The sequence below is a fragment of the Emydura macquarii genome, unplaced genomic scaffold (genome assembly GCF_026122565.2).
Source record: "Emydura macquarii macquarii isolate MOO-44397 ecotype Brisbane River unplaced genomic scaffold, CSIRO-AGI_Emac_v2 contig_499, whole genome shotgun sequence".
Classification (NCBI taxonomy): Eukaryota; Metazoa; Chordata; order Testudines; family Chelidae; genus Emydura; species Emydura macquarii.
This window is the reverse complement of record NW_027130636.1, coordinates 12,071,029-12,647,744: the sequence shown is the minus strand read 5'-3', so window position 1 is coordinate 12,647,744 and position 576,716 is coordinate 12,071,029. Positions and strand designations below refer to the sequence as shown.

General features: G+C 40.3%; 2 protein-coding genes and 1 long non-coding RNA gene across 6 annotated transcripts; 2 read left to right on the top strand and 1 right to left on the bottom strand.

The window, feature by feature from the left end:
• Nucleotides 1-38,712: 38,712 nt before the first annotated feature.
• Nucleotides 38,713-89,276, top strand: SLC25A36 (solute carrier family 25 member 36). Its single transcript, XM_067538954.1, has 7 exons — nucleotides 38,713-38,839; nucleotides 53,581-53,751; nucleotides 59,290-59,367; nucleotides 63,742-63,842; nucleotides 73,752-73,818; nucleotides 83,562-83,851; nucleotides 84,694-89,276. Exons 1-7 carry the CDS (start codon nucleotides 38,799-38,801, stop codon nucleotides 84,885-84,887), a joined length of 942 nt encoding a protein of 313 aa, XP_067395055.1. The 5' UTR covers nucleotides 38,713-38,798; the 3' UTR covers nucleotides 84,888-89,276.
• A 59,712-nt stretch (nucleotides 89,277-148,988) lies between these two features.
• SPSB4 (splA/ryanodine receptor domain and SOCS box containing 4) lies at nucleotides 148,989-425,706 on the top strand. Of its 4 annotated transcripts, none has more exons than XM_067538952.1 (3): nucleotides 148,989-149,090; nucleotides 311,319-312,174; nucleotides 328,144-328,544. In XM_067538952.1, exons 2-3 carry the CDS (start codon nucleotides 311,481-311,483, stop codon nucleotides 328,272-328,274), a joined length of 825 nt encoding a protein of 274 aa, XP_067395053.1. In that variant the 5' UTR covers nucleotides 148,989-149,090; nucleotides 311,319-311,480; the 3' UTR covers nucleotides 328,275-328,544. The 4 variants fall into 4 exon arrangements, with proteins under 4 accessions (XP_067395053.1, XP_067395052.1, XP_067395054.1 ...); XM_067538951.1 differs by lacking the exon at nucleotides 148,989-149,090 and adding an exon at nucleotides 252,030-252,059; XM_067538953.1 differs by lacking the exons at nucleotides 148,989-149,090; nucleotides 328,144-328,544 and adding exons at nucleotides 274,561-275,146; nucleotides 424,439-425,706.
• On the bottom strand, nucleotides 254,596-265,343 carry LOC137147000 (uncharacterized). The gene is made up of 3 exons (XR_010918125.1): nucleotides 265,246-265,343; nucleotides 257,822-257,962; nucleotides 254,596-254,754 (listed from the first exon to the last, which is right to left on the bottom strand). It is a non-coding gene; the product is annotated as an uncharacterized lncRNA (long non-coding RNA).
• Nucleotides 425,707-576,716: the final 151,010 nt, after the last annotated feature.

Below are 576,716 nucleotides of genomic sequence, written 5' to 3'. Positions count from 1 at the left end.
GCCAAGTGTGCCATAGGTCTTGCCGAGGCTAGATACCTTGGATACATCGTAGGGCGGGGTGTGGTTATGGCCTCAACTAAGCAAGCTGGAAGCAATCCAGAACTGGCCCCGACTTAACTGAAAGAAGCAGGTCCGGGCCTTCTTAGGGGTGGAGTGTTACTAGCGGCGATTTATCCCCCACTTTGCCTCCAGAGCCAGTCCTCTGACCGACCTGATAAAGGTCCGAGGCCCAGACGTGATGCTATGGACTCCCGAGGCGGAAGGAGTCTTCAGAGACTTATGGATGACCCTCTGCAGTAACCCCATACTCCTCGCCCCAGACTTTACAAAAGAATTTATATTGCAAACTGATGCCTCCAAAGTAGGCCTGGGGGCGGTCTTGTCACAGATGGTAGGGGACGAAGAGCACCCAATAATGTACCTCAGCAGAAAACTTCTCCCAAGAGATCAGAGATATGCGTTGGTAGAAAGGGAATGCCTCGCAGTCAAGTGGGCTATGGAAGCCCTCCGTTATTACCTGTTGGGATGCCACTTTACCCCCGTGACCGACTATGTGCCCCTTCAGTGGATGCAATGGAACAGGGAGAAAAATACACACGTGACCAGATGGTTCTTGTCCCTCTAGCCCTTGCGATTCACAGTACAACACAGGGCTGGAAGTCGCCATGGAAATGTGGATGGCTTGTCCCGGGTTCACCGCATGACGTCCCATGTTGCCCAACCCAGTGGGATTGAGCAGGGGGCGGGGATGTGTGACAGGGCCAGACCAGATGGCTACAGGAGAGTAGTGGAGGGTATCTATATTAGCCCCAGGATCAACAAATCCCTGTTCCCTGGGTGATCCAGCTGGGGCTACTCCAGGGCAGTTAGGCCAATTACACTGAGGCCAATCAAGGAGCTTGCCCCAGCAGTCAAAAGCCTCCCTGTCAGGCAGATGGGAATAGCTGACAGGGAGTTAAGAGGAGGAACAGACTGGAGCGGAACAGAGCTGCTACAGGGCTTAGAGCAAACACTGTTGCTACCACAACCCAAAAGGTACCTGAGGCAAGGGGGGGTGCACGGCCAGGGATCCTAGGCACACAGACCTGAGGGAGAAGCCCCCCCACCTCCCCTGTGGTTCTAGGAAGCAGACCAGGAGCAGTGGGGCCGAGGACAGGCGACCCAGGGAAGGGAGTAGCTCACGGACTGAGCAGTTTTGAGACTACTCCACACAGGGTCCCTGGGTTGGGGCCTGGGGCAGAGGGTGGGACCGGGCCCCCCCTGCTCCCACCCAGGCATATCGCCAGCCTAGCCGAAGAGGGCGCAGGACTCATGGAAGGGCAGAACATGCTGCCCTTGCCACACCTGATACAATTTACAGTGGGTTTGACTGAGTCATTGAGGCCCAGCACTGTGTTGGGGTGGGGTGGAGCTGCACTGCCCCAAAGGAAGCACCATGAGATATTCTAATGCACTTGTGTGGGTACACTGCCACACCAGGGATGCAGCATATTTGCCCCCAGTTCTGCTGATTGGTCTGTTGTGGGGGCTGGTGGCAGAGTTTTACCTGCACTCCATCCCCCTGCCTCCTGTGGGGCACCATGCATTGAAATGTGGTCAGTCTCTGCACTCCCCTAAATGCAGGCACTGTAATTTTGCCTAGCCCTCACACAATCCACACTTATCCAGACACCAACAATTATTTCTGCTTCCTACATTTCATTATAAAAAGATCCCCTTCTCTGTAACCCCTTTAACAGCAATAGTCTCAGAAACGTGAACGTGTGTGTGCATATGATACTTACCTCCTTTGTAAAGCACTTTGAGATCTATGGATGGGAGCTCTAACAGAGAGAGGTGTGTGTATACATGGGCACCAGGTTTGTACAATTTTTGGTGGTGCCTGGGTCCAAGTCCCGCCCTCCACATCTGCCTTGTAAGCTCGAGGGGAGGGAGCAACAGCCAGGCCCATGTGGGAGAGGGGTGGTGCCAGGAGAGGGGGGCAGCCACCACGCTTCTTGGGGCAGGAGAGGCTCCTGGCCAGGGCACTGGGTCCATGTGGGAGAGGGGTGGAGGGAAGGAGTGGGGCCGGGAGGGGGAGCAGCTGTCATGCTGCTTGGGAGCAGGACCAGCACCGGAGTGGCTCCTGGCCAGTCGCTGTGAGTGTATCCAGGGTCGGGAGGGGGACAGAATGGCTGGGGTGTCCCTGCCCGGCTGAGAACCACTAGAGGCTCTGCAGCTGGCCCCCAACAGTACTGAGATATTGGTGGAGCCAGGCCCACATTCCTGATTATTGGTGGAGCACAGGCACCATGAGTCCATATAACTCACCTCCTCTGTGTGTATACACAAACTACCGCTGCTAAGTAGAAAAGCTTTTCATCACCAGTTGGGCGGTATGTGCCACTACACTGGGACCTGAATTCAACAGTTTAGCTCTCCAACTTGTCTCTTAGGCTAGCTGACACTGGGAGCTCTGCAGGGAAAATACACTTCATTCTTTGAGGTCAGGTTTGTATAGGTGCCTTGGCCCTCTGTAGCAACTTCTCTGAATAACTGACAAGCGAGGTACAGGCAAGCCTCACCCAGCGCTTTCCCTACCAGCAGGAGATCACATCATGAGGGCTCTTAGTTTGGGAATGGGGTTGATAAAAGAGGGGAAAAGGAAGATATCAAAGAAGCTCTTTAAGTGGCATATAATACCATTCAGCTGCTGACTGCATGCACAATACATCATGAGATGCAGCGATGGCAGCCCTTCCTCTTGTAATGAGTCACTACAGCAAGACAAAAAGTTCATACATTCCTGTCTTGAAACTTCTGTTTGCCTGAGGCATGTCCAGTTTATGAATTGACCTTTCAGAAAATGTTCTTTTTTTCCCTAATGACTAAGATAAGCTTGGTCATTTGAGCTGATATGCTTCTATTTCCTGTGTTGTCCTTTACATTTCTGGCTTGTGCATCTGAGAAGCAGTCAAGAGACTTGGACTCAAGGTTTAATTGAACATTTACTACCACCGTTTATTCAGTACATTTTGTGTGTGGTGAATGTTGTGCTCATGGAAGAGTGCTCTGATAGTGCTACAGGCTGCTAGAGCTAGCTATGCCAAGGCATCTCATTACTGGAAAGCAGTAACCCTGCCCTTCTCACCCTGGGCCTCTACGGTGTAGAGGGAGAGACATGGCAAATTGGGTGGTGAGTACCAAAATGGGGACTAGAATGAGACCCAGCACCTGTTTCCAGCTCCTGGAAACATTAGTTCAACCTTAGGCATGAGAAAAGTATCCACAAAGTTGCATTTATCTTTCTGCAAGATATCTTTCTGAATAACAAATTTCATCCCATCCTGGCCTTTATGCAATTTATTTGATAATTAAGGGCCTTCAGACTGAAAAGAATACGTTTATATAGTACCTAATTAGTCTAACATTATGTGCTCATATTTCCCCCCACATATACCTGCTTTATAATAATCTAATTAAAATTATGTTAATAAACCTGTATGATGCGATTGTCAATAACATATTAAGCAAATTAGTGTCTGGTAATAGAAATATATCGTGCTAAAGACCCAAAATTTCAAAAGAGGGTTCCTGAATTTAGGTGCCTAAATCCAGATTTAGTGCCTAAATAAGAAACCTAACAGATACTGAGCACCCACAAATCCCATTGATGTCTGTAGGAATACTCACATGTTTAAGTTTGTGCTTAAGTATCTTGCTGAATGTATGTATCTTGCATGACACATATACTATATTGCTATTGTGACACCATTAAAATTACAAATGTTTAATTACCAGTTAATGTACTACTTAGTACTGGCAACAACTATTTTAATTTTAATTCTAAACAGACTTATTAGAAAGTAATTTAATTTTGGTATTTTTTAATCCCATGACTATAACTGTAATTTTTCTTGCCTCTAATACTATCAGCAAATTTAAAATTTAGTTCATAGCACCAGAACCACTTAACATGATTGTGCAGCTAGTAATATTTTTATTTTAGCAGTAATATACTATTTGTCAATAGTTCAGAGAAGTCTCACTATACTAAGAAGAAGAGAGCAAAAACATATAAAAGCAGTTAGCAACATATGAACTGAAGCCTCTTGAACAGCCTTATGTGGTCCGCCATTTCAGATGCAGATTTCCTTATGACTCACACAGCTGGAGTTATATAACTTTGTTACTAACATTAGAAATGATGAACTGCAGGATTATTTGTTTTTAAATCTGCCTACTTATTTCTAGTTTTACATAAACAATAATCACAGTCAGTGCAGATTCTATCCCAGATTGTGAGGAAGCATAACTCCTCTGTAACCCAAAGGGGCATTGTGTGATGCTATGGCCTGCAATAAAAACAGTCTTTAGCGCTTAGAAAATATACACATTGTTACATATAAGGTTTGGTACAAGCCCAGTGAAATCAGTAGAAACCGTCCCACTGTCCTCAATGGCTTTTGGGTGCACCTATATTGCTCATTTCCCAAGTGCTGTCACTGGGAGTTTTGCCTAAGAACCGTGTACGAAATCTTTGTTGTCTTAATATATTTCTTCCAGAAATATTTATATTTATGTTTCATAAAGTGTATTGTAGAATAATTTCTGTACATTAACACAACAAAGAGTGTAGGCAAGTAGTTAAGTTTCCTGATGGATACGTATTGTGGTGGCTGCTATCAGATACACTATGTCCTGTTTTCAAAAGTGATATAGCCTCAGGCATCTCAATATCTTTGAGCATCTATCTCCCATTGATTTAGGTGCCCATTTACTTTTGAGGGTCTGGACCATAGGTACATAGATGCTGAAAAGTCTCACTGAAAGTCAATGGGACCTAGGCCCCTAAGGGTATGTCTACACAGTTCTGTGCAACAAGTCTTCTAGGCCAGAATGACATACTCAGGCTCACTCTAGTACTTTAAATGTAGCTGTGTGGGCAGAACTTTGAATCTGTAACTCAGCCTGGAGCTGTGAAGCTCACCCACCTCAGAGCTGTCTACGCTGCTATTTTTGTAGCACTAAAGCGAGCCCCGTAAACCTGAGTCTATCAACCCAGGCCCTGGGGCTTGCTGCTGCGTAAACATACCCTAGGTGCCCTAGTCACTTTAGAAAATGTGACTTAGGCTCCTTCGTTGTCTAGGTGCTTTTGAAAATTTTACCCATGAACCTTACAATTAGAGGTAGTTGAAAAATGAAAACGTATTCATGAAAAAGTTCATAATTTCAAGTTACGCTCGTTTCACCGTTTAAAATAGACTTTTTTTTTAAAAAAAAAAAAAAACTGTGCATGAATTTTTTTCCAGTTAAAAACATGTTTTTGGAATGCTTATCAATCTTTTCCATTCACTGAAAACGCAGCTATAGACAAGATGTAATAGTGGGGAAAACAAAACTATGGAGTCTGATGGGGGAAGGAATGAAGGACCTTAAGGAGCTACCCCAACAAGGTTATGAAATTACTCAACAAATGCACCTCCTAGTTTAAATTCAGAATTAAACTATGCTTGGAGGTCAGACTACATGATCACAATGGCCCCTTCTGTCCTTGGAGTCTATGAATTTTATGAACTTTTGCTTCAGTGATAATATTTGAAATAATATGTACTAGACAGTTTTAGACCCATATAACTCTTTCTGCTTCCCTCCACCGGTATGGAATGGAGCACACACTGTACCCTGCTCAACCTCCTCCTATAGCGCTTGGGGGTGGGGGCTGGGAAACAGCTTGTCAGCTGAGAATTTTGCAGGGACTGCAGAGCGAGTCTGTAGCTCTACCAGATGCTTCAGCATGTCAGACTGATCTCTCATAATACGCAACATCTTCTCTTGCATTGCACACTCCTGCTTCTGGGCTGATTTTCTGTTTTTCACGTCTATGATCAGTTTTTCTGACAATGACATCCTCCAGGCTCTGAGTTCTGTGTCAGAAGCCACGGAGGCGTTCATTAGTTCATTGAACATGTCATCCCGATTTGTTTTTGTTTTTTCTCCTTCAAATCTGGGAAAGGCACTCTGCAGTAGTAGAAACCGGAGTGAAGGCAGAGCTGTCCACTGTAAGGCAAGCAAAGCACAAAGTTTCCACTGTGAGCTGATCCCATGGACAAAAAGCAATGTTACAAGGTAAAAAGAACTCCCCTTCATATTCACCAGGCAATGCCAGACCTGCATACCAATCTGTATGTATTGCAGGGGTCAGAGTGGCGTTCCAGCCATAGTAAGTAAGGGGCCCTTACATCCATTATAGGGAAGTCTCTGTAGCACTAAATTCCCCCAATCCACACTTAACCAAGGAGCAGGATCATTGAGCTCCTCTTTATCATCCCAAAGACCAGTTTGGGAGGAGGAGGTTCAAAGGGATTGGAGGAAGGTGTGGGTGAAGTGTTGCTGGAGAAAATGTAGGGACACTCATTCCCGGACACCTAATACCCAGGACAACATCATGGCTAGGAATTGTCTGTGTTAGGGCCCAGGACACCATCCATGGCAGAGGAATAACACACACTGACTATATTGGTTGGGTACTGCAAACTTGCGCCATATTCCCTATGTGACCATGTGTGATATCAGTCTCCTGAACGTAACACAGGTGGAAAGGGAAGATTTTCTGAGTACAGGCCTGGCCCTTATGCTGCTATGCTGTGTTCCACAATGATGCCTGCTCATTTAATAGCAGAGTGACAGGGAAAAGTGTCCTACTGTGATGGAAAAAATAAAACTGCCCTCCCCAGAAATCTTCTGCAAAGGATTGCAGAGTACCTACATGAATGTTTCCTGGAGATATCCATGGAGGATTCTCAGAGCATTCCTATGCACATAAATAGTCTGTTCTGGGGGTAACCCTCTGCTTAAGTGGACCAACACCCAGGAAGCCCATCCCCACAAAAACACAGACTCCTTTTTTCCCAGAAATAAGAAGCTGGACTGGGGCTATAACCACAGAAATATGATTTGCTATACACACTCACCAGATGTGCCTTCACCGGCATCTCAGTCTGTCACACTGTCCTGCATCCGGCTGGGCTGCTCTTTGGTAACAAACAGGTTTTGGCTCTCAGGCAGAATGGATACCCCACTCGCCTGCCCCCTATTCTCCTACTTCTCTTCGTCCACAGAGTCTTTCTCATTCATCCTGGACAGGTATCTATGCTGCGTGGGGGTACAGTGGTGGGGTCACCGCTGAGAATCACATGCAGCTCCTCATAAAAGTGGCATGTCTTTGGCGATGAGCCAGAACCACTGTTTGTCTCCCTAGTTTTCTGATATGCCTGCCTCAGCTCTTTGATTTTAACACAGCGCTGCTGCGTGTCCCTGTTGTGGCCCTTCTTCACCATACCACGTGATATCTTCTCATCAATATCCACATTTCTTTTGCTGCGGAGCTGAGCCAGAACAGACTCTATGCCCCACGGGCTCCTGAAATCCAAGAAATCAGGTCGACTCCATGCTGGAGAACATTTGGGGCGTGCAGTCACCATGAGCAGTTCAGTTACAAAGCTCTCTCCACGCTGACCAAACAGAAAATGGGAATTCAAAATTTCCCAGGACTTGAAGGGAGGGGCTGTTTCCTGTGCATGTGGCCATGGTGCAGCAGAGTGTGAATGTCCAGAGCAGTCTCAACAGATCATTATGGGATACCTCCCAGAGGCCAATGACATCAATTTACATTGTGCTCTGCCTACACTGATGTTCGTTTGACCCATACAATTCGACTTCAGCGCTACGCCACTTGCGGAGGTGATTTTATTAAGTTGAATTTTACCACGATTTAGGTCGGCGGAACTGACATGCCAGTGGAGACACATACTTTATGTGGTCGATGGAAGCCACATTCCATCGACCTACATTGTCAATGTAGACCAGGCCTAAGCCTTGGAATTGAACAGACTCTGCTTTTAGCCCAAGCACTGTTGCTAGTAGCAGAGCCACCTGCCTTTTATTAAATGATTTTTAAAGTATTTATAAAACAAGTAATTATATTTGTGCTTTTAAGGGATCCAGTTTTCAGTTCTGTTTTGGGACAAGTAAACATGAAGGCACGATAAAGTATGTCCCCCTACTGCTTCTAATGAAGTGCATCTCTCCTGCAGCAAATTAGATATTTTTAGGCCTTCACTACACTGGAAGCAGAACCATCCTCACTGCAGTTGTGCTCAAAAAGAATTGTTGGGCACATTTCAAAGAACTCAGTTACTCTCGGTCAGTGGCAAGATGGCAGCAAGGTAAGGCAGGGAAACGAAATAGGGTGAAAGGATGAAAAAGCACATCTTCATTCAGTAAGGGTTGGCAACAGCCGGAAGGATTACATGGATGTTTTATGTTTATGTTTTCTGTGCTCAGTATACGTTGTTGTAGAGTCACTTGCCTTGACAGGGGAACTGTAAGAACTTTTGATAACTGAGTGGAAAGGGCATGCAATTGTAGTGCAAGTCCTGAAGTGCCTCATTGTCAGGAGTTGAAATACTGTTGTAACTAGGTACAACAATTCATTCAGAGAATCACAACACAGGAGAGATGGTCCGAAACAGGAAGACCTAATCCAAACCCCTTAGTACTTCAGATGGAGGGAGGTGAAATTGGAATCCCTGGATCCGAACCTACTCCTACAGTTTTGGTTTTATGTCTGATCAAAAACCAGAAGAGATCTAATTTCTGGTTCCAAATTCTAATCTTCTGAGAGCTAACAATTATTTATATGGTCCCCAAAGGTGCTAGGTGCTTTGATAGACCTATTCAAAGACGGGTGCTGCCCAGAAACCTGCAATCTAATTTCAGAAGTGACACAAGATTTCCACTAATTTGGAGCCAAAGTCTCCTGAGAACAGTTCACAAGATTTCAGTCCTATCAAATCCAAGTTTGAGACTCCAGATTTGGATCTGATTATTGCTTCCTTGGATCATTTGTACTCCTACATCAAGTGTATACTGGGATATTATTTTTCATTTTATTCAGAAAATGTAAGAAAATCACTGCCACAAAGCTGTACTAAATCAAGGCACTGCTCCTATTTTACACTAGTACCAACAGATTTTGATCTCAAAGGTTCCAGCCCCCCACCCATGTTGGCAAGTCTGAAGTTTAAATGGTGTTCCCCTAAATTGCATTATTTTTAAATATTCTGTTGATACTGAAAATTTATCTAGCCCTCCAAACTAAGGCCTGTGACACTAAAATCTCTGCCTTGGTGCTGAGTAACTCATCTGGGCATTGAGAAGAATTCCCGTCTATTCTTCTGTATGTGTATTGGATTCTAAACATTTTCTTTAACTAGTTTATTTTGCAAACATATGCTAGATTAGTTATGTAATACATAAGACCTTTTTACATGTTGTTCCTAGGTCCATAAAAACAAACTCCTTTGTTTTATTATTTTAAACATTTTCTTAATACTTTCCATAAAATGTTTTTAACCACATAAAAAAATAAATCTGTCCAAGAGTTATTTACATGCAAAAATAAAAAAAAAATTTTTTAAGTTCTGAAAACAAATGGATGTTCTTGCTTTCCATGAACAAATAAACACTTAAATACAGTTCCTCTGATTTGAAGCCTGTAACCTTGTATGTAATCTCTCTGCTGAACAGTAGCCTTGACATTTTCTCTCTTTCTGCTGGTGCTGCAGAGGTTATAATCATCTGTAAGAGAAGTTTACCCAAGTTGGTTACTTAGCTATAGTGCATTACTCTGCTACTTGGGGACTGTCAGAGTTCAGGTCCTTTGCAGAGGTGGTGCATTCAAATCATGGGATTGTGGGAAGAAATGTTGTCAAGGACACTGTGTTCTCTTTTTCGAAATGATATTGCAGCATAGAAGGCAGACTACAGCTCTATTGTGGCAATGGTTGTGTGTAGTTGGGAGGATAAAGGGGAAACAAGCCCAGAAGAATGGGATGGAGGAAATTAAAAAGAAAACAAAAATACCCTTCATCTGGGTCCTGCCCAGTCTTGCCAAAGTAATATAGGACTAGATTCTATCTTTTAACTCTACCCTCCATGCACAGCTGCACCACCCCACCCAAAGAACAAATTCTCACTCAGACCCCTTTCACCCTGGGGAGAGTAAGTTATTTCACCACTTTTTTATGGAGCAGGTTATTCCTCCCACTGTGTCCACAAACTATTTTGACTGGTAAATCTAGTCCTGGCATCAGGGCTCATCACACCACCCACCACCATCTCCAGCCCCTGTATGTCCCCTTGCTCACAATGAGGAAAAAGCAGGTAAGTAGCCCCTATTCGCCTCCATATTTCTGGAGTCACACACTGAGCAAGAGGGAGAAAGGGGAGAAAGAAAGGGGCTTACTCACCACTATTCAGGATTGAATTTTATCATCCCTATAAGGCTGATCTGCATAAGAGGATACTACCTTACTACCGCTACCAGCTAATGGAGTTACTTAGCTCAGATGCAAGAAGCTCACTGGCTTTTAGCACTGAAGATCTGAAGTTCAAACCTGCTGATAAAGTCAAGTAGGAGTCGTCATAAATAGTCATTCTGGGAATGGTAGCATTTTATACCCACTTTGCACAGCTGTAAATGACTACAGGAGGTACAAGGCAATGAAGAATCAGAACTATTTTAAGACTGTATCTCCTTAAAAAATGTTTAAACCAAAAATCTTAATTAATATACATTTGACCAGTGTCTGTGAATGTTCCAATTAAAGGCTTGCATTAAGACTCGGGTACACGTGGAACCTGTGTTCAGAGTGTTCATTCTGGTTACTTGACCAATTGCCAAATTAATCATGAATGCTTAGCCTAAAACCAGACACTGTATAACAATGACTTCATTATCACTGAGGTGAGAAATGTTGTTCTATCCCATAGCACACTCTTTCACATTTCACTTCTCTAGAACGTAGAGGTGGAGAAGACTTCTTAGTTCATCTACCTTGTCTGCCTGTGATCAGCAACGTGGGTGGAGGTGGAGGGGATTGGAGAATGAGTCTCCCAACTGGCCAGCAACCAGTGATAAAACCAACCAAAAAGTTAATGCAACCATAGCTTATGTTTCAGTCTTGTAGTGTTGGTGATTTCATGACTTTTCCAGACCTCCATTGTATCCGCCAGCAAAAACAGACTGGTATTTTTAATGTAGAAAGCAGACTTGAAAATAAAACAAACCCAAAACATTACCCCCTTTTAATACATCATAAAGAATCTAAAAGGAACACAATCACAATGTTCCTTTTTCCTTTGCAGGCCACTTATACTTTGTTTTCTTGAATATTTGCAAAAAAAAAAAAAAAAAAAAAAAACAATTCTGCAGTTTCTTTTTTGGACAGACACATCCAAAGTGAGATTTAGCCTCACAACAAATACATGCTAACAAAAATACACTTGTGCACTATATGAATACATTCCTCTAGAGAGGTTTTTATCAGGTTGCCTACCATCATGGTATCTGAGCATCTACCTTGAAAAACAAACACAAATATCTCCCCCTTCCAGCCTTAAGTTGATTTTATATATATATAGTATACAAAGGATGAATATGTTATTGTGTTTTAGATGGTTATTATGTGGAAACTCAGTCTGAGATGAATTTTTGCATTTAGTTTGGATTGCAGCAAGGGATCTCTCTTATTTTGTCAAGAAATGTGTTCCAGAGTCTTGGTCTGGATTCTGTGAAAGTTCTGTCATCAGAAGATACAACTCTTCCCCTGTTTTGTCAACCACTTCTTTTTTCCAGTGGAGTGAATCTGTTGTGTGAGGTCATACTCACAGAAGGACAAGTTGCTTCTCATGTAGCAATGGTCCATACCAAGCTTTGAAAACCAGTACATTGACCTTGAACTGGAGTTTGTGCTCGATGAGGAGCCAGTGTAAGGAGCAGCAAAACAAGGTGATGTGTTTCCAGTAACCTATGAGCAGATAAGCTGCTCCATTCTGGACTTTGTAGTTTCCTCAGCGATTCACCAAGCAAAGCTGTCTGAAAATGTTTTTTAAAATAGCTTTTAAATTAAAGGTGTCATAAATTATTCACAAAGAAATTAATCAGTGATGACTTGCTGGATTCACTGCAATTGGAAATGAAATTTAAAGTACACAAAATTCTCTAAAGCAAGATTCTCATGCCTGTGAAACTTTGAACTTGGTGCAACAGAATTTAGAATATACTGTATCTGTTCTAAAACAACTACCCTAAATGTGTAGAACTGTTAGTCAAATGCAAAGCATGCCACTAATCTTCTATTAAAAGGAAAGGATAAAACTGTAGGTATAAAAATCATAACATCCCAGTCACTTCTGTGGGACTTGACCAAAACTTCACAATTAAAATATTCAATATAAAGAATAAAGCACAGCACAAGAAAAAGGGAAGCAATTGATGCCTAGATACTATGGTGATAGGGAAATACAGCTGGATAGGAACACAGTAGAAACAGGGTCTGAGAAACGAGGGATGATATTTTTCTTTCTTTCTATGTAATAATGGTGGTTTGGTTTTATTTTTATGCAGTACTAATGGCAATCTACATTTTTTTCAGGTAATTGTTTTTGTGTCTGATATTTGCACCCACAGTGAGTAGTGAGTACAAATATTAGCAGTTAGACATCTAATTACTTGACTTTTGGGTACAAATTGGTAATTATACACCTACACCATGACTCTGATTTCTCTATATATTTGTGAATGCAATCAACTGGGGAGGCAAAATTCTATCTGTAAAAGTCGAGGCTAGGTTGAGACTTGGCTCTAAATATTTAAGTTGTATGTTTGAACGTTTATTATATTTTCATGTATTTTTTCTGCAATCATTTTATTGTCATATAATGGTCAAATTCAAGCAGGCATAGTTCACAGGCATGTATCAAAACACTACCTCTACCAGTAGCAGCACAGGGAGAAGTTGGCTGCCTCTGGCCCTTCTGAAATGTCATGGAGAAGCCCTCCACAATAGCAACTGTTGAGGGGTGTTACGGTTGTGGCCTACAGATCTGGGGACATAAATGACATGCTTATGCCCATGTGCTCACTGACTTTACAATGGTGTCTTGTAGGAATATATTTCCTAAGTGGGCTGCGCATGGGGCTGGTCTCTTCCAAATGTAAGGTCTATTAGCCCCTTACTGAAACTTAGTGGGTCTTTTTGGTTGGCATCTCTTGAGTAAGTGGGACCCTGAAGCAGACACAGCCCCCAGGGCCCGTGGGGAGACGCCAACTCAGGTCAGCCTGATTGACAGGGCGGGCAGGCCAATGAGAGAGCCAGGAGGGTGGGGGGAGCCCCCCTTCCATGTGAGCTGGAGCTGTGCAGAGCAGGTGGAGCTAAGGACAGAGCAGCCAGCAGCTGGGAGGCCAGAGAGGAACACAGAAAGCTGAGCTGAGCTGACCCACAGCAGCAGAGCCAGAGGGGCACCCAGAGAGTCGAGCCGAGCGCAGCTGCACTGAAGCAGAACAAAGCAGGAGCTGGGGCTGGAGCTGACTGGAGCTGGGTGCGGAGGCCAGAGAAGGAGCCCAAGGAGCTGAGCTGAGCTGAGCTGGCCACAGCAGCAGATCCAGAGGGGCATCCCAGAGAGCTGAGCTAAGCAGAGCCAAGCACAGCTGCACTGAAGCAGAGCAGAGCAGAGCAGGAGCTGGGACTGGAGCCATCAGGAGCCGGGTGCAGTGAGCAGCTGGGAAGAGCGAGGGGGATTCTGGGAGTGTGTGGCTACTGCCACAGCAAGTGTCTGACTCTCTGCATCCCTGCAGTGTAGCCAGGGCCTGGACAGTGGGCCTGTGACGTGACACAGACTGTGAACCTCCCTTACACCCCAGAAACACTGTTTGTGGTGCCCCCGTGCCAGAGGGCAGTGTTGGGTGTTTTCCTTTAACCTTTCTCCTCTTTTCTTATTTTTTATTTTTGATTGCTGTTTGTTTAATAAATTGTATTGCTTTGCACTGTATGCAATGATTAGTGGGTCAGGGAAGCACCCAGTGCAGAGTTAGTACCCTGGAGTGGGGACACCCTAGCCCCTGCCCTAAGGGACCATAGCAAGATTGGGGGTTGAGCCCGAGAAATCCTGGGCCCAGCTTTGTCGGGGTTACAGGGACCCCACCACACAGGAGAGTGGGAGGGGAGCCCTCGAGATCAGGTGAACCTCTGGGTAAAGAGAGTGGGAGCAGGGACTCAGATTCTTTTGCTAGCCAACTCTACCGGGTGTAGCCTATAGAACTAGCTTGCTTGCTTGCATTATTATTAGAGATATTTTTTATATATATTTTGATATGATTGTGTGATTAAATAATAAAATTATATATTTTATTCAGCTGTAATGCAAAGTGCCTTCCAGGCCACATCCTGGATGTCAGCTACCATTAGCATATATATAAATTCAACCTTTGGCTTAGATAAGAGTTAATGTATGACAGGATAAGACATATATGGTCATAACCTTTACCCTAGATAAGTCAAGAGACATTAAAAAGGGGAAGGGGCTGTCACAGGTTATGCCCAAGACACTTTACAAGAACACCACAGAACCCACAATAAGCTAGAAATAACAAAGGTGAAGTAAAAGACCACTTGGAAAAGGATGTGGATACGTCAATAATACGTACAAACCTAGCAGCCAATAGAATGTATGTACCCCGAAAGTTTGGAGTGGAAAGGCCAAGTATGGGCCTGGAAGGAGGACCCAAAGATCAAATCTAGTTCATCGGGGCAATCGACTGTCAGCTACCCCTGCTTGAAGTTTTATTTAGTGTTAAGATTCATTCTTTTATTTTATATTCTTAAATTGTCATGTTGTAATGTTAGTCTTAGCTTATAGCTCTTAGCTTTGAAGCAGTGCTTATTCCACTCAACTCCAACTTGAGAAATTAGACATCTCTTTCAACCAAGTCCAGGAAGGGTGTGAGTATACTAGTTTAAAGCATATCATAGATATATATATCAAATAAGTCTTTAAATTTAAGATTGTATTAATCCATTATCCATTTGATTATTCATTTTATTTTCTCTGTATCAATCATTTGTTTATTATTTTATGTTATCTTACTAAATTTATAAAATTATACAAATATTGGTTATCACTGGATTGCATCCCGGGTCCTTATAAAACTCACCTGAAGCCTGATTAAGGATACGAACCTCATGATCCTGTAATCAGATTAATTGGCAAACCTATTACCCTATTCAATAAATTAATAATCATAAAATCAGGCTACACGGGGTAGTGTATAAGCAAGGAAAGTTCCCCACAATAGTGGGCCCATTCCCCGCTTACACAAACTAGATATACACATTGATGCTTCTATAGCATATGTACATATTCACTTGTGGCTACATTACAGGTATTTCCAGACAAAAGACAGAATTTGGCTTGATATCCTGTCTGTTTTCTACATTATATATCCATTTAACAATACTGTATCATGTGGTGGTTGGACTGTATTGCCTATAGCCCTTGAATTCTGGTGTTAAAGTAAATATCTCATTTTCTCTACCTATGTTGGGGTTACCATACAGTTAAAATATGGCTCGTTTTATGGTCCCCCAGCTGTTGGAAGGCTAAGCTCACAGTGATATTTCATTGTGGAATCTCTCTTCAGGGAATGGCTCTATTTTCTCTCTGTGTGTGTGTGTGTGTGTGAGAGAGAGAGAGAGAGAGAGAGAGAGAGAATGAATTAAATTTACATTTTTGTCATAAGCACTTCCATTTGCAGAGCTCTAGTGGAAAACATATTAAAACATATTACGATGGGACTCCATTTGTCTTCTTTCCTCACCCCAGAGTCACTAAAGGAACAAAAGCAAAGGCTTGCAGGATTGGTGGTGCCATCCAACATCACTGTTTTACAGTTTTGCATGATTGACATGTGGAGTGAAGAGTTTGGGAAATAAGAAATGTAAATCTGTAGATGAGCCAGGAACTTACAAAAATGCAGCCTGTGTCTCTGCTTTTGCCATCAGAGGCTGGAACAAGAGCAGCTGCAGCTAGCATTTGCTGCCACTCTGCACAATCAATAAATTTCCATTCTTTAGCAGCATAAAACCTGCATGTCTGCCTCCAACAACAGGAACTTGATAGTACCATGTGGATTGGACTCTTGCAGTCAAAAGGGCTGAACCGAGATGAGTGACAGTGACTGATATTGACTAGGACAACATACTTGGAGAAATTAAACATGCATATTAAAGGAAAAATAGTTTCATTTATCAAGGCTCTAGGGCATTTTTTAAAAATTATCCCAGAAAAGAGAAACATTATCAAATCCAGGATATTCTATAGGTCAGAGAATCATTCAGAACTGTAGCTCCCTTTTAAGGCTGGAAAGCTTCATTTATGAGATTAAACTGAAATTAAGTTGGAGGGATGATGCTAAGCCTGGGCTTGTATATCGCCTCTGTTTCATTCTGTGCTGTAGCATGAGAGCACTGAACATTTTATATAAGCTCAGAACCTCTTAAAAGCTGTCCAATCCACTTAAAAGCTCTTTAGGGACCAGAATTAATCATGATCAAAATGATGCCACTGCATTCAGGGGCTCCCGTAGGTCACAGGCAAAAGCAGAACTTGACCAACTTTTTTAAAGACTAAAACCTCAGAATTGTACAAAAAAATCCAGCCAGCCAGCCTCTGTCTTGCACTATAGAACCGTTTTTTTCCCCCCTGCACTAGAACTCAAAAATGGTTTTAGATATTTTAAAAAATAAATAAATCTAGTACAGTGTCCCAGCATACAGTCTAGTCTCTCCCTAAGCCATCAGTTCAGAGGTTCATAAATATGCTCCCAGGTCACCTTGGTATATAGAAGATCTTTGAGACACTAAATGCATGAGAGGAAGTTGGTGGCAATTGTACTCTGAGGCCAAAGATTTTTTTAAAGTTCCTATTCCATGGCTCCTCTGGAGGCAAAATTTTTTTTCTTCCTCTCCATAGCAGCATGCACAAAGTCTTGTCCAGCAGAACTGTTCCAGATGGCAGACCCCTTGGAGAATATGCCATCATCTGGAAATAAGGGCAAATATTTGTTGCTGTGGCACTTTCTTTCTTTCCTTTGGATAAGACTGATCAGATATGAACTAGAGTAGTTGAATCTCTGAGGCCAGAACCATATTGGGAGGGAATAAATATCGCATTTCAAGTTGTTTTGGCCCATTTTACATAAAGAGTTCCTGGATGCTCTGGGGGAACTTTGGACGGCTATATGTGAGCTGGACCCATGCACTTTATGCTTAGTTAAATCAAGTGGAAAGGTGCTGGATTCAGTGTTTGTCAATATTATTAATTCTTTGTAAAGGCCTGCTGCAAGCATCCCTCATAATTGACTCTTGTTCAAGAAACCATTTCTTTAGCGTAACTATCTCACTAATTATCATGCTGTCTCTTGCCTGCCATTTTTGGGCAACAATAGTGAGAAGATGGCAAGTTTGGCATTTATTGGAGTCCTTAGATTTCCTTGATGCCTGTCAATCAGATTTTCAGGTTGTGATGCAGTACATAGACTACACTGTGAGGGATTATTTCCTAGCGATGGGACAAAGAATAACTGTGCATGCTAGTTATTTTAGGCCAGTCAGCAGCCTTTAATACTTTTCCCGTGAAATGCTATTGACTTGACTAACATCATTGGTAAGGATGGCTAGTATAACAGTTGACTTGTCTAGTTCCTATTCTTCAGAGATATCCCAGAGAGTGGTGTTAGGAAATTGCTTTCTCAGTGGCAGAGATTGTGAGATGATTTTGTTGCAGCTCTAGGTCTCTCTTCAATTGACTCTTGAGTGCTTGAGTGTCTGATTTTTTGTGATTAAGATAGGGACTCAAGTGGCAGCAAGCTAGCTGAGGCTCAGTTCAGACAAGATGCATGTTACAAAGTCTGTATTAGGGAAAGCTCTAGAGAGAATGGCAGGCGTGGTTTCCGGTCTCTTTGATAGGCAGAGATTGTCAAAACTGCTTTATGTCAGACTCAAGATGGAATTACAGTATTGCACTTTACTTTGGGCTACTATTGAAGATCTCTTGGAGCTATACGCGCTGACTATAGATCAGGCTCCTTCAGCATTAGGGTTCCCATATATTCACTAATTCTTTATTTCCGAGTTGTACCAATTTCTACCCCATATGATTTCCCAGTGGCAGAACCTACTCCATTACAGTATCTTGAAAAAAATTACAGAAATGTCAATAGTCTAACAAGACTTGATTTTCAGAGGGGCTGAGCATATGCAGCCCACCCTGACTTCAGCTGGAGTGGTGGGAGTTCAGTATTTCTGAAGATCAAGCCCTTAGTTACTGTAAGTTCGAACTCTGCACAGGTTCCAGGCAATAGCTGTGAATTATACTGGAGAACTAAACAATAAAATCTGAATAACACATGATTAATTCTAAATGAGTCTAATTTTGCATCTTGCCTGGATATTCATAAAATGTTAGTTTATGTCCTCCCAGTGGTCTTATTAATATTCATTCTAAAAACCACTATTAAATTATGGTAGTGCTCCCTGGAAATGAAAGCTCTATAATTAAGGTTGTAAACATTATTTTCCACTGTAGACCTCTGTTTTCAGACACAGATTAACTTCCTGGATTTCTCCCATTTGACAAGCTTTCCATTTTTGGTTGCATCCCTGGGTGGCTTTTTTGGACAGTTTGAAGAAATATCGGGCAACCATTCTTATATTCTGACCACCAGTTTTAGGGGATGGGGACGGAGTTGCAGGTGACTTAAAAAGTGCCTGAACATTGAGAGGCTGATTCACTATTGTATTGTTTCAGTTTTATGCAGAGTTTCACCAATATGAAGTTGGACTGACATGATGATCAGACAGCATCCTTGAGGAGGAGTTATGCTTTAGTTTAGGTTAGGTGGGGAGAGGGATCAAAACTAAAGTTATCATTGAAAAATTCTGAGCAGTGGTTAAACTTTCTATCCAACCCTAATGAATACTATCCGTTTTAAACATCACATAGGGATAGATGGCCTCAAACCCAGGACTGTCCTGGGATTTACAAACCTGCCCCAGCTGTTGACAGGCCTGGTCAGTGCTCTGTCTACTGCTGGCTGGTGCCTGAGGGTTATTAGAATCGTTGCCAGACACCTGCTACTAGAGGCTAGTCTACTGAGCAGGCCAGAGGCTAGCTGGTGATTGCTCAATGCTCTCCCTGCCTCAGCTACTTTTCTGTGCTCCTGCTGCTTGTCCCAGTGCAGAGACGAGGGTGGCTCAGGGGCAGCAGATGAATCAGTCAGCACTTATCTAGGCCTGCCTGCTCAGCAGAGAAGCAGCCCCAGTCCTGTATATACCACTGTACTGCATGTGTGAAAGGGAAGGTGGCATATATCTTTCTGCACCAACACCTCCCAAGAACTGACAAGCAAAGCCATCATTGGTTCTTGGAGGGGGTAGGTGGCAGAGCCATCATTGGTTTAGAAGAGAAGAGAGACACAGAAAAGGGGACACAGAGAAGAAGGGAATCCAGATTTGTGGTGCAAATGTTTCTGAATTCAGAACTTGCTTTCCATAAACATCCTCCAATATTCACTTAGCATTTGCTGTTCTGTGACTATTCCTGCCAGTAAACTGGTTCACTAGACGATGTGCAGAAAGGAAACACAAAATGGAACGCTAATACAGATACACTCAAAATGAATTCATTTAAAAATCCAAACACCTCTTTTTGGACAACTTTTTTCAGTATTCATTCAGCTCTTGATCTTTATTGCTGTCTTATATTCAAACACTATGTCATGACAGTGGACACATATGGTAGCTCTGTCTAATTGTCTCACCTCTGGCTGTGCCCTTTTTGTATCCTTTGTTTCATAAGTGTTACAGAAATCAGTGATCACTCTCATCTAGTTGACAGCTTAGTATTTTGGCCCGGTTTCAGGCTCTGGTGCCTATCTATATCTTGTGGACATCTGCTTTGGCACAGACAGATATGCTGTTTCAGAAACACATGCAGGTTGTAGAACTCCCTGTGAATGTTTCTCCATCATGGATCAGATGAGAGCATTTGCCTTTAGGAATACTGGAATAAGCAAGAGCCAGCCACAACTGTCAGTCTACTGAACAGTCCTCCTTCTGCCAAGCTGCTTCCCTTTTTCATCAGACATTCTGGTTTTCAGTGGATGAATTACTTATTAAAAACTTAACTGACCCACTTCCACTGATGCCACCACAACAGTACAGTAGTACTGTAGGCCTCGTCACCTGAGCTTTTTAAAACTACGATGGAAAAACATCTGGGAAATTATGGGAATAAAGACTTGGGGAGCAGGATAGAAGCAAGTTCCCTTTCTCCTTCCACAGCAGGCAGTAGACTTGGAGTGCACCATTCTAAGTGCATCTGCACAGCAGGGATCTTTAGGTCATTAATTCTTCTTGGAGTTCCAATAGAGGTGGGTTGTCTCTCATCTTCAAGAAAGGTCATTGGCTAAATGCTGCGTACTAGTTCTATGGAAAGAGTTGATGTTGTTGAGAATGACACTGAGGAGAAAATGTATTTATGTTCCATTTCAGTGATTTAGAGTCCAAAGAACTGAAAATAACATGATACTGATGACTGTTCAAAGGTTTATGTGAAATGAAATGGTTTCAGTCCAGCTACTGATGCATGCTTCACAAAAAAAGCAGAGACCCCAAAGAGCAAATGAGGTTGAAGTCTGTACTATCCTCTCACTTCCCTGGTTCCTCTAGAGTTGGTGTGAAGCACATTGGCAGGACAATGTAAGGAAGTTTGCATTGCCAATGCTTGTGCTGAACTGGTTCGATGAATAAATGAGGGGCTTCAGATACTAGAATGATTAATCTGGCACTTTATACCAGTGCTAAATTTACCATTACATTTTAGAAAGGAAAAAAACATCACACTATCAGACTGGGGAGGGAAAAAAAACATGTTTACCCTGCTTTCAACTGATATCTCCATTATTTTGACCTCTCAGAAAGACAAAGGCAAACACCACAGTACACATTTGTGATATTCCTTATCTCCCCTATCCATGCTGGTTTATTGACAGTGAACTCTAACTGATTAAAGTCAATGTGGGAAGTTGTGTATATAGTCTAACTTTGTGAACATAAGGTCTGGTCCCAAGCCCATTTAAATCAATAGAAGTCAGGCCCCTAATGCAACCTGAAACTCAATTGCTAAAAGTTAGATGTCAGAAATTACAGTCAGAGTAAGGGATTCTTTCTTTCATCAAGATCAAACAAACATATGGGTGAATGTCATTTGATCAGCTAATGATTTTCTTGCATTGATTGCTGTGCAATCGCATAGGGTTTATATAACGGTATATGTCCCTTTGAGATGGTATACACTTTTTTTTTTTAAAAGCCACTGATTTCTAATGCAATATAAATATTCTGTTTAGTAAAAATTCTACTACATATCTTAATTTCTACATTTCTTTTCCCTTTTTTCTAGAAGTGACATATGAATGAAACTCAGATCTATGTTTCTCAAGGATTTCTCAGTTCCTGTTACTCATACCTTTCCTGAAATATCCTTTAGCCTCGATTTTTACCATTACAGTAATTTCCATAGCAACCAGTATTGATACCACAGACATAAGATTATACATTTTTCTGGTGAGAATTAAGCAGCAAGGGATACAGGAGAATTTCAGAAATAAAGATCTAGATCCCGAGACTCTGATGAGCCCCCACCCTCTGTAAATCCTCAGGACAAGCGCCCAAAAAGTACATAATCCAATATCAGTAGTCACTTCTGAAAATGTACAAATTGCTTTACAAATATAATTAATACGTAAAAACGCAGAGGGATGAGATATTTGGAAAGTATATAAGTAGGATAGTTTCTAACTATATCTCTCCAAGTTTGCCATAAGATATTCTCAGCTTTCATTGATCATGTATGCATTGTGCTAGAGTGTGATATAGAATTGTTTAATGGGATAAGTTTGAACATTCAAACTTTACTGCTATTTTTGTTACTAAATCCTATGCTGAGGAACTAGTTGAGTAGTGAAGAAAACAGAAAACTTTTGCATCCTCAGCATCGCCAAGTTCCTTTTAAAGTTCTCTTAATCTTGTGACAGTGCAAGCTCAAGGCCACAATGGTATCGCTGAGTTGTATTAACTTTTGTCCTGAAAGGGACATTAAATTTGTACCACCCATAATTATGAATTATTGTATCCAATTTTAGTATAAAATAAATGTGTGTTATAAATAGCCCTACTCTAAACTAGAGCAGATCAAAACATGGAATTTCCATTTTGTGGGAAATTGACACTTGGAAATTCAGTAAAATATTGTTTCTGGTACACAAACATCTTATTTGCAAAGCATGCTCTCTGGAATCCCCCACAACTGCTATCTGAAATTGACATGATTCTTGTCAGTTCACTGCCACCCACCACTGAATAGCAGTGGTGAAACTGAGTTCAGTCCACATGGTGGGGCTATCATAGAGCAGCAGGCTCTGGAAGCTCTGCCGTCCCTGACTCTGAGGCAGTCCACATGGCAGGGTTGCCCTTGACCATGAGCTATGGATCCCGGATGCCTGTCCTAGGATTTCCATTCTGCTAGCTCTGCAGCAGGGAGCCTGGCAGCCACAGCTAAGCCAAAAACCTGGGAACTGGTACTTCCAGGCTCCTAGCTGTGTAGCAGGGAACCTGGAAACCCCAAGGTACTGACTCCAGGACAGTCCTTCAGGCGGGCTGCTGAGCAGCCAGGCTAGTGTGCTGGCAAGTTTTGAAACCTGCCTGATAGATAGACAGCATCCGGTCATCCTCCTGTGTATGTTCTGATGGAAGATTCCTCAAAAGCAAAATGTTTTGTTTTTGACAAATCAACACTTTCCAATGGGAAAACCATTCCACTGGAGAATTTCCAACCAGCTCTACTCAAAGGAACTTGAAGCATGGATTAGATTTGTGGTGTATGTAGGTGGACATACTGGAGATGTATTTGAAAATATTCCTTTTTATCCTTTCTGTGTATAACAATAGCCTCTGAAGTCAGTGGATACTCACCCCTTTCATGTGACAAAGGGGTAATTTTTCATGGCCCATGTCAATTGACTGGGGCCAGGAACAAGGATTATGTGATTAGTAATTTGAGTGCCTCAATATTTTGGGGGCCCAACTAGAGATACCTTTTAGGAAACTATTTTTCAAAGAGTGGATAAACATAACTTTCTGAAAATTAGGCCCCTATAAGGAATCTCCAATTAGGCAACCACTAATTGTGACATGCAAAATCACAAGTCACTTTTGAAAGTCTTGGCCCAGTCTCTTAACTGTATTCACATTTGTATTTTACAATGTCTTCCTTCCTTTGGAAGGATGGATGGCTGGAACTCTCTAATCAAAATGTGATTTATATTAATTATTACTTTTCTGAAATTAAAATAAAAAATCCAATATACCAGAAGGAAAAGAGACCAGAAGTTATAAAAGAGCAATCATTCTCTTTTGCCCTACACTTCATGTAAAACTGTATCCAAGTACATTTAATAATTTCTGGCTTGTATTCTACAACAAGGAAAATATGGTACCAAACAATGAATCAAGCTCCTTTCCTATTATTTTTTGTATAACATAACTCAGTACATAATTGAGTAAACAAAATTAGTATGGTATGCACACTGCACTACATTGTTAAATTCTGGCTGTACTTTAAGAACATATGTATTCTATTTGGAGATATTTGAAGCACATGCAAGTTATACAATCACATATAAACTCTGATTTGTAATCCAATAATAGATTGCTGCTTCTGCTCACATGACAGTGAAATTAAGTTAATATCCAGATACGACTGAATTCTTATTGTTTTACAAGGATGAAGAGGGCATTCTTAGCAGGGAATTCTAAGGCTCTCTTCTATCAGAGACTGCTGTCAATAAGATTTAAGGAGAGATGACTCACCTCACAATAGGGTTTGAAAAGTAGTTTAGTCTTTCTGAAATTAAGATCCAAAAATTGTGCTGAACTTGTTTTCTCACTGCATTTTTTGTACAAATAGTTTTACTTATCTCCCAAAGTTTGCAAGCCTTACATATGGATATAAAAAATGTGTATAATAGATGACAGATCCTCCTAACTAGTTCTCTAGAGAGGAGCAAGGCCTCCTTTAGATAGTCCCTTAGTTGGTTCATTAAGAATAAGGAGGATCACCTTCAGAGCCTACAACTGAATCAGCAAGCTCCTTTCCCTTTTCTCAGACATGTTAGACACGAAGCCTTGCACCCCACACTCAGTTGTTCCTCTCCCTGGGAATCACAAGACCTGCAGTGGAAGTTGATATTATCCCACACATATCCCTCTGGGAGCAGCCTGGATGCTGGCTGCTTCCTAGGCAATCACCAGTGGCTTGAGAACACCTCTAGACTGTTTACATGGTTGGTGGGCTGTGCAAATTAGTCTCTCCTCATTAAATCCAAAGGTTGCCTATACTCCTCATTGCCAATCTCATGTAAACATACATACAAAAGAGCTCTTGATTTAAGAGGTAAAAATACCATTTTACTGTGTAAAAGCAGTAAGAGGTGTTAAAAGGCATTTCATGTCTTTAGCTGAGTACTGTTATTTCAGCTCTTACACTCCTCTGCCCTCACCCATGAGCCTCCCCTGGCAAATGCAACATTTACAGTTTGGCCTATAGACCATGGGAAGAACCATGCCAATTTCAAACTCTCCAGTAGTGCTAAACCAAAGAGATCAAAAATCATATCAGACCCCCTTTGGTTCAAAACTCATGAGAATTTCTTTAAAAATAATATTTGTATTTTTTTTAATTTGCCTTCTGGTTTCTGAAACTCTAGGATAGACTCCGTCACAGTATTAAGATGTTCTCCTTAACCATGAGAACTAGAAACTTTTTTTTTAATGAAATCTGAGATTATCATATCATCACAGTGGCTCAGCTACTCAAAGCTATTTAGATGCTTAGCTTCTATTGATTTAAATGTGAGTTAGCCACCTAAGTATCTTTGAGGATCTGAGCTAACATGATTGCTTCAGGGAGAAGTTTGTGCATCCTCTCTCCAAGAAGCTGGGCTGCCGGAGGGAATCCTTTGAAAGAGCTGGTGGACGGAAGGGAATTGAAACAAAAAACATTCTTTGGGTGAGTAAGGGCGCCGGTTTGCATGCTCTACAGGAGGTAGGCACTGCTGTGTTAGGCCTCACCTGGTATTAAAGTTTGAGAGATTTTTAAACTATGTGGTCTCCCTTCGTTCTTTAAGATATCCCTGATATTACAGAACATAAGATGAAAGCGGTACTAAGAAAATTTTTAACTAAATCAAAATATACTAAATGCTAATGGATAAACTAATGGCTTCAAGCCAATGTGGTTATGTTCACTCTACACAAATCACTTCATGTAAAAGTAATAGGACTAAATGTCAGGGTAATTCCTGTCTTCATACCTACAAAGTATATAAGTGTGTCCATTTAATAACATAAAATTTTACATGAATAGTAAACAGAGAATATTCATAGTTGAACTGAAATGGGAAAGGCGAAGTGGCCAATAATTCTGAACTGTGTAATCGAAAATATTTACAGAGAAGCAATTCTTAGCACCTATAAAGTTTGGTTAGCATTACAGTAAAGGCTGAGTATAAGACAGAAAGCATAACTTTCATACAGAGGTTTATTTTCAATAATGTGGACTCTGTTAAATGGCCTGTGAAGATTCATGGTTTCATGACCACTTTCCATTCACAACACTCAGACTATCTCTTCTCCCATTCATGATCACATAACAGTCCTGTTGCAGCTACAATTGCTGACATGGAAAAGGAACATTAGGAAAGTGCTGCTATGGTGGAAGGGTTAATGGCTGTCATCAAGTGGATCTTTTTTCTGTAGTCACAGCCCTTGTTAAAGCTCATGGCTGTGCTAGCCCTCCTTCATTTGGGAAAAAGGGAAAGAAATAATTAAGCTCCTATATGGAGTAAGATAACAAAAAACAAAAGCCACTGCCCAATACACTAGACCACATGAGAAGGTCTGAGCAGAACTAACTCAGGGGGGATGAGAGGGGTTTTTTAGGGATTGATTGAAAATGCAGAGGCTGGAGGATTGATTGGACTGCAGTTGTGTGTGTGTGTTTGCTAGAAGCAGAAAGCAATGAGACAGCCAGAGAAACAACTGATACAATGACGCTGAGAGGGAGCAAATACAGAGCTCCTTGGGGTACAAGATTGGCTGGAAAGGCAGGCCTGAAAATTGTGAGCAAAGAAAATATTTGCTGGTGTTAGTTCCTGCTGTGTTCAGTGAAACAGGACTTTATTTATGTAAATAAACAGGGTTGCACAAGAAATATATGACTCTAATATCAATTTCTCCTCTTAACAAAAGCAACCTGGCAAGGCCTCAAATAATGGGGCCCAACCTCTCGGGCCCAGGGGCAACAGTACTTAATGTATTTTTAGTTGTCTTTTACTGTAATTCAGTAGGTGGAAACAAGGAGGAAGAGCCAGGATCATGTGAAATTTCCATGTGGACCACCATTAAGTGCTTCATGGGCCACAGTTTCAGAACTTTTATGTGTCTTACACGGAGCCTAAAACCTAGTTAAGACCTAGTCATTATGGATGGGGCCAAATCATGTTCAGTGTTTGGCAAGCGTGATTTCAGACGTACTATTGATCAAAGAATATTTCGGAAGCATCTGAGAGTAGGATATGATCAGTGCTTGACTATGTAAATGTATAAGGTAACTTTAATGAACACACTTAACCTGCTGACTACTGCCAGTTGAAAAAAGAAAACAAATTGAGGAGATGAGGGAGGAGGGCAAAGTTGGGAAATAGTTGGCACCTAACCAGAATTTTTCTGAGGAATACCATTATCAGCAAAATTAGTTTGTTTATTCATGCAGAATGCAGGTCTCATAAATTGTCCTCATGACAATGTTAGTCCTATAATAAACATTTATAAATTTGCCCTACTCTGCTCTGAAAAAGGATTCTGTTATTCTTAACCTGAGACAGTTGATAACCAGCTCCTTGCCCTACCTAGATTTTAAAAGCCAGTTTAATAACTGTGGTTTAGTTCATTACCAGTCTTGTGAACGTTTCCATTACTTCGGCTACTTTCCATGCAGCTTATATTCTGTTTATATAACTTACAATCCTCCTCTCCTTTCCCCAGGCCAGTAGTTGCAAGCCTTTTTTACTTGAGGGCCACAAATATCATTTTACAACCCTGAAAGGCCACCAGTCTATCAACCCATAAAAAAAATGTATTGACATATACACTATTAAGGACTGCAAATCACTATATATTTAAAGTAAACATTTTGATGCTATTGTGCTCATTATTACATTCACTATTTTACACCTACAAATTACTCACAGTATGTCACACACTCACAGACAAAGCACTAGTATAGATGAGTGACTGTCACTACACACTGAAGCACATGGCCTGGCAGCTAAGCCATGGTGGGTGAGTTAAGTGCAGGCCAAACCGGAAGGCACTGATTTTTGGAGTCCTGCCCCTCCTCAAGCATGGTAGGCCCTCACTCCTCTACAAGCAGTTCGCCCCCCTCCTCCTCCCCACACACTGCAGCCAGACGGAAGGATTTCAGCAAGGAGCTGCCTTCTTACTGATCTCCTGTCCCCTGGCTGCAGCAGGGAAATGGCAAGCATCCTGTAGCCCCGTGTGCTCCAACTGGGTCCCTAGGCAGTTGCTCCCTTCTGCACCCACGGGGATGTGAAATCAGTGATCCCCTCCCTCTGGCTCCAGCAGGGACCCTAGTACCTATGGACCCAGGAGGAGCACTTTGCCATGCTCCGTGCAACAGCCAGGGGGAGGGGAGAACTGATCTCCTGTCCCCTTGTCTGCAGCAAGGAGCCTACACTGGTCTCGTAGCCTCGCAGCACGCGCTCCACCTGGGTCCTGAGGCAGCAGCTCCCTTCTGTAGCCAGCAGGAGGGGAGTGGCGGACCACTTAGAAAGACCCCGTGGGCCACTTTTGGCCATTGGGCCACAGATTGGGAACCTCTGCCCCAGGCAGTCAGTATGCTGGGACGTTTGAGAGAACATTCTATGTACACACACAAAAGCAAAGTCCTTTAATATAGTTCACAAATAAAAACACTAGGAACATTTTCTGAAAAGATTTAACACAGTTTTTGAGGAGCTTCCTTCCCACCCCAGCAGACACCAAAGAGAAATACCCACGGAGGCAGTGTAGAGAGGGTTCCAGGCAGGGAGTCAGGAGATTTGGTTCTGTTCCTGTCTCTGCCATTGACTTGTCTGATGACCTTTTAAAATTGGTGTGCTTCAGTTTATCCAGCTGTAAAAGAGGGATAAAAAAACATTTACCTGGTTTTAGAAAACAGTGTCAGAGAGTATTGTAGAGATCACATCACGTCTCAGAGCGTGACTTCTGGGACAAACCAAAGCCCATAGGTAGGTTAAACCAGTGGTTCCCCAAGTATTTCATTCTGTCCAACATATGAAAAAAGATCCTTTTCTACCCTCCCAAATCCCCAATACTGTTCATCAAAATGTTAAATTCTGTGCTCCACTCGGAAGAGTTCCATGAATTACGTTGGTCCTCAGATCCTGTTTTTAAAACTACATAACACACTGGGCTGAGTTATTCCAGGACCAGTTTAGATTTAATTAAGCAACATGACAAAATATCATTTTATCCATGAGTAGCACAAACTTTCATCTGGCTCATTTCTAGTCTTGATATACTGTATATCTAGTATAGTACACATAAACACGTACACACTTCATATATCAGCTAAAAATCATTACTTATAACAGTTTTGTTGTCTCCAAATCAGTAGCTAAAAATGCCAAACTCCTAGCAACAGAAAACAGCCCTGCAGAGTCACCCATGTTGATATAATTGTAGATATATAATCCCAGCACTTCACCATAAATCTGGATTTATCACCCAAAGTAGAGGCATGCCAAGCAGAGAGAAGGGATCTTATGTACAGACCAACCTCCTCCTGACTGTTATGCTTACATATCTAAAACTCTTCTTGGTTTTCCCATCGTTACAGAGTTCCCACATTCACATTACTGGACAGAAGAGGCAGGGTAAGACAATATGTTATAGATTTTGATTGAAACTGCAGTAAAATAATTTTTAAAGACAAAAAACTGTTTAGAGCAAGTGTAATATGCCTCCAAAGAGAATATTAACTCTCTACAAATGGTCACATTTACACCTAAAATCACACAGGAAGTTTGTGGTACAGCTGGAAACTGAACTCAAGTCACCTAGTCCCAGTCCATAACCACAAGATAACCCTCCCTCTAATAGTACCATTGTATTATACCTAATTGGAGAAAAACGTATTTAAACAATTTCAGTTAGTTAAATTTACAAATTACAAATGAATGTTCACTCCAGGCTTTTCAATTCTACCATTAATATAGCAGGTGGGAATGAGCTCTAGATGTTAATTTCCCCAGTAAGCAGTAGGGTATAAGCCTTCAAGCCCCTCCATGGTTCTAAATTACATGTAATTACATTTTATACATTTAAAGTATAGTACATCCGATACATTGATCTTTGATCTTTAATCTTATCCAAAGGCTGATTAGAGAATCAAGCAGCCCACTGTGATGCAGTGCATACCCTTTGGGCATGTGTGCTCAAATACTGCAAATAATTGAGAAGTGAGTGGAAAAAGTGATCCTTTTCCAAGATACTGTGATAATTTCATGTCATTGCATGACATTGCAACTACAATCTGTCTCATTCAGTTAAGAGGTGGGTGTATTAGCAATAACAACTCATGAAAACACTATTGCTAGATACCGTGGGTGGTTGCAAGAATGTGGATGGATTGCCTCCTTCTTCGGTAAAATCCACAGGAGGGAATTTAAAGAAAGGAAAACCGGGACAATGCCCTTATGGAATGTTTCTCCAATCGCTCTGTTGCAGGGAGTAAACTGTGATCCTCTGCAGAACAGGCTGAGAATACTGACCTCCCAAACTTTACAGTGACCTCCCAAGCCCTCTCGTGATTCTCAGAAGGTCAAGTTCAACTGCATGCCTTTGTGTCCCCCACAGTTCTGGCCCCCAATCCCTAGTAACATGGTTGAAACTCATGGATATTCTTTTGTAAACTCCACTTGATGTGCATCTCTCACTCCAACTTGTTAATTGTTCCCCTCTCTCCCCAAATCTTCCCTCTCTCCATATAGCATAGAGGCCTCTATGACATCTGTAGGGAACTGAATTACAGAGCCCTGGTCCACAAGGAATAGAGAGATTTACACATAGATTTTGGGATAAGATAGTCCCTATATTGTGCTGTCTATCCATGCTCAATGCTTGGTTTGTGTATGGGTTGAGGAAGCATGTCCTGAGCAGTTAATACATGGATTGAAAAATGATCTGGTGACATGCCAAGTTAAATGGCTGGATTTCTGGAAATAAAAATAATTTAAACAAGGAGGAAATTAAGTTATAGCCCATACTTTCATGAATAGTTTCTTTTCAACCATTCTTCTTCCAAATTCTCTTTAAACATTTTATTCACTCTTCTCGTTATTTTTAAAAATATCTTCTTGGACTTGAATCATGAGTCTTCATAAATCTTAATTCCACACATACATTATTGAGTCCTGAATAAACTGGTTTCAAAATGGAACATTTTATGAGATCTCATCTGCTTGTTGATTGGCGGTGGTACTAGGGAGAGGTGGAGCAGGAGGCAAGGTGCAGGCAGGGCTCATCTGAAGAGGAGGAAGAAGAGAAGGACATAAAGAATCTCTGTAAGAAGTATGTGTGGATTTTTGTTTGTTCATAATAATCTTCAATAAACAGCATTTTAATAAACTTAAAAAGAGAGAGAAACCTCATTAGAGTAATGGCCTCGTTAACAGATGGACAAAATGTTGAGTCCTAAAGATTCCATGGCAACTGGAAAAAGATAAAGGAGAAACAGTAAAATGGAGTAATTAGAGGCTTCTTTACCACAATCCTTGGTGCTAAGAGCCAATGAGGGCAGGTAATCAGCAATCATGTGAAAAGTTTTGCCATTGGCTTCAGTAGGGCCTGGATTTCACCCCACGGGCTGTGAACAGGAAAGGGAGAGAGTTCATTAACTTAGTGGAAACTGCAATCTGAGTCTGCAAACAAGAGTCTGTCAGAGACTGAGGGGATAAACCCATCAACCCCAAGAGCCTTTCAAAGATAGTGATTAGCCTTCCCATGTGTTTTATCCTGGCAGGAATTGAAGGATTAAGCCCACCATTCCCAAAGATCGATCAAAGACTGAAAAATTAATTCTGTGTCTCCCTACCCTCATACAGAGCCTCTCAAGACAGGAATTTCCCTCCCCCTACATCAAAATTTAACACTTCCCTCACCCCAAAAACCTGACAGAGATAAACCATTTTACCCCAGAATTAGCAATTTTACAGAAGCAAAAAGAAATGGATGAAAATGGTTCAGAATCAAACCTTGAGCAAACTCAAAACCGTGTAATCAGTTGAGGGAAACAAATAGACCAGAGAAATAGACCAGGGAAAGACAAATAGACCAGGGAAAGGAATAATGTTTCACTTTAGATAAGTGGGTTGTCTGAGAATGTTAAATATTTCTCTTTTTAAATAGGTTCTTTAATATAAATATTACTACAAAGGGAAACTGCTAACCTTGGGAACTGGCAAAAGATAGCAAATGATATTTTAGAAAGAACGTTTCATGCAATGGTAAGCAAGGCCATGATTACAGTAAGTCCATGCTTCACATTTGGAGGCTTATTCTCCACTGTTCTTCCATGTTGTGTGGTCTTTTCTGTTTGTGTAAAGTGGATGTAAAGCACTACCCAGCCAGCAAGTGAGGACGTTCTGTAACCACAGGGGAGATGTGTGGAGAGGAAGATAATGAAGCATCAGTGCAGAGTACCATGGGCCACAGTCTTTGGGAACCCAAACAAAATAAAAGAGTCTGTAGACAAGAACAGTATGAATTTTGTTGAATGAAGAAACATGCTATTATCTCACTCTGAACTGCCAGGGAAGAGCAAGAAGAACTAGCTAGCTGTATCTGGGGAGATGAGAAAGATGGAAGCAACTGAAAGAGTGTTTCTGCTGGACAGAAAAGCTGCTGGCTAAATTAGAGGCAGAGACAAAAGTGGCTTCTGGTCAGAGGCTGCAAGAGGAAAGTCCAGCAAAGAGAAACAGCTGCAATCCTGAGAGATTATAACCTAAAGAACATGGCAACAAAGGGACCAGTTTTCTCCCACACTTTTTTACACCAATGAAACTCCACTGGCTTCAATTACTCATCTCCTCATTTTCTCCACTGCAAGAGAAAAATAAGGCCTAAAGAATCACAGTAATACAAGCAATAAAGACCATCACCTTCTGCAATTGCTCCAGAATCCTGATATAAGACTCAGCAGGAGAATTAGCTGCCAAGTTTACTAGTAAGTGTGGGGGAGAGTGTACCTTACAAAGGCTGGCAGGTTAGTGAGTGGGTACAGTAAACCTGAATGAACTGCCTCTGTTGGGCTTTCTAGTCTCAAGTTGACTTCAAGTTTACTTGCAGGGAAGTTACTTTATTTCCCTATCTGTGAGGCCCAGTGCTGTGCGCCCGGCTCACATGCAGCCAAATGGTTGCTTGTTGAGTAGAATAATAGAATGTGTTGAGGCCGAGTTTAACAGATGAGAGATGTGTGAGCGTCACCCTCTCAGCGCGCGTCTTCAGATAAGTTTCGTTTCCTTGGATAGAGTTAAGTTTCGATTTTGTATATAGGATATAAATAGGGGGAAATTAAGCAAATATTACCGGCTTATTTAGACTAGCAAAATAAGCCAGATGAGCAGCCTATCACCAAACCAATATGCTAAATGCACCAACAGAAGCCAATTGTTGGTTCCAACCATCAAGTGCCAATCTAATTAGACCAAAATTCTAACCAACCAGTAACACCAAGCATTGGCTTGACTAAGGTCCACATCAGATAAAAGACAGAGTCCAACGGGTCAGGAGTGTGGTGTGTTCGAATGTAATCAGCACAGCAGAGGCTGATAGCCAACACATCCCCCTTCTCGACCCCTTGACTTCTGGACTTCGCCCGGAAGAGAAACAGCTTGAAGCAGAGCAGAACAGAGCAAAGCAGATTGAGACAGAATCAAAGACTGATTAAGACAGAATCAAAGATTGAGTAAGTATATTGCGATTGAGTACGGTGATTAGGTATTAGGCCTAGTAGGAGTGGCCTTCCTGACCAAAGGGCTCTTTGCCGAGCGGCATAGCCGTTCGTGAAAGTAGGGAATCTCTGATACCTTTAGACATGTAACAGAAGATTAGGTTAAGATTGCTTCAAGGGGAAAAGTCTTTCACTCAGATGAGGTGAGATTGAAACGTCCTGAGGACACGGTTAAGGGTTACCGTGAGGCTGGGACTATGTGCAGGAAGCAGCATAGCAGGCCTAAGGCACGAGAAGTATAGTTAGGGACTGTTACTGGTCGCTGTTGAACACGGCAAGTGAGGTAACAGAGGACCAGCTATTGTAGCGGTCTCACTTGGAGCCACGATTGGGGTACTGAGGTACTATCGGGGGACTCGCAACAGTTTAGGCACACATTCCTATCGCTTACATCCTGAATTTCTCAGGATTTCTTTTCCTTTCTATCTTTCCTATATCTTCATCGGAATTGTGAATTAAATAAAGACTCGGATTGTAACAGAGACATTGAGTATTGGTACTGATTGAAGGGCTGGAAATTGTTGGTCACTGTAACGCTGTCAGGACCACAGTGAACTGAGTGAGGGGAGTCGGTCACACTACACAGGACTCACCCTTCATTAGGTAGTCCTCTCTGCATGGCAACTTGGGGGCCCTTCATTGAACATCCCAATAACACCTGAGACCACTGCCCGTGACACTATCTTATATAATTCACTCTGTTACTATGGTGAGGAGGGGCCTATAAGTACATAGACAGACAGAAAGACATAGTCTGCCTTCTTCTTTCCCTTTGCCTCCACCTTCAGTTCCATCCATACACATGCCTAAAAAGACTAGACCACTGCTCTCCTTTCATACCCAAGATTTTCATTATATAGAGGGCGACAGGAAGGGGCTATTATACAGATTACTCTTACAGGGCCCAGAAGTGAAAACCTGCTTGCTAGGTACTGGTAGGAATGTGGGTGAGATGCAACCTTCATAAAAAATAAGCACAGATTAGGACACTGAGCCATTTAATGTGCTTTAGCAAGTATTAGGACCAAATAGTCACAAAACATTTTGCCTGAATATGTCTTAAAATAAACTTATAAATAGTACTAGTTGAAAAATAGTGTTCCTCCTGAAAAGTTCAACATAAAAACAATGTTGTTTCATTTAAATTTAATATGGAAAATTTTGGCATTTTGGTGAAATATCAAAAACAAAAATATTTCAACTGAAAACCAAAATAGTTCAACTCAAAATGGTGCTGCATTGCCTCACCAGAGTTGTAGTTCTGGTGCCTTATGCTCTCATTCTCCTCTGTATACTGTTCTCTCTGGCTGGACTACATCTCCCATGATGCACCACTTTCACCTTCATGATGAGGGGTGGTAGTGTATGATCGGAATCCATTGGTGTGGTGTATCATGATGAGATATGTAGTCCAGGCAGACAATCCAGCCCATCGAGAAGAATAGGAACCTAAGGCATCTGAATGACAACTGCCAGGGGGCACTGCAGCACCATTTTGAATCAAGATATTCAAGTTCTGGATGAAAACCAAAACATTTTCAGTTTTTGGGCATTTGATTTTTTGACAAAGTATCAAAGTTTTCTGTGCAACATAGAGAAAAATTTTAATGAAAAAATGCATTTAGTCAAAGATCCAATTTTTCTGTCAAAGAATTTCAATGAAAAATTTTTGACTACCCTGCTTACAATCCATTTAACAAACATCCACGCCACCAAATGTCATTTTTCATTTGTCAGATTCTAAGCCAAAAGTATCATATGCAGCTATCGGTTTCCAGGTTAGGAGTTCACCTAAGAAGAGGCAGCATCAGCAAAGAGTCATTGTCATGCCTTCCTAGTTCTTTAATCTTCTTTTGAGTTCCTTGGGATATGCGCTTAATGATCAGTGTCACATGGTCCTTTGAAAACCATTTTCTGTTCCTCCTAACTAACTGTAGATAGACAATCTTGAACTCTTGACCTTGGAATACGCATCTGGTATATGCATCCTTCATGCAGCATCAAATTAAATCACTTGTACACTTTTCAAATAATGCCAAATCAATTTAACTGTTATTAGCCTCAGCAAATGTAATTATCTTTTCTTGTTAGACACCTGATGCCAGACTCACATGATCCCCTCCTGCCTCTAGACCTGCCAAGTCTAACTCATCTGGAGAAGGAAAGCTTTCTCTATGGGTTTAATTTTAAGGCACTTTTGAAAGTCTTGCCTTTTTGTTATGAAAGATTTAGCTGTATGTTTCAATCAGAAATTTCAATCTCCGTTATTTTTCATGCTGTCCCATCTTGAGAAACTTTCTTCTATTTCTGCTATATGCTGTATACAGTAAAAATACACTATATCATGCTGTATAATTTGTAAAAAAAACATTGCCCATGCCTTAGTCATCTTTCATTTCAATACTACAAACTTCTATCTTTCTGGCCTTTCTGCATCTCAGATGCTATTGTTCCAACCATCTTCATCTCCCACCCTTCTGACCATTTCACTTTCCTCTTCGAAATACCCCCCTGGCTTACTCATGCCTTCCACATCAAACTCAAACTTCTCATCCTCATCATATACTGTACATGTATTTTAATAGGAAATGTATAACTATAAAATACAGTAAAATTATGTATATATAGTCTTGCATTTTAAACTGACGAATATGTGTAATTTGTGTGTACCATAATATTGCTTTATCAGAAGATTTTATGTTCTGTTTATGTTTTGAGATTACTTATAAGTTAATAGTATTTACTTTGGATGAACTATTGTGAAAAATATGCATTTCCTTTATATTTGATAAGAGTAATGTGTTTATTTATTATGTAGGCAGCATAAAATGTATGATGTCCTTAACTACTCATTTCCTTGCTTTTAAGTGTTCGGGTGCTGAAAATGTTGTTACGCCACAATTTTATTATCACTTAGGAATCTTAACAGGTTTTTGAAGCAAAACTTTTGGGTTTTGGAATTTCTCAAAGGTTTTTGTTTTTGTTTTTTTAACTAATTCATTTTTTTCTTGTGTGTAAGAAAATACAGAAATGGATTTTTAAATTTTCAATTAATGCAATGGAAAGTTCACCTGATTATTAAATCAACGGAGCGAGCAGCACTATTGAAGCTAATGAAGCTCCCATGGAGCCTTGCTTCTTTCTATGCACAGTTGACATGATGCACTGATTCATTAAGACCCTGATCCTGCACAGATTTAGGCACATGCTTAATGTTATGCATATTTGTCCTACTGAAGGCCAATCTTAGCAGGATCATGGCCTAAATAGTTAGGCAGGCATTCATAGCACAACTTACCTTCAATCTGAATCCTGAAAGTCTGAATGGGTATTAATACAATATTTTTGAGCTAGTGGGGAAGAAATAAATAAACATTAACTTTCAGTAAAAAAAAATCAAACCTAGGTCATTCTAAATGGCCTATTCAAAACCTAATTCATTAATTTTCTTCATGCTTTGCAGAAAAATACCCCTTTGCCTTCAGATTAAATGTAGCAATTTTCAGGCAACACATTTTCCTAACCTAAGTTATCGGTGTGCTAAAATAATTGGAAATGTACTGGTACTGTGTACTGCACATCACCAACTTCGTCTGAACCTTGCATTCTACATATACAGGGCTAGACCCTCAGCATAAATCAGTATAGTTTCACTGAAGTGTCATGGACTCATAGATTTTAAGGCCAGAAGGGACCATCATGATCAGCTAGCTAGACTAACCTCCCACACTTTTGCAATTGGCTCATAACCTCTGGCTGAGTTACTGATGTCCTCAAATCTTGATTTAAAGACTTCGAGTTGCAGAGAATCCACCGTTACTCTAGTTCAAACCAGCAAGTGACCCATGCTGCAGAGGAGGTTGAAAATCCTCCACGGTGTCTGCCAGTCTGACCTAGACCAATATTCCTTCCTGACCTCAAATATGGTGATCAGTTAGACCCTGATCTTATAGACAAGACCCACCAGCCAAATACCTGGGAAAGAATTCTCTGTAGTAACTGAGAGCCCTCCCACTCTAGTATCCCATTTCTAGCCATACAAGATATTTGCTAATTGCAGTGCCATGGTAAGCAATCTCATCATCCATAAATGTATCAAGCTAACTCTTAAAACAGGTTAGTTTTTTGCTCCTACTGCTCCCCTTGAAAGGTTGTTCCAGAACTTCACTCTTCTGATGGTTGGAAATCTTTGTCTAATTTCAAGCTTAAATGTATCCATGGCCAGTTTATGTGGATTTGTTCCTGTGCCAACATTGGCCCTCACCTTAAATAATTCCTCTCTCTCCCTGGTATTTATCCCTCTGATGCAAGTCAACAGAACAATTAGCTGAGGATCTAATCTACAGCGTAAAACCAATGTGTGGGCAGTAGTAAAGAGCAGTGCAATGGAAGGGTGAAGTCAAGTATGTGCCTTGTTGGTTCCATGGGTTTTGTAGCAGGAATTAGTTTTGCTTTTATAATTTTATTTTTCTCTCTCTCTCTCTCCATTGTAAAGTTCAGTGTGTATAATTTTAATCCATTAGCCAATGTCTCTGCAAGGGGAATGGGGCAGAGCAAAGTAGTATAGAGTTGTTCTAAGAGACCCTGTATAAAAGACAGGCTTGAAGATGAGGTAGAGAGAGGTTTCTGGAAGCTGGGGACCTCATGGAAGAAGACATGGAGGCAAGGATGGAATGACACAAAAAGTTTGACCAGTTATGTGGCTTTGCCAGAAGACAGGAAGCCAAGGAGCGGAATGATAATAGATACAATACAAAGTTATACTCTGCCTTTCACACCACAAAATGCCATTTGGCAGTGACATACTACATCACATGCCAAATGCTACTGTGCAGAGTCATGTTATTGAGCATGCCATAGGGTACTGTACAATAGCGATCTGCTGTCTTGTATGCCGTCATATGATACCACATGATGGTGATACACTATCTTAAATATCAAATGGATACCAGACAATAGTGGTAATACTATCTCACATAACCACAGGACTACACAAAAGTGACATGCCTTCTCCCATTCTGTAATAGGGAGTCAGCATTTCCCATGCTGAATGGGATATACTGTTGCATACTATAAAATACTGCACGATAGCAGCATGCCCCTATGCTGTATAGTGTCCTGTGATCTCTTGCATGCTTTACACTATCACGCAATTGCATTAGGATGAACATTAGTTATACACGATACACATCACTCCCTTCTTCACTGTCTCACTCCAGACAGCCCAGACTCCTCCCCACCACCCATAGCTCCTTCATTGAGAGTTTTCTTGTCCCTGGTCACGTGAAAGGAGCCTACTGGAGCTGAGCGGTGATGTCACATGCTCCCGTGGGCCAATTACAGTGTCTGTTTATATTGGGCCTAGTTTCATATTCATAGCGAGAGCTTCTGGGAGGCGGCAGTGGCTTTGCTGCTGCCGCTGTAGATGGTTGCAGCATCAGGAAGATTCAGCAGCAGCAGCAGCAGCAGCAGCAGCAATCGAGGCTGCTGTTCTCCCTGGAAAGGAGGAGGAGGGGGGAAAGGAGCCGGCGCTGGTGGCACGTTCGCTCTCAGCAGGAAGCAGCCCTGACTTGGTGTCTGTTATTATTCATCCCCCCACCCCCCCTCCCAAGGAGCAGACAGGCAGAGACTGAGCAGCACGGAAGCGCCCATTACCTCCTGCTTCCCGTTTGCAGGCAGGGGACGAGAAAGAATGAGAGAGAATGAGCCAGAGAGACACCCTGGTGCATCTATTTGCTGGAGGGTAGGTGCAGCCACTAAATATTATTATTCTGGTCTCATCTCTTGCCCCCCGTGCGTGTGCATGAGTAAACCCTTTGTAATGTGATCAGCCAGGAAAGAGGTTTGGGGGAAATGGGCCCTGTGGAGGAGCAAATGGGGTCGGGGAGGTGCTAGGGGTAAGCAATTTGCTAGAATTTCTCTGGGAGATCTTCTTTGTGCGAGATCTTTCGCCGTTCCTGTGTGTCAGCGAGGCCTGTAAATGCAAAGTAACACCTCTCCCAGCTCCTCCTCTCTTCACTGCAGCAACCGTGGAAATGGCTCCCAAGGGCTGCAGTCTTTTGCAGCCGGTGCTGCTGTTGTGTGGACCGGGATTGCTGGGGAAGGTAAATCCTCCTTTGCTCTTCGGAGGAGATAGCTGGTTGGGCTTCGACAGCCCTTGATCTGGAGGACAGAGGAGATTGCAGTGAGTGCGTAGTGGCAGCAGGTCACTTGCCTGGAGAGTGGATGGGAGACACTCACTGCGGTGTTGTCTGCCTACCGGATGGGATCCCCGAGGGAATGATCTGCTGGGCGGTTGGATGTGTGCGTGGGGGAGGGGTGGGCAAAGGGTTGATGAGATGCTTGGGCGAAGACGAATGAGTTGGTTGGGGTCTTGCAGTGCAGTTTTGGTTGGAGTGTGTTAACTGGCGGCTATGGGCGACGCGGAGGGCGGGTTGGGATGGGGACCGTGGACATCCTGGGGCCAGGCTGGGATAGCCTGGAGGGAGGGAATGGGGTTTCAGGGCCCGGTAGGTGGAAACTGGCAGGCGAGGATGTAAGGGCTGGCGGTGGGCTGCATGGAAGCGGGGGATGCTTGCAGTGGGGAAGGGGGCTGGCGCGGTGCGAGGTAGCTGGACTCTGGGGCAGTGTCTTGCAGTGGCGGCTAGACATGAAAAGGGGAAGCAAGCGGGTGCCTGGGCCAGGCTGGCATTGTTTGTGCAGGTACCAGAGTTAAACGCTTTCTTCCCCCCTCCCCCTTTCCTGTAGGCGGCCCAGCTCTTATTCTGCAAGCGGGCGGGTTCCCCTCTCCTCCCGCAGCCCTGCTCTGCAACACCCAGCCCCTGTCCGTGAAGGGTGGCCTGAGCCCGCTGCCTTTTCCTCTGTCATCTCCACCGCCGGGCGGCTGCCTCCGCTCGGACTCTGCTCCCTCCTCCCCACCCCCATTTCCATGCCGCTCGCTCCCGGGGCCGGGCCGAGAGGGACCCGGGCCAGCAGCGGGGGCCCACCCCCTCAGAGCTAGGATCAGCTCTCGCTCCACTCCTCTGCCTTTCGGGGAAGGGCTGGCACAGAACAACACCGCTCTCCGGCGGAGGGGGGGGATTCATAGGGTCTCCTGCCCACCTTTATCACTTTCAGGGGAGGAAACTCTCCTGCCCTTGCCTCAAAGAGGACCCGACCCACTTTTCCCTGCTGGTGGCTGCACGCCTCTGACTGCGGCGGGGGGGCTGGGAGGCTGCAAAACTGGGACCCCCCCCCCACACACACACACTCTCTGCATTACTGCGTGTGATTCACTAAACACAGACATGCCCCCTTCAGCCTGCCTCCCGGAAACTTATCTCCCACCCGGGAAACAAAGTGCGGGCCGCATCCCTGTCTCCACCTCCCCCTTGCCAGGATCCAGCCGCCTTCTCCTTTCCCTCCCCATTCTGGGGTGGCGTCTAAGGATGCTTCTGAACGGGGGGCAGGAGAGGAGGCTGAGTTAAGTCCCCTTCTGCACCGCTTCTCATCATCCCCCCCATGCCATGCCTCGCCTCGCCTCTCCTCCCAGTCCTTGAGCTGCGCGGCGCTGCTCACGGTCATGTGAAAGGTCAGGGGCCTGTAGGAGCGGGGCGAGGCGGCGATGGCAGCGTCCGTTTTGGGCCCCGCGTCGGCTCCATAAACCCAGCCCAGGATCCCTCCCCTTCCCCCCCCTCCCGGCTCCCTGGTGCTGCAGCAGCCGCGAGGAAAACGCAGCAGCGACCCGGCCCGCCGTTCTCTGGGGCCGGGGCTGGGGCTGCTTCGCTCCGCTCTCTACGCGGGACGCAGCCCTCCCTGCACCAGGCTCCGCAGCAGCGAGCAGTGAGTGAGTGACCTGGCACTAAGAGCACAAGCGCCCGCCACCACTGTGCAGAGCAGAGCACAGAATGAGGGAGAAGAGGAGGAACCAGCAACACTCCCTGGTGCATCTCTGTGCTGGGGGGTAGGTGGAGGCACTAATTTATCTAGGCCCCGCACCCCACTCCTATTGCCATGTGGCGTCAGGACCGGCAGGGGAGGGAGGTTCTGGGGGTAGGGGCGAATCTCTGTTCTTATATGGCCTCTTAGTGGAAATGGGGGGGTGGACCTGGGGGAACATAGATGGTGGTTGGGGTATTTCATAGTTTGTTTAGTGGTATGTTTCTCAGAAGGGGAGCGTGTCAGACACACTCCTCCCTCCATCACAAAGAGAGACCGGATTGGAGAAGTGCTGAAGGCAGAAGAATCGTGTACCTGGCTGGCAGCAGGGCTCCTGGGCCAGGAGGGTTTTGGAGCAGTTTACTGCATCATTGCATATCCTTGTGTAGGGAATGATCTCCTTGTGATCTTGTTCTGCTGGAGGAGGTGGCTGCCAGGGGTCTGACTTAATCTTCTCAGGATCTGTAACGGGAGCAACCTTTAGATGGTCTGTCCATTGTAGCGTTGCTGACAGGACCCTCAGATAGTTTCTGGGGTGGGGCTGGGAAGAAGGAACTGGTGTTTTTTTGGGGAGGAGGCTCATCTAGCCAGATCTTATAGAAAAGAAGGATGCCTTAATTGGTGTGTGTCTCTCTGTGTCTGTACATACAGATGTGAATGCAGGGGAGGGAACGGGAATGGATTCCCACAGGGTAGTCATTTGGGATTGGTGTTCTGGTGCAGCTGGGAGAGGTTGCCTTAGCTTCATTCAGTGAGGAATTATGAGGATGATCTCTCTCATTGCCTTGGTTCTTGATGACATGAAGTTGGGAGTATGGCCTTGGGGGAGGGCAGGACCCTGATAGGAGATTGTAGATCCAGGCTGAACCAAACAGTGGGATTAATGGGCAGAATGTGAGTCTGATCCCCAATACTTTCCTTGTAACAGTGCCTGGGCAGGTACAATTACTTCCAGTTTCTGCCCTCTAGATGTACAAGTGGAAGGAGAGGAGGAGGAGGAGTAATGCAGCAGCAGGGCCCAGGACAGCACCTCCTGTAAGTCAGCTCCTTGTAAATCCGCAGAAAAGAGAGAGAGAGAAAGAGAGTTCCTGCTGCCTCTAACATGCTGAAGCCTCATCTCAGCACCCTGACTTGACAGCTCTACAAAAGGAAGGCCAAGGGAGTGAGAGAAGCTTGCTTGAAAGTAAACCCAAGGTTCAGGTCTGTAAACTGAATCAAGGCCAGATGCAGTTTATTAATCTCTACAGCTAATGAATTTCTCTGTTGTTGATAAAGAGGTCTGATCTATAAATTTTGCTGTCTGGCTACCATGCCCTTCGGATGAGTCAAAGATTATGTTATGCAGAATGTGTTGAGACACCTTGTATTGCCTTTTCTTGGGGTGCTAGCCACAGATTTGCTTCTAATCCTGGCTCAGCAAAACCAAAAGTATATATTGATTCATTTAGTGTGAAAGTTATTCAGGGTAATTGAACAACCCCAGTGTCACTCTAGTTTACAGCCTGATGCGTGATCTTTTATTGAATGATTCCTTTTATTTTCAATTTGACTGAAGAATATGGATAAGCACTTTAAACTATTGGTTTATGTCAGGACAGTTACGATAGCTAATGCTCTACTCAAATCGTGGGGGGCGGGGCCAATATGGAAAAGTAGGAAAACAGGATTTTATTTTTAATTCCTTTTTCATCTTGTTAGGATGAATGTAATGCTTGTGAAATATTCCAGATACACAGCTCTGGAAACTGCAATCTAGGTGTTCTCTGGACAGATATACCATATTTTTCTACCAACATATGGGGACAAAACAAAAAAACTTCATCATTTGTCACGTGGAAGGACTAGCTTTAGGGGTGAAGAGGGCAGTTCAGTCTTCATTTCCATTTAATCCTTAGCCTCTGTAGTGAGCTTGCCACTGAAGAAGCCAGTTGTGGTGACTTAATGATGCAGACACATCTTAGAACTGGGTTGTGACCACATAACAGTCACCAAACAAATATCTGATTGTTACAGCACTTGGCCACTACCAGGTTTGGATTTTAAATTAAAGAACTAGAATGGAAAGGCTCCACATTCTATTTCTGATTTGTCCCCCTTTTCCCCCTCCCTCATGCACAGACCTAATACCCACATAGCTCCCTTTATAGCAGGCTTGATTGATTTTGTAACACACCGAATTTTAAAAAATTATGCAACAGTTACAACCCGTTTTGTGTTTAAAAATTAAAGCCATTTTACTTTGGCTGTTTCATTTTATGAAAAATAAGCAACTAAAAATGGCAACCATGGTGACCGTCAACTTAAAATGGAAATAATATTCAGCTATCTAAAAATAATAAGCAATTAGGGTACCTTTTCTTACAAGGGATTAAGTCCATTGAAACACTCTGTCTGTTTTGAAGCAACACAAACTTTCTGGTAAACAGTCAAAGTTTTGCTACATATTTCTGCTGGAGCAATTTGAGCACCACTATATTTCTGCTGCGGCAATAGCTTTATGGAAGTGTCACTATTTTTATATGAAAACTTTATTACTAGTCTGACAGCAAAATTGCCTGTTAGACGATTATAGCTTTTAAAGATGAGACTTTTTAAAGAATGTATTAAAATATGGTAGAAGTCACTTTTGGAGCTAGAAAATCAATAGTGCAGGGAAACATCAAATAAATATTGTCTTATTTTGATGTGTAGAAGACAGGTGACTAGGGGATTCAAAGGTGGTGTTAAAACAAGAACTTTGTATTTCATTTGTTGAGTAACAGAGAGAACTTTGCAAATCATTTTTTCTACAACTGGAACATCTAATCTTCAAAAAGAAAAACAATTTAAATCAGTAAAAACTTGCAAGAAAATACTGTTTCAAACTCCTGCTACCTTATGAATCCTTGAAATATCAGTATTGGGACTTGTTATACTGCAAAATAACAGTTACACAGTAGAACCATAATTCACAAATTGACATATTCCAAGATCAGAAGGGACCATTGGAATCATCTTATCTGACCCAAAATAGAACTTTCCCAAAATAATTCCTACAGCAAATCTTTTACAAAAACATCCAGTCTTGATTTTAAAATTGCCAGTAATGGGGAATCCACCATGACCTTTAGTAAGTTGTTCCAAAGGTTAATTACTCTCACTGTTAAAAAATTTATGCTTTATTACCAGTCTGAATCTTTCTAGCTTCAACTTCCAGCCATTGGATCATGTTCAATCTTTCTCTGTTAGACTGAAGAGTCTGTTATTAATATTTGTTTCCCTTGTAGGTACTTATAGACTGTAATCAAGTCAACCCTTAACCTTCTCTTCATTAAGCTAAATAGATTGAGCTCCTTGAGTCTATTGTTATAAAGCATGTTTTCTAATTGTTTAATCTTTCTTGTGGCTGTTCTCTGAACCCTCTAATTTGTCAATATCCTTATTGAATTGATACCGAATTCCAACAATAATCGTACCAATGCCAAATACAGAAGTAAAATAACTTCTCTACTCCTACTCGAGAGTCCCCTTTTTATGCATTTCAGGATTGCATTAGCCATTTTGGCCACAACATTGCACTGGGAACTCATGTTCAGCTGATTATCCATCCTGACCTCCAAATCTTTTTCAGAGTCCCTGTTTCCCAGGATAGAGTTCTCCATCATGTCACCTCCGTTCTTTGTTCCTAGATTATACATTTACATTTAGCCATATTAAAACACATTTTTTGCTTTCACCCAGCTTACCGTACTTAATCAGATGTTCCATTCACATTAACAAACTATTCATGTGTTTGTAATTAAGCATGTGCATAAAACTGATTACAGAGCTGGGGCTTAAAATTTCAGTAACTGGAAAAAGATTAGGGGAAAAAGTCTAGTTTATTTACTCTGTTCCTTTGACAGCACTTCATGTTTAGTCAGTTACATTGTTTCCCTTGTGTAGTCAGTTCCTTTGTTTTTGTGGGTTTTGCATACAGCAATCCCGAGAGAGAGAGACATTTTAGAAAAAAGGTAAATGATTGTAAAATGGCAAAAATGGTCAGGTGGACTTGTGTAATATTTGCCGTGACTTTTTGACTAGATATCAAATCTACTGTTTAAAATGCAGTGCTACTTTGAAAAGTGACTCTAAAATAGGCATTGTGTGGGTCAGTGTCTTTCTGGCCTTGTTTGCGCTAATGTTTGTTAAAACTTCTCATTCTAGCCCTAACACTGCAGCTCTGTCTTGACTGCAGCAGTGGAAGTGCTAATCCTGCTTGGAGCATATCTGGATGGCACGGTGGTTAAAATGCTAATGACCTGTATACATTGGGTGTAGGCCCATTTGTGTTCGCACATAAGTGGGACGTTTTAATAAAAATGGTGAAGTAGACAAGGCAAGTGACTCCTTATCAGATGTAGTAGATTTGCAAGTAAAAAGGCATCTTCTTTGGCTGCCAACTCTGCAAACTCAACCTGAGATCTGAAAATCAAACTAGGTTTTTTCCTTCTTGAAGGTCATCGCTGGTGATAAAGTAACTGCAGGACTAATGAGGCCCTCGGCTACTTCTGTGCAACTTCAGTGAGATTGTCACTGTCTTAGTTGTGCTGGTTTTGTGGTGCTACTGATAGTTTAAAAAAACAAACAAAACCAGATTCATTTTTGTTACTAAAGTAAGCAGATAGCCCTTTGAATGTACACAGGGATCAGATCTGTTGTCATGAAGGTGCCATTTTTGCATAGTCATTTTCTAGAGTAGAACCACAGTTTAGAAAAGACTGATACGTCTCCTGTGTTGAAATGTAGCAGAAACAGACTGGAAAAGTGGCAGTTACTTGTTTTGTTCTTCTTATAAGCACACAACTGTGATTACCTCTAGTTTGTTTTTTAAAATTTAGGCCTCAATCCTGTAAGTTACACTGTGCAGGCAGAGAAGCTTTCTCTTGGGCTCAGGAGTCTGCCTGTACATCATAATCTGCAAATTTACGGCCCCAATGTGTATATTAGGATGAATCGTGATAGTGATGAATAGTGATAGTCTATCTTTATTTTATTTTTAATCTTCCTACCAGTTTTTGTGTTGTGCTTTAGAGACCACCTGTCATGAGCGACTTCTTGCAGAGGCCACGGAACACCACCCCCCTCTGATATGCACACTTTTGAAGAGAGACCACCTCTTACAAGCGACTGCTTCTGCAAAATCCCATGAGTGGTCGTTCTCGGCAGGTTTTATTATACATTTAAAAATACCTGCCAGATTTAGGCCTTTAATTCTGTGAATTGCTCTGTGAGAGTGCTGGGTTCAGCCAGTGCAAAGCAGCTTTTGGATATTGGGGTATTTGTGTTAAACACTCTAATTAGAAACCATTGATTATGATTTGCATTGTGCAGGCCCACTGATGGATGGGCATTGCCCAGCGGCCTGGTGATTTAAAAGGGTCTAAGCCCACTTGCTGCTGTTTCTCTTCTTCCTCCCTCCCCGTTCACCATCCCCAATGCTGCTTGCCCCCTCCCTCCACTCCCCCTTGCTGCTCAGCCCTCCTCCATTGCTCCCTGGCTCAGGGGAAGGGGGGAATATGGAAGAGAGGATGCGGGTGAGTGGGGGGGGGGGGAGAAGGAGAGACAGAGGCCAAGTGGGGGAGAGGGCCTGAGGTGGAGCAGGAATGGAATGTGGGTGAGGTTGCGGGCTGAAGAGATGGGACAGGAATCTAGCCTCCCTGTGGGGAAGCTTCACCCGCCGCCCATGGTTGTAAATATCCGCCTTTACGGGGGGCCATTGAGTGTTCTGCCCTGGGGCCCAGAATTGCCGTTGGCGGGCCTGGCATTGTGACATGTTGTTGGTAAGGTTCTGAACTAGTATCTGATCTTACTTGGGTCACCGGCATTGGGACTGTTTACACGAGTGTTTGCAGGATTAGGTCTAGAAACAAACAAAATACTACTGTTCCATTACAGAGAAGTAATTGTACGTATCTCTTCATTTTCGTATTTTGTTTGACAGGTTATATAATAACTTCTTAGTAAATTGTAGTAGATGGCCATCTATTAATGGTGTGTCAGGATTATAAACACAAAGAAGTGGCTGTTTGCTACTAAAAATACATTGAAAGAATCTTATAAAATAAACTATGTAGGCAACAAATATTGAAGCCTAAATACACATGACTAATACGTCTTTCCTATTAAAATACACTTTGGTCTCCTTTATGCTACTGTCAGAGTTACTGAGCTGGTTGTAAATAAAGTTCCTTGCATGTCTATACAGGTCATGTTTAGCGGCATGTCTGATATTTTAGTTCTATACCCACAGATTCTGTCTATTGAATCACTGGTGGGGCATGCACAGATGGGTTTTGGTAGTACTAATAATTCGCATTACAATTCAATTTTTATTTTACTTTTTTTTTTTTTTTTTAAACAATAAATTCATTTTCAGGAGCAGGACTTCTTAGTGTTTCACTGGCAGTTCAGTAAGCCTTGTGCCTGCAGTTAATCATTGCACTGGGTCCAGTTCCTCAGTGTTTGGGAATTTTCCTTCCATCCAGACAAGTAAGCAGCTGATGCATTATTACAAAATCTCTATTAAACTTTCCCCTTCCTACACCATCCTCTAATATGGCAGATTGGGGGGGGGGAGAGGAGGGGGGGTGTGTGTGGGGAGAGAGAGAGAGAGAGAGAGAGAGCGCTAAAATAAATGTTTTCACAATTTTTTTTTCTGTTTTTACTTTTCCTTGAAGTAGTGATTTTTGTTTGGATGCAAATGTTCCCTTGCAATTGATAGATCAGAGCATTGTGCTAGTTCACCCTGATTCAGGTGTCGCTGGAGGGAAATGGGAATGCTGCAAGAATCAAGCCCAAATAGAGTTCATTTTGAACTCTACAAAATTCTCCCATGCAGAGTAAGTGGGGAAGTGGTAGAAATCAGAACATCAAATATAAAGCCCTAGTGAAAGAAATGGGTCTGATTTTTTTTTTAATGACTTTACTTGAAAGAAAGGGCTGAAGCTCCATCTCAAAGTGCCTTGTTGGATGTCACAGCCTGCAGAGCTTATGTGGTATCAAATAGCATGCTACTAACAAGGGTCACTTTCAGATGGCTTCAAATCCCCTCCAACACCAGCCAAAGAATGAGGCAACAATTTTAGCCTTAACTTTCTGTGTTTCCTTTAACTGTTTTTTAAATTTATTTGTACCTTAAGATGAGAGATGGGGATGGGAATGAATCTTTCCTGTGAATGTGTATTGAGACCTCTGTAATATGCTACCCCAAAGCTTATTTTATCAGTGCAGGTGGCACATCTATGTGCTAAGAGTGTTGGTATTTGCACAAAGAAGGTTGGTCACCATTGCTAGTTATGTGTAGCTTTCATAAGTCGTACAAATCTGTCCTTGTTATGTACTTTCATGTAACACAACCATCCTAACAAATATTGGCTGCTGTGGCTCAGGCGAGCTCTTATTGTGATACAAAAATGGAAGTTTTCAGTTAAAGGGTCTCCTATTCAACAGGGCTAAAGAGAGATGAGATGGTCTTGTGGCTAAAACACAGTCCGTGAGTCATGAAATCACTGCTCTGGTCTTAGCTATGTCACGTACTTTCTGTGTGATCTTGACAAGTCACCTAATGGCTTTATGCCTCAGCTTCCCTGTCAGTAGAAGTTAATACTTGCATCTCTCCTAAGAGTGCTGAGACAACATTTGTGTAGTTCTTTGACTGCTAAAGAATAGCATGCCTTGCATCAGCAATAATTCATATGCAGAGTTTATAAAAGTCTACGTTGCAGACTATGGTATAGGTTATGAGTTTATTATACCAAGCATTCACCATATATGCTATAAATTTAGAAGTGAGGCACTCTGAAAATTTCAATCTTACATTCATGTATCTGTGAGAGGAGAACATATTTATATCTGTCTAATTAATAAGTAAAATGCAAATAGCCTCTTTTAAAATAATTCACTTTAAATTATTCTTTTTTGTTCCTTTTCCTGTACCCACTTCGAAATTTCCAAAAACGTTCATCTATTCTGCATTTAAAATTATTTGCCTGCACAATTCCATTTTATCTAAAAAGGGCACTTTTGTAGTATATTGCTAAAAAGGCATCTCGGACTACAATACCTAAATATTGAAATTACTATATTTGTTTTTCCCCTTATTTTGAAAGTAACTGAATAGATGATTTAATGGGGGACAAGGGGTTTTCAAGGCAGGTGCTTCAAATGCCAAGTTTCATCCCATTTAATTTCAGCAAATCACTTCAAAAATTTTTGAATCAACATTGATGAGTGATAAATTTAGACTATCTAAACAAATATGTATACTAGTTCCTAATTTAAATTACTTAAACCTTTACAGATTAATGACTTGAACTTTGTAAAAGTTTAGCATAACAATAAAGAATCCTTTGTAGTTCTGAATTTTCTAAAGTCTGCGACTTTAACTTTTAGGGAAAAATTCCTTTAAAAAAAAAATCTTACTTCAAATATACTGCAAGATATCTGTGAAAGCCTTGTTACAATCATTGAACAAATTTTAGAATGGAAGTCAGGTTGTTTTACAGCTAGCCTTTGGTTGGGAGACAGAGATTAGAAAATTTGATTTCCCCCCCCACACACCTCATTTTTCCGGATTTTTAGCTAGTAACACAGTGGAAGGACAACTAATTTCTTCAGTTTGGTAATGCTGTGAAAGTTTTACATTGTGAACAAAAAGATTGTGGAGAAATAGTATGAAATAAGTGGCATCCACACATTGAAATGACTATAGCAGCCTTACAAAATCCTAGAAATTGAGAGTAATGCTTTATACTGTTTGGAGGAAAGGTTACCAAACTTTCAGATGGGTTATGGCAGTGGTCTCAAAGTGTGGTCCAGGAGAGGTGTTTGGTCATGTGATGCTAGTTCCTCCTTGTTTCCAGATGTCAAGTTGCACTAAAAGATAGGAAAATATTGAATATATTTTTAGCTAATACTACTTTTACATGTAAACAATTTCTATAGTTGCTGCAAGGATGTTATGTGATGACAAATGGGAGAGGGGTTCTCCATGTGTTTGTGGATGAGAAGGGAAGAGATTCAGAAGACAGTCTCCAAATGTGATCCACGTAAAGAAAGTCTGAGAATCCCTGGTGCACAACCCCGGGGCATGCTGTAAATGTGCGAAATAACCAGCAATAAAACAATAAAAATAAAAATAAAAGTTTGTGGTGGGAAAGATCAACATGGCGTCTGATCAGTGTGTTGGGGGCTTTTTGTTTGTTTGTTTGTTTTTTGTTTTTACTATTTGATAAGTTAAGGACCAACCAGTGTGGAATCAAATGTTGTATTGCCATAGTAGTTTTCCATTGGTGAATAGCATTCGTAAGTAGCCTTTGTGGTTGATAAGGAATGGATCTGGTACCTCTGACAGCAATCCTGTGTTTGAACCTGGGCCATTATTTAGCAAAGCAAATCAGAGACCTTGGACCTGAAAAACATTTGTTCCCTAAAAGTACAGCCCTGATATTTTTTATTCATTTGGAGCTTAATATTCTGTCCTTACTTCTCCTGCATCTGAGAAAATGCTGTTTCTTTTCCTTACAAATTTAAATCACCCAGCAAGCAAGCAAGCAATCTGTTGGATAGAAAGCATGAGTATTCCTTCCTTTGTCCTGGCAACATGAATCTGAATCCAGTGGTAGAAATACAGTGGTCATTACAGCATAGTAATTCTATCTTTTATAGTGTTCTATTGCTTTGCCCTAGCTAATGTTATATTTACACACACACACACACACACACACACACACACACACACACACACACACACGGAAAAACAATTCAGGCATTTTATTGCACAACTCTTTTTTAACATGGTAATAGCAACAGTTTCATGTATTCATGGTAACTTGTTGATTGTATATAGCTTTGCTCAAAGACAAGGTTACTTTTTAACATGTTGTAGCATTTAAAATATATTCAGTCTGTGAATGGAAAAGGTTCCAAATCACATCAAGTAGAGAGTCAATGAAAAATAATTTGCACCTCCTTTGTAAAGCGCTTTTAAATCTACTGATGAAATAACTATATAAGAACTAGTATAAACAGATCTGTTAATGTGTATACATTTGTGTAGCTGTAAATAGAATATTGACATACTTTCACTGTCAAATGAGGATATTTCTAAAATTAAAACTTCTATCATACTTCCCTAGGCTATTTTAGCTTTTTTGTCTGTAAAAGTGCTTCTGTGGTTCCCATCACTATATTATTTGAATTCCAATTTTGGAATCTATTTAGTATTTAATATACAGACACTCTTTAGGTTAGTATGTTGAGACTTTTAATCCCCCAGTGACTGTATAGTGACTCAGGTTGCTGAGAATAGAAATGATCAAGAAAGATGATTTGCTTCTATTTAAGACTTGCAATACACAAACCATAATCATAGTTGGCATAAAGTTTGTGGCCGCCTTTGCAGTAGGAAAAAATTGAGGATGCCTATAGAAGCTAAACTACTTTTGGGTGGAAACTATGTCAGGATTGCAGCATAGTGGCAGGGTGAAGAAACTCTCACTGTTTGTTCTTTGGATAAAGTGGATCTCATTCTCTGGAGCTCTGGCACCTTTCATGAGTATTACATTAATTTTTTTTAGAATCACTATCTATTACAAGAAGTTCTAACTCCCAAGTTGAAATCCTGGCCCTATTGAAGTCAATGGGGTCAGGGTTTCACCCCCAATCATTAAGTGGAACACTATCTGGTTGTTAGCAGGCAGGTGAAAAGAGCTGTTAAACAAATCAGCAACATTTTTAAATGATAAAAATTCTCCCTTTTTGAGACTTCCTTTGTCTTTCAATAGAAAATATTTGATAGCTAGAATCTTGATAGCTCTGAAACTGTTGAAATGCTGAGGAGTGGCTCCAATTCTGCCTTCAGACAGGGTTACCATGTTTCAGGTTCCCAAAAAGAGGACGCTGCTGGGAGGGGGAGCTGGAAAGGGTGCAGTTTGGGAGTGCTTGGAGGGGAATGTGTACTGGGAGGGGTTACCCAGGGCCTCACTCTCGAGGTGGGGGGCAGTGTCGCTCCCTGTCACAGTGGCAGAGCAGCAGGCACAGACCCAGGACACAGCAACAGCCATTCGGCTGCGCCTCCCTGCCTCTCCCCCTCTCCAAGGCAGGGAACCGGAATTACAGTGGGTGGGATCTGACAGCTGCGAGGGACCAATCAGATGTAGATGCAAGGGAGGGACCAATGGGAGCTCATTCTCAGCTACAAAGTCTGTTCTGCAAAAATCCCAGACATTTCCTCTTATTTGAAAAATCCTCCTGGACAGAGGGCGGAGGATCAAAGAAGAGGCGATGTCTGGGAAAACCCAGACATATGGTAACCCTAGCTTCCCAAGCAGGCACCACATCTGTTGAGTTCAGTGGGAGTGCCACAAGTGTAGCTGCAAGTAGAATTGAGACCATTATATTTACTTAACAGTAAAGTTCTGCAAAAATTAGAATTATCAGAGTGAAGTCTCGAACTCTGGATTTATCAATTGCGGGGCTGTTTATATAAACTCCTCCTCTGGGAAGTGGAATAGCATTTAATCTTTTTCCAAGGTTGAGAGACGTGTACTTTTTTGACAATGGTAGCAGTAAGAGAAATTGGTATTCTTAATGTCCTACTCATGATTCTTGAACTTCCTATTTTTACTCATTTTCCCTGAGAGATTCTTCTTGTGCAAAATGTACGTTGAGCAGATGGGTACATAGATATTAATTAAAGAAATTATTAGCACCACACACCAGAATGACTCCTTTACAAAACTGTCAAAATGCCGTTTTGTGTTGTGCTACAGGAGAGAGGAGAAGGAGTGGTGCACCGCTTCTCTCAATTTGCAGATCAAGATGATTGGCAGGACTGTACAGTGAAACTTGAAAAGACCATGTTTCTTTCCATCTCTAACCAGATAAGAAGACTTTCATTTTTTTCATATTCAACTCCATTGTGGTCTGTTCTCTGAATAGTAAATCTATATTCTTGCCTTGAAGAAATGAGCCGGTAAATTATCAGAAGATTATTGCTTTCCCTGCTACCATTGCAATTAAAGTGGAGTTTTGAAGTAATCTGGAATAACATAGCCCTTGACGTTTTTTTCACTGCTTTCTTTATTTCCCCTCCTATTATCCACATGTAGTGCTAATGTATTGTGTACATACCCACATATACACACCCAGCTTTACACATTGGGAATTTTAACAACTTAGTTTTGATCAGGAATGCACCAAAGATTAAGAAGAAAAGGTTAAATTTTGCCATAAGAAACTAAACATTTTAGACACTCACCTTACAGAGCAGATTTGAGCTGCATGTACTAAAGATTGTGTACTTTTGCAACAATCTCAGTTATTTGTTCTGGCAGTTAAAATTTTTACTCTGAGATCTGGGATTACTGAAGAGAAATTAACAGGTGTCATTAGTTCAAGGGGCATGCAGTAATAACTGCACTACTATCATCTGAGTTCAGACCACCGCCCCGTCATGATCCTGAACCATCTTCTATTTAGCTAATGTAATGATCTTTCTAGTTCCTTCATGGTTTAGAATTGCAATAATCTTATTTCTTTTTGCAGATGTGGGGGTACTGTTGGTGCAATTCTGACATGTCCGCTAGAAGTTGTGAAAACACGCCTGCAGTCTTCCTCTGTTACTCTCTACATCTCCGAAGTTCATCTCAGCACTGTCAATGGTGCCAGTGTCAATCGAGTAACTAGAGTATCTCCTGGACCTCTCCACTGTTTGAAGTGAGTTCTATATGCGTGTCCCTGTTCATCTGATCCTTTTTATTTTTCTAGAGTTACTGCTATTTTTTCCTTAGAGATAATGTCATACAATCCCTAACATTTTGCCTTCTAAAACGTAGGTGCTTTATGCATTGAGGTTTTTTAATTTAAGTTCTTTACAGTGTAGTCATGCTACAGTCACAGCTCCATAAATGGTTATTTAAATGTAATATTTGGGCCTGTTGTGAGAGGCGAAGATGGTACTGGAACTTCAACCCTAGAAGAGCTGACCCTTATACCTAAGGGATGCCAAATGATACAGAATGCTCCTAAATAGGCATTTATTTACATGGCATTATGTTTGCACAAGGATGTTTTCAGTGTTCTTGCTAGCCAGTCAGCACCCTTGTATATTCCCTGTAATTTTTTAGGTGCACTTGATAACCGAAGAGCTTCTGACCCAGGAGGAGTGCAGGACTCTTAAACAACACGACTTGGAAAATGGTTATCCCTTGTCCTTTCTCCTCTGTTTAACTCTGATCATCAAAGACTTCATGGTGGTCAGAGAGCAGCTGAAGAACCTCTACCCTACTTCTGCCAAGATCTGGAAAGCTGCTATTCAGCCTGGTCCATAATCAGGCACTTAACAACCCTCCACTCCTTCCATTTCCCGCGTCCCCCAATTAAAGCCAAGACTTAGTTTGGTGCTATAAATTAAAGTTTCTATACCAAAATTATTTTTTAGCTCCATTCAAAATATAATTTCTTGGCTGACCAGTTGGGGAAGAAGGCACATTCATGTCTTGGTGAACTCCTTTTTATTGTACTTCATTGTATAAGCACCAGAGGCTGATTTTTACACCTAAATCACAAGGATCATGAATAACCGTATAGTAATCGCCTCCTGGTTGCAAAATAGTCGCATCATCTGTGTTGTTCTTAAATGGTGACCGTGAAGGTGGAAGATTCAACTGCACAAACCTAGATTCATCCAGTATTTTAAAACTCCACTGCAAAAGCAAATGTGAATGAAATTGCTCTCTTCCCCAACAGCAGTGCCCTGACCTACTTTTGCCCTGCACTCAGAGGCTCAGGGAACCATCACCATCATCAGATGCCATCACCTTGATTGATGAGAGAAGTAAGAGCACTCAAAAAGGCTTTTGGCACTTCTGATGTTTGAAATCAATTTCTTTAGCTGTGACAAATATTACCATAGTCAAAAAATAGTCTATGCCTACCAATTACATATGTATTTTGCTAGCGATTAGCAATGCAATATTTTTTCCACATTTGTTGCTCAACATTAATTTCCTCTCTTGTTTGCTGTCAGCAATTAAGCTAATGCAGTAATTCTTACGTGCTTTACATGAGTTTGCTTCTCTCTAAAACATTTGAACTAATCCTGATCTATATGGAATAAAATACTGTTGCCAAAGTTAAAATGGATAACAGATTTTTAAAAGGTCTCTTTAAAATTCAAGTGTGATCAGCACTGGAGTAATATGACTTACATTTTATAGATAATTCAATTTAACATACCTGGTTTCTTTCTGTGCTTGACACACACAGCTAGCGAACTTGGGTCCTCACTTGTGATGTCCCATATTTAATAAACCTTGGTAAGTTGGTTCTTGAGCCTGTTTGCCGTAAGAAAGCACCAAAGTATACCGGAGCTTCTTTGTGTTGTCAAAAGTTGTAAGACATTAAAATATTTTACATTTGGTTACTTTTATTATTTAAAATTTCCTTTTAGTTGTTTTAGGGGTTGATGTCTGTCTTTGCTCTGCTAGCATGCTATGTCTGGCAGACAGTCTGATTATTATCTGACACCTGTGTAAAAATTGGTGTAACTCAGTTGCTCAATCCACTTACTTGTGACTTTTAAGTGACATCAGATGCAGGTGCATAGTTTGTGATATCAAAAAGTTCTGTGCATCCTCAATATCCATTGATTTCTGTACCTTACAGAATGGATCCATAGTGCCACAGTTACTCAAGATGTCTACTAAAATTTGAAAGTTCTATAAATATTGAAACTTTGCTTTTAGTTTTGGTGTTACTAGTAACTCATATTTATGCAGTTATTCACTCTGCTTCTGGAAACCTCATCTGGCTGGATGTTAAGGGATAGCGTCAATTTGAAATCTAATCAATTTATTAAAAAATTGGGTTCCAAGTAGTTGGAGTTACGGTAACTGCCCCTGAATACCCTTGCCATTTTTACCTTCTTATTTTCAAATTCTTAAAGTTTGTTTTTTTTCTCTCTCCCCAATTGCTATGTGAAAGGCCCACACAAACAATAGGGAAAACTGACAAACTATATTCAAGGAGACCATAAAACTGACTAGACAATATGATGTCAATTGCATAAATTAAACAAAAAATAATAATGAAATACTTCCCTCCTCTCTATTTCAAGGATTGTAATCTTAAGGATTACAAATAATAGTAGTGGGTGGTTAAAAATTTCAGACAGAAATGTGAATTGTTAAATTGATCAAATCCCTTAAATGATTGTAGATGTCGTTTTCTAAAATTTGCTTTTCATCAATATATTTTAAGATTTATCAGTGGATGAAAAGTAAGTGCATTTTGAACTAGCTTTAGTTACCATTTGTCCAATGCACCCATTTCCGTGTGTGTGTGTGTAAGTGTAAAATGCCTTTAGACTACCAGGATATAGCTCTCCAGTGATGGCTGGCCTTGTAGTGTGAAAAAAAGAGTCAGAATCATGTACAGGCTAATCTTATGTCTTCAACCCAGCCTGACTCTCTCAGATCTTCCCAGGCTGCTGCTGGTATATGAGGTGCTTCCTGTCCCTGAGGTTCAAGCTTATCTCATCAGCAACGATGGGACTTCTTGTTAAAATGTGGGGAGAGGCGGGGAGAACATGGCCTCATCTCACAGATAAAATTAAAATAATGTATTTATTTTAAATAACTGGTCTAATTCCCTCTGACTCTTATCTTTCAGCAAGTGAGGCCAGTCGTGCTTTAGGATCAGATCCTGCAATCTGTTCTTTGCTAATGAACATGGGCAGAGCCACTTCCGTGGGACTTTGCATGGCCAAAAGTATTTGCCCTTACAGATCAGTTTATAGAAATAGAAATTTGGAATAGATGCTTCAGAATTTCAGTTTGGAAATTCTTTTAACATGGCAAATGTGTTTTTAAGTATATGTTGTTGATTTGCAAAGTATGTTTGGAAAGTGGCTAGCACTCCAGTCAAATTCAGTTAAGCACTTTAGAGATTGTGAAATCACATCTTACTATGCTGGGTGTGAAGCCAAAATGTTGCACAAGAACATTCTTAGATGTTTGACATCATATCCAAGGTGATTGTGATTTATATAATGCCATTGTAAGTCCCTTTATACAACACAGATGCCTTTTTGATTTTAAAAAAAAAAAAAAATCAGACTTTTTTTTTTTTTTTTTTTTTTTTTTAATTTGAAATGGCCTAAATGTTTGGTTCTTTTATGTAGCAGAAGAGTATGATGGTGTGGACTCACACTTGCTCAAAATTTGACTGTTTTCAGATGTGGATATTCAGTATAGATTTGAAATCCCCTTAAGCACTGTACTTAGTTGAATGTGTACCTTCCAGACTAATCTGCTGAAACCTTTTCAGACGGGGGCATTTTACGCAACAGTTGAGTTTGCAGAATTGACTAATTCTCTTGTCATTAACCTGGATTTCTTTTTGAATAGGAAATGTGCCTAGACAACATTTCTCATATTGGACAGCATATCTAAACTGATAAGTGTGATGTCCTATATTGTAACATCCAGCTGGCAGTTAAAAAATACCATTTGAGACCACCTCAGGGGGGGTTTGCAGTGGTGATGAGGGTATACTTGCATCTTCCCTACTTTTTAAAGCAGCACTGAAATTAACATCAAGGTTTAGGCTTAGACACTCCCAGTATGGTCAGCAATGTGGAAGTTCATTGGTACATTACTGTGTCAAGACATCAGAACAAATCCTGTGCTGCTATACACCCTATACAGTTTGGCCTACCTTAAAAGTCACAACCCTATGGGACAAGTGTTTTAATTAAATGCCAACATTTAAGAATTTTGAGGTATCACTTTATTGCTCAAGATTTGTTGTCCTTTCTTTTGTAAGTCTCTCTCTCAAAAATCAGGTGGTGGTCTCCCTCCATCAACACTATTCCCAGATCTGTACTGATAATGGGCTCAATCCTGCAAGATGCTGAACTCCTTGTTCCTGATCACCCATGTGATTAAAGTTAAGCACATGCTTAAGGGCTTTGCTGGATTGGGGTCCGAATGCTCAGCACCTTGCAGGAATGATCCAAATGGTAGGAAACAATGGCTCCGATTTGACTTGGATTTACAGCCCAGTAACTTCATTGGGAATGCTTGGGATATAAATCAAGGAAGAATCTGGCCCCACAGCTGCTGAGCCATAACCCTTCAGTATGGTGAGAGAAGAGCTTCTGGAGGCTAAGGAAGGAAATAGGGTATGTAGCAGAGCCACATGCTTTCCAGCGCATCTGCCCTGTCCGTTTCTATTCATATTACGGTAGGGGAGCGCCAAGTCCAAAATTAGTATTTGTCATTTTCCAAACACAAAATCAAGTTACAAATATGCTGAAAACCGAACACTTCCTTGACCATCTGATGACTCTTTTGAGTGCTAATGCTATATTTTTCATGCTTTAGAAGACTTGTAATTTGCTAGAAATCCTGTTGTGCTAATACTAATTTAAATTGTTTGGGTGTGGGGGAAGCAGATGTTAGCATTTTTATATGTAATGGGGTATTTTCCTATAAGTTTCAACATATATTTTAAATTTATAGTTTAAACCTACTGTGCTGTTGTATGTCTTGAAAAGCTGAAGAAATCTGGTTGAAATAACCAGAGAGAGTATGTTGGTGCTTGCCTGTTTGCTTTTAGCTTGTTTGTTTAAGGGTGAGAAGTTGGCAGTAGTTTGCATCTGATTTTTGCCTTGGTTAAATCAGTGATATTAACTAGAGTTAATTTATCCCTAAGATCAACATCCAAAAGGTTCTGTGAATTGCCATGTCCTACTCTTCTAGAAATACATTTTTCTCGTGAACCTCCTCTGGCATAGTATTTTATTAGGTGTTGTGGATAGAGGGCCATGGGGAAAAAAAACAATAAAATTAAATGTTCGTTTGTTCCCACATTCTGAAATAGGAATCTACAGCAAAATGAATGGTCCAGCAGTAATAATAGAAAGTACACATTTGTATTCATTTACTAAAAGGACCCTTTTCTAGTTGGAAGAAAACATTTATTTGTGGCTGAGCCCTGGGATGATCTGCGTTCTTAGGTGAAAATGAGAAGTGAAACTGAAGTGTGTACAATATAGTAACAATGTTATAAAGAATTGATTTAACTTTTGCATCTCTTAGGAAAATGTGGTTCTGAGTTGGCAGGTACAGTATAAAATTGTTAACAAGAATTACTAGTTTGTATGTGTAAGATATGCAAAGTTTAAATTTAACTAAACTATAGCACTTCTAATGTATGTCTAATATTGCAAAATCCCTTTTTGTTTTCCAGGATGATCTTGCAAAAGGAAGGTCCTCGTTCTCTGTTTAGAGGGCTAGGTCCTAATTTGGTAGGCGTTGCTCCTTCCAGGTAAAATCTAACACATGACTATTCAATAAGTGAAGTAATTTTAGTCTATTGTTTAAACATGTGTATGTCAAGCTTTAAGGCATGGGGGACTTGCCTCAAATAAGCTGTTACATCTGTAGTGGAAATATTTAGTGGTAAGGCCACTTTTTTTTTCTTTGCATAACCTCTAAATTTGAGAGAAACCAGTTGGGCCACTCCTGTATAGTGCAAGCTCCAGACGTGCATCTCTTTATCCACAGCAGTATTCAATAATGCCCATCTCTGAAATTTTCTGATGTCCAGTTTTGTACAGAATGAGGTATACAGTCTTCTAACCTTGTTTGCAGGGATATACATGCCTATTATAATGAGTGTGTGACTGAATAGAAACAAAGGCACAGTTTCCAGTGATGTAAGGCAGTAAATAAATATACATTTGAAATCTTCAATTAACCTGTCCCCTTCAAGAGGACAAATTGTGGGGGGGGAAATACTCCTAATACATTGGGCATAACTCGCGCCCAGAGATCTGCTAGTGGAACACGTGTGCATCTGCTGCAATAAAAAGTCCACTTTGGAACAGGAGGAAGGGCACAGTGATGCAAGCTGTCTGCACCCTCTACACTGTCTGGTCCTAGAGCCAGCTAGAACAGCCCAGGAACCAGGTGGGACTTGCCAGTGCAGGAGCAGTGTCCGGGCCACACAGCTGAAACCTTTTGAGCCCCTATTGGAACTTAAATCTGCTCTACCCATTGAAATCTGGTGGAAGGGATGTTGACATTTGCCTTCTTCAGGGGTGAATGTTTCTGCTGGCATACCTGTCTTGGTAGTTACAGCATTGTGTAGATAGCAGCTGCTGGTAAGAATCGAACCTCATATTTTGAGCAACCTTAAACAGAAGCTGAGGTTCTTTAAAATAAAGGATGGAAAAGACACTAATAACCACACAGCCTACCGTCTACTCTGATGTGTTAACCCATATGGCTGCTTTCTGTTCAGTATTTGTACTCTATGAAGTTACCAGTTACATCTTCCTAATGCTGCCTTATTGTTCATTCCACATATTAATTCCCCTTTGCATAAAGACACTTCTACTAAACTCCACCCTATCTGATTCATCCTTAGCTTCAGCTCATCTCCTTAGTCTGTTTTTTGAGCCCGCTAACCTCCTGTAGTTCATGGAGTCCCCTTTTTGTATACTTTTCAACATTTAGGGGAAGATTTCCAAAATTTGCTCTGAAGAATTTAAGAGCACAATCCTTTTCGGTGTGCTTGAAAATCTCATCATTAAAAACCTAACCACTTCTCAGAGTTTATAGCCCTGCAGACAATTTGTTATCTTTGCTGCCCTTGTTGGTACCACTGTCAGACATATGAGATTCTATCATGTGAATAAATACTTGCGTAGATCTTTGGCATTCTAAACGTGGAATGTGGTGTGGTATCTTTCATGACCTGTCAAAGCGATCCCAAGATGAATAAGCTATTCTTTCTAATTCACGGTTTAGTATAGCTCAGAATCATAATACTGCTGTAAATGTATTCGGTCAAATTTATTCTTAATGTGACTTCATGCTATAACCGGGGAATAAATTTAGCACATTGTGCTAATTTGGCTTCAGTAGTCAGTTACTAGTTCCCAAAATCCCTTTTAAGGACTTTGTCATGCAGTCTGCTGGAACAAGAAATTGAAAGAGCAATTCATTTCATACTCTCTTGATTTTAATTTCTTTACTTTTAAAGGGCACTTTATAGTGTATATTTTGCTTAATTGCTATTAAAATGACTTTAAACATTTTGAAAACTTGCAGGGGAAAAAAATCTATTTAATGCAGAAGTCTGTGTTATTTTTTTGTTCTGATCACAAAATCAGCACCAGTGCTTGCAAAAGTTTACTAGTCCTGAAAGTACTCTTACTAGTCTTTGCACTCCTGAATCAGATACTTAATTTCTGACAAGATTATTGGGAACAGAATTCTCTTCATGTGCTTGTGTTAAAGTCACCATTTTATGCTATCTAAAAGCTGGCATTCAGAGTTTTCAGACGGTATAAACTTACAGTTTATAACTCTAAATGTATTCAAGTTACCAACTGCTAAAGTTTGTGTAAGAATTCAAATAGTAAAGACTCTAGTGTATTGTCCTGTCCCTAAATACTTACTCATGCCTCATGGGAAAGCCTTGTTAAAGAATTGATGTATGCGAACAGTTCACTTTATTTCCTTTTACTTTGTTTTGTTACTAGGTATCTGTACAAGAACATCATCTGTTCTGTTGCTTATTTTCCTTATTTCTCCATTTGATGTCATGAATGTCTTAGTGACCCTGTAATTGGCTTCAGTTGTCTGAGTGAGATCCTACTTGGCTGCAAGAGTAGATCAGCATTGCAGAAACAGACTTGATTTTCATGCAAATATCCCTCATAAGAAATGAGAAATTAAAACTTGAAAATATCACACATACAGGAGAGAGCAGTCTCGAAATAACATTTTTTGGGGGGTGAGGTTTTCACGAGTCATCAGCAACTCATTGAATGTACTTTGTTCTTATAATTTTAATTAAATGCTTAGATTTTGTTTTAATAGCTTAATTCTTTCACACTTTCAAAATTGCCCTTCATAGAAGGACCTCATTCTCTTTTTAAAAGTTTTTGCTTTACTCTGTAGGAATCTCTACTTCATAGCTATTGCACACCGTAAATAGCTGACCACCTCACAATCCTTAATAGAATTATCCTCAAAACACCACTGTGTTTTAGGGAAATACTGTCACCCAATGTTATAGATGAGGAATTGAGACACAAAAGTCTCTGCCCAACATCACTCAAGAAGTCTTTGATAGAGCAGAGAATTGAACTGAAGTCTCCAACTCCCAGGCTGGCACCATAACCACTGGGCTGTCTTTCCCTGCACAATTTTTAATGGTGTATTTTTCTTTTTTCACGTCCCACTTTTTTCACGTCCCCAACACGTCCCCACTCACATATCATGAATTCTGTTAGATAGTCATGGAGCCTATATTGTTAGTTTCAGGCTGGTGTGTGAAAGAAATGATCATAAAAATATTTCGCGTGTTCACAAAATTGATTCTAAATGCATCTCTATTGTTCATTAATTTGGTTACATGTGTTACTTTGCAGTGAGCTTTTTCAAAAAGCTATTCAGTTACTGTAGCTTGTTTTCTGTAGTGCTCTCACCAGAATTGTTGACATGGTAATATGTTTAGCTTTATAAATTAGCACATCATGTTTTTTTCCAGTCATCAACTTTGGTCAAACACTGTTTCAATTAAGCATTTGGTAAGTGGCTTTAACAGCAGTTCTTTGTTTGAATAAGCTGTAAAGAAGCTTGTTTCATAACATATACAGCAAACTCAACTGGATTCAGATCCCATTTAAAAAAATTACATAGCATAAAGCAAGCACTTTATCATTTTGCTGTGGAGAAAAACATGTTTGCATAACTAATGAGGTTGTTAATGTTTATATTTTCACTCCTGTAGATTTTATTTATTGACTTAAAAATGCACAAGCCTTATTGCTAACCTAAAATGTTAGTAAGCATGTATATTTTGTATTCTTTACAAAATAAGTTTCACAGCTGTAACAAGCAAACACTAACTCTATTAATTGATACAGACGTTAGTTTAAATACTAATGAACACCATTTGTCAGTTTTATATAATTTAGTATTTGCAAATTTACAATAATTCTTTCCTAGTCCCACCCTTCATTTCAGTTAAAAAGTTAAAACACTTATTCTGAAAGGTTGAGGCAAGACTGAACAAGGGACAACTGAAAAAATGGTATTTCATGTTTTTAATAAAACAACTTAGAAGCCAAAAATAACCTTATATCTTGCCACCCCCAGGCAAATCTTACATGTCCATTACAAAGGTTTTACTTGTTCTGTCATTTGGCAATGCCACTAAAATGAATTTACAGATAGCACTGCTTGACGTTGCATTGCGAGGTGTGTCTGAAGTTACAACTCCATCTGTAAATTAAGCAAAGCATTGCCACTCTGCATGAGCCGGTGGCTGGAGTACCCCAGGTTCACAAACTCTCCTTATGCTCTCACACACTCTCTCTCTTTTCGAGGCCAATGGGGATTGGTGCATTACAGAGGTGAGGAGATGGGACAATTGTAAACTGCCCCCATTCCATTCATTTTTTTTCTTTCTTCTCTTCCATCATTCCTAAATATTCCAACTGCTTTGCAGAATTATGGTTTGAACATCTTTTTGTATAGCAAATATATTTTAGTGAGTAGCCAACATATCTCCTTGGAGTACAGTAGTATGATGAAGCCAGTGTGTCTCTTGCATTAGCACTACTTGTAGGTACATCTGAGCATAAGAGATAATAATATAACTTGAGCCTTATTCTAATTTTAGAGCAATATACTTTGCTGCTTACTCAAATTGCAAGGAAAAGTTGAACAATATTTTTCAGCCAGACTCTACCCAGGTACACATGATTTCAGCTGGAGTGGCAGGTAAGGATCTGTAACTTTTTGCTTTCTTTATTCTAGAGACTTAATAATGATTGAGAGGTTATGATGAATGTAAAAATAAATGTGCTTAATGATTTTGAGTGTAGTAGCTAGATGTATGTGCAGGTGACTCTTCTTCCCCCCATGTTAAACATGGAAGCCAGCTTGAGCATGAATGCATGAACTTGCCCTTTATGATAATGGGCATCTGCAACTGTGTGTGTGTGTGTGTGTGTGTGTGTGTGTGAACATGCTTCTCTAGGAAAATGGGCATGCATTTAGTAATTATTTTTGCTTAGCAAACTAGTACCAATGTGGTCAATGTTACAGTAAAAATTATGGAGACAAAAATCTATTCTTTCCCCCTTCCCTTGGTTTTATTTATTACAACTTTTTTTATATACTAAATGTGTTTTGAGACTCTGAAATAGGCTGGTAGGTCTTGGTAAAGTATACATCTGTCCCTGTTCAAATGCTAAAATATTTCAAGTTTGCTTTAGTGTTAAATAACCCAGATTGTGTTCCTGGGAGAGGGATTAGAAATTAGATTGCAGCGTACATTAATATATTGGCCTAGCACTTCTGAAACCATAGGATCAGACTTGGATAGGTCCAGAATGAAATAGGATCGGTCATTTAAATGTAGTCCCTAGAGTATTTCCACTGGCACAACAGAGCTGCCACTCATTGTTACTTGGTTGGTAATCTCTATTTGGGTGTAGTAAACCAGGGGTATGAAAAGTCAGATGCATTGGCAAAATTGTGTTGGGGAAGCGCAAACATCACCTGACAGCACCATACTTGCAGCTCATTATATCCCTCATAGTTAGGTGTAGTAAAAAAAATTGTTTTAACAAATTCTGTTTGTTCTATGCATATTTTAGGGCTGAAGTTTGGCCACTTAAGCACAACAGAAATGGAATTGGCTAACTCACGCCAAATTATGTAACCAATATATGGTATTTCTTGTCTATGGTGTGGGCTTTCAGAATGTCAGATGTGCAGTTAATTGTGATAGACCAGTGGCTCAACATGGAAAACTCTGGAATGTCCTAAAGCAGATAATTGACTGTGGCACATAGAATTTGGTATCTAGATGGAAGATCAAAGTGGTATTAAATCTGTGTTTATATAATACAGTGATGTGTGTCACCGAGAAATCCAAGAGAGATAAATAGTAGTGATGTTTAATCTTCCTGTGATAGAATGAGGTGCCCCCTAAGGCCAATAGTTTCAGGGTTTTATAAATAGAAAAGGCATGGAACTAATGCCTTCATGGAGGTAATACAATATCTCTGTATCACATAACTGGGTTTTATGGGTGAGGAGGATTGAAGAGGAAAAAAGAAAACAATTAAAATTCATCCCAATCAATTAACTGCTTCAGAGACCCTGCTTATGTAAAAGCTTTTTCGATTACCTATGTTCTTTTTTTCTTCAGAGAATTTTAAAGAAATATTATTTTTCTCTTGACAAGGAGCTGAAGACATGAAAATGGATTAGCAATCTTTTTTTTAAACTGAAGACCACATTTATAATGTATGCAATCCTGCAAACAAATGTAGGTTCTGAATATCCCTTATGTCTGGAAGTCTTTGTACTTATTGCTTCCTAATGTAAAGAACCTCCTGTAAATAGATGGGGTAGGAATTTTCCTGATCCACGTGCAGATACTGATTCTGGGCTTTTCATTGACTTTTGTATCTGTTCATTGACTTTGTTTCCTACCTCAAAGGCTGATACTGAGATTTGTCTTCATGATTAGTGGATACTGGATGAACAGCCTTGAGCTTTAGTAGCCGTCTGCCTCTTTGTGGTTGCATTGGGAGACTCTCATATTGCACACTAGTTTAATCACTGAGAACACTTTCTCCCATTTCTGTGACTGGTGTTGTTTTTTTTGTTTGTTTTTTTTTTTTTTTAAATTAAATCAGGATACTCATGCAGTACTGATGAGCATTAACGTTTAGCTTTGCAGTTATGCACCTAAACCACATGGTTGGTGAAACTGAATGCCCCAGGCAGATTCACACAGAAGGTAGCTAATTTTCTTTTTTTCTTGAAATAGCCTAGTACAGTATGCTCTAAAAGCCTTGTAAAACAAAGTTCTGTGCTAAATACGAGTAATCTCTTGATTCTTAGTACTGAGCACTAGCCTTACAACTAATGTAAAGGGGCATAGTTCAAATGTAACATAGCTTCTGGAAAAATGCTAACCTTGTCATTTTGTAATTAATTCTAATAATGTCTATGAGAAATGTGCTAAAATCAGCTATTAACAATTTTGCCTGCAAGATTTGTATTCCTGAACAATGCAAAGTAACTTGTAAATTAAGCATGCAATAAATCTCAGGGACAGATTTGTAAGCCTTTCTTTAAGTACTAATTTGTTTCAAGAGGCTATCTCATATAAAACCTCATTATGATTTTGTTTTCTCTACTTAAATTGTATAATAATCAGAGAACTTACTTGTTCTACCAAATAGTAAAATTGATAAACTTAGGTATCTATTTTTGTAGCTGTCATTGGTTTCAGTAGTAAACTGAATTAAGCAATTTCACATAGTACACTTTTTCTGTTCAGATGGTGCCTTTTTTTGTATAAAAAGCTTCTAAAACGAAGCAATTAAAGACCACATGCTGCTTTTGTACCATGCAGCATGTCTTCTGAAATGATGATATATCTATTGATTTGGAGTAACTAATGAAAAAAGGACAATATGTCCTCCTCTAAGGTGCAGTCAAGACAATTGTCTTTAATTTTCCTTGAATATTACCTATAGTTGTGGCTCATGAAAATAACCTTATTCATTGCCTAACGGTATACTGTACTGTACAAAATTTTATAAGTACCTCTATCTTTTAAACAGTCAAACTTAAGCATGAGACTTAGATGATATTTGTGAAGCCCTTTGTCGGATTGGGGCCTAGAGCCTTGATTCAGCAAAGCATGTAAGCATGTGTTTAGGCTCCAGCTATCTGCACACAACTTTATTCAAAATCACTGAAGATAGAAATTGATCCTAAAAACTTAAACAAGGGATGGAAGACTTGTCCTCTGCACATGGTATTTTAGGAGCAAGAAGAAGTTAAGCTACCTTCTTCATTATCATAGAATCATAGAAGATTAGGGTTGGAAGGGACCTCAGGAGGTCATCTAGTTCAACCCTCTACTTAAAGCAGGACCAATCCCAACTAAATCATCGCAGCCAGGGCTTTAGGAGGTTTCTAAGGTGTACCTTGACAGTTTCCACCACCTCCCTAGGTAACCCACTCCAGTGCTTCACTAGCCTCCTAGTGAAAAAGTTTTTCCTAATATCCAACCTAGACCTCCCCCACTGCAACTTGAGACCATTGCTCCTAGTTCTATCTTCTACCACCACTGAGAACAGCTTAGCTCCATCCTCTCTGGAACCCCCTTTCAGATAGTTAAAGGCTGCTATCAAATCCCCCCTCACTCTTCTCTTCTGCAGGCTAAACAAGGCTAGTTCCCTCAGCCTCTCCTCATAAGTCATGCTCCAGCCCCCTAATTATTTTTGTTGCACTTCTCTAGACTCTCCAATTTGTCCACATTCTTTCTGTCATGGGGGGCCCAAAACTGGACACTGTTCTCCAAATGTGGCCTCACCAGCACTGAATAGAGGGGAATAATCACTTCCCTCGATCAGCTGGCAATGCTTCTACTAATGCAGCCCAATATGCCATTAGCCTTCTTGACAGTAAGGGCACACTGTTGACTCATATCCAGCTTCTTGTCCACTGTAACCCCTTGTTGAACCTCATCAGATTTCTTTTGACCCAATCCTCCAATTTGTCTAGGTCACTCTGTATCCTATCCCTACCACTCCAACCAGTTTAGTGTCATCTGCAAACTTGCTGAGCGTGCAATCCACCCCATCCTCCAGATCATTAATGAAGATATTGAACAAAACTAGCCCCAATACCGACCCCTGGGGCACTCCACTTGTTACCGGCTGCCAACTAGACATCAAGCCATTGATCACTACCTGTTAAGCCCAATGATCTAGCCAGTTTTCTATCCATCTTATAGATAAGATCCATCTGATAAGAATATTGTGGGAGACAGTATCAAGAGCTTTGCTAAAGTCAACTCCACTGCTTTCCCCACATCCACAGAGCCAGTCATCGCATCATAAAAGGCAATCAGGTTGGTTAGGCATGACTTGTGAATCCATGCTGACTCTTCCTGATCACCTTCTTCTTTTTCAAGTGCCTGAAAATGGATTCTTTGAGGACCTGCTCCATGATTTTTCTGGGGACCGGTCTGTAATTCCCTGGTTCCTCCTTCCCTTTTTTTGAAGATGGGCACTATATTTTCCTTTTTCCAATCATTCAGGATCTCCCCCAAATCACCACGAGTTTTCAAAAGATAATGGCCAGTGGCTGTAAGGAAATGCTCAATATAATTTGAGGCTTATGGTTCCCTCCCCTGACTCTCCCTTTACAAGATACAAGTAATTCACTGAAATCAACAGCAGTCACTCTTATTCTGTGGTGGATAAATTGTGCCACTGGTCTCTATTAGTAATGGAAGCCGTATACAACTGGAAATTGAAAAGTGTTTAGGCCTTCACTGAGATCTTCCTTGTTACTGTATACAACCTTCCAACATAGAGTTCACATCACTTTTGTTCCTAAATTATTACACTTCAGTATGATAAAAGATTTTTATAACATACAGATGTACAGCATCCTTTCTAGTCCAATATATCATGATTTTTTTTTCCAGACTTAGACTGTGACTGTATAGAAAACATTCCTTAATAGAAACAAATTAAGGATGTTTTTGTGTCTGTAAAGATGTTTGTTAGTCCCATAGTTAGTTCCTTGTTCGTTTCAAGGTTGTAACTAAAGATTTAGCACACAATATAAATTTTGCTCTCAGTTACTCTTGTGCAACCCTATCGATGTAACTGAGGGTAGATTCCTCTGTTTTTTGTCTGTTTGCATTTTTTAATTTTAAAAATGATCCACAAATTAGTTTGAACAGCATATAATTGCAAATCTTGGCACAATTAGGGAACAGAGTCAGTAAACCTTGTTTGAGTCTGAAATGCAGGAGTCAAATGCAGTTTGTAATAAATTTTTGTGTCCAGCTGGATATTAATGGACTACAGTAGGGAAACGTTTTATTTTTGTGATTTTAAACTAAGCAGTATGGACAGAGGATTGCTGAATGAACAACAAATAAATAAATGCATTTGTGGTTCACTAACCCATTGATGTCAGTGATTTCTGGCAGTATGAAATCTGGCCTTCTGTCAAAAGACATCAGACTGTGTTTTTTCTCGGCTCTGTGTGACAAGGTTAGCATTTTTTTTAAAAGTGAATTTTTGGGTTTCTGGTTTTTTTTAACCTGTGATTATAGGTAAGTATTTACAACCTATAAATTTGAACTGCTGCAAATGGCAGAAATTTCAGTACTCAATGCATTTTACAAAAATATTTTAATATCTGTGGCCTGTTCTGATTTTTTTTTTCTTTTTTCCTAAACTTTTAACCTGAAAAAAGTTAGATCCCACAGTAACTAATTCACAAATCCTTCCAATGGGATTCAATTTGTACACGTGTGTCTGATGAGGTCACTGCTTGTTGTTATGATACAGAAAAGCCTGTGTCTATTTTAGGCATTTACTGTACATTTCTCCCGTGAAAAGAGTGAGATCGTGTCATCTCATGCTCCCCATCCGCAGGTCACTTCCTGCAGAAATATGGACTAACTTAAACCTCGTGAGTACTGAACTGAGCGTCTCTTGCAGCCTCTAGTGTAAGAACCACACTTTGGGTTTGTAATATCTATTAAATAAACAAAACAAGGGGAATGCATTTTTGTTATCTGAATTCAAATGATGTGCACTGTGCAAAAACGTTTCTTCTCTTGAACTCTGGATTAGAGTTAATTTTTTCAGTGCAGTTCAGGGAAAGGTGGAAAATACCTTTCACTGATAGCTTCCATTTACATAGCCATGTTGGCTATTTAAAGGTCCCTTGATGACTATAGCCAGGACATTTGATTTTTCAAAGTATTTCATAGCTGCATTTAAAATGCTGCAGCTTATACCGTATGTTGCCATACTATATCAAAGACCTCTTCCTCTTTTTATCTCTTCTTCTTTTGGTTGGAATTGTTTAATTTTACTTTTTGGATTTTTAATCCAGCATTACATATTCACATGCATCTCTGTCAATTGCAGTTGTCTTACAGATAAAGCCAAGCTTTCAAAGATGACGCAGAATAGGAATACCTGGGATCTTACCTGTTTTTAGTCAATTGTTTGGCTACAGAGATGAACTTAAATAGTTGTTTCAATCTGAAATTCAGACCTAATTTGCAGAAAGTACTAGACCACAGACAGCAAAATTGGATTAACTTTTAAGAGTGCTATATTGATCAGCATCTCTGATTCTATCCATTTAGTGTTTTCTTACAAAAATTACATAAAACTAAAATATAATATAGGATGTTTTATCAAGAGACAACATTCACTTGCTTCTGATTTATTAATTACTCAGTTAAAACTTTGCCGCTATAACATTTAATACTGTTTACATTTTGAGAGTAAAAGCTACATGGGAGAATGGAGGACAATAGGCCTAGGGAGCCACGTACAACCTGCTTACCTACCTTACTCCTGCACAGGGAAGGGGGAGTTGTAGTTGTCTTGTTCTTAACAGTAGCTCTGCCCAGACTTCCTTTGTGACATAAGACAAGTAATCAAAGCCTGTGTTATCAAAAGTGTCCAATTACTTTGAGTGCTTCAATTTTTGGGTTCTTTACTTGAGGCCCACGGGGCCTGATTTTTCAGAGGTACTCACTATCCACAGTACCTTGGGAAAATCAGGTTGGACACCCAAAATTATTAGACACTTTTTGATTGCAAGGTTGGGCCTAAAACTCTCTGTGCCTCAATTTCCCATTCTTTAATATAGGAATAACGCTTCCTCACTGCACGGGGCTGTTGTAAGACTAAGTTAATTAATGATTTGAAGTGCTCTGATACTGTGGTGATGAGTGCTATAGGAAAGCCCATGAGTTGAACACAACCAAGAACATTTCACAGAACAGGCATTCCTGGACAGCATGGGACCTAAGATGTGTCCCTTCCCAAGCTTGCATGTATTGATCGAGGCCAACAGTGAGTGGAATTAAACTGCATCTTTTCCAAATGACTACCAAGGGGTACTGGCAAATATATGCCTTCTTCAGTACTTCTTGGGACATCACGCCTTCTTCTGCCCTTGGGGGAGATACGAATTACCCCAGCCACTGCTACTCAGATGTTGCACCTCCGTCTGATTCCACTACTCCCTCCATATGGCTCCGGGGCCAAGAGCCTTACTTAAACCCAAAAAGATGATCATCTTAGGTCAATAGGACAGGAGGAGACTTGGATAATTATTACAAATAGAATCTAGTAATAACACAGTCAGGCATATCCCTTTTATTATAGAAGCATTTAATTAAATAGGAAAATAAATAAATACCAGGGGCAAGTGAAATACCTTTTTGTCTTGCTGTCTGTTTTTAAATCAGTGTGTAGGTGGAAAGTTATAAATCTGAGTCACTGGACCAGAATCTGCTCTCACACTTGTGTAAATATCCTATTTTCAATGCAGATACTTCAGATTAACAGTGGTATAATTGAAAACAGAATTTGGCCCTGTGTTTTACTCTTCAGTTGCTCCTTATTACTGAAAGCATTTTTCAGGAAAAGAGATCTTGTTTCGTGAAAGTTCACATACTTCTGCTGCTTATTTCCCCACCTTAAATCAAAATCTTTGGCTTGAAATTGCATTCCTTCCTAGCACAACCCACTGTGGTGTTCTTAAGGAAGGATTATGATGTAAGGTAGGGATTAAGCATATTCTGTTAGTGATGATAAATAGCTTAGTTACCCTCCATCTCTTACACTAGTGTAAATCAGGAGTAACTCCAGTGAAATCCATGCAGTTGCACTGGTATAAAATTGGTTTAAGAGGCAAATAATACTTGTAATAACTCTTGTAATAAGAGTTGTTTCTAAGTGGAATTTATTTTTTCAAATATTCTACATGATACCCTTTTATGGACATTCTGTGCATCACTAAAGCTAACTGGGTCTAATTCTCCATGGCCTATCTTGTATAGTCACTTGCAGATGTGTGAACTGGGTGTAAAACACTACCATTCTGTTTTGATAGTATTTTACACTCCCTGCACTGATATAAAGGACTGTGCACACAAGGCAAGGTATTTGCTCTTGTTTAGTTAAACAGAAAAATCAAACTACCCTCACAAAAGTACTCTCATGGTCTATGTTTTAGGTGTATGCACTAGTAGCTTTCAAAATTAAAGTTACATAAAGATATTTAGTTGGGAAGGCATGAAGGAGTTTTTTAAAACACATTGATGTGTAAATGAGAGATTAAATTTTGTTTTACTAGTTTTCTATAACTTTGGCACAGCATTGCAGCTAAATCTTTGGAGGTATGTGAATGATTATAGTAGCGGTTAAGCAGCATAGGTACTTAAGGTTGTTGCACTGTAATTTGAAATCTCAATTTAGGATTTAATAATCTATTTTAAAAATTGTAAAAGACTCAAAATACATATTAAAATAGTTAAGATCCTTTGGCATTTCTGTTTGAGTATTTCAGTGATTTGTGTACAAGTTTTCGGTGTAAACATAGCTGGTGATTGAACAGAAGTAACTGGTATGCAAGCAGTTCTGCTTAAATATGTGTAGTTGTAAATAATCTTAAACAAGTTTATCAAAGCCCTGTTTTGTGTAGCTAAAGTGTGCATCAGAAATGCACTGAACAAGATACTCTTTGACACTTTCCCAGGCCCCCAGTCCATCTGCTTGCAGGAGGGCAGAAGACTGCATAGTGATATGCAAGTAATGTGTGTCACTTAGGAAGCACAAAGTATCAAAATTAATCTTTTACTGCTTGGCAAATGGTCCAGCTCTTCCCTTTCCCTGTTCCCTCCTGCTGACGTGTCACCTGATTAATGGTGAATGTATGGTACTACAAAAGTAAATTTATCCAGAACTACCTCTTGCTCTGCTCGTCTATTCTCTGTAGTTGTGCAGGGGCAAGAGAAGCACGTCCTTTTTTTTTTTTTTTTTTTAAGTGGACAGAAAACAAAAATTGGTAGCATTAGCCCTAATGCAAACCCAAATAGTTGCTGTCTAATTAGTTAGTAGCAGATGTGCAATCTTGTTTTTAACAATTTTAATGTTTGTATGCTTGTACAAGTATTCCTGGGGCCAACCAACAGTCCTTGCTTTTGAATACTAAATAAAACATTGGAATATTAATAAACTCTCCAATTAACTATTCTTTATAGTTCAATATTAAAAGATCGTTAATGTACAGTAATTTGTACCTTTTAACTGCATCAGAGTAGACATTATTCAGTTTGCATGCTTTTAAACTCAGATTGTATTTTCAGGTAGTAAATTAAATCTGCAGAGAAAGTTTAATACAATTTCAGTTCACTTTAGTTGCATTTGCAATGTGCTTTTAAAACATTTCCAAATTATTTGACTAATATCAATCTAGCTAGTCTTGCTGTTCAAAGGTGTTAAAAAGGGATTTTTATGAATAAATTGGCAGAGAAGTATGTACAATTGGGCTTTTTTTTTATTTGGAGAATCTTTTTTGTTAAGAATTAAACATATGAAATGTCAATGTAAAATTAAAAAAAAAAGTAAGACAGTTTATTGGCTCTGTGCACTTGTAAAAGTAATAAAATACCAGTAAAGACTTACAATAGAAACTTTGTTTTTAAAAATCAGTATAGTCTCAGGTTTATTCACATAGACTGTACCTTACTGTGTACATTTAACTAAGTTTGTGTTTTTCATGACATTATCAAACCTAATTTTCTTTTAAATATTTGTTTAGGTTTTACTGCAATCACAGCGACCAATCCTATTTGGCTAATAAAGACGCGATTACAGCTCGATGCAAGGTAAAGAACCACTTTAATACTAGGAACGCTTACAAATTTTATTGTCTAATAACTGTAATATAATGATGCTATAAAATTGTTTCTTTTCTCAAAACTGAGAGTGTTTATTTAAAAAAAAAAAAAAAAAATCAGGATTTCAGTTGGTAAGGCCACACATTAACCTGATTCTGAGATGCACTCTGTCCTTTTCCTAGTCGTTGAATTGGATGGTGGTATGATGTTTCCGGAGGTACTGCAGTGTTCTTGTGGCTAGCGTGCACTGTGAACGGTTTCCAAAACTAACAGTGGCTTAAACAATCTCAATCTCATGAATGAAATGTTTGCTTACCTAATCGAATCCCTGAAGCAGGATGTTTCATATTATTTTTATTTATCTCGTATTGTGAGCTTGCTTATAAAAGGAAAAAATTGGTTTCACTGATGCAAATACAGAAACAGTTCTAGAGCAGACTGGTCAATAGAAAGTGGCTGGATTCTGGTTTATATGATAACGAGTGTGTGATAATGGATGGATTATTTTATATTATTTAGTTAGGCTGGAAAACAACACACATCTCTTTCCTGCACCCTATCCACTTAGAACAGCTGGGAGAGAAGTGGCTTGATTTAATAAGACTCTCTGTCTAGCCATTCTACCTCTTACAACCCCCTCCTCTTTCCATAAATTTCACACACACTATCATGCTCCTCTCTTCAGGCTCTCATGCAATCATTCATTACCCAACAAACTGCTTTACAGGGTGCAGAGTAGCAAAGAACATCAAAGCTAGTTGGTTCCTTTTGTAGCACAGAAGGGTAAGGAGAGCATAGAAATGAGTTAATCATTAATCCTTTTCTTTCAGATGTAGTTTACAGATAAAGCATCTAAAAAACTTAGGGAACCTAGTCAATGAACTTAGACTCCTAAAGGATATAGACTCTCTCCTTCCTTCCCCAGGCCTGCAGAAGAGCTTGGTGTGGCTTGAAAGCTTGTTCCTTCCACCAACAGAAGTCAGTCCAATAAAAGATATTATCTCACATACTTTGTCTCTCCCATAGGCACTTTTGAACATTTTACCCTGTATCTGCATCTTTCTTTGAATTAGAAATGTAAGAAGCATTAATGTTATCACTGTTTGTGAGAAGGATCAGTGCAGTAACAAAAAGTACAAGAACTATAGTAAATATCAGCACAAGTCTACAAAGTCATTGCAGCAGCCAGCTTCAAATAAAAGCAACATCTGTGTTAGACCAAATCAACCTTTCCCCTCTGTTTAGAAGTCTCTTCATCTTAAAGTGGTAGGACAATTGGATTATGGTGCATGGTGCTTTGGGTCGATGTATTTTAATCCACTTCACCTTTTGTAGCCTACGCTCCAAATTTTATCTGCTTTCATAACTGGAAACTTGTTTAGTGCTGTTATTCTAGTGTCAATGCAGCATTTTATTTCCACACCTATCACTATAATGCCAGCCTCTGCTGAATGGCACCTGTCTATATTAGGGCTTGGTTGAACATTTTGTATCCTCTTCTGTGAGTGCTAAAATTATGCAAAGGCTGAGACAGTTTCTATGATTTTTATTTTGGAACTCAAAGGCACACCAGCCTCTCATACTGATTTATTTTAAACAAAAGTCTTTCTAATTATCACAACTTCTAGCTATGTTAACTGTCAGATAGATTAACGTGCTTATCAAACCGACTTCTCCAAGCTCCAGCTTCCGTAATACTTAGAATACAGAGCTCTGCTACAAAGGCAACTTGTAACAAAACTTGTCCTTTCCAGAATGTAGTTAGTGCTGTCCACTGTTGGAATTTGCTCCATGAAAGGTCTCTGCTCTACTATAGTAGAAGACCCCAAAACCCACTAGAATCTGAAAACTAAACCACAGGGATGCAACAGTCTTCATCCTATGGCAGAATACTGTGTTCCTGGAAAGATTACAGCTTGAAGATAAGTGAGTCTTACTCTGTTACATGAACATAAGATGTTGTGGATGTACCAAATATACCAGTAGCTGTCATGCTGTGTGTGATGCAGAAGTTTTCAATAGTGGGGTTTTTTTTATTATAAATCTATATTTCCAAGTCTTAGACCTCTCTGATACCTTACTACAGCTGTCCATCCCTGGGACCATGTGTCGTGAGAAGGAACTGGATTTACGTCAGAGTGCCTTTTTTGTCTTAACAGAACTATCTCATTCAAACTTTCACTACTAGCTGTTTTTAGCTGTGGAATCACTGTTGCCTGTAGTTTTACATTTGAATTTCTTTCTTCAGCAATTTTACATTAATTAGTTGAACCCCAAACTCTGTTTCTAGATCTTAATTGTAGGTGTAGAAGGAACTTTTGTTGGAAGTGAACAGTTCATGAAGAGTGTCAAATTTCTCTTTATTTTTGTTCAAAATTCCAGTTAAATAGCTTCATTTTTTTTTTTTTTTTTTTTAAGAAAGAACTATATTTCAAATAGTAGTAGTTGAATGAAAGTCGAGCATCTGATTTAAGTAACTTTTATATTACAAAAAGTTGTTGTTCAAACTGGCAAGAAACATCTGAGAAATTAACCCCGTCAAGTGAGGATTATAAATAACGTGCTTTGGCAGCACTTGACTCAACTACCATACGTGCATCCAGTTTAAAGGTAGCACTCTGCTTCATAGCTGGCACGCTCATGCTGCATGCACATAAAAGTAATATTGCAAATCCACGAACTAATCCTATCATGAGATTGTCATGCTGTCACTATACGACTGTGGCTGACATTAGGCCATGGTAGTTCCTTTTCAGAATTTTATGTTACCAGGGGGCTACAATATGTCTCATATTGGGGATTTTCTATTAAATGAAAATCAAGTGAATTACTTGATTTGTTTTGCTCAGATGTATAATTTATAGGACATCCGTATACCTCAGACTCTTGTGTTTACATGGGAGACAAGATGCTAAAGGGTGTGCAACTTAAATGTGACTTATTCTTTGACAATGCTGTATTTAATCAGGTGTCTTAAAGCTGACCAAAAGTTTTATCCTTGCCCCTTACTTTTCCAGTCATTACAATCAAGCGATTATTTCAGGCAGAGAATACAAACCTTCAAATTAGTGGATAATATAATGGGCCTGATCATGCTTCCCCTGAAGTCAATGGTAAAACTCACATTGATTCCAGTAGGAGCAGGTGTTAACCCAGTGTTCGTTGCACACTAAATGAAATTGTTCTGGTCTTCCAAGGTGATATTGCAGAGTATATACATAGAGTAAAATATACTATGCACCCGTGCATCTTACACATTGAAAGGACAATTTCTTCAAGTATTTGTCTGTGTGGATCTGCACTTCAGGTTTTTATGTGCATCGTGCATGAGGGATCAGAATCTTTGAATAACAGCATCCCTTGAGGCCATGTCTGCACCCCTTATATCCGTCTCCCCTCATCCCCCATTTAGCAGTGTAAAGGCAGAGCAGCCACAACCATCCCTTAGTTTCCTCTTACCTCTTTGGCAGCAGGATGGAATCAACAGTGTCCACCACATCACGGTAGCATTTGCTTTGCTTATCTCAGCCAGGGTTCAATTGCCTACTAAACATTCTCTCCTTTTTGTTTCTATTTCTTCCAGAGAAACCCCAAACCCTTTTATAACTTCAGCACCCAGAATGGCAGATCCAAAACCATTGGGCTATAAGCTCTGCCTATATTGTGATGGTCTAATTCCCCTTACCTCCCCGCTCCCTACAGCTTGGAGACATTTCATCCCTTTCCACCTGAGATGTACATTTTAGACTTCTGGCTTACTTACAATGGCTTCATAAATCATACATATACCATATTTACCATATTGGGCATACTAAGTCCTGCTGTCTATAACCTGCAGTACTGGATTTCTCTCTTGCTTATCATGCAAATGCAGACATTCTCGTTCTCCTCCTGCCACATCAACTTCAAGACCTTCTGTAGAACTGGACAAACAAAAGCACAGGAGAAAAAAGGTAGATCTAGAACAATTGGATCAATACCTGAATCTTCTCCCAAAACCCCCTCATCTTTGTCTCCTGATAAGGCAGTCTCATCATCCCCAATCCTGTTACCTAGTAGATGACAGAACAAGGAGCAATAGTCTCAAGCTGTGGTGGGGGAGGACTATCTTGGATATTAGGAAAAGCTTTTTCACTGGGAGGGTGGTGAAGCACTGGAATGGGTTACCTAGGGAGATGGTGGAATCTCCATCCTTAGAGGTTTTTAAGGTGTAGCTTGACAAAGCCCTGGCTGGGATGATTTAGTTGGGGTTGGTCCTGCTTTAAGCAGAGGGGTGGACTAGATGACCTCCTGAGGTCCCTTCCAACCCTAATCTTTTATGATACCTGATGACTTTCGAACCTTTCAGGAAGTACTTTTGTATAGCTAAATTTCAGGCACCAGTAATCGAAGAAAAGGCCCATGAACTATTCGATGTCTTGTACTCTACTGCTCCAAGCATGATAGCAATGTCCATAAACGAGGGCACCATAGAACCAATTAAAAGTCTGTAATAGACCTCTTGCCCATATAGCAAAGAGAGTGGAGAAAAGATATCTGTTTCCCCAAAGGGATTTCAAACAATCTTGTTCTCTTTTGGTACCAGGGACACTAGTAGTTACTGTAGTCCAAGAGAAAGCTAGCAGCTGGGCCCTGTGAAAGCAATTCTCAAGGGTAAGGATCCCCAAAAGCTCAATTCTTCTGCCTGACTACAGTAAAGGTATATAGCAAATTATCAAGAGTTATTCCTGAAGTAGAAATTTCTGATGTGGGTCAAGGTATCTCCCTTTGCAACAAACTCCTTCAAGGAAGAGTTAAAATCCATAATCGAAGAGGGACAACTAGTAGAGAAAACTGCTCTCTAAGCAGCCATAGATGCTTCAGATGAGATACTGCAGCCAGGCCCATGGCCACTGCAATAACACCGTGAAGGGTGTTGTGGCTGCAAGCCTCAGATATTCCAAGGAAGGTACAGAATCTGATCAAGGGTTTGCCTTTGCTTTGTTAGCACTTGGACTAATGAGACAGTGCATTCACTAAAAGATTCCGTGGCTGTGTTATATACTCCAGATGGAAAGGCTATATATAACAGTCTCGGACCATATAGCTACAAGTGAGCAGTAACCTATGGATTACCTTTTGAGGAAGAAACCTAGATTTTCCTACAGGAAACCACCACCTTCTACAGGTGCCAATCCACCGGCACAGTCATCTAGACAGCAGATTAGATATGAAGGTTAAGCATCGCAACCAAACCAGACTGAGCTGTCCCTGAACCCATCTAGGGATGTTCTGTTCCCTGTTTTATTAGGCTTGGACTGGAATAACCACCAACAGATCAGTACTAGAGGTTATCTCCAAAGATACTATGTCCAAATCAAGTCCTCTTTCCCTTTCTGTCCTTGTCCCTCTTCAGAGTCCCTTCTCATGAGAAGCAACTGAAAGAGGAGGTGGCTTCCCTGATTCACGTAGGAACCATTAAGGGGGTACTTATGGAAATCAGAGGAGGCGATTTCTGCTCCTGATATTTCCTTATGCGAAAGTTAAAAAAGGGACCTTCATTCTGTCCTTGACCTCAGAAGGCTAAACAAATACATATGCCACCTTAGATTCAGGATGGTAATACTAACCTCCATCTTCCCTTCCTTGCTGTCAGCTCAAGACTCTTTTTTTTTTTTTTTTTTTTTTTTTTTTTGTGGCTCTTATTCTGGGACACATTCTTCCATATTGCAAACCATGTGGCCCACAGGAAGCATCCGTGATTCACAGTAGGGCCCAGTCAGTTCCCATACAGAATTCCACCATTCATTCCCTCCATGGCTTTGAGAATCTTCATGTAGTGACTAGTAGTGATAGCCACACACGTGAGGAGATAGGGATAGATGCAAATGCCCTATCTGTACAACTGCCTGATCAAAGACAGGTTTTCTCAGGAAGTGCCCACAGTCCTATCTTTTAATAGATCCAGGATATTAGTCCTGATGATAAATTAAATAAATAATCCCTGTCAGTTGATAGAGTTCATAGGGCCTTTACTAGATTAAATCAGCAAGAACATACCTTCCTGAGGAGAGAATTCCCTTCATCATGACCATGATTTCCAGTATCATAACAGACCTGTCCAATATCATGCTTTGTCTAAAACTCATAGTTCACATGTCAGTTTGCACTTTCATGACACTGCTAGCCAAACTTCACCTGTAACCATGGCAAGGCTGACTAAGAATGGTGTTTTGTCCATCAGGACATCATGTGGGCGACAAATCTGTGTCACCCTGGTCACTGATGCTGCTGAAGCTTGAAGACTGCAGGCCCAGTTAGAGGCAGTTAACCACTTTCTGTAAGGTGATTATGAGCCCCTAGGTGATAATTAGAGGGGTACGGATGTAACTGGGAGAATATAGTAGAAGTAACTGGGAGGAAGGGGAGCTTGGACGCTGAACTGTTCTGAGGAGGGAGGCTACGTGAAAAGCTTCTGCTATAAGAAGCCTGTGTTGTGGTGTACTGTGTGTAAAAGTGGGGATGAGTAACGCAAAAAAACCCAACCTGGGTGTGATTATGACCGTCAGGTGACACACAGGCTAGACAGTCCAACACACCAGGTAGCTCAGGAAGCACCCCGTCACAGTCATATTCTGGCATCATTAAATTGGTGGGTAGACTCTCTCCCCCTCCAAAACGCAGAGGTGTACCTCTAACCGTGATCACAGATGTTTCAGGAACAAGATGGGGTGCACACTCGGACCATCTGCAAGTATAGGGAGTTTGGTCTCAAGAGCAGATGCAGTTTCACATAAATGTGTTGGAACTTGGAGCAATCAGATTTGGCCTGTAAAATTTCAGCCCTGAAAAATTCTGTCCTAGAGATTCTCAGAAGATGTGACTGCAGCACATTACTTGCAGGCACTGACTCCCTGCCCCAGGTCCAAGACTTTGGAATTGATGCCAGACTCACAGGATAATCCTAATATCCCTTCACTTACCAGGTGTTCACAACACCCTAGCCGATTTCCTTATCGGGCAATCTGTAACTAGTCAAGATTGCTCCCTCACATCAGTCCTTAATCTGATATTTTGATGTTTTTCCCCACAAAGGGAGCACAGTGCCCAAAATTCTGCCCCAGATAAGGCATAAGTTCAGGCTCTGTACAATATGCTTTTCTCTTTCTGGAAATAGAATCATCTTTATGCTTTTTCACTATTTCTTCTCATTTCCAAGGTAATAAGAAAAAGATAAGTTGTAGCGCAAGTGATACTGTTAGTTCCTTATTGGAAAAGATAACTTTGATTGACAGATCTCCTTCAAATGTCAACTCAATCTCTGATGACTCCCTGGATATAAAGTATCTCTGAATCAAGGTCACATTCCAATATTCCACAAGGAAAGCCTGATTCTCCAAATGAAAGAGGCTTTTGTTATGGAGAGCTTGTAAAATCTAGATCCTATGAAAGCTGCTGTTCCCAAGATTCTTGACTACATCCTGCCATTAAATATCTCAGATTCTATCAGTTCAATCAAGGTTCACCTTGCCAGAAGTTCAGCATGCCATCCTTCAGTTCAGTCATGTGCCGTATCCGATCACCCTGTTGGTTGGAAATTCTTAAAAGTTGAGCCACCACCCCTTCTGGGCATCTGAGACTGTCCTACAAGCCCCTAAGTGCTCTCCTCACCACTTTACTCTTAAGACAGGTTTTTCTGGTGGTCTTACACTAGGAAGAAGGGTCAAGAACTCCAAGTGCTTATGGCCAACCCTCACTACACCATATTTCACCAAGAGAAAGTGTTTTTTAAGATTTCAACATGAACTTATTCCTAGAATTGTTTCTGAAGTTCATCGAAATCATTGTTTTTCCTACCTTCTTTCTTAAGCTCCATTCCAAGGGAGAAAAAACTGCACACTCAGGGTACCACCAGGACCCTATTATATTATCTGGATAAGATGAGAACTTTTAAGGTATGTCTACGCTGCAGATGGGAGTGTGCCTCCCCACCGGGGTAGACAGACTTGCTTGCACTAGTTTCTCTTGATCCTGAACTGAACAGTATGGCTGTGTTTCTTAACCTATTTATCATTGTGGACCGCATATCCAGCTCTCTCTGTGTTATGTGGGCCGCATCTACACAATATATACTACCTGTACGGCCCTGAAGATGTCACATGGGCCACAGCTGGGTGCTGATTGGGCTGCAAGCAGCCCGCTCTATGGTGACAGATAGTTGGGTCAGGTGGCTAGACCATGCTGCAGTGTCCACACTGGTACTTTTAGTGCACTAGCTCAAGGGAAGCTAATGCAAATCTGTCTACCTAGGCTTGGAGGCTCACTCCTTCCTTTAGTGTAGAGGTATACTTATACAGAGCCCTCACCTCTTTATTACATAAAGCAAGGTAATTAAAGGACAAGCCATCTGAGCACAGAGAATATCTAACTGGATTACAGGGGGTATTTCTGTTTATCACCAAAGCGCCGGAGCGCCCCTTCCCTCAAACATCAAAGCTCACTCAGTAAAGCCCAGGCTACAACCTCTCCATGTTTCAGAAAATAGCCTATATCTGAAACAGGCAAAGCAGCCACGTGAAGTGATCCCCCTTATTTTTTGTTAAACCTGATTGACCTGTTCTTCAGATCAGAAGCAAAATTTGGGCAGGCAGTTTTACATTCATGCTTTAGCTGGTGGCAGTTAAGGCTGCTTCAGCCCACCTTGCAAAAGGGCCCTGCTTGCTAGTCACCTGAAGTGGGGATCCACACAGACCAAACCTCTGAAAGAACCACAGTTACTGTAAGGCAAAGGATTGTTCTGTGTAGGGCAGAGTCCATATACCTTACTTCAGAAAGGCAGCGGGGCAACATAAAAGCAAAATGTAATCTCAAATGTCTCTAGCAGTAGTTAAAGGGCAGTGTGTTCTGCATTCTTTTGTATCACTTACTCACTCCTACAAGAGACCTCTGGTGGCAGAATCTGTTTAACTGATGTAGCCAATGAATTGTGGATTCATGCTCATTTTGTATAACTCCAGGTTAAGTGTGTTTTCTCCACCTGAGATTGTACTTCAAGAAACATCAGCAAGGACAGTGGGAAACAAGTTAATTAAATTAATCCAGTATTAACTGACCCTGTGTGGCATATACACAGTACATTATATTTTCTAATGTAAATGATCAAATGAACTTACATTTGCAAGTTGGGGATATTGAAGACTAAAATGTTCTTTTGAGTCCTACAACTACAAAATCTGCTGGACCCGGTGTGCACAATTATTTGACCTCACTTGTGGCTTCGTGGGATCAGTTTAAATAATGAACTACTATTAAATAGTTTGTTTACTCCCTTTGAATGTTAAGCAGTTGTGCTTTAGTAAGTAACAGACTGCAGGTAACGGGATTTCAGCTGCTTAGTCTTAGCTTTTTAATGGTCGTGCATTTGTCTACCTTGATTGTGTCTGGCTCAGGTCTCTGATTTTTTGAACCTTGAAGATGTGGAGGGCTGGAGAGTTGTCTGAGACTTCTCAATCATTTAAGAGTTCATTACATCCTTTGGCCTTGATTCAGCAAAGTACTACACGTGTAGTACTGAAGTCAGTGGGACTACTTGTGTACTGAAATTGTGCGTGTTCTTAAGCACTCTTGAATTGGAGCTTCTTTGCATTGATTTGCCAGCTATTTCTAAAGGCCTCGTGTTCATAGCAAAACGTTGTGTAATTGATCATTTAAAATGACGATTGTGAACCAGTTGAACATTCCTTCTCTTTCAGGAATCGTGGAGAAAAGCGTATGAGTGCTTTTGAATGTGTCCGGAAAGTCTATCATTCAGATGGAATTAAAGGCTTTTACAGAGGAATGTCGGCATCCTACGCAGGCATATCGGAGACTGTTATTCATTTTGTTATTTACGAGAGTATTAAGCGAAAACTACTGGAATTTAAGACTGCTTCTAACATGGACGATGAGGACGAATCTGTGAAAGAAGCTTCAGACTTTGTTGGAATGATGATGGCTGCTGCCACTTCTAAAACCTGTGCCACATCTATAGCATATCCACATGGTGAGGGCAGTTCATTCATTAGGAACCTGATCCAAACCCCAGAGAGGTCAGTGGGAGCCATTTGATTGATTTCAGTTGGCTCTGGATCAGGTCCTGAAAAAGGAACACTTTGTTTTAGCTACACTTGTGTGATTTAGAAAATTAGCACGGCCAATTTATGATTCAGCAAGTCAGCCAGAGGCGACGGTATTCAGAAATCAGTGTAAAAGTATTTCTAAACAGATATTTAGTCTGACCCCTTTGGGCAATAAGATTAATTCATCCTAGGGAACAGCCACAATCCAGTCCACACAGGTTCAGGACGCTATGGCTTCGTTTGGACCCCTGTGTTGTGCTCATTATTTATGTCTGTTTCAAGTAACTAATCAACAGACTGTTTCTTTTCCTTTTTATAATATTTAGGGAGCTATGTCAGGAAGATCTCCTCCTATCTTTCAATGCTGTTCTTTTGCTCCGTGTTCCCCAGTAGTGCTGCTTGCTATTTATGTCTCAGTCTAGCAAAGCACTTAAGTATGTGCTTAATTTTAATGTGAAGCTGGTGAAATAACTCATATGCTTAAGTGGTTTTGTTGGATCTGGTTCACTCAAAGCACCATTACTTCACCTTGTTAATTTGGCATCTGGGAATAAGTCAGTTTGTTTTTAGATTATTGTGCTCTTGAAAGGACATGGCTTGACTTTTCCTTCCAGATTCCCAGCCCCTCTATTGCCATGTTGGCCTTCTTTACTACGATGTTGCGGGTTTTATACTTGCTTAGCTTGTCGACTAAATTGACTGATTTGTTTTCATTACATTTTTGCAAGGCGATGACCAAAATAACCGTGTTGCTTTCTTTACACAGAAGTTGTACGAACAAGACTACGTGAAGAGGGAACAAAATACAGATCTTTCTTCCAGACACTGTCTTTGCTTGTGCGAGAAGAAGGGTATGGATCCCTCTACCGTGGTCTAACTACGCATCTGATCAGACAGATTCCAAACACAGCTATAATGATGTCAACCTATGAAGTAGTGGTCTACTTACTCAATGGATAGCAGTATTACAAGGCTATCCCTAGGAAGGTGAAAGACCAAAAGATTGCAGTGGACCACCAAGTACCAATGTGGTGGGCAGAAGAAAAATATCTATCAGGAACATGCAGCTATGGATGAAATAGAAGATTGATTATAGGCAATCATGAGCAATTTGCTGCCTTATAGTATGGTCCCTTTGTGACCATGTGACAAACAGAAGCTGCTCCCAGGGGAATGTCTTTAAACACATCTTACTTCAAAATTACTATTTTCTCTCGATGTGTTAATTTACATGATACAAAATCATAAGCTTCAGTGATTTGAAAGGAGGGGTTAGTCAGATATTGTAAGGGGCAGCCTTTTTCCACTCTTAATGAGTGGTTCAGTACATTTTGTTTCAGTGCACAGTAACCTGTTAGGATGAGGAGGATGAAAGCATAAGAGTCGTAACTTTTTATGTCTGACTTCTATTCAATTCCATCTGAAGTTTCAAATGAAGAGACGGAGGTAGTAGTCGCAGTGTGCAACTTCCATCTTACTGTCTCAAGGAATATGACACAGGGACCTAAAATTGAACTGTTTTGTCACTACAAAAGCTGACCTTGTTTTGAGGTTGAGGTACATTCTCGGTTATTGTGTGAGAAGTTCTCATTGCTTAACTCTGCAGGATACCAGTCTCTTAGTATTGGCGTGCTTGGATTTCCAGTTCTGCTTTCATTCTTTTGTTTTCATAATCATAGATCTTTGCTCCCTTTTAGAATCTAAGGAGGACCATAAGATGTACTTAACTTTACAACAGATCATGGATTTTCCTCACCTGATCTGTAATGTGACCCACACTACTAACACAAGGAATTGCACAGTGTCTTTAAGGATTCTTAATGAGGTGTTAAATTCTAACAAATCAGTCTGCTTTATATGAGGCAAAATATATAATATTCAATCAAAACAGCTTTATACAAGCTGAAAACAAGCTTTATTATACTAAAGCTACTTTCTGCAAGGTTTAGCCTAAAATTGTGGACTAAAGTACCAACACTTCTACTGGATTAAAGAAGGAGGGTGCATACTTTGCCGTGTGTAAAGCTATAGGAAAGCACCTAGATACAGTTTTGTATAGCGACAAGTTGGGAGTTGCTGTAGATCATTTTCAGTGAAACCCCAGCTACTTGCAGAGTGATGGAGAAAATGGTAATTGAGAACTTTTTGTTTAAGCATTCCCCTTAAAAGTTGCTATATCCCTTGTTTCAACCTAAAGCTGAGTGCAGAACTGCAGATAACAGACAATTTAGAGGGCAGAGTTAGTTATATTGAATATTCAGACATTGGTTTTAATTAATGTTTTGTAAAACTAGTTCCAGAGCAATGCATTGCATTTGATGGCATATCTTAGCTTGATTGGTTACTTGTTCTGCCACAATTTATCAAGTTTTCCAGATTCAAAGTATCAGAAATAAAAGTTGCACATTCTACATAGCTTTTCACACTCACACCTCTCTTCTGCACCTTGAATACTTCCAAAATTAAGTCTGCTGCCTTTTGGATGAGATGTTCACAGTGATTTTGGGGCAATAGCTTTCTACCTATGAATGCCACTACACTGGTAAACAAAGTGGTGCAATTAACTCCTCCAGTGTGGTACTTCAGTATACATTAAACTATTTGTTGTGTGCAATGGCTTTATCTTACAAATGACTCCTTATGCACTTTGTGGCCTTTTTTGGCTTGTGATTTTTCTCCCTTTTAAGATTTTAGATATTGGTCATGTGCAGTTAGAAACAGTGTTCATTACATGCAGATTCTTTTGAAGCTAAGCATATGGTTTGATTTCTATATAGCTGTGCAGAAAAAGGCATTGTTTGCAGTAGATTGCTAGGTTCTATGTTCAGGTAGTTTTGAAGACTTTTATACATAAAAGTTTGACACATACTGAACAACCAGTTTGTCTTGTTTTATTTTCTTTTGAGCATTGCAATATCCTTCATACTATGGCAGAAATCTTTCAATATATATCTGCAACCCTTTGTGTTATTAATACTCTGTAATAATTGCCTTTCCTTTGAAGGCCCACCGGTGAAGCACAGAGATCACTGCTATGCCCGTTCAGCAGGGGCTTGGTTCATTGATGTGCTTTCCTTAGAAATCTTCTTACCTGTTTTTAAATACTAGAAGTGTTCTCTGTATAGCCTGTGTTGCACACACTTAGACTAAACTTGACAATCGTATTCATATGAGTACAAGGAGATTATTTTAAAAAAAATACGTTAGGAGATATCTCCTAATACTGTATTACTAACTGCCTACTTCCAAATATCAATGGCCAGACTCCTCAGATGCTGTTGCTGACACCGGCATTCAACTAACAGCGAAAGTTTAAGTGCAGCAATGTGAAAGCCAAAAATGGTTATAAGGTGAAAGCTATGTTACAAGAGCTAATGATGGGTAATAAGTTACATAGAAAACTGATTGCTCTTCAGGAGCTATCAAGGTAGTTCTGTTTATAGCTGAATTTTAGATGAGCAAGCACACAAAGTCCAAATTCATCCCTGGAGGTAAGGGGTAAAATTCCCATGGTTTTGATGTGAGTTGCACCTGCATAGTCCAGGAATAAATTTGACCTACTAGATCTGGTCTGTATTCACTGCACATGCACCACTTCCATTACCCTACTAAATAGTGTGTGCATGCCTCGTAGGGAGAGAATAGATCCCACCAAATCTTGCTTCCAAAGGTGAGAGAACTCACTAGAAAGTTCTATCTTTTGTCCTTAACTGTCCCAGAAAAGAAACAATCAAGCTCTTGTTCCAATTCTTCTTGGGTTTTAATTCTTCAAAGACCAAAATTTTTAATTAACAAAGAAAAAAAATTAAACCAAACTGTGTGTTCTGTTTTGTTTGTTGAAAAAGGTACCACAATGTACAAAAGATAAGTCTGAAATATTTCCCAAAGATACTGACATTATTTACATAGTTTTCTTGTATCTATTTTGAAAACATACAGAGGTAAAGAGAAGATGCTACCTTCAATAATGCCATTTATTACAAAGCTGAAAGAAGAGCGTACTTTAACATTGTAATTGTTTTGGGTCGCCATCTCTTATTTGATTCTTTAATGTAGTTTACCATTAAGTTATGCCACAGTGTTTTTCCACAGAGAAGTTAAACTTCAGTTTTCTGAAAAGAGCAACATTTGAGAATTACTTTGCATATCCATTTAATTTATATAAACATACATCCATTCTTATTTAAATAAAATATATTTGATTTGACTTATCTCAACTGCTGGTTAAGAGTAAAGAAACAGATTGTATGATAAGACTGCAGGTCTTCATGTCAGCCAGAAGGTGGCACTATTGTGTGTGCTCGCAGAAGAAGTGGATCTGTGTTCCACTTAACATGGTTTCTGGTCTTAAACAATTCTCTGTCTTTTTACAGTCCACTGAATAATAAGATTTATAAAATAACGGCTTAGCACTGTAAAGTATTGTGGCTGAAACTTGGAAAGCCATGACAGAAAATCTTCAGTGAATAGGTCCATGTTTTATAATCCCTATCAATCAATATCCAGGATTTAGAAATCCTAGTGTGAAACGTCACAAATTGAGGTGAGTTTTGGTGTATCAAATGGAAAGTTCTGCCCAACCTTAAACTGACTGCAAGATCTGCTGTTTATTTTTTCCTAGTCTTCAATTTGTTTGCATACATTGTTCTTAGTAGGATCACACTAGTGATTTATGAAGGATTTTTAATTTTTTTTATAGTTAATGACTGAAATATCAGCCTATCCATAGGCCTGTTGACATTGTACCTGTATAATTCCTAGATTATATGATAACACTCCGCACATTTACTTTTTAATTCAAAGATGTTCAAGACTGACAGTTTGTGCTTTATTGCTTTTTTTATTTAGTTTTTTGTTTTGTTTTGATTTTTTTTTTGTTTCCTGATTATCATATTTGAAACATTCCTTAGACTGTAGGATTTTTAAAAAATTACTTCCAGAGAATTCAAATTGGATACACTCTTTAAAACGTTGCTTCCTAAGCGTTTTTTATTCTAGAAACAAGCAGAACACTGAAGTGTGCTAGTTAAATGTATTCCTTTCCAATTTGTTTTTGTAATATAGTTCTTTCTGTAAAAACTGAAGTCATGTAAGTTTTCAGTTGTTCTCTAAGAGAGTCTGCATACCCTGCATATGTGAACATAGTTAATTAAGCCGTGGGAGTCATAGCTTAAACACTCACAAATTACCATTTGAGAATCCTCTAACATTCATGTGAGGTTTGCTATTATTCTTGCATATGTGTGGTTGGCTGTAAACTGTGCATTTACTCAGTATTTATATTATATAGCTAATTTTTTTTGTTTGGACTGTTTTAAACTTAAAAAAAAATAAAATATGTGCTTATATTCAAAATATGGCTGTGTGTGGTGTTGGACCAAGATTTAAAAAAAAAAAAAAAAATCCCAGTGAATTTTTACACTTGATACATAGCTGAAGAGTGGGGGCGTAAATAAGAGGCTTGCTGGGAAATCCCCATGAATCATTTCACCATGTATCAGTTTAACTATAGCTGAAAGCCACAATACATTTGAATTGTGATCTTTCTAGAATATATGAGTTCTACCTACTTACTGTTATTTTTGGATAAGATTTAGATAAGACCTGAACTCTTGTGTAACCTACATGAACATTAAGGTTCTTTTATAGCACTTTCTGAAGAGCAAGCATTTGACCTGGAATCCTTGGTCAACATTTCCTCATTCTCTACTGTTTTGCAGTATGCTTGCTGTCCATTTATGCAGTCTTCTACACCACATATGGCTGCAATTTACTGGGGCAATGTGTATCATCTATCGTATATAAAACTATCTGAGATCCTGCAGGATAATATGTACTACAGAGGAGCGTAAGAGCAACGTAAGCTGTTGTATCATTTATCTATCGAGTGGATAACTTATGCACAGAAATGCTACAATACAATCCTCTACAGTTCTACAATGTAGAACATGCCAAAAGCCGAGAACAAATAGAAATGTAAAGTGTAACTTACTTGGTACACAAAGTATTTTCTATCTGAGGGCTATGTAGTCTATAACTTGACTCCTGCATCAAATGCACAGTTACAAAACGTGATGGTGCAAATTGTCTCTTGCTTAGTCCATCACATTACCCAAGCACAACGTATGTATTGCGGGGTTGTGTCCAGCTGCTTCCCAGGTGCATGGTATAGGAAGGGTCTTCCATTATGAAGCACAGTAACTGCTCCGTACACGACTGCTGGAGTAAAAGTCAGGCAAGGAAGATTGGGGAGGTGTGGCTCCTTGCCCCTCATCCCACCCTTTGGGCTCCAGCCATCTCTGTCAGAGAGTGTTGTACTCCCTGAAAGGTTGTAGCAGTGAGTGTGCTTCCTCTTCAGAGTTTGTTCTGGGGCTTTTAACCACTGCCAATATGAAGTAATGCTTAATTGGGTTGACTGAGCCCTTTAATGCCCTCTGGGATGTATATGCCAAGAACTTGTAATAAGATTGGCGGCACATTTAAAATAAACTCTGTTCAACAGTGTATTAGTGTTTATTGATGGGTCTCTGTATTGCTCTCTGCTACAATGGATTTAATAGAAATGAGTGATAACATGCAGAAAGGAAGGGGAAGCAAGGGCTTTGTCACATGAGCTGTTCTCCCCAGTCTCCCATTTCTGTAATGGTTCCTCCTCGTCAGGCTCAAGGCTTCATTCCTCTCCCTACAACAAATGATTCGATTTCAGATCATCAAGTGGAAGGAAGGATTGTTGCAGAGAGGATGGTGTAACAAGGAATAAAGTGTAGTTATTAGCACTGCCCCAAAAGTTGATCACCATTGGCCGAGAATATGTGCCATATCTAACTATACCCATGCTCAAGCCTATTGTCAGGGAGACTAGGTACAAATACATGCAGTGCTCTATAGATTTCAAGTAAATGAAAGGAAGGGGCTCCAAAGTGTTCTGAATCCGGTCAAAACACTAACCAGTGTAACCAAGTGCTCTCTAAGTCCCCTCCTCAAAAATGACTCCGGTGCTTAGGAGCCCCAGTTGCACTGAAAGTCCATGGGCATGGCAGCTAATCAGGGCACTGGTGAAATTACTCCTGTTCATCTCTTGAGGTTGCCTTGAAGACTCAAATTTCATTTTGGATGGTTCCTACTTGCCCTCTGTCAGGAGCTGCCAGATCTCTGCGCAGTCCGAATGCTCTTGTATGCCCAGGTATTCCCTGGAGTGGACATACAAAGCATTAGCCCCAATACTGAGCTTCTTGTGCTGACGACCTTGTCCACACCTCTTGAGGTATTTTCATCACCCCTGCTTTCCCAGCACCACCATCCATTGCCTAATCAATGCCAGCTGCTTGCATGGAGACCCAGTGACCTGAGTGGTGATGGCTACTACTTGACCCGGATGAGAAAGAGGACTTTTCTGATGTCAAATGCATCTTCATGGCAGGAGAGAAGCAGAATAATCACTGCACATGTGGAGATCAGGCTTTATGAAAAGGTTAGCTAAATGGCCTGAATTGGAATACTGCCAGAAGGGAAATCTGCAGTGAAATTTCACAATCAAGAGCTATCTGGACCAGAGGTCCCATCCATTAGCATTGTCATGCCCTCTCATACCTTAATTTAAACCAGTTCTTGATGATATGGCAGATTCCTTGCACAATTGCCACAGTCTTGAAGGTAGTTCAAAAAAAGGGTGGGGTGACATCCTCCTGGAGGATGCTGCTGGCTGTGTATCCACCCCCTGCATATGAAAACCTAGTGGTCCTAGAGGCCAGAGCAAAGATCAATCAAATGCAGAACACTATGCCCTAGAACCTGCACATGTATGATTATTTTTTTATGGCAAAATGTTCAGTAGTCTGCAGCTGCAGCGCATCTGGCATGTAAATGCCTTGCAATGCTGGCTACAAGAGTGCCATGCGAACTCCTGTTCTCATTTTCAGGTGACATTGTAAATAAGCGGGCAGCATTATCACCCGTAAATCCAGACAAACTTGTTTGTCTTAGTGATTGGCTGAATGAGAAGTAGGTTTGAGTGGACTTGTAGGCGCTAAAGATTTACATTGTTTTGTTTTTGAATACAGTTATGCAACAAAAAATTCTACATTTCAAAGTTGCACTTTCATGATAAAGAGATTGCACTACTCTACTTGTATGAGGTGAATTGAAAAATATTATTTTGTTTCTTACAGTGCAAATATTTGTAATAAAAATAATAACGTGAGCACTATATATTTTGTGTTCTGTGTTTGTAATTGAAATATGTTTGAAAATGTAGAAAAACTTCCAAAAATATTTTTAAATAATTTAAATTGGTATTCTATTATTGTTTGACAGTGTGATTAACACTGCAATTAATTGCAGCTATTTTTTAATGTAGCAATTAAGTACAATTATTTTTTTAAGAATTTGATAGCCCTAATATAAAGAAATACAGCTTTGACCTAAATAAGTTTAAGCTTCTCTATTTTAATAAATTGTTTTATTTCTTTCTTATAGTTATAAATAAATCCATATGCCACTTTGGTTTCTGAATGTGGTACCCTGATTTTTTTTTAATAATTTTTTGCTAAAAGATTGATGGGAGCAAAAGCAATGAAGGCTGCATGTTTGGTTCAGACATCAGGAGGTCAATCATTTTAATAAACAGCTCTTTTGAATCTGTCAACACTTTTTCCCCCTCAGAACACACCTCTTCCTCTGATCTTTTATACACTATTGCCTGCCGGTTTAATTTGTGCTGACTCCAAGCATTATTATGCTTAAACACAGTTTCTGTCAATAGAGACCGGTTGTTTCACAAGAGGAAAGTACTAGTTCATGGATTTAAATGGGACTATTCAATATCAGAGGGGCAGAAAGTGGTTCCAAGTGAACTGATGAGATGAGAGCATTAGGGCTGCAAGTAGAGAGGAGAGATTATAAAAGACGGGTGAAATGTGGTACTCAAGGAAAAGAATTAATCAGCACTGAAGCTGTACAAAATGTGCAGATGTGACCAAGCAGTAACTCCTATCACACAGATGTGAGTTTATTTTCGTCCTGTCTTTTTAACAGTAACCTCATGGAACTTCACCGAGCATGGATGCAGGATATAGTGAAGCAGGATTAGGCAAGTCATGATCTTTATCTTGAAAAGTCAATCTATTCATTCTAATATTTGATCCTCTGTGCTAGAGCAGAGACACCCGAAAGTGAAATTAACTGAGCCGAGTAGAGGAGCAAAAGTGAAACAGACTACTGTTTTTTCTAGTAGAAAAAAATGCAACATGTAAAACAATAGAGCATAAATAGTGGGAAGTAAATTAGATTTTTATAAATTTCAAATCTAAGGTTTTATTAACAGTAGTAAGGACATTTTTAAAAAGTAGGGGGTCAAATAATCCTCTGTGATTTAGTCCCACATAGGGGAGTAAAATTTCTGAGTTTGTTTTCAAAGAGTTTTATCATAGAATCATAGAATATTAGAGTTGGAAGGGACCTCAGGAGGTCATCTAGTCCAACTCCCTGCTCAAAGCAGGACTAACCTCAGCTATATCATCCCAACCAGGGCTTTGTCAAGCCTCAGCTTAAAACCTCTAAGGATGGAGATTTCACCACCTCCCTAGGTAACCTATTCCAGTGCTTCACCACCCTCCTAGTGAAAAACTTTTTCCTAATGTCCAACCTAGACCTCCTGCCCTGCAACTTGAGACCGTTGCTCCTTGTTCTGTCATCTGCCACCACGGAGAACAGCCTAGCCCCATCCTCCCTGGAACCCCCTTTCAGGTAGTTAAAGGCCGCTATCAAATCCCCACTCACTCTTCTCTTTTGCAGACTAAACAAGCCCAGTTCCCTCAGCCTCTCCTCATAAGTCCTGTGCTCCAGCCCCCTAATCATTTTTGTTGCCCTCTGCTGCACTCTCTCCAACATCCTTTTTGTAGTGGGGGGCCCAAAACTGGACACAATATTCTAAATGCGGCCTCACCAATGCCGAATAGAGGGGAATAATCACTTCCCGTGACCTGCTGGCAATGCACCTCCTAATGCAGCACAATTTTCTCCTGATTGATCCTTCAGGGATTTTGCCATAGCATGGACTGGGCCAGCAGTTAAACCCAAAGAACCTTGGATCATCCATGGCCCACACATTTCATGGGAGATTCTCATGAGGTCCTGCAACATCTTGCCTTTTAGTGCCTCACTCAGGAAACATGGCTCCTGCAAAAACCATGCTACCTGAAGGTCCCTCTGTAGCCACTCCCCCTGGTTTCTCCCTTTGGGTTGGTAGTATAATTATCACAGGTGGTGGGGGTGGGGGACCATAATAAGTGAATGCTGTGACAGTATCATTTGGTTGGGAAATCCCACAGTGCTATTGGCAAGAATATGCTGGGGAGAGTGACCTCTTCTCCCTATCTGTGAGACTCCCACAGAAGGGCTTTTGTGGGGAAGTCATGGATTCATGATTATATGGATTTGACATTCCCTCTTTCCATGTGACTGCCTCTCCTCATGCTTCTCCACGTAAGTCCCCAAGCCATTTCCCACCCCCCCTTCCTATGTTTTTGAACCAGTTGGTTTCTCTGTAACACAGCCTTGCAAAATTCTACTCCTCCACGGGCAGTAATCTTTATTGACGTGCAAGTAAAATATAATTAGGTTTTTTATTATCATCATATGTTAAGGGCAGTCAAGTAGATTTTTTTCCTTGGCTGGTAAATTTTCATGACAATTGCACTCAGCTACTTTCATGGGTATTAAAGTTACACCAGCTGATCTGTCATTCCCTGGCATGTATCTTTCTTCCTAACTCCAGAAAAATTAGTATCAATAAAAGATTGTAGGTTCTCTCCTGGCCCCCTACACACACTCTATTAGTAACACTTCCACACCTTCTCAGTGATTACATTACTCACAAGTTACTTAAGGGACTTCCAATCAGATTGATACTGACTGTGTTTAAAGATTGGGGAATGTAGTTTAAATGACTTGTAACAAAAATGATCTGTTATTGCTCATTCATTTCCCTAAGAGAGCAACTGAAGGGAAATGCTGAAAGATGCCCAGGCAGTTATGCTTGTAATGTGGTTTAATGTTATTCACCAACTCAGCAAAGCAATGAATAAAGATTTTAAGTGCTTTTTTTTGCCATGATAAAACTCAGAATCAGTAGGAAAATATTGACTGTTTGTTATAAGAGAGAAGAATAGCTACCACAGTCCTCAGCTGTTGTAACTGAGAAGCCCATTGCTAAATCCTCACAGCTCGGCTGCAGGTGGAATAGTCATTCTCCCTTTAGCAATGGGAGCTCAGGAGCTATCAACATCACATGTGTTGAAATGCCATCGCCACAGACTCCCCCATCCACTTTCAAAACATAATTCCCCATGAGGGAACTGGGATTGGACTAGAAGCACCGCTCGAGGTCCTTCTAGTCTACGATTGTATGATTCTATTAATCCATCTTAACTGGGACTGTCCTGGGTTTTTACCAGTGTTGACAGAGATAGGTTTTTTTAACATAAGGGCAGCTATTGCAGGGTCCTCCAAGATTAATGGGGTATTTAGTTGTGGGGCTGCAGCTCTGCTGAGTCTCAGGATTCCTTCCTATAATATGCCAGTTATTGCATCAAATTCCTGAGGGGAAATTGCAGAATTAATCTGAGTTTTCACGGATGGGGAGCACACAGAAACATTGAGGGGTGGGCAGGGAGCACTGGGGTATGAAGACATTTGGAAAGACCCTAAAGGATAAAATGTTTCCATCACCCTGGAGAAAGACAAAGAAGAAACCTGGAATTCCCCAATCCTGCAATGGAAAGCGTGAGGAAGATGCCTTGTGCACCCCCCATCCTGCAATTGAGAGAATATACTGGAGATGCCGCTTGAAGACACCAGCAGGGAAACAGGCCTGCTACTCCTCCCTGAAAACAATAGATGGTGGAGGAATAGCACACAGCTAGGCCTAACCCTTGAAGAAAGCTGGAGGTAAGGGAGGCATTATTTGGGGAAGGGAGGGAGACACTCTAGAGTCTAGGTGCTTTGCTGAACCTTCAAACAGTTGAGGCCTTGAGAATTGAGATTCACTTTAAATTCACCTAAAACTTCCCAGGCTGCATATCTTGGGGAACCATCAGCTGGGTCCTCACAAGGCTTAGCTGCTTCTCAGCATTATCCAGAACATGTGTTTGAAATATTGGCAACTAGGAAGGAGGTGAGTGTCTTGCAGCCGTTGCATCCTGCTTCACTTCCTGCTGGGGCCTGCCTGCCCAAATCCAACTTGTGTTTGGAAGTGAAAGTATTGTGCAGAGTTGGTCAAAAAACCCATTTTTTTTCTCCCATGAAAAATGTCAAATTAAAACTTCATTAAAAACATTTTTGCAAGAAAATTTCAAAACAAACCCACAGTCTGTATAGTTTCCATTCAAACCAAAATTTTAATTTCGATTTAGTTTTCCAAAACAAAAGTAACCTAAAATTTCATATTTTAAGTTTCTCCCTTTTGCTTTTTTTTTTTTTTTTAAATCACTGAATGTAATAGAATGAATGATGTCCAGATCTCCCCCTCAGGCACACACACTTTTCCTCTCCTTTTCTTTTTTTCAAAACTTTTCTAACTTTTGAGAAAACTTTGCCACTCTCAAACTAACTTATTTGATAATGTGTGGTATGAATGAGCAGTCTCCTGCCATCTATTGATGAAGTGGAGGAAAAGGCCTCCTGAACAGATTTTATTTGCACAGACAAACCTACTTTCCCAAGGTAATCAACTTTGGCTGTTTCGGGTTAAAATTCACTTAAATCTTGGCTGCAGAAGTGGTGAAATGTTGTGATCCTTACTGTATGACCAGAGGGAAGTAGAGCTATACTTCATGTGTCCTAACTGAGGACATATCTGAAACCTCATTTGCTAGAGAGCCAAAGACAACGAGGAGACAGGTGTTCCAAGCTACTAGTGAGGATTTTGTGTGAGGGCCCTAGGTGCCATGTGACCTTCTACCTCCAATGTTTAAAGATAGATAGAATGAAATATATTCAATTGGGGTGTCCTTCTTTCTTCTCAGTGACCATTAGAGATAAAATCACTGATAAATTGGAGTAGGGGCTGAGCTTTAGACTCAGTGTGGAGAAAGATGGTCCAGAGAAAGCAGTAGCTGTGAAGTTTCTCACTCCCCAATCAGTGAAATCACTAAGAAGTGGGCTAGGTAGTGAATCTCAGAGCATGGCATCAAAGCTGCAGACAGCCTGGTGACAAACACAGCAGGAAAAGCACCCCCTACCAAGCGAATCCTAGTGCTGGGATTACTAACAGCTGGGTTAGGTGTTTGTGGCACTGTGGGGCTGGATTGGATTAGATGCAACAAAGCACACAACAAAGCAGCAGCGAGAAGCAGCTGTGGCTAAAGGCAGCAAAGCAGTGGCAGCCACAGCAGTGAAGGCATCAGTTCCTTCTCCCCACCCAAGGGGCTGAAGGTGAATCCACCTGAATGCACTCCCCGGATGCAGGACTTTGCTCACCTGAGACAACACACGAGTGGGGTGAAACAGAGGGAGAGGGGCATGTTAAAGGGACATTTGTCCACTGGATTTTCATATTAAGGTAGAAACAGAGGCGAAGGCCTACTGCCCAAGATACTGTGGGGTGGGTGTTTCACTTATTATTTGCATACTTTTGAGTCATTGTAGCTGTGTTGTCCCAATTCATGCTGCATTCCCTCTCCCTTTAATAAAAGGAGTTTCTTGTAGTATTACACAGACTCAGCACTAGCGAATGGGGAAGTAATGAACAGACACCCATCTCTGGAATTGCCATTTAGAACTCATTTATAGTGGACAAAGCAGGGGCCAGACGCCTCCTACTCTTCTGCTCTGAGCCACATGTTGTGGAAGATGGATAGTGAAGCCCAGACGGAACCTAAAAGCTAGGGGGGATATTTTCACTCTGGTTAAAATATGAATTGAGTATAATTTATCTGACAAATTTTGGGAATTTTACTTGAAATAAATTATTTGGGGACGCAAATTGTTTATTTTATTTGACCAGCTCTACAGATGGTCTGTTAGCACTCTGTGAATAATTTGTGCAACAAAAATTGATTCACAAACTTTCCCCACCACTCCCTGTTGTTCACCCAGATGTAATGTACATGTAGGCCACGCAATGGTCTTTAATCTCATCAGGCTGGGTGGGGAAGCTGGGATTTTCCTCATTATTCTGTTAGCCATACCAAGATGCAAAATGTTACCACCAGATAACACTGGGTTTGCAAGAAGGTGGTTTTGGATAGCCACAGCACATTTTGTGAGGAAATTGAAAGTGGTTTTGTAGGGAGGACAGGATTCAATTCCAGCTAGAACAGGAGCTGTAGAAATCTCAGCCGTTCATTAACAATGGTGATCATCATATCCAAAGAAACTAGTGGAGGCAGCAATAACCATTTCCTTTTCAAAATCCTGGGCAAGGCAGCAAAGGTATATCCTTTACACTGGACACTACTTCTCTGTTGGCTGTGTTGACGAGGCTCTTGTCTTTCTTGTACAAAATCTTCATGAAGTGGTCAGTCAGGTTGTACCCAGTTAAGCTGAAATAAAGCATAGGATGGAGGACACACCTTATAAATGGGCACTAAGTGGGTAATCCCATCATCTGAGTCCAAAACAACGCCTGCATGCAGAGACCCATAGGGATGTTATTACCTAGATATCCCCTTACCCCAGACTGCTGAAGGTTTCAGACATGATCTGGGTTATATTTGCCCAATTGGCATGGGCTGAGGGATGACATAGAGCTCACCATCTATCTTCTCAATGTCATCCAAATTGACGATGACCTCATATTGTGTTATGTACCAGAAGGTCATGATGACCCCCCTCTTCTTGGTTCTCATCTTTTACGTAATTATCCCATCTTCATACATGGGTTCCCGGTACCATTGCATAACGGAGGGAAAAACAACCTGGGGAGCATCCTGCTCAGTGAAACTGGCCGTGCACACACCTGAATTATCGTCAACCCCCAGGACTACAGGGTCTTCATTGTTCCTTTTGATTCAGCTGCATGAGAGGCTCACTTGGATGACTTGGACAATTGAGTAATTTCTCCTCCACCCTCAAATAAATATTCAGGGGTGAGAACCCATCCACCCACTCTCTCCTATTTCAGAGAAACCTGCAAGCCCATTGGTTCATAGTTAGCCTTAAAGCCAAGACATTCTTGAACCTCCGTTTTTCTTTCTCCTTCCTTTCCCATCTTGCCTCTGTAGCTAGCAAGGGAATGGGTTCTAATAATGCTAGAGACACTTAGGCTTCTGTCCACCATTTGCTCATATATATAAACTGGTTAGACTAGGAATATGCCTTTTGGCGACGTTAAGGAGATAATCACTGGTGGTACATCTGTTAGTCTGCATCCCAGACTGCCAAGGGTGACACATATTCTTAATTTACACTTGTGAGTAATCTCAGTGGTTCAATGGGACTTTTCTGTGGAATAAGGGCCCTCGTTTGTAGACTATTCATGGTACAGACTTTTACTTTGTCATCCTGTTGTCTGTAAAGTGCAGCAATCTTCTGGCCTTATAAAAATAATTGCATGGATAATAAACTGTCTCCTTTATCAAGGAGGGACTTCTCCAGTGGAAGAGAATCCTGGTCCAAGGTTTGAGATTCAAGAGTAGTGCGGTAGTTGAGAGGATGCCATTCCCTTGACTTCTGTTTTGGTTTTGGCTGAAGTCTTCTATTGCATGCTCTCTCTCAGAATAGTATGTAGAAGTGTGTGTGTGGCACAGAGGAGGACGAGGGGAAGGATGATGAGACGAAGTGCTGTGCATATGGTTGACCACATTAAATGAAATATAATTTAGGAATAATTCCTGATGAAACTGGGATTTACCAGCAGATAATGGTTAGTTTAGATATACACCCACCCATCAGATAAAGCAGATTTTAAAAGGATTATAGGTGATTGACTATAGAACCACTGTATGCAAAACTTTACAAATGGAAGCATATTTCAAAAATTAACCAATGACATTCAGTGATTTTTGTTTCCGTCAGCCCAAGGCCATTTGATGTAATTTATAATTAAACTATTCATTTCAAGAATTTCTGCTGTTGTCATGGGATTTATTTAATGATACATTTTGGAGCCAAATCTTGTCTGGATCTGTACCCCAGTTGTAAAAGCTTTATTACAAATCCCAGTGCAGGAAAGTGGTGGCTTTTTCAGACTGTGTCTACCATTGTTGGTATTTAACCAAGTGCTAGATTTTTGTTTCCTAAAGAAGAGTTGTACAGTTTTCATTTTCATTTGAGCACTGGATCTCCAACACAGGCTCTCTAGGTGAAGGTTAATGGATTTAAGAAAGGAACATTAAACTAACATAAACGGCTCCCCAATGTGAATGAAGAGTTTGTACCACACCTAGCACAATAAGGTCTTCATCCATGACTAGTGATCTTAGGCACTATGGCAAGACAAAAAAAAATTTTATAATAATAAAAGCGATCACGATCTGGCGCTGAATAAATAGGAAGGAAATACTGTTGGCTACAAAGATTATAACTGCAGCATAAAAGTTGAAATGATGTGTACCTCAAAGTTCTGGTTATTGACGAGTCATGAAAGAACACACACTGGTAAAACTAGCTGCCTTCAAACGGCTCAGTGCCTGGGGCAGTAACCAGAGCTGATATTCTACTGACAAACATGTTTATGAAAGGGCTTGTTATCTTATACTCTGTCAGGTGTTTCTATCAGCCCTTCATTCCATACAGATAGAAAACAATAACAACATATAGAATAGTTTCAGGAACCCTCAAATATCTCCTAATGGCTGCAACTTTGATTTGGTTTGTGTATAATGCTGTAAGTCAATATGCAGTCTGATATAGCTACATCTTTCTTTAACCCTTCTTCTATCACGAATGCTATCATAGGTTTGAGAGACTGAAAGGCCTTAGATGGTCATCTGGTGAGTGTTCTGTCCTTGTAGAGGATTGCCAGTAGAGGATTGTTTCCTATGGTCCATCTTGTAGTGGTTTGGTTTGGCAAGTCAGATGTTAAATATCACCATCACATTATAGAGTTTGACTGGGGAAATGGCAACAACTTTATTTTTCCTTATAGTAAAGCTTTTATAATTGTTTCTCTGTTGTATATAGTGAACTTTAACACGTCCCCATGGATGAAAAATATTATACTGCAATGGGCCAGGTGAATCCCTGGTGTAAATCCACTCTGGTAGACAATCTACAAATATATAGTAAAAAGCCAATCACTGTCCCAAAGTACTTCCAGTGTTGGTACATGACGTGGAGAAAACAAACAAATGGGGACATGGAGGAGCAGGTAACCATAATATAAGTATATTTTAATGTACAGGTTAGCTTTGTGCACAGTCAAATTTGCTTTCTACCTAGTTATTACTGATTGGCAGTGTAGGTTAAAAAATGCTGCAGCAGCCATGGGAGCAATTGGAGAGCTGCTCCATCTACATAAACAAATAATTATTTACAATCCCCAGTGACAAGGCCAAGAATGCTACTGGTCAAGCAAGTTCAGGATATTGCATATGGTTCCAGGACACAGCATGCATGTTAACAATTGCAGCCACAGAGGAGCACTAAATCAAATGGAAATCAGATGAATTCAAGTACATTATAGTCAGTAATGGTTTAATCCAAAGCCCATTGAAGTCAATGGGAGGCCTTCTATTAATGTCAATCGTTCAGGTCCTAGTTGAGACACAAATGAAAAATTTCAACTCCTTTTTTTCAAAAACATTGATCAAGTCACAGAAAATATAAATATTTATTGTGCATTAAGGATCTGATCCAAAGCCAATTGAATTCAGCAGGAATCTTACTATTAACCTACATGGGCTTTGGATTAGGTTCATGGTTCTCTTTTTAGTTGTAATAGACGGTCTACTACCAGTTGTTAGGAGACTGGAGATCCCCCTACCAGCCTGCACCCTTAGATGCTCCTGTGTTTTCAGCATGTGGCACCTTTACTTTCTTGTTTTTATATTTATCTTCTTGGTATGTGTTTCACATTTTCCAGCAGCAGGGGGAGCTGTGGTTGGGCATGTCTGGGCAGGTTGTGTATGTGACCATCATAAGGCGCATGTGTAATATGAGAGATATAAGGGTGGGGCTCAGAGCACTTCTGTTTGGAGAGTTGACAGACCCTGAACAGAAAGGATGGTTTGTCTGCCTGCAACTGGTACGCCTTGCTGGACCACCCAGCAAGTGAGTGAGATTGTTTACTTTACTTGCTGTACTGTAGCCTAGGATCCTTCATTCGGATTCTATTGTGGTTTTCAATAAATGATTAAAATCTACCTGGGCTCTCAAACTTAACCAAATTGCTCTAGTTGGAAGAGTAGCTTGTAACACAGTGGACCACAGTCAAGGCAGAACCAGGCAGGTTTCTGGTAATTAGAACTTACAAATAATAGGTTTTTCAGTTGGCTGGCAGTTAAAAAAATTAGTTTCTGTTGACTCAAAAAAAGAAATTTCAAAATTACTGGAGAATCAAACTCTTGGAAAAAAATTATTCTGGTTTGACCAAAATATTCATTTAATTTCATTCAAAAAAATTTCATTTTGCTTTTAAGTGTCATTAATAATTTAATTTTTTTAAAAAATAAAATTGAAGGAAATAACAAAACAATAATTTGTTTTTAAGTAAAAAAACATGAAATGTGTTGCAAATGCTGTATCAAAACATTTTGATTTTCTTTAGTTTTTTTAAAGGTATATTTTTGACAGAAACAATTCAGCTGAATGGTTTGGTTGACTCGGATCTGCATTTTTTGCCCCAAAAAAGTATCTGTTGAAAAATTCAACCCATTCTACTGGTAATAGACACGTACATTAATTTTCTAGCATTCTTGCTAAGCAAAGGTTCACTCAGATGCATAAGCCAGTTAAACTGCTTTGTGGTTTAATTTCCCTATGTCACATTTCAAAATGTGATAAAATTTAGTAGGAGGTAAAAAATTTCCACTTGTAGTATCAGATTTTATGTAACAGAGCAACTCAAGTGACAGTCTCAAGCAACGGAACAGTTATTTGCCCTGTCAATCTGAAGTGTTACAATACAGCTCCCTAGACCGAGAGAGGCCACCACAAGACGACTATTTTTGTAAAGTGTCATTGTGAACTTCTGACACTGGAACCTGAGCTTGCCCTTGGCCTTGGGATTTCTGGGTGTTGAAGTGGTGGAGAGCAGGAATATTGAAAACAGAGCTGTGTGAAACTGCTAATTTTAACTTTGTGAGAAAACTGATAGTTTTGCTAGTATGTGTGAATTTGATCTGGTTCACAACTTGCTATTTCTGCCAGCCAACACCACTTTTCATTGTCTAAATGACTGAAATTCTACCCTGGGCAAAAGAGTGAATTTATTCAGGCACAGGTATATTCTTTCATGGAGGAATTTCATCCCTTTTGTGTCAAAGAGAGCTTAGAAACATGGTTTCCCTACTGTTTTTCTAGTCCTAGGAATTTCTCAGTAGAAACGGTGCTATGGCCTTTTGGGAGTAGGATGTCAGCTAAAGCACTTACTGTCATATGGTTCACTAAGCAATGCACATGTTCTCCTTCTTGGAGGTGCTAGGGTAGCAGCAAGTTAATAGGACGAGATTAAGTGAGGTAAAATTGCATTAGAAGCTGCCCTAAAATGACATGTTCAGCAGAACATAACCCAAAGTAAAATAAAATAATAATTCCTCAAAGGCATAGTCTTTATCAAAGGTTTCTTAGAAGTCAGGTTCATCAAAAGGAAAGAATAAAAATGCAACCATGCTTTTGTGATATTGGAAGATGACAGAGGTTTCTACTGAAATGTAGACATATCAAACATAGAGGAAATTGTGCTAAAAGCATAAAGGTACAGATTTATGAGTGCCTTCGGACTTGGTGATCATGTGATATTATTCAAAAGGTAATGTGTAAAATCAGAGGCTCTCAAGGACTGATGTGCTAGAGTGATGTCAGGGACAACAAGGAAAATAATAAACTATAACTGTGGTGCCATATATACAACTTAATTAACTGGGGCTCAATCTGTAAACACGTAGGTCCTTAGACTACACTGACTCAAACTGAGTACTACCTTCTTCTGCAAGAAGCCCCATGATTCCATTGGGAGTACTCATGTGAAAAAGGGCATTATGTAACATGCGCAAAGTTGCAGAATTGAGCCCCAAATGTACAGTTCTGCTGGAATTTCATTTGAAAAAAGTCTGGTGACAGGATGTTGGCAAGAAAGTTAGATTAGTCTCTTGAGATTATTTTAAATTGTTCTTGTAAAAGCATGTAGTTTACATAGGCACTGTCTTCTACCTTCATAGCATTGTTTATAGTCAATTAAACATATCTTCGCAATTTTGACATAAAAGTATATAGCAGTAAGGATAGCCCCAACTGATATTGTAAGAAGCTTCTTGAACTTAAGGTTGATATTGCCATCTTTGTCTTTTATCATTGAAGTCTTAGCAGCAGCACCATCGAGGTCACTGAACAATAAATAATGGAAGTGTCATAACATTTACAGATTATGAGTCAGAGTCTTAGACAATTTTGCATGCATGAATTGAATTCTGCCTGCCCCACAGAACTGAAGGGAGGTTACGGTTCAGTTATTTTTCATACTTTTAGTTAGTTTATAAAACTTTAACTATAGGGGCTGTATCTGATCTCAGCTGACAAAATGAATATATATATATATACGCACAAATGAGAGAAAAACAAACAAAAATCCCAACATCTAGGGGTTGGATTTTACCAACTTGTTGGAAATTGTACTGTCCTGTGGAAAATTCATTAGATTGGGCTTCATATTTACCATTACTGATTGTCAATTAAACTGACTAAAACACACATAAGTGCTTGACCCACATCATTACCTTTAACAAAAAATCTATGTAGGTGTCTGGCATTAAACACAAGAGTCAGTCTTAGCAAATCAAGTGAACTATCTGCTCTACTTGCTGCTGAATTGATTTGCAGGGCTGTCAGTCTGCAACACAGAGTCACTGCTGCTCTCTTGAGATGGAGGGCATATGACTTGAGAAGAGCTCCAGACCTTTTATTTGTGAGCATGATCCAGACTGGAGATTTTTACTTGGGGTCTCAGTGAAGTTGAAATATAACAATACTGTGTCACATATTGACTCTAATGGGCTGATTCAAGCTTGAATCATTCCTTGCCAATGCATGAGGACTCCTGTGCCTAGAAACGGTTAGGTCCAGATCTAAAGCCTATGGAAAGGCTTAATTAACTTAATTTGGCCATCCCTGAGAGCTAATTTCTATGCAAGTATGTACTTAAAGTTAAGCATCTGCTTAAGTGCTTTGCTGAATAGAGGCCTTAAATATAACTGTAATGGGGCAATGTAAGTGCTTTCAAACTGATAGAAACCTTTGAAGTGTGATTGTAGGATCTAAGCCCTTGTGTGGACCCATCAGTGGAGTAACTGAGCACCTCAAGTGCCTTAATGAATGTATCTTCTCGCACCGCTCTGAGGTGGACAAGTATTACTATTATTTAGAGAGTGGGTCAGAACATTTTGATAGTGAAATTTGATGAAAGACAGAAATGAAAATTTTCACTATTATTTCCTTCTATTTTTTGACCAATTCTAATTATCCCCATTTAAGAGACGGAACTAAAACATAGTGACCTGCCCAAGTCTATCAGGATGTCTGAGACAGTCAGGACATGAGCCCAGATCACCTGAGCCACCATCTAGTGCCTTAACCACAAAGCCATCCACTTTTTTTCTCTTCCCAACTCTGAACGTCCCTTCAGTCTTCTCTCTGGGTGCTATCCCCAGTTGCAGTGAAGTTTCCCCTCTTTTATCTTCTATTAATGCCATCCACTTTCCTTTCCATTCACATAAACTCCCTGTGGTGGGTGCAAAATTCTTTTTTTCTTCACAGCTCTTGATGTCTTGGGCAGCCTTCCTGTATCTTTCCACCTGGTTCCTTATTTTTATATCTCAGCTGAAAGTGTCTCTCTCACTAGCTGCACTCTCTATCTGCTTTCACTTTTTAAATGTTAATATTGATAGTGTTATTTAATGCCAAAGAAACATATCTGGATACAGTTTGTATGAAAGATGCTACACCAAATACATTGCTTTATGTTTATCAGAGATCCATTATTTCCGGCAAAGCTTGCTTTTTGGTTGTATGTAGGAGAAATAATATTTTTTTGACACTAATACAAAACAAAGGTATACCCACCCTTAAAATAAAAGGTGGGAATTGGGTTATTTTCAAAGGCATAGATGGTATTTTGATGCTTAACTTTCATTGAAAGTCAATAGGAGTTGGGTGCCTAACTCTCATTTGTGAATATCCTTTTTGCATGACTTTCTAGAGATAAATTTAAAAATAAATCTGTATCCACTGTGCTACGGTCTGGCCCCACAAACCTTTCCTGTCCTGCAGCCTTTACACAAGAATCCTTTGGAGGCTCAGTGGGACAACTCATGTGAGTTAATGTTTGTAGGATCAGGTTCTTCAGGGTGATCTAGCTGAGTAGAAACTCTTATGTAAAGAACACAATAGTCAGGTTGTCTTTGTGTGGCTCATCAAGCTGACTGATAGCCAGGGAGAAGTAAGGAAGGGTTGGAGGAGGGCTCTAGTGGAACTTTTGCTAGTGGAGTTTAGTAGAACATTGTTTCTTTGGACACATTGTATGTTCAAATTCCATTTATAAATTGTTTATAAAAGGTTAATAAGTGTTAATAGAACTTTTAATAAATGGTTAATCCATGGTTATAAATTTCCAGTAGGTAGCTTATAACTATCCAGAACATCTTCTGGTGATTTACAATATCACATACTACATCTATTAATCTAATACATAATACATTTGTCAATCATTTATAAATGAACCTTAATACAAAGTGTGACCATTATATTTATATTTATGTTGTTTCCTTGGGTGGTGTGATCTGCAAGTATTTTCTGGAGCCAGTTTATTTGATCAGCTAAGAATTTATCAAGGGCACTCAGAATTTGGGATGAACTCTGTTCTGTTTAGTCTAGTCCAAATTTGAATGAAGGAATACCATGTAATTTTAATTCTCTCTCATTCAGCTGTGTCTAAGACTGGCATGAAATGTTTGATTATTTTTTTCTAATCTTCATTTCAGAAAGTCATTTCTCAGCAGTTCCAGCCACGGAGAAAATTTTGTAGAGTTTAGTGTATAAAGCTTTCCACAAGACCTAGGGCTAATCTGAGAGTAGAGATAGCAGGGCTGTTTAGCAGGAAGTCTAGGTAAGCACAATCAAAATGGAATTACAGTAGAACCTCGGAGTTATGAACACCTCAGGAATGGAGGATGGTTGTAACTCTGATATGTTTGTAACTCTGAAAAAAATGTTATGGTTATCTTTACAACTGAACATTGACTTAATACAGCTTTGAAACTACTGTGCAGAAGAAAAATGCTGCTTTTCCTCTATTTTTGTAGTAGTTTACATTTAAGACAGTACTGTATTGGGGTTTTTTTGTTTGTTTGTTTTTTTGAGTTTTTTTTTTGTCTTTGTTGCTGCCTGATTGTGTACTTCTGGTTCCAAATTAGATGTGTGATTGACTGGTCAGTTCGTAACTCTGATGTTCTAGGTAGTTTGTCCAATCCAGAAATATCCTTACCCAACTCTTCACTAAGTCCTGAATCTGAGCTCATTTACCCTGGTGTAAATCTGAATATTATTTATTGTTTGAATGGCAGTGGTGCCTACAGCCCAGGGCCCTACTGAGCTAGACATTCTACAAACATAGTACACAAACATGGTCTCTGTTTATAATCCCATGAAAGTCAATAGAGGCACCTGAGAATATAACCAGCCAGAGTGTGTCCAACATCAGCCCTCAAAAGTCTTGAAGTTTTTCATATTCTGTTTATATTAAAGGGCTGAGCAACTGCAGATTTTTTTTTTTTCTTTTTCAGTTGGGCTTAATTTGCCTTTGAGTTGACAGGAGATGTCTTCTGCAAATGCAAAACCAGATACGGTTGGTTTGTCCTTTGCATAGTAATAATGCTGTCTCCTTTTTTTGTTGTTGTTGTTCTTTGTAGAAATGCAATTAACTATTTGAAACAATTTGAATAATCAGCCAGCTATTGTGTCCGATAGTTAACAAATAGCACAGATGGCAAAGCTTTTATACACCCACAGCAATTAACTCAGACTGACTACCTCAGATAGTTTCTGCTATATATCTCACGAAAACTGCTGGCTGGCAGGAATGTCATGCACATTTTGTTAGCAGCCTTTTTATAATCATATAATATTATATGGACATTAATTCTCTTTATTTTATGATAAATGGTAATATAATCAAAATGCAACCTCATTTGCAATTTTTAATTGCATCCTCCTATGAGCCTTATTCTGCAACCCTTATTCAATTGAGTAAATATTACTTATACAAGCAGACTTCATACCATTGCAGGTTTGTGCTCTAACACTGTACTATAATTGTACAGCATTTTCCATATTTTTTTGCTAATGTGGTCTAATGCTGACATTAAATGGCTATCAAAGTGTCCAACAGGCTCTCTTTTGCCCTTCCAAGTTGTTTGCCATATGTCTGCTGTCTCTGTGACTCCGCTAAAATGTTAGGGGAAAAATAGGTTCTGTTCTAATATTATCACGAGTCGTCTGATCTTCAAGTCCACTAACGAATTCAGTGGGTGAAATATCTGGCAGACATGAGACCTTTTATCTGCAGGCTCTTCCACTGCTGATGTTACAGATCTGTTGCCTGTACACACTGATGTGTGTATCACCAGTGTTTGACTTATCAATTGCTATGTCATTTTCTTAGGCATTAGTTTACACAGATGATAGATGTAAAAATATGTGTGACAGTAAGTGCATTAAACTGAAATTACAATCTAACAATGAAAATATTTTGTTATAAGTCACTTTATTACAAATCCAGTTACATTATGACCTTTACTGAAACACTGGCCGTGATTATCTCCATGTTTTGGCTGAGAAAGTTCTTTTGGTCCCATTATTTGGCATAATTAATAGTATAATCTATACTGTACTGTACTTACTGTACTGACTTCAGGAGTTAATGTTGATAGAACAAGACTGTTTTGTGAAAACAACACATTTTCAGCCTGCAGGCCCTGGGAAGTTGAAGTTAACCTGCCAACTTTCATTTTCCTAGAAAAAGATTCACTCAGTTTGTCTTTATAAAAACTACTCTTGACGCCAAAGGGAAATAGATTTATAGCCTATTTCAATGGACCATTTAAAAAGCCACCTTTTATCTTTTCCCCATCATATAATTCACAAGAAAGAATTTCTGTTCATTTCAGCTTTGAGGATTTTTTGTCTGTTTAGCCAATTCAAACTTGAGCCTGTTGTTCTAAAGCTTGTACTGTTCTCCCAGACCCAATCTGCCTCATGGACTGAAATTTGCTTGTTACAGGAGAGAGTCGATTTAGAGACCTGGTTTGGGATACCTGACTCAAAAGCCTAGGCACTGGTTTAAATGAGAGAAGCCTAAAACACTGGTCTAATTTACCCCAGCTGGCAGTGTCCCTAAGGCATGATAACCCAATTGAGAATTGGGGAATACACCTGTGCTCTCCCCCCCACACCAATGAATCATCCCTAGCATGCCTCCTATGCTGTGGCAGGGAGGATGGTCGGTTTAGGAACTGGTTATGCTAGATTTATGCTGCCTGAGACCTTCCCAAGAGGGACCAGGGGAATTTTCAACTGGCCAGCTTTCAGCTGCTTTGCACTGCCTGAGAAGAGGGGAGAATCTGGCCTGTGTGGGTCATTTTTTTCTTCCCTTTTTCCTTTATTGCTAAAGCTCGGTCTACAGTACACACAATTCTTTTTCTGGTTTAGCCATTTCAGTTTGTGAGGTGATTTTTTTGGCTGACATAGGTAAATCAGTATGTGGATGTATTTATATCAGTGTAAAGGTGCCTCATACCTATCTAGGTTATTCTCCTTCCTTCAGGTATAGGTAGACTGGTACAAGATACCTTTATACTCACACAGCTGCACCCGTACTAGCAGGGTTGTCGCATTGGGACTTTAGTTAAAGTGGTACATCTTTTGTGTGTAAAGTCCTTGGAATACCTGACCACACAAGGAACTTGGGTATATTTCGATGCACTGTGTCCCCTAGAGATGTGCATGATTTCTAAAACCACTATCTGGGACAATTCAGATGCAGGACCTATAACCTGGGACATTCCAGTTAGCCATATTTCACTTCACTGCTGGTGCCAGACCCTTCCCTGCTAGCACTCCATCCTGTGATACAGTTGGCTGGGGCTTTCTTTAATAATGAGCACATTTTTTTTGTTTAATTGGAGTGTGCCCTAACGATAGGGGAATGGAGGGATACAAGGGCAGCAGGTTTTTGTACTCCATTTTCTCTGAAGGGGATGACAGGTCAGGCAATCTGCATCTCCCAGCATGATCCAAAGGAGGCTGAAACAGACAGTACAGCTTAAATCCATGTAAGTTATGTCGCTCAGTGTGTGAATAAGGCACCATTCCCCCAACTGATGTAAATTACACTGATCTAAGCGCTGGTGTGGGCAACATAGCTACTGCCACTCAAGGGGGACTGGAGTAATTAAGTCAACAGGAGAGCTCTCTCCTATCAGCTTAGCACGTCTGCACTAGCAGTGCTACAGCAGCGCAACTGCACTGGTGCAGCTGCACTGCTGTAAGCTCTGTAGCCATAGCCTCAGTCTTTTAGGGAAGTGGGGAGTGCAATGTTTCTGGCTAATATTACCTAGTGTTAGATGGACTGCTCTACCTAATACAGGGCAGAGGTAGCACAATACTTATCAGTGAAATGGAAAAACTCCCACTGACTTCAGCAGGAGTGGAACTGTACCCTGTGTCTTCTATTGCAGTGTTTCTCAACCTTTTAAGTAGCAAGTACCCTCTAACTTCTGAAATTTTTAATAAGTACCCCAACACTCAATTTTCCATGGGATTTTATATATACAGACTAATGTGAGCCATATGTTGGAAGAAGGGCTGAGTATATAAGGCTGTGATATGACAGATGTCAGATCTAGTGTGGGTAGGGTTACCATCTTTACACCAGGGGTGCACAACTCAAGTATGTACCTGGGCTAGAGGTGATGTTGGCCAAAGCTAGGAGGCTTTGAGCGGCATGCCAATGCTGGGGAATATAAAGCAACTCGCCAATTTTTTTGCCATAGATTTGAGAGGAGGAAGGGGTGAGAGAGAGACAGGGAAGGAAGATGAGAGAGAGAGAGGCAGGAAAAGAAGGTAACTGGTGAAATCTGGGGCTGTCATAGTTGTCAGTTTCACACATCAGCTAGAGAAGTGACATTGACAAGTTTTCTGGGCACTGGGCTTTGAGCCAGGGAGAGGGGCTGCCACCTGGGCAAGTTGCAGACGGCTGCCACCTGGCTGCCAGCCCTGGTGGTGGGCAACTGCCACCCAATCCGAGCTGGGGCAGAGGAGGCTTCCATGCTGGTTGGGCCCCAGGGATGTGGGCAGGCGGCTGCTGCCCTTCTTCAAGCCAGGGCATAGGAGGCTGTCCCTCGGCTCGGAGCCGGGGTGCGGGTGGCTGCCACCCAGCTGCGAGCCCAGCTCATGAGACACAGGAGGCTGCCACCGGGCTCCGATCTGGGAGCTGGGACCCAGCAGGAAGTGGTGGGCTGCTGCCTGCCTCTCCCAGAAGCCGGCGGCTGCCATCTGCCTCCCAGCTAGCACCAGACAAGAAGCAGATGGCTGCAGCCCGGCTTTCCGGGACTGTAGCGGCTGCCACCTGCCTCCCGGCTGGAAGCTGTGACTGGGCGGGAAGCGCCCGCCTTTTCCAGAAGCCGGGGGCTGCCACACGCCTCCCAGCTGGGACCGGGTGGAAAGTGGGCTGCTGCCACCTGGCTTCCCTTCACTCTATTTTTTCTCGGGTACCCCCTGCCTGTGTCTCACGTACCCCCCAGGAGTTGAGAAACTATGTTCTACTGCATGGTAGGGGACTCAGTGATCTAACAGGTTATTTCTATGTCTAACTACTACTGAACCCTACATTTGCATACCATTCATCACACAAGTATTCCCACTGATTTTCTGGGGTTGTGGCATAACCACACTATTTACTGTCTTCTGATACAATACAGCTGAAACCTACAAGCTGCTCTTGTTTTCTTGCACTGCTACAACACCATCAGCTCCTATCTACAGAAAACTGAATACTGAAGACAGGAAGAAATAGTGCCATTTTTTGAGCGTTCACATTCTTTGAAATCACATGTCCCATTTACATTATGTTTTCTCTAGCATGGAAGACTTACTGTCTTGTCAGAAGCATGGGGGGTGGGAGGGGGGCATGGAGGAGAACGGGGGGACAGGAGGAGAACAGGGGGGACAGGAGACTGCAAAACATCTACTGTCACTGAAATCTCTAAATGACATACAAAAATTATCTTGCATATTGCAGCTTTGCATAACAGTAATCATTAAGCTAATGTGACCCAATGGGAAGAATTATTCCTGGTGCATGACAGTCAAATTATAGAATTAAATGAGCCAATTTATGGACAATTTTCATTTGTATTACTTGAATTTTGTTTGCATTATTCTCTTTGGGATTTGGGGAATTCTATTAAAACTGAAGTGAATCATTTTACATTTAGCAACTTTTACACACCTTGTTACTATGAACTCTGATTTCCCTGTTCATACTTTATGAGCCTCTTTTCATATTCCGATTGCTCCATTTACCGTTGACAGTGTAAAATATAAATGACTGCACTGCTGGTTCCAATCCAAGGCTGTCTCCAGTAACAGTCTTTTCATTTTCTAACTTGCAGTGGCAGCAGAAAGTGTTTTGTGTCTAGACATTCCAGGGCACAAAAAATTACAAATATGTTTATACAAACAGGAGTCACATTTGAGGGGAAAGTTGAAATACGTTTCTGAGCCTCCAGAAAGTTATGGGATCTGCTGCTATATTTTTAGTATAAACATTTTCATTTATGTATTTATGCTATAAAGTATATGCTATAAAAATTACACTGTAATATAAAATTAATAACAAGATTTTTTAAATACCAATATATAAAAAACAAATATTTTGATAATCAAAATATAAATATAAATGGACCCAGAAATAAACATAAAATCACAATTTCATTGCAGTAAGCATGCTGATAAATGTTTACAGGGGGAAATCATTAATTCAGTTCTAACATGGTTAGTATAAATACTAAACCCCAGTAGTCTCTTCCTGCAGTTTGTAGTGTTCTTTGCAATAGAGAAGGGACACAAGACAGGGTAGAAATGAACACAAAGGAGATTATTTATTTAGGCCCACACAAAACCTGTGACTCCCTGGGTGTTTAGTTTCCTTGTGCTGCATTCTTACCACACAGGTCTAACTAAAATCCTGGTCTGGGAACATGGAATGGATTGCTATATGCAGGCTTGGCAGAAGCTGTGCAGAGGGTGGGACAGCTCTGCAGAGTTGCCACTCCCTTCTTTGTAAATGTCCTTTAGCCATAGTTCACTGCCTCTGGAGAGAGCATTGAGGGGACTTCCAATGTTTTGTTTATAGTCTTCCTATAAAAACTTTTGGGGGAGATTTTCAAAAGAACAAATAGCAGAAGGGCGCTCCTCTCCCCACAAAGGTATTTTGAAAGTCAGTGGGAGTTGGATGCTTAGTTGCCATTTGTGCCTTGGAAAATCTCCCCTTGGATTTGGCCAGCAAGCAGTAGCATGAGTGTAAAGTCCAGCGGGTCTCACACATTTTGAGGCACTTAACATAACAAGTATAAATGTAATGGCGTGGAAATGCTGATAAACTTCACAGCCCTGCTTTGCAATGCAAAATTCATTTATTCATATGAAAGAACTTGACTCAAAGACTCACCAGCCCCCACCAACAGGTTATTTAACATATTGGCGCTAATAGTATTATGCAGCCAAAAATGTGAATTTCCAAACTCTTAATGTGTGCCTCATTTTTCTTTGCTCATTTAGGTGATCAGCATAAATCACTTTGCTTCTTGAACTTTGTTGCTTAACATTTAATTATCCTTCTTGAAACCAACCTCCTTCATCATAATAGAGGCACTCAGTCTTTATGTTCCCTTTTCTTCTGTGACTACTTTGGAAAGACAGCAATATATCACAGCTGTAGTACTGGTTCCAATTTTGGGTGCCACATTTCAGGAAAGACATGGACAAATTGGAGTGCAGAGGAGAGCAACAAAAATGATAAAAAGTTTAGAAAACCTGACCTAGGAGAAAAGGTTTAAAAAAGTGGGCATGTTTAGTCTTGAGGAAAGAAGACTGAGGGGGAATCTGACAACAGTCTTCAAATATGTTAAGGGCTGTTATAAAGAGAACTGTGATCAATTTTTCTCCATGTCCACTGAAGATAGGAGAAGAAGCAAGGGAGATATAGATTAGATATTAGGAAAATCTTTCTAACCATAAGGGATGTTAACCACCAGAATACACTACCAAGAGAGGTTGTGGAATCTCCATCACTGGAGATTTTAAAGAACAAGTTGGACAAACACCTGTCAGGAATGGTCTACGTTTATTTGGGCCTGCATCAGTGGAGGGGGCTGGACTTGATGACTTCTCGAGGTTCCTTCCAGCTCTACATTTCTATGTTTCTATATTAGTCCCACTTCTGAGTTTAAAAGCAAATGTGTTGTGTCATTTGCATCAGAATTTTTTCATCACACTTTCTAAATTAGAAATCCCACGTGCATACCCCCCGAATTTGAGAATTTAGAAAACAAAACTCTAGTATTCTGTGCCATACATTGTGCAGGACATGAGAAAAAAGATTACTCAGGGATTTGGGAGACCTGGGTTCATTTCTCTCCTCTGCCACAGGCTTCCTCTGTAACCTTGGCCAAGTCACTTCACTTCTCTGTACCTCAGTTCCCATCTGTAAAATGGGGATAATAGAACTCATAGATGAGTTAGGAGGATAAAACACCAAGGTTTGGGAGGTTTCCAGACACCAATGGGGGCCATATGAGTTCTTTAGATAGTTCAAGAAAATTTGACTTTTCCAAAGCTGAATACTAATTCCAAGTACATATGTATAGATGGGGTGAAATCTTGGCCCATTCGAAGTCAATGGGAGTTTTGCCATTGATTTCAATGGGGCCAGTATTTCAGTGCGGGCATTCTTCAGTCAGATTGTAATTAAATGCATCATAATGAAAGGAATGCTGATTGCTGTATCCAAAATTATGCACATTATATTTGAGAAACTTGTACCAAAGTCAACAGCTGAATCTCCGGTACAGTGACTTGTAGCTGTCCTACTTGGAGCTGCAATTTCATCTGAGCTGACAACCAGTGTGTATTTCAATGCCTGCTTTGGAGGTTCACAAAGAAAGCCAAGGATGTTACAGAAAGTGTTATGGTTCATTAAGCAGAACTCTCCCCTCTGTTTCAGGGCTGAGTCACTTTTTTCCCCTCCAAAATTGACAAAACACAATTGCCCTAAGGACAGTTCAAGACTGTATAGTATCATTCCAGAGGGTATTTCCTTATGCCAGGGGTTTGTTGTAGTTGCCACATGGATGCAATGTAATGCTGAATGGGACTGTGATTGGCAGGCACCGCATGAGGCAATCTTTTTGTGAAGATTGTGGTCCATTCTATGAAAGAGGCTAAGAATCCCCAACCCTAATTCCTGAAGCTACTTGGATTTTCCTTCTATGTCTCCCATCCAAGAAGTGACCAGCCCCAATGTTATTTAGCTGATAAGGTCAAGATGGTATGGTTGTACAGCATCTCACGTGTAGAGGTATCTAATTCTATATTCTTGTAGCAACACTGTGTAAATGAGAGCAATAGACGGGGACAGAACGTTCAGTGGGTCTGTTGGTGGTTATTATCTAAAATTGGCAGTGATCTCTCTGATGCTTACTGTAGGGAGAAGTCACAATTATTAAACAAAACCATTACAGTAGCTTAGTTAAAGTGAGACTGCTTTTGTTTAAATATAAGTTTTTCCACAAATACAAACAATTCACACTTTGTCCTTCCTCCACTCCTCCTGAAGCTACACAAGCCTCCGCAGCATGTCTGCCTGGTCCCGCATGATTTGCAGCATCTCCCGTGTGGTACTGCGATCCTGCTCCACCATTTCTCTGTGAGTCTCCCTGTCCATGTCCATATTCTGGGACAAAGTCAGCCACCACGCTCTTTGCTCTGTCTCTGCAGCTGCTGAGGTATTCATGAACTCACAAAACATGTCATCTCTTGGTTTTTTTTCCTCTTTCTAATCTGTGATAGTCTTTCCGCAGCATTTCTTGAGGGTGGGGCCAAGGCCAAGGTGTCTACAGAACGAAAAAATAATAATAATAACAATGTAGCCACTGTTAGCATAGTGAAGAAAAATGATACAACTGCAACAATGTAGACAATAATGGCCATGCAGTGCACAGGGCAAACACAGAGCCTCATTCCATTCCTGACGTCCCAGAAGGGTCTGCTTGCTGTGCCCTTACAGACAGGATCTGAAGACAGTGTGGTTGGATGGGGGGGAGTCTCTGCAGGTATTTTAAACCCTTACAGAGAGGAACTGTGGAGACCATGGGGAGGGGAGGGAAGTCTCTGCTTAAAACAAGGATTTGCTGGACACAGCAGGGTACCAGCAGTGTTCTGCCATGATGCAGGCTCCCTTGATTGCAGCAAAGTATCCTACCATGGAGGGAGAAACAAGGCAGCCCTCCCCTGAAAACTTTTGTGAAGGATAACAGATTACATACATGAAAGTTTCCGTGAGATATCAACTGATGATAAACAAAGCATATCTCATCACATAAATAAACTGTTCCCTGGGTAACCCCCAGTACAGTCACCGAAATGTCTGAAATCTCCTTCGTGCCCCTCCCCACTCAATGTAAAAGGACAGAACTGCTAAGAAGAAAAAAAAATGCACCAGATGTGCCTTCCACAGGATCATTAGTGCTGTCCTGTGTCCTGCTGGACTGCTCTGGGGTCAGGAATATGTCCTGACTTTCAGGGAGAACGGACACCCCGCTCTCCTGCACCCTGTTCTCCTCAGCCTCCTCGTCCACAGAGTTTTCATCATTGTCCATGGAGTGTGACCTAGCTGAGGTATCAATGCTGCAGGGCGGCACCATAGTGGGATCGCCACTGAGAATTGCATGCACCTCATCATAGAAGTGGCATTTTTTGGGGGAGGAGCCAGAACGGCTGTTAGCTTCCCTGGCTTTCTGATATGACTGACGCAGTTCCTTGATCTTCACGCGACACTGCTGAGAGTCCCTCTGGTGTCCCTTCTCCAGCATGCCCTGGGATATCTTCCCATAAATGTCCAGATTCCTTTTGCTGGCTCTGAGCTGAGCCAGAACGGACTTCTTGCCCCACAGACCGATGATATCTAAGATCTCTGGTCGACTCCATGTTGGAGCGCGTTTGGACTTTGCAGTAGCCATGCGGAGAACAGTGACAAAGCTCTCTCCATGCTGGCAGCACAGGAAATGAAAATTCAAATATTCCCAGGACTTGAGGGGAGGGGACATTTCCTGGTAGTGTGACCACAGAGCAGCACAGCGCGACTGTCCAGAACGATCAAAATGGGACATTGTGGGATACCTCCCAGAGGCCAATAAATTCAATTTAAGTGAAGTTGTGTCTACACTGACACTAAATCAAATTAACAAATTTGATTTAGGCACTACGCCACTTGCAGAGGTGGTCTTATTAAGTCGATTTTCGAGGCGACTTAATTCGAATTAACAGTGGTGCCAGTGTAGATGCAGGCGAGACGTGGGAGATAATATCTGTCCTGATGACCTGCTCAATCCCTCAATATTCTGGGCACCAGCCTGCAGCATCTGCTTCTCTCAGTTTGCAGCTCCTGATTGGATGAGGAGTAGTAAAAAATCACACTCAGCAGTACTGTCATGGCTCAGTACGGCTGGCTTCTGACCTTCATACAGGCACCAGCACGTAAGAACCCTCAGTTTGGGCCAGTAAATATTCAAAGCAGGATGTAGCTTTAACTAGGCATCTATCGATGTTAATGGGAGTCTTACTGTGTCCTCTATAAACCACTTGGACAATTTTCCCCATATAGAGTTGTGATTTAAGGGGATAAGAGCATCTAAATTCATAATAAAGAGTGACAGTTCATCTTCAGTTCATTCTACTACATGACTGAGTCCCATCTGCCTGCCTGCCTCCCATCTGCAAGGCCAATATAATATCTGGATTGTCTCAATGCATATTAATTCCCTACACAGAGAGCTAGCAAAAGATACCTGGAAATGGGCCATTTCAGTCCCACAAAGTCCTTCAAATGAGACTCAAATGGTGTCTATACCTTGAATTTCACCTCAAATTGGGAATATGTAAGGGAAAAAAGTTCCCTTTATTTAATTACATTCTTATGTTTTGGTTACTCCAATCCTAAAATCAGCATCTGTAGAGCAAGTCACATATACCCAAGACGTGTTTTTCACTTGCAAACGTCTCCTAGCTAATAAAAGCTTGTTGAAAATATAATAAGCATAATAAAAATAAAGCATGCTTTTAAAAAAGATCTAGAAATCAATCACACACATCTTTATACACCTTTGAATTGGTTTTTGTTTCACAAATTACATACTTATTGCAAAATATAGTAATGTATCGATTATACTTATTTCAAAATACAAGTTAAGGTAGAGTCTTTTATATACCTAACCTATTATTTCTAAATTAGGGACAGCTTCTTATTTACAAAGGTTTCCTTGTTTGTTAACAGTGCATCCTGAAAGCATTAAATCAAATGTCTCTCTCTTCTTTTTAGTACCCTATTCTGCTATGAATTATTTAATGGAGTCTTTTCCAGTGTTGTGCAGGTGACAAAACCCCTCTTTGTTTCTCAATAAAATGTGTGTGTTTAAACCCCTCACACCATGCTAACATCAAAACACAGTACGTCATCTCAAAATTATCATCACAATGTAAATTGCACCTCTAATGAAAACTATCTATAGAGAGAGCTATCTGTAGTAAAGTAGAACTAAAGCCTTAGATTGTTAAATGCAGGGGTTCTCAAACTGTTTAATAGAATGGATCACATTTTAAGAGGTTGTCCCATGGCCACCTCCCTTCCCATTTACAATTGTTAAGACCACTTCCCTTCCCACACCACAACAGTTGCTTACATCGAAAAATATTCAGTGTATTTTCAGCTGTTGTTAATGTGAGGTAAGGGCTGGAAATAAGGAGGAGAAGAGAGCAAAGTGACCTTCAGCTCTCTATGAACCACAAATATTCTCCACATGACAGTATGGAAACCACTGGGTTAATGCTGTTATGTCAAATGTCACCCTATGGAGCTGTTACACAGTCTTTCAGGTTTGTAGTGTGCAAGCAAATGTTTAGTCTTGGGAAGACATGCTGTGTTGTTAGTTTTTGTTATAAGATTCTCTGTAGAGGCTGCGGTCATTGGAAAGTGAGCTGTGTGAGAAGTAGGATTTTGTTGTCTGCCTTAGTCTTTGATTAGAGACAATTCTTGAGGCAGAATTGCTCCTGGAAATGGAGCTTTGGTGATGAGCTGAGATTCCTGGAAGAAGGAGTTTCCCTGAATGCTGTTAGATCACCTCTGTTCCAGGACTGGTGTATGCATGTAAATAAAACAAGTCACATATATCCAAACTCTGCATTCTTCTCTTCAGGGGAGCTGACTTGGAAGGCCTCGGACATCTGCTACTGCTTTACAAAGGGGTGACACTGATGTCAGAATGGGAGATTTGTGTTGAAAGAAGGGGCAACAATATGTTAAAGGAACATTATAATTCCAGTTTTACTGAATTTATAGGGGCAAATCCCAGCCTCTATCTCCATTGGCACTGAGTACTCCCTTGCAATCCAACTAATAGAGTTCCCTTATGCAAGGGATAAGGCTGCATTGGGGGAAGAAAGGGCATGCGTAAGTGCCCATCCTCTCTCTGGAGCACAGTCCCTGCTCCAAGTGGTGGGTGAGGTAGGGTAGGTGGATCCAGAAGATGCAGTGCTATATGGATTATTAGTTGTATAATGGTAACCCCTAGAGGCTCCAACCAAGATTGGGTTCTCGTTGTGTTAGGTGGTGTACATACACATAATGAGAGACAATCCCTGTCCCAAAGAGCTTGCAATCTAAAAGCAAGACTCTTCAGCTGGGCTTTGTGTGGGGGAAGGGAATATAGGACTGGGATCTTAATAGATGAGAGGGTGTGAGAGATGAAGTATTATCCCCATTTTATAGTTAAGGAACTGAGGCACATGAAGATTTAGTGACTTGCACAGGAAGTCTGTGGCAGAACCTGAACCTAGATCTCCAGAATCCTAGTCCTGTGCTTTGAACATACAATAATTGTGTCCCTGATCCATCCCCACCCCACAACACTGCAATGTTATGGTGGAGGAGGGCTACATCAGCCACTAGAAATTTCCTTCCATACACCCCTTCTGAGAGAGCTGGTGCACAGCCTACTATTTGTTCAGGGTGCTGGTTCCCTTTGATCTATAGTGAAGTTGTTTTGGTGAGGTGGAGGAGGTGTCATTTCAAGGAAGTGCACAGTATTCACTTTATTTATTAGGCACCAATGTGTAGAGAAGCCTACAAATGCAAGGTGAAGTAGGAGATAGACTAAAAAAAATATATGCTGTCCCCACTGAAGCGAAGCAAAGTAATAAGAATAAAAGTTATTACATTGTAATGGCCCTGTGATTGAACAATGACGTGATGTAGGTGTCACTGTGGTTAATGAACTGGAATAGTCCATGCAGTGTGTGGTAGTATTATAAAAATGACTTTACAGGAGAGGTCATTGAACGAACGGCCATGAATTCTGAACTCCCCTCTCCACACTAGAGGTTGTCCCAGCAGGTCAGGATTGAAGCTTCCCTGTGGGGAACCTTGCTTTGCCGTTTCTTACACAGCACTTATTCTGGGTATAGAAGATTTCAGTCCCCATAACTGTCAATCTGTCCTGTTCATGGGAACAAAAGCCACATAAAAAACTGCACAGACATAAAAAAAAATTGCTTGGTGAATCTTTGATGGTACAGACTAAAAAGTCTCTACAGGCCAAATTCTGATATCTTTACTCACATTGGTAGCACTTTTGTCCACAAATGGTTCCATTGACTAATGGATATGGTACAATGCAAAGTTGTGAAGGATGTCAGAATCTGTCCCTCTGAGTTTGTCTGACCCTTTGAGGTTTCATTTAGACTCTTCAGATCTGCTAAGTTTCCACCAGAAGCTGGAGGGCAGATTGTGCAAGTTTGGAAGGACATTAGGAGTGTTTTTTGCCTCCTTCCCTCTCGGGGCTTTTTTACTGTTTTAAAATTGGTGATGGAAGCAACAAGCTGGAAAACTGCTTTATATAAACTTAACTGAGATGTTGCATCCATTTGGTGCTTTATCGCACAGACACAGCAGTATTTCTGTCCACTTAGAGTAGAGGCATACCCACATCACAAGAGCAGCACCCGGCTGATGCGCACTGGTGGGAGAGTTTGGGGAAGCTTGCAATGCAACTGCCAAGCCATAATTTTTGGTAGATAAACAGAAGAGTTCAGTCTGCCAACTGGCAGAGGTCTCCTTTCGCTCAAATGGTAAAAGCTTCTGGTTTTGGAATCAAAGAATCTGGTTTCTACATCCAGCTTCCTAGATATGTGTGTATTTTATATAGTAAAACTATTTGCAGTATGTGAGTTACACATTGCCAGAACAGGTTGCCTCTACTGCTCCTTCATCCATTGGAAATAATGACGCAGATTGTCTTCAAAAAGAGCAAAAGTAGGCCTTTATAAAGGTATATATAGTGCCTGCTAGAAATTGCAGCTGAAAAATAGATCCGCCAGAGTCCTCCTTCCACATTCGTCCTCTGGAAGCCAGCCATCTCCATGCCCTCTTTCCCATTAGCTCACTCTTGCAGGAGAAGGTAGGAATTTTCCCATAGACTGGAATCACAGGAGTTGCTGGACTAAAGAATGCGAGGCACTGTAAAAAGAACTGTTACTAAAATCATGCATTTGGGTGCACCCTGCTAGTAATACTGGCTTTAGCTAAAGGTAGACAACAACATTCTTAGTAACTTAGAGTAAACAGGCTTGGGTAACAGTTGTGCCAAGACAGTGACTTTAAAACTACCAATCTTTCTGTCAAAACAATGGCAGTTAATGTTTTAAACTGACAGAAACTGACACTCTTATATGTTAAGAGTGATCAACATCTGAAATGAACCCTTATAAATTATAAAACCCACCATTTCTGTGTTTGCAGCTAGTGATTTACATCTGGATCACTGTACTCATTTTGCTGTAGAAATTGATTTATCCAATCAAGCGCTTGATCTTCTGCTGAGTGCAAACTGAACTGAACTGAACTAGTGGTTGTTGAATGTTGTTGTTGTTGTTGTTATTAGAGGGAATGTCTAAATTCTGTTGTTTTTATAGCCCTGAATTATGCTCAAGTAACACTGAACAACTATTGTCTCTGGAGGACCCGCATGACAATGAGAACTGCTTCTCTCGCAGCTATCTTAGGTCTGGTCTACACTGCCGGTGGCCGTCAATGGGAAATACACAAGCTATGTAGTGTAGCTTGCGTATCTCCCGTCGACTTACTAACTTTCACTTACCGTGGTGTCTCCACTGTGCTGCGCTGATAGGAGATGCCCTCTGGTCGACACAACCGTATGCTTTTCGTGGGAGTGGATTTACGGTGTCGACTGGAGGGCACTTCCGGGATCGATTGAGCGGGTCTCCAACAGCCTGCTCAATCAATCCCATGGAGTGAAGACATACCCTTAGAGTAAAACCTTACAATAATAAAGCAAGGGGTGTGGAAGATAGTGGCGTTGGGGAAATTGGTCCCAGAGCAACAAAAATTGTCTTTCCCCAAGAGGAGTTTTGGCCCAAGACTTTGTTCTAAAATGTATAGATCACAGCGATGTAACAGATACAAGCAACAGACAGCTTATTTATAGAAGTAGAAAAGAAAAGCGGGTCAGGTAACAGTCCTTTAGGCCCAGATTATCAAAGATATTTAGGCATCTAAATGGGTTGGGCAGTAAATACCTATGAGATTCTCAGTCTCAGCCAATAGCTGTTGCACTCCAACTTCTAAGAGGCTCTTTTACCTTCTGACTACCAAAAAAATTCCAAAGCATCGCCTACTTTCCCTTTGAGTTTCTGCTTAGGCCTTCATTCTTAGCCCAGCTTTATTCCAAGGAAAACATAGCCTGATTGCACTGAGAAATAGATGAAATTGATGCCAGAGCATGCATTACACACATATATTGGGGAATGTAAGAATCTTATGCTTCCTTGTCTGAACTACCAGTGATTTATCAGTGAAGTTCGTTTTGCATAGCAATGGAGACAGACCAGCAGAGATGCTCACATGCACACTTTCAAGTATTGAAGGAAAAAAGAGGGAAATGAATAGCCATATCCTGTGTCATTTCTGTAGTGCAAAGTTAGCATCATGACTATGCAAATACAATGATGGTGCCAACAGGTTTCTCAGGAATTTATTGTTGCCAGATTCTGATCTCTGTTATGCCAGTGCAAATTGTGCACAAATCAGTATGCACTGCCAGAACAGAGATCAGAATCACACACATAAAAGAATATTCTGAATGTCCCTGCTGCGTGTTCAGTATGCCCCTTCACACACAGAGAATAGGTGAAGAAATCAACTGTTGGCCTTACATGTGTAAAATTTATGTTGCATCCATAAATTGTAAGATGGGAATGAAAGGAGGTGGGAGGGGGGGATGTGAAAGGCTCACCTACTCACTCCCTGAATTCTGATCACTTAGTGCCCAAGGAGAAGCTGACTGGGGTAATGATCTCATCAAGCTGGTGGTCTGGGTGAGATAAAAACTTGATTGGCCCCATCAGCCTAGGCCTGATAAAAGAGGAAATGGGAAGGAAGTGCAGGGGGCGGAGAGTGGGGGGAACAGGGCTAGCTGGGTCTAGTCATACAGGGTTCTCAGAGCTGGGAGACCTCTGTTCCCCTCAGGTCCCGCTGAGAGGGCCTAAAGCTTGGCAAATATTGTAAATAGGTGGGAACGTCGGGGACTGTGGCTATATTGGTGAAGGGGAATAGAAAGAAAGCTTCCCGGAGAGTACAGCCGGTGGAGTCCATGTGGTTTCTGCACAAAAGAGGGAGGGAGGGAGGAGACCAGCCCTTGTTTCAGGGTGGAATTGATTTCATAGTTGTCAGGGGCAATGGAGGCTTATTTATACTATGGTAGTGACCAAAGGCCCCTGTGGGGATTGGAGCCCCATTGTGCTGGGCTCCAATATACAGAAGGCCATGTGCCCTTACACAAGAGCTTATTCTGCCAAGATTTAGATTACCCTGTTCTTGGTTCCTCCTTGAAGGACTTAAAATGTAGCAGATGATGCTGACAGATCCTATGTCTCATAAATATGACATGCTTTTCTAAGGACCTAACTTTCATTTGCACTAGGGCTTTCACCTCTCTGATGTGTAAAGAGATCTTCAGTTGGGGGAACATATAATTCACTCCCACTTTAAAACCCCTTACTCTGCTAGAGTAATAGGGCCTTAGAGTTCATAGGAACTGTCATAAAGTAAAATTAAAGGCTAAAATTTTCAGGGCAGCCTAAGGGATTTAGGTTCCCAAATCTCATTGTTTTAATTTAATTGAATGGGATGAAAATACAAAAAGAACAAAGAAATGAAGGAAGAGGAGCAAAGGAGGGGAAAGGAGAACAACTTTTCAGTTTCTATCTACTAGGAGTTAATCAAAGATTTCTAAAAAGTCAGACCAGATCTTTTCAAATTTGCAGGAGATCCCTGTTCTTTGAACTATTACCTACTCTTTAGCTGCCAGATCAGTGAAGTTGCTGTGCCACACTTGTATCACTGGAGGCAGTCTTTTTTGTACAAAGGGAGATGGAGTAGGTGCTAGCTCCCTAGATTCTTTTGAAAATTCCAGCCTACTTGTCAGAATAGCTTCAAGGATGCAGAGTGAGGCTCCTTTGATGTGACTAAGGCAGACATTCAAATGAGATATTTAACTTTCCTGGAAATGGCTAGCTTGGTCTATCTGAGCATTACTAGCAGTACACTAAAGCTGGAGCCAGTTGGATTCATGAGAAATGTATTTTCGTAATGGTGTGTTGGGTTGTAGAAAATCAAAACATCAAAAACATCATGGCATAACATCCTCAGCCTATAGAATTGTCATCTTGGGGGGTAGACTTCCCTCTCCAGCCAGTCAAAAGTATTCGAGTTTCATAGTTACCTTTTGAAGGAAACAGGCCAATTGTCTGAACAGGCTGGAAAGTGCTAGTTATGCATTATGCCTATGATTGTTGTTTGAAAGATAGGGTTTCTGCCTTGTGCACAGGGTATATAATTATGTTGGAAGAGTGGTTATTTCCCAAGTGATTGTACATTCCCCTACCATAATCTTCCTATCACTCTGGATTCTTCTTGCTCAGCATCCTGTCAACAATCTCCTTGATGCAGGATAACCAAATGGTAGGATAACATCTGCATAGCAATTTGATGCTTTCCAAGATTTTTTTGGTCACCTTGAGCAATCTTCCTATTCATGCCTCAGTTCTTCCCTGTTCCACTTGAGTACCTTGTGCAATTACAGGTTGCAGAATTTGGTTTCACACTAGGTGCTTCTTTGCAATTCCCTGCCTTAAAAAAAAAAATCTTTAGGGATGTTTTGTACCCACACTTCAGCCTCTTATACAGTAACTTTGGCCTTTTTCTATGTGGTGTGCAAGAATTTAGACTATGCCAGCTGAGACATGGAAAAATACAGAAATCAGAGGCAGCAGCTTTTCCTTGTTCAGAGACAAGTCATGGCAACAGTTACTCCATTGTAGGAGCTTTCATTTTTATATCCATTGAATGCTGCCCAGTTGTTTGAAATCATATTTATATTTTTATGATCAAACACATTTAACACGTCACCAAAAATGCAAGAAAAAAGTCTTCTCTATAAGGTGTGAGATGAGATCTACAAAAAGAGCCAACTGTGGTCAGCAATTTAAATAGTCAAATGAACCCTAGGAGCCCCCAAGAGGGACAAGTGAGCCCAACTTAAAAGTGTAAGTTGGCTATTTTAATGATTTCACCCTTATTTTTGTTGAATTAGGTTCATTTTTGTAAACATCTTACCTACTGTATTTACAACCTATCCTGTCAATTTGGCTTTTTTGTTGCTGTTGTTTCTAGTAAATGTTTTTGATTAGCTTGCACACGCTCAGTAGAGACTTGTTAGATTTAGCCACTAAATTCCCTAAAGATTTATTACATTAAAAGAATATTATTAAGGTTACAAAGTTAAGCACTCAAAAGTTAGGAAATACCAGAGTTTAAGGTTGCCTGTGGAATGTTTATTTGCCCCCTGCCCCGTACATATGCATTATGTCATTGTTTAATTGCATGATCACATACTGTTTTTTTCCACAGGACTCCTGCCTTGTTCAGTGCACTGAAAGGACTGCTCTGGGGATGAATCAGGGTTATGTAGTGAAGGAGTTTGTTGTCTGTGGGACCCCTCCCTCATATGTAGCAAAAGTTGGAAGGTGTGTAGTAAATGAGGAAGGGGATTGCATTGAAAGCAAGAATGGTCTCATGATTAAGCCATATGATGTCCTGGAGAATTGGATTCTGTCCCTCCCTCTGCCACAGAGTTCTTGTATATATATAGGCAAGTCACTGAGAACAAACTTTTTGTGTTACTCATTTTCTGGGTGAGATCTGATTTGCAGAAGTGCTATGCACTCACAACTGCAACTGAAATCAATGAGAGCTAGAGAATGCCAAGAACTTTTGAAAAATCAGGTCCTAGGTGTCTCAAATTGGCACCCAAATCTAGCGGATACTTTTGACTTTAGTTTCTGTGTGCCTCAGTTCCTTGAATTTAAAATAGGGATAATTCCATCCACCTCACCTCACTAGGGTGTTGTGATGATAAATAATTTAATGTCTGTCAAGCACGCAGATACTGTGGTGATGAACACCATAGAAAAGCCCAGGAGGATATTAATAATTCTGTCTTCAGATCAGGGTAGGCATAAATGAGGCATTTGGGTGACACGCTGAACAATGAGGATAAACCAAATATTGAATAACTGCTCATTAATCCATCTATCCTGTCTACTTTACCTCAGGGATAAAGACTGTATGATAATATATACATAGAAGGGAGCTGAAGTAAGGTTCACAGACACCTTTAATTCTGGCGTTTCCTAACTCAGAAATGTTTGACTTTACAACCTTAATCATGTTCTTTTGACTGTATTTTTATCGTTTATCATTTGCAGCCATCCATCTGTAATGTGGATGGGCTTCAGTGCAACAAAGGTTGCAATTCAGATGATTAAAGTTTAGTGTGTTTTTATTTGGTGCTTGTAGATTAGCAACAATATTTTCCACCCTCTCCCCACACGTGCTTCCTCTCAGGTGTGTTCTTTATTTATGTTCACTTGCTAAACAAATTCCCTTCATGGTTTGACTCTCAGCAGCTGCAGCTTGTTTAAATCACAATCCAGATGCAGTATTCTAGTCTTTGGTGAATAGGTGTGGTCACCTCCCGCCCCCATGGACCTCTTCTTCTCCCTGGCAAATACCTTATTCTACCTGCCTGTTTAATCATAGATTTTAAATAGCACCTATCACCATGCTATAGATCTCATGACATTTTTCTTATGAGTAGGAGCTTGGCACAGTGTCCTTGAGCAAAAATTTCCTCTTTCTCTCTCTATTGTGTAGTTCACTGTGTGCTGGTTGAGCACTGCTGGCTACCCAGGGTGGATAAAAACCAATAACAAACACTGGATTTTTTCATTTAAATTAAATATAGGGTTTTTAAAAAAAAATATTGTTTGAAATTATGACAACCTATATGAAAGGCAGTCTACTACAGGAGTGGATGGGTGAGGTTCTGTGGCCTGCAATGTGCAGGAGGTCAGCTAGATGATCATGTTGGTCCCTTCTGGCATTAAAGCCTATGAGTCTAAATTCATAATCTATTAAAATAACTTAAATGGAATTTTGAAAAAATTAACCCATTCATGTTTGCTGCCAAGTTTTAAAGAAAGTCAAACCATTGAATTGGTGGAAGTCACTGGCTACGCACCTGAACCAGAGTTTTGTTGAAGTGCTAAATCAGCTTTTGACAGTGATTGGCTATTCTGCACGTGAAGAAAGAATATTTTCTTTATTTGGATTCAATCAACTAGTTCATTCAAAGTTAAGAAACAAATTGATAGAACCCTGCAAATCTGCGGATATTCGCTTTATATCCAGGAACCATGTTTGCAGATCACAGATCTGGTGCAGATACATAGTTTGTATCCATGCAGGGCTTTACCAATTGGGAATTGAAAAAAGCAGAAAAACTAGTTTTCCTCTTCCAATTTATGAATAAAAACTAGTTCAATTCACTACCTACAGGTAATAATTCCTTTGTTCAATAAATCAATTAATTTAAATGCAAAACTTGCTGTGATGAAGTTTTTGAAAACCTTTTTTTTCTTATGTATCCATTTAAGGTAGTTTTATTTAACTATTCATTTTTTCAAGCGCCATTTTTGTTCATTTCCAACTGAATTCAAATTTCCATCCAAATAGAGCTTGACAGAAATCACAAGTAAAGAAATATTTATCATCTAGTAAATAAGAAATGTAGCATTCATAATTTTCTAAAATAGTAAACAATGTAAAATTTAAAAATCGGAATAAATGTAAGGTAAGCTATATAATAGCTTAAATAAATTTGCCTAGATATAGTGTATCTTCCTGGTTAGCAAAAAGAAGCTCCAAATTTAGTTGCAAATCGATATGTTTTAATGGCTACCAACTAGTGAGAATCAACCTTTCTTTAGGAAAATAATGAAAAAGTACAAATGCAAAACAAGATTAAAATTGATTATTTAAAACAAGTTTCCTTCTTGCTGATTGAAATGATGATTAAAATCAGTGATTTAAATTGCTTTGATTTAAATCAATCCACCCCGTGGCTGCACAATATTTCAGTGGGACTGGATGAAGACAATTTGTGAAGCACTTTGAGAATCTTCAGGATGAACGGCACTGTGGAAAAGTAAAAATATTAAGCTGAGTGATCCAATTCCTCAGCTGTCTTTTTCTAAGCAGTCATACTGTGGCTGAAAGTGTCAGGGTTAAATTTTCATCACTGCTCTGGCTTCTTCATGCTTGTAAAAAGGTGGCAAAAAAGGAAGCCCTGTACCCAGCCGGGGGAGGATTCCTGCTGTATAGGACCTGTGGAAGACAGCCCCAGGCTATCCTTTAGAGGACCATCTGGCAAGCCCCATGGGAGCATGCTTAGGGATGGGGCTGGGCACAGGAGGGTTATGTTAGGAAGGGGGCTGCAGTATGCAGTGCAGTGCTGCATAAATTCTGCTCAGTAGTCCTAGGGAGTAAGCTAGATAGCACCCCAGGTCTGTCAGTCTAGGTTTGGGACGGCACAAAAATGGCTTCAAGCCTTCTTAGCATCCCCGTTCCTGTGCCCCACCTTGCAGCTTCTGTGCTCCATCTCTGAGGCTTTCTCTACACTGGCAGCAGCATGTAGGGTACCTGTAGTTACACGCCACAGTGAAAAGCAGGCTGTGTCCACACTGTGGTGTGTAGCTACATATGGAGTGAAGGTGCTGGCAGGGGGAAAGCAGTGGGGAAAGGCTCCAGCAGGGAGCTACCAGAGGACCAGAGCCTTTCCCCACTCCTGGAACCTTTCCCTATGGCAAGGAAAGGCTCTGGAAGTGGGGACTAGTAGGACATTATACTGCTAAAAATAGCAATGTAGATGGGGAGGCACTGCCTGCGTGTGTAGAGAGCCATTCCGGGTACATACTCTAGGGTTCTGACATGTTTTTACTCTACCCACCTAAGAGTGAGAAAAGGCAAAATTCATCTGTGAAGGGACACTTCCCAACCCCAGTCAGGAAGGGGTTAACAGACTCCCCTGGGCACAATCAGCTCAAACCAGGTGCACTGATGGTTCTGTATAAGGGAAAATCCAAGCTTAGAGATGGCACTCAGAGGGCAGCAGAGCTAGAGAGCTGAAATCCACAGCATAGTGACTGCTGAGCAGGAAAACTGCTGAGGATCCTCTGCCACCTGGCATATGGAGCTAGGGAATACAACATCACTGAACTATATAGAATTTAAATGAGTTTTTAAAAAAATATTAATTTTATGGACATTATTCAATATCTTTTATTGCATTAACAGAAAAATATAGAATGCTGATGATAGTCAAATTAATACTACTGAAGTAAAGTGACTCCTCTGGTGACTCCTAAAGAAAGATTGTGTTGCTTACTGCATAAAACAATCTGCTTCATAGTTTAAAGGTACTTTTATTAAAATTTGTTAAATTTCCTCAATTTCCTCCCATGCAAATATGCTATGTGTTAATTATTACCACACATTTACAGGGGGAAAAAACCTCACCTTATTATTTGAAATGAGTACAAACCCCAGAGGAGACAAAGAATGTGAGCTATGTAAACTGTAATAGCCATTTAAAAACAAAACACCATAAATGATCCAGTGAAATGAAACACAGTTATAGTATGGCTAATGTTGTCTTTCTTCCCCAGTTTATGGTTCCTGTATATAGGTTTATGGAACTTAGCAAGAGGACCAAGCTGGTCCAAACACTTTCTTGTTGAATGTGCCAGTCAGAATGGCTAACCGTTTCCTTGTATTTATTCATTTATTTAGTGTGGTTTGCACACACATTTTCTGAAGAGAAGCCCTTTGCTCTAGGAGTTCCTTGGCATGTTTTAAAATAACCATTATAAAAGTGCACTACTCTTCTAACCTCTCCTTCAACCAATATCCCAGCAGCCAAAATAACATTCCAGGTCTTTGTGATCCCTCACCAGGGTGCTAAAAGAACAAAGAGGCCTTGCACCAGGAAGTTGATAAACTAGAGGTATTTCAGACCAGTGAAGTTCAATGCTGAGGAGACCCCATGGAGAATAGCCTACCTGTCTCCCACCCCCAGTTTTATATTAGTGGAGCTCAAGCACCCCTCATGATAGCAACTGTGGCTCTGCATTCTTTCAGCTACGTAGGCACCACACCATTTAATGCTGTTAAGGTCAAATCCAATACCCCACATTGTACTTCATTCTTAATAGGTAGCCAGTAAAGACAGAAAAGTTTTGGTGTCATTTGCTCCCAGAATACCACCTGTAACAAATGAGCTGCTGGTTTCTGCATCATCTGCAAGTTCTAGGTAGCTTTAAGGTCCTACTCCTGTGATGATGCACACGTCACACAAATGGCAGTGAACTCCCTCAGTCAGAGGGGGCAATCTTACCTGTGCCGTCTCTTCTGGCTGTTTTTCCAGCCAATCAAATCACCTCTGTCTTCTCTGAATTGGGTCTTAATTAGCTAGCTCTCATTCATGCCCATGCTCTGCTCCAAACATAATTAATCCTCTCATGCTACCATTCTTTTCTAATGTCACTACTGTAAAATGGGCATAGTAATACTTACCGCAATAGAGAGTCATGAAAAACAATTCATGAAATGTTAGATACAATGGCTGCCATTCATTTACCAACAGCTGCTATACAGTTGCCATTGTGATGTCCTATTTTAAGTGTAAGAAACTAGTGCAATGTCTCAGATGTTAGTAAATGCTGTTTTCTTTAATGGTGACCGCAGTTAATGCTAAGTCATATTAGATCTATATCATAACACAATTGGAAGGTATTGTGATGCTACAGTATTATACATGCCAAGAATAATACATAAACTTCATTCTTACTGAGCCTACTGTGTCTGAAAGAGCCTTGTGCACCTTAGCAAACTGCACAACACCCGTTTAAGTATCTAGAGTTTCATTTCCTCAAATCTAACCATTTTTATTTGCATAAATATTTTTGTATCAATTGCTACATGAGATTAGAAAGGCATAATAGTATGAATGATCATCTAGTAGGGTAAAATCTATGGACTCATACTCTCTTCCTCAGAAAAGCAGAAAGAAGTATCTGTGTTCCCCGCACCCTTTAAATATGTGTTGTCTCTATCTTTAAAATTAGCTCTACAGTGTAACATCACTATATGATGTCTTTGCCAGCAAATGTAGTTTGACCTATTTTTAGTTACTTGATCTATTTAGTTTGTTGGAGTCCAAGCAAATACATCATACGGTCATGTTCATGTAAGAATTGAGTAGGCTTATGTCATTTCCTCAGGTTGATATATTGCTGGTATGCACCATAAACTTAGCATTGGGGGTTTACAGAATAGAATAAAGAAAGAATAAAACAAATATAACGTTTGATCTGGCTGCTTTGTGGAGTATCATTCAGATCTATGTTCTCAAAGGGTGGTCTGGGGATTACTGGAGGTCTGTGAGCACTTCCAAGTAGTCAGCAGAGCTCCTGCTTTCATAGTGGTGAACCAGCTGTCAATCTGAAGCAGGGATGCTTCTAACTGTAGCTCCATCCAGGACTCTTTCAGGATTTCCAGAGGCATGTTTTTAACCATTAAACTTGGGAGGGGAAGCCCCTCTTTGCACATCTGTAGTTGCTTCATATCTTTTTTTGTCATTGTTGTTGCAAATGCAGCCATGGTCTGATTTGTAGTGTATAGTAAAAGTAGAAGGGTAGGAAAAACACAGTATAAAATAAATGAAAGAGGGTAGTGCAGTGTGAGCTGCAAAGAACAAGGGGAGATTTAATAAAAATGAAGTCCTACACACAAGAAGAGGAAAAGGCCCCAAGACCACAGGAAAGACATAAAATAGGGAAATCAACCAAGATGGCCACCTATTGTATGAGAGAGTTAATTTTAATTTGGTCTGTGGTACTTTGCTGATACTCTCTTTCCATGTAAGCAAAGGCTGTATTTGACAAAGAGAAGGTATGAAATAAGGAGTTTGAGGCTGAGAGAGACGTCCATGAAAGAATCTTTATCTTCCACATTAAAATGCTGAAGAAACACTGATTCAGAAACTCCATTTCAAATCTCCAGTAGCCTATCAAAATTTAGTATAAATGAATATCCTGTGCTGCATGTATTTTGTCCAACACAAAACATTTTAATATTACTCCTCAGAGGTCTGGTCTTGAGAGGTGCTGAGCAGGCTTCAAATTCCATGTATTCAGCTCCAAAATCCAAACCCAGTATAGTCCTGAATTAAATAGAACCTCCAGCTCCGAGCTGGACCCTTTCATTCTTTGTTTTACACATTCGCAATCTGATATTTAGCTTACAGATTTGCATTGATCATTACATTTTATTAGTTTTGTCAGTGGCCTTGTGTCCCAGGCCTATTATGCAATCAGTCTCTTCTTGCCTCCTGGAAACTGAAGGTCAGGAGTAGAATTGTCATGACAATGCATAAAATGGTTACAGCACGAATCTACCATATCCAATCTATATCTCATAGCCATCCAGGAGACACACAGTGCATCTTCTCTCGTTAGTAGATATGCAAGAAAAAAAAATCAGCTCTTAAAGAAAAAAACTCAGTTTATAGACAATCACAGAATTGGAATCAGAGGAAGTTCATTTAAAATAATAATTAGCATGAATTTTGGAGCTTTCCATAAGCTCTGTTTTCACTTCAGTTTTGTTTACCAATTTTTAACAAGTAAAAGATCAAACAAAAGCAAAACACTAATGGAGACAAATTATGCTTTCTGTGTAGTCCTGCGTGAAAGCATTAGACAGTTGCATTCCAGCACTCATGTACTATCACATAGAAATTGGCAGAAAAACAAGCATGACGATAGTATAGGGGTTTTTTTCATCAGTAATAATAGGATGCACTTTAACAGCCTTTTTCCATTTTCTCATCTCAAAAGCACATTACAGATACTATGCTTGAGGTAGGTGAGGGATGTGTATGAAACAGTTAATCCACGACTAGACTGGAAAACAACAGCCACTTAGCACAGCAACAAAGCATAGCTATTTAGGACAGGAAGTACAGTCGCCAGGGCCATATGTACAAGGTAATTATGTAGATATAAAAATGGCCAAATCATTTCCTCTTCTGTGAAGGTGCAACATGAATCCCTGTTAGTACCACATAATCACTCACCCTGCTGTTGAGGGCGGCTGGTGTAAAATAAATGGGAGAGATTAGTGCAGTGTGCAGGCAGATGGTGAGGAAGAGAATGAAACAGCAGTCTCTCCCAAAGTCAGCCACTTCATTATGCTCCCCGTCCAATCCCCAATGGAGTCAAAGGAAGTCTTCCTACTGACTTCAGTGGGGGTTGGATCAGGCCCTAACAAAGGAGGAATGGGACTAGTCAATGGGAATAGAGCTCTTATTTATCTCTCCAGGAGGAAGAGTTCATAACTCTGTTTCTGCCGAGCTCTTAGGCCCAGCAGGATGCAGTTTCCAACATTCTTGCTCCTGCAAAGTTCCCTATTCCTCCCCTGATAAACACCCTCCCCTTAGCTTTAATCCCATCCCTGACACTGACTTCCATTATGTCCTTGGGCAAGTCACATAACCTCTCTCCACATCAGTTTTCCCATCTATAGAACGAGGTATATTTACCCTCTTTGCGGGGGGCGGGGGATGTGTGTGTTGTGAAAATTAAAGTTTTGAAAAGACTTTGAAGATAAAAACATCACAAAAGTGCTTTGCTATTATTATTGCTATTTGCAAGGGGGCAATAAATCCCGATTTAGGCACTTGAATGTTGATTTTGGCACCTAATCCTAGTTTATATGAGAATTTATGTGTCTCACAGTAACTCACTATAACCACCAAGTTTGAAAATTTGGGCCAAGATAGTTATTTTCTTGTTGTGAAATCTGCTTGCTAACTGTAAGACATATAGAAGGAGAGAGAAAACAAGAGAGATAGTTTTGGCTGACCCACGTTGTTAAGCATGCATAAATAATAGCTAATATATTTTGGGAATAACTATTTTCCCTGATGCATGACCCCAGCTTTTTCTCCTCTTCCAAATTTTCAACTGATTTTCTGCGTTGAGAAAAAACCCACCGATATGTCAAGAAACTGTATGAGTTTTAACTTGCTTACTTTTCCTCCTCATAGCTCTGTGGGAGTGAGGGTGAAATAGGCAAGGAGTTCAGCTCTGTAAATATGTGGGTTGTAGCCTGATTCTTTAATGGATAATAATTGTATTAGTTGCCAATGAATACTAGTTTAATGTGCTGGTGGTAATAGGGTTCTAGTCCCGGAATCAGACACAACAGAATTAAAACTAACAAATACACTATCATGTAGGGAACTCTAGGGTATATGGCAAAAACACTCAAATGAGAGCAAAGCAAAGCCTTAGCCACTTTTATTAACACCATTAGTAAAGACAAGAAAGCTCCAAACTACATAAAAAAATAGTAGGCATAGAGTGTTAGGGATATATTTGGTATCATTTGTTGCATGTGCTCATATACTCACACCCCTCCTTGGTGTGGTGAGAGACAAAGGATCAGCCGTGCCCCTGGCATCTCAAATGAGTCTGATAGTCCAGAATCCAGTGCACAAAGGGTCAGTGGTAGATGTTGACAATGAAGAGCTGAAGGGTCAAAGAGAGAAAGCTTTCTCACAGCTATATGGTGGCCTGGCCTATTATAGAGCCTGGGGACTATCGTGAATATTCATTCAGATGCCCAGCCTCCCATGTCCATATCTAACTTCCTCACCCTATAATACTGTGGTGCCTTTATCCTATAGGTTAACATATTAATGCTTTTTAGCTCATTACCATATACATCAACTGTTGCTAAAGCACGTTTATGGTTAAATATCTACCAATGACTTTATTTTAAAGTTTCCAAGCCTAGGAACAGTTCAGCATTCCTGTGGCTGCCTGTGTACCAACTCCCCTCTTATGCAAGCTTTTCCCAATTCCCCAAAATCTAGGGTAAATGTTGGGACATTTTATCTATGCTCCACCTAATTTAACTACTTGATTTGTGGTTGCAGTACTATGTTTTGTGATGAATGCAGCCAAATAATCAATGTAGATGTAATTTCTCTGTTCTAAAATCAATTACTATAACTTAATTGAAGTGCCAGTAATGATTTCAAGTTTTACAGTATGTCCAAGTGTTATTTATTGCAAAAGAATGAATATGAGTATTTAATAAAGTTTGTAAAATATGAACATATTTCAGGCCCTGGAGGATTCCTTTGTGAATGGAGGTTTGTAGAAAGAAATGGCCAATTAAATGTACAGATTTTGTAGAAATAATGAATCTCCAGTCAAGATATTTTTAATGGCAACTTCTCTTGGGTAGATCTTTCTCTTGTCCCCTTCACCAGTGCCTGAGAAATGAAAAATATCTTTAGTTTATTAGCTGAAATGTAGAGAGGGAGTAACAGTTATTCCAGTGATTGCTGGGTAAAAAAGAAATTAGGTCCTGTTTATTATTATTTTTTCTACTGTGAAGAGATTATAACAGGTTAAAAGGGTTGAAGTCAACACCTGGTCATGAATGGCCTTCAATAAGGGAGAAGTAAAATTAAAATGAAATACAGTATCTCATATTGCAACCTGCACCTTGGTGTCCGTGCTCTCTTCCTCATTAACCAACTTCTCTCCGTGGCACCATCATTAAATTATGCTTCTCTGCTTGTCAGTATGATGCGTACTTTCTAATTGAGCACTTATGGAAGTTGCAATAGGACAAAAATAATTAATTTAAACTTTCTTTGTTCTCCCTTGAATTCCTGGAGGGAAAAAATAATAGGAAAAGTACAGGTCTAAAAAGAGGGAGAAAATATATGGGGGCATATTCTCTGGTACTCTCTGGCTGCTTTGTACCACTGTAGAGTGGCCCATCTAGGGTGTTTTTACAAATCCTCCCCCAAAACACTAGAAAGGTTGTAACACAAAACATTAATTTATTAAAATATTTCTTAGGCCTTGATCCTGCAACAACTTACTCGTGTTTATCTTTACATGCTGTGAATAGATTTCACTGAAGCCAAAACTATGCACATGTGTAAAGTCTTTGCAGCATCAAGTTCTTAATATATGGCTCAATAACCTAACAGTCATACCATTTCAACTATTCTCCATGTACACTGAGAGCCTGCTGCAAAGCCTATTAAAGTCAGTGGGAGTCTTTGATAGACTTTGGATCAGGCCTTGAGCAAGGGGAAAATCTGTTAGGAATTTTCATTGAGAAAATATAATGGGCAAGTGCAAGAAAACCTACTTAATTTCTAGTGTTCCTCTTCCCTTGCCTGTCCCCATGCCCTTCCCATACTCACAAACTTTATAAATAACTAAAAGGCATTTAAATCACATTTTGGTCTGCAAAATTTCAATTTAAGTATGAAAGAAGTATTGTAGCCCTGGAAAAACACCTACGACCACTAAGCTCTCTCCTTCCTGTTCGAAATTTGAAAAGATCCATAGTAAATGTTTTTCAAAATGGATAAACATTTGCACTTACAGTGTAAGGCTTTACACACCAAGTTTCAGCTCCAAATGAACCCTTATAAACAAGATTTAAAATTCTAAAAATAGGGGCCTATAAAGGAAATTGTGAGATTACAAAGGCCAATGAAAACATCTGTTCAATTTGTGGAAGCATTCCAAAAAACCCAAACAAAATATTAAGCTGCATAAGGAATGGGATAGAAAATAATACTCAGAATATTATAATGTCATTATATAGGTCAATGGTACACCTATTCCTAAACTACTGTGTTCATCCTATGACAGAAAAAAATAAGAAATAGAAGAATCCCAGAGATGAGGGATGAAAATGATTTAGTCTACATCGCAAATGAAGGTGTGATTGTAACACGGATAGCCAGTGCAGGTAACAGTAGCAGTGAAGACATAGTGACACAGACTTTAGTGTGTGACTTTACCTGAGTAGATACCCAGAGTCTCTGGCAGGCTTGTACTGGGTGGCTACAGGTGATGATCTGTGCCAGCTAAATTCAAGCTGGCATGGGTATGCCTATCTGTGCTACAATCACACTTTCACTTGCTGTGTACTCATAACCCGAGCTGCATGGAGAAACTTTCACATGACAGACTAAAAGATTTAATTTGGAGAGGAAATGAACAATTAGAGATCTGATAGAGTTCTATAAAATAATAGGCACAGAGAAAATCAGGAGGGAGTCCTATTTACCCTGTCCCATAATACAAGAACAAGGGGGCATCCAAATGAAATGGAAAGGCAATACACTACAACTGATAGAGGGAAATGGTTTTACACAAAGTATCATTAATTCTTGCCACAAGATATTATGGAGTCAAAAAGCTTAGCAGGCTTTGAAAATGATTAGACTAGATCAATATCTGGGCTGACTCAAGATGGCAATTTCACTGTTCCTATATAAAACTAAAATTAAGTGCAAAACTAGATCAGAAATTTTTATGCAATCAAACCTTCTTATGTAATTTGTCTCTCCTGAGCTCAAATTCTATATGACCTAGGAGAGGAAAATGTAATGAAAATTAAGCTGGGGCCTAATGATGTCTTTTCAGATAGCATCCTACTTGTTATCGGAGGGCATAAATAAAGAGAGGAACCTCTTCATCCCACAAATTAGAGATATCACAGAGTCTCAGCTCTTCTTAGACATCATTTACATCTTGTCTCCAAAAGTAATTGCTCTGGACTGCCAAGAGTTAAGAAAGGGGCCTGCATAGTATTGTGATTCTACTTGTTTCCTAAGAAGAGGATGGTAGCCTTGCGATCCAGCCTAAGCAATGAGAAGCTTGTAGCTGCACTACTCTGGGAACAGGGCAGGAGCCAAACTCTGGCTCTGACAGCCACAATCTAGTTTCTACTTTCTTCTTGCTCTAGATGAAGAAATAATCCTTTTGCTGGCCCCGTTTATTTCCCATTCTGCACTGACCATCATGTAAAAGAGTTGGAGTCAAAGCTTTGTCCACTCCCCCACTCCTGACTGCCCATTCTCAGGCCACCTACACAGAAGGAGGATTAGCAACTACTGGTTGATTCCCCCCTTCCCTGCATACTTTTCCCTTTACACAGGCTTTGGTGATGCAAGTTGCTATACAGAGGACTTGCCTTTCTGATCTAGCTTAGAAATGCCATCAGGATTCAAAGGTACATATTTACTTTGATTTCCTAGAGACTTCTTTGCTGAGTTAAAGGCTGCCTTGTCTCTTTAAAGCTGGAAGGAGCAATCTTTGGGAAAAATGTTCCTTAATTCTAGTTCCCCCTTCCTGCAAATTTCCCCAGTACTCTTATCTTGTCACAGTAATTATGAAGGTCACACTCGCTAGCTGGTTCTCTGTTTAACATTCTTTTCTGTTTCTGAATGCTATGGAGACTGGGGGGAGTCTGGGGTAGGCTCAGATGTTTCAGACAGGGAAGAGCGGAGACACAGAAACATAGTTTTTAGCTGAAAATTCTCATTTTAATGTGTTAACAGAATGGATGGTGTCATTCACAAGGCACCCATAATTTTCACTCCTTATAATATTAATTATTCAGTTAACTAACGAAAAACAGAATGTAGCTGAGTTTGTTAATCTATGAGGAAGCACCTGGAAAATTGAGCTATTGGTACAAGAACAGCTATTTTTTATGCTTTATAGGTTAGTACATTAACTATTCCACAAAATTTGATTTCTCAAGAATGGTCAGCTCTGCAATGGAGAGCTTGTTTTCATTATTGCTCCATAATCCAAACCTTTCCCTGTAGTGTGCTTGCCTGCCTTGGGGTTTGTCAGCAGAGTATTCTGTTCTGCTCCATTGTTTTTTTCCAGTTATACCACATCTTCTTCAAACATTCCCCTTCCTCCCATACAAATTATATTCCCTTTGATCATACCAGAGGTCATTATTTCAATAGTTTATTCTTAAAGTCCCATTACTAGTACTGTTTTATGATGGCAAATAGTTGACTTAAAGTTGTATACTTTAATTTTGAGCACTCTGTTCTGCTATGATTTGACATGTACCTGAGAGCTAATATATTTCAGCCAGACTCCCTTAAACCTCTGAAGTTTAGCATTCCACCCATAGTGTATGGAAATCAAGAGTATAAAAAATGTGAGCCTGTCAAGTTAAGTTTCTGCTTATTACATTAGCATTGGGATGTCGCTTTACAGTCTGATTAGGATGGTTTTTATTTTACCAGCTAGGATAATTCATCTCTTCCTCACTAGTTGAAGCATGACTTCTAATGCCAGTTACATCTATTACCATGCCTTCTGGTATACTGGAATTCACCTGACCGTATTTACTCTTTTCATTGCAGTGTTGTTGTAGCTATATTGGTCCCAGTATCGGAGAAAAGATAGGAGAGGTAATATCTTTTATTGGGCCAAATTCTGTTGGTGGAAGGTACAAGCTTTGGAGCCTCACTCTGAGTCTAACCTCATGTACCATGTCTCTCTCACATTTACTCTTCATTTTGATATGTAAAGTCATGAGCACTGGTATTAAAAATGCCACTGATTTAAAAAAAAATTCTAAATCTGAAAAGGGGAGGGGGGAAAAAAGGAAATATACTTCTGAAATTAGAGGTTTCAGTTGTTTCCAAAGTCAAGTCAAGCATATTGTGATACATTGCCTAATTACTATCCATCCATTATTAATGTGCAATTTTCCACAACCACCTTGTGGGAAGAACAATTAAAAAGTAAAAGTGTATAAAACTAAGTTCTCAAATATTATTTTAACCCATTTTCTTACAATCCAGCAATAATAACCATATAGGCTGTAATTCCCATTCAAATAATACAGGCTGGAATCCATTTTAAAGCTTGTCCTTGCTTTCTGCACAATCATGAACCAATTTTACTTTATCAGAATAGCATTACTGCACTATCACCAGACTTGCTTTGATTTATGGCTCATTATTATATAGGGGTAACATTGAGATATTTCTCACTGCTCTTTCAAATTGGAGTAACTTTGGGCCAATGGAGTTTACACCAGGAATGTCACAAAAACATCAGCAGTAATACAAACAAATTCTATTCAGCAATGGAGGAATTAATCTGAGCTGAATCACACCCACACATGGTAAAACAAGGGGGAGGGAGCTACTGGGGAGGAAAACTCAACGAAGAATCTCATCAAGGCGTTTACTTGCACAATTTTCTCCCACCAGCCCTTCCCACACACACACATGCACACACACACACACCAGAACAGGCTGGGAATCTGCTTCCAAGCCTCATGGAGAACACAAGGCCCGGTCCTCCTTGCTGCATCTGGGACCTAAGCTCCCCTAACTCCATTCCCCAACTGTGGCTGCATCTGCTTTAAAGCACTTGGGTGGTTCCGACTGGAACTACATTACCAAGTCTGAGGAAACTCGATGGGAGTAGGTGAGGGACGAACACATGGCAACCCTCAGTTCAACTCTTCCATTGGTGCAGATTTTAATCTATGGAGTTCTCTGCGGGATCCTGAGATGGGCAGGGGCATCCCTTATGTGTTTGGATCGTCCCCTCGATGCCTGGATGTGAGGGTGCAATCTGGTTTTTTTTTAGAAGCCAATCCCGCAAAGTTCTGCTCTCAATTCCCACTGAAGTTAGGTGTTAGCACCTTGCAGGATTGGACCACAATGAGGAAAACAGCATGTTTTTTTAAAAGAAACTCTCAGCAGCTCTTATGCTATTTGTTGGGAGCAGAGAAGAGATGAAAGTGAGCTGAATAATTTTTGCTACTGGGAATTGTATCTGGGGAAAGTCTAGAGGGGCCCTGCAGCATTTTCAGATTTGTAGCTCATGCTGTTTTGTTGTTTCAAACTTTATTATATCAAAGGTGAATTTGAAACCTGTCTGGCTTATTCAAAATATAGTGTCCTTTAAGTGAATATAGCAAGGACCAGAGATAGGCTTGAGGAAAGAGGAGAGTTCCCATCATGGGAGCAAAACTGTGTTTTAGGGGATAATCTCTTAAGATACAATATAATGAAAGCCAATAAATGGAGAAGATAAAATGTTCAAACTGAGTAAGTGACTGAGGAGCCTCAGTGTTGTTTTCAAAGTGACATAGGCATTTGTGAGCCTAAATCCTATTAGTAGCCCCTCTCCTCAGATGTAGCTCAAGCCTCTCCCTGGTGCTTGCTACTTGAAGTGGCTTCTCCCCCCTCCTCTCCTGGGTTGGGTCCTGAGTTCTTTTTTGTGATGCATGGTGCCTCCAACCCAGGTTATTCCTCACGTTATCTCATCCACCATCTCACCTGTTGCTATTCCTTGGGAAAAATGAATACTGCTACCACTGCTGGCAAGGAGGATAAAATCTAGTATGTACATCAACACAAACCCCAGCAAAGAAATGACACACCCAAAAATATCAATATAACAAATGGGGACTTTACTGGAAGCAGGAAAATAGGATCTGGGGAAGGTGCCTGCTACCTCTCAGCCTACCATTGCTTCCTTAGTCCAGCCAGCCTTGCAGCTTCATCCACAGCTACACTTCTCTGTACCCATGAAGTGCCCTCTGTGTGGCAAGAAGGGTACACTGCAGAAGAGGCAGCTGACTCACCTTTCCATGTGCAAGGAGTATAACTAGCACACGGAGGTTCCCTCACCTCACAGATAAAAGGATATGACTGGGCCATGAGTAACAAGCCTCAAATCCTGCCTAGTATGTTTCATAGTGTAATAGTGGGCAGGGCATTGTTATTTCTTTCTCTTCCGCATTGCTCTACTCCCCTCCTTTCTAAATGAATGTGCAGGTGGCTGACGGCTGCCTCTCTTTTTGATAATGTATTCTTTTTCTTTACCCAGGGAATGGAAACATGAGTTATCTTCCTATCTGACATTTGCATATTCATTAAACATTTCATTAAACTATTTCAGGGTGTTTTTAATGTTCTTTCACTGACAGCTTGAGATGAACCTATCATATCTATGACTGACTACAAAGGGAGTGACCACCCCCGCCCCCCCAGAGTAAAGTGGAACAATGTCAGGGACAGAAGGATGAACTTCTAATACACAATTTAACATTGTGAGCTATCTTGCCGTTGTTTCAAAATTTCTTTCAAATATTTGCATATGCAGTGGCACCAAAATTATCTTCCCTAGCAAACAGACATAATAGGAATGTGCACATGTCCTGACATTCACATTCAGATTTGTATTCATGGCTCTGATATTAAGATTTATTATATATTTGTATTCAGAAACTGCGTGATTAGCAAATTAGCACAAAACCAAGACAAATAACAGGAGGAACATAAACCAGAGGATTAACTCTTTTTAAAAATCTGACATACAACCCTCTGCTGAAGTCTTCATATTCGGGAATATTGTCCTATTGAATAAAGTGGGTTATAACAAACAATCCCGGATTTTTAGGGCAGCTATGACAGCTAAATGGCTAATCCTTTCAAAGGGAAAGCAAAAATTCACCCTACTATGGAGCAAAAGATTAGAAATTAATTAGATTTGGGCAATTTAAAAAGATTCTCCTTTTACAGATATTGAACAGCAACACACAGCGATCATGGTCATGTCTGAAATTCTTTTCTGGAATGTCATGTGGAAGATGACAGAACTTAGGATAGCAATAGAACTTCCTTACTTCACTCAAATACCAATTGACTGACTTTTATTTTCTCAGGTAAGCTGGATATGTAATTGTAATTATTTCAACTTCTACAGACAGGATAGTGTACATTATTTTATAGCAACCCAAAGCTTGCTTTTTATTAAACAGAAAATAGCAAAAGACATGCTTCTAACAGCTCTGCCTATAATAATAGTAATAAAACAGATAAATGAATTATTAGATGCTTATATATAATATTAATGAAGACATGATTATTGGGATAAGTTGTCGTAGCTAGATTTTTTTCCTAGTGAGACTTAATGACTATGAATTGAGATGACCCTGCTGTAAGCTTTAGAACTTGTATGAACTTGTTATTTCCTACCTCAGTTAAAATATGCAAAATGTTAAGCAGTCAAAGGTCCATAAAAACCATATTTTATGGTAGACTTTACCCTAGTTCTTCACCACATTTCTAATTTTGTCTAAAAGCATTAATACTACATTGTGGGAAGTAATTTTCAGCAGTATCAGACAGCGAATAAGATTATTTTAAGAATAATTCATTAAAATACTGCAAAGTCATGCTTAACACACTTTGCCAAGAAAATGCATCTGAGGAGGTCACCCAGGTCTCCTGAAGCTGGGTTGCTCCAAAGGGTGGAGTGGTCCCCAGTGTAATTTAGAGAGCCCTGAGGACTTGTCCTATGTTACAGAAGCTTCCCTGAGCTACCCTGTGTGCCACAAAACTGTCCAGACTGTACACAATGCTGTGTTCTGCAGCCACACTCTCTCCTACCCTGGCATCCCCCAAGCCTTGATATGTTAAAGGGTCCTCAGAAGCCAGACTTACAGTTGTCTTCCATAGTGACTGTGCTGGATGAACGCTCCCATGGTGTGATTTGGAGCTTGTAGTACACCTTTTGGTGCTCTGGCCCTTTTGCCCACCCCATAGCTTTAAAGGGCTGGAGTGGAGTTGAGGAACTCACCCTATAGCTTTAAAGAGGTAATATATTTTTGAGTTCAGCATTGTATTTTATCTTTTTTGTTATTATTGTGCTATGCAGGTTCTTTTACATTATGCATTACTGTGGCATCTATGAACCTTCCAGAATTAGGAAATTAAACAAGGTTTTATTGTCATTTTTGAAAAAAATGGTTAGAGAACAATAGATCAATTTCTAAATTTACTCATTTTAGATGCAAGAAATTGCTTTTTGCTTTAGAAAGAATTTGCTCTTTCAGTTTTTCTGATTCTCTTTTGTCTCCTGCCAAGCTTAAGATAATTAGAGACCAAAAGCATGGTAATACAAAATCTCTTTTTTGCTTCTCAGATTAAAAATAAGAAAGATAATCTTGTAAATTGGGATGCGAATTCTGCTATTGATCAAACAGATTATTACATTTTTGAGATGACTGACTGCCATATCTATTCAATGGTTATTCTTATGCCAATCTAATAATTACTGTTTAATCAACTGTAAGAGGGTGATATATGTACATTTCTTTTAATAAATTCTCTGAGTCCAAGGCCAGAAGGGACCATTGCAATTACCTAGTCTGGCCTCCCGTGTAACACAGGCCAAAGAATTTACCCATAATAATTCTTAGAGCTGATCTTTTTTTTTTTTTTAATCTAATCTTGATTTAAAAATTGTCAGTGATGGAATCCACCTTGAGCCTTTGTAAGTTGTTCCAATGGTTAATTACTCTTGCTGTTAAAAATATATGCCTTGTTTCCAGTCTGACGTTGTCTAGCTTCAACTTCCAGCCATTGGATCGTGCTATATTGTTCTTTCTTCAAGATATTTTTCCAGGATTAAATTTCCAGATGTAGGTATAAGTTGTTGCTTTTTATGATTTTTTCACAGAAGTTTTGTCTTTTGTTAAGAATTAATGACATAATTAGTACAAAATGGTAAAATAATATTGAAACAATAGAGTAACAATAAGACTTTTATACTGTATTTCTGCTGCATGTTTTAATAGCCATCTTCTTTTGCAAAAAAAGCTCAGAGCATATCAAGAACTAGGTTGATTCATGTTAAGTGACTCGATAATGAGGTCCCTTGGCCTAGTTGCCCTCAACTATGGAAGGAAAAATTAAAGCGAGTTTAAGCAATGCAGCATTTTTGCATATTAAGAGGCTAGATAGTAGATGCCAGTGTTCAGAGTATAAAAATCAGTAATGATGTCTCTGACCACCATTATGACTATCGTTTTGGCACATGTAAGGCATCAGCAGAGCTCTCAGACAAAAGAGGTCTGTAAAAATGTAAACATGTGGAAGTATTTAAGGTACAAGAAGATGAAGGGCTTGACTTAGTCCTGATGCAGATTAGGGATTCATCGTGCTGAAGAGCAGGCTGGGGTACTGCCATATTAACCATTCCAGGATCTCTATTGGGTAGGGATAGCTTTGAAGTATGGTCAGGGTTCCATGGGATTCTTGCCCCGGGAAACCCCCCAGGTGATATGCTGAATCTGCTACTATCGTTGGGTTAAATGTACTTGGTTCTTTACCTGAAGCAGTAGAGGCTGATGCATTACACTTACCTCAACAATGTGAAATCGCCTTCTGCTAAACCATCCATCATAGGGGGTCTGTCACCTGTCTTCTGCTGGCTTCTGCTACAGAGAAACCCAATAATAAATCCAGCTGGGAGAGTTTTTACTCAGGACATTGTGCATAACATTATAAATCTGGGTCCAGAACTTCTAGGAGGACACATTCATACAATTGCTAGTGAACAGAACTTAAATCAGTACTTTTCAGGTTCATAGTTCAATGATGCAGATTTCATGACCAAACTATATACATTAGCTCAGTAAACTAAATGTATTAGTCCAATCCACATGTATGGAGGTGCTGGTACTGACTCCATTGTTGAGTTCTGTTTAAAGTATACCATGACAAATTAAAGGCAAAAAATATTTTAAAGTTCTAATGTCTCTCATAGAATAAATTTACTCTAATTGGGGCCACAAACCCTAGACTTTCTTAATCAGAAGTGCATGTTTATTGTATAACATCACTACAGGCAGGGTTAAGGTTGTTTGAGTATCTTAACTGTGCATTTCCATTCCTCAGCGTGTTTGGATTTCTTTGAGGTATAACCTTAACTCTGAATTTTCTAGGTATGTAATCCTTGGTTTTGGAATAATTACAACATCCCTGTAATGTTTTATTACCCTTAAGTTACTAATAAGTACTCTCAACCTTAACTCCATTTTAAGTTAGTTTTGTGTTATTAATAAACAGATAGTGCATTCTAACTTATACAGTATATTTAGAGAAGTTCCTCAGATTCATATCTTTGAGATCCTCCAGTAGAAGATGTTCTAGAAAAAGCAAAGGATTTTTATTATTATTATTAGAAATGGTTTTATTACATATATACCAGATATTTGTGGTGAATAAACTGTATATATTGTGCACATATGATCAACTCATCTCTCTACAATGTCCTCCACTCCATCTTCCCCAGAATAACATCTAACATTCCAGACTATTGAAAAGCTTCAAACAGCCATCATTAAATAATCATTAAAAAAAAATCAGTCTCTCTCTCCCTCCAAATATGGAGTTTCTCCCCCAATTGGTTGAAACTCAGGACAGGAAATATTCAGCCTTTGATCAATGAAATGCCTGAGGACTGATACCTCATGACTCATCAGAATTAGAATCAGGAATTTTATACCTTTTGAAAGCCACATATCCTCCCACTTCCTAAACATGTAAGTTTTTTTCCTCTAGACGCGTACTGTAGATTGCAAAATTTTAGAAGTGTAAAGTATGATATAATTATATATGGGAAAGGTATTTTAAATAATGTCTGTACCTTTCTAATAAAATGTATAGGGTATAACTTACCCTTTCTTTCAAAGCTAGTGTTACTGGACTAACAGTACCAAGTCAGACTGGATTTACAGATGAGGATACAAAAAATAGCAATTTTTTGTTAAAAAAAGTTAATTTTCTAAAACTGTTTCTCTCTAAAGTATATACTCTATATATTATACATAATGGCCTAGTAATGAATAAAGGTTTTATTGACTCTTGTTTGGAATGGTCTGCACAACTGACTCATGGCTTCAGCATCAATGAGAAATGCAGCCAAAGGACACATTAATAAAAATCATTTATACCACAACATCAGATGTTCCTTGGGTGTATGTGTATGTTCCTGTATGAATGGATCTATATAGACACTCCCTCCCCTTAGAAATAGCTTACAAACAATTTATATTTTGTAACATAATCTAGAATTCCCATATAGAAAGCTGATCCCTATTCAGAAGTAAGGTTATTGTATTCTGGTGAATGAAAGGGACATATCAAAAAACTGCATCACATCACATCTACTGCATCATGTCATTTCACCACATGCGACGTTCTCAGCAATATTTGGATATTTTCCCCTGCTATTGTGTATTGCAGAGATCTTGATTTAGTGTTCTCACTCCAGGTCCCATATGCAATAATGGGGACAGTATGTTGGGACAATATGTCCATACTGAAATATTTGCAACAAGATGCTTCAATCATTCCATATGTATCTGTTCTGATAGCTGTGGTCCTTTCCCATGAATAGGAATGTAAAAAAACTGAGCAAGATCTTTCTATCTGCTGAATTTTGTTTCAAAATCCAGTGCTATCCAAAGATGTTTCCAGAAAATGTTACATTTTTCAATAAAAGAGTCTGATATTACAGTTCCCGATGAAATGTCTCAAAACTCCATTTTGAAAAACTTTGCCTTAAATTGTAAATGTTTCACATCCCTCTATTTATTATTATCCCCCATTTTGCAAGCAGAGAAATTGAAGACCTAAGATGTTTAAGAAAATGTACCCAAGTTCACACCAAAAAAAGGAAGTAGCATTTTCAGAAATGGAACCTGCTTCTCACTGTTTCAATACCATAGTGATGAGGCCAATATATGAACCTGAACAGAATGGAATAAAATAAACCTTGTTCTTTAACCACTAGGCCACAGTGCCTCCTACAATATCTTGATAACCAATAAGAAAAGGAGAAACAGACAGAGTTTAATGAGGTATTGTACAAAATATATTTGGGAAAGTTTGTGGGAGTCTGGCAGACACCTTTTACATCTACCTACTGTGCCTTTAAGCCCTTATTTCTGAGCTGTATTACAGTGACTCCCAGAGGCACCATTAGGACTCCCTTATGCTAGGTGCTGTGCAAAGCCAAAGGAAAAGACATAGTGGATCCTGAGGCGTTTTCACTGCAGTCTCCTTTGGAACATCACACAACCCCTGGGTGTCACAACCAGAAGGAACAGGGCGCTAGGAGCAGGGAAAGGCGCATAAGAACATTTGCTTACACAAGCCAGCTCTGTGCAGCTAGATGCTTTGGAGCCGGCTAATTGTTGTGATGGTTTACAAAACACCCATGTTCTAACCAAACAAGGAAGCGAACTCCGGAGGGTTCTTAATGCCCCACAAGGTAGCAGGGATGGTTTGGCCAGTTCCCAGTCGTAGTGCTGGCTTTGAAGGCCAGGGGCTTTTGTGGACTCGCTTGGGGAAAGGTGTCCCATGCCTACGGGGTGAGGCGGGAAGCGCAGTGAAAGACAAGAGCCGAGAAGGAGGGGCAGGGCGATCACAGGAAGCCGGCTCTGAGGCGCTGCAGGATCCAGGCTGACAGGTCAGAGCCATTCCCAGGGAGGCTGCTCGCTGGTGGGAAGCTCTGTCAGTCCCCCAGCCTCCTGCCTGCTGCCATTCCCGGGCTGACGCTAGGACCCTGGGGGAGCGTCTGTGCCTGAGCAGCAGCAGCTCTCTCCGCTCCGGGCTGGCGACTCGAGGCGAGGTGAGCCTGGCTGCTGGGCGTGGGGCTTGGCTGACCCGGCAGCGGGCAGCAGGCAGCGCGCGCACGTGCGGCACCCCGCTCCCGGGGAGTCCCGGGCTCCTGCGCCCGGCGGGGGGTGGCGGCGCGCAGCAGCCGGGGACAGGGAGGGCGCGCTCCGGTGCCAAGCGAAGTTGGCTCGTGTGGACAGAGCCGCGCGCTGAGGTCATCGGTGGCCGGCTGCCCCGTAAGTAACCCCGGTGAGCACCAGGGCTGGGGGCTGCCCGGCTCTCACTGAAATCTGTTGCTGCATTAGAGAGCCCCTCCTCCCCCCGCCCCTCTGCTGGAAATGTGCTTCACCCCTTCCCTTGTATGTACGGACTCCCCACCACCACCCTCAGCTATGTGGAGCCGGGGCCAATTGCATCCCTGGTGTATTTCTACTGAAGTCAGCTGAGACACGCCAGGGTGGATCTAACTCTTCTCCCGGCCCCCCCAGGTGAAGAGGAGGGGACTGGGGATGAAGGAAAGGGCCAGTGATTAAAGGGGTCCTTCCTCGGGGCGCGCAGGCATGACAGCCAGTGGAAGCCCGGTGAGGTTTTGCAAGGTTGTTCCCCTGCACCTCCCCAGCTCTCACTGTTCCTGGCAGGCTGCCTTGGGGCAAAAGCTGCATCTTCTGGCGTCTTGCCTTTCCCCCTTTCCTTCCAGTATATGGGTTGGGGAAATGGGGGGAGGGGGAATAGCCCTTTCTCTCGGCAGGTTTTTAGGTAGTTCTGAGGGGGAAGGAAAGCTCAACAATATTAGTATGAAGCAAAATGAACTCTGCTTTCTAAGTGAAGGAAACCTTGCCCTTTTAATGCCTAACATTTCAATCAGAGGTCAATAATAATGTTTCCAAAGGAAATCACCATACAACGAGTACACATCTACTTGGCTTTTCCCAATGTTCCTGCTAGGATGCAGTTGTCAGTGTGATTCTTAACTTTCCAGAAAGAGGATTCCTAAAGGAACACTTTTCCATGCAGCTCACTCAGGTTCCTTACTGCAGGAACTACAGGGATTGTAAATTCCCTCTGGGAAAGGATGGATGAAGGTAATCACAAGAGATTTGAGGGGAGGAGGGGGAAATGAATTAATTTTCCTGGAACATCCTGTGCCATTATTGGAAACAGAAACTGTGGTTTCTACTCTGCTACACTATTGACATCAAGAGGCATAACTAGAAAAGGGTATGAAACAACTCTGGATCCTAGGATTGGGGTTTAATTAATGTAACTGGCCATAAAGAAATTGTGCTCTAGCTTACTCCAATATAAGTAATATTTGGATAGGTTCAAATCAATTGTACATTAAGAATTTGTGGCAGTATGTTGCATCTTAAGCTGTATGATCCAAGGGGAGTCTACTACCTATACAATATGTTATGCTAGTCATCTAGTACTAGTACATTGCCAAATATCTAGATAAAATGTATGTATTTTTGTCCTTTATTTCTAAGACACAGCTCTGATTTCTGTTCAGAGCAATATGACCTAATGGACAGAACATTGGACTGGGACTTAGGAGACCTGGGGTCTACACCAACTCTGCCACTAGTCTTCTGGGAGACCTTGGGCAAATCATTCCAGTTCTCTGAGACTCAGTTTTCCCATCTATAAAATAAGAATATTATGATGACCTCCTTTGTAAAGTGCTTTGAGATCTACTGATAAAAATGCTATACAAGAGCTTGGTATTATTATTAATAGCTTACATTTTTCTTTATACACTTTGTTAGTTAAGGAAATATTTTATTTTCTGTTTTATGAATGGAAATAAATAAGCAAGGTACCTCATGCCAAAATAGGTTTATCATGGATTGCATTGAGCACAGCTCTGGGAATAGTATGAGGCTAGGTCTACACTATAAATTACACTGGTATAACTATATCACTCAGGGGTGTGAAAAATCCATATCCCTGAGTGATGCAGTTATACTGACCTAACCCCTGGTATAGACATCATTGTGTCAACGGTGGTGCTTCTCTCATTGACGTAGCTGACGCCTCTTGTGAAGGTGGGTGGATTAATAATGCTGATGGGAGAAGCTCTCGTCTCAGTAAAATAGCATCTTCACGTAAGCGCTACAGCGGTGCTGCTACCCTGGTGCAGTGTTTTAAGTGTAGACTTAGTTGCTGCAGAGTAAGCACCTAAAACAGATATTGTAGGTCCCACACATACTATAGCTGCATGAATAATTTTTCAGCAGTGGACTATTAGATTCCTTCCTTCCCACTAGGAAAAAAATCTAGAGATTTAATATTCAGAAAACTTACCAGTCATGTTTTACGTTAAATCAAAATTTGGGGCTAAAACTTTTGACAGTGCCGATTAACTTGATTCTTAATTGTACTCTTTCAGTAGCTGATTTACCCCCTTCTGTTGTTACATTCCACAGTGTATGTAACAGTGTCTACTCTGTATGCAAAGCAGCCATGAGGGTCACTAATTCTATGTCTTGATGCTAATCAAGGCTGAAAATGGTAGGACCAAACCACTAAAGTGACATGTAAGCTGTCAGTAAGTAATCACAGAATTGCCTAAGGAAATACTGAACTAAGTTATTTAAATGATGCTAATGAGGAAGTTGTGTACCACTGTTTCATAATATCACAGGTGACCTGTTTACAGTGACAGTAGTTAAAGCCAGTGGTCAGTAATAACTGCTATATATAGTAATATGTGTCTGCTTAATATTAATCAAAGCACATGTCAAAATAGCGCGCTTTCTCTCCCTCCCTGTCTCTTTCTCTCTCCCTCCCTTGCTTCTCTATAGATCAGTAAGAAGGAATCTAAAAGTACCAAAGGTGCATGTTGTGGTTCTGATGTTTTTGTTAATTTGTTTAAACTCATTTTACAGTGCTCTTGTCCACCACCCTTCCATCTTGAAGCACTCATTAAAACAGTTAATGAAAACATCATAAAAATTGAATACAATATTTTTAAAAATCAAAATGGCATTATTGAAAAGATGTGAAGAATTTTATACACAGTGACAAATAGAGATCAGACAAAAATGTCACTGTAAAAACAAAGGGCTCATCCTCCCCTTCCCTTTGTGGATTATTCTCCATCCCCAGATTCAGGCTCGTACACCATTGTGTAGACTTCTGAGATCCATGGAGAGATCTTGGAAGATCTGCCAAAGGCAAGGAGGATCATTTGAAGTCCCCTGTCTCAGCACAGCTGCCTATGGCCTATGGATGGCATTGCTGACCCTGAATCTGCTCTCTGGAAGGATTTCAATGGTGCAAAGGAGTAAGTCCCACATCATTTAACAACATATCTTCCTTTCTGCTTCTCTGTAGGCAAGGATCCATAGATTTCATTGCAAGCGCTGGTTATCAGTAATGTCAGAAATCCTAAAGCATGATTTCTTTGTAGAAAGGACAACGAGAGTTCTGTGGCACTTTAAAGACTAACAAATTTAATATTTGCAGACATAAGCTTTCGAGAGACTTCAGCTCTCTTCTTCAGATGCAGTAATACAGACTAACACGGATACCCCTCTGGAACTATTTGTAGAAAGGGTTTCTCATCGCTTCTGTCAGTGGTAACATTAAAAAAACCAACCCCTTTTTTCCCCTCCCCCCAAAAAGGGATTGTTTCATCATTATTTATCATTCAGTATGAGCATGGATGAGAGTCATATACCTTCTTCAAAATGTAGGGAGTTTTTCTTGAATAATGCCTTACTGAAGGCTAATATATATTGTACCATTGGCACAAAGGTGTTACTGCTTTTGGGTTTCAGCTTCAAATAGGAAGTGCCACTGAAAAATCTGCAGGTCAATGATATGCATGCATCTGTATATGTGATGGACAAATTCATGTCATCAGGTCCTTGCATAATTCTGAAAAGACTTTGGCTATGTCCACACTACCACTTATGTCGCTATAGCTTATATTGCTCAAGGGTGTGAATAAGCCACCCCATCCGTGCGACATAAGTTACACCAACCGAAGCATTGGTGTGTTCAGAGCTGTGTTGGAGGGAGAGCTTCTGCACCACTGTAAGCTCTCTAATATAGCCATAGCCTTTGGAAGCCAGGGCCTTTCAGAGCATAATTTTCAAAAATGCTTTTTGCATTAGTCTGACTCTGCTCAATGGCCCTCATCCTGCACCATTAAAGAAAATGGGAGCATTGCCATGGACTTCAATGAATGTAGGATCAAGTTCAATGGGAGCAGGGTTAGGCCACATTTAAAGCGTTCTTGATGTGGGTTAACATATAATATACACATAGTGTTTAGCATATTTTGATCAAACTTTCCCAAGGATTGTTTGCTGAAAGAGGTCTTCCATATACTATGCAGTAGTTAAGCAAACCGGCAGGAATCAGGATTTACTCAAGGAGTTTAGTTATTTTACAATGTTTCCACTTGAGGTGTTTTGTTATTGTATAAGACACAACATTAATAAAAGAACAGTGCTGTCTCACCCTGTTGTTTTCTAGCTCTGTTTACAACATCAGGATCCAATTCTTCACTTTGGCTTAAATCGCTTTCAAAAGGCAAGTGAAGAGTTCTGTGTAACAAGGATAGAATGTTTCTTTCAGATCACTAGTTCTGGACCAATATTTGAGAAAATTTACTGGTTCTAAAAGCATTTGTACTGATTCATCAAGTTGTTTCAAACTTCAGCAGGTTGTGTAAAATCCAACCTTAAAAATCATGTGATTCTGATTACTGTGTTACTTCTTCTCTCACTTCAGTGCTGATGTGTACTTAGACAATACTTGTTAACTGGTAATGGTAGAAATTAATGTTTTAAACCATTGCCAGGGCCCAAGGATAACTTTCTTTGGGCCCAGTACAAACTTGTCCCACACACGTACCACAATCCCTCATCCCATACATACAATCTCATGAGCCATGAACATTTTTTTCCTCATGGTAACGGGGTTGCAGCCTGGGCTGGGCCCCCGATGTCCTCTAGGCCCTGGTAAAGTGTACCCTTTTACCCCCCATGTGTGGGCTTTGACCATTGCAATGTAGGGAATTTCAGCTATCCATTGTAATAATGCATTTGTTTCTAGCTCTGAATGTACATAAGTTATCAGCCATTAAAAGGACAGTCATACATCTGTCTCTCAGGTCTTTTTGGAACTTGTTCAGCATCAGATAAAGCAAGTCCCCGATATAAGACCGATGTAAATTTTTAGTCTTCTGTGATTAGCTTTCACATGTGATATCTTGATGCCTGTTGAAGATACTGAAGCTGGTGAGAAAAGCTTAGTAAGTAAATACCCTTTTTGTAGTTCAGATTCCAAAAGAGAAAATCTCACTGAATGGGGACAGGATTTTACCCCCCAAAATCCCCATCTTGCAGACTGGTTTTTCATAATATGTATGGGTTTATAGGGTAGCCATTATACATTGGACAGTTTGTCTGATCTATTACAGTGTGTAAACCATTGTGAGACTATGAAACTCATGACCTCTTAGTTAATTTAAGAGATTTTTTTTCAACTTTTTCTTTGGAAAAATGTATTAGTGGCAAACAACTTGTATGATTGTTTTTGGATTTAATCCTTTGGCACTGGATGGATCAGGAGCTCCTGAGTTAGTGCACTGTACATTAGTGTTAAGACTGTGCTAGGAAAAGTAGACTCCAGCTGTCATTTTAAATTAGATCCTTAATATTTGAGCACAATTTTTCTGTGGCTTCATGTAAAGTAAGCCATATATATGTGGAGTTCTAATTTTTGTGCTGGAGTTTTTATGAGGTCTCTTTCAGAGCTGCTTGTATGCATTCACCATAGAGAGTGCAATACTTTAAATGACATTAGAGCTCCTGAAACAGAACGTATAACACTGTTTTCTCTATGACATATAGTCTCTGTGTACAAGACATCTACTTAACCTGTAGCTTGAATGTTTGTTTGGTTTTTAAATGACAAAAGTAATTCTGATTCTCCTTTCACTCACACCAGTTTTATATCATTTACTTCAGTGAAATTACTCCTGATTTCCATTTCTATGAGAAGAGAATTTGGCCCAGTGGGTCTGCATTATGGACTGTTGGCCAGATTTTGCTATCATGTACACAAGGGTAAATCCAGAGTCACTACACTGACATAAGTGAATTGACTCTGGATTTACACACCTGTATGTATCTGAGAGTATAATTTGACCCTGAAAATTTCATTTAAATGTTCCTTTAAAAAATCAGGCACTTTGAAAAGCATTAAAAATAATTAAGCTGGTGAAGTTTTAATTTCCTTTTTTGACTTCTAACTTTCAAGGCTAGGTTGTTTCGTTTGGCTATTGTGCCAAGCTCCAACAAAGAATAAATGCTATAGCAGGCATTTTTCTAAAGTGCTCTAAAAACACCTGTTCCGATGTACTTTAGCAGCCGTTCAGTGTTAATTGTACGTTTTTGTTTTTTGGCATGTAGTATTATGGGAATCTTAAACCCAAAGGTGTAATTTCTTGGTAAGAATCTTTTATTTTCTGTTTATAAATTGGCCTTTTAAACCATGCTGAGAAATGGTCTGGTTATAGAACACTAGTGAAAAGGCAGCTTTATAATCTGCAAATATGTTTTAAACAGCTGGGAGTGCAAAACGAGCTCGGAACTTATTAATTATGTGCCAAATATGCCAAAGGTGTTTCCTTGTTACCCTCAAAGGAGGCTTACTTGTTGAGTCTGCAGACTTTCAATTTTGAGACAAAGGGCTGAAGCCATTTCATTGGTCTGTAGTTGTTTATTTTTATTTCAGTAGTACTCTTGAGTTTTTAAAAGGCCAGTAATCCTACTATGGGCCAACTGTGTCTTGTTGTATTTTGCTCTGTGGGAAGCATGCAGAATTTTTCTGATGATTATAGTCACTACTCACAATGATAATTGGAAGATAAAATGATGATTCTTAGATAGCAAAGGGGTTTCAAAGAAGACACAGGAGCTCAAAGCCTGCAGAAGGACAGATGGTAACGCACAATCTTGAGTAGAGTGCTTAAGATATACCCTCTATTAATCCTTTGTAGGCTGGGAAAAATATCCATCATGGAACTGCACCCCTGACTTCTGACAAGTGGAAAGAACTCAAGGATGTAGTTAATTCAGCAAAGAATGGTCTCTTGTGCATAATTGCTTCTCCTGAAGCTAACTACTCTCTCTGGAAGTAAGAAGTTGGAAAGAGGGAGATCAGCAGCAATGCTCCTTAAATCCTTAGCAAAATGGAGATTATTTAAATTTGGTATAAATTGCACTTGTAAGACAAACTCCCAGCTGATTAGAAAGTGGTGCTGAGATTGAATTAATGAGAATTTTTCTGTCAGTTTCTTAATGTGACTGTTTAATAACCTGCTTTCTTGTCAGCCCTGATCTGCCAATGTGGTACAAATTACAACTATAATTTGATAATGGGCTAATTCTTATATGATAAATACCACATGGGGAGTTCAGTTGCACCAGCATGCTGCATATTCACTTCAGAATGACACTGGTCTTGATTTGCCACTCACTTATGCACACAAGGTGAATTCAGTGAACCATGGAAGTCACTGGAGTTAACAGTAGTGTAAAACAGTAGTGTAGCCATTCCTCTCTACACATAGTCCAATCCACTTCACAGTCACTTTACCCAGAGACAGTGCTAAAAGTGCCTTGTCTCTAGGGGCTATTCAGGCAGATTGCATCATCCACAGGAGACTGCTAGCCTAGCCTGAGCTGGCATCTCTGCTTTGAGTTCTCCTCACTTTCCCTGTGTCAGAGGTGAGCATTGAGAGCATGGGGCACAGAAAGGAAACTATATTTCTGTTTAGTGGGAAGGAAAGACACGTTAACGACACTAGTACTATCACATGACAATACTTTTCAGTTAGTTGGGCCCTCGACAGAATTAATTAGGGATACATACACCAGTTGTAACTAAACTGCTGTCATAGTGAGATGTGCTTCTTATCTTTTAAATATTTATACTGCTGGGCTGAGCAAAATGAGTACTTTTCCATTCCATGTTCTAATGTGATAGGAGGAATGTCTTCATTAGGTTCTAGTAGCAGTCTATTTGTGGTGTCATTTGGTATCTCTTCCTTTTAACAATTTAGGGTTTATGAGGGTTCAGGTTTTTTTGTTTTGTTTTTGCTTTTTTTTTTTTTAGTAAAATTATAAAAATCACCAATTGCAAATTACTTTATGGCAGGGGGTAGATTTAATTCTCCACTCTTTTAAGACTGTTGAAAATTCTTTAGCTAATCTGCACTGATTCAAATATTCCACAGGTTCCAGACAAGTGAATCTTAACGGTAGTGTAAGAATAAAATATATGCCTTTTGGTATTAACTTGTAGAACAGTTTGTATAGATTTCCAATGGAACTATATTTCTGGAATATTTGTTACACAATATTCAGAAGTGTTATATATTTCAAGTAAAAACAGCCCATTTTAAAAGACACATCCTGTAGAAGTAGTGTTCAAAGCTAAATGGTACAGAAATGAACTGGCTGTGGCTCTAAAAGACCTCCCTCTTCACTCCTTGTTCTTTTCCTTGCTTTTTTTAAAAACTAAGGATTCTTTTAATTTCTCACACCTCTTTTCCACATCTTTCCTCCTGCTATTTTTTAAAGGACATCTTTTATTATTCTTGTTATGCACAATATCGGACCTTCTACTGCTTAGCATGGCATGGCCAGTGTTTATGGCTTTTGCTCTTTTATTGCATTAAAAAATGTCACACGCATGTTCATGTTTTCTTTGAGGATAATTAAATCTTTCTCCTTTGAGGGGTCTGCAGGACATGAGCCATTAGGCTATTATCTGGGAATGCAAGCAACCTGATTAACTGATCAAAAACACAGTTTGTGGAGAATGGGTTTAACACCAGGGGGCAGGGGTCCTATCCAGAGCAATTATGCAAATCATCCTTATCCAAAATGCCAGGTTAATTCAATTACAGTTTGAATTATGTTTATTCTTTTTTAATAATGTAAATTAAACATGTATCTTGAATTAACATCACTGTTGACTATTATTCCTGGATACTTTCAAAGGGGTTTTCCTCCCCTATAACTGAAACAAGTGTGAGACTTTATTTAGTTGTTCTTTTCACTGAGCATAAGGGTGGGTCTCAGCACCGTGAAACCGGGTGGATTGGAAACACTCCTCATCGAGAAATCTCACCCATTCTATTTTGTCTCTTCTTATATACAATCAAGTTCTGAAATAGTCGAGCACAAATCTTGAATGAGAAATTACATATAGGGATTAAACATCCACTCTGTTTTTCATGCTTTATATAATATGTCTTCCCATGATCTCAAGTATCTTTCTGTAAATAGTAATGAGAAGAAAATTAGTTCCATCCTCCCTGGTGACCATCAGGAAATGTTGGTTTTCAGGTGCTTTCTGTACAGCACGAAAGTGCAAAAGCCTGTTGGAGAGGAGAGTACTGGCTATTTGTGGTTATTATTGGTATCAGCTATTTTTGCATGTATAATTTGGTACCCACAAATAATTGTGCCTGCAGTGAGTTGCATAGGTAACATTCATTCTGGTGTTGGGCTTTGCAAGTAACTGTTCTTTTAGTGTGGTTCTTAATGAAATAGAGAGAGAGTTAAATTTATTATAGAAGTATTCAAAAACCTGTCATGCCTTTATGATCTTTTTGCTCCATGTCCAAGACCTGACTATTTAATTCTTACTCATAGTGAGTAATAGTTATACTGATTTCACAAGAGTAAGTGCCACTCATTGAGTCACATTCTGATACCATTATTCACCTTAAGGCCTTGAACCTCCCTGTTAATAGGCCAATTGATTTCATTGGGACTATTCACACAGATCACTCACAATGTGTAACTTTTAAGACCATGTATGTATCTCACAGGATAGTGTTTTAGTAGCATCTTAACTCCACAAATAGGCCTATTCAGTTAAATGGGATATGTGTGTAATAAGGTACTAAGCAATATGAGTAAGGCTAGGCAGTCTGGCCCATTGTGAGTAAGAGTTGCACTCACAGATGAAACATTTAAAGATAAAGACCCTGCTGGGAAATTTTCCGGGGGTCTCTGTAGTAGGGCCAGTTGTGAGGTTCAGGGGGATTACCTCCTAGTGAATTTTTAATATTATAATGAATTTATTTATTACAGCCTTAATTAACTGATCATTCAAACAAAATTCAAAGTTAACTGAAAAGCAGAATGGAAAAAATGTTAGTGAAAATAAAACCTTCACTTTTGGAAATTACGTTACATGAAATATTCATAGATCTCCTTACAGATAATAAAATTTGACTGCATTTTGGGGAATAAAAGTGGTTTCACTGCAAATTTTACAGCTTTATTTCTTCAGATTAACATTGGGCCCTTTTTATTTGATCTAATGTGATCAGATGGTATTGCACTTCCAGGGGAAAATGCAAGGGGTTTTTTTGGACAGAAAGAGCATATGTCAAAATTGATGGGGACCATCACTCTGGTGTCTTGTTGCAAGAACCCTGCCTTTAGCATTGAGATACATCTGTAATCATTTGAAGGTGTATTGGTTAGAAAAATGAAATATTGGTTTATTGGCTTTTTAAGTGTGCTATCATGACAAGCATTCACTAATTGCATTAACTGATTCCAACATATATATTTAAACTGGGCATCTTGTCCACAGTAAAAACAACAAGAGTTCTCTAGCACTTTAAGGACTAACAAACAGTAGTAGCTCTGCTTGTCATCACTAATAGTTAAAGATAATCACTTAACAGGATGAAACAAGGATGGAAAAGAAACACAAAATGGATAGATCATGTTCTGGTCCGTTTTTATGGACCTGGTTTCTTCCAGGTGGTTCCCCTCACTGATGACTTTTAGTTTAAGCGAGGCATTATAAAGTAGATATTTTAAAAAAGAACCAAACATATTTTTGTGAGAAATGCAGTAGCTCAATACACATTTCATAGACCACTCTTTGCTCTGCTTTACCCTTTCTTACTCAAACTCATTAAATTCCCAGGGCCTGGTTTTTAGCTGCAGCTCCACTGATTTCAGTGGGAGTGGTGTAAGAGCTCACCATATGAAAATCTGGCCCTGAATGTGCCTTTTGGACTCCAAGGGCAGATTTCTGCCCTGCTCTTCAGTCCCAGTGAAGTCAAATACAGTAATAATAATGTAGCATAAATAAACCTTAAAAAAGGTGTGTATGTCTTTCTTTCTGTTAATCTTGTTCCATTTCTATATCTTCATCCATCTGACTTGTTTAGTCCACCTTTCTACCATTTTCTCCTTTGCTATATACTCTCTCTTTATTTTGCTCCTGTTCTTATCTCTTTTTGAAAAGCAGCTTCTCTTTGGATTGGCAGAGGAAACACCAGTCCCTAGACTTACTTATCCTTTTTGGATGCTTCCCATCCGTATTTCAAGATTGCATTTAAAAAAAAAAAGTAAATAAAACCGCTGAAATTGTCTCAATTTGGGCTGGGAAGTGTGCCCAATTTGAGATGGAAATAGACACAAAGATCACTATTAAATAGGGGAATTAACCTTACCTGATTTCTTTTCTCTGTTATTTGGCAGCTCAATTACACGTTGTCACTGCACGAGAACACCCCCATGTCACCGGATTGAAATAGAGAGGGAAGTGTTGGCACCTACTCTCCAGCAGAGCTCCTGACCTCCTGTCACTGCTGCACAATACAGTTTGGGTTTTGAAAAAAGGGGTCTGTTTCAAATTTAAAATCTCTCCTACACTTGTCCCTTTAGCTCCAGTTTGAGATGCAGTGGATCATTTTAGCACTTCATCTGGGAGAATAAGATGAATAATCAGATTTTCATATACCTTACATATTTGTCTAGTGATCTCTTTCCTCTAGCATGAGCTGCAATAATAATCAAAAGTTCACTTCTGGATTTTCCAATGTATCCATATTTTTAGTTACTTAGGTTCATTACTCTAAAGGGAATTAAACTATTGCTAATTTGCAGGTGGCTGGCATTTTAAAATTGTGCTATTTCCGTCCTCAAGTATCAATCGTCTCACAAGTAGCTCCCATGCAGCTGATTTCCAAAAAGTCTATAGACTATACTAGGGAAGGAAATTTGGGATTCTTTCAGCAATGACTACCTGGGGACGACTCATGCAAAACTGAAGGTTTTATAGGTAACATTTTCAAAAGTGCCTAAGTGATTCCTGAAATCATTGGGATTTGGGTCTAAGTGCCAAAATTACTTTGGAAAATGGGACTAAGGCTCCTACATCACTTATGCACAATTGAAAATGTGTACTCTATATGTTAATCTGGTGACAAAGACATATAGAAACAGAGATTGTTTCGTACATTGATTTACACTTATTTTTGGAGCCTGCAGAAGGTGTCTGATGCGATGACTCAGAAATTGGAAAATCCAAATTTTCAACCATTTGTTCCTTCCCTTATTTTAAAGCTGTCTGGGGTCTGGCCAGGCTATGGCATAACTTAGAACAGTTTCCTGGCTGCTTCTAATATATGCTTATCTGCAGTGGCTCCTTAGGGCTTTTGTGACAGCCAAGAATAGCTGGAGCACAGTGCACGCTGGTTATGCTCCCTTGTTCCCTCAACAAACTTCCTGCCCTGTCCCTCGCCTGACAATCCACCTAAGCTGGGGTCTCTGAGGAATGGTGGAACAGAACCATACCCGCTGTTCTACATCACCCAGAGGAACACCCTTACACCAAGAATATTCTCTGGAGATCATGTAGCTGGTGGACCTGGCCCATGTATGCAGTGGGAACAAAAAACAGAATGTAACCCATTGATTTCAATAGGACTGTTAGGTGAGTATGCAGTATTCACCCAGAAAAAGGGTTGCAGAATTGTCCCTTCGCAGTTTTTTTGCCGCAAGATGGATATGACCCAACACAGGAAAGAGACCAATCCAATGAGGTAAATTGCTCATCTCCAAACATCACATTAATCCAGTTTCCTCTGCTTTCAGCTGAACAAAACTGAAATCTGTATAGTTTGATTTCACATATAAGATAAACTCCTGTATCCACTTACCAGGAAAAGTCAAGGTGCCTTTGTGTTTCAAGCCAGGTGGGACAAGAAATAGAACTACACTCAGATGCTACCTGGATTTCTCTTATCCATTTTCATGTGATAGTCCTTCTGGGTTTCTCATAAACTTTGTACCATATGGCCTATATATCATCATGAACATTTAAAAGGCAAAAAACAAAACAAGAAACCCTATCCCTTTCATTCGCCTCATTCTGCTGAAGTCCATTAAGTTAGAACTGTGGTCATATGAACAGGGGGTGGGGTAGCACAGTGAATATGAGCCATCTTTGTGGATCAATAGTTTAAAAACTTGGAGTGTCTTCTACATTTCTGTAAAACATGGTAATGAAGCTTGACCTTCAGCAGATATTGGGCCTGATTTTTAGAAAGACCTCAACCCTGCCTCTGCTATCAAGGGTGTAAATTGTATCTGTAATTAATTGCAGGTGCAAACAATAGCATTTTCACAGAAACCTATTTTTTTGCAGCTGCTGTTTTACATATTTAGAGGTCCTGATCTGAAGCCCATTGATGTTAATGGGAAGCTTTCTTTTGACTTTAACAGGCATTAGATTAGGTCCATAATTTACATTTGCATTTAATTCCGGTCACAAAATTACACCTATAAAAAATGGAGGGCATTTCTCAAAACCAGACTAATTATGTTTGACTGTCAAGGTTTTCAGATTGTAATTCAGTAATGTCTGTATTTTTCTTTCATCTTTTGGAGACTTTCAATGCTGTGTATTAAAACTGTCTGGAATTATATATAATTGACTTATTGTAAAAGAAGATTTCTCCAGCCTTTAAATGGATCTCAGCTATGTTGTTCTACCTATGCTGATTCATAAAGGCTATAACCAAAGAGAAACTCTTTCTTTTGGCACAGAATTAATTATGATTATGTCTTTCTGTTTTTCCTTTTATATATTTATAAATCCAGTAGGCTTTTGATTTACATTAGTGCGATTGTTGCATGAAGAACTCATCTGAGATCAAAAGGACTGAGGTAAAGATGAATAGTTCTCTTAGTTACAATGACAATGTTTCATTCAATTCGAATGAAAACATCAGTGGGAGCATAAAATATATGACGCACCCATGGATGTTCTGAGATTGTCTTTAAATTCTTTTTTTTTTTTTAATTCTCTCCCCAGCCCAAGTCATGAGGAATAACCCATTATTACTGCTGCATGTAGCAACCTCATTTTAACGAGTGCTGGCAGACACCCAAGTGTTTGCAAAAACAACAAAAAACCCCAGCAACAACAGTTCTCTCATTAAAAAGCTTTAGATATGGATTAATGCTCTGTTCAATACTTTATTCACCGGCTTTGAAATAGGAACTGCAACTGTTTGATAATTTGAAAGTTGTCTTTTATGTTCACTTCTGTAAGTACCTCTGTATTCTCAGTTAAAATACTATTAAGGAACATCTGCTATTTTAGAAACTCAGTGATTCACAAATGATCCCTATATCAACTGTCATATCAATGCAATTGGGGAACACTTTTTTTTCCTTTTCTTCAGGAATGGAAAGAATCCCCAGTTATAGAAGGATATACCACAGCACTGCCATAGATCTGTCTATACTGATGCCAGATGCAGACAGAGACAGCAGTATGTTTAACTAGTCAAGCAATTTAACTGGCTGAGGTATACAGAGAGAGTGAAATGCTGGCCCCGTGGACACCAACAAAACTCCCACTCGCTTTCATGAGGCCAGGATTTAATCCATGGACTCCAAAGGATACCTTTAATTGTATTGCCTCAAACCATTCTGAATATGACTTATCAGACCATAAAGTGAGCCCTAGTGTTCCTAGCCTAGCAGAACTGCAAATTAGGGAAAATATGTTGCAATATAAATGGCTATACTCTTAGAGCACTATAAAAAGATACTTATGAAATGCTGAGAGTAGAGGAGGGAGGGATGAAACAAGTCAGCATAACCTTGAAATTAAACCGTCCAACAATTTAAATGAAGCCATCCAGCATCAGGCACTTTTCTGTCCGTACAGGTACAGCTTGAGAATTTTCAGTCACATTGATAGACTGGCTGAACATTCTTAAGCTAAACTTTGTAGCCTCAAACCCGCAGCTGTTGTAGTTAGTGGGAATATTTTAATTGGCTTTGTGGAAGATCTGGCTTTGTAAATCTATCTATGCTGGCCCAGAGTAGCACAGTTTATAAGGAGAAGAAGGAAATAGAGCCCTGCACCATAAGCCTTTATAATACTTTAGGGGTGAGACGTGCATGTGAATGAGCACGTTACTTCTTGTGGAAGATAACTCTTCTGCTTTTAGCAGAGGAGAGGGATCTGCCCTGTGTTCCCTTTAAGTCATGGCCCAATGATTGTGATCAGTACAGAATATTTAATGGTAAGTTGCCACCATATAAAACTAGTACAAATTATTTCCTCTCCCATTCATAAGAATAATGGGCTACTCTGACTATGTCCCATCTAAAACCAAGTCTCTCAGGCCCCTTCCTCCTACACATACATTTATTTGTGTATTTTATTGCAATATTCTCAAATCATACCTTCTATCAACAACAACAACAAAAGGCAGATGAAAGGGCAGAACTTACTGGAGCAGAGACAGCTGCTCTTTGCCTCTAAGGTGCTGCTGCTACTCTACCAAGTGCTAGGAAGCCAGTAACTTCCCAATCATTGTTTATTGCTTTATCAGCTAGTGAGGAGATCGGAACTGTACTTTCCCATTTCAGGGAGAAGGAAAGGAGGGAGATCACAACCTTTGCAGCTGAGGAGTGGGGAGCTGTCCTTTTTTCCTCCATCTACTGTAGCCCATGAGCCTGTGGTTAGTAATACTTCCTTGTGTAACTCCACTAAGAGGAGGATGGACAACTAATATTCTTTCTGGAAACTGATCATGCATTTCTTTCCTTTTTTTGGTACTGGTATGTTCTTCTGTGATCTTAAAAAATATTAGATGTTTTTTTCCTATGTCTGACTAACATTTTAGGATGGTATTTTCAGATGCTTTCCAAATTGGACTAACTCTGTTCCCACAATATTAAAACTCCTGATGATTCCCATAGGAATAGAGTTAGGCCAATGCTGAATGCTTCTGAAAATCCCACCCTTAAAACCTAGGTAAGTAAAAATACATGGGCTCATCCTAGATTCCTTAGATTCTATGGGGTTTCACTATGTCATTGCCTACCTTCTCTGCCTGATCAGAAAGGCCCCTGCTCTGAGGGGACAATGCAGTGGAACCACTGCAAGTTATGGGAGTCCTCCTTGCTTTGCAGGGAAAGAAATGATTTGTCCTTAATATTGTCAGAATAAGAGCATGCTTGCTGAAAATTAGTCACAGCCATAACAAATGAGAAGCTGATGATCTGTGCATGTTTTTCACTCTGAACAAACACACTGTGCTATTTGCAAGGCTGTGCTGGGGTAGTAATTATCCTGCATATTTGAAATGTAAGTCTTAGAAAAGGAGACAAAACTGTGGCTAGCCATCATCGTGATTGGCTACTGCTGGCTGGTCCCTTTGAAGTCAATAGGAGTTCTCTCTCTTACTGTAGTGAGGAGGTTCTCGGTCCAAATGAACACCAGCACTATAGTCTTTGAAATTCCCTCAGTGCAGAGGCTCAGCACATGCCCTATGCACCACGTAAGTCTTGCTGATACCCTCTTAAAAATTGGTATTGTTCACCTAAGAGGAAATAAATAAGGGACATTATAAAAGTACATTAAAATAATGAATGGGATAGTGAAGGTAGATTGGGAGTTTCTCTTCTCCCTGTCTCAAAACAAAAGAACAAGTCAACATTCAAAGAAATGAAAAGGTGGGATATTCAAAACTGAGACAAGAAAATAATTTTGCACACAATGCTCCATTAGGCTTTAGCACTCATTGCCACAGGAAGTTGTGGATGCCAAGAACTTAACACGATGAAAGGAATGGACACCTATATGGACATCATGAATATTCAGAGTTATCACAATTAATCATGATAAAATGTTTGGAAGGAATATTAAACTTATATTTAGCACAATCAGTATGAGAGATAAAGTTGAGACCTAATAGGAGGGGCAAATTATCCCACAACTACCTACTGCAGCTTTCTCTCACCTTCTTGTGAAGCATCTGGTGGACACTATTGGACTAAATGGACTTTTGTCAGTATGGCAATTCCTGTCTTCTTATGATTCTTCCTCTTCACTTTATTGAAATATCACAACAGAGCATCTAACTGACTTAAAAACCATTGGGAATTTTTTTTTTCTTCCCTGCTCTAAATTAAGATGTCTTTTCTTTTTTACATTTGACTTGTAGCCTCAAAAGTCAGGTTGTTTTCTGGCAGTATTGATTTGCTGCCTTCAGAGCTGGCTTGAGGCACTTAGGAAACTTGTGGCCATTAAGATGCAGGGGTGACAGTTGTAAAAAAGTAAAACCAGCTGTTCAAGAAATACTGGAGGCTGAAATGATCTTTGACTGTAAAATTCATTGAGAAGGAATGTAATGGAAGAAAATGGGGATTATTTTTCTTGAAATATAAAAATGGCATGTGGTCCACTTGTACACTGTATATGGAAGTGTGTTGGAAAGCTACGTGAAAGACAGCTCAGTCTGAAATGTGCAAATCTCTTCTCTTGATTGGTTTACATTTTGAAAAATGCTGCTCTGAACTTTCAGGACCCCATTCCCTTTGTCTTGTGTGATCATTGATGCTATACAAAGTGGGTACTAACATGCTACCATTCTGATTTGGTAACCTTTTACACACGCTTTGGATAGTTGCTTATGACTCCACGAAGATGTAAATTACTATAACCTATTTAAATAAGAAAAATAAAGGTGATGGTTATTTTGTGGATCCTAAAATGGTTCAAAGCTGGGTGTGTCTTTTGAGTACTTGAGGGTTCCATTACATGAGCTGAGTCATGGCATAGTTGTGTTGGTTACCTGTTGAATTTCTTGTTATAACTTCCAAAGCCCTATCATTACAAGTTACCATTTCGTGAGTGCCTGTTCTGTGGGTGCTTGATCCAGCATCCATTGTAGTTAGTGAGGGTGTTGCCATTTATTTCAGTGGCTACAGTATCATATGTAGGGAGCTGATTCTCTGCTCACTCATATTGGCATAAAAGTAGAACATGAATTATCAGAATCAAGCCAGGACTCTGGCTAACGTCAACTCATTCAAGTCTCACGACATCTTTAGTGGTTGCTTTGTTGTAATAGATTATTAATAGATGTACTAGAAATCCTTTGCTCTCTGTCCTTGTCCAAGCTTTCCCCAGAAACTACAATAAATAGGTTTGCTCCTCCTCCTAAATTACAGACTTGAAATGATATAGTATCGGATTCTGATGTAAAGGACACCAGCATAAGTCAAGAGTAACTGTAGTGAAGTGAATGGAGTTACATTACAAGTGAGAGGAGAATCAGGCCGACAGACTCCTTCCGTAGGTGAAAGCCTTGTTCCCTCTAAGCAGCATGTTTGCAAAAGATTTATTTCTGGTAAAGGAAAGTGGTATTTTCTGCTCGGAATATGAGGCAGGATTCATTGTGTATAGCTCTATGGATTGACAATTTACAAAGGCAGTTGCTTATTTTTAACATAGCATAGTGGAACCAGACAGCAGTTGTTAAGAGAAATTCAAAGAAGGTGTTTTTGTCTTCCTCTTTGACTACAGTGGAGCATATGTATGCATGACCAATTATGCAGATTTGTTTCCTTATGCAAATCACAGAACAGTTTACATCCAAACAGTAAGTAAATGTTCCCTTTAGAATGTCTCTTTTTCTGTGTGGTCTGCTGCTTCTCCTGTGATGCCAGCTCCCTGTTTCTAATTGTGCCAGCCACTAGTACAGTGAGATTATTTATTTTGTCAAACAGATACTTTTCTCTCTCAGTTATTTAATGCCATACACTATGTTAAATATCTGGCAGGGCAATCATTTTTTTAGGTGGAGTGAGACAGGACAAGGGTGTGAACTTACACATCACATGTTTTGATTTGGTGGGTTCAGAATAAATAGTAGCGTGACCAGCACTGTGAATTACTAGAGTCCTGATGTTGAAACTTGTACATCACTTTAAATCCCATTGGGCTGAACAATATTTCCATTACTGTATCCAGCAGGTTCTGAGCACCTACCATCCATAAGCAAAGGCAATTTTTAAATAATATGTAAGCAACTTTTAACAAGGAGTTGATAGAAGCTTGAATATTGAATTTCTCAAATGGTGACTTGTTTTTGGTGGGTCCATGTTATTTGTTTCAACAGAATGAATTCATGGCATTAGATTAATGCCAAAGGTAGCAATGATCTATCTGCACTTAAGTATTAAATCTACTCTACAGCATGTTATCAGCAAAATGGAATTAACTAAATTCACAGCAGCCTTACAAGTTTTTGAGGGCATGTTAATTAAATGAAAAATGTCCATCCTGTCTTCAGTAACTGGTCTGCTTTTCTATAGTCCAGGGCAACATAAATTGATTTAAAAAAAATCAAAGAAGTCATTGTTTTATGTAGGTGGTTATAGAGATGCTTATAGAGTTCTCAGTAAGTGTTTCTGTATTAGAAGCCTGATAAGTGGGAATCGCTGCCCTTACTGTGCCCTAGGTAAAGGATAGTGTATGAATGGAGTTCATTAATATTTTAAATTGTAAACTGGATGGATTGGTGTGTAGCACTAAAGGGGATTAGGCTGTAACCACAGACATCAGCAAAATTGGCTTAGTCTGGAGAATGGAAGATGCATGTGAGGAGTTAGTTTCTGGTTCACTCAGGTTTATATTCAGACCTATCAAGTTTGATCACTGTAAAAAGCTATTTAAAATAGCCAGTGATTTCATAATACTGTAGAGCAATTCTTTAATCAGTAGAAAATAAAACGAAGTGCTTGATTAATTTAGCCTCCCTTTATAAAAGCATGAATACCTCAGTTCAGTTTCCATCTCATACTAAAAATGTCCACATCACACACACAAGTCTGTCATAATTGGAAATATAATTAGCAAGCATATAAAAGTTAATAAAACATCTAATTATAATATTATTTTATTATTATAATATTAAAATAATAGAATAGAATAGAACACTTTGCACTTGTATAGTTCTTTACATCTCAGAAGATCTATACAACCATTAATTTTCACAACACCCTCATGAAGAGGATAAGTGGAATTATTCCAGTTAATGTTTGAATGGAACTATCATTTATTTGTTGAAAGCTTGCAGTATTCTTATCTCTATAAAGAACACACAGTAGACATGGTAACATTTTGAACAGCACCCAAATAATTTAGAAGCTTAAGTCTCATTTTCAAAAGTGAGCAAGTCACATAGGACCCTAAGTCTCAGGCTATGTACACAAATTCACTGCTGTCAGATTGATTTTTCTGGTTCAATTGAGCAGCAGTGAAGACACGCTCAATTGATTCGGAAGTCGATCTAATAAAACCACCTCCCCAAAAAGCATAGTGTGGGTTGACGGGAACGCATTTCCCATAGGCACAGTGCAGTGGAGACTGCGCGCTAAAGGGAAGTTACGAAGTCAACAGAAGTTACGCAAGCTACTCTGCGTAACTCCCGTTGACTGCCACTGAATTTTGCCAGCAATGTAGACCAGGCCTCATTGACTTTCAGTGGGAGTTAGGCACCTAAATACTTTGTGGATCTGAGCCTAAGTTCTTTAGTCACTTAAAAAATGGAATCTAGGCTCTTAAGTTACTTAGGTTTTAAAAATTTTTACCTGTCGTCTCTATCTCAAGTTGCCTGAATAGACAAGCAATCGAATTGAGACACCCAAGGTACTGAATGACCACTAAGGGACTTAATCACACAATGGTGCAGTTACCAATAACATGTCTTTGGATGGAAAACTAACACTAATATGCTTCACAGAAGAAGAATAGAGGTTTTAAAGAAGAGAGGGTAAGTGCTTGATGCACCAGGGGTTCCAGGTGTCATGGGCAGCATGGAAGAAGAAGAGAGACAAGAGATGATCAACAAAAAAGCAAGGAGTGCAAGGTTCCAGACGGACACTGGGGGGATGAGAGTTGAGGCGCTTACCCAAAACAGAGCTGTGTTGAGAACGAGGAGCTGCACGATGTTAACGTTTGTGGCAATAAATACTGTTCATATAGACATATAAAAACTTGCAGACCTGAACTGCTGTTAGATTGTCTCTAATTAGAAAGACTCCTCAAGCACAACCCAGGTCTGAACACCCCTTCACTTTGTTGGCGTTACTAAATGGGGTAGTGCATTTCACAATCCAGCACTTAATCCCAATCTAAATTGTACTGCTGACTTTTATAGGGAAAATGTCCAAAAGCTGCTAAGTGACTTTCACTGGAACTTTGGCTCCTAGGTCGTTTAGGCACTGAATCTACAAATGCCTGACCCTCAGCCATTAAAGGGTTTGATTATTCCCCTAGAAATCTGGTTTTGAAATTTGCATCTTGGGCTCATCGTTAGTCTTTATACAGTAGCATGCTATTTCCATACTGAAAACCCTTAAAAGGAAGCATGTCAAAGGAAAAAGAGAAACCATTTAGGATTTTAGATTTGCATAAGCTTCTGAACCACCCACAGAGGAAGTTAAGTTCTGAGACCTCAAGAAGACTTAACAGGATATTTGCTGCTACAGCTCTCCCTGCGTAAAAACTGATTCTGCCCTTGGATGTATCTACAATAGGTCTAGCTTTATAAATAGCTATACAACAATTCGTGACTAGAAAAATTAGATGGACGTGTTTAAGTGCTTATTTGTAGAAACATTCTGATGGTTTGTACTTTAAAACTGTACTATGGCTATGACTTAGCTGCAGTTATATCCGTTATAACTTTGAATTAGGGAAACTTCATGACCAAATCTAGTTTTCCTTGTTGAAATTGTCTCATCTAGTGCACTGCTGTAAATCTGCTGCAGTTTCACACCTGACATATTGAACTGAATCTCATATTATGTTAGAATAGGTTCTGTAGATATACTGGGCAGGGTAAACTGGAAGAATTAATTGCTTATGAATATATGTTGCTCCTGAGTCTGTGACAGTTTTGTGGTACATACAGTTTACACACAAACAAAATAAATTAAAAAACTAAATAAGCTGATTTATCAACTCTTAAAATACTTAGGCCCAGATTGTGCCTTACCTTTTTATAGTATTTATTGGCCCCCATTAGCATGGCATCTGAGCACCTCACAATACCCCTGTGAGGCAGAGGCGTGCTATTATTCCTACTTATAGATAGAGTACTGAGGGCATGTCTACACTGCTGATGGCATTGTCAGCAGTGCAGGGTCGATTCCACGGGATTGATTGAGCAGCAGTGAAGACCTGCTCAATCAATCCTGGAGGTGCCCTCCGATCAACGCTGTTAATCCATCCCCGCAAGAAGAGTAACGCTGCGTCAACTGGAGGGAATTTCCCGTTGGCACAGCGCAATGGGGACATTGCGGTAAGTAGAAGTTAGTAAGTCGACGAGAGATATGCAAGCTACTCTACGTAGCTTGAGTATCTCCAGTTGACTGCTGCCGAAATCCGCCAGTGGTGTAGACCAGACCTGAGACCCAGAGAGGCTAACTGAGTTGCTGAAGGTCACATTGGAAGTCTGTGGCATGGAATTGAATCCCGACTGCCAATTCCCATGTAAACACCCTAAGCACTGGACCATTCTTCCTATCTTTTCTTGTGCTGATGTATGAAGGAGGAAGAGAGAAGCATAGAGCCTTTCCTGTGCCAGGATTCCCCAGGCAAGTGCTGCTGCTGGCACAAATATCTCCAGAGAAGTGGGGGAGAGTGGGTGGGGCAGGGTCATTATCCTTTCTGTATGATGCAGCAAATTTGATCTGCTGCGGAAGGGAGCAAATGACTCCATGGTTTGTGTGCAACAGGTATACTGTTGCGTATGTGATGTGTGACTGTAGGCCATATAGTTCAACCCTCCAGTGCAACCAGAACACTTACAGAAAAGTTTTAAAGAGAGTTATTACAGAAGAAGTCATTTGCCTACAGTAAGTGTTATATATACCACAGTGCTAAGAACAAGTGTATGGACTTAGTGACTGCCTACTCAAGTAGAATATTTAAACTTGTATATTACCAACCCATTGGCAGAAATATGCAGTTGTGTTAGGTCACAGAGCAGTCACTTTGAAGTAGCTGAGTATATTTACCTTTTATATTATATTCCACTTCACTACCTCTCCTGGCCCATGAATTACGCGTGTATTTGCATAAGTTACGTCCACGAGTTCCTGGGTAACTGGATGTGAGCCTGAATTTGCCTTGCAGAATTAGTGTGATCTTTCAAAGTAAGGGTTCAAAATACTTTTAACTTTTTCCTAACCATGGAAAAGTAAATTCAGCAGCTCTCTAGAGGAACAATGGACTACTGCTATGGCATAAGTAGGGTGACAGACTGTAGAGAAGCTTTGACAAACTATGTATGTTCTCATCAGCCCTTTGGGTGAAGGCTTTTCACTGTTATGAATCCTTCTTTACAACACTTTTGATTCAGGATCTTCCACACTGAAATGCTGATCCTGTAGAATGGGCTATGAATGACTTTTTAAAAAGCATTTCGTAATCTAAGTTAGGGAAAGGTGTTTAAAATGTCATTGCTCTGAGGAGGGACAGGAAAACATCTGAGGTTCCCTTTGTACTGTTATTCACCCACATTAATCTGGCAATGAATAAGAAAAGCAGGGGTTTTTAAGGTTACTTTTCTATGTAGAGAACAGACAATTTGAGAGAGGTATGACTTTCTGAAGACTAATTTTTTCTCAGTGTAAATACAACATTCTTGAGTCAACGTTTAACCAGAATGAGTTTCACAATACTCAGTAGCAGTAAGCTTCTTTGTATAATAATTATCGGCTAGCCTCAAGATAATGTCTTTTTATGGTTTGGTTGATGCAGCTCAAATTCTTCTTTCCTACGTTCTTGCATGTTACTTTTTCTGTATTGTATTATATTGTTTTTTGCCTTCAATCTGTTTGCAGTTGTAAAGGATACAACCTGGGATATTGTCCAGTTATCTTACTTTATAGGTTTATATATCTTCCATGAACATATTGATGGTGAAGTTAGTGCATAGAGCTCTTGATTGATTCCCTTTCCCCCAGACAGGATAGCTGCACCCCAAGACCAAAATTTGACCCATCTTGTGTTGCTATAATCAGATGTAAAAAGGCCTACAACTTCTGAATCGGTCCTGGGGCCGGTTTTGTTCAACATCTTCATTAATGATCTGGAGGATGGGGTAGATTGCACCCTCAGCAAGTTTGCAGATGACACTAAGCTAGGGGAGTGGTAGATACCCTGGAAGGTAGGGATAGGATACAGAAGGACCTAAACAAACTGGAGGATTGGGCCAAAATAAATCTGATGAGGTTCAACAAGGACAAGTGCAAAGTCCTGCATTTAGGACGGAAGAATCGCATGCACAGCTACAGACTAGGGACCGACGAGCTAGGCAGAAGTTCTGCAGAAAAGGACCTGGGGGTAACAGTGGATAAGAAGCTGGATATGAGTCAGCAGTGTGCCCTGGTTGCCAAGAAGGCTAATAGCATATTGGGCTGCATTAGTAGGAGCATTGCCAGCAGATCGCGGGAAGTGATTATTCCCCTCTATTCGGCACTGGTGAGGCCGCATTAGGAGTATTGTGTCCAGTTTTGGGCCCCCCACTACAAAAAGGATGTGGACAAGTTGGAGAGAGTCCAGCGGAGGGCAACAAAAATGATTAGGGGGCTGGAGCACAAGACTTATGAGGAGAGGCTGAGGGAACTAGGCTTGTTTAGTCTACAGAAGAGAAGAATGAGGGGGGATTTGATAGCAGCCTTTAACTACCTGAAATGGGGTTCCAGGGAGGATGGAGCTAGGCTGTTTTCAGTGGTGGCAGATGACAGAACAAGGAGCAATGGTCTCAAGTTGCAGTGGGGGAGATCTAGGTTGGACATTAGGAAAAAGTTTTTCACTAGGAGGGTGGTGAAGCACTGGAATGGGTTACCCAGGGAGGTGGTGGAGTCTCCATCTTTAGAGGTTTTTAAGATGCGGCTTGACAAAACCGTGGCTGGGATTATTTAGCTGAGGTTAGTCCTGCTTTGAGCAGGGGGTTGGACTACATGACCTCCTGAGGTCCCTTCCAACTCTATGATTCTATGAATATACCATATCTATTCTTTTACGACCACTGTTTTTCTGGAACTCGGACTCTTCAAGAGACAATAACTAGCATAGACTATTCTCAGAACTGTTCTGATATTAACTGACCCTTCCATATAAGAGAAGGAAGTCACACTCCACCTAACAAGAATTGAAAGGCAAAACAAAATTTTCTTGCCTGGGAATCCAGGGCTTGGAAGGTGCCAGAGCCATACTAGCCCAGTTTAGGGATCAGAAAAATAGAAGGGTGGTCTACTTGTGAGTTTGGCAGACAAAAATGTCTTAAATCTTCCTGAGACAAGGAGGGTGAGAAGTAATATCTTTTATTGAACCAACCGCTTGTTCAATACACAAGCTTTCGAGTTTACACTGAGCTCTTCTTCAGATCTGAGAAAGGTGTCCCAGCTAAATACAAGGTGGAACAGATTGTTTAGCATAAGTAGTTAACACATAGTCTAAGAGACCATTAAAGTGAAGTGGCCACTTAACACCTCTTCAGTCATAGGATAAAAAAGGGGGGTTTAGTGGGTTACAAATTGTTGTAGTAAATCACAAATCCAATGTTTTTATTTAGTTCATGATTTTTAGTGTCTGGGGCCTGGTGTACACTAGATAGCTTTTTTTTTTTTTTTTTTTGACAAAACAGTGCTGGTGTACACACTGCAATCACCCTCCGCCAATGTTTTTTCAACAAAATAAAACCACCTCAATGAGAGGTGTAGGGCTCATGTCGGCTTAGTTGGTGCAACATAGTGTCAATGTAGATGCTGCATCCCCCTTACATCCACTGTGGGGCTGTCACAGAGCAGTGAAATTGACCAGAAATCCCCCCTGAGAGCTGAGCAACTGGTCTCTGCTCCCAGCTGTGAGAGGTGCACCAGAGTACTTCTCCAGTGCTAAGCTGTGAAATTGACATGGCTGTCCGGTTCTTGATGGACAGCAGGGAAGGGAGAAGCCCTGAGCAGCTTCCCCTGGCTCCTGGCAGGGAACAGGGAGGGAGAAACCTGGGGCTGGCTCTCAGCAGGGAGTGGGGGAGGAGGAACAGCCCACCAGGAGCCTGTGGGGCTTCAAGAAGGGAGCTGAGAGCTCGGGCTCTCAGCTCCCCACACTGCCCCTCTTAGACTGATGGAAAGGCTCCTATTGAGGACGTACTCTACCAACCCAAGGAAGGTAGTGTAGACATCAGCCACCGCAGTAATTACTGTGGTGGCTGTAAGTCAACCTATGTTAGGTCAGCTTCTTTTTTGAGTATAGAAAGGCCTAGTAAAGTTATGAATTTAAGCTCCCAGACTCGTTGCTTGAAGGTGTTGTGCAGGTTTCCATTGAGGATGAGCACTGTGAGGTCTGATAAAGAGTGATCACTTCGTGAAAAGTGTTCACCCACAGATGATGTGATGTTTTTGTCTTTTATCATTTTTCTGTGTAAGTTCATTTGAGAGCACAGTGATTGTCTTGTTCCACCCACATAGTTGTTAGGCATTTGAGGTAATTGTTGAGGCATTTAGTGCATTGGATGAAGTACACCACATGTTGTGATAAACATGTGTAAATCTTCCTGGTATTTAGAGTAATGTAGAGGGTCAGCTGATGTTGCTGGAGAGAACAGAGATATCTTATCTTTAGGCATGATGAGGTTTCATATATGATAAAACTGTGATGTTAAAAAAATGAAATAACCATGAACCAAGTTCAACTTCATTCATAACATAATAAATACCAACTTGCTATTATTAATATCTGTCTATTAATATTTGACTTGTTGGGAAGAAGACAAAGCCAATAGAGGAAAAAAATCTGCAGATTTGAAAAGGACTTTTAGCCCATTAGAAGAGGTCATTAACTGGAAAGAAATGGTTAATAGTTTGTTCTGCACAAACTATTAACCATCAGTTAATTTTAGCTCTGAAGTTGGTGATATGCTGCACAAGAAAAGACAATCTTGGGTTGTTTTGTTCATAAATGGAAAGAAAATGTGTACTGCTAAGTCATTCAATATGAATAAAAATGTAAATTGCTGACCTCTTTCCCCATTAAAAGCTACAGAAAAAGTAGTAAGTAAAAAGAGTGCACAACACACTTTTTGTGGCTAACCGACTTTAGGACTGGTTTATAATGCTTCTCCCTACCCCAGAAACAATTAACAACAACAAATCATTTTCCTGTGTTCAAATCTAGTGTTTTATTTAATTGAATCTATGCATATCTATGTATGTTTATTCTTATCTGTGAATAATTTGCCATTAAGGTTAAAGTGAAATCTTATAACCAGTGGCGTAGAAACAAAAACAGTGGGACTTGTTCTAAATCTTAGGAAAAATCTGACACTTTGGTTTCTACTGAAATAGTTATACTAGTACAACCCTTAGACTAAAAACAATTATACTGGTATAAACATGCCATATACTGGTATAGCTTATTTCCCTTTCTAATTCAGTATGGTTTGTAAGTTTTTGTAGCGTGTTGTTTTCTCCCCCTTCTATATAAGTCAAAAGGCATTATATAAATCCAGACCTGATAACGATGCCTCCCCACAACTCCATAGTTCAGCATTTATCATTACTCTTTCCCCAGTCCTTCAAACTGCCAGGATTGTGATTTAATAGCAATATAGGCAGCTGGTCTGAAAAGCTGAAATGAATCGCTCTTAAGGGAATCAGATCTCAAAATAAATAATCTGTAAAATCTAATGAAAGAGCTAAAGTCACCCTTAAAAACTAAGGACCTGATTTTCCACTCTATTACCCCAGTTCTGAGTTGGTGTAAGTGCACTGAGAGAGAAAGAATAATGTAAATAAAACCAAAAGTTAACCTCTTCCTGAGAGATTCTACAAATCCTTCCCTTTCGTGAAAGATCAGTTATCTCTGTAAATTCTTCATGGAAAAGTGGAATTGTACTTGTTACTACCACTCCACATCTACCTTCCAAACATATATTAATCAGTGATCACTTTCTGCTGAAAATAAAAAAGCATGTGTTATGCTATTTCACGACTAATTATAAAGAGAGCAACCATGATGCAAGGTGACATTACATGCATTTAGAAGGGAAAAAAAACATTTAATTAAATTTTTGGCCCTCAGCCCAGTCATCGTTTACTCCTGGGAAGAAGAGAAAAAATGGTTTGTAAGACTACACCTGCCTGAAAAGCAGAAACAACTGTTGGGCTCATAAATTATTGTATTAGTTCTGCATCAGGAAGCTAGCCTGTTTTATCCTCCACAGATACATTTAACTGTGCTCAGTAAGAAATGGGAAAAGTGGTGCTGAATTCATCTGACATTACAAACAAGTAAAAATGGGTGCAGAGATTTCCTGAAAACTAGCCTGCTGGTCTATGCAATTGAATAGCAAGCAATGCTATTTTGAATCAGTTAAAAGGGCACGTCACAAGGACAGCTCATTGAGATACTTCATTCTCAAGTTCAACCATCCTTTAAGTGTATTGGTTAGATATCTCACTAATTGGTTTCTAATTAGACTGCTAGGAATTTTAAAGTTGAAATCATTGAGTTTTGACTGATCAGTGAATCTCCAAGAAGACTCGTGCTCCCAAACTGCATTACCTCCCCAATACCTATTGTTATATTCCTGGGAAGGCTCCTCCCCAATACCTATTGTTATATTCCTGGGAAGGCTCCTCCCCAATACCTATTGTTATATTCCTGGGAAGGCTCAGGAGCCCTACACTTACTTCTAAGTCACCCAGGGGGAGGAGACAGGGGGAGCAGCAAGTGCCCCACCTCAGGAGGCAGTCAAGATGGCCCTTTTCCTGACCTCATGTCCTCTGGAGGCCAAAAGATATCCCACCTGGTATCATCTGGGCTCAACCCACCCGCACCCCCTCTTCCACATACAACCCATTCTTCCTTTTGGCTCTTTCCTCTGCGGCCAAGATGCACTGGGATAATAAAGAACTCCTATTGGCAAAAAAGTAATAGATGGATTGCGTATAGGTGAAGGGCAGAAGTTAGTTATTCACCCTCGGCAGATCAAGGAGGAGGAGGAGGAAATACAGATCAGATGGCACACTCAAGACACCACAGAATGTATGGAGGTGAGATGGCCCATCCTGCCCCCCTGAAATGACATCTGGATGAATGGCAGGGAGTGTTCCTAGAGGAAGGCAGGAGGTAGCAAAATTCAAACCAATCACTTGTGCTTCAAGGAAATATGTAACTCCGGATGGAACACAAGAGTTGAGAACCTATGAAACAACAGCGGCTGACACCTGGGCAAAATGAAATTGATAGGAGTCACACAGCACTCCTATGGATGTGCTGACCATTAAAAATTCAACCTGTAAAATGTTTGTAACCCTGATGCACTCTTGTCACAACACTAGTACAGGTAAATTGTAGGGTTTGTTAGCTTAGAGAGGAAGCATTGCAGTCGTTCTAATATGTGGTATGAAGATTTAAGCACATTGGGGTAAAATTTTCAAAAGCACATATTTAATAAGCCCCATTTTCAAAAGCGTTTTAAGTTCTTTTGTGGAATTACTTTGAATTTACGTAGGTGTAACTGAGATGAGAATCTCTTCATGAAAGGGAAGGATTTGTAGAATCTCTCAGGAAGAGGTTAACTTTTGGTTTTATTTACATTATTCTTTCTCTCTCAGTGCACTTACACCAACTCAGAACTGGGGTAATAGAGTGGAAAATCAGGTCCTTAGTTTTTAAGGGTGACTTTAGCTCTTTCATTAGATTTTACAGATTATTTATTTTGAGATCTGATTCCCTTAAGAGCGATTCACTTCAGCTTTTCAGACCAGCTGCCTATATTGCTATTAAATCACAATCCTGGTAGTTTGAAGGACTGGGGAAAGAGTAATGATAAAAGCTGAACTATGGAGTTGTGTGGAGGCATCGTTATCAGGTCTGGATTTATATAATGCTTTTTGACTTATATAGAAGGGGGAGAAAACAACACGCTACAAAAACTTACAAACCATACTGAATTAGAAAGGGAAATAAGCTATACCAGTATATGGCATGTTTATACCAGTATAATTGTTTTTAGTCTAAGGGTTGTACCAGTATAACTATTTCAGTAAAAACCAACCAAACAAAAATACCCTAATCTAAATAATTATACAGATATTGTGTGTAGACTTAAGTCCCATTTTCAAAAGTGAGTTAGGTATTAAGGAGTTTAAGGAAATCTCTACACTATTAAGTCTGGGTCTGTTTCCAAGCTTGTGCTTATAGGGTGACCAGATATCTCGATTTGATAGAACAGTCCTGATATTTGGGGCTTTGTCTTATATAGGCACCTATTACCCCCTATCACCTGTCCCGATTTTTCACACTTGCTATCTGGTCACCTACATGCTGTGCTTGAACATCCACACTGCATTGAAAACCTGGGTTTACAATTGCTGGACCCAGGTCTCACAGCCATGCTAATGCATCCATACTACACTATGCAGACCTTCTTACTCAGGTCTGTGGTTTGACTTGCATCCATACTGCAAAATGACAGGGCTTGGACTCGAGTCACGGTGGGACTTGGACTCTCATCCACCCCTCTAGCAGCATCATAGGACTCAGGCCCTGAGTGCTTGCTGACCCAAGTGAGACTGATTTGTGTGTGGATTGAAGGGGGCTTTGGCTCAGACCTGAATCAGAACCTGGGCTAAGTGAGTTTAGATATATCCTCACTCTTATTGAAAGTCACTAGAACTTAGAGTCTTCTAAGACAGTACTGCAACAATAGCTTTAGTAGGTAGTAAAGATAACTGAAACAGGGTTGTGACTCTGGGACCCCTTCAAAGCTAACTGGCAGATAGCACACCATACTGTAACTATTAGGCCAGACATACTCATTACTCTCAACACACTGTTGTGATAATAGGTATCTAAAAGTTGTCATGTAAGGTATGATATTGACACTGAAGGGAGACATCTCTGGAGAACTCAGGAACTGGCTTCACTGATTTACCAGCAAGGCAAGGATTAAACTGGCAAAGTCTTGTTGAACTTTGCTGGGGAAGGCAGATGGGCTGGTGTGTCAGGGAGTTGACACACAACTTAGCAGCAGCAAGGCTCTCATTTTTGTTAAGGCAGAGGGGTAACGCAGTGACTCACAGTTCTGGGTGTCCTGAACAGGCAGTCACAAGGGTAAACTCTAATTCATAGATCTTAAGGCCTGTGAGAGGGGTTGCACATTGCTGGATGTAAGTGGAATTAACAGTTTAAGGGTTTTGCCTTTATTCTTGATGGGAACCTTGAGATCCAGCATTCAGTAGGTGACCTATGCATGATTAGTCTGAGAGTTACATAATTACATGTCCCGGTTCTTCTCACTTAGAAATTCCTCAGGTGCAATATCATGAGATAGTTATTCAATACAGAGGCCTGATTTGCTATCTGGCTTTAGGTTCCTTTAGGTTTAAAAAGATAATAGCGCTAAGAGATGCTTTCCAGAAGAAAGGACTATGTATACATCTATATCTGGATGACTGTCTAGTTCAGGCGTCAGTAGAGCCAGCGATCAGGTTGACAGCAGCAAAGTTCTTGGCATGCCTAGAGAGTCATAATTGAATAGTAAATCAGGAGTGCTTCTTTGCCCCATCAGGAATTAGTTTATTACTGAAGCTTTATTTCAGTTGCAGAAATGAATTCAGAAATGAAAATTCAAGCTTGACTGCTGCTTCTGCTTGACTTGCAAGTTTTACAGTCCATGGAACATAATATAGCAACTTGAAGAATGTGTCTCTCCTGCTGTATTTTTTTTTTTTTTTAAATTATTGGTCACCACATTCACAGACTGTATATTTTGACTCTCTTTCCCCTCAGAGAAAAGGTTGACTCAGGGTAGGACCTCAAAATACTCCTTTCCAGGACTCTGGGATTGGGACTGGGAATTGTCACAGTACAAGAGAAGTGTGTGTGTGTTCACTGGTCCTGGTTGTGGATTCACATCAGTCTTACAGTAATATGACACTCTTGACATCACAATTCTAATGCGTTCCAGTCTCCACCTACTGGAAGGGAGGGTCAAACCTGCTTGTTAGAGCTGATATAAGAAGACATGGAGAAACCAAATTACAGAAAAAGGTAGAAAATTATCCTAAATGTGTGGGGTTGTTGATTGCACATCTTCAGGTTGTTTGTTATTAGCAATTAATTTAGTGTCCATATTTGTGGCGTAATTATGTGTTAAAAATGTGTTTGCTAAAGGATGTACTCAGTGCATTTCTGAAGGGTTTCAGCCATTATTAGAGGTATTGGACTATCAAACTGCCAGTCCCCTTCCTGATGGTGTTTTATGTGCAATAAAATTCAGTGCCAGTGCTGAAATAAACTTACAGAACATGTGGCATTTTAAAATGTCAATAAGATAAGTAAAAGACCTATAAACATTTGTAAGCAGATTTTATCTTCCTGGCACGGTATATTCTTCCTGCTTGAACATTTAGAATGGAAACATCTGTGTTTTTTTATTATACTGAAAGCTGACTGATTACAGCCAGGTACAGATTAAATTACAGGCATCAAGTTACCTGAAGACTGACGAGCTTTAAAAAAAAAAAAAAAAAAAAAGAATTTCTGAATGCAGACGCGATTAAGTACTGCATTCTCAGATTAAAGTGCTTATAATGAGGATGCTAAAACTGGAGGGTGCTAAGTATTATTTTCATTTGTTTGAATCATAGGAAATTATCTACATAATCAGAGCAAATTTAAAGCTAATTTCCATGACAGCATGTGTCCACTTTTTAGGCTTCATGGCTGCTCCTGTTTGTAGTTGGTCGTTTGAATAGGTAGTTAAAATGATTTTTGACACACAGCTTTGTTAAAAAAAAATATTTTAAATCCCATACAAATAAAAATAATGCTGGAAATGAACAGCTAAGGGTTTGTATATTGTAGCTCAGGGCCAAAGCCTTGCATACTAGTGAAAGAGGAAAAGGAAAGAAAATACTGCATCCTGCCTCTTGAAGGCACACGCTCTGCATGGAACTTGTCCACTGTGATCCGGGTGCCTTGTGAGTTAGGACTAACTTTTCTTCAACCTGATCCAAAAGGAGAGCACAATGTCACATGAATGAAGCCTTGCTTCAGATGTGGGCAAGAGAGGAGAGAGAAATAAACCAGCTCTATCTTAAAATCTCCATTTAGGTCATACAGGCTTACTGTGTATTTACCACTTCCTTGCTTCTTGGTCTAGCCTTGCTACAGGAGCTTCCAGACACCCTGTTCTTCCTGGATGGGAGAGAACCCTTCCTTTTTCCTCTGAGGGACCCTCCCCAGCCCAACACACTTTCCTTTTTATATCCTTGCTATAATCTACTCAGAGATTTTCTACGTTTTCAGCAGGCACGCTGAGCAGTTTCGCAGTGAGGAAGTCCTCTGGCTAATCCTCTTCGTAGGCACCACTCTAAGTTAGGCAAGAAAGGGATAATATTCACCCCAGCACACAGATCCAGTCTGTCCGCCACTGCCATAGAATCCTACAGCACTTATTTGACAAACAGGGAGGAACTGGTAGAGAATTTGAAAGTGGAAAGCAGCTTGGGCGAAAGCGTTCACGAAATTATAGAGTTCATGATTCTAAGGAATGGTAGGAGGGAGAACAGCAAAATAAAGACAATAGATTTCAAGAAGGCAGACTTTAGCAAATTCAGGGAGTTGGTAGGTAAGATCCCATGGGAAGCAAGTCTAAGAGAAAAAACAACTGAAGACAGTTGGCAGTTTTTCAAAGATATGTTATTAAGGGCACAAGAGCAAACTATCCCATTGCCTAAAAAAGATAGGAAGCATGGCAAGAGACCACCCTGGCTTAATCAGGAGATCTTAAGTGATCTAAAAGTCAAAAAAGAGTCCTACAAAAAGTGGAAACTGGGTCAAATGATTAAGGATGAATATGAACAAATAACACAAGTATGTGGGGACAAAATTAGAAACAATCAGTTGCACACGTACAAAATGGAAAATGACTGCCTAGGATGGAGTACTGCGGAAAGGCGTCATAGTGGACCACAAGCTAAATATAAGTCAACAGTGTAATGCTGTTTTAAAAAAAAAAAAAAAAAAAGGCGAACATGATTCTGGGATGTATTAGCAGGAGTGTTATAAGTAAGACATGAGTAGTAATTCTTCCGCTCTACTCCATGCTGATTATGCCTCAACTGGAGTATTGTGTCCAGTTCTGGGTGCCACATTTCAGGAAAGATGTGGACAAATTGGAGAAAGTCCAGAGAAGAGCAACAAAAATGATTAAAGGTCTAGAAAACATTACCTCTGAGGCAAGACTGAAAGAACTGGGTTTGTTTAGCCTGGAGAAGAGAAGACTGAGAGGGGATGTAACAGCTTTTAAGTGCATAAAAGGTTGTTACAAGGAGGAGGGAGAAAAATTGTTCTTCTTAACTTCTACAGACAGGACAAAAAGCAATGGGCTTAAACTGCAGCAAGGGAGGTTTAGGTTGGACATTAGGAAAAACTTCCTAACTGTCAGGGTGGTTAATCACTGGAATAAATTGCCTAAGGAGGTTGTGGAATCTCCATCTTTGGAGATTTTTAAGAGCAGGTTAGACAAACACCTGTCAGGGATGGTCTAGATCAGGGGTGGGGAACGTCCGGCCCGCGGCGGGCCGTATAAGGCCCGTGAAATCATTTGGTCTGGACCTGGCGGGGGGGGGGGGGGGGAGGGGGAATTCGGCGGCGGGGGGGAATTCGGCGGCGGCGTGGTTTCACAGCGGCGGGGGGTTCCGTGGGGGGGGCAGTGCCCGCCGCCGAAACCCTGCCGCCGATTGTCCCTTTTCGGCGGCAGGGGGAGTTCGGCGGCGGGCACTCGGCGGCCCCCCCCCCCCATGGAACCCCCTGCCGCTGTGAAACCGCGCCACCACCGAATTCTCCCCCGCCACCAGGGCCACCATCAGGCCCTTGACATAAAAAAGTTTCCCCACCCCTGGTCTAGATAATACTTAGTCCTGCTGTGAGTGCGGCGGACTGAACTAGATGACTTCTCGAGGTCCCTTCCAGCCCTGTGATTCTATGATTATCAGCCCTGCCCACTCAATCTAGTTTAGAAATACACTGTTGGATGTATACTGCTAATTTTGTAGATAGTGTACTAAATGTGTAGTAGAGATTCTGAAAGGAATGTGGTCCCATTTAATCTCCCTGAGTCCTTGAATGCCCTCCATCCTCTGCCTCACACCTTGATGCCCTGCCAGACTCTTGCTCTACTCCAACAATTCCACTGTCTAAGTGGAGTGTCTACTTCCCTGGTTCACAACGCCAAAGAATCTGAGCACCTCACAATCTTTAATGTATTTACAACACCCCTGTGAAGTAGGGAGGTGCTATTAACACCATTTTACAGATGGGAAACTGAGGCACAGATGCTAAGTGATTATCTAAGGTCACACAAGGAGTCTGTGGCGGAGCAGTTTTAGGCTAGTGCCTTCGCTACTGGACCATCTTTCCCCTCCTTCACCCATTCCTAGCTGGGAGCACAGCTTCAAACCACCCCTTTACATGATCCCAGTCAACCACATCTCTAGCCCAAATCCCTGTTGTTCCCCTGCTCCTTCTCCATGAAAATCAAATGATGCTAACATAGACTTTGTTTCGCAGGCAAAAGATCCATTCATTCCTGGACCAGTGTCAAAAAAGCACCATTATAGTAATCTCCATTACAATATTTGCAATTGCCATACACAGATAATTGATGTTATTGAGGTATTCCCTGTACTAAGTGTAACTTCTAACATTAATTAGGCAAGAGGTAAAACTATATCAACTTTAATGGCAGCCATTGTAGAGTGAGGAAACAATCACAGTTTTAAAGTCTGGTACTTGCAAACCATCAGGGATCAAAACAAATGCTGCAAACCCCTGGAAAGATGAGAATCTTCACTTCCCAGTGGTGTATAAAATAGCAGCATTCTGATTACTATAATTTCTCCCCTACTTCAATTTCAACATGACTTTAGCAGCTGCTATCTTGGGAACTCCAAAGGCTAGAAATCAGAGTTTTAGTTATATCCTCTCTGGAAGCCTGGAATGCAGCATTCAAGAGGCATAACATATTCATCTCTAGCTTCAGCAGTTTGTGAGAGAGTGCCTGCCAAAATCATGCCTGAATTGAAGTGCAGGGCTGTGGGAAAACTAGATGATAATAAGAATGACATGATGTTTAAAGTCCACACAGCTTATCAGGGCTTGGAACACTCTGAAGGACCAATATAACATGCTTTCAGGCCCAGCATACATTTCTAAACACTGATGCTGGACCAATGATCCAAAAGAAAAAATGTCAGTCCCTTTTAGTAGCAGTGAGGCTATTGAGACAATCTGTGCTGCTGTTGGCTCTAGTCAACTGTAGGAATTTCTCAGGGAACAATGTTTCATCTTAATGTCAAAGTGTCAGAAGAAAACCAAGGTTAGAAGGTGAAAAGAAATGCATTAAAAATATTGAAGATCCCAACTTTTAAAATATACACATGAAGCTAACTCTGACAAATACATTTCTTAACAAAATCTTTGGATAGCTGTTACACCTGTCAATATCCATGTTTCAGCCTATGTTTCTGCAGTTGAGATCACTAACAGAAAAAACACAGTAAGGGACACAGCTTCCTGCACTGTTATGTGTTAATGTTCTAAACTGTTGCAGGAAACTACAGTAATATGAATTCTGGACTTTGTGGGTTTAAAAATATATTGGTTTACCATTTGTGTTTTCTTTTTTAAAAGCATATTATAAAATTAGGGCAATTAAACAGCAATTCTTATTTTGGTGGAAGAAATCACATAGACGTAAAGGCCAGAAGGGACCATTATGATTAAGGATAGGGTTTATTCACAGAGGCCAGGGAAGTCATGACTTCACTTCGTCGGCAGGAGTGGAGCCAGGGACGTGCATCCCTGACCCACTGCTTCGGCCAGAGTTGGGGCTGTGTGCCCCCCCTCCCCCCAGCGGCTGTGGCAGGAGCCAGGGCTGTGGGCCCTCTCCACTAGCTGGGGCCAGAGCCAAGCCTGTGCGCCAACATCCCCACTCCCCAGGGAATGTGGCCAGGGCCAGAGTGGAGGCTTGGCACCACCTTGTCTCGCAGCTTCAGCTGGGGCTGAAGCTGCTGCTGTGTGTCCCCGCTCCTTGGCTGAAGCTGGGGCTGTGCACTCCTCCATGGTTGTGGCAGGGGCTGGAGCTGGGGTTGTGCCCCCGTGGCAGTGGGGTTGGGGTTGTCAGTCCCCCTTATGGGGCTCCAGCAGTCATTCCTCCCCACCCCCCAGCCCTCTCTCCCCTCGTAATTTTTAGTAAAAGTCTCAGATAGGGCACGGCTCCCGTGCATTTTTGTTTATTGCCTGCGACCCATCCATGATTTTTACTAAAAATAACCATGACCAAATCTTAACCTTAATTATGATCATCTACTCTGACCTCCTGCACATCGCAGGCCACAGAACCTCACCTATGTACTTTTATAATAGGCTCATAACTTCTGGCTGAGTTACTGAAGTCCTCAAATCTAGGTTTAAAGATTTAGAGTTTCAGAGAATTCACCATTTACTCTAGTTCACACCAGCAAGTGACCCATGCCCCACTCTGCAGAGGAAGACAAAAAAAAAAAACAAAAAAAACAACCAACCCAGGGTCTCTGCTAATCTGATCGGGGAGAAAATTCCTTCCCAGCCCTAAATGTGGTTATCAGTTATACCTTGAGCATAGGGAGCAAGCCCACTAGCCAGACATTTGGGAAAGAATTCTCTGTAGTAACTCAGAGCCCTCCCCATCTAGTGTCCCATCTCCAGGCATTGGAGATAGTTGCTAACACAAGTTGAGGATGGGCCATATGCCCTTGTAGGGAACCTCATCATACCTTCCCCTCCATAAACTTATCAAGCACAGTTTTGAAACAAGTTAGGTTTTTTGCCCCCACTATTCCCCTGGGAAGGCTATTCCAGAATTGCACTCCTCTGAGGGTTAGAAATCTTAATCTAATTTCAAGCCTAAACTTGTTGATGCCAGTTTATATCTATTTGTTCTTGTGACAGCATTGACCCTTAACTGAAATAACTTTTTTCCCTTCCTGATGTTTATCCCTCTGATGTATTTATAGAGAGCAATCATATTTCCCTTCAGCCTTCCTTTTGTTAGGCTAAACAAGCCTAGCTCCTTAACTCTCCTATCATAAACTAGGTTCTCCATTTCTCTGATCATCCTAGTAGCCCTTCTATGCATCTGTTCCAGTTTGAATTAATCTTTCTTAAGCATGGGAGACCAGAATTTCACATAGTATTCCAGGTGAGGTTTCACCCATGCCTTTTGTATAAAGGTAATAACACTTCCCTATCTCTAATGGAAATATCTCACTCATGGCCACATCATATTGGTGGCTCATAGTCATCCTGTGATTGTCCAGTATACCCAGGTCTATATATCCAGGTCTTTCTCCAAGCCTTTCACTTCCAACTGATACATCCCCAGTTTATAGCAAAAATTCTTATTGTTAGTCCCTAAATGCACCTTCACTTTGCCCTATTAAATTTTATCCCATTTCTATTACTCCAGTTTTCAAGGTCATCCAAAACTACTTTTTTGATATACCAATCCTACTCTGGTTAGACATTACCTCCCAACCTTGTCCCAATGCAAATTTTATTAGCACATTCCCACTTTCCGTGCCAAGGTAGTTTATTAAAATGCTAAATATGATTGGTCCCAAGACTGATCCCTGAGGAACTCCACTAGTAACCTCCCTCTAGCATGACAGTTCACCTTTCCACATGACTTATTGTAGTCCCCCTGCTTTAAACAGTTCCTTACCCACCATTCAATTCTCATATTAATCACCATCTTTTCTAATTTAACTAATAATTTTACATGTGGAACCATATAAAATGCTTTACTGAAATTCAAGTAGATTTGCTGCATCTCCTCAGTCTAGAAAATCGGTTATCTTCTGAATGAAATAGATCAGGTTGGTCTGGCATGATCTACCTTTTATAAAACTATGTTGTATTTTATCCTAATTACTGTTTATCTCTATGTCCTTATGTTATCCAAATAACAAATATCACAGGATCTTTTTCAGGGGATAAGGCAACAAGCCACGTTTATTGTGAATACAAAAATTTGGTAAATAGTATCAATAATGCAAATACCAAGAAAACAGTATCAACACTGTAACAATATCAATATTGTGCTTTACCTAGTGATTACAAATACAGAAACTGTTGTTAATAAAGTATATTTCATTGACACATGTTTCAATTGGTACTTTCATTCACACTCACACACACAGACAAGTATACACAGACAGGGAGACAGACAAACATACATAGGGGTCTCACAGATGTTATAGTTACCAGCCTCTTGGTGCTCGTGGTAGTCACTGGCTAGGTGACTGTAGCATGAGGGTGAGGAGCAAGGTTCTGCCAATGCGCATCGGTACTCCTGGATGGTGTGGTGATGTAGGCCCGAACCTCCAACCTTCATCTTTTTGTCCTATTTTATAGGCAAAAGATCCCATGTAAGTCTATGAGTTTTTGCTCTGCCATTTGGTGTGATCCTTAATCACCCACATTGTTGCAAGCCTGATCAGATTTTGTTCTTTGAAGTGGACTGACTCCAAAGTTATCATGGTGGACTCCTCTTCGGCCAGTTGAGTGGTAAGTTATTATCTTCACTCCTTTTTTCCTCCCTCAAACATTTGAGGTGAGTCTGGTGTTTTCTTCATCATGTTTCGACATCCCTTACTTAGACCAATTGTTCAATCACTCTCCCTGTCTACACCCACCTCAATTGCTCAGCCATTCATACTCCAATCACTCAATGCAAACTCCTAGCTGAAGAACTTACATGTCTTTTAAAGCAAACATTATTTCATTTTTGACTTACGCACATATAAAATAGGATTTTTACAAATATTCTGAAAGTGGGTAAAATCAACAGATAAAATTGTCAGTGGAGTGGTTTTACAAATAATCTTAAAACAGAAAGAATTATTCAAAGTAAAGACAGACTTGAATTATTACTAAATAATATGATTTGGAACCATGTCAAACTGGAATATAAGATTTACAGAGAATAACTTAGACAAAAATCTGGGATCTCTTGTTCCAATGATATGCAGTAAATGAATATTTTAAAAAGACTGAAGTGAACATTTCAAAGGGTAGAACAGTAAGAGTCAGTTGAGGTTTTAGCTTTTGATTGAAGGTATAGTGTATCAGGCTGAAGTGCCTCTTGGTAGGAAGGTGTGTGTGTGTGTGTGTGTGTGTTTGTTTGTGGCTCTGTTCTTTCATGTATTTCATAAAAACAGGATTGGGCCAACACTTAACTATACTCTCTTTCAAAATTTGTTCTAAGACATTGCATTCAACTGAAATTAACTAACAGGCCTGTAGTTTCCTGGGTTACTTTTCTCCCCTTTCTTAAATATAGGTACTATATTTGTCATTCTTCTGTCATAGGTATGACCCCCCCAATTTACAGATTTATTAAAAATCCTTGCTATTTGGCTTGCAGTTTCATATTCCAGTTTCTTTAATATTCTTGATGGAGATTATCCAGACCCCCCAGTTTGGTCCCATTAAGCTATTTGAGTTTGGATTCCACTTTGGATGTGATAATTTCTACTTCTGTCTCCTCTGTAATGTCCTATCTCTGAACTTTAAAAAAAAAAAATTACTTTAGAAAATACCATCTTTAATTCTTAGTCATAAATAAAGTGCCCAACTGATTTAGACACAATAATCCACTGATTTTCAATGGGAGATGGGCTTCTAAATCACTCAGATGCTTTTGAAAATCACTCTAAAAATTTTAAACTGTAGTATAAGAGTGAGAGGGAACTGAATGGCTCAGGAGACTGAGAATTCAAAGACCAAATAATTGTAGTAGAAAAATATCATCCCTGTCATCCAAATATCATCCAAATATCATCATGGGAGCACTACTACACCCTCCTGGTTGGAAAATAATGAAAGGTTTAATATCTAGTGTTACAAAATATAATAATTTATGTATCTCATGTACATTATGGAATATTGCTATAGAATGTGGCATACCTTTGCCCAAGGGAAGACATTTTTATGTTCCTGAGGACTGGATACAGTCCACTTCTTCTCAGGTCAGGAGCTAATCACAGCCAACAGATGGGAAAGCCACACGAGAGAAAACCTAAAGGAAAATACAGAATTAATTGTAATGTAATTTAAATAGCTTCAGACAGTACTCTCTCTCTCACACACACACACACACACTTCTTTTATCACAAAACTACTTTCAAATTTCACTTTTTCCTAGCCCCCACCCCCAAGCGATCTAGGAGGAGATTTAGCAGGGTGCAGTACGTGCTGCACTCCGCACCGGTTGAGGCGAGCAGAAAGAGACAACAGCTCCTTTAAGGAGTGGGGATGTGAGAGTCTTTCATGTGCCAAAATGGGCGCTATCCCTGGCCCCACACAATACATGTAGAATATTCCATTTTCTTCCATTTTCCCCCTCTGTGAGGGATCACCAATAAAGTAAGTACTGCTTTACAATTCATTAGTATTTATTTATTGGTAAAAAGGGAATAAAGGGAGGGGGAAGTAGGGCCAGGGAGGAGGAAGGTTGAGGGGGAATATACTGCTTCACAGTTCATTAATGTTTTTCCCTCCTTATCAATAAATAAAGGGAGGGAGATGGTGGGGGGACTGGAACAATGGGTGAGGGAGCAGGGGGGAACTGCCTCAGTGGGGGATGGGTAGGGGATGCGAAGTGAAAGCACAACACAGATAAGTAATGAACATTATTGTTGTGTCTCATTGCAAAAGTAGCTTTTCAATGCTTCCCTGAGACCCAGCGCTCCATGATTGGCTCTCAGCATTGCAGTGGCATCTGGCTGCTCAAAATTTGCAGCCAGCCCATCTGCCTCCACAAACCAACCCAATGGGAACTTCTTCCCCTTTGTCTCACAGACATTATGGAGCACACAGCAGGCGGAGATAAATATTAGGATTTTTTTTTCACTGAGGTCTAACCTAGTGACAGACTTCACCAGCATGCCTTTAAACGTCCAAATGCACATTCCACCACCATTCCGCACTTGCTGAACCTATTATTAAAACGCTACTTCTCGCTGTCCAGGTGCCCGGTGTAGGGCTTCATTAGCCATTGGAGCAAGGGGTAGGCAGGATCCCCCCCAGGCTCACTATTGGCATTTCAACATCACCAATATTTATTTTTTGGTCAGGGAAGAAAGTGCCTGCCTGCATCTTTTTAACAGACCTGAGTTCCTAAAGATGCGCCCATCATGCACCTTTCCAGACCACCCCACATTGATGTCGGTGAAGTGTCCCCTATGATCTACAAGGGCCTGCAACACCATTGAGAAGTATCCCTTTCGAATCGATTTATGTACTCTTTGGCAAGGTGGTCCAGGGCTAAGATAGGGATGTGCTAGGAATTTATCACCCCCTCCCCCAAAGTTTGGGAACCCCATTACAGAAGAGCCTTCCACTATGTCCTCCAGGTTTCCCAAAGTCACTACCCTTCTTAGCAGAAGTCTATTAATGGCCTGGCACACGGTGGATTTACCAACTCCAAATTGGTTCCCAACTGATCGGTTGCAGTCTGGCGTTGCTAGCTTCCACAGAGCAATGGCCACTCTCTTCTTCACTGTCAGAGCTGGTCTCAAGTGAGTATTCATGCATTTCAGAGCTGGGGAGAGCTCTCTGCAAAGTTCAAAGAAAGTGGCCTTTCGCATTTGAAAGTTCTGCAGCCACTGTTCATCATCCCACAGTTTCATAACGATGCAATCCCACCAGTCACTGCTTGTTTCCTGGGACGAGACATGGCACTTCAGTGACTGCACAGGAATTGTGTCATTTTATGACTTGTAGGAAGGTGGCCTCTGTAACATCACAATTTTCAGCACTGCGGCTCCTGTCTTGCCCCTGAAAATACTGCAGAATAAGTCATGAGGTGTTTGTGATGCTCACAATAATAGTGCAGAGCTGAGCGAGCTCCATTCCTCTCAGGCAATGGCGTGCGTGTAGCAGAGACTGAAGGGTTTTAAAAAATGGCACAAAAAGGAGATTGTCTGTTTGTTTGTGTGTTTGTTTGTTTTGGAATGGGGCATCGGGGGGCGGGGGGAAGTATGTTGAATCATGGGAGGATGATAACCTTCCTGAAAGCCTCTGTGGCTAGTTGCTTCTGTGATAGCTACCCACAGTGCACTCCTTTGATTGTAGACCCAAGCATGGCTAGTGGGGATGCAGTTCCCCGACGGAATGAGCGTGGTGTGGTCACACTCCTCCGACTTCTAAAATTCGGCAGGTGAAAGTCGATTTAAAATAAATCAACTTCACTCCGCAGGGTAGACATACCCTATACGGGACATTACTGCTTCACAAGTTGGTTCTCTGTAGATTCACATGCTGGCTTGCCACACAGTAACTTGCTGTGTAGTTAAGCCCTGGGATTACATCCTTGTATAGGGTAGGGGAGTCAGAATCTCTCTTACATTAATGCATTGGCTTCTCAGACTCGCACCATGCAGAGCAGGAGGATGGGGAGGATCAAGAAATAAGCGTTAACTATTCGCTCAACACAGCAGCCAGTGCAGCTAAACTAGCATGGGAAATGTTGCAAGTTTGCTGCTGGTATAAAACAGCAGTAATTCCATATCTCCTTCCTGGAGCAAGGGAAAGTAGGGAAGCAATTGTGCCTCAAAAGTTCAATGCCTCTTGGGGTTGTTCCTAAGTGTATAGTTTATGCACCAGGACTTACTTATGCCTGGGCTCAAAGATTCAATGTAGTCCTTAGATAGTCTTTTAAAATCTGAAGAAAATATTAATTCTATCAGTTTTTCTCCCACAACCCACCTGTTGGCTTTTTCTCCCTTCTATAACATGTTATGCTACCTGACTGCCTAGGATCTGAACAGTGATAAATGGATGTTCCAATCTTGAAATAAATAATGGCCCTGCTTTTTGGAGCCAGGTTGAGGCTCTCTGACATAAATAGAGGGCTTACTTATTTCCAGGTTTGTAGCTTTGTCACTGTCCTGTCAGTTTGGATAATAATGAATATTTCATTGTCCAGAACAGATGGTGATGGCCTCAACCCTCCATTAATTTGGAATGTTATAAATGGGAACATTTTAAACATTAAAGTAGCAGAATGGAATTTTGTATTTGCTGAAGAAGATGGATACACTGCATTTAGTCATGTCAACTAATGCAAGTTTTAGAAAAGTATTTAAAATATTAATGAGATGCTGGAAATTTGGCACTGTAATTTCTTTGTTTTCCAGAAAGCTTGATTAACAGAATATTTTAACAGAGGGCATCAAAGGGGCAGAGCTGGAGTGGGATCAGACAAAACTGTTTTAAACTTGGACTGTAAGCTTGCTAGCTTTTCCTTCATTCGTCATAACATTATGATCTAATTACAACAAAGAGTTTGTCATTTACATTTTTATTTATCAAAAAGTCAAAATACTCATTGACCCCATGTTGCCAAATTCATCAACTTGGACATGAGACGTCTGCACCCATCAGAATACCGCTGTTGGCCTGAATGTTTTAGTATCTGCCACTGTGGTCTTATTTTTCTCTTCCATATCCAACACTAACAAATGTGGCTATTCACATTTCTTGCAGTGTTTTGAGGCAGTTAGACAATTTAAACCAAAACCAAAAAAAAAAAAAAAATTTGTGATCACTTAAACCCTTAGTGGAAGAAACACCTGAACATCCAAGAAAGAGCACATCTAGAGGAAAGAGAAGAGAAATGCTTGTTTTCTTCTCCTACATTCAAACTAGTGTGTCAGGAGGCTTTTTAAAGTTTCCATCTCTATTTACTGAGAGGGTATCTTGAATATTGCAGCTGATTCTGACTTAAGTCTTGTGTGTACTAGGAAAGTGCACTGGTTGAGTTAAAAATAAATCTAATTAAACCACTGCAAACCCTTAGCCTCATGTAAATTGGTTTAAGTGCATCTCTATTAGGAGTTTGAACTGGTTTAACCAGATCGTTTTAAAATCTATGTAGCTATCCTGATACATGGTTTAATTGTAGACAAGTCGACCCACTTTGTAATAGTTATAGTTACACACAAAGACGTATTTTCCTGCCTCTCCCCTCCCCTAAAGAATTTTCTGCTTGACCCTCACGTGATTAAATCAAGCTATGCAACAAAGCTCTGAGGGTGAAATCCTGACCCCATTGAAGTCAATGGCAAAACTCTCATTGACTTCAGTATAGCTAGGATTTCACTTAAAGACTTTCAACTTGAGGAAAACTTTTCTTTCCCGAGATGATGATGCAAAACCAGGCATCCTTTGTAACTTCAACTGCTAAGTTCTAAGAACTGTAGTTCAACTGGATAAACTTTGGCAAAACTTCCAATTTGGGTCACTACTAGAAGATAGACATTGATATTTTCTCATCTGGCAATTACTGTGTTCCTGCCTGGTCATCTCTTCTTGACAGCAAGGTATGAGTTGAGAGAATTAAACAGCATCCCTTTCCTTATGCCATAAAAGTTATAACCTACCTTAAGAGCATGAATTTGATATGAGACCAAACTTCTAAAAACCTGATCCTGGAAAAAGTATCAGTAAGCATGGGCTTTTGTGCCTCTGTATATTTCCAGTAGATTATAAATATAGTAGTATGAAAGAAAATAGTAATAATCATGTTCTCTTGTTTGCTTACAAACTATTAAAAAGTTCATTTTTAACATAAGGAAATTTAAACTAGTCTACAAATTGTTTTTCCAACTCCGATTTGATACAAATATTGTCAAATGTTGCACTCCATACAATGATCATTCATTACTCATCTCTTCTAAGATGAGAGGAGACAGTATAATGTGGGGAAAAAACTAAATCTAAAAGGCTTCTTAAAAATAATTGAGTTGAAGCATTGGTGATTGATTTGACTTCAATAAAATATGATATAAATGAAGTTACATGACATTTTGTTACCCAACTGTCAGATCTCAGTGTGATGTCTGAAACAGGCAGAAATTAGATATTGAAAAAAATTTCATGCAGTATCAAAAGCAAAAGAGATGCTTAGAATACCTGATAAGAATTTCATTTTCTCCTGATTTATCTGGTTGACTGGAGCTAAACAAAACCTTATATTCAGCTTTTTGAAATAAGGCTTTCATTCAACAGTTTGATCGACAGGAAAATAACTACCAGGCTCACCAGTAACTCATTTTTAAAATATTTTTAATAGGCTTAACTATTGTTTCAACAAATCAGAGCCTGATCCAAACCTCAGATAAGTCAATTGAAAGACCCCATTAACTTGAATAGGTTTTGAATCAGGCCATTAATATGTGTTTCTAATTGATTCTTTATTGCAACAAGTTGGAGTTCACCTTAGAAGCGCAGCAGCATGGTAAACAAGTAAGTAAGTAATGGTAAGAGCATGGTAAGAGCAGCATGGTAAACAAGAGCAGAGATGCGGTCTTACAATTGCTGGATTAAACGATGGAACAATGGGACTCTGAGGGAATAATTTATATTTGTGAGCAACTATTTTTAGCAAGTGGGTCCTTTCTTTGTAATCTGTAGCCAATTCGATCAACATCCAGATTTCAATAATTAAATTGTACTGTTTACACTTTTTAAATCCAATTTGTGCCATTTTTTAAAAGAACAAGGCTCCTTTGTGTGAAATGTGGATATTTAGTTTTGCTGAGCTCTCAATTGGTCTTGTAAACTGAGTATCTCTTTGGTATGGACCTGCATTTTGATGGCTATGTGCAGTATAAGTGTGATACATATATGTGGGATAAGTGCTCTGCCAAGTTTTTTGGGGGGAAAACAGCTCAGGAAATGGTGCTGGGGTGTGAAATGTATAGTCTAAGGTGCTAATATCTATATTTGTGCATCTGTAGCTTGAAAGTCAGCAGGCTAATATTTTGTTACCTACACAACAAAGTAATTATAGCATTGTGTTCATGTTGGAGAGTTTGTGCCAGCATTTCCATTATTAATTCCTATTTTCTGGGATTTATAATTCAGGCAATCACAGAGTGAACACTGAATCTTGGCAGAATCCGCTAATGAGTAATTTCATTAAACCACTTTTCAAGAAGTCATTTAGCTGTTTTAGTACAGAAAAAAAATATTAAACAAACAAAAAGAAAACGTCCCAACCTGGCCAGCTTAGAGTTTTGACATGCAATTTTAAATTTGTTACCTGATTTTCATTACCAGTGGCATTTTGTACATTGTATTTACTACTCGTCCCACAGAAGGCAAGTGTTTGCCCTTGTGAAATATTGCCAAGCACAAGCACTCAAAAATCATGAGATTAGCTTAAAATCATGAGATTTTATTTTAAAAATAATACATGTGGAGTTATTTTTATTTGCCTTCTGGGTTCTTTATCCTTCAGAGTTCATTCAGGTCAGCTTTTTTAATATTCGCTCTGAAACCATGAGGACTAGAAACCATGAGGACTAAGAAACCATGAGAACTATGTTTCATATTAATGAATGCTGAGTTTCTCACCTTGGCTTCAGGAGGTGACATTTTCAGAAAGCCACCAAGTATTGTGACATTTGTGATGAAATTTCAGGAGGTGGCCAAAGTGCTCCTGCCAGTCTTGGAGCCACAGCGGCCTCAGAAACAGATAGAGGTTTAGAGTTGCTAGGAAAAATTTTCTTTTCTTTTTTCTTTTGGAGTAATTTGCTTTACTGGAAAGTAGGGGGTACTGGGGTGGTTGCTGGTAAGCAACTTCTCTTCTGCCTCTGCTACTCTATCCATGCTCTTCAGGCTCTTACATTCAACTCTGTAGCATGCTGGAGCAGGGAGGCAGCACTGGGAACTGGAAGGAGAGAGAAATAGGACTTCCTTTGTGATCATTTACTTTTGAATGGGGAAAGGAGGCAGAGAGCTTTCCTCCTGGCTTTTCTCCTCTCATATCGGGATGAAGAGGCAGAGAGGAGCCTTCTGAAACTTTGTATTAGCAATTAGCAGAGATGATCTTTCAAACTGTGCAGACCCTGCACAAGGATGCTTTGAGCAAGTTAATGGTCCAATTAACTTTTTAAGTCATTGGCACTATTCATGGGCTTAAAGTTAAACAGATGTGCAGGTCTTTGGAGGATCAAGTTAGAGAGTTTAAGGCGAGAAGGGACCATGAGATCATCTAGTCTGACCTCTTGTACATTACAGACCATCAGCACCACCCAACACCCACAAGCTAAACCCAACAATTGAATGAGACCAAAGTAAATAAGACCCACAAGAGACTAGATGATTATGTGCCATAGACAGAGAATAGGGGGTGCACCGCTTGAGACCCCTGAAATGACAGGGAATTGATTAAGTCAGATGTACCCAGATAATCCTAGGAAGTGATCCCTAAGGTCAGTCTGACTTGGGGGGAAATTCCTTCCCAACCTCATGTATGGCAGTCAGTTAGACCCTGAGCATGTGTGCAACAACCAGCCAGGTAAACACCTGAGAGAGGGAGAATGCTTGGTTCCATTTCAGAGCCCTGGCCTACCCCACCCAGTGTCCCATCTCCATTTGTGGCTATCCTTGGTGCTTCAGAGGAAGGAGATAAAAACATGTCCTAGAATAAATTGGAGGGAAAAAATCCCTTTCTGACCCTGGCCAGCTGAAACCCTGAAACATCAATGTAGGAACATAAGATATAAACCAGAAGTGAGGCCCAGGGCTGTTGAGCCCTGCTCCTGCCATCAGAAGCACCCCATCATACAATTGTACTCAGAAATGTGTCCCGATCTCTCTTAAAACTAGATAAGATGTTTGTCCTCACAGCTCCTTTTGGGAAGCTGTTCCAGAACTTCACCTCTCTGACGGTTAGAAACCTTCTGTTTTCCAGCCTGAATTTGTTTATGGCCAAGTTATATCCATTTGATCTTGTGCCAACATTGCTCTTTAGTTGAAATAGCTTTTCACCTTCCCTGGTGTTTACCCCTTTATGTATTTATAGAAAGCAGTCATCTCCCCTCTTGGCCTTCTTTTTGCAAGACTAAGGGTATGTCTACATTAGAAATGTAAGTCAACCTATACTAGGTCAACTTTCAGTCACCACAGTAATTACTGCATGTCCACACGACCCTCCCCATGTCGGGGGTGCGCATCCTCACGAGGAGCGCTGCCACTGACCTGCGACCATTTCTCAGGCCCACTGGCAGCTCCCTTCCAGGAGCACAGCTGCCCCAAAAGCTCCTGGGCTCCCAGCGGGCTGCTCTCCTCCTCCCCATTCCTCATTCCAGGGGAAGCTGCCCAGGGCTTTTCACCTCCCCATTCCCTGCCACGAGCAGGGGTCAGCCACCCGGGGCTTCTCGCTCCCAAGGGAGTTGAGTCCAGCTGCCCTGACTTCTCGGCCTTCCTCCCCCCACACCCCACTGGGAACATTCCCTGTGGTGAATGGATGGGGGGGCGCCTGGGCTTCTCACCCTGGCTTCTATCTGGGAGCAGGGTCTGGCCACCCAGATCTCCAGGGGAGCAGGGTGCAGCTGGGCTCTAGCACGAGCCATGAAATTGACAAGACAGCCAACAGCCCATGTACACTAACATAAGCCTTATGCCTCTCGTGGAGGTGGAGTTATGATGTTGGTGTAGCAGGTCACTTACATCGGCAGGAGGAAGGTCGTAGTGTAGACACTGACATGATTAGGTTGACATAAGATGCCTTATGTCCACCTTACTGTGTAGTGTAGGCCAGCCCTAAGCAAGCTGAGCTCTTCCAGTCTCCCCTCGAAGATAAACCCTCTATTCTCCTGATCGTCTTAGTAGCTTTTTTCTGCATCTGATCAAATTTAAATGAATCTTTCTTGAATATGGATGACCAGAATTGTACACAGTATTCCAGATGAGTCTTATCACAGTGCCTTATATAATGGCATTAATACTTCTCTATCTCCTACTGTAATTGCCTCACCTAATACATCCTAAAATCGCATTTGCTTTTTTCACAGTGGATCATAGTCATCCTGTGATCAACCCACACACCTAGGTCTCTCTCTTCCTTTATTGCTTTTAACTGATAAGCCTCCATCTTGAAGCAGACATTCTTATTATTAGCCCCTAAATGCACATTGTACTGTTGAATTTCATCCCATTTCTGCCACTCCAGTCTTCAAGGTAATCCAGATCTTTCCATATAATATTCTGATCCTCCTCTGTATTGATAATGCCTCCCAATTTTGTATCAGCAGCAAATTTCATTAGCATGCTCCTACTTTTTGTGCCAAGATCATTAATACAAACACTGAATAAGTTTGGTTCCAAGACCAATACTTGAGGAACTTCACTACTCAAGTCTCTCCAATCCAATAATTCACCATTCTGTACAACCTGGATAGATAAGTTTACTAAAAATCTTTGCTACTGAATTTGTAATCTCATGTTCCAGTTCTTTCAGTATTCTGGGATAGAAGTTATCTGGTCCCCCTGATTTGAGTGCATTAAGCTCTCTACGTTTTTCTTCCACTTCAGATGTGGTTATTTCTATTTCTAGACACTCATTTCCATCAGCCATACTGCCTTCATGCACATGTTCTATATTATCATTACTAAAAACTGAGGCAAAGTATTCATTTAGTTTTTGGGCCATACCTAGATTAGATTAAATCTCCTTCCCATCCACACTGCATAGCAGCCCAACCCCATCCTTCCTTATTCTCTTTTTATTTATATAACTAAAATATCTCTGAGTTATTTCAGTTTCCTTGGCAAGAGCTAATTCAGCTTGACTTTTAGCAATTTCCCCTTTTTCTTACATTTTCTAACTGCCACAATTGAGCTTTTTTTGCTGATCAACCCCTTTTTCCATTCCCTGTAGGCTCTCTGATTACTCCAAATAACTTTTTGAGGTGGTTATTCATCCAGCTGGGTTTGGAGCCTTTCCCCAGAAGTTTTTTTACCCTGTCTTGGGATACAAATTTCAGATAGTTTTTGTGTAGTTGAGAAATTCCAAGCTTCCTTTTCATTTACATCCTTGAGCTCTTCAATCCATCTTACTTCTTTAATTAATTCCTTTAATTTTCTAAACTCTGTCCTTTTGAAATAAAAAATCATAGTTGTCAACCTGGTTTTGATTATCCCCGCATTTAATTTACTCTGAATCAACTTGTGATCATTTGATCCAAGATTATTTCCTAGACCTGCTCTTCTATGATATTCTTACTACTTACTAAAACCAAGTCTAAAATTGCATTACCTGTTGTTGGTTCAGTGACAATTTGATGAAGAAAACTGTCATCTATCACATCCCAGAATAACTTGGCCCTACCATTATTAATAGCATTTATTCTCCAATCAATATCTAGGAAATTAAAGTCTCCCATTATGAAACAATTCCCAAAAGTATTTCTATCTCTAATAATATTAAAGAGATCACTATCTGTATCTGTGTCTGACCCTGGTGGTCTATAGCAGACCCTTAACACTATTCTAATAGAACCTCTTTTACAATCCTTCCTCAAAGTGATTTTGACCCAAACAGATTGTGTTGTCCATTCTATCACTTTGTATTTCTTTACAGCATATTGTTTCACAGACATACAAACTACCCCACCACTTTCACCTTTATTCTTATCTCTCCTAAATAGCACATAACCGTCAGTACCTGTATTCCAGTCATGAGTGCTATTCCATCATGTTTCTGTCATCCTTATCATATCTGCTTTGACCTCTGGCACCAGTAGTTCCTGTGCCTCCATTTTATTGCCAAGACTCCTTGCATTTATATACAAGCATTTCAGTTGTTTCCCTTGCACCTCACTCAGTTTTCTAGCTTGTGGTGTTCCATTATCCTTTATTATATCTTCACTTAGCTAATCTTTTGGCTCCTGTGTATTGAAGCCTGATGTAGATATTTCACAAGTCTCTCCCAATCTTTTCCCCTCATCTCCTAGTTTAAAGCCCATTTTATCAGACAAGCCAGCCTTAATCCTAAAATATTAATACTCCAGATACTCAAGAGAAGTCCATCAATTGAGAAGAGTCCTTGAGCCATTTGTAGGGTGACCAAATTGAAAATGGGACACTGGGTGAGCAACAATGCCAGCTGGCTCAGGCCAGCCTCACTCGGGGCTCACCCAAGCTCCACCTCACGTCACTGCTCACCCGAACCAACATCATGGATGTCAGAACTTTTTTGGCAAAACTGGTCTTTTGTCCCATTTGCTCTTGCCCAGTTTTTCCAAAAAAGGTCATGACATCCGGGACAGAGCTTAAAAACAGGACTGTCCTGGCCAAACCGGTACGTACGGTCAGCTTAGCTATCGGTTGATCTTCATTATCTTGTCAGTTCTTCACCCTCCTTTAGGGACCAGAGGTCCTCCCTCCAGCTCCTTTTGTGGGCAAGTGTCTGTAAATCTTGAGCTATCTGGGCCACCTTCTCTCTCCTCCCTTGCATTATGCCCCATCTGAATGCCATCATTGTCTCCAGCTGCATCTCTGATCCTTGAATCTTCTCTGCCACGGGCTCTGTCAGGTGACATTTCATGCATAAGTAGCTTCCATCTGATACCCCCTCAAGGATGATTTACATACTGCAGCTTCTGCATCGGACCATCATCTTTGTCTCCTCTCATTCTTAGGTTACTTCTAGTGCTGCTTCAGCGGCCATTATTGTCTTGTCTTCCTAGACCCTATTCCTAGAAAAAAAGAAAAGGGGGGGAACCTCCCCGTGCCAAGCGCCAACTTTACAAACACCCACAGAAATTGTTGTTAGCTGCTAGTTCCTCCATGCTCCAGTGTTCCCTAATGACTTGCTTTTAAACCTAGCTAAGCTAGGTGAGCCCCCCTCTTTCTCATTAAGGGACATCAGCAAGTCCTGAACTGAGCCACACACCTGGAAAAAAATCACTCCAAAACAAAACACAAAATCACCACTCTCCTCACAAGCCAAATTCCCACAGAAACTGCTGTAAGCTGCTAGTTTTTCTGTATCTAATATCCTAGCGTGGCTATTGCTTCTGGAAATGAAGATGAAACTCTTTGGTGTGTGTGCCTCTTACTTAATTTGTATATTTTAATATTAATGCCTAAGAGCTGCTGGTGGAGTGCACACATCATATGTGGTAGCAAAAAAAAAAAAAAAAGGGTGGGGAAGGGGGAAGGTTGGAAGGTACATGTAACTGAGCAGTTGTTGTTTGTATAATGCCATGCTAAGCATTGAGTGAAGACTTCATTCATAGAGCCCGCCTGCAAATCTGCGAATGTCCGCTTTATATCTGGATGTGGACCATGTCTGGATCATGGATTGGATGTGGATACAAATTTTGTATCTGCAAAGGGCTCTATTCATTCAGTATTTAGGCTTTATTTGTTTCTTAATAAGGTACTCTGTACAAAGGTGAAGGAAAATGTTTTACCTAAGAGATCAAAAACTTATTTCAGAAATTTGAAAAGAAAAGAGAGAGAAAAAATAACCATTTACACTTAGCAAAGCTGGGTCCCATGGGAGTGGCATGGACTGTTGTTCATCTGTGAACAGAAGAATATAGCCATTCTGAGTCAGACTAATGGTCCATCTATCCCAGGTTCCTGTCTTCCAACAGTGGCCAATGCCAGTTGCTTCAGAGGAAACGAATAGAACAGGCAATCATTGAGTGATCATCCCCGTCTTCCACTTCCGGCTTCTGTGCATTTTGTGGTATCAGCAGAAACCTGCCTGTACATTTCTAGAAAGTGGCTTATATACAGGATTAAAGCTTGGTTCATATGTCACATTTCCTGAGAGAGGCTTGCATCTGAAAATAAAATAATACTTGTAATGAAGAAATACTTCAAGTGATGTCTGGTTTCCCCGTGGGTCTCACAATGAGTATTTTTCCCTCTCCTCCCCCACATTTCTTTGTTTTTGTTTGTATTTAACTAATTAGGTTTTCCTGTTCTAAAATTTTTAATCAAAGTACATTTAAAAAATATTCTTTGGATAGAATTTTTAGTTTAGTCCACCACATTCTTGTTTTGTTTTGTTTTTTAAATGCAGTGAGATGTCAAAACTTTATTTATTTATTTATTTTAAATGAAGGGGGATTGTGTCTTTTAGGGTAGTGTTATCTAATTAGAAAGCTGCAGTATTGTGTCACTGTGCATGTGTTTTAAATACTGTTGTTAAAAGTATTTAGTGGTATGCCATTCATACCAGCTGAGAATCTAGCCCAGAAGTGTTACACTTTTGCGATAATTATGCTGAAGGCCCTAATACTCTGCAGCAAGCTAGATATCAGTTCTGAGGCAAGAGGCCTGGATACTGTCATACTCAACTGTGGCATACTGGAGATTCAGCAACAGCTATAGATACATTTTTAAAAATCAATTGAATTGAATGTAAAAATGAAAAATACAATCCATACAGACTTCTGTGTCTGAATTCAATTTAATATTAAATGGTTTGATGTTGTCTTTAATTTTACACTGTCACTGTACTGAAGAATTGTATATTGAAAACGGAACTGCATTGCAGAAGTCGTCAGGGGAGAGGTTTTGGTAGGTGGGTAGGGTACAGCTGGATCTTTTGACGTGGGAGATTTGGGGAGGGTAGGTAGGATAGTGGAATAACCTAATCAGCAGGATAGTTAAATACATTAATTTTTTGTCAACACGCCATTGAATTAAATGGAGAAGACTGCCTTCTTTGTGGCTACTGTTTCAGGCTGTTTGCATACTCAAGCATACAGCCCAGTTGACTTGCATTTGGTTCCAATTTGGAAGGTTTTCCTTGCAGTCAAAAGGGCTGTAAATTTAGGCTTTGATTCTCCAATCTACAACCTGCAGAGTGTTTGTTTACTGCAGCCACACAGGACTCATTGGAGTCAGTGGGGCTCAGCACAGGCATGCAGTCATAAATTTCATGTTGTAAATTACAGGATCAGGGCCTTAATTTTGTAAGGGTGGAAGGAAAAAGGAGGATTGGAGCTTAGAGCAGATTCTGCAGAAATTCCATGGTCACAAAGTTAGAGTACATGAGGGTCATGGTTATGCTGTCTCAGTGAAGTCTGGAGAAAGGGATGTTGCTTGTAAATGTCCTGGATTGAATGTCACAGCTGTTTATTAGTCTCAACCATGAACAATTACACCAGTGACAAAGTAGCTTAATTACACATTTTGTAATGTAAACAGTAGAGATGAAAACATAGTTAAACACAAACTGTTGTAAGCCAATTAATAATTAAATGAAGCCTTTAAGCAGGGCTTTATATGTTCATAGGGTTGTACAAACATTGGTTAATGAATCTTGAAGAGAGACACACATTTACATCCCAGTGCTACCACTCTCTCTGACTCATCGGCAGGGAGTGCCAGTTAATTTTCGTTTATTGGTAAATCCCTTCTCTTCCTTCCTTTATTCTTCATTTTGCCCTGATGTCATTTGGCTGGTAGAATGTTCTTTAAAGGAAGATATTTTTAAAAGCAATCATTCTTAATGAGAGGCATCAGTTCTCTGAATCTGATTATGTGTATCCTATAGCTGAAGGTACCATTTTAGGTTTTACCCAAGAGAAAGGTTTATCCTTTGGTAATAGTTCTTTTCCCCCCCTCCCTAAACTACTAAGTGCAATTATTCTTAGAAGACCACTGTGCATGGTGATTCCTTGCTTCTTCTGGACTTCCATGTAGATTTTGTTCTAGCAGAGGACAGGCATCCCAGCTCATCCCATTTTTCTTGACTAATGGTCACAATCTCCATTTTAATTGTTTCAGCCTTACTTTCCCTCCATTTCCCTGTGACATACTTCCTGAGATAACTTACTCCCTTGATCTGCCAGGACTCATATGGTTTAGTTTATCGGTTTTCTCAGAACTAGTTCTGTTCTGGGCCTGACCCAGAATTTTGAGAAATCTTTCATCTTCTCCAGGAGACACTGAATATTGGATTAGCATTTCTTATTCATAAGGGCCCAGCGTTTGTCACTGTACTCATATTTGTACTTTGACATTTCTCTGGACCATCCTGACCTCTGAAGATTACCTTAGCTGGATGCTTTCAGTTGTATATTTTGAATGTTTGTAAGAAAAAATATCCATTGCCCAGTTAAAATTCTCCATGTAGGGACAGCTGCTTTGGAGGGGATTTTACAAAGGGGATGTTCATCTGGGTCAATCACTGCTCAACCTTCCCTCTCTCAGTGATTCTGCCTAGGGAGGGCAGCTTTACATTCTAGGTGTGCCCCCAGTGTGATTTAGATAGCCCTCAGAGATGCCTAAGCTACAGTAGCCCATTCCCAGCTGATTTTGAGTATGAGCACTGCCCAGAATCTCTGTAGCATGTAGCACCGTGGGTGTGCTCCTGCCCCCAGCATGACTCCTATGTGGAAGTGCAGGAGTGAAGGGGGCTTGTAGGGCACAATATGCCTGCTCCGGGAGAATTTTCCCTTGGCCAGCTCCAGGGGTTTTATGGTCCTTGGCTGTAACAGGAGGGAGAATCCTTCCTATTGTCTATGGTATCCTCTTACTCGCACATTACAGAGAGGATATAGGAGAACAAACTCTGTGACAGTCTCCCGCAAAAGGAACCAGAACCAGCCATGTTCTCCAGTTTACTTCTTGTCTCAGTATGTGGAACAGTCTGTATAGCTGAGCTGTGTTTTGTTCTCTCTTCTCCTCTCCTCTCCTTTCCTCTCATCTCTCTCTGGCACTCCTTTATTTAGAGATACTAAAATATTCAACAGCCATCACCCCAGACACTGCAATATAACTGTTACAAACTTTGGTGTTTTGGGCCCAAGCTACTGGCAGTAGATTTACAGTAATAGTATTTTTTTGTGGGTTGGCAGGAATTAATACATAGAATTCCTAAAGGGAGAAACCTATCTGAAGCTTTTGTTTTCTTACACCTTTTTGGAGCTCTCTGTGTGGCCTACTGCTATGGACCTCTCCTACTTCATATAAAAGCAGGGCTCACCCTGTGACATGGCTCCTGGTTCGTTTCCCTGTTTCTTTCTTGCCAACCAGGAGATCAGAGCCTAATTTTAGTAATGCTCACAGAGATTTTTTTCTCGTGTCCCTTTCCCTTCTCAATCCTGTAGCTGAGAACTTTATCCTGCAGTTCATAGTGTTCAATGGTCCTGCTGTGCCTTTTTAATTGCCTTCTGTCTTCTGGAGAAAGTAAACCTTTAGGGTGAGGTTATTCCTGGCACAAATGTGGCCCTTGTTTTCAGTCTTAGGGCTTGTTTACACAATTTGGACTGTGGAGGTGGCAACTGCTGCGCTCACTTGCATGCTGTGCTGTAACTCCCCTGTGTGAGTACTGGAAGTGTGATCAAAAAGGTACCTTGTTCACATTATCTTAATCCTCTTTAAATAGGACTATGTGTACGTGAACTAGGTACCTTTCAGTTTGCTCACTTTCATAATTGATGGGACACCTGTGAAATCTAGCTTCCCAGTTTACCAGATGTCTTCAGACTGCAAAAGTACCTGATTGCATCAGAACTGCTGAATATACGATGAGTTTTGCTTTGCATCTGGCAGTGAGTCTTCAGCCAGATACTGTAGGAATACCGCAGAGACATTATAGACTGTGAAAGCTTCTGCTGTGAAATCTGTGGCTGTTCTGGAAACCAACTAACTCAGCTATCTTAGCCTTGCTGTGTGCACGTCTTTTTTTTATTTGTGCAGTGTTTTACCCATTGCGAAGTTATCAGGTTCTCTACAGTGTCCACAAACACCACACGTTTATTCACTAATTTGGAGACCTAGGGCTAGTCTACACTAGAAGCACTACAGCTGTACCAATGTGTCTGGTGAAGACTTTCTCCGCCAGTAGGAGAGAGCTCTCCCATTGGCATAATAAAACCAGCTCCCCAAGAGGCAGTAGCTATGTTAGCAGCAGAAGCTCTCCTGCTGACAGCGCAATTCACAATGGCACTTAGGTCAGGGTAACTTACGTGTTCTGGGGTGGCTTATTTACACCCCAGTGCAACATACGTTACACCAACATAACCTGTGGTGCAGACAACCCCTTCTGTAACAGGCATGCTGTGGCAGCGATGTCAAGCCATGTGACTATGTTCTGCTCTTGTTGGTGCAGAGGGCATCAGTGCTGTGGGTAACCTTTGAGGCATCAATGCCTCTGCACACAGGCACTGCTCTCTCCCTAAATCTCTACTCCTCTCATGGCTTTGTGGAAGAGATGTTCACTCTGTCTCCCCCCTCAGCTCCTCCCCTTCACATCCTCACTTACTTTTTCATAGCAAGCTGTTCACCTCTCTACCCTTTCATGTGGCCGTTCCCTTCTCAGCTCCCTGATGCAACAGCCAGCAACCATGCGGGAAGACGGGGAGGGTTCAGGGGTAGCAGAAAGAGTGAGCTGGACTTTGGGGGTTTGGCAGGACTTTCTGGGGAGTAGAGGAGTGGGCAAATGGAGCTATGATGGGCACAAATGTGAGAGGAGAAGGGGAGAAATAGGAAAAGGCTACAGCAAGGGGGGAAAGGCTCTGGCAGCTCCCCACTGCTGGAGAATTTTCCCTCCATGGGGAAAGGCCATAGTAGGGGAGAGGCAGCAGGCATGGGCAAAGGCTGAGCCTTTCCCTGCTGCCTCCCACCCTGCCAGAGCCTTTCCGGCACAGTGGAAAGTCTCTAGTGGGGTGGAAGCAGCAAGGAAAAGCTCTGGCAAATCCCTGTTGCTGGAGCTTTCCCCGCAGTAGGGAAAGACTCCAGCAGAGGGGAGAGGCTCTGGCAGGGGGAGGCAGTGGGGAAAGGCTCAACCTGTCTCCACTGTCTCACCCCTGTCAGCCATTGCTCAATGCAATGAAACTCTGGCAGTGGGGAGTTGCTGAAGCCTTTCCCTGCTGCCTCCCCTCTGCCAGAACCTTTCACTGACACGTCGAGATACATTGCACAGTGTGGTTGCAGACTGCTTTTCACTGCAGCATGTAACTACATGTACACTATACATGGCCACCAGTGGTGTGCAGCATCAGCATAACCCTAGAGAGTATTTATCTGGCAGTGGTTGAAAGTAGCAAGGTGGGATTAAAATTCAGAAGCACAATTAATAGCACAAAAGACCCTGCACTTGGGTAGGTAGGTAGGGTTATTATCTTGCATAATTTGGTACATGGTGCTGATCTGGAAGATTTGGAAGTTTCTACAAAGAAATGGTAACAGCAGTTGCATGCTTGATATTTGTATTTACAGTGTGTTATGTAACTTTTTACACTCATTTTTCTTTAAAAGCCCCCAACATTTTGGGAAAATCAAGATGATTTTGTGAAACATTTTGATTTAGACAGAACTGCATTCTCCGTTGGAAAATGGCTCAATCAAAGTTTTTCTGATCAGCTCTACATCTTGGGCTGTTTTCAGGCAAGTGACCTTTGGGTGAACTTCTTGTTTTGATATAAACAGTAATTAATGAAGAAATTGATTAAAATGTACTTTTTGTAACTTTGTGATAAATATTATGAATTCAAGAGCTTTCTTTTTGTCTTTCCCTGTCAAATTACAGCAGTTCATTAAACTGTACCAGTATTTCAAACTAGAGTGATATATGTTAATAGAACTATTCTTGTGAGCAGAATTACTCACATATGTGTTGGCAAAATTAGGCCCTTAGATCATAAAAAGATCTTATTGTTGAAATTGACATTAAAGTGCCTTATCATACCATCACTTTTTTTTTTCATACTGTCACTTTTTTTTTAAAGCAAAACTCTCCATTGCAGGGAATTCAGTATAAAATATGGGGTCTAACATGAATTTAACTTATGGCAATAATGTTGCTTTCTTTTGATTCTGTAGTGTGGGTGTGATCCTAACACTTAAGCCCTGATTCTGCTTTTCTTGCTCTTTGTAACTCCCAGTCATTTTGTTGGGTGCCTTTAAAAAAGGTAAAATTGGGGTTATTTGGGAAGAAGTGGCAAAGTAATGGTTAATTTAATGAAAGGTATATAAAGCCTAGGCTAAGCTAGGGGAATTAACTGCTTTCCAGAGCTCTGGTCTTTGGTCAATAGGAACATCCCAGCAGGTGGCAGATAGGGAGAGGATTGAAATGAAAAATGCAAAACTACTTTGCCCTGGGCTTTGGATTGTCCTCTTTCTGTGGCAAATCTAACACACTGGTTTATAAGCCTTTGCATTGTTCTTCAGGACATAAATGAAATGTTGCCATAAATAGCATGTGTTCATTTACTATGGGATGGTTCCTTTGTAACTTGCAATTCATCTACCTTTTATCTGCTTTGGACCATCTCTAGGATTATGCTAATAAATAACATTTTGTTCGCATATATAATTTCTTTCATCAGTGATAGGAATGGCATAACAGATTATGTTAATGCATTGCTTGTATCTATGAAACTTAAATTTTATCTCTGTTTCTTTTTTCTTTTTCTTTTTTTATAACCACCATAAGTAAAAGCAAGGATATGTCAGGACAGTTAACCCATTTACTTCATCTAGTGACACTCTAAGACTCTTAAGATGTGTTGTATAGCTTTGTAAAACTAATTTATTGGTCTTTGCTATTGCTTAAGGCAGTGGTTCTCAACTTTTTTTGATTTGCGGACCCCTACAATTTTCAATGGTGGTGCGGACCCCTTTGGAGATCTTTGATATAGTCTGCGCGGACTGCCCGGTCCATGGACCACAGGTTGAAAACCACTGTTCTATGGTAACAACTACCTTTTGTGGAACCCTTAGACATAGTCTGCGGACCCCCCAGGGGTCTGCAAACCACAGGTTGAGAACCACTGGCTTAAGGGACATTCTCAAGTCTTCACATTTGACATATACATGCACCTCTATCCCACTACCAAATGGCATCTTATTTTAAAATGATTTATTGATAGTAGGGAACAGATAAATCCATCAACCCTTCAAAATGAGAGCTAAAGCAGTCTGAAAATGTTTGCAGTTAAATTGCAAAACATTGGTCTCATGCCATTCCTCTGCTTTCTCTACACAGTTCTTGTGATCTGGAGGGATATCAAATTAGGCAAGTTAATCTTTCTGAAGTGCTTAGAGAGAAGCATCTTGTCAATTTCAGTACTCTGCTGGCTCAGGAGAACAGAGCCAGCAGGGTAAGCAGTGAAATGCATTTTAATCTCAAATCATATAAGAGTAGATTGTTTGTTTTAATATGTTGGATTTGGGGGCTAAATTCTCTAGGCCCTAGCAGAGGCTTTGGAACTTGTTCTTTAGATACACTAATCTAACTGCTCAAAAACAGGAGAACATTAATCTAGTTAAGCTAATGTCTATTTTGATTTCTGGGACTAAACTTCCTAAATGGTTGCTTCTGTCTGGTGTGCTCAAGTGGGTACAGAGCTCTCTTTCCCAGAGTGGTGAAAATAATGGTCTCAGATTACCAAGGAAGAAAAAAAGAGCAAATAGAGGAGGTTAAGGAATGATTTGTTCGTGGTCTATAGTTTCCCTCACAGGCAGAAAATATTGTATTGGGCCTTGCCTACACTAGAAAGTTTTGTTGATGATGATTACATTGGTGATTTAAAAAAAAAAGCGCTATAATAACAGTGCTCTCACCCATCCACACAACACTCATTTTGTCACCAAAATGTGTCCACACTTGTTGCTGAAGTATCAACAGTGAGAGCAGTGCATCATGGGCAGCTATCCCACTGTGCAACGTGGCACCTTCTGCCACTAGGAATTGTGGGATGGGGGAGAGGAGCACAGAGCAGAATGGGTGTTGGCTCAATGCCCCATACTGCATTGTGTTTCCATACCATCAGTCATTGCGTTGCTGGCAGTGAATCACGCCATTTTTCTAATGATTCCCCGCTGTTTCCTGTGCACTCGCCATCTGTACCCAAAAAGATGGATCCCGCACTACTTTCCACTGTTGCTTTCAACGTTCTGAACACATCACGGCTGGTCACACAGTACATCATGACCTCCAAATCGGAACAGGAATCCGAGGCGCCTGACCCGCTGAGTAACATGCAAGCCAAACAGCACCGCATTACTACTGTCATTCACGGAGCATCTGCACACGGTGAACCGCTGCTTCTGGGTGCATGAAACAAGCACTGAGTGGTGGGATCACATCGTTATGCAGGTCTGGGATGACAAGCAGTGGCTACAGAACTTTTGAATGTGCAAAGCCACCTTCATGGAACTTTGTGCGGAGCTGGCTCCTGCCCTGCTGGGCAAGGACACCAGAATGAGAGCTGCCTTCTTGGTGGAGAAGTGTGTCGCGATCGCCATGTGGAAGCTGGCAACTCCAAACTGCTACTGGTCAGTTGCTAATCAGTTTGGAGTCGGGAAGTCCACCGTTGGAGCTGTGTTATCATAAGTGTACAGGGCCATTAATCACATTCTGTTGCGAAGGACTTCGACTCCAGGCAATGTGTGTGAAATAGTGAAGGATCCGCAGCAATGGGATTCCCTAACTGTGGCAGAGCAATAGAAGGGATGCATATCCCAATTTTGGCCCCGGACCATCTCACGACGGAGTACATCAATAGAAAGTGGTCTTCTCTATAGTACCGCAGGTGACTGTGGATCACCGTGGGCTTTTTGCTGATATCAACGTGGGTTGGTCAGGAAAGGTGCATGATGCTCGTATCTTCAGGAACACTGGCCGGTACCAGAAGCTACAAGCAGGCACTTTTTTTCCAGACCAAAAGATTCAAATCAGGGATGTTGAGATGCCCATAGTGATCCTGGAAGACCCAGCCTACCCACTAATGCCATGGCTCATGAAGCCTTACAAAGGCAACCTGAATAGCAGCAATGAGCTCTTCAATAACAGGCTGAGCAGGTGCCAAATGACTGCTGAATGTGCATTTGGCAGGTTAAAGGTGCACTGGGGATGCCTTTCTGGCAGGCTGGACTTAAATGAGGACAATATTCCTGTGGTGATAGCCGCCTGCTATGTGCTCCATAATTTATGTGAAGCTAAGGGCGAAACATTTGCCCCTGGGTGGACCGCAGAGGCAGATCGCCTTGCATCTGCATGAGCATGAGCAGCCAGATGCCAGGGATATTAGGGAAGTGCAATGGGGGGCCATATGGATTAGGGAGGCATTGAGGGCCCATTTTGACAATGAGAACTCCTAAGGTGTTTTTTGAAACAGCGTTGTGACATTGTATGACTGCTATAGAGCTGTAGATATGTGTCAGTGGTAGGTGAAAATGTCATGGGCAACACAGAAATAGAGTGCATACTGTTCTCAGAACTGACTTGTATTATTAAACACAAAACAGTTTACAACACACAAAAAACCTGGAGGGGGAAAAGTAGCGGGGGGCAGTGCAAGCTATGACAGTTGTGTGTAAGTCAGCTGTCATTCTCATGGCTGTCTGAAAGTGTGGAATGAAGAGGATAGCGAGACACTCCGTGAGTTTAGAAGGAATGTATTGGGGGAACAGGGGGAGTGCAGTGAAAATAGTTCTGTTGCAGCGGAAAGGGAGGGTGAGCTTGCGTTAACTGTCTGCAATGACACTATTATCTGTATCAGCTTTGTCTGCTCCTCCATGGATTTGATCATGTGCTCATGCCCAGCTAAAATTCGTTCTTGGTTCTCCTTCTGTTCCTGTCTCTCCATCGTTTGAGATTCTTACATTGATTGATTGTCTCCAAGCCCTTTCTCTCTTTTGGGTGCCTCAGAGGACAGGAGGAGTTCCTGGAACATCTCCTCCTGGCTTCTCCGGGTTTGCTTCCTTATCAGCTGGAGGCAGTCGGCTGGCACAGGGGACTTGGCTGTGAAGGTCACATCTGTGTAATAACAAGAAACAATGAACAGAAGCATTATTGTAAGTACCCTAACAGTATACATGAAACGCTATGAAACACATCTCATTCTCACTGTTCCCCTGTGCAGAGTACAGCTCCTTGATCAGCCTGGGAATGGTGAGTTTTCGGGGGGGGGGTGGAACATCCAAGTAGGTCAAGGTTCTGGGGTCTAGGCAGGTGGGTGCTCGCTTTGGGCATGAGTGCAGGTGCATAGGGAAAACAAATTTCAAATTCTGCCACCATTCTCCACAGGCTGGGGTCATAGAAGCAGATATCCTGCTCCTTAGAGTCAGCAAGGATGCTAGGATACATCTCCTCCATGCTAGTTGCTTCAAACCGGGTCTCTATGCTGCATGATTGTGCGCTGCTTTGGTCCTCGCTCAAATGATTGCCAATTGGTGTGGGAAAGTGTCCTACAATGTAGGAAGAAACACAGCTGTTCTGCCAAGGAATCTGAGGCACAGAATCAAGGAGTACCTCCAAGAAAGTTTCCTAGAAGTCACAGGATCCTAGAGGATACCTGTGAAATCTCAGCGTTCATAAACGTCTTCTCAGCCATACTGCCTAGGTGCGCAAAGGAATGGGACACTACATGCAAACACAGCTACTCCTGTTCATATCTATCCTTTCAAGCACCTGTATGTTTTAGCCAAGCTAATGGCCCCCATGGCTCCTGTACACAAACAGCAGCAGCAGTTTCCAAACACTTACCAGAACTCCCCTCTACTGCACCAGGACGCCTGAGCTCAAGGGCTGGGGATAGCGGTAGCCTTCTGGGGTTGAGAACAGCTCCTGACTCCCAATCGCAGCAACCAAACTGATCCCCAGATCCAGGACATCCTCCAGCTCCACTTCCTCGTCAATGACCTCTTCGTCAGGGTTGAGTCTTGTGTCTGGTGGCCCTGAGGCCGCAGAGGTGTCTACAGGCATTTTAGGGGTGGATATGGGGTCACTGCTGAGGATGGATTCCAGCTCTTTGTAGAAGTGGCAGCTCATTGGCTTCGCACCAGAGCTATGGTTTGCCTCCCTGGCCTTGTGGTAGCTCTGCTGCAGCTTCTTGATTTTAGCTCAGCACTGCAGCATGTCCCACTCATAGCCCTTCTCCGCCATGGCACAAGAAATCTGGCCATAGGTATCAAAGTTCCTTCGGCAAGAGCGGAGGTTGCTGATCAGGTCCAGTGGCTCCGGTGTGCTCGAAGTGGGAGAGTGTTTGCTGCGTGGAGCTGTCATGGTCAGCTGGGAAGATGAGATGCAAGCTTTCCACGCTGACCAAGCTGGAAGTGGAATAACAATTGAAAACTTCCTACGACTTTATAGGGGGGAGGGGCGGGTGGCTGCAGAGCAGCAGAGAGCAAACAGATGTCCACAGAGGTAAGGATTGGAATTGTGGGACTTTTCCGGAGGCTGTTTACTGTGACATAACCATACAGCAGTGTCTACACTGATGCTTTTGCGACAGAAGTTGAGTGAAAAAAGCTCTACGCCTCTCGTTGAGGTAGTTTTGTTTTGTCGACAAAACGGCAGTTTTGTTGACCAAAGGGTCATTGTAGTGTGTACACTAGGACTGTTTTGTCGACAAAAGCTGACTTTTGTTGACAAAACTCTCTAGTGTAGACCAGACCTTAGTGGTAAAGCTGGGTGGAGAACAGTAATTCCATTGTGCCAAGGATTTTGTGATTTCTATTTTGTTTTTCATTCTGATTCAGAGGCCCCAGATTTCTGAATTTCCATGAAAGACAAATCCAAAACATTGTGTTTCAGATTGATCAAAAAACATTTTATTTTGATTTGGACTTTTTAAAAAGGAAGAAGAGAGAACACCCTTTGTCTGTGTGTAATGACCATGGGAGAAGATTCCCACTGCTTCCTCTGGTTAGGGTGACATCAGTTCCTTCTGCTTTCTCCTGATGGCGCTGCTGAGAGAGTTGCTGAAACCAAAAGCAGCTCTTTTTAATGCTTAAGACTTTAATGGTAACAACTGTGCAGCTTACTTCCCCCCACTCTTAACTCGGGGTCTGTCTACACAGCAAAGAAAAACCCATGGCTGGATCATGCTAGTTGACTTGGGCTTGCCAGGTTTGGGCGGCGGGACTGTTTCATTGTGCCTTGGGTTTTCCTTTGCTGGGTAGACAGACCCCACTCAACGAAGTATGTTGTGTGGATTTATTTTGAGAAATGCTGTGTAGTTGGCTAGATACTGTCCCTATACACTGTTAAAACTGGTATTTGTCTCTCTGATTACAGCTGTGTCTTTAACTGCAGAGCCAGTGCTTGCAGTGAATGTTGTTATTAATAATCTAACTGAATAGAAGCCCATTTTTTGATGAAAGCTTCACAGAAGACTCAGAAAAGCACAGACCCTGCCACCGAGAGCTTCCATTTTAAGAGTTAGATTTGACAAAATGATGTCATGTGACAGTAGGAGAGACTAGGCTGAGGAAGGACAAGGATTACAGCAAAACCATATTTTAGATATGGGCACATCTTGAATCTGTTAAGTTACATAAGAAAATACAGAAGTTAAAGATGGGACAATGAATATTACTGATTTCCTTATTGGGGCATTACAAAAGTGTAATTTCAGGAGAGATTTAAGGCCCGGAATCAGCAGTGCATTCCTATTCAGCAAAGTACATGGACCTAAGTATATCCTTAAATGCTTTGCTGAACAGGGATGGACTTGAGCACGTGTTTAAATGATTTACTGAACTGGATGAACACAACAGGTTTAAAGAATTGTAAATACTTAAAAGAAAAACACAAACAAAAATCTTCCAGATTTGGATGAAGGTAAGAGCCCTCACCTTAGTGCTTTCAGCCACACCACCAGTTTGAATAGTTAAACTGGGAAGAAGATATCTTTGAAAATGTAAGTCTTTGTATAAAGCATCCCCTATGTTTGTCCACATATCCTTCAGAGCAGAAGAATAGTCCGTGAGGACACTCACAAGCAGTTCAGAAATAAGTTCTAAATGGCAGGTTTCCCAGGTTTGTGTCTGGGAGACTGCCAAATTCCAGAGCTAATGCATTCTTTTTTCACTCTGATCTGCGGCTGTTAGTTCTGAGAGTTTCATATAAAGTATCTCCAAACTACTAACATATCCTCTTCAGCCACATCCTGAACTCCTCCATTCTTATCTGAGGCAGACACATTAAAAACTAAACTACCACTGAACTGAGTCTGAGCGCATATGCTGCTTGTTTTTGATGAGGAAGTGGTGCTAGTGGGGAGGAGAAAGGGTGAAGATGATAATAGTCATTTTTCTCTCTATGGAATTCTGCCTAGAAGAAAGTAAATATCTTAAAGATTTAGTCAAACTAAAGAATATGGGTGAATTTCATTTAGAATAATTTTATTTTTATCTTGGATTCAGTAATGGAAAGATTAAAGCCCCTTATTAATATGAAGTTTGCCTTAATTTCCCCATGCTCCCTCTGTTGCTGTTGAACCCTGTAAGTTTATTATGATCTATTGTGACTTGTGGTTTGCTCAAACACAAATGTAGTTTTTGATATTTTTAGTAGACTGTATGAGAGAATTCATAAACTAAAGACTGTCCATTGTTGATATTACTGGATGTAATTGACACTGGTTTATTTTGAGTTATCTTTAGTTTAATTATCCGATTATGCAAGGGGCTGAGACCTTAGTTTCAAATGTAGGGCTTATAAATGACTGGCTAAAAGATTAACTTTCTTTGAAGTTACTTACACTGACAATAAAATGGGCTGACAGGGACACAGTTGTTATAGATGTGTCTATAAATAACAGGCCAAATTTTTCTTTTTCAGCATTGATAAAGACCTGAACCAGTTGAAATATTATGCTTTCTTATGTTCCAGCTGCTACTAATGAAATGGCTTTAATATTTAAGCAACTGTTTTTATTAGACTCTGTTAGGCTTTCATAGGTGTTCCTGGAGTGCTGTTGACTCTCTCTTTATTGGACAACTGAGGAAAAAAGCTTTTATTCACTTCCAGCAGAACCTCAAGGGCTTCATTTAACACCCAAGGGCAAAATGCTGAGCATAACTCTGCTGTAGAACACAATGCATAAGGCAAGAGTTGGAGAAAACTTAACTGGTTGGATCTCAAGAGGGTACTAAGTTCTACTTTCCACAAATCCAAAACTTAGCAACTGTTAGTGGACTGTTTCCTACTAGCTACCTTTGAAACACTGGGTTGGTGCTCTAAAATGAATTAGAATTTGCATTTGAGAAAATCTTGGTGAATTTTATTTGCATCTCCCTGGGCTAAAACTAAATCAAAAGTGCCTTCAAAGATGTAATCAATCACAGGGAAATGTATCCCCTAACTAAACACTATAGATTGTATAATAAGGTATTAGCAGCTGTAAATTGTACCCAGGAGTGGGATTCCCTTTTTTGTATTTGCCAGTCTAATATTAATTTGTACTGATGCTAATATTACTGGAATCATTACCATTTACGGTAAAGTCCTTTTGTTTGTATTGATGGCCTGGAAAATAGTATGAAACTTTTTCCCTGTAAAAACTAATGTTAGTGATTAGTTTGGCCCAATAAGCTTCAGGTTTCAATTTTCTGATTTGTCATCTAACTTCAGGGCAACTCATGGATAGATGTGTTCTAAATCATAGAATCCAAATTTCCAGGATAAATATTGAATTATATTTAAAAATGTTCAAGTTAATCTACCATTCTCTTACAAAGTCAGTCACAAACCCTAATCATAAAAGGCATAGCACAGAAGTTGGAGACCAGGCAGGGGCCAAAGTACCTTCATAGCCCCATTATGGCCCATGGAGTAAGTTAGGGCAACCCCAGGGGCAGGAGTGCAGGATTCTCCATATGTGTAAAACTGGGTAGATAAGGTTATTATGAGACACTTGACTTTTGTATTTTCTCATATTTTATGCTTAAAACCATAAACCAAAATGTTACATTAACATAATTGTTTGTATTTAATTTGCTTCACTATAACAGGAAAAATGAGGACTGATATTATGAGTGTTCCCAAACTGGCCCTAAAACGTTAATTTCTCTTCTGATTTCGTTATGTGCTTCCACAGTTGCATAATCAAAAGTGGTGCAGGACTAGAGTGGGGAAGATAGTGAAAAAAATTGTTCACAAATTTTTCAAAATTGTTCAGAATTGTTGACTTCTAAATGGAATCTCACTTTGACCATGTATGCACCTGCCTTTACTCTCTTTTCATGAGCATTTATGCAAACCAAGTTATGTTTACATAATGGTCTCTGAAAGAGAAATTTGGGCTCATAGACAAGATTCTTTTAATCATTTTGTCATTGAAAAAAATCAGTTTCAAGAAAAAGCACTAGTCCATAGGAATTGCCATATTTACTCAGACCCAAGGTCCAGCTAATTCAGTATGCTTCTTGCGCAGTGGCCAGGATCGGATGCTTCAGTGGGAGGTTTAACAATCCTGCAGCAGACAGATATGGAATAATCTGCAGCCCCACATTAAATCTAATGCATATGTCTAATAGTTAGAGATTGATTTATGCCCTAAAGCATTCATTTTTGTCCAAATGAGAGAACTTCAGTTTAATTTCTCTTCCAAAATTTTGCTTACTGTTAATTATATTAACTCTGACTATACATATAAATGTTAATTCCTTTGTGAAACTTGTTAAATTCTTGACCTGGACAACTTCTTGGGGTTATTCCACAGTCTAATGACACATTGTGTGAAGAAATACTTGTTTTTATCAGTTTTGGATTTGCCACCTTTTAATCCCATTGAATGTCCCCTGGTTCTGCTGTTTTGAGACAGGAAGAATAGAAACTCCTGCTCTACCGTTTCTGTCCTATTCCTAATTTTCTATACTCTTTTTATGACTCCCCTTTGTTGTCCCCTCATGTCAGGGTCTGCAGGTCTCTTTGGAGCTAGTAGGTTCCAACCTGCCAACTGTTGTCAGAATAGGAGCTGAACTCAGAAGACCCCAGTCCTGGGCGCTAGCTGGCAGAACGCTGGGGGCCCTGATTGGTCCATAGCCCCTATTTAAACCGAGCACAGGAACAGGACATTGTCAATGCAACTGGGATCCACCTTGCGCTGGACTGTGTGCCTTGTGCTTCTTGGTTCAGATCCCTTGGCTTAACTTCCTGGTACTCCGACCTGGCCTGACGCTAGTTATCGATCTGTTTTTCTGCTCTCAAGTTTGTCTCCTTCTGATTTCCTGGTAACCTGACCCTGTCTGCCTCCTGACACTCGATTCTTAGTTTGCACTCTGACCTGTGTCGGACTTTGACCTCTTGGTATCTGATCCAGCCTGACTCTCAGTTCCAGCTTTGATCACTAGGTCAGACCACCCACATCCCTGTCGTGATACCTTGATAGTCTGTCAAGATGTGATTATCCAATCAAGGAACAGAAACAAGCTGTGGCCCAAATGCTGTAAGCCATGCAGCATTCACTGAAGACACTAGGTCTTTTTGAGAGTACAGGTGCTCACCGGCATGACGCAACTAGACAAATTGGGGTCTTTGAAACTTAGGCGAACAGTCCCACAGCTTAAATTTGGATCATGAATATCAAACATTGAAAGGAGTATTGGCAATGAGCTTTGTGTTTGTGTTGATCCAGAGGCTGAAATGTTGTTTGCACAAAAATTTCATTGACAATTTTAGATAAATCATACATTTAAAAAAAAAAAAAAAATTAATTTGGTTCACAGACAGTTTGTGCACATTTTAAAGGGTTAAATTAGCTGTGTTGTTTCTTGTGGCTTATGTGTCCATCTCTTTCTTACAATAATGGAACTTCATAATGAAACAGCAGCGGAAAAGCACATGTAAATGACGTAAACATAATGTATTATTATTCCACAATCCAAGGGAGACCAATGCATTTCCAAACATAAAGGATTTTCCCTTGTGCATTCCTGGTTTTTTTGTTCTTTTATAACTTAATCCCCACACCGCGAAATGAGATTAGTCCTCAGTGAGGACTACCAGTACGAAAGTTTCAGCTAGTCAAATTAATCCATTTTTTAGTTATATAAATGGAAAACACATCTTTAAAATATATTTACAGTAGAAGAGGTATAAGTTGTTCACCCTTTCTAAATGTGTAAATGGATTTTGTTCAAATTATTAAAGCAAAATCACATTTTGGCTGAGATGAGTCATGGAAAATGTCAGCTGTAAAAGAGAATTTTTTAGAAAGTTATGAGCATGTGAATCCAGGACGTTATAATAAAGCAACCTTAAACTATGGTATTTTGCTGCCAAAGGAATACTAGAACCCATCAGGCAGTTCAGAATTTAGGATGTCGGTTTATAAATTATTTTTTTCAGAGTTTGTGTCTAGGGTTTTTTTCCCCCCCTATTATTGCTTACAGCAGCGGCTGTTGTTGACTTGACTGCTAACTGCTTCTCCTCCTGCCCTCCTCCCCACACACACAAATGAGAACTGGTTGTAAACACAGCTTTAGGGTTAATTTTCTGAAGTGTTATTGTGATCTTTTGTTATTTTTATCTTTCTGGGGCAGAGTTAAACAAACAGACTAATAAAATGTGAAATGTTAGTGCTGCTGGTGATGGACTGAAGGCAAAATATAATTAAACTGAGGTAACAGAATGAATGATGTCAACCCAAAGTAGAATCCACATAATTTTAAAGTTTATTTACTGAATAAATCTCATCCTTTCAAGAAGGCCTAGGACATTAGACACTGGATATCAGTTTTTAGTGTTTTCAGTATTACAAGGGAATTTGTCTTTAATAGAATTGATACATTTTTCAAACATTAAAAACCACAAAGTACAGTAGTTTTATATGATTCTGTGAGGAAGACAAATAAAATGTGAAGCTCAATTTCTTAAATTTCCATTATAAAAAGTTGACATGTTCTGACCAAGAAGCATAGATGGGACTAGATTATCCCCTGCCATGAGAATGTCCATGGGAAGGAGTCATGGAAGAGGAAATCTCTCTTAGACTCCCCTGACAGAGTTTTCCCTACATCATTTTGTGCGGAGGAATGGTCGAATGGATGACTGCATCCCTGTGAAATGGACAATAACAGTTCCTAATTCAGAAACTGTGGCTTTTGTAGAACTTGTAGGAGGCCAGGACCATCTATGGGGAAACCCTTTGCTTCCAACTTGTGCCATGAACTCCTGGACCCCTTTCTGACTTCCTTACGGTGTGGCTTCCCTTAGCAGTAGCTGCCTCTGGGACCCACCGACATAAGAGGTTTCTCACATGCAGAGGGGCCAGGAGAGGTGTTAATGTGGTCCCAGGCTGTAGTAATTCTCAATGAGCTTTTCTGTAGGGCTTGAAAGTGAGGGATAAGGTGGAGAATCTGCATTCTCATGTTCCTGCCCCAGGTGCTCCTCCAGTCCCTTCCCTGCCCCCTTCCCAACTGTGCATTTCTCTGCCAATGAAGAGAGCTCCATGGGATCTGGATCTGGGAACCATGGAAACATATACCCAGTGGAGGAGTGGTGAAGACCAGTGTGAAGCAGGTCCTCTGAATGTCTAATCCTGGTAGAGAGGATCCTCCCCACAATCCCCAGTGGCTATGCCAAAGGTTAGTTCTTATGTTGTTGGCTGGAAAATGTTAAGGCCTCTGAATGTCTCCAGGATGTTCTGTCCTGAGCCAAATCTGGTTTGTTACATGGTAGAATGTTTGTGAGGGACTGGTATCTACTGACCTTTTCTCTGAGAAAAGTTGATAGGCATTTGAAGCAGATGACCATGCCATTTTAGAGACTGTTGGGCGACCATTTCAGTGTATGGAACCTCTTCAGTTAGAAAATATATTTCTTCATTCAACTTGAATTTGTACTATGTGATGTTTTTGATCATTTGGAGAAGTTTCATCTGGATGGTATCCAACTTCTTTTCATTCTTGACAGTGAGGTGCCATGTTTCAGTCCAATAGGTCAAAATACTGACCATGGAAGCATTGTATATCCTCAGCTTTGTCTCTCTACTTATCAGGGCATTTGGTTTATGAAAGACATTCTTAATGAGACACCACATTACTGATTATGCTTTTGCCATGTCGGCTCCAAGTTGTTTCTTGATGCTGCACATGGTACTGAGAACACAACCAAGATAGGTGAAATATCTTGACTGGGTGATCACCCACTGAGATGCTAGATCTGCAGTGTGTTCAAAATCGCTGAATGGAAGAATTTTGGTTTTACACTAATTAATTTTCAGGCCAACTTTTGCCACTGAGCATTCCAGGGCTTTAAGTGTCTCAACTAGCTTCTCCATTGATTTGACAGCTAGTGCTATGTCGTTGGCAAAATCAACATTGGTGAGGCTCTTATCATTGAGACGTGTCTAAACTGCATTTACGTAGGGTCTAGTGAAACATATAGTCTGTGCCAGCATTGAAGAGTTCTGGGTGGCAACACATCCTTGTCAAGGGCCTGACCTAATTCAGAAGAAGGTGATTCTTTTGAGGCGGAGTCATATAGAAGATGAAACATTCTACAGAGCTTGTGAGGGGAGGCCTATGAGTTTCAAGAATCTAAGGGGCTTTAGGAAAGATTACCTTACATGTCTTTTCATAAGTAACTCTTCATTTATGTATTTCAAATTCACTGTGTGCACTTGTGCATGTTCGTGTAAACATAATGTAAATGTTTGAGATGGTCACATTTTTATAAGAGCTCATGTTGGAACATAAGGGGAACAGGAAAAAACTATCTAGCTCAACATGTCGGCCTTTGTTTGGTTTGTCTTAATATTGACATTCTTGCTTTTCATTGTCCCTCTCAATCCCTTCCTGTGACAAAAAACAATCTAGATGAGTTCTATAAATTATTAAAAATCTAAGGAATACAAATGTACTGTCTACAATTAACTTTATATTGTCATGTAGCCATTTTAGCCATTTTCTCCCAATATATTACAAATAAACCCATTCTTGGCTTGATCACATAAATTACTGTGAGTTTTTAATCATTAATTGATTGGTGGGGAATTTGTGCAAAGCATTGTCTTCTGTGTAACTGCAGAAGACAATTTGGGACAACAGAGATGCATTAATCAGCTTGCTGAATAAGAGAATGCATTGTACACCCAATGTACTAGAAGGAGAGACGCAAACTGGCTCTTATACCATCATCCAGACTTATCTAAGTGTGTGTTCTTTTAGCTTTGGAAAACCCTTGTATGTGTAACCGCCACTCAAACTTTAGACATAACATATCAATTAGAGTAAAAGTTCAGACAGAACTGTAAGAAACTAGGGTTTGGGGGAGGGGTTTTGGTGGCATAGATAATTTAAAGTAAATTGGGTTTTGGCATACTGTAAAATGTGTAGGTGGCATATAGAAAAAAAAACAGGGAAAAAGGAAACAATATACTTTCAGGTTTCTACAATGGCTACATGTGGATTTCCCTAGAGGACTATCAGAATATGGTCTGAATGTAAGTAAGTGTTACAAAGTTTCTTCAAAGTGAAAACTGCAGAAGAATCGATTTCTTAATAGATAATGCAATATTGATAATAATATGTTAGACATCTCTTCAAATGTCATTTGATTTCTGACTATGCTGGTTATCTTTGGAAAATACCAGTTGCTTTTAAATATGGGCCTGATACAGATCCTTCTACAGCCAGTGGAAAGACTCCCATTGATTTCAGTAGACTTTGGATCAGACCCTAGAAAATTAAATACCTTAAATTTTTCAAATACTGAGGTAACATTACTTACTATAATGTGCAGAGGAATGTGCAAGAGAATATTGCAGGTATGGAAGTTTACTTTATTTATTATCGAAGACAAAATTGACAAGTTTTTAAGGTGATCTGTGTAAACAAAATGCATAGTTAAATCTCAAACCTTTAATCCACTAATGTCATCCTTTCAAACACTGAGAGCAATTAGTGTAATATGTTTTTTAAATTATATTTTGAATTCCATTCATAAATCTCACTACATTTTTACAACATTTTGAATTTGTATTTTTAGTTTATAAATACATTTTCATTGTGAAATTTTAAGTAAAAAATAGCCTAACAGGGTTGTTTTGTTTTGTGTTTGATTTTTGTATAATTGGATAAAAAAATGCTTCAGAAACCTCAGAAAGGCATATTATTTTGTTGGTTTTAAGATAGAATAAACAAACACGTCCAGTTAAACATCCTAACCAGGAGCTGAACCATGAGTAACTATCAAAGTAATCTGCTAACTCCACTGTCAACGTTAAGACATTCGCACTTTGGTGCATGCATAAGACATGCATTCATCACATGCGTAAATTCATCCCTATTCAGCACAGCACTTAAGCATGCAGCATCAATGGGACTTAAGCACATGCTTAAAGTTGAGCATGTCTGTAATAGCTGTACTAAATCAGGGCCTAAGTCAATAAGTCCATGGTCCTCATGGTTCAGCTCTGACATTTTGCCTGAGACAGTGATTGGGAAATTATGGTTTGTCACGATTATACAGCTAAATTGCCTAATTTTGATCTTGAAATTTCCATGAATGGAGTTCAATCAACATATTTTGCTTTGTCTAATCTTTGAAATGGCAACATTTCTATCACAACTGCTTAACTAATTGTTTTTCTCCCCTTTACAAATCTTCACTGTTACCAAATTCCAGTTTCTTTATGGTTCAAGTAAGTGCTAATGGCAGTGAATGACAAATGAAATTCAATATGCAGTGTATTGCCTTCCTTAATGGTGTAGGTTTTACCTGTGGTTTCTTCTTTTGCATAAAGGGTTTCCCTGGAAACCTCTCTTATCAATAACACCACTCAGAGATCCCACGTCACAGCACCTTTCCTGGAAAAGGCATGGATGCATTTCTCTTGGGAACCAGTCAGCACCACTCTGAATGTATCAGCTGAATGTGTTGAGAGAGTTGCTAGAGCAACAGAAGGTGCTTCTTATGCTGATTTGTCACTGCATTAAATGTATGAAACAGTTGCACCAAGGCTGAAATGGAAGGCTTGAAACTATTATTATTAATAATCATGTTTATTACAGAAGTATCTAAGAGCCAAGCAAAAAAGGGGCCCCATTGTGCTAGGTGCTGTACAAACACAGAGTAGTAGATGGTCCCTATCCCAAAGAGCTTACGATCTAAATAGACCAGACGGACACCGGGTCAGAGGAGGGGTAGAACACACCTGCAGAGTGAACAATGTGATGGCAGAAAACATGATGTTAGTTCCAAAAAAATTTTTTTTTTTGCAGGTGAGGGGGAGGTATTACTTATGAGCACATCAGATAAATGGAAAGAGAAGAGTGGTGTGTCAAGACAGGGCAGGTGTGGAGTGAATCTGAGGTGAAGAGACTGTCAGAGAAGAAAAGGGAGAGGTTTGGAGATAGTCTTACTGGTCTAGAAAAGCTTATTCATAATTTTCAAAGCTAAGCAGGTTTGGGCCTGCTTATATGGGAAACATGCATGGAAATGGAGTCTACAGAATAGATATTACTTTTGTGTCTTAGACCACAGCTGCTATTACATCTCTGGTGGAACCTCTTTTTATAATTCTAGGTGCACTCTTTCCCCTTTCCCAATACCTTATTTTTCTTATTAATATAATGGAGGATATTTTATTTTAAAAAAATCAACTCCTTCCGTGCAAAAAAAATGTTTCAGGGAGATTCTTGTACCATTTCCTATATAAAGATGGCCTCACACGTTAAATAAAATGTTACTTGTGTGTTTGCTTTTTGTTTTATGTTAAAACAATCAGGTTTTGATTTTTCTGTTTTTGCTGGAGGAAGCTTTGGGGAAGTGCAGTGTGATGTGGTTTATACAGGGTGAGGGGAGAGAGAAAGTCCAGTTATTAAGGATTAGACCCCAGCTGGGGAGAACCAGACTGGGTGGTTCATATAATGGAAGAACTGTGGGGCAATATGGAGAGGAGACCCGAGATTAGGAGTGGGAGAGAATATTAATGGTGGATGGAAGTTTCCACTTTCTGGGAAAGGAACCACAGGGGCTTGCAGGAAGCAGCTTGTCCCCTGGAACTGTTCCTGGAGGGAGAGGGCAGCTGGGAAGACGGAGACTCCCAAAGCAGGCATGAGAGAAGAGAGACTCCAGGGAAGAAGATTGAGGGTCAGCAGCTTGGGAGGAGCTGGACCTTCAGGGAGAAAGTCCTGGGAGGCAGCAGTCTGTATTAGACGGAGGAAGAACTCTGCGGAGCCTTAGCAGCAGTGAAGATTGAACCCAGGGAGGATAGAAGAGTTTTGAGTTGGAACATGGTTACCTCAGAAGGACTGGGACTCTGAATGTGACCTGGTGAGAAGGCCAAGTCACTGCACTGACCACTGGAGTTTGGAGAAGGAGGGTGAGGCAGAGGGGCTGCAATTCTGGGTCTTGCCATGCGGAGGTGTTTTGGGATGGGGAGTCTATGATATGGAGTTTGATAAGGACATCACAACAGGCTGAAACCTGATCTGCAGATTTCCCAGCTCTCACTTGAGTGGACAAGGATGTCATCTTAGCCTGTCTATATAAAATGCTCTTTTCTTAAGAGACCACCACCAATTAAAAATTATCTCTTGTAGACAAACTGGTTTCTTCAACTATGTTGTTAATAGCATTTTCAATTACTAAAGCACAGAAGTGGAAAAACTATCAAGTTTACTTTTCATTTTTATCTTTATTCACAAGATACCAAGTGGCAGTTGAGCTTTTTATGCATAGTGTTGTCTAAGCTTACCCAGACTTAGAACTGGTTGGGATTTTTCTGACTAAATGTTTTTCATTGGAAATGCTGATTGTTTCCTCATGTCCAGGATGGAATTTTTTTTTGGGGGGATTGGGGTGTGCCGAGGGGAAAAGAGACATGGGAGAGAAAGAACAAGAATAAACTCCAGTATAATCAATAATATGGTTAGGACACTCATCTGGGATGTGAGATACATAGACTGAAGTCTTTGCTCTTAGGCTATTAGCTATTGTGTGCTGTGGGGTCTTTTTCTCTCCTCCATGTCAACTTTTTTAAATGTCTCAAGTACAGTTTTTTCCCAAATACAAACAAGGACAAATTTCCAAACTCCTGGAAATACCTGCAGGGCAGAATAACCATTTCCTGCCTAGCTCTACTCAGAGTAAGCATTTAAAATGAGGCATTTCCAGCAGCTTCTCTATTTTAGTAGTCCCCAGTGTTACTACCACCAGTGGAACTAAGCTAATGGTAACAGCAGTAGGAAACTTCTACTAAAATGTCCCAATGTAGAGCAAACCCAAGAGTACAATTAAAACAAAACAAAGGTTTTGTTACAACTCCTCAGTTTACTCGCTTGAGATGCATGTTTAGACAATTTATTAGCCCACTGAAATAAAAACAATCTGTAACACAATCTATAATTCACCCGCTAACAAAAAACTTTTTCCAAACAAAGTGGCCAACTGAGTGTAAAATTACATTTCCTAGTGTTCGTTTAGTCTGAGGTCAGGGGTTGCATACCTAGGTATAAAAGACCAAGAGCAGGATATGTCTTAATAAAGAGAGCTGCCAACTGTGCAGGGAACACTTAAGCGATGTTGACAACCAAAAGCAGATACCTCTTCTATAAATTATATATATACATTAAGTTACTCAGTCTTGTATGCATTAAGCCTTAGATTTTTTTATTTATTCCAGAAATAACTTCTTACAGTATTCAGAATTTCTATAATTACAGGGTAGATCTACATGAGTCAGAATTGGTTAGAGCACCTAAAACAAAAGTAGAAAGATTTGCTAGCCAGCAAAAGGAAAAAATGAAGCCTGTGCACATCACTTACATCAACCTTGTTCACATGGAGAAATTGACCAGAATAGCTGTTGTGGAATAAACTATTCCAGAATAGCTTCCATGTGGAGACTGTTCCAGAATAAAAGTCACTTTGTTTCAGAATAATTACTCTGGAATGATTTTTATTCTGGAATAGTGTCTCCACAGGGAAGTTATTCCAGTATAGCTAAATTATACTGGAATAGCTATGTTTCAGTCAACCTCCTCCATGTAGACAACGCCTCATATGTGCACACTAGCCGTGTCCTGGACTCCTTCATCCATGCAATTAGGTCATTTTTAGACACTAACTAGCCTATCAGAATGTTAAGCCTCTGAGCCTCATGTATACATTTGTGTGCTATGTTCAAGTTACTTCAAGAGTTAAGAGAATTAGACTTTGACTATTTGTGGATTAATGTTCCCTGATGCACAGAGTGAGTTGTGTGCCTATTACCATGTTAATCGTTTTTAGATTGATGGTGTACAGTTCAGGTCATGCCTTTCGCTTCTATTGGTCCTACTGTAAACATTACAGTACATAACAGCAAATTCTTTGTGTTTGATTTGAGGATGACTCAGAAAACGTGGCAATAAGTAATAATAAGCTTATTCATGTCAGAAAAGCTGAATCTGAATATTATGTAAAATGAAAATATGTAAATGTTAACTTCAGGGAACAGGACTTGCCACAGTTAGACAGGAATTCAAAGGAATAATCACTTCTCCCAGACTAGTCTGCTAGTCAGGGGAGAAGAATGCACACTCCCATAAGAGGGAGCCTTGACAGAAAGCTCTCCTTCTTTGGGCTTTTGGAAAAATACACTTATCAGACATGGAACTCGATTAGAACAAAATTGAAGCCAGGATTACAATTGTAAACCTTTGGGGGGTTTCCAGGCAGTTCTCTGTGTGTGTATTGCTGAGTGTCAGCAATCAAAATATATAATAAGTAGCAATCAGACATAAAGAAGGGTAAAATGGAATCAAGCTAAGATCCTGAGAAAACCGGAAAAGAGAGGAGAGTGGAACTGACACTAAGAAACAACCTTTTCGGTACAGCTTCTCCAATACAAGGCAGTGATGCTTTTTTGAAGTGCTACCCATTTTCAGTGCCCACTTTCCAATACATCAAGGGTCGGAACTAACTGAGTCGATATTTGCTAGCATTCTGGCCACAGACTTGGTTGACTAAGCTTTTTAGCTGATCTTTGATTGACAATGCCACCTAGGAATAACAATGAAAAATTCATGAGGTCTGTCCCTATGTGACTAAGAAAAGACTTTCATGAGATTAGATGGTGCCACTGTAATTTCCTGTAGCACAACTGGGTTTTGAAGGAAGGTGTACAAATATATTATTCCCTGGATAATCCTGCCTGAAAGACAAGGGATCATTTTCTTCTATGTCATCTATTTCAGCAATGATTTTTGGCAAGTGGATGATTGGAGAAATAGTTACTAAAATATTTTTTAATTGGCATAGATACAAACAGTATTTGTAGGGAAGAAGTAAATATTCGTGCTTTAGCTCCAGAGATATTTGCATTGAGGGAAAGATTCTGCCTCCCTTTCCCATGTTGAATAGTACCTTATTTGGTGAGTAGATTCATTCGTTGTAGTGGGACTATTCATTCAGCAAAGTATTATTCTACGTGAGTCAGGATGGCAGAATCTGGTCCTACGTAATCAATTTAGTGCTAAGGTGCTTTCCATTTTATACTTATTCATAAATAAGTCATTCCTATTGACAGTGTCACCTATTATTGGCCTGTCATTTATCTTCTTCTAGGAAAGGTTATTGTGAATATGGTGGCAAGGAAATACGTCAGTACTAAGTTATTTATTTACTATTATTATGGTAAGGCTTGAGGCTTGAAGCTTCAGAGGGGAAGGAGCTCTCAGCCCTCATCTATTGGTGACTAGGAGAAAGGCTGGCTATGGAGAGCTTAATTTGCGTAAGCTTTCTACCCAGAATTCCTCCAGTGACACTTTGAGTCACCATACCTGTACACAACTAACTATACACCATAACTGAACACAAACTCAGATTTGGTTAGGTAATGGAATTGAACTGAGAGAAGAAAAGAGCTCCTATTTTATGGTAAGGATCAAGAGTCCTATATGCTACTGGTTCCTCTCCAGCAAGGATCCTATGCCACTGGGAGACAGAGAAGAGACAGGACAGCTGCAGAGCTGAATGAACTCAAGAGGAGGCCCTTCGTACCCAGCCACTAAATAAAGCTGAAATCACTATTGCTGGTTTAAGTGGTGGAGCCTCATTACAGGACCACTTCCTGACAGACTAGAGACAGGCCAGCTGAGGTACCCCAGGACTCTGGGACGATGCTACCATAGACCCCAGAACATAAGTGGGATTCAGTGGATGGGGAAGTGATGTGGTAAAGGGGCATTTGCTTATTAGATGTTCACATGGCTGGAAGGGGAGCAGAGTTAATAGACTACTGCCAAAATTACTATGGGGAAATTAATATAGAAATATTGCTCTGTTTTCAGAAGCTGATGCTGTGTTCCCTTTTCTCCTAAAAGTTTTCCTTGTTTCATACACAGACTTGTTGCTTGTGAGAGAGGAAGAATACTTCCCTCTGGTTAAGGGCACCCAGGGTAGGCTTTTAGTGATCCTAGAATCCTGGATGAGCACTTAAGCTGGTGGTGTTTGTTTTAAGAGAGTCCTTAGCGAACTGTACCTAGCCCTGGTTGCTGCCCACAACATTTATTATTAACTTGTGTGGCTTTGGGAACCTAAAACTTCCTTGATCCCTTTTTGGTCTGGCTTTAGGCCTGAGTATAGCACTAAGATTAAACTGATCTCATAGCTTTGTGATATCGCCAGTGAAAGATAAATATCAGATGCCTGGGCTGATTCTTTTAACTCTGTGAGCAGCTGTTGATATTGTTCACCAGCAGACCCCAGCTGACATAGATGGGGTATCACTTTTGAATGGCTAAGTCTTTTCTCTCTGAGAATTCAGAGTGATTTCTTGTAATAGCTCTGTAAATGGGCGTGAGCCCCACACTTCTTGTGCTGCAACACACATGGTAGGATATGGGACAAACTCATCCTCTTTCTAGCATTTGCCATTATTCTTAATTTGTTTAAAAAGCCCTGGGCAAGGCTGTGCTTACAAAATAAATCTTAACCTGAGCTCTCTCTAGTCTCTGCCTCTAGGCCTCTCTTGGATCAGAGTGCCAGATTTATATACATCTGAGATCCTCCTGGTTCTGGCTGCTTGCGTGCACCTCTACACAGGGTCAGAAAGCTTGACAATTGCTCCCATGAGCATTTCCTCCAAGAGACTTTCCATATGGGGATCTCTTCTGCCACTCCTCTTCAATGTGAATTGAAAACATTGTGGGAGATAGTGAAGCTGCAGGTGCCACACAGCTTCATGTTTCAAATTCTTTACCCGGCTACTGCTTTCCCAGCTGCCTACCTGAGCTACGAACTTGGTTGAGAACGAGCTGACTGGAACTTGATTCAGACATCTGGTATTTGTAAGCTTGGGAAGAATCTGGAGCACTTAGGAGAAAGAACTACTCTTTCTACTACTGAATTTTTTCCCCAAACCCTTTTCCCCAGAGAGGTTTTGGTGGTGAGGACTGAACATTTTGTCTCTTGTCTGCTCCTAGAATCTCAGGTAGCAATAGTAGCCAAAAGTACTTTTTTAAAAATCTATTCTGCATCTAATTATGTAAATGAAACCATCTCTCTCTCTCTCTATGTGGACCTTGCTGAGGTCATTTATGCCATTGTGACTTTTTTATTGGATTGTTGTAGTATCTTGTATAGGGAGCTCTCCTTGAACACCATTCAGAAGCCACTGCTGGTGTAGTGCACATCTGCAGAGAACATGTTAAGTCAGTTCTTCAGGAACTGCACTGTCCTCCTGTTTGCTTTCAGATGCAATTCCAGCTATAATCTTCAAAACCCTATATTGTTTGGATCCCAGCCTTATGAGACTGCCTGTCCCTCACATACCAGGTCAGCAGTTGAGACCAATTGAAATACTTGTGCTACCATTGCATAAGTATGGTGGCAGGGCACTCTTCTGTGAAAAGCTTTTACCTTTGGAATCAGCTTTATCCATCGGACAACAGAACTATTAAAACCATAAGAATGGCCATACTGGTTCAGACCAATGGTCCATCTAGCCCACTATCCTGTCTTCTGACAGTGGCCAATGCCAGGTGCTTCAGAGGGAATGAACAGAACAGATAATCATCAAGTGATCCATCCCCTGTTGCCAATTCCCAGCTTCTGGCAAACAGAGACTAGGGACACTTCAGAGCATGGTTTTGCATCCCTGTCCATCTTTGCTAATAGCCATTGATGGACCTGTCTTCCATTAACTTATCTAATTCTTTTTGAACCCTGTTATAGTTTTGGCCTTCACAACATCCTCTGGCAAGGAGCTCCATAGGTTTATTGTGCGTTGTGTGAAGAAATACTTCCTTTTGTTCATATTAAACCTGCTGCCTTTTAATTTCATTTGGTAACCCCTAGTTTTTGTGTTATGAGATGGAGTAAATAACATTTCTTTATTTATTTTTTCCATACCAGTCATGATTTTATAGACCCTTATATCCCCCTTAGTCATCTCTTTTCCAAACTGAAAAGTCCCAGTTTTATTAATCTCTCCTCATATGGAAGCATTTTCATACCCCTGATCATTTTAGTTGCCCTTTTCTGTACCTTTTCCAATTCCAATCTATCTTTTTTTAATTGGGGCAACCAGATCTTTGTCTGATATTCAAGATGTGGGCATACCATGGATTTATAAAGAGGCAATAAGATATTTTCTGACTTATTATCTATCCCTTTTCTAATGATTCCCAACATTCTGTTAGCTTTTTTGACTGCTGCTGTACTTTGAGGGGATGTTTTCAGAAAACTATCCACAATGACTCCAAGATCTTTCTTGAGTGGTAACGGCTAATTTAGACCCCATCATTTTATATGTATAGTTGGCATTACGTTTTCCAATGTGCATTACTTTGCATTTATCAACATTTATTGAATTGCATCTGCCATTTTGTTGCCCAGTCACCCAATCCCTTTGTAACTCTTCGCAGTTAAATCCAAAAAGCAGACTATCTTGAGTAGTTTTGTATCATCTGCAAATTTTGCCACCACACTGTTTACCCCCTTTTTCCAGGTCATTTATGAATATGTTGAATAGTACTGGTAATACAGCCCCTGGGGGACACCATTATTTACCTGCTTACCCCAAATCTTTTCACCGTCTTTTCCTTGTCTCTTGCTTTTGGCTATGCAAGGGCATTGGAAGGTTTAGTACAGTATTTATATTGTTGGGGGAAAGGGTGTTTTGTTAACAGTTGTTGAAACTATTTTTTTATTTTGTTCCAAAGATTTTACATGCATCCTGACGTTATAATTACATGCATTCTTCTGACATGTCAAATTCCAGAGCAGAATGGTAATTTCCTTTATGAGAGCCCCAATCATTAATAAAATAAAACACATTCCTTTTCCAATAGCAGCTTCAGCTGACTCAAATTTCTAAATGGGCAAGAATTTTAGGAAATATCTTCTTGGACTTCGTCAACACTATGGACTTGTAAAACAGATTTTTCAGGAAAAGTAATACAGTTTCATCTCCAATGGCATGAAGTACATTGGAAGCCCTAGTGTAGGCTGGCTGCCACCAATATTTTAGACATGTTGAATAGGCATACTCTGAATAGGGTTAGATGAAAGTGTTTGTTATAGTGGTGATAACTATTTACACTAAAGCTTCCAATGTTGCTAACACCAGAGAGGATGAACCAACAGTAGCAATGGTGGAAAATGCTGAACTATTACTCTACTGTGGACAGTGCCAAGATCTTCCTTTCCTCCCCACTTCCAATTCACACCAGTGCCATATTTCATTTCCCATCAAAGCTTTCACATTTAGGGGCAATTCAGCCCTATGGTAAACAGGAATGAATTTGGCCTAGAATAATTACCCATTCTGTTGTAAGACAAGTGATCCTAATTAGCATGAAAATGGAAGCAGGAATCGTTTCAGATAAATGATTTATGAAACACAGAATGAACTCCCTGGGTTTAATTTGAATTCAGAAAATTGCTTGGAATAAGTAGAAACAGTTACAAAACATGTCATGTGATATTACTGAAGTAGCACTTACTGATTCCACTGTTACATTGACTAAATGATAAAGAATCTGAAGATGAATCTGGTTTTCATGATTAGCTTATACCTAAATATTCTGAATGTTTTCTTCCTCAGACTCACTTTCAGCCTTGAATCCACTTGCTTCTCAATTAGGCACTAAGGGGCTTGATCCTGTGAGGTGTTGAGCACCCTCACCTTCTACTGAAGCCAGAAGAAGTTGAAGGTGCTCACTGCCTTCCAGAATTGAGCTCTGTGGTTATTGAGGAGTTTTCCCAGAGGCTTCATATAGATGTTAAACAAGCTGAATGATAGAACAGAGCTTTGAGGGACTCCACAGATGAGTGGTCGGAAAAAATGCTCATCATAACTCTGATTGCAGCCTGAAAGTCAGGGCTGACTGTGTGTTGTGTGAAGAAATACTTCCTTTTGTTCCTGCTGCGTATTAATTTCATTTGGTGACCCTAGTTTTTGTGTTATGAGAAGGAGTAAGTAACACTGCCTTATTTGCTTTCTCCATACCAGTCATAACTTCCACTAGACCTTGGGTGGAAGAGGCTGGGGAGGGTGGGGTTTGGGCAGAAGGGACAGGGCACTAGCCTCCTTGAAAGGGGGGTGCACGTGCCACCCATGGTACACCTTTATAACTTTGAAGCCAGCGATGAAAGCATTTATCCAGATTGTGATAGACCTGGGTTCAGTTCCTCCCTTTTCCTGATTTGTACTTGGGTCTCCTTCGGTCCAGAAAATGCCCTAACCACTGGACTATAGTGGTCTTTCTCTTTTTCTTTCTTTCTTTCTGGACCAATGAATACTGAAGTATTTAATAATACACAGTGGTATAGCTTCAACAGAAGAGATTGAGAGGGACCTGCCCAAGAATAGCTGAGTGGTTAAGGTCCCTTTGTGAATCTAGACCTGTTTCTCTCTGCCTCAGTTTCCCATTTGTAAAATAGGGATAATAGTACTTCCCTGCCTCACTGAGGTGTTGTGAGGATAAATGCATTGAAGATAGAGGTGCTCAGATATTAGGACTATGGGAGTCATATATATACCTATGAACATGTCTACACTTTGATAAAAGACTCGTGGCACAGCTGTGGCAGGCCCAGGTCAGCTGACTTGAGCTTATGGGGCTCAGGCTAAAAAATACATACCCTTATATTTTCCTCACATTTACACCATCATGACTCCATTAACTTCATTGAAGTTACTCTTGATTTTACACCAGTAAAAGTAACAGGAGAATCATGTCCCACAATTTGAAATAGTAGCTGAATTTAGTGCTTATGAAAGGAGACCCTTGAGGACTCATCTTCTATGTCCATCCACCAGAAAGATTTAGAGCATGGCATTAGCGGTACAAGCTGTGCCCAATGGAGTTGACCCATTATGTCTTAAATTATTGCCACTTTTCAGCCAGCTCACCAAAGTGTCTGTAAAGAAAAATGGGAGCTATCTCATCCAGAGTTGAAGGTAGTTCATTCCTCATGTTTTTTCTATTATTAGCTTCTCTGCTGAGACTGCCAACAGAGTTACTTGCTATGTTTTTCAGTGTCGAGAGATTTATTCACTGGGAACATGATTGAGAACATCAATTTATCTCACTCTTAGTCAACAAAAACAAAATAATCTATTTAATTTTCAAAGGATAAGTGTAACAAAATCTGGCACCCAGTTGTTGTTTGGATCTGCCTATGTACATACTGCCTTGCTGACATAATTGTTTGGGGAAGGGAATTGAAACTCTCTCAAACAGTGACCAGGTACTGAGATTCAGTTCATGATTCATCTCCCTTAGATGTCTGAGTTCTGGTTCCAACTCTTTGATGTCCAATTTGACCCCAATTTAAGAGCCTCCTCAACTACTTTATTATCTTAGATTAATACAAGTCATTGTCATAGAACAGAAAGTTAAAAACACAGAAGGAAAGAGTATTGTTTGCACATGTGTCAAATCAGGCACTATTTAAATGTTCCTTTTAAGCTGGGCTAAAAGATGGCATTAAAATATGGAAATATTACCTGTACCATGGCTTAGTCATATTTTTTATCCTTCCTTCCTTAACCAGTTGTCAGGGCTTCTGCCAGATTGTCAGATTAGTGTCACCATTTTTTTTAGAAATCTGTATTTATAGTCTAGGTTCTTCTTTCTCCCTTCCCACTGTATCAGGGAGTACCTTCATGGTACAGCAAAAACAACGAAAGTCCTGTAGCACTTTAAAGACTAACAAATTTAGTTTCTGCAGTCATAAGCTTTCGTGGGCTGCAACCCACTTCATCAGATGCAAGAAACTGAAATCAGATGCGGGTATATACTATACAATTACATAGTACAAAATATTTGTTTAAGCAATGCTTGAAAAATAACTATTTATTAAAACAAAACTCTTAGTATTGTGCTTTCTGTGCAGACTTTATTTATTAGTAGACTTTCAGACTCCCAATATTTTTGCTTAGACAGTGCATATTCATGGAACCTGGCATCTTCTTAATTCCCTTTTTTTTTATTATTTCTTGGCTTATGAATAGCTGCTGGATTGATATGTGTTTGGAAACTGTGAAGTCATGCCACGTCAGTCTCCCCACCAAAGTTTCTTATGAAAAAGTCCTCCAGAAATTAAAATAGATTAAACTATTAGAGTGTCACAGAAATTTCATAGGGATCTATAGATGGTACTCCAAAAATATGTTTTATAGGTCGTGAACCACCCTATGGAATTCTATAACATGGATATAATTTTCCATTACATTCTATAGGATGGTTTAAAGGCCATAAACTTATATGCCATATAATTTTATCCAGTAATATCAGGCCCAATGACTTGTGTTTGAACTAGCACGTATCTTTCAGAAAGATAGTCAATTATGAGTTTGGGTCCAACATGAGAGAATTTACCATAACCCTTGGTAAATTGTACCATCGATAATTACCCTCATAGTCACACAGTTTCTTCCACAAAACTGAAAGACCAGGGGTAAATGGTTCAAAAGCACCTATATGATTTAGGAGCCTAACTCCTCTTTTATAGGCATTTTAGGAATCTGTGTCCTATTTACATTCAGTGAGAGCTGGGCTCTATTTTTTTTTTCAGTTTATATAATCCTAACCAGCCACCCTTGCTACGTTTAGATCCAGTCCAGCTCCATTGAAGTCTGTGAGAATTTTTTAATTGAGGTCTCATGTGAAATGCTTCTTCCCTCCCACCATTTATATAACTTTCTTTTAAAAGTCCCTAAATAATGTAAGAATTCATTTAAAAATGTTTTACTGAATGTGAATGGATGTGTTGTGATGCCAGTTGTCTAATGAGGAATGCTACTGATTGTGTCCTTGAGCCAACAGAATTGTTCTGCTTTCCTCTGCAGTTTTTTCACCTCAGTATCTGCCCAAATGACTCCATTATTCAGAGCCACATTAATGTATAGGTTGAAATACAAAATGTCTGACTTAAGGTTCTCCTTTGTGAAACCTTGCTTAAACTACAGTTAATGAGAGGTGAATTTTTCCAGTGTCTGTAAATAATGATAGACTAGTCAAGTGTGGGAGGAGGTATTATCTGTAATGATTTTAAACCAAATGTCTTCTGGTACTGCAATTTAACCTGATCTCAGTATAAATTCTGAATCTTTTTTCACTATAATTACAAATAAAAAACTCATTTGTCTTCATTTGTCTGCAATAGATGACTCAAAGAATTTCCCTCTAATGCTCTTTCCTTCTTTTCTTGATTACCCAAATCTGAATCCTTAGCACAGAAGTTCAGATTGTGATAGCTTTACTCCTGGAAAGCTCTTACGCACATGCTTAAATGTAAATAAGTGAATAAGCTTCCAGTTAATGATGTGTAAGGATACAATTTGGTCTCAGAGGTCAGGGAGGACATGGACTTCTGGGACAGGGCAGGAGTAACTGTCAGCCTTGGGCTGCTGCCAAACAGCTGATTGGCCAGCCAGCCTGCTGGAGCAGGAGGTTGGAACAGCTGCAAGCCACGTCAGTTATGTTTTCCTGCCCTCTGCCAGAGTATTTTTTAGTAAAAGTCAGGGAAAGGTCACAGCTTCTCCAAATTTTTGTTTATTACCTGTGACCTGTCCCTGACTTTTACTAAAAATACCCGTGACAGAATCTTAAACTCACAGATTTCAAGGCCAGAAGGGACAACTAGATCATCTCATCTAAACTCCTCTACGTCACATAGACCAGTAAACACCACCTAGCACCCACACACCAAGCCCAAGAACCAAAATTAGATCAAAGTGTTACAGGAGAGTCAGATCCCTCAGGAGACTAAACTGTTATGTGCCACAGGCAAAGAATAGGAGAGACTGAAGTGCCACCAATGCCCAATGCCCCTGCAATGGCACGGAATTGATAAAATGAGGTATACCCAGATAATCCTGCCAAGTGACCCAGGCCCCTTGGTGGGGGAGGGGATTGCCTTCCTCTGCAGCTAGGGCCTGCTAATATGACCTAGGGGAAAATTCCTTCTTGACTTTGAATAGGGTGATCAGTTAGCTGAGCATGTGAGCAAGATGCTCCAGCCAAGCACCTGAGAAGGAATTCAAAACCACTTCAGAGCACTGGCCACCATATCCAGTGTCCAGTCTCCAGCCACAGCCATCTCTGATGCTTCAGAAGAAGGAGACAAAAAACCCCAAACAGAATACATGGGTGGAAAAAAATTCCTTCCCGATTGCTGCTGATGACCGACTGGTGCCCTGAAGCATGAGATTTTAGGAACATGAGACAGGAACAGGAAGGGACCATCCAGGGTGGTCGAACTCAGCCCCCACCACCGCGGGCAACCTTGGCATACAATCCCATTTGTAAATTTAGTAAACTCTCCCTTAAAACTAATTTGCCTGTCCCCACAACTCCTATTGGGAGGCTGTTCCAGAACCTCAGTTGTTAGAGGACTACAAACCTTATTTACAGCCTAAATTTATTTATGGTCAGTTTATACTAATTTGTTCTTGTGCCAAGATTGTCCTTAGCTTTAATAGCTCTTCTCCCTCTGTGGTTTTTACCCTAGATATTTATAGAGAGCAATCACATCCCCTCTCAGCCTTTGTTTGCTAGGTCAAAGAAGCCAAGCTCTTTTAGTCTCCTGTCATAAGATAGGCCCTCCATTCCCCTGTTCATTCTAGTTGCCCTTCTCTGCATCTGGTTAGTTTGAATTCATCTTTCTTGAACATGGGTGACATACTTACCTGAATCGAAACCAGTGAGGGACCTCACTCCTTAGAGTCCTGATGACTTAATTGGAACTACTCATGGACTAAGGTACTGCTCAGTGTGATATGGGTGGGAGAATCTGGCTTTTATTGAATTACAATTGCTTTATAGTCTTACATGAAGGTTTTGCCAGTTTTTCAAATGCAAACCACTTAACGCTGGCTGTCATGTACACCTTGCACACTGTAGGTTGCAGGGTGCTACTATCATGCTGACTCTTGTACCAGATATGGACTGACTACAGAGCTTCCTTCTCAGAGAGATACTTAATAGATGTGTTCACTTTAAGACACTTTAATGCACTGCCAGGAATATCCCTTGTAACCTTAAAGTATGTTACACATGGCGCCAGCTAATGGCTGAACCGTATAATACAGTTTAGAATTTCATTACATCTCCTTTAAGTTTTACATTCCTACCATTTACAAAATGGTACACTGTCATGCTATTTTAAAAGTTTGGTACAGCTTAGTCTGTTGTCTCTGAATCGTATTGGCTTTCTAATTGTACGACTTGAATGTGTAACAATTTGGTCATCTTGATGTCCGTTAGTTACAATGACTGGATGTGGTTGATCTGGAATCTTTGTTGTGCTCTTATTATTCTGCATCTGCCATCTGTAGAGTTTGATCTGTTGATTGTTCTTTCTGAGGAACAAACTGTAGTTGTCGATGGTTTCTGTTGAACTCCCCACAGATGGTCTTTGTCAGATATGATCTGGGCAATGGATTCTTGGTCTGTGACAACTGGAGTTGTCCATCCTTTTTCACCATCCAGTTTGACACAGACATGGTGACCAGGTTCTAGACCCGCAGTTCTCTGAGTGACATCTGCTATAAAAGTGTTTGTAAGCTCTTTTTGCCTTTTTATCCAATTGGTTACTCTGCATGTCTGGTAACTTTGGAGATAGATAGCTTCTTTTCCGCAGTTGCAACAGTAGTTCTGAGTTGTCCTCCCATCAGGAGTCATGCTGGACTATATCTAGTGGCTATTATTGGTGTTGATCTATAGCTCAGAAGAACAAGGAATGGTTCTTCCTGCTGTAGGGTTTTCTTGGCTGTCTGTACAGCTTTCTCAGTCTCTCCATTCAATTGTTGGTAATGAGGGCTGCTAGTAATATGGTCAAAATAATATTTTGTTTGGAATTATTTAAATTATTCTTCAGTGAACTGTGGCCCATTGTCCATCACTAGTTGTTCTGGAATACCCAAGTAAGCAAAAGCACACTTCAGTTTTTCTATAACATTGCCACATGTTACATCCTTCAAATGCATTATTTCAATATACCTGCAAAAACAGTCCACTATGACCAGGTAATGATGTCCTCTGAATTCATATAAATCTGAAGCTAGTCTCTTCCAAAGTCCTTCTGGTAGAGATGTTTGTACACTATATGGTTCTGCACGGTCTCTGAAGTTTATTTGTACTGCATCTCCATTCAAAAGTCCAATAGCATCAAATACTATGATGACTTCTTCCACCTTTCTCAGTAGTCCAATCCTGGCTGCCACACTGCAACTGAGAAGGTTGTTGGTCTTTGATCTTTTGATCTCATGCACTCTGAATGCATAGCTTGTGTCTTTTGCAGTGTTGTATCTGTGTTGATCCCAGGATATCAGAGAGACAAGGTGGGTGAAGTAATATCTTTTATTGCTTTTGTCTTTGTCAGTTGCTTCTGTGGTGAACTAGCCATGCAGTTCAGAATCTTTCAGGGCTAGGCAAGGCAAGGCAAGGCTGTTAGGTGATTTCAGCTCTGGGAGGGCTTGAAGGTAATTATAAGTCTCTTATGATATGAGATCAGTTTTAAAGTCAATAGTATTTCCATGAATATTCAGTTTCACTCTCCAGGCAGATTCTATGTCATCACACAGGATAGACACCAGAAACAATGGCTTTTGACAGTCTGTAATCTAAACATATTTAGGTCTCTCACTGCCTTCATGCAGCAAACAGCTGCAAAATGTCCATATTTTATGCATTTATTACGTATTTCATCTTTGCTGGACACATACTTTGAGCTATGAAATTTTCCACATCTTGTTCATTTATTCTGAAAAGCCTTGTAGTTCACCTGGAGTTTGTCCCTCTTAGCCTCAGGGGTATTATGATAATTAATTTTTGCACTCATGCGGCATCTGTTTACAGTTTCAAATCTAGTTTCTTGCTTTTCAGGTTTGTTAAGCTTGTTTTGCTGTTTCACAGGTTCAGACTGCTTTGTTATTTGGATAGCTGTGTTTAGGGCTAAGTCTATCTTCAGCTTTAGTTTCTGGGAAAGGTTCTTGTCTGCAAGACCTATGATTGACCTGTCTCTGATATTTTCATGATTTGCCTTCCCTAAATCCCAGTCTTCTGACACTGCATGCAAAATAAAAGTCTCAGTATTTTCTCTCAGCTCCTGAATTCTTTGGTGAAAACATGCTCTTTCATAAGCTACATTTCTCTGAGATGTAAAGGACGCATCAAGCTTAGCTGGAACTTTATCATTGTCATCTTTTTTATTGTCTTCAGTAAAGCAAAGAATTTAATGATATACTTTGCCTGCTTCCTCATAGCATACATTAAAGATGATACCTGAATATCTCCAGTTTTCATATGGAATTTTGTAGCAATTTGAAATATTGCAAAATACTATCTCCAGTTTGTCCATTGTGAAGGTTTGTCAAAACTGAAGTTCTCTGGGGCATTGAAGAGTGTCATGTTGATGAAATCTCACAACCTTTATTGTTGTTAGGGTTTGGGGGGTTGGTTTTTTGTTTGTTTTTGGTCTGCAACCATTGTTGCTGTTTTCCTTATGTTTCTGTTCTCCTCTGACATTAGTTTATTTCTGACATCATGTCATGGACACCTTGTACACAATAAGTTGCACAGCTTTTACTAGCAGTCATGCTCTTGGACTAGATATGGACTGGCTACTGAGCTTCCTTCCCAAAGATGTATTCACTTCAAGACACTTCAGTGCACTGCTAGGAATAGCTGTTCTGAGCTGGTTAAGTTATGTTACATATGGCACCACATAGTGGTTGAATGGTATGATACAGTTTAGCTTTCCATTACAGTAGAGAATACCGTGATATGGAAGTAAAAATAGCCTTCATTACTTCAAGTACAATAATCAATTCCCAAAAGTGCTTATGTTTTTTTAATGGGCACTTAAACTCTGTATCACATTTTACAATAACTTATATTTCCTAGTAATGCCATCTATAGGATAGTTTATGTGTAATTTTGGTAATGTTTCATACATTATGTGGTTGTTGATTCTGAGTTCTCTGCCAATCACTATATAGCACAATAAGTTAATGTATGAGTATTTCATCTCAGGAAATGTCTATTTTCATTCTGCCCTAAGCCACAACTGAAAAGAAATTGTTTGGTCTTATTCTAATGCTTAATAAAGATTAATCTAAAAGAAAACAACAAAAAACAAAAACCTCAGCAATTTAGACCCAACCATATTTGCAGTTCTGATGACTGGGAAAGCTGGCTTTTGTATTTCAGGTTGAAGTGGCAGAGATGCTCAATGACTAATTCAGAACAAATAATTTATTCAATGAATGTTGCCTTTTTTAATGTTTGTTCATTGTCCTCAAACAGACTATAGAATTCTCAAATGTATTTGAGATGATTGAAATTATTCACAGATTTCTTCAGCAAATATTTCTGGTTTACAGATCGCTTGGTGAGCAGAGCAGTTTGTTGTGAATATTTGCTGTGTTGATTTAGGCCCCTGTTTTGCAAGTTATTCCAAACAGCTAGATTTCTGCTTTATACTCTTGTATAAAGGTCCGGAAGGATCCACGTTAAAATGAGACTAAAAATGTGCTTAAAGTTAAATACGTTACGTAAGTCTGTGGGATGAAGACCTCAGTTACATCAATGTATTATTTTCTGTTCTCAGATTAGATGACTTTCCAACACAGTGCAAATTTATAAATGAATGTACAGTTCAAAACTTACTTTCAGCAAATATTTGAGCATTGAAGCTTAAAATTCACTTTTAAGAAGTATTAGCACTAACAAAGTTTGAACATTGGAATATTTGCAAACATCAAAGCAATGAGTTGGGCAGACCCAAGTAGAAATTTGCTTCTGTGTTAATTGCTTTACACTAACTCTCAGAATCTGATCTGCATCCTACTGAATCCTATGGAAGTCTTTCCTCAGCGCCCAATTCTGCGAGTGCTTGTGAATGCTCTATGCATGTGAATAGTTCCACTGATGTCAATGAGAGGACCTGTGTGCATAAAGTTAAGGATATGTGTCTGTGCTTGCAAGATCAAGGTCATGGTGCTAATTGGCAAGTGTTTGTGGGGTAGTTGCACTATACCCAGAACTAGCTAGTAGTTATCGCTTCATAAACACCCAACTCAGACAGAAATCAGTTAAAGCAAATCCCTGTCACAAGACCTGCATATTCTGTTAATTTTCCATTTTGAGGAAGTGAGAGAAACTTTATTGCATTCTTGTAACAAAGATTTTACATTGAGCTTGTCAGAGAGGAGCATGGCAGTTGGTCCCACAGCTGTGCCAAGATACTGTATAGTGCCATAGAATATTATGCATGGGGGGGGGGGGGGGAATAGGCCTTTGCACAGCTTGCAAGAGCCAGTATAATAAGAATAACAATATATGTTTGGTATCCCATTTAAAATCAATAGATTTCCTCACATACTAAATGAGGCAGATTGCTCCATCTGCTAGGTGGTTACTAAAAGAATGTGTTTTGAAGCTAGATGAGTTGTGCATTATTTTAAAGCATGATCAGTGATCTTTATCCTTTTTAGGAAATTGAATCTTATGTTGAGATTGCAACTATGCTTGAATGAAGTAGGGATGTGTCTAAATCTTTTATTGGCAGAAAACTATGAAGCAGTTGTGACACTCTGTACCCCATGTACACCCATATAGTGTGATTTGTGTATAATTTCTGTTCACCCTTATAGTATAACTGTGTATTGTCTGATGCAAAATATGTCATGTAAGGTGTTTTTGGAATGCTCATGACATACTGAACATTATTGTTATGGTAGCATGTTTCCTGCAATGTCATGCATATGTTCAGATATGAAACTCTGCTATGTCATGTCCCTCACATGGCTTGAATAGATGCAGACAACACAAAGATAAGGTTCCACCCTTTGCCCCGCAGAGGCATGCATACAGGAACAATGGACTGGCCTAAGCACCTTTGAGCACTTTGGCTCAAGTGGAAGAAATCATGGCCATTGCCAGACAGGGCCGATCACCTGACCCCAGGGGGTGCTGAGGATACTTGTTAAAAGCTGATGCGTCTGTCTCTTGGAGCTCCCTTGGAATCCATCTTCTAAGCAACACCAAAGACTGAGAATCTGCCACGGGGGCAGGGGAGAGAGAGAGGAAGAGAGCCTGGTTGCTAGAAGCATCGCAGCCAGCCTGTGTGGTAAGATACCGTCACAGACTGAAAACTACTGAAATATTAATCTTAGTTTAGGATGCGAGATACCTTTTAGTTATTTGTGACCAACTCCTTGACTCATTATTGATCTCTTGATTTATATTAATCTGACTTAAATTCACTTAAAATCTTGCTGTAGTCAATAAACCTATTTGTTTGTTTTATCTAAAACAGTGCATGTGTTTTGAATGAATGCAGAGACTTCACTTAGTGACAGCTGGTGCATATCAATTTCTTGGACAAATGTAAATAAGCGTGCAGGGTGCAGTGTACAGCACTGAACCCTGTAAGACAGAAGTTCTCGGGGTTGCCTCTGAGGTGGGGGTGTTTGCTGAGAGTCTATTCCATGAGTGTCTGGCCAGAAGCGCTCCTTCACTAGGTCAGGGACCGATTACTCGCAGGAGGCTGGGTGTGGGTTGACCCAGGAGTGGGTGTTTCACACAGCAAAGTGGAGTAAATTGGGGCCCAGGAGTGAGGATTTGGGGTGACACAGCTACACACCAGTCCAGATTGCAGGGGGGAATGTCACAGCAGTAAATTTTTTTCCTCCTTGTGAATCATAGCACTTATACCTTGCCTTTATTTTCATGTGCTTTCCCAACATTAACTAATTAATGCTCACAACAATGCTTTGTGTTAGGTAAATATTATTAGAGCTAAATGAAACAGTAGTAGCAGGCTGAGGGTAGATCAGAGAAATGTGTCTGGCTTCATATTCACAAGTTTGTGAAAGTAAAATAGCTTTATGAAATCTTGTGTCTACATTTTTTTCTTTTATGATTATGATGAACATTTGTACATTTGGTGGCAAATTTTTTATTGCTTTTTCTGATTTTTGAGTTTGGTTGGATGATCATATAAATCACGTCACTATACTGATTGGCTGAATCTACCCATTATCATAAGGAGTCTTATCAGACTCCTTTTGACATATTCTATGAGGCAGTGACTGCGTTTTGTCTGCTGTCTCTAAGACAATCAGAAAAATATCTTAGTAGCCACAGACAGTGGTTCTGCAGTCCTCTCTGCTGTACTGCATGCCTGCTTATTGTCACCGTTCACAAAGACCATATAGGATTGTGGTGGAGCAGGGCATGCTGTCCTCTGAAATCACCAGAGTGCATTGTGGGCCTTCCCCCAGTGAGGTAGAAGGCCACCAATACTCCCCGGCAAGAAAACAATATCAATCAAGAATGTTGGCAGATTGAGTCTGTCAAAGAGCATATTGACTAGAAATAACTGGAATTTGCACTAATACAGTGTCTGGATTATTGTGTGTGTGTAAATAATACCTTTATGAAAAGCAAGATACTCTCCCGTTAGAAATAGTAACATAGCTTGACAGTCACTAATCTTCTTTTCAACACTCCCTCGCTGATAAATACATGGGTGTTGCTTAACTAACAGGTTACTGAAGGAACGGGAAGCATGGTATTGTAATATTGCCAGATTACAGGAACTGGCCTAGGAGTAAAATAATCAATCTGTCCAGTACATTAGGGAGGTCAGCTTGCATCATTTTTACTGTGCAAGTAAAAATCTTATGTTTAAAATGTCTCTCATGTGGATGTGCACAATAGTCTAAATTCAATCAGTGGAGTGACATCTGTTACTTAGTCTGGTGTGTGTGTATTTCTAATCATGTTGGTGAAAGTGAAAATATTTACTCACAGACTAGCTGCAAATACTTTCCTTGTAGTACAGTTGTTTTCAACCTGTGGTTTGTGGACTCCTGGGGGTCCAGAGACTATGTCTAAGATTTCAAAGGAGTCTGCAAATGAAAAAAAAAAAAACTGTTATAGTATGTTTAGAGTTGATTGTAAAAGCTCTGGACCAATATCATTTAAAACGTCTTGGCCTTCCACATCCAGAGTGTTCACATAGTATCAGTTTTATGGGTAAAGAATCTTTCTTGGCTAGCAGTAAAAAATAAATACGATATACCAAAGCTATTTTGGACCTATAGTACATTAAATTGCCAAGTGTAACCAACTTGTGTTACATTTTGCATGAACGTTGTACTTGTCATATTCCAAGAACTCATATGTGATTATGCTTTCCTGAGTTGAGGGTTAGATGAAGATTAGTGAGAACATCAAAGCTGCAGTTAAACTGAAGAAAGATGAGTTTAAACCAAGTCATTAGAGATCCCTTTGAAGTGATTACAGATTACGCACTGTCTCTTTTAAGTGGGATACTTATCTGCCTTTCAATATTTAAGTAATAAGACACAAGAAGCAGTGCTTTTCTGAGGGATTATGGCATGCCTTTGGTGTGTTGTAAGACATGAGCCAAAGGCTGAGTGACTTCAACTGCTGAAAACTGTAGTAATCCTTCCAATGCAGTGCTGGACTACTTTACTGCTATTATGAAAGGAAAGTTTTAAAGGAAAAAAGGTCACACTGTGTATGTGTAGTAACTGAGCATTGTGGATAGTAATGTGACCCCATTGACAGCCAATCAGAAACCACCCTTTGGACTAGGTTGCAAAACCATTGTTAGTGATAGGGTTTCCTGAATCAGTAATGCTTACATTTTAGCATAAATAATTGACCCTTTCTTTTCCTTCAAAATACTTTAATTACATTTTGTAGGCTATAAATTTAAAACTACATTACAAATTATCCCTTAATAAAACCACTGTGTTACTCTTTTCTGTACATCTACATGTCTCACTGAATCTTAGTTCATTACAACAAAAATGTAGTTCCTAGAATAAGCATGAGACCAGGTCAGTAGTAATAATACATGTAAACATGCAGGACCTCCCAACAAGTACAGAGAAGTGACAGCTGGCTGCATCTTGTGAATCTGTACAAATTCAGAATGACTGCTAATATAATTCATGGACCACCTTCTGTTGGTGAAAGAGTTACATTCTCTGAAGAGACCTATATGTATATCTAAAGTTTGTCTCTTTCACCATCAGAAGTTGGTCCAGTAAAAATATTACCTTACCTGGGTTGTCTCTCTCAGATCTGGACCAATATGGCTACAGCAATGCTGCATAATACAATTCATGTTCATTTTACCAGTGACTATTTTCTAAACTACTTGTGTTTCTGAGCTAGTGATCCTATGTATTAACAGTTCTGTCCATTATTATTATTCCATATTTTATATTGTGGTAGTGCCTACAAGCTAAAAACCCTCCTCGTGCCGGGCACTGTACAAACATATAGTACATGACACCTTTCTCCCCAAACAGCTTACAGAGCTTAAAAGACTGTGATTTAACAGGTGCATGAGGAGATGGGATACTAATAAGATGGATGTGTCCAGTTCTTATTCAGTCAGGAGAAATAATCACAGCTCATCACCTTACTGGCTGTTGTCAAGTTGCAGTTTTCTGCACATATTATGACAAAGGTGAGTTTTGAAGAGATACTTGAAGGGGGATATGGTGCTGGCTTTATGGATTTGGACTGGAAGTTTTCCCCATGACTAAGAGGCAGCATAGGAAAATAATATGCTTCTTTATATACACGGTTATAAAAACTATTCACTGTCTCAGAAGTAGATTCATATTTTGATTAATAAGTTGTATATGTGCCGCTAAAAACAAGATTTCCTCTATAAGTGCTAGAAAGAGAGCTACTGTTCTCTCAACGAAGGGCATTAATCAGAACCTACCTGTGCCCAAAAAAGCTGTGTAATAGTGACTGTATATAATTTCAACTATATTTCATGTGATTATATCCTAGGTAAATGTCTTCTGTCCAGTCTTGGTGCACTATATGCTCACCCTTTCCTTCTCAAAAACTATCTTGTATAACACTTATTACATTTGCTCACAGTAGAAATGTATTGCGGAACAAATGTTGAACTGAAAGTGAGTGTGTTGGCATGGTTGAATACTATAATGGTAGTTGGGCTAATGCTTGGAGACTGGCATTATGTAAGTCATAAATCTTACCTAATGTATATCTACTATTTACGGTTTGCATTGAGGAAATACCTTTGAGCAACCTTAACTGCAAGTTAAGTATGTCCTTTGTATGAGGATATTACACATGCCATAATAATGTACAGTGGGTTCCATTAAAAAACTCAACATTTGCCAATGGAAACATTATTTCTGTACAATATCCTCGTCTAATGATGGCAAGCTTCCTTGATACAGCAGTTACTTGAGACTGTAAAGCCTGATGAGTTAGAGGTGCTGAGTCCCCATTAATTTCAATAGTCTTTTTCAATAGAATCATCAGAAACATACCACACAAATGCTAGTGGCTGTGCAGTACCACAGACATTGGTAGACAATAAAAAGAAAATGAATAGCGTTGGATTAATTTCTGCAAAAATCACAGCTAGCTAGTCGGAAGCTTAGCTGCTTGACTCTAAATTTTCAAAAGGCAGCACTCAGTACTATATTCAAAGCACCAGACCTTACCACTTACTTCTGCACACAGACTTTAAAAGATTTTGGTGACAGTATCAGTAAAGGCACGGCAAGACATGACATAATCTCTTTCTCAGCCTAGCAGGCTGTAAAATAGGGCCAAAACTTTCAAACTGGGATGTCTACATTTGGGGACCTATATCCACATTTACTCATGGAAATATGTAGACTGACTTTCAGAGGTGATGAACAGTCACTGAGTTTAGTGGGAGCTACAGCTGCTCAGTGCTTCTGAAAATCAGTCTTTTAAAGTACCTATATATAAATATAGATGTCTAACTTCAGGCATTCAGATTTAAGATTTGCGCTTACGATTCTAGTATGTCACTCTCTGGAAGTCTTTGTGAGCCATGTTCAAGAAAGGTGCATGCCTCCTATTCCTCCCCCTTCCCTGCTTAATCTATCCCAGTGCCCCTTAGTTCTATAAGTGAATTGTTTCAGCAATTCAATATCCTTATTGTGGAAAGAACACATTTTCTCTGGAGTCCATACCTGGTAATGCAGTGCCGACGCCACTGTTGCCCAGTCATGGTCACTTTCAGGCTAAAGGCTTCGCTCAGGTTAAAGTTACAGCTCATTTATCTATGTTGTTAATAAGAAGAATACCGATGAGCCTTTAATAAAACCTGTCACCACTTTAACCAGAGGTGATTAATCTAAGGCATGGATTCTCTGTGTTTCTCCTGTGATTAACCAACACTTGTAACGTTGATTGTGACCCTAATTCTGATGCTTTGCAGCCTCATCCCCACTTGTAGTTCACAGTAAGTCTCTATTTGGATATTTATAAATAAAATATAAAAGATGGTTAAAATTAAAAATCAAATCTCAGAGGAAAAATATAAAGATGCAGTTCAGCCTCTTAATGGCTCCGCTTAAGCCTCAGCCAGTTCAGTCTCTTCCTTCCTCCTGCTTGCAGTTATGAGGAGGAGGTTGGGGCAGCCCTCTCCTTGCTGCAGAGCATTTGCAGTGGAAGGTGGCCCTGGTCCGGTGGCTAGCACACACGCAAAGTGAAGGTGAGTTCTTTGTGGGCCACTTCTGCACCTATTTGGTCACATTTGATTTGTGCATGATCACATGAAGATCTTGTCAGATGCTGTTGAAACAGACTCAGTTTTCAGGCTTGCACTCTTGAAGCTGGTATTTTTAATTGTTTATTATTTTAGCTGTTTGCTTATGACTCCAAAATTAAGAAACAGTATTCTATGGAAACATGACCGAGTGGCTTGCATAAAATTAAATTTGCCTCTTTGATGGACACCTCTTGGAAGCAAGTGGCTCTTTGCTATACAAATAGAATAGCCCTGTCTTAATTTACTGAACTCTATCAGTCTTGCAAACACAGTTCATATTGAATTGTAAGACAATAACTGTCATTGCTTCATCTAAATGAATGCAAATGCACTGACTCAAGACAAATCTTTTGAGTTGTGAATTAACTTTTATGGGCACAGGTTTTGTATACGTGGGAACAGGCTTTTTGGTGAGTTTAAACCACTATAGTTATTAAACCCTCATGTGAACACTCTTATTCTAGTATAAAAGTGGCTTTTTTAATTTAGTTAATGTTGCTTGAGAAGGGATTTATGTTAAACTGCAAAAAAGCCGCTGTTATGCCAGAATAGGGGTCCACATGTGAGTTATACCTGCACAATTATATCGGTATAACAGGCAAAGCTTTCCTTTGTAGACAAGGGTATAGTTTTGGTCTGTACCTTACACAACATTTATTCAAATTAAGTCCATCTTTTACTTTTCTGGTACAATCATAAACAATCAATCTCTCCCTTGAAAGAAAACTAGGATCAACATTAGTCAACAAATGTTGTGTCTCTCTGTGTTACCGCAATTATTTAGGCATTCCAGTTCTTGAATGTAAAGACTTGAGTCTTGAATCATTTTAAAAAATGAGTTACACAAAACTCTCCACTTGAGTTAAAATGCAGCCTAAGCAACTAACCAGCTCCCCCCGCCTGGTTTTGACATAGCTGACCTATACTGTGATTTTTGGTAATAGGGTGAGTAAGAGGGACAGAGAAATCTATGGAGCCAAATGTTTAGGCTGGAATTTTTAAAGCAGCCTGAAGGAAGTCAGATGGCCAAATTCAATCCCAGCCATAGATTTTAATTTAAAATATTATTTGCCACTTTTTCTTTTTCATACAATTAACCAGTATACTTTCTACAGTTGACTTAAATATGATCAGGGATTTGGGTTGTCCCTGGATTTCTTCTACTAAAAAGTTTGCACTAGTTTAATTAAACCAGTTTAAAATGAGTTATAGTGATAAGCTTGTCCCTGCAGAGCTTAAACATTTTATTGATCATTAGATTGTGTATACCTCATTTTTAACATACCTCATTGTTTATTTGCATCTTTATATTTTTTGCAAAGTTTGATTTTTTTTTAATTTTACATTGTATGAAATGTTGCTTCCTTTTCAAAATGCACAGAGGGATTTTATGGTTCCAACCATAACGTTAAACTGTAATTATTTTAAACGCAGGCTTAGCGTAAGATTAATCAAATTTCAGCAAGGTTGTTTCTGTTAAGATTGGTATTTAACTGAAGTACCTAACACTTGTTAGGTAGTTTAAGGCAGGAAGTCTAATGTTGACTGACTTTGAAAAAATAACTGGCTGATTTAAATTTAAATTATATTGTTCAACAATGTTATGTAATTGGATGGGAAAGCAGGAAAGTCCTTTTATTAGAGAATTCTTTGTAGATAGTAGCCATGAAAGCCACAGTGGTTGATGCTAATTACCATATTTTGTTTAAACTTCCATCTAAATGAAAGGATCATTCAATTCAGAAGCTGCAGTCATTCAAAAACCACAAGTGCAGCTGAATTGCTGCTGCCAAGCAGATGGGGCTTTGATCAGAATAAGTTATTTGCAGCTTTATTGTCCGGCTGCCAGGGTGGGGCTTGTATTGAATCATCTCCTTCAGAAGAAAGGGAGAACCAGGTCTCACTGATTAGTGATAAGTTTTTACTTTTTGCTGATGAAAATCCTCAACTAAAAAGACAAACTGCAAGGTACTTATTTAAAAAAAGTCTTGTGATATCAGACCACTTTAATACATGGGATGCCTGTAGTAGGATAATAGCTAATGTATTTATTTTTATCTAATGGTAGTTTGTGGGGGATGGGGAATTCAATTATTTTAAGCAGAGCGGAAACATCTGATTTTATTTTTTGCCCAAATTCAACTTTGACTTATACTGGAAGAGAGGAGGAAAGCCTGTACTGGAGCCATTGCTACTACTGTGATGTATCCCATACTTCATCCTGACTAAATTTGAAAGCTTAGCACTGTAGTTTCACACCCATCTGAAATACTTTCTTTCAGTATGCTGGGAGGTGAAAACAGTGTTGTAAACAAGTCAGTTGACAAGGGTGGGGGGAGGAGAAGTTTTCTGTTGTGTGGCTTTACTAATACAGGAAGACATTTTTTCTTCTTGTTTCACTAAAACAAGAAGAAAAAATTACCAGGAACTCAGTCTGGGAGGAATAAAGCCAAAGCAGAAATGAGCACTGCAGAATAAATCTTACCTGACCCATAAACAGGCTTATTCTGCAGTGCTCATTTCTATTTTGGCTTTATCCCTCCCAGACTGAATTCCTAGTATGCTTTTCTTAACGTTTTGAACACTGGCTGCTGTATTAGTAAAGCTACGTGACCAGAGAGACCCTGTGCATTGTCAGAAAGCCAAATGTAATGTTCTTTCATTTTAAATATTAAACATTATGTTTTAATGTTCTTTAAACAAAAAAATTAATCTTCTTTGAGGAAAATACTATTTAAAATAAATCTTGTGTTTCAGACTTTTCCTCCCCAACTCTGTTCCCCCTCATTGTAATGAAAGTGTAACTTTAAAAGAGAAATTCAAGATCCATTCCTGTGACCCTGCTGGGGGAAAAGGAGCTCTTGTGAACTCTGCCTTATTTTAAGCACTGTAAATACAGTAACCGTCTAGATTCAGCACTGGAGCATTGTGAAATAAAGTAAACATGTTCCCCTTCTAAACCCTCTCTCCCTCCCCCCAAAAAAACTCTCCTCCTGTAATTTATTCTGCAGTGGATTTTTTTTAAAACAATATTTGACTTACTCAATTGCAATAGACTCTTTACCCCTCACTTTCCCATCCTGATTCACATATTGACAAGTTAAGGAAGTGCTAACTAGGAGGTTGTATTTATGAAATGTAGCCTAAATTTGATGCTAAAGAACTAATCCCATTTGCTTTATTTACATGAATTATCCTACCAACTGCAATGGACATACTGATGAATAAAATATGCAGGATTTGGCCCTAACTATACATTTGCGTCTTGATGATACTTGCCCAAAAATTGTAATGTACAATCTCAGACTGTAATTTTAATTTTCCTATCTATATTGACGTTGTAGGTGGCTTTTCTAAGTTCAGCACATTTGAAGTGGATAAATGGTTTGTGAACATTTTTAAACTCTGATGATTTAACTCTCTGAGGAAAAATGGCTCCAAACGGAGATCACCATTATTGCTGCATTTTGTTTCAGTTCTTCTTTCTTGCTCTCACCTCTTGCTGCCCTTGTTTGTTTCTTTCCTCCCTTCTTTACACTTCCCTGTTCCCACCCCCTACCATCCTTTTTATTTTATCTGTTTTCTCTCTCTTTTGTGTGATCTGCTGGGGAAGATCACAGTAGTGTTTTACATAAAAAAGGGTTACAGAGGAATCTAACTAGCATCCTAGTCTTTATACCAAACTTTGTGGTAAGAACAAACATGTGAATTTCAACCTGAGAGGTAATTTTCAGCACCTGAAAACAGGAGCTGAAAACAACTGTTTTACCCAGTTACAGCTATTGCCTCATAGTAGCAACTCTACAACACCAAATTCTTTGATATAAGAAAGTTAAGTGCTTCAGCTAAGAGTGATGATTGTGTAGAGTGTTTTTATAGGTTTAAAAAAAAGAAACAAAGTACTATGTTTTGGTAGGCTCATTCTACAATAGTCCTGCATTAAGACAGAAGATCCTTTATAAACTTTTCCATTATACTTGAGTGATAACCTTAAACTAGTCTTAGAGGGGCCAATCCATTGCTGGTTTTGGTTGCAATGGCAAAGTTCTATTGGGTCTTTTTTGAGACTGCCTGTTTTGTATGATGAATTATGCAGAATAGATATGTTATGTATAGCATTTTTTAAATGAAAATGAACTAAGATCTGTAAACACAGAAAACTCACTGTTAGATTTGAACTGTTGTCTAAGGTCAAGCAGGTTGCTGGAAAAAAAATACCTAAACTTGATTCAGATTTCCTAGAAATTCTAATATTTCTAGCCCAGATTAGAGTAAATTGACTTTTTTTTAAAGATTTTTGGAGGGGTTTTTTTTTTGTTTTTGTTTTAAAATAAATTTCTCTACACTACTATTTTATTTAGTAGGTCAGAAATATTTCTCAAGTTTCTAGTTCATGCACACTAAGTGTTTGTATTTATTGCCAAGTTGTAGCTCATGGTGAAGTATGAGGCCTCCATATGAGACAATCCCTAATTTTAATGGGTAAAATAAGTGTTACACATTTTTATCTTCAGTAATAGTTACAGTAATATAAAACTTCAAATGTCTTTCTTCGATGGCAATTTAATCTCAGCTTCAAATGAGACAAAATTTATCCAGCCAAACTTTCATCCATCTGGTCTAAAAAGGAGGGAGAACTGATGGAGTCCCAGTAGATGGTTTTCTGAGAGGTAATATGGCATTAAAATCTTGTATGGGTGAAAAGTCATATTAATCTAGCTTTCTAGTTTTCTGTAAACTTAAAATACAGTCATTAGGGGTTGATTTGACTCAGTATTTCCCAAATCCTGTTTTGAACTATATTTCAAAATCTCATTTCAACTTAAAGCCAGGGTGAGTACTACAATTACAAACTTAGAAATATGTTTGTGACAGTTATGACAATTATCTGCAATATCTTTTGGAGACTTTACTATAGTAAGTTAATGTAGGCCAGAGATCATATATAATACGATGGGAGAGGGTGACCACAGCTCATCCAGGAATTTAGATAGTGGGAGGTGATTAGGAAAATTCAGTCAGGTTGTAACACTTCCAGAGAGGTAACACCATCTGGAGAGCCTTACATATGTTGTTTCAAACTGTATTCTCTAGAGACCAACAGACAGAGAAAGGACTTTTGGATAAACAGTCCAGGTTTTAGCTCGGGGCCCTCTTTCTGAGCCAGCAAATGGACAGAACCTTTTGTCCAAGATGTGAGGCGGGGAGGGGCAATCATTAAGGAGGGTTGGAAGGACTGAAACCTAGAGCTTGAGGTTGGAGATGGGGTGATCTCTGATAAGCTTGTTAGCATATGTGTAGGTTCTTGTTTTTAGTATATCTTCTCTAATATTTTCACCTTAAGAATAAATGTGCTTGCTTATAAAGAGCTGTGTGGTAATTTACAGCTGCTGGCAATTACATTCTTCATTGATCTCGAAGAGTAAATCAAGTGTAAATGCTGGCCTGTTTAGGCAGTCTGGCTTGCAGGGAATAAGCTGGGAGTTGTGCAGTCTGGGAAAACACCAATCAGGACCAGGAGAGATGTGGGTCTCTGCCCAAGAGAGGTGACAGCTGTGGACCTGGGAACCTAGAGGGGATGCCTTTGCTGGAGGGGGAATACAAGTGCAGTTGCTCTGAGCTACCACAATGATCTTTAGAATAATATAGTCAAAGTCTGAAGGATATGTAATTATAGGATTTTACAGAGAGTAACTTATATATATCATACATTTAAGGTTCCTATACAAATTTGAAATCTGAGTGCACGTAGCCCAACCAATACATCCTTGCTATATACTAGTAGTGCCAATGATGAATATGTTCAAATACCACAGTAGCTATTTCCTGCATACTTTCAGATGATCATAGATTACTTTTCAATAGTTTTAAAAATGAGTTGCGTGTAAAGATTTAGAATGAATTGCATTTATGACAAGTTGTCAGTGAGAAACAGTTTGTGTGGAACCAAAAAACCCTACTCTGATTCCAATTTTTAATCTGCTGTTTATGAGACTAATTCTAAGATCACAATGTAATAAAAAGAAGATGATAAAAGGCTTTGTTCTAAATAGCACTAATAAACCTATCATTTCAGAATAATGGCTTTGATATACTGAACAGTCTAATAGGCTGGATCCTTTTTGCTCTGCTGCAGGGAAAAATCTGTATAGTGGAGCTCTCCAAATGACTTGCATTTGACCAATATATCTGTGAGTTAATTGCTCTATAGAGAGAATTTAAGTGTACACTAGCCAGTTTCAGTTGAAGTCTTTACTCAGGATTAAATCAGCCCCTTTGGTGGAAAAACCTGCAGGAGAAGCTGGGGGACCAGAGTTAAAGGAGACCTCTACAAACGCTTCTCTCAGATCATTCTTTTGGGGTTGCTGTTCCCCTATAGAATAATCAGGGCAATTGTCTTTGTTTTACTGCATTGACTTTAAGTCACTGTCTTAGTAACTCTGTACTGGCTGCAGGTCAGCCCTGTTACTTGTCTGGCTCACTTGAAGCATGGCAACAATGGGCCCACACATGCCGGCATCCCTCTGTCACTTGCTGCCCTTGGAACTCCCACTCTAGACGTTGTCTACAGCATGCAGGCACTTTACAGAATAGTCAATACCATTTCAGCTTACTTAACCGTTCATTGGTTTCTAGCTGGTTGCCTGGGTGCAGAGATTGTGTACATGTTTTACCTGCCCTCCCTGCAGTCTCTTTTCCCATCACTGGCCTGCCTTCTTCCCATTTACAGATCTTTGAGCTGGCAGAGGTCCCTGCATGGGGTCTAGGGATGGTGAAGGTGGTGCAATGGAGATAGATGACACCCACTTATTTGCAGGAAGGGGGAGAGCCACCATGGATTATCCCTTTTATGTTTGAATCACAGTGGAAAAACCTGGCTTCCAGTATTTACCATTTGAGTTTTGACTTCATGAAGATTTTATACTTCTTCCTTAATGATTACACTGCTTCACTTCTAATTAGCTAATATAACTGGCAGCTATTTACTTTTTTAAAAAAGCAGTTAATGGAATTTTAATTTCTGCTCAGATTGGCATCTGTCTTGCCTGTTCAATATTTTTCTAACAAGGTGTTTCGATGTGTAATTATTTGTAATTAGACTACACTGAGACAATTCCACCTTTTAATTTGAAAAGGGCTTAAGTGTATTTGATTTCAGTGTTGTTATTATTACATGACCAGAATCTTGATTTTTTTTTTTTTTTTTTTTTTACGGTTTCTGTATTATCACAGTTACCATCTTCCAAATTATAAGTTATGGTTGTCAATAGCATGAATTAACGTTATAACAGAAATCAATCTTTCCTTTCTCTGGTTACTGATAGCCTCAAGACTGATTTTTTGCTGTATTATAATAAAAGTATAGCTAGTAAAATGTGTCGCTCAGCTGACTAGATTAGTTGTATGTCACTTTCAGCATAATTGGTGAGAACTCAACAAGCTTTGGTTCCTCTCAACCCTCTTGTTAAAAATTATAGCAAATTTAATCTCTGTAGGAAGGGGAACTGACATTTTAATTCTCAATTCCTTAATCATGGAGGGTGCACAGAAACAAAATCTGAATTTAAGGACACAATAAAGGGATATCATTATATAGAAAGGGGAAAAAGATCCTATGTATGAACAATGTAAATAGCAAGATAAACTATCAATAACAACTTATATGAATAATTCCTATATTCAGTATTTAACTGCTATTACCAGTATAGCCATCATTCAAGAATACTCACAGTAGTAAAAGAAAAATCTCTCACAGAGATCATCAGATAAAGAGAGACAAGAAAGGACACAATCATGCAATTTTTGTTCCATTTACAGTGGGACTACTCCAGTGAATATGGATCATGTGAGTAAGGCTTGCAAAACTGGGCCTGAAAATAAAGTTAGATACAGTTTGTCTTACTCATATTGATTTCAATGAGGTTACTCCTGTGGGCAAGAGGAGCAGGATTTGTCTCATAATATATATATAAAAAACCTAGCAGTAGTCTGAAAACTTACTTAACTTCAAGGATGATGATATATGCTTCTAATTGGCAATATTTCCTGAACTACATTTTACTACATATTGAGCTATATATTCACCAACAAGATCTGTATGCAATGTTGAGAAAATATGGCAAAAATATCATAAGGTAAACTGCAGTTAGAGGAATGGAAACAACATTTTATTGGTTAAAATAGTCTCAATTAATCAAATATAGAATATTTCATACTTACAAAATCTACCATTTACTATATGCTCTAGAAGAATTCCATTAGTAAGGCAAGAATATATCTGATCCATAGTAAACTCATAAGCTGAATGAATATGGTGGAACAAATACCTAATTAGGCTCATTAGAAATCTGACTGGATTTGGAGGTGAGGTGTATTCAGCCTGCAATTCTCTGTAAATCATAACTTTAGGCTTTTGTGTATGCTTTCTTCAGATCTCCTATTTTCTTCTGTTCGTACTCACTAAATCTTTACTATATATACAGAATCTATTTTCATGGAAACTCATTTCTTTCTGTGTGCAAAGGAAGATTAATGTTTTTCTGATATATAGACTTTGGTATTTAAATAATCATATTTGGTTACTTTTAGGCAAAGCATTAGTAATATGCTTTCATTGGGCACTATGAATGAAATACATTTTCCCTGCATGAAACTAATGATCAGGTTTTATGCAGGTGAAGTGTTGCCATGATTGAGGCAGCAAACTGAGTGTTCCAGCCAAGAACTAGAATGCAGAACCATAGGACAACCTCTGTAGCTCACAGAAATACCGAATGGCCATCTCATAATCTAAATATAAAATATTCTGGAAGAAAACATTTTGGGAAGAGATGGACAAGTTGTTGGCCAAGGCATCCAAGAATTAAAAAATCTCAGCCCTGCTTGAGACATGCAGAGAGGAACTATGGAGGCATTGCACGATAGCCAGACAATCCTTTTTGGCTTCAAATTCTCTAGATGTCATAAAAGAGAATCTAACTTTGCCAGAGGATTTTGGCAGTGAAATAGGCAAAATGTCCAGACCACTCTTCTCCAACAGAACATTCTCCAAGAACAATGCATGACTTCCTGGCCCGTGTGTGAGAGTGAAATTAACTTTGGGGCAAGCATACGAGTTGTTGGATGAGTGCAGCCTTGGAAAAGTAAGTGAAGCCGTATTGCACCATTTGGAGATTGGAGCCATGGTGTCAAATTCAGAGACTATACTAGGGTTTACTTAATTTTATTTTAAATTCCCCTCCACCAAAAATTTGATATCTACAAGACCAGGTGGTCCAAATCTTTAAACCATGAAATCCGTCTGAGACCTCAAATTTTTAAATTTAAATTAAAGATGAAGATACTCAACTCCAATCTATCCACAGCCTTCTAGGGAGATTACGTTTCACTGATGGACCTCAAGGAGACCTATGTCTATATAACTGTTAGCAAAGTTCACAGTTTAGATTTATGTACTAACAGTCACTTAGACAATTTTATGAAAATTTTTCATTTTGGTTGATACTTTTAATTTTTATTTTGTTTTGGTTAGGGTGTGGAAATCCCATTTATTCCTCTGGGGCTAGGGAAAGGGAGAAGAGTGGAGTAAATATGCAAGTGATTTTTTTCCCCCATCCCACTGAAACAAAACAAATAACATTAAAATTTATTTTTTTAATGAAAACAAGGTGTTTCAAAATGTTTATTGAAATATATTTCATCTTTTTTTACTAGCCCTAGTCACCAGTATTGCTAAGAAATTGTATTAAATAATATGATGTTCAATATGACTTTGAAGTTGTTGTAGCCAGGGATCCGGCTGTTAATTTTGGGCCAGCTGGTCATGGGTAAACCACACAGCTCCAGTTAACTGGGATTTATCCATGACCAGCTGGTACCATGTTACACATGATGGTACCTGTTTGCACTGACTTCAAAATGATGTTTAATATCATGTTAGTTAACACAGTGACTCAAGGTCATAATTTCCTAGCGAAAACAAGCTTCTAATGAATAGTGTTTTTCGGTGAACTATTAGGAACCAGGAGTCATTGTCCTTCTCAGTTTTGTTTTTAAGATAGGCCTGAAGGTAAAGGAGCTGAGGAAACTGTGCCTTTGCCATGGGCGGGCCATTACTTCTCCAGTTTTTGCAGCCAGAATGCACCTTGCTTTACCTAACTTGTTTTAGGGTGTCTCTGCCCTTGCATGCTAATGCAATCCATTGAGTTTCACAGGGGCTATGAGGAAAAATAGCATTGCTCCTTTTTCAGTGTTGGTGGATAGTACTGGGCAGCTGATTATATGCTCCCAGAGTGCTCTCTCATGTTTAGGTTCTGCACAGTTCTGTTCTGTTACCCCTCTTTTTCATTGCACATAGGAAGCTGTTAGAAGAGATTAGTGTAGAAGTGGATTACATTGTCTTCAGCATGCTGATATCCAAGCTAAATATTTCCATTAGTGGAATGTAGGTTAGATTTTGGCCCCAAATATATTGGATCCCTTTAAAAAAATATGTTCAGGCCAACATTTTCAATCTGGCTACCTACACTAAGGTACCTAAATTAATATTATGAATTTAGGTGCCTAGCTATAAGTAGCCAAGGTTAAAAATTTTGGCCACAGTGCTTACTTCATGTGAAAATCCATGGCAAAAGTAGCTGAACATACCATACAAACTAACTCACTCTCTGTATAACTTAGACGTGGCTATCGTTCAGCTGAATGTACTGGTACTTACATAAAAAGCTAAAATAGATGCAAAGTTCTGACTGTATAAAGATGTTAATATATGCACCCTTTCTTCCCGTTCCTTTTTTAAATGAAGGGGATAGTTTTTTCTTCATTGTGTCACACAGTGTATCTTTCATGTCTCATGACTTTTCCATCAAATGATTCTTTGTGCATCCAAAATGGATTGGGCCAGATTGCACAGAAAGAGTAAGGGAATGGCTTTTCAAGAACAACAATGTGGTTGTGCATGTGGGCTCCCCGATACTGCCCCAATACAAATAGTTATATATTTTAATGAAATATGTTTTTATTAAGTTGTAAAAAGATTTTCTAGAAATTGGGTTTAAAATATGTACATTTTTATTCAAAAATGTGTTTTCAGACCTCAGCACTGGTTAGTTGTTTCATTCATTCATTTATTTATTTATTTATAAGAGAGAGGAGAGATCATCTGTGCCCATTGATCTGCTGTTTGTTGTGAGATTATACGGTGTGACCTCTAGCCATAGAGAGAAATGATCCTGCCCAGGGACACTAAAAACCCAGAGAGATTTGTCAGGTGCTGGCAGCACTGAATATAACCAATTATGCCACACCATATGTGATATCAAATTGTAATTTGCTCTCTTTAGATTAACAGGCATAGCAGAATATATTTTAGAGGAAAAACCAGAACTTTTTGCACACCCAACAATTTATAATTAAAATGCTGAGTATTTTGGGCTGTAGCTGAGATGCTTTAATAAAAAAAGAGGATTTCTATAGATAATGTAGATTTCCCCAATATGCTGCCTTTTTTTTTTTTTTTTGGGTCTCCTTATTTTTTAGAAGGCACTTCCCTGAATTCTTACCAATAGTTCTGTGATTACATCATCATCTTCAAGATGAGCTTTCCTGTTCAGGCAAACCTTAGAAGTGTATGACAGTATTTGAATATACAGTGTTGTTCTAGCCATGTTGGTGCCAGGATGTTAGAGAGACGAGATGGGAGAGGTATTATCTTTTATTGAACCAACTTGTATGGTGAGAGAGACAAGCTTTTGAGCTCAGGCACAGTTCTTCTTCAGGTCTGGGAAACTAACTCATAGTGTCACTGCTAAATACAAGATTTGAATAGACAGTTTAGCATAAATAGTTAACCTATTTCAAGGGACCATTTCATCCTCACACAACAATTTTACATTCAACAACAAGCACTTTGTCCAAACCATGGGAATAGCCATGGGTACTAGGATAGCTCCCCAATACTCCACCCTCTTCCTCGGCCATCTGGAAGAAGAATTTCTGGACAAATGCACCAAGAGACCAATGATATACCTGAGATACATTGATGAAATTTTTATCCCTTGGACAGATGACAAACTCCCTAATAGATTTCCACCACAACTTCAACAACCACAACCTGTCTATTAACTCTCTGTAAAACTCCCACACCTGCATCAACTTCCTGGACATGACAATCAGCTTCAACAATGGAACCCTACATAAAACTGCATAAAAGAAACCCATGGATGACCCTACCTACATTTATAAATCCAAGAGCCACCCCAGACACACCAAGAAATCTGTTATCTACAGCCAGGCACTCAGCTACCACAGAATATGCTCCAAGGAGAACGTCCGGGATATACACCTTAACACACTCACAACTGCCTTCCTCTATCAGGGAGATTCCACAAGAAAAGTAGATTGCATCATGGGACAGGCCACCCAAATACCCTGATAGAACCTGCTTCAGAACAGATATAAAACTCCCTCTGATTGCGCACGCCTATTTGTCACCTACCCCACACTGGAACCCATATGGAGTATCATCAAATAACTATAACCCATGCTCAATGGGGACTCCATCCTGGAAGAAATTTTTCTTGAACCCTCTCTTCTGACCTTCAGACAACCCCCACAACCTCTCCAAGCTCATCATCAGAAGCAAGCTTCCCACGGACTAGGACACTCCAACTCAAAGTGTCTCCAGACCCTGCCTGAACAACAGATTCAAAACCTGTAGACATATATCCACTGCTACAATGATCAACACCCTCCACAACGTGCCTTTCAAGATCTCTGGGTCCTATACATGCCTATCACAACCTCATCCAGTGCACTAAATGCCCCAATAGCAGTTATGTGGGTGAAACCAGACAATCACTATGCTCTTGAATGAACTCACACAGGAAAATGATAAAAAAAACAAAAACACCCTATCCCCCATGGGTGAATACTTTTCACAAAGTAATCGTTCTCTATATGACCTCTCAGTCCTCATCCTCAAAGAAAATTTGCACAACGCTTTCAAAAGACAAGCCTGGAAGCTTAAATTCATAACTTTGCTAGATGCTAAAAATCCTAGACTGAACAGAGACATTGGATTTATAGCTTTTTTATAACAATCTGTAACCCACTAACAACCCCCCACCCATTGTTTCTCCCCCTCCCCCCTCTTCCTTTCCTCTCTATGACTGGAGTGGTGTTAACAAGCAACTTTACCTTGAGTGGTCCCTTGAAATGAGTGTTAACTATTTATGCTAAACAACCTGTTCAAAACTTGTATTTAGCAGTGACACATTTTTCGTTAGTTTCCAAGACCTGAAGAAGAGCTCAAAAAGCTCAAAAGCTCGTCTCTCTCACCAATGCAAGTTGGTCCAGTAAAAGATATTACCACACCCACCTTGTCTCTCTAAGGAGGAATTAGCCAATAAGGCCCAAAGTCTCCAAAGTATTTAGTCCTCTAAATACCTTGGAGGTTCTGGGGCTCCGGTGTCACCATGGGAAGATCCTGATTTTTTTCTTGCATATACTAAGTGTCCTGAACTACCATTGATTTCAATGGGAGCTGCTTACAGGATGCGGTTTATATTTCTGGTAAAGCTTGTCTGAAACTAAAGCTTGGCTAAACTTTTACAAGCAAGGACATGTCTGAGGAGCAAATTGATGGTAGAATTATGAACACCTAAGAAAAATAGACTGATCTATTGGAAACTCTGGTAGACCCCTAAGTGTAATGAGACAAACAGCACCCCCTAAAAGTTAGGCTTTATAACTTCATAAAGGTGGAGAAGGGTTATTAGCAAGAAGATATCTAGCTACAAACATAGATATGCTATCCAGTTTGAGAGCTGATGCTGTTTGTGAAAGGATATATAGTACAATAGAGATTTTGATGATCAAGTTTTTATGACCCTTTAGATCAAGCTGTGTATAGAAAAGGGTTCTATGGGGTAGTCCTAGATAACATTTCCTCTCTTCCTACATGAGTAAATATTAATGCATATCTTCAAAATTGCTTTCATTTCTGATTCACACATCTTCTCTGTGAAGTAGTCTTAGTGCGCTGACAACATGAACATAGGGTTGTATTGCTAACTCTGTTTTGGTTTTCATTCAAAGTTCACACACATCCTGGGTGTGAGCTCTGCTCTCTTTGCTCTTCCTGCTTACTCTGCTGTGCCCTGCTATCCTGGTTGAGCAGCTGCTGCTATTACACTACCTTTCTCCATCTGGGATGGCAGATGGGCTAATTCTTAAAGAGCCAATATTTGTTGATAGATCAGTTCCTAGAAGGGGCTAAATTGAACAATTGACAATCTTCCCAAAGATTCTGAATATGCCCATGCTTGAGCGATGTGCCACAAAACCAGAAAGGTCTTCCACTGTCTTTCACAACATATAAAATGTTGGAACTTTTAGTAAACTAAAAAATTGATGCTTTGTGGCCCAGGAACTAAGAATACTTACATTTATTACCATATTCCTTTGTAACATTTTTTGTACAGTGTATTGTTTTACAGAGACTTCCACTCACTTTTCCCTCCCCTACCAAACAACAAAAAGTCTTTCACAAATACAGCACGCACTTTGGCACAGTAACAGTGGTGATTGATTTTTGGTTTTGCATCCTCCTGTAACTGGGAGGAATTAAAGTTAGAGAGCTTTCAACTTCCATGTTCCAACAGAAGCTGTGCTGTTTTTCACCGCATATTGTAATTGTGCTTTACTGCTTAAAGATTTAATACATGCTCACTGTGTTTGTGAATCAAAAAGTTATCTGACTTAAGTATTTTCAGACCCACACAATTTTCCCCAGAGCTGCCTTTTTTTTTTTTTTAAAGGGAAAAGAAAAGAGAAAATATAGGGTTTTATTTCTGTCTTTTTTGCTCATTTCTTACTGGATGAATACCTTTCTCGCTACAGTGTATTTGATGCCATCTAACAGAACACACTTTACTGTAAGAAAAATCTCTTTTAGTGGCAACCTATTTCTTAATAAACCTTATCTAAAATCAGTTACATTTTTTCTTATGCCTGTTAAACAGCTTAATTTAATTATCTATCTCTACCTTTACAGATCTTGAATTTGTTTACATAAGTCAGTAAGATATATTCACCTTGACAGTTATGCTAGACCAGTTCCTCTACAGCAATATTTATTCTTTTCCCTTCTTACCTGGCCTTACTGATCTTCCTGTAGACTTTGTCCATTATCCCCACAAGTCAATGTCTGTAACATTTACGGACAATATTAATGAAGAATCTGTAGGTTACCGGAACTGCAGTTGTGACAGTTCTATAAAGAAAATGATACATTCCACTTCAAAACATATGTTGTCATAAGAATGGTAACAAATTTTAATTGAAGGGCAGAATTACTTTCTTGTATAAATTGGCCCATGTGTATTGTGTGCTTTTCACCTTTGTTCACCATCTGTTCTGGCTGAAACTGACGCCTGCCATCTGAGGACTCCCTCCCTGATGCTTAGTTCTCTGATTAGATGGTCATGGAACCCTTAAAAAAATACAACAAAAGACAATCGGGAGTCTGTATGGTGCACACTTCTATATCCCCAAGGCGCTTTTGTGTTTGCACCCTTACTGCAGCCTTTTGTGTGTCCAGACCCCAGATGGTTGCCTGCAGCCACAGCCTTTTGTAGAAGAATCATATACAAATTGTGTAATGGATAATATACTGTATTTTCTGGTCTTTTTAAGTAAATGAACATTTTTAAGTTTAACAAGCAAATTGCCAAAAATACATATTACTGCAAATCTTGGTGAAATATATAAAGAATTGATAACATTACTTAAAAACTATTTACTGGGTGTACTAAAAAATAAGAGTGCAGAAACTGAAGATCAAAGGCAAAAATGTAAAATTATTAGGATAAAAATCAGATATTTAAGGCTAGAAGTTAGACCTGGGAAAACTATGAGAACACTTCTGTGATATTCATTCCTATTTTAAAATAAAATCACTTTGGCCATGTTCTTTATGGGCAAACATTTGAGTGATGTAGTTGTACTGGAAAAACACTATCAAGAAGCACATTTCAAAGTTGCAAGTGTGAGTATTCACAGAAACGTACATTTGCAAATATTCTTGCTGTAAGTCCTTGTGTACTCATCCAGTTAGGGAACTGAAACAGTAACCTGTGGTTTAACTGATACTAACAAGACTCCAGCCTGAAATACTGGCAATCAATCTGAGTTTAAATAATAAACATAAAAAAGATATGAGTCAAATTCAAATAATTACTCAAAATCAATCTGCTCACAAATATTTTGGGTGCAGAAAGTGTCTAAACATACTGAATTAAAGTATTGAAGTGAGTTATTTCCTCAGCTCTCCAAGATATATTGCTAAAATGGCAAACAGAGTTCTTATTCTAGTTGAGGAAGTAGTAATTGAGAGAGAATATTATACAATATAATTGAAGATGAGAGCTTGAAATAATAAAATTACTGCAATATTAATGGACTATCTAATGTTTTGATGAGGTTGAACTGCTGGAACACATTGAGTAACAGTCTGTTTTTCTGGATGAATACATCTTTAGTCCTTGGCATTATTAAAGTTCTATCTTGCACAAGATTGGATTTTTCCTGAGAAACAAGGGACTAATCTGGAGTTACCTTTAAGTAAAGAGATTCTGTTTTTCAAGGAAGAAACCTTGAAGGGGAAACGCTTATTTTGGATCTATATTTCCATCTGCTTGACATTTATATTTTGAAATATAATGAAAGTTATCTGCTAGGATAGGTTAAGGAGATGCTCATGAAGCAAAAACATGTAATCAATTTTTACGGTATTACATAAAATAAAGCATGGTAGTGCATATTCTCTAGATTTTCATAAAGAGATAATGTATTTAGCAAATTAGCAGGGTATCATGACAAAATTTGAAAGGCTAGCTAAATAACTGACTAAATGATTTGTCAGAGGCATTATGAATGGAGGTGTTCTTGGTTTCAGGCACAAGAAAGGGTGTGTGTGTGTGTGTGTGTGTGCGTGTGTGCATGCATACATAATGATCTCTGCTTCTAAACATGTAGATATGACCCAAAGCAAGGGATTGATGGATTTCCATGAGTAGTTGCTTTGGGTCATTGTACACATGTTAAAAAGCAGACGCCATAATAGTTACATATGGTACTAACTCTAATCCCAAAGCCTCACTTATGAGGGGACCACAAGGTTTGTTTTGTCACCTCACTGGTACAATGAATATGTGAAGCAGTAGAAGGTTTAGAAAGGAGAAATGGGCTGTGGCTTACTCAGTGTGCTGATGATACCCAGCTCTAAGTCTCTATCACATATGTTTTGGTTTGGTTAGTGGAATGTTCAGATGATCTTAGGGCTTGGAGGAGAGCTAGCTGGTTGTGAGTCAAAGCAGATAAAGCAGAGATAATGTTGATGTGTTGGGCGAAGTACCTGGATGAGTTGATGAGGATTATACTGACACCAAACTGAAGGAGAGTAACTGTATTTTGTAATACAGGTGTACAATGTACTGTACCAGTAAGTTATTTTACCCTGGGCTGATCTTAGATGCTCCAGTAGCAGCCCTAGTCAAGGACACTTACACTCACCAACCCCCAGTAAAACAAATGTGACTTTTTTTTCTCAGAGGTGGATCTTATCATAGATATTCTTGACTTTAATTTAAGATTGGATTGCTGTTAAGCACACGACAAGCAGCTACACACTGAAAGCTAGTACAGAATGATTACTTGCTGCATCAATGGAGTTTCAAGCCAAGAGCATATTCTACCAAAGTTCTAGGATAGCTGTCTAACTTAGCCAGGTGGAATTCATGGCATTGAAATGCCTTAAATAGTTGACACACAGTTACTTGAAAGACTACCTGCCAGACTGCTGCAGTTGAGGTCAGCAGAGGCACTCATGTGGGAGCTCCCTCATTTAAACAGGCCAGAGCTACTAACATAATTTTCCATGAGGGGATCCTTTGCTTTGGAATTCAGCTCCTGGGCTTCCAGAACCCAAAATAGTTGGGATAGGCCTCTTAGCATGAGTTAGGCTTTCTCCCAGGCATCATTACTGCTGTGGAAGGATTTTTATTTTATTATGTCTTCTGGGGCCTCTCTCTTTTGTTTACTGATGGAGTAGTATGAGTAATCAATTAAAATATTTATTTGAAAGTTATTTATTTTGTATAAAACTAAATAAAATAGTTGGTGTCTGTCTTCTATTGACCGTAATGTGTGGCATGGCTGCTATTTCCAATTCCTTTTTGCATGAAGAAAAGAGACACATTTGGAGACAGAGTCCACAGAGAAATCAATTTACTTCTGACAGTTGAAACTGACATAACCCCTGAGACCGTGATGAAGATGGGACCTGAGCAAAATACAAAAGGATTTAAGACAAATTTTCCTCCTACCCCTGGATATTGTATGCAGATATTCTCAGAAATAGATTTTTGTTTCTATGTTATGTGTATAGGAGGGATATTTGGTTATGTAACTGGTTATGAACAGTGTACTGAACTTTGGACCCAAGATTTCAAAAGAAAGTAATGATTTTGGGTGTCCAATTTAAGACACTTTAAAGGGGCCTATTTTTAGAAATATGTAACCGCCTCCCCTCTTAAAATCAGTCTCCTTTAAAGTATCTCAGGTTGGTCATGCAAATGTCGAGGCACCCCATATCACTACTCACTTTTAAGAAGCCAGGCGGAATGCCCTTTACACAAGGGTTACATTACGTGCTCTGGATGACTGGGGAGCCTGGAGCAGTGTATAAAGCCTTTCACTTCTATAGCAGTAGACTGTGTGACTCTGACAGCCTTGTGATCGCAGCAGAGTCCCAGTACCAAACAAACAGAGACTGAATTCATTGCTAGAGGTGGCCAGATTTGAGGAGTAATAGTGTGGCACAGTTGTTGCCTGTAGATATGCATCTGTTCTCTGAATAAAGGAAGGTCCTCTCTTTTCAGGGCTGCTTATCTAACACCTATCATACAAACTTAAGTATTGCTCTTACCCAGTAATAGAAGGAACAATGAAGCATGCCTATCTGGAATGTAGTAATTACTAGAGATGTGCAAGAGCATAGAGTTGTGTTTTGGATAAAATTTGACACATTTTTACAGGTCTTTCTGTTACTTTGTTTCTACTCTTTTTCTCCCAGCTGAATGTACTCCTGAAATTCAGGCCCTTTAACCAATTTATCTAATGCAACTCAACATATCTTTTATTATGTAAGGTTGTAAAGTCTTGGAAACTAGGGCTATGCTAATTTGTGTGTTTGGAAGTTGCCTCATACTTTGTGGGTGCTACAATTAACAAGAATAGTTGTGCAGCTAGATGACAGATGGTTTTAAACAAAGAAACAAATTTAACACAGCATATATGAAATTTGCCAAATTGGGCCCAAATCCAAATTTATTATCAGCTTTAAAAATCCCAGCCTAAAATGGTTTCTGCGCCATTGTGCTATTATAGCAAATGCCATAACTTTAATAAAAGAATGGTAAAGGCAGCAAATAGCAATTTTGAAGGGTGACTGCTTTTGTTACTTAATTGTTAATGTATTTGTATAATAGAGTTTGCTGAAAAAGAAGGCATGCTATTTTTTTCAGAGCTGTGGTGTAACTTCCTGACCTAGCTCTCTGTGTAAAAGGACTTTATTTAAAAGATAGACACTCTTTTTAGTTTCGCTGTAAAGTGTTTAATTTTTTTAAATATCCTGTCTGTGGTAAGCTGTTAATTATTTTTCATTGAGAGGTTCACCATATAAGAGGGTTAAAAAGCCAAAGATTTTATTAGAGGAAGACCAAATCTTGCTAAAATAACCTATAAAATGAGATGTTCAAAAGAACCTGCAAACACTTATGCACATGGTTAACTTGACTACTGTGAATAGTCCCATTGATTTTAACACTTGCATGAATGTTTGCAGGATAAGGGCCTTAAATGATACAATGAACAACCATGTGAGGACGGATGATGATCCAATGGTTAGGGCACTAGCGTCACACTTGACACCTTGGTTCAAGTCCTGCTGTGCCCCAAATTTATGTGTGACTGTGTGTAAGTCATTTAGGCCCAGATGCTTAAAGGGGTCTCAGTATCTCATGAACTCTGTCTTGTTCCTTGACTGAACCCACTGGCTCATGTACTTAAGCAGGGCCCTCATTATTTTCAACTAGGAACTTGAACTATCTAATCTACAGGGTTGAGGGAGGCTCATGATGTTGTCAACATGAAACTCGCACACTTAGCGCTGGGAGGTGGGTATCAAATGTGACATGAGCAGGGAATCTCAACAAATTCTTTTGTTGGGGGGGACTCTCAAGCTCTGTCTCTTCTTATCCTATCTATAGTAACAGTCATCTTTACTCTATATTGGCTTTTGCAATTAGATATTTCTTTCAATAGTCTGTAATTTCCTCATGCTCATTTATTCAAAATTGAATGCCCTAGGAAATGTTCATTTCTCTGAGATAGCTGTATTGCTATTCTGACAGGCCTTACTGATCTTCCATATGGTCATCTAATAAAATCACTGTTTCTCAGTGTATATTTTTGTTAAACCTTCCTTTTCAGCTGTTAAGATCACACCTTTAGCCTGGCAGGGAAAATTCTTAGTTCATTTCCTGTTCAACCTTTTGAGTTTTTTGAGTTTCTGCCTTTTTGGTGTACAGTTCCAAACACCTCTACCATAGGGCTGTGATCTGCTGTTTATTTATGCTACTTAGTGAATGTATGCAATGAAATTGTAGAGCTTTAGTGTGCAAACACCCTCCTGTACTGGCCATGACCAGCTAATACATTTCCAAACACAACTTGCTATGTCTGCACTAGGTGCAAATTCCTTTGTTAAATTGTTAGTTAAAACATGACCTGTTTTTTCCTAGTCTAGACATATGCAGAAGGATGTATCATTTCTATCCATATACAAACAATGTGTGTCAGTCCTCAGCAACCAGTATAGGCAGTAGAACCACTTTCTGTATACTCAAGTAAACGTACATTTTGCATGTGCATTGTGTTGACCAAATCTCCCTGCTGCCTGATTGTTCTCAGTTGTTTGAGTTTCAGACCTTACGTGCCCAAGAATATCTGTGAAGATAAAAGGGAAGAAGTGGTTGAGCTGTAAAATTGCTCCTTAACCTTCCATTGCAGAATTTTTTATAGTAGCACCTAGAGTCCCTAATTAGAATTGAGGGGCCCCATTGTTTTAGTCAAAGTACAAATGTAGTAGTAGACATGTCTCTGCATGAAAGGACATATGATCTAAGAAAATAGGTGACAAATCTATCTGAAAGGGCTTGTCCTTAGAAAAATAACAGCCCTGTTTAAGGCTGAGGTGAAGAAAGGATGGAGTGCAGAATGTATTTTCTTGTTCAACCAGAGAAGTGAAATTGGAATACAGAGACTGGCTTAGTAATAGAGATCAAAAGACCCAGATCCTCAGAGTATTTAGGCTATTACCTTGCTTTGATTACAGTGGAATTTAGGAGCCTAAATACCTTTGAGGATCTGGGCCTGAAACCCTTCATCCTAGGGTTGTAGCATGTCTTGCAAAGGCCGGTTGCGGGTTTTGGAATGGGAGGCAATGGAAATACTTACTCAGATTTTTTCAAACCTAGAAGAAGGTTACAGTTCCAACTGGTTCTTATATTTGCTGTTTCATCTATCTCTACTGGTTACCTAAGTGTTGGAGAGAGATTTTGGACAGGCAATTTAATTCCCACAGTATGCCTTATAAAACATTTGTGGGAGTTCCAGAACGTTTATCAGGCTGTTCTTCTATCCCACAGAGTACTTTGCAACTCTTTCACTGTTTCCCCCTGTTTCTGGTGTGAATCATCTCCAGATTAAGATTCCTGGATTGTCACTGTATGTCACTCTGAAGCATAGAATGCCTGAGTCAGTGTGAAGTGATGGAAACAGCTACAAGAATGGATGAGAAATCTTTTTGTTCAGAATAGCCTCATGTTCAATCATCATTGGGATTTGTAGTCTGTAACTGTCCAGTTTTCAAGTTCTCAGCCATTTTGACTTCACGAATTACACCCAGGTGACCCACGCAGACTCTTAGACCATTGTGCTATAAGAGGTAACAACAAATTACCACCTTTACTACACTGCTAATTTTCAGGCAACAATATCGTTGGTGTCTGAGAGAGACTATGTAGATTATGGACCACTTGCCACACCCTTCCAAGAGCATGGCCTTTCAGCCATTAGTATAAATTGAGCCTTTTTACTAATGCTTGTATTAGGAATGTCCTAATGAAGTCTATCAAACAAATAGCAGCTGTCATATAAATAAGGGAGGTCCCCCTCTAACCTCTACAATTTTGGGAGTGAGATGTTTGTTGTCTTTTATTTATCTCTACTTTCCTAAATACACACCACTGCAAAACACATAAGGAGAGTTATTTAAAAAGGTCAATTTATTTAAAACTGTGAATAGCCTTAAATGCAACTGGACCAAATTTTATAGAAAAACTCACATTCATGCAAGGCAAACTACTAATCCCAATGATTTTGTAGTTGATGATGATGTAAACTTCACTTTAAGCCTAATTTTAAAGACAGTAGCAAGCTCTCAGTCCTCAGAATATTCAACTATTTGCATATGCAGAAATTGCAGCCCTGCTGCCCTGAAACATCCTTTCAGATTAGTTTGGTAGTGAAGTGGTCCAGTCTAGGCTTTAAAGTTTAAACACTCAGACCTTGTCTACAGTAGCACTTATTCCAGCAAAACTTTTGTTGCTCATTGGTGTGAAAAAATACCTGCCTGAGTGACATAACTTTTGCCGGTGTAAGCGCTAATGGGGACAGCACAACGTCAGTGGGAGACACTCTCCCGCTGACATAGCTACCACTGTTCAGGTGGTTTTATTATGTCAGCAGGAGAGCTCTCTCCCATCAACATAATGCGGCTACACAAGTGGTACAGCTGTACCTCTGTAAGTTTTAAGGGTAGACTAGCCCTCAGTTCAGATGAAAGTGGAAATTCACACTTCTTACTGCTTTTGTTTCAGATTGTATGGCTGGAGACTCCAATTGAAAAAAGTTCATTAGTTTACACTGGGAAGGTTATCACCACGAGAAGGGTTAAAATATCATTTTTTTTAAAATAAAAGAAAGCTTAGATTCCAGAGAATACAACAAAATCCATGAAAAGACCATATGTCTTCACCCCTTTGAATTTCTATTGCCCCAACCTACATGGAAGTGTTCTTTTAAATCTGAAAGCTGTGTATTATTTCAGACTTCCTTTTCTGTATTTTGAGGTTCTGAGTGAGGGGTTCTTACCTGGTTTTGAGGTGACAAATGTCTAGATAGTAGTAGCAAAATTAGCATCTGAAAGAAAAGGTTTCAGCTAGATAGTAAGGCACAAGTGGGGAGGGGGAAAGCACATATGCAAATTATTGCAGAGGGTTTTGAATCAAAGCAAGTATTAGCATCACAAAACATTGGGTTTCACATTAACTATGGAATGGAATTAATAAAAACAGTAGGGGGGGGGGGGCGCAAAGGTCCCGATTTTGCATTGTGATTTGCATAGGCCCACAGTAGTGGATTCTAAGTTAGTGTAGCAGTTTTCTTGAACAGATCACAATGCAAGGTTGGAGCCCTATTTAGTAGGTGTTTGTTTATTTAGCATCAAAAAGTTTGCTGGGAGATATACAGGCCTGTGAGGAGTCCAGTCTGTTCCAACAGCTTAAAATCTAAAGCCACAATCCTACAAAAATGTACACACGTTTTTAATTTTACCCCACGTGAGTAGCTCCTTTAGATTTTCATGGGACTACTTACTAGTCAAATGAAGCCCACTAGTTAAGTCTTTGCAGGATCGTGGCCTAATACCACTCTGACAGAGCGGGTGGGGTGGAAGGAGAGGGAGAGAGAGAGGTGCAAGATCCCCCGTCCTGTCTAGGACACGCCAGGGCGGCAGTCCATGTGTGGAGGGTGATTTTCAGTGGTGCAGGAGCAACCTTAGCTTCTATTGACTTCTGCAGGAGCCTTGGTGAGGGGCGCGCCCGGCACCTCTACAGTTCGCGTCACTGGTGTATTGGGGGCTTCGTGTGTGTGTGTTTAAACAAACAAACAAACCAGCCTTCATGGACGCGAGGAGAAGTTGCAGCCGGTGTTGCGGCCGCGCGTGGCTGGCTCGGAGAGCGAAGAGTGCGCTTGGTGAGCGCTGCACGTGCCCGGGAAATGCAATGCCCTTTGTGCGGGAGCAGGAGGAGGTGCATTGCCCCCCGTAGCCGAGCGGGCTGGTGTTGGTAGGCTCAGGCTTGTAGCGGGCGCCTTTCTGTGTCTGGGTGGTAACGCTGGTGTTGGGGGAAGGGGCGTCGCCATCTGTTCTTAATTCCTTGGTCATTGGATTAGTAGCCCTCACTGATGAGATCAGCAGGATCAGTTTTCCTGATGGGGCACCGCTGCCTGCACTCGTTTCAGCTGCCTGCAGGCTCTGCTCTTCCCTCCCCTTCCCATCCGGGCTGTCTCAGTCTCTCTTAGGAGCCCGCGGGGGGAGGAGAGAGAGAAAGCAAGAGAAATCGTTAGGCACCAAGTAAATTAGCCTTTGAAGGAACAACAAAACCAGGTCTGCGACGGGCGTGAGGCCAGTTTCCTTCTGCGGGGAGTGACGGCACTTTTTCGGAGGGACGCGCTGTGAAGTGTTTCCTGGCTGTGATGCCTGCCTCGAAATCTGTTACAAGCTTGTATCCTACTGAGTGAGGAAGAGTTCCTCCCCCCTTCCCCTCTTTCCTTTGGCTGGCATGTTTGGAGTCCCAGCAGCGCACACCACACGGATGTGGCTGTCTCACACTTGGTTAAGCAGCCTTCAGCTATAGCTTTGCTTTGAAATCTGCCTCTTCGCGAGGTTTTGCTTTTGCCGAACTACAGTTGCTGGAGTTTGGAAGCTTAGATCAGTTGCTATTCGAGAGGAAAAAACTGTTCTAGGAAATACTTCTGCGAGTCCCAGCTACCTCTTTTGTTTTGTTTGTTTACTTGTGGTTCGACCTTTTCCTCGGGATTCTTGTATTCCCATAACGGATCAGCATAAAAGGGGCTTTAATATTTGTATGGTAAGTTCTCGAAAGGTGAATGTTTTCCACTCATTACCAATGTTGCTTTATTCCGTGTTATATGTAGTGAGGTACATTGTCGAAACAGTGGCTGCAAGTTTAGTAAGAAGTACTTAAAAATAACAACCCCCCTGTATCTGGGGTTGAAATATTAACATCTCTTCTCTTGCCTTTCAGAAATGCTTTTAAAACTTGATTTTCACAACAACAAAAATGTGAAAAACAAACAAAAAGCCCATAGGTTTATGCTGCCTGTGAATCTAGATGGTGGACTCAAGCAGTCGCTGTGTAAGCAAAAAAATCTCTGTAGAGGGCAGATTGATTGATAGTGCAATATTTGTAGACATTTAGAGAATGATTTTTAGAGAATGAAGGAGATTTCAGGTGAGTTAATTAGCATATATATGAAATGTCTCTTTGCAACAGTAACACAAGTTATAATTTGTCAGCATAAAAACTTTGGTTTGATTACTGGGTGTGAGTTCCAATGAAGAAATATATTCAATCCATTTGCCCTGTTGCTACTTTTAAAAACTCCGGGCAAGGCTGTTCTTTGGAATTGGTCTGATCCCCATTTGCAATAGTAATACTTTATGAAACATAAATGCTATTGAATAGTGTGCCACCCTGTTTTCTGTTGAATTCCTCAAGCGTAGAATCCCATTCATTCTGGAGGAGGAAGAACAGTCTAGTTTAAGATGGGTATGTAAAGTTGATGTGACATTTGCTATGTTAGTTTACATTTATATTTTGCTCCCTTGTATTTTATAAAATATACATTACACACTGCTACAGGGTGAGAAGCATCCTGAATCCAGATTTGGTCAGCTATTACTCCAGTCACCAGTTTGATATTGGCTGCGTCCCGGAGTGCTAGTCAAAACAGATTTTTCACAATGCTTCTATTGCCCTTCCTGACAGAAACTATCCATAACAAGACAACACTGCATTGTGAAAGAGTTTGTCCTTAAAAATAACAGCCCCTAAAGGGCTATTCCTAAGACTGCAACTAATGTTTGTTTGGTTTGTGCAGTGTATCTCAAGGCACACTGCATTTTTAATAACAAAAGCAGTCTGTCAGGAATATGAAAGTTGCAGTTAGTCTTACTTTGTACTGTTGACAGAATATAGTCAAACATTGTGAGTTCACTTTTTAAAAACTATTGGCAATGGTTTTATAATATTCGTACAGTGGTGGTATTAACAGAAGTGTGTCCTAGTAGCTAAAGCACAAAACTGTGAGGTGGGGGACTTGGTTTATATAGTCTTTTCTCTGCCCATTGATTTGTTACGTGACCTTGGGCAACCTCTCTGTGCCTCCAGTTCTCCATCTGCACTTCCCTATATCACAGTGGTGCTAAGGCTTAATTTATTAATGTCTTTGAAGCACTTGAAGGTCTTCAAATGGATCATGCTGTAACAACATCACCTTTATATGCTGGGAGCTTGTGAAACTAAGAGCTGAACTTCTGTATTTAACTGATTAGGGGGATCCAGGAGCAGTAGTTTGGTGGCCCCCTAATTCATGTGTTCTCCTCACCTTATTTCTTCTTGCTTTGCAGACTTCACTTAAATTCATCAGATATCAGTCTTCTTGCTCAATATTCCTCAGTGCTTTGTTGCGATACAGTGATGTGAGGTTCCCTTTTGGGAAATACATTTTATAAGTAGGCATGCTGAGGTCACTTGCACAGAAGTGCTCAAATGAAGATACATCAGAAACTAAATATACACTCACTTGAGCAGACTGGAATTCTGAATTTTTGTTGAGGCTGTTATGACTTTATATGTTTCCTGTAGCATAAAAATTGCTGAGTGATAGACCATCTCTCATGCTGGTCCACATGAAGCAACTCATTAACTTGTTAGACTTTATTGTTGCTTTGTAAACTTAGCGTAATGGATTTTCCATGTACCAAAAACCCTAAAACTGAGCAAACTATTTCTGGCTTGTCTTCTTCCACAAACAATGTGTGTTCCACTTCTGTATTTAGGTCACTAGCACTCCGTCCTCTCCCCTACAGGGGAGAAAAGTGTCACAATGGAGCATGGTGCTATTTCATGGATTGTATGGGTGTTGCATGTGATGGTTAGTTACCTTCTTCATAAGATGCTCTCGAATTTAACTGAACTTGTGACTAGGGACCTATGCCCCTATGATTAGCTTGTTTATCCTCAGACTGTTGCAGTTACAGACCTGATAAGGTTAAAATCAGAATGTGAGGTTCTGAGGTCTGACTAGCCTGTCACTGTTACCAGACCTTTATTAGAATGATTAGCAACTTTATGTTAAAAACATTTCTACCAAATTCCTCTTGGTTTAAAAAAAAGCCATGTGTTTAGCAGGTTAAAGTCTTGTAAATCATACTGTATTTTTAGCTATTTCTTCTGCTTAGCTTGCTTGGCTTCTGTCTACAGCAACACTGACGTCCTTTACTTACAGTCTCCTTGCACTATGGCAACATTGCTCCTGTTCAAATTTAAGAAGGCTTTCAAACAAATTCCAAGACCTGTAAATTCCAGTTTTAACAATGGTAATGTAGACATGCTGTTATACTTAATAGAAAATAAATAAAGAAAAGGGAAATGTAAAGGTTTTTTAGTTATAGCCAAGTTTCCCAAGATGGTACTTGGACATAAATTTTAGTGGAACTTGCAAATACTGGCTTCAGGCCAATGAAAGAATTATAATGGAGCAACAATGGCTGGTATTCTATGGAGATGCTTTACTTTATTGTGTGATCTAAGACACGAACCTTGACTCAAGTCTGTTGAATTGTAAAGGAGTCATGCTGACAAAACCCTCTTTAGATTGACAGAACTAATTTAGATTTTTCTTGCTGAGCCATATAAATCAAGTACACTGCTTGGGTATAATGGAAAGATAAGACAATGTATGTTGTACTAAGGTCCTAAAAATATGTAATGAGCCAATTTATTTCTGCTTTCGATTATGAAAGCTGTGTTTAAGATTGCCAATTGGAACTGAATCAATATTGTCTTATCAAAACTTAAAGTAAAAGTGCTGTTTGCATTCACGCAGTTAAATGTTTGATAGTATTTCCATAGAATACCATATTTCATGATTTATATTTAAATATAAACATTTGCTCTGAATTAAAACTTGCCAGATAGGTGTCCAACAATTCTCCACGGAGGGCCCTATTTTTGGAGTTTAATGTACACATGCTCCACATACCCATGTCGTAATATTTGGAAGCTTATTTTATGTATGCTCAGAGTAAATATGTTGTGGAAATGTCAAGTGGAGCTATAAGATACCCAAAATGAGTGTCTTTTGCACCATTCCAGAAACACTGCCATGATGATGACTACAATTTTTACTGTTTGTTACTTTCAAGACTGTAATCTGGTGCTTATTGGTCAAAGCTTCCAAATGATGATGTATTAAAAGATTTGAAACACAGATTAGGATGTCTTTACACTTAGGTAAACCAGATACTGGATCAGCATTGCAACATGGATATAAAAATGTGGATGCTGAACTACTTCCTGTATTCTTCTAGGGCACAATGGCATTTGAGCTTCTACCAGACCATATTTTGGCTTGTACTAGTAGGGGTAGCTGCACGGTCAACTGTCTGAAGTCAGTATGATCTTCCCAGCACAGAACTGTGTACATTCTCAACAGAGATCATAATGAACAAGAAGGGTTGAATAAAAATGTCCAGTGTTACCACATTTCTATGATACCTGTATAAGTGTATTATTTGCTCTTGTGATGCTTTGAGGTCACAAAGAAATCCAATTTTGTGTCTTGAAATAATTGTCATTAAACTAACTATGACCACTTTGAAATATTTGCATACAGTTCTAACCTCAGGGATCCTTAGGGGAACTACACAAGCCTAGGCACTCTCTGGAGAGACTTTGGAATGGTTTCATAGGGGAACTTAAGTGCTAACTGCCACTGAAAGTGTCCAAGTCCAAAATTTTAATCTTCAAACCTCTCTGATTAGCTGTTGTCTAATTCTCTGCTTAAAGTGTCTGGGTGCCTAAATTTTGTCAGTGGAAATGTGCATGGCTGCCTCAGTTGACATCATTGAACAGCTTGGTGGCTAACATGCCTGAGCCCCAGCAAGATTAATTAAATAGGCTATTCCTCGCCTGAAGAATCCAAGATGTGCTCAGAGAGTGCCGTAGCACTGTGTCTGCTAGATCGGGCTTTGAGCAAAATACAGCCAGAGGCGTTGGTGCCCCCATATATTCAGTTACTTGGTGCTTATAGCATTCACCCAGAATGTGGGAGACTTGGATCCAAATACGTACTCTACCGAATGGGGAGTCAGGATTTGAAGTCAAGCCCCCCTCCCACCCAGATGAATTCTCCAACTACTGTGCTATGGAATTAATCTTTCTCTGCCCCAGTGAATAATTATACGAAGTGGAACAGTTTCAAGAGGAGAGAGATTGAGAAACCCATCCCTTAATTATTCTTTCCAAGAGAGAAGGTACCAGAGCAACTTCATATCTTTAGAAACATTATGCAAGAAGGGTTGGATATTTCAAAACTGCTTAGGGAATTTGAGTTCTCAATTGGCATTAATTTCAGTGGGTGTCTAAATCCCTTTCAATGCTTCATTTTCTGCCTACTTCTCTTCAACATGCAGACCAGTGACAGGGTATAATTCTAGTGATGAATGCTAGAGGTCACTGTTTTTTAAAAAAAAGGATTTTTATTGCACAATAGGGTTTACCTACAGTAGTAGTTGCAGTAGTATGCCTTTTACTTAGAATGGAAATACCACACACTGTAAATCATAACATTTTTTCATTACAAAGAATAGTTTAAAAAAAATGGAGTGAAAATGAGGTAAAAGGTGCATTTTTACAATTATTACCTATGCTGGCTAATAATATTTACAACTGATCTGTGAAAGATATGCAAAAATATTTAAATCAGAAAGGAAGAGTTAACAACGATTACATTAAGCCAGTTAATACAAGGCTTACAGTGAAAGGAGAGAAACCGTGTCAGGCACGGAATGCTTCTCCCATGTTGTGGGTATTTATAGTCAACATCCATATATGTAACTGGCTGCTGCATTGTTCTGGAATAATATGTGCATAACCACTACAGGTGGTCAATATTTCACTTAGTGGCCTCCACTATACGCATCTCAAATACACAAGTCAAAATAGCCTGTTTCTGTCACTCAGGAAGTGTGTACGTTGTAATCATAGCTACACTCCAAGAAGTGTGTTGCTGAGTTCACAAAATGATTATATTTGGATTCTGGCTGACTGCCGACTTCTTGAATTATGCTTTCATAAATTAATTTCTCGGAATTCTAGCAGGTGAACTGACTGCTGCAATCCATTTTATAGTTCACTTTAGGCAAACCATCCAAAATATGTATATTGTAATGAACAGTTTTCATTTTGCCAGTATTCTTGAATTTTTCTTGTATCAAATTTACAGCAATCCAAATGCTACCTTTGAATTTAACAAAGCGTATATGGCATCTTCGATCAAAAAATGAGGACTGCCCATATTACTGGCAAGGAGGAGTTCAGAGGATTGAGGCTTTTAGTATGTGGGAAGTCATGTTCAGTTGGGGACCCTCCTTCCCGTTTGGAGAGGTCAAAATATTATTATGGTAGTGGCACCTATGCTAAAATGTACCGTTCAAAATATTTTTGACTGCGTCACAATGATTCTTCTATGTGATGCAATGTTAATAACTCTTAGTGATGCAGTCTTCCCAAAAGTCTGGCATTTTGAAGCTGGAGGCCATCCAAAACCTGCGAATATTGCTGCATATAAAGGTTCTGCTTTGGAATAGGCCCTTTAAGGATGTGCAGAGCAGAATTTTCAGCTTCTGGGTCAGCCCTGTAGCAGCAGCAGAGCAGCCAAAGTGTACAAGAGAGGCGACATGAGGGAAGGAAGACTCTCCTCAGAGTGAAAGAACATTTAAGGTGACTAATGGTTCCTGAAAAACTTACCATGTACTGTTGATTTTATTGGGAATGATCTTTTATGGCAGCAACCCTATAAACAGTGAAATGCAATAAATGCACATTTCTTTAAGGGTGACCACTGTTGTATCTGGAGAATAATGTGGAAATCCCATCAGTGCACAGCCTGTAAAGCAACTGTGCGGAATGGGATGATTCAAACAGTGAAGCAGAGGAGAACTTAAGCAGTATCTCCTTTTGTGCACTATAATGGTGTCATATAAATCTAAAACATTTCTTAAGTGAAGCAAACTTTAGTTTTACTTCTTAAAAATTCATTCTTTTTAAATTACTGGACTAAATATAAATGTCTTGGGAGGCAATTTGTGCTTAATTTTCCAGGTTTAAATATTTTACTTCCAAAAATGACCATTGTGTATTTGTAATTCCTGCCTCTAAAGCTGTCGTGACTTTTTTTTTGTGGTATTCATGTTTCGTTGATAGGCATAAAATTCTTGGTAACTGCCACAGTTCTATTTCAATAAGCTTCTGTTAATTCAGGCTAATGTTCTGTGCTCTGGGTGATACCCTGATCTATAGTTTAATTGTAGTTTCATTAAAAAATAACTTGTCTCCTGTAAAGATGATATGAGAATTTGTCGAAAACAATCGTAAGGGTGCTACCTAAGCCTAATGTACTTAATGTGGGTATTTAAAAGTTAAGGTTGAACTGAACTATCAGTGACAATGCCTGTGTTGCAACTTACTTGCTCCCATAGCAGGACTTCTTGTAGGGCTGAAAAAGGCTTACGCAAGTGAAAGCTGTGTTAAATATTAACAATTTCACCATCTGCTCATCGGCGGTTTTTTCTTCAGCATTTATGGTGATTTAGTCTGGAAAGAGAGAGACTAGTAACTTTGTTCTTTCCTGTGATGGGAAAATCGTGGTTGTGTTGCATGGGAAACTGAACATCCATCTGGTGAATTTAGCAATGAGAATTTACTCTGACTCTTGGGATTAGATTGAGTATTTCAAAACTTGCTCAGCACCCAGCAATGTCATTAATTTAGGTTGACCTCAATAGAAGCCTTGCCTTTGAATGTAATAGCAACAGGAGTAGGCCCTATGAGTGTGTTAGCTATTACTCTGTCTTGACTAATCTAGTTCTGGATGTGGGTAACTCTCTACATTCAGCTGAATCTTGTATGTACACAGTGGGCACTTCAGGAATGAAGTATAATGGGTTTTTGGGTACACTGTTTAAACTTTCACAAAAAGGGTTGGTCTCATTTCTAGACATGCCTATGAGTATGCATCTGCAGTGTTATACCTTCTTGAAAAATGACACCAGTATATTTAATCAAGTAGTGTTTCCTCTTTTCTTCCCCATGAGTTTTAGGTTGTTTTTAGTGTTCAGAACCCACTAATTTTTTTCATACCTCCAGCATAACCATGTGGCTTCAAGAAGCCAGAAAAGTCTTTCAGCTATTGTAAAGCTGAAAGCTGTTGTGAGACAAGTAACAGGTAATCAAAGTTCTTTGACACTAAAGCAGCGGTTCTCAACCGGTGGTACTTCGAAGAAGGCTGGGTGGTACGCGAACCGTACCGCGCCGCCGAATCCACCGCCGTGAAACCCCGCCGCTGCTGAAAGTCTCCCCCCCCCCCCCCTTTTTTTTTTTCCCCGGGTGGTACTGGGGGGGGGGGGGGGGGGAAGGTTGAGAACCGCTGCACTAAAGAATACATAGTCTCAATGGGACATTGTTTTTAACCTTTTATAACTATGGTCCTCCCAGTGAACCTCATCTTGAGTGCACTGCTGCACTACAATACTTCACCCAAATGGTACCAGCTAGTGCCTTCTCTAGGAGATACAGTAGTCCCTTAATCTCTGACACAATCAACATTTGGGAAATGTTTAACTTGACTTCAATAAGAGTATTCTGGTCATTCAGTAATAAAAACTGTCCTTGTTACCAAAGAGTATTGCAATATCTATATGGGATAAAGGCGGCTGGTTTTCTGCACCTTTAGGAGTTTGCAGCTTTTCCTGCCTAGAGCAGGCAGTTTAGATGCAGTTCCTGATGTTTAAAATCATTGCAATTTAAATATTAAAACTTAAAACAATAAAACTCCCATTACTTTCAGTGGTAGTGGTTAGGCCAATGCAGAACAGCTTTGAAAATCCTGCTCCTGTTGAAGTATTCCCACTATACATTTGCAGTAATCTCTGAAAAGCAAAATCATGTGTTGAGGTGAAAAGACAGTCGAGCAAGTATGTGGAAATCTGTCAAGACTGTGCATAGCCCTTTATACTTGTTGAAGCACATATTGTTTCCTATCCAATGAGGTTTAAGTGCAAGAAGTTTTATAAAATACTTAGCCACACAAGCTGAAATATGACGCATACTTAATTCAATTTTCTTAACCATTATGCTTTAAACAAGATATTTTTACATGTGTACAGGGGCCTGTCTTAGACTTCATATATGAAAAATTCTCTTGGATATGTTTTTGTCAGTTGATGTGAACTATAAACAGCAATTTGTGGGTGCAAACTGGGGAGGAGACAGTTTAACTACAAAGGTAATTTTAGCTGTAGATGTAGGTGGCTTACGTTTCTCAACAATTTTTTCTAAAAACTGGAGATTGGAAATAAGGTTGCAATGGAAATGATACAACCTTTACTATAGTAGTTACTGTCCGATATTTGCTATAATGCTGAAGGCATATTCTTGTTATCTGATAGAAATTATATTGACATGATGATCTTTTTCCTATTATCTTTATTTTGTATAGCAACTGTTACTATAGATTCAATGGTATGGGAGAAACACATGAAATTGCTGTCTTGAATTAATGCCCTGGGATGCTTCAGTCTTTTTATTTTTTTTCTTTCAGTGAGCCATTTACAGCATCAATAATTGGCTTGCATTTCCTACCTTAAACCCCACAGCAGGAATCAACAGTTTAATTACATCCACTCAGATGCATCTCTCTCCAGCAATGCTAAATGATTGCCAAGAGGTTTTAAATTTATTTATTATTTAACACATGGTCCAAGACAGCCAAATTTGACTGGTGGAGGATGGTGGATAAAGAAAAATCAAGCTAAATTATAGCAATAATCCAGTGGCATACCTATAGTCACTGAACTATCGATGTTTTTGTTCTAAGCCTCTAAGATGTTGAGGCTGAGTCAACAGGAGCTTTTCACAACTATTGCCTGCAAAGGACACTGCTGGAAAAAAAATCTATCTATACAAGCCATCCATATCTTTTAATCCTACCAGTATTTCTGTAAAATAGCTGGGAAGTCGGTGAGCTGAGCTAACCAAACACGGTTCAAGATCTTTGAGCAAAGGGAAGTGTCTGGGTATGCCCATCTTACCGCTGAACAGGGAGATGCCTGGGAGGATCATTTGCAATGGCAATGCTCAGAACGTTTTAATTCTCACAGTTGGTCCATACCACAGTTGAACTATTAGGCCAAGGAAATCCCAAATGTTCGGGCTCATGTGCATACCAAGCTTGCTTTTTTCATTGTTGTTCCAGATTAGGTATTTACCCAAGAGATAATCTTAGTTTAAGTGAGTAACTGAAGATCAGGCTGGGCTTTCTCTTTTCCCACAGATGTTCATAAAGTCAATTAAAGTATTCCTAGATGATATGCGAGCAAAACTTCTCTGTACTCCCTGCGCTAGGTGGGAAACCCAGGACATAGTGAGGAGTGATAGACCAAGAGAAGGGGAAAAGACTGGCAGAATATGGGGCCAGGGGTGCCAGTAATACAGTGGCATTACATGTGGGGCTGGAACAGCTTTTGCTCCTTGAACCAGCAAGGGCTAGAAGCATAACCGCCCTTAGAGGAGCAAGTACCTCTTGTTACTTCAGGCGGACAGAAAAGACAGACAGGAAGGAACAAGGCTGATGAACAGGGAGGGAGCCACATCTAGTGGTCCTGGCTCAGAAGAGTGCAGCTGCAAGGTGGGACATTAGTGAAGGAGAATGTAAATTATCTAACCCTCAAAAGGAGACCAGGAAATGTTCAGAGCAAATGCTTGGGGCAAAGAATGGAGGAGATGGCTGGTGGCTGAGGGAATTGCATGAAATCCCAAATGGGGGGCAGGAAAGAGAATGAGAGAAAAGGAGAATGAAGTAAAAGAAATGAAAAAAGCTAAGGGTTCATTGATACTGCAATGCAAGATCTGTGGCATGGCCACGACTGGCTCGGGTCAGCTGCCAGGCTAAAAGTTGCAGTGTACGCATACCCTTAGCTTTCCTTCATGCCTAACAGCCTGGGCTCTAGCCTGAGATCGAACTCTACGCTGCTATTTTTAGCTCCGCAAGCCTGAGTCAATTGATCAGGATGGTTCCTTCTGGCCTTAAAGCCTATGAAACCCCAGCTCTAAGACTCAGTACTTTCGTTTTTTTTATTGCAGCATAGACATACCATTTGCTTCACGTGCAGATGCTTCTGTGATTGGGAACTGAAAGAAACCCACCTACAAGAGTGGTGACTGACTGGCTGTGATTCAGAAACAAAAGTTCCCTACCACAGCTTGGGAATTTCCTGGTTTGAAAGACTAAACAAAGATTTTCTCTTCTCCCAAAAACTAATTATAGACCAATGAAATTAAAGGCTTGGCTGCAACAGCTGTTTTAATATTTTGTTAATGTTCAACTCCTTAATGAATGGATACTGAAAGCAATGATGTTGCTATAAAAATTGTGCTTAACTCTGCTATGAGCTCTTTAGTAACTTGAAATACACATTTTTCCTTGGTCTGTACAGATCAGCTTTACACTGACACATTTTTTTCCTATTTTTTAAAAGGAGCCAACATTAACAAGCACAGTTATATTTCTCACCACCTATTTACACAATATCTTGTCAAAACAAGTGATTTTGATGTTCTACAATCTTAAGAAGGTGCAATGCAAAATTTGCACAGCCTTTATTTCATCCCGGTGAGGCCCTTTAATATGCCTGTGATAAAGAGCAAACAGGACTGGAGAAAGTGCAATAAGGAAAGAACTTTAGAAAATATGGTAGTTTGGTAGTGTCTTACTTACCATAAGACCTTTTTGAAGATGAGGGAAAATGTGTGCTAATTTGGTGATACACAATAAAAATATAATCTAAATGGCAATATAAAGAAAATATGTAATCTTACCTCAGGAATAATATGTAGTTGCAAGGTCTAGGAATCTCCTATTACCCTTTATTCCCCTCTCTTTTCATACCAAATTCCGTCTGTGTGCTCATGGTTGAGACAAATGTGACACATAAGACAAGAGGTATATACTTCCCAAGGAAAAATTTGTGTAATTAGGAGTGGTGTGTGTTTTTGTTCCTACCCCCATCCGTCATTTTTTGTTTGTTTGTTTTTTTGGGGGGTGGGGGTTTCAGAGAAAATGACTGGCAAACAAAGAGGAGGAGAATGAAATTCCTCATGCCTTCAGCATTCATTCTGGAAAGTTCATTCTCATGTCCACCCCTGGGTTTATTTTTGCTGTTGTAGCATGTTTCATTGGTTAGCTTTAGATATGTTTTTAGTGTTCTGATCTTTTTGTGTGGTATTTGAAACCTCTCTAAAACTTGTAGTGTAAGTTTGGCCCCTCCTTTGGAAGAAAGCTTGAAGGATGCTGTCCTTTTCCTAGCCCTGACAAAACAGAAGTTTTTGTTTCTGTATAGAGGCTGTTGATGTTTATATACCTTTATACAAATGGTAAGAAGTTCCAAAGGTATATTCGATATAAAGCCACATGCTTCAGAACCTATTGGCAAACACTCAGTGCCTGGAGTTAGGAAGGAGCTTCTGTGCCATGAGCATAATTATTATGGGGTTTTTGAAGCATTCCTCTGAAATAATGCAGGGTGTTGGTCTGATCTGGTATTGCAATTCTTATGGAATGCAAAAGCTTGCTTCTACTTTGTGCTGCTGCTTGTGGCAATGCAGAGATGTAATGGATCAGATGAGGAACACAGATGTCACTTTTGATCATGATCTGTCCATGGAGAGTTGGGTGTTGAATGTAATATGAAAATGTGTGCAGGCTGCACCCTTATTTATCCTCTGATCATGTGGTTACAGCAGAGCATGCCGTCATAGCCATGAGGTTATGTTACTGTGATCCCTTCTCTGCATGTCAACTCTTGCAGGTTGCACAGAAAACTGTGACATGTTTGGGGAATCATAATCCTATTATGTCAATCCTAGATTCTCTCAGTGGGTGGCCTACGCAGGGCACACTGATATTTTGAAGTTTCTTCTGCTCTGTCGTGACTACTTTCTGCCTACTGATGTATTGTAAGGCTCTTGTCATCGTATCTTGCATTGGCAACTAAACTTGCTTTTGTGATGGGATGACCTTGTCTATCTGCACATCCATCTCTCCTTACTTCAAACCATCTCTTAATTTACTTATGGTATTTCTTGTAACTGTTCTTGTGCCTCTACTTATTATCCTTTCCCCATTCCTTTGCCATCTTCTCTGATACATGTATTTGACATTTTGATGAGGATTTAGGTATTTCAGACACCCATCCTATAAACATGACTTAATGCACATGAATATTGAATTCAGTGGGATTGTGCAAGTGTATAAAATTTACCCATTTGTAAGTTTTTGCAAGATCAGGGCCTTAATTTGTAAAGCATCAAATGCTTTGTTATACTGGTGCTGTAAAAAATGATTATTCTCATAACGTATACCACATATATGCTGAAGGCTAGTGTTAACTGCTGTAACGAGAACAAAACATGACTTCTGTAAGCCTTCTGAAATGGTGTCTTTTGTATCTTTTTTTCCATCTTATAAATGTTTGAGTACAGGGTCTTTAACACTGTTGATTATGTATTATGATGGAATAATCCTATTTCAACATTATGAAGACAGTGCATAAATTTTACAAAGTCGATGTACAGAATTTATGCTGGACATTGGGAGACCAATATTGAAGTCTGTCTTTATGCAGGCTTCCCATACTGTTCACTTTTTTAAAAAAAAATTCCTTTTGGAGAACAAAGGGAATTAGTGAATTAAAGTATAAATTAATTCTTCAACTCAAAAAATAAGGAAATTCAGATGTTACCTGCAACATTGCTTCTGTAAAATGCAACAAGTGAGTTGGCTCAATTAAAGCTGAACCCCAAGAAGTTGGTAGTCCATTTCTATCTTACAAATTTAATTCAGGCCATTAACTTTAGCATATTGAGGTGGTATATGGATGGCTTTTTATTATTTTAATGTAAGTGACATCTTGTATTTAGGTCTTCTATAGTCTAAAATTTTATTACAAGTAATTTAGTTTTTGAAAAGAAAAAAGGTGGTATCTTTCATTTTAATAGCTAGAAAAAAATCTGCTTCATATAAGATTTCTAGCTCTATTTCCAGTGTGTTCTGTAAATGACACTTTAATTGAATTTTATGTTTATGCAGCTGATTCCTAGAAAGCTTGTAAGCCCTTATCCTCTGTACTACTGTTATGCATATTCTAATCAGTTGCCTTCTTTTAAATAATTTTTGCCTCTTTTGTTATGTTCTACTTATTTAAAAAAAAAAAATCCAATAATTAGAAGAGTTCATACAGAGAAAGGAAAATAAAAGGTTATTGGATAACAAATGTAAATGTCCATTTAATATTTCATTTCTCATTTGTTATTGTGTAAACACATTACTGTTATTTATTGTTATAGTGAATGTAGCATATGTGGCAAAAGCAGAAGGTAACTGAAGTAAAATTATACTTCATAAGTTTCAATAGATGAATACAAGTTTTTGTATTCATTTATTTTATTAACTCTTCTTTTAAAAATGGATCACAATCCATTTTATGGCCTAAGATAAATAATATAATGCCAGGGGAACAAAACACAGAAAATAACACAAAAGATCAGAAAAGAATAATACTTGAATATATTTTCTTCCAGAACATCTTCTTAATTTCTTGCATTACATTGATTTAAGAAGCTTAGTCTGAATAAACAGTATAACTCCCATATAAACTCCTATATGCCCATCAACTAGGAATTAATTCCTTGTTGAATATTTTATCTCCTATAACATGTATAAACCAGTCCTTTAGTGTTTGTGGTAATCGGATGCACAGATATAAAATAATATATGCTTATCCTGTGTGACACACCGTTAGCAACGCTCTTTCAAAGTCCTAAGTCAAGAATGTTTCTGTACGATTCAGTTGAATGGAGGCATGCTATCTTATTTTATTTATTGAAACTATGAAAGCTCCTCCTGCTGGCTTACAAAATGATATCACCCACCCCGCTCTCATCCCCTCTGAAATAAAGAGCAGTTTTCTCTTATGCTCTGTGTGAGACAGCCTTTTGCAAGGGATTGGTTCCCCTTGTGGAGTCTTTTCCTGGCTAAAAATTGCAAGTAGGACTACAGACTTCACCATTCTAAAAAGCCACCAGCCATTGAATTCTGAGATACTTGCAGATATTAGGCAATTACTGTAAAATCTCAGATAGCATGGTATTGTAACTCTGGGTAAATGTTGACTTAGCAATCACGGTGCCACTTTTAAAGTCTGTAAGCTTTCCCTGGAGAAGAAACTGTAATATCCCCATGTAGTTAGAGTGAAACCAGCAACGAGGAAGTTCATAATGTCCTGTGTGATATTTTCTGATTTCTTCCTCTGCTTGGTTCATTGCGGGGGGAGGATGAGCCACCCGCAGAGAGTGCTATTTAGAGCAGGTATGGAGAAATCTGAAAAACTTGCTCTGTGACTTAGTTAACTTTATATTGTCAAACGGGGAGCAAGCCTATTAATTAAATATGTAATGTCTGGTAGATTGCTCCAGATCCTTCAAAATTACAGTGATATTATACACGTAAGGGCTTACTCTATATTTCTTTTCACCATAGTTGGACCTTTTATAATTCCCACATCTATCTTTTATTGAAAGGTATAGTGGTTTGAGAGCCAACACAAAAAGTAAATGCAAGAGTGAACAACTTAATAGAAATATGAAGGATATTTGGTCACTATTGTGGACAATAGCTTGAATATAATTTTACAGCAGACTAAATCTTGAGATAGCGCATGTTTAAAAACCAAACTGGTAATTCCATTCCACCTTGTGAAATTCATAGTATATATCCAAATATGGAACAATGTGATGGTGGATAGAATCCTTTACTGCCCTAGGTATTGCCATATCAATCGGACCATGGTCCATCTAGTCCAGTATCCTGTCTCTCACAGTGGCCAACATAAGATGCTTCAGAGGAAGGTTTTAAGAGCCCTGCTATAAGTAGATGTGGGATAATCTGCTCTCTGGGATGTTAGGTCTCCTCTTGATCTCTAACAAAGATTGGTTTAAACCATGAAGCGTGAGGTTTAATATCCCTTCCAAAATTGTTGTTAGCCTAACTGACAAAACTCTGGATATTCTTGTATCCATGTAAACGTCCACTTCCTTTTTAAAATTTTGCTAAATTCTTGGCCTTGATGGCTTCTTGTGGCAATGAGTTCCACAGTCTAATTGTAATTGTGTGGAAAAGGTACTTGCTGTCCTTAATCAACTGAACTTTTGATGGATGTTCAGAGTCTGGCACAAATTATTTTTGTTCAGCAGAATAAAGTTTTTGCAAACAACAGGTCTGTGATAATTAAGAGAGACTAATTTGGAGAGAGGTTCAGTTACGCTAACCTAAATCCTTCAGTTTGGAATGGAATTACTCTGGAATTACGATTGCATAACCATGAGTCTCATCCTCTTTGAGCTTGAAGGAAATTAAAGATGTATTTAAATCTGATAGTGCTGAAGAGACTTGCTTTTCAAGTGATTGTTAGAGAACTTTGACCATGTGAGTTTCATATAAATATGCATAATTTGATAGGAAATCTATTCTCTCTTGGAGATTCTTGTATTTTACCGACTCAATTATTTCCTCAGATGAAACTCTCAAGAGTCTTTTGAATGGCACTGAAATCTGGGGCTTTACTGAGTTACCTAAGAAATCTGGTGTATAGAGTTGATTTCACAAACTTGAGGTATTGTGTCATAATGAAAAAATATCATTAATTGATTTTGATTGTAAGTGTTAAAGCCATCCACGTTAAAACTGTCAGGAGCAGTTTCTTAAGGGTTTGCTTCATTTTGTGTGTCAGACATGTTTGCTTCTGCAACCGAGGTGCTATCTGATAGGTATTACTCATATGCTGGGATTTGATTTCAGTTGAGGATGAAGTACAAAATTTAAAAAATCCAAAGGACAGGATATTCTGGACATTCCAAGAAGGTCACAAATCCTAGGCCACCAAAATTGCAAATCAAGAAGGAACAATTGTCTCAAAGAATACCTCATCCCTCTGGGATCACAGGGAGGCACAGTAACGTGATCCTTTTCCTGGTCTGTATACTGGCTTCATGCTATGTGGCCTGAGCTGTTGAGTCTTTCATGGTGACTTCCTTCACCTCGGGTAGCTAGGTGCAGCTGCTGTCCTGCGTCTTCACCACAGCCTGTGTTAGCCATCATTTTCAGGGTTCTCATTCAGGCATTTGGAATGACAGCCAAGGCCATCCATGTAAATCAGACTGACATCCTCTCACGCTGGATGGAACATTATCACAGCACCCTGAACCACTCTCTAGCTGTAGCTTGTTCAGAGGATGTTGGACAAAATGAAGCGCACCATCTGCAAACTGACAAATGGACACGCAGCCAGCATGGATGGTATCCCCCCCAGAGCATCTGGCCATCTTTCATCTTGAAGGACGGTGTTGTGATCTCACTTTATAAGGGCAAGGGATCGCATGGTAAATGTAAGACCTACAGGTCGATCACCTTGTTGTTCATGCCAGGGAAAGTGTCTGCTCATGTTCTGCTGGTGCGTTTGGAGCCCCTGCTACATCAGAAGCATCGCTACCAACAGTTAAGCTTTACGAGGAGCAGGTCCGTATTAGATGCTGTTTTGGCCCTCTGCTTGTTGTCAGAGAGATACTGTGAGTTCAAGAAGCCCCATAACACTTAGCATATGTCGATCTTAAGTTTGCATTTGAATCAATTGACCAAGCTACACTATGGACAGCCTTAAAGGGCGTAGGTGACCTTAACACTCTGTTGGACTTGATTAGCGAGCTGCATAATGGAACTACTGTATCTGTACGTCTGGGGAATTGGATGTTGGTACCTTTTAAATCAATATCTGCTGTCAGGCAGGGCTGTTTCTTGACTGTTTCTTGTCAGGCAATGAATTTCATAATGCAACGTTCTGTCAGGTCCATTGGCCTTAAGATCGGTGAGCTCTTGCTCTCAGACTTTGACTATGCTAATGACATTCTTCTAGTACAGTGTCCCGACAGGTTTCGTGAGGCACTCCAGCAAATGGAGGAAGAGAGTGCAAGGTTGGTCTCCATGTTTTGTGGCCAAAGACAATGCTGCAAAACCTCAGATCAGATCCAGTCACGACTCCAATCTCTTTGGATAATGAAATTATTGAAGCAATCTCCAGCTTTTGCTATTTGGGTTTTATACTCACCAGTTCGTCCAGCTGTCACATGGAGGTTCTCCACCAGATTGGCACCACAGGGTCTCTAGGGGTCTTTTACAATGAATATGGAATCAACGTTATCTCAGCATGACAACCAAGTTCAGGTTCTATTTGAGCTCAATCCTCTCTGTACTGTTGTATGATTGGACACAGTGCTGCTCAGACTGGGGAAAGCTGGAGGCTTTCCACACTAAATGCCAACACCATATATTGGGCATAAAGTGGAATGACTTCATTTATAATGCAGATGTTTACGGTAGCTTCGGTCTACAGACTACTGGGGTCATTGCCTGCAGACAACGTCTTATGCTTTTCGGACATGTTGCGAGAATGCCACAAGACGTTCCGGCGAATGCCATTCTCTGGGTGGCTTGTAACATCTGGGGTAAAATTCCACCAACTGAGGGCTGCAGACAGCCCAAAGGCAGACCCCAATTACATGGGTGCATTGAGTCTCTTCCGATGTTGGGCTCTCAGCCCGTCCAGCCCTTGTAGCTGCACAGGAATGGACCAAATGGTGAATGATTGCTATGGCCGATCATTCAGCTAAGCATTGAAGAAAAAGAAAACTGCAAATCAGTAGCTGACTCTGCCAGATTTACTTCTGATGCTATATGAAAGTGAGGGAAGTTCAAAGAAATGTCTTAACCAAATTTTAAAACCTATGTGGCTGATGCAGACGGCAAAGACCTGTGGGAATTGAGTTAGCTTTTGTGGAACTTTGGTCAGCCTGAACAACCCTCCATGAAGTATAGCTATTGACTCTTGCCATGATGCCATTGAGTGCCCCTTTTCACTTCCTCCCTTACCCAGCCCCCTTCCTGTCCACTTCCCACAACCCAGATACAGGCCCATATCTTCCATGGATTATAAAAGCTGTGGGGAGGGGCTTAGACAACACCAATTTATGTGGCAGAATGTTAGTGTGTTGGGATTTTGCACAGATGGCCAGAACTCAGCTGATTTAAATTGATATACTTCCATTGACTTCAGCAGAGGTACACAGAATAACACTAGTTGAGGATCTGATGCTACGTTACTGCATGATAGAGCAGCTCTTGTCTGACTTATTCCCTACCTTTATGCTACACTTCTCTGTTTGAATGAACACCATCTCCCACGTTTCCTCTGAAGGTTTGCTGGTACTTACAATGAGGAATGATGCTACCACATAGCTGCCTTTTCCTTCTGCATTACTTTACAGCCCATCCTACAATTTTAAAGTGAATTGGCTCCCTTTGCACCAGTAAAAACCCAAATACCTGGAGGAATACATACTCCTTCAACCTGATCGGCTCTAGTGATAATTCAGTGTTAACGTGGGGCCAATCACTATACTTACGTCTCAGGCCAAGTAACTTCTACCTTTCCCCCCCTCTGATTAGCTTTGTATCTCCTCCTCCATTCATTTCTTGCACTCCTCTCTCCAAGGTTTTGAGACTCCATAGAATGGATGGGGAAAGAGCTTGTCACTGATTTATTTATTTAACAGTGGCATAGGCACTACTGAGAGTTGAATGCTCACTCTCCTTCAGGCCAAATCCTCAGTACACTTGCACCTGGTAAGTGCCCAAACTGGGGAGGGAGTCTGGGCATGTCTTTAAACCATGCTGCCTGGTGTCTTTTGCAGTAAGATCTCATTTGCTCTTACCATTGTCAGCTAACCAGGTTCACTTTCTAATTAATAATGAGTGCTCCATTTTAGAAATACGTATGCTGCAATCTTGTGCCCCTGAGTGCAAAGTTCTTGAAGACTATTTAGCATGTCAAATGAGTGTCCCTGATGTTCAAAATGGCCCTCCATTTTTGCATGCAGAAAGTGGAACTTACAATTTGTGCTCGCAATGAATAGCTTGGGAAAGGATTTAAAAACAAACAAACAAAAAAACCTAAAAAATGGAGACCTTTTTATGTGAAAACAAGGCTTAACTTTTAAAGTTTTGAACATTTTTTTTTTAAATCATAATGGGAGGGGAAGTCTATTGAAAAGAAAAGAAAAAGGTATGAAAAGCAAAACTGATGTCTTAAGGAAATGTTAGCCTACTGAAAATATCATTGTCCAGAGAGAAATTGAGAAGCTTAAGTTCTCATCTCTAAAATTCAATGAGAATTTAAAGCTTCTCATCTTCAGCCTCCAAATCTTGTGTTTTCTGATATCAATCTTCACTAAAAATCAGTAATTCCAATTGAAATCCAAAATGGAAATACCCTGCAAAAGTTACAAAGAAAGGATGGAAACATCATTTTTAGTATTAAACCTTACATGTATTCATTTGCTTTCTGTACCCTCTTTTCAATGTAAACGTGACATTTAAAATTCAATTGGTTACTCTGGAGAGAGAGGAAAGTACTTAATAAAGAGAGACTTTATTTCTCATCTTCCAAGCATTTGTTGCCTGGGGTGTGGAAAATGTAAGCAGGGACTTTAGAAAAAGCCAAAATGCTTCCCTTTAGTTTCAGAAAGGTAGCAAAGTGGAAAAACAGATTGTGGACTTTGAATTGGTGTTGGTTACAAAATGTTGTTAAATTTTAAATAAAAATGACTGTTTCCCATCCTATAGGAGCAAAAGGGACTTTCTATTCAGGACATGGATCTGAGAATAGCATAGAGAAAAAAGTATAAATGAATTTCAACTTCAGTCTTCTACAAAAAAAATGTGACAACTAGGTTTATGTAATTCTGATTTATAGATGGAGTTCTCCAGATCTTAGCTATTTTAAGTTCCAACTCTAGACAATAAAGTAATACATATGTGGAAAGTATAGGGATTGGAATATATACGTTTCAGATATGGTGAAAATTCACATTTCCTTTTGGGTAATTTAAACTGATTAATTACCTTAAAAGGAAGCAGACACTGCAACTTCTAGAAAGCCTCAGCTAAAGGAAGCTGCACATTTAAGAAGTAGTGCTTGTGTGGTCAAAATGTGATTGATCTTGTGTATCATAATATTAACTTGTTTTTCCTTTTGATTCAAATTACAGTAGCTTTAATCCAAATGACATGACACATATGGCCATGGTGCAAACACATCGCTTGGAAAAGGGAATGTTTATTTTATTGTGACATTGTGTTCCCTCCCTCCCCTCCAAAAAAACCCTCATGTGCATCCAAAACTAGCTTCCAGTTCTAGATGTCCAATTTCCAGAAAGGTTGCAGAGGAGAGAGACAAGGTTTAAAAATAGATAAATAAACTGTCTACAGTTCCCAGATATAAGTGGAAATATTTAAAAATATACACAGTACTGTAGTCACAGCTCACTCGCATTCTCTTTTTTGAATTCTTCTTAGGACTAAACTACATCTACATTTAGTGATACATACTGTATTTCATATTATCCTAATACAGAGCAGCTAAGTATACAGTCTATTTTAACAACAAGTTTAAATTAGTATGATTATGTTGAATTCTGAGGAACTAGCTTGTTGTGTAATACTACAAAAATGTAGCCTCTATGGAAGAACATCCTTAGGGTTTTTGTGACTTGCATCCCTTTAGGAATTGAGCAAGACGGGACTATTAGTATCTTAGCCATGGTATTCATCCCTCATTTTAAATGTTATTCCCCTAAACATATAAACAGTATAACATTTTATCTACAGCACAATGAAATTTAAAATGTCCAAAGGATTACAGTACTATTATTACCATTTACTTCCCAGTTTGACAAATGGACCAAACATTGTTCAAAATATGCAATGTATAATTGAAAAACCGCATCTGTGTTCAGAATTAAGCTGGTCAGCTTTTCTAGTGCTCTAAGAACATGCTCAGTTTACTGTATGCTGTTACAATGCTAGCTGCACCTCTGACCCCTTCTCTGGCATAAAGTATGCGTCTCCACTGGCATGTCAGTCCCGCTGACCTAAATCGCGGTAAAATTCAATGTAATAAAACAACCTCCGCAAGTAGAATGCAAGGTCTTGGAAAATTTTTTGAAAGAGTCAGTAGTTCAGGACATCGAGGTTGACAGTAATTGGGATAAAATACAACATGGCTTCACAAAAGGTAGATCGTGCCAGACCAACCTGATCTCCTTTTTTGAGAAGATAAGACTTTTTAGACAAAGGGAATGCAATGGATCTAATTGACTCTAGATTTCAGTAAGGCATTTGATACATTTCCCCATTGGGAATTATTAGTTAAATTAGAAAATATGGGGATTAATATGAAAATTGAAAGGTGGATAAGGAACTTGTTAAAGGGGAGACTACAATGAGTCATACTGAAAGGTGAACTGTCAGGCTGGAGAGAGGTTATTATTGGAGTTCCTCAGGGATCAGTCTTGGGACCAATCTTATTTAACCTTTTTATTACTGACCTTGGCACAAAAAGTGGGAATGTGCTAATAAAGTTTGTGGATGACACGAAGTTGGGAGGTATTGCCAATACAGCGATGGATTGGGATATCATACAGGAAGATCTGGATGATGTTGTAAACTGGAGTAATAGAGAGAGGATGAAATTTAATACTGGAGAGTGCAAGGTCATGCATTTAGGGACTAATAATAAGAATTTCTGCTGTAAGCTGGGGATGCATCAATTGGAAGTGACGGAGGAGAAGGACCTGGGCGTGTATTGCTTGGTCACAGGATGAGTATGAGCTGTCAATGTGATGTGGCCATGAAAAAAGCTAATGCGGTCCTTGGATGCATCAGATGATGTATTTCCAGTAGAGATAGGGAGGTGTTAGTACTGTTATACAAGGCGCTGGTGAGACCTTATCTGGAATACTGTGTGCAGTTCTGATCCCTCATGTTTAAGAAAGATGAACTCAAACTAGGGTACTATGATGATCTGAGGAATGGAAAACCTGCCTTATGAGAAGAGACTCAAAGAGCTTGGCTTGTTTAGCCTAACCAAAATAAGATTGAGGGGAGATATGATTGTTCTCTATAAATACATCAGAGGGATAAATACCAGGGAGGGAGAGGAATTATTTAAGTTCAGTGCCAATGTGGACACAAGAACTAATGGATATAAACTGGCCATGAGGAAGTTTAGACTTGAAATTAGATGCAGGTTTCTAACCATCAGAGGAGTGAAGTTCTGAAATAGCCTTCCAAGGGTACCAGTAGGGTCAAAAAATCTACCTGGCTTCAAAACTGAGCTTGATAAATTTATGGAGGGGATGGTATGATGGGACAGCCTAATTTGGCAATTGACTGATCTTTGACTACTGGTGATAGATATGCCAATGGCCTATGAAGGGATGTTAGATGGGGGGCATTCTGAATTATTACAATTATTCTTGGGTGTCTGGCTGGTGAGTCTTGCCACGTGCCCAGGGTTTAACGGATCACCATATTTGGGGTCGGGAAGGAATTTTCCCCCAGGGCAGATTGGCAAAGGCTCGGGGGTTTTCGCCTTCCTCTGTAGCATGGGGCACAGCTCACTTGCTGGTGGATTCTCTGTACCTTCAGATCTTTAAACCATGATTTGAGGACTTTAATAACTCAGTCATAGGTCAAGGGTCTATTACAGGAATGGATGGGTGAGGTTCTGTGGCCTGCATTGTGCAGGAGGTCAGACTAGAAGATCAGAATGGTCCCTTCTGACCTTAGAGTCTGAGTCTAAGCGGCGCAGCGCTGGAGTCAAATTTTGTGCGTCAAATGAGCATCAATGTAGGCAGAGCGCAATGTAAATCAACGTCATTGGCCTCCATAATGCTTTGTTGTGACTGCTCTGCACATTTGCAGTCTGCTGCACTGTGGCCATGTAAACAAGAAATAGTTCCTCCCCGCAAGCCCTGGGAAATTTTGAATTCCCATTTCTGTTTGGTCAGCATTGAGAGAGCTTGCCAACACAACTGATGATGGCAACTGCACGCCCCAAACATGCTCCAGCCTGGAGTCGACCTCAGGTCTTGGATCTCATTGGTCTGCGGGGTAAAGAGTCTGTTCTGACTCAGCTCTAAGAAGCAAAAGACATTTGCATATCTACGAGAAGATCTCGTGGCATGTTGGAGAAGGGGCACAACAGGGACGCGCAGCAGTGCCGCATTAAGATCAAAGAACTGAGGCAGGCTTATCAGAAAACTAGGGAAGTTAACAGCCATTCTGGCTCCTCACCCAAAACGTGCTGCTTTTACAAGGAGCTGCATGCGATTCCTGGCCACTATGCAGCATTGGTACCTCGGGGGAATCCAAGGCCAGGATTAATGAGGACGAGTCCATGGATGAGGAGGAGGATGAGAACAGGCAGCAGGCGAGTGTGGTATCCCTTCTCCCTGAAAGCCAGGATCTGTTTGCAACACAGGAGCAGCCCACCCAGATGCAGGAAACCATGAGTGACCGGGATGCTGGCGAAGGCACATCTGGTGAGTATGTACAGCAAATTGCATGTCTTTGGTTATATCCCTTGTCCAGAATATTGTACCAGTGGGAAAAAGTGGTGTGTGTGGTGGTGGGGCTGTGCTTCCTCATACTTGATGTGCTTAAGCATTGCGTTCACCCTGGAAGAGATTATCTGTGCACGGGGATGCTCCGAGAATCCTCCATGCATATCTCCAAGAAGCTTTCATGCAGGTACTCTGCAATCCTTTGGAGAAGGTTTCTTGGGAGGGCAGCCTTATATCTTCCATCGTGATAGGACACTTTCCTCCACCACTCTGTTGTTCTTGCAGGCATCATCGTGGAACAAAGCATAGCAGCATGAGGACCTGGCCTGTAGCCAGATACTTGTAGCAAATCTTCCCTTTCTGCCTGTGTGACACTCAGCAGGCTGATATCACTCATGATTACCTAGGGAAGATGGCACACATTTACAGTACCCACCCAAGAAAGTTTTTTAAAGTGTGTTATTGCACAGCCGGAGATGGTTTCTTGGTTCAGCACCGCAAGTCCCTAAGAGACGTTATTGCTATGGGCCTTGGGCATCTGCCATTGGGTTCCCATTTTTTCCTCCAGAGATGATTCACCCATACCCACCCCTCACTCTTTGTTCCTCCTATTAAAAGCCTGATCAGTTGGGAGTCCGACATCCATGCTGCTCTAGGGAGCATGGACTTATGCAGCCTGGGCCCCAGGGTTTTCCCTAACACAGATGCACTTGACCTTTACTTACCATGGCTGGAATGGCACTCCGACCCCTGCAATAGTTAGGCAATGGTATGTAGTTCTAGCCTTCCCTTGGGAATGTTCAGGGGACTTATTTTTGCATTGTAACATTACTTTTCATCCATGGGATGAGTTAACAATCAGTATCTTGTGCTTTGCTTCCCTCCCAGTGGACAACATGGCCTTCAACACACCACCGTCTCATATCCTGCACAGCGCCTGTCGTAGATAAGAAGGCGAACCCCCCGCTCCCCCAGGATGACATGTTTAATGAGCTAATGAACACCTCCGTGGCTGCTGACATAGAGCTCAGAGAATGGAGGATTTCATTATCTGACAAACTGGACATGGACAACAGGACGGCAGCACAGGAGTATGAGCATTCAACACAAGAAGAGATGCTGCAGATAATGTGTGATTAGTCAGACGTGTTGAGGCATCTGGTTGAGCTTCAGTAAGCTCAGTGGCAAGACAGACTCCTTCTGCAGCCCTGGCAAAACCCTGAGCGAACTCAGTGTTTCCTAGCCCCCAATCCCAAGCGATCTAAGAGGAGGTTGAGCAGAGTGCAGTATGTGCTGTGCTCCTCACTGGTTGAGGCAAGCAGAAAGGGGCGACAGTTCCTTTAAGGTGTGGGGATGTGAGATTCTTTCGGGTGTGCACAGTCAAAATGGGCTCTATCCTTGGTCCCGCACAATACATGTGGAACATTCCATTTTCTTCTATTTTCCCCCTCTGTGAAGGATCACCAATAAAGAAAGTATTGCTTTCCAATTCATTAGTATTTATTTATTGGTAAAAAGAGAATAAAGGGAGGGGGAAAGCAGGGCTGGGAAGGACCGGAGGGAGAGGAGGAAAGTTGCGGGGGGAGCGGGAACATACTGCTTCACAGTTCATTAGTGTTTGTTCCCTTCTTATCAATAAATAAAGGGAGGGGAATGGTGGGGGGACTGGAACAGTGGGTGAGCGGGTGGGGGGGGAACTGGCTTGGTGGGGGATAGGTAGGGGATGCAAAGTGAAAGCACAGCACAGATAAGTAATGCACATTACTGTTGTCTCATTGCAAAGACAGCTTTTCAATGCTTCCCGGAGACCCAACACTCCATGATTGGCTCTCAGCGTTGCAGTGGCATCTGGCTGCTTAAAATTTGTGGCCAGCCTATCTGCCTCCACAACCCAGCCCAATGGGAACTTCTCCCCCTTGTCTCACAGACATTATGGAGCACACAGCAGGCAGAGATAAGTATTGGGATGTTTTTTTTCACTCCGGTCCAACTTTGCCAGCGTGCCTTTAAACATCCAAATGCACATTCCACCACCATTCTGCCCTTGCTGAGCCTATTATTAAAACGCTCCTCCTCGCTGTCCAGGTGCCTGGTGTAGGGACTTCATAGCCAGTGGAACAAGGGGTAGGCAGGATCCCCCCAGGCTCACCATTGTCATTAAACATCACCAATATTTATCTTTTGGTCAGGGAAGAAAGTGCCTGCCTGTATCTTTTTGAACAAACCTGTGTTCCTAAAGATGCACCTATCATGCACCTTTCCAGAGCACCCCACATTGATGTCGGTGAAGTGTCCCCTATGAGCTACAGGGCCTGCAACACCATTGAGAAGCATCCCTTTCAAACCAATTTAGGTACTCGGTGGCAAGGTGGTCCGGAGCTAAGATAGGGATGTGCTAGGGATTTATCGCCCTCCCCCTTTCACAGTTGGGAACCCCATTACAGAAGAGCCTTCCACTATGTCCTGCACGTTTCCCAAAGTCACTACCCTTCTTAGCGGAAATCTATTAATGGCCTGGCACACTTGCATCACAGCAGCCCCAACGGTAGATTTACCAACTCCGACTTGATTCCCAACTGACCAGTAACAGTCTGGCATTGCCAGCTTCCACAGAGTGATGGCCAGTCTCTTCTCCACTGTCAGATCAGGTCTCAAGCAAGTATTCATGTGTTTCAGGGCTGAGGAGAGCTCGCTGCAAAGTTCAAAGAAAGTGGCCTTTAACATTCAAAAGTTCTACAGCTACTGCTCATCTCACACCTTCATAATGATGCAGTCCCACCCAGTCGCTGCTTGTTTCCTGGGACCAGAAGCAGCACTTCACCAACTGCAGATGGTGCGTGAGAGCCTGCAGCAAACGGGAATTGTTTCGTTCTATTGCTTGTAGGAAGGCAGCCTCTGTAACATCGCAATTTTCAGTGCTGTGGCTCCTGTTTTTGGCTGTGCACACATGAAAGAATCCTTTCCTTGTGTTATGCGAAATAATTCTTTCTTTAAGGCGCTATGTCCTTGGAAGACTCCCTTCCGTCAACACAGCCTTACTCTTTTTGGGGAGGTGGATTTCCAGTGTTGACTGTCGAGCCCATCTGGGATTGACTGAATGGGTCTCCATGACCTGCTCAATCGATCCCGCTGCCTCGATCGCCACAGAGCCAGCAGTGAAGATATACCCTTAGTCTGATCATTCTGTTGTTGTTTACTGAGCACCTTTACTCTTTTAGCCTTGGTACAACTGTGCAGTGTGAGGGTTAAAATGTTCTTGACATCCACGTACTTTTATGCAAAAATTTCAAGTCCTCAATCTCTTTTTCAAATCCATGGAATCTGTGACAGTAGTCGAGCAATATGCTCCTCTTCTGGAAACTGCAACGCTGTTCTTGAGAACCACAATGCTTGTGTCATAGGTGCTTCCTGTTAAGAAGGAGGAGTTTTTTCTGAATGCTAGAACCTTACATATTTAAGGAATTCTAAAGAAATGTCTTGCTAAGCACACACAAATTACTAATCATACTTCCATTCTCTGTATGTTGATACTGAACCAAAAATAGTACCCAATAATGTCTGTCATGCTTATTTCAATAGGCTGGAAGTAAGTTTTATTTTTATAACATGAACACCAATGGGTTTAGTCTAAATCTTTGACCATATAGGGTTTGTCGATGCTGCAAAATAATAATCCATGACAGTGAGCCCCAGAGCCTGGGGCTACAGACTTGGGTTTGTGGGGCTCATGCTATGGCAATAAAACTAGCCATATAGACATTCTGGTTTAGGCTATAGCTCAAGCCCACCCTGTTCCCTCAGATGCAGAGCCCAAGCCAGAAGACTACCTGGCTATTTTTAGCTCTGTAGTGCAAGCCAGGGTCTAGACCTGGGCTCTGAACTCATTGCTATTGGAGTTTATTTTGCAGTGAAGAATATACCCACAATTTTAGTTAAAACTCAGTAATACTTATTTCTACAAAACAAAATGCTAATTTGTTTTGTTTTTGTTTTGCTTTATTTTAATTTGCGTGGAATCGGAGAAGTAGTAGTTGGAAGAAGCTTCTGAAAAATATCTGGTAGCAAAATTACAGCAGATCGGATGCTGCTTAATTACATCACATCTACAAAAAGAACACCTGCGGACTCCACGACTTCTGTTAAATTTCTCTCACCTTTATCTTCACCTCTACTCACTGTTTCAACTGAAAAGGACTTAATGAGGCTCCTTTGGGAGCCCACTAATGTTGTTTCTTAATTGGTCAGAGGAATGGCAGCTGCTGTTAATACATACATATACATTTTCTAAGCTACTGAATAGGGTGCCTTTGCAGCCTCCAATCCCATACCCCTAAAGATCCAAAGATATTAATCGTGTGTGTCTGTTCAATACTTTTATGATGCTTGAGTCGTGCGGGGGGAGGGGGGGTTATAAAGATATCTATCAAGTCGGGAATATAAAGAGAGACATTTTTAAACTCAAGATAATTTAATATGGGGTAATGGCCTAAGCGAGCCCAGACCAATACCAATGTTGTTGATAAGTGAATAGTTAGTGGGTGTGAATGATCCAGTGGTGGTGCAAGTTAGACAGTTTTTGGAAGCTTTTGGGAAGGGTTCAAGGAACTAGTAATGGGATATAGCAGCTTGGCACATGTCATTAGTCATAGAAAATGTTTGCCCTTTGCATGCCTGTATAATGATTTAATAGTCTTGGCAACTGCTACTGACTCTTGATGATAGCCTTTTTGGAGCTCAAGCACTGACTTGAACACACAGTGAAATATCCTCACCCTCCTAGCAGGGTCTTCCTAAAGAGCACTAGTAGGGCATTGTGGGAAGTTTGCACTCTCGTTGTTCATGCTGATATGTGATTTTATTTATCAGTGATGTTGGGCTGAACTCACATGGCTTCCTTTTTTCTAAGCAAGTGACAGTGTAGTAGTATTAACACAAGTTACAGCAAGTCCTGACTTTCATTTTCAATTGTGATACTGTGGTATCACTTAACAGTATGCGTGTTCAAGTTTGCTGAAGTCTAGCTAGCTAGACTTCCTTAAGGTCTGGAAGGGTGGGCAAGTGCAATTATAAATACTGGAACTAAAACTGGGGGAAAAAAAAAAAAAAGCCTTTATTTTAGTAGCATTTGCACATTGAGTGATACTGAAATACTTCATTGTATAAATCAATCTGCATTTTTAACAGTTCAAGAACATACCTCAAGCCTCTTTTTAACTGTAATTTCACTGTTGATGTGAATAATATCCCTAAATATCTTGGCAGGCTCAATGAGGGCACTGGAAAGTGGAATTGATACTTTCCTTGCTTGGACTTGGCTTGCTGTCAGCTGTGTGCAGTGCTCTTAATCTAATAATTTCCTGACAAAGTGTGTCATGAATGTGAAATTATGCAACAAATATTGTAGGCAATAGGAACTAGATAAGTCTCTCAACAAAATATCTCCAATTTCTCAACAGTTGCACTGAAAATGAATGATAACATGTTCCTTCCCCTTCCTGTCGCTTAGGTTTTCATGAACAGGATATTTTTTCAGATACTAGCACTTAGAAAAGTTATCAGCAAAGTAACTGTTGATGAAGTTTAATGTTATGGTTAAAGTATAGTAAATGAAAGGGATCGTGGCTTTAAATGGGTATAACCAGGGTCTTATTGTGCTGTCAGACCTAAATACCTTGACAAGATTTCCTAATTTCTCTGATAGGCTGAAGTTTCTGCAGCAGAATAATATGAACAGAAAAAGCATTCAAAATAAAAATTAATATCTTTTTTTTAATATTTAAGAATGTAAAGATGCATGCATACATATAAAACTGTTTTTATTTGTTAGGTACAGATAAGTTGTATGGTTATTTGATGAAGGATTAGGTGTGTTGGAGTTGTACGTTGGCCAGTACAGTACAAGTACAGTAGCTGATATAAAGGTTTTATATAGAAGTAGTTAGAGAATTGGAAACAATGAAATAAATAACAAAACCGACTTGTCCAATCTGATCCTCTTTCTCCCTGTAGCTCTATCCATAGGGACAAAATGCCTGTATAATTTTGCCCTAGACAATGCCTTTTGTATAAGAGATTCCTTGTGCTCAGTGTGTAAGAACAGTGTCTGTATGTGATATTAGGAGCTCAGAACACATGAGATGAAAAATTTGGAGGTGCTGGGGTGTGGAATAAGAATAAAAAAACCCTAATTATTTTTGATTAAGCGTCATAGCCCACTCTTGTTCTACACTCCAAAATTTTTCACTTGTCCTATTTTTTAAAGGATCCCATGAATCAGTTACTGCTATCAAAAGCTAGGGTTGTAGAGCAGAAGCTTAGACTCAACCTTAACTGTGGAGTCACGGCCATAACATGGTTGAAAAATCCTTAAAGGTTTCTTCCACATACTGTTTAATTACTATAATCCAGAACATTCTCAAAAGTTGAGGTTTGAGATGTATTTGATTTTTGTATTTTTAGTATATTGATATAACAAGCAAACAAAAATAAAAACAAAGGAGAGCCACATTTCCTTTCTCCGACTAAGTATGCTGAGTTTGAATGTGAAGTGGACACAGTAGGACCCTGGGAATATTGTACTGTTGGTCCCTTTTTGCTCAGTGTTTTCCACTTGATCTAATTCAGGAGCACTCCAACAAATAGCACTTCTCTCATTCTGCAGCTGAGAGCAGGGAGAACAAGAATCTCTACTTGCATGTGGAACCCAGCAGCCCCTACAGAGTTCTCAAACTACAGGGCAGACCAAAGGGTAGTTTTATGCAGGAGCCATTGCTGAAATGAATTTAAACAGAATCTCAGCTGGCACGGTGCCCTGAACATAATTATAATCTAACTATACATTAAGTAGGTCTTGGTAGTACCTTCTAGTACTAAGCTTGCCTGGTATCTCCCATTATGAGACCTTGCTTATAGCTTTGCCAAACTTGAAACCACTTGGGATGAAATTTTCCATTCAGGATGTCTGCCTGATCATGAATTCTTTTGGAAAACTTCATCCCAAATTGTTCAGCCATTTCTAAGAGCAAGGCTAGAGATGTTAAAAGAACTGGTGGCCTTTTCTTTGAGAATCTCTAGAACCTGCATGCTTTGGAGCAGGGATTTAAAATTTAGCAGGAGGTTATCTGTATGTTAGGGATGTGACTTCTGCCATATCTGTGAAAATCCAGCCAAATGTGGTCAAGATATAAGCCTTTCAAAACTACAGGTCGCATGTGATCATTAGAGGCTCTTAAGATTTTCAGTAGCTAAATTCCTAGTGATTCCATCTGCACTGGCCATGCCCCAACCTGAGGTGGAGCAAGATTTTCCTTTCAATTGTCACTCTAGGCTTCTGCAGGCTGGGGCTGATCACTGGCATTCAGAGCAGGGAGCCTTGCGTGATCAATGCCCTGCTAGCTGGGCCCAGGCAGCATGAAGAAGGAATCTACTTCATTTGAATGCAGAGGGGAAAAGAGTTGGATCTGGGGTTGGAGTATATTGGGACAAGGAGGTTAAGCAGGGGAAACTGGGACAAGAGGCTGTCAGTGGGGATGAGGAAGCTGAAACTAGGAATTGGAGTAGGTTGGAGATTGGAACTGCCTAGACAAGGAGACTAGGAAACAGTGAGTGGAGGGGAGGGGAGGTGGTGGTGGTGGTACTAAGACAAGTCTGACCTAGTGCCTAGGGATGCTGGATGTGGGGAGAATAAGATTGGTTGGTAGAAGAGACTGAGACAAGGAACTGACGGATACTGGGAATGACTGATTGACAAGTGAGTCCAGAGAGTTGAGATTAGTACTTGCTAGGCAAGGAGACTGGGACTGGGATCAGAAGCATCATGAATGCAAATTGGTACTGTCTAGATGAGGAGTATGGGTTGGGAAGCCAGGGCTGGGTCAGGGAGAGGTTGGAGAGGACTGGCAGAAGGCGTCAAGCTTTTAGAGAGGGAGAGGGGCACAGGGGTCTATGCTCCACCAGGACACACTTCCCTCCAGGTCATGGAATGGAACCCAACGTTTTGCAGTTTTATAGTTCCTCTGCTATTCACAAAATCCACTGGCAAAGTGTCCAATTCCCCTCTCGTGCTGGTCCATGAAGAGGATGACGACATACGACTGCTGTCAGTTATTCCATTAGCACAAATGGCAGAGCTCTTTTCATGAATCTAAAGGGTCCAATCTGGCTGATGACCCATGTGGGTGTCAATACGATGCCACATGGTGGAATTTGCTTTTTGCAGTTTGCTTTTTTAAAAACATGGAAAATTACATGCAAAAAGCTGATATTTAAAAGAACACTTTTAAAAGATTGCTCAGTCAAGCTCTCAGAAGTTAAGAAATTCCAGAATTAATTCAGCCATGTTGTGTGTATGCATTATGATAAGATCTTTAATTACATGACCACATACCATTTGTCCACAGGACTCCTGCCTCATTAAGTGCATAGAATAGATGGTGCTCAATTAATGAGCACTTATTCAATATTTTGTTTTCCTTCTTGGTATCCAACATATGACCCCATTCCTTATGTACTACACACTCTTCAAACCCTTCTCTGAAGACAGAGCTATTAATTTCCTCATGGGCATCTTTGTGACACTCATCACTAGCATATCTGAGTGCTTCACAAATAGAGAGAAATTTTTCTTCTCGGTGCAGTTTTACTGATGTTCAACTTGGGCACTGAGCTTAAGGTCAAAAGTATACTAATTTTTGTGTCCAATATGAGATACCTAGGACATATGTTTTCTGAGTATATAATAATATGTAGCACTTTATATATTAAGATCACAGCTCCCATTGATTTTATTTGTAGTATTGAGCAGTCAGCAGTTCCACAAATCAAACCCCAGGGTCTCGAGTCAGGAACCCAGACAATGAGGAACACACTGTTATTGATCCCTTCGGTGTAGTTTGGTTTAAATGACTTGCCAAGCATCACATAGGAACGCAGAGGCACAGATAGAATCCAATTCTCTGACAGCATTCATCTGCCTTAACCGGGAGACCTTTCTTTTCTTGCAGTATTCTACACAGCTTCCAGATTCTGCAACAAAAGAGGCAGGGTCCTACTGACAACAGCCTCTTCCACTATTCATTTCCAGAGCAAGTCCATCCTGTACACCGAATGAAGCAGAGGAAGATATAGGTTGTAATGATTAAGACTATAATGTAGTGCATGGGCAACCTTAATTCTTGCGTTTCCTAAATGTTGAAGCAACCTGAATAACGTTATTTCACCCTTTTTCACATGTGTAATATTTAATACAAACTGATTCACAATGTAAGATTATGTGCCAATAAACCATCCATTATGAAACAGTGTGATCCACTGCTAGTACTGTACAAGAGCTATGTAAAAATAATGGTGCAATGGAACCTACATATATTGCAGTAACTTCAAAATACCTGTGTAATAGAAAAATTACAGTACAGACTGTCTCGGAGCAAAGATGTGCAAGTGCATCACACTCGGTTGTGAAAGACCTACATTTCTCTTAGTACAAGTGCTTAAGTGTAAAGGCATGTCTTAAGAATTTAATTTTTCATTCAACTGCTTCAGTCCAGTGATATTTAATTAAATAAACATGTCTCCAGTTGGCCCTGGGGCTTGGCTACCTCCCAGTAGCAGAAAAAGGGAATGACTTTGGAGATATGCAGAGTTAGATCAGCGGTAACATGTTAAGGCTTATGAGAGAAGGGAATTGCTGGAAGGATGAGTTTGAACAGAACTACTCAGTAAGTGCCTGTCACAATCTTTGGAACATCAGTAACAGCAAGATTGCAACATACGGTCCCATTCTGTGCCCATTTTAAGCCAATGGCAAAATGCTGCAGGGTATAATCAAATTATTTAATATCAGTATGAGGTTAGAAAAAACATTGTTTTAACCCAACGGTATGCTTGTTAGCTTTGCACAAGATGAAGTACATACTAAGAACTTGTCTACACACAGTAATCGTGACTATATCAGTTTGAAACTGAAATACGTAAATTGTTAAAATTTCTAGCATAGGCAGTGATACTGCTATAAAGGTGCTTGATATTGATGTAGCTTATGTATGATGTAATTCTTGGTGCACTGGGAGGGAACTATGGCCATGATCTACCCAGGTATGTCATCTCTGGGGTTTCCAGTGCTAGCCCCTTTGGTTTGGGGACTGCAAACAGCAGTATTGTATATTCACATTCTGGCGGCTGCACTGCACTGGTGAGAAATTCCCCTTCTCATCATGCCCACAGAAAAATCACAATAGTCCTATGTTTTGTGGTGGAGACTTTCAAAGTCAGATAGGTGCCCATCTCCCATAGAAAAGTCAATGGGATTCCTAACTGCCCTTTGTGCCTTTTGATATTCTCCTCCATATTTCAAATTATATACATCTTTTAAGTTCTTGTAATAAGGCACATTTTATAAAGAACCTATGCAGAATTGGTCTGCTGAGGAGACTTTCGAGGAAAACATTTAACTGTCAATATTTTATCTCCCCTAAGCCCATTAGTATAGATTGAAATACAAAAACTCTCACTGGCCCAAATTCTACCCTCTAGCAAGCATGCTTAATTCACATAAAAGCTGAAGTGTGCACATATCTGAATTTGGCCTACTGTCTGGAAAGGTAGAGTTTAATTTACCCAACTCCTCTTTATGGTCTTGCTTTTCAGTATTTGCAGAATCCACTAATCCTTGTGGTCGTTTCTTGGTTTCCTTTGGCTCAGTGAGTAAGCTTTCTAGCAGTGGAGTTGACATTATGTGTCTGGTATTAGTCTTTATTGCATTCACTGACAAAGACAGAGCTCCATACAAGAAAAAAGGAAGGAAGCTTTTCCCAGAATATTTTCATTAGCCTCAAAATTTCTCTTTATTTTATTCACTGATTGCAGAAAGTTTACAGATTATTGGCAGCACAATGAACCACATAGGTGCTGTAGGAAGTGGCTTGCCATGTCTTTGAAAATACACTTGTAAGTGAAATATTTCTGCTAGTGAATGTTACAGATGTCAAGCCAGTTTCACCACTGTCTAGGGTGCTCCAATAAATGAGTGAAATTAACTGTATTCTTAAAAAAACTACTTTTGGCCCCTGTTCCAGAACCAGCAACAACAGAAATTACATGGGTACAATTTTCATCTGCTAGAAAAGGGAGAAGATGAATCTCCTTCCCTCCTCCTGTCAGCGCAAACACAGTCTCAGGATCTCCACAATATAGCAACATTTTGGTTGACTGGTACATAGCTGCTGGTAAAGTAGAAATCTCAAGTCTGCATACGAAGTAGTCAGCCCTCACAGTAGACACCTCTCTTGGCACTGCATCAGTTAGGCACTTAATTGGCTGCCTTCAACTCCTGTGTTTATTACCACTTCACCATTGTGCTCTGTTTGGCTCAGCTCTTCAGAGTGGGCATGCCCTGGCAGTCGTCTTGCCCACAATGAAACATTCCTATATGGCTTCAGAAACAGTTACTGAGCACATCCATTAACCTCAACACCTTCTTGAATATATCTTGACTCTTCCAGCTGAGTTGCCCTGGCCTGTGCACAGAATATTAACATACTGAAATCCATGTGTACTTCCCAGTGCTTCTCTCCCTTTCTTTGTGCTAAAAATAATTAAATGCTGCAGTATGCAACATGTGGGTTACACACACTACCACATACGTAGCACGAGAGTATGTGTTCTGGCCAGATATCCCCATTGGGGGTGGATGGCAAAGAGCTAAAATTGCAATGTTTTAGTTTCAACTCCACTACTGCATTTATATCCTTTCTTTTTCCTCCCCTCACTGCTTCCCTCTTTCTTCTCCCGCCAAACTTAATGAAAATAAAACTTGACAGTTTTGTGCTCTTTTTATTTAAGGGGCAGGGTATGCTAACGGTAAGCAGTCCAGTTTCACAGCTGTTTGCTATCAGCACTGTTTGTTCTGGTTGCTGTTACAAGATTGAAGCCTTGTATTGTAAGGGCATATAAAGACAGGAACATCTAGAAATAAAAGGGGGCTCTGACATAGCAACTACTTGTGAGAAAATGAAATGAAAGTGTAAGTAAAAATAGTTATACAGATGAATATAAAGTTAATCCTTATTGCTGGGAAATAATATATGCCTTGTACAAGACATGATGGCCCTGGCTAGACTCAATAGGTGGAAGGGCAGAAGGTGGAGAATGTCTGTATCCTATTATGAATTGGAGGAAATTACTGTCTGTATTCTGCATGCTGGTGGGCTCAGAATATCCTGCCGGCAGTCTGGTTAGTACTTCAGGACAGAGAACAAAAAGCAGGGAAATGTCAGTTCTTGTTGTTTTAAAATAACCTTAGCCGGGATCAGAAAAGGTTTTCAAAAATATGTTTGAGAGTATAAACTGACTGTCTTTAATTAACTGAAAATTCTCGGTTTTCTTTCAGGAGTGTTTTTTCTCTGAAACTATTGCCGCTACAGGGCTCCAAACGGGAGAAATAAATCCAGTCTGCTTGTCAAGTCCCTGCCTCAGCATGAAAGTGCTTTCATGAGGTAACATTGGGCCAAAGTCAACCTTTCTTTCTCCTTTCTGAATCTGCAGCCGAGAAATGGGCCAGAAAATCTCAGGGAGCATAAAGTCTGTGGATGTGAGGGAGCCCCCTTATAGACCTGTTAAAAGAGAGCTGAGGGGCCCAGATTTTTGCAAGCCTGCTCGACTGGACATGCTGCTGGATATGCCCCCTGCCCAACTGGAGGTCCAGTATAAACATGCATGGAACAATGAAGATCGATCTTTAAATATATTTGTAAAGGAAGATGACAAACTAACTTTTCATAGGCACCCAGTTGCCCAAAGCACAGATTGCATCCGGGGAAAAGTTGGCTACACAAGAGGCCTGCATGTCTGGCAAATTCACTGGCCCACTAGGCAAAGAGGAACACATGCTGTGGTGGGTGTATCAACAGCAGAAGCTCCATTACATTCTGTAGGATATACGTCATTGGTTGGTAGCAATAGTGAATCGTGGGGCTGGGATCTGGGACGTAACAAACTTTATCACAATTGTAAAAACCAGCCTGGGGTGACGTATCCTGTTTTTTTGGAACCAGACGAGTCTTTTGTACTCCCAGACTCCTTACTGGTAGTTTTGGATATGGATGAAGGAACACTTAGCTTCATAGTAGATGGACAGTATCTTGGAGTGGCCTTCCGAGGACTGAAAGGGAAAAAACTTTACCCTGTAGTCAGTGCAGTTTGGGGGCACTGTGAAATTACAATGAGATACATCAATGGACTAGATCGTAAGTGTTCTCAAACATATGCCTTATAATACCTCAACTTCCTTCAGAATATTTCTTTTTATTTAACTTTCTTCTTAACTCCTTCTCATATATTGTAAATGGAGATTGCTGGAGGACTCTTGGCTGCTATTTGTAAATACCATCTGTGAAACTATCCCACCTGATAAAACTTCTTCCCATTAACTCCTGTATCACAGGCGGCAGCATGTGGCTGTGGATTGTGTCAAAATATCAAGCCAGGCCATAAGATCTTTTTTGAATCCTGTAGCACAAATTACTGTCTCTCTCTAACTTGTTCTTGGTCTTTTGGCATAAAGAATGTCTGGAAATCTCAATCCTCTACTGAAGCGAGTCATTCTATTTCAGTAAAATGGGCAGGATGGGAAAATATCCAGAAAGTTTTTAAGAGGCCTGGTCTACACTTACTGGGTGATTCGGCGGCAGTCGACAGGAGTTACACAAGCTATGCAGAGTAGCTTGCGTAACTCCCGTTGACTGCTGTGCTTCCCTTCTGCTCAGCGTCGTCACTGCACTGCACCGACGATGTAGACATACCCGTAGTGAAGTTCTGGTTTATTTGAAGTTAATATATTTAAGATCTTGAAATTTAAATGGTTTTGAAAGTGAGCCCTTTCTCTTAATTTATTGACTGATTATGGCAGAAGATGTTAATTTTAAAACACCTTTCTGAAAATAAGGTGTAATATGTATTCTTTTGCTCTGTTGGTTCTGAGGGCTTGATCATGAATTAATGAACTATCCTGAACAAGAGACAGCATGATATTGAAGGCTTCTCTTGGAGCAGTGCAAGAGATATTGGCTTGAGCCACAATCTCCCTCCGGGTTTCCTTGCTGCTCTGGGGGCAGAGTAAACTCTGCTACGTCTATATCCAGTTCTACTGATGTGTTGGCACAGCTCTGCTGATTGGGCTGTGTGGGGGCAGAGCGTGCATGGGGGTTTAGAGGGGAGATGCAGTTGCTCTCTGAAGCCTGCTTCACCTCCTGTTCTCCGGGGGTTGCTACAGATAGGCCACACAAGGCACCTTGTTTGTTCTTGCTGCTTGGCATAGCTGTATAGGCTGGGCCACAATCCAGCCCTGAACCGTGAATGTAAATTCATAGTGTATAAGGCCAAAATAGCTATCTGGATAGAAGTTTGTTGATCCTGGAAGTTTACATTATGAATTAAACCATTGGCTGTTTCCGGAAAAGAAGAATTTAATAGAAAATGTGCTCATGTGCATGCTCGCTCGCTCGCTCGCTCTCTCTCTCTCTCTCTCTCTCTCTCTCTCTCTATTAATAGTTCGGGAAGGGACACATCCCTTTAGATTTATGTTTCTTCTTTTAGCTTCTAATGGGATAGTCTAAATTCTCTCCAATAAAAGTAATTCTTTGCTCATTAGCCTTATTTTTGATGTGCTAGCTGCTGTAAAATCATAATTAGAGAATCTGATTCTGTTTAAGATTACCTTTTAACACATATACATAGCAGTCTCACCAGGGAGAAAAATTTATCGGCACAATCCTTGCAAGCATATTGCATCTAAAAGTCAAATGAAACTTTCTAGTACCTTAAAAGGAGGAAGATTAAATGATCAAAGCTTCTGTAGCCATTAATTTGAAACCTAGAAAGAGTTCTTTTTGACAATGTGCTAAACAATTTGACTTTCTTCTTTTATTTTTGGAAATTGAATAAATACAAGTTCAGTACAAGTAGTCAAGTGAAAACATACAACAACTTGTTTTGGATGCTGGGGCTATCATGTATGTAAGCAAAATATAAGTGTCTGTTGTGTTAAAGTCAGTTATGTACTACTGTGTGCATTTTAGCTGTTTTGTGGGTTACTCAAGTGTGTACCAGAAGATAGAAAGGAGGAGGAGGATATCCACCTGGAAGCAGAAAAAAAGAGAAGTTAGAAAATGGATAAGTAAAGGGGGAGAGGTAATATCGGTATACCATGCTAGATGATAATCGTGGCCTATAAAATGATAGAAGAGAAAATCCTCCATCCAGTTTGTTGAAGGATAATCTTCTTGACTTCTATTCACTTAAAGAGAGAGGATTTGTTCTTTTCAGTGGCATGGAAATGCTCTGCTAGGTTTTGATCCTGCACTCATGGAAATCAATGAGTGTCTTTTCAGGCTTTAATTTGGGTCAGCACAGTAAAGGCTAATTTCTACAATAGACTGGATTAGAAGTATCTTTGTCTAGGCCCAACAATTTGGCTGATTGGTGTAATGAAGCTTAGAGCCACTCTGCTGGGTGGCTAGGTGTTGACTAATTCAGCGTGTTTCTGATCACAAGTTTGTAGTTCCATCCTTCCTGTAAGAGCTGGATCTTGAATATTTTAAGAACTTTTCATATTCTCAGGATGCAAACAGGCAGATCTCCTGGGTATGGTGACATGCACCCACTAGATATACAAATCAAAACGTTTTAAGGTAAATCTCATTTTTATTTGTTTTATCTTCTGAAGTACCCTGTTCACACAGGTGTCATGTTGCTGACTGCAGAATGTAGTGGAAATGGTGGTATTACTTATTCTCAAATCATGCTGTCTAACAATCAGCTGTAACTTGCCAGTGAATTATTGCCCCACTGCTCAAGAATGCACATTGCAGCTATGTATTGTTTTTGTAGTGTCTTCCAAGTTATTTGGATACCTTGTCTGTTAGTGTATCTAGTGCTCTTAATACTTGTTAAGATGATGATTTTTTTAATCCTCCAGTGCCCATATAACACAGCTGCTTAGCAAAGAGGGAAAGGAATAAAGTTGAAGGATTATATGATGGATTTACACATTTGTGATAAATGTCTGTTCATGTCACAGTGGCACAAATTTGATACAGGCCTTGGGCTTTATACATCATTTATTCTGATAGTGATATGTTATACAGAAATGCTCTGCTCTGTGAATCCTTTGTGACCTGAATGTAATAATATTCTCTCTGATCGTAGTGTTTATCTTTGTCATCTTTGGATATTGAACACAGTACTGTAGTTCTAAAGCATTGTTCTTCTCTTGTCTCTATCTGATACCTGTATCTGATACCTGTCCCTATATCTGATACCTTCATTGCTAAAAATAAAGGACAAGATTTTCTGCTTCTGCACCTCTCTGGCAGCAAAAGGGAATGAAATCTGGCCTTGTTTTCTCTGCTGGGGAGTGCCAGCAAGTCATGAATGCTTATACCACCCTGCCCCACGATTATGTTGAGAGGGATGAGAGGAGAGTGGCTAGAACATGCAACTTTTTGGCCATCTTTACCTGGAGGACAGTTGCCACCTGATGCTGGTTGTCAGTTGGTATATATTGGAACAGCCCTTAGGCTGCCCTAACCAGGGACAAGAAAGAGACTCAGGGAACCCTACCAGGCTTCCTGATTGCCAGCCCCCACTCTCATTGCTCTGAGTGGAATCTCAGTGCAATTTAGGACCTTGCACGTAATGATCTCTTCTCCTCGCTTCATCAAACATAGCTGTTTTATTAGGTGTGTAGACCAGCGGTTCTCAACCTTTTTTTACAGAGTACCACTCGGGTCAGGTACAGTCGGGTCAAGTACCGCTTCACCTGACTGTACCTGACCCGAGTAAGACTCTGTAAAATAGCGGGGTTGCGCGGAAGGAACGATGCCCTCCGCCGAAACCCTGTCGCCGTTTCCCAGTTTTCGGCGGCAGAGAGGATGGGGCTTCGCGGCAGGGGGAGGTTTTATTCGGCGGCAGAGAGCTTTTTGAGCGGCGGCTGGGGGAAGAGATGCGGCGGCTGGGGGAAGAGATTTGGCGGCGGCAAGGTTTCTCGCCGGGGGAAGGGGGGGTTCGGCGGCGGCAGGGGGGGACGAAACGGCGGAGGAGGGGTTTATCAGTGGCGGCAGAGGGGGGGAAACGGCGACGGCAGGGTTTGTCGGCGGCGGCAAGGGCGGGGGGATTCGGCGGCATCAGGGTTTATAGGCGGCGGTGAGAGGGGGATTCGGCGGTGAAATTGGTGGCGGGTTTTCCCTCGCGTACCACCGAGCCGGCATCCGCGTACCACTGGTGGTACGCATACCACCGGTTGAGAACCCCTGGTGTAGACATATAATACACACACATGCTATTTTTAGATGTTGGAACATTGCTTAATAGGGAAAGTCACTATGTGATGTGTTGATCCACTCTCCTGAGTAGGGCTCTACAAATATTGTTTTTTCATCATCTACTTTTTCTTCAGGGAAGTTTGCAGATAAAACTTTGTAATGTCCTAACTGCAAAAAACTTTTAAGAGATGGAAAAGCTAAAGATGGCCTCCATAATGGTTCAAAATTGCTTCAGCTTTAACTGTTTTTAAAATATTTTCCTGAAACACTGTCAGGGATGACCCCTGCATTTCTGTGTATTCCTGTTTATGCTGACTAGTTCAGTCCCAGGTTCTGATATTTGGCTTTGATAAGCTCTTTGAGGTGTCTAGGCTGTAGGGTATAGGTTAGCTAAGACGTGTGTCATTGAAGGTGAACCGTTTTAATGTTTCTCTTTCTGAAACATATTACAAAAGCAGGCTGTAAAGTAAATGAACATCAGGATTCTAAACAAAGTCCTGTTCAATTGAGAGACCTTTAAGTGGCAACTAATGTAAGAATTAAATAGATTTTCCCTGTTTTCTTCTTCTGTTCCAGAGACAATTTGTGTTTTATTGAATGGCAGGAACAGGTACCAGTGCTTTCTGGACAGTATATTATCCCAACAAGAGTACATCCCTCTTGTTTCCACAAACTTTAATTGGGTATCAAATAGAGGTGGGCGATTCCTTAGGGAAAATATTTGGTGTGGTTCCAAAAATATTCAGAATTTTGCAGACAGATTGGAAACTTCCATTTAAGGCCAGCAAACCCTGCTCCATTCAGAGGAGGGATTAGAATCCACATCTTCCTTCCTGGTGAGTGGCTGAATCAACAGGCTACAGTGTCATTCTTTTCTCCTTCTCACATGTGCATAATGAATATATTTAAGTATCTATACAAAGTAGAACATCTTAAACAGGAAAGATTGAGAGCAACCCACCCCAGAATAGCCTGATGGTTAGGATGCTCACCAGGAAGGTGAAAGATCTGAGTTCAAAACCCTATTCCAGAGTGGGGATTCTAACCTTTAGGAAGGATTTACTCCATTTACTAAATTAAGCATAGGCGAGCTTGGACATTCTAATGGTATTTCTATACTGCAAGTAGACTTCCGCAGCTGGCCCACACCAGCTGATTTGGGCTTGTGGTACTTGGGCTAAGGAGCTGATTAACTGCAGTATGGGCATTCAGGCTCAGGCTTAATTGCAGTGTAGACATACCCTAAGGGGCTCCTCTGAGAGATGAAGCTGTCCACAGCTAATGGTGCAGGCAGACATAAATACTCTATAGTTACAAGCTCTCCACCTTGCTCTAGACCTCAGACTGCTGAAATGCATCTTACTGCTCAGATGGATTTGGGGGGGGTTCTCTGTAAAAAAAGATACCTAAAGAAGAGGATGCTTCTAAAGCAATGGGGCAAATAGAATCTGTTATTGCTCAGTGTCCATCTCCCAGCAGGCAAATCTTCAGACAAATGGACTGCATAAAAGCTACCGTAGCCAGGGGAATGCTAACTGACCTGGAAGATCTTTAGCATGCTGATGTAGTAGACGATCAAGCTCAAGTTTATTTGCAGTGAAATGTATGCTGACAACCACCTCCTATAGTTGACTCATCTCTTAATGAGTTCTTTAAAGAATCCCCATATATGATTTACTTGTTCATCCTGCATCTCTTAAATCTACCAGAGACTAATTCAAATTAGTGCAGTCCTTTATAGAAACCTGCTTGCAGCAACCAGCTGACTAACTGGAAAGTGAACAAACGTCTAAGTGAATTAAATAAACTTGTTATAGAGCAACAGCATCTAGAAATGTTAAAATCCATAACTGATTTTAATAAAAACATATTAAACATCTACACAGAATTTCTCCAGAGTGATTCTGCACTGTTGCATTTAGACAGATTGAGGTTAAATAAATGTTTTGTAGAATAGATTCAGAATTTTTTCTATTTTATTTAACTTTTAGTTTAAGCTTTTAGTACAAAAACTGTGCAAACTACACATGCCTTTTTATTATTAATATGTTGTGGTGTCCCATAAGCATTATTCTGTATTGCACCCCATTTTTAGTACTTTTTCTCATGGGGTGGGAATTCTAGTTCAACTTTGTTGAATCTTTAGTTAAAGGCCATCTGTCAGACAACTGATTTGTAGTGCACCTTTAGGTCAAGGCAAATTTCCTTGTATTTTGAAGTGGACAAGACCATGACTCCTATGTAACCTAGGAGGAATTAATTTCAGACCTCATTTAGGTGCATTATATGCTTCAGTTGCTCTGGGAAAAGATATTTTTCACTGATATGGATCAAATATTTGAATGGATAGAACTATTGCAGAAAATCACATGAACACTATAAGATGGTGGGAAGGAATTCTGTACTGAGAGATGCCCCTGAGAACTGCAGTAGGAGATTTGCCACCTTATCTCAGTATATGGCTAGGTAGAGAGATGATTTAGACCTACGTGTATGTCATTAAACTGTTTGAAAGCACCAAAATTAAAAAATAATCATTTACATCCATAGATCCAATAGACACCAATATTGATCTAGACTGAATGAGGAGGCTTTCATTCTGCAAAGCTGAATGTAATGTAAAACTTCACAGTTGTAGTTCCTTATGGTGGAGAAAGTGTCTTTTAAGTTGTTCGCCTAAGTCACATTTAAAACAGGAGTTGTATCTGATGCTAAGTGATTCACTTTTCAGAAACTGTTCAACCTTTTATGAATCACTTAGGGATTCAGGCAGTTCATATGCTTTGAAAAACAACTTTGAAAGTTCTGGTTTAAAAGTCATCCAAAAATTTTGGAAGCTATTTTGCAAGACATATTAATAATATGTTGTAACTTTCACGAGGTGTGTTGTTTTATTTTATTTGGTTCTCTTCTCTCCCCTTCCCCCCGCTTTCACATTTAAACAACAGACTTGCAGCTGAAAATATTGGTCTAGATTTCGGCAAGTTTGCTTTGGGCATTCAGGACAGACTCCTTTGGCCGAATTCTACCCTCATTTGCTCTATTGCTATCTCGGAGATTGTACAGATTGGAGGTCAGACTTTTTGACTCAGAGATGACTATTTTAGCTTCTAAAACAGTTCACTTCAATGTACAAAACATCCTACACATATAAAGCCACATGTTTCTTTCCCTATGTATATGTTTATCCGAAGACCATTAAAATATTGCGTATGCTCTTTGACTTAATAAAGAATCTTAGGAAACCTAGCTGCAGACACTGAAGTGGGGAATAGTCAATGTTGTAGATAAACATACCCTATAACTCATGGTTAACATTGTTAAAAATTCAGAATAATGGAGGGAGGGCAGGTTAGTGTTGATAGTGGGGGATTTACATTTTATGTAAAGTCAGTACAGTGGTTTCTACTGAAGCTGCATTTCTATCTGCCATAATAGTTACTATTTTAGAGATGTGCTACAGAAGATGTTTTTGGGTTTTTTTATTTTTTGAATCAACACTGAAAAGGAGCAATGAAGACTCCCTGAATAAAAAGTGAAACGATGTGCAATCTTTAGCTATAGAACCCTGGATTTAACAGGCTTCCCAAAGCAGAGTGCATACAGAAAGGTGGGGTGCAACATGGACACACCAGCATCATTGTGTTACTCAGAAGTATGCAGCTTTATAAATGGGTGAACTGAACGGACCTAATAATGAAACCCAGATAGGATGACTTGGCGCAAGACTGAAGATCTTGAACACTGTTTAATGTACCACGTACTTGGTAACAACATGAGAGAACTCTACATTTTAAAACTGGCTTTTCATTCAGAGGACTGTGTACATAGGTTCTGCAACTGAAGCTAGCATTCAAGCCACATACACACAGACTGACTTCCTGGTGCCTCTTCCAAACTCTTCCCTTCTGCAACTTGTGTTCCTTCAAGTTCCATGCAGTTGGTACGTGCACTGATTCAGATTTAAATATCTGAAAAAAATGTATATCCTTTCTAACTAGAGATACCCCAAACCTCAAATAATAGTAATCCTACAAGGAAAGAGAAACTGCAGTTCACTCGAACTCCTGTCTAAATAGGAATTGTGAATTTTAATTCAAGATACACTTATACCAGAATAAAAAATTTTAATAGACCAGAAAGGTCAGAAATCAAACAAAGGGGGAGAAAAACTCTGAATTGTTAATTTTATATATCAGAATATTGAATGGGTTATAATTTTCATAAGAATAAGAAAATTGCAACAGAAAACACATATTTCTGGATATAAATCCCTGAACCACTCAGGAGGCAATGGAAATTGGCAAGATTGAAACTGTTCAGTGGTATAGAGTCTGGTGTCCAGCTGAGTCAATTGTTACTTTAAAAAAATTCTTTCTTGCCTTCTTAAGTTCCAAAAAAGATAAGCTAATTTGAGGTAAAAAATAAATCAAATCAAACTCTCAAACCACGAACTGTACAACTATGCAAGAGAAACACTGCTGTGGTAATATCCTTGTTCCCTCCTGGGTCTTTTCAATCCAGAATTCCATGTGGACTTAAATTCAAGGTTTCATAGATCCAAGAGTTAAATGTACAAGACTTCTGGGATGTTTCTTGATTTTTGGGTTGAATCCTCACGCTTTAAGCTTAGGATAATTTATTTGAAATCACTAACTTGGAATTTCTGTTGCCAGAATTCAGGGAGGGCAATGACTTTGAAATGTTATATAGTGTATCATTGATGTGATAGTATGAATATTTGGTGGTTCTGTTTTTTGTTTGAAAGTATGATAGTCTCCATTGACTTGCAGGCCTTGTATAGGTTGTAGTGATTGTCAAAACAAGTATCGGAATTCAGACATCTACACAGGTAAATTTACATATTTTGTGAGAAGTGTTTTATAAATACAGAAAATCTCTACATATTCAAAACCCACATCTGAAATTCTTACTTTTCCAAAACACTTTTGTGGGTAAACTCTGAAGGTACACTGATTTTTACTGAGGTCTCTAATAATGTCTTGTGCTTCTCAGAAAATATGTTAATGTTCTTAATAAGTCTCCTCGTCATTGATAGACACTATTCGATATATAATGTAGAATATACTTACCCCAATTGTATTGGTTAACACCCAAAAAGAAACAAAGCTATTAATAAACATTTGTGCATGCTTCAAACTCAACACCAACTTTGACTGAACAGGTAGGATGATAACAATTGCTCAACTCTCTGTTCCTTGAGTCAGTCTTATATATTCTACAGCTCTTCAACACGATTGCTATGAATAGTGCAAGCATAGATTAGTAATTTAGTGTTTTTAATGACCACAGCCAGCTGCTGCACATTAGTGCAGCTTTCAGGCTATGCTGGAGAGAGAATGAGCAGAAAATCAGGGAGCCACAATTCGTTTGGTTCTCAACATCTTCCCTTCCATCCCATTCTGAGCTGCCCTGGGTGGTTGGGGAAGGGAAGCCACCCTTTGCTATGGTTTACCCAGTTCAGATATAACTATTAGAGCTCTTATTCTGCTATCTTTGTCCTCCCACAGCCTAGCAGGCAAGCAAGAAAAGACAAATTCTAGCTCACCCCAGAGCTGTTCCTGCACTTGGAGGCAAACCTATGGGAGGCAGGTTGGGAACCAGTGTCCACTGCTACCTTTGTAGCAATGGGGCAGATTCAGACATTTCAATTTTAAAATTTGCCAAGTGCCATCTTGAGGATAAAACCTTTAGTTTCTAATCAAATACAAATTTTCCCTTTACACGTTTGCCCTGAAGAACACCAATAGTGCAAAGATTTGTTATGATTGCACCTGGGATGTTCTTATTTTTTTAGCTTTATATATTTAGTTTATTTTAAATGAAAGAACACTAATCTGTTAGATTCTTTTATAACATTCTGTATTTAATATTCATGCTTCATAATCCAAGACAAAATGCAGCATTGTCAATGGACAGAAAGAATTATGACAGTGTCTTCAGTTACTGCAATTTTTTCCCTTCTAAATCATCTTCAGTGAGTTTTTTAATGGATATGTTTTTTGTCAATATAAACCTGTTTTTTTGTGATATTCAAATAAGACAGTACTCTGATATGTATAAGAGGTACTTTAAAAACATACATACAACATAATCCCATTTTGAATTTTTTTCTTAGCAAAGGCATTTCTCACAGGCATGCAACTGGAGAGTCGTGGTAGTAATTAGCTAGCACTGTGAAAAAGCAGTCTCCAGTTTTTGGATACATTTTTTTAAAATGGCATTTGCACTTTCTGTTTTAGGAATTATACAACTAATTGGAATTTTTCTCCTGCAAACACTTTTCTTCTATAATCCCAATTTTGTTTGCAGCTTCTCATTTTCTCAACAACCTGAAGCTATATTTTACATTGTCATTTTAAAATTACACAACTGTCTACAGATTTGGGGCAAAGAGCCAATCACCTTCTGCTTCTCCCCATTACAATTCCTTCACTGCCAGCTTTACACTCCCAACCATCCAAAGTCCTCTTCTTTCTTCCTATTATTCCCTCTTTGTCTCTCTGTTTTCCATCTTTCCTTGTCAGCACTTCCATCTTCTATTTTCCTGTTTATTAATTTATTCTTTTCTGCCTTCATCTTCCTAACCTACATAATATATTTAAAAACAAATAAATTACATTAAAAGACCATTATTGGCATTACAAAGGCAAGCTCTCAAAAGTTAGGTCACTTGTGCAATCTTAACTTGCCCCTCTACCCTCTTGTGTGTATGCATTATGATACAATCTTTAATTACATGATCACATTCTATTTTGTCCACAGGACCCCTGCCTCATTCAGTGTGCATGAGACCTGTTCTGGGGATGAGTCAGGGTTGTGTAGAGAATGAGACTGTTGTCTCTAGGACCCCTGCCTTGTCTGTAGCAAAAGCTGAAAGGTGTGCAGGGAAGGAGGCAGGGGGGTAAAAGAAGGAGAAGGGATGGTGTCATGTTTAAGTTTAGTTAAATGCTGCCCAGAAGAATTGGATTCTTTCCCTGTCGCCATTAAAAATGTCCTTTGTAATGCTGAGTAAGTCACCGAAATAGATCTTTTCACTTGTGGTCACTGTGTTCCTAATTTTCTTGGTTCCTGATTTGCAGAAGTGCTGAGCAAAGCCCTGCTCCCACTGACTTCAGTAGCAGCAGTGAGTGAAAACATATAAAGTGGTATAGAAAGCTATGAACGATGAAAAATCAGGCCCTCGCTCTCTGCAGAGGCACTTGACACACACACATAGACATTAATATCCAATGTATCTCCCATCCATAAAACGGGGGTCATACCACTTGTACTTGGGGTCTCGTGGTCCTACTCCAGTTGTGAGCTCAACTGAGGAAAGTGAAATAAAGTTTATAAAATGTTGCAATTACTTACCACAAATGTTGATAGGAAAAAGTACTGGAGGGAGACAACATATTGGCTTGGTCCAGACAAAAAGGCCTGCTGATCTAACTCACAGACTGTAACTCACAGACTGTAAACCAGAGGACTCTGGGACCAGAAATCAATGGTCCAAAATTGGTGTGTTGGAAATTTAGGCCTAATTGGTGGACAAAATAATAAGCAGATGGGCTATTCCACCCATCACTCTCTTTTGGGGTCCTTTTAAAAAGAGACTTCAGCGGGAGGATCAAAACACAGACTGGAAAATGGAAAATCCTGGCTGCCACCCCCACCATCTCTTGGGACACCAGGATATACTGTGATACTGTTGGACCTTAATTGTCCTTATCCTGAGAGACGCCTTGCCTGAAGTGGGCAGAGAGAGGAACCCAAATGGTATCGCCATCTCTACCAGCAGTGGCTGGATCCTGAATATCACCTAAAATGGGAGACTTTGGTCTCTGTTGTCACTTTTCCCCCCACTTTTGGGTGTCCTTTTCCTTTCCTTATTCTCATTTTCTTTTCTTTTTCTCTTTCTCTTTCTCTTTTTTGCCGCCTTAATCGGAGTCTGGCTTCATTGGCCAACCCAATCTCTTTCATAGCTCCTGTGATTAGAGAGGCAGCTAAAAGCAATGCTCTAAACAGCCCCGGGTACAGGATTGACGGGTCTTTGAATAGCTGAAAAGACTGTGCTATGTCTATTTCTCCAACAGCAAGGCTGCAAGTAAGAGTCACCCCAGAGATAGAAGCTGCATTCTCTCTTTGCTGTTCTTTGTCCCCTTTTGTGTGTGCTTGTCTTGTTTTGTCTTAAAGGAAGCAGAACTGAACTTTCACAATAAAAACAACAGCTCCAGAACATCTCAGGGCTTGTCCATCCTAACAACAATACTGCAGAAAGTGGGGGGTTTTAATCTACCCCACTTTAGCCTGCAACGGTCTAACTGCTCACGTGCACCCTGATAATGCACGTTAATAGTTCATTAGAGCACTTTGGGTTATTCCCTTTTTCAAAGAGGAATTCAAAGTGCTCTAAAGAACCTACTGGGCATCAGCAGGATACATGCATGTGAGCAGTTTGATCTCAGCCGGCTAGTGAGCTAGATTAACACTTTTGCTTTCCATGGTCTAATTGCTGGTTTAGACAAGCCCTCAGTTAACATTTTCTCCCTGTCCCCAATGGACAGTTATTAAGATCTTTAATACCATTTTAAAAACTCGTTTTTTTCCTATCGAAACTCTACAGCTAAAGGGAAAGGGATTAAGGGATATTGTTAAAATGAACCTTTACATTTCAGTTGCTTTAATGATTTTCTTTTTCTATATCTTAAAAGGTTGGTGTGCTTGCAAAGCAGGCCAAGGTCTCTATATTCAAAACCCTGAGCCATGTTTAACTGGTTAGTGTTGTACAGTAACACCTTTGACTCTCTGGGAATCATTTATTCCATCAAAATTAACACAACAAACTCCCTGACTTCACAGGGGCATTGGGAAAATAAATTAATTAATATCTGAGAAGCACTCAAATACTGTAGTGGTGAGTGTCCTAGAAAAACCTGAGAGGAAATTTAATAATTCAATCTTCAGAGCAGGGTTTCAGTAGTGTGCAGTAAATAAGGCATGGGTCTTACTGCAAAATGAGGATAAAGCAAAGTAACGATTAGCACCACATTTAATGTGTACCGTTCGTTCGATGCACTGAATGAGTCAGGAATCCTGTGGAAAAAACAGTATGTGATCATGTAATTAAAGATTGTCATATGCTTAAGGGGGCCAAATTAATGTTGCACAGTCAACCTTAATTTTGGCATTTTCTAACTTTTAAGTGTTTGCACTCTTGTCAGGCTTTGTAGAGTATGAACAAATCCAAGCTCTAGTACAAATATTTGTGCTTCTGCAATAGATTATCCATTGGCTTGCTTATTTATTTTGCTGCAGAAGAAGTGTGCATGTGCATACACGCACATGTACTTGCGCTTGACAGTATTGTGACATAATTTGGAATATCCTCCGGGAATAAAGTCTAGACAATACGTCTTGTCTCTGATGAAGTTGCTGTAGATTAATGATTCATTTTTACAAGTTCATATTTTAAGATGCTTTTACTGTTCTCTAGTGTTCCCTATAGCGTAATCTTTCCAAAGAATTTTTTTTTGCTACCCACTTTTGTATTGCTCAAAGGGAAGTGGTTTGAAGTCATGTCCTGAAATGTTTTTTCCCATACGTTTTTTATATTTGCCTTTTCTGCTACATTGTGCTGATTCAAGATGAATGTATTAAACATGAAATAGAAATATTGAAAAATTAACTTATATTTAAAGTCTTTTCCCTATGCTATCCTTTAGTTTCTTGGTGGGGAAATTTGTAGTTTCATTAAGAGACTCATGATTTCTTTAATCAGTTGTGACCATCTTGTACCTTTGATTGTACTACATTGCATAGTGCAGCCACTGATGTGAGAAAATTTCCTTTATGAAAATAACCACTAGTTTGAATGGCTGAAGTTTTTCAGAATTCTTTACAGACCATGCTTTTGGACCTTCTATCCATCTGTTCGTCTTTATCCATGCATCAGCTTATTAATACAACTACACTTGGCTTCTTTGTCATTGTTGAAATCCTTCCATGATGCCCATAAGCACTAATCTACATTGCTCAAATACCTTAAACACATCAACACTTTTGTAAAATGGGAAAGGAAAAAATTTGAGGTGATACTTTATCTCAGTGCATTTTGCCCTATCTCTATCTTCTAGATTATAAATGTCATCCAGGCAGGAACTGTCTTTGTCTTTGACAGGGCTGAGCACATCCATGATCAAATTATGTCTTATGAAAGGCTTGTAAGACCTGTATTGTTTTAATCATGTGTTGTGCTAATACGTGAGTGCTTCATAATGTGAAGCTACCAGATATAGCCTTGTCAGAGGTAGCTGGCTCACTGAAGGGGTCAGGGGCGCAGCCTACCTCTGACTGGCTCAACTAGAGGGAATGAGGAAGCTCAGGTTGACCTGGAATAGTTAACTCACTGAATAAATGGGAGGCAGTTGCTTAGGCAGTGAAGCACCTGGGCATGATAAAGGTTAAGGACCTCAGCTAGAGGAGAAACTCCTGAGGAGAAAGGCAAAGGGATTGCAGAGAGAGTCTCACTCCAGCAGACTCGGGAGAAGCGCCAAAGAGGGAGAAGCAGTGCAAGAGGCTGGGGAGGCCTACAGAGGAGGGAGAGGTAGGAGGTAGCTCAGGAAGCAGCAAAGGACTGAGAAGGGCCCTGAGCTGCAATCCAGTGGAGTGGGTGGACCAGGATTCCCCTACCTACTCCAGCCAAGGGCTTTGGAGAAGAAGACTTTAAACCCAGGAGATATAGGGCTGTCTAGCTCCCACTAGAGCCATGGAACCTCCAACCCCCCCATTATCTTGAAGGGGAAAGAGGCTATTTCTTGCCAGGGAAACAGAAAAACTTGACAGTCACAGAATTGAATATGGTGGCATAAGGGGCCAAGTCAGGTGGTGTAGTTCCCATCCAGCCGTGAAAAACTGCTAATAGGTAAAGGCTCCATACGACAGTCCCCTTTCCTGCATTTTTCTGTGTCCTCACCGGTTATTACTGAGATTAATTTATTTTTGGAAAATGTTGATGGAAGAAATCAGTTTTATGACTGACTGCTGATTGCATCTTGAACTCAATGAAGACCATTGCAGTAATCAGGTTGAAAATCATGATCTCCACTGTTTTTTTTGTTTCTTTCTTTTTAAGAAGCATTACTTATATCTACAATAGGAAGGGTTCTATTGTGTGAATGGGAGTAAACTTGTGTGGATGTGGTTGTATGTATTTTTAAACAGTGTTGAAATTTTAACAGGTTTTCAAATCCTAGCCTTGTACGTATCAGGCACACAACAATATTACAGCAGTGAGCTTTTGTCTAGAGAAACATTATGCAGTAATATAATGGTATCGCTCTATTGAATATAGGGTGATATCATACTACAGTGTAGGCATCTCAGATACTCCAAGTTCTGAAGTTATTCAAAAATATCTGGAAGTAGCAGACTTGCCAAAGATAAACAAAATTCTGCAAAGAAACCTGATACATTATAGGTTATAGAGCTAGTCTTGTATTACACTATACATTATGAACAAATTGGTAGTTGGAAGAGTTTTGTTTTCCATCTTTGTAACAAAATAAAAAAGGCATTTTAAACTAGTGTCTAAACCACAGGTATAAAGTGGTGCATCAGGCTGTTGGTTCTATGTATGAAGAAAATTTAGTATGGCTGAAATTAAAATATTGGCATCTCGTAGTGGAAAATTATTTTGGAATTATGTCATCTAATCCCTTGATAAAGAAAAAGATGAGATGATTGGAATGTGGCTGGCAAAACTTTGCTGTCACAGCAAAAAGGTTAATTGTGTCTGTCCTCGTACCCTGTTAACGAAATAGAATTTGATTGATTTGAAAGACTGTTATCCTTCAGTATGAAATGTATGAAATGACTCCTTTCAAATTTCAGGGTTCAGGATGAAGAGGGCTCTTAAGAAGTTACAAACTGCTCAAGTGTGTGCTGTGAGAGATGACTGCTTAGTGATTTTTTTTTGGGGGGGTGGAGGAGGATGGCTAATGATTCTCTGTAGCCATAATTAAAAAGGTTATTTCTTCAAGTCATCGGAATTAATTTAAATCTGAGGGCTGTCTAACTTCTCTCTTGATTTCATTACTCAATTATTCTAATTGGAATTATTCACTGATGTGTTATGTTGTCTTGTAATTGGCAACACTGTGTTGAATTAAAACCAGTGAGTCACCAACAAAGCATTATATGCAGGCTTTTTTATAAATATCTCACCATTGTGTCCTGTATATGCTATCAAACATGATTAGGCAATTACATCACTTTATTTGTAAATTATAATCCCAATTTGAAGATCAGTATGTCCATTTCAATAGGCAAAGTAGATATAATATGTGTAAAAGACACAAAGAGCAATTTAATTTGATTTCACTGTTTCCTTTGTTTTTAAATAATTGCCATAATCCTGTTACACTAGAAATGTTTAACAGTGTTGGAGTTGAGCTACAGAACTTCCAGGTTTTATCTTTCATATAATGTAATCTTTTTGCCATCATGAAGTACAGGAGCTCTGTCTCAGAATGCTGGTGCTCAGTCACATTAAGTTGTAGCATAATATCAAAGTTGCTTATTAGTTATTTGGAACATACTAAGCTTTATACATGGTTTTATAGATATTCACCAATACTGTGTATCGTGGTTTTCCAATTTCATGTCTTCACAAATATGATTATGGGGGACATATCCTGAGACCAACAGATAAAACATTTTAAATCCAGCCTAGACAAAGTGCTGCTATTTGAGTATATTTGTAGGGAACAATTATGCTTTGACAAGGGAGGTGTAGGAAAAAACTAATGCCCCAAATGTTCAAGCCCTGGGCTTCTGAAATTAGGGTTCTAGCGCATTGTTAGATACTGTAAATAATCTGATTTTCAAAGGTTCTCAGCCCCTGCAGTTCTTGAAAATTGGGCCACTTTTTATTTAGAAGCCTCGTTTGAAAATGTTACTTATTAGATAAAATGATACGGACATAAGAATTGCCGTACCAGAATATTCACCCATGTAGTTCAGTATTTTACCTTTCCTCTGGTATCTGCTAATTATTATCTTTATCCAGATGACACCAATCCCAGAGCATCCTTATTTCTAAGTAAAGTTATTTCTGTTTATTATCAATACAATTTATTAATCTAGGAGAAATGACTGCTGTCCTATTTGCCTGTTGGATCATTAGTCCGAGAGCATGAAAAAAAGAGCAAGTATTAAATCAATTCCATTGCCAGAAAGGGTGTGAAAAATGCAAACTGACATTTAAGGTTCTTGTGCCTGTCACAACCTTAGGGTGACCAGATGTACTGATGTTATTGGGACCATCTCAATATTAGTGACTTTGTCTTATATAGGCAGCTATCCATCTCTCTCCCTGCATCCCCCGAAAATAATTTTCTTGATTTTTTTTATGCTTGCTATCTGGTTACCCTACACAACCTAGCAAAACTGGACACAAACTGGAAGGGAAAAAAATTGAAAATGTGTATTTTATACCATAGTTATTAAAAGCAGCATGAGAAACTATTATTTTAATTTTCTGTATACATGCAGTTTGGGATTTTCAAAAGTACTCAGCAGTGGCATAATCCTACTCCCAGTGAAATTGGTGGTAGAACACTCATTCAGTGGCAGGGGAGGTAGGCCAATCCTGAGTTCTCTGAAAATCCCAATCACAGAGGCTGTCATTTAAAAAGTCAACATTTCTCCATTTACAACATAGTTGCATATCCATAATGACTTTCTTATTTGTAATGAGGGTCACTGATCCATGACATTGGGTCTCTTCTCTCTGGAGGCAGATCAATCAGTGACAGAGGAGAACCTCTCAGAAACCACCAGTTTTTCATCTACCTGTTCAGCTGCAGGCAGGCAAAGCAGCTCCCTTTTGCTGCAGAACAAATTTATAGTGAGGGAAGAGAAAATGGCTCTAATATCTCCAGGTTCTCAGGGTTTGCCTTAATTGGCAGGGGGAATTCTGTTTCTCCCCATAGTCACTGGGACTTTGTGTCCCCTCACACCCCCACACAGGAAGGCTAAGAAGAGAGAGAAAAACCAAAACTCTGTCTCAGCCATCAGGGAGTTATATGGGGATCTGATCCTGTTCTGTGAAGACCCATCCCATCCCATGTGCTTAGGCTTGGGAAGAATTCCTGCAGACTGCCTCCCAGAGCAGGAGAGCTCCCAGCAAGCAGCTGCAACACCTCAGCAGCAAAATTGCTCAGGCCCAGCACAAGCAGTTGCCCCAGGACTGGCACAAGCAGTGGTTCCCTCCTGCTACATGAGGGGAGCATAACATCATGTTAAAGTACAGCATCAAAGGGCCAAAGGGAACTTTCAGCTCAGCTGCCACAGCCTGCACTCATTATCTGTTGACCATGCAGTGCAGCGGTACGGAGCTACTACCAGAGATCCAGAGCACAGTGAGCCTGATAAGCCCTCAGCCCTAACTTCTCCCTCTATTCTGCAGTGTGCTCTCTGACCAACTTTGCAGTGGCTCAGGGCTATTCCTGATCGGTAGCGTAAGCCCAACTCCGTCTCCCAGTGCAGCAAGTGGAGCAAGAATTCTCTTTTAACCTCTAAGCCTTGATCCGTGCAACCAGCCTATCTCTAGACCATGTCCAGGAATCACCCTTAAATAAAGCATGGGTTCCTGGGAAGCCCCCCCTGGACCCAGTCCAGTACAACCCTCCAATCTGAACCTCTTCTTTGAACAACTTTCTTGACCTGAGCAAGAAGTCCCTCCACCGCCCCTCCAGTGGCTATGATATTATATCCCAGGGAACCATCAGTCTGAAATTTTTCTCTCCTCCAGCGGAGGATCAAGGGGAGGCATGAGAAAGAGGTGTCTCAGACCCCTCAAGCCTCTTCATCTTCTGAAGAGTCTGATTCAGCAGATTACTCTAGGAGGTGCAAAGCAAAATTTCTTACCCTCAAGCCACATGCATTTTCAGACTGCACCAGGGCCCATGTTCCTCAGTACCTGATTCACCTGCTCAACCTCCCAGAGTGCACCATAGCAAATCAATGCAGAAAAGACCAGGCTGTAGATATGTGCTGTTTCCTGTATTTGTGAGCTAGGAAGCACATACCAAGTTCTCCTTCTCTGGGGGAGGAAGGCCTGCATTCCAAAGTTATGCATATCTTGAACAGATCCTCTTAAACCAAAGAGATTATGCAAAAGATGTAATATTATCCACACTTCCAGCTTCCAGGAAAAAAAATCTACTAACTCAGTGCATTTGAGGGCCTGGTTGAGGTGTCCTGGCACCAGGCTGGTGTCCAGACAAGAGTGTTATCCCTGCATCGGCATCTCTACCAAAGAATCTCAAATTACTTCAAGATGGACTCAGGCTACGACTGACAGTTCAGACTCTTGAAGGTCAAATAGCTGCTTTGTCTAGTATCCATTGTGCAGTAGACAAGTGGCAGATTTTGTCTTACCTAGATGTCCTGTGTGCCCTGGATTGTTTGTTTGAGAGCCGCATCTCTTCTACATCTTCACAAAGTGTACAGAAGTTCTTTCATGAGTTCTTAAACTAGTTCTCAGTGCCCTTACAGGCCATTCATTTGAACCTCTCATGAAAGGGTCTCATGATTTTGCTAAAGTAGCCTTTTTTATAGCAATCGCACCCATTCACAGCATGTCTTAAATTAGGACCCCTTTTCCTAGAACCTCAATAATACATCAAGTACACTAAAGCGATGCTCAGAACCAACCCTTCTTTCTTACCAGAGATGAACGCCAGGCCCCACAGACCACAAAGAAATGTCCTTCCATCCTTCTGCGTAGCTCCATCACACTTCAGAGAGAAATTGTGGAATACTTTGGATGCCCACAGAGCTCTCAAAATTATCTATTTACCACAAAGTTCAGTTCAGAAAGATAAATGTTTTTTTGTGCTTTATCATCTGGTGTCTTTTTGGGAAAGAAGACTTCAAAATTTTTCCATTTCCAGGTGACTAGGATATTATATCTCAGAAGCATACAAGTAAAAAAACCATAACTCCTGTCTTCCAAAATCACAGCTCGCTGACTCAGAGCTGTGGCAACTTACTGGGCAGAAAGATCATATGCTTCATGCAAGAAAATCTTTAAAGCAACTACCTGGTTATCTGTTCATACCTTCCCCAGATTCCACAAGTTGGATATCCACTCATCATCTGATACTGCCTTCAATAGATGTGTGCTCCCAATAACTGCTAGGAAAGGGTTATACCCTTTTGCATAACTATAATATTGTCTACCCAAGTAGACACTACTATGAAAAGTCCCAGTGTCATATACCTGTGGACCTCAGTTTAGATGAGAATAGGAAAATTTATCTGTGCTTTACTTGCAAATTTCCTTTCTTGGAGTCTGCAGATCCCACTCTCTCTGAATAGGCTGTTAATTGTGACAAAATATGGGATTATTAATTGAAGCAGTTTGTTGTTCACTGAATTCCTTTCTGTGCAAGAGGATTGTTCTGTTTAGTCTTAATTCTCCTCACCCTTAGGGAGGTTAAAGAATTCCTAAACTATGGAAATGTCTCAACTGGTAGCTTCTCAGAGGTGAAGCCACTGATTGACAGGTCTAATCTGCCTGTAAAGCTACAGAGAATAGAAACCAATATTATGTCTGTGGACTTCATTAATCCAAGAAAGGACAATTTCAAGTAAGACACACATTTTTCTAATATGGTGATTAATGCATGGACAAACGACAATGTGCACAGGTGCCTTTCCCGTAAGTAAATTTGTTAGATCCTATGATAGACCCTTAGTAACAAAGGTACTGATCCTGTAAATTTTATGTATATGCTGAGTTCATGGGATTACGCAGATGCTTAATTAAGCACATGCATACATCTCTGCACGATCAGGTGCAGAAGAGGTGTATAATATTTCCTGTTCTATCAGGATATGCCAATTTCCTTGATGTATGCAGCACACTAACTTGGTGATTTCTTGGTATTTTTTGTTTCCTGAAATATAAAATCTTTTATTAGGCTAATTCAGGTGAAAATGAGACAGCACAGTGTTTCCACAGAATTGGGAAACTGTTTGGGGTTCACATCTATATTGTGTGTCAAACTGGGTATTTATCATGCCATGCTTTCATTTACTTTATTTATTCCTATTTGCATGAATAGCTTCGGAAATCTAAAGGAGCCTGGCTTCTGCTTCCAGCATATTTTTAAAGTAGCTATACATATTTGATAACACTCTCCCTACACATTTCACTGCTTCAGTTCATTCTGAATTACAATCAGCTTTCAAAAATACATTCTTGTGCCCATCAAAACTGCATAGGAAAATAGATGATAAAAAGACTTGGTTTCAGAACTATTATGTGTATACATTTTGCAAAAGCTATGAATTAATGCTTTTAACATGTTTTACTGAATCCATTAACCTATACACAATTGTATAGTTTTTATTTTACAAGTCATTGCTCATATGTTCAAGTTAGAATGGTCTTTTCAGAGGAGCTTTTCAACAAACATTGAAAAATTTAAAACTAAGAGCACAGTTTAGTCTTTTAAATAGACGTTTTGCTTATAATGTTTTCCAAGACTGCTGAATTGTAAACAAAACAATGCACTTTTTAGTATTCAACCTGAATCCTGCTATAAGTAGCAAATATTTTCTACAGGATATAAAAACTCTCTAACCAGTTGAACCCAGTAAAATATATATCATCTAGTAAAATATGTATCATCTAGCCACCAATATGACGTACAAATGGGTTTTTAAAAAAACATAGGAACTGCTGTTGTGAACATAGATGCAATGAAGGCCTCCCCCAACAAATTTAGTAAATAATGCATATAATTTTCGTCTTCATAGCACTTCACAAACATTAACCAATCACAACACTGCCAGGTTTATATAAATCAGGATCTGTGGAAGCCCTCTACAAAACAGTATCTTATCATCTGCAAAGGCTGCCACTTTATGAAACAAGCATTAAACCTATTAAGTTATTTTTGGTAACGAAATTGGATGTGAACCTGCATGCTTGTCCTTGAAAGCATAACCTAGTAATTGCTCCATTAGTTCAAACTTGATTGTATTGTGCTGCAAACTTTCAGCAGCACATATTATGTACATATTATATCATATTAGTTTTATTTCAGCTGAATCAGTAGCTTTAATGTTTCATTCATGGTTGTAGCCTTGATTGCATTTCTGTTTGATTTGATATAGGCTGCCATGTGTGTAAATAATTTGCTGATTTTAGAGTTATGACCTATTGACCCTCGGCTTGTATAAACAAATGAAGGTTAAAAGTTGAATAGATCAGAGGAGGAAATTCTAAACATCTTGCAAAATGTAAAGTCTATTAATTATAGTTTAGTGTTTGGTTATGAAGCAAGCTTTCTGTATCTCCACTATTTTTTGTTAATGACATTGTTGGAAGAGAAGATAGCTATATCTGATTCATCAGTTCATAGGTTCCACTTTACTTATCTGGACACCAATTTTAAAAAAAATCACACACTTGTCTGAATATAGTTATGAGTAGCAACTAAAATTACTGTAGCTGAAAGGTTAGAGAGGAGAAAGAACTCTTTTCAATGTCAGGTTTGCATTTGATAGCACTGTGGTCCCTGGAGTCAGCATGTGCTTAAGTGCTCTGCTGCAGAGGGATGGATTTCAGCATGTGCTTATTACTTTTACTGATTCAGGACTTTTGTGGATTCGGTTTCCCTGTTTCCTCTCTCTAGTTATTCTCCTTCTTGTATTTGTGGATTTTTCACACTTCCAAAGGGGGTAATACAGATTTATATTAGAAGAAAAAATTAAAGAGCACAAACACCAGAAAACTTTACAGTAAGACCTGGGGGGGGGGAGGAGATTGGGGGAAGCAGATATAGCACCTAAAATGACTTAAAGCTTTTTTTTTTTTACAGTTTACTGAAGTTCAGGTTGATGGTGACCCTTCAATGGCTAAGTTAATTTGGCCTTTTTTTAATTTCACTTAGTCACTTTTTCTAAATATGGTTTCCTAATCGGCTAGTGTACAAGACTTCTCAGAGTGACCCACTGGTGTGGAAAGACCACAAAAGTAGTAGAGCAGGCTTCTTGAAAGTAACAGTGTATGTTGGCTTAAAAAACAATTGTATCAAAGCCAGCTGTTCTATCCCGTTTCTCAAATGTCTTGCATTAGATTGTGTTTGGTTTCTAAACTTCCCCCACTTTTCAAAAGGGTCATGTCATCTGTTCACAATCTGCCATGGCTCAGTTTTAGAAGCTGAATCTACCTCTGATAAGGGATTCTGACTAAAAAGCATCTTTGGATTTGCTTTTCAGTGGATTTTGTGAGAGGATTCATCACAACTTTTCCCAAAAAGTATGAGCTCTCACACTATTAGGTCAAGATGGAATTTGAGAGTTCACCCTTTGCATTCTCATTAAAATCTAAACCTTCGTTTTGGTATACAGTATCACTCATTTTGCTTTTGCCAAATACAATTACGTAGCTTCTCTGGGAACTCCTAATTTCTTGTGTTCTAAATTGCTCTTTGATGGGTCCTCCTTTTAGTGGTGTGTTTATCTATGCGCTGTGGCTCAGATGCAATGACTGGCTCTCTATGTGTGCTAATATTGATATTAGTTAGCAAAAAATATTCCATGTCTACATTCCTCAGTGCAAAGTGTTACTTTACAATCCTCTCCTCCCACCCCCATTGATATACATCTTCAAAATGGCTTATAAAAATCCAGTGTTGCCTCTCACTCAAATCACTTTTTACCCTTCCTTGTAGTAAAAAGAAAGACAGCCGCTAATACCAGCAAACCACAGTCCCGTGTAGTAAGACCAAATCTACTTGAATCCCTTTAGGCTCAAATTATAACTAGCTAACTAACCCGGGGAATTCTTGGTGGCAACTAGAAGGCAAAGAGGGTGCATAAGGGTTACTGGGATCTCCTGAGTCTGGTATTAACATAATAGTTCACCAAAGGGTGGCATATAAGCTCTCTGCTCGTCACTATAGTTGTTGCAAAATGTATGTAAGCAGCTATGTTTTTATACTGAAAATTATGTTCTTAAAGCTTGTGAGTTGGAGCTGGTCACCAGAAGGTGATAAATAAGTTACTTTCAGGCAGGAGATGCTTGTCTGTCTGTCTGGCTATATGTAATATGGGATTTCTGTAAGTGCCCATTCGGATAAGGGGCTGGAAACTCAGAGTTCTTGGGGGTTGGAATGTGCCTCTTGCTAATCTGCAGAGGGATCACAGAATCTGTGTAGGCTGGAAGGGGAATGTTTGTTTGTGTGGCATTTGGCTGGTGGAATGAGGGAGCTGCCCCCAGCAGGCACAGACTAGATTTCTTCATGGTAAGGTAATGAGATGTGTCCCAACCCTGGGTACCTCGAGGAAGCATCAAAACTACCCTGGCCAATATCTTTAATGAGAAACCTCAAGAAAAGCCCTCCTCAGGATCATATATAGCATGCATCCTAATCAATAGAACTCAGTAAGCCCAGAAGTGGACCCACCCATCCCAAATAGGCTTTAAAAGAATGGGCCAGTAATTCATGCTGTTGTTTGAATCTTCAACTTGTAAGTTGGTTCCTTTGTCGTGGGGAGGAGGGGAAGTCTTCTTCCTTTACCCAAGTTTGCATGGAGTTCAGTGAGACATAGGAAGGTCAAATAGCCCTACACGAATGAGTGAGAAAGTGGCTTGACTTGGATTTTTAAAATCTTCCTATTTCTCAGACATTCATTGCACAATGCAGTTGGTCTAATCAGAATCTTAGGCTCATGCTTAGAGCTTTCATTATCTGTGTCCCTTAGATTTGGGGCTTCCTGTCCGTGGGATTATAATAAAAAGGTAGCTTTAAAATGTGACATACTTGTATTTGACATTGTCTCAACCTTAGTTCCAGTGGTATTCTGCTGTATTTGGGAAGAGTTTAATGTATTTGGATTGAAGTGTTTGGGAAACTCCATTTGGGATAACAGGATTTGTGCATATAATTTTTCTTAATATAATGATGGACTTTATGTGAGCTTGTATTGTCTAGGAGAGAGCTGGGAAGTACAAGATGTGCATTTCTGGGGGAAAGTCTGGAACTGGGAATTTGCTGGTGTTGCTTTGCAGTATAATTCATGAGTGGCTGCTGTAGCATTAATTTGCTGGTGTTGCTTTGCAGTATAATTCATGAGTGGCTGCTGTAGCATTAATATACTATCACTGGGAGTAACTTACACGCTGGAGACTCTGCGTGAGGAGACCTGGAGTGGTAACTCTCACAATAAAGCAGTGTAAAAGGCACCCCAAGTTGGAGAACTGGGGGGACACAGCTGTTCATCGGTCCAGATTATAGCCTGAGTAATGTCACAAAGCACAACTGAGTTTTTTCCATTAGGATATCAAAAGGTGAACTGCTAATAGTTCTGGGTCACAGTGACTACTGGACAGCTTACCAGTGACTCTGCAGCTCCTCTAATAGAAACACTGGTAGTTAATTCTGTTAATATTGCATGTATTTTGAATGTGTCTTCTTTATAAAATTCCCTTTTGATTAAAATAATTGAAAGCAAATCTTCAGAAAAGTAACTTCCATATTAAATCTATCATTTCTAGGCAGCGTATTGCGCTGCTGAAAGGGAGTCTATGGTATAAATACATGCTACCAATACAAACTAGCTCTGTAAAATGCTGATTTTGCTCCATATCAGCTCTTGAGGACTGAAAGACAATTATACACATAACTAAACTATTTGCAGTTTAGTTTTCTATTCAAATGTTTTCAAGAATGTAATGTATAACTAAGTGTATTTCAAATGTTAGAATTAGGTTCTTTTGTCAGCATGATAACAACTGGACACTTTCTTGAATGTGATCGGTCTTTAAATAATCTGCGTGTTTTTACATACATGTGCATATGCACTGTGCAGAACTCTACTCAGAGTACAACGTAGTACTCTGAATCACTCAGAGCGCAGTTAGAGCTAGATGTACAGAGGAGTTGGGCACCTGCAGCTCTGTTGATCCATGTCTTGTATTGTATATTTTTTTAAAAGGACCTTTTTCATTAATGCTGAATCTAGTGAAAACCAAACGTGTAACTCCATTAACCATGCTTTATACTATGGAGTAAAATATGTGGGAGGTTTACAGAAATATTTTATTCTAGACAGCAGGGACTACAGTTGGGACAGGAGCATTCCCAGCTTAGCTGCCACTGCCTCATAGCCTGGCCCTATCCATCAACACCAATGGGGACTGCACCTGGCACAGAGAGCACTTGCTGGCTGCCTTAGATTCAATGCAGGGGCATGAGCATACCTTCAGATCTTGATTTTTTTTGTAATATTGTCCATCTGCCACTCACCAATGGCTTTCATCATACCCTCTTCCTACATCATTGCATCTGTGGTTGTCTTCCCTTCATTCTCCATTGCCCCATCCTTGTTCCCCTGACCCCTTTACAGCTCATTACCTCTGCCTGACCCTCTTCCCATTCCTCGACCACAGCACAAATTGAGGATCATCATTCTTCACCCTTCCCCATACTCAACTCTTCAGCTCATCTCTCCCGTTGCAAGGTCCACCCTGCCACCCCCAGCCCTGGCTCTCACTCACATCATCCACTTCCTCTCCTGCTGCTGCAGGAAATCTTTGGAAATCCACAGGGTTCTGAACGTTGGTCGTGTCCCCCCTCCCCCCCCCCCTCTTATCTCTTGGGTAATCTCATCTGGAAACCCACATTCATCTAGCATCTGTTTGTTGTCAACTAGAGCTCAGAGTAGATCAAGCTGTCTCAAAGCATTTATTCCCTCATTGTCCAACAGGAATAATTCTGTAATGTTGGACAGCGTATCTTCCATACCTGTAACAACAAGTTCGGAGGAACCAGTAAGAGATCATTCTTCTATTGTCTTAAACAGAAAAGAGTCTCTTCATCCTTATGTATTTTTTACATTAAATAGGTTCAATATCAGTCAAGAAAGATATGAATGGACAGTCTCGTTATTTCTTATGTGTTATCAGAGAGATTCTGGTCTCTGTTTCAAAGAGGGGCCACTAGAAACAAACATCAGGTAAGCAGTACAGATTCTACCATTATATCCAGAATATAATTTCCAGTAAATTTCTGCAAAAGGAAAATGGATTTTAGAAAATGAAAACGAAATCATTGTAGCCTCACTTAAATCCTGTTGGATATAAAAGTAGGTTTTCTATTTTTCCCCGTGATGCATTTTTAAAATAATCTATCTCCACTAACAATAATTGAAGGGATGGTCTCACCAGTTGATACAAACACACAGTTCCACTAATGCCTTTTAGGCTTTTTTTGGCTTCCCCCCTTTTTTCCCCTGTTGAATAATGTGGTGTGGGGCAGTTTAGAAAGGAGGCTCCCTTCAATTTCTAATTTTAAAATTGAATTGTCATCATCATCATGGCAGATTTTAAAGGGACATGGCCTCATTGCAAACTGAATGTCACCCAGATCGATTTCTGGCAAGGTACTTAAGGTGATCTGGTTGTATATTCAGTTTGTCCATCATTGGCAATCTTGTCACACTACCAAAGCTTTTGACGCACATTTGATTGCCAGCTTTTAAAATGGGATATAATCTCTCAATTTTCTAGACTCCAAACTGTTGGAGAGGTGGTCACTTCCAACATTCCTATGTCTGTAACTATACTGTAACATGTTGTTGGCTTAATGAACTATTAAACTGAGATCTACATCTAATCTGACAGGACTCTTGCTATCACAGTAGAACTTTTCTCTTCTGCAGGAGGAAAGAATATTGCTGAAATAGGTCAGCATTTTCTATAGAGTGCTAATTTTGAATCTTTTCCTGCAGAGATTTGAATAGGGAGGATTACAGATAGGCATGCTCTTGTTTGATATTTTAAAAAATTGACCCAAAATAGCTCTCTGAAAGGGGGAGGAAGGGTCGGGCCAAGAAACATGACTAACACATGAGTCAATCTTATGGTTTAACTGAAACCTATTTTATTTATAATATACTATAAAGACCAGATGCATCTCAATAAATCATAATAAATTACATCTGATTCAATAAATAAGAAAAATTTCAGTTTTCTCGAATGGAGAAATCCCATAGGCGTATCTATATCATACACATCATCAATTCATTTTAAATATCCACTGCTAAATTATCAATGTGTGTTCTGTTTAGGGTGACCAGATGTCCTGATTTTATAGGGACAGTCTTGATATTTGTGCCTTTGTCTTATATAGGCGACTATTACCTCCCACCCCCATCCCGATATTTCACACTTGCTATTGGTCACCCCAGTTCTGTTCCACAAAGACCTTAATGGGAGGTGTGAACATAGAAATATAAATACTAACTACATTAATATCCATATGGGTGATTGGTAGCATTCCAGCTTAAAGATTTTGGTCCAGTGAGGACCAGGTGGAAACTCATCAAAGTTTGAGAGAGGGTACTATATAGGATACAGTTTGACCAGAATATTAATGTCTCCGCAGTGGAAAAATGGAATTAGCACTATGTGCAACTATTTTCTTCTATCATTAACAATTATTTGTAATGACAAATATCCTTTTCCATCCTTCTTCTTGCATTCCATGTTTAGTCACCCTTGGTAAATAAGATAAGCTGTAGAAACTAGCCCTACTATAACTTACCTCTTTACCTAGTATCTCTCTTTAGTGTACCACTGCCTTTGCTGTGTTGATTTCCTCTAAAAGAGATTATATCTTTATATTAGAGCTTTCAGCTACTATACACGTTTTACGGTTGGTATTTGAAATAAAATTTGAAACTAAATATTTAATAGGAAATGATTCATTCTTAAAACAATGATGTTGGTGGCAACTAAATGTTTTTCCTGTTCAAGAAGTATGTTCAATATAAAAGAACGCAGTGAATGGTTATACAAAGGACATATTTGTTTTCTTCAATATGAGAGGGTTTTTTTCCTAAAGCTATATAAAATCGTGTTTTCCAAGATTTTATGCCAAAAAAGGCAGATGGTAAATCCATTTCCAAATGCAAATTTGACCATAATATCATGATACTCTGTGAAGCAGACTAACAGTAAGTATTTGTCTTGAATACCACAGATTGTCATTAACAGTAATCCAAGTGCCATTCCCCTTCTATCTCTTTGTTAATCGAAGTACCTAGTTAGTTTAATAATTGTTAAGTGTTGTAGCTTAGGAAGAAGTCCCTGACGGACTTAAGGTGGCCGGGCTATGTCCCAGCCGCCTGGGTTTAACCCCCCCCATGCTTCCCCCACTCGGTGCCTTAAGTGCCTGGGGGGAGAGCAGACAAGAGTCAGATATGCAAGGCTTTAAACAGTGAGCAGAGCAGAGAGATTAGGTTTAAAGCCTTGCTCCTATCGCAGCGCTCCGCTCTGTGTCCGGGTCGTCCGGCTCCCCCTCGGTGCGGAGGGCACCGTCGGCACCGGATTCCACTCCGCACGGAGCAGCATCCCCGGTGCCGAGGACGAGGACAGCGCATGGAGAGCAAACACTCCCCTGCACCGTGGGTACGGGCAGGGTCGAGGACAGAGATGCACCAGCCACGGCCCGTCGAGTCCCCTCCGGGTCTGCATCTCTGTGCAGGGGTCCACCCCCGACTCTGTGGAGTGGGAGAGTGCCCCTGCCAACGCGGAGGCTGGCGGCATGAGCCTTGTTGGCCGGCCTATGCCACCTCCGCCCCCCCCCTCCGCCGAGGAAGAAGGGGCCGGGGTCCCGGGACGACCAGGACAGCGCATGGAGCGCTAACACTCCCCTGCGCCGTGGGTACGGGCAGGGTCGAGGGCAGAGATGCACCAGCCACGGCCCGTCGAGTCCCCTCCGGGTCTGCATCTCTGTGCAGAGGTCCACCCCCGACTCTTTGGAGTGGGAGAGTGCCCCTGCCAACGCGGAGGCTGGCGGCATGAGCCTTGTTGGCCGGCCTATGCCACCTCCGCCCCCCCCCTCCGCCGAGGGAGAAGGGGCTGGGGTCCCGGGGCAAGCCCGCGTGGGTCCCCCCGAAGGGCGGTGGAGATCCCTGGTACCGGGAGGATGATCTCCCGCCAATCTGCTGCCAGGGGTAGAGCGAGGACGCTCCCCCAGCGGGTCGGCACCGGCTCCCGGCGGCAGTGGGGCTCGCCTGGCACCGGACCCCCAGGCGGTGCCGGGGACCCTGGAGGCAGTGGGGATCCCCCCGGAGCAGCTCCCCCTGGCACCAGACCCTCCAGGCGGTGCCGGGGCCCCCGGAGGCAGCGGGGCTGTCCCGGCACCGGACCCTCCAGGCGGTGCCGGGGCCCCCAGCGGCAGTGGGGCTGTCCCGGCACGGGACACAAGCGGTGCCGGGGCCCCCGGCGGCAGCGGGGATCCCCCCGGAGCAGCTCCCCCTGACACCGGACCCTCCAGGCGGTGCCGGGGCCCCCCGGTGGCAGCGTGCCCCCGGGGCCCCTCCAGGCGGTGCCGGGCCCCCCAGCAGCAGCGGGGCTGTCCCAGCACGGGACACAAGCAGTGCTGGGGCCCCCTGCGGCAGTGAGGCTGTCACGGCACCGGACCCTCCAGGCGGTGCCGGGGTCCCTGGCGGCAGCGGGCCTCCTGCCGGCTCCGTGCCCCCAAGCGAGGCCGGAGCCCCCGGCAGCAGCTGTGCTCCAGCTGACTGTCCAACCGGCGCTCTGGGCAGGGCCGGAGCCCCCGGCGGCAGCGGGGCGCTCCTGCCGGCTCCGCGGCCCCAAGCTGCAGCTGCACTCCAGCTGAATGGCGCCCCGCCCGCTCTGCAGCTGGGGGCAGGGGCCGGAGTTCCTCTGGCCGGCTCCACGCTCCCCGCCGGCTCCGCAGCCGCAAGCGGGACCGGAGCCCGAAGCGGGGCGGGCACTCCAGGCGCCGGGGACTTACCCCCGGTGCCGGGCCAAGCGGTGCCGGGGCTCTCCCGGCACCGGACCCCCCCCGGGTGGTGCCGGGGCTCTCCCGGCACCGGAACCCCAGGCGGTGCTGGGGGCCTGGCGGCAGCGGGGCTCTCCTGGCACCGGACCCCCCAGGCGGCGCCGGAGCCCCCGGTGACAGCTGGGCTCCTGCCGGCTCCGCAACCAGGGGCCGGAGCAGAGAAAAAAAAAAAAAAAAAAAAAAAAAGAGCAGCAGCGGGGCTCCTGCCGGCTCCGCAGCCCCAGGCAGGCCGGAGCACCTGGCGGCAGCTGGGCCCCAGCTGACTGGCGCCACCCGCATGCTCCACGGTTCTGGGCAGCGGAGCCCCCTGCGACAGCTAGGCTCCCGCAGGCTCCGCACCCCAGACAAGGCTGGAGCCCCCGGCGGCAATGGGACTCCAGCCGGCTCCGCACCCCCAGGAGGGGCCGGAGCCCCAGGCGGCAGTGGGGCTCCCACCGTCTCCAGAGCCCGAAGCGGGGTTGGTGCTCCAGGTGGCAGCTGGGCTCCCACCGGCTCCGCAGCCCCAGACGAGGCTGGAACCCCAGGCAGCAGTGCGACTCTAGTCGGCTCCATACCCCCAAGACAGCGGGGCTCTACCAGCACCGCAGCCCCAAATGGGGCCAGAGCTTGCAACAGCGCCGCAGCTCCATGCGGTACCGGGGTCCACACGGCACTGGGACTCCACGCCCGTACTGCAGCTCTCCACAAGGCTGAGGGGCTCTTTGGAGCTCCCCTCAGCAGTAGGCAGTGGAAGCACGGTCCCCGGCCTGGACAAGGCACCCGGGACCTAGGACAACCGCCTGTGTGGTGGCTCGGGTCCCACGGGGGGGGGCAGTCGTCGAAACAGCCGGCGCCCCCTCAAAGTGTCCAAGCATGCGGCAAAAGTGCTAGTAAGGGTACAGTCCGTACCCTGGCACAGTCTGAGGCTCATGAACACCACTCCTCGGTTGAGGAGTCGGACCACGTGGAGACACCCTCCTATGGGTGCACCCCTTCGGCAAGGGGAGCACCCGCAAGACTTCCTCGGTAGTCCTATTACCCCTTCCCGGACGAGGCAGTCTCTGGGGGCCACGTGGCGCCACGGAAAGATTTCAGGGCACACCAGGAGTTGCCCAATAGCGGGCCCCTATCTTGAGGTTGGCTTCTGCCATTCTGTATGGAGGAATCACGCTGGCTAAGGCAGCGCTCCAAACGTCAAGCGTCGCTGCTGCCCCGGTGGGTAGAGACATAGCCCCCGCAAGTTCCATGAGGACGTACTCTGGGCTGCAACCATTAGGCCTGTCCAGGAGGTGCAGCAATCTATCCAGAATGCCTGGATCCAGGAGTCTAGTATGCCGCCCTCGCCCTACAAGGATGCATACTTCATGGGTCCATCCTCCGGAGCCAACAAGGGCTGGCTCCTACTACCAATTTACAGCCTGCCCCTTGGCCTATCTTCGGCTCCAGGGGTGTTCACCACTTGCGTGGCGGTAATGGCGGCCCACCTCAGACGAAAGGGGTGCAAACCTTCCCTTCCTGGTTGATTGGTTGATGGGTGTAGGCCCAGGTTCCCAGTGCAGGTCAGCGCGACTTACACTGCTCCACGTGCATCAGGCTGGTCTGCTCATGAATGAACAGATGTCCACTGACGCCAGCGAAACGCATAGTGTTCCTGGGGGCCACCCTGGACGCTCCCCAGACCAGAACATTCCTGCGTCAGCCATGTTTTTAGGTGCTGGTCTCTATCATCTCCCAGCTGCACCGACACTCCACAACAACAGCAAGGCACTGCCGACTGCTGTTAGGCCACATGCCAGCCTGCACATACATAGTGAGGCTAGCTCGCCCAAGGCACAGGCCGCTTCAGGCATGGTTGGCCTTGGTATGTGTGCCGAGCAAACACCCACTGAACTGGGTGGTCCAGTTCCCCCACCTGCCCTAGCCTCCTTGGACTGATGGAGATTCCCCAGGGCAGTAGGGAAGGGCGTTCCCTTACACGGAACTGATCCCGTTGGTCACCTTAAGTTCCGGCAACTCGTATGTGGGATGGGAGCCACATGGGTGCCAACCTGAGCACTCGGGGGCTCTGGTCGGTGGAGGAAAAGTGATTGCAGGTCACCATGGAGGACCTGAGAGCTGTTCGCCTAGCGTGCAGGCTGTTCCTCCGAGTCCTGACAGGCAGAGTGGTGCAGGCGCTGCCGGACAACACTGCAGCCACTTCACATGAAGAGGCAGGGAGGGGCACCCTCCCGGCCTCTCTGCAAGGAAACTACCCATCGTGTGGCTTTGCCATGAGGCACGACTCTGCTGGAGTGCATCTCACCTCATGGGGTGAAGAGCGACGAGGCGAATCGCCTCAACAGGTCGTTTTTATCCCACCACGACTGGTCGCTGCACTCAGGGATAGTGACTGCGATCCTCCAGAAGTGGGGTGTCCCCCAACCGGATCTGTTCGTGTCGGTTGGGAATGCGCAGTGCCAAGGCTCGGCTTGCGCCGGGGTCTTGAGACTGGGTTGCTTTCAGATACGTTCCTCAGTAATGGGACGGGGACCCTCAGGTATGCGTTCCCGCCCACTCCACTCCTGCCAAAGGTCTTACCGAACATGAACAGGCAGGGCGGATGTCATATTCACTGCTCAGGCCTGACCGAGCCAGCGCTGGCTCAGCATGCTGCTGGACCTTTCGTTCGCCCCGCCCTGCCCATGGAGCTCCCGAGGCGGCATGACCATCTCTCCCAGAACCACAGTGCCCTGTTGCACCCGGTCCCGGATTCCCGGCAGCTCACGGCCTGGAGGCTCTGTGGCTGACGGAGGTAGGGGGCCTGCTCGGTGCAGGTCCCACAACTCCTGCTGGACAGCAGGGATCCTTTCCACACAGGTCGTGTATCAAACTAAGTGGTCATGGTTTACTTCTTGGGCGGAGTCCCGGGGCATTCCGCCAGCCTCTTGCCTCTGCAGGCGACCCTGGAGTACTCCGGGGTCTAGTGCTGGCCTCGTTCACAGTCCACTTGGCAGCTATTTTGGCCTTCCATTACCCGCTAGCGGGGAGATCCCCGTTCTCCCATCCCACGTTGGTCGGGGTGCTCAAGGGGGTCGAGAGGCAGCATCCCCAGGTCTGCAACCCGGTGCCTCCCTGGGATACCAGCCTGGTCCTCTCGAGACTCATAGGGGCCTCCCCTTTGGAACCCATGGCTTCACGCCCTCTGCCGCGCTTCGTGGATGGTAGCCTTGCGGGCGGCCATTACCTCAGCTTGGGGGGTCTCCAACTTAAGGCCTTGACCTCGGAGCCCCCTTATACACTATTCTATATGGATAAACTGCAGTGGAGGCCATGTCCGGCCTCCTAGCCTGGGTTGGTTTCCGAACCTCGTTATAACCACGATTGATCTCTCCCTGTGTTTCCCAAACCGCGCGGTCTGGGTTTGGAGATGGCATTCGCTAGACGAGAGACGAACCCTGGCCTGTTACATCAAAGACACGGCCATTCCAGAAATTGGCGCAGCTCCTCGCCACGGGGGGGGACCGGATGAAAGGATCACCGGTCCCCACCCAGCACATCTCCGCGTGGATCACATCCTGCATCAAGTGCTGCTAGGAGCAGGTGAATGTGCCGCTGCCGGGTGTCTTCACAGCGCATTCACCCAGAGCTAAGGCCTCCTCTGCGGCCTTCCTGGAGAGAGTGCCCCTGCAGGACATCTGCAAAGCAGCCACCTGGTTGTCGGTGCACACCTTCACGTCCCACTACGCCATTGTTCAGCAGGCGAGAGAGGACGTAGGATTCGGCAGAGCCGTGCTGAGGGCAGCTCACCGGTAACTCCTACCCACCTCCGAGGTATGGCTATTTAATCACCTATATTGGAATGGATATGAGCAATCACTCGAAGATAGAAAACAAGGTTACTTACCAGTAACTGTTGTTCTTCGAGATGTGTTGCTCATATCCATTCCACACCCGCCCTCCGTCCCCGCTGTCGGAGTTGGCAGAAAGAAGGGACTGAGGGTGCGTAGGGCCGGCAGTGCCTCATGTGCTGCGGCATGGGCGCGGCACTCCAGGGGGCACCAGAGCCGGCCCTACGGGGGCTGCTAAGGGGAAAAAAGTTCCGGGAACCGTGCACTGTGGCGTGCACAAATGGAATTTCTCTTAGCCAGGCAGCTTGTTTGTTGCCCATTATTTATTGTTAAAAATCAAAGTGAAAAAGGATGCAATCAAAAAGCATAGTCTTCAGCTTGCAGGTTAGTGAAAAGATTTTTATTTGTCATTTTCTTGGGTCAGAAAATCAGAAAACTTCTGTGAGCAGCATGGCTGGTGGGGATCTTGCTCTTCTATTTCTGTTGCAAAGTAGGCAGGTTGCTGTCACACTCAAGGCTTTGAGTGGTGGGGGATGGGCTTCAACCGTCTCTGTAAGGTGAGTTGGTGTATATTTTAATAATAGTTACAGAGAGTGTTCCATTTCCAAAACTCTGTACAACAGTGTTTTCGGTGGTTCTTCGGGTGCTGGTCCCTTCCTGGATTCTAGAAGTGGGGTGCGCATGCGCGTCATGCGACAGAACTCGAACTGTTTCGAGTAGTGTCCATCGACCCACATGCACGCCTTTCACTGTCCACATGCTATGTCTGAGATCTTATGTGGCTGCGCAGGTCGATATTCCCTCAGTTTCCTCTTATCGCCGCATGGCCAGAATCAGAACATTCTTCTTCTCCTTCATAACAGCTACGAAGAGCAAAAATAAAAAGCGTAATGGATAGTATAGTTAATGGCTTTATAGTGTAGTTAGTGCATTACTATAGTTTCCAAGGCCTCCCCTCACCAGGGCAATCCACCTTGTGCAGGGGATTATGCCCAGACAAGCCAGATTCAAGAACTGTGGCACATGCCTGCGATCGTGTGAGCGATGTGATGTCTTTATTGCCCCAGTGAGACCCACATAGTTGTGCGGTGCTCTGTCTGCTTCTCCTTTCCCTCGAGAACCTGCGAGGCGAGAGAACTTAGCCTGAAGAAACACTTCATGGAGGAAGCAATGCGTCCACACCCTGAGGTGACACCGACGGACCCACTGGAATGCCCAGCGACACCGGCGGTGACTGCATCCCCAGCCACAGCAACAATGGCAGCACCAGCCAAGATCCATTGTGCTCACAAGAAGCATGATCCCTGAGAGAGACCTCCAAGCGCTGTGTTCCCTCCCCGAGCTGAGATCAGCCAAGTGAGAAGTCATGTATAGACACAGCGGTACCTGCTCCCAAGAGGGCAAAGGTGGGTAGGAAGACTAAACACTTGGACAAGCCTGAAACTTCAGCCTCCACTGGCTTTTTACCAGATCCCCGACAACCATCAACTGTGCCGGAACCAGCAGAACTGCTGCAGGCACCACCATATCACTTCCCGATACTGCACACACCGGACCATTTATCGCCTTTAATTCCCACTTCTGTTGCAATTGGAGGGACCTTTGCACTGCACCGTGGCTCCAGGCACCATACAGCCCCACGTCCCCAACTGACGAGCCGCTACAGTACAACCAGAAGAGCCACCGCGACACCTGCCTGCTCCAGCAGCTCCGACTGGTCTTTAGAGCCTGAACCATGTTTCTCCCTGGAGCACCTGAATAGTCTGCACCTGCACCGATTCAAGAACCACCACAGGATCAGTGGTTCAGGTAACCATCAAATCCTCCAACAAGAGCAGATCAGAGCGCCTACTGGTATGGGTGGGACTCCTACTATGCATGTTGAGCTCCAGTGGAGTACACTGTACCCCTGTTGGTGTACAACGAACCACAGGGCACCACAGGATCGCTGGTACTGATGGAACCACCAGAGTCAGTGGATCCACCTTTTCTAACCAGTTCATCATCATCCCCAGATGAAGCAATCATCCCACCGACTATCCCCATCTGATCACCATGGCCAATACCAAGACCACCTGAGGCATATGGTGGTGGCCATTAATTAACTTGTGAAGGATGTCAGGGACTCCCAAGATTAATTTCTTGACATCGTCCTACCAACAGGTCCATCATGGGTTGCATTGCCCATCCATAACACCATTCTCCAATCGGCCCAGGCAATCTGGCATGCCCCGGCTTCCTCCACCCTGGTGCCTAAACATGCAGAGAGACGGTACTTTGTCCTGGCCAAGAACACAGATTTTCTCTTTATGCACCCATCCCGAAACTCACTAGTGGTGCAAGCATCCATTCAAAGGGCCAGACAACAACATCCCAGGACCACTCCTCCTGATCGAACTGCAAAAAACTTGACCTCGTTGGCCGCAAGATACACTCATCTGCTGGCCTACAATTCCACGCAACTAGCTACCAGGCCATACTAGCAAAGTATAATTTCAGATCATGCTCAAGACTGGTGGAATTCCAAGCCTCCCTCCTGAAGGACACGCAGGTGAATTTCAAGGCTCTCATTGAAGAAGAAAAACTTGTATCCAAGTCTCCCTCGACATAGCAGTGAACGCAGCAGACATGGTGGCTCGCTCCCTTGCATCCAAGATGGTCCTCAGAAGGGACTCTTGGCTACAAACTTCTGGTTTTCCTAATGAGGTCCAAACCACTTTGGAGGATCTCCTTTTGGACAACCAGAAGTTATTTAGCGATAAAACTGACAAGAGCCTTCATTCCTTGAAAGACTCTCGAGCCATACTTTGGTCAAAATCGCCTGGCTTATTAACCCAGATACCCACCCTGACTTGCCTACAATCCTTACCCACCATGCCAATAGGAGAAACCCTGCCGTTGCCAATGCCCTTGACATTCCACTACCTGTACCTCTGCTATCTTCACATTTCATCAACGCCCCCTGAGACAACCCTTTTGACTCATGATCAGAGACCCCCAAACCCTTCCTCCGTGTTCGGGGGCCATGTTTCCTTTTTCGCCTCCTCACCCACAACTGGAGCAAGATTATCACAGACAAATGGGTACTGGACATCCTACGCCGGGGCTACATGATAGAATTCTACACCTTCTCTCCATGCCACCCACCTCAGGGCAACCTTGCAGATCCAACCCAAATACACCTCCTTCACAAGGAAGCGCACACACTCTTCCAGAAAGGGGCCATAGAATGAGTTCCATATCACTACTGGAACCAGGGCTTCTACTCTCCCTACTTCCTCATACTGAAAAAAGAGGAAGACCTTTGACCTGTACTGGACCTCTGAGCCATAAACCGATTCATCTGCAAATTCCATTTCCACATGGTCACACTCCCTCAAATTATCCCTTCCCTCCAACGTGGGGCGTGGTTCATGGCTCTCAATATGAAGGATTCATATTTCCATGTGGACATCCATCTGCGCACCAAAAATTCCTTGGTTTAATGGTGGGGCATTTCCATTACCAGTTCCGTGTCCTCCTTTTCAGAATAGCCACCATGCCTCATGTGTTCACAAAGGTCTTTGTCATCATTGAAGCATACATGCACCTTCTCGGCCACTTCTTATTCCCATACCTGAAAAACTGACTGTTAGTGGCATCAGCGCGCAAACACTTGCTCAACACTGATCTCTTTGCCAATCTCAGCATATGCATCAACGAGGAAAAGTCTACCCTCATACCTACTAGAGAACTCACGTTCATTGGAGCATGATTGAATTCTTGGGCAGTACCGAAGGCACCGATTTGCCGTTCTCACAGCTATTATTACACAATGGTGTCCTTGTACACATGTCCACCACTGTCTTTCAATCCTGGGTCACATGGCCATATCCACCTCCGTTACCTCATGCACTCAACTCCATATTAGATGCCTCCAGTAATGGCTAAAAGCCATGTACGATCCACAGAAGGACCACCTCAACAATGAGTTTCCCTCCCTCTGTGAATGGTGGCTTCCCTGTCATGGTGGTGTGACCCATCCAAGGTTATGATGGGTATTCCCTTCCACCAGCCCACCCCTGACGTCACCCTCAGAATGGCTGTCTCGCTTGCAGACTGGGGCACCCATACACAGAGTCATATGGTGCAAGGACTATGGTCCCCCAGAAAGGCAAGGATGCATATCAAATCCTAGAACTGAGGACAGTCCAACATGCCTATCAAACTTGCCTTCCCCTCGTTTAATGCAAACATGTACAACTCCTTTCAGAAACATGAAAGCAGTGGTGTATATAAACAAGCAAGGTGAAGCCAGTTCCTTTGCCGAGAAGCACTCCGGCAATGGAATTGGTACCTATGACACAATATCACATTACAGCCAACCCACTCATCAGGTATGGACAATGTCCTGGTAGACACGCTCAGCCACTTCTTCCGTTACAACCATGAGTGGGAACTATACAACCCCACTCTTCACAACATCTTCCAGCAGTGGAGTACTCCCCGATAGGACCTCTTCACCACATCCGAAAACAGCAAACCTTCTCCCTTCTGCTTCAGTGGAGCCCTCTGGTGGGTATCACAAGGGGATGCCTTTCTCCTTTCATGGATAGTGGGCCTACATTCCATCTTCCTGCCCATTCTGCTCATACCACAGGTACTCTGCGAAGTGCGACGGAACCAGGCAACAGTCATACTCATAACCCCATTCTGGCGCCACCAGTATTGGTTGACAGACCTCCATCATTTCTCGACCAGCACTCCAATCCCCCTTCTTCCCTTGCTGAACCTGTTCACCTGGCACCACAGCCAGATCCAACATCCCAACCCACAACCTCTCCGCCTCACGGCCTGGGTGTTTGGATGGAGCTTGTGAATAGACAATGCATATTCCACATCGGTGCAGGACATACTTACATATAGTCAAAGTCCCACAACTAGGGCTTGCTACCAAGCCAAATGAAGGTGATTCATGGAATGGGCCTCCAACAGATCACCACACCTTAACAAGCATATCCATACCGACAATCCTGGATTATCAACTCCACTTTCATCTCTTGTTCCTCGCACACTCCTCCATGAGAGTACACCTGGCAGCAGTTAGCACCTTCCTTCCACCAGTAGATGGGACTTCCACATTTAGCCACCCAATCTCTATTCAATTCGTATGGGGCCTACTGAACACATTCCCTTCCGTCAGGGAACCCACCCCTACCTGGGACCCCAACCTAGTCCTTTCAGCTCTTACAAAACCACCAATCAAACCCCTGGCCGTTTGCCCACTCACCTACCTCTCCATGAATATGGGCTTCCTGGTGCCATCACCTCAGCCTGAAAAGTCAGTGAACTGGCAGCCATGATAGCACATCCTCCTTTCACTATATTCCACGGATACAAAGTCTCCCTACAACTCCACACCAAGTTTCTTCCCAGGGTGGCCTCACTATTCCACCTCAGTCAGGTCATTCATCTCCCCATCTTTTACCCCCAAACCACACTCCTTTGATCTCCATCATGCACTGGCCTATTACCTGCATCATACCCGCACTTTCCAAGCTTGCCAAGTCTCTTTGTCGCAATAGGGGAACACTGCCGAGGCCATGCTCTCTCTACTCAGTGGGTCTCCAAATGGATCTCCTGCTGTATCATAGAGTGTTACTCCTTTTGCTGTGTTCTGCTACCACTCCACAAGGGCACAGGCCACTATGTCTGCCTTCCTCTCAGATGTTCCATGGCATGACATTTGCAGGGTGGCAACATGGGTCTCTATTCATACATTCACCACACATTACGACATAGCCAACTCGTCATTGATGGATGCATCCTCTGAGCCCTAGCACCCACCTGCATACTGGTTACTGCTCGCTATGCTACCCATGTCTGGAATCCACATAGGGACCAGCACTCAAAGAAGAAAAGGAGGTTACTTACTGTAACTGATGGTTCTTTGAGATATGTGGTCACTATCTGGATTCCAATACTGCCCCCCTTCCACTCTGCTGCAGGCTTGATGTCTGTCAATAAGAGGAAACTGAGGGGGTGTTGACTCGTGCAGCCACCTAAGACCTCGGACGTGTACCACGTGGACGACGCGGGTTCACAGACACTACTCGAAACAGTTCTGGCTCCACCGCATGTCGTGCATGCTCACCCCACGTCTGGAATCCAGATAGGGACCGCACATCTCTAAGAACCATCAGTTACAGTAAGTAACCTCCCTTTTTCAGAGTCCTCTACAACTATAAACAAATGCAGTAAATCTCCATGGAAGTCCTGTTTTTCAGTCATACATTGCCCTTTTGAAGAACAAAGAATACTGTGGATTGAACAGACAATAGGTTTGTAAATTCTCAGTGCTTATCTATTTTTATTTATTACTGATCTATCTAATACCAAGTATGCACTGTATTTGCCACATTAATCAGAGGACTAATTAACAGAATATCCAGTAGTGGACAACCACTATAGTCATTCAGTATTTTTGCAGTCAAATCCAATATTTTTTATTCAATTGCCTCCAGGGCAATTGTCTTTAAATTACTTGCAAAATGTAATATACTTAAATAGTTTCCAAAGAACCTGATTTTTTTTCTAGTGTAACCACATAGAGGGCACCATTTTAACTTGCCATGCTGTATCATTTTAAAAACTTCACACTTATATGCAGTAGCAGTCTCTTTTTCAGTACAGTTTTGCATCCACAAAGTCAAAGAAAAAAATTTGCCTTTGGAGTGGTGACTTTACAGCATTTTATCAGTGATTTGCTGGGCTCATACTCTGAACATGTTCTTGAAGTCTCAGGACTACTTGTCCTGTACTTCTCAATTTATCTAAAGCCTCAGTTGTGAAAACAAGTACATTTTCAGCTCCCTGCTATCACTGTATACAGTGGGTCTCCATTATAACAGTAAACTGTGCTTTCATTTTGAATTTTCTTTGTCTTGGACTGTAGAGAGGTGGTATGCAGATCTGGATTATGGTTAGAGCTTGAGTTCAAGATTTAAATAACAGTTGGACACTAGTTGCCAGATTTATAAAGCTGTTTAGGAATTTAAGATGCAGATAGGAACCTCGTGGAATTTACCAACGTGACTAGGCAGGTAAGTTAACTAATTCCCAGTAAGTGCCTAATTCACCTGGAGCTCTTATCAGCTAAGAAGAGTTCTGTGTAAGCTCGAGAGCTTGTCTCTCTTACCAACAGAAGTTAGTCCAATAAAAGATATTACCTCACCCACCTTGTTTCACTAATTCACCTGGACACTATTTGTAAATTCCATGAGGCATCTATCTACATCTTCAAGCTCTTATTTCCCTTAGTATATCTGGCCCCAATATCTTATGAGTTGCTCTTGCAAAAATGTAAGCTCAGCTTTTTCTTTGATCCTGATAGATCAGTTTTTCTTCTGAGCTTGTCATCATCCTGAACCGCCTCAGACAAAGGCTAAAATTTTCAAAAGTACCTAAGTTCCCTTTTTAAAATCAACGTCGCTTCTAAAGATCCTAGTGCGCATTGAAAGTCAGTGAGACTTAAGAATCTAAGTCACTTCAGCACTTTTGAAAATTTCCCCCTTCCAGTTCAGAATCATATTGCATGAACATGCTCAGATATGGGGAATTTAAATTTCAGGAGGGGAACTTCAAATTGAGCATTAATTTTTGAATGACAGACATTCGCTGTTTTAGTAGGCTAGAAAAACACTTCACAGTAGATTACAACCTACAAGAAACAGAGTGCAGGTATCAGCAGCAAAAAAAGAAAATTTTGAATGTCAATTTACTGAACATTAAAATAAATACAGCACCTGGTTTAGCAATGCATATATTAAAAATGAAAGTGCCATGATTGCCTTAGGGTAACAAAAGCGAATTGGATGCCTGTTGCATATATTAGTCTTTTGATAGAATGAGTGACATGATTCGTATTTAGTAAAATGTCAATTATTCCAGAGAGCTACATACTGTAAGTGGATGATGAAATACACTAGAGGTGATAGGATTCATTTTGACTGATCATGTGTTTATAAGATGCATTTTATTTCTACTTTACGCATCCATAACTAAGATTAAAATAAAAACATTAAATGCTCGTATTTAGAATTATTTTACACAGGTCATAAATTTGCTGTCTTCTACGTAGAATATGTGTTTAAAGTTATTTTCAGAAGACTAAAAACAAGATTTAAATGATCCACATTTTGTAAAACACTCTTACCAGCTTTAAAATGGAAACTATTTTTAATCTGGTTATTTCCACATATATATCAAATCTGTTTTAAAATCAGAAATATTTTGTAGGTACTCCTACAAACTGAAGCTTTCAATAAGTGTATGCAGATGGCAGAATTCCTCCTGTTTAAACTGTAATGAGGAATTGTTTCTACTACTTTAATTGAGTTGAATATAGACATCCATTCATATTTAGTTCTAATTCCTAAAACTAAAAATAGGATGAACATATTGTTCTCAGGTGCTCTCATAGCCACTGATTGATCACGCATGCAGGATCATTAATCACTATTATGTCTCATCTATAAAGCACCTTCCCTTCTGAGCAGCAACAGCAGTTTTTCTGTCTGCTTCTCTCTACCATAGGAAAATGGATGAAGCCCAAGTTGTGAAGAAGAAGAAAATCACTTTAAGTACTGTACTTTGCAATGCCTGATCTGCTAACACGTCTTGCATTCTTTGCATTGACAACAGCTGTCAGTGCAATGTCTACACTGCAAAGAAAAACCCATCTGTAGAGTCTCAAAACTTGGGTCAGTTGACTCGGGCTCATGGGGCAGGGCTCGAGGACTGAAAATAACAGTTTAGGCATTCCCACTTGGGTTGGAACCCAGGTTCTGATACCTGGTGATGGGGGGAGGTATCAATAACCACTGCCTCCACAACTTGCTTTTGAGGCTTGCAAGCTCCCTCACCCATAGGTTCAGGAGGTCTGAAGGTGATTCCCCAAAGCACACGTTTCCCAGCAGGAAAATCTCCCTCCCTCCCAGCTTGCAGATGTCAATTGGATGGGATCACATATAGGGGCTCAAAGATAGAACCCTGGAGAACCTGGGGGAGGGGGTGGAGTGTGTGTGCGCCTGCACTCTGGAAGAGTAGATCTGTTATACAGCGATGTATGTTGCATATAGGGTGACCAGATAGCAAGTGTGAAAAATCAGGATGGGGGTGGGGGGTAATAGGCGCATGTGTAAGAAAAAGCCTTGAGTATCAGGATTGTCCCTATATCTGGTCACCCTAGTTATACAGGCCTAAGGCTTCCATTGTCCAAGACTAACAAAGGGCTAAGTCTGAGGACCTGTTTGTTGCCAGTCTGATTTGGGATAGGGATTGTATGAAAGATTTAAACAGAAAAATCTTTAGCATTTTACAGTAGTAGTTTCTATGTCACTGGCACCAGACAAATTATTTTTAAAAACGAAAGTTTGACTTTTTCTTCAGTGAACAGGAAAATTAAAATAGCCTCCAAGAAAATACTTGAAATGTCAGCCATTTTAAAAATAGTCCTTTACCGCTAGCTACTGGAATGATATAATAATGATAAATCAGCTTCAAAATACAGAGTTGAGTAACATGGACTTATGGAACATTAATTAGACTACTGCTTCATTTTGTAATGCTGCTTATGACTCTTCTCAATGTGTCAACAATGGAGCAATTTCTCAACTTTTGCTTGAAAGTCGTGCAGCTGAGTTTCGAATGCAAATATTAGATTCTTAACTGGTATAATCAGTGCACTTCCATTGAAATTAATGGAGCTGAAATGACTTAGATTAATTGAGGACCTGGTCAACTCTCTCTAGGCTCTAACGGGGGGTTCTCAAACTTTTTTTATTGGGACCCCCTTTGAAAATATTTCAGACCCCCCGCCCAAAGTGACAACCCCCCATGCCATGCCACTCCCCCTCCGCACATCATGCCACCCTTACTTCTACACTGCTAGTGGGGGGGTGGTACTACCTTCAGAGCATGCGGTCAGCAACTGCTGTTCTCTGGCCACCCAGCTCTGAAGGGCTCTGGCTGTCAGCCATGCACAGGACTGACAGACGCAGTCCCAGCATACGTAGGGGCTGAAAGCTCGCGACCCCCCTCATAATAACCTCATGACCCCTTAAGGGGTCCCAACCCCCCAGTTTGAGAAACCTAACTAATCCTTTATACATGCTGACCTACTGAAAATTCTGCTGAAGAAAATATGCTAAATCCTGATATCTGTCTAGCCCCTCATGGTTTTCAGTCTGTTTGGTTAACATTCATAAAAGCAAGTTTCATTTTCAGCATAGACTGCAATAGCATTAAAAGAATACCCTTTTAAAATCTAAATGTATGCACTTCAAAAGCAGGGGCATTTTACCAAAACTTTATTATTTTTGTACTTCTCAAACACACTTTTTTTTCCAGCAATGACTTTTTGAGGTATACTGTAGTTTCTCCTTTGTAGAATGTTTCTCCTTTTTAGCTCTCTGTCCTTGATTAAGGTTAGCCACACATTCATAAAACACTGCAAGCAGGTGGTGGTTTGAAAAGAGGTTGCTTACTATCACAGTTATGAACAAGTCCTCTGTTCATTGTTCACTCTTCATATCTGTTGGAATGTGTTCACTGTGCTGATGTTCATTTTTCTGCTTCTTAGACGAGACACATTAGACACTATAAAGTGAAATTTCACATGTGAAAATAATTTTTTGTGTGCAATATCCTATATATTCCAATCACCACAAACTTTTGTTTGCATTTCCCCAGTTTAGTGAGAGAATAAAAGGGGGCGGGGGGACTTTTTAATATTGTAGTTATAGAAGTACAACGATGTTGTGAGCATGTAATAATGTCTTTGGAATATTGAATATTCCTTCATGACAGATCAGAAGGTGAGATTGTTCCTCTTAGGATGGTGCAAACAAAATTCAAGAAAGGGAATTTGTATAGTACTATTTTTCTTTCATGTTTCAAAGGCAGAATACTAAAGAAACTAATATCTTGGCCACCACATATGGTAGTCTTGGTGGCAGTCTCAGTATATCAGCCAAAGGTGATTGAATAGACATTAAATTTGAAAACCTTTCTTATCTATAATGTGCTTGGAGTACTTAAGCACATCAGTATTGCAGTGTGAAGAAACTTGCTGCACTGCTGGCTGTTACCTTTCTTTTTGGGATAAATGAAGAACTGCAGACTGAAGTGCTGTTGTACATCACCTTTCACCGGCACTAAATTTGTTTAAAATTAGGATAAACTAAAAATATTTAAAGCAAGCAAACAGTATCTCTGCCAGTGTAGCAGCCAACTGAACAAAGATAATCAATGAGTTAGTAATATCCTAAAACATTTAATGCTTATTGACTATGTATTTACAGGGAGAGGTAACTCAGATTTAGCTAACTGTGCTGTGTTGAGAACACTAAGAAAGCTTCAGGATAAAGAATAGCATGTGATGTACACAAATTAATTTGTGCCTTGAGGCTCTTGGATTTAAAGTGCCTAAGTGTCGATGGTGTAGTACATTAGTACTTACCATGTGATGGATTGTGGGCTGAAACCCCAAAGGAAGCTGAACTAAGTTATATTCAGTCTCCATATATTAGCAGGAATATGGAATGTTGTCTTTTTTTTTTTTTTTGGGGGGGGGGGGGGGAGGGAGGGGAAGGGGAAGTCCTATGAGCTTTATACTAGTGTTAAACTTTATTTGAAAAAGAGAGAGAGAGAGAGAGAGAGAGAGAGTTTAGAAAACACACCTTTTTGTTCATTTATAAAACCATGTAATAGACAAAGGAATTAGTGAAAATTCTCATCTAATAATTGATATTTAGAAGATGTTGCTTTTTTCCCCCCATGTTTACAATGCAATCCCCCTTCTGTTCATCTCTCTCTCTCTCCTCCTCTTGAACGCAAAAAAATCCCTCTTCTGGATTATTGTTTCTGTATTAAGTTAATATTCCTAAAATATTCAACAGGGAAAAAAGTATTTTGGGCACCTTTTAAATTGGGATGTGACCAAACTAAACATTTACCTTGATTTTATGATTCTTATGTCTCTATCTTCAGGTGTGGAGATTTCTTTATTGTTTTTTATTGATCAAAGGATGGCTGGGGGGGCAGCACTATTCCATGAGCTAAATTTCTTTCTGGAATGGAATAAAAACAAAAAATTTGAAAATTCACTCAAAATGAAATTCTGGGACAAAAATTAGTGTCAATTGAACAGTCTCAGAGGGGTAGCCGTGTTAGTCTGTATACAGCAAAAACAACGAGAGTTCTGTTAAAGTGCCACAGAACTCTCATTGTTTTAACTGAACATTCTGTTTTGAGAAAATCAAAATGTTTCATTCAGTATTTAATGTTTAAAAAAAATGATCTAAAATAAAAAATTTTGAAGAAGTCATTTGAAAATGAAAAGTCAAACTGTTCCATTCTGAAAGTGGCGAAACAGAACGTTTTGAGGTTATTGAAAGCTGTTCTCTTTTTTCCTAAATGAAAATTGATGTAGGTCTGCAAAATGTTTTGCTTTTGATGAATTGGCATTTGTGATTGGAAAAACATTCCATTGGAAAATCCGTGAATAGCTCTCATCCTGCCCCCACCATTGCTGCCCCTTTTAGGGCTGCAGTCTGTAGTGCCTCCACAGCTTACTGGAGAAAAGCTGCTCTGTATAATGTAGCTCCAAAAGTCAGGCTGCTTCTCTTCCATGTAAGCCTCTGTCCAAGCCAAATGCTACTTCAATAGCAACAAAATTGTTTTTTCAAATAGCAGGTTGAGGCGACTTTTGATCGCTGTTCTCTAGGAAGTTTACTTACACAAAAAGAGACTTACTGATACTAGAAGGCTATTTAGGTTAGCAAAGGCCCGAAAGATCCAATGATTGGATGGTGAATTTAGAAACTGAAGGTAAGGTTTAAGTTTTTAGCTCTGAGGGTAATTACCCAGTGGGGCAGTTTACCAAAGGATATATTATTTTCTGTATCACTTGGATTCTTTAATTCAAGGAAGGCTGCCTTCCTAAAAGATATGCTCTAGTTTAACCATAATTTATTGTGCTGGATGCAGGAGTTATTAGGTGAAATTCCTCTATGGCCTTTGTTATGCAGGAGATCAGATTTAAATCATCATAAAGTCCACATCTGGCTGTAAAATATGTTGAATCAGAAAGTCTATAATAGTTTGTCGATGGGAGTTTTAATGCTGATTTCAATGGGAGCGGTGTTAGGGGCAGCATGGAGTGCTTTTGAAAACCCCACTCATAACTGCTAATGCAGTTTTGTAGCCATAAGAGCAGGTTACTTGCCTCTAATTGTGTGAAACAAGTTTGTAATTTTGACAATTGACTCGCCAATGGGCACAACGTTCTGCACTTAAGAGACAGGAAATCAGAGCAGGCTGTGATTGTACTTGAACTCCTGACACAACCAAACATCTGCTAGTTTCCCCCCCTGAATAAGGTATGGAAGTAAAGGGTTTTCAGTAACACATGTAGAACAGTAACCTGAATGCTGAATGATTTTGCATGGTTGACTAGATAATGCACAAAAGAAACAGGCTTTGTGGTCCAAAACCTCCCCTGTCAAGTCCCTGAATAATTCATGAATGGCTGACAGACAACTGTTTTAATAAGCTGCTTGTCAAGAATATGCCTTCAGCTGTCTGACCAAGCAATGACTGTAGGAAGGGCATTGTAGGATTTTTATTTGTCATTAAATATCCTACATTTGCAAACATGTTTTTAGAGGTCAGCTAATGGGATTATGGATATTGTATGCCATATCCACATCAATAATGCAATGTCAGCCACTTGAAGAATTGATTTTTTTGAGAGAGAGAGAGAAGCCAAAAACAGAATTTAAGTCTTTGGTCACAAGAGATTTATGCTGATAGATCAAGTTATATGTGAGTTCTAATTGTGACCTTGTAACAGAAGCAAGAAGGCTAGTTAGACTGTTAGGTTTTATAAGCACTTGGGGTTATTTCCCAAGATACATCTATGCAACACTAAAAATATCCAAATATATAAAGACATATATATATATTGCTTTAAAACTAAGGCTGTCCAATCTCCACAAAGGAAAACAGTATGTTTTTTATGAAGCCATGCATGAGGGTGAGATCCACTAGCTACATATACAAGTAGTAAACATTGAGTCTTTTGATCTCTCACCGGTTTTGTGCTGGTGTAATTTTTAATGGATTTAGTGCTATTGGTGTGAAATCAGATCTAGTACTATGGTCATTTTTTTCTAGTTAGTGCTGAAATGTCAGTGAATCTGCCATTTCAATACACTTTTGCATCTAAAGAGAGAGGAATAGGGCTTGCTGATTGAGGATTTGGTCTGGTTTTGAATGGCTTGAAAGCCCTATTTTCTTGTTCACAAAAAATTACAATTATAGTGTAATGGTTAAATAGATCCATCTCTTGCATATTGTATTCTGAGGCTTATTCAGCAATAATTTGGACTAGTGGATGAGAAAAGCTTATCGAGGGGCTCATATATATATTTTGATTTTGAGCAAAGTTTCTTGTAGCCTGAGATTTGTGTCTTGATAAAGTAGCTTAGTTGGTTTTACTCTGAGTTCAGATGAATGCTTTACTCACAACAAAGTAGGCTCCATAGTTTGTTAGGAACTATGTGATCAACTCTAATCTCTGTTGGATCCCTTTATAAACAATATTGTATTCTCCTTTATTCAACTGGTTACATTCTAGACAATATTGTGCTACAGTACACTACAATTAATCCTATGATTCTTAATAAAGCAGATGATGAAAAAAGTATAAATTACTTTCATATTTTACTCATACATTATTAATGCAAATTATTATGGGTTATAATACTAAGTGAAAGACATATTTCAGCAATAGTGTCTAATTCAGTCAAGCATATTCTACAAGAAACAAATAATGCCTTAATTTCAAGTATGTACAAAGCTGGATGCTGAAAATGGATCATATTAATTGAATGCTGAGTTCAGAGATGCTAATTCAGGAAAGCAACCCTGTTAGGAAAGTAGTTCAGCGTGTGCTTAAGTGCCATTGAATTCAATGAAACTTAGACATTCCTTTAAAGTTAAACGTGTGCTTAAGACCTTGTCTACACTTGCCTACAATGTGCGACAGCCCAGTGAAAGGCAAGCTGCCTGCATCCACGTGGCAGTGTGAAGCTACATGTCACACGAAGGGTTCTGGCAGTGGGGAGGCACCAGGGAAAGGTTCTGACAGCAGGGAGTCTCCCCACTGCCAGTGCCTTTCCTTGCTGCTGGAGCCTTTCACTATGTCGAGGAGAGGTTTGGGCCTGGGGAGAAGCTACAGGACACGACACTAAAAAAAAGCAGTATAGATGGGGGAGGCCTAGCTTGGACGTGTAGAGAGCCATGTCGTGTACATACATACATACCCTAGGATTCAGGCATTTAGGGAATTCTATTCCCTAAGTCATGCCTCACTGTATTCTCTACTGTTTAGACCTGTGCTAGCTGAGTATCTTGAGGTGTCAGCTGACTTTTATAGGCGTTTCCATTAAAGTTCAATTTTAAAATTGGTAAATTCTCTGGAATTTACTATTGGCCTTTCACTCTTACAACAGTTACATTCTGATGCTACTTTAAAGGATGGTGCAGTCAAATCTTGTTAAAAGTTGGACCCAGAATTGTTTTAACATTGGACTGGAATAAAGACTGACCTCTGGGCTCTCTTTTCTTCAGTAATGTGTTATAGTATACATGCAAAATGACAAATTGTGAAGGATTATATCTAGTGTTTTCTGTGGCTCCACTTTACTCCCTGATTTCAGATGAGGGAAAGAGCATGAATCATCCAATCACCAATCAGTGTAGACAGCTGTAAATATATCCTGTCTGGAAATTTGATTCCAGTAATCAGCATACAATAACTGCAGATGTTACAAAAGATTACGCAGAACACTTTTCAAAGGGGCAAAAAAAAAAAAGCTGGGAAAAGGCTAACTCCTGAAAAAACCAACAGCAAATATTGTGCTTTTCACTGAAAGTGAATGGATATTTTCTTACATTTGCTTATGGGTGTCACAATCTACATATACATATTTCAAAATAACTTGTCTGTCACTCCAGAATAGCATTATCTTATCATATTAAATATTTTTATTTTTAATTGAAGAAGCTAAATACGGGTCTGAAATTTCTCTAACCCTGGACTTATTGGAGTTTTATTGATGGCACAGAGAATGACTTATTGTGCTTCTGTAAATGTAGACATATTTAGATGTAAACATGAAATGAGACCTCTAGTTTTGCACTTGAAAGTTTAAAGTTATGTGGCTAATGTGGAATACATATTCTGCTTTAATTTTTGTGGATTTAGTATTTCTAAGGTTGAATGCATGTGAACTAAACTTCCATTGTCTTAATGATGAGCTCTATAAGACTGGACGCACTAGGGTGTTTGGACAGAACTTGTACTTGTTTAAGTGGGGGAGAGGAGAATATCTACTGTGCTTTACCAATAGGGAGTTAGATCCTTTTAGACAAATTAATATCAATCAGATTATTATATGTGGGTTGGGAAGAAGTTTTTCCCCAGGTCAGACTGGCAGTGATCTTTGAGGGATTTTACCTTTCTATGTAGTATGGAGTGCAGGTTGCTTCCTGAGGTCTTCTGAGTATATATCACCTAATCAATTCCCTGACATCAGTGCACCTCCATCCCTCCTGTTCCCTACCTGTGGTGCATAAAGGGTTATGATACATAGGTCTAATTTTGGTTGTTGGGTTAGTGTGCGGGTGCTGGGTGGTGTAGATGGGCTGTGATATACATGAGGTTGGACTAGATGATTTGGTGATCCCTTCTGGTCTTAAACTCTGAATCTAAAAGAGGTAGTTGGGGAGGGGCAGAAAACAAAATGCTGAAGTTTGGCAACATTCAGCTAATTACTGTTTGCTTATAATGACCGCCTAAAATTGTGGATATGGGCAGTACTTTCATTATCTTTCTCACTTCTGTTCTTTTAATGAGAAATCCAAGATTTACTGCTGCTGTTGTCTTGGAGTTGTAATTTGTAGCTTTACATGTGTAGGGACATGGATTGGCATCGGAACCAATAACTATTGGGCCCCTGACTGTTACCAGATTTGCCCTTCACCTTGGGGTATGATCATTTATTAGGGTTACCTTCCTGGAAGGGGGGTGTGATTCTAGGGATGTGATTCTACTAATGTACTGCTTGTGTTACTTGTGTGTTCATAGGGCTACAAGCTCCCTCCCAATGGAGCTATCGTGCAGGACCTAAGGTTTTTAGAGCTGGGTTCCTCCAGCACCAGATACACACATTTCAGACGGAGTGCGTCTGAGCGTACCAGGCTATCGGCACTGTCAGCCGACCCCTTATGTGTCCCTGAACTCAGCAGGCTGGGTGACACCACGCTTTCAGTGGCTACCCTTATATGCCCCTTTGCCACGCACCAGAATAGAGCACACTTCTTGAGCAGGCTGAATCCAAACTGCACTTTTCGTCTGCTCCCCTCTATCTGCCCCTGGACTCAATCAGGCTGGGTCAAAGAGCACTTGAGCCGCACCCTTAGTTGCCCCTGGACCCCATAGGCTAGGCAGAGTAGCACTTCCTGGCTGTGCCCATTCATATGCCCCTTTACAACCACAATTGTTCTAGCAGTAACCCCCTTGATGAGCAAACTCCATAGGATTTTTGGGCAGTCCAGAGATCTTTGGCTTAGGTAAGAGAAGCGTTACTACAGAGCAAGATAGGGACCAAGGACACAAAGGAATAAAATAAAGTTTGGAGAGAGAGAGAGAGAGAGAAAGTGGCAACTAGCTTGATTATAACAGTTATTTTATTGCTAGCTATATAAAACTTATGACACTAATAGTAATAATATATATGGAGAGAAAAACAATCAAATGTTTATAATACTACACAATTACAGTTGGGGTATTGGAGAAAGCTATCCCAGGTTTGATTACAAAAGTAGAAAGTTATACCTGGAATGAGAGGGGGGGGGGGGGGAGAGAGAAAAGGTGTGCTGGGGGAAGAATGGGGTGGGGTTGATCTCACCACTCCATGCAGTTCAGAGGTTTCCAGGAACACGTTTGTCATCTTAGGGTCTGGAGTGCTTTGAGTCTGGCAGAGCTCCCAGCACCATCAGTCAAGAAGAGAAGACAGGTTACAGTGGAACTGATGCAGAATTTTGGATCCAAGTATCAGAACAGAGGTTTGAGCTTTGATAGGGGATTTGTAGATGCCAGGTTTGTTTATGGATAAACAATGTCTGGACAAAAGGAGCTGATCATTCCTGGAAGGGCGTCTTTTCTTGAGAGAGGGCTCACAATGCAACCAGGTTTCAGAGTTTTGCATATCAATAACTAGAATGGTCTGATAACTGTGGAGCTGGATGTGTACAGGTGTTAGTTCATTTACATCAAGAGCAGGGATTTCCCAACATGCAGTGCTTCCCTGCTTCAGCAATCCCAGAGTTCAGTGCGTGTTCCATCTTCGATGTAGATGAGGCTTCTGTTCTCCATGTGCTAACTGGGATGCTTATGAGGCATGGGGAGTTGTCTCACCCTTGATGGGAGGGTTTCAGTTGTGTCTCCTGCCTTTTCATATTGAAATGCCTTTGGTTTCTGGTTCAAGCAGCCTTTGGTTTCTGGTTCAAGCATGTGCTGGTGGGGGTGTAATTCAGGTGAGCCACAGAGAGAGAGCTGGGATTTTGCGCTTTGGTTCACCAACAACACAGAGCTGCTAGGTAAAATGACAGCCTTCAAAATAAGAACTGCAACGTTGGTCTTTAGTGAATCTGTATTCCCTACATATTTTTAATTAATTACTTTGAATGTGTTAGACATAGTAGAGCTATTGAAGCAAAATATCTGGTTTCCAAGAGTAGATTAGAAGCAGCATGTCTATAATTCCCACAAGCAATCATTTACATCAGTACAGTCACACAGTCCAAGTACAGTGTTGAAAAGCAAAAGGTAGAAAGGCTCTTCCTTATATTTTCTCAGACTGTACAGTATGTTCTGTGATGATGAGTATAGGGTGGAAAGAGGAAAAGATTTCACTCTGAAGTAACTTTACAAGTTCAACGAGAAAACTGTAACCCAATGTGGAGGTTCTCCTTAGAACAACAGCTCAGCAGATGGTTGTGGTTGTAAACCCTTTTCTTTCTGAAACTGTTAGTGTGGGGAGGATTCCCTGCGAAACAAACTTGTCTGAAACAGCAATTAAAGTAAGTTACATTTATTTTCTCTTATTTCCACTATTACAATATTTGTGATTTGTCAAATATTTCTACTGGGTAAATTAACATTTTGGCGTTTATTTTAAAAAGACCAATTTGTACTAGCTCATACAAGTAGAGTTCTTAGCATACAGTCTTGGGCAGCCATGTATATTTTGTTTTCATATCATTATCAGTTAAATCTGTAGCTTGAAGGCTTTCAAAATACAGAATGCAGGAGACAGACTTTCTCTTCTGCTTAGCATATGGAAATGAGACTTGAGAAATAATATGTCTAGTTCTACTGCTTTGAAATGGAAATTGATTGCACAACAAAGATGTGTTCATATCGGTTTGTGATAGGCCGTTAGTGCTGCCTTGGGAGGGGAGATGAAATATATGACATTAAAAAAATAAATACTTGATGCTGTTTACTTTCACAATTGTCCATCCAGTATTAGCCATGTGTATATATTTATCAAGGATTAAAATTATTTCACTTCATAAATATATCTCCCAAAGTACACTGAATAAGTCCTTTAATTCTAACAAACTGTATATTTAAGAACTCTAGGAAAAATGATAATCCATGAAATCTGGGTAGTGTATCTTAAAAGAATAACATGGTGGGGAGAGAAGCTTTCACTGTTACAGGGAGCCCTCAGTAACTTTCATATGAGCTATTAAGGGCCTGATCCACAAAGTCCATTGAAGACACTGGAAAGCATTCTTATTGACGTCAATGCACTTTGGATCAGGCCTGAAGTGACTTTTGGAATTTAAAGGAAAACAAGTAGTTATGGAGGCTAGAATGGGTTTCTAAAATGCTCAGTCCTCTAGAAGTAATCAATGGGTGGATGAGAGATTTAATTTTCCATTTGCTACTTTTTCATATTTTCTTCAATAATAATTTTCAAAATATGTAGTATAATATACATATACAAATATAATTGTCCTACTGAAGTGCCTTAGTCCCATGGGACATGTCTTTAGCATGTGTCATTGTTACAAACATTAGACAGCTGCTACCTTAGCACTAAAAATGGGAGCAGTTCTGGGGTAACACAAAGTACCAAATGCCCTCAATGCTTCAGGAATCTTTATATCTGATAACTGTAGGCCTGACACTCAGCTATAAAAATAGAGTTTGATTATCTTTAATCATCTCCAGGGACACCAGGCACCAGCCCTGTACAGAAAATGAAGAGTTCCCTTTTCTGACTTATACAGTACATCACTGGATGTTTCAAATACTAAAAACTTAAAAATAAGAGCAATAGGATGTGGTCTGAGATGAGAGATGTATCAATTTAATGATGCGTATTGGAAAACTTAATTGCTGAATTAGGCTGTCAAGATGTTCTGAGCCTTTGAAATTTGTTGAACATATCTGAAGATAAGTGAATTTGCTGATTTTTTTGTATGATAGAGCACAAATATGGTAATCTCTCCTAGGGCTTAATATTTAGCATTACTTATTTTGGTTGGTTACTTCTTTTGAGAAATTTCTAAATTTATAAACAAGTGATAGTAATCAGTTTATATTTTCGGAATTAGAATCTGAGAAATGAATGTTATTTTTCCAAGGGAGTTCTGTATTGCAAAACTGTATGAAGTTTATTCTTTCCACAGCTGCCTAATTTTTTTCTAAGGATTTGAAAGCCTGCCAGCTTCACTACCTATTCAAAACAAATTGACAGTGCTCTTAATCCTGTGTTGCTGTCTGCAGCTTTAGTAACCTCCATGCAAGAGTTCCAAAATTGTCCTGGATGAAATAATACAGTGCTCTTGGGTTAATCTATGAAACTAAGTGTGAAAAGAAGAATTTTTATAAAGTAACTTGTATTTGTTCCCTATTTTTTATTACCAAAAAAAAAAAAGTAGTAATAATAACATACTAATGAACTGTTGTCAGTGGGGGGGGGGAAAGGTGTTTCATGCACTTTTGTACCAAGAAAACTTCAGTAGGGTGTATATATATGAAAAATTATGTTAGTATAATGTTAAAAGGTAGGTCTTAATTAGACATGTCAGGAAGCTCAGTTACTGTACAATTCATACAGCAACCTTAATTCATAATAGTCTCTCTGTTTTATAGATCATTAGATGACATTTAAGATTCCAGCCAACTTTCACAAGTTCTATTATAGATCTCTATAATTGTATCTGGGAAAACTGTTTGGCCTGAGTATTGCCAGATTTGCTCTGAAGGTAATAGAGACTATATCTAAAGTTTCTGAAGAAAATGTGTCTTAATCTTTTGAGACACAGAAATCATCAAAACTGATCCTAATATGAAACTTTAACTTTTATCTCATGTTTCTTTGTCTCCCTCTAGCTTGAAAATGACCTACCCATCAATATTTACGTTTAGTTAGATCATTTGTGTGCCAGTCGTATTTGGAAGTGGGGTGTGTGTGGGAGGGTTAAAATTAAGCAAAGTTTTATACTTGGTTTTTGTCATGGTTAGATTTTTGACCTGATTCTATTCTCATTGATATCAATGGTAGCAGGATTGGACATTAGGGATCTGGTCTAAAGTCCACTGAAATATAGTAATTCTATTAACTCTACTTTGCATCACTTGTCTATGTATTTGAGAGCATGTTGCCTTCTTGGCAGGTTGCGGCTTGGAAAGAACATAAGGGTTTCATGTAGATGGCCTTTTCTTTGAGATTACATATTGGAGACCTGTGTGTTTCCAGCTTTGTAGGTGTGTTTTCTCTATTATGGAGAAGTGACACAGCCACTATAGTTAAGGTTGCAGCCATGGATCCATTAGAAGAGTTTATTTGATTTATAACCTTTATAACTCAAAAATAAAAATCCACAACTTAGGGTTACCTCCATGATAACTAGAACACTTTCCGAAGTAAACATTATTTCTTTATACTTTATAAGAATATTCTATTCATTTATTATGTCACTAGCATAAACTTTTTATTGCCCCTTAACTATTCATTTCCTTTCATTTAAGTGCTTAAGTTTAATAATTTATGCAATTTTGTTGTTGCTACTTGAAGTTTCAAGTGTTTTGGGGTTTTTTTTAAACAAAGGTGGGTTTTTAAAACAAATATTTGGCAATAATGCATATACTGTATTATACTGTACTGTAATAATGCATGTGTTGTATCTTAGACTCTTAATATGTAAACTACTCACTGCAGAGCCCTGCTGAAATAAATGTGGCTCTGCACATGTACAGGGCCTACCTTTATAGAGTTGTAGCAAAATGTGTCACTTTCTTTTGGCTACATTTTGTTTCCTGAATATTGCCTCAGGATGCTCCATGGTGAATGATCATGTAAAGCAAGTCCCTGTTGTGCTGTAAAGCATATGTACAAACGAGCAGAATCATCACGACAGCTTTAATTCCGAATGTCCTGAAGTTTTCCATTAAAATCCCAGCTGTAATATTGCATTAATGTAATTTGATGATGAAGTCTATTTTCACAGAAATTTTAAGAATAAACTTAATTAAAAAGATGGCCAGCTGTAGCAGATGAAATAGCAGGTGCAGTCTAGAGCACAAAATATATGCATGTTTCCACAGAGGTCTTTGTTCCTTGGTGGGCTCTGATCCAAATACTGACTAGGCCCACCCTTGTTTAAATTGAGATCTAAAATAGATAAAAGCCCATTGGCATATGGTTGCAGGCTAGTGGGCTTTTTGCTGAATCCCCAGGAGTGAGAGAATGAGAGAGAATCAAATCAAGGGCTTCCACATAACTCTGAAGAGCAGCCCCGTTCAAGAAAGACACAAAATATTGTACAATAAATCTTGTTTTATAAAATAGCACCTGTTGCTTTTAGTGACATCACAGACAAGCAACAATTCTAAAACAGCTGCTTATTAGGCCTGGTAAAATAATCTGCATTCAGTTATACAGTTACTGCCTCATCAGTTATAATATGGTGTGAAACTCATAATGTATTAATCCAGGGATGCACTGATATATTTGCATTACTGTAATCAGGAAAAGCTTCAATAGGATGCCAGGACTGCAAAGTAAAAAGTTAAAAGGGTTTTGTTATAATAAAAAGGTAATGTTGAGAAGCACTTGCCCTCTCTAAATGTTGAATACCTACAGTATTTTTAGTTCCAGAGGGGTAGCCGTGTTAGTCTGTATACAGCAAAAAAAAAAAAAAAAAAGAGAGTTCTGTGGCACTTTAAAGACTAACAAATTTAATTTTTGTAGGCATAAGCTTTCGTGAGACTCCGCTCACTTCATCAGATGCAGAGGTAGAATGATACAGTAAATAGGAAACATAGACATACAAGTGCATAGAGAACAATGGGGGAGGTGGCTGAAAGCCGGGTACTTGAGGGCTAATGACAGTCATTGAGTAGGAGGTGAGAATGGGTGAGCAAAGCCATTACCTTTTGTAATGAGAGAGCCTTTCCAAATCTCTGTTTAAACCCAGTTTGAATGTGTCAAGTTTGCAGATCATTTCTAACTCAGCAGTTTCTCTTTGAAGTCTGTTTTTGGAGTTTTTTTTGGAGAAGTACGGCAACTTTCAGGTCAGTGACAGTGTGCCCTGAGAGATTAAAGTGTTCTCCCACTGGTTTATGGTTGTTGTTATTTTTTATGTCTGATTTGTGTCCATTTATCTTTTTGCATAGTGATAGTCCAGTTTGGCCAATGTACATGGAAGAGGGGCATTGCTGGCACATGATGGCATATATAACATTAGTGGATGTACAGGTGAATGAGCCCCTTATGGCGTTATTGATGTGCTTAGGACCAGTGATGTTGTCACTAGAGTCGATGTGTGGGCAGAGCTGACAACGGAGTTTGTTGCAGGGATAGGTTCCTGGGTTGGACTTTTTGTAGGGTGTATAGTTGCTGGTGAGTATTTGCTTCAGGTTGGGGGGCTGTCTGTAAGTCAGGATGGGTCTGTCACCCACTGCCTCAGAGAGATACGGATCATCTGCTAGGATAGGTTGTAGATCTTTAATGATGTGTTGGAAAGATTTTAGTTGGGGACTGTAGGTGATGACCAGTGGGGTTTTGTTGTTTTCTTCGTTGGGTCTGTCCTTTGTACTAGTACAACCCATCCTGGATAATTAGAAATGATCTGCAAACTTGACACATTCAAACTGGGTTTAAACAGAGATTTGGAATGGCTCTCTCATTACAAGAGGTAATTGCTTTGCTCACCCATTCTCACCTCCTACTCAATGACTGTCATTAGCCCTCAAGTACCCGGCTTTCATCCACCTCCCCCATTGTTCTCTATGCACTTGTATATCTATGTTTCCTATTTACTGTATCATTCTACCTCTGCATCTGATGAAGTGAGCTGAGTCTCATGAAAGCTTATGCCTACAAAAATTAAATTTGTTAGTCTTTAAAGTGCCACAGAACTCTCGTTGTTTTTACAGTATTTTTAGGGTATATTAATTTGATGTGTACTTGTCATACTGCAAATGGTGTTTACTTTAACACCTTAATATATAAAGCCATAGTTAATAAAACAAAAAGCTATTACCTAGTTTCTTATCTGTGCCAGAGCTCCACTTGGTATGGCGGTGTAGATAGGGGATGCTTGCTGGGATCAGTAACTGGCTTCCTTCATTCTAGGGTCACCTCAAGCCTCAACCCTAGCACAGGTTAGAGCAGCCCTTAGGGTTGCTATCTAACCTATGCAAGCTGACAACAGTCCCCTAATCTGCCAGGAGGAGTACAGCATGCTGCATCATGCTTAGAAATGCCCCCTCTACTGCATTCTGAAAAGGAGGATGGTCTCCCTCTTGGGAATCCTCAGTGAGGGCTGGTTCCATCCCTTCTCTGCCATCAGGGTTGCAGAATATGATTTGTAAAGTGGTAAACGTCCACAGTATCTACATCACACAGAATTGTATTTGGTAACAAATGCTAGTCTTCAATTTGGCCTGGAAGTGCATATCCTAAACCTTTAAAATGAATTATCTTAAAGAATGTTTGTGGTAGTTTAAGTAATTTAAAACCATCTAAATTACTTTTGGATTTTTAAATCTTCACCATCTAAAATGTACATTAGGTTATTCAATAAAATAGATGTGGTGGTCCTTTTTCCCCTGTAAAACTGCTGTTTATCATTGCTTATCCTAGCACATAATTCTTAGAAGGTCATTCTGAGAAATGTTAGGCTGTCCAATACTTTTCATCTTAGGTACTGGAGAGCTTTGCTCAAGTCTGATCATTGAAACCCCATGGCACTGAAGAATTGCAAAAATTTAAAAGGTTTCCTACTGTTGCCATTCATGTGCCTCTCTCAAATGAGCTGAACTGGCACTGGCCACAAGATAGCTTCAGGAGGTCCTGATTTAGCACAGTGGGCTGGAAAACTGGTAGCAGTGATAAGACTTTTTAAAACTATTTTTAGAATAAAACCCAGGAAAGACTGGCACCTTGTTCTTCTCTTCTCCACCCTTCTCTCAGATGTAAATCTGCTTATTACTTTTTATATGCAAAATGGTAACCGCAAATAGAAATTTTTTAAAAAGATATTAAACTTCAGTAAGAGATCCAGTTAAGATTGTCATGTGTGTATAATCATGGGGAACACGCTTATGAAATAAATTGCATTTCATGTGTCTTTGATGTGCATTTGTCAACCTGTCTCTTATACTACATGAAGATGATGTTTTCTGGATATAATTTTTTATAGCAGATTTGTGTCCCTTATTGCTAATGTCATGTGTATGAACTTTTATAGCTGCAATCTCTCATCATTAGCAATCGTCTTAAAGAATCAGTGGGACAGCTTCTCTCTGGCTGGTTAGTCTTTTGTTACCTTGTCACATTAAATATCCATAAATTGTTTTCCCTCCATCCTTTCCCGCACATGCGCAACATTTGAAGGTGATTTCAAGTGGAAATCATGAAATTTTTGCCAAACTTTAACTAGATGCAACCCTTATATTTCTAAACAGACTTTTTTCTTCTATATGACTTTAGCAGCTACTGTTCAGTCATGTATTATATGCTAATACAGTAAATGAAACTGACTCCAGTTAATAGAAGGAATCTTAAAGAAAAATGTTAAGATATTAATGTTATGCTGCCTAACTGTGTAAACCAACTTGTTGGAAGAAATCCATACACATAGGGATGTGCTGAAAGGTTCAACAGAGTTCTGGTGCCCACTTGCTTGTGTGCATTTCTTATGCCATAACTGCCAAACTGCCTATAGAAGCGATGGGTGAATGAAACTACTTTCTGAACAATGTCATTTAAAAATTGCCAATGAAATTGATCAAGTAATTCATGAAATGCTTACAAATAATTGAGAGTATCCAGTACATCCTACAACTGAATTACAAAATCCTGTGCGAATTACAAGTTGCAAGATAGCAGACTTCTAAAATTCTTGATGAACAGAGAATTGCATGTGTGCGATTACTGTAAACATAGGGATGCCTAGACTTGCATATTCTGTAATGGGTTGGGTGTATGTGAATATGATGGGTTGGATTCTGACTCCTATACTGGCTCCCACACACCACTGTGGTATTGTACAGAGGCCATAAAGGAGCCACAATGCACCAGGAGCAGCATAGGGCTGACATAATCAATTTTACCCTGTACTTTGCCCTTTCACAGACCCCTGTATAGGGGGAGGGAGGCAGTGGGTGAGGGTGTGCTTGAAGTATTCAGTACCACAGGGATTTTGCGTTGCAGAGCAGTCCATATAGATAGTCTGGGTAATGTAACTTACTGCACAAACCTTTCAAAATCTTAAAAGGGCCATATGAGGGGGTGGGCTGACCACTAGGCACCACTATCCCTAAAGGGCAGATTAATTAAGTCACACCTATATCTATTCTAAACTTTGCCCATGCAAGACAGCACTGCTGAATATTTCCCTTCTATGTTTATATACAGCAATTCCCCATCTACACAAACCTTACTAGAAAGTATGGAGATCGGTTAAGAAAATTATATAAATAAATAAATATTGCAGTCCTCCATAATCCTTATGGCTGGGTGTCTGTGGAGACTCAGCATGAAGACATCTGTTTTTTAACTCAGTGAGATTTGAGAGTGTTAGGTCTAATCCAAAGTACCCGTATTTCAGTTTACTTCTGCTGTCTCCTAATAGGTGTTGGGTTTAGAAGATGTAAAAGTTTGGCTAAAGTCTGGAGAGTGTAGCATTCTTCTGTGACGTCAGCAGAAAGGAGATGTTCCTTTATTCTCAAAAGGTCTGCCCAGTGCTGGCAAAGGTCACGAGGAAGCAGCCATGATTACAATGGCTGTGGCCATTTCAGTTATTGGCAGGATTCTGAAGCTTGTGGTATTTGTTTGAAATGAAGCTAATACAAAGAAAAGGGATTTTTTTTATCTCAAATTCTCTGCTTCTGTCATGTTCTTCTTAATAATGTGGAGGAAGGGAGAAGGGGGTGGGCAGTGATTTATTTCAAATATCTTTTATATGTTTTGGAACAGGAAAAATATATTAGTCTTATGAAATGACAGAACATATGGACAAGATATACAGTGTAAGGCAACGCTGGAACGTCCAGCATGTTGGAAGTATTCTGCTTTTAGCTGCATGTCTTAGACTATAGCAGTGTTTCTTAACCTGGGGTTTTAGAGGGGTCGCAAGTGCAGAGCTGGTATTGGGGGTGGCAAGAAAGGCAATTGCCTGGAGCCACAGGGGCGCCATGAAACTAAGTTACATGCCTCAGCCCCGTGGGGGTGGGACTCAGGCTTCAGGGGTACAGTAGTTTGGAAAGGTTAAGAACCACTGGACTATAGCTAAGGGTTGGGGGCAGAGAACCTGTATATGCCTATAAACTGTATTATGGTACTTCCTGCTTCTTGAAATGACCAATCATTTATGCATGCTTCATCTTTTCTCTGTTGAGAAAAACAAGTCAATGCTCTTTCTTCTGGCTCTCTTATTTTAGATTTTATCAAATAAACATGAAAAATCCATTAGCAGACTTTTATATTAGACCACTGTGCAGTGCCTGCAGCACTGTTGGCTCCTGGAGCCCAACAAACAAGCTTGGCCAAATAGAGTAAAATTGGTATGACCTTGATAATTCAGTGGAAGGTAGATCAACTTTCTGTTTTTGTTAAGGTATTCTATATGAGGATGACACAACTTAATTAAGGTATTTACAGGAAGATAATACACACATTCTATCAATTGTACTGATTGCTATGGTGTTTATACCAGAAAGTGACAGCATTGTTGCATTAATTTCATTTTGGACTTACTTAATTGCTTGGAAAGGGAAAAATCTTTTTAGTCCACATAATAGTACTGGTTGTAATTTTTCAAAGCAGTCTAGGGGATTTAGACACACCATCTTCCATTAAAATTAATGGAAGTTATGTGTTGAAGTTCCTGGATTGCTTTGAAAATCCCAGTGATAGGTTTTTTTCATAGATCTAGTTGGCATATATCAGATATAGATGCCAGAAATAATACAGTAGAAATGTTTTGAAACAACTAAGAAGTAAATACCAGCTATAGGAAGAAAACCACTCCATGTTTTTTTAAATGTCAGTTTCCTATAGTTGCATTTATCCTGATCAGTTTCTGACAAGTAGATTTTAAGACAGACTAGAATGAATTATTCATGCTGTTAGGTGCTAAGACTGTGATACATGTTGATGGGATTACTGGCTCTTCCATACTGAATTGCTATTTTCTATTTCTTGGGGGAGGAGAGAGTGTTCTACTGTGAAACAAATTTTATTCTGTGAGCACTGAAATCCCTGACATTTCATAAAACAGCTAACGGAAGAGTTAAGTGAAGTCTAATATTAGAAAAACACTCCAGTGTTGCTCCTGATCTTCTTAAGTATACTCTATTGATTGTGGTGTGCTTACACTTCTATCAAAGTTCCTTTTCTTTTTCTTTTTCTTTTTCTTTCTTTTTTTTTTTTTTTTTAAGAAAGGAAGGAATAATGTTAAACTGTATTGAAAAATGCTTAGCACAGAGACATTAGTTTTATCTGTTTAGTTCAGTTCCTGTTCACATTTCATGTACTGAAGTGTCAGAATATTTGTCAAGGAAGTCAAGGGGAACTTATTTTTCTCTTTTCTTTCCTCCCCATCTCTCTCCTCCCCATTGACTATAACAGCACCGGTCTTATTAAAATGAAACAGGGCAACATTGCAGATAATTGGTAGTTTTATAGTCCTGCCCTCATTAGCAGTATGTATTGCCATGTGCCACCATATAGGAAAAGGCAACATTTAAAAGCAAACTTTAAGCATGTTAAAAGTTGACTGTTCTCTGGCACAATAAGAGTCATGATTAGATCAAAGTTCAAAGAAATCAAAACAGATGACTGCTTTTCTGCAGAGTAAATCGAAATATTTGCTTCCAAACTTGAACAGATTATTGGGAGTCAACCCAGAACACTTTTAAATGGTTTAAACCATTAGGTGGAAGCTGTATGCTGCATAATTGACTCTATCCAAATTAGAACAAGTCCTATCCTACCTAACAACAGTTGCCAAGTACTGTTGGACGTTTTTTGTTACTAATGTATGTTAAGATGGAAGAGCACTGCTATGCCATCTCCCAAGTGACTTTCCAAAGTCTGTGATTTTTCTGAAGCCCAAGCAGAATGCATTTAAGATACTCTTAATGTTAAATGTTAGCTTTGGAAGGTTTCATCAGTACACTGGTATAGTTTAGGTTAGTCAGGAAATGAGGAACCTCACCTACTTCTTGTGGAAGTTGTTGTTTCTTTCTCTCCTTCTTGGAAAATTCTTCAGGGCCCCAGAGTTCCTGTAAAGCAGGAAAATATGCCTGTAAATTTTCCAAGACAAAGCATTTCTTATTCATGATGAGCTTCAGAGATCCATGACATGGGATACTCTGCTCTCTGCAGCCCTGGAGGCAGACAAAATCTGTCAATCAGAGGCAGAGGACATATGGTTCCACCTCTGAGAAACCCCCAGATTTCATGCCTCTCCCGCTGCAGAGCAAATTTGAAGAGTAAAGGTCAGGGGGAGCATGGGAGAGAGGAAGACAGAGAAGCTTAAAATATCCAGACAGTCAGGCTCTGCCTTTAGTGGCAGAGAAGATTCCCTTTCTCCTCGGTAGCTGGGACTCTCTGTGCCCCCTGCTCACCCAACTGGAGTGCAGCCTGGTAGAGAAGCTTGAGAGAGAAAACAGACAATCTTCTTTGAGTGATGGTCCCTATGTGTATTCCACACATGGGTGCATATGCGCGCCATGCACCTGTGTCCGGAAGTATTTCTTAGCAGTGTCCACTGTGTGCGTATCCCCTCTTGCTCCCAACCGAGGGTATAATAGATAGTGGGGATTGATGGTTCTCGGGTTCCCTCTTACTACTGCATGGCTTGGGTCCGAACCCCAGTTCCTTATGCTGTTAGTTTTCCTAAGAGAGTGACTGCTCCTGCTTCTGTGTGTATAGCTGTGTATAGTTGTTGTTTATGGATAAGTTAGTGTAGTTCTTCCCCGTCTGGGGAATGTGCCTCTCTGGGGGACTATGCCTCAGATTCTGAGCTTTCAGAACTGTACCTCCTGCCCACTCTCATTCTCTGTGAGGGACGAGCACCAGCATTCCCTTTACTATGTCGGCAAGGCTCACGTCACGGCTCACTATCCTGTTTGTAAGTCCTTTCTACCCCAAACCCAGGAAGCTCGAGAACTTTTCCCCAGCAAGTACTTAATGGAGGAAGCCATGTGCCTGAAGGTACACTCTGATCCACCATCAAAGTTCGGACTCGTGGCCCAGACTGCCTTACCCCTCAGTTTATGATCCCGGAGTGGAGGCCTGATGCCCAGGGACCCTTCCTTTTGATAGTACTGACCACCCTGGGATCCCTACCAAGGACACCAGGCACCATCACAGGCATCTTAACTATCCCCTGTGTACCCCACAGCACTATTGGTTTACGAGGAGGAAGAAGATGAGGAACCGGTCCTCCCTGCTGCTGCTGCTTAACTGGATGGAGTGCTTATGCCTCTGTCGCTCTACCCACCAGATGACCACCATCACTACCAGGACTTGCACCAGAGAGTGGCAGCGGACATGGGGATTCCATTGGAAGAGGCCAGGACACACATCATCAGCTCCTGGACATTCTCCAACACCACAGGCCCTCTCAGGAAGTGCTCACCATCAATGAGGCCATTCTACAATTGGCCAGGACTGTCTCACACACTCCCACCTCCTGTGCCCCCATATCGAAGAGAGTGGAGAGGAGATATTTTATCCCTACTAAAGGGCGGGCTTTCTTTTCACTCATCCATCCCCCCTTCCCCCCCACAATTCTTTATTAGTCCATGCAGCAGCAGAATGGGCATGCCAGCACCTGCAGAAGTCTACTCCTCTGGACAGGACGACAAAGAGGATGGACCTGGTAGGCAGAAAGGTATACTTCTTAGCAGGATTGCAGTTCCACATTGCAAATTACCAGGCTCTGCTAGCCAAATATTATTTTAACTACAACATGCTAGCAGAGTTCAAAGATAAGCTGCTACTGAATCAACAGCAACAATTCCAGGCTCTGATGGACAAGGTGGGCCTCCAGGCCTCTGTAGATGCGGTTGACATGTCTTCTCACTCTGTAGCGACTAGGGTTGTTATATGCCGATGACTCATGGCTACGATCATCCGGATTCCCCAAGGAGGACCAAAATACTACTGGACATCCCCTTGGATGAACACAAGATGTTCCACAAGAAGACAGACAAATCCCTTCACTCACTGAAGGCCTGGTTGAATTTTAATCATTGGTGTCAGGACTAGGGTCTCCCTGCAGCCCCCATCCAACACCTGCATTGGTACCACAGATTATCAAATTTCTTCAAGCTGGACTCAGGCTTCTCAGCTCAGACTCTCAAAGTCAAGTTGCTGCTTTGTCTAATGTCCTTAGTGCAGCAGACAAGTAGTGGGGTTTCATCTTGCCTAGATGCCAAGCATTTTTCTTGAGAGCAGCATCGCCTCTACATCCTCCTGATGTAAAAAAAAAAAGTCTTTCTGTGGCCACTTACCTGGTTTTCGCTGCCTGCCATTCAAACTACTTGTGCAGGCGTCTCAGAACTTTCTGACCAATAAAGTGGCCGTTTGATAGCGAACATGTCTATTTGGAGGGTATCTGAGTTGAGAGCTCTTCTCCTGGAACCATAGTACTGCATGTTCCATAAAGCTACAGTGTTACTCAGAACTGAGTATGCTAAAGATTAGCTCCTGACTCAATAGAATATAGGGACCATTCTTCCAACCTTCTGCCCAACTCCAGATTGTGAATTTGTGGCGTACTTTGCATGTCTGCAGTGCTCTCAAAGTTTATATTCACCAATAGCTCAAGCCCCAAGGACAAACACTTTGTGCTTTATTATCCCACGTCAAAGGCAGCTTAGAGATACTTTGGGTAAACAGTACCTTATTAGACAAGAAGGCATCTTGTTAGTTATGTTTAGGCTCTAGAATGCGTGTTATGAATTTGTTTTATATGTAATCATTTGTTTCCATCCATCCTATTTGTGTCTTCTCAAATCTCTTTTCTTTGTTAAATAAACTTGTTCTTGTTTTCACTGTAAACATTTCCAAGTGCTATGGGTTAAGTGGGGGTGGTGATCCTGAAGCAAAACAGATATGCTGGTATGTGCTATTGCTTTGGGAGTAGTGGATCTGTGAATTCTGAGAGTGTCCAGTAGAATGGGCTGGATGCCACAGGGGATGCTCGGAGGACTCGGGGATGTAGTGTATCTATTGCTAACATGCAGAGGGATGGCAGGGAGGCTGAGATGGAATTGCTTGTGCTACCTCTGGATGCTTTCTGGGAGCTGTCCCCTGTCAAGATATTTAATCTCTGTGCCTCAATTCCCCAATAGTAAAGTAGATGTATTAGTTCATTTCTGCTACCCTTTTTCAGTTTATATATTGTAAGATTCCTTCAGTAAGGAATGTCTCCAACTATGTGTGTGCAGTGCCTAGTATAGTGGAACCTGAGCTTGGTTGGGACCCTTAGGTGCTACAAGTAGTAAATGACAATAATAGTAGTAATGCACCTGACCCTTTCAAATTCAGGAGCAAGCAATCCATAAATGTGTCTCGTTCATTGACACAGACTGAAGGACTACAGTACCAAACAGACAGCAAAAGAAGTCTGAACTCTTATAGTTATGTGACTGAGCTGACATTTTGTTTTATGTGAAGCACTGTCCTTGTTAAGAAAGTGTCTTTGAGCTGTCAGAGCAAACGAGGGGGCATATTTTTGTTATAGATATGTTACTTTTTGTTTAAGCTTTGGCGGGATTTTTCTTTCATACTATGCTGTTTCCAAAAATCCTGTTTCAGGTCCAGTGACAAGTATATGCTTAGATATTGTACTTTAGATTAAATTTAAAGTGTGTGTTCCACATAACATGTTGCTCAACCTCATACAATGAAAACAGGGACCTTCCCTCCATTCTGTTTTGAATTCCTCTTGAAGTTAAATATCTTTGCCTAAAACACATCCTGTCTTCCTAGAAATCTGTATTTGTTCATAATAAGTCAGACTCAGTACATTTGATGAAATGCTTTGCTTTGACTACAGCAAAGGGTTTGATTTCTCTCTTACTTATACTGATATGCAATTGTATGGTTTAATCTTACAAAAATACATTGTAAATGAAAACATCAGAAGCCTTTTCAGGTTGGTGAGCCGAGGCATCAATGTATCGATTAATTGCAACAGGCAGCAAGAACCATATGCTCATCCTGGGTAGGCAAGTTACTATGGAGGCTGCTTCAGCCCAGACATGGTTGAGGAGCCTTCTGCAATTCCAGTGTGCATCTGCCGCTGAGGGAAGACTGTAGGTTTTATCCAGCAGTGGATCATCTGGCCTTGAACACATCCATGTTCTACACCACCTGTGGACTGCTATGCAGGAAGGTGCTGCAGGACTGAGCTTCCTGTTCCTGTATACCTCCCCTGAATTCCACCACACCCTCTTCTTTTCAGCCATTCCATTGCCATAGGAACCTCCATGACCACAGAAGACTGACTGGATTCTTTAAAGAAAAAGCTATGTGTAATCCTTTTTTTTTAATATCATGCATACACCAGCTTTTTTGGTAGCTCATTATCCCTTATTATAGCGTATGGAGCCATCAGAACTTAGTAGGACATAACAATTACAGGCTTTAGTAAGTGCTCATGGTCAGTCCAATATTTGTCACTGAGATGATAAACTGTGATTGCATCTGTTTTTTTGTGTGTGTGGGGGGGGGGAGGGGTGTCCTGTTGAGGAGGTGGTGTGACCTAGTGGGTAGAGCATGGCCTGGGACTCACAAGACCTAGGTTTTAATCCCAGCTCAGGCTCTTAGCCAAGTTACTTCATCTTCCTGTTCTGCAGTTTCCCTATCTATAAAGTGATGCGTACCTCCTTTGTAATGTACTTTGAAATCTGCTCCAAAAGTGCTAGGTCTTAATATTATATTGCCATCAAATCTGGTGTGAAAAGATCTGCAGGACCAGTATACAAATTGGATGGCATTCTTTGGCTCCTAGGTCAAACTAATATCTGCAATTAGCATGACTAAAGTGTGCAACATATGACATTTTCTTATGTTTGTAAGGCATCCTATTTGTCTTTAATTTAGCCAGTAAGTGGTTTATCATATTTGAGTTTAGATTTTTCTAACAGCCTCAAGATTCATTTCAGAAATTTGTCAGAATGGGAGTACCAATTGAAAAGAATATAGGTGACTAGATTTTAAAAGGGTTATGCCCATATGTGCTTTGTTTTAAGTGAACAATTTTGGATTAGGTGATTTGGCCCTTCCCTCCTCTTAATATCCAACACTTTAACTTTCACTGGTAGCATCAGTGCTTCTGGTTTGTGACAGACAAGGGGCTTTGGGTGAAATTCTAGCCTCACTGAAGTTAATGAGAGCTTTGCCATTGATTTCAGTGAGTACGTCTACGTAGCAATTTAACACTTGCACTTGGCCTTGGTTAGTTGACAAGGGCTCATGAGGCTCAGGCTGTGGGGCTGTAAAATTGCTGTGTAGACACTTGGGCTTCGGTTGGAAGCTGAGCTCTGGGACCCTGTGAGGGTGGAGGGTCCCAGGGCCCAGGCTCCAACCCAAGCCTGAACATCTACACAGCAATTTTTAGCCCCCAAACCTGAGACAGCTGTCCTGGACTAGCTGTGGCTGTGCTATGGGTCTTTTATTCCAATGTAGGTATACCTTATGGGACCATGTTTTCATCATTGTTTCTAATGAAACTTTTCCCGCCCTTCTCATCTCACCTTTTGTTTATCTTTTTTTCCACTTTCCACTGTTCATTTCACCCATCAGACACTTGCTGCTCACCTTCTCCTAATGACTTTCCAGTATAATCTTGAGGTGTGAGTGTATTTTTCTCCACTCAGACACAACTGAATGTTTTGGTACAGTTTGCCATGAATATCTTTTATGATATTAACTGCTTGATTAAATATATTCAATAATTTGTTTACCAATAAAAATCTAAATATATTAATACTGACAGTGGATAAAATGGTGATAAGTGGTCAGTCTTAATGTTAGATAGATATGCACATTTCTGAAAATCTTAAAATCCAATAGACTTCCTATGTTACATTGCAGCCGTTCAGAACTGCCGAGACACCCAAGATTACAAATCTCAGTTTTAAGCAGGAGAGGCTGGTGGCAGGGACATTTCAATAATGGGTTCTCCACTGTGAAACTCTTATTTTTACCAACAGATGTGCATGTCAGAACTCAAGTTTGTTGACCTTCAGGGTACACTAAAAATGTTTTTGCCCAAAGGAATTATTGGGAGGATTCCAATCTTTTTATTTAGGTGGGTGGAGTGTTTGGAGACTTTCATTAGTAGTGAGCCAAGTGTAAATTAGTCATTTGTTGCTAAGAGTATTGTGGTTAGCTAATAATTAAATCCAGAGTAGGCAAGGGCAACCACATGGTTTGTTGTTTTATATTCAAGTAATCCACTAGTCTTAAATTAGTAGCAATGAACTGTTATTAATTGTTTTATTACATACATAGTTAACATATAGACAGAGCATCTAAAGTAAACTCAGGTCAATCTGTCAGTCTAACTAAAACCAGCTGCTTCCTCCCACTATCATCTCCCACACACTGAAAATTCTATTTCTTCTTTTAAAGCCCAACTACACCACATCTCCTCTCTTTTATATATTTTAGCACATATTTATTCACGTATATATATCAGAATTATCTTAACAGCTTTCTATAAGTCCTTTCACTTTGATGCAATGACCATCTGACTTCCGTACTTGCTGTGTTAATGAATTTGTTTGTATTATTTAGAGGAATGACATCATTTTCATATTCTTGCTGCTGTTCTATATCATTTCTTCTTTCAGTTTTCTTGATGGTAACTATTGCAAATGTCTCTGATTTTGTGCCAAATATAAATCAATATTCATTTCTTGAGCTGTTGTTAGTAATCTTGTTTTATTATTTTAACACTGTTTTCAACTAGTCCATTAGATTGTGGGTAGCCTGGACTCAATGTAATATGTTTGAAATTATACACTATGGCAAAACTTAAACTCTTGACTGTGAATTGGAGGTCCATTCTCTGTTATTACCATATTGGGAACTCCATACTTTGAAAAAATTGATTTAATTTTATTAATTATTTGTTTGGCACATGTGTTGACTAGGATAGATATTTCAGGAAAATGTGAAAAATAATCAACTACTATAACATATGCATGTCCTTTATAGTCAAATAGATCTAAACCTGCTTTAGACAAGGTCTTACATTTTCTTGCATAAATGCCATAGGTTGTTTAGATTAAGCATTTCGATATTTTTGTCCTGTGTCGCATTCTTTTATATAATCCTCTGTTTAATACCAATGCCAAAGCCTCTTTTTCTATTTGAGCATACTGACTTTCCCTTTTCGACATAGCTCTTGTAGCATAACCAATGGGGTTTCCATCAGTCCCCACTGTTTTGTAATAGAATTGCACCTAGGACTTGTTTGTTTGCATTTGAAGATTATTTTGTAAGTCAGTTACTGTCAAATAGTTTTAATACTGCAACTGTTTGTTTTTACTAGCTGTTTAGGTTCCGTAAATTCTTGTTGATGTTGACAGTCCCATTTTCATTGATAATTTCTGCAAACTAAAGCCCTTACATTTGTTGTTCTTTCTGCTTGGTTAGATATGTATTTTCTTACAAAATTAATCATTTCCAGAAATTTCTATAATAACTTTTTATCTTTTTGAGAAAGCAATGTTATCAATGGCTTGTATTTGTTGTGGATCAATTTGTAATCCCTGATTGGTCAGTTCTTCTCCTAGAAACGTTCATTCTTGCATTTTAAATTTATATTTATTTTTGTTAAATTTCAGTCCTGCTGCCTTTTTCTAGATAACGCTTTATTTAATCATATATCATTTTCTTCTGAAGCTCTTCCCCATATTGTTATAGCATCTGTGTACGCTTGTGTGCCATCTATATTTTCAAAAATCTTTTGTATTCCTTAGTGAAAAACTTCTGGAGCTGAATACAATCCAAAAAGTGATCTTTTAAAACAGTAACATCCAAAAAGTATCTTAAATGTACACAACATTTGACTTTCTTGACCCAATGTCTTTGCCAACATCCATTTGAAACATCTAAAGAAAAGCATTTTGCTCTTGACATTTGTCCAAATATTTCTTCCCTGGTAGGTATTTTTAAATGTTCACTTTTAACATACTTATTTAAGTCTTTTGGATTGTAACATGAAAATGAGGATCTGTTTCTTTTTTTACTCTTACTAATTAATTCACTCACTCAGTCGGCTCTTCCACTTTTTTAGTTATATCTAAATTAACTAACCTTTCCTATTCCTTTGGTACTCTTTTTCTTAAAGCTAAGGGTATTTTTCTGGTTTCATGTATAACTGGTTTCTTTGTTCCATTAAACTCTATTTTATATATTCTGTACAATTTACTAATATCCGGGAATATCTCTGCAAATTGATGTTTTATTTCCAGTGTTTCAGAATCCAGAATAGTCTGATTTCTACCGATTAGATTTAGTGCTAAATATGTTTCTAAACATAAAATAGAAATATCTTTTCCCTTAACTACTACAAATCTTATGTCTTCTAAATTATCTTTAATTGTGACTTGTAATTGTCCATTACAGGAATTTTTTTCATGACTATTAGTTAATAAATTAATATGTATTTGTTCTCTTACTACAGGTTTTACTTTTAGACATTTCATAATTTCTCCTGAAATTGTTAGCTTTTGCACCTGTATCTATTCCATATGAAATAAATGTTCTATTAATAGATAGTGTTACTCTTCAGTCTTCCTTGTAGTTCACAGAGTGACTCTGTTTCAAAATACCCAAAAACATATGTTCTTCTGTAATGTCAGCTCTGTATTAGTTATTTGGTATCTTCTCTGAGACTTTTGAATTTTGAACTAAATGTATATTTCTACATTTTTTTCAGTCTTCTCTGTTTACAAACTTCTGTGAAATGATTGTTACATGTAGATATGACAGGTTTGACCATATGCTGGACATTGTCCAACCTGGTACCTCATTCCATATCTAGAATATTCTTTCATATGCCCATCTGTTTTAACTGTAATACATCCACTCTTGGTTTTTGTTTTTTTTTAATGTTTAATTTAAGTCTGTAGTCACATCAGTTTTTCTTTCTAAACTGTGCAATCATTTGTTGATTAAATTTATCAGTTTAGCAAATTCTCACTGATTTTTCCAGATTTAGATCTGGCTTTTCTAATTGTCTTTTTCTTACACTGATATCTTTTATACCCATCACAATCTGATCTCTTTTCATTGACTTGGATTGATTCCAGAAATGGCACGTCTGACTTCTTATCTTTAAATCTGTAACAAATGACTCAGCAAGTCTCTTCCTTCATTTGTTTTTTTGAGTGAAATGGAAATCTTTTAAATGTTTTATTTCTTTTTGGTAAACTACTACTCCGACTTTTTTTTTAAAAGACAAACTCAGTCATCTCATTCTCCAACGTTAAGTTCAAATTAATAATATAATGAAATTGCTTCAGTAACCACAATATTCATAAAGGTGGCAATCTTTCGTTCATCTTCCTTATGCTGATGCCCTCAAAAATCCTGATGCCCTCAAAAATAAATCCAATTTTAGTTAAAACCTTTTTCAGTTTTCTGCAGCATTTCTCAACTTTTTAAGACATGTGAGGGACTCTTAATTGATCCATCTTATTTCATTCAAACCTGTTTTTCATTTCTGAGCAACTTTTACCTTAGGGCTTTTTGTTTTGTTTTAACCGGTTCCAGTTATTTTAATCACTTCCTTCACTCCTGATACCATGTGTTGTTTTATATGCAAATAATCCACTTGTCTTAATAATAATTTATTGCTAGTAACTTAACAGTCTTTATTAGATACATAGTTAACATATAGACAGAGCATCTGAACTCAGGTCAATCCATCAGTCTAACCTCAAAGGAGCTGCCTTCACCCACTGTCAGCACCCATGCCCTGGAGATTCTGTTCATTCTCTTAAAGCCGCAGTAACACCACCCACCCGTAGTATGTTGAAGCACTGGAGATGAGAAGTGGTGATTTGTACTGCTGTATTTCTATATAGATGACATGGTCACTGAACTTTCTCTTGAAGTGCAATTCATGCCTCAGCAGGGTGAATGTTGGTAGAGAGTCCTTACTGTGAAAGTCTGGAAAGCCTTTTTCTGGTTCATAAAACAAGAAACAGAATTTCCGGAGAAATGACTGATATATATACTCTTATGGGAACAGTCATTGTTGAGTTGAGGGAAAAATTGCTAATGAGGAATCTGCTGTTTTTAATGTTTAGAGATGATTTTCATACTTAAATGAAGTATTATAATGAGAACTAATCTGATTTCACAGGTATTTTAAATAAATTGTTCCATCTAAAGTATTATTATGACTCATACACAGCAGACTTGAGCTTTTCAGATAATTTATTAACAAGCGATTTTTGTAATTTCGTTTTCTAAAATGTATCTAATTCTTTTGAACCTCTTACAAGGTTTTCAAGCTTTAGAAAAATTTTACATGCACGTTGAATATACATTTTTAATTTTTTTCTGGATAATATTTCAAACCCAGAGCTGAGAATTAGTTGCAATTGTTTGGGATTGCAATTTGAAGGTTTATGATAAAGCAGTTGGCTTCATGGAAGGTTTATAGAAAACATTACAAAAGATACTGCAACTATATTATTTGACTGAGGTAACCCACAGTAATGAGTTCAAAGCAGAGCTTTGTCATAGGATTATAGTGTCTGTTCTCTTGGGAGGACAGAAGGAATTTGTGAAAGGAAAGTAAGCACCACAGAGATGTACAAAGGAATTTGAAAGGTTTATAGTGGGTCCATGATGAAGCAGTAATTCATCAGTCCAGTCTTTAACAAAGACAGCAAAGACATTCCTTAAGGATATTTGTCAAAGATCTCTTGACCCTAATAATGTATGGGAGGCATAGATACATTTAGAAGAATTAAAGTACAGTGAATTAGAAATATAAAAATTGTGCTTGTAAGTTAGTCAACCTTGTATTCTTGGGGGCTTTAATAAATTTTCACTATTGCTTCTGTACTTGGGAATCTTAAGTGTAAGTTTTTCCCTTCCCTACTGTTGTCCTGTCCTGTGCTGTGGCAAAGATACTTTACACACATTCTCTCCCCCTACTGCTGCTCCCATCCCTGTAAATGATTGGAAGTTTCTGTAAAAGCTTGGACATGACTTCATGACTTCAGAGCTGGCCTACGCTACAGAGTTTTGTTGACAAAAGTCGGCTTTTGTAGCCAAAAGCTGTGGTGGTGTTCAGACTGCAATGCTCCCCCCACCAACAAAACTCCCCTGCTTTGGTGACAAAATAAAACCAGCTCAATGAGAGGCGTAGCACTTTTTGCAGCAAAGTTAGATCGACAAAGCGTCAGTGTAGATGTTGTGTGCCATAACTTGGCTCCAGGAGCTATCTCACAATGCCCACCCTGACCACTCTGCTCACTGTCTTGAACTCTGCTGCACCGCCCTGCGTTCCTGCTACACAGGCATGCACCCCATCCCCTTACAAAGCCCCAGGAAGTTTTGAAATTGCTCAGCGTGGAGAGCTGCCCAGCTGAGCATGCTGGCTCCCAGCAGCAAAAGGGCTCCTGCCTGGACTACAGGGGAGGCGGTGGGTCTCCAAGGAACTCAATCCTGCTCTCCGATGGCAGGCATTCAGGCAGCATGGGCTGCTGCTGGGGGAGGGGGAAGGGAGAGACTTCTGGTGTACTGTGCAGAGCCACGGAAGGAGGTGGGGGCTGATGTCCGGGTGTCCCCTCTCCCCGCTGCTGTACAAGTCTCTGCTGAGCTGGGGTGAGGGGAACAGAGGGACACCAGCTGTCTGTGCACCAGCTTCTGCCTCAGGATTGGTTGCTTCCGGTAGCTGTCTGAATTTAGAGACAGTGAACAGACACACTCACTGTCACACAACACACACACTGTCTGTCTCTCACTCACACACTCCCTGTCACACACTTCCCACCCCCACATTTCTGTGGGCTTCTTGTGTTTGTGTTCAGCAATGTCAGTTTGGCTGATAGGGCAGTTGAAAAGCAGCTGTCAATCTAGTAGGATGCCCATGGAATGATAGGATTCAGAAACCTTTATCATGTGATGTGCCTGCCCCATGAGGCACTGCAAATCCTTTTCAAAGCACCCTGTGTGCAGTTGAGCAGTGGGATAGCTACCCACAGTGCCCTGCTTCCTGTGTCCGATAAGACCTGGTAGTGTGAATGCACTCCACTGACACAAGGACCATAATGAGGATGTGTAACAGCAGTTTAACATGTGGCAGCAGCTGTACGCCTGCATAACTTGTGTCAACAGAACTCTGTAGCATAGATAAGGCCCTAGTCTCCAGGGAGTGTACAGTATTTTGACAGTAGTGTATGTTACACCTCTGCTCAGCAATTCAGTGTAGTATTGACTCATGATGGTATTGTTGTGGGGAATTCTAGAGCACAATGTCAACCTTCATAACGGGGAAGGAGGAGGGACAGCTATTGCTGGTAGAACAGTGAACATGCCAAGATATTGGGACGGTCTTAGTGAGCTTTAAATATTTTCTCCGGGAGGAAAATATGGAATGTGAAATAGGAATAGTGTTTCATTAGTTCACTGTTAAAGGAATTGTATAGCAGAAAGGAATCTAGAGCATTATTTGTAGAGCACGATTAGTGTTAATGTTGCTGCTACGATCCAACTTCTGTGGTGTTATGGTTGCACAAAGGGTCCAGAAAGCACCTGGGGGTTTTCTCTGTGTGTGTGTGTGGGAGTGGGAGTGGCCAGTGAACACAAAGCTGGCATACGCTCTTATATCACTCACTGCAGCTTCCAGTGCAAGGGGCAAATTGTGAGGTGGGAAAGGTTTTGGGCAGAGTTCTACTGGGCAATAACTCTGGCTGGTGGAGGGCAGAGGGTTATAGGTGTATAGTGTATATTAGAGCAGCTCTAATCTACATCAAAGCCAGGGCTGGTCCCAGAATTGGGAGGTTGCAGCTGGATCTGTATGGTTTCCTCTTCCTTCCGCTGCTGGGCACAACTTAGATAATGGTCCTAGGTCTTGGCCTAGAAGATATCACAATCAAATTCAGTATAACATGTTTAACATATGTATAATATGTTATACTGGGCAACTGTTCAGATGCAGAAAGGCATGGAATGGACATAGCTACTGCCTCTTGTGGAGGCGGATTAACTACACCGATGGGAAACGTTCTCCCTTCAGTGTAGTAGTGTCTTCACTAAGGCACTACTGTGGCACAGCTGCAGCACTGTATGTGAAGAGAACTCCTAAGTTATGAAATGATTGATGTCTAGCTTCACTCTTCCAAATTGAACAGTTTAGTACTAGAATTAGTGCAGTCACAACATAACAGCTCTGATTTTTGTCTCACCTATGTGAAGAACCAGAGTGATTCTTTTCAGCTTCTCATGATAAGTTTAAGAAACAGGAGAATATTCTCCATATCAATAATGAACCTGACAGGCATTTGCACTGTTAAGTTAGCACAAAAATTCCATTAATTTTGTGCTTTTGTACAAATGAAATAATGGCAGCAGCACAGTGTAGCATTTGGTGTTGGCAAGTAAGTGACCCTGTTTCTGGATATCCTAGTCCATTCTGGCATAAGTTCCTCTTGCCTTCCCCTTAACATAACTGCTTACATAACATAAACTGTGCTTAAAATGCTTCTTTTTTTTTAATTATTTGCCTGAGCTCTTTTTTTCTTCGTTCAGTATATTAGATTGTCAGTTTCTTTTGGGAAGGGTCCATATGTATTTTTTTTTTATACAGCGCCTAGCACAATTGGGTCCTGATCCCTGACTGGAGCTCATAGGTGCTATGGTGTACAAATAATACTATTTATCTAAATGTGATTGAGATAAGAATCAGATGAAGTGATTTTGTCAGCTTTACAGACAATTTATACATCTTCAGTTAAAATGCACAAACAATTTAATATGCTGGAGGCTATATGAAGACTATGGTTAAACTAATTCATACTTGATATCTCTAAATTATCTTAGTCTCCTTGTAACTCAACTAAAACTTCTGTAATGATGGGGACAGTGTTTGTGTGGGATCCATTCCTTGGATATCAGATTGAGACAGAACTGTGAGGAGTGATTAGCAAAATGCCTATGTCCACTGTGTAGGACATAGGAAGTACTGTGTGTTAGGAAGTAATATGTGCTCCTCATTTTTGTGAAGAGAAAATTTTGCTATTAAAGGAAGGATGAATTATTTAAGGTAGGGGTGCACAAAATGGCTTTAAAGACTTGAGAGCCAGGTTTGAACCTGGGGTGAGTTTTGGAAGGATCCAAGGAGCCTTCTCCCTTTATATGTCCCCTTCACCTCCACAGGGGCACTCCACAGTTGCAATCCCAAGACACAAGAGTCATCGAGGAGGTGTTGGGCCATACCTTTACCCTGTACCAGACTCCTAGCTGGTAGAGGAGAGAGTACATTCCAAAGTGCTGGCTCCCTGCATGCCAGGAAGCACCCAGAGCCCTTGTGTCTAGCTAGGACAATGTGCTTCTGATATAGCCCTTTCAGACATTATAGTTCACTTATCCAGCACAACTATGGCAGCGTATATTTTCTATATTCTTGCCAAATAACTTTCATCGTAATGTGTTTCATCTTTTACCTCTAATTTTTTCTTCTTCCTGTAAAAATCAGTAGCCCTGTTTTAGTGGAAAAGATCCGGGGTGTACAAGGTTCTGTTCTTAGCCACCAGTTTGATTCTGTAGAAGGAACCCAACAAGCATGTGCTTTCACTGCACTGAATGTTCCTTTTAACTGCTGCAACTGGATTCATTCTAGATCTCATCCCACTGACTGTCCATTTTTTTAAATGAACAAATTTCATTTCATTTTGGAGAAACTATAAATGTCTATCCGTTAAAGATTTTCTCACCTTGTGAAAACAGCTTTAATGGAAACTACTCTAGCATAAAGGTCACTTTTTAATGACTTTCTTTTACTTCACTCAGTAACAGCAACTTTGCAATATGAGAAGCTAAAGGTCTTCAGATGTTGTACTTGAAAATATGGGATTTTGAAAGGAATTTTTTAAGTGGGCAAGCCAATAATGGTGATAAATTATTGAACTTTGCAACAGAGAATAGATGCTTTTGTGAGTAATTTGTTCTTGTTGTACAGTATCTCTTATCCCTTATTGCTGCATTACAGCATGATTTTTCAAAATCCTATTGAAGCGAAGTGGGCACATTTTCCATTTTTACAGTATAATTTTGTGCAGTTCTAGTAAAAAATGTAAATTCAGGAATATAAAGACCAGTATTACTTTTTATGTAGTGCCTTTTCTCCAAGGACCTCAGTGCCCTACAACCATTAGTGAATGTTTCACAACACCCCTGTGATGTAGAGAAGTATTATTACTATTCTATTAATGTGGAGATTGAGACACCAAAGAGTTGACTTGCAATGTCAAACTGGTTAGCCCCCAACTGGTAGCAGTTTGGTGTAGCCAGCTTTCAGATGGCAGTAGCAACCTATATTTGGACTACTATGACCTTTCATCTGTGTGTCCTGAAGGTCCAGGGCAAGCTACCACGCATGAAGGTGCCTTCCTTATCTGCACTTTCTGGACCCACTGCTGATACTTCCAGGTCTGTATGATGATGTAGTCCCACTACTCTGTTCTTATGGTGTTGCCTGGTGGTTGTGGGGCAACACAGAGGGAATTCTACAGCTATTAGATCCTGCATTAGGTGTCTCCACTGCTCTGGGACTGCATGCAGTCTGTGATCACTTCACCAAACCCACTGCTGCTTTCTCAGGGTGACAACCGCTGCCAAAATACCTCCTGCCATGGCTCATGCCCTTCATGTGTCTTCTATTGCTAAATGAATTGCATTAATGCCAACATCTGGAACAGATTATTGTCCTGGAGTTGGATCCATGCCTTGCACTGATTGGAATGGAGGTCATGGACAGAAGTCTGGAGCTGAATTGGTGAGCTAAGAACAGGACAGCATGTTTTCTCACAGCACACTGCAAACAATTTATAGAGCAATGCAACATAGAGCAGCACTAAGAACCAGGTGATGTGCCCCCAGAAGTCCTAGTATGGAAGTGGCATCTTGGATTTCAGTTCACGTGTGGGTTTGCAGTATGGACGCTCACCCTCAGGCTTGGATAACTTGGATGGCCAGACCCAGGTTAACTTTTCAGTGAAGACCTACTCAGAGGTTGTGATTTGCCTAACATCACATAGGAAATATGTTGCAGAGTGAGGACTATATCGGCCATGATTCTGGCATGCTTTGTATGCACCAGCCCAGTGATTTCAGAGTCCCAAGAAACATTGGTATATAGACTCTTCCAATTCCTAGGGTTATTTTTTTTTCTATAATAAAATGTTTTCTGTAACATTTGTGGCAGCTGGCTAACCAGTCCTGACATATGTGGTTATCCCAGCTACCCTCAGTCTGAAGTATTTTGCAAGACAACAAGATGGCTTTATTTCCAATGTAGATTTCTATAAATTTCCATTACACCCTGGGAGTGTGTTCTTATACTGATGACACTTCAATTTTTGTGCTCTCCCTACAGACTGAACAATAGTCTCCCCATGCTATTTCAATGCATATGTAATATCCACGGCTAGATCTCTCAAAATTGGGTAAGCATTAATAAAACAGGATTAATAAATTCTTATTAGAATTAAATGAATTGAGAGATGTATCCCCAAATTTCCTACATTATTAATGTTGTTTTTCTAGTCCCTGTCACCACCAACAGGAAACTGAAACTCCTGTTGGATGTTTGAGTCACACCTTAGGGCAGGGGTGTCAAACTCGCTGATGGTGACGGGTCAAATTCACGTACCTTTTCTTCACAGGGGCCATGCAATTCCCTCCGCCGAAAGCTTCGGGCCATCTTCCCCTTTTCGGCGGCGTGGCATCAGCCCTTTTCGGCGGCGGGATTTCGCGTGGAACCCTGTTGCCAGATTCGCTGCATTGCCGCTTTAAGGGATTTCTAGAAGTGGCTGGGTTCTGCAGAGGAATGTATTGCAGCTTTAAAAATCTCTTAAAGTGGCAATGCCCTCCGCCGAAAAATCTCTTAAAGTGGCAATGCCATCCGCAGGGAAACTTTCGGCGGGAGCACGACTCACTTAAACTGGCCGAACCCTGCCTTAGGGTATTGAAACCTTTCTGTCACTTGAGAGATGCTGCCAGATGAAAACAGTGGCTGATGTTGCTGTTCACATCTTTTTCTTCACATGTGTTGTTCATTTGGTTCTTCTTTGAGTGCTTACTCATATCAATTCCAAGCAGGTGTGTGCACAGTCATTGGAAAGTTTTTTCCCCAGCGGTACCCGTTGGGTCAGTGTAGGTGCTCCCTGGAGCGGTGCCTCCGTGGCGCTGTATATAGGGGCTGGCCCATCTGCCGCCTCTCCAGTTCCTTCTTACCGCCTGTGATGGTCGTTGGAGCTTCAGTCGTCTTGCTTTTGCAAGCATTCCTCATGTAGTTCTTTGCGGTTCCTGTAAATAGTTAGTCACTGTTTTTTCTAGTTACACAATTATATAGATAAGTGTTAAGTATTAGTTAAGGGGTTCCCCTGTCTCCGGGACTCCCCTCCCCGGGACTCCGAGGCATGCCTCGGGCCTAAGGCTTCAAACCCAGTGGATTCTGCCATAAGTCTATGCCAAAAGGTTGCTTAAAGTGTTTAGGAGAATCGCACCAAACAGACTGTTGCAGGATCTGTAAAAGTTTTCGCCTGAGGAACCGAAAGGAAAGGAGTGCATGCCTCAAGCAGATCCTCATGGAGGCAGCTCTTTGGTCGCAACCTCTGGACCCAGCACCTGGTGCGTCAGTGCACAGTGCCCCAGCATCTGTCAGAGACCCGGCGCCGAAGAAGACCTCATCGGTCTCCCATTTGCCAGTGCCCCTTAAAAAGTACAGGTCTGACAGAAGGCGCTAGCCTACGGTGCAGCCTACGGAAAAGGACGTCTCATGAGAGAGGATGCCAGATCCAAGACCTCTGACACCGCAAGTCACAATGCCATCTAGAGGCAAGGCCCCAATGATGCGGCGCTGGTCGCCCTCACACAGGCACCATTCACCTACCCCTCCTCACAGTTCATCCTCTCCATGGCACTGTTCACCCTCTCTGCGGCACCAGCCACTTGCCACGCCTCGGCGCCGGTCACCCACATCTCAGCACCAGGCGCTTTCTTCTCGACGCTGGTCACCCATGCCTTGGCACCGGTCCCCGGTGCCCCGGCACCATTTGGCAGTTGCATATAGTTCGGAGCCACCATGGTTTCTGCGATCAGAGTCCAGACTCTGGCACCTTGAAGTAGAGTAGGCACAGTTCGGGAAGGTGGCACTACAAGGAGGATAATGGGCAAGCACCCCCATTATCTTGGCCCATGCAGTGGCAGGTGCCTCAGCAATGGCCCTTTTGGGCGTACCACCAGCAGTCTAGCGGTCCCTATTCGATTGCCTTGGAGAGCCAACTGGCTGGCACCCTGGAGCATAGAACCTTTCCATGGAGCACTGAGGTCGGCAGGTGTAGGGAGACAGTGCCGTCGGGAGGGAAGCTGGTGTAGTGCAGTGCCAAAGAAGAACCCAGCACCGAGATGGGCCCCGACACCGGTAGAGAGGTCCTGGACAGGGAGGACTCTTCTGGCCAGGATATCCCCGAGTCTGAGGTTGGACCCAGGGCCTCATCTTCCTCCTCCCCTGATGAGGCGGTAGTGGTGACATTGACCACCCATATTCCCATGGACAAATAGGGCCCACCAGGAACTTTTGAAAAGGGTGACCCAAAACTTGGGCATGCACACAGAGGAGGTCTCTGAGTCAGTTGGATCCAGTGGTGGACATTTTGGCTCTGGAGGGTTCTTCGAGGGTAGCTCTGCCTACATTCAGAACAGTCCAGTCCACAACAAAGACACTGTGGCAGACACCAGCCTCTATGCCACCTACAGCCAAAGGGATAGAGAGGAAGTATTTCTCTCCCTCTAAAGGGTATGAGTACCTTTACTCGCCCTCAGCCTGGCTCGCTCATCGTAGCCGTGGCGAATGAAAAGGAAAGGCAGGGTCAGCAGGGCCCAACACCTAAATCAAAGGATCCAAAGAGACTTGACCTATTCAGGAGGAAAGTATACTCCACCGGAGGTATGTAGCCTGATTTTGGGTGTATTCGTTATTTAATAGGGTTATAGGCTTGCCAATTGATCTGAACAGAAGATAATGAGGTTCTTGTCCCTGAACCAGGCTCCAGAAGAGTTTATAGGGACCCCGGGGTGCACAACAGGAAGGTTCTTAGTGATAACCAAATTTGTATAATTGATAAGCTTTTATTAAGATAACATAAAATGATAGACAAATGACTGATATAGAGAAAATGAACAATCAAATGGATAAAGGATAATACAATCTTAATTTTAGAGACTCATATGGTATATACATATCTACGATATGCTTTGGATTAATATACTCACACCCTTCCCAGATGACCTCATTGAGAGAGATGTCTGGTTCTTCAACTCTTGAGTAGAGGGATAGAGTAGGCAATGCTCGAGAGCTAAGAACTATAAGATTAAGACTAACAGTACAAATAATACTAAGTATAAATGAAGAAGAAAAATCTTAACACTAACTAAAGAAACTTCAAGCAGGAGTAGCTGACGATCGATTGCCCCAAATAGCACGATCTGCCCCTTCTTATACCCCTAGAATGTGGGTCCTCCTTCTAAGTCCAAACTTGGATTTACCACCCCCAAACTATTGGGGTACACATATTCTATAGGCTGGTAGGTTCGTGCATATTAATGACACATCCACATTCTTTCCAGATGGTTCCAGATAGTCTGTTCATCTCACCTTTGTTATTTTTGGCCCCTTGTGGGTTCTGTGGTGTACTTGTAAAGTTCTCTTGGGGCCTAACCTGTGACACGCCCCTCCCCTCCCCTCCCCTCCCCCCCGTTTTGATGCCTCCTGATTTATCTAGGGTAAAGGTTATGACTATATATGTCTTATCCTTTTTATGCATTAACACTTATCTAGGCCAAAGGTCCCGAATATATGTATGCTAACTGCGTAGCTGTCATACAGGATGTGGCCTGTAAGGTACCTTGCATTACAGTAAAATATATAAATATATAACTCTATTATAATCAAACAATCATACTTAAATCTATAAGAAAAGATATATATCTATATAATGCAAGCAAGCAGGCTAGTCCTATGGGCTACAGGTCTCCAGCTGTGGATTGCCAACCAACAGGCTAATCTCAGCAGATAAAACTTCAATTCGTGCGATACGATGGCGAAGTTCAAAGACCTCCTTCTGACCAATTCCAAATCAGAGTTTGGGGCTGTGGTGGAGGAAGGTAAAGCAGTAGCCAGGACATTGCTACAGGCCACATTAGATGCAGCAGACTCTGCAGCAAGGACTATGGCTTCTAGGCTGGTTGCGAGAAGAAGCTCCTGGCTGCACGTGTCAGGCCTCCCACCTGAGGTCCAGTCCCCCATCCAGGACCTGCCCTTTGAAGGAGCAGGGCTATTGTTGGAACAAACAGACTCCCAGCTCCACAGCCTTAAGGTCTCTAAGGTGGCTTTGAAATCTTTGGGGCTACATGCACGTTCCACACAAAGGAAGCATTTCAAGCCCCAGTCTGGCCAGATGTTCTACCCATCTCAGCCTTGGCAGGACTGCTCCAGAAAGAGGAGCAGAAATAACAGGCACGGAACTCCCCAGCCACCCAACCCTGGCAGAGGCTCAGGGAAACAACCTCCAGGGCCAAAGCAAAACTTTTGAAGATGCACCCAAGGGCGACACTTCAGGACAGCTACCGGATCCTGTCCCTCCTTTCTGAGACCGCTTATCCCATTTCTACCATGCTTGGGCTCAAATCACATCGGACAGATGGGTGTTTCACACAGTAGAAGTGGGATACTCCCTCCCGTTTTGTTCTAGTTCACCCTCCCATCCCCCTTCCCTGTCCCTCTTCAGGGACCCCTCTCACAAGCAGCTTCTTATACGAGAGGTGCAAGAACTGCTTCACACTGGAGCAGTAGAAGAGGTCCCTCAGGAACTAAGCAGAAAGGGGTTTTCCTGATCCCGAAGGCAAAAGCCGGGGGCTCAGGCCTGTCCTGAATCTGTGAAATCTCAACAAGTTCGTAAAGAAGCTAAAATTCCACATGGTCTCCCTAACCTCGATCATTCCCTGTCTGGATCCGGTGCATTGGTATGGCACCCTCAACCTAAAAGATGCTTATTTCCATATCTCAATAATACCCTCCCACAGAAGGTTCCTCAGGTTCATAGTAGGATGCAATCAGTATCAATTCACAGTCCTCCTGTTCGGCCTATCAGCGACTCCGAGAACCTTCACCAAATTCATGGCTGTGGTCACTGCCTTTCTGAGGAGGCCCTGTGTTCAAGTATACCAGTATCTGGACGATTGTCTGGTCAAGGACCGCTTCAGGGAGTAGGTAGATGCCCACGTCACCCTAATACGGTTGACTTTCCTCAACCTGAGTCTTCAGTTGAATGTGAGCAAATCAACGCTAGTGCCCTTGCAAAGGATAGAATTCATAGAGGCAGTCCTGGACTCAGTGCAAGCCAGAGCTCTGCTGCCAGAGTCTCGTTTTCAGACTATGGACTCCATAATAAGCAACTTCAGCAATTTTCCTACCACGATGGTTAGGAGTTGCCTAATGCTTCTAGGTCACATGGCCTCCTGGACGTACGTGGTCCAGCATGTGATGCTGCGACTCAGACCTCTCCAGTTATGACTGGTGTCAGCTTACCAGCCCCACAGGGACAGTCTGGACACGGTGGTCTCTCTCCCACCACAGGTTATAAAATCTCTCCAGTGGTGGCTCGACCCTCAACTGGTGTGCAAGGGGGTCCCATTTGCCAGGCTGCAGCCATCGTTGGTGCTGGTTACAGACGCTTCGGCCTTGGGTTGGGGAGTGCATCTCTGCAAACTGAGGACTCAAGATCTTTGGTCTCCAGAGGAGCTGTCGCTTCACATAAATGTCAGGGAACTCTGAGTGGTCTGGTTGACCTGCCAGGCTTTCCAATCTCATCTGGAAGGAAAAGTGGTGTCAGTGATGACAGACAATACCATGGCAATGTTCTATATCAACAGACGGGGGGGGCATGTTTCTCTCCCCTGTGCCAGGAAGCCCTGAAACTCTGGGACTTCTGCATCGCTCGCTCCATACACCTGGAAGCATCCTACCTCTGGATCAACTCATCTACAACTGAACTGAAGCTGTGAAACAAAGGACTGAGACCCATCCAGGTACTGGCTGTGCACCAGAGGGACTATACAAGCCTACAAATTCCACAATTATACTAGACACCTGATATATATGGACTTTCAAATCAGTTGTATTTGTCTGATTGCTTTAATCCTTTAACATTTCTCTTATAGTTCGTTTCTTTCTTTTTATAATAAACCTTTAGTTTTATTTACTAAAGGATTGGCTGACTGTGTGGTATTTTGGGTAAGATCTAAACTTATATTGATCTGGTACTGTGGCTGACCCTTTGGGGTCAGGAGAAACCTTTCTGGTAGAGTTCCAGAGGGGTAGCCGTGTTAGTCTGTATACAGCAAAAACAACGAGAGTTCTGTGGCACTTTAAAGACTAGCAAATTTAATTTTTGTAGGCATAAGCTTTCGTGAGACTCAGCTCACTTCGTCAGATGCAGAGGTAGAATGATACAGTAAGCAGGAAACATAGATATATGCAAAAGGATAAATGGACACAAATCAGACATAAAAAATAATAAATAAAAAATAGTAACATCCATAAACCAGTGGGAGAACACTTTAATCTATCAGGGCACACTGTCACTGACCTGAAAGTCGCCGTACTTCTCCAAAAAACCCTCCAAAAACAGACTTCAAAGAGAAACTGCTGAGTTAGAAATGATCTGCAAACTTGACACATTCAAACTGGGTTTAAACAGAGATTTGGAATGGCTCTCTCATTACAAGAGGTAAATTACTTTGCTCACCCATTCTCACCTCCTACTCAATGACTGTCATTAGCCCTCAAGTACCGGGCTTTCATCCACCTCCCCCATTGTTCTCTATGCACTTGTATATCGATGTTTCTATTTACTGTATCATTCTACCGCTGCATCTGACGAAGTGAGCTGAGTCTCACAAAAGCTTTTGCCTACAAAAATTAAATTTGTTAGTCTTTAAAGTGCCACAGAACTCTCATTCTTTTTGGTAAAAAGCATAGAGTTTTAAATAACTGGTCTCTTTACTGGACCTAGTGGCTGATTGGGAGCCAGAGACTGAAATGCAGTAAAGGGGGCTGTGTATATTTTTATTTTGGTTTCTTGATAACCAGTGTGGGGAATCAGAAGCACTGTTTGTGGTTGGTTGGGAAGTCTGACTTCAGTGTCACCCACCAGTGTTGAGAGAATATGCTCTCCTTTTACAGCCTGCCCTGACCTTAGCATTTTCAGGTGGCTACCCTAGGCACAGATGGGTCACAACTTCTTCACAATGTGGTCCAACAGGAAGTGTCACCAGTTTTGCTCCTACCTAAGACACAGCCCAGGTTCTCTGGCAGATGCGTTCCTCCTTCCCTGGGTTCACCACCTACAGTATGCGTTCGCACCGTTTCCTTTTGTTCACAAGGTCCTCCTGAAAATCAGGAGAGACAGGGCTTCAGTTATACTTATAGGCACAGCGTGGCCCAGGCAACCCTGGTACACAACGGTGCTGCAGCTATCCGTAGTCACCCCGATCATCCTGCTGCTGGTTCCAGACCTGATCACGCAGAACCGTGGTTGGCTGTGTCACCCCAGCCTAGAGTCATTTCATCTCGTGGCGTGGAAGCTGTGTGGTTGAACCCGAGGGAGGAAGAGTGCTCGGAGCAAGTGCAGGTCCTCCTTGACAGTAGAAAGCCATCCACCAGGGCAGCATACTTAGCTAAATGGAAGAGTTTCTCAGTGTGGTCAGTGCAGAAAGGCACTCCTCCAGTGCAGGCCTCTTATATTGGACTACCTACTGCATTTAAAGCAACTAGGTCTGGCAGCTGCATCTGTGAAGGTGCACTTGGCAGCGATCTCCGCTTTCCACCCAGGAGTAGAAGGTTGTTCAATATTTGCCATCCCTATGGTGTCCCTCTTCCTCAAGGGCTTAGAAAGACTTTGCCCTCTGGTATGTCATCCAGTCCTGGCATGGGATCTTAACCTGGTGCTCAATAAATTGATGGGCCCTCCATTTGAGCCCTTAACTCCATGTTGTCTGTTGTACCTCTCATAGAAGGTAGCCTTCCTCATTCCTATTACCTGAGCAAGGAGAATATCTGAATTCAAGGCGCTGACCTCATAAGGATAAGGTGCGGCTGTGTCCACACCTAGCCTTCCTTCCCAAAGTAGTGTCTCATTTTCACACTAGTCAGGAAATTTTCTTGCCGGTGTTCTTTCCAAAGTTGCATGCCAGCAGCAGGAAGCGTAGTCTCCACTCCCTGGATGTCAGACAGGCATTGGCATTCTATATAGAGCAAACTAAGCCTTTTCATAAATCGAGCCAGTTTTTCGTTGACATAGCAGATAGCATGAGATGTCCCGATGTCCTCTCAGAGGATTTTGTCATGGATTACCTTTTGTATTAGGACCTGCTATGAGCTAGCCACGGTGCCAACCCTGGCTCTGACAGAGCATTCCATGAGGGCTCAGGCATCATCATCATCATTCCTAGTACATATTCCCACACCGGAAATTTGTAGGGCTGCAACATGGTCATCCATACACACATTTACTTCACATTATGCCATTACCCAGCATGCCAGGGATGATGCGGCATTTGATAGAGCAGTGCTCCAGTCAGCAATCTCATGCGCTCCAACCCCTCCTCCGTTGGGCTGCTTGGGACTCACCTGCTTGGAATAGACATGAGCAAGCACTCGAAGAAGAAAAAACGGTTATTTACCTTCCATAACTGTTTTTCGAGATGTGTTGCTCATGTCCATTCCAAGACCCACCAGCCTAACCCTCTTGTCGGAGCTGATCGGCAAGAAGGAACTGGAGAGGCAGCAGACCCCTGTATACAGCGCCAGGAAGGCATCACTTCAGAGGGCACCTACACCGACCCGACGGTACCGCTGAGGGAAAAACCTTCCGACGACTGTGCACGCAGCACACCTGCAGCTAATTCTGTAATTGTTTTGTGGATGATAGGAAATAATGTCTTGATAATGAAGTGCATAAGGTTTGTCTAGCAAGTTAGAAACAGTATTTTCAGAAGAGGCCTTCAAGGAGAAGTATACAGAGGACAATTTCATGGCAACATGAAATGTAAACAAAACCTTTAAAATATTTTTGCAATAACTGAATTGTCTAAATGTCTGGGGGGTTTTTCTTCTACCAAAACCCGAGCATTTTGATTTGGAAAGTTCTTTTGGGCCTAGGGGATGCATTCTCTCTAGACCAAAACAAAGACAACCCCAAATCATTCCCAATGAAGACTTTGTTAAAACTGATGCTTCTCCATGGAACATTTCAGCTTCTACAAAATAGCAGATTTCAGCAAAATTTTATGTAGTAGAAAATGTTCCAACCAGCTGTAGTAGAAGTGTCTTTTTTTGACTGGCAAACATGATTGAACTAAACAAGGAGGTGCCTTTGACCTCTCTAACCTCTCTGTCAATGTTGATTCTGAAATATTTGCATGTTAAATCTTCAGTAAGATGAGAGACTTTTCTGATGTGAATAAAGAATAGAAAGGGATGGGTGTGGGATTGGGAGCAGAAGGAATGTAATGGTTTTACTCTCTGTAGCAATTACAAAATGTTTATGGAGGGACCAGCCTAGTAGGTTGATAAATCAAAAACATTGCATGCAGATAATCTTTGTATATTATACATTTCAGAGAAAAGTCCTTTAGGTACAATACATTTATTTAGAATATCTTTGCCCTGTGTTCTGATGGGTTTGCAAATGCAGTATATTTTGGCATTTATTATGTCCAAGATTAAACCATGGGGCAGCAAACAAGAAATAGATGTACTGCAATTAGAGTTCTCCAGGGGGCAGCTTGTGGAATCTTCAAGTTGCAAGCTTAATTTTCCTTTTTTGAAGTTTGCTATGAACTGCTTCTAATTAAGTGCTGGAGAACGTTTCCAAAATGGTCTGTGACAGAGGAGCAAAAGTTTATATCTTAAATATAGTTATATCATTTTACAGATTATAGGAAAACTTTGATCATTAACCCTTTCAAAAAAAAGTTCTTGGAAAACCAGTCTTAACTGATATTCTCAAACAACTGAAAGGCCGTGATAAATAATGTAGAATCCTGCTTTTGTACGTTGAAAGTGCATCAATAAAGCAAATTATATGAAAACGTTGACCTTTTTCTAAGGATGGGGGTTACCTTAGGGACAGTCAAATGAATAATTCAACTGCACCAAGATCCTGAAAGCATAAACCTCAGAGTTCTGATTATGCATTAGCAAATACATTGCGAAAATATATCTAAAAAATAAGAGTTCTGTCAGAGAAGAATACTACACTTAACCCACTGATGTAGTTTATTCTAAGATGGCCGTGTGTGTATATTTGATGTCATATATTAAGCTTTTTTTTTAAAGAATCTTCAGGCTTTTTTAATCTGTTCTAATTTTTAAGATCTCTCTAAACAACTGCCTATATGCAGTAAAAGCGGTATGTTACCAATCAACTTCAGAAGTGATTTTGCTAATTGGCCTGTCATCATTATACTTCATAAATGTCCCATTATTTAGTATTAGAGGCTGGCTAGATGTTGATTTATGAGCACACTTAGGGGTTTGTTGTTAGAGCTATTGTTTCATCTTGGCAGTTTTTGTAAAACATCAAAGGGTGGGAATGGTGAAAATGTCATGGAAATGTAGTTAAACTAGAAAAAGTATCACAGGTCTCACAGAGTGTTTGTTTTCCCAGTTTAGTGCAAACGACCATGCTGGTGCTATATGAAGTTGATGGCTCTGAGCAGAGTTGTTGCTATCTCAGAGCCACTCTTTGTAAACCTTCAGCATTTTTCCTTCCTTCCTCTTACACCTTTGAAAGGAAACAATTTCACTGGAAATTCACTGGAAATAAGACTTTCACGGGGAGCTCATTGGTCCTTTGTCTGTCGATGGAGTTATTTCTACACTCCTGCTGTGTCTAGAGCCCAGAGATGGATGCAGGAGGGATGAGCTAAGGCCTGGATTCAGCAAGTTACTTAAGTACATAAGGATCCTGTTGCAGTCAATGCGACTATTCACATGATTAAAGTTAGGCATATGCTCAATCACATCTACGCAGCCCATGGCAGCAAGCCTTCTAGCCTGGGTCCACAGACTCAGGCTTGCAGGGCTCATGGTAGCACTCCAAAAATGCCAGCTCTCTGAAATGGCGGCTCAGGCTGGAGCTTGAGCTCTGAAGCTTAGAGAAGGGGAGGGCTTCGGAACCCAAGCTCCAGCCTGAGCCGCCATTTCAGAGAGCTGGCTACACAGCTATTTTTAGAGCATGAGCCTTAGTCTGTCAGCCTGGGCTGAGTGGCTCAGTACCTTGGGCTGGGTAGATGCACCTTAAGTGCCTTGCTGAATCAGGGCATAATTGAGTGGAGGTTCTCATTCAAATAGATTTCATTATTACCATTACATCCACCCACATATACAGTTCCTAACCCGTCAAAAATCATGGATGTACAGCTATAATTTTTAAAGATGAATCTAATGGAGTCCAGACGGCATGACAAAAAGCACAGCCTTATTTATTGTCATCTTGTTTCTAGGGCTTTTGCTATTCAGTTTAATAACTGGAGTTACAGTAATATAGTGCTATTTAGTTACTGGGAACATAGTTAGTGACTTGAAGGTTAGTGACTTAAAACTAGGCCTTTGTGAAACTCATCCGTTTGAGGTTTGCATGGCTTCAGCAAACGAAAACCAATGGGTTTGGCTTCCGTGGGTATGTCCCCTGTGGCTGTTTACTTTGAGATTTGCACTCCTGTGAAAGTCTAAGTGAGTCAATAAGTTTCCAACTTTCAGCATTTCTGGAAGGACTCAACTGGTCTCTTTCTCCCCACTATGCTCCTGTTCACATAGAGTCTTCAAGGCATGGCCAGTTGGCTGCCTCTCTCACACTGCCCTCTTCCCCCGCGCCCTCCTCCCCCTCCAAAATACAACAGAAAACTCTTAGGAGTGCATGTCCCCCAAAATCCCTCCGGGGAAGGGTCTCTGCTGAGCGACAGGACAGCACAGGATCCTAGAATTCTCACTGAACTTCTCTCTGAAGAACTTTGTCTGGTGGTTTTGGAGAGTGGAGGGAAGAGAGCAACCTATCTGTACAAGGTATTCCTAAGAAACAAGATATGTGAGTGGGCCAGGCAGCCCTGAAAACAAGTAGAAGGGGTTAAAGTGCACCAGGCCTGCTCACTCTAACGATGAATTGGGGGGTTGGAGGAGTGTCTTTGAAAGGAAAGAATTTCACTTCTGACATTAAGCTGAAAACCAAGCGTTTATCCTGGTTTAAGATTTTGACACTAAATTCTATTGCAAGGACACTTAAAACTCAGTGATATAAAAAAATCTTGAACCATTCCTTCTAGGCAGTGGGGTAAAGGCCATATCCAGTGTGGATAGTTTGAGTAGTTTTTACAAGTCAATCAGCGTTAAATAAAGCACCTTCTTGAGATTATAGTAGGATAGTTGCTCATCCAAACCCTGAAAAGAATGACTCTGAAGGTCGTCTTAAGTGTCTTATTGTAGTATGGACATTTGAAGAGTTTGTTTTGTTTTAATTGAATCAGACCTTTAAATGCTTAATTGGCCTCAAAATACTTGGATATTTAAAATGGCATGAGTGTATTCTAAACCTGGTGGTTCAATATTTGTCTTTTATAGAGATTATTTAGCAAAGTATATGCATGTCCTACAATAGGCAAACTAAGCTAACCCTCATGTATGAATGCTTTCAGTCACATACAGCAGTCCTTACTTTGGCAAAATTCCCATTGGCTTCCAAGGAGGGTCTGTTGGAGAAGAAAGGCTAAACAGAGACTATCATTAAAATGAATTTAACATGAATAATGTTCCTTGTGGCATGTGCCTAATTTGAACACACTTTTGATGCTGCAATTATTGGATTATGTAAATAGCTTGGTTTCTTTGAGAAAATTTTCCCTGCTTTAACATACCTCCCAGGCTGTTGTTTTAACCACATATTAATAGTGTAGCTTTTTCCCCCCTACCAAATCGTTATCACCCACATTTTAGTATGAGCTCGTCAAATACTGCACAGTCCTTGATGTTTATGGACCAGCAAACAGAAAGTGATGGAACTTTACATTCCTAAATCTGAGAAGCATTGTATACCAACTGGCACTTAGATCACCCTGCTCAAGAGAGAGAACATAACATAGGGAAAGAAAAATGATGATGGGAGAAGAGAAGTAATTAATTAACATTGTAGAAAATTTAGAAATTTTTTTTTGGAAAAGATGGAAAAAAAGAGACTGAGACACAAAACTGTGAAAGTAAGTGTCTTTTTTGTTCCTTTTTCCTTTTTCCTTTTGTGCATAGTAATTTTCATCAGTTTAATATAAAGTTTGATGCCAAAAGAAAGTTAAGGAGTTTGGTGCCCAAATCCTATTGAAATTCAGTGTGGGTTGGTCATCTAACTCCTTTATGCTCCTTGAAAAATGTCAATTAACAACGAAATGCAGGGTGTGATTAGAGTGTACTGTTACCATAATTTTAAAAAGTAGGAGTAAAAATTTAGGCTATCAAGCATGTATGGAGGCAATTTAAAAAAAAAAAAAAAAAGGCTTTATCCACTTTACTAGGAGCTGCAGAGTGCTCAGCACTGTAAAGATTCAAGTCACTTATTTCAAAGCCTGAATACAGACTTAAAAACTTCAATTTAAGCAGATTGTTTTGAAAATCTTGATCTCTGTGCAGACTAGTGCCTGGATAGTAATGTGTTTTTCTCTGGAACTGAAAAACATTTTATCATTGCCTTTAGGGCCTGTGTTGCATATTTCATAATACCTCAGAAAGTAATGTGTATTTGAACAAGTTGCAAAACAATGAAATGCTAAAAATAAGAATGGTTCTCTGCTATTAATTAAATTTTCCATAGTCTAAGCAGTTAGTTTAATTCTTTAAGTTTTTAGGATCCTATCTTTTATCTATTTAATGCATATTGTTCAAACATAAAAACAGGTTATTTTTGGTGCTCTGAATTATAGATCTCTGCACAGTGGGACTGGAGCTTTAAAAAAATAAAAAATCAGAAATTTTCCCCAGTCTTCTACCCCTTTGATTTTCCATACTACAATCATTTTTCTTTTCAAAAGGTTGAAAGGTATGGCCCTATCAGATGTATTTGGATTCAGAGGAAAATATTACTTTTAATCTTTATTCATGATAGAGAACATTGTACCAGTTTTGAATTGTGCTTGTACTGTGTTAAATAAAGAGTTTTACATTTTAAGTTTCTTTTCCATTTCTTGAAAGTGATATAGACACTTCAGTTGGATAGCTGAGGGTTATGGGCAGAGATAGATAGCTGTGAAATCTAGGAATGGCTACTTACTTAGTGTTACTAATTGATCAGCACAAAACCAGAGTTACTTAGAGTTTAAGATCTTTGGGGCAAGTGCCATTTTTGTCCTTTTTGTACAGAACCTAGCACAATGCAGTCCTGCTCCATGACTTTGGCTTCTAGGCACTACCAATACAAATAATAAATAAGCGTTCCTACTAACACCAATACTAGCTATAATAGACTCTATTGGTAGGCATAAAAACTTGTGGGCATTAGTTTTGTTTCCCCCTCCCCCCCCCCCCCCCCGATACATTTCCTCTTATTCATCCTGAAGTTGTTGCAGTTGATGGTAGAATAAATGTTTTATTTTAGTCTTGTACAATATTTTAAAAGATAGAAATCCTGCTGTCATGATAGTTTAATTACTTGCTGATACCCCTTAGCAAAATATGAAAAACATGTTATTTAGAAACCCGTTCTATTCTATTCATTTATTTATTTGGCATATGCAATCTGGTCAAGCTAGACTAGGAAATTGAGTCATTTTGCAGTCCTCAGCAATGTGTGTCATGGCTTGTGGTTGCTCACATCAACATAGTGGACTGTCTCGAAAGCGCCACTGAAATTCTGCTGGGGCACAAATTCCATGTCCAGTACGAAACCAGTTCAGAAGGCTCCATTGCCTCTGCAGTAAATCAAACCCAGGTTGACGTTGGGTGGGGTCCGAGACGATAATTATTTGTCACTTTCTCTGCAGACCATGAAGCTTGCCACACATCCTCCACTGTAAATTCCCCATCTAGTGAACTTATCCAGAACAGGCACCATGAGGGCAGATGACTATGGTGCAATAAATCAGTCTTTTGTTAATGGTAGATACGGCATATCACGCAGTTTCATCACAGACTTTGCTGCACTTTTCTCTCTGCAAACACTGGACACAGCAATATTGCAGAGAACCGGTAACCATGGTAAAGGTGTAGATTCTATTAATTTAGTGCATATTATCTGATTCTTTCCCCTTTATTCTTAATACTAAGGACATTTGGATGAAAACAGGCTGTCTTTTGTGGTACTCTGGCAAATAACTATACAAATATGATCATGGGGTTACCTTTGTGTATTTATTTCTCACTGATTCCAGATCAGATGCTACATCAATGGAGGGACTTGTAAGTTCCTAGAGATATGAATGGATTGGTCAAATTTGCTCAATTTACAAGTAATGTAACATCTCACACTTAATAATGCTTTTCTAATTGCCAGCCCTGCAAACTTACTTTGGAATCTGAAATCAGTCTGTATCCTTTCTTGCTCATATATCATTGCCAGTAATAAAATTTCTGTAGGCCAAATGATGCTTTCATTTACACCTGTGCAACCTCATTAGCCAGCTGGTAGTTGGAATAAAAGTCTTCGGTAGACTGAGCACATTTGATAATGAATCAGTGAGAAGCAACACATTCAGACCCCTTGGTAGTATTTTAGAATGAAACCGAATTGTAACAGTTCAGCTATACTTGTTTTTCTCTTGATCTTGTTTGACATCACACCTGTTTTCTGTGGAGAAGATGGCCATAAATACAGAGATGGATGGCCAATAAGAAGGCATAGGGAACTAACCAGCTCAAACATCCGTCATTACCCCATCCTTAGAAAAAAGGCTTGGATAAAAGCCATCAGCCCCCAACCATTATTAAAGCCTGTGATCAGAGACACACGGTGCTTAATGAAGTCACTAGAATAGCTGTAGCTGGCCAAGCTCATCAGAGGCCAGATTCATGTTTGCGTTCTGGCCCCTTTGTGCAGTCTGAGATGTGCAAAGGGGACATAAAACAGCCAGATCTGACCCACTGAGAATTCCCCTGATGGAGTGAAGGTGCCTTAGTTGGTGCAAACTAGCAGAGCTAGCCTCTGCCCTGCCCCCCATTCATCCCCAGAATGGGAAGTATGTTGGGAGGGTTGGAGGGGTAATGATGGAGCATAGTACCATGCTCCAGCCACACTCAGCCGGCTTACGTCCTGGGAGAGTCACTGTAACCAGGTTGCTTGGTCAGAGCGGCCTCCAGATGCAGGTCCACTCTGGGGAATCAAGGAGCTGTAATTGGCCCCTGACAGTCCCTCTTCCCCCCTCTCCCACCAGAATCAAAGCCCTGCCCAGCCAGGCCCAGTCTCCTACACCCAGTCCAGCTTTTATCTCCTCTGCATTTAAGTCAGGCTGCATCATCCTCCATGCTCCCTGGGTTTCAGCGGGGGGAGCACTGAGAGTATAGAGAGACAGGCTCCTTGCTCTTAGTTCTAGTTCTCACCTCCACCTCACAGCAGCCAGGAGCAGCAATTGCAGGAAAAGTCCTGTTCAGCCCCTGTTGTCCTGGGTTGGAGCGTGCTCTTTGTGGACAGCATCTTCAGAGATTTGAGCTGCCAAACAGCAACAAGTCTTTGCTTAGCCTATGCAATCGGAAAGATTTGTAAGGAAAATCATCCAAAACAGCAAAAGGAAAATCCCTGCCAGTACATCCCTGATCCTCAGCACTGAGGCACTAGAGCTTCTTTAAAAAAAAAAAAAAAAAAAAGGTTGTAAGATTTTCTTTAATACACACACACTTTTTTTTCCCTCGTCTCATTCTTGGAAATGACTGGACCATTTTTGCTGAAGGTTTTACAAACATTTTCCATAAAGCATCAGCTGTGTTTTCCTACCCAACAACAACGACCCTTAACTTAAGTTGGTATGAAAGTAACTCAGATGGTGACAAATACTAAATTTCTTGCTTTGAAGACATGCCAATACAAATAGTATTTATAATAATTTTGATCCTTTTAGTTATTGTGCCTGTTTTATTACTTCATTACTCCGTTTTATGCCCATGAAACTCAACTGAAATCAAAACAGGAGTGATGAAGTGATGAATCAGGACTGTTGTTTACAAGCCTCTCCTGGAGAGCATTAGTTTATTTACAGGCACGTTTTAATTTTAAACTTTAGCCTGCTGCCAGTTTTTCATTTGGTTTAAAGCTAACTGGAGCCTTCAGGTAATTTAAATTTAAATAATTAAGAAAATGTATAACAGAATGATACAAGAAATAGTTACATTTACCATTCTAAACATTCAGCACTGCATATCTAAATTTAATCAATATGGTCTGTGTGTTCTATTTTTCCACCAATCTGGCACTAGAAGGAAAATTGCAGAATACTATAAAAGATATTTTAACCACTAAATCTAATTACAAAGCAGAGTAAATGACTAAAACACTGAAATATAATAAACAATAATTAACGCTCATTCAGAAAACTACCATGATGACAGTTTTATGGGGCAGATTATGGCTGAAGACATTTGGGTTATAAGCAATAGAAGCCTGAGTGCTTGGGTGAATGTTTATTATTTCTAGTATGATAGTGCTTAGGAACTTGCTTGAAGAATCAGATCCCTGTTGTGCTAGGCCCTGTACAGACAGAGATGGCTGGCCCTGCCCCAGAGATATTCACAATCCAGATGTCAGACAAAATGTAACAGCTGGACAAAACAGACACATGGAATAGGGCATGGTGGAAGGGTGACCTAACAAAATGAATGGAGTTTAGGAGAAAAATGGTTAAGGTAAACTTTTTTTATTTTTGTAATTGTTTCATTTAATGATTGGTTTAACCAAAAAAAGATATAATTAACTTTAAAACAACTTTGAAACACTTATAATTTTGACCTGAATTTTCTCATTCCTCCTCTGTCTCATGAGTGGGTCGCTTGTTGAGAAGCATAAATAATGCTGTATTATTAAGAAGGCAACCCTCACTGGCTCCCTTCAAAGAATGGAGATACTGAAAGATTGATTTCTAAAAACTGTTCTGAAAATTCCTTTAAAAACCAAATAAACAACCTATCCTTTCTTCCCATCTAGCTACTGTCTACATTTCATACCACCGGGCTGCCTATGTTGTAGTAAATCGCAGACGTGTTTGTTTAAACCTTCATAAGAGCCTTCTAAAACCAGCTAAAAGTTCTGAGTAACTGCTCAGTAAAGTCCCAATTCTTCAATGAACTCAAGATAGTCTTAAAAGTTCTACCCCAAGGGAGAACTTGTAGGATAAGGTTATACAACTTCTGTATTTAGCATTATGTGTTGAACATTTGAGGACACATGAAAGAACCTGACTTTATTCTGTGAGGATAGAGTGCTTGACAAAATTGCACCCATGGGATGGAAGAGAATTTGTTTGTTGGTTGTCTTGAACTTTAATAGCTCAAAGGAAACTGAAGTTTAATACAAATTTTAATAATCCTTCGTGCCATAAACCACCAGGGCTTCTTTGCTGCTACGGATAAGCACGGCTATACCGGAAAAGTATTCCGCACTCTTCTTTAGGTTATTATATCTTCAAGAACTCTGTGACAAATAAGCAACCAAACATTCCTTACAAAATAAGGTAGAGCATCAGAAATGCAAATTCCCACTACTGTACAATTCCTGTGAAATTGGATTATAGTGAATTTTTAGATCAGTGATCTGTGCTTTGTCATAAAATGTGCAAAAGCTATTTCTGTCCATCTGAACAAATATTGTAACTCTTCCCACATGTATTGGTCTAGTAGTTTATGTATGTTCTTTAAACCCAGTCTCCTCAAGTTCAGAGACTATATAGGGTTTGCCAAAACATGATTCAGTGGGTCACTTTCTCTGTGTAACTGTTACTTCGAGCTCTTTTTAAAGCTGTAGGCTTGGTCTCCATGCCTATTAGCAGATCGTCTCTTGCTCCCTGTCTTTGAAACAGAGATCAAAGGTCTTTCCTAAACTACTTCACCAGCTTGGGAATGTAAGTGCACATTTCCTGTAAAGATGTTTATAAAGACCAATAAATCTTCATATGCTGTTTGTTGCAGTTTGGAGGTGTTATGCCTTCTTGCTGTTATATACTTGCTTGAAAGGGTTAAAACATGTAGAGTTTCTGATGAGGAGAAAAGCAAAGAAGGATTTTACTGCATTCTTGTTCTCAGGCTTAGTACAAACCAGCTTTTGTGCTGTTTGTACAGTATGATTTCTGTTGTAATAGGTATTTACACTGTTTCTTCCTTGAAACTGAACTTTCCTTTAACTTCCACATCTATTACTGTATGTTTGTAAATCTGCCTATTACACAATGCACAACATTGCCTTTGAACTCTGACTGCTGAAATCATCAGCCAAACTCTAATCGTCTTTCACATAGATGTATTGTAATTCCCTTTGTTATGGCCTGGCAGAATACAGGCTAGATTTAGTGGCATTAAGCATGCCTCTGACAGTAAAATCCATGAAGTATACATTAGAGATGGGACCAAGCCAAAACTGAATCCTAACCCCCTTAAACTTCAGAAAAGTTTGAATCTGGAGGGTCCAATATTTGTAGTTCACACTGATCTCCAATATTTATGGCTTTATCCTCTTCTTTATGTCTGAAACCGTGGAGTATTGAGGTTTCCCGCAACAAAATATTTAGCACATCATTGAGATCTTGAATGTCTCAACTCAAGCTTTGTATAATGTCCAATAGCTCTGTAAGGGCACCAAATGTAGGCAAAAAGTTAATAATGAGAGAAATAACTAAATTAAAACCTTTCAAATAGAAAACAAGTCTCTGCTCTCCCTGCTCTCTCCCTGTCATTCTGCTGGGGATCATATATATGTACATAACATATTTTGCTGCTGCTTGTAACTTGCACTGAGAACCCACTTAGTCTTTTGAGGCAACTGATCTGCTAAAATAATTCATCGTTATCTACTTGCATGTAGGTGGTGGTTCTCAATGACAGGTGGTCATGTGGTGAGATACTGTACCAGCTTGATACTTAATACAATAACAGTTACCCCAAAAATCCAACGGGTCCCTTTGGATAGCATTTAGGGTTTGTTTTTAATAATTCAGTGGAAAATTATATAGTTCTTCATGTCCTTCTTCTGTTTTCCTGTATTAAGGAGGGTGATAAATTGTTCTCCTTCACCATTTAAAGTGCAGCAAGGGAGATTTAGGTTAGATATTAGGAAAAACTTTCTAAGTGAAAGGGCAGCTAAACACTGGAGCAAATTACCTGGAGAAGTTGTGGAATCTCTGTCATTGGAGGTTTTTAGGAACAGATTAGACAAACACCTATCACAGATGGTCTAAATAATAATTAACCCTGGCTCTAGTGCAGAGTACTGGATTAAATGGTTTACCGAGGTCTGTTCCAGTCTGACATTTCTATGAGTAAAGATTTCAAATAGGTGCCCTGAACATACGAAAGTAGAACTCTTCAAGATAGCCAGTGCATGAATGTTCAGCCTCTTTGCCTATCTTTGCCTGTGCCTTAGATTTATTATAAGAAAATTGCCATTAAGAGAGGCCCAACAAGGAATTTTGTTCCTCACTATTCTGCTTATTCAGTGGAAGGGGCTGTTTTTATATATATAGGTTCAATGACATAAAAATGAGCAATCTGAGATCGTACAGATTATTCTGCTTCTAGAGCATGAATCCTAAAAGATCCAAGTACCTTGAAGTGAACACTGTATTCAGGAAAAAAAAATGAGAAAAAAATTGCAATCCCAATAAAGAAGCATCTAAAGATGCTCTTTACTAACATCACTCTCTCAATCTGTCTTCATGCATCTGGCCTGAGATTCAGGCTCTATGGAGATTGTTTGGACCCTCTGAAATGGTGGTTTTAAGTGACATAGTTTCTATGGTTAAAAACACCGACGGCAAAGAGTTGTTGCTCAGTACATTGGGAGGGTGTGTTCCAGCAGCCCATAGAGCGAAGAGTTTTAAATCTTATCATTTTTATAGATTCAATTAAAGCTGGTGCAGATTGTTTTTCTCATTTTTTAAAAAAAGTGTATTTTCTCATATAGCACAGAAAAGCCTAGGAGCAGAGGGTGAAGTATTCTAAGAAGAAATTCCCTCCTCTTTCCCCCATTTCCCATGCCAGTTGTTTGTATAGCCAGCCTTTGTCAAGGCTGACCAGTAGTCTCACAGTCATATGAAAACATTAGCAGTTCATTGCTTGCCTCATTATGCATCCGCTATGAACCATTTCAGAATGCAATAGAATGTCAAAATTATTTTCCTTCCCACATCTTTCAGCTCTGCCTGTTTTGTAGTTACAGTATCTAATTTTTCAGGCCTGGTTTTTGGTTACATCAGCTAGTATACTGAATTCCCTATCACTTTGTTTGATATCTGATTTTTTTCTCTTTTCTTTTGGAGATTGCAAGAAATTGGATTTAGCATCAGGTAGAGATTTAATAGATTGTCTCCTAACCCCTGCTAAGAAACTCTTGTTTAATCTTAAAACTTCCCTGTTTTAAGGGGAAAAAAGTAGAGCCTTTTGGTTAAGGTACAGATCTGGGAGACAAGAAACATGAGTTATATTCCAGAGCAGGGATTCTCAAACCTTTCCGTGGTGTGGACCACAACTCAAACCTGAGATTCTTTAATGGTTTATCTTCTCTCCTGTTCATGATCACATGGCATCTCTAGGGCAATTACAGTAATTGCTTATACAATAGTAGTAACAAGATACAATAAAGTAATAACAGGAGAATATTCATAAAGTTATAACTGTCTTTACAGCAATATATTTTGCCTATTTCTGGAAGAAGTGCATCACACTGTCTCCTTTGGCTCTTAATTTAATTTCCTCAATCCCATCTGTTTGGTTTCTCTTATCGGGAAACAAGGAGAGCCTTACATTAGACCATCCACTTCTCTATGGATGATAGGCAAGTGCTGTTTGTATCACTGGTGGTCCACAGAGCACAGTTCAGGGACCTTGGTTTATGGATCTACCATAGACTTCCTGTGTGACCCTGTGCAAGTTGATTAACCTTTTTTTGCCTCCATTACTTCATCAGTAAAATCAATACTACTTCCCTGCAATACAAGGGTGTTCAGGCTGAATTAATATTTGTAAAGTAGCTTTAGGTCTTTGGAAGGAAGTTGCTACAGCAATGCAGAATGTAATTATATTATTAAATGTACAGCTTTTCCCCAAAATGTAGATGATCTATTGAGTTAAATTACTATAATGTGGACATATGTCACAATTGTCTTGTCTGATGTAATATATTCCACCTCAACCTGACAACCAGGATAGCTTCCTCATAATGGGCATCTGGATGTGGGCAATTGAAACCCTACTATATGAAAAGACATAAGTCTGTGCTCAAGTCCAACAGTGGGATTTAAACACATGCTTAAGTGTTTTCCTGAATAGATACACTTTCCTGAATTGGGGTCTAAAATCTTAGGATCCAGTCCTAAAATTCCTTCCTCATGTGAGTACTAGTGTGAGCAAGAAGGAGATTACTGGGAGCTCTTACTCGATCTCAAAATGACACATACTTTCTAAAAAGTGCTAATGATATGCAGCTTTATATTTTGCATTTCTCCATTCTGCTTTTCCAGTCTTTTCCTCCCTTTAAAATAATGCAGATGGGGATTAATGTCTTGACTGCAGAGCCTGTTGCTTCATTGCTGTTTTCTTCAGCATTGTAGCTCCTTTAAATACTACCCAATTTAAATTTTAAACAGTGATTAAATTATTAATGTTTAATTTTTTCCTCTGCCAAAAAATAAGGTATAAATTGTATGGTACTATATTAAACTTTATCTGCCCTGGTAGATAAATGCTGGAGACACTAAAGTGACTATTTTATCAGTTTTAGCTGATAAGACCTTGCCATCTGTCACCCATTAGTCTTTTCAAGACAGAACACAATAGCTCCCAGCTGCTTGTATGTGGAGAGACTGGGGGGGGGAGTAGGATGGGGGGGATGCAAAAGTATGCGTGTGTGTTCTAAGCAGGCACAGAGTTCAGTTCATGTTACAAAAGTTGAATGGTATATAATTCATGACTGTTGAAGACAACATGTTAGGAAAGGGATAACAGTAGCTTACTAGGAGCACAAAACTTTAAAGAACCAAGGTCAGATATGCAATAGTGTGTGTAGAAGAAACACTGACGTGTTTTGTTTACGTTGCACACACATTGACATAGATACAATTCTTCTAAAACGCTTACTCAAATTGTGTAAAAATGTAATGTTCTAATATATTTTATATAGCCAACTATGATAGAAAGAAGGTAGAATCTGTTACTACATAGCTTACTGATGTGTACAGAAAAAATATTTGACTGCCCTTGTGCTGGCACACTGCCCAACATCTGAGTGCTGTTAGTTGGTAGAGTCATATTTTGTTTTTATGACTGATCATAATCTGCATTCTTAAAAAAAGTATTTGCCATTTCCTTTCTGTAGACTATATAATGGAGAATCTGTACTCCCTTAATAACAGCCAAAGAATGCAGTGGGCTACATTTTCCCTTCAGTTATATTAGTGCAGCTCTAATTATGTCAGCGGAATTGTACCAGTATAACTGGGAGTAGAATTTGGTGCTGTATGGCTGTGCGGAAGTAAAACAATAGTTAAACGTGAGAAGGAAGAGTTGAGCAGAAAGCCACTATCTTGTCTACATATATTTAATGTTATAATTGAATGGTAGTTAAAATGTGTGTAAACAAAATATGTTTGTATAAAGCCAAATGCAAAGTTATATCTATAGGAATAAACGCAGACCATTCCTACAGAATGGGGGAATGTTTCCCGGAAACCAGTTTCTGAGAAAAGGATTCGGGGGGGGGGGTGTCATAGTGGGCAAGCAACTGAACATGAACTCCCGGTATGATGCTGTGGCAAGAAGGGTGGGATGTATAAACAAGGCAATAATAAGCAGAAGTAGGGAGTTAATTTTATGATATCTGTATATGGTATTGATAAGACTGATACTAGAATACAGTGTCACTTCCGTTGTCCATACTTGAAAAAGGATGTTGAAAAACTGGGCAGGGCATAGAAAAGAGCCACAAAAAGGATTTGAGGGCTGGAGAAAATGCCTTGCAGTCAGAGGATTAAAAAGCTCAGTCCATCTAAAAGAAGATTAAGAAGTGACTTGATTCCAGTGTATAAAGAAATACTTGTATGGGGCAAAAATACAGATATTAATGGGCTCTCTAATCTAGTGGAGAAAGACGTAACCAGAACCAATGGCTGGAAGCTTAAGGCAGACAAATTCAAATGAGAAATAAGGCACAAAATTGTAACGAGGGTGACCATTAACCATTGGAACAAACAGCTCAGGGAAGTGATGGGATTCTCCATCTTTTGATGTCTTCAAATTGAGATGGGATTCCTTTCTGGAAGATTTGCTTTCCTCATACCCAAGTTATTAGGCTCAATACAGAGGTAGCTAGGTACAATTTAATGACCTGATATACATTAGATCAGACTGATCATCTAATGGTCCTTTTTGGCCTTAAATTTATTTTTAAAGGTGACTTATAAATATAATTAAAAATTGAGATTGTGTTCCCCTTTTTTGTTGCATCATGATATATAAAGAAAGCCTGACAACTTTTTTTCTGTGTGAATGGACGGAGGTTGAAATGTTTGGCATAAAGTGTTAGATTTTTGACATCATCCATATAAAGATTAATCATGATGGCATCTGAGGTAACGTTTGACGAGGGAGAAGAGGATGAGGACAGAAACCTGAGGGATGCTGGCAAGTATTTAGCCAGGCTGGGGAGAGAGGAGGAATTAATTACACGCATGAAATGTTGCAAGCAATAATTCAGAAATCTATGTAGAAAAGCTAAGATCTGAACAAGGGCACCAGATATTTTCCTAGTTTTCCAGATTTTGTGCATTAGACTTCCATTAGTTTTGCAGTGAGATGTTTCCTTTCTCCATTCTTGCATTGTTTGTGTTCCTAGGGATTTCCATTGCCAACTAATGTAAATTTTGGCATAGACAAGAAGATTTTTCAGGAGTTACCTCATTTATTAGATGGTGGTCCAATCTTCCAGTGCTATTACTAAGACAGCAAGTTTCAGGTCCAGGGGATGTCATACTTATTTCACAATGTATATGTGTTTGCATCTCTGTCCAGTAACTGTATTTTTCTGTATTTTATTATTATTTCTTAACTGACTTGTACAGTACATTGGATAAATCAGTTGGAACAGGTTTATGGATAACACAAGTCAAATGTCCCTGGATATAGAACACCTTTGTCACTAACACTTTTCAAGCCAAAAATAGCCACCCTAACTTGAAATGATTCTGTATTCTGAGTTGACCTGTTGAAAATTTTCTAATTTTGTATTTTTTAATGAAAAAAAGACCATTTTCACACACACAAAATCCCATTTTTCAGCCAGCTTTAAATTTTGTGTTGACTTCTGTGGCCCTGTTGGAAATTCCAGCTTAAAACAAAAAGACTTTTCATAGATGAATGGTTACTTCTTACTAATGTAAAGTCATGCAAGAGTAAAGACGTTGTGTTATGCAAGAAACGTTGCACATTATTATATCTTGCAAAATTCTTCATCAAATGAATTAAGTTCCATTTGGCAAGTGAATTGCACACACTAAATGTGGTTCACTTTTTCAGGTGTCCCCAAAACTTCTGTGAATAGTAATATTTCTTCGTGTTCTATGGTGACTAAGGTGCGCTATCTTCATTTTTAAAGCATATTTCTTGGCCTAAAGAATTCCTATTACTGTGCCAAACAGGTAATTAACTGTATACATGTGTTGTGAAAACAGGTATTAAATAGGCATGTGTATGTATGGATAGCATTGTACCTGTTTTCACATCACACATTAAATTACAATTTAAACAAGGCTGATGTCTTCCCCACTTGTTTTTACAAGTCTAGGGTGCTGAATGAGTGGCATGACCATTACTTTTTCCTATCTCAGTGTGTCACTTGCTGGTTTATATACAGTGGTCTATAATGAGATAGTTGAAGGAAAGGCTTATAAACAGACATAGGTTTTATTCCCCATGGGGACTGTGTTTTAGATACACTTACTGTTTGGGAGGAAGAGTGAAAGGAATAACTTATTTTTATTTATTTTTACTTTGTGCCATCATTAGATTAGCCTACTTTTTGAATGCTGTTGCAAAAATGAGGCTGTCTAATTTGAGTTGTAACATGGAACTGAGAAGAGAGAAAGGAAAGGGACAAGATGCTCTGTCTTAGTGGAAAAATAGTTTTCCCTCATCTGTCAGCTGCTGAAATGATGCCGTTAGGTGTAGCGCTTTTGTAATAAACCTCAATATGAGGAAGAGATGCAAATACATTCAGAAACATGACAGGACTTCGGAAGCAGGCTCACCATCATACATTAATGGAATCAGCTGCTAGAGCCTGGAAGGAAACCTTAGGTTTCCTGTGGAAAGTTTGCCACATTGCACTGAGATATCTCACTTTGTATTAAATTCCTAATCAGCCTAAGAAACTGAAAAAGCTATTCTTGTGCCTCATGTTTTCTTTACAATTTTATATTTCATCTTAGCCGATTCATTTTGTTAATTGATAGGACACTACTAGAGTTGATAAATCTTCAGTGTAATTCTTGCCCACAGATTCTGCTTTGAGAGCTTATATTGTTCCAAACTCACTACCAGAGCTGGCCACTTCAAATGCAAAAAATATGCAAAGGAGGTATAAACAAAAATGAAAAATTAATGATTAGGTGGTAGGCCTGCAAATGTATTTATATTCTAGTTACCACAACACTCTAATTAATGTACATGAGGCTGTGAGGGAATCACAATTCATTTCTATCCTTGGTGTCACACACTTTTCTTTTCAGGGACAAATACAGAATGTTCTGAGTGGTTCTCAAACTGGGAGTCACGACCTCTCACGGGGGTCGCTAGGTTATTATAGGGAGTCGCGAGCTGTTAGCTCCCATGCATGCTGAAGCTCTGGCTGTCAACTATGCATGTGGCTGACAGGCCAATCCCTTCAGAGCTGGGTGGCCAAAGAACTGCTGGACAGGTGCCCAGCTCTGAAAGCAACGCTGCCCCTATCAGCAGCACAGAAGTAAGAGTGGCGTGGCATAACATGGAGGGTCCTCACTTTTTGGGGGGGTTCATCACACCCTGAAAAATTTTCAAAGGAGGTCCCAGCAAAAAAAGTTTGAGAACCCCTGTTCTAAAAGTAAAACTGATTTTCATAGTTGAGTTCTCAAATCTCTACCTAGCTTCTGAATATGACTTTCCTGCTGTCTCCTGCAGTATTAGAAGAGTCACTGTTTAATATTTTTGCACCATCTCAAAGGTCTTTCTAGTGCAAACTGAAATCTTTTTAAAATACTGAATGTTAGTGTCTTAAATATTTTGGCTGTGGAAGATGTGTGTATTTTATAGGCGAGGCACGTAGCAACACACACAATTAAGGATTGTCAAGCACTATCTTTCTAAAAACACTGTTGCTTTCAAGTTTCTATGTTTACTCTTGCCCACTGATTTTTTTTTTAATAGTAAATGTCATTAGAAAAAACCTAGTCATTTCTTGAATATGAAAAGAGTGTGAGTGGGAGATGGTGTGGAAGAAATCCTTTTGTCATTAACAGTTATTGGCAGTTGTTCCGAACAGCTCTAGCACCTCAGGATTCAGGTTCCTTCCCAGATGACAATATAGGAGGCATGTGCAGGAAGAATGCCAGAAATGGCACTTTCTTATGCCGTGCAAGATCCTGGCTGCCTTTTTGGCTTCTTCGGGATATTGATAGCTGTCGTATGTTAGAGCTGCCCAAGGGCTTCTCTGATTTACAGCTGGAAACTGGGCTCTGGATCGTGGGTATGCAAAGATAAGCTATAGGCTGCCTTTTATATATCAAGATTGCATCACATGTTGCTCAGCCCGACTCCAGAATCTGTCCTTAATTGCATGATCGTATACTATTATTTTTCCAAAAGATATGTGCAGCTTGGACAATAAATGTGGCAGAAATTTAGTGAATGAGACAGAATTCTTGTCTTCTAATATGCAGTGCACCCATACAGTAGAACCTCAGTGTTATGAACATATCGGGAATGGAGGTTGTACATAACTCTGAACTAAACATTGTGCTTGTTCTTTTAAAAATTTACAACTGAAGATTGACTTAATACAGCTTTTAAACTTTACTATGCAAATAAAATTGCTGCTTTTAACCATCTTAATTTAAATGAAACAAGCACAGAAACAGTTTCCTTACCTTGTCAAATCTTTTTTAAACTTTCCCTTTATTTTTTTAGTAGTTTACGTTTAACACAGTACTGTACGTATTTGCTTTTGCTTTTTGTCTCCTGCTGCTTGGTTCCATACTTCTGGTTCCAAATGAGGTGTATGATTGACTGCTTAGTTTGTAACTCTGGTGTTCATAACTCTAAGGTTCTACTGTACATTTAAAACCAGCTGTCATCCTTTCAGCCACCTGATATTGCAGTTTTGTAAGCTGAGATCTTTTTTACCATCATTTCTAGTTATGAATGTTTTTATATTTACCACATTTTAAAATGTTTCTAAAGCTCTAAAAGACTTTTTTTTAAAAAATAATGTTGATAGTTTAAGGCCATTGCCCAGCCGGAAAATGATTTTCATGTAAGTGTTTGTATTTTTTATTTAAATTACTTTAAAGCCAAAAAAAGTAAACTTTTAAAACATTTTAGACCTAATCTGCTCTAATATTGCTGTAAATTTCAAAACTGCTGTAGCACTGAAGGGAGAAGACAAAATATTTCAGATTTCAAATTATACAAACATGTTTAATACTTGAAGGTTGGCAGCTGCTGCAAACACTTGAGAACATGTTTTTATTACTATTTGGTAATTGAAGTTTTAGAGCCCATGTAGGATATATTAAGAGAAGTGATATGTATTTACCATGTGAAGATGGAGAAATATTTTAACCTCTTTTATTTATATATATAAAGTTTTGGATTAACTCCATGACTGGCTAATCACTTACATACATTTGAAAATTTTGGCGGTAAATTAGTAAAGTTTTAGCACCATGTGGGTCATTCGAGCAGGGCCGTCCCTAGGGTAGGGTGGATCAGAGCAACCGCCCCAGGCCCCACGCTTTGGGGGACCCTGCTGCATACCAGGTGGGAGACGGGTGGCTGCAGCTTGCCTCTCCGCTGCGTGCTGGACCTGGCGGGAGCTGGGCAGTCGCGTACCTAGGCTGCCAGTCCCCTGGGTGCCAGCCTCCGGGGGGGAGTGCCAGGCTGGCCCTTCACGACACGCAGCAGGAGCAGGTGCCTCCTCAGAGCCTCCTGCGTTCCATCCCTGCTGCGTGTCATGAAGGGCCAGCCTGGCGCCCCTTCCTCCCCCCCAGGCCAGGGGGTGAGGCTGCCCCATCCAAGCCGGTGCTGGGCTAGAGTGGGTGAGCCATGCGACGGGTAAGATGGGTAAGACGGGGGCCAGAGCTGGGTTCCGCTGTCACACGCAGGAGGAGGTAATCAGCATGTCCTCCCCCTCCGCAGGGCAGCTGGGGGGGCGGCACTGCCTTGTGGGAGCTGGGGACTCCTCCTGCCTTGTGTGGGACACGTGTGAGATCTGGGGGGAGGGGACACATGCAGGCTTGGTCCCCAGATGCCAGAGATTTATGTTCTTAGTTCTGTGTAAAAGAAACTTGAGATATCACTGATTTGCAGAACTTTTACCTGCCTTGTTGAATCTCTGTGGCTTTTCCCCCTATAATAGCCACCAGTCATAACCTATGAAAGTGGTTAAGGTGATGGTAGAGATGAAAGAATTTTAAAATCCTTGAACAGTGTTTCCTGAGAACGTTTCAAAAAGTTTCACCATTGGACATACCTTACAAAGATTTGATTAATCATTTGACTTTAGGGGCCATATTCTCTGCTGGTGTAAATGAGTGAAACTCCAAGTTGTCAACGGAAGTCAGTGGAGCTTCATCAGCTTACTGTAGCAGAGAATTTGACCCATTGATTGTATAAAACTAATTCTTAAAATTTATGTTTATCTTTTGCTTTATAATTAATTTTTTTCTGAATGTAAGTTACTTTTGCATACCATACAGTAGTTCAAAGGTTTAAATCAGTGTTTCTCAATGACTGGTCCATGGACCGTCACCGGTCACTGAGATCTTCCTGACACAATTTAGGAAGGCAGCCAGCCGGTCCCTGGTATCAAAAAAGGTTGAGAAACACTGGTTTGAATAGTATATTACACACACAAAAACCTCACTAAAACTAATAATTTGACATTGTATAGAAACAGATACTTGTAGACTGAATGATATGTCACCAGTCTGGTTTCTAGAGAAGTTAACTCACTTCGTTCTTCTGTGGAAGTATTTTTGTTTCTGGGAAGAAGTAGAAATGTGGTTTTAAAAGGTATTATTGCTGTTTTTGTTCAATAGTAGTGAAGAACTTCATGTAGTTTTAAGAACTTAGGAGTGTGTTTTCAAGCATCTAAATCCATTCAGCTATAGTTGTTGTGTACTCACAACTCTGGGCAGAGATTTGGTGGCATCTGTGAAATCCATTGGTGGTCTCAATCCAGTTCCTATCAGATAAATATACAGAAGAGCTACCATCACGATAGGTATCCATGTTGGCAGAAGGTGATAATGGTTTGGATATGGAGGCTGAATTATGTACTTGTGTGTCCATGTGATTCTTGCAGGTCAGAGTAAAGTGTGCTGATGGAGTAGCTTGGGGAGGTTGTATATCAGTGCTCTTGGATTGTCAGTGCTGCTAAAGAGTCAGTCTGGCACTTTCCATAAACACATAATTCAGATTTAGAAAGGTAAAATCAGATGCTTCTAGACAGGCATTTTTATAAGAACCCATCAACTGAAAGAAACTTGTTCGTTCATGGAAAAAAATAATAAATGAAAATAATGAAATTTCCTGTTTCTGCTTTCAATAACACCTAGAAAGAAAGGCTAGGCACAATTTTTAGGGTTTGCTGAGAAGTGCATTTAGCCTTAAGACCCATTCCCACCCCTAAAACAGGAAGATAGCTGGTATTTAAAGACCAGGAGCTATTAGTTTAGTTGTGAAGAATGTTGTGTTATTAACAGATGATAAGATCTTGTATTATTATTGGAAATCCTGAATACTTGGGTAACAAAAAAAAAAGCCCACTATGCTACAACTTCAGAAATATTGGGAATAGTGCTGGATTACTAGATCATGATTTATAGATACAAAATACTGAACTAAAGACATTACGCTTGCTTTACTATATATTTAATGTGATTAAAATCTTGATTCTACATCAGTATCACTTGTATTAAAAAGCACCACCTTTTTTACCCTGAGAATGTTGATGTACATTTTCTTCTTTAATAATGAATAATACGTAGATTTCAAGACATTAATCCTATATTATTCTTTTCTTCTATTTTTCAGCGGAACCCCTGCCTTTAATGGATTTGTGCCGAAGATCAATTCGCTTTGCTCTTGGCAGAGATCGCCTGCATGACATAGAATCTCTACCTTTGCCCCAGTCTTTGAAAAATTATTTACAGTATCAATAAGGTCTTAGAACCCTTCTGGCCTCACAATAGACTAAATCAATGCAAATGGCAGAAGTTATTGTTTACATCAAAATAGAAATCTTAGTGGTGGACACTTGAGTGTTATTTAATTTTTAATATGTATTTTTTTCTGAATCACCTGAAGCAGAACAATATGGGGAATACTAAAGAATTCCAAAACATCAATTTGATCTAGATATACAAATTATCTGTTGCTTATAGGACAGTGTCTAGGATTGAGTTCCCCCAGTCAGATCCTTAGCTGGCGCTAATCAGCTTAGCTCCATTGACTTCCAGGAGACACCAGCTGAAAATCTGGCCCCCAAGAGTTATCCTTATGCAGAAGAGCATCCTTTGAATAATGTGGTTACTGTGTATTAGTGAAAGAAATAACACTGTGTTAAGTTCACAATAATGTCTAAATCTTAGGACTTGATGTTCAGAGGTGCTGAGTAATCACAGTTTATCTGGAGTCTTGAGTACTCAGCCCTTATGTGTTAGAGGACAAAAATATATGAAATAAGTTGTTGTATAGAACAGTATTGCTTGATTTAAAGATACATGAGAAAAATTGCTACTGAAGAGTGGAAGATCAATTAAATTGGATATGGTAATAAAGTCAATGCAGTCCAATGTTTTCAAGACCAAATCTCATTCCTCCAAAGTTCTGCATAGTTTATAACAAGAAAGCTTTTCATTACCTTGAGATTTTAGGATATTCACATTTTAAGAAGCCTGTCACTTTTGTATTTGAACAAATGTATTATTTTTATGTTATACCAACTCTAAATACTTTTTGTTCTTTTTTAATGTGTGTGTGATATATTGTTTATTTATCTGTTTAACGTCTGTGGAGTTCTCATTTAACTGTTTTCCATCTTGGAAGGACTGATTTATTTTTGCCTCCACCAAGATGTATTCATTTTTCAGGCTCAACCTGTTTTTAAAGATGCTGCTTTCTATTTGCCTTTCTTACGTTTCAAGTTATCTGCCTGATCAGTTATCTAGTTTTTAAACTGGAAGTTGTTGTGAAGGCAGGATGTTGACTGTTGAGACTAAACTGCCTTCAGCATATTTTAATGTGAATTTACTGATGAATGAGGAGAAAATTTCTAATAAAGTCTACTGTCCAAAATGAAACCAGTGTCTCCTTTCATTAACTATTAGATATACTTAACTGAAGCAATACATTCAGACTTGAAGTTCAGTTTCTGTAGCACTTACAATACTGCTTCTGTGTGACGTTTCTATGGCAGCGCTCTGGATGGGTGGAAGGAGAGAGGGACTCATCTTTCTTAGCAGTGCCAATGCCCTGCTGCTGACATGGCAAACCCAGTGACTAGGACAGCACCTAGATCAGCTATGTACTATATTGCAATATGTCTTGCAGAGTGGGAGGCTGCAAATTACAAAACTTATTACATCTCTTCCCTTATTTTTTCCTGCTCCACTCACTTTTTGCTTTGTTCAAGCCTTTTGCCTAACTATTCCTTTGTTCTGTCCTCTCCTGCTCTTATCTTAATACCTTCTTCCACTGCTGTGCATTGTGCTTGAAAAAGTCTCCCAGTTGTGTTTCCCAGTCAGCCCCACTCTTCAAAGCACAAACTTTCCATGAAACCTTGAAATCATAATTCCCCAAAATATCATAGAAATTTAAATGAATATAACAAAAAAGTATCATGTATGATGTATTCTCTATGGAAAATCATGCTCCTCCCATTGGTCACTATAGAATATCCTCCCTTTCCTATAGCTCATCCCACCATGTCCTGATGTGATATTTTTGTGTTTTTAACCCATTTAAATTGCAAGTACCCCTTTAGGACCCCTTTAAAGTGCTATGTGTATCTATGGTGCTATAGAAATAATGTTATAGTTTGAGGACATGGGGAGGAAGAGAAATAAGAAGAGGAGATAAGAAACCACCCAAATGCCAACATGTAGTTGTGCTGGGCAGTCTGTTGTATGCAAGGTGCAAACGACAATAATTTAGAATGATGCAGAGTGACTGGAAGACCTTGTGCAGTACGGAAGACTATCTGAGGTAAGCACTTCAGAGAATCAGTGTCTTATCCTTTAGCCCCATTGTTCACATTCCTTTTAGTGACTGTGCCAACACACAACTGTTAAAGTTCAGTTATCTTTCAAAACCTTTCTCCACCTTAAACAGTGCTTGTATCTCCTTTGATCAATGCAAGAGTTAATAGTGTGTTTGTGACATACACTAATGTCCATTGAGAGCAGAATGAAAACAAATCAATAGCAAATCTCTCCTTACACTCTGTCCATTAACCTCATTATACAGCTTGGGTTTGGAGTTTCAGTTGGTGAATGTTCAATTACCATTCGCTCAGATTGCTAAAGGGAAAGGGTCAGGTTAATAATCATGGAGGCATTACAACAGCACAAACATTGAAAAGCAGATTTGGTTATTTAAAAATCAGTTTTAATATTTTAAAGTAATAAAATATTTTAAAAGCACATTGGTTTCAGTGTATGATTTTTTGTGCAGCCTTTTGCCTGTCTATTCGTTGGTTTTAGCTTCTCCTGTTCTTATTTCACCCTCTTGCCACAGGGCAAGGGTGCCATCTTCAGAGAAGTTCTCAAGCTATCTTCAGGAGACCTGGGTTTGCTGGTATCTTATGAGGGGGCTCTCCAGGAAGAAAAGCCCTGTAGCAGTTTAATGAATGTGCAGTACTTCCACCTGTTATCAAGCCATAAAAACAGGCTTTTGTCCCCCTCCAGAAATCTTTATAGGGGAACAAGCATAACCCATTTATACTTCAGAGATCAATGCTTACAATCTAAGAAGCCAGAAACACCCACTCATACAAATGGATGGTAAAGACACAGAAGATTAGCAGTCATCCTGAATGGCATTATTTATACTAACAATGAGTAAAAAACTGAAAACAGGAAAGTTTTTTTTTTAAACTGTTTTTAAACATCACTGTTACCAATAAATTATAGAAAACCCTACAATCCAACATCTCCCAACCTGGAAACAGTCAATGGAGCCACCCTACAGATGGACTAGTTCTTTGAACATGTGACAGTGTGGATCCTACTTGATGTGCATACACCTTGTGGGCAAGATTGGAGTTCTTTGCATAGCGGTGTCTGCTGGTGCTACACATGCACCTGTGCCGTCTCTTGCTGCCATGTAATGATATAAAAGGCAAAACAACTGCAGCCCTCACTCAGTTTCTTCTTGCATGGCAGTGAGATGGAGCCCTGGGACTGTGTTGTTTGGTTGAGTACCATGGACTGAGACTACTTCCTCCAAGTCCAGGAAATCCTGATACAGAGCAGGAGAACATCTGCCAGACAAATGTAATCATCTGAGTGGTAGAGATTCTTGATATGGGCAGCCCCCCATGGTCTGGACTCACTCCAGACCTCAATACTGAGGATCCTTGACTACTTATTTCACTTGAAACAGCCTGGCTTTTCATTCGTCTCTATTAAGGTTCACTTCACAGCAATCTCGGTCTGCCATATGCCTGTACTGTTATGTTCAATCTCGTCTCATCCCATGGTGTCAAAGTTTCTCAAAAGGCTATTCCACATTTATCCACTTACTCCTGCTTGGCACCTCAGCATAGTCCTCCTCAGGCTAATGAAGCCACCATTTGAGCTTCTCTGAGAATGCTTCTTACACCATCTATCCAAAGACAGTCTTCTAGTGGCAATCATATCAGCAAGGAAGGCGAATGAATTTCAGATGCTTACGGCCAAACAGCTTATATAATATTCTGAAGCCACATGTGTTACTACGAGAAAGGAATTGCTTATATGGAGAGGCATCCAGAACTTGGCTTTATTACATTGACAGTACCAAACTATTCCGACTGTCACCTATTCCGACTGCCACATCCAGATGTTCTAAAGGCCAGGCCATCTCATCTCAAAGAAGATTGAAAAGGATAATACAATGTATTTTACTAGCTGGCTGGTATGTCTCTCGCACAAACTTTAAGACATACTTCTGATTGCAAGCAACATCCTCCGCCTGCTTTAGGAATGTGCCAATATCAGAAATCTGTAAAGGTTACTTACCCTGAAGTAACTGGTTCTTCAAGATGATGTAATCAATCTGGATACTATGATCCGCTTCCATCACCCTTTTTTGGAGTTCCCAGGTACCACAAGATTTGCCTTGCCAGAGAACTGAGGGAGGTTCATAGTGATTGTGTGACATCCCTATGTCCATCCTTATGGTGTAATTGTGTATCATTCATGTTAATCCTTATAGTTAATTGTGTATTGTTTAATGCAAAGTATGTCATGTAAGTTGTTTATGGAATGTTCACAGCATGCTTAAAATTGTTATAGTAATATGTTTATTGCAGTGTCGTGTATGGTTATGAGGCTTCGCTGTGTAATATTTCCAAATATGTGTCTCATGACTTGAGACAGATCTAGGCAAAAACCTACAGAACTGAGAAGCAATTCGCACCTCACTAAGGCATGCATAAAACAAATCCAGGAACAAAGGACTAACAAAGGACTAATCTGAGCATCAACAAAGGAACCACAATAAGGGGATGCTCACTGACTGAGGACATGGATGAAGCCATACAAAGACATTGTTTGTCAGCTGACCCTGAAGGCGTGAGGGGAGCAAAGCCCGCAAGGGAAGAAGGAACTTTTTAAAAAGAAGAGACATTTTACTGTTCGCTCTCCCTTTCATCTCCATCTACAAACACCACCAAGCAACTGAACTGCTGACCACAAAAGGAGGGACCTCGCTGAAGGCAGACCAGCCAACCTGTGGTGACAATCATCTTAGTTTGTGTGGTAGCTGAAAGTGTTACGTTTAGTTTAGAATGCGATTTGCCTTTTGTTTTCTTTTGATCAAATTTGACTTGTTCTACTTCGAGTGATTGCTCATATCCATTCCAATATAGGTGTGTGCACGCCACTGTGCACTGGTTCCTGGAACTTTTTTCCCCTTAGCATACCCCGTAGGGTCGGCTTAGGTGCCTCCTGGAGTACCGCACTCATGCCGCGGTATATGAGGGCACCACCGACCCTGCGGGCCCGCAGTTCCTTCTTTCCGCCCGTGACAGTTACTGGAACGTCTTGCCTCTTGCCTTCTAGCAAGCAGCATTCCTCTTTTGAACTATTCTTCTTATTTGTAGTTGAGTAATTAGTGTTAAGTAGTTGTTAAGAATATATAGAATCATAGAATATTAGAGTTGGAAGGGACCTCAGGAGGTCATCTAGTCCAACCCCCTGCTCAAAGCAGGATTAACCTCAGCTATATCATCCCAGCCAGGGCTTTGTCAAGCCTCAGCTTAAAAACCTCTAAGGATGGAGATTCCACCACCTCCCTAGGTAACCCATTCCAGTGCTTCACCACCCTCCTAGTGAAAAACTTTTTCCTAATGTCCAACCTAGACCTCCCACCCTGCAACTTGAGACCGTTGCTCCTTGTTCTGTCATCTGCCACCACCGAGAACAGCCTAGCCCCATCCTTCCTGGAACCCCCTTTCAGGTAGTTAAAGGCCGCTATCAAATCCCCCTTCACTCTACTCTTTTGCAGACTAAACAAGCCCAGTTCCCTCAGCCTCTCCTCATAAATCCTGTGCTCCAGCCTCCTAATCATTTTTGTTGCCCTCCGCTGGACTCTCTCCAACTTGTCCACATCCTTTTTGTATTGGGGGGCCCAAAACTGGACACAATATTCTAAATGCGGCCTCACCAATGCCGAATAGAGGGGAATAATCACTTCCCGTGACCTGCTGGCAATGCCCCTCCTAATGCAGCCTAATATGCTATCAGCCTTCTTGACAACCAGGGCACACTGCTGACTCATATCCAGCTTTTTATCCACTGTTAGACTTAGAATAGATAAGTGCCCTTAGGCCTTAGAGTCAGGCCATGTGTGGCTCTCCAGGGTTTAAACACTGTGCCGCTTGTGGCAAACCCTTGCCTGTGAGCAACCCCCACGATTGCTGCCTCAAATGCCTGGGGGAGCAGAATCGTTGGGACAAATGTAAAATATGTAAGGCCTTCAAGCCACGGACTCAGAAGGAGAGAGACATACAGCTGAAGGATGTATTAATGGAGTCAGCGTTCCGCCCGGACTCTGAACTGGCGCGTTCCCCTGCGGCACCGAGCGTCTCCTCGGTGCGGAGTGCTCCACCGGCACCGGAGTCAACCCGCCACCAATCCCCGGTGCCAAGGAAAGGAAGCGCCAGGGCACTGAACGCACGGATTCCCCTGCACCGCCTGTGCTGCCGGGGTTGAGTCGGGAGATGCACCAGCCACGGCCCATTGAGTCTACTCTGGCACCTACATCTCCACACGGGGAGCCTCCCCTGACTCTTGGGGGTGGGAGAGCGCCACTGCAAGGACCGTCGATGCCGGAGGCGTTCCATGCAGCATGCGCCCTGATGGCCATGCACACGCCTCCGTCCCCCCCTCGGCCGAGGGTGCAGGGACCGGTGTCCCAAGGTAAACCCGCGCTGGGTGCCTCAGGTGAGTGGTCAAGACCCCAGTCACTGACCAGGTCTCCCCCCAGATGGCCAGAGAGGGTAGAGTGTGCCGGCTCCCCTCATAGCTCTGACTATGAGTCGTTGAGCTCCTCCTCACCGCGGCACTGAGGAAGGTCCACAGCACCGGAGGCTTTGCGCTTGAGGCGGCGCCAACCTAGATCTGCCTCGCACGATGTTTGCAACTCCCGCACCCCAGCACCAAATCCTTTGCCTCCACAGCACCGGTCCCAATCCCTGGAGTGGAGTCCGGCGCGGATCCTGATGCTGAAGGATCCTGCATCAATGGCGCAGACCACCGCGACCCGTTGCCGATCGCGATCCTCAGAGTCGGACTCGGCTCTGAGGCAGCATGGGCGGCACCGCTCGTGGTCCCCAAAGGGGAAGAGACGCCGGAAGTTCTCGGCACCGAAATGGAGATCGTCTTCCTCCAGCTCGAGCCGCACGCCTACCCATCAGCACCGTTTGCGACTGCACCGACGCTCCTTCACTTCGTCAGGGTCGTCACGGAGCAGGTCCCCGGCGAAGATGAGCAGGAGCAGCAGGCACCACCGGCACTGCTCTAGTGGCTCGGGGTCCCGCAAGGGCAAGTCCCGATCCGATGCACCGATACCGGCACCGGGGTGGCTGCAAGGACCGTGGCAGTGGCCATATTGGGGCCCATGGGGGCGCAGATGGGACAGGGCACTGTATCTGTTCCATCTTCAGTACCTCTCCCCCCCCCCCCCAACCTAGCCAACCAGCTAAGGGCCATTCCTCAGAGGAGGAATCGGACCCTGAGGAGAGACCTTCCACGGGGCCCCTTCCACAATCCTCCTCTTCCCCTGATGAGGCGGCTGCCAGGGACCGTAAGGAGCCCCTCCCTGACTTCAGGGCCCATCAAGAACTTCTTAAGAGGGTGGCCAGCAACTTAAATATTGAGCTGAAGGAGCTCTCCGAGGAGGAGGACCCCCTCTTTGGGGTAGCTGGGTCAGGAGGACCATCTAGAGTGGCCCTGCCAGTACACGAGAGAGTCCTCAAGTTGGCCAAGGCTTTCTGGCAAACCCCTGCCTCGGTTGCCCCACCTCAAAGGGCGCCAAGAAAAAATACTATGTGCCATTCGAGAGGTTTGAATTCCTATATACTTACCCAGCTCCTGGGACCTTGGTGGTTGATGCGGTCAACCAACGAGATAGGCAAGGTGGCCAGGGCACCACACCTAAAAACAAAGACAATAAGAAACTCAACCTGTTTGACTGCAAGGTATACTCCACCGGGGCCCTTGAGTTGTGGACTGCGAACCACCAAGCACTCCTAGGTCAGTATAACCTGAACCTTTGGAACTCAATGCGCAGTTTCGCAGAGGGGTTGCCCCAGGATCAGGCGGTAGACTTTGCAATGGTCCTAAAGGAAGGCGCCACGGTGGCAGGTATGGTTTTGCAGACTGCCAGCGATGCTGCGGACACTGCCAGCAGAGCCATGGCCTCTGCGATTGCCATGTGGTGGTGTTCATGGCTGCAGTCTTTGGCGCTGTCTCAGGAGGTGCAGCAGTCCATCCAGGACCTGCCCTTTGATGGGGCAGGCCTTTTCTCCGACAAGACGAATGAGAAGCTGCACGCCCTAAAAGACTTTAGGGCCACGCTCCGGTCGTTGGGTCTGTACACCCCTCAGGCCGCGAGGCGCCAGTCTCGGCCATGTTCCGACAGGTTAGTGATCCCCCAGAGTCAATAATGAGTCATTTAGGGAATAAATGAATTTTATTATAAACACAGGAGTAATATAGATTTTTAACTAGTTATACTTATCTAAACAAACAATTCACTATAAAATATAGACTAATATAAAAGGATATAAAAACAATTAAGCACAAAACATAAATTGATATAAGAAAGTATTAAACAAGCAACTAACTATAAAGACCTAAACTAATATTAAACAGACAGTGGTTCCCTGCCTGGGAATCAAACCCTGGTCTCCCACATAGCAGACAGGGACACTTACCACTATGCTACACAGACAATTAGTTAATTACAGGGCACAGAAGGGGGGTCACACAGATGGTTAACTATAAGGCACAGAGGCAGAAGCAGTTAACTACAAGACAGAATGCTTTTACACAGACACAGAGATTTCACACAGACAGTTAACTGCAAGACACAAACGGACAGTTAAACAGACAACGTAGCTGTAAAATACAGACTGATAGTTAACTCCTCACCAGACTAATATCCACAGCATTATTCAATTCAATTCGATTCGGCCGGCAAAACACGTTTCACGCTCGGGGGGGGCGGGGAGACGTGAGCGGGAGAATCGGGACCAGATGATCAGGCTGGTTTCGATGAGACTCTTAGCGGGGGCTTGGGAAAGACCCCTCTTTATGGACTAAATGGTACATGAAGGGTTAACTGATTGGTCAAGGAACATGATATGGGCTTCGTGCCAGCACTGGATTGGCCGGGGGACACTTGCAGTTTTCCTGGTTGCTGGTGAGTTTTGTCTCCCCTGGTCAGTTACATTCCTCATATATGACGTGGGAGCCAAAGGTGCAGCCGATTCCATGGTAACGCCCTAATAAGGTCAGGTCGTAGGTTGACTGTTAGCCCGAATGGATGGGGAGGAGTGCGAGGGGGGGCCATGTGCAGGCACTATGCTGCAACAGGCCACAGCCCCAACGCCAGGCCCAACCACCTGCTAGGCCATCGCCCAGATTCTCTCAAACCAGGAGGGGCCATGATAGAAATAGGGTCTTTGGGCGCCGCGACTGCTCGGGGTCATCTGCGGCCTCACAGCAGGGACCTTCTAAAGGGCCCAACACCAAAAGACAGTTTTGATGGTGCGCCCGAGGGTGGTACCAATACCGTTCTCTTGGATCCACTCCTTCCGTTTGCGAAAAGGCTCAGACCTTACTACGCCGAGTGGCAGAATATTACATCAGACCACTGGGTCCTTGGTGTAGTTCTCAGAGGATATGCCCTTCATTTTACAGCCTTCCCCGCGGATCCCCTCTCCACCCCGTCCTTCTTCAGGGACCCCTCTCACGAGCAACTCCTTTTGCAGGAGGTGAATTGACTCCTCCTCCTCGCGTCTGTGGAGGTAGTCCTTCCACAGGAAATAGGGAGGGGATTTTACTCCAGGTATTTCCTCATCCTTAAGGCAAAAGGGGGCCTGAGACCCATATTAGATCTCCGCCGACTGAACAAGTTTATCAGGCGTCTCAGGTTTCGCATGGTTTCCCTAGCCTCCATTATCCCTGCTCTGGATCCAGGAGATTGGTTTGCCACCCTCGATCTAAAGGATGCGTACTTCCATATTGCCATCCTTCCCAGGCACAGGCGCTTCCTCAGGTTTTTGGTAGCTGGCTGCCGTTACCAATTCTCGGCCCTGCCCTTTGGCCTCTCGTCTGCCCCCAGGGTTTTTACAAAGTTCATGGTAATGGTGGCGGCCCACTTGAGCCGCAGAGGAATGCAGATCTTCCCCTACCTGGACGACTGGCTGATCCAGGGCAGGTTCAGGGCTCACGTGCAGAACAGCCTAGCCCTCACATGTGCGACATGCACCAGACTGAGGCTGCTCATAAACGAACAGAAGTCCACTCTCATCCCGGTGCAGTGCATAGATTTCATCGGGGCCACCCTGGATGCCACCTAGGCCAGAGCCTTCCTCCCACAGCCTTGCTTCGAGGCGATGGCTGCCATAATCGACCAACTACACAGGTCCCCCACAATGACAGCCAGGCACTGCCTGCAGCTGTTGGGGCACATGGCAGCCTGTACATATGTGGTGAGGCTGGCTCGCCTCAAACTCGGGCCTCTCTAGGCGTGGTTAGCCTCGGTGTATGCACCAGCCAGGCACTCCTTGAACAGGGTGGTCAAGGTTCCTCCACAGGTCCTGACCTCCCTGAACTGGTGGAGGACTCCCAGGGAAGTACTGAGAGGGGTTCTGTTCCGGGATCTGGCCCCATCAGTCACTCTCATTACGGACGCTTCGGACGTGGGGTGGGGAGCCCACATCAGCACTGACCTGAGCACCCAGGGTCTCTGGTCAGAGGAGGAGAAGACCTCCATATCAACGTCCGGGAGCTCAGGGCAGTCCGGCTGGCCTGCAAGGTGTTCCTCAGATTCCTGAGGGGCAGGATGGTGCAGGTCTTCACAGACAATACAGCGGCCATGTTCTATATGAACAGGCAGGGGGGAGCGCGCTCCTCGGCCCTTTCCCAGGAGGCCATTCAACTTTGGGACTTTGCGGTGAGGCACAACTTCCATATATCTGCCTCTCACCTCCCTGGGTCAGGACCAATGAGGTAGACTGCCTCAGCAGGTCGTTTCTACCCCGACACGACTGGTCGTTACATCCGGAGGTGATAACTTTTATCTTCCACAGGTGGGGTGTTCCCCAACTGGACTTGTTCGCGTTGTCCTGGAACAGGAAGTGCCCGAGGTTCTGCTCGCTCCGGGGTCGCGAATCGGGCTCCTTTTCCAACACATTCTTCATAGACTGGACGGGGATCCTCATGTGTGCATTCCCACCCATTCAGCTACTGCCCAAGGTTCTCTTGAAAATCAAGAGGGACAAAGCGGACGTCATACTAATCGCCCCAGCCTGGCCGAGGCAACACTGGTTCAGCATGTTGCTGGACCTGTCCATAGCCCCACCAGTGCTGCTTCTGAGGCGTTATGATCTGCTCTTCCAGGACTGGGGTTGCCTGCTGCACCCAGACCTGGACTCCCTCCACCTGACGGCATGGAGACTCTGTGGCTGACGGAGGGGGAGAGAGCCTGTTTGGTGCAGGTCCAACAGGTTCTGCTGGACAGCAGAAAACCTTCCACTCAGGTTGTGTAGCGGGCCAAGGGGAAGCGGTTTACCTGTTGGGCAGAGTCCCGGGGCATCCCACTGAGCTGCTCGCCTATACAGGCGATCCTGGAGTATCTGCTTCATATGAAGCTCCATGGCCTAGCTCTGGCCTCCCTGAAGGTGCACCTGGCGGCCATCTCAGCCTTCCACCAGCCAATGGAAGGGAGGTCATTATTTCCCCACCCTATGTCAGTCAGGTTCCTCAAAGGGATGGAGAGGCTGTACCCGCAGGTCCGTGACCCGGTGCCTGGGACTTGAACCTGGTCCTCGCCAGACTAACGGGACCCGCCTTCGAGCTCATGGCTACATGCCTGCTGCTTGTCCTTTCGTGAAAGGTAGCCTTCCTGGTGGCCATTACATCGGCTAGGAGGGTCTCCGAGATAAGAGCTTTGACCTCAGAGCCCCCCTACACCGTCTTTTATAAAGACAAGGTGCGGTTGAGATCCCATCCAGCCTTCCACCGTAAGGTGGTCTCCCAGTTCCACTATAACTAGGATATCTTCCTCCCCGTGTTTTTTCCAGAACCGCACAGGTCGGAGGAGGAGCGGAGATGGCACTCGCTGGATGTGAGACGAGCCCTGGCCTACTACATCAAGCGGACGTGGCCGTTCTGGAAGTTGACACAGCTGTTCATGGCAGTGGTGGACTGGATGAAGGGCTCACCTGTCTCCACTCAGCGCATCTCTGCCTGGATCACCGCCTGAATCAGGTGCTGCTATGAGCAGGCCAAGGTGCCGCTTCCAGGAGCTGTTTCAGTGCACTCAACCAGAGCCCAGGCCTTGTCGGTGGCCTTCCTGGAATGAGTGCCCCTGCAGGACATCTGCAAAGCAGCTACCTGGTCGTCGGTTCACACCTTTACGTCCCACTACGCCATTGTGCAGCAGGCGAGAGAGGATGCGGGATTCGGCAGGGCCGTGCTGATGAGAGCAGCTCACCGATGACTCCTACCCACCTCCAAGGTCTGGCTATTAAATCACCTATATTGGAATGGATATGAGCAATCACTTGAAGTAGAAAACAGGGTTACTTACCAGTAACTGTTCTTCGAGATGTGTTGCTCATATCCATTCCACACCCACCCTCCGTCCCCGCTGTCGGAGTCGGCAGAAAGAAGGGACTGAGGGCCCACAGGGTCGGCGGTGCCTCATATACCACAGCATGAGTGCAACACTCCAAGGGGCACCTAAGCCAACCCTACGGGGTCTGCTAAGGGGAAAAAAGTTCTGGGAACCAGTGCAGGGTGGCATGCACTCACCTATATTGGAATGGATATGAGCAACACATATTGAGGAACAACTGTTACTGGTAAGTAACCCTGTATTTTCTTCTGACTTATAGTCACTTAAAATCCTTCTGTAGTGTATTAAATTTGTTTATTTTACCTAAAACAATGCATTTGGTTTAAGGTGTGTCAGAGACTCCATTTGAAGTGACAAGGCTGGTGTATATCAGTTTCTTTGATAAATTGACATATCAGCTTGCAGCATTCAGTGGGCAGCACTGAACATTGTAAGATGGAGGTTCCTAGGGTTGTCTCTGCAACTGGGGGTTTTGCTTTGGTCATACCATTGCATAATCAAATGAGTGGCTGGCTAGAAGCACTCACTCACTGAGTTGGGGGCAACTTGCTTGCTGGTGGCTGTGCGTGAGCTGCCCAGGATTGGTAGTTCACACAGCAAAGCAGAATAAGACAGGCTCCAGGAGTGGGGCATTGGGGTGACACAGTGATTCACTAGTTCAGAGTGCAGAAGGGAACGTCACACTCTGCCTTTGTATGGGAGCACAAGGAGGCACAGGGCACATGCAGAGCCCTGACAGACACGGCTGTTCAAAAAGACTCTAATCTCTCATACATGAGGAACATGCACACCTACAGTGAGATCCACGCTGACCACAGCATCTTGAAGAACCACAATTAATAGCAAGTAAGTAATCGTTCTTTCCTAATACACCTCACGTATTCACTTGGGCTAGCAAATACTTTTACAACCTTCTCTTCCCTCACCTTCCCCCTCCTTCCCCCCAATGTCATCCCGCTGCCTTGGATGTAAGTGCACAAAAGTTGGCCGGTTTACCTATGGCAATGAGCTCAGTGTAGGCAGCGACTCCAGTGAGAGTGTAGGAGAGAGGGCCTTCAAAGTAGTAATAGAAAGATCTCTTTGCAACCACTGAGTCTGTGTCAGGGTGAAGCTGTGAAGTCTACTCTAATTAAACAGTTGTTGGATGTTATCCAGATCACCTACTGTAATATAAATAATAATCACATACTGTTTACTAACCTTTGGATGAGGAAAGGGCCCAGGTGTTTCTGAGGAGGACAGGGTCAAGCCTTCCTTTGTCTTAACATGACAAGTTGTATGATTCACTGGGATTAAACTGGAGATCTCCAGAGCTAAAAGCATGAATATCTACTGATGACCCACCCATGTCTCTTCAGAGAACAGCTGGCAGGAATCACAAACAAATGGAAAACCCTACAGGGGTCATGGTGGTGGTTGTTTTTTCAACTTTTTGCAGCTGAACAATGAAAATAAGGTAGTAGGTTAAACTTTTGCTTATGCTTGGTATCTGGTTAATCTCACTTTCAGGAAGAGGAGTGGTGTAGCATCAGGGAAGCAAACATTGCAGGGAAAAACATTTTTAGATGATTTTATGGAATTATTGCTATTGGCTTTTAGACTTTAAAAATGTGTTTTTTTACAAAGCCTACATTTGGAACCAAATTTGACCTGATGTCCTTTGAAACCTTCTACAGAATGAGTAAATACATGAAGACATTGACATTAAAATGTATAATGCAAAGGCAAAGCACAAGGAAAAATCTGCGTTCTCCAGTCTGCTTCCATACAATACATGCCTCGGCGTTGCTGCACACTTTGTTAAACCAATGACAGTGCTGGAGCAGTAGCTAATGTTATATAATAGGTAGTGACGTGATCCCATTTATCTGAGGGACCAGGAACAACCCCTACAAGTTTATCTAAGACTTTCATTTGAGCTTTAGATTCCACCAGCTTTTTTTTAGTTGCTTTTTAAAGCGGTGTTTTCACTGTCATACACACTTCTCTTCCATGGGAGAGGCAAAGTTGATAGCATAGTTAATTTGCTTCTGGCTTCAAATTGGCCAAGGTACAGTATGCCAAAATTCTGGCATTTTCAGCCATAGTTATAAAGAAGCAGCAAGCCACAAATGTGTTAGAATTCTTTTCTCATCCCTGTTTAACTTAATATTGCTAAACTAATATATGTTCTCATATCACTCAACTGTAATCCTTAGTCAAATCCAGCAATTCTTGCTTATTTAAAATTCCTACTGCAGTTAGTGGGAGGTGTGCTTGGGTCAGAACTGTAGATTTTGGTACCCAAGTAAAGATCTCCAAACATTTCCAAAACACTGATTGGCATGATACAATATATGTAAGTGATGTCAGACAGATCATTTCAACAGAAGCATTTCTAATTTGGTAAAACATTCTGCCAAGTGTAGTTAGGTAAATACCGTGAGAAAGTTAAGCCACAAAATGTGTCTATTTGAGACTGGGTAGATATATAATGGGAGAGTTATTTAAAAAAAATTCTGATGTGTAAACCTTTAGAAACATCATTCAGAATTTTAATTAAAAATACTTATGTGAACTTGTGTGAACTTATGTGAATTCATCTGTTCATGTTTATCTCACAACAGAAGGCCCAGTACTTTTGATATCAAAATCTTTTTTTTTTAAAAACAAACTGATGTCACAGAGGGAAGACGAGGAGATGCAAAGGTACTGGTAAGAGGAACTTGTCCCTAAGCAAATTCTTTTCATTTATACACAATGAAGGGAGAGAAATACAGGATAAAATATTCCAGCCAAAATGTTTCCAAATGGTTTTCCTGAGATGGCAGCAGTTCTTTAAATACAAACTTAGTGAATGTTATGCTGAACGTTTGTAAAACAGACTATACTTTACTATCAATTTTTAAGCAGAATTATCCACTGAAATCACTGCTATAAGGAATCTGAATCCATTTGGTGTGGGAGGGGGTGTGCTGGTGAAAAATCAATAACACAGTATGGCCTTACGTGTTTACAAAAGCCTAGAATAAATGCAGAATTGAACAATTAGATAGTGATATTGTCATAAATCTTTTATTTTTAGAATGAAATGTACAATTAAAATTCTGGAGAGAATGACTAAAAGTTAACAAGATTTTCATGGGATGTGTTTAGAAAACTCACATCTTCATTGCGGAAGTAAAATTCTAAGCAGTAGCATGGCTTTTTTTTTTTTTTTTTTTTTTATACTACACCTGCTTCAAGTGTCTAAAGAAATTATGCAATGCAAACTTCAGTCCAGATTCTTATTCCCTTATTCGCATCTGGTATCCATATGCCCACCTTATTCTAAATGTCATTTCATAGTGTTAATGGGTCAATTTGCAAAGTAAGGTATAACTCAATGGATGAAATATTTAAAGTGGCCTGGATTTCAATATGATTTGGGTGCCTAACTTCTTTAGCCTTTTTTTGCAAATCCATGTGGAGATTAATAAAGGTATCAGAATCTTGCTGTTATTGCTCCACTCTCATCTCTATGAAATTCCTATGCATCAGGACCAGTGTATAGCCTTTAATCTAGTCAAGAGTAAAATTAGGGGTAAAAGCAGAAAAATCATAAAGTACGCTATAATTAAGAGAGTAACAAACCACCTCTGATCTAAAGGGAAAACTTGTTTAGTTTCAATACACTGCCCTCCCTGGCCGTGGAATAGTAACAGTACTCTAAATTGAAGGTATCGGCACATTTCTAAGAAAAGAAAAGAATGAGCTGACATTTTTGATGGTTCTCATCTCATGAACAATGAATTCTATTGTTGGTTTCAAATATCTCTCCTGAGCCATAATCATAGAAGCACTCACATGAGGTCGACATCTGTTCAGTCTGGATCAAACACTATCCCGCTCTTCTCCCTTCTCTCCCCCAAAAACCTCCTAAAATAAATTAAGGGGAAATGTATTAAAAATTAAACATTTCAAGTTCACCTGAAAATGCACATTTTTTCAGGGATTATAATATTCATGTTACACTGAGGGCTTCACTGACACACAAATAACCCTGCTGCACACATACCTGGGAAAACTAATGCATGTTTTTAATGGCAGACAGCTTCAGCCTTTTTACTCTTCAATAAGAAAATCAATTTGGCAAGTGAATTGCTTCTCATATAGCAAAATGAGAACAACTTTAAGGCATGTGGCCAGACTTTCAATTAAAGCATTTGGAAATAACTTTTCAAATACAATAAAAATACCTTTATGAATTATCCTGGGGGTTGGAATTGATATCTAATTTATAGATAAATTAAAACTGCACATATTTATTGTGAATTAATAAGAGAAGGGTAATTTATCAGCGACCTGTCTATCCAAAAACAATTTAAAAATACTTCCACAAATTAAACAACGTGTGGAAAGCCTACCATGGCATCAAATATTGCTGCTAGCAAAATATTTCCCATAGGCTGTCATCCAATCGCATTCATTGTCCTCCAATGAAGAAGTCTAATATGAAAAATGTAGGTGTAATTTTGTCACATGAACTTTTTTCCCTGTGTGAAAAGTCGTCCCCTCACCCCCACCCACCCGCCTCTCATATTAAACCCTTCATTGAGGAGAAAGATTTAAAGCTGGTGTGAACAAAACAGAATTGTCTACAATAAATACAATCCTGCATGGGTAGGTTGGTGAATCTGATGACCTAAGAGGCCTCTTCCTTTTCTAGCTTCTTTCAGTTGACAGTTCTTTTGACTCTGTTGAGGAAAGAACAGATGGCCTGTCCTTAAGACACTGGATTGGGACTCAGGAGTTCTAGATTCAAATCCTGACTTTGCCTCAGGCTTCCTGGGTGAACTTAGGTGAGTCATTTAATCTCTGTGCCTCAGTTCCCCTTCTGTAAAATAAGGCCAGTAATGTTCCCATCTGTTACTGTTTGTTTTTGTTAATCACGTTTGTTATGGTAGTGCCTGAGGGCCAACCAAAGTTGGGGACCCACTGTGTTAGACATTGTACAAACAGAATAATTGATGGTCCCTGTCCCCAGGGGCTTACAATCTAAAAAGACAGGACAGACACAGGGTGGGGGAAGGGGAGAACGCACAAACATAGTAAACAGGCTGATGTCAGCAAACAGTAGGTAAATTCCCTGTTTTTTTTAGGGGCTCAGTGGGGATTACATAGGAGGAGATCAGCTAAATGGAAGGAGAAAGGAAGGGACATGAGGCAGACAGGGCTGGGTGAACAGGATAAGAGGAGCAGCTGTGGAGTGAAGCTGAGGTGAAGAGACTCTGTGGGGGAGGAGAAGGAAGAGGCAAAAGGGAGCAGCTGGAACAATCAGCCAATCAGGGCAGAGAAAGTCCAGTCTAAACAATAGAAAGTGTTCTGATTAGCTGGAAGGTCCTTGCTTTGGCTGCTTCTGCAGATGATCCTACTGGCTAGAGTCTCTGGCTGGCTCCTCGGTCTAGTTTTCTTCTTTGGAGTGAATGGGTTCTAGTACACCTAGAGGGGCAAGTACTTCTTTGCCACACAGTTTTGGATCCTGGAAGGGGTGGGCCTTCCTGGGCCCCGTTTTACCCTCCCCTTCAGTGTAGCAGCCCCTGCCCCTACGAGCAGTCTTTGGCTTTTCTGTTTCATAACACAAGAACGTAAAAACGGCCATACTGGGTCAGACCAATGATCCATCGAGCCCAGTATCCTGTCTTCTGATGCTTCAGAGGGAATGAACAGAACAGGTCATCAGCAAGTGATCCATCCCTTTGGCCATTCCCAGCCTGTGCAAACAACAATTTTCTTTAGTCTATTTAAATTAAATAATCTGTTAGGTCTATTTAGATTATAATCTCTTTGGGGCAGGGACTGTCTCTTCCTAAATGTAGGTGGTCCTGATTTCTGTTGGGACTTCTGTAATACAAATAATAAAAATAGAAAATAAAAATAAAATACATATATAAAATAATACAAATTACATCTACTTCTCCAGGTTCTTATATGGCTGTTTTCACTGTCCTGAGTGTTTTAAAGGTACAAGCCAATGGTGCTTCCATAGGAAAATAGGAATTGACAGACTGGATCAGACCAAATGTCCATCTAGTCCAGTATCCTGCCTGTGACAACAGCCAGCACCAGATGTTTCAGAGGGAAAATGTAAGGGCATTAAAGTCAACAAAGGCTGCTGAGGTTGATGTACTGAATCTGAGCATTTCTGCAGACTTGGCCATTCCCCCTCCTGGACAGGACTACTCACTTTTTGGCTTAAAGTGCGCTGCCCTCCCAATATGAAGGAGATTGCAGCCATTTTGTACTTTGTATATTACAATATATATTTTATATGCAGCTCCTCCTGGCCCATCTACCACATTCTTCTAATTAAAGAGGAAAATCAATATGGATGTTCTGATAATGACTGAGCTCAGTTTTATGGGTCTTCTCCAGAGGATGTGCAACTATTTGAGGTGTTTGTCTTTGTAACTGAATGGGTGATGTATGATCAATCCACTTCTCTTTTGTTTTTTTGCTGTGCACTTGGAAACTTTTGCAGTGCTTTTTCATCATAATTATTTAGTGTGTATATTTGTAAACATAACAATGAAAAAATAGTGTTTGTAGTGTAAGATCCTCCTACCATCTTCATGCCATTTATCATCAAACAGAGACAAGCATGGTCTCACAGCTTAGAAGAAGGAGGGATGTACAGGTACTTACTGTACTTAAACACTTGTAAAACGCAGATAGTAAATAATGCTAAATAGCAAAGTGGTTCCTTCGACCTTCAAGGACTCTGGCACAGAACTTGAAACCATGAGACTTGGGTTCTCATCCTGGCTGTGTCACTGCTGTTCTGTACCTTGGCCAGTTTCTTATCCCACATGTTACTGGGGCTGGTGTTCACCTATGTAGCTGAGAAGAATAATTTCCTCCACTGCTGGAATTACTGGGTGAAATTGCATGGCCAGTGTTTCACACAGGTCTCACTAGCCTTAAAATATAGGAATCTGTGGCTTGAAAAGCATATCCTGAATATTAAAGCAAATGCCAAAGGATTTGATAATTATGAGCCTATTATTGTAACATACTTTTTTTAAATATTTGATGATGCCATCTGAACTTTGTCCCTATCCCATGTGGTGGTGGTGCAGAATATTATATTAAGAGACAAAACCAAAATGTTATGTTAGTGCAATGAAAAATTAGGTTGAAATTGTATGTGCACAAAAATCAGGACATTTAGGAGTCTCACAGCTTCTTTAATCTGGCCACATTGCACATGTCTGGACACATCATCAGATTGGCAGGATTGGTTGATGTTTTATTATGACCACTAATTGAACACATTCTTGGCCAAATTCTAGCTGGCTTTGTCTGACTGGAGGGAGAGGGTTCAAAGAGCCATCGCCTCTCTTTGTACCACTATGCACAAGCCAGCCATGATATGGCTGGGAAGCTCATGTACTGCTCAAACTGGCAGCACTATCTTCCAGAAAGTGGGCAGGAAGAGACTGAGGAATAAGGCCACTGGCTAAAAGTAAAGCCTGCATTGCTTACCAAAGACTTTGGCCAACTCTGTGTTATTAATGGTCTCATTTTCAGAATTTTTCCACTCAGGTATAATCATTTTTAAAAGCTCAGGTAATGCAAAAATGGCATAAGAGAATTCTATCAACCTTCCCCCACCAAAATACACACACCTTTGGGATGAGGATAAGCATGGAAAAGTGCATACACTCTCTCGGCTTTTATACTTCTGCTCATCACTAAAGTATCTGACGCCTGGAAGGCCTAAGTCTCATTTTCAAAAGAGGCTAAGCGTGTAAGTCAAAGTCCTGTTGACTTTCAGTGAGACATAGGCTCCTTGAGTGCATTTTGAAAATGAGACTTAGGTACCTAAGACTACGGCTACACTGACGGCGGCAAAGTCACCACCATCAGGTCGATTTCTCTGGATCGACTGAGAGGTCAGTAAAGACCCGCTCAGTCAATCCAGAAATCGACGTACTAAGACCACCTTCACAAGTGGCGTAGCGCTGCGTCAATGGGAACGTGGTTCCCATTGACGCAGTACAGTGAAGATGGCATGCAGAAGAGGAGCAGAGAAGTCAACAAGAGTTACACAAATTTTTTGCGTAGCTTGTGTAACTCCCATCGACTGCTGCTTAATCCCAGAGGTAAATGTAGACAGGGTCTAAGTCACTTACCCCTTGCAGTGCTGAATGGGGCAACGCCTAAATACCTTCAAAAATCTGGCTTCAGTGCTTAAAGATAAATTATTAGAAAATTTGGATGGCCCAGAAAATAGTAGTTTGGAATAAGGTGTGTAACCTACTGGCAAGTGCATCATGCATCCCCTCGAGTCACCAATCCATACAGGACAAAAGTCTACTACAACTGCTAGTTTAAGGACTTCCTTTGTTAGCTCAAGTGGCAAACGTTGATCTTTTAGTGCTGCATGTCCTGGGTTCAATCCTGATTGGACAGCCCATGATAACAGCCTTTACAAGAGTCAATCAATCAAAATTATATCTCAATGATAGCAGTGCTTTAATTTACACTGTTTGGAGGGAATTTTATTGGACTTAGTAATTTTATTTAGTTAAAATGAGATTTACTGGCAGTATGAAATTTGATCCGCTTCCTTCACCTTTGTTTTCTGATGGGGCTCTGTGTATTTTCCATTGATCCACTTTGTGCTGGTTTGTTTGCTCTCCCCTGAACTTTGCCACAATATTATCACCTTCTCTGCTATTCTTTGTGCAATTTGTGACTGTTAGTTTGCTTTACAGAAATCAGAATAAAGCCAAGTTTTTTTGTTTATTTGTTTGTTTGTTTTTTAAATGAAGGGGGAAAAAGCTGCAAGGATTTTTGCACCTTTTCAGAGTGAAACTAGAACTACAAATGCCAACAAGCTATATTTCTATGTTGTTTTTAAGTACTTCCCTCCCCTTTGTTTCTCTTAGTGCTTGACATGACACTCCTTCTCCAGGCATTTCTTACTGGGTGTGCAAGCTTTGCTATTCAAAATGCAACTCAAGAAATGAGTTTCAGCATTTTAGCTGATCTACTGCCACATTGGGACTCACAACTTTTATATTGGCTAAGCAAAAAATTTTGTTACCAATTAAAGCCAGAAGAATTACAATAAAGCAAAACCCTCTTCCCTATTTCCCTCCCCATTTAACATAATTGGTGTCAGGATAAATTATACTAGTTTCATTGGACAGTTTTTTTTTCTTTTTACAACAGATCAAGATAAGCTACCAGGTCCAATGCTGCACTTTCCATGGGAATGGCAAGCGATTGAATCGAAGGCTTTTATTCTATTTCCTACAGCAGAAGGTACTCCCTCCACCTCACTCCCCCCCCCCCAAAAAAAAAGATGGAGTTAGTGCCATTGTTATCCCAAAACTTTGGAATCTGAAAGATCTTATACTAGCTTTGATATACTAGTGAACCAATTCCAAGCCTTCCTCCTATGAGTGGGCACTTAAAATGGTCCACCCTAGGGGACTTGCAAGGGTTTACCAGGCTTTCCATTTAAATCATTGAACAAAAAAACCCCTCCCTACACCTCCCTGCCTCGGTTTGCCCTTGAGAGGACATAGATACAGCCCTCCGCTCAAAGAATTGACACTCAAACAGTAAATTATTTGAAAACAAAATGTCTTTTTATTCAATACTAATTTTAATATAATTGGATTTTAAATAAAAAATCAATACAGTGAAACATGAAATAAGCTATATAAGATAATACAAGACACTATAAACCATATACAGGGTACTAGCACATAACATAAAACTCTAAATTGCAAGACAGTACTCACAACATGATGCAATATTTCTTTAGTAAATACTGCAATGTTATGAATACTTACTTGTGGCGCAGCATAATAAACATACAGTGTTGCTCTATATGACAAAGAAATCCTGTATACATATGTTTAAAGCCTTAATACAATGTTGTATTAGAATTGCAAATTTATTACAATATAACATACAATTCCCTTATACATATGTATACAGTGACAGTACAATAACACATTTACTAATACTACTATAAACTAACATTCTATGAGTGTTGAGCAGGCAATCATAGAATGGGTGGAGTTAGCAATCATTCAAATGCAAGCATCCAGCTTTGTTTACGGACATACCCATACATTACTTTTATTTAAAAGAGTTATACTTACTTTCCTTCTTCTTGATTAAATCCCTCTTTTGTCTCAAGGGTCCTTCTGCTCTGTCTATTCCTTTGGTTGCTTGCTATGACAGCTGCTGTGGCTACAGGTAATGTTCTTTAGATGTTTCTCCTGTTCTCTTGCTCTTGCTATCTCCTTCTCTGGTCACAATCACCCACACTCCAGACTGTCAGCTTGCAGCCTTATATACAATTTTTCTGATCTTCTGTGGCCCTTTCTGATTGGTTGAAAAATGGTATCACCTTGAAGGAGGAGCTGAAGGAGATATGCACTAGAAATAAACAACTAAAGTTATTTAGCATATTGGGCAATTCATTGGTCAAAAAGTATATCATCCCTGGGTAGGAGAGATGTTTTTGACTGACATGGAAAAAGCAACCAATCAGCTATCCATATGCTAATTAGCTTCATTTATTTACTTCACCTCCTTCGTACCTACTGAGCCCACCCTGCAGGTGTTAGGAGTGACCTTTATTTCACTCCTGTCTACCTTTTTGCTATTAACAACTCCATTTTGTTTTTCTTGTTTTCTTAGCAATTACATCATTAACCACATTTTGGACTTCTATCTAAACTTACTGGAAACTATCATTTAATCACTATTTATCAGAAGCCTTAAACTATATCACTATTCATGCCTAATTATTATGATTCTGTCACCATCTTTGTTATTTAAATCAGAACAGATAAAATTGATGATGTTTTTATCCCTCTCTCTGCTTGCTTTTCAGCTGTGTGGGTAAATGCTGTCTCTGGCGCTTGTCTCCTTATGTCAACCTGAGCAACTTTAAAAATCTCTTATATCACCATGTTCCCACTGAGAGTGAAAATGCGATAACCAGTTTCCCAAGAATTTTCCCCCTTCCACACTTAGGTTGTTTCTGAGTGCTGATAGCACCTGCATAGTAAGCACCACTCACACTTAGAGCACTGCTTGGTAATAAGTTGTTACTGAATCAGTCACTTTATCTTGATCTGTTGAAAGTTTGTTAACATCAAATCCACAGGCTGATTTTGTTACAATGTATCCCACATCACAAGGTTCCAGTCCCTTCAGCAACTCCTGAGCAGCACTGTTTCTAGACACAGGCATTGGCAAACCTGGAGCTACACCAAGATTCTTGTTCTGGCAGTGGCACTCAGTATTTCCACATAACGTGCTCCTTCACTTTCAGCAGCAACAAGAGAACTCCCTAAACAGGAAGTTCCTCTGTTAATTAAAGTTCCTGCTGCAATACATCCTGGTACTCTTTGGTAATTCTGGAGGACCAGGAACTCTATAGCTACTTCACATCTCCCTTTCTTTATAATAAAGGATTAAAAGCTTAAATTAAAAATCCAATGTATATGCACACAACAATTCAAAATAAGCTTTAAACTCTTTAAAATTATTTACACTGCTATGGCCCCTTATTAATTGCATTTAAATAGTCCTGAGCAGTATTCTAAAGTACAAGTCTTTGAGACGGTCTGATCAGTCTTCCAGACCATGCTCTTACTTCTGTTGAATTGTGCATGGAGTTCACTGAGGAGGGGGCTCACTTCCCAACAGAGTACCTGGAGGCCCCAGATCCTCTTTGTTGTGCTGGGAAATATTGAAGGTGAACCTGATTCATCCAGAGCTGTAGTAATGATCCATCTGATCTGGCTTCAGGCCCATCCACTGCTTCAGTTTCACCTCTCAAATGGTCAACAGCTTGCGTGCTTTGTTGGTCACTGAGGTGATGTAGCTTTCCAGCTTTGTCATAAATGTCCATCCTTTCCTGAGCTAAATCAAAATCCAAAAGGAAACACAGGTCAGGCATGGCACTACTTGTCAGGGTCTGTCTGTCCTCTTCCAAACCAGTCTTTATTATTATCTTCTCTTGGGCTCAGCTTCCAGTCTTTTCTTCCCTTTGTTGACAGGGTGGCTACATCCCCTCTCCCTGCCACAGTGTGTCAACATAGGTGGAACCCAAACCCACCCTCTACTGCAGAGCCTCAGCCCACAGAGCCTAACAGTTGTGCTGTCTGTGCCATAATTCCCTGTCTTTCCTTTCCGAGGCCTCTCCCTATGCACCCAGCCTACACCCCCTCCTTGGCCCTTTCCTAGTTGGTCCTATGTACTTTAATAGAGCACTTAGTTACATGTCTTTTCTCTTCAGAATGACCACAGGCTTTCCTTACGTTATCCATCAGGCCTGCTTCTCAGTCATGTGCCTCTTTCATTCTTTCCACCTGGGGAGGCAGGCTGCACTTGGCATAGATAAGGCTGAGGCCCAACCTTCTTTAAAAGACCAGCTCACCCTGTGATGCAAACGTTTGTGAGTTAAACCTCACGTTATCCCTGTGTGGTAGCAGAATTTCTGACCTACAGTCTTAAGTACCTTGTCCAAAGAAATCCTCCATACTTGATTTTGTGTGTGTGCTGTTGCCTGATCCTTTTTAATGGTTGTTAATATTTGTATTGATTGCCAATTGATTTAATTAATAAGTCAGAGGGTTCAGACTACGCAGAACTAAAACCAACAAGTTCAATATCTTGTAGGGAACCTTGAGGTGTATGGTAAGGACACTCACACTGTGGGCAAAGCAAAAGCCTCAGAAACTTTTATTAAAATCCATGAAAAAGCAGAAAATCTCCAAGCCACTTAAACAGATAGGAATAATACAATATTGGAGATATCTGTGGTAACATTCATTGTATATGCTTTACAGTCACATATTTATACCCTTCCTTGAGGACCCAGTGGTAAGAAGCAAAGGACCAGCCCTGTCTCTTGCATGTCAATTAATCTGATGGTCCAGGTTCCTCAATGTCCAAGATTGGTGGGAGGTAACAATAGGGTTCAAGGATCAAATGGTGGACAACTAACAACCTTCCCCATGGTAGTTTGATCTATTATAGGCCCTGAGCACTATCATGAATATTCATGCTAATGCTCTGTCTTCCATGCCCAAATCTAACATCTTCAGCCTCATACTATTGGGTGCACTTATCCTATAGATTAACATATTAGTACATATTAATGCTATATTAACTCATCATCATATCGGTCACCTCTTACTCAAACGGATTTGTGGCTATCACTTCAATGTTCCTGTGGTTGCTGTTTATTAAGTTCCAACTCTTGTTATTCAGCAAACTATTACTAATTCCTCAAAATCTAAGGGTAACTGTCAAGACCGTTGACCTATGTCAAAGGTCACAAGCCTACAATACTACACTTATGCTAATTTGCTTAAGCTAATGTCTTACATGATACAGGCCTGTAGGTTCCTTGCATTGCAGCTGAATGTAATGAAGGTGAGCCAGCCCTATGGGCTTTTGAGAGCCGTGGTGATTGCTATATGAGGTCACAGGTAGGGCAACAGGCCACAAGGTCATTATTTAATGTAAAGTAGGCAAGACAAATCCAGTAATGTCATTAACCGTTAGAAATTCTAACATCAGTGCCAATAACTGAACAGAGCTCACTGGGCTTGGTTCCTAGGACTAACAAATAGACATTAAACCCCTTGCCCCACATTGTATAATTTCAATAAAAGGCTCTAATATGATGATTGTGTTATGTTAATTTGTTATGTTAATATAAATTTACCTTTAGATGTTAGTTGGCTTGTGGCTTACTCAGTTTGTTAATGGACATTTCTTCCCAGGATAAGTGATGTACAGTTTCCAGATTGTCTCAATGCTGAACTCTGGGAGAGACTGGAGATCCCATGTAAGTCTTGGATCTTCATTTGCAAAGTTGAAGGAGGAGTGAAGAGTGATTGAGCTTTAACAGAACCTTACTCAAACCAATTTAGAATCACATTTTTCATGATCTTCAGCACTATACGATTAAACAAAAATTAAAATGATAAAGACTTGAACTTGTTTGTCCATTTTATGAAAGCATTGCCTTTCATTCATTCAAATTAACTTTAACACTTTGGCAATAACACGAATTCCAAACTCTACCTCAATCCTGAAGAAGACCCTGATTCTCCTAACACTTATGCATGCACTTAACTTTATGCATTGAAATCATAGACACCAATAGATTACTTATGTGCATAAAGTTAAGCACATACATACATGTTTTAAGCATTGGAGTCTAAATTTGGAAAAGAAGTCTCACTGGAAATCTCTCGATGCTAACTGAGTGGGGAGTATATAGCGGATGAACAGCAGGTTTAGAAGGTGGAGTGATAGCTGTGTGGGAAAGGTTTGTTGTTTGTGAGAGACTGGTTGGAAAGTGGCTAGCTGGAGGAGAAAGGGATCAGATGGAGTCATTGCTAGGCAGCTAGTGAGAGGTTTGTATGGAGCAAGGAAGTGTGTGTTGTCACTTCATGATGGACACGGGTTGTTCTTTTACATTAGAATTTCAGGTCCGCAGAAAGGAAGTTCTTCCCTTTGTTCATTAGAAATGGCAGGGCAGTAACAGGAGAGGGGAGGGCACAAGGAAAGTGAAGGCAAAAAAGAACAGCTTACATTGACTTCAAAGGGAGCTCAGGGCACTCAGTATGTTGCAAAATCAGGCCTTTTGACTGGGGATCCAAATTGCTGTCCTGACTGGAAACCTATTACCTCCCCAACATTATTCACTAGCCAATAAGCCACCTGGGAAGGTATCTCTCTCTCTCTTCCAAGCATTAGCTTGCCTAGTCTAAGTCTAGCTTCCAGGGTCTTCATTATGTTTATTTTTCTGAGAAAGAGGAATAATTCCTGAGACCTTGTACCCTGACAGTAGAATGCTTTATGCGGCAGGCAGACTAATAGGAAAACTGACTCTTGGAAATATTAGCCCCATTTGTTGACAGATTATGAAAATGCAATATAATCTTCACATTTATTTTAAGTTGATTACAACCCTCCTTACATGCACAGCCAGTAACTAGACAAGATTCTATAGCTGAGCTGATAACTCATGTTGTAAAAGTAGGTGAGATTCATCTTAGTGCAGCTTTCCAACAATCTTGTGAATGTTGATATATACTGCTGCCTTGCGTTCATCTTTCCAGCATCTGAATGCATTGCAACACAGGCACATTATTTAATCTTTCCTAGGTGCCTGGTGGTGGTGATGTCAGACCCCACATTCTCTCTCCAGGCACAAGCCATCTCGGTCTCTTTCCCTATACTCCACGAATCACACTTTTTTCTGCTTTCTTCTCAAAAGAGATAATACTAAATGTCTGTTTGTGCTGTTCTTATTTTCCATTTCTTTGTTTTTAATCTGCCTATCTCAGAATTTATACTGCACTCATTCATGTGGGATTAAAATACAGTTTGGCCTAAGGGCAAATGCACTGTTTGGCCACCAGGAGACTGTGGGTGAAATCCTGGGCACATTGAAATCAATGGAAAACTTCCTGCTGACTTGTGTGGAGCCAGGATTTTACCCAAGTCTCACCTCTTCTTCTGACTACTGGGTGACTTTATATAAACTTAGATAGATAGGTAGGTATCTGAGTACCCACAGCACTCATCACCGAGCTATCTAGATATATCTTATCTTGCTTTCCTTTGGTCCTTTGTCTTCTTCAACTGAATGCCTTCTTCAATTGCTTATATCTCAGCTGTTACAATAAATATTTCCATCTTTGCCCCCTCTAGTTCATTCTGAAGTTTGCTCTGCATTTATTCTAGTTTATACAGCTTTTCTGTCCTTCCCCATCTCAGCTATTCTTCTTCATCAGACCCTAGGTTATGAGGCTATACAAATGAATAATTCAACATAACACTCTCTCTTCACAACAGAAACTAACTTCCAGGTGAACTAAAGACTAGCAAAAGCCAGCCAAGGGTTACTTCCTCTTTGTATACAATTCTGTATGTATAATCATATAACTGAATTGCTTAATGAGCCAAAGGCATACAAACTGATTGCAATTAAAAAACAAAACAAAAAGAAAAAACAACCTATGATAGTGCTGCGATAGTAGAGTTCCTGCAGCATTTCCTTCTTTGTATTGTTCATTATTCTAATAATATTTCAAGGTTATTGGATTTTTCTTTTGGATTTTTTTCAGTGCTCAACACTATATAATATATTTAATATGTTTACAGAGTCTGTCAATTGCAAACATTTCCTTATAGATTTAAACCCCCTTATTACTGGAGTACTCATTTGATGTCTGAGTGCAACTCTCCCTCATGACAGCTTGCACATCTTGCTGTTGCATTGATTTATAACCCTAGTGGAAAAGTCCCATAGAATTTAAAAGAGAACAAGCAGCTTTTTTATAGGTTTTTTCACACTATGAAATTCTATAGGAGAGAGATTATCTTCTCTTCAATGTTATATGTTTTTGAATAATTTCTATAGAAACCTTATAGTTTCATTCCTATTAAATTGTAAGTGACTTCTTTCTATACTAAAGAAAAAAAAGAGAGACAGCAGGAGAGCACATGACCAAAATAAAATAATTTGAGTGAAACAAAAGTATTGGAAAATGTTTCTTTGGTAAGTATCTCTTCTAATAATGTGTACATTAGTGTATGTTCTGATAATTTCTGTGATCTATTAATGTGAAAGTAAAAGCACACTTGCTTTTTTCCCCCTTACACTGCCACTCAGTGGCCAATGAAATTATGTCATGTTGAGATCCTGCTTTCTAATCGCTAAAAACCTGCTAACCCAAATATTCATCTGTTTGTTTTTTAGGATCTTATTCAGTTTCGGAATATACCAGGACTGAGCCCCAGCAGTTCAAATGAGCCGTGATCACAAGATGAGAAGACAGGCTGCATATATGTGTATTTAGTTGTATATTTTCAAGCAAAACAACTGCATTCTGACTCAAGAAACCGTTTAGGGAGACAAAGTAGGTGAGGTGTAATATCTTTTATTGGACCAACTTCCCCTGGTGAAAGAAACAGTTGCAATTCTGCTATTATGACCCTTGAGCACTATCCCATTCAGAAAAATGAGATGGTCAACTCAAATACATTTGCATTCATGGTGATTCTGTTGTATGGAACATTCACAAATTTTAATTTAACTTACTGTGATGCTGGCAGACCAAGTGCCCCTAGGTCTTGGCTGAACACTGACAAATACATAGCTGGAACCACCTATGCCTCACCTATGTTAGTATTGTTCAAATAAGTATTAAAATTATAAGAATGTGTTCAGTGTTTAGACTTTATGAAATACTTGTGAGTTGCTGCATGTATTAATCATATTTATAATATCCGTAGCTTATGTTTAAGGTAATTTTTAAGGATTTGTTCTGTAATTCTAAATCACCAGACAGCAGAGAAGCATTAGCAAGTATGAAATACTAATTTCCAACAGGAGGTGTTATCTTCTGCCCAACAAAGGAGGCCCATCAACACCTGATGAACTATTGCGGAATGTCAAAGGACAAAAAAGACTTTGTTGATTTCCTCCTTCCCTCCTGAAGAGAAGACATTCAGGTGAATCCCTCCCAACAGCTGAACTTGCAACTTGAATCAGAAAGGGAGAAGGAATAAAAAGCCCTAACAAGGAGGAACTGTATCTTTTGTGCTGCTTGGACTCTGAGGGATGAGGATTACTAAGCATAAGCAAAAGATCCCCTGTGCTTGGCCTGGGTTAGTCCTAAAGGATATGTAGAGCTTGCTTATTGTAGAAGCTTCTATTATTTTTTAAAAACTTAAGATTGCAACTCATTTGTGTGTATATAGGTTTACCTGCTTTAATCTTGTAAATAACTCTCTTATGTCCTTTCCCTAGTTAATAAATCTTTAGATAGTTTATTATGGGATTGGCTACAACCATTGTCTTTGTTGTAAGATCTAAGGTGTAGTTGACCTGGGATAAGTGGCTGGTCCTTTGGGACCGGGAGTAACCTTAATATTATTGTGATTTTTGGGTATAAGGGACCATCTATCACAAACACAAGCTTACCTGGGTGGCAAGATAGACTGGAGTACCCAAGGGACTGTATATAGTGCTTGAGAAGTTTACACTTGATAATTGATTGGTGAAATCTAAGTACAGACCTCACAGCCAATTTGGTGTGTGTGCCCTGCTTTTTAACAGTCTGTCCTGAGGTTGGTACTCATGCTCTTGAGCCACTGCAGGACAGCTTGACACATGCATCTTCCACATGAATTATATAGACAGACCAGCTGTTCCACATGTTCCAGGAAGGGGTCTAAAGCTAGAGCAGTGATCCAATTTCAAGGCGGACACCACAGCTCAAGTACAGAGCACAGTAAATAATTTGTAAGGCTCAGCTATGCCTTTTTGCATTTATTTGTAAATCATCCTTGATCAGATTTTGATTTTGATTAATTTGTTTGTTTTCCAAAATTATTCCACAAATGGCTGGCATGAACGTATTTCAGTCTGAGGACTGATCAAAAGTCTTCTGTTCTTCATCATTTGAATTCGTGCTTTGTGACTGTTATCTCCATCACACAATGTCTTTTCTGCTTCCTGATTGGATAATGGTGGGCACATTTTACAGCATGCAGGTAGAGAACCATCTTGTTTGCAAATGTAAATTGCATTGTTAGAGGTTTAGTAGCCATGTAATGTTCCTGCAAGTATGTGAGCTAGCAAAAACAGAAGCACAAAATTGGGAGACCTCTTCTGAAAATCAAGGCTACTTTCTTTAGGGGTTTCAAGTCATCTGAATGGAAACTGATGAGAGTGCCAGTGTGATGGCTGCCATTGTGGCTGACAGACTGGGGACTGATCTAGGGCTTAAAGCATGAGCTGCTAAAGCTTTAGATAAAGAGTCCAGGCTCTCTATCTATGGTTGTAACAGACTAACACGCTCTGTGCATCAGCACATCAGGGGACCAGTAGCACATACTCACTGGTAGGTTACTCCAGGTCCTCATTTTTAAAAGTGTTTTTAAATTGGGAGTGTATCAAGATGCTTAGGGGCCAAGCACTTTTGTATCTTAGAGGGAATTGGTGTAGAAATGCTGGAACTATTGTTCTCAGAGATGGAGTTGTTTGATGCCTTCTTCTCCTCACAGCACCTGACTGCTGAATTTACCCAAAGAAAGCTTGCAAGGCAGAGAGATAGGAGTTCCCAAAGTGAATATTCATGGGTAAAATGCCAGCTTCCTACACATTTAGCAACACGAGAGAGGCAGCAGAAGTAGCAAATAAAGTTAAGCAGTTTGTAGAAGGAGAAAAGAGTGTGGAGAGAAAGTGCCAGGAGGGAGGCTCGCAGCTAGCTTGCCTACCTCCTAGCTTAACCCCCCTGGCCATCTAACAATGCAGTGGGGCCCCAGATTAGGGGCCTGACTGGCTCTACTGGTGGAAGGGATCAGCAGACCTGGGCTTATGACCAGCTGCTGCTGTGGGTATGTGCATTGAGCAGCCAGCAATCTATCCTATGCCTACCCTGTTCCTAGCCTTCTCCAGTCCTGCCTCTGTCCTGCCCAGCCCTCTCCAGCCCTGCCTCCCTACTGGCTTCTTGACTCTGGCTCTCACCCCTGGCTTCGGTTCCTGACTCTGGTTATTGGCTTTTTGATTCCAGCTCTGACCCTTGGTTCCTGCTCCAACCGCTAGGCCTGGTCACTCACATCCCGATTAGTGGCTCAATGGCAATAAAGGTAGTGGAGTGAAATGCTAAATGGCACAGTCATACAGTACATTACGCAGGAAGAGAATGTAAGGGTTAGTATGGAAAAATCATTAAAACCCTTAGCTTTGTGTACAGCAGCAGCAGTAGAGAGAAAAAAAGGAAGGAAAGATGGAACAGTAGGTTAGATTAGCAGAAGGACAATACAAAAGACAGGAGGTAATACTTAACTGTGCTTATAGACTGGTTAGACCCCTCCTGGAATACTGCCATGCAGCACTGGTCACTCCAGTACAGGAAGGATGCTACCTCTGATAGGATGTAATGCACAGCAACAAGAATGATACACAGTCTCAAGAACTCAAGTTAAAGGAAAGATTTTAGGAACTGGGTTTATTCACAATGAATTACGTGAAATTTTGGGAGTTGAACTGACACTTCCTAAATTATGGATGGGATTGATGAAATTGATAGAGATAATTTGTTTACACTGTGTGTTTATAAAAACTAGGTGCCAAAATAAATCATGGTATCATAAACAGGAAGCGTGGATAGAACTATTTTATGATGTAACAAATGTACCAAATGAGGCCCTGATTCAACAAAACATTGTAAGAAGAATCTCAAGTTCATCCTTATTCAGTAAGGGTAAGATTTTCAAGAGTGCCTAGGTGAAAGTCAGTGGGACTTATACCCTAAATGATTTAGGAACTTATCTACACGGTATTTTGGAGTGAGTGGGAGCAAGCCTCCCAGCCCTGGTTGACAGACTCGGGCTAGGAGGCTCATGATAGCTTTCTAAAAATATCTGTATAGACAGCACTTTGATGCTGTGGCTCAGGCTGGACCTTTGGCTCTGAATTCAAAATGCATCAGGAGTTTATTTCAGGAGGAGAAAATTGAGAGTAGGCATGGAAAACTGAGAAGATGGTGTTAAGCTAGTGTGTGTGTGTGGGGGGGGGGGAAGCAATTATAATCAAGGTGATGTGCTAATTTCAAAATATGTAATGCTTTCTCCTTTATTGTATGTTCTGTCATGTCAGAGCAGATGCAAAAAGTCACCTTTGGCACCTTTGAGATGGGGTTTGCACAGCTCACCAGGAAATGTTTACAGAATAGGCCTACTGATACAGGAATAACTAATGGGTATGAATAAATAATAGAATTGTATATTTCAGTGTCATAAGAACTCTGGGGAAATTCTTCATGAAATAAATCTTCTACCTGATTTTTGCCATTCATCAATTGTCCAAATCACTACTGGATATCTTCCCTCAGACAAACATCTGTCAAGGATGGTCTAGATAATATTTGGTCCTGCCAGGGGTTCAGAGGACAGGCCTAGATGATCTCTCGAGGACTCTTCTAGTTCTACAATTCTATGATTCTATGACATTTTAAGCATTTGCAGCTACTGGAATAGTTTCCAGACATTTAGGCACACATCACTCTCTCTCTTTTTCAAACGAAAACCTTATCACTCAGCAAAGAACTTGAGACAAACAAATCAAAAGGGTAAATACAGATCCTCAGCATCTTGTCTGGGTGATTCACCAACAGCAAATTCAGAGGACTGGTAATCAGATTTTGAGCCTTTCACCTCTGTTTAGCTAGTTGAAGTCTAGCCCAACAGCTGAACCTTCTGATGGCTGTTCAGTTACTCATGTGAAACTAGTTTGATCTCAGCCCAGCTTCCCGTGGACAGGTGTCTTCATCCCCAAACCAATCACCACTGGCTCCAATTGGTGTGCATGTTGGTAATCTCAGCAAAGAAGAGCATCCTTCCTTTAGAGGTGTAGGTCAGGGTTAAGGCATATTGGCAGGATAGTTTGAGAAGTGTGAACTGCTTCTACTTTTGTTATACCTGCTCCATGGATTAAACAGAAGACTTCAGTCTCCAGGGCTATCAATTCAGCACATTTCAGGTGCTCTAAATTTACGCAAAAATTGTCATTGGGTATTTATTTATTTTTATTTTATTCTTTACTTATGCCAAAGGAAGCGGAGGGAGAATGTGTCTGTAATACACAGGAGATCTCTGTTTGTGATGACTTCTTGGGCCCACTTGCCTTTCCAACCCTGCTCTAGAACTATAACCCTCTGCCAACTTCTCCTTGCCTTTCTTTATGCTTCCCTCAGCTACCTGTGTACCTGCTAAGGCTCTAGTAGATTTCATGGGCCCAGGGCTGCTATTTGGAGAAAATCTCCTTATTGGAGCAAAAACTTGTAAATCTTTCCCTGGATGCTGGGAATATTTTAGCCTTGTTTACAGTATATCCTCAGCTTTACTGTCTATTTTAAACCTGGACACTTCACTCATTTTTTCATGGTAAGTATGGAAGTCTTGATTCTGATCTTACATATACCAGCCTAACTCCTTTGACTTCGAGGAATTACTACTCAATCACACAGATCAGACTAAGAACCCAGAGTACTCATTTTTGCTTATCCTTTTTCTCAGGCAGATGATCTCCAAAAGGACACAGTGGTAACATTCTGACCACCTGCTTCTGTGAATTTTGAATCGGTTAAAGTGAGCTGTTCTTCTGTCCGATAAAGGCATGACGTGTGTATCCATAAAGAGAGAGAGATGGTAGAAGTCATCTCAAATCCTTTATGATTTTCAGGGTGTATTCTCTTTTGCTTAGGTATATTCTAAAGTTTATCTCACTGATTCTTCTTTCTTTGAAAATGTGAGATTTCTAAATGCCATATATTGTGTGTTTTTTAAATGTACATCTCAGCTGCGAAGTGATTAGCAAATCTGCAAGCTTTAGATGTTACTCGTATCTTACATAGACACTTTCTTTTTAAATACTTGAATTTTAAATAACTGATACACTCAAAAATAGGGCTCGGTGCAATGGTCACACTTAAAACCCTCAAAATTTTTCCTTAGCTAGGGATGTAACTTTGCCAGAGTGCTTGTTGTATTCTCTACACTATAGCTCAGAGGCATAATTCCCAGCTCAGACACATATATGTGTATTAGCTCTGTTTGATCTAGCACACTAAAAATAGCAGTATGGCCACGGCTGCGTTGGGTGGCAGCTCAGGCTAGCCACCTGGGTACCTCCTTAGGATCTGGGATAGGATTCTACTCAGTCAGCCAACCCAAGCCACTTCCTGCACCATGATGGTCACACTGCTATTTTTAACTCAGTGGCTCAATCAGAGCTAGCGCATGTATGTCTAGCCAAGTTCAGAATCACACCTTCCAGCTGCAGGGTAAATGTACCTTATTAGAGGGCTAAGTCCTGTTAGAGCATGGCCACACTACTGTACCGCTGGTCGAATCTGCCAATAGATTCCAGTGCAACTGGCCCCAGAAGGATCACCCCACAAGTCCAGCTAAGTTAAAGAAAATTAAACCTATTATTCAACACAGTTTCATTTCCATATACTTTTAAATATATTTAAAATACCATTTAGAGCTGTGTGAATAACTGGGTTTTCATTTCACTGATTTTTCATTTCCAGAAAAACAAGCAAACAAAAAAATAATTTCAGGGTGATCTAAAATGATTTCCCCCCCCCTATTTCTCTCCCCCCCTCCTTTTGAAACAACTCAACAAATTTGGCACAGTCTCAAAATATTTTGTTCAAACTGATTCTGCAGTATTTGCAGAACTGAGGCCAGTATTGGGAACTACGTCATTTGTATTAGAACTGGGCAAAATTTTTCAACCAAAACTTTTTGCCCAGCTCTAATACAAATGACATATTTCCCAATATTGGCCCAAATTCTGCAAATACTTATGCACGTGCTTAACTTTACACATGATTACAGCCCTCGTTGTTGTTGTTTGACAATAATATCTTCCCCTCCCCTCCCCAAATACTCCATTAATTTAAAGAAGGGGGGAAGATGAATAAATATCTGAAACTCCAGTGAGAAAGCACTATGAGGGAATAGCTGGTGCAAGACAAAGAAACTTTTCCAACTGGAGTCCAAGAACAGCAGAAAAACAATCAGTCAAAACCAGTGGAAAGAGAACATTTGAAAAATAAAGCTTTCTACACTTCCATCCCAGTGACTGTAGTCACAAGGCACCTGGCGCCATACGGTGTATGTTCTCTCGAAATGTTTGTCTGGTTAGGGATGATCCAGCTATCAAATATTGAATCAGGAGACGTTAAAGAGCCTGATGGAGCTGTACAGAACTCTCCAGGCTACTAATATTTCTGTAAGAGCACAGTTTAAAAGAAATTTATCTAAACCCCCACATTTGTTTTTCAGGGAAAAAAAAGAAAAATAATTATAATCGTGTTATGGAGTGAGCCAAACAGTAATCAAGAGCCAACTGCAGTGAGGGATATTTTAGGAGCAAGAACTGAGCTAAAACAGGGTTGCAAAGAAAGCATGCACATAAATTATTAAAATATGTTGCTGCTGTTATTCAAACACGCTGTGGTTTGAATTAAAACCTGGCTGCTTGTAATGAGCTAGGCAAGCAGTGTTCATCCCTCAATGACATGATGTTAGTAAGCCTCTCTCATTGTTGAGTTTACGGTTTGTATTCTTACTGCCAAGGGGGGGCAATTTTACCGAGGAGACCATATGAATTTTTTTCAAAATGATTGTTCTTTCCATCTATGGAAATATTTATATTTATATCTGTGGAAACAAACAAGTTATTTGCATATTTTATTTACTGCAAAGATTCAATCTCCATAAGCACAGTCCTTTGTTTCGCACCTTCAAGAGAATTTATAGGCTGGATCCTCAGTTTAGCTCAAATGGAGTCAATGGAGCTATTCTGATTTACACCAGCTGGAGATCTTATAGAATGTCTATTGATTAATTATCTTCCAAAATGATTTCATATGCAATAATGTCTGACTGGCTGTGAAGGAGTTTTCTGTCATGTTGAAATAATCTCATTTCAAGCATCCATGGAAGAGAGCAGGGAAAGGAGAGGCTCATATCAGTGTCATGGTGGCGCTTTCTTTACCATTTAAGAAGCAGCACTCACAGAGCTCTAGAGGGAGATTCTACTCTTCATGTTCACATATTTGTGCCCCTGTACCGGCCTCCTGGAAAAGATGAGGCAGCCCCTGAGGCTCATGATGTTAGGATCCTTCCTCCCACACAGTCACTCTTTCCCAACAAACAACTGGTTCTCTGGTTCCACTAGGTTTCAGATCGCTAGGATGCTGTTATCATCAATCCTTGTGAATTCTGGGAATTCCCCTAGTCAGACCATCAGAACCTGTGGGATGTGGAGTTAGCGCTCACACAGTTCCCATGAATGAAAGAGGCAAACAAAGCTAAGACCTGATGGAGTAGGAGCTCTTGAAGTCTTGATATTTGCACATGCCAGCCAGCTCATTAGAGCTTCCCAGATCTGCTGAGCACCCATGAAGGTTCAATAGATAGGAGTTAAGAGTGGGCCTGAAGTGTGCTTGACCCAAGGCCACCCAGGCCTGGTCTACACTGCTGGCAAAATTCGGTGGCAGTTGACGGGAGTTATACAAGCTACTCAGCATAGCTTGTGTAACTCTTGTTGATTTCGTAACTTCTGTTTAGGGTGCTGTCTCCACTGTGCTGTGCCAATGGGAAATGCATACTGGTCGATGCAGCGCTACACTTTTTGGGGAGGTGGTTTTATTAAATCGACTTCCGGCTCGATTGAGCGTGTCCTCACTTCCACTTAATCGATCCAGATAAATCGATCTTACGGTGGCAAATTTGTCACCATCCGTGTAGACATACCCCCAGTTTGCCCCTTGTCTTGAAGGCTGTGTATGGCAGGGCTGCCTTAATAATGGATTGTTGGCCTATTGAAGGCCCCTGGGGATTCAAACAGACCTCCAACTCCCTCCCACCCCAGCAATCTTCCATCCTTCAGCTGCCCCAATACAGCTTTAGGCTGGGACTGATTTGTTCCTTGCTGCCTTAAACTCTGTGTATGTAAATTTTATTTTGTTATTCCTTTCCTGGCAAGCTTTTGTTCAGATACTATCAGCTGAAAAAGACTTTCCCCGGAGAAACAACTTCAGGGTGCTTTCCCAGATCTTTTTGGTTTTCACTCCCATAAATGAGCAGAGTTGCCCTGGGTCAGAAGCAGTTACGAGTGAGCCATAATTATGTGGAAGTATGTGATGATGTTGACAATTTAGCATCTTGCAAGGAAAAATTCAGCATATTGGTTAAATGTTGGAATTTTTTTTTCTGAACTAACAGTTTTTAATATCATTAAACCATTTGTAGCTGTTAAAGTTCCAGACAAATAATAGTACTTTGTACTTGCTTAGGGCTTTTCTTGTGAAGATCTGAAATCACTTTCCAAAGTGGGTATTATTATACAGATGGGGAAAGGACATATGGAAAGGTTAAATGGCTTCCACAAGGTCACATGGACAGAGCCAAGAGTAGAACTAAGCTTTCATGATACTGACTTCCATGCTTAGTATAGTTGCTTAGTGAGCAGAACTTGCAATGGCTGAAGTGGTGGTTCTGTGAAGAAAGGAGTCTTATATGCTTTTTATTCAACAAGAATGGGTAACATTTACACTAAAACAAGAGTTAGTCAAGGAACTAACCTCACAAACTCAGAGATAGCCTTACAAATTTAGTTTAGCATTTGGTGACAGCGTTGCTACCACTAAAATAAACATATACAAAATGCAGTGCAAATATAATGTACGTTAATATAAATATTTATCTTGCTCTTATGCCATTTAAATTCTAATAATGTGTGATTTATAGTTTACATAGTACATACACAGAATATATATTAAATAAGAACATAAATAGAATACAAGAAAAGTAACAATGCATTATGAATTAGCAAATTATTTTGCTTATCTTATAAATAAACTGGCGGAACAATGAATCCTTTATTCATCATTAACATTAACCCCCTAAAAACTAACCATTTATTATGATACTGATTTATTTGTGGGAATGTGTTGCAGATGAGAGATTTACCATGCCATTTTGTGAATGCAATGCAGAAAGCTATGTTGTTTGGGAAAGACTGAATATTTGGATGGAAGGTACGCAGTTCCAATAAAAACTAGTGCCTTGTGAGCTGAAAAAGATGCCACCTTAGTACTCTTTAGAGTGTTACCATGTTCCCTGGGCATGAGGAATTTTGTAGTCATCTCTTGAAGGATCTGCCCCTGCTTCTTAGGGAGTTGGGGGAATGCAGCATCTGGTCTCTGATTTAAAAAAATAAATTAGACAATATGGTCCCGAACCTCTGAATTAATCTAATTTAAGCGAGCCTAAGGGACCACCCCGAGGATCCCTTTGCTAGGTAAGGGCCATGCTGAAAGCAATTGTCCTCTGTGGGTCCTTTTTCAAACTGTCTTAACAGCCATCTTCAAAACATTCAAAATGTTGGGGTCTCCAGCTCGCAGATGTCACAGCTAAATTAAACTGCGGATTGGCTGCAGAGAAGGCAGGTGTCTCACAATTGTGGGTTCCATACAAAACATCACCTTTCTAACCCCTCCCCCCTTCATTGTATTTTCTAAGTATTCATCTATGGAAATTTGAAAGTAACTGGGCCAAATTCAGTTTTGACTTAGGCTCTGTGCATTGCCTTTAACTCCACGGGCATAGCACAGGCTAGAATTTGGCCCAATGAATATAAATTCAATCAATTTTTTTTTACTGCCACTAGGACTGTTTGAAACAGTTAGAAAAACAACCAAGTTAGCCACTGAACTCATCTGAACAAAAATCATTCAGCGAGGAATGTGAATTTGCCAGTTATGGACAAGAGGCACTACAGGTCTAGTTAAAATACTGTACTAGCATTGTCACAATGGTTGTCCTATTTCATCTCAAAGATGGCTGAAGTTTGGGTGTGATTAGGTGTGAAGCAATCAATTGGTGAATATTGTCTATTGGAGAATGTTGTGAATGTTCTCCTTCCACTCCCTCTTCATAAGGATCAGATACTACTGCAATACTAGTACATTCTTGAGCTAGCTAGTACCTCTTCTGGGGTACCAGCTATCTGAGAGTGGGGAGGAAAGTGGGGCTGTGCACTTAATTCCTGCCTTTTTAAAGCAAAAGAGAAAATAAATTGCTCACGCTCAATATTAGCATTGAAGAGGTCATAGTTAGGCTTTGTAATTCACTCCTCACGCGTGTTAATGGAATGATGGAAGGGTGTGTTTCTTTGCTACTGTTGCTGTGTATCTGGAGGCACTTTTTGTCAGATGGGGCTAAGAGGGCAGCGGCAGATGTGCTTCTGTTAAAGTGCCTCATTTTTTGTAACTGGAAAAAATGGAAGTTTAAAACGTATAGGATATTGCAGACATCAGTGAAAACAGTGGATCTGCCCCTAAAATTGCTAGAGCTTCTATTCTTCCATGATTTTCTCTTGTTCCTGAGATAGAGGCAATGGGCCAGATTCTAATTTCAGTTTCACTGGTATAATCTCAGAATAATTTCACTAAAGTGGGTTAATATTAATATTTGAAAAACAAGCACTAAGCCGATAACCTAACCTCCATTTTAAACACACACAATGCTAGTAACCCGATGTGGCTCTTCTTTTTAGGTTTTTTGAACGTTAGGCTCTTTAATCCCCTGTCATTGCTTAAAACTAGTGGAAAGCCATTACTGTTCTATATTGGAGGACAAAATGGTGGGAAAATATCCATCCAGTTCAAAAACTGATACTATTTATTTTTGCCTTTTCTTGATAGGCACAAATAATAATCGGGTTTGTCTTAATCAGGGGTTCTTTCTTATATAATAGATCACTCACCTGTTCTGGTAATGACAGCTTCTTCTCTATTTTTATATGTAGTGGAAAAGCTTGTGTCTCTAAACCAGTTCCTAATGAATTGATGCTGACAAGCCCTGTGCTAATAGGCTGTGAAGTCTAGTTCCTCAGCAACTTCATGAGACTGTCACTTAAAGTTCTTCTTACCAGTCTTGTCCTTTGCCTGCATTCCAGATGAATCCCATAAGTTCACATAAGTAACAACATTTTTAGTTTTAGAAATTCTACATGGCAGATAAAATTGAAGCACTGTCTTCTTTAAGGTGTGGCAGTGAGCACCTTGAGCAAGCAAACATTGAAAGGTGCAGCTCCAGGTTCCATAGGAAAGGCCATCACATCTATGCAACCTCTATGATCGACTTCTAAGGGTGAGGGGAATTCAAAGGCACACAGAGGGGCTGGAATAATTTGTTTTACTATAATTTTTTTATACTGAAAGCTAGTGAACAAAACTGTGAAGTATTTGGTGGTGGTTATTACTTCAAGCCATAGGATGCTGTCTTACCTCCAGCACCCCTAATTTCAGTGCTTTTAAGGGCACCTGAAGGGGATATGTGCAAGAGTGCAGGGAAGGTCTGGAGTCACCAAAGGACTAATGGTGATTTTTAAAGCAGGTGTCAACCCAGACTGAGGAATTAGGTAAAGAATACTAGAAAAGCATCTTAACTGGCTAGCATAAGTCATTGGGTCAATTGCAGGGCACTCTGAAATGGATAAGGAAAATAACATATTGTACATTGTTAGTATATATTGCTCATTTATTACTTCATTTTTCAGCTATTTTTGTCCCCACAGTTTGAAAGAGCATCCATTTCCCATTTAGCAACCTGCACATGTAGAGTATGAACTTTTAAATCCAAGCTACTCTAGTGATCTCAATGCAAATTAAAATCGCCAATATGATTTTTAAATGGTTGCAAACCTGTGTTTGTTTCATATTTGGCTAACTCAAAAGGAAGGGTGTATTTTCAGAAAAGCTATCTTAAAAATGCGTTACGAGGTGAAGAGAAGCATGAGAAATTTTAGCTCTGAAAGGTAATTTTTTTTAAAGTAAATAAGATCTGCTGGGGGTGGGAGGGAAAGGAGGTTCAGAATGGAAGTACCATTTCAGCCACAACTACAGACAGATCACAGCAAATCTCTGCAAATAGTCCTACAATGGAAACTCCAAACTCCTTAATTTTAGTGGGACAAATAGAGCCATGTTAATAAAAGAGTCATTGTGTTAAGCAAATAATTAAATTTAATGCTGGAACTATAATCTGCAACTGCTAACAATGTTTTCAAAGGAGGTATTCAAATATTATCTCAGTGGGAGTAAATGAATCAAAATAAGTGATGAAATTAAAAACTAAGGATTATTTTATGAATTATACTTCATTAACATTTTGGGAATGAGCCATTTGGTTTGATGTACAGCCACAAGGTGCATGAGGAAATGAAATAATTTACTAAGAAAATTAAACACTTTAAAAAAAAAAAAGTGGAGAAGAATCATAAATTTGTGAAGTATGCAGCTCTGCCCTATTAGAAGAGAAATCTGCAGTTAGTGACTTGGGTAAAATTTTCAGAGGTACATAAATAATTTAGGAGCCTAAGTCCAATTTTCATAAGTGATTTAGGCACTTAAGAACTTATGTGTCATTAAAAGTCAACGGCACTTAGGGCCCTAAGTGCTTAAATAACTTTTGAAAATGAGACTTAGGCCTCTAAGGGTATGTCTATACTGACGGCGGCAAAGTCGCCGCCGCCAGATCAATCATTCTGGATCGATTGAGTGGTCCCGCTCAATCGATCAGGAAGTTGACTGAGTAAATCCATCCCCTCAAGTAGCGTAGCGCTGCGTCAATGGGAACGCAGTTCCCATCGGCACAGTGCAATGAAAATGGCGTGCAGAAGGGAAGCAGAGCAGTCAACGGGGGTTACGCAAATTACTCAGAGTAGCTTGAGGAACTCCCGTTGACTGCCGCCGAATCTTCAGGTAAGTGTAGGCCAGGGCTAAGTCACTTTTGAAAATTTAACCTCTTGTCCAAAATTTGGGGGGAGATTTTCAGATGACTAAGGGATTTGGGCACCAAGTCCCAATGAAGGGATGTACACCTTAAATAACCTAAATGCTTTTGAAAATCATTCCTTAATATTCTGGCCACATTTGTGAAATTTCTGCACAATTTTTAAGTCTTACTACCTTCTCAGGAAAATGAATGCCACATCTGACATACTTTAAAAAAACAAACAAAAAACAGTCTGCTTTTTCCCTCTATTTTTAGAACTATTCATTCCAAAGTTTAGCACAGGACTGCTTGGAACTAAAAATATTTTTCAGGATCATCATTGAATTGTGACCTATGACATGAGAGAGTAATACTTTTATACACTTCAGTATGAACTATATATTCTACTTCTGCAAATTGTCCGTTATAGATTATTAGAACACTAGAAGTCAATCAGCTCTATTTGTTTGCAATGCTTTCATTTCCCTATATTTCATTGGGTAGAGTTATTCACCTGGGGGTGGAGTTAGATGAAAGGTGTGTGTATATTTAGGCTGACATTAATTGTTTCAGTGTGTAAAAGGAAAGTGTATTACGGTGAATAGAGAAAGTCTAAGAATGTATTTTAGGGGCTTAGAAAAGAGCTGCACTACTTATTAATATCTATTTTTATTTAAATTTTAACATATTTTAAAAAGATTTTTATAATACAGTTTGGTGGAAGAAGGGGGTGTGTGTGAAAAGGCTGCATGACATTGAGTTCTTGCCTACCACACATGCTATATTAAGTCTTTTTGTAACTGAAGTTATGCTGTGAATTGTAGGCTTGTGATGTCTTTGTTTTCAGAGAGGAAAGATGGCCTGGTGAGGATTGTGCTAGACTGTGTCTTGAGGGAACTCCCCTCTGCCAGAGACTTGCTGTGTGACCTTGGGCAAGTCACTTAGTCTCTTTGTATCTCAGTTTCCCATCTGTAAAATCATAGAAGCTTAGAGTTGGAAGGGACATCAGGAGGTCATCTAATCCAACCCACTGCTCAAAGCATATCTAACCTCAGCTATATCATCCCAGCCAGGGCTTTGTCAACCCTCAGCTTAAAAACCTCTAAGGATGGAGATTCCACCACCTCCCTAGGTAACCCACTCCAGTGTTTCACCACCCTCCTAGTGAAAAACTTTTTCCTAATATCCAATCTAGACCTCCCCCACTGCAACTTGAGACCATTACTCCTTGTTCTGTCATCTACTACCACTGAGAACAGCCTAGTTCCATCCTCCCCAGAACCCCCTTTCAGGTAGTTAAAGGCTACTATCAAATCCACCCTCATTCTCTCTTTTGCAGACTAAACAAGCCTAGTTCCCTCAGCCTCTCCTCATAAGTCTTGTGCTCCAGCCCCCTAATCGTTTTTGTTGCCCTCTGCTGGACTCTCTCCAACTTGTCCACACCCTTTTTGTAGTGGGGGCTCCAAAACTGACACAATACTCCAAATGCGGCCTCACCAATGCCGAATAGAGGGGAATGATCACTTCCCTCGATCTGTTGGCAATGCTCCTACTAATGCAGCCCAATATGCCTTCTTGGCCACCAGGGCATGCTGCTGACTTATATCCAGCTTCTTATCCACTGTAACCCCCAGGTCCTTTTCTGCAGAACTGCTGCCTAGCCCATTGGTCCCCAGTCTATAGCTGTGCATGGGATTCTTCCATCCTAAGTGCAGGACTCTGCACTTGTCCTTGTTGACCCTCATCAGATTTCTTTTGGCCCAATCCTCCAATTTGTCTAGGTCACTCTGTATCCTATCCCTACCTTCCAGGGTATCTACCACTCCCCCTAGCTTAGTGTCATCTGCAAACTTGCTGAGATTGCAATCTACCCCATCTTCTAGATCATTAATGAAGATGTTGAACAAAACCGACCGCAGGACCGACCCCAGGGCACTCTGCTTGTGACCGGCTGCCAACTAGAAATGGAGCCATTGATCACTACTTGTTGAGCCCGATGATCTAGCCAGCTCTATATCCATTTTATAGTTCATTCATCCAACCCATACTTCTTTAACTTGCTGATAAGAATACTGTGGGAGACTGTATCAAAAGCTTTGCTAAAGTCAAGGTATATCATGTCCACTGCTTTCCCCACATCCACAGAGCCAGTCACCTCTTCATAGAAGGCAGTCAGGTTGGTCAGGCATGACTTGCCCTTGGTGAATCCATGTTGACTGTTCCTGATCACCTTCCTCTCTTCCAAGTGCCTTAAAATGGATTCCTTGAGGACCTGTTCCATGATTTTTCCAGGGATTGAGGTGAGGCTGACCGGTCTGTAGTTACCTGGATCTTCTTTCTTCCCTTTCTTGAAGATGGGCACTATATTTGCCTTTTTCCAATCATCAGGGACCTCCCCCAATTGGGGACAATAGCACTCCTCTGCCTCACAGAGATATTGTGAGGCTCAATAAATACATGAAAGATACATCCTCAGATACTATGGTAACAGGCTATATAAGTACCTCAAACTGATAGATTTAAATAGTTTAGGAGATAAATGTGATTGTGAGTAACTAAAAAGAAATCCTCTCATATGAAAGGAGGATTGATTTCAATATAAAACAATCAGGGCCATTCTTCTGCTGCAACAGTTTGCATAGCTCTACAATGCTGTTAACAACATTAGCAGAATGACATTTCCCTCAGGTCCAAAAAACCCATCATCGTCTTCTTTCTTGCCACTTCCCTATTTGGCATCAGTGATTGTATAACCTTCTCCAAAACCGTGATTATACAGTAGGCTGTTGTGTCAAGTTCAAAAAAAGTGTTCTTCATTAAACAGAATTCTTTCCACTGGCCAATGGATTTAGAGTATAAGCCACATAAGTCAGTCATTGCCATTTGATATGATGATAAGTCACTTTAGAAGTGACACCCAAGGAAGCAGTGACACTTTATCCAAGCTGTCAAGTGGAGGCAAGATATTTTTGTAGCTGAATGAGAGGTGACAGACTTACTCTTGTTCTGCTTTCCTGGGTGAATGAATGAATTCAACATGATAGTCCAAATATTACCTAGAGCAAGCACTCTCCTTGGCATCAAAGAACATTGTAAATCAAACCAAGTCCAAACATTCAGGAGCTCTTGAGAACACCGGACCACTAGTACAATAACACCATGGTACAATAGGTGCTGGTTAAGGGAGGAGTTCCTTGGTAACAAAAAATGAATGTTGACATTGAGGCAAGTAGTAAAATGCATCAGGGATGGGCTAACTGATCTGTGTGCCACACAGTAAATCATTTCTAATAAAGCTACAGTAGCTAGTTTTTACCATTTAGGAATGTATGAGAGAGAATTAATGGCACAATCCTGAGTGGTGCTGATCACTGACAACTTCTGTTGAAGCCAGTGTGAATTCACCAGAGGAAAAATTAGGTTAAGCACTGATGAATTTGTCTCAGGGGAGAGATTATAATAGAAGAGGGAATTAATCAGTGGGAAGAAATTGAGGACCTCTGAGAGCCTTGCAGGACTGGGCCCTAAGTAAGCAGAACATAGCAGCCACTACTGCTTATATCTTCTCTTCTCTCTTTCCCATGTTGTATTTTCCCACTATTTTTTTTGCATTCTATTCTAACCTTTATCTGAGAGTTAAGCAGTTAGAAAAATATGAATTTATGTGATCTTCTTAATTTTTCTTCCAAAACTGTGGCATTATTTTGAAGATCTGGGGAGACACTTTTGAGAAATGAAACTTGACAATTAATGGACTTAATTCCCCAATACATTACTCCAATTTTTTATACTAGCGTTAACTCCAGCGGTGGTGAATCAGGCCCAGGGTTTTCAAATGCTTCATCACACAGGCCCCAATTCAGCAATGTACTTCAGCATGTGCCTGTTTAAGCACAAAAGCGTATTGACTGTAATGGGACCACAGTCATACATAAAATTAGTTACAGGCTTAAGTATCTTGCTGAGTGGAGACCCCTAACTTGTTTGCAAGAAATGAATGAAACCTTGTCAATGGGTTTGATTTCTTGTATAAAAGTTAAAACTTAGTTATTGCTCTATACAAATAATTGAAAATAATTTCTGTACTTTTCCTGACATCATAATTTTTTGGGTCAGAATATTAGCAAGAAGAAAGATTAATCTAGTAGTTGATTAAAAGTTGGTATTTGGTAGCATTGGGCAGTCATTAGTGTCATCCACTCTTTCCTTTCTCTCAGCCATTACATTTTCCCTTTCCCACTCTCTCACTACTAAGTTGCAAGTCTAAAACAATATGAATCGAATTAATGTTGTATGTGATAGAGGTTCCTTATGGAGAAAAGGGAATGAGTCTTGTTTAGAATATGCTTCTCTGCAGCAAAGATTTCTCTCTCAAATTCAATCTCAGAGAAGATTCAATCGTGCTCATGCTGACTCCTGTTGCAAATCAGCTTCCTGCTGTTTAACTGTTTTAGCCCCTCTTAACACCTGTGAACTCGCACCTCAGTATGTCCAATTCTCCTGTGAGTCATGTCTTTGCTTGTATGATTCAGCATCATTTTAGTCATTTCTGTGTATTCCCAATACATTGAACTAACCAGTTAAATTCTTGTGTTGATCACACAATTTGACTCTACTAGGATGGACTCATTAACTGATATGGTGGACAGCACTATGGCAACATTTTCAGATGACATGCAGTTATTTAGGTTACAGAAGATTAAAGAAATCTAGAAGGACATTAGAAAGCTAGGTGAATAAGCCACCCCATGGCAGATGAAATTCAGTGTTGACAATAGCAAGGTAATACACATTGGAAGAAATCATTTGAACTACTCATTGCTGGATTCCAAATTCACTGGAGCCAGCCTGAATGATGAGTTGGGGGGGGGGGGGTGGTATTGTGGGGAGCTAAATACAAGCCTCAGCTCAGTGAGAGGTAGCAGTGAGAAAGACGAACAGAATGTTAAGATGCAATATGAGTGGGAGAGAAAACAATAGTGAGAATATTTATGATGCATTATTGAAATCAGTGAAATGCTTTCCCCCGTGGAATGCTGTGCTTTTTTTTTTTTAATCCAACAGAGAAGCTAGGGCTAGGATATTTCCTCATAAAGGGAGGTTATTTCTTTTATGAGGGTTTCTTGCACCTTTTTCTGACACATCTAGCATTGACTAATGGCTAAAACTAGGTGGACCAGTAGTAATTCTTATGTAATTCTTATGTTTCCTTATAATCTCTTGTAAAACTTTCTGGCTCCTTTACTCTCATAATTTTGTCATCAGTGTGCCCTTCTTAACTGATTCTGGACTGGGCAAGGCCTCTGTACAGCCAACTAGTATCGTTGGGGTCTTTGAAACAATCCAAGCTGCAGATGTGACACACATTAAACAATGATACACATTATCTAGGAGTGCCCGCCAACCAAATTTAGCGATGTGCTCCAAGAGCTCCACTTGGCCACAAAAAATGCTATTGCTTCTCTCAGCAAATATGCAAATGCTTAAATAAATAGTCTGCATTCCTTCTGCTAAACTGTTCTTTTCTTCTGGATCATTAATCTGTTGTGTTTCACTTAAAAATCAAAGAAGCAGTTTTGAGATGTAGAGATGTTTACACCTTGTCAGAAACAAAGTCGATAGAATAGCAAATGTTTTCACTGAGAGAGTTCATCCCAGAAATAATAGGTTTGCCCTGTGATTTGTGTAATCTGTTACATATTCTGGGTAGTACAGTGCCTTCCTGTAGAAGGGTAAACATAAAAGTACCATTTAACAAAGGTGGCTGGTAGGTTTTCTGGGTAACTATACATTACACACACTATAACGAAACTGCTGCTTCCCAGGAGCAGTAAGGATTATTACATTAATATTAATAACTCATCCCCATTTTATTTATCTGAAATACCCCATTATGTCTTTGTGCAACTCTGCCCACAGACCAGAGCATCCTGCCATAGGATCACTAATATAGTGCTGTATTTTCAGCCAGGGTGAGATTTAAAAAGATCAGCTCTTTGGGAGATGGGAGGCACATTTTGGAAAAGTGCAATCTACTCCTTTATTTGCAGACAGATTTAACCCTCTGAACTGGAGTCTGCTGCACTCCTAAATGCTGGCTTTCAGAATTCCAATTCAAAGATGATGCTTCCAGGTGCAGTATGATATTGGATGTTACTTTTTGAAGTATCTTTTTAGGGGTGGATTGTGTAATGCTTACAAAGGTAAATCTAACCTAGACATAATTCCCAGTGGTATCAATGTAGTTCATTCTTACTTGCTTAAATGGCCTGGAGATGGTGCAGTAGTGCAGACCAGTGTCCATCTTGGACTGCAAGGAAATGTTTTAGATTACAGTCTGGTGTTCAGATAGCCATACTTCCCCCACTACTGCATATGGTAGCAGGGAAGAGCAGCTGGTATGTACAGTTCCCTGAAGTGCTGCATAGTGAGCAGGCCTGGCTAATATGGCCACAGGTTATGGTGCCCACCCTCTTTCCTTGCCCATTACTCCAGGCAGGACTCCTTCATGTTTCAGCTGATGCAGTGCACAAAGATGGATGCCCAGTCAGACACTGTATGAATCACATTAGCAATGTTTAAGGAGAGCAGCTAAGCAACCATTCTGTTATGATCTCACCTTTAGCTGGTTCAAAAGGTCTCTGGTAGAGCATGATTTACTGAAGCCTGTTGTACACAGTATGGTGGTGGTGGCTGCTGCTGCTGCTACCAATATGTAGTCTATTCTGTGTAGTTTTGCAATTGGAGTTAAACTACTTTGTGCAGCTTTAGGGGAGACAGGACAGAGATGTTCAAAATAAGGTTTGCATTGGATTGGCTTCTTCCTCTCTTCCAGTCTCATAGGACTCAGTCATGTGCCCAGCTGCTTGCCCAGGCAGGGGAGGAAGTGTGTGTAAGAAGCTCCTTCGCTCCCCTGGATGGACAAGGTGTGTCACCAAATCCTGAGGGGAGGAGCAGGGAAAGCAGCCACCTCTGGGTTGCTATTTTCCCTCTTGCACAGGTGGGTGAGGGGTGGGTGGAGACTTGGCTCCACCCTTCCCACTGTTCTGGCCAACACAGCTCAGTTCTGTGGATAGGGAAATGATCTGTGCCAGGAAAAGGATTGATGCCACTTACTTCCCCATGATGGAGCTAAGGGGAAGCAGAAACTCAGCTGTGCAACCCTTAGAATCACCATTTGGGTCCTGCGCTACTCCTAGGACAGTACAGTTATGTGCTGCCCTTTACTTAGCGTGGATAGCAAGATGCCACTCCCTCCGATATTATTCTAATTAGGAAATGGTATTGAAGCTGACTAGTAAAAATACAGCATACATAACAGGAGGTACTTGTTTACACTGTGTGTAATTGTGGGATGAATTCACTACCACAAGTATTCAAATGAAAAAGTTTAGTTAGATTTAAAAAGCATCTGGATGGAGATGAATAAGTATAAATAGATAGCTGCTCTTAGGTATAGTAGTACAATAGAACCTCAGAATTACAAACTGACCAGTCAACCAGACAACTCATTTGGAACCAGAAGTTATGCAATCAGGCAGCAATAGAGATGGGGGGAAGCAAATACAGTGCAGTACTGTGTTAAACGTAAACTACAAAAAAAAAAAAAAAAAAGGGAAAAGCAGCATTTTTCTTCTTCATGATAAAGTTTCAAAGCTGTATTAAGTCAATGTTTAGTTCTAAACTTTTGAAGAACAACCATAACGTTTTGTTCAGAGTTAGGAACATTGCAGATTTACAAACAACCTCCATTCCTGAGATGTTTGTAACTCTGGGGTTCTACTCTATGTGAATCCAAATGATGATAGGGCATGCAAACTTTAAACTCCAAGGAATAATTTGATTACCTGTGGAAGATGGGAAGGCATTTTCTCCCTCTATATTCATTTGTGCAACTGTTCAACATTTAAATTGAGATGAAAAGGTGTGTATCAGTCCAGTAATGCACTGTTGGGAGTTTTTGAGGGGATTTATAAATTCTTTCTGAAAATTGCTCTTCCAGTTTGTAGAATTTGTATGATTTCCCTGCATTTGAAATCTGCTAATGATTTCTGCTAGAGGTGACCTATCTCTGGGGGTTCATAAAAATACTTCTGAAGAGAACATTTGTCACCTTTGAAATAGATATGATTGGAGCAGGTACTTTAAAATAATTTCCTAGACTGTCCCAGACCCATATGCAGGCTCTGTGCTTCAATTACAATTGGATGCAAGTTACATTATCAGTATTATCACTCTGAGTTAGATTGTGGTTGGTCTTTATGTAGGCTAAGAGGTGGGGAGGAGAGAACAACTGTCTTCCCTCCCAACACACCTGTATGGTCTGTTCTCCCTCCTAACCCTCACCACAGCAAGCCACAGTTTAAGTTGTGTTTGGGGGGAAATCAGACTTCCATCTGTGTGCACATTGGGATGCAAAACACCCCCAACAGGCAGGGCAATGACCCTTCCTTGCTTCCTTTCACACCACATTCATGGGAACAAGCTGCACCATCCAAATGTGCCACAGAATATTTGTTCTTTCCTGAAGCATGCCCTTTCTGATTGTTCCCCATGGGCACTGGTGCTCTGTGTTGGAGGCCAAGTACAATTTGAGTTGCTTGACCACTGTCCTACAGACTTAGCATAGTATTCAGATGCTTGCTTGGCTATTCTGACCCCTGTAGCATGACATCTTTCAATTGGTAGAGACTGAATAATCTTATAGATGTCTCAGTTTCTGCATACCATGGCACATAACAAGACAAAATATAGATACTGTATGCTTGCAGCTGCACATAGATAATGATGATGGGAACAACAAGTTATTCTTGAATGTCTGGGGGTACACTGTTTTATTGCCAAGGGGCATACCTTTACTCCGCCTCTCCTATCACCAGATGTTTTGATGACCCCAATTATTATGGTAAAAATTAATTGTAGTTAAGGGTGGAAATTAGCATATATAGCATATAGCATATATAGCATATATAGTTAAGGGTGGAAATTAGCAAATATTATTATTAGCATATATAATAATAATAAAAAAAATTAGGTAAAGGTTGTTTATGAAAGGGTATAAGAAGTCACCACTTAAACAAAGGGGGGCGCTCCATCAACACTTGACTCCGCAGAAGGTGCTGCCGGTTGGACCAGAGGATCCACTGACTCCCTGGTGGGGCCCCTGAAAAAAGCCGTTCTTGTATACAGCCTTCTGAGTAACTGCTTAGCTCTCCAGGCTTAGTAAGTATAATATATTGTAGTTAATTTTTGGCTTTGTATCTAACTAGTATATTTATAAAAAATCTTGCACATTAAACCTTATTGATCTGCAAATCGGGCCTACCATGTCTCACTGGTATCCACACTGATCACAAAGTGTCCAGAATCAATACTCTGTACACTGCCCTATTTAGGTCAGCTCTATCCTTTTCAAGAGCAAAGCACAAAACTTTTCTAGAAAATGCTTTTGCTATAAGTTTGTATGCCAATGGGTGCTGGTTATGAGAAAACATGTTTGTTTAGATGAAAAAATCAAATCTCTACATTTACCAGTCCCTCATCTCTTCTCTCTGTGAACACACGCACTGCAATATGTGGTGAAAGGGGATTCTGTGTGGGAGCCTTGTGTTAAGTTGTTGGCATCATATCCCCAGGACATGGTAGTGACTGCTTGTGGTGCAATACCAAGTTAGATGGACCTTTGTTTCTGGTCTTCTATGGCAAAAAATGACATTCCTCTAATTAAATGGCGTTTCTCACACACTTGTGCTCTAAGAGGGCAAGCCCTCAGGAGTACTTGGTCAGTTCTGAGGGGATCACCTCTCCCCATGTATGCTGTTCTTTATTTAGTTTATGTTCTGCGAAGACTTCATGCTGCTGCCACCATCTGTCCTCTACTACATGGAGTCGATCCCTCTGGAAATGGCAGATGGCCTCGGTGACTGGCAAGCATTTATGTGGTGAAGAATCAGTATTGCCAGGGACAGGTAGCCCAGCAACAGGGAGAGAAAGACTATTAATAATGGCTTGTCAGGTTGGGTTCAGCATGAGGCCTGTGTGTTTGTCCCCTCAGTCCTGAGTCCAGTGCTCCGTATCACAAGTTGACAACTTGCTGTTGAGAAAGCAGGGGTACACATGGGTGAGCCAAGGATCCAGACGTTCATTGTTCATATCTGGTGGTGATTGGAGTGATGGCAATCACTAAGTGAGAAAGAAGGGTAAAATTCACACCGCTCCTGTCACATTCTCCAGTAGAGATTTCCTGTTTGAGCTGTACCTCCCGTTGTTCTAAGGGTCTCTCTGTGTCTACAGCATCACATCTTACAATGGTAGACTCATTCACACCATGCTCAAAGGGCCTCTGGAAAATAGTTGCCCTTTGATGACTCCTGGCCCCAAATGACCTTTGCATCTGACAGGGAATTTAGTTTTGTCCTCAGTACATTTAGAAAGAGAGAGGAAAGCCAATGGTTCAGAAAACGCCAGAAAAGCACAATATATAAGATCAAATGGGATAGTCCCTCATGTTGTTATATACAATAGATAAGCGCAGTGTGGCTTTATAGATCAGTGTGGATTTTTATTTTGCATGAGTCACAGCTATATTTGTCAAGCTTTGATGAAAACACCAAATACCCTGCTTACCTTTGGGGCAGACCGGGGGGTAGCTTACTGAGCAGTTTCTAAAGAGATGTGTGCTTTCATTGTACACTTTAATGTAGTCCCCTTTGCAATGTAAGGGGGCTCGCCTCACAAGGTAATGCAATTTCCATGGACTCAGTAACATAAAGGGTCACTTTATGATGCATAACTTTATTCCCCCGGACTTCTATTATCATGTCAGAACTTTTTACAATGCAGTGTCATAGCCTTCTTGTAGCAGTATTCTTTTCTTAAAAATCAGTGCATTTTATTTAGTCTTAAAGAATATCCAGTAAACATGGTGGGCTAGCGCCTCAGATCGCTTCAGTGGTTTTAACCTGTTTGCACCAGTTGAGGATCTGGCACAATATGTACTGACTCTCAGGACAAAGTCAGGGAAGAAAATTCCCTTTCAGGAAGTTGCAAAGCAAATAAACCTGTTCAAAAGAAATTTGGGAAATGGTAAGTTATAGATCAACTCTCTTGTCAAATTTTGCCCATATTTAGCTTTTGTAAAACTATGTTTTAAGTAAAACTAAGAATAATAGGAAGCATCTATCTCTTCCAGTTTCACTAGAAAATAGATTTTGTAAGCAATATTTGCAAAGACCTATTATATGTTGCAGTATTAGCCTTGAGAACAGGAAAGTACATAGACTAAAAAGACTGTGAGCATGAATCAAACTGGCTAGCCCATCTTCATTGTCCCAACTGATAGACATGTAAACAGTGAACACACTGCATAGGTAGTGAAGAGTAAGACCTTATTCTGCAAGAGTACCACCATGCACAGCCTCACTGACGTTGGCGGTGCTCTGTGGTGGGCATTAAGTTCAGTATGTCTGGATCTGATTGCACTTAGATACTGCGGGGAAGTGCTGGGTGTAAGAATCTATATAGAACACAGTAGAACAGAATTTCAGAATGGTGGTGTAAATTAGCATCCAGATGCCACAGTGATTGAATGCTTTATAATGGCCTACTTTAAACAGTCAGGTGAACAGGAACATTCACGCACTTCCACCCAGATTGCAGGCCATGAATACACCTGGTCCAAAGAGGGGCTTTCCAGTTCTGTCCACCTCTTGCCCCAACATGTTCCCACCCCATCCTACAAGATGACTAGTCAGTGGCTCTTTAGGCTTTTAGGGACGTGGGAGGGATGATGCCGTAGAGCTGCTGCTTTATCCTTCCATGCTTCCAGTGCTATTTCCACCTCCTCCAGTAGAAATGGAGAAGATCATTGGACCCCTAGAAATGGTCACTTTCACATTTCCCATGTTATCAGACATCGAAGGACTGGAGGCACCACGTCCCAAGGATATGCCCTGAGGTGACCATGGGAAAGGCTCTGGTACACAGACTGAGCTTTGTTCATAGGCCCATTATGAAACCATGACAAATTCTTTTTTATAAAAGTCTTTTGATGCTGGAAAACAAGTATCTGTGTTGCCCTTGGCTTAGTTGGTAAGGACCGTAAGAAGTATAGGACACAGCAACTCCAGAGGGAAATGCCGTTCTCTGCCTGGAATCAAAGAAATATCTTTTGAAGAAAAACTAACCCTCTTCTGTTTTGTTGTTGTTCTTGTCAGATACGCTGAGCACAAGCTGAAGAATTTGAGAGAGCAGCACCTCTGGAAAATGGTGGTTTCTCACAGACTCCCAAGGTGGGTGGCAAAGATCTGACTTCAGGCTGGCTTTAATCACAGAAACACTGTCTCATGGCTGTTCAACTCTTTTCCTTTATAAATGTGGCTAGTAAAAGGTGCGAAAATCCAGGCGCACTCCTCGTCCCCATTATTAGAGTTTCCTGATTGGTCCATACCCGTGTTCATGAAAGGCACAGGTTGTCTTTTGTTTTTCCCAGCCTACCTTTAATAGCAGCTAGGTAAAACATTGAAACACTAGGGACAAAAATATACTTAGATTACTTTTAGTGCTGAATACTGTGCAGTGTGTCTGTGATGTTATCTTCAATTTAAAGAAGACGTCTGGAAAAAAGGTCAAATCAAGTAAACTGGGACCTCATATTATATGTTTCTTTAGATGTGCTCTGGTGTTTTATGAAATCACTTTCTGCTTTAGATTGTTTTCAAAAGACATCCTGAAGATTCTGTAAAACTTACTAATCATACTTCATCAGATAGACAATGAACACTGTTAAAGGAGTAAATTATAAAAGCTACATAATTATAGCAAGAGTGTACTGGATAATGTGTCCTTTTGATATAACCACCTCTAAAACAAACTGTTATGTAACTTTTATTGCAGAATAAGCAAAATCACTAGGGAACATTTTATCCTGGGTTAAGTACTGTTTTTGTAACTGCTGATGAAAGGAAATATTTTAAGTCTTCATTAAATTAATTAATGCAATCTTATTCCCTTTCCCATTCTGCTGTTGATTAAAAGAAAGCCAAACAAATTTTAACTCGGATTAAAAATGTCAGTCTATGTAATCAGATCTCCATAGCTTGCATAAATATTAAAAAGGGTATAAATATAAATAAAGAATACTATCAAAATAAGACACAAAAAGGGGTGAAAATTATCCCATGCTTTGGGTTTGTGCTGAAAAAGTTATTTTTCTGGTGCTTTGTATAAAGGAAGCCTTACAATATATCCAATATGACATGACATCTTGTGTCAACTGTTTGCTTCTTTGGATTGGAGATAGATATAGTAGACTGGGTACAAGCCAAACTTTCAGGACTAGATTGAGCCTGGTCTGTGTGTGTTTGCATGGTGGTGGCATTCAAAAATGAGATGGGCAAGAAATCTTCCTTACAGGAGCTTTCTATAAATGAGAAGAATGTGTGTGCGCGTGTGTGCGTGCGCTCACAAGTGTCAGAGCTGGTCTAAAACAAGCATTTTCATCCTATAGACTATTCCGGTATTTTGACATTTGTTTTGTTCCAAATTTGGACAAAAAGTAAAAATATTGTATTGTATTTTCTGTAATGAAAAATTCTGAAAAATTTTGATTTGGAAATATCACGACGTTTCATTTCAGCTCAGTTAGACGTTGGATGGTGCCTGCCAGAGTTGCCTCATGGGAGTTGTAGTTTGGGTGCCTCATGTCCCTGTTTTCCATTGGGCTGGGGTTACTGTATGATCTACATCTTCTATGATGCACCAGGTCATGAGACTCCCTTGGTGCACACTGGTGATTCAGCCAGAGAGGAGACTATGGTACTTCATCGGAGGTGTACTTTGCTCTGTGGCGGAATGGGAATGTGAGGCACCCAAACTAGAACTCCCATGATGAGGCACCTTTGGTTGACACCAATTCGCATCAAACTGACACAAAATGAAAAAGTTTTGATTCAATTAGACAAACCACAATTTTTCAAATAGCATTGACCTGGCCTGAAATGGAATATTTTGTGTGAATTTTCCTGATTGGGGGTGGGGAAGGCCAAAAGGAAGGGAAGGCCAAAGAGTAGGCAGAGCTGAGCCAATCCTCTCATTCTGCACTGACCTGTGGAGTGGGAACCACATGCAGGACTGAATATGCTGCACCCCAAAGCAGTAGGCATACGGCCCCTGCAGGCATTCTAGGTTTCTCTTAGTGCTCCCATTGGGCAGAATTGCCACCCCACAGTTCACAATGAAGGGTTGGGCTTTAAGGGCACAATCATGCCCCGAATCAGCAAATTTCTTGTTTGCATCCAGAAAAAGATTTCCGATTCCCAGAAACTCATCCCTCAGATCTAGTACCTTACTAAGCAAACAGTTCCAATAGGGGACTTGCTTGCAGGTTAAGATGCCACTTGACCTAGTCAAAGGTGACAGAATTAGGCCTTCAGTGATCCCACTCCAGTCACCGCTGGTTAGTTCCTGTTGAATGTGTCCCCTTTACAATTATGCTCAAAGATGAAAGGTTCTGTGGGATTCAGTGCTCTTTGGGAGTGTGCATCTGCACAGGCACAAAACTATGAATGAGTTTGGTGCCAAGAGTTTAGCAATAGTAGCCCATGTTCCACTGGAAGTGTACATCACCTCCCATGTTTGTATGACATTGTATTTCTGCTCATAATTACTGGTGGTTCTCAGTCTTGCAGACCTAACTATTAATTCTATTTCACCCACAGAATTTCTGCTTTATTTGATTTTGTTAGGTAATATTCATCTCATGTTCAACTCTATGAAGTCCAATGCACTTACACTTTAGATTAATCTCATATATATTTCCATATTATATGTTGTTTCCCTGACCAACTGGGTGTATTCAGCCACAACAAAGAGAGCATTTATCAATCTCATTTAAAATTGCATGCCTGTAAGGACTGTAAAATTGGTAGAGATTCATAGTGGATTAAAGAAGAGGTTTGCTGTAAAAGAAGCAACTCTTCAAAAAGAGCTTCATTGTATTTTCTCCTGTATTTGCATCATTGTATTTTCATTGCCCCCAGTTAAATTAACATTAAGAAAACACCATTCATCTAGGGAGTTGGTGGGTATAATTGGTCCAGCAGAAATCCAGGTACATTAATTTAAATATAAACGAGAGAAGTTCCTTTTATTATTTGATCACAGCATTTCAAGGAGACAGATGACCCTATTTTCTTATTATAGGAACCAAAAGTTTACCCATGTTCTCAAAGTCAAAGAGTTGGCTTTACTTGGCATGGAGAACAATTGTTTTTCAGCATGGAGTTAAATTTATATATAAACTGAATGCAGTACAATCACTTTTGCCCCCACAAAGCTTACTAATTTCAGAGCTCTTGAGAATCATATAGTGAAACAGATAGATGTTAGGTAATCTAATTTTGCCTGATGCTTACATTTAAATGATTCTTCAATGAGTTTGTTTTCCCCTGGAAAGAGAGAAAATATTAGGAACCCTGTCATAACTGAAAAACTCATTTTACTTTGTTCCAGATATATCAACAGGATCTCCATTTTCAGGAACTTTTGCATGGACTTTTCTGATCAGAAAGCAAAGATGTATTAAAGCACCATCTAGTGTTACTTTAGAAAATTTGGAGGAAGATAAAAACAACAACCAGAGTTGTGGAAAGTTCATATTAAGGATTTCACAGTAAAACAAATGAAATATTTTGAAAGGAAAAAATACCTCCTGGAATAGGCGCAGGACAAAATAGTGAAGAGGGTGAAGATGAATCAGTGAGGGTTTCTTCCCCCTGAGTCTTTCAGTGCATGTAAGGTCTTTAACCCTTGTTTGAATGTGTTGAAGAGTGGGCTTAGTTAGGTATGCTATTTCAATTCTGTCCAAAATTTAGGCTGGGATTTTCAACTAGTTAAGGGATTTAGGCCCCAGATTCAGCTGAAAGTCAATAGAAATTAGGCTCTTAATTTCATTAGGTCCCAACCTTCATGTCCAAACAGAGCTCAAATGGAGAAGCAACCTGTGATAGATAAGGTAATTTCCTTCAAAATCCTGGAAAAACCATATTGAATTAAGTTAAACCTTATTGAATTAAGTTTATGTGCATGTGGGCTAGCGATTATATGTAATTCCATGAGAAGGGAAACCACAGTCCTCCAGGAACTAAGAACAGTGGGAGGTAATTAGGCAAATTCATTCAGATTGTAATACCTCCCAAGATGTCCCACCACCTGGAGAGGCTTGCATATGCTGGTTCAGATTGGATTCTTCAGGGGTCAACAGACAAATAAAGGACTTTTGAATAAATAGCCTGAGTTCAAACTGACTCATGGTCTGCATTCTGATCCAGCAAATAGACAGGACTGCCTGTCTAAAGGAGGCCTCAATCCTCCCTAGGAAGGGTTGGAAGGACTTGATCTATTCATAGGGGTGCTTGTTCTGAGCTAACAGCTGTTATAAATTTATAATCACAGAAAAAATCCTTGATGGGATTTAAAGGACAGATCACTTGCTTGGAGATAGGGTGTTCTCTGGTAAGCATATTAGCATGTGTGTAGATTCTTGCAAAGGGCTGTGTGGTAACATATACCTATGGGCAATTACTCCGTTAATAGCTTCTGGGGAGAAGGCAAAGCAGGTCTGCTGAGGCAATTTGACTTACTGGGAATGCATAGTATAGGCAGTGAATTGTACAGCCTGGAAATACTCTGATCAGCAGGGGGCGTGACATGTGTCTCAGCCCAAGAGAGATGACAGCTGGGGAGCCAGTAGCCTAAGAGTAGGTGCCCTTGCTGGACCCTGGAGGGAGAATACAAGTGCTGTTGCCCTCAACTGTGACAAAACCAGAGGGGCATTTCCCATTAATAAAAAACAGCAAGAAATGTGTTGCATCTAGGAGTGGATAAAAGGGAACATAATCTTGGCATACCTCAACATGTTTTGTATCTAATCCAGATTTTGTTTTGTTCTCGTCCTTTAAAATCTATCTACCCACCTATCTATGGTACTTATGGTATAAGAGGCCCGTTGCACTTGTGAGTACCTATGTACTTTAATAGTCTATCAGAGCTGGTTAATATTACAGTGTATATATGATCTTTCACAACCCTGGTTATTCTATGTAAGTAATTATGATGGTTCTTAAGATACCTTTGGATGGTGCTTTTATACAGCTATGACACTGGGCCAGAAAGGACTAAGCAACTTTGTAAATTGCACGGCACAAATCTGACCTTGAAAGACATATTAAAGGAAAATACAAATGGTAATGTGGGTCATTCCTTGCAGATAGACTAGAGCTTTGATATGCAAGTGTATAATTGGTAGTTATCAGATGTTGTTTACATCAATCTTCTTAGAGGTTAACAATGTAGATATACTGCTTTCCTGCCTATTACTGTTGTTTTGTTGATTAAGAGATCAAAAGGGAATATTAACATCTAGATGGACCTTTGGTGTAATAACATCATTTGCCTGTATTACTCTTTGAGGTTTAAGTAAACTGTCTGTTAACTGTGCTAATGCAGCTAATTGCTAATGTGTGCCTAGGAAATGAAGATTTTACTTCAAAGGACAATCTACATTACTATTCTCCACTCAAGGAAATATCTGTGGAGTGTCTTGATAGTTTAAATGGCTATTGCTGACTGTATTGTCTGAGGAAGGACCCATTGAGTAAAGACCAAACTGTCTGCTTGCTCTCATCCAAACCCACCTGAGGGAGTTACCTGCAAGCACCCACCTTGCTTCAATTATAAAGGAAGCTTCAGGCCTGATAATTTTTATCTCAAGTCTGTCCAACCTTGGTCAGAGAAAGTGGGATTGCTATTGGCCCACCAGGTTACAGCAGGGAGGAGGGATGGGTGGAAAAGGTCAGGACTAATTTAATATCTGGTCCAGCAGAGGAGGAGATGGGGGATCCATAAAGCAAGAACAGAACAGAACAGAACAGAGGAGGACTCTGGAGTCAGGAGGCTGACAGAGAGGACTTGGGAGGGCCTTGAGGAAGCTTGTCAATAGCAGGCTGAGCAAAAGCCACGTGAGGAGACCAAACTCCAGAGCAGCAGTAGATTCTGAAATCCTGGGAGGGACACTGGCAAACAAGGAAAAGGAGTGGCCCAGGGAAGAAGTGAGGGATTGTAAGGAGCAGTCTTTAACTGCCTAACACAAGGTCTCTGGGCTGCAACTCAGTGGAGATGGGCTTCGCTTCTCTTCCTTCACCCCTACCTCTGTGAGAGGGGAATGCAAGTTTCAGGATTATTAAAAGAGAGAAAAAGTGATCAGTGTTAGGTGGGGGCTGAAGGCCTCACATAAAGGCCATTAGATATAAGTGTTTTTCTGTTACCCTGGAAAGGGACTGAACTTGAAGCATAACCTGATTTTCAAAGGCGCTGAGAGTCCACAGCTTCCATTTAGTAGCAGCTATAGTTACTCAGCATCTTGGAAAATCAAGCCTGTGGTGTCTCTGCTTGGGAGCCCCAGATGAATGACCACCTTGGAGAATAATAGCCTAGACAAACAATGTTGAAAATGATATAAGGTGCCCAAAAGCTAAACACAATCTCTCACAGCCCTTGGTGCAGCTCTCCCAGCTGGTCACACACCTGGCTGCTGAGTTTGCATCCCATCACACCAGTCCCATATCTCTTGAGTTTCCCTTGGTTTGAGTAGGCTGCAGCGCTCTCTCTTTCCTTGGCCTCTCTGGCTCACTTTCTGGGTACAGGCTCTGTGTCTGTTACCCCTTCATAGAAATGGGACCCTATAGCCCAGCTGCCCTAGACCCCCAGGATGAGTGCTGACCCCCAAGTTCCCCAAAAGCTTAAGTCCACCCTTTTCCAGGGCTCCAACCTTGTGACCAGTCTATATATACAGTTCAGTTCTTCAGGGACATGCGATAGTGAAAGCAAGCAGACACACAGACTTTGTAAGGGTTCCAAAAACAATCATTCTTTACTTTGGCTAGCACAAGAGATACACAGATCTAGACAAAATAATAAATGCCTACACACATTTCTCTGCCTCATTTTCCTTTCCATTCTTGAGTATTCTTTGGGCATAGGTCAGAAGCCTCTAAAGTCCTGGATCCTCCCCATTCCTGACACCTCCCCTTCCCGATGTATTCTCTCTTCTGTGCAGATAGCTTCCTTCTTTCTTGGCTGGTCAACAGTTAAATAGGTACCCTCTGCTACAAAAGCATGCCCTTCTATTACTCTCCCTTATCCAAGCTTCCTGTGTCTTCATGAGTCCCCTGAGTTCCCTTCAAGTTTCTCAATCTCTGTGCTTTTCAAGACCCAGTGTTAATACCCAATTTCGCTTCCACTCCAGTGGATATTCCACTACCCTAAACCTGAGTCCTGCAGACAAACTTGATCAAACTGGTTTCCCTAGACTTTAGCCATCCTATTGTCATCAAGATTTAATGATCCTCCATTGTCTGTGGTCTGGGAGATGCATGACAGCTCTGACAGCATGTGTTTGACTCCATTTATGCTCATGCATTCAATGATACAGCAGATTTATAATATCAACCGGAATTCATAAATCGTACATTGACAGATTGTCCAAATCATCAGACTCAGATCTAAGCAAGTACCTATGGGTCTCATCCAAAGTCCACACAAATCAATATAAAGGCTCTGATTAACTTCAGTGAGCTTGTAAGTGGCTTCTTGCAGTTAAAAGGAATAGGGTTGGAAGAAAATTATATGATGCTGAAGGAATCAAAGTGCTAAAAAAACCCAAAAAAAACAACAGGCCAGTAACCAGGGTGGATTGATTTAAATCAAGGTTTAAATCACCCAGAGAAAATCATTGATTTAAATCAAGTTTCCCACTGATACTTCTTCACATATTTCTTAAACAATGGTGCAAATCTGATCACTGAAACATGTTAATTTACAACTCAATATAGCATTTTACATCATCTAGGAGAGCGTACATTTTTAGACAATAAAAATCAAGTTAATTTAGGAAATAGTACATAATACTCATTACCTGTGTCAAGCTACAGATGCAGGAGCAGTACATTCTGAATGGTAATAACTAAATCACACACACAAATACAATAGCACTAACATTTTATTAAACTAAATCTTAAATGTTACATAAATGTTTCATGTTTGAAATTGCAGCAGTCTCCTGAGTTGCTGTCCTTAAACACTTTTTTTTTAAAAATTTTTAAACTCTAACAAACTCTAACATCCCAACTCTAAACATATGCTGTCCGTAAAACTTCTACAACTAGCTCTCATCTTCCCCACTCCCACTGTTATTTTTATTCATAGACTGAAACAGAAATAAGAGTTTTCCTGCTTTTTCAACTCCCAGTCCCACTTAGCTTTGAGTGAATAATACCAAATATTCTCTCCGTGCCTGCAGAGGAAACTACCACTTTTAAAAATTGGCTTAGCAACTGAAGGAACTCTGTTTCAAGGTGCCTGGCTAATGATTTCCACCAATTCAGAGGAATCACTTTGTTCAAAACATCGTCAGTAAACATGTACTTGACACGTTTTCCTTTTTTACCCAGGGAAGAAATTTCTTCAAAATATTCCCAGATAGAGTCTCTCTTATGCAGAGAAGCCATGACAGTTTTTTCTGTGGCAAAAGTGTGGGGGAATATAGCAAGCTGTGTGTGTACTGCATAATGTCTTCCTTTTTTCTTTCCAGTCCACTCCACTGTTCCTTTCTACTCTGCCTCCATCCTTTGTCTCTCTGTCTTTACGACAGCGTCTTAACTAACTCCTCTGTCTTGCTTGGCCCAGCTCCACCACCACATAAGCAAAGAACAACAACAATCCTATCCAGCCTATGTCTTTCTCTGCACATGTGACTTTAGTCTGCTGAGAAACAGAAACTGAAAGCCCAGAACTTTTAAGAAGTAAGGGCTGGTAGTTAGGCTAGACAGACTAGAGCCATTAATTCATTTTGAATGAGACTGTAAGTGTAAGTTTAGCATGTTTGTGATGAGATTTAATTTTAACTGTTTTTTTTAAACAATAGAGAAATTTAGTATTTTATTGATGATTTTTAAAAAAATCAAAAACTGATTTAAATAAAAAAAATCAGATTTTTATTTTTCTTTTTTTAAAAAAACCCACAAACATGGATTTTTATCCACCCTGCCAGTAACTAGAGCAGATTTCACAGTACTTCTGACTGAGTTCAGATATTAGAGAGTTGAGCTTTATTCCAAAGTTTCAGAGTCAGAAAGAGATTTTTTTTTTCTTGTATGTCAGGGTTTGGGCTGTGTGGAGGAAGGTGTCACGTGAATTCAGATTTAATGATTGAGGTGCAGTGGCACATCACAAAACCAAAGGGCAGAGAGAAAAAGATGAAAGTGAATTTTGATGGCTCAGAGCTGGAGAGTCCAGAGAGAGTATATAAGAATTTAAAGGATGCCTGTAAACTTGGAAAAACTAACTTTGTACATAGCTGAGTAACAGAAGCTTTGGGACTCAGTATGAGTGAGGGAGTGGCGGTCAGATGGACATACCATGCTTTATTTCTAATCTGGGAGCCAGCAGCAGGTCAATGATTTGTTGTTGTTATTTCTATAATGATAGCATTTAGAGGCCTCAACCCCTGATTAGGACTCCAACCACTCTATACACACAGACCCTGCCTCAAAGAGTTTATAGTCTGTTCCATGCCAAAACACTCTCTGGAAGAATACTAGAGAGGAAATGGTCCTCACCATCAAGGCTGCAAAAGTCCAATATTTCAGGAGCTCTCAACTCTTACACAAGAGAAGTGACTAACACTCGCAGCAGCTTCTGTGACTGTCAGAAAGATAGAAATATTTTACTGTTGGAGTTTGCCATTTAAACCATCCTCGTGTATAAATTCGAGAACTTGGAATCCAAGCTCTTCTGAAAGGAAGGGAAGATTGTTGCTCTCTGCAAATCCAGTGGAAGAGAGGTGGGGGGAGGGGGGTCCACTGAACAGCTCATAGGAAGAGGAGCTGAAGAACAGTGTGACTCCAGCATATGGTAACTTGTAAAACCCAAGTGGAGGAAGCCACAAAAGGAGAGACTAAGAAATCTACTCGGAGGGGAATGATGAGGATTAGCAATTCCCAAGCAGCCAGATGAAGGCATGCCAGCCTGCCAGGTTCTTTTGGAGCCACTTAGAGTGAAGCAAGGAAACAACCCTCTCTCTACTGCATGTGAACAGAGCTCAGGTGTCATCACAGGTGCTGGAACTAGGGGTGCTGCTTCACCCCCTGACTTTAAGTGTTTTCCATCATATGTAAGTTTTACAGTTGGTTCAATGGCTCTCAGCACCACGGGGTGTGGTGGCAAATCAAGCCCTTAGTATTCAGGATCTGGTGGCATCTTCATTTGGTCACAAACCCAGTTGCAGTGCCTTGTGGTTGTAGTAGAAATGGGCCTTGTATCCCAGTCTTAGTGAAGAAGATAACCCTGTTGAGATGTCATATGAAGGACTCACATTTGAAATATTTATTAAACATGTTATTTTGTCTTTTATTGAACAAACGTTAAAAATTAGGTGTTTGGCACAGGGCGCTGGCTACACAACCGCAAACCCAAATTACTGCTGATGTGGTGTCAAGAAACAAAAATGGAGAAGGAGGGTAACTTAAACATTATAACATCCTAAAAATGCCTTCACCCCGCAGTGTCACACATGTCTGTTGCTAGATGCCAGAGAATGACTCGACTGACTACTGGGGCAGCATCTAAATATGAGATCAATTAACTCCTTTTGGACCTCATACGCAACTCACTGAAGTCAACAAAAAAGACTCTGACTTCAGCTGGTGTTGCAGCAAGCCCTAAATTCTCAGACTTCTACTGTGAAATGTGTGGGTTACCAAATGTAGTGACTTTATTGTGAATTTTGTGATACTTGGTGTTTTTCTTAACATCGCAGCTGCTGGGATCAAGAGATTGAATGAAAATCTCAGCTTTCATTTTTTTTTTTTTTATTATTTATAGAAAAAAAAGGAGCTTTCTTGCCCTTGGGATGCAGAGACATGCTTGAAAATGTGGACATTAAAGGTTCAAAAACCAGAAGGAAAATTTAAAAAAATGTATTTAAAAAAAGAATCTATGATTTTTAAACCAAAAGAGGACATTTTGTGGCCTGACTCATGATCTTTGAATGTAGGGAGGTGGCACTATTGAATGTGGCTGCAAGGTGAGTGTCAGGTATGTCAGGTCTTGAATCCAGGCCAGCCAAGCAAGTACCTTACACACTGCTGCAAGGCCAGCTAGGGAAAAAGTAGCTGATACCCCACAAACAGGGGTTACATCAGCTGACTCAGGAGGCTCCTAGGACTAACAGCAGACTGCTGATTGGTCACCTCTTTGCATAAAGTTTCTTGTTCCTGCTACACCCTTTGTGTGAGCAACTGCTTGCGAGGCTTGCTGCTGACCAGAGCCCTGAGGCCTGATTCCTGCTCCTTGCCCTAACTCCAGTTATTGATTCTGGCTTGACCCTTGGCTTGACTCTGATTCCAGGTTGACCCTTGCTGTGGCTTCTAACTTTGCCCCTGGCTGTGACCCTTGGTGTGACTCCTGAGTGTGACTCTGATTCTACTCTGGGCTCTGACCATTAAGTCACACTGCCCATACATGGGTCTGACAGTGAGTAGAAGAAAGCGGTTGTTAATACACAAAGTGTTGTGTTGGCATGGAGGTCTCATCCTCAGCTCTCTTATACAATGGACATAAATGAGGTTAGTCTTGCTTTGAGCAGGGAGTTGGACTTCCCGAGGTCCCGTCCAACTCTAATATTCTATGATTCTTTAAGGCTGGAGAAGCTTAAGGTTAAATAAATTAGTTCTAACTTACGCCTCATGCTGCCAACAGGTGCTTCATTTTTAAATCCTGTATTTGGACTTTTATAGTCTCAGTATTCTTGCCTATCCCTTAACATTTCTTAAATTGATTTTCCACTTTCTTTTCATGTTAATATATGAAAATATTTACATTTACATAAGGTGAACACCAGATGGCGATATAAGCATATTAAAAGTTCCTCTCTAAATTCAATTCTGTTTGTAACTCTGTGTGGCTGTGGGAGAGGAAAGGGAAGTTGGCCCTTTTTCTTATTGTTTCGGCTTGTTGATGACTAGGCATGGATATTGCAGCAAATGAAGCTGCACTGATGGGGGCCTGATATTCGATGGATCTTAGGGTTGCACAAACAGTGTGGGGAAAAATTATACTTGTTCCAGACCAGATGCACTCAAATCTAATAAAGCCAAAATTAACTTTTGTGAATGTGTGTTAATCATTAATATTTTTATCGTTATTTATTTTACTATGGTCCCGATTGGTGTTCAGGGCCCCATTGTGCACACACATCATGAGCTTTCAATGTCCACATTTTCAAGCATGTCCCCATTATTTTGATAGTTACTGTAATGCCCCATCTGAAATCAAGGCCCTATTGTGGTAGGAACTGTACAGATACATAGTGTGAGAGAGCCCATATCACAAAGAACTCATACTTCAAACAGACAAGACTCCTAAAGGGTGGGAGGGACAACAAAGGGAAGGAAAGGGGAAGTGACTTGCTTGAAGTCACACAGCAACTTAGTGGTAGAACTGGGAATAAAACCCATGTCTCCTGGGGCTCTGTCTACGGGATCATGCTGCCCATCCCAGAGCATTTGCAATCTATAAGTCTGATAAGAACCAGTGGGGAGATAAAACAAATAAAATGAACTGAGCTGTTTGGGGAAACATCAGTAGGAACGTATGCTGTCAGAACATGTGGCTCAGCAGAAATAGAAATGCTTTGAAGAATCACATGACAGAATCCAGAACTTTGTTTTGGAGGAAAACTGGAAAAAGTTTCTATCAATGTTGAGACACCCTGTTTTGACAATTTCAGAATGAAACATTATTGGTTTTTGTTTTGTTTTGAAATAACTTCATTTCAAACATTTTATTTTATAGCAGGGGTGTGTGTGTGTGTGTGTGGGAAAATTGAAATTGGGGGGAAAAAGGTTTGATTTTTGTTAAAATGAAATGTTTGATGGACCCGAAACAAACAAACAAAAAAACCCCTGATTTTTCCTTCAATGAGAGTTTCAAAATTTTCAGTTTTCATTGTGATTCGGAATGAATCTCAAAATCTTAAACCCCTTTATGAAACAGAACTTCCATCCTCTGCACATCTCTAAAAAATGAATGGGAGTAGGACAAGGTAAACAGTGAAACAATGATTACCATAATATGTAATAGTCTCAGCATTCCTAGGGCCTAACTACTGGTGTCAGGTCAGTAGGCATTGGACACTACGTTCTAAATGTGATGCAAACATCGTCGTGTTATAACATCAGCCCAGAAGATCCCATGTTCTGGGGTTACAAGAGAGAGTGGCTCACATACCCACACCAGTAGCATGTACAATATGAATCTGGTAAAGACCCAGGGAATTCAAATGACTGATGTACAAATGTGCAATGAACATAAGAACGATCATACTGGATCAGACCAATGGTCCAACCAGCCCAATATCCTGTCTTCTGACAGTGGTCAATATCAGGTGTTTCAGAGGGCATGAATAGATCAGATAATCATCAAGTGATCCATCCCGTTGGCCATTCCCGGCTTCCGGCAAACAGCAATCCCTGCCTATCCTAGCTAATAGCCATTGATGAACCTATTCTCTATGAACCCTGTTATAGTCTTGGCCTTCACAACATCCTCTGGCAAGGAGTTCTGCAGGTTGACTGTGTATTGTATGAAGAATTACTTCTTTTTGTTTGTTTTAAACCTGCTGCCTATTAATTTCATTTGGTGACCCCTAGTTTTTGTGTTATGAGAAGGAGTAAATAACAGTTCATTATTTACTTTCTCCACACCAGTCATGATTTTATAGACACAAGCGTATGTAGCGTTAGTGAAAAAACTTGATCTTAGCCACCTTTCCACTCTCCTCTAAATTATTCTGTCAAGAACATTCTCCTAGAGACCCTTTCATTGGACAGCAATTGCTGCAGTTCAAAGGGCTCCAGTCAGCCTTTGTGCCTCCTCCAACATGCCCCCTACACTGAGTAGGAGAAAATCTGGATGTGATTGGCAAAGAGCTGGCTATACTGACTTTGTGCTATATGGCAATTCCCCTACCCATTAGGGAGGCTTTCTAACTGATTTCCAGAGTCTTAGCAATATAAAACAGTCAGGTGAGCTAAGGATCTGGGCCACAGTTCTCCTCTTTGCTTACTTCTGTGATGCTACTTTTCTGCTCATCAGAGTTCACCCTTTAGCCTTGTTCATTCTGTAAGAAGTAGGTACAGCCTGGAATATACAATGGAACCCACTTGGACCAGGTGTGACCGGCGTAACTCGGGCCCTTCCCCTGTTATAATTTTATCTGAATAAACTCCAAAATATCATCAAAATAATATCTTATCTCCCAATACAAATGTAACTGCTGTACTGGGATATTCATCAAACTCTAACTACTCTCCAGCCTAACTTTTATGGGCAGCTCTGATTTTGACATAGAAGTTCAGCATGTTGCACGTTGATTTAGTGGATATTAAAGGCCAGGAGTGATATCCTTGCTCCAGTGAAGTCAACAACAAATTTTTCATTGACTAATGGGGCCAGGATTTCACCACAGATTTTCAAACGTGATTAGTACCCAGTTGCTCTTATTGTGGCATGGTCAGATTTTAAAGAATTTGACATTCAATATGCCCCCCGGTGGGCTGAGCTCATTTGAAAATCCAGCTACTAATTTAGGTGGATAAATGGGTTCTGAGCTCTTTTGAAAATCTGGCCCTAAGAGCGTTGACAGCTGAGCCATCAAGTTGGGATGTTCCACCATATGCTGCTCCCATGTGGAAATGCAGTGACACGCACGTCACTAAGCTGAGATGCAATTAACACTGAGGACAAAGTTGTGAAAGCAGCAACTCTAATTACATCTGTTTCCATCCACCATGCCACCCCTTCTCCACTATGACACTTAGGCTTAGACTTCATATAGGGAGACGTTTGCATAACTGCATCAGATAAAGTAACAGTTGTTGCCTTGTTTTGTGCAAGTGGAAAGGAGGTTAACTGTACCAGTTTGACTACGTGTGAATATCTTTTTTTATCTATAGCCGTGGAGCTTTGTGCATCGCAGCAGCCATCTAAAGTAATTAAATTAATCTCCAGATAACAAGTTGCTTTTGCTGTGAAAATTCTGAAAAAAACAAAGTGTCATTTGCTAAATTATTTTAACTTTCTAGTTGGAAATGTTCTCAGTCACGACTGCTCTTTTCACTTTTTCCGGCAAGAGATACTTTCTTGTTGGAGGTATTTAAAGAACCTCAAAAAAGGCCAACAGCCTCACTTAATTGATGTCTCAGCTAAAATGAGAGAATCTTTTTTTCCCATGAAGATCGCAGGTTGAAAATGAAGAAATCTGAGAGTTGTCTGTCTATCAAAATATATTGTTACTAAAAGTTTAAATTATACCTGGGGTAAACATTAACCTATTACTGTATTTCATGCTACCCCCTCCCTAAAAGACAGTATAAAGAAAGCAAAATAAGGGTTGTGAATCCTGAGATTTATGTATGGCTGCCACACACACACACACAGGATTTAGGCATGTAATATTCTGAGTACAGAAATGAAAAATCCCCCCCCCTCACCCCCCCCCCACACAAATGTGTGGGAATGAGAAGTTGGGATGCCTGCTACATAATACCTCTCATCCAGCAAATTATCTTTCTAGCCAGGTACTCCTATTACTGTGTGTCTGGACTTCTAGTACGGTAGTGAGTACTGTAAATAGAAGCTAGTGTTTACTCTTTTCTTGCGTAACCAGTGACGGATGGGAATTGTAGTCATATTTGTTCCATTCTTGGGCAAATGCTACATGTCACGGAACTGGGTGGCAAGAAGATGGCAATGTGCATGGGAGGCTGACTTGGTGAATGACCAAGCTCCATGTAGGTTTTTGGTTAGATGGCACAGTGAGGAGTGCAATTCATAACATACATCTACGTATATGTGTATGCACAGTTATCTGTCTCTCTGAGTTTTCTGTTGCAACTGTGAGCATAAAATCTAAGCACTAATCAAGTAAATCAGATGCACGTAAAGGATGTCCAGTGGATTGTATGGAGTATCCTACTTTTCTGCCCTTGCTGGTTATTATAGGCTCTGCTTGGGGTGGGTCATTTTGTTTGTTGGTTGTGAAAAGTTTGTGCATTAACTGATTACACTATTTGATTTAAGACCTGATCTGTGCTTAATTTTAATCACACGAGTTAGTCCCACTTTCTTCAGTAGGACTGGAAATGTGCTTAAGTACATGGCTCTACTGGAGCACTCATTTTTACTCGTAACATTAATGGCACACATAGAATATTCTGCGCTCTGGTAGGTAGTAGCAAAGTGTAATATCATTTGAAGAGGACAGACCTTGGTACTGTAAAAGGAATCCTAAATCTTATTTATAGCAGCATTTAATAACCTTGACTTGGCAGGCAGATGGCAATCTAAAAAACTAGGTGAAAGCAAAACTGAATTAATAGCTTCCAGCCCCTCTTCCAAACACTTACTAGCTAGTTTTGTTTCCTCCAGTAAGTTGAAAGACCTTGGTAAAGGTTTCAGAGCTCATTTGGTTACAATAAGGATCAGAGGTAAATTCACTTGGGTACTTGATGGAGGACAATATTTTCAGCATACCATGCCAGTAATATGAAGCAGCAAGTGACCAAATAAACTCTGAATCCAGACTCTGCCACTAGAGGTCTGTTTATATTTGACATTCTCTGACCTTCAAAAAACCTCTTGTGGCCTAATTCCAGGATCTAAGGCCTGATCTAAACTGTGATTATATTAGTTGTACATCTGTGGAACTCAGTAGAGCTACTCATGGCTTACAACAGTGTAAGTGAGAGGAGGAGGCGGCAGATTTATCGGGTTATTGCACCTTTTTTTATTATGGACAATGTCTACTTTGCCCATCAGTTAGGAACTAAGGAAGCACCAAGGCATCTGCTCCTCACCATGCCATAAAGGAGCTTACGTTTTCTTTGTTGATTCGATAGTTATTTTTGGTGTGTGGGGGCTGAGGACAGCAAGATGGAGATAACAGGAGAACCTCAGAGTTAGGAACACCTCAGGAATGGAGGTTGTTCATAAATCTGAACAGAATGTTATGGTTGTTCTTTCAAAAGTTTAAAACTGAACATTAATCTTACTACAGCTTTGAAATTACTATGCAGAAGAAAAATGTTGCTTTCCCTTTATTTTTTAGTAGTTTACATTTAACACAGTACTGTACTGTATTTGCTTTTTTCCCCCTCTACAGCTGCCTGATTGTATACTTCTGGTTTCAAATAAGGTGTGTGGTTGACTGGTCAGTTCGTAACTCAGATCTGCATAACTCTGAGGTTCTACTGTACTTAGCTATTTTTAAATCAGCTAGCCATAGTTACCTGTGCATGCAAACTAAATCCACATTCATTGTTCCTAGTTTGCTTCCTGACATTAATTTTTCTGGACTGTTCTGGCAGGCAAACTGCATCAACACACATACATTGCACCTCCCATTTACTCACTAATGGATTTCACTTTCTCAAAGCAATAAAATTTGCCTTGTGCCCATGAAGGGGGAGGTCAACAATGTTCTTAAATAGAAAAAATAAATTAGCATGATCAAATCTAGTCAATTTAAAATGTCTGCAGGAAATCCATTTTTCCACAAACTAGTAAAGATACTTAGAGGCTGAGGTGGGAAGGAGAATAGGGTCAGATCTTCTACTCAATTTCACCATTTCCATTTTGATTTATAAAGTCCTTTTCATTCTATTTGTTAGTAGCTGAGATGGTAAAGCTGGGCCTAGAGATTTATTATTGTCAAATGCTTATTATTTTCTGACCCTGCTGTTATTGGAAACATCTATTATCCTTGTGGCATTCTGAGAAATTTATGCTATAAATTGTTGGTAATCTTTACTAAATGTGATAAACTGGCTGCAATCGTAAGAGGAGACGGAAATCTTATTATGGGATCATTCCATGGCCACTTCCAATCCTTGAGCACTTCAAAAGTTGTGCAGATATTTATTAAACTTTTTAAATACAGAGGCAAACTCTTCCTTCTGAAGAAAACAGTGATTTTTTTTCTGCTTTCCCACCCAGCAACTTCCCATATTTGAGGCTGTTGTCTGCCCCCTCCTCTTTCTTTGCACCCTCCTCCCCCCTTTTTTTTTTCAATTTTCACACTGTGCAGGAGGTGTGGCTGTCCAGATGACTTTGCCATTTACTGCTTGATTTTTATTTTTAATCCAACTTTGAGTTCAATCCTTTGCACATGAAGAGCACAGTTATGGCCATTGTATGATCTGCCAGAGGAATAATAAAGACAACAACACATCAGATTCATAGCAAATAACAATATTAATGTAATTCATCACAAAAACTAGTAAGAGAAGAGAAGAAATACAGATGGAGACCCATATATGTAATATAAAACGGGTGAACAAAGTGCTGCTTTCAGCTTCACCTACTCTTTTTATTGCTTTATCATCGTTGGATTTAGTTTTTATTTGCTACTCATTGGTAATCTCATCATGATACTTTGAAGTCCAAGGGCTGTATTTTCACTTACTCAAAGACGTTTTAACTCTACTCTGCCAGAGTATAGTAAAGGGACCTTAGGAATTGTCTGCACAGAGAAATTAATTGTGTTAGCTATAGTGGAATAATTATACTGTTTTACTATGCTGCTATAACTTCCTGTGTGAACACTCTATTCTGGAAGAAAAGTGACTTTATTCCAGTGTAAAAACAACGAGAGTTCTGTAGCACTTTAAAGACCAACAAATTTAATTTCAACAGGCATAAGCTTCGTGGGCTTCAGCCCACTTCCTCAGATGCAGTTGGTAGAAATAATACAGCAAATATTGGCAACATATATAGGAGGCAACATATGCATATCCAAAGGCATAGACAGCAATGGGGTAGGTGGATGAAAGCCGGGTACTTGTCAACCATCATTAGGCCTCAAGTACCCAGCTTTCATCCACCTACCCCAATGTTGTCTATGCCTTTGGATATGCATATGTTGCCTCCTATATATGTTGCCAATATTTGCTGTATTATTTCTACCAACTGCATCTGAGGAAGTGGGCTGAAGCCCACGAAGCTTATGCCTGTTGAAATTAAATGTGTTAGTCTTTAAAGTGCTACAGAACTCTCGTTGTTTTTGCTGTATGCAGACTAACACGGCTACCCCTCTGGAACTATTCCAGTGTAATTACTCTGCTTTGGAAGACAAGTCCTAAATGTAAATGAGGATCAGGCTCCTAAAGTGCTTTTCATCTGAGGATTCAAATACTCTTCATAAACATTCATTGATTAAACTTTTAACACTTCTGGGAAACAGGTGAGCATTATACCCATTTTATAGAAGGGGAAACTGAGGTACATGAAAGTTAAGTGACTACTCTAAAATTACAGAGTCAATCAGTTGCGGAGCTGAGAATAGAAACTGGAGCCAAAATGTTCAGACTTGGATGATTAAAGTTAGACACCTAAATCCATATTTAGATGCTAATTCATGCAGGCACTTAAGCAAGTTCCTCACTTTTAGCACTCCCATTAAAGTCAATTGCACATGCTTAAAGTTAGCCACATGCTTAAGTGCTTTAATAAATTAGGCCTTAGGCACTTGAATTTACTGTCAGCTGCGATTTGCAGAAGAGCCTTTGGGACCGTAGGCCCATAGTTCTGTGGACACAATGTTTTCATGTGGGTGGGAGTTTAGGCAGTTGTATCTTTCTTTCAGACCTATAAGTCAAGACTTTGGGAAGGTGCAAATGCTAATGTAATCTGGTGACTGCGAAAAACCTTTTTCATTTTATAAGAGCTGTCTTCATGGTATGGATGAGCCATACTATTCTTAAACCACATTAATGCAAGTCTATGTAATCCATACAGCTGCCCACTAGGCCGAAAATAATAGTTTGCAGTGTGAGATGTTCTTCACGTCAGCTGGTGCTTAGTAAACGCCTATCTAAATGTAAAAGTATAAAACCTTCTGTAGCACCTGGGGTATTTGCATTAGACATCGATAAAAAGAAAGCAAAAGAAATAACACATTTATTTTCTCTCCAGTCTCTGAAGACAGCAATGCTGCTGCTGATCCAGTGCAAATGAATGATTATTTTGCAGCATTTTTAGGGAATTATTTTCACCTGAACATATGCTCAGGCTTCAAAATAGATGATGGCAGACTCATATAAGGTGCAAAAATTCTAATTATTTACCCCTCAAGCAGCAGCACAGATTACCAGGCAAACAGATGAAAAATTTAACCCTTTGGCATATGGAAACATTGCAGTTTCTCCTCAGTGCCTTTTTTCCTCATCCCTGAAATATGCATTTCAAAATGTATTAGTGAAGAACTTGTGAACAGACACAAAAGCCAAGATAAAACAGCTATGTATTTATATGGTAACACAGACACATCTGTTTTACTGTGGTGGATAAAAATATTTTGATCAACGGAAACGTTTTCCCAAAATTGTCACCTGGATCAGTGAAATTACTAAGAATAAAATCTGTTTCATTCTAGAGACTTAGAGACAGGCCCAAACAACAAACCACCATATGAATATCCCCTGAACTTTGGACAGGTTTGAAGCCAGATTTTGCAGATGTTGCATACCTGTAACATGGGCCAAACCAAATCACAGACCTTTTTTATTCTTCTAAGAAAAGTAAATAAACTCTTACAGACAATCGATGGAATCCCTCTTGAATCCTTAGCATTTGGCTGTGTTTAAAAACAGATGAAATCCAAAGAAATGCACAATTGCTACAGCTCAGATTGGGCATGGATGCACTAAAGGAGGTAAACGCTGGATTGAGTCTTCCAGTGCCCCAGGGTACCATGACATAGCGCCATGGCTCTATCCCAGCCTTTGACCCTTTCCCCTTGTACTGGCAGTGACAAGGGATTCCCGGTCCCAGGAAGCAGAAGAAGAGACATAAGATCCCTTCTTATCACTAGAATGGCAGCAGGGACTTCCTCTTCCCAGCAGAGAGGCTGGGGTGGCAGCAGGGGACCTCTCTGCAGCTGGGTATATCTGGTTGGGTAAGTGACTGAACCTGGTGCATTCTTCCCTTCATGCTACATACAGAATCTTCTGGATAGGTGGTGTTGGCAGATCTCCCAAGCACAGTGGGTCTTGGAATTAACACCTCCTTGAAATGCATGGGACAGTTCACACCTCTCAGATCTATTGTTTCAGGCTCTCTGCAGAGTCAAGCAGATATTGCTGCTTTGGTTACCTTCGGTTCTGCTTTTCAGACTTTTTTTCTCAACCATGAGGGCTGGAAATTTGCTTTAAAAAAAGGGGGGGGGGGAGATCTGGGATTCTGATGTAATCACATGATTCCATGAGCTTTGACCCTAGGCTTGGGCCTTTAGGCCTAAGTTTTAATCTTGCCTTGTTTGTGCCCCTTCCCTGACCCCTTCAGTGCATCTGTACAATGTAAGGCAAGATTTTGCCAAAGTATATGTGCTCAGTGACACTCACTCACTCTTCTTTTTGCAGAGCATTAATTACTAACACATTTGACTTCCTAATATTAAACCTTAGGTACTTCAAAATGTTTTTACCAAACTCAGTTAAAAATGGAACATATTTAGAATGTAGGAGAATGAATGAATGAATGATGTCACTCCTATCCTGAATGGATCCATGGTGGGAGTGAAGTGGGGTTGCTGATAGATTAGCATTGAGACCGGAGAGCTTTCAGGAGTATATGCTCATTTTTATGCATAGGGATTTGTGTGTGTATAAATCATCATTGCATTAATGGAAATATTTACCTAAATCCCCTTGCATCTTTTGAGGGAGCAGGGCTGGTCTAATTGTTCATTCTGAATAATATTTTTTGTGAGAAATCTGACCTGATGTTTATGAATTGATCCTAATTTCTACAAGTTTGTTGTTCATAAGTATTTGCCAAATAAATGATGGAAAGAAATATCAGTGTATGATTCAATTATGGACTGTTTGCTTCATCTATTTGCTGTTCATTATTTGTGGAGTGTTATTGGTCCCATACTTACATTGTATTAAGTCTGCTTTCTGAAAAGATGTCTGAAACTTTTTAAAAACTGAAAAACAATGTAATTTCTCACAACAGATTTCTAAAAGATGAAGTATCTGTGCTAAATTCAATGACATTTTCAGGTTCTGCAAATATTTTCTATGTACCTGGCAACTGTTCACATTCTCACAAACAATGAGTAATATCACCCAAAACAGCAGTGAACTGAACCTATCACATTCAGTCACAAAAATGTTTGGTAATCACTTTTTTTACTTGACAGGCTCTACTGAGGGAAGAAAAAAAGAATCCGAGCAACTTGTGTGTTTTTCTGCCAAAATCTTTTAAGTGTATCAGAGAATAAGTAAGATTTCCTATGGCAGGTTGCAGTAGCAACTGGAAAGGATGAGAAAGAACTGTGCATTAGGAGACCAATATCCAAGATAAAATATCCTGGAGCTCAATTTTCAGTGTAAAACCATACTGTACATAAATACAGTGGTAGGACATAAGAGTAATACAGGTGCCACTGAGGATTATATTACAATATGCTTTAATTACCATCAGCTTAGTTTTAATTAATTTCCTTAATTGGAGAACAATGCATTTTCTAATTACACATGAAAATACCATCAGCTATTTCAGGGTCTTTATCTATTGCACAGATTCTCCTGGTAGACTCACTCTCTGCCTAATTTATACAGCCCTCATCTCAGTGGACACAGGCTGTTTGGCAGACTCTTGACAATTACTCAAACTAATTACATGTGAAGCAACACTGCAAATTTGTAATTTAGGTGCAATAAAACCCTAAATGTGAATAATTCAATTGCAAGAATACCAGGCTGAAACTTCAGCCAGAAATGCAATTATAAAACAATACTGATGCAGCTAGAATCAAATTTTAAACTGAAACATACCATCTGAATAAATGCTACCAAGTTGATGGGCATGGCCACTGAAATGGAAGTTAATTTCCCTAGTTTACACTGAAAAAATGTCTTAATCTGACATTAATTTACCAGTGGGTTTAATAGTAAAATATTTAAGCTATACAATAAAAACATTAATACCATTGGGCCAAATTTATCCCTTATGTAGTCCAAATGAGATCCATGCAGTTGCACCTGAAATGAATTTGGCCCACTGAGTTAAACTAAGCTTCTTCCCATAAATGTCCCTCCTGTCCTGAGGCTAATGGAATGAATCTATCAATTTATGCCTGTCCTCTGGCTTCATCTTTTCTCAGTTCTGTTCCGTCACAATTCAGCAAATCACCTCTGCCATTCCACATGTATTTAGCTCACTGCTTAAGACTTGAAAGTGACCTAAATAAAAGAAAGGAGTATTTCTTCCTATCTGATTTATAGGATTCCTTGGCTCCACAAGATGAATGTCAGGTAGGTTACTCACCTTATTAAAAAGCATCATATTCTGACTATAACTAGACTCTGCCTGATTAAGGGTCAGGGCATGGGCGCAATACTCCAGGTGAAGCACTGTTTGCCATGTACCTAAGAGAAGCAGGCCAGGCTTCCCTGTTGCACATGGGGAAAGTGATTTGCAGTATCCCTTCAAGGGAGTGCAGCATACTGCTTCCTACATATCCAGTCAGCTCCACCATGGCTCCTGGCCTACTTTCTCCCACAAAGAAGCATCTCTTATGCTTCTCCCAAGCTATAATTTGTCCAGCTGCATGAAACTTTAATACGGGAAGACCCAATATGACCTGTGCAAAGAAGGGGCTGGCCCTTGCTTCCTTCCACGCTCTTTGCATGCTGTGCAGAATCTCAGTGACTTCTGAATAAAAGTGCCAGTCTGACTCAAACCCAAGCTGTCAGCATAGACACTTAAAATCCATATAACTTGGTCATGAGATCAAGTTTCTGTAAGGGGCTTTGGTTATCCTGATTACCCTTTGCCTCCAGCAGCATGCAGGCTGGATCATTTACAACTTAGCCATAAGCCTAAGCAGACACTTTCAGCTATTTAATTGGTTTAGGGATGCCTCATATTTACTGCAGAGCTGGGCCCTTCGGCCTTATCCTCAGCTGGTATATATCTAGGGTGACCAAATGTCTCGATTTTATAGGGACAGTTCCAATGTTCAGGTCTTTTTCTTATATAGGTGCCCATAACCCCCCACTTCCTCTCTCGATTTTTCTCATTTGCTATCTGGTCACCCTATGTACATTAGTGAAGTCAAGGGAGCTTTGTCACTTTGTACCTGCTGAGGGATCTGATCCTATATTTATATATATTTATTTAGACAGCAAAAGTAGTTTCTTCTACATGTTTTGTCCTTTTACAGGAATAAATCAAAGTAAAAAGATGAAGAGAAAATATCTCCAATAAATAATTAAACCTGTGATATACTGCTGGTCTGATAAAATGTGTTATAGATTTCTCTCGTGGTTCTTTTGCAGGTTTGAATTTCTGCATGGATATCCTAATTGTCACATTTTGTGAGACCTAATAGATTTGTTTTGGCAGAAGTTTGATCAAAGCAAAGCAACACCTCAGTTCACCTTTGCCATTATTTTATATTTCTTTTAGATTTGTAGAACATTTAATTATACCCACAGCCTCGCTGTGTTTTCATTTGCCAAAAACTCTAATCACAGCTTTTTTTTTTTAGGAACTGAAGCTGTGCTTTCTGAAGACAAATGTAAAAAATCAGCAGAACCTCAGGGTGAGGAATGAAACCTGTGTTTTAAAAATAAATCAGTGGGGTTATGGAAAATAACCAATTTTTGTTTTCTGTTTATCAAGTGATAGTGATACTTTCTAATGCACCATCCAGTTAGAAAATGCTGATACACTTGTTTGGAATCCTGGAAGAATTTTCATTTATAACCAGGGAACTGGGTCAACACATGTGGCTCATCTTCAGGGATTGAACCCCAGGCTTCCAGTGTTAGAAATATCATACCACTTGAGGTAAAGGTGTGACTTCTCCAGCTGCAGCATACTTGCATCTTTGGAGGATGAGCCACAGAAGATGGGATATATAGCACATGCTGAGCAGAAGGGTCTACTTTTGATTACAAATCCTGGCAGATAAGAATCATGGTGCAGTACTATTTTAATAACCATCTTGCTGAAGACCTTGCCAGTTAATTACTTTTCATTCATTTATCCTGTCATCATTTAACCATTTAGTCACAAGGATTGGTGCCTAATATTCCACAATTCGGTGACTGGAGCCATATATATTTGGCCTGCAGCTGTAGAATTTGGTGCTTGTGATAATGGCTTGTCTCATAACTTAAATATCATAAGGATGAGCCACTTATTGGATGAGGAGCCTCCAAGAATCACCTTGATGCACCAAGAGAGAAGACCTGGTGGTTGAGTATGTGGCTATCTTTCCTTTGAGTCAGTAATGAACCAGTGGCTCAGCAAGGGCACACGCTGTTGTTATTGCTGATGCTTTTAGGATGAAATGTTAAATTTAGAAAGAGAGATGAAGTTTCTAAAACATCCATGTCTTCAGGCGCTGATACCCATGGTCCTGTGTCTGGTGCAAAAGGGAAAAGATATTCAAAAACATTGGGTCAGAGTTTCAGCCCATGTAAATATCTGAAGCTTCATTTAAATCAATGGAGCTGGGGAAATTTATATTGGCTCAGATTTTAACCCAGTGAATTTCCTTACTATTTCTACTGTCTTTGAGTTGTATATACGCTGCCATTTTCCCTAAGTGAAGTCAAGGATACATCATGTGTATGGCCAGGAGTAAAGGAAGCTACAAAAGTTTTGTAGATACTGTACATGGGGAAACAATATAACTTATATTCATTTGTGTGGCTGTGTGAAGTGAGTTCAGATTAGTTGTTGCCAATAGGTTCCTATAGTTCACATATTATGTCTTGTCACTAGAGCTGGTTGAAATTTGTCTCAGAAAGTTTTTCTAACAAACAATTACATTTTTTCAAAAATACAATTTTTTATGACAAATTATCAATTTCAAACTTTCCATTACTCACGAAAGTTTCCATGACACTTATAACTATATTTTAAAATCAATTTTTATCAAAGTAATGTCTGAAATTGTTGAGTAGTTTGTTTTTTTTTAAACAAAAATGTTCAGTAATGTTTTTGAGCACAATTTTGCTTTAAAAAAGTGATAAGAATGTCCAGGGAACATTGTTGGGAAATGGCATTGGATTCTGTGAAATGGAAACAGTTTTTAAATTTCTTGAAAAACTGTTCTGTTTTTTCAACCAGCTCTATTTCTCACAAAATCTTTTTGAGGACATATCCACATAGGGAGGGCTGAGACCTGTCCTTGATCTCTGGGGTTTCAATCAGTACATCAAGTAAATGAGATTCTGCATGGTTACCCTGGATACTATTCTTCCCGCATTGTATCAAAATTACTGATTTGTTGCTCTTTGTTTTCAGGATGCCTATTTTCATGTTGTGATTTTCCTTGGCTACAGGAAGTTTCTGAGATTCCTAGTCACTGGATAACATTATCAGTATGTGAGTCTTCCCTTTGGCTTATCATCAGCCCTGTGCATCTTTACCAAATGTATGATGGTGGAAGAGGCCTATCTCCAAAGGAGAGTAATTCATGTCTTCCCATACCTAGGGAATTAGCTTAGTAAGGGGCTGATCTGAAGAACAAGTCTTCATCATGTTGAGTTCACGCTAGACCTCTTCAATTGACTGGGGTTGATTTTGAAGCACAGTCAACATTGACTCCAATACTTGAGTGGATTAAATGTCAGTGCCTACATGTTGAAGAACAGTAGTTACAGTAGACTGGTAAGTAACTGTCTTATTTATGCACAAGAGCTATGAAGGACTGAAGTACCATTTAAACACTATTTTAAGGTCATAAATTCAACTTACATGGTCATTAGAGGAGTTCAGGAGTTTTTCAATGTCATTTTTTCATTCAAAAAAGGTGATTTGTCAAACTAAAACTGTCTGAAATGTGGTCTGGTTTTCCCAACTAAAAACAAATTTTGAAATTGTCAAACATTTTGTTTTTGCATTTTTAAACAAAAAAATATTTTTTGTTTTGAAATAACTTTTTACTTTGAAATTTAAGCTAATTTTATGGGGAAGAGGGGGGGCAAAGGTTTTTAAAAAAGAAAAATGGCAAAAATTAAAACAGTTTTCAAGACAAAAAAAATCTGTTTGTGTTTATGAATATTTTCATTATTTCTACTTTGTCTGATTCACAATGGAGAAAAATATTTAATTATTGAAAATATTCATGCGATAAGAAAAGCATTTGTCGCCTGGTTCTGATGGTCGTTAGGCTTGTGCTAATTTCTCCAAGTGATGAAATTCACCCAGAATAAACATCTCCTTCAAGGATATGATGACTGTGAAATTAAGGCTATGAAAAAATTAGGTAGCAATAACAGATTTCACACTTCAGAGAAGTCAGTTGCTAGATAATTAACATACGGTATCTCTTAACCATAGACCAATACATCTAATTGCAGTGTTTATTGTGCATCTTTAAATACAAATTGATCACCAACATGTTTTGCAGTTTAATAGCTGTGCAATAAGATATGAATTTGTTATCCAGCACTTCCAGTTCAGTAAGTACATTCTTACCTATCACTTGGTGTTTATATTTCACAAATTACCTTTTTGACTGTAAGTAAACACTTATTGGAGACTCTGGGCTGGATTCACCACAGTGTTACTCCATTTTTATGCTGGCATAACTCTCTTGAAATCAATGGAGTTGCATTAGTATTAATCTGGAGTGCTGCAACAGGCCCACAATATGAAATACGATGAGAATTTCTCTTTGTCAACTTTACAGCACGAAAAGTCTTTTGGTTAATTATGGCAACTTGTATGTACTTCTTCAACGTAGGTTGCAAGAGATACTGGAAACTGATTAAACATAATCAGGGACCTTTGGCAACTGCAGCATAACTTGTCAGGAGGGTGAAAAATGAACTAATTGAGCATTGAGGTAATATAGTAGTGACATAAGTTATTTAATGAGCTATGAAAAATACCTCCCGGTATTGATACCCCAATCTGAAATACTTGTGATAACTATACTATAACACTACCATTCTCTTTATGGTTTAGATAGCCTTCCTATTTGAGGCACACGAACGATTTAATATAATTTCACTACCTTGGTACTAGCACCAAGAATCATAATACAGGAATAAGAACCAAGAGGATAACCAAAGCAATTGTTATCAGACATCATATAACTGAAGATTGCCAGGCCCATGATGATGCACACAAATTTCAGATAGGATTTACCAGCTCTTTGTTAAATAGCATTTCAGAGTTATACAATCAGATGCTACACTTCATTCATGTATTACTGGACATTAAACATCCAATTGGTAACACACAAATTAAATTAAACATCCCCAAAATGAAATAAAAACGTGCAGTTATGTAGGAATTATGGGGAAAAGCCCAAGTCTCTAGGTGAGCACAAAAAGACTTTCATTCTTTTTCCTCATCTGCCTTAGAACTTTCTGGAATGTTCCCTAACAGTCTCTTTAGCTCACCGCCTGTGTTCCAATTACCTCATGTTCACAGCCTTCTCAACACAGATGTATAGTTATTGAACGCTACCCTTCACGGATGTTTCGACTTCTAGCCAGAGCTCACAGCTCAGCATGCGTTCTCTGTGCTCAGTCTGCAGAGGATGTAACTCCGCTACAGCTCCCAGCTAGGAGAATTATTCCTTTAGCTCTGGAGATCCCATTTCAGTCCCTTCAATCCTGAAGACCAGCATGCTGCTGCTGCATGTAGATTATATTAACAGAGACGCTTGACCTTAGTGTGGGTGCAAAGTTCAAGGAAGGTCCAAAGAGCCTCCCCACGTTACATGGCCCATGTAAGAGCCAGGCAGAATTGCAGTTGTCAGAGCAAATGGTCTGCTCCTTCCCTAGCCTCCTGGGGGGCACAGCCCCTTAATGTTGTGGGGAAGGGTATTAAGGGACAAGAGGAGATGAGGCCCTGGCTCCACTACATCTGCACTGGCTGGCAAAACTGGACCAATATAGTAGGGAATGTAAGCTCTTGAAGGGATATAGATGGGCTCTCACTGCCCTTGCATTCTGTGGAGTTCAGAGGGGAATTCTGCCTCACGGAAGAAGAAGTCCCTTCTCTACCTCCCTCCCACCCGCTTCCCCCTTCCCCCAGGGGCAATGTGTTCCTCTGCACCACTTCTTACTATGATCTGGGCCAAATGGCACCATTCAGTTCATAGTAAATAATTTGTATCCCACTCACTAATAGTAATCATTCCAGGCATTTATCGAATGTTTTCCATTTCCTGCAGTGGAGTTACTCCTGTTTTACATTAGGATGAGAATAGAACATTTTCAGTTGTTACCAAGGCAATATGGCAGGATCATACTAGGCCTGGGATAGAGAAAGGAATAACACTGAGAAATCAGGTGAAATTTAGAGGTATGATCTTAGGGACTTAGACCTGTCCACATGCAGAGTTCACTTCACACTTACACCTATTCAGCTGGTGTGTTGGTATAACTTACATATTGAGGAGCTGGACCAAAGTGTAAGTTAAAGTAGGGTGGGAGCTATCTCCCTTACACCTTTATACCAATGTGCACACCCTTACTTATTGGTTCAGTAGGTGTAAGTAGGTATCAGGGAGTCTCATTGCGTGTAAAGAGTGTAAATTTGTGTACGGAGTCTCAGTTTACATCACCTCTGAGCTCAGCCTGCTTGTGTTTGTTTGTTACTGTGACTGATGTAATATCTCATGCTGTGTTGGGTAACATAAGATTCTGGAGTAGACTGTGTGTGATTAGTTAGAGACTGGATTACAGCAGCAACCTATGGACCCTTTTAAGTACTAAAAATAAAACAGACAGAAATATCTAGCAATGGCCATCTCTGTATTTTAAATATTTTAATTGCTTAAATTTTAATTTAAGTAATTAAATATCCAATTGAAGTCCATCACCAAAGACATACATTTGCTTGAAATAATGACTATGAGGCAACAATCAGTGAAATAATTTTTCTACTGTCTGCATCTCTATAACAACATTTAAGAAATTGTGGCTTTTTACAGGCATAAAATAAGTATGTGAAGATTTCCTTGTGGAACAACCCTTGCTTTGTGCTCTAATTTTGAAGGCATTCTTTGCCTCAGGTGACAATTGTCTTGATATATTTTGACATGAGCTGCCTTCTTTCCTGTTAAGGATTTGTAGAAGGCCATTCATAGTAGTACAGGTGGAATTCAGCAAGGAATTCTGAGCATTTCTCAAAGCCTCTCTCTTTAGCGCTGCAGAAACCCCACATTGACCTACTTTGCAGGTGACTCTGAAATAACTACCAACAAATTGGAGTAGCAGTGTTTAGAATCGCAGAATACCTTTAATGATTTATGGATTGTAGTTAGTGAATTTGCTTGTCAGATGGATCTGCAATAGAGCAAAGTCAAACTGACTTCCAGATAGCAAAACTGTAAACTTGCAGCAGTATACTGTTCTCTTGATGTGTGCATGTAACTCCTGTTAGCATTAATGATGCATCGAAAAGCACATACAGATTCATCCATGGGAGAACTGATCCCCTGAGACTAAAACTGCAGAGAATTACTACCAAATGGCTATATTTTTATGTAGTATTTCTAAATGATCTTCTAGCAGATTTTCAAGAGCAGATTTTGCTTTTATCAGAACATTCTCTATTCCCTTTTTGCCCTGATAGTACCTTAGGTCTCTTGGGCTTTTTTTTTTTTTTTTTAGGTCAGCGTCTTTCAATGATTTGCTGCCAAGCTATTAAACTTTCTGACTCATTTCTGTCTGAAAGGACAAAAGATAAAATTCAAGGGTAGTATGCAATATGGCTAAACTTCTGGAGAGGAAAGAGTAATGATGAATGGCCTGCAAAATGGTTCTTGTACCTTCACATCCTGTTCTCAGCAATTTCACTCAACCATCTGGAGGTTACTGACATACCAATGTCAAAGATGAGTAGAAAGGAAACGTTTCCAATCCCGAGATTTGTGATATTTCACACCAACAACAGAAGAAAATAGATTGTCATGGTTAGCTTTACTTTATATCCTGCAAGAGTTTGCCAGAGATATTAGGAATGTTATTGATGACCTGATTTTCCCCCCTGCTTTGTGAAACGTAAAAAGGAATAGACCTTTTGTGTCACCTTGGGCAGGCTTAACACCTTTGGAAAGTGCTGCTATCCAGCACCATGCATGATAGATAAGAGCGACATTTCCTGATAACAATAAAGAGACTTGCAGCGTACATCTAACCCTGTCAAGTATGGAGTTGATAATTTATTCCAGAGTGCCTGAGGATATGGCTACACAGTGATAACTGTGCACGAGGTAGCATACACAAGCTGAATCTAGCTAGCTCAGGTAAACTGTGAAGTTAGGGCAATGCACGGTTCAGTGTGATTAGTACAAGCCTGGTACAGACCCTGGGTACATAATTGGCTCACTAAACTGTTCTGAAACTTGTTCTGTCAGCACTATTATTGTTATCTGTGCTACCTGGCTTCAAGCAAGCTTGGGTAGGCTAGCCCGTACAGTTTTTGCTGAGTAGCTATACTTTAAGAGGAAGATAGTCAGAGGCACAGATGGGAGTTTGGTGCCTAAATGCCATTGAAAGTTAGTGGGAGTGGGGCACCAACCTCGTGTTCGTACCTCTGAAAATCTCCCTTCATTGAAGAAGAGGTAGATATTACAATATGCAGAAACTTGCCCCTTCATTCATCGCTTTTGTGCATATAAAAGCTTTTCTGTGTAAATGGAAGCACTGTTGTGCCGGCAACAGTGCTATTAGCCCTTGTTAAGTTCTCCTTGTGTGAGTATGGAAACAACTGTGATAGTCAAATCTTTCTGCAACCAAATTTGAGCACGTGTATAACTCCCACTGGAGTTGCTAAGTTGGATGGACCTCATTACAAGGAGAAAAATTAAAGCGTCTTCCTCATCCCAAAAATATTGAGGTAGTAGAAAAATGGGAATACCGTTTTATCCAGAATATCAAAACTGTTTCCATCACACGTGATTCCAAATGGGACTCATTTTTAGTGAAATTTTCCATTTTTAATTGAAGTATCTGCCAACATTTCTATTGAAACCATTTTCCAAAAATGTCGTTTACCAGAAGCCAAGGTTTCAGTAATAATTTTGAAACTGTTTAAATAAATTCTGTAAAAAGATTTTGGAAAATTTCATGGAAAAAATGAAAAAAAGGTAATGTCAACAATATTTTATAAATTTCATTTTTTGACAAAATAATTTTGTATGTGGATACTTTTTGACTGGCTCTAATTTGAAGGATTGGTATTTCCATTGTGCCACCATGTGAAGTGGAAAGACTTACCAGGCGCTGTGACTGTGAGAAATGTCCGTTACTGAAACTGAATGCATGCAAAACTAGTCAGGTTTCATTTTTTGTTATAAACTCAAATTCAGCCCCAGTGTGTTGAAGAGATTGAGAAATGTAGATGAAGTTCATTTGCTTGTGGTTGATGAAACGTGGGTTCAACTGAGTTTCATGTTAAGATATGGAGTTCTCAAATCCTTCAGACTCAGGGAAACTTATGGGCTCTGGCCCCACTGAGAGCACATTTTTATGAACTCCTGTGCACTGAAATTGTTACTTTTCATAAAGTTCTCCCAGTCAATTTTCTTTCTCAGAAGATGGATAATTTACCAATCTTATTTGGACTTGAACTAGGAAAGTGTGGTCAGATCTGTTTCAAGCATAACAAGGTTCTACAGATCACAGGATAGAGAGGAAGTTGGTGTCATATGGTTAATAAATGCATAATACACTTCCACTACACTTCATTCAGAAAATGTTCTGAATAGTTAATCCTTGAGAGAATGGAACGCCATGGATGCATCACACTGGGCAGTAGGTGAAGCACTAGAGTTTGCAGAAGTATGAAAAAAAAAAGCAAGACTTGTCGGACATTCTTATTGAGAATAGATGAAGAAATGATGCATTCTTTGAAAAACAAAGGCAATAACGATTTCTAGACTATACTTGCTTTTTTCCTCCCTTCTGTTTGTAATCATCACCTTCCCCATTTTCTTCTTTTTTTCTCTCCTTGGTTTGGCCCATATCTTTGCCTGTAGCTAGTCCTGGTTTAAAAACAGGTCGTTTTCATGAAATTTTTCGAAACATCGTCCCTTTTTTGTTTGAAGCTTTGATTTTAAAAAAATCATTTTTTTTTATTGTGACCTTTTTATAGCTGGTCAAGAAAGAGAAAGACACTTTCACTGAAGATTTTGGCACTTTTTTTGGTGAAATTCTGAATTTCAAAAAAACATAAGCAGCTGCACATCTAGCTTCCCACTCATTTTAATGGGCTCTCCAACACACAATTCCATTTAATGGTAATGGTCGTCAGGGTTTTTTACTCTTAGTCTGCAATTTCCATGGTGTGAGAGAGAATAGAGAGAACACTGGTGTATCTAATTGCAATCCTATTCTTCAGCCAAATCACTTCTACCAGTTATTTTCTAGCTGAACGTAATATATGGCTCTTTGAGTCCCCTAAGCTCTGTTGAAAATTACATTGCCATTAGATGGTAATGATTGAGTCATACTCAAACTGAAAAGTTTTCTTTTTCAGAAGCTCTCTGTCTGTTGTTTTCTGTGAACAAGAGCTGTTAGAACTATATTATTTTTGTGAGAAAATATAGAGTATTACAGTGCACAAAAGGATGCATAGAGGGGGTTTATATAACTGATTACAGCTCCCTTTGGCTTTTTGGGTTGGATGCAGGTAAGCATAAAGCACATGCACACTATTCTTTGGAGACTTCTCCAAGAGTGTTTTTAGCTTCTGGGACCTATTTTGAAGAATATGGTTAATTATTTAAAACATTCATCACTTCTAATTGGAATACTTCCAAAGATGCTATATTGTGTAGAAAGTCTCTGAGGAGATAAACGCCGCTGTTCTGAATGATACTCCTTTTGCAAAATACTATCCTTTGGTGTTCCTTGATACAAATTAAAACCAACAGACAGCTTGGCTTTACTACCCTCCCACTAACTTTTCTTGTTGTATGGAAGATTGTTTGCACTTCTTGTATATCAACTATTGATGGCAGTGTTGCATAAATTACTGGAGTTGTGTCTTCACAGGGAAAGTGATGTCTTAGTCTAGGCACAATCAAAAGCTTGGGAACAATTTGTCCCCTCGCATTATTTGACTTGGTCAATGACTAGTTCATTGTATTAGCTTATATTATTAATAAAGTATAGCTAAAGTTATACTGGAGAACATTGATTTATAGTACATTATGCCTTTCATATACAATATATATTAAACATGAAAGCAATGTTCAGCAGGTATTTACTCAAAGCAAAGTGTTGCATTCTTAGGAGTAGAATCTAGACACTAGATCTTCAACTAGTATACATTGCTGTAGCTCTATTGGCTTAATTGGAACTATGCCAATTTACACCAGCTGGGGATCTGGCTCTGTGTTTTGAGTTTTTCCTGGGATTTTAATCCCTTCTTTTTAAAAGTAATTGTGTTATTCTTCCTCAAGTGACTGAATATGTTGATAACACTGTAGAGGTTTGTGCACTCCAACATGCAGTTGTTGAAGAGTTTTTCCCCACAATGGTACCTGTCAGGGCAGCTTGAATGCCCTCTGCTGCTTTGAGCACCATATGCAGATATAAAGGTCCAAGCTGCCCCTGACCTCACTGAGTTCCTTCCTATGACCCATGACAACTGTTGGAACTCCCTGTCCTTGCTTTTGCAAGTCTTTAGTCAAAACCTGCAAACAGCACCCGTTGTATAGTTAATGTAGTTTAGTATTCAGGTGGTTGCTTTAAAAAAAAAATATATATATATATATATATATATATATATATATATATATACACACACATATTGTTTGGTGTTGTTCCAGTATCTGGTCTGGGTATTGGCCTCAGCACCAGGGATATGCCATGCTCTCTGGATTTCAAGCCCTGCCACTCTTGTGATAAGATAAGGCCTAATACTGACCCTCACCCCAGCTGCCTTAAATTATTTGAGGCAAGTGACAAATATGCCATTTATAAGGGCTTTAAGCCTATTCTAAAAAAAAGGCAGGCAGCCAGATTAAAATATCCACTGCTTGAATCGATGCTATGTCCTCCATCTGAGCCATCTGCCTCAGTCCAGATACCGTGCACTTTGGGTGCTACCGGTACCAAGAGGCAAATCAGTGTCACCAGTACCAATGAAGGGGCATTGGTAATCAGACTTGGTGCTGGAATCATCAAAGGACACTCAGAGGTTGAGCTCTTCTAAAGACTCAAGGGTGCATTCAAAGAGAAAGCAATCTCTAGAGCACACCTCTAAACAGGGGAGTTCATTGACTCAGCCCGTTATGGGCCTGTTGAAACTGGTTCTTGACGGACCTTTGTTGGCATTGCCTTGTGCTGTGACATTACAGAGTGTCTTCCTGGTACCGTCTACTACTGAGGTGTTTGAGGCTGCAAGAGAGGAGTTAAGCCACCGGCAGTTCAAGACACTTATCCAGCACCAGCACCGAAGGTATCGATGTTAGCATGGTCACCTCCACACGGGGAACTCCATCTTATTCGAACATCAGGGTACTCATTAGGTTGGTGCCATCTAGGGGAAAGCCACAAGTGATCTCCCTGGCTTCCGTTTCTTCAGAGTCTGAACCTGCTTCACCAGTACTGATGGGTATGGTAACTCCATAATCAGAAGAAGAGGTTTCTTCTTTATTTGAGTTTGAAATGAGATCCTATGTGTCCCAGGCTAGCTGGTCCCAGCATCAGGAATATGTCACCTACCCTTCCTGGTTTCAGCCTCAATATCAGCAAGGGGCTCATGGAAGGGAACCGTGAGCTAGTCATAGTTAAGGACTGAGGCCATATCAGTGGTCTTTTTGGAACCTGCAGGGTTTCTCCCCTTCAATTGCGAGCATCTTTCAATCACTTCAGCTGCCTGTATTCATCAGGAACATCAACACTGCTGTCAGTCTGTCTGGAGTGGCTCATGAGTGTGAGTACGAACCTCAGGCAGACTGTGAAGAAGCAGGACATCAACCCCAAACTGGTTGTGAGTACTATACTGAGATTTCACCAGCATCAGTGCTCTGGACATCGGTGATGGCCCTCGTATATTCTGTAGCCAAATACTGTGCACTGGTATGGAAGTAGCCATATTCGACTTCTTGCTGTGTAATTGAACACTGCAATGTGGTGCATCACTGGAACCCTCAAGTCAACCCCAACACGTTGTCTGCCAGAGCTGTCACACATTGCTCCCTCATCCAGTCACTGTGATGCTGCAACTGTTTGGGAATTCCAGAGGATTGTGGAAAACAAATGTCTTTCCGTCCACCAGGACCTTAACAACATCCCTCACCAGGGGGAGGAGAGACTGCACACACTACATGTTTAGTGTTTTATCTGAAATGGACTAAGAGCCTTTCAGGTCTTTGTCTCAGTTGTTTGCTGCATTTGCAGACAGAATGAAGAGCATTCCTGTTTCCCCCCCCACACCCCCAAAAGGACTTTGTCAGGGATGACCAGTTGTATTTACCTGTGTTATCACCGGCTAACATGAAGCTACTGGATAGAGTATTGGGACATTTGAGTAGTTCCTAAGCAACCTCTGAGGCATTTCTGGCTAACCGCCCCATATTAGACATTTGCAAAGATGCAACCCAGTCATCGTGTCACACATTTGTCTCTCACTGTGCTATCTCTTAGCAATCTAGAGATGATATTTAATTTGGCCTGAGTAGTCTTCAAGTCCCTGTTCAAATAGACTCCAAACTCACCTCCAGTTGGGACTTCGTGTGAGTGGAATGGACATGTGCAATCACCCGAAGAAAAAAAATGGTTAACCTTTCCGTAACTGTTACTCTTCGAGATGGGTTTCACCATTCCACCACTCACTCTTCTTGTATTCTCTATTGGAGTTTTTCTGGTAGGAAGGGACTGAGTGGGGTCAGGCTAGTTCAGCCCTTTATGACTGTGCACAGTGTGCAAAGGAGCAGAGGGCACTCATGTGGCCCTAATGGATCCTGCTGAGGGGAAAAACTCTCCAACAGCTGTTCAGTGGAGCACACAAACACCTACAGAGGAATGGACATGTTCAACACATCCTGAAGAACAACAGTTACAGAAAGGTTAGTAACCATTTTTATTTGATTAAATAATTCAGTTTAAACTGAACCCTGCCTACTTCAGTAAATTTCTTTGCTAGTTGCAAATTCTGGATCTGATCCCACACCCCTTAAGTAGTACTTACTAACACAAGCAATACCATTGATTTCAAGGGGTTTACTTGTGTGAGAGTGGTGACTGCTCAGGTACATGAGAGTTTCCAATCAAACTGTAGTAACTCATGCAACCAGTCTTCTTAAAAAAAAAATCCAGAAAATGTTAATGGTTCTAATTTTGCCCTGTGAGAAAAGTTCTGTTAGAGTTTCAGCTGTACTGTCTGCTTAACAACTGTAAGTTGTTTCTGATATCATAGAAGAAAAGGGAGGGTTTTTTTTTCCTGCAGAAAGAAAAGTGCCTCAAAGGGGTAATGTATGATGATTTAGGAGGGCATCAAGGTATCCAAATGCTGATGTTTACAGTTAAGCAGCATGAACAGTTAGTGTATTTGGCTCCTTGGGTTCACCTTTGTATTTATAACAGTTTACATTCAGAATTGCAATCATTAAAACAAACATCCATCCAGGAAGATAGGAAAACAAACTTTCCTTTAGTTATCCAAAGCCTATTAACTCTAACATGAACATTGATTTTCCCCTTTGCAGCATTGTTTCATCCAAGTTCCACTCATGATTCCCTTCCCATGTCACCTGGCTAGAGAGAAGAACAGTTTCAAAGCCAGGAAAGATGAGAGGCCTCTGCTCTACCTATGAATCTGAATATAACCTTTGGGCAACTAGAGTTCTGAGCTTCAAGGTACCTCCTCACCCCTCTTCCTTCTCATGTTCGCATTTTACTATAAGGGAAAAGAGGGCACTAGTGAATAGGAAGGCAGGGAGAAGTTCGTGTTAAGAGGGTGCTGTTAAGCCAAGTTAACCAGGTTCCATCTTGGACAGATAAACAGAAGTGCAGCTAGGGATTGCCCTGACCAAGAAAACATGAAACTAACAATGGCTAGTTATTGGGGCATGTTGGGAATGCTTATAATTAAAAAAAAAAAATTGAACAAAACTTTAGTATTAGTATTACTATGATCACTTTACTTCTGTGCCACACTCTTCACCTTCATCCTTTCTTTGTTCCTACCTCTTTTAGATGGCATGTTTTTCAGAACAGATAGCATGTCTTCCTATTCATCTGCGTATAGGTACTCAATAAATAAAAGCAATTGTAAATATCTCTTCTTCTCCCTTGGACCCATGTGGATGGAGAACAACACAAGTGCATAATTATCTGAAAAAGATAAAACCCACGACTGATTAAAAGAAAAAGTTAACTTATTTTTAGGATTCACAACTTTATTTTGCATGATTCAGTAGGAGTTTGGGTTTTAGTCTCTTCAAAGCTAGGGGGATTTTGCAGCTTCCCTGTCATAGCTTCCAGTCTTCCATTGTATAGAGGAAACAGATATTAGTTTTGCTGTTGGATCTGTGCGAAATATTAATCATGAAAAAAAAACCTCCAATTTTGTTCATTCTCCAGGGCTCACAAATAAGCTAAACATTTTGCTTCAAACTGCCAATCCAAACAAAAACTATGCCAAAGTTATATGAAAAATATTTTCAGCAATATGGCTGCCCAAAGGGAAGACAGCATGAGAAGCAGCTTTTTGTAGTGTATTTTCTAGTTTCTAGCTTGGTTTGGTTAGACAGTATTGGTCTTTGTTCCTTTATTGGCTAAATATACCTCATGCACTCAACAAAAACAATTATATCCCATTTCTCTGAGGGAGAGGCTGTAGTTTAGCAACTTTCTTCAAAGATAACCAGAAAAATATGGTGTCTCTGCTTTTCTCTCCCACCAAAATTGAAGTTTGACAGCTTGGGAACTGACTTGTTTGAGTGTGAGTTTGATTATCTATTGACAAAACGAACAGCATGGACTCATCATGGAAAAAATGGAAACACTAAAAACCGTGTCCCTTCTCTCAGACTTCCAAACAAAAGATTAGAGAGGCCTGCACACCTTAAGGCTATTTTGCCATATTTTGTCTACGCCAGCCACAAGTTGGAGAAAGGATCAGAGAAATAAGATTTTATGGCCTGTGCTAATGCAGGAGTTCAAACTACATAATCATATTGGTGCTTTCTGATCTTGGAATCTATGGAAGTAAGAGAAGTTGTTAGCAAGTTCCCCTCTTTTCTTCAGGTGTGTGTCATCACATAATGGCAAAACTTTGAGGAGGACAGTGGTTGGTGGTTAGTTTTGGCTACCTTCCCTGCTTTGTTAATGTTTCCTTTGATGTTGAGGGAGCATGCAAAAGATGTTGAGGGAGCATTGATTACTCAACCCACTGCTTTCTTCACATCTTGACCATTGCCTCTTGATGAACCTGGAGGAGCTGGAAAAGCTGGTCAGTCATGCTTTGAGCTCCAGTTTTTCATATATATATATATATATATATAGCATACACACTATGTTAAATGAACGTTAAGGTTGCAAAGTTAAGCACTCAAAAGCTGGAAAATGCTAGAATTAAGGTTGCCTATGCAACCTTAATTTGGTCCCTTTGTGCAGGTACATTACAATATAGCCTTTAATAACATGGTCACATATTACTGTTTTCATAGGCGCCTTGCCTTGTTCAAAGCACAGGATGGACAGCTATTCAATATTTTATTTTCTCCTTGTTATTCAGTGTTCTCCCAATACTTATTACTGCACACTATTTAAACTTGATCTGGTAGAAAATGCTCCACTTGTCCATTTTTCTATATGAAAATGCAGATTTTGCAGTAATGTGTTGATTTAGATGAAATGTCATTTAGAAACAAAAATAAAAATGAAGTATTTCAATAAGGTCTAAATAGTCCATTTATCATGATGGAACATTTCAATTTTTTGTTTTGAAATGACTTTTTGTTTCAGCATCTATTGTATAGTTTTTTAATTTTATTATACAATATTTTTAAAATATTTTTTATTTTACATTGAACCCTCAATTTTAAAGAATATAAAATACAATTAAAATATAAAAATCAAAATATTCAATTTTTATTGATATGAAACATTTCACTTGATTTGAAACAGTCTTCCTTTGGAAATTTCATTTCACTGGAAATTTCCAGTTTCAACCAATCCCTTAACTAATTCAAACCTGTTTTTTGACTACAGAATTATAAATTTCCTCATGAGCTTTTCTATCGTGCTTATCACCATAAGATGTGAGTGCATTAATTAATTTATTTCCACAACAGGTGAGAGGTATTTTTATCTGCATTTTACAGATGGGTCACTGAGGCACAGAGAGATTAAGGTCAAAAGTATCCACTAATTTTGGGGGCTCAATTTGAGACATCTAGGACCTGATTTTTCAGAGTACTTAGCATTTCATATCACTTTATATGTACAAAGCACAGCTCCCATTGTTTTCACTTGTGCTAATGGTGTTCAGCACTTCTGCAAATCCAGACCACAGGTCTCAAGACAGGCTCCCAGAAATTGAGGGACACAATAAATGCTCACTTCTGAAGATTTTGGTCTAAGTGACTTGCCCGGCATCGCATAGGAACTCTGTGTCAGAGGCTGGGACAGAATCCAATTCTCCAGAGCACTTATCTGCCTTAAACAGAAGACCAGCCTTTCTCCTCCTGCATTCCCATCCCCACTGACTATGCACCTTCCAACTTCTGCTACAAATCATGCAGGGGTCTACAGACAGTAGCCTCCTTCACCAAACAACTCTGATCTATCCCCAAAGCGTAGCGCACCTGGGCTTAGTACAGATGGACTCTTCAGAGAATTTAGCTGCAAAACCCTTGGGAATGTGTGAACTGAGATTTTTCATAGTCTAACGTGGCCAAGTTGGGGTTTTTTTTCAGAAGAACAACAAAAGGTGCAACCCTGACACAAAGGCAATCCCTATGATGAATTTCAAGGAAAATTGAGAAGCTCTAAAGCATGGATGTTTGAGAAATTCTCAATGAAACAGTTCAAAGAACCTTTTCAACATGAGTAAAACAACATATTTCCTAATGAATCCTTTCCTATCATTTACTTGAAAACAAATGAACCATTTTTTCTGAGACATTCAAAAAACATTCAGTCTGAGGCAAAGATCTGGCATGGAAAATTTCAGACTGAAGGTTAAAGTTTGGCAAAATTTATAAAGAACTGGAAACAGGGTTTTATCATGGGAAATGGTAAGCAACCTTAACTATAGGCAGTGATATCTGTACTGCATATAACTGTGTGTGTGTGTATACATGTACATAAGAAGAAGAAGATCCATCCGCTAGAGATTTCAAACCCTAAACTTAGGTGCATTGATGATTCTACCCTCCAAACATAGATGCAATCTATAAGCATGTTAATGTTAAAAGAAATCTAATACTCTTCCCCTCACTTATTTCTTTCTTCTCTTGCTTCTCAACCTATTCTTTCTGTCTGAAGTGCTTGATGAGCTGTGTTAAAGTGATTCATCTACAGGGTTAATGGGGCCAAGGAGGAAGCACATAATCCTTTCTGATTGCCAGGAGTTGCTGAGTTCAGCATTGCTCACTGAGTGTGTCAAAGAAAAGGGGGAGGAAGATAAGCAAACTCAAGTGAAGAAACTACATGTGAAGAAATTTCTGCTGCCCTATGACATTGTGTGTGTGTGTGTATCCCTGAGAAAGAGAAGGCGATTGCCTTGCTATCGAACTCAGATGATGTGTCTATAAAAATGAGTTGCTGAAAGGACTTGGTAAAGAACAAATCTGGTAAATTGTAGTCTGCATCGAGGAAAACATCTGATGATCTAGAGGAGTAACAGTGTTGTAGGTCTAGATGCAATGATCTTTGGGTAGAAGAGCTACATAGAAATATAGGAAGATAAAGTCCTTTCTCTCTCCTGTTTATTATTGTTATTTATTAATGCTATGAGGATACAGCCCAGATGCCATGATCGCCATCATGCTAGATGGTCTACAAATACCTGTTAAGACACAGAGCCTTATTCTCATTTATACTGAGGCTGATTTATTCTGCTCTGATATTTTAAAATTACATTTACACCCATCCTAAGGGCCCTTTTCACTGTATGGCTGGAAGGACTAAATAAATCCAATTATTTGTGTGTCTGCACATTGACAATTTTTACTTTAATTTTTACAATTAAATGCCAGCCTTCCTTACCTGCCCCTCAAACCATTATCAATTGGCTGCTTTCCTATAGGCATCCTGACAGCAGTAAGGCTTAAAGGGATGTGAAGAAAGAGAGAATCAGTTCAGGGAGGCCATTCCATGCATAAGGTGCAGTGTGTGTGGGGGAAGGGGAGAGGGAAGGCAGGGCGTGCTTGCATAAGGAGCTGATGAACGGTCGATGAAGCTGGTAACTATGCCCTTTAAAGCTCCTGTCTAAAAGGTGCACTGTGGTTTGGGACTGTGCACTGCTTATTTATTCTTTGAAATTAAAATAGGGGGAAAAAGAAGCTATGAACTGCTTGAACTGACTGTGATTTGTGATGTACTTCAGGACTTAAAAACCCACTTGTGACTGTGTCCTTAATTGTTAATGAGCAAATTCTTCCCCCAGTTACACCAATGTTGCTTCATTGAAGCCAGGAGTCTGTTTTGACAGGCAAAGAGAAAAATCAGAATAAAGCATTTACAAATAATTGATACAGTTGTAACGCTTCTCTCACAATGTCTGTTCTTTGATGTTAAAAATAAGGTACATTATCCCCTTCCTGTGTACTTCTAATTTACTGCAGTGGTGCAGTGGAGCCTGCATTAATCCCATTCTCCCTTCCTCACTGGAGTGAACTGTGAATCCCTCAGCTGTAGGCTGAATTTCATAATCACAAATGACAGGCTTTGGAATATATGAAACTGAGCCTGCAGGCGTTTTATGTGTGTTATCTGGACAATATCCTGCTTCATTTTCATTTAACTCAGTACTCTCTCTCTGAAATTAACAACAGTCAGAGGAACAAGAAATGAACTCTGATGACTGGCATCTTTTAAATAAAAAGAAAAATCACTGTTTGCATTATTTCCATGATAAGATTTACACAAGACATTAATTGTCACAACATCTGATTGTACAAGTCTACAATGTACTTTGTTTCACTGTGAGACTTATCCTTATCCGAGGCCAGAGATATCAGTGAACTTTCTACCATACCTTAAACTGCACCTATTGTACTGAAAGTGAAAATGTTAAAGTAATTTTTTGGCTTTGTGACTGTTGGGGTTTTGGCTCTGTCATTGAAGAGTAACACTTAATTGATACCTCTTTGAGCTGGGCCTGGTAAACTAATGCAGATGAAAAAAATAGCCATTCTTCTTAAATAGTGCTGGTAAAGTACTACACAAAATTACCTGCATAAAGTGGTTGGTATTGTAAGCATGTGGGAATGGGCAGTTCAAGAGACGGATAATAGGACATGGACCCTTTTACCACAGGTCACTCATTTGAACTTGGCCCAGTTTGTTAGTAACTGAACGTATTTGATCTTTGTTGGATTCTTGGTCTATGCAATGAGACTTTGGTGGTTTCAGTACCACGGTTGGTAGACAGCTGTTCACATAATAAAAATCAGTATCCACATTTTCATTACTTCTGTCTGTTGGGGGATTTGTGGGGGACCTATTATAGTATCTAGTTGTATCTTGTCAGTCCCAACAGTGAGTCTAGATCTGAATCAGTCTGGAGGCTATATAGCCTTCTGTCTCCTGGAGGTAGCCCTTCCAGGTCAGGACTGAGGTAGTGCAGCATGTGGGAGCTTGCACTGCTGCTGCCTATCCCTGTTCTACACATAAACAGAGGAACTTGGATTTTGGTGCTTCCAGTCTGACACTTTTCACAAGCCCTGAACTGAGTCCAGTTGATCTGAAGCTTTGCCTTACCAGATAATTCCCCAGTAAAAAAAGTATATTTTCTGTCAAACCCTAGTTTTAAAATAATGAATCAAAGTTACTAGCAGTTCAGTATAGCACTATGAAATCAAATGGTTTGATGGGTGGTGTAATTTTTTTGGATAGATGTACTAATGTTATGCACTGACATTTGTGTCACCCTGCCTGATTCCAGCTGAGATGTGGATCAAGGGGGACTCTCACTTCCCCACATCAAAACAAGGCTGGATTGCCCAATGTGTGGGCTCTAATTCATTATGGGCCATCAATTTCACTATTGTATTTCCTAACCAGCTCTTCAGTGCATGAATCTATACCTGAGAGAGAGGATCTGTGGGTCTCTTCTAGGATTGCAGTGCTGCTGAAAATCAGCAGCTAGAAACCATATAAGAAAACTATATTATATCTCCTCAGGCTAGGAGTTTTGCTTCCATGACAGCTTCATCCCCTACAATATCAGTGTATGAGAGGCTAAGGTTAAGCTTTGAACCCAGGTTCTTTACAACGTACCCTCTGTGCTATCAAGCCAGCCCACAGATGTATTTCTATATGGTATCTATATTAGAATACTATTTGGTCTACAGATGCAAGGCTTGTATCAGATATACAGAAGTATTTCAACTTCACAGATGCAGTAGGCATGCTGTGTAATGTATAATATGGAGAGTTTTCCTGAGTTCTGAAGTCATGAACACTGTCTCTTTGTTAGAGTTTTCTTAAAAAGAACTCATGAGCAAAGGAATCGTTCACTGTAGGCACAGAATATTGCAAGGGCATATTCAAAGAAGCAACCCCAAAAGAGCAAGTTGAGTGGCATAACAATAACTCATTGTGATATAAAATATCAGGTCTAAGTCAGATTCCCAGGGCTTGGCATAAGGGAAGCTAAACAGACTGCAGTGGTGATATAGTCAAGCTCTTGTGGGAGAGATGGAATACATCATTCTTGTACATCCCTAAACAGACATCTAAAGGAATTTGGCTCATTTCTCTCAAGTAAAGGGCTTACAAGCTGTGAAAAGCTAAATGAGTGTCACCGGCAAACCCATTATAGGATTCTGAATATGCCATTAAAATGTATTATGGTGGTTTGTTCTTGATGCTATAGTTAAGATGTTAGCAGTTTCATTAAAAACTCGATTCTTTATAACTCAGTAATAAAATGTCTTCTTTGAACTGCCATCTTTCAGCTAATGCTTGAAGTTTTCTTTCTTGTTAACAATTACAAAATTAATTTGGGCATTTTTTAAGCTGAGTTGTGTGTGCCAAATTCTGCCCTCAGCTATAAAAGTGCAATTCCCTCAGAATTTGCTTCAATGAGTGTAAAACAAAAGAGAAGGTTACCTAGGTTTTGAACTCTTTGAGGCGAGGACTGTCTTTTTAAAAAATGCTTGTACAGTTCTTACTATAATGTGGCCATGACTGGGGCCCTCACTTGCTTCTGTAATTAAAAGAATCCATAGTAATAAAACTGGTTTTGGATTTTTGTAAAGCCTTCATTGTTTAAAAACAACTCTCTGTTCCCATTGGAAACTAATGGAGTCCATTCTTTAGAAGATTGTTGTTCAACGGGGAGAAGAAAAATCATTTGGCAAAAATACAGTAGTTCTTAGCTGATAATTTATGAGGCTGTACAGTTTCTACAACATTTGTAATGTGTGACCAAAGATGTCCAATATTAGGACATTGCCAAATAATGTATGTCAAATTACCACCCGATCCCTACCCCACCAGTACATTTCATTGTTCCACTAGGACCCATCTGAACAAAAGTGCTGGAGTCGAATAATTTCTTTCAGATAGTCTAATATATTTTACCATTATCTGTCATCGACACATATGTTTGACTAGCATATGCAACTCAGTTTAAGGGATTGAAATGCACAAGTAGAATAAGATAGTCCAAGAAATGCCATATACAGCTTTGAGTTTAGTTGAGAAGAGGCTGTAAGTTTTAATACTGAAAGAGCTATAGGAGGTAGCTCAGGGCCTCTAGCAGAGATGCAGACAACTTGAAATGATAGAAATCTTAATTATTGATTGCTTCACAAATTAAAACCATTTTTCCAAATTGTAGCTGATAAGTGATCCTGACACCAATCCTCAAGAAAAACCATTCTTGCCAATTCCCATTTCTGCTGATAAAGGGCCATACCCTCATTTTTTATTTCAGCATTGTTCCAGAGTGAAGAATTTTCGGTTAATCATAGTAAAACAAATGAATTTGCCTTCTCTTTCCTAAGGATCTGAACAATACTGTCTTAATACTGGATTAATCACATTTTTCGTTGATGTAACTAGGCAGGATAGGACTGGAAAACGTGCAACTTCTATAGCTTCTAATGTATCCAGATAGGAAAGGAATAAGTAGATCCAAGAAAATTAATCAATTGCAAAAGACCATTTCCCCATGTGATGTAATTCTGTACTTAGAAGCTTTAAGCCATCTTGTGCCTTATGATCTTTTAAACTTTCTAGTTAAATGTTCAGTCTGTTCCCTTCCCATTAAAAGAATGAATTGATTGAGATTTTAAGTGACAGAATATTAAACTAGTAATGTAGTTTCAGATCTACTCTCATGGTTTGAGTTTGATCCCACAGTGAGAACACCAATTTCAGGCTGGTCATGAAGTGGGCTTCCAATGAATGGATTGCAGGATTTATATCGTCCATAACTTTATAACCATATTTTCTAGTCGTTTGTTTAATGAAGTGCCTGAGTATTTCCTATCCTTTAGTAGCCCTTCAAAATTCCATTTAGATAGTGAGGTATTAGATCAGAATTGAGACAGGGAATCTACTTTCTTGCCAATTATGTAGAAAATTTTGAAAATGTATTAATTCATTAAATGAGCGATGGATTTCTCTGGGTTAGTTAGCACTAAAAGGATATAATTCAAGCAGTAAAATGCCTTATATTCCTCTCCCTCTGTCACAACTCCAGCAATTCCCAAATGTTTTCTGATTGCTTCTACAAGACTTTCCAAAGCCATGAAAGACAAAATTGGTGGTAATATGTGGCCTCGTCTAGTACCAGTTCAAAGGACTGGGACATTAGTTTCATTAGTGGTCCTGAATGTAGCAACCATATCTTCTGAATTGCTTCTGGGTCAAAATCACAATATGTAAAACAGAGGTGAGGTGCTTCTTCACATTCCTATCATATAGAAATATCCCTGATTAATAATTAAATCAATCTGGTGATTACTGCCTAATGCAGTATAATTGCTTCTAGTAAGTGGACTAAAATATTAAATTAGCTCCTCTGAAAGCTCCAGTGGATGTGAAGCTGCCTTCAGCACCAGCAACTGGGGGAAGATGAAAGGGCAGATGGACTTTGTGGCCCTCCCCGACAGAACCAAGGAGAATCTACTCACGTCTTCTAGTATCATGAGTTCCAAAGGGCAGTACTTAAAAGCCCCCAGCAGACCTGGAGTCATCATAAGCATTGTGGGGAAGAAGGAGGCATCCAGGCTGATTTTCTGGCATGCTATGCAAATCAGAGCCATGTGAAAGTCACCTGGGGACACCAGTCCTGGAAGCACTCCCAATATGCCTTTCCACATGACCTCCAGAGACAGCGCCTGAAAAGTCCAGAAACCTGGAATCCCCAGCTGTGGAAGCGACACCTTAGCAGCAACTTGGCATTTCTACTCTTCATCACCCCCACCCTGTATCAGCAGCTGTATTTCTCCAAAGCTGCACCTTTGTATCCAGACTCTTCCAGTTGCAGTTAGTAGACTCTTCTATTGACCGTCACTGTCATCCACTTGTTCTTTGCCACTAGTCACCTTGCCATACCTCCAGCTACTGTCCTCCTGACTCATCCTCCTTATCCCCACGTCTATACCCTTTACACATTTCCTACCCCATTCCTTACACTCCATCAGCCTCCTCTATCATCACCCCCTCTCACCTCACTCACTACAGCTTCTCACACTCCCAGCAAAAATCACACTTGCACAAAACAAATGTTAAAAAAGCCAGCTATTTTACTATTAAGTAACAAATACACAATAACAAAATAAAACCTATACATAAAAAATAACATAGACAATAGTAATAATTTGCACAGACACACAAAATGCATGCTTTGTGTTTATATACAGATATATATTGTAACTTCCAGCCAGACATGCACCTAGCAACTCCATGTAATGACCTTAAATTGCCACATAACTTTATTGCTGAGATCTTCATCCATCCCTCTTTTTTCCCCCCATCTTTATTGTGCATTGCTTTCCCTCACTGTATCTTGTCTAAGACTTTCAATGAAAGTGCTTCCTTCCTTATGTGTTTGTATAGAACCTAGCAAAGTTCTGAGTGCTGAGCAAATCAAAAAGGACATAACATAACTTTTAAAAAATCAAATTTTACAACAAAATGTTTGGCGTTCAAGATATCTTTATTATGTAGATTAGAGGGCCTGTTTTTATCTCCATAAGACTGCTGTTAATAGTAGATGCATAGCTGAATGGGAAGAGAACAGATAGCTAGACTGACACAACAGTTTCTAATAACTCTGAAATAATCCTTAATATCTTTCCTTCATTCTTTAAAATTTCTGCTGGGATGCAGTGCTTGTGCCAGGTACCAGATTGACAGCTCTGGAGACTGAAGTTCTTTGCATGTCCTCAGAACAAGTATGGCATGAGTTAGCAGCAGTGCTAGTTTTCTCATATTGTCTCAACTATGTGCCTCAACTCTACAATAGAGAGAACACTTGAAAGCATGACAAAGGAGTTTAATCTCTAGGCAATCTGTACAGAGATGGTGACTAAGGATGCCAGTTAGTCTCTTTTGTGATCATGATTTCTGTCCAATAGGAATTGGACCAACTTTTTTCGTACAGGCCACCACACAGCCATCAGATGATGGGTGAAGTATTTGTAGCAAACATCTAAATCTAAGAGGTGTGCCTCTTGTTCCCTGGTTCCCTACCTAATATACATAGGTAAGTATTAATTTGTACATTATTTTACATTTTTTTGAATCTTTCTTGCAAAAAGATTCCAGCCTGTGGATTCTTCATCACTCATGATCAGTGTCTGTATTTCATCATTAGTGCTATGGGATTGGTCACTGTAGTCACATGGTATTGCTCTATGTCCATTGCCTAATCAGTTGAATGTAACTGTAATGAAGAGAGGGAGGGCGTGGTCAAGTCACTAGGCCCTAGTCAAGGCTCAAGGACTCTCAAGGTAAGGATGGAGCAGATTGTGGAATTAGGAGGAGCTAGGCCACCAATATTTTTAGGATATTTTAATTCTTCAACTTTGTGGGACATGTGAATCAGCCCTTCCCTAAGACATCAGTGCTAGTAAAATTAGCCTATTGTGCTATCTTTCTATTGTGGACTTCAATTAATATATTTTTTATTTTAATAATGATGCTGTATTCCCAATCACTGAAGATAACCTCTTACAATTTCCATTCAGCTGCACATAGATCTTCAACTCCCCTCTTTGTCTTCATGTTATTTTCATTCTCATCTGTCTTTCATTTACTATTCTTTTTATCTGATGCTGAGCGCATTGAAGAATAAAATCAACAAAACATTAAGATCTCACAGAATTTACTGTTTGTTGCATAGGCATCATGATTTATTATTTGCCTTAATTATAGCTAAACACTAAATAGCATATGTAAGAAAAACATCTTGTTATGGAGAAAGGCCCAGGGACAAATACTGGACAAAATTCTATTTTCATTTGCCTTGTAGCTCATTGAGTTAACTTAGAGTGACTGAGATTTCCCACCCTCTGTTTATCATATGCAAGTGTAATAATTTTCATTTGTATAGTATATTACAAATATTCTTTAATAGTTTGATATCACTATTCCTATTGAAGGATGAAAAGTGAGATGCAAAAAAGTGACCTGCTAGAATGACACTGATATACAGTGGATTAGGAATAAAACTGTGTCATAATTATTCTGGATCTGTCAATGACTTGCTGTGAACTGATTATACATGTTTCAAACTTCTATGCACAACTCTGAAACAATACACCTCAGTTCATACTTGCAGTGCCCCTGGACTGCTCTCAATCAGAATTAAGTCTCCAGAGATGAAGGGTTACACCATTGCCTCCTACTGGGTGTTTTTATTTATAAGATGTCCTCCTAGCAAGTGAACGTGGTGGTGTTTCTTTACTTATAGGTTTTTAATTTAAAATCCTTTGTTTCCATGAGAATTATTGAAAAGGTTAGTCAATCTCTTAAAATATTTTCCTGTTGAATTGAAGGGTATAGAATTTTTGTGTGGAAAAGTATTGTTTTGGCATTTAGGGAGTAGGGTTTATATTTGAAATGCAGGGGAAGTACACAACAAAGGTTCTAAAATTAAGAGATTTTAAGATTAATTGGGTTTCACTCTCTAGTGAGATTAGTGTATTATAAATCCTGGAAGCATAGCCCATCAATCTGGAGAGAGGATGCAGTACACTTGATAACTTTTACTCAGCATAAGATGGTCTTCTATCCTAAACTGCCTGATTCTTGTATTAACTCAAGTGTTTCTCAAAAAGATGCAGGTAGAGAACAACATTTTTATAAAACCTTAACTAAAATATAATTTATTGTGAAGTCATTGGGGAAATTGTGCTAACCTTTTTCAGTATACTGGAAATTAGCTTATGAAACAACAATGATGCAAATATCAATCTTTGCTTTGATGTTTAATGGGCAGTCAACAAGTTCTTTCCCCAAATACAGTTAGTATTCCAAAAATTACATTATCAGTAACAATGAAGTATTGCAATGGGATTTGCTGGCTGAAATAGGATTTAGTTGTTTTTACCAACCAGAACCAAATTTTGATGTTAATTACTCCCCTGTAAACTCATTGACTTCAATATAATCAGATACCACAATGAAGGAATTGTTAAAAGAACCTGGATAGAATAATCGAGTGGGATTGCGCCAGTTTAGCAAAGGTCATAATTCAAGATTTAAGGAAAGTGTGGAGGGAAATCTTTGCTTTCTTTTGTCAAGTTGACAAAAAAGAATGGTGTGACAAATGAAAACTTCATAGAGCTGAGAAAGAGGGGGAAATTACTATTGGATTAATCTGTCCCATAAGAAATGTTCAACAAAGAAGAATATATAAATAGCTACAATATAAACTTATGACACAAAAATGAGCAAAGCATTGTGAGAGGTAGAAGCAGGTATGTATACACATGAGGGCTGACAAATGGGATATTCCAGGGGTTCTATGGAATAATAAAAGAAAGAGACTGTGCCTTGTTTTTCATGTAATTATTGTGCCCTGTATTCACCTTCTTTGGCATTTTTTGCTGATAGGGCCAGAATGGAGCAGATATTTGTGCCTGATAAAGTACTGATTAGAACTAGGAAGAAGAATGGTATTTTTTGTTCAGGGTATTAGCACAACTCAAGGTTTCCTATCACAAGTGTTTATGATGATGAGATAAATACAGATCAATTACATTTACTGTGTAATAATTTGGCAGCATTTAGGAAATGGTAAACAGGAGTGACTGGATATGATATGGGACGTGGGGCATCATCCCAAAGACATATCAACACCAATTACTGATAATGTGCAGCAGGTGATCATTCACATACCATGTGATTTTTGATGTTTGTATGGGATGCTGTACTGAGTCTGGCACCATTTCAGGTATACTCAAAACACAGAAGAATAATAGAATTGTTTTCTGATACAGCTCCCTGCAGTCTACCCACCAGCCTCTAATACACACACAGATGAATCTTGGAAATACAGTCAGATATCCTTTTATAGTTAGTGCTTTCAGTGATATGCCAGTTAAATCTCCCAGGCCTGTTGTTGGTGGAAACTCCCTAGCTAAATAAGTTATGTATACATTATGGATGTTTTCACTCTTTTATAGGCAGAAGGATGGTGTAGTAGTTAAAACACTACTCTGGGACTCAGGAGACTTGAGTTCAATTCCCAGCTCTGGTACAAACTTCCTGTGTGGCCTTGGGCCATGTGGTCACACTGAGTGTGCTTCTGTTTCCCTCTGTGTAAAACAAGGGTAATAGTACTTCACATGGGTGCTGTGAGGATGAATATGTTTCTGGCTGTGAGATGCCCAGATATTATGATAATGGAGACATACAAGTTGTGACATGTCCGTGCCTAGGATAGAATACCTGAAAATGCCAAGGTCAGGGCAGGCTGCAAAAGGAGAGCAGATTCTCCTAGAACTTGTGGGTAACACTGAAGTTAGACTCCCCAACCAGCCACAAACCATGATTGTGATTCCCCACATTGGTTACCAAGAAGCTAAAACAAAAAATACACATCCCCCTTCACTGCATGTCAGTCTCTGGTTCCCAATCAGCCACTAGGTTGAGTAAAGAAATAAATTATTACAACTCTGTGCTCTTTACCAATAAGTTCTCCTGACCCCAAAGGGTCAGCCAGATTACCAGATCAATATGAGTTTGGATCTTACCCAAAGATACCATTCTGCCAGCCAATCCTTTAGTAACTAACACTAGAGATTCACTATAAAAGGAAAGAAACAAACAAGATGAGAGGTGTTATATGATACATACAATCAGATATATACAAATGATTTGAAAGTCATATATGTCAAGTAGAATAGTGGAGTTTGCAGGCTGTATAGTCTCTCTGGTGTACACCCAGTATCTGGATGAGGTCTCAGTCCTTTGTTTCACAGCTTAAGTTGCAGATGAGTTGGTCCAGAGGTAGAGAGCAGGACTAAAGACAATATGGATGTGGTGCAGCTGCCTTTTATATCCCTTTGCCATGCTGCTTGTGGAAATGTATTGAAACATTATGGAGTCCAGGGTCACCTGGGCAAGTCCTGGTGACTCATAAGGTATAGTCCATAACTTCCAATACAAATATGATACATACACATAAACAATATCATCATACTTAGCAAAATTATAACCTTTCTAATGGTACTGACATAGCCTATCTCATATGAACTATTGTAATTGTGAAATTTTGATGTTAAATAACATCATAAATGGTCCCCCTAATCCAGACAGCGTCACACAAGTATCTAGATAGATGTGGCACTCTCATATAATATTGATTCTCTTATCCCCCAGATTTTCTTCACTTGTGCTTGTAGTCTGATCAGTGATTTGTTTTAAAACGTCTGCCATAGTCATATGACTATACTGGTCTGGATAAATCCTTACCATGTTACAAATATGGGAGTGACTGTATAAGGGAGATGGGGTAGCATTAGAGGATGGCAATGACTATGGTAATTCATATGTTAAACATCTGAGCATGTCAGCATGAACAAGATGTTTCCAGAAGCCTGAATAGCCCCTGATTCAGCAAAGGACTTAGCACCTATATAACATAAGCACTAACTAGTCTCATTGAAATCAATGGAGCTAGTCACATGCTTCAATGCTTTACTGGAATGGCAACACAGTTTGTAAAAGGGTTATGCCTTTTCTCCAGCAACCTGCTTCCTGATTATATTATTACATATTGGAGTATGTATACAAAATGTGCAGTGTGGTACAAATAGCTAAGTGCCTCAGATACACGGTTGCCCATGAGGAGATATGGTTTTAGCTGCCTTGCAGGTCATTACTGTGCAGGGACACTTTCAAAGATGGAGGAGGCATGTGAGGGATTAGGATAGTTCTAGCTAGGATTTTTTTTACCGTGAAATTTATTTTCAGAAATGCTTCTCTTCCACGGCTGCACTGCTGTCAATGATTTTTGAAGGTAAGCTTAATTGTTCTTATACCCTGGAAAATTTTTATTTTAAATTATAGATGTAATGATTCTGGTGGGAATCCAAATGGCTTGAAGGAAATAAAGTACTTTTCTGTCATGTTCTGGTTCAAGTCTTGCATGAAACAAGTCTAGTGGTCTGAACTCAGTCTAAAACAATAGTTCAATGTGACAAGAAAGCAGCTTCCCTCATTATGTAGTCTGAGATTGCCACCTTTTGGCTTTAACAAATGCCACAGAGACTTGTATTCAGGCTGGCCCTTCATCCTTGTTTCACTTCTCCTTGGAGGCCCATCTTTAGCTGCTTTCACCTCTCTTCAGGGACCCTCCTTTGGCTTTTTCACCTCTCTTTGGTGGTGCTGCCCACTGTATGAGCTCCCTTCATACTCCCAAGTACATGCTGTCTTTGTCCTTGCATGAGATGACTTGCAGTTTAATGTTCTTGCTGCTGAATTTCTGTCTGCAGTACTTCCTGTTTCCGTGGCAGCACGAGCAGCTGATTCGGTAAAGAGACTTAATCAGCTCAAGTCTTGATTCAAGCCTATCCTAAACCAAGGTTGACATCTTGGAGCAACCCCTCACTGCATTGGGTGTCTCTGTGGCTCCCCACTTTTGCTTTCCAATTCTCAGGGCTTCAGAGGGGTGTTCCTTTGGGTTTTCTTGCTCCAGAGTGTTGTCCTCCCACTATCCTGACCTTGCAGCTTCTGGCCTGCCTCCTTACTCCCATGGAGCAGTTGCAATGTCTCTCTCTCTCAGACAGCAAGAGCCACACACCTACTATCTCTGCCCCTTTCCTAATTCTCTGATACCCAATTTACCCAATCGGTAAATCTGTCTGTCCCTCCTCTCCCTTAAGGGGCCAGATGCCTTCTCTTAAGACTAACTGGGGGGTCAGCTGACCAGTCAGAGGTGCACTGACTTCTTCCATGCTAAAGGATCAGTGTCACCCTGTGGCAATGGCTTGTCGGTAAACTCTGCCAGGACAAACACCCTCATTCCTACTAGACCCACAACTACATCTCCCTGCTCAGAATATTACGAATCTCATCTATAAACTGCCATGAGGATTATCATGGAAAATGGGTTTTAGCTGGCTAGACACTTGACTGCTTTGCATCACTATGTACTGTCTACTTCAGAGAGGTTTGGGACTAATTCATCAAGGTGGCAGAATTACCAATTATTTAAAAAAAAACTATTAAATAATCCTGTCCTTGAGGTTATACTTGGGGTGAATGTATCAGGAGAAGTAATGCTTCGTGAGGACTGTTCCTGATACGACAGCACTGGGCCTGAACCTTACTATACATTACAATGGGTTGGTGAGTGACACTGAGCAGAGGGATCCTCCATCAGAAGTCTTGTAACCCATTAAATGTGAATAGAGTCATTGACCTGACTGCAGAAGAGTGTGTGTCATACCTAAGATTCCATCATAGAATATGGACAAGGATACGGGTTCTATTAGAATCAGGAGACTGTTATGTTTAAAGATATTTGGGTGACTATTGTCCTATTTTTTAAGTGAGGCCAGTAGGAAACTGGTGATGGTGAGAGAGAATGTAAAATCCAGAATCCAATGGTTGTACTGGGGGAAGGGAGAGCAAGTAGGTTGGGTTTAGATAAAAAAGTAAGAAGGATCGGGAGAAAGGATGAAAGGTGAAAAGAAATTGCAAAATGTTTAGAGAAACAAGCAAACCTTTCAGAACTAATTCAAACTAAGGCCCTGCACTTTTGTTTTGATGCACCTTACCAACTGAGTTGTGCTCCCATTGTAATTCGATAGACTCCCCCACATTTCCTTAATATTGCTCTTGCTAATTGCACTTTTGCCATCTCACAGTTCAGTCCTGCGCGCCTACTGAATCTTGCATGTCAGGTCATTAAGCTGGAGTAAATGCTGGAGAGTTTGTTGTAGAAAGTTAATCATCTTGGCTTCTCTGGCTCCTTAGGGGATGCCCATGATACAGAAATGTTGCTCCTTGATCTGTTGTTCAGGCTGTGAGCTGTACTTTGTTTCTCTAAAGCTGCTAAGCAGAAGTATGCATCCTAATTCTCATTCTCTGTCACCTTTATGCTTCTGATATTCCATGACCACAGCTAAATATGCAACATTAAGATCTGTCAAGAACAAAAGCCATTAGATGCAATAAGACCTTTCTATTGTATTAGCAAAAGTTTACTATTAACATTTCATGAGAGATTAATAAAACATTACACAATTAAATATTTCCTAAATTAGCAATTGCATCTGATTACCAAGTTTATGAATAATGCGGAGAAATATGATACATTGAAAACACTCCAATATTATGAAACCACCGCTATACAGATACTGGAAGGGCAAATCTATTATGTTAGCAGGTTGTAATGAATTGGTGCAAATCACATGTATTCATTTAACAGATTTATTCTTTTAACCAGACAAATCATGAATAATTAAATTGCCATTAGTTGTTAGTAAGGTTTTAATTAATTGAATAAGTTTAGACTTTAACTGATGTGCAGGAAGCTTAATCTTTAAATAGGTTTGTTCTTGGTACTGTTCATTTGGATAACTTTCATTAAATAATCTTCAAAAATGATTTGGAAGGAATTTGTCTGAAAGACTCCAATATTTCTGACAATGAGGAAGGTTTCATTCTTATGTTTGTCTTTAGTAGATCTGTTTCAGGACAAGCCCATCTTAGGTTTTTTTTTTTTTTTCAAAAGGAATTATTTTGGGGAAAGTGCCAAGGCCTGTTTTCTACAGGATGCCAGAATAGGAAATCACAATGGTCACTTCTGGCCTTGGAAACTATGAATCTTTACAATGTATTTACACAGCAACCATACAGTATTTGTTTACATCTTAATGTTGCAAATTAAAGACTAGATTGTGAACTCCTTATTCACAATAGTGAGCAGTTACTCACATGAGTAAGTTTATTGAAGTCCATCTGAGCCTACATATGAGTTCACTGCTAATATCACATTTTCAGCCCAGTGATGCTGGGGTTTCCACCCCCCCCCCCCCCCCCATTAACCGCTTTCCGCTGTTTGTAAAGGACACATGCTGGCATCAAGGAAATATCCTAGTAGAGCAGCAGATGTTGAGCTGAACTTTGTCAATTCCCTTAACTCTTCAGTGCCACATTTTCTCCCATCTTTAACATGGAAGTAATAATTACACCTACCGAGCTCACTGATTTTTTTTGTGTGTGTTAATTGATTATGGTCTGTAAAACACTTTGAGATCATTGGATGGAAGGACTAGAGAAGTGAAAAGTATTATGTTGTTATTGCACCAAAGCTGAGGGTAGAGTACAGGTCAGGGTAAGCACTTGGATGCTTATACTTTTCTCAAGACATCTTGATTTGGTTTTGTTTAGCATATTTGAATTTCTTGAGTCTGCAAAACTGAATTGGAAAACTCATGTTAACAAGCTCTTTTGCTCAATTCCCCACATTTCTGCTTCCAATCCCAACATGAAAGAGGAAGTGAAATATATATTTCCAGCCATTATAGAAAATTTGGTTGGAGTTCAGCTCTAGATTTGTGAAGGTATGGCATGGCAGATGGTCTTACTTTTTTGGCTTTCCAGTTGCTTTTCCCATCACAGTTCTCTATGGAGTCAGAGAACAATAACTTAAATATGGTGAGATGGGGTGAAATCCTGACTTAATTGACGTCAATGGCAAAACTTGCACCGTCATTGGTGCTAGGATTTCATCTAGGATGTCTTTTTAGTATTTTGAGGCATTCCATTGAGAGGAGTCGATGAACCCTCTTAATGTCCCAGATATTTCTTTTCATATGTCACTGTGATGCAGCCAGCTTGGTTTATGTTCTCCTTGCCCAAGAACAACAACTTGATTTTTCTTTTTAGCACAGTGCAATCAAGGGACAGATTCTGATCCCATTTATGTTGGTGTAAATACAGAATAACTCCATTTAATTTTTTCTCTAGGTTTACGCTTGGGCAATTGAGATCTTTATCTCTGAGTGCAATTTACAAACATGGGGATAAATTCTCTGTTGTGCCTAAGTAGCCCAGTTCTGGTAACTTCAATACTCAGTATATACAAGCAGAAAATTTGGCCTCTCTTCTGTTAATATCAGATTTTCCTATTGTTAACTTGTAGTGTACTATTATTATTTTAACAGGGTCATCTCTTAACATGTGTACCGACTGTCCATACCTCAGTTCCTATTTAGTTTAGCAAAATATTCAAATCTATGAAAATGTGTGGTGAAAAATTCTTGTCATATTTCATAGAATTTATTTTAAACGTTCAAAAGACTTTGACCAGATTTACAAAATTTCTCATTATTTTTTCCCATTCTATTTCCTCCAAAAAATTCTGAGTCTAATGTATTTTAGTGGAATTAAAATACATGTCCTTATTGAACTGTTCTAGGCAATAAGTCAAACCAGATTATTATAATGGTCTCTTTTGGCCTTGAAATATTATTTTTCTTCCCAAGTGTCCCCTATTATGGCTTTTAAATGTTAGCAGATAAATCTCAATTAGTTCTCAATGAAAATGATGACTGTGTATGAGCAATAAGACTAAACTCCTTATCACCTATTCAGCAAATTCTTGACAGGTATTCACCTGTACGGACAACTTGTGGCTAATCAGCGCAGATATTTGAATCATTCTGGAAAGGTTGAAATGACTACTCAAGATCTGGCAAAGTACTCATAGCAGGATCTCATGCACACACATTTTATCTGCACAGATAAGAACATGTGGTTGCACAAAAGGTTACCTAGGGAATTGTATAGATTAGTGATGCAACAGATAGGGGAAACTGATATGAGCGTCCTGTTGTAGAACATGGTGGAAGCTACACTGGCATCATTTATTTTTCCACTTGCAAGGAGATTGCTGCACTTATAAATTATTGTTAAAAGAGATGGCCTTTGTCAGCCTCATCATGGTCTGTGTTGAAAGGGACAACAGAGTATTTTCTTTGGCTGTGTCTGAAAATTTGTTCTAAATTAAACATTGGGCTATTATTGTGTTTTTGGGATTCAGCCTTCCAAGTTTTGCATGAGTTCAGAAAGATTAAGGAATATAGTAAATGTCTGGAGATAACCTAAAAAAAAATCTTTGACCTAGATGACAGGATTTGAAAAAAGTTCCCATTCAGAAGGACATGATCTATTCTAGGTGGACTCCTCCTTGGTCCACATTGCAAGGAGGTGCCTGGTAGAAGAGCAGCAAAATGATTGAATCTTTAGGACCCATCTGGAGTTCAGAAAAAGGATGGAAGGAGCGGTTTGCTCTTCTTGAAGCTGCTGACTTTTCAAATGCTTTTTCAGTTTTTTTTCTCTTTGAAATTCTGGGAAAATTCTCACTTTTTTTACATTTTATACTTTCCCTTCCTTTTATCTCCCTAGAAAAAAAGAGGTTTTTTTAAGTTAGCAGAATTCCTGCACATTGCCGGAATTTCTCTCTTTTGCTGTCAATATGGGGCTAAAGCTATTTTGCTGCAGAGGCTTATGAGACTTCTGAAATAAAACCTATGAAGTTATTTTACCATCTACAACATCTTTTAAAACACTGATTGTGACCAAACTACATTCACAGTTGTAGTCACACCTACACAGGACTATTCTAATGAGACCTTCAGTATATATGGCAATCTATCTAACACCCTACAGGTGTGAAAACCACAGTTGGTGATAGTTTAAAAATGAAAATACCTGAAGGTAGTTCTTAAAACAGATGAGAGAGATCACTTGGGAAAATTGAAATAGAAAGACATGTTTGAAATATTGAGCAAATATTTACATAGGAAATAGTCATACTTACTGGTAGCACCACAAGAAGTCTTGTCTGTATTTAGAAAATTACATCAGAGGCAAAATCAAGAGATCTTTTCCCATACAATAAATGCAAAAAGTGCAAGCAAACAAGGACAGAACTGATTGCCGTCAAATGGGGTGGAAAGATGGAGAGAGAAATTACTTCTCTCAAATAAGCAGGCAAGGCTGACAAATCCAATTGGATTGAAGCATCACAGCTAATATTTTGAGGCCTTTTAGGAAAAAAGATGCTGACTAGCAATTCAGATGAGTGAACACTTGTAGTAGCACATTAGAATGTATTTGCCAGGCTGTCCCATTTGGTGACTGGGGACCCTCTCAGAAAATATAGACTAAAACGGTTGGTTCTAAAAGATTATGGATGAAATCTGACCACATTCAAATCAGTGGTAAAGTTCCGATTGACTTGAATGGAGCCAGGATTTCACTGTGTGCAATCTAGTAGTAAGATTGGGAATCAGGGACTTCTGAATTCTGAACTTGGCTCTGACTCTTTCGGTTGCCTTTGATTTAGGCTAAAACTTTTAGATTTTGGTCTTTGGAGATTCTGGCCTTAGCTTCTCTGTGAGGTCATTTCCCCAGTCTGTAAAACAAGACAAATGTTTATCTTACTCAGGGTTTGGGGGGTTGATTAGCTAGGGTTTGTGGAGCACTTTGATGCTGTAATGTGCTGTATACATCCTAAATACATTAGGACTGATTTAACAGTTAATCTGAGCTCAGGTTGGACAGCACCCAGAGGAAAGGATTTACACCACCTTTGTGCCTGTCTTGTATTGGGAGCTAACGTGAGAAGGGGAGTACCGCAGCCTTAGGGCTGCCTCAACTGGTAATTGGCTGCCTAGGTCCCAAGGGACTGTTCCAGCAGTCAGGAATAGATTGAATGTGGCAACACTTTGGCAACAAATGCTTTTTCCCTGTCTATGCCCCATATTCCAGGAGCTGTGGGGAGGAGGCAGGAGGGTCACAGCCATTTTGCCAGCTGTGTGCCATGGCAGTCGTCTCCTATGCTGGAAGATTTCCTCCTTGGTCAAATATTCTGAATAAGAAAATAGTATAAAGATAAAGGAATTCTTATGTCTTTGTGCCCACCATACAGTCTGCTGGTGTTTTCCATGAAAGGCTGGTTCAAACTGTTGTAGATCAGTTAAATGAAAGGGTCCTGTAAATGGAAAGATTGATTTGCTGCTTACGGTCACGCATAATGTATTTTGACCTTAACTAAGGGTCAGAGAATTTACCTCTCCTTTCAGATGTTGGCTCTGTTTACTCTTTGCTTCAAAGAGAGTTTTGGCTGAATAAGGCGTACATGATTGGGCCCATTATAAAAATGTAATTTCTTTGCATGCATACACATGTAATGAAGCACTTGGGGACAATTACATATCCCTCTTAAGGTAATAAATTAAAGGAAATGGTTAAGTGACTGTCACACCTCTAACCAGTTACATTATATTCTATTCAATAAACAGCATATTGATATTTACTATAACGATGGACCAGAATAAACTCTTCTAATTTCTTTTTTGGAAAGATGATCATAAAGTTTCTTCTTTCTCCTTGGCAGGCTTTCAGTTCATCAGCATAAGGGTAGTTATAAAAAACATCCTGCTGGACCTTGATGTAGTATAAGGGCACAGTTTGGTTATGATCGCCTGGGGGACTCATAGGCTACCTACTGTACCTTCATTTATGTAACAGTTGTAGGTGGAGTATTCCACAGCTGTTTGAGGAAATTGGTCCCTCTTTTAGACAGGAGGAGAGAGAGATTTTTAAATGCCGTCCTTGTGTGAAAACAGCTGGTAGAAATATTGCACAAAATATGGTGAGTCACATTTCTGGAGCTGTTTAGAATAAAATGAGTAATAACTCTGAAGACTTCACAAGAGGGGATCTGGTTTCATGATTAAAAAAGGAGGAAGTAAAAGACATGACAAAGAAAATCAATATCTGCTCACTGTGCTTTAAAGTATGGCTCTGCTCTGAAATGTGAATGTAAAAATGACATTGTGAGGTTCTATGTTGCCTCTCAATTATTTCCATAACAAATGGCCCAGTTTGCTGGTGTAAGATGTTTATCTGACCAGCTCTGCAAACTCAGTTCTTTTTTTCTCATATATTATCACCTATAATACAGGCTCTGAAAGTCAAATTACGCCCTCATTTGCAACTCATTATCTCCAAATTATGCCATCAGTGTCATTGGTGTGATCCCATTGCATTAAGTGAAGTTTTATAGGTGTGAATGATTGGACCGTAGTAAATAATTCAGATGATGGTACACAAAAAGGAATAGTACCTATTTTGTTTTCCCTGGCTTGATTTAGAAAAGCACTTAAGTGTGTGCTTAACTTTAAGCATGTGCAGAAGTTCCATAGACTTCAATGAAACTTAAGTATGTACTCTTTTGATTCATGCTTTCCTGAATCAGGATGCTTTCTTCAATCAGGGCTTATCAGCTGAGTTGGCTTTACGGGGCTAACAGATGCAAAAAAGTAGACTTATTTTTTACACTAAAGTAAATGGTTATGACTGATTCCACATGAGGAGTAGATGTGTTGAATTAAAATGCACTATTTTCATAAGCTGCTTTTCATCGTATAATCACACGACAAGTAAGCTGCTAAAATAGATGCATTAAACAGACAGAAAAAATGAAAAATAATTTTGCAAACTATTTAAATTATTCAGTAATTTGTGTTCTGGACAGGAATGATTTTGGGGGTTTTTTTATCCAAAAATTTTCACTTCTTTATTAGAAATTTGGAAATTTTCAATTCCCCCCCCCTTCTTACAACTTAATGCAGTAGAATAAATGATGTCCAGGTTTTGTTGGGTTTCTGTCTTTCTGTCTGTCTGTCTCACTCTGTAACTTTTCAAATTTTCCTCAACTTCTGAAAATTTACTGTGGCAAAATTATAGAGATTAATTTTTACTTTTGCTTTTCTTTTGGGGAAGAAGGGGGGGGGGGAGGAGGGAGAGTAAGGAGAACTGCAACCCCATGCTCATGGTCTCATTAAACCTCTAGCTGCCAGAAGCTGAGACTGAGGACAGGGGATGGATCACTCAATAAATTGCCTTGTTCTGTTCATTCCCTCTGCAGCATCTGGCACCAACCACTGTCAGAACACAGGATACTGGGCTAGATGGACCAGTATGGACGTTCCTATGAGAAACCACCCCTTCCCCAATAATTTTGTAATACAGAAATATTGAAATTTCCAGTTTGGTTGAAGAAATAGAAAATTTATAAAAACAGGAGGTTCACAAAGGTTTCTAGTTTCAAAGGAGTATTTTTCATTAGAAAAGAGATCAAATGAAAATTTTCAATGAGCTCTAATAAAAGTAATTTAACAGTAAGGCTGCGATCCTGAAAACACTTATGCAAATGTTAACTGTACTATTGCGAGTGATCCCTCAGTGGAACTATTCATGGTAGTAAAGTTAAGCATGTGCATAAAATAATTGCAGATGATAATGTAATGCTAAAAGTAACCGATGTCTGTCTCTATGGAAGCAGAAAAAATACTTTGAATACTACTCTAGCAATAAGTTTGTAGATGCAGGTGTCCAGATAATGTAGAGTATATCTCAAATATAGCCAGGAAATTACTTATATATAGAACCAATTGAAAAACTTTTGCACAGTTTCTCCCCCCTTTGTTTTTGACCAGAACTGGTCAAAAACTTTCAAATGAAATTTCAGTCTTGTTTTGTTTTGCAAAAGATTTGATATTTTTTAAATATTTAGCATTTTATAAAGCATTTACCTGACCGAGCTCAGGACACCATTAATGTATGTGTTGTACAGCACATTTTCCTACAGTATGTTAAAGGGTGTTAATAAGAACTAAGACTTAATAATTTCAATTTTTCTAAGATAGTTTCTTATAAATATTCAGAATGTTGATGGGTTTTTTTTGGTCTGAATTGTAACAATTATTGCAGAAAGGCCTTTAAATGACTATCAGATGCCAGCAACATTAAATCACTAACATTCTGGTTCAGATTCAGAGCACTGATGTACAGTTGAATGACACCATAAGCAGTAAAGCTGGTCAAATACCTGCAACAGTATTGGTCAAATTATTCAGGAATCTGGTTCAGTGAATAATAGTTTGCCGGGTATTGAATTATAGAATTAGCATTCAACCAGCTGTAATAACTGGCTGCCATCCATCACTCAGCCAATATGCCATGCAGTCACCCAACTAGTCAGGTCCAATAATGTTCCATTTTAGAGAAGACTTGGTGAGTATGTTGGCCTTTTCTTTAGTCTGAACCTTTTTTGAAGTAAGAAAATTGCTTGACTGTGTTAATCCATGTTACAGCTTCTTATGGTCTCTGCCAGCATATCCTAGGGCCCCCATTAATTTTGCCTAGAGAGGGGTTGTAGCAGCACAAGTGTCTGCAAACATCACACCATAGTGAACCAGCTGAAGCTCATGCATGGGTTGTGCTGGCTGCAGGGGAGGCATGGCTAGGCTGCTCAGATTCACTCCATTCCCAGGCAGCCCTTACCAGCAGGGATCTATAGATGCCACAATTAAGCTTCACAGAAGTCCACCTTGAATGGGAACACAGTTTGCCCTCCACTAGAGACAACCCTCTCCCCCATTCTCCCCATGCTCCTAGCTGCTCCTGCGAGAACAAGGGGATGTTGTTTGCAATTCCTGTGCCAGCAGGGATGAATTGAACTCTTGTTGTCTCTCCTAGCTTCAGCCTGACCATTGATTTTGCAGAAAAGTCAGCTATTACCCTTACTAAATGCCTATCACTGTCTGATACAATATTTTGCTCACACACATTTTCCCTTTTGCAATGTCAGGAAGAACCAGGTGAGATTTTTTACCCGTTTTCATGACAATGCTTCAGCTTTGTTCTTATAGATTGACAAGATTATAGGCTTTCTGAGGGATCCAGTCAGATCTAATGTGTTTTTACAGAGAGAGAATCAATTTTATTTTATTTTGCTTACACAAAAAGCACAGTGAAATCCTTTTCTCCATGCAAATAGTGGACAATCTTTAAAGTACCAAACATCACCTGCTTCAATTTTGGTTCAATCAATTCTGACATAATGATTCCAGCCAGTTGATGAGTCAGTATTTATGGATGCTGCTCTTTCCCTGAATTGTTCTAGTTGTTGGAAGTATGCACGTATATATATATTTTCCAGTATATATCATTACCAGTTACTCAAAAAGCCGAGTCAGTAGTTGGAAGCAACCAAGGATGACAGACAGACAGTAAAGTTCCTCTCCACTTCACAGTATCTTTTTCTCTTCTAGCTCCACATAACTTTTTATTGCTTAGGCTTTTTGTGATTCTATTTTTAAAGATCTGCGAATCTTGAACTGAAAAATTCAGGATTAGAGAGAGAAAATTACCTGGATGCACATAAAGAATTTAGCCCATATTTATGGGTTTAACTCAGTTTTAACTCTTGCTTTGCTTTATGATATTTATAGTGGAACCAATGGTGGGGCATTCTAACTGAAAATGATTGGTTGAAATTAGTGAGAAATAGCAATAAAAATATTCATGAACATTTCAGCAACTTTTGCTTAACTTTGCATTCTTTTTGTTTGCTCTTTATTAAAGTTTGCTTGCACAAAGTTTTACTTGTAAAAACAGACATAGAAAGCTAACTTTCATAATGATCTAACATATTGTCTCCACAGCTAAGATATGTTTAATAACAAAAATAAAATATTAGCATTTTTTTTAGGTGAAGTGGTTTACAGTACAAAGGTTTAAGTCATCCAGGCAGGAAACAGAAGCTTTTAGGTGATCAATTACACAGCTCAAATTTGTAATTGTGAAAGTTGACTATTCAGATTAATACTCCCAGCAAACAATCCATGAGCAGCAAATGGGTTGAAATGTGTTTTCACAAAACATTTGTTGAATCCATTAATTTATGAAATGATAGGGTCAGATCCATCTGAGTTGTGCTTCTTTTAGGACCTGGGGAGGAAGGGCTAAGATGGCTAAGCCATCTTTTTGCTCCTCCAGCCCTGGAGCAGTTGGAGGCTGATTTGACCCCTGGCATAAATTAGAGCAACATCAAGGGTAATCTAACCTGTGAATATTGCAATGGTTCTTAAAGGGCAGTTATGCTGGCCTAGAATTGCCAGAATTCAGTTTTCTGGCCACACACACATCCCTTCCTAACACAATATGCTCCTTCTGCTAGGGTGATGAGTGGGTAGTGGTTGTGGGGGAAGGGACGATGGTGGAATTAATGTAAAGAGATGAGAACAGAAGTTTAGTATCTGTCCCATAGCTTGTTGAGGTCTATAAAACAGGTCTATAGTCACTGAATTACTTGTTCACTGTACGTTGTTCAACCAGTTTTATTTCTGCAGTAGCTTTTGCTTTTTATACAACAATCAGTATTGACTGTTATGTAAAGAGCAATAATTTTTTAACCTAATTTTCTTAAATTTAAAGAGTTCAAGTCTTTCTTTCTGTGGAGCTACACTTAATCATTCCTACCTCCAGCATACCTCATCATCCTTTATACCCTTTATACCTTTAACAATCTTCAAAGGTGGCTCAAATTTGTTTCCCAAAATTGTTTTGAACAACAGAGGAAGGTTGTCACAAAGATCTGAGCCATCTAAATGCTCAGGCAGACCCATTACCCCATTTCTTGTCATTCTCACAAACCTGCATGTTTTCTATGAAGCATTGCATTATCCTTAATCAAAACACCTACTAGCTTCTTATTGCTGTCAGACAGTTTGTAATTCATTACTTCTCTCCTTTAGCTTTCTGTTAAAATTCTCTTCTTTAAAAAAAGGTAGATTTAGAGACCGCTGTCTGTCAAATTGATCAAAATGTGATTTTAATGTTTGAAAGGCAGACAAAACTATATTGAGTGATTGTATTGGAAGGCAAGAGAATAATGTGGTCAGAGGCCAACACAGTGATGAGAACAAGGGAATCCCTTCAGATTTTTTCTTCACTTTAGAATGTCACAGAATCTGAAACTATATATTTTCTATATCTAGTTTTTTCTTTTTTGAATTCTTTTTGGAAACATTGTACTACAACAGAGTAGAAAGAAGGAATATGATTTGTTTTAAAGCTCAAAACCTCTCAAAAAGGCCTTAAAATATCTTCTGCATTCTCGTAATCTGATAAATTATACACCTTTGATCATCTGCATCTGCAGTCTTCTCTTTAACCTAGCACACAACTGTCTACTGTTCTTCACAAAAGTAATCAATTTCTTGCCTTGCTTTGGTTATCAGTTTTACCTCAAATAACTCAGTCTTTAAATTATCTACCTGTTAGCTGTTCACGTTGCATTAGTTTTATAACAAGGGTGAGACCCTAGAAAGGCTTGCAAAAGCCTGCTTTTTTATTTTATGGCTCCAGTTAATACAGATCAAGATAACAAAGGGTCAAATAACCCGGGTTAGGCTCTGTGGGCTCCTGTGGTCAAATTAAAAATGCTTTTTCTACTTCATATGTTTCATAATTTTCTCTTGATCACTTTGTATTGTGGCATCCTACTGTCTAATCATATCACATTCTTAATCAGACAAAATGTGGTAACTTTTTTCTTTCACTCTGGATACAAATAGGTTAACAATGAAGAATATGTCAGGAAAATGCTCTTCAGAATTGATCACCAACCCCCCCCCCCCTCATTAATTTTTCTAAAACTTACTAAAGCTTTCTGTTGGCTTTCCTCCTAAATGAATAGCTTGCTGCCTTTAGTCATCTCCCCTGTGAGTTTTTTCTCTGTTCTTCTTGCCATTTATCATTAAGGCTTTCTTCACTTGCACACATTCTTCTACAGTTTCTTTTTCTGTTCCATTTGCTCTCTTTTGTTTCTTTCACTTAAAGCTTTTGTTTTCATTTTGAATTTATTTTCACTCTATTTCACTTTGTTGTGTTAATTATGATTGCCAGAAATGACCAAATTTTATGATAATTCTTTCTTTCTTCTACACCATACACATTAATCCCCACGGCTCCTATCCTGAATGCGTCAGTAATCTTTTGATCACTTATTTATTATATTTTGTTTTTATTTTGTATTTCACCTTTTACCTCATTTGTTTTCTGAATAGATCCTCTGTATGTCTTTCTATTGTTTCCATTACCTCCTTCTGCTACCTCTCTGTCTGCCATCTTGTCAAAATTCACTCAGTAAAGCTTATTTAGCCCTTTAGATGTTTTTAAAAAAAATATATCCCCCGCTGGTAGCCAATTATAAACTGTGAAGTTGGCAGTTGTTAACATAACCATAATGCCTTCTGTTCTTGTCTGCAGTTTGACATCATTAAGCAGAGACTGATTTGTCAGACAGGTCAGAAAGTATTGTTTAAATAATAATAATAATAATAAAAAAACCCAACAACACCCAAACAAATCAGCTATTCATAGACTTTCTAGTTCAACTGGACAGTTTTTGTGCATTAGAAAACTTTTTACAACAAAGGTTTTTATAATGAGCTATTGATACTGATATATATGTTACCTCCCCTGCACCCCAAAAGTATTTTTGTCCCTACAATTCTACATAACCCACTTTCATCTTTTTTCTTTAAAATGTTATGATTAGAAAGATTCCACCCTCTTTGTACATGGATGAATTTACTGGCAATGAACCCAAACTGATATTCTAGATCTGAACATCTGCACATTTTGCAAAGTTCAGGTCTGAATCCATAGCCAAACTCTGCATTTCACTACAGTGTCTATATAATGGTCAAATGAACATTTAAGGTTTGAACATCCTTGAACTTGTGAAAGATTGGATCTGGATCTGAACTGCATAGCTTTGCTCTGACTGTGATGTATTCATTTACCTGACTCTTCTATTCGACTGGTAAACTTTTTCCATAGCAACTTATGAATGTGACTCCTGGGAAACTAATGCTGGTGAGAAAATTAAAAGCTTTGAGATATGGTGCTGGTGAAGACTCTTGTTTATCTCCTGGATGGAAAAGAAGATAAACATTATGTTAGATATGTTATTGGAGTGAAGCAGACTCTGGTCTTGGAAATCAACAGGCACAAAGTATGTGCTTCAGTCACATCAGGTATAGTAATGGAAAAAACCTTGTGAAAGTTTAACATGGTAGGAATAGTGACAGGTCATTGTAGTAGGAGACAATCAGCAAGGTAAAGGATAGATGGTGTGCAGCAGATTAGTGGGAGGTTAGCTGTTGATGAGTGTGCAAAGTTAGCAATGGATCAAGAAGGCTTCTGAAAATTCTTCTAAGTCACCAGTATCCAGACAGAAATAAAATAAAGGCCATTCTTTCATATCTGATTATACCCTGGATGCGGAACCTTATAAAATACTCAACATAGTGCGTTGAGCAAATACAAAATATTACCCTATAAAGCACTTGAGTCATAAATATGCAGAAAAATTGCTATAATAAATGGAAAATATTCTTATCCTTCACTTATTTCTGTGCTCTCTTATTTTCTCTTACCCATAATTTCCTGTCCTTCATTTCAATTCTTTCTCTTTTCTCATCCATCTCATTATTCTTTCTTTTTGTGCTTTTATTTATTGGGGAGCTGTGCCAGCCAAGCGTGCTTTTTTTTACTACTCAACAAGTGGTCCAGACAGATTACCAGATCCTGATTTTATTTACATCAGGGAAATTATGACTCTACTGATTTAAGTGAGATCTGAATTTGTCCCAGAGATTGAAGGATTTTCCACATCTCTTTTTTGGGGGTTTTCTCTCATTTTCTACTTCTGAAACCACAGGTATATGGTAACCTGCTTGGATTTACCTCTGGTCAAAAGGACCATATTACACTCAGTGTTGCTCCATACATAACCCAGATTACACTCTACTGCCTGTCTGAAGCCCAGTAGACTGTGCCATCAACTCACTGTCACGTTATGTCATACTGATTTAGTACATCTGGAAGTACTTTTGTGTTTTCTCTCACTGACTGATTGAAAGTGCTGCTTTCATCAAAAGAATTCAGCTAAATGTAGATAGAGAAGTCAGTGGCTGGAAAAAAGCATCTGTTTTGTTGAAGGCACAAAGATCAAGGACTTTGCAAAAGAGGGACAATCGTTTATTTTTTGAAAGCTAACACAAGATGACAGGATGACTTTTTATATGCACGGATGCTACCTTACAAGCACATTAGCTATTTTTCAGTATGGTGTTTCATCAATGACACAAAAACCACCAATATCATGTTACAATGGAATTTACTAATTGCTGTGATGTCATTATTTACTCTCAAGACCACTATGGCTGAAGTTTGATCCCTGAAAGTACTGAGGTGGGCCAGGTCCCCAGTCTTTGATCTAAATGTACCCTGAATGTAAATTTTCAGATTATTTATTCTTTTAATGGCCTACACCAAAACTCCAGATCCAAATACTTGTGGCTTGGGATCATGTGTAAAATAATACAGATTACTTTATTACAACAGTCTCTTTCATTACACAGTCCAAAGCAGGTTCATCCTGTGCATTGAATGAGTTGGGGGTCCTGTGGAAAAAAAATCATGCAATTAAAACTCTATTGTAATGCAAAGACACAAGAGGGCTGAATTTAAGGTTGCGTGGCAACATTAATTCTGGCATTTCCTAACTTTTGAGTGCTTGACTTTGCAACCTTAATACTGATCTTTTAATTTAGCTTTTTGTGTGTATTTTTCAAGCTTTTTAAAAAGAAAACTGAATAAGAGAAATCCCATCACATGGCATCATGTTGACACCTACACGGGCCATCAGTAGGATTGGAACCTTGATCCACTACACAGACCTCTATCCCTTGAGCTAATGGAAGTTATTGATAGTAATGGAAGTAATAGTAGGTTGTCATCCTCAGTGTGGACCAGCACTAGAGGGGGATGAGACACACACCTTGCCAGTGAGCTTCATAGATATTTGATAAGAGCAGAGGAATGGTGAGACTCAGGAATCTTGGGTTCCATTCCGAGCTCTTGAGGGGAGAATACTATAGTGGGCACAGACTCTTCTGCCTGTTCCAGCAAGTTTGAACCCCTTCTGTCCTTTCCAACCTGTCCCTGTCCCCCTTCTGTCTCATTCCCAGTCTAGGCAGCCTGGAGGAGAAAGCCCAGGTGAGATAGCTTCTCTCAGTTTCTGGACCCAAATCTCAGACTGGAGCATGATCAGTATGAATGGACTATTCAAGAAAATTAGCTGTGAGGCTCAAGCAAATCTCTACTAAGCATGTGGAAAATATAATATTTTCAAAGGATTTTCAAGCCTTAAAATTTCAAGCATCTGTTGCAAAGCATGGGGGTTCTAGAGCCTCTTAAAGGAAAGGTTGCTGGATTTTCTTAACAAGTGCAAAACAATGTACTTTAATCTAACCTCACTTTCTGAAATGGCTGAAATTTATCCCCCAAAACATTCAGCCTGAAGGAGAAATCCAGCATGCAAATTTTCAACCCAAACAGTTGAAGTTTGGCAAATTTATAAGCAACTGAAATTGTGGTGTTATAAAGGGAAGTGTTAGACCACCTTAATAATAGTAGACTATGATACCAACCCCTCCTATAATGTACTTTGTCCTTTATGATGTACTGTTGTCTAATGTAGGCTGTAGATGTACCATATAACTAGCAGCCTGCCTGCTAATGAAGAAATGAGTTCTACACAAGTGGCTTCTGGGATCACAGACCAATACATAGGGATTATAAATTTTACTCATGCAATTATTTTAAACACATCTGTTGTATTTTATACCCTATTCATTACGCAAGTAATTTCCCCATGTACTAGAACTACTCCTGCAGTGTTTTCCTTCCTTCCTGTTTCTTGTTCTCAATAATCTCTCTCTAAGTAATCATTGTTAATTTATTCATTTAGTTTTTGGAAATATTCTGATTAATATGCAACCTCCTTTGCTGACATTAAATAATGTGTAGGTATAAGTCAAGCAGCATTTTAAAAGCTGCTTAATAATGTCATGTAATTGGGCAACCTTTGAGGGTGTTGAACTGTGTTCAGTCCGTTCTTGACACATACAGCATGGCAGCCGTTTATGTGTAGTTTTGCAGATAAACTTGTTTTATATTGTTTGCTGGGAAACTAATGAGTTGCTCAGGATGCCAAGGTGGTTAGACTGTCACAAAGGGAAGAGTTGGTACTGTTTACTCTCAGAGTGTCTTTGCATGCTTTTCGAATACAGGTATAAAATTCAAATAACAAGCAGAAGCATTCTTAAAGTCAGTCATATATACTGTGGTGTGTGGAGGGCAAGGGGCAAGTCAAGGGGGAGAAAGAATTGGGGGTGTGGAGGGATTGATTTTGGATGAAAGATTAATTAAGAATTATTTCCAAGCATGTTTAACGTCTCATATTATTGAAGTGGGAAGGAATGCAATATGATCCAGAAAATAAGGAAAGCCATATACTATAGTTAAAAGTAGTACAGTTCTGTTTTCAAAGGGTTATTTCCTAGCTGATATAGTTTGTGGATAGACTGTCCTATAAAATATGTGCAGCCCCTGATCCCCACCACTACAAGGAGATGGTTATACAAAATAGTAGCAAAAGGATGAACGTATAGGGTGAGTTCTCTTCTTGGTGTAAACTGGCAGAGTTCCACTGAATAATGAATCTGTGCCAATTTACTCTAGCGGATAATCTGGCCTATTGTACAGTGCCTGCAGTAAGACTAATGCCCCACATGTTTCCAAGAGTGCTTGGCCTCAACATTAGCTCTAGGATTTGGCATGAACATCTATCACAGATAATTAATGATGACCACCTTTCAGCAATGAAAAACATATTATTCTCTCTAGCAATTAGCATGTTGTCCCATGTTTTCTTAATAGATCTTAGTGATGGTGAACATCCTTGCCCTTCAGCCATCTTCTTTAAAAGGAAGAAACAGAGTAAAAGATTGTCAATAATTTGATTTTTCTGGTTGAGAAAAAGCAGAAGCTTGAGGTACAGGGCTTTTTGGGTATTGGTCTGGATTGTATCCTTTGATATGTATGTGCAGTCTTTATTAAAATGAATGTTCACACATTCTTGCTATGCAATATTCACCTACCTCTGCAAAATCCACAATTTCACAAAATCCACATCAAATCCAGTAAATCACATATAGCACTAAATAGAGCTGGCTTGCAATTTTCAAGGGGGAATGATTTTCCAACACAAAATGCAGTTTGGGATTTTGCTGTAAATTTTCAATTTTCCATCGGGAAAAATCTGAAAAATTTTGTTATGGGCCAGTTCAACCTGAATCACAACATTTCATTTTGTTGAAGTGACCTTAAACCTTTTCTTTCAAATCAATTCAACAAAATATTGAACTACATTTCCCTCTCAGTGTATTGTCTTATAGGAGTAGTAGTTTGGGCTCCCATTCTCTCCTATGTCTGGGCTCCCTAGAAGACTATTATCTCACATATTTCAACATGAATTTCCTCTGACTAAGTGGTGTGGTGCATCATGGTAGTCACATGGCTCCGGGTGTTTCATGAGAGATGGGGTCTGGACTAACTGTCTGGTCCATAAGTGAGAAAGAGGCATCAGGCTCCTGAACTACTACTCCAATAAGGCAATGCATCACCATGGGGAAAAATCTGTCTAATGTGAAACTGACTCAAAATGAAGCATTATGGGTCAGTTCAACAAACCGAATGGTAACATTGTGATTTCAGAAAAATACATAAGAATGGCCATGCTTGGTCAGACCGATGGTTCATGTAGCCCTGTATCCTATCTTGTGACACTGATTAGTGCCAGGTGCTTCAGAGGGAATGAACGGAACAGGGCACACATTAGTGACCCATCCCCTGTCATTCAGTCCCAGCTTCTGGCAGTCAGAGGCTTAATGACATCCAGAACATGTGTCCCTGACCCTTTTGTTCAGTAGCAATTGATGGACCAATCTTTCATGAACTCATCTAATTCTTTTTTGAAACCAGTTATAGTCTTGGCCTTCACAGCATTCTCTGTCAAAGAGTTCCACAGATTGACTGTGTGTTGTGTGAAGATACACTTTATTTTGTTTGTTTTAAACCTGCTGCCTATTAATGTCATTGGGTAACTCCTGATTCTTGTATTATGTGAAGGGGCAAATAACACACTTCCCTATTCACTTTCTCCATACCATTCATGATTTTATAGACCTTTATCAGACACCTCCCTTATCATCTCTTTTCCAAGCTGACCAGTCCCAGTATTTTTAATCTCTCCTCATATGGATGCTATTCCATCCCGTAATCATTTTGTTGCCCTTCCCTGTACTTTTTCCAATTCTAATATATCTTTTTTGAGACAGGGTGCCCAGAACTGTACACAGTATGCAAAGTGTGGGCATACCAGGGATTTACATACTGGCATTATGATATTTTCTGTTTTATTATCCATCCCTTTCTAATGGTTCCTAACATTCGGTTAGCTTTTTTGACTGCGGCTGCACACTGAGCAGCTTTTTTCAGAGAACTACCCACAATGACTTCAAGAGCTCTTTCTTGCATGGCAACAGCTAATTTAGACCCCATCATTTTGTATGCATAGTTGGAATGGTATTTTTCAATGTGCATTACTTTGCATTTATCAGCATTGAATTTCATCTGCCATTTTGTTGCCCCATTACCCAGTTTTGTGAGATCCCTTTGTAACTCTCTGCAGTCAGCTTTAGTCTTAACTATCTTGAGTTATTTTTTATCATTTGCAAACTTTCCTACCTCATTGTTTACCTATTTTTCCAGATAATTTATTAATATGTTTGACAGCATGGGTCCCAGTATAGATCCTTGGAGGAGACCCCTTTATTTACCTCTATTCACTGTGAAAATTGGACATGTATTCCTGCACTTTTACCCCTATCTTTTAACCAATTACTGATCCATGTGAAGATCTATTCTCTTACCCCATGACTCTACTTTGCTTAAGATCCTGTGGTGATGTATCTTGTCAAAGACTCTCTGGAAATTCAGGTACACTATATCCATTGGATCATCCTCATCCAGATGTTTGTTGACCCCCACAAAGAATTCTAATAGATTGATGAGGCATGATTTCTCTTCACAAAAGCCGTGTTGACTATTTATGTATTGTGTTCATCTATGTAGAAATGTATTGATTTGATCAAAAAAGTCAAAACTAAACATTTTGATATTTCTGAATTAATTTTTTTCAACATTTACATTCCACAAAAAATTTTCAAACTTTCAACTTTTCAATCCAATTTGAAATTGGGGGAGAGGAAGAGGTGAAATGTTGGAATTTCCCAGGGGACAGAAATTCCAATTTCCCGAACTGTGAGAGAAGTATTCAAAATATTCTGCAATTTGAAATTAATTCTGAATAACTGGAGTTCTGACATTGTTTTGCCTCTAACCTTATTGGTATTATGATATTGCTGACCTAACCTTATAGGAATGTAGGTTTTTTGGCATATGTTATTTGGGGAGGTAGTGTATTAGAAATTGGAATGAAAGAAGATGCAATGGGCTTGATTTGTCTTACAATTATTTACACCTGTGCAAACTTGTACCAAATCAGACTATGATAGCATTTTACACCTATTTGCACTCCCTTTACCCAGATGTAATTGAATATATGAGGGTGCAAAGGCAGAGACTAAATTTAAGCTTCTTGATCTATTTTTTGGGAACGTGAATACAAGTTAAGCTAGTTTTCTAATATATGAAGGTGCAACTGGTGAAAAGTTTAATTTTTTTCCATAGTGATTTATGGATGTGAGTTGTGGGTAGTTAATGTTACTGACCAGAGAAAAACTGAAGCTTTTGAAATGTGGTGCTGGCAAAGACTCTTGCATATTTCCTGGATAGAAAAAAAAAGATGAATGCCTATGTTTGAAATATTATTGAAGAGATGCAGAGCCTGATGTCACAAATCAACAGGTGTAACCATATGTGCTTTGGTCACATTAGCATAGAAATAGAAGTAACCTTAAGAAAGTTATTTGGGAAGGAATAGTGAAGGTTTATCGTAGTAGGGGTGACCAGTGAGAAGATGAATGGATGGTGGGTGGATGGCACATGGAAATTCAGCTGCTCATTGGTAAAAGTTAGTGCTAAATTGGGAAGACTCTAGACAATTCTGCTGTGATATCAACTATATTTAGACATAAATAAATGGATTTACTTACTTAAAGAACTGAATTTTGATCCTTCAGATGCCGATCAATCCCCTGCAGAGGAGACAGATCTTGCTCACAGTGTGTCTTGTTAGCTTCAATCAGATCTGGACCCTAGGTTTTCACTTTGAGCAGCAAGAAATGATAAAATCCTGTTTTCATATAAAGACAGGAAATGTGCAAAATGTGGGTCTAACTACAGGTTGTACCACCCCTCTACAGTGTTCTACAATTTTTCCCTGGAGAGAAACATACACAGTTCCTTCCTAAGTGATGTCACACTACACATTTCCCCAAGTGTGGGTGCTCCCAAAGTCGTGCCACCATTTAATTTTCCACCCAATGTGGATAGAACTTTGATAACTATAGTAAGATCTATTAAACTCTCCTCTCTCTATTTTCTGAACCCAATTTGCTGTCTTCTGTGCAGGCTTCCCATGTTCTTGGGCAGTTTATTCATCCAGAGTCCGTGTTTTTCTCATGCTGACAGAGGTAGGATGTAAACTAGATTATTTTTAGAGTTATCTGTGGCTTTTTTCAATATCGCTGCTGATAACAAATGAAGGAGGAAATCATGGGCTGTTGGTGATAAGAATGGAACTAAGTTACAGCTCTGATAGCTAACAGTATCAGATTGGGACAGGACAGCAGCAGGCTTTTTTCTGCTCTTTTAATCTTCCCACCTATCCAGCTATCAAGCTCTGCATGTTTTCTCTCTTGCTTATCTTCCTCTTATATCTCTATATTACATGTATTTCTAAGACATATGCCCCCTTGGTATCTAACCAACAAGGGTGCTCACTTTCTCTAAGTGATTGGCTCTCAAATGTACTGACTGGTTAAGGAGTCCAGTCAAAGTCCTACCTTTCTTTCTAGTTTTCAACACCCCATTTGGGCAAGTTTGTCTACGTCATGGCAATACTGCTTTGAAGCTGCACGACTGATTTCCAAGGCATCTTTATTGTTTTATTAACTGACAGCAGCAGATTTGATCTGAAAATAGCTACAAAAATTACCCAATAGAAAGTGTAAGCCTGGTGGCACAAGGGAATACCAACAACCAGACACTGAACCAGTTTGGAATACCAGTATCTTTAGGAATCCTGCTTCCCAGAGGCCTGATTATGCTCATATAATTAGTTTTCACTCATGTGGGTATTCCATTGAAGTCTAGGCTTTCAGCAGCTGTTGGGTGGATTTGGTACCACTAGCAACTCCTCCAACAATTTGCACCAATAGAGATGAGAGAATTATTCAGCTATTTATTGATACCTTGATCCTACAGTTAAAAAAGTTGTTTATTCTTAAAATTCAAAGGAACAGAAAATGGTAACAGTGATAATCACAGTAAAAAAAAAATCTTGCCCTAATGGTGACCTGTTTGTTAACATGGAAGCAACAAAGAGAGAGAGGCTATATTTTCCCCACTGGTTGTTGTACTAGAATAAACAAACTGTTTTTAAGTGTTGGAGGAAACCCATTTTCAACTTCACTGTTGCCCTACCATGCCACTGAAGATGGGGAACAAAAGTGCTATGTAAGTCTCTTAGAAAGGAACCTTCCCATTCCACCTTTCTTTCCAAACTCTCCTGCCACCAATTTAGTTTTATTCTTTATAAATCAAGTAAATGATTTATAAATCAGTGACATACTTTAGGAAGTTGTTGTGTAACATATATTTTGTGCATGACCGATAAATTAGTTATCTGACCTATAAATTACTGCTATGATTTATAAATCAGCTGTATATTATATAAATCAAAAACTTATATGTGTGGTAGACATTTAAAAGTTTTGATTTATAAATCAGAGTATGATAAATTGAACCACATCATAAAGAAGAAAGCATCAAATATCAATCACTGCCTATCCTCACTTGTAGATATTCAGTACGTGGCGGACTGTGGAAAAGAATGACAGCTAATAATTTAGCACAGAGACATACAAAAGATGAGGCAAAATATGTTACTGGCTTCTGTAAAACAAATTATTGATGAGCATTTTGACTTTTATCAAGCTTCATTGACAAGATACAGGATATTAGCTGGAGTACAATTTATATATCTAGTGCAAGTATAGTTCTTAGTTGTTTTTCTTCCAGTGACCCAGAATAGCCAGTCACCCCATGTTGCAATCACACCAAATTGTTAGGATGTTTTTTTTCCTCCTTCTTTTCTGATTACTCTACATCTTCTGCAATGTCATTTTAACACCCTACTTGTTCCAGCATTTCCAGTTTTTGGGTGATTCTAAATGTGGTGCTTTCCATCAAAAATAATTTTATCAATTACTCATAGATCACAGTTTTTATATCAAAATCTTCAGTGATCCTAATCCTCAAGGTTGTGCAGCAACACATGACTTCTTGAATTATTGACACATGGTGCATGCTCAGCTCCATTATGTTTTATATCACCCAAGGGAATAGCTTTAATGGCACTATATAAACTGTAACTGTTATAATTAAATATAAAAACATACTGGTAAGTATCATGGTGGCATGGCAGTAGTTGGACTAGTAATAAGCAAAAATACATGGTTAGAGAATAGATCAAGATACAGAAGCTCTAGCTAACCATAAAACAAATTGCTGTACCACTCTTCGTTTTCCAGAAGCATGTGCTTCATGTAACTCTAGAGTCATGCAGTAGACATCATCAGATTGATTCAAGAGGGACCTTATCACAACCATCTTAAGATAGGAAGAAGCAAGGAAGGGGCATAGCTAAACTATTAAACAAAGGGATGGGGGTGGGGGGGGAACAATCAAATATCCATATTCTGGTCAGTGGTCAAAAATGGTCCATCCAGTGCAGTCTCCTGTCTTTAGTAGTGGACAAGAGGAAGGTGTCTGCCCCGCATAACAGAGTTAATGGAATAACATGCCCAACCAAAGGTCATAGGAAGAAACAGAAATAATACCTATGCACTGCAAAGAATCCCATCATCTAAGCCAGCTGTAGCTAATTATATCTAGAAGATGATGGGTATTGTACCTTTTAATGGCTGTTATTAAGTGACAGCCATCAGCGGTCCACTCAGAAATGCTAACGGAAATTAAAAACTTTATTGTCAGTTCATTCATGCTGGTCTGAGCCAAATGAGAGCTGTTTTCTTGTAATTGTTTCGGAGCACCTTTGCAAGACTCACAGTAAAATAGAAATTGCTTATTCAAAAACTGGTAAAATTCATTATCAAGAGATCAAGGACATAGGTAAAATCTAAAACATTGTCACGAATACAGGGGAAATTAGCTTTTCAATGATTGGTGTAGAAAGAGTTTAAGCTCACGTATTCATACAATCAGATTACGTGAATCAAACAGTGTATGTATAACTCATGATTCTGAGTCCATTAATAAAATGTGAGACTTTGGGAAATTGCTTTTCAGTGGCATTATTATTTATTATTACATTAATTTATAATGACATATCCCATATTCTATACCATAATTATCTTGGCACACTTTACGGAGATGAGATTATCTACAAACAGGCCCCAAAATAGTGAGACAAGGTGGGTGAGGTAATATCTTTTATTGGACCAACTTTTGTTGGTGAGAGAAACAAGCTTTTGAGCTTCTGTAGGTCTAAAGAAGAACTCTGTATAAAGTCCGGAAAGCTTGCCTCTCTCACCAACAGAGGTTGGTCGAATAAAAGATATTATCTCATCCACTTTGTCTCTCTAATATCATGGGACCAACACAGCATACCAAAAATAGTGAGCAGTCAAACAGGAGCATACATTATGACCTTCATCTGCTAACAGTCTATAGAAAAGTAGGTTCCTTTTCTACCAAACATTCAGACCCTCCAACTGCATATGAAATCTTGCGGGCTAATAATTTTATAAAAGGTCATTGAGAGATCTAGTCCACTTTCAGTGCATGGAGGAACATTCATTAAAATAATGGGAGTTACTCAAGTAAATACACTGCACATTGATGGGACAATGGTCTACTATATAGTTAATCTCAAATATGTTTCTAATAATCAGTAAGTATTTAAATGGCACTCAGTAGAAATCCTGTCAAATGGATCTAAAATGAGCCTTGATTTGAAGGATTTCTTTCTACTGAATTAATTAAATTAAAAATTATCACAAATCATACTCAATAGATCAAAGTGAATGTTAAGCAGCAATTACACTTTGAAGTAAGTATATGTTACCAATTGCACATTACAGTGCATTTCACATGTTTTCTTTTAACTGTGCCAGGTGGGTAAGTGATTACAGTTACATTTTTATTCTCTAAAATAAACACAAAATATATAGGAAAAAGATTCCATTAAGTAAAATTCCCTTTCTCTTCTTTTTAAACCATTACCTCTCCTTCTAAGACGATAGCTGTCAAATACATTTGAACAAGTAGATAACATGTCAATACAGTATGTCACTGTGCAGGTTGATCCATTGTTTCTGGAATAAATAAAGCTTGCAAGTGAGCCTTTGTGTAAATTAAACCTTACTTATAATGACAAACTATTACATGCTCTGCTGGTGTAGAAAATGGCATTTTTCTTTGAGATAAGTTACTTTTGAATATTATTTGAATAAGGATACACTTGTACATCCAAATCAATTTCTTGTTAGAATAACAGCATGCTTGAAACACAGTTAGCTTGTATAAACATGTTTAATTGTGGCGGAATATTCTCCCATTTTACCAACACCATTCAGCCATTGTGTTCAATAATAAATTAATTAACATGTCTGGGATCCTAGTTGTGTTGGTGTCTAGAAAAATGGCAAAAAATTTTCATGGCAAACAATGTTATATTCACCTTTGTGGTGTCAACAGAAAGTAAATAATAATGAAGAATAAAACTTCAATAACAGGAGGGTTTCTATACAGTATTTTATATTTATTTTTTGTGAGAAATTGCGATATGCAATTGATAATTTGTGGTAGGTAATTCTGTAATTTGTACTAGCTTGTCTATCTCTCTGTCTAAGATCTATTTATCTATCATGATCCCATCACAGTACTATCTAGTTACTGATCTGATAGTAGAAACATTACTTTCTGTGGTTTTTGAAAGTTGAATTAACATTCAAAATTCCTAGGATGGAGAATATAAATAAAATTGTTACATGACCACAGAGATCTTTCTAAGTGGTATCTCTTTTATGTAATGAGAATGGAATGTTTTCTTCATAAATGGCTTTATAACTTATTACATATATTTTGGGAATTTTTGTTATTATTTATTATAATTCATTTTATATTGTATTAATTGTTAAATTGTTTGTGTATTTTTGTTCTTCCGCATTTTTCAAATCAAGCAACATTTTTCAACTTTGAATAAGCTGTGGCATGCTTCTTGCTGTCCAAACAGTAAGGATGAGCTATTATGCTGGTGCCTGTCTTTATAATTTATCTGAGAAACAGTTCCAGCAAAAGTCAGAAGAAAAGTGCTGATGTGGGGTTGATATGTCAGGGAGAGCAGACACAGGTTTGTATAAATATATAGGTTGGAGATAGTATTGTAGGTTTAAAAACATTTCTCTTTATCTCTTAGGATCAAATTCTGATAACCTTATTCATGCTGCATACTACCTCACTCCACACACAGTCCCATCGCAGTAACTGAGACAGATTGTGCAGCACTTATCCAACATGAGTAAAGGTATCAAAACGTGGCCTCAACGTTTATTTTATTGTAAACTAATTTAATGCTTCTGAAAGTTGCCTCACTTGCTAGCCGGATAGACAATATATATGCATTGTGATTTGACAAAATATCTATGTTGTGATTAAACAGAAGACCTTAATGTATCAGTGAGTGCAAGTTTACCCACATCATCATCCCCTCAGTTGTTATGTCTGGCCTAGTGAAGGCACCATCTTTGAGGGTATGTCTACATTTGTACTGGGAAGTGTGATTCCTAACTCATGTCAATGTACGCACACGAGCTCTGCTTGAGCTAGCACCTAGAAATAACAGTGTCTGCAATGGCATTGGCAGACCAGAAAGCAGCGGCCCCTCCCTGCAGCTCCCTGCTGTTGCTCCTGTCTTGAATCATGGGACACAACTCCCAGCTCATTGGCTATGGCAGCTGCTGTGCAAGGAAGGGATCCAGCCTCACCATGTGACCAAGCAGGGCTGGCAAACATGGCAGAAATCTGGGGGAGCACATGATCCTGCATGCCTCCCCCCATGTGTCGCCTCTGCTGCCCAACCTTCTGAGTGAGTTCTTGGGTGGCTGGCCCGGGTTGCTGCCTGTGCCCCCATGGACACACCATTGTTTTTAGGTGCTATCTTGAGCTTAGCTAGTAGGGGTACGTGTACACAAGCTGGGTGTTCCACTTAGAGTTAATTATGCTGGTGAGTTTTTTATGTGAATACCTGCTGAACAGGGAAATGGACGATAACTACCAGCTTTTCTTTAGTGCGTTGAACAGCTATCCGTTGGTAATGATTTCCCATTGCTGTTGAAATGGGAGGATGTTCCACTGGTCGTTTTCACCATTGTTGGTATCTTGGCAAATATATAATCCATGAGAAATGGTCTGAAGAAAGAAAACTGTTCCAAATACTTTCATATTTTGTTCCTAACAAGTATGGTATTATGACCTTTAATTTAAAAGAAAATTAATTTTTAGATTGTTGCATCTTAGTGTTGATAATAATTTTTTTAATTTTAATTTAAATTTTTTTTTTGCATTTTGCAGAAAGTCTAAGATTAACTTTATAAAACTCAACTACTGCAAATGCCTAGCATAGGAGCTACAGTAATCTTCATAATATTTTGTGGTGTTGACAATATGAAATCCAAGACATCCAGGCCTTCTAACTGTGGAGGTATTACAGTATTGGCAAATGTGTCTGAAGTAATTGAAGTGGCATACAATTGCACCAATTTAATCAATTGCAGCATCCTATGCATCTTCAGTAACATTGTAATGGTTGCCATGCTGCAAACGAGCCATTACAAGGTGAATTAAAATATTTCTTAAAGTGCTCCATATACTCGTTATAACATCATTGGCAATATCCCCTATATTTTATACTATATACAGTTTAATATCCCATATCATCTTAGAAAGTCCTTAAATACAAAAATGCCCTGAAAATGGCAGTAAGGTTACAAATGAAATAGACAAAAGCAAGATACTGGATGAGTATGCAGATCATTCATCATTCAGAAGTCCTTTACAGAAGATCATAGGAACTGCATTATATTCTCAGAAGAAGTCAAATAGATTTCACCCCTACAAACCTCAGGTAATCTGGTATTATGCAGCTGTCTGCAGTAAGGCTTAGGAAATGAAATCCACCCTCCAGTCGGGGCCCAAAGCACAAAACTTCAGGGCAGTCCCATGATGTAAGCTTGAATAGTGGCCATTGTTTCTCCAGACCTGTTGCATAGTGCTATTGGAGCTATAAACATGGCTGCTGTGGTCCTCACCTACATCTGCAGGCCACTTGCATGGTAGTTGGCATTGAGACAATTTCTGTAGTATGCGAGGGGTGCAAAGACACCATTGCAGTCTCCCTCTGCTGTTTTGTTGTGCAGAGGGCTTTGCACAGGGGGTCACCCAAGAAGAATGAGGGATGAATGGCAGTCTTGACTATGTCTTCTTACTTGGTCATTTTAAATAAATCCATAATTTTCTTTAATGTGGATTAGCCACCACATTGACTGTTTCCATTATACTACTGTAATGTTATCAGCTTTACTTATTTTTTTGATGGATAAGCATTAGACAATCAGACAAAATCTACAATTAAATAAGTGGTGATCTGCATCAGCAATAGATAAAATGCCATTTATTTACTATGGTATTTACAATGGGGCATTTTTCAGTGATACACTCAGAGCAATGCTCGCTTGCAGAGGAGCAAGAGCAGAGGAGTTGCGACATCGGAAAAAATAAATAAGTGATATTTTTGGAGGCTGATAACTTCATTTGTACTGCATTTGGCTTATGGCTGCTGAAAGTACAGCTCATCAGTTGTGGACTGATAAATCTGAACTAATGTAATAGAAAGAGGTTGACAAATTTATAAAGGTAATGATTTAAGACCATGATCAGGAGGAAACAATATCTGTATGTGCTATTCTATCCTTCTTTTACAGTGAAAACTTTTTTTGGGGGGGAAATCAATGGCATTTAGACCTGCAGTAGTTTCCATAGCAACTCACTCTATAGTCTTTATACTCTTTATAGAATACTGTTGTATTCTTTGTAAAGTTTGTCACTTGTCAAGATATGTTAGCTCATTTCAAAACACTTATCCTTTTTCTTGTAATTCAAGTGAGTGGATGAGTTCCCTTAAAAAGGCAAGAAGTGAAAAGTTGGAACATTGAAGTTCACTCATAGACTAAAATTAGCCAACAGGTATTTAAAGGGGGGAAAAAGATTTCTGAAGTTAGATGACTGAGAATATATTAAAATTACTTCTAGGCTTGAAATACTTCAAATAAATTGAAAGCTCAGATGTTAACTGACAGCACTGTGAAGAGAAACTAATCTTCTCTGGGACTGATTTGACCTTCAGAATTCAGGTTAGGATATTGCAGATGAACTGGGTTATTTAATTGGGGGTCTCACTTTAAATTCCAACGCACTTGGTGAGATGTCCTGCACTAAGACGTGTAGTTCTATAGTAGGGCTATTTCTCTTACTTGTGAGCATAAAGGGAGTGGAAAATATTACATTGACCTTTTCTGCTAATTTGTTGCAAAACCCTAGGAGAAAATTCCATATAGCAAAGTACCAGATCCTGTCTTTTTATTCTGAACTCCCCCCTGACCCACATAAGTAAATTTCATTTGTTTGAATCAAAAAGTGAAACACCGTGATTTCTTTAAATGAACAAGAAGAACTGGAATGTTTCATCATCCTGGACCAGCATGAGTGTTCAAGCAAGAGAGAGCTCTTTAGCCCTGCAGTTTTCTGAATAGCAGATTTTTTTTAATGAATTCACTTTGATATTCATGAAAATGTCTTTGGTATTTCCATAGCTCTTCATTGTAATTCTGCATCAGTGGCTCTGCCATTCAAATAAGTTATAGAAAGTTTGAAACAGAGGCCAAGCAAATAAAAATTATTTACTTCTTTATGCTACTGAAATGCATCCTGAATCTCTGTGGAATAGCACTTCAGCTCTCTATAGGAAGATACTAGTATTGTCCTTAGTGACTTGAAACCTGTCGTTGCTTGAGTTATCACATTGAGAAGTTTCATAACACTTAAATTAGCACAATGTAACATATTCCACAGATGTGTCCTTGCTATTTAATCTGTTAGTATGGTAATAGGCATCTTCATAGTACCTGGATAGATTAGATTCTTATTTTTTAATAAACTGCAGATCTTGGTGAATTGCAATACACTACTGAGGATCCTCTAATAAATGTCCATTGTAAAATTTAAAAAATGGTTTAACCTGCCAGAATAGAGTACTCTATTAAATAAAACTCCATACCGTGGACTCAGAGCAGCCTGAAAGGCCTTAGCTTTAGGAGTGTGGATCTCTGGAAGCAGAGGAGTTGCCTCAGCCAAGGGGTGGGAGTGACCGAACAAGAATGTGAACAAGGTTTCAACCGAAGAAATATTGCTCATTTATTTATTCATTAGTAAAGAACAAAGTACATAGCCATAACTAATACAAACACAAAATCAGAAAAAGATACAAAGGCCTAATACTCTACCATGCATGTATTCATTTCTTATGGTGCACAATTCTATTACTTATTTCCTTATGCCTACAGACAGATGGTTGCTTGTAAACTATGTTTACAGACAGATGGTCATTTGTAAACTCCTTGTTACCTTATACAGACAGATGGTCATTTGTACGATTTCACTACTTATTGCCTCATATTTACAGACAGATGGTTGTTTGTAAACTGTGTTTACAGATAAATGGTCACTAGCAAACTCTCTCTTATAGTACACAATTCTGTTACTTACTACCTCGTGCTTACAGACAGATGGTCGCTTGTAAAATCCTAGTTACTCTTCACAGACAGATAAACAGACAGATGTTTGTTTGTTATCTTAAAGCAAGTGTACTTTCATATGTTACCAAAAACGCTTCTCTCCTTAAGCCCCTTGGGCCGAGTCGACTCTGATAAGTGTTAGCCATCCCTTGGATGCTGCTGGTTCATAGAAGGGCTCAGTCCAGCTACTGAGGATCCCAGCGGGCTGCAGTCCAAAGTGCAACTGACTTTCTGGGTTTAAGTACCCATAGGCTGATCACCAAACTGATTAGCTTGATCAGTATGTAACCAACCAGTGAACAGTGTCACTTTTGCTATCAGTATGTAACCAATCAGTGAACAGTGTCACTTTTGCGGTCGGTGTAACCAATCAGTGAACATTTCTGCTGAGTCATCCTGACTTGTAGGCACTTTCAAGTGTTACTTAGCCGGGTGTAGTCAGCTCTGGTCAGCTTTTGTTTTTATGTCTGCCCTCTATTTGTGCTCTGCTAGCGCCCGGACAGCCCTTATCAGGTCCTTCCAGCCCTTTTCCCAAGCTGTATACTTTACTATTCTATCTTAAAGCACAAAACTCATTAACTATTCTTTTTTATATTCTACGCATACAATTTCACATTTGACCAAACCACTAATGGAGCCACAATTGGGCAATGCAGAATAGTACAGAGATCATTGCAGTAGGCAAACCATGGAACATTCCAAAATGTTCCAAAAAAACAATCACATCCACACAACACCTGCATAGGCACCTGCACATTACTTTGCATTTATCAACATTGAATTTCATCTGCCATTTTGTTGCCCAGTCACCCAGTTTTGTGAGATCTGTTTGTAACTCTTCACAGTCAGCTTTGGAATGAACTATTTTGAGTAATTTTGTATCATCTATAAACTTTGCCATTTCACTGTTTATGCCTTTCTCCTGATCACTTATGAATATGTTGGACAGCACGCGTCCCAGTACAGATCCTTGGAGGACCCCGTTATTTACCTCTCTCCACTATGAAAATTGACCATTTATTCCTATGCTTTGTTTCAGCTGTTACTGATTCATGAGAGAACCTTCCCTCTTATCCCATGACTGCTTACTTTGCTTAAGAACCTTTGGTAAGAGACCTTGTCAAGGGCTTTCTGAAAGTTCAAGTACACTATATCCACTGGATCATCCTTGTCCACATGATTATTGACTCCCTCAAAGAATTCTAAAAGATTGGTGAGGCATGATTTCCCTTTACAGAAGATGTGTTGACCCTTCCCCAACAAATTGTGTTTATCTATGTGTCTAATAATTCTGTTCTTCATTATAATTTCAATCAAATTGTCTGATATTGAAGTTGGCTTATCAGCCTGTAATTACCAGGATTGCCTCTGGAGCCTTTTTAAAAATTGGTGTCACATTAGCTATCCTTCAGTCATCTGGTATAGAAGCTGTTTTAAGTGATAGGTTACATAACACAATTAATAGTTCTGCAATTTCATATTGGAGTTCCTTCAGAACTCTTGGGTAAATGCCATCTGGTCCTGGTGACTTATTACTGTTTGATTTATCAGTTTGTTCTAAAACCACTTCTATTACCATCTCTCTCTGGGACAGTTCCTCAGATTTGTCCCCTAAAAGGAATGGCTCAGGTGTGGGAATCTCCCTCATATCCTCTGCAGTGAAGACCAAAAGAAGTCATTGAGCTTCTCTGCAATGGCCTTGTCATCTTTGAATGCTCCTTTAGCACCTCAATCATCTAGAAGCCCCTGCTTCTGATGTACTTAAATTTATTTTGCTGTTAGTTTTTGAGTCTTTGGCTAGTTGCTTTTCAAATTCCTTTTGGCCTGCCTAATTATACTTGACTTGCCAGAGTTTATGCTCCTTTCTGTTTTCCTCAGTAGGATTTGACTTCCAATTTTTAAAGGATGCCTTTTTGCCTTTAACCACCTCTTTTACTCTGTTGTTTAGCCATGGTGGCATTTTTTTTGTGGTCCTGTTAGTATTTTTTTTAATTTGGGGTATACATTTAATTTGAGTCTCTAATATGGTGTTTTAAAAAAAGTTTCCATGCAGCTTGCAGGCATTTCACTCTTGTGACTGTCCTTTTTAACTTCTGTTTAACTAGCTTCCTCATTTTTGTGTAGTTACCCTTTCTAAATTTAATTGCTCTTGTGTTGGGCTTCTTTGGCACCCCCCCCCCCCAAAGGATGTTAAATTTAATTATGTTATGGTTGCTATGACCAAGTGGTTCATCTATGTTCACCTCTTAGACCAGATTCTGTGATCCATTTAGGACTAAATCAAGAATTGCCTCTCCTCTTTTGGGTTCCAGGAGTAGCTGCTCCCAGAAGCAGTCATTAATGGTGTCTAGAAATTTTTTCTGCATCCTGTCTTGAGGTGACATTTACACAGTCAGTATGGGGATAGTTGAAATCCTCCATTATTATAGAGTCGTCTATTTTTATAGCCTCTCTAATCTCCCTGAGCATTTCACAATCACCATCACCATCCTGGTCGGGTGAACAGTAGTATATTCCTACTGCTATACTCTTATTTTTCAAGCATGGAATTTCTATCGATAGAAACTCTATGGTATAGTTTGATTCATTTAAAATTTTTATATTTGACTATGCTTTCTTTCACATACAGTGCCACTCCCCTACCAACATGATCTACTCTGTCATTCCTATATATTTTGTACACTGGTATTACTGTGTTCCATTGATTGTCATCATTTTGACAAGCTATACGTGTGTCTATATTGAATAGGGATGAGTCAGAACCAAAAATCTAGTTCCAAACTTTTCCAGACTCTAGGAAAGTTTTGGTCCAGTTCTGAACTTGTGGCTCAGGGTTACAACTCAGAAATAATTGTTGAGATAAATATTGTCACATGTTTATTATTCTTATTAGAACAAATATTGATCTTGATAGGCCTGAATTTCAGAGTTTAGTTTTATTATGCTATTTATTCTTCCTAATGGCAAAATAGATATTTTTATTAAATAAGTGATGCCATTCTTTATCTCTGAGCAATTATAAGAGATAAGGAAGTTTTAAAGGTGCTGAAAACCCATAAAAATAAGGACATTAAAAGCTGTGCTACTAAACACAAAATAACCCCCTAAATCTCAACCACTTGTTCTCAAGTTATACAACCAAAAACTGGAAAAAATGGAGACAGCACAACACAACTTAATTAATCCCATTGTGCTCAGCTGGTGAACTGCAGAACAGGGGTCATTTTTCATAATATTTGAACAGCACCATCTAGACACAACTGAATGAACTAAGTAGGAAGTGGCAACTTTCATTCTGAATTTCCTTGCTCTGGTGGGTGAAGTCTGAACCTTAACATTATTTTAATGTATTTTTTGACATTACATGGATATTAAATTACATCCATATCCAGCTAGAATCTTTAAATTGTGAGGTAAGGAACTCCTGAGTTTTGATATGAGCATTCTGCATCCGGAGCATAATGCAACGAAGGATGGAGTCTATGCTGAAGGCTTATTAATGTTGTTCTTTGCATATTTCACTTAACCTGAGAGATTCTGACATATTTCTGTCTCCATTTAACATCCAACTAAAACATTTTGTGAAAGGAGGAGGATGTGAAGATGTCAAACATTCAGCTGATCTCTATCTTTTTCCACCCCATTTTCTGTGCTGAAGAAGTAACCATAGCATAGTGTCTTTCCTTAGTTAGAAGCTCATGGTGCTTCCAGATTTGGCAAGTGATACAACTCTGAGAACTCATCACATTCCTTTGTATTACAGTACTTTTGAATACCACTCTTGCCCATCCAAGTCACTTGAGGTTTCAGAATATAAATGAAGCCTATATAGCCTGTAGATCTAGGGACCTACAATAGTCCTCTCTATTTTCCAAAACATGATCTCTTTTTCTTCACTACCATCAAAGGTACTTACTGCCCAGCAACAGGAGACAAAATGGAGGAGAGAAAAAAGGGGGGGAGTAAGAAAAATGAATATTGAAAACGAGAAGAGAGATGGAATGAGACAAAAAGCAGGTAAGATAAAGAAATGAAAGAAGGGAAAATGCAAGAAGAGATGTGTGACAGAAGAGGAGCTGATATGTAATGTTATAAATACCATGGTTTAACAATTTTTGAATGCTGTACATGATCACATCAGTGAAGGGAAGTGATTAAATATTGGGTTGTCAGAATTTCCTGTGTGACTGTATTGATCTAACATATATTGGGGGTTGTGGAATGTTTATTATGTACCTATAATGCTCAGATTCAATAGGGTCTGTGCATGAAGATGACTTCCCAGATAAGAAACCCAAGTACTTGAAAGACAAAGGGCCAAGTTGTTGGCTTCAAGGATCCTGTTTCCAACCAGTTGTAAACCTTGTTTTGCCAAAGCTGGGAGTTACCAGATCAAAGGGCCCTAAATAATTAAAAAGTGGTTTCATTCCTACAAAGGGAGGAGTTGAGAGGGATTGTCCAGGGAGCTGTGAACGAGCTGCAACAGGGAGACAAACTGACACAGACACATGCTCTGAGTAAAAGTCCATAGGGAGTTAGTCCTACCAGGATCCCCATGTGGAAGATGATTGAACACCTGGTAAGCAACACGTGCATATAGTCAATTTTATGTTGTAAGATGTGTTTTCTTTGAAATGCTTTTGTTCTAAATACATAATAGTTTGCTTTAAGGAGGCTGTTTGGTCACTGATTGTCACTGCCATTGCCCCGGAGGGAACAGAATTGTAGGGTCAGACCTGCTGAGGTTAATCATGGTTGATACACTGGGGACTGCAACCCAGGACCTAGTCTGAAAGTAAGACAATTGCATGATTCCACCCCAAAAGACAGGTAATGGCTACAGGCCTGTAACCCAGAGGGGATGCACTAGGGGAGACCAGGAGAGGTTGGCGGTGCAGTTCACCTGGTAACTGTGACATTATGTATTTTAGATTAATGAATCTTATATGGGGTTTGATATTGTATTACATTTCTCTAGCCACTACATTGCAAGCAGTCTACGTCTCTGTCAGTATTCAGAACACTTATATTTATCCTCCTATACACTGGCTATTTGAACCACTATTCTGTGGTTCAACTCACCACAATGTTACTTCACTTGTAAACTGGTGCAACTCTATTGATTTTTAGGGTGTGGTGGAGGAATTGTTCTTCAGTGAGGCACAATCTTGCCCTGAATGATCCAGTGCATGGGCCTTTTGAGGGGAGGGGGTGCGGTGTGCCGGTGGAGGAGCATTGACAGAGCACTCCCTGAAATCTCTTGAACTCTCTGGACTGCGATTAGCGCTTGTGCAAATTACAGGGAGTGAAACTCCTTGCCTGCTCCCTCTTGAGTTCCCTCATACCCATGTCAGGACTACCACCGTCTAAACTTGTATGAAGAGACATTGATCGATAGTTCCTATATTTCCAGAATGATTATCTGAAAGAACCTCTTAGGTCAGTTTTGTTAGTAGCTTCTCTTTCCTTATGAGGGTATCATCAGTCTGCCTCTATTAGTCCAGGTCAGCCTCAAGGAATGAGTGGACTACTGAGCTATTATAGTGCTTGTGCTAGGGAGACAGATTAGGCAGACGAGAAGCAAAGTTGGGGCTGAAGCAGCAATGGAGATAAAATTACATGACTGAAGTTGATGACTGCACTGTTTTGTATTTTTGTAGAAAGCATGGCAGAGCTGAGCCTAAGGCGCTGTTGGCTTAATAATAGCAATGGACTTTGCATTGCCTTTTGCTGTTAGTTCTGGCTTATGTCTTGCAATTTATTTTTCATTGACAGTATCTCTGCTCAAGAGATGGCAAAGAGTGGAATAATTAGGTTGTTGTAGTCATGACTGGGCTGCACTGGTGAAGCTTGAACAGCAACTACTTGTACTATAACTGGCTCAGACAAATGATATTTGTCCCTCCATTTAATAAGGACTATATTCCTGCACAAGATAAAAATAAACACATTTTAAAAAAGTTTTTAATGGACCTGAACATGAGAGTGGCTCACCAGGCAAACTACAGGGTTGTCTAGGAATTTGCCAATCCTGTCTACCATTATGGACACTCACTCCCACTCCAGCCAGCAAGGTAGTACCCAAATAAAATCTTTGAAGCTCTGTTCTAGCTGATAAAAGCTTCTCAGAATATTCTAGTTTTCCAAGTGATTTTTCCAAACAAGTGCAATGGGCCATACTTTCAGCAGGAGCATGCAAATTTTGAATGCTTGCTAATTGCAAGTGCGTGTTTGGTTCCCCAGTGTACTGTTACTCAATGAAGCCATGTAGGTTTTGTGTACACAAATCAAAAGCCACTTAGAAATACAGCCCAAACTCTGTAGAATGTCAAATGAGGCCTCTAAGACTCCTTCTGACAGAGACAAGAACGTGAGTAGCTGTAATGTAATTTTTTTTCTTTTAAGGTCCTGTATTGCAACATCTCCTGGGACCCAAGGGTCAGCTAAATTCTTCTGCTGATAACTCTGCATATGCCTGAATTTGTATTTACAGAACTTTAGAGCAGACTGAGAAAAAAAACAAATGAAATTTTTTTCTGGGGGAATCTGGGGGAGGCTTCACACCTGATACCTGAACAGCATCGGCAGTTAAATGCCAGCTGTCAATTGTTTTCTTACATACTTGGATTATTAAATTACAGTTGGTGAGTAGCAGGGCTCCATCATGTTTCTCTGGTTTTCATTTTAGTATCTAAATTTGTTGTCAGTTTCTTCGCACATTCTGGAGGTCGCAGGAATGTATAGTCCTCTTACGCTTTTTTTAGATTCCACCTTGCTGTAGGGCTGTGTTTCCGTCTCCATCTGTAATCAGTTGTATTGCTTTGTGGGAAGTGAATTCAGACACACGTGCAGGAACAAATCCAACATTGTTGTACTGGCACAGCCCCAGTAGCCTGAGCTACATATAGCAACAGCCTGTACACTATTAACGGACTCTACCAGAATTGCTGGGGTTCTCAGCTGTATCTTGTAGAGATTTCACAGCTTTAATTCACGTTTATCACACCAAAACTGGATTACTCTAATTCCCTCTACCTAGGGATAATGATCAAGGCCACTGAGACTCCAACGTGTGTTGCTTGAACCATAGGGTAACAAGAGAATAACGTATTTCAGATTTTATTATTCTGCTACTATGCATGTTGTTGCATAATTATTTTGGCAATTGGCTCCCAATAAATAGGATAGATTATTATATAATTAGTACTGAACAACCCCAGAATTGCCACTCATACCTTCAGCCTGCACCTCACAGCACACCCCAAGGTATACACCTTATGTTGTTCATTTGTTAGGAGAGAGCTTTTTTATGTTATTTCAAAGATATTTGCCATCTATTATCTATCACATAATCCAGCTCTTTTAAGACTTGATAGCTGTCAGTCACCCTATAAGGGAACCTTTTACTCATTCACCAATATAAGTTTCATCAATGACTGTGGAAAATATTTGACTGTTCCTGAGAGTTGCTATATTTTGAAAATACGTAGTATTACATTTTTTGTTTCCATCTATCATTGGAAATATGTTGTCTATTTGCCAGCTGATGCTTCATTTCACAGTCTAGATTGCTTTAGATGAAAATTAGCCTAGCAATTTTCAGATGTTGCTCTGGGGACCAATACACTTTGCAACTTGAATCCTTGCTTCATTACATATTGCAGAAACTGGAACTGGTGTAGCAAACAAAGGTGATTCTTCATTAGCTAAAACACCTTCTTTCACAGAAATAGCACATTCATAGTGCCCATATAGCAGTAAAAGGAAGTACTTTGTCAGTAGGTTCCAAAAGATAATTAGATTTCTTGGGTAGGGTTTCTAAGACAGTCTTTTCAGTATTTTTTAGCTTTTGTTAGGAAGATTTTCAAGATTTGTTTTCAACATCTTACATGGATGGTTACTAGTTTTGATTTTTTCCCCCTCAGTTCAGCAAACCAACATATGAAACATGATTTTTCATTAGTTTTGTATATTATAAGTTAATAAGCCATCTCCAATTACTGTGCCAATGAAAATTATGTATGTAAGAACAGATTGGAATGTTGGTGGTTAGTTGTCAATGCAGAGCAATTAGTAAGTAGTCTTATCAAGTGGGAAACCAAAATTCCTTCCAGTAAAATTGATAAAATTAAAAGGAAATCCAACAAATCTCATCCATTAGCTAAAGTTAACCTAATTTTCAGAAGTGCTGAGCACTCTCAGCTTCGGTTGACATCAATGGCAGCTACAGGCACTGTGAAAATCAGGCTCAATTCTTTTAACATGACCATAAGAAGGTCTGTAAGACTTCCTTGGGCATCTGAAAGAGGGAGCTAAGGGCCAGACTGTGGATCCTTTGTTCGCATTGCTGAGAATTTACTCACACAAGTGATTTCATTGCAGCTAATACGTCAGCCTGTGTAAATGCTCACTAACATGAGATAGGGCTCCACTACTGGCTCAAACAAATCAAATCCTTGTTATAATGGAGAAAAGAGCTGAAATTGCAGTCACTTGATGTGAATATTATAAATGGGAAACAGGTGTACATAAACAAATCACAGATAGTGTGAAAATTTGGGGTTAGTAGAGAGAATAGATCAATTTAAATGCAGAACACAACCTAAATAAAATACATATTGCCCTTGTGTGTGTGTGTGTGGGGGGGGGGGGGCAAAGAAGAGTCCCTACATCAGTCTTGTATACAGTGGTCTTGGGAGAACTGCAAGAAAGTCTGAGCCAGAATGGAGACATGCTAGAATCTTAAACAAACAAGCTTATACCATTCCCTTATACAAAGAGGAAAAGTCATCATTATGAAATAAACTCATTGACATTCAGGGAGTCAGTGGAGTGAGTGCAACACAAGGGTAATAAGTTCAGCCAATTTCACTGGTGTAAAAAGTTTTGCTACCACTAGAGAGACTATAGCATCAGGAAGGCAAGCACAAAGGACATTACACTAATCTAGTGTGCTTGCAAAAAAAAAAAAAAAAAAATGCAGAGAAGAGTCCCTACATCAGTCACTTGAAGCAAAGACTAAACTAATACTCTTCTTCAAATGGTAGAAACCTAGGGTGAAATCAATTGCAAAAATTCAATTTATTTCACTACAGCCAGGATTTCACCCCTGAACTTCAGGGTAAGAAATGAGCTTTAATGCAGAAGAACTATTGTGTAGGATAGGCCCTGACTAAAGAAAACATTGATGTAATCTCAAAGTTCAAGTCAGAACTGCTCATGCCAGTGCTTTGGGCCAATCAATAACAATTTTAACTTACTTGAATTAGGCAGCACCTAATATTTTATCCATTCAGGTCCAAATCTGAATCTTAGGTAATTTGCTGAGAGGCTGCTAGGGGATCACCAGGTCAAGCTACTGAATTGTCATTTTATGGCAACAGTTCTGGATTCAAGTCAGTGTGCCAGAGGTGAAAGGCTCTATATCCCCGTACCAGTTTTCATTATTTCCTCTTTTTAAGTGATTCATCCCAATATATTTGCTTGCCTTAGCCAACAGCTGTCTCTGACCCATTCTAAAGCCTTCCATTCTCCACACCCTTTAAGAACACCTACCCGTCTCTTTTTTCTTTACCACTTGTAACTTTTAGCTCACTTCTTTTTAATGTTGTCATTTCTACCTTTCTACTTCATTGTTCTTCTTTCCTGCCTCTTTGAGAGACGTTGCACTGCTATCAAGAATTCTGTCCTAAATAAATTGCTTATCAGCTGCTGGGCCAAAAGAGAATAAAATATATGCCTTCATTGCCCTGCATCTTGTGTAGTTTACACAATTGTAAGGTCAGTGTAAAATGCTACCAAATCAAAGTGATGTTGGACAATGAAAAATCAGGGCCTATAACACCACTGAAATCAGTTCCATGTGGAAGTTAAGCACTCAGTTATAGATGTATTATTCAACACTCAGTTGTGTGTACAATCTAAAAAGGTTACCACTGGCTTCTTGAGAAAAGTGGCTATGTTTTATTCATCCTTTTATTAGAGCTAGAATAGAAACAGAAGGCCAAAGTCTGCTCTCAGTTATGCCACTAAAAATCCAGAATGACCCTGTTGATGTCAACAGTCGCTCTATATTTACCTCAGAATTTGACCCATAATTTTTAAATAAACTATGCTTCTATTTTAAAATAACTCTGGGAAACTGCAGTAGTTAGTAGAATCTATAAATGCACTGATGCATGGGACTGAGTTGAAATACTAAGCTAGTCTGCTACAGTTACAGGATTAATAGTATAAGTCAGTATATTTTATATACAGAATGGGGAATACCACTGATATTGTTAATACCTTACTTAATGGTGAAAAGGTATGATGATATTTTTGGGAGACCCATTCTAGCATGGAAATTCTTAAATGTGAAGTGTGTATGATGGTTCCACAACGGAAAATTAGAAATGGACCAGTTTGGATCCATACTCAAACTTCCCCAAATATCAGTAGTTTGGGTTAGTTTTTTGCAAACAGTCATTCTTTTTACTTTGCTTGGATTCTATTGAGTCACTCTGGCTGTCTCTGTTAAAGGTAAAGACACAAAAAATAGGGTTTAGGAAAATAAAGTTAAGGAATAATATAGATAGATTCCTTAGTGGATATTTTGGTGAAGTAAATACTGAAACATAAACAGAAAACATCCACTGCTACTGATGCCATAATGAGTTTTCCAAAGAAGAATGTGAGAGTACATTTAAGATTGTAACTAGAATGGGAGTGTCTTGTTTCATTCACCATTCTTACTACAAGCTTTGCTGGAAGAATAGATTCACTTGGTACCAATTCAGTTTTCATCACAATCTTCGATGAGGGGCTGACACATCAGAATTTCAATATCTAACACACATTGTGAAATACAATGATATATTTTTTTATTATACTTAGATATTTTTTAAAAACATTTTATATTTTGACTGTTTGGCCATTCCTATCTGTTAGCAGCTGTTTAGTGAGGCTGAAACATGAGAAAAGAACCTAAATAGCCTTGGCAGCAAATGAAATAACAGAATATTGAAAAGGTCAAAGCAGTACAGCACACGACAATAATTTACAAAACACATGAGGCGCTCAAATTCTAATACATCACTTTTGTGACAGAAATTGCAAAGAGCACAGCAAATGACACAAAATGAATCCTTAACGATTGGCATAAGAATGGGGAAAGTTCCAACTTAACCCATTCCTGCTAAAATAATCATTTTGTATCATCCTCAAAAGCAAAACTTGAATTACTGAGAAAAACAAAATCAAAACCAACCAACCAAACACTCCACACAAGTGCCTTTTATATTTGTATTCTGTTCAGTCTTAGAAGTCTCACTATTGTTTTATTCTAAAGAGCCTTAAGTGTGTCATATAATGCTTAATAAAAGAAAAGATTTTACTTTGAAACAGATGTCTAGGAGCAGAACAAAGTAATGCTGCAATTCTAGATGATTCTGACATTTTGGTGAGCTACACTTGCCTGCTAATCTCAGGTTTCCAAATTAATTTCCTTAGTTGATTGCACTTCAGTGACTGGTGAAAACATATGAGGTGGAAAATGTCATTTCTTTGTGAGGACACTTGAAAGATACGAACAGGAAGTGATAAGGTCAGGAAAACACCCGGGGGCAAATTACTATGGGGAGAGAGACTAAAAGGACTGTCCGAGTGGTTGTGTCAGGAGCATTATTCCTTTGTAGGGCACAAGAT

Excerpts from the sequence above, each read along its gene's own strand:
- SLC25A36 (XM_067538954.1), top strand. The coding sequence starts at position 38,799 with ATGAGCCAGAGAGACACCCTGGTGCATCTATTTGCTGGAGG. Across the intron at positions 38,840-53,580 it reads GTGCATCTATTTGCTGGAGG|ATGTGGGGGTACTGTTGGTG; the intron begins GTAGGTGCAGCC and ends TTCTTTTTGCAG. Across the intron at positions 59,368-63,741 it reads GTAGGCGTTGCTCCTTCCAG|AGCAATATACTTTGCTGCTT; the intron begins GTAAAATCTAAC and ends TTCTAATTTTAG.
- SPSB4 (XM_067538952.1), top strand. The coding sequence starts at position 311,481 with ATGGGCCAGAAAATCTCAGGGAGCATAAAGTCTGTGGATGTGAGGGAG. Across the intron at positions 312,175-328,143 it reads ATACATCAATGGACTAGATC|GGTTCAGGATGAAGAGGGCT; the intron begins GTAAGTGTTCTC and ends TTCAAATTTCAG.